Raw genomic sequence first — 450,020 nt, forward strand, 5'->3', positions numbered from 1 at the left:
GAAAGTTCACCGAAGCACAGTTCATCGTGCAGCTGGAGGAGGATGACCGCTCTAAGGAACAGATTCCTGACCCCAAATGGGGCTATAGCAGGATCTGGGAGCAGCTGGAGTGGGAGCCAGGCATCCCCAAGACTCCTGTCCCCGACCAGACGGGGGTCTTCACGATCGGGTTCCCCATCGAGGGATCAGAGACGGACGGGATTGGAGCTGAGTCCGAGAGAGCAAGAGGACTGTGAGAGACAGCGAGAGTCCAAGAAAGAGCTGCAGAAGCAGCAGCAGCATGAACTGGCGGTGGGGGAGCGGAGAGGCCTAGGGGACCCTCCAGGTGTGAGTGGGGATAGACCCCGGGGGGCCAGCTCCGCAGGGAACCTCGAGACTAAATTGCTGCCCCTGGTTAAGGAGGGGGGGGGGATGTGGATGCCCACCTCACTGCCTTTGAGCAGGCTGGAGATTTGAACCAGGGGGACCCTGCGGAAAAGCCCCGGTGTCTAGCTCCCTTGCTGGGTCCCAAGGCCATAGACTCCGTCAGCCAGATGGGTGGAGAGGTGGACAGGCTCCCACTCCTGACCCCAACCTACATGTCTGTGTGGAGTTTCCTGGGGCCAGGCCCCGTGGACTCCCAGGGGGAGCAGAAGGTGAAGGTCAACGGGGAGACATTCCTGGGGTGGCGAGATCCTGGGACAGAGAGAACTGTTGTCAGGCCCCTGGTGGTGCAGCCTCAGATGCTGAGGGGCTGTGTGAGCTGGGTGAGGGTCCCAGGGATGAAGCCCCTCGCCCTGCCTATGGCCCAGATCCCTGTGCAGACCCAGGAGGGGTCGGGCTGGCTGGTCATTGGGGTTCTCCAGGATATCGGCTGTGAGACCCTGTTGTGGGATGACTGTGTCTCTTTGGGACAGGATCGAGGCCCTGCTCCTGTAACAGCCAAGGGTTTGAAGTTGGATCCAGGGAACCAATCGGCGGATTGGGAAATGGTCAGTGAAAATGCAGATGACCTGGCTGGCAGTGGGGAGGAGCGGCTAGGCTCAGGCTACCTGCCTGCCTGTAACCAGACCCCTGGGGCTGGGTGGAACAGAGAGATGTTCCCTGCCCCCCTGCACACCGGAGAGGGGGCTCGCGGTGGCTCTGATGCTGTAACGAGAGCAGAGAGCTCGCTGCCTGCCCCCACTGGGACAGTAAGGGCAGCGCTGAGCATGGGGGGAGATAAGATCCCAGCTGAGGGGGGGACCCACAGGCAGGGCAGGTCGGCTGCCAACCAGGTTCGCTTTGTCCAGAGGCGCTACTGGGAAGTGAGTCCACGGCAGGGAGGGAGCGACCAGGGACAGGGCTTAGCGGGGCTGTGACCCCAGGCCCAGCCAGCGAGAGGGAACAGGTCCCGCTCCCTTCCCCAGCAGCTGAATTCCAGACCAAGCCACAGAAGGATCCCTCCTTGGAGGAGCTGAGGGAACGTGCTGGCCACAGGCTGCAAATCCCCTTGGGGAAGGCTGCAGGGACAGATTCCCATGGGAGAAGGGATTCCTGTACCGGGAATGGGCTCCCCCAGGGGAAGAAGAACTGTGGGGGATCAGGAGGCAGCTGGGGGTGCCCCAGAAGTGTCACCGCAGGCTGTCGTACCTGGCCCACGATGTCCCTCTGTTGGATCATATTAAAGAAGTTCTGTATTAAAATCACAAATGAATTTGATTCCCCATAGTTTAAATTTCAGGGTATTACTAATTAAGAGGTCTCTTGGTTTTTGGTACTGTTTCTCTCCCTCTATGTGTGAAACTTGCAAGCTGCTAATTGCGTTAGTACATTCTAAGACAGAGTCTGTTCTCAAAGCAATTCACACAGAGAGAGACTCAAAGCAATACTCTGTAACAACAGAAACAGCACCCAGAGACTCCCCGCCCTTTTGTTGTATTAACAATTGTGATTAAAATAGAGGTAGAGGATGTATGTGGATGGATGCTTGGTGTGAATAATAACTGAATGATCAGGGAGGTGCCAGCCTAAGAATCCAGTGTCCATCGGCTGAAGAAGGCATCAAGTGGAAATAACCAGAGGACCCCCGGAGGGCAGACTGGAATCCACCCAACATCCTCAGGAATGGGAGAACCAAAGAACAACATAACATCTGGCAGCACGGAGCCGTCAGGAACGTGCCATCTGCTGATTGATTCAGCAACAGCATGATGAAGCAATTCCCACAGACTGGCCTAGGAAGAAATTCCTATAAAAATGGACTCTAGAAAGTGAGAACTTCGGGGTCTGATTCTGCAAACCAACTTCCAGGAGCATCAGATGAGCATCTGACAAGGCCCTGCTCCCTGCTCATGTCCAGGCCACCTGGCCAGTGGCTTGGCATGAGCAACTCTAAGGCTGGTAACTATGATAACAACCTTGCAGAACCTGTGTGTGTGTGTGTGAGAATGTGTGTGTGTGTGTGTGTGTGTGTGTATGAATGAATGTGTGAATAAATATGAGATTGAATGGAATGTTATAGCTATAACTAACTGCTTACTATGATTCTTTCTGTATTCACAATAAACGTGGCATTTTGCCTTTTTCCCTTTTAATAAGATCCTGCTGGTTTTTAATTTATTGGTATAACACCTCTCTTGGGACACCAGGGGATCCAGGCCCCAGGCAGTGGCTGCTGCAGAACTGTGACTGGCCCGGAGTTTGGGACGCAGCCCGGCACCACGGCAGGTCCTGCGACCCCGGCCAGAGGGGGGGGATAAGGCCGGGATAAGGGTGAAGCCCCCTTGAGACCCCTGCCCATCATAGAGGAACCTTTCCAGAAGGTGGCTCTGGACAAAGTGGGGTCCCTCAGCAAGGCGACCTGCTCGGGGAACAAATACGTCCTGGGGGTGATGGATTTCGCCACCCGCTACCCAGGGGCGGGGGCTTTGTCCTCCACCGAGGCAGACACTAGGGCAGACGTGCTGCTGACCATCTTCAGCAGAGGGGGGGTCCCCAGAGGGGTCCTTACAGATCAGGGGTCCAATGTCCTGTCAGCCCTGCTCCGGGGCTGGTGGGAGAAATGGGGGGTCTGGCCCACCTGGGCCTCTGCAGGTCACCCTCCGTCCCACGGGCTGGTGGAGAGAGTTTATGGGACCCTGGGGATAATGCTGAGGACCTCTATGAATCAGCATCCGCAGGATGGGGACAAGGACCTGCCCCATCTGTGGTACGGGGACGTGCCCCAGGAATCCACCGGGTTCTTCCCTTTGAGCTGCTGTGTGGGAGGAGAGTGAGGGGACCCCTGGACCTGGTAAGGGATGGTTGGGAGGAGAACGGGGAAGACCCCCTCGTGGATCTCTTCCCTGAGGTGGGAGCCAATCCTCCCATCATGTGTCCCCTGTTCAGAGTCACTAGGAAAACAGCCCAGAACCTGGAGAGGGAGATCAAGGACATGCTGGCTTTAGAGGTGATCCAGCCATTCAACAGCTCATGGGCCACCCGTGGGGCTGGTCCCCAAGAAAGACGGGTCGAGCTGGTTCTGTGGGGACTATCGGAAGCTTCAAGCCAACACCGTGTCCGATGCCTACCCCAGGCCTAGGCCTGGTGAGATTCTAGACAAGCTGAGGGGGGTGCAGAACTTGGCCCTGGCATCCATTGAGGACGTCGGTGTCTTTAGCCAAGCCTGGGAGGAACACGTGTCCCAGGTGAAGAGGGGGCTGGGCTGCCTCCGGGAGGCAGGACTGACGGTGAAAGCTGGAAGGTGGAAGGTGGGGATGGCAGAGGCATTGTATCTGGGCCACAAGGTAGGGAGTGGCTGCCCAAGGCCAGAGCTGGCCAAGGTCAAGATGGGGGCTCTTAACCAAGAGAGCCTGAATTGCAGCCCTCCAGACCGGAGCGCTGGGAGAAAACCCGATCCCAGTTTGACCCCCGGCGGTTTTGGGCTGGAAGAAGGGCACGGGCCACATAAACCTTCCCACACGCGGCCTGCGAGTGCCATCGAGCACACCCGACCTAAGGGAGGGCGTGAAACAGGAAGGGCGTAAAACTGGAAGGGCCTGGTGTAACTCCCACCAAGGAATGGGAGAGATGCTGGGGCATCCATGGGAATGTTGGTGGGTTCGAACTTCCCCAGGTCACCGGCTAAAGTGACCCTGCTCAGTTCGATCTTGAAGGGGGGAGAAATGTGACAAAGCAGGACACTTCTTAATGTTTCCTCTGAATATTGTGGGGGTGCCTCAGTTTCCCCTAGGCATTTCTTAAGTCTCTAGGGGGTGGGATAAAGGGGTGTAATTGTTGCAGAACAAAGGGCCAGGGTACATAAATGGCCGACACTCTGTCTCCTGGCAACTGATGGCCTGGGCCCTTCCCCCTGCAAGGTGAGAGCTAAAGAGTTGGAGAACAAAGGAATCCAGTGACCTCCTGGCCCGGGAAAGGGACAAAGCCCAGAGGAGGAGGGGCTGGAGAGAGTTTCAGTTTGGGGCTGGCTGGGGACGAGGAGTGAAGGGCAGACGGGGTTGTCTGGCTCACAGCCCCCAAAATGGACCCAGCTGAGGGGTCTGGTTCTCTGCACCTACAAGCTCTGTTTTAGACCATGTTCCTGTCGTCTAATAAACCTTCTGTTTTACTGGCTGGCTGAGAGTCACGTCTGACTGCGGAGTTGGGGGGCAGGACCCTCTGGCTTCCCCAGGACCCCGCCTGGGCGGACTGGCTGTGGGAAGCGCACGGAGGGGCAGAGGATGCTGAATGCTCCGAGGTCGGACCCAGGAAGGTGGAGCTGGGGGAGCTGTGTGTCCTGCAGACCAGGCTGCTCCCCGAGAGGAGACTTCCCCAGAGTCCTGACTGGCTTCGTAGGGAGCAGTTCCAGAGCATCGCCCGGGGACCCCGTGACAAAGACATCTAGATTTGTAAAGGTATTTAGGCACCTAGTTGATATCAATGGGGAATCCCATGGGTGTTAGGGGCCTAGATGCTTCCAAAAATCCCACCACAGCCCTTGGTGAGTTGTTCCAATGGTTAATTACTCACTGAGCTGGTTTTTTGTTTTTTTTTGTTTTTTAAAAAACACCCCTTATTTTAAAAAACACCCCAGTCATTGGGCTTTGTTCTGTCTTTGCTAAGAGCCATCTGCTATAATAAACCTCTTCCCCATGTAGGTTCTTGTAGCCTGTGATCTAGTCCCCTCTTAACCTTCTCTTTGATCGGCCTATAACGTTCAATCTCTTCTCACTGTAAGGACGGGGCTGGCCTTCGTGCTCAGGCAGAGAACTCGCGGGAGAGGAACTTGAAGCAGAAATAAGAACTGGGAGAGGGCACCGAGATGACATGTAATGGTGAGCGGTCACATTCCCCATGATAATCCATGCGTGCTCCTCCCCAGGGACCTCGGTGTGTCACAATGCAGCAAGGGGCGCAGCGACCTCGCCCAGCGGGGAAGCCACCAGGGCTGGTAAGTCACCCCAATTGCCCTAAAGACTTTGCCCCAATGCCTGGGGTTGATGGTGGCTTCTGTGGGGTGCTGCATGGAACGGGTTGGAAGCTCCTGGTTCAGGCTTCTCCCAAGGATGGGGACGCACAGCCAGGGGTTGCCCAGGAAGGCCTGGGGTTCTGGGGCATCAGAGGTGCTGTGTGTGCAAAGAGACACTCACCTGCACAGAATTCTCTGGCTGGTGTCACACGGGAGATCAGGCTAGGTGATCACGAGCGACCCTTCTGGAGTGAGATTTGAGACGGTTTCAGGGCCGAGGCAGAGTCCAGTTGAGGGATGCCAGAAAGGGAGGGGGGGGAGGGCAGAGTGCTATGCCCTCCCACTTTTTACGAGGGCTGTCCATTAATCACAGTTAACTCATGCGATTAACTCAAAAAAGTTAATCATGATTCATCGCAGATTTAATTGCACGGTTAAACTGTAGAATACCATTTGAAATGTATTAAATATTTGTGGATGTTTTTCTACATTTTTAAATATATTGATTTCAATTACAACACAGTCTACAAGTGTAGAGCGCTCACTTTATACTATTTTTTATTACAAATATTTGCACTATAAAAATGGCAAACAAAATAAATAGTATTCTTCAGTTCACCTAATGCAAGTACGGTTGTGCGATCTCTTTGCCGTGAAAGTGCAACTTACAAATGTAGATTTTTTTTTTGTTTTGTTACATAACTGCACTCAAAAACAAAACAAAGTAAAACTTCAGTGCCTAGAAATCCACTCAGTCTTACTTCTTGTTCAGCCAATCACTCAAACAACCAAGTCTGTTTACATTTACGGGAGATCATGCTGCCTGCTCCTTGTTTACCATGTCACCTGAAAGCGAGAACAGGCATTCGCATGGCACTTTTACGGCCAGCATTGCAAGATATGTAAGTGCCAGACATGCTAAACATTCACATGCCCCTTCATGCTTCGGCCACCATTCCAGAGGACATGCTTCCATGCTGATGACGCTCGTTAAAAAAATAATGCATTAGGTAAATTTGTGAGTGAACTGCTTGGGGGAGAATTGTACGTCTCCTGCTCTGTTTTACCCGCATTCTGCTATATATCTCATGTTCTAGCAGTCTCCGGTGATGACCCAGCACATGTTGTTTGTTTTAAGGACACTTTCACTGCAGATCTGACAAAACGCAAAGAAGGTACCGATGTGAGATTTCTAAAGACAGCTACAGCACTCGACCCAAGGTTTAAGAATCTGAAGTGCCTTCCAAAATCTGAGAGGGACGAGGTGTGGAGCATGCTCTCAGAAGTCTTAAAAGAGCAACACTCCGATGCGGAAACTACAGAACCCGAACCACCAAAAAAGAAAATCAACCTTCAGCTGGTGGCATCTGACTCAGATGATGAAAATGAGCATGCGTCAGTCTGCACTGCTTTGGATCGTTACTGAGCAGAACCCGTCATCAGCATGGACGCACGTCCTCTGGAACGGTGGTTGAAGCATGAAGGGACATATGAATCTTTAGCGCATCTGGCACATAAATATCTTGTGACACCGGCTATAACAGTGCCATGCGAACGCCTGTTCTCACTGCCAGGTGACAGTGTAAACAAGAAGCGGGCAGCATTATCTCCCGCCAATGTAAACACACTTGTTTGTCTGAGCGACTGGCTGACCAAGAAGTAGGACTGAGTGGACTTGCAGGCTCTAAAGTTGTACATTGTTTTATTTTTCAATGCAGTTATTTTCTGTACGTAATTCTACATTTGGAAGTTCACCTTTCACGATAAAGAGATCGCATGACAGTGCTTCTGTGAGGTGAATTGAAAAATACTATTTCTTTTGTTTTTTACAGTGCAAATGTTTGTAATAAAAATAAGTATCAAGTGAGCGCTGTACGCTTTGTATTCTGTGTTGTAATTGAAATCAATATATTTGAAAATGTAGAAAATATCCAAAACTATTTAAATAAATAATGTTCTATTATTAACAGTGTGATTAATTGCATGATTAATCATGATTAATTTTTTTAATCGCTTGATAGCCCTACTCTTTACCTACCTTAAGGGCGAGCAATGGGGCGAAGGGGGTGGAGAGGAGTGAGCAGAGGGCGGGGCCTCAGGGGAAGGGATGGGAAGGGGGCCTCAGGAGGAAGGGGCGGGGCCTCAGGGAGAAGGGGTGGGGCCTCAGGAGTGTGGGGGGCAGGGCCATGGTTCGGGCACCTGTGCCCACCCCTCACCCCCCACCTTTAGGGCACTTCTGCTGCTCTTGGTCCAGTCTTGATTTATGCTACATGTCCTTTGTGCTGAGTGACAGTATTTTTGGGGCCGTATCAAGAAGGTCTGGAATTAGGAATGCTGAGATCCGGGGTCATCTGTGACTGCAAAATTCATCTGCCGAGCCTAGCGCAATGGGACCCAATCCCCGATCGGCACCGCTGTAATAGAAATAACCCCATCTCCGCTGCCCACGGGGCTTGGTTGGATTTTCTTCGTGGGTGGTCCCTGTGGGGTGACTGGATCTGAGCATCTTTCTCCTCGTTGGCAAAGGGGAATGGGAGACACGGGAAGAAAGTAAGAAGGGTGGGAGTCGCCAGGTGGCGCAGTTGCCTGTTACCAATCTTCTTTCTAAGGGTGTGAGCACTGTTCGGTCTTTGAAGCAATGTGGCGTTGTTGTTCGGTTTTGCGATGCACGTTCATTCTGGGGGACACTGTTGCAAACAGCAGGAGAGTTTTTTCTCTGACTTACTAGAGTCAGTTCTTGGGGCAGTTGCTCCCTGGGAACCAGACATTGGTGTTTGGGCTGTGATGCCTGAAAGAGGAGTTTGCTGGCCTGCCACCTCTGCTCCAGGACTGGTGCAGGGGGTGTAAACAAACAAACTAAACTAGGAAAATACTTCTCCAGCAAGGAGCCAACCTGCGCGGCCCTGAGACCTGTGGCCGCTTGGCAAAGGGGCGACAGGTAGCTACAGTCGAGGGGAGCCCAGTGCGGTTGTGTCGCGTATGTGCCACGTCAGGTATAAGTGTCTAAGGTGTGTAGCTTGCACCAGTCCGACACCCAGTGCTGCAATAAAATGAGGGTTAGTTGCATTATGCCAGCACTGAGTTTGGTGCGGCGGTTTCCTGGGGTTGCCCGCGGCTTAATCACTGAGGGTGGAGGAGGGGAAGGCGCACACGCCCGTGAGCTGTGTGCAGGGGATCCGTGGGGAGGGGGAAGCTCCCGAGTGCTGGGAGACGTCAGCAAGGCCGGTAGAGGAGGGACGGGCAGGTTGTGAGAAGAATCCCGGGCATCTCCTCTCCCTGACGGAGCAAGCGGCGCTCGGGCGTGATGGGGCGTGTGCTGCTGGGCCATTTGTACATGCCTCGGGTGCCTCTACGCACCCGGGACGTGTGTTAATGGTCCGGTAGAGCAGGCCCCAGCACGCCTCATGCCACTGCGCGTGGCTCCCCTCCCCACAGCTGCAACCCAGGTGGAGAACAGCACACGGGGTGGGAAGCTCTTGGCACCTGGCCGGGACGAGAAAAGGCTGCAGCAGGCCGCGGAGGAGGAGGACTGCTGGCCTCTGAATCTCCTCCTGGGGTCTTCCCCCTCCTCCAGGCAGTGAGCATCCTGCCAGGACAGGACTCCCCCTGGAGCCACATTCATGCTGTGTGGGATCAGCCAGAGGGGATGCTGCAGAGCAATGGATGGATGGTGCTAATTCCACTGGGTAGCCCTGCGGCCCCCATCGCTCTCCTGCCAGCCTGGGGAGCGGAGTCTGGGACTGATCCTGAGGCTCCTGGGGGAGGGGGGGGAGCGCAGAGCCCCAGGCGCTGCATGGATGGAATTTGGGGTGCACACCTTACCCCTGATTGTCATGGTGCAGTGGGATGTGGGTGTGTTGTGAGGATCATGGGGGCTGGGGGGAGGCGATAGGCTGACTTTGAATGTGCCCCATCCTAGCTGTTCCTTTTCTTCCTGCCTGAGCAGTGACCAGACCTGGAGCTTGAGGGTCTGTGGCGGGATCTCGCCTTCGCTTCTTGCACAATCGTAACAGGCTCCTCTTCCCGCTCGTTACATCCAGAAAACCCGGGAGGCCCCGGAGCTGGTCCGAACCCTCACAACATGGAGTCCTTCCCTGGGCCCACTCCAAAATCCATGGGGCTCTCCAGTGGCATCCGCAGGCTTTGGATCAGGCCCTATTTGGAGAGTTGTTTGAAAACCCTCCCTTGAAAGCTTCTTCAGTGGTATCAGAGTCGTGGGTGGGCAGAGCCCAGTGGCGGGGTCCTGCCGCTCTCGGGATGTGCTGTGAACGTTCAATCCTGTTACCTCCCGAAAGCTATGCGGGGGAGAGAAAGGAGAAGAGCAAAAAGGCAGAAAAATGCAGCTTCTCTCTCTCCCCCTGTGCAGACCGTGGGTGCAATGCCTGGCCCGTGGCCCAGCTGGCCACGCTGGGGCCCCGGCTGGACTCCCCGGGCTCTAGGAAATGTTTGGCCAGGTGGCATGAATTTCCCTCTGACCAATCTGCTTGAAGCAAATCTTAAAGTAAGACTGGGCCCCCAGGGACTCGCTCCCGGCTCAGTGGAACGGGTCACAGAAGGTGCTGAGAGTTTGGGGTTGTCCTGGCTGGCCAAGCTGGGCCCGTCCTAGAAAGAAGGCAAGAGAGAAAGAGGTGGGGATGGAAGTCGAAAGACGAGGGTCACGTTTCAGGAGTTGCTCAGGACACAGCCATGTCCATGTCAGCTGGTTCCGTGTCCTGGTGGTGCTTTCCAGGAGAGAGCCTGGGCTTCCACCAGGGCCAGCGCCGGGCTAGGGACCATACTGCGGGCCCTGAGCTCGTGCTGACCAAGCTGAGCTCCATCTAGCGGCTAATTGTCAGTGAATGGTGACTTGGGAGGGGGGCCTTAAAGGAACCCGACTTTCAGAAAGGGCTGAGCGCACACGCCCACACACACATGCATACGGAAATCAGGGCCCTTTCTGATGTCCCACGTTGGGCGCTGATCGTCAAAGCTCCCTGAGTCACTACTCTCTTGAAAATTTTGGCCCAAATATCTGCCCCTCCTTGATGCCTGGGTGACGCTGGCAGACCAGGTCATGCCAGCGTGTGTTCAGGCCAATTCACTGTGTACGAGTATCGATCCAAGTGATTGTTGAAGGTAGAACAGTGCATGTGGGGCTCAGACTCCATAAAACTGATGGGACATTACGCACAGTGTTTTCTTTTTATCTGTGTCCTGTTATAATGTCCTAGCAAACAGTTACACTGCAGACACCCTTGTGACTAAATGACCCATCGGACATCAAAGAAGCCTTGTGGAATGCTAATGACGGACTTTATCAGAAAAGTGCCAATTTCACAGCAAACGCCCATTGTGTGCGACCACCGGAGATCAGAGACTTGAAGTACGCTCCTTGCTCACCATCATCAAAGGAAAAGCCCACGTGGGTAGAGATGCCGTTTGCCAGAAGCTGGGAATGGGTGACAGGGGATGGATCACTTGATGATTCCCTGTTCTGTTCATTCCCTCTGGGGCACCTGGCATTGGCCACTGTCGGAAGACAGGATACTGGGCTAGATGGACCTTTGGTCTGACCCAGTCTGGCCGTTCTTATGTTCTCGTTTTTGGTGAGAAGAAGCTCTCAGTGTGGATTCAAAGAAAGATCCTTCAGAGACAATCTGGGTACCCTGAAGACTTCTGGGAAACGCAGTTTATTACATCACTGCCGCCATTTGGAGTTACAAACTGTGACGCACCTGTGCAGATATGTTACCTGCTTTAACCTCTCAGTAACTCTCCGTTCCTTTCCATAGCTAATAATCCCTCGGTCAGTGTACTCTAGAATTGGCTGCCAGAGGAGTCTTTGGTGTAAGACCCAGAGACCCCAGATCAATTGGTAACGTGACCGGTCTCTTGGGCCTGGGAGCAAGTGGTGTGATTTTTGGTGTCAGTGACCATTATCACAAAGACCAGTTTGTCTGGGTGGCAGGATGGGCTGACGAGTCTAAGGGGGCTGTCTGTGACTCCAGGATAAGACAGATCCAGGAGTTCACATTTGTTCCTTGGCTTGGTGCGATCTAATTATAGAACACACCCCCAGCTTGCGGTGTCTGCCCTGGCTCTGACAGTCTGCCCTGAGGTCGGCATTCACGGGTGTAATTTGCTCTTTGTGACACTGAGTTTTGTTCCTCGTGGGTTACGTGACCAAGGGACCCAGCTTAGAAAGGAAGTTGCAGAGCTCTTCGGCTGGTTTCCTGGCCTCCGGACAGTCTCTCCTTTCCCGTGATGGGGTTCAGGCTGGCTGTGCCTTTTAGGCTGCGGTATTAATAGCTGCTCCCCAAATCCAAGCACGTGCTCTCTTATGAGCACTGGTGTGCTAACGCACGCTGAACGCCTGCCGGGTGTTTAAGTGACGACCCGCCAGCAAGCACCAGGATGGTACCTACAGGTGCCTTGGTGGTGCTTGGGGCAGATTTTAAGACCTGCACAAATCACCCTGGGTCTCGACACGCTGCTCAGCCTAGCCACGGTGACTGGGGACATGCTCGGTGTCTTTGCTGGGAGCATTTGTCTTCCAGGTGCAGAGGGCTGGGCTTTCCGGGGCTGTGAATCCAGACCTGCCTGGGCATCGAACGTTCTGTGTCAAGGGGGGAAAACGTTTATACGGTGAATTAGAAACTGACAGGAGACAGACTGTGTGGACAGCAGGAGAGTCTGACAGCGAATGTAAGCCAGACGCAGGTCCCATGCGCAGCTCTGCCGGTGCCCCTCAGTCCCAACCCACAGCCCCCTGCTAGCCCAGCCCTGGGCTCCCCCTCCCAGCTCTGCCGGTGCCCCTCACTCCTGCAGCCCCCTGCTAGCCCAGCCCTGGGCTGCTCCCAGCCAGCTCTGCCGGTGCCCCTCACTCCCGACCCGCAGCCGTCTCTCCTATTACCGTCTTGGCTCCCTCCTGAGCCGTGCCGGTGGATCGTGCCAAAGCGCGTGGCTGTTCTTGATCAAAGCTCCCGCGGGCTCTGAGCCACCTGATCCTGCTCTCGCTTGTGGGCCCGCAGGGTAATTAGTCCTGGCCGCCCTCAACCCCGGCTCTCGCTGGCTTGAAGGCCCAGACCCCCTGGATGGGCCAGGCCCCTCCCTGCCTGCTCGCCGGTGCAGGGGCCTGCGTGGCTGACGAGCTCTCACCCTGGCCTGGCTTCCTTTAACAGCCTCTTGCCGCGGTGGGCAGCCCCTGAGCAGGGAGCTGGCCGTGCGCTTGGCCTCGCAGGCTGTCATTATGTCATTGCTTCTCCCCCCGCTGGAAAGTCCCTGCACATGGAGCCGTGGGGCTGAGGGCCACCGCACGCAGCTGCAGGCAACCACATGAGAGCCGGCAGCTCCCCCTAGATTACAGGGCTCCGGGCGTCGCCCCAGCCCAGCTCCAGGAGAGCTCGCTCCCGGCCCCTTTCAGCTGGCTCCTGCCTGGCCCCCCCTTCCATGGCTGCCTCTCCGCCGGCCCCAGCCCCCTCGGCTCTCCTGCCCTCCCGCTCGCTTGGCGGTGGGGGGCTCGGCTTCCTCGCTGGCCCTGCCCCCCCCGGGCTTCCCTTGGCAGCTGCCTCTGTGTCGCCAGCCCCCCGCCCTGCGCCGCTGGGGCGCCAACCCCCCGGCGATCTCAGCCCAGCACCTGCGGCGGGTCAGGGGGAGCTGAGCCCGAAGCAAGGCTGTGCTCCCCAGTGGGAAGCGGGGCTGGGGGGGGGGTTCCCCCAGCTCCTGCGTCCCTGTTGCCCCCTGTCTTCCCCCCCATGGTGGCCTCCAGGGCCCCCCTTCTCCTTGGGGGGAGAAGGAATTTCTTCAGGTGCATTCTTCACAAATGGCTGACCTGGTCGGGGAGCTCTTCCCCCCCCCCCCCAGCTGCTTTTCTGGGGGGGCTCCCTTCCCCCACGCAGGCACTGCTCAGCCTTTTAATGGTGGCAGCTGCTTCCTGAGTGCCCCCGCCCCCCCCACCCCCTGCAGAAGCCTCTCCCCATCCCTGCCTTCTCCCAGCCCGTTCTGGGGAGGGGACGACACCCTTCCAGGGTGCATCTGTCCCTACAGTGTGCTCTCGCCTGTCACTGCGGGGTGTGGGGCAGGATGAGCCCAGGCCTGGGAGGTGAGCGAGGGGAGACACGGGGACCGGCCCTCGACCCACGGAGCCCCCCTGAGCGAGCGTCCCCCCCTCGCCACGGGCGGAGTAACATTCTCCCCTTCCCAACGTCCCCGCCGGCTGCGCGGGGGGCAAAAGCGACCCCTGTGATGAGGACAAGCAGCGTCACCCCGGGGGCCCTGGCCCCTCCCGAAATGCCAGAGCCCCCTCCCGCTGGGGAGCCCCCCGAGGCTGAACGCCTGCCCGTGCGTGTGGGCAGAAAGGGGGGCGGATTCCAGCCGCATGGCCTGGCGGCTGCTACCCACCGACGGTCCCCTAGTGCCCTGGCACTACGGCCTGGCTGATTCCCCACCGCCGAGCCCTGCTGTGGGTGGAGATCAAACCGTGCCCGAGCAGTGGGGCACATGCTCCCCCCTGGGGTAACTGTGTGGGCCTCAGCAGGGCGACGCCAGGTGTGCTCGGTCCTGGAAGCCACATGGCGAAGGGCAGGACGGGGGGTGGATCCCAGGCGTGGCATTGTTGTCTAGGGCTCCGGCATGATTTGTAACACTCCGGGGCCAGGCCGACCTCGGTGTCTAATTCATTCCAATCCTCCCCGCAGTGCTGACCGCCTGGCGTCCTCCCGGGCCCAGGAATGGCTCTGCTGTGGCCCGACGGGCAGCGCCCCCAGCGCGGCCTGGACCGCGGGGTGACGCCTGAGGGATGGAGACAGGACCGCCTCAGCCAGACCCTTGCCCTGTGCCCGGCGGATGCTGTGGCTGGGAGAGACGCAGAAGCCCCATTAGCAGGGTGGGGGCTGAGGGGCTGTGAGCCTCCTCTGCCCATAGGCAGAACAATGGTGGGGCTGGCAGGGGGTCTCCGCTGGGCCTGGCTCGCTCACCAGTGGGAGGAGGCTCTGGCATTTCGGGAGGGCCCAGTCTTGGGAGTAGCTCGGTGGATCTTGTGTATGGGGGGGTCTGAGGAGATCCCAGGGCCCTGCAACATGGGTAGCGCCAGGCGTGGGCAAGTGGTGAGCCCCGTGGAAGAAAGGCCTAGTGGTGAGAGCTCTTGGCTAGCTAGCTACCTTTCCAGCCAGGGTCCCAGCTGGGGTGGGGGCCGGGGCCTGAGACCTTGTGCCCCAGTTCTCAGACTCTCTAGAGAGGTTTTACCCTCCCACACACACTGCCTTCTTCGCTCGCTGACTCAGTGCCCCCTCCTGCTGCCTGCTCCATGCCCCCCTTCCATGGCCTCCCATAGTCCCTCCCATCTTCTCTGCCTTGGCGGGGGGGGGGGGAGGGGGGGAGGGTCTCCTGCCTTCCCCCATCGCTTAGCCCCAACCCCACATCCATAAAACTCGGCTCAGCCCCACTTCTGCCTCCGAGGCCTGTGCCCACTAATTCAGCGGCTGGGTCTCCACCCCGCCAGCCCTCCCTGCCCATCCTTAGTCCAGCCAGGAAACCAATGTCTCTGGGCCCTGCGGCAGCCCAGGAGGTGCACGTACCAAGCTGTACGAGGGTGGCCTGCCCCATCCGTCCCGCTAGGAACGTGGCGTGTTCAGCGGGGAGGGCGGGTGGCTGGCTGAGTGGCTGGGAATCTGGGCAAGATGCTGGTTTTAAAAACACCCCCCACCCTCGTCCTTGCAGACCCAGCCTACAAAGCCGGACATGGAGTCATTGAACAGGCCAAGCGTTGGCTGCAGCCTCCTGTCACGGAGTCCCCGGGCGATGCTCTGGACCTGCTCCCTACAAAGCCAGGCAGGACTCTGGTGAAGTCTCCTCTCGGGGAGCAGCCTGTCTGCAGGACACACAGCTCACCCGGCTTCTCCCTTCCTGGGTCTGACCTCGGAGCATTCAGCCTCCTCTGCCCCTCCGTGTGCTTCCCACAGCCAGTCCGCCCAGGCGGGGTCCTGGGGAAGCCAGAGGGTCCTGCCCCCCAACTCCGCAGTCAGACGTGATTCTCAGCCAGCCAGTAAAACAGAGGTTTATTAGACGAGAGGAACATGGTCTAACACAGAGCTTGTAGGTGCAGAGAACAGGACCCCTCAGCTGGGTCCATGTTGGGGGGCAGTGAGCCAGACAACCACGTCTGCCCTTCACTCCATGTCCCAGCCAGCCTCAAACTGAAACTCCCTCCAGCTCCTCCTCCTCCGGGCTTTGTCCCCTTCCTGGGCCAGGAGGCCACCTGATTCCTTTGTTCTCCAACCCTTTAGCTCTCACCTTGCAGGGGGAAGGGCCCAGGCCATCAGTTGTCAGGAGACAGAGTGTCGGTCATTTATGGACCCTGGCCCTTTGCTCTGCAACAATTACACCCCCTTATCCCACCCCCTAGAGACTTAAGAAATGCCTAGGGGAAACTGAGGCACCCCTACAGTATTCAGAGGAAACATTAAGAACAGTCCCACTTCGTCACACCTTCTCGCTGGTGTAGGAGATGTCGCCTTTATTGGGGCTGGTGCTGGGCTTGTGAAGGACAGAATGTGGGCAACCAATGGTGTGTGTGTGTGTGTGTGTGGCGGGGGGGGAGGGGCAGCATGGCACAGGACTCCTGGGTTCTTCTCCCAGCCCCGCTGCTGACTGGCTGTGTGACCTCAGGCAAGTGATTTGCAGGAGAAGCTGCATCAGCCCACTGTGTGATCAGTGGATGGAAAGCACCGAATGCCATGTGTTGTCTCCCCATTAGGGACCAGGTCTGTGCCGCCACGTAAATCCCTCTCCAGATCCCAGCAGCTGGGAGCCGTTCCCTTGTGGGGACCTCTCGCTTTACTTCATGCCGCAAGAGAATAGAATTGGGAGGGAGCTGGGTGTTCCCTGCGCACTGTGAACCCCCAGGCGGAATCGGCCTCAGCCCAGCGTTTGGAGAAAGGAACAAATACCAAAGGAGTTACTCAGGGTTCGCCGGCTCCCCCTTCGCTCCCGGGAGACGTTCTTCCCTTGTGATCTCCTGGTGGTTAGCGACTGGGGGTGGGGGTGATTGTCAGGCCCTGAAAATTATGGGCTTGGCTTAAAAATCATGAAATTTAAAAAGAAAATAATCATAAAACGCTGGGTTCTCTGTGTTTCCCTTCTGGTGTCCGAGCCTTCAGGCACCATGAGGCTCCTGCCTTTAAAGCTTTTCTCTGCTACCTGCAGGGCCCAGAAATCTCTTCTTAAAAAATGCAAGCTGAGAGTCTCGTGTCATCCCATGACTCTGGGAGCTGGGGCTTTACGGAATGCACTAAATAGCAGCAGACTTGTGATAAAATCATGAGAATTGGGAGGCACCCCCCTCTCTTCCAGGGGAAACGTTACACCCCAATAAAGTAGAGAGGTTTCTAGGCCCCAATTGAAATTGGTGCACTTTAATGGGGGGAAACCCCATTCCTGTTTTATCAGTTGTTAAGAACTAGCTACTGTTTTGGGCAGTTTTTCTTCTGCCATTTTCCTGTCGCTGGTTCACTTCTCTGGATTTGCTGGGGAACCTCCTGCTTGCTTCTAGCGCACAACCGCTTTGTGCTGTGCTGGTGAGAAGGGGATCAACCGTCTCCGGGCAAAATTAGCTTCAACACTCGATGGCTCAAACTTTTTGCTCGTCTCTGGGGAAGAGCCTGGGATATTTTAATCTCCTGCACTAGGCAAACTCTTTCAGCCCAAGGAGAAAGGCAGGGTACGTGCCCAATGGGTGGTGCTGCGTGGGTGTGACATTGTGACCCTGGCGGGTGGCCTGGTGGCGAAATGTCGGGCACACGGGGGTCCTATGACTCATAATTCCCAGCGGGTTGCACCAACACAGGTTGGCTGGGCAGTATGCACTAAATGACCCACGTTTCCCCTAGCCTAGGAGAGGTCCTGTCCTGTTTCTGCTCCCTATGCTCAGGGTATCTCTGCAAAGGGGCAGAGCTGCTGCTCCCTTGTAGAAATGGAGCAATAGCCGTGGGGCCAGAGATCCAGGCAGTGAAAGCGCTGGGATACTCAAATCAGAGCCGCTCAGGGGTTAGTGTAGTCAGCTGGGAATGCAGGGGTTGCAGATTCAAATCTCACTGGGGCCTGGGTAGCCGTTTCTATCTTGGACTCTCCTTGTTGGTGGCTCATCGCTCCTCTCTGTTAACCTATTGCCCAGGGTTACATTCCATTTAATCTAGCCTGAAACGTTGTTCCGACAGGTGTCACCAGGAGGCGCTGTTACATGCCTTACACCTTGTTTTTGGATTCTTAGCATGGGGGGCAGAGTCCTGTCTTTAAAGAACGCCCAGCTGTTGCTCGTTTTGTGATGCACGCTCATTCTGTGGGAGCTGTGGCAAATGGCAGGGGAATTTATTCAAATTAGAGTCAGTTCTTGCAGCAGAGTTGCTGCTTCCTGGAAACCAGGTGTAGGCATTTGGCCAAGAACCCCAAGAGAGGGGATTTCCTGGGTGCTGTCTGTGACCCCCTCTGCTCCAGGACTGGTGTCAAGAACAAGCTACGACAGGAATGTTGCTGCGGATGGCCGGCTCTAGTCCAGGATGTCCGGTGGTGGCTGAAGACCTAGGCAGAATGCCCTGAGTCCGTCACAGGACAGGGCTTTTACCGGCGAGTGGGGACTGAACGGCTGCCTTCAGGGCATGTTTTACCTGCGGATTTGCCGACCTGTTTGACGCAGCCCTTGCACAGCTGCGCACAAAGCCGTAAAGTGGCTGTGGCAGGGCTCTGATTTTTAGGGTCGCTGATCGATTGCAACGCTTGGGGCTGGGGAAAGCAGTGTGAGCCTCGGATTGCCTGAGGGCGTCGCTAACGGAGTGGCGTGATGGCTGAACTTTACAAAGCCGGGGGGCAGCTTGCAAATGTCACCTGCGCTCGGAGCTTCCTGGGGCTGCTGGACGGTTGGCGCGTACTGAGTCGAATGAACGTTTGTGAAAGAGGACAGGGCCTCGGGCCACGGCGCCTGCTAGCTTAGCGTCACCCGAGCGTGGTGTTTGAGTGGTGTATCGGAAATGCACCAGACTCTCTGTAATTTTGCGGGGGAAGTTGTGTGGGATTGTGGGGATGCAGCCATGTCCCCGCTGCACCTCCCCGAGCCCACATCAAGCAGAGGCCAGGTGAGCCGCCCGCAGCGGGCGACCCAGCTGTTGCAGCGTGTAAATGCTGCTGGATTAGTAGCTGGGGCGTTAATGAGCTGGTGGAGGGGAGAGTAAATTACTGTCTGAGGCAGCCCAGCGAGATCACACGCTCCCCGCAAAGCAGCCCCTTGGAGTTTGGAAACAGATGCCAAGTACAAAGTGCCGAGGTGTGATTGATGTGCAGAGGCCGACCTCCCCGCCCAGAGACACAGGGGCTGGGGAGGGAGGAGGTGAACATTTGAGGAGCTGGGCAAGGGGGTCGCCCTGCTACTGAAGGGTGGTCCCAGGGTCGAGGTATGAGGGGGGGCTGGGTTTCCATGCAGCATTACATTGGGAAGAGGGGTTCCCAGTGTTGCGGGTCCCCGTTCAAGCTCTGAAGCTGAGACTTCCGGGGGGGGATTAGGAGGAGAGCCCCCCAGGGGAGGAAGTGGAGCTGGAGGGCCCAGGTGACTGTGGGCATGAGGGGACGAGAGAACAAGCGCAGGTGGGACACTGAGTCACCAGTGGAGGGTGGGGGGCAGTTTTGGATGGGGGGAGCAGTGCACATCCCTTGGTGCACCATGGAGCACTCTGGGGCCGTGCTCCTGCTGGAGGTGGCTGGTGGCCCTGTTGGTTTTTGAGATGTGGAAATTACAGATCCCAGGGGAAGCAAATCTCTTTGCAGTGAAACAAACTTGGGCTGTGTGAAAACCCCTCCCTGTATGTGTCAGGGCATGGACCCCGTAGTCCTGGCCAAAGTCCAACCCAGGTCCTCCAATCCTGCCTCTCTGCTTTTTTCTTTCCTGCAGGGCCCGTGGCTACCATTATTCTCAAGTGAACCACAGCGGAAGAGCGGCTCCTAGCCAGCCGCTGTGTTTTCCCCAGAGGTGGCTGCATTTCAGTGATGGGGGAGTGATCACTCTTACGCAGCCCAGCGTGCAAGCTGGTACGGTGCTTTGGGAACCTGGGGGCGTTACAGCCGATGTTTATGCACAATAACCCACGATCGTAAGCTAGTCTCTGTAAGCGCCTGATCGCCTTCCTGTTCCTTCTGTCCCCTCACTCGGTCTTGTTTGCTGTTTCTGGCTCTAAACGCCCCAGGGCAGGGACCACAACTGTGCCCGGCATGACAGAGCCCTGATCTCGAGTGAGGCCTCTGTGTGCTACGCACATGTTAATCCTGGCAAGCTCCTTTCGGCCTGGTCTCATGTCTCCCATGACGCCCAGAGGAAGGCGCTAGGGTCTGCAGGAGCCGGGCAGCCTGTCTGCTTGCAGCCACCAGCTGTTAGAGACAGGGCTGTCGCGTGTGACAACTTGCGGTTCGGTAGCTACTCAGTGTTATAATTCTCAGGACCCCAGAAATGTCTGCTCCTCAGTTGAGTCCCGCTGGGCCCTGTACTTAACCTGTGGGACCCTCGCAGCAAGGGCCGCCTTCAGTTCTGTGTCTGTCCAGCCCCTAACGCAGCGGGGTCCTGCTCCCAGCGGGGTCCCTATCACTACCGCCATACGAACAACACCCTCTGAGCGGTCACGGGGCCGAGTCATCGGCCGGGCAGGTGTTGCCATGAGTTCAGGAGCCTTTTCGCTCCGGTCCAGCCCACGTTGTTTGTCCGCGGCCGCTGGCCGGCCCACAGAGCCGAGTTTATTTTGCGGTAGACACGGCTGCGCCCGACGCCAAGGGCCAAGTTCGGAGCTGCTGTCAGCAGTGCCCTTCGTGTGCTGATTTACCCAGGTGAGGATCTGGGCCCATGTAGAAATACCCCCCAACCCAGCATGCTGCTCACCGCCCGGCCATCGCCCTTCCAGGCGAAGCCGGGGTGACGGATGAGGGAGGCTGTGGAATCCGCGGCCCTGGAGGTTTTTAAGAACAGGTTGGACAAAGCCTGGCAGGGCTGATCTAGGTTTGCTTGGCCCTGCCTCAGGGCGGGCGGCTGGACTGGATGGCTGCTCGAGGTCCCTTCCCGCCCGCTGCTGCTCTGAGCCTGACGCCAGCCGCAGTGGGGTTGCTGGGCCCCGAATTGCAGAGGCCAGGGCCCTGCCCCGCTCCGATTCAAAGCTGGGGGTGGCCAGGCAGAACTGAGCTCAACGGGCTTGGCGGGATGGGGAGACGCAGGCCTGTCGGGCTTGAGATCAAAATCAGCAACGGGGCCAGCAGCCGTCAGGGGCGTGGCGCAGGCTCGGCCAGGGTAAGAGCTGGCTCTGGGAGCGGAGCCGGCCTTCGCTGCCTGTTCCCTCCACATCACAGTACGTGCCAAGACCTGCGCCAGCCCGAGGGACTGACCTCCCCTCTCGCCCTGAAAGGGGGTCCCTCTGGGGCAGGCTGGGGGCAGCGGGCCCTGCTTTCTCCATGCCACGGGTAGAGGCCTTGGATCCGCTGGGCTGCCGGGCCGGCTCCCTCCCCTGGCATGGGGAGAGCAGCCGGCTCAAGCCCAGAACCTGGCAAGGCTGGATCCCTCCTGCAGCGCTTCGGGGGGCCCTCCCTAGCTGGGGCAGCGGGGCCTTTCCTTCCACTCTGGTGTTTTCCTTTCGCGTAGCCCAGGATAGCTGGGGAGATGCCAGCAGCAGGAATCCGCGTGCAGGGCAGCGGGGGCTCGTGTGTGACGGGCACTCTCCTCGGGCCCCGCCAGCGCCCGAGACCATGGAAACCGGCGCGGCTCGGTCCCCTGAGCTCTGCGGGATCCTGCCCGTGGGGCCTGGGGTCACTGCTGGTGCGGCAGGAGCTCGTGGGCGCAGGATGTGCCAGGCCACTCTTATGCTGGGTGGGTGAATTTGAAGGGGGTTGGGCTATTCCACGGCTCCCCCGACTCCCCTCCTGCCCAGTCCCAGGGGACGCAGAACTGCCCCTGTCCCCATGGGTTGCCTGTCTTTCCCGAGTGACGTTTGTGCTGGTGGAAGATCCCAGCCCCCCGCAGCTCCAGGGCCTCTGTGCCCAGCTGTATCCCCAGAACACATACAGCGTGGCCGGCGGCAGGACAGGAGGCTGCCTCTGTGGCTGTGTTGGGTCCCGCGTCCATTTCACAACCGCCTGGGGCCTAGCTTCCCACCAGCTCCCACTGACCTGCGGAGACCCTGACCCCTCTGCTCCCAGGGGTGGATCCTGTGTGGGGCCCGGAGGCTCAGTGGGACTGCAGAGCCAATGGGCGAAGGAGGTTAAAGTGGTCAAAGGAGCACCCCACGTTTCTAGGGGGGGTATCTTCTGCCTTCCCGCAGCAGCGGCTAGCCGCATAAGCACCCTTTAAACCCCTGGGGACTCTGCAGAGCAGGGAGGGGGCTGCCCCTCCATTAAAACCCTCTCCCAATCTCCCACCCCCCAGCCCACGCTCAGAACCGCTGCACGGCGCCATCTCCAATCCACTTTTATTCACAATAATAAAATAACTTACCAGACACCACCAGCCGCGGGCGCGCGTGGCACCACCCCGGGGCGCTGGGGACCCCTCCTCCTCTTCGAAACGCTGGCTTACTGTCCTTACAAATCTTGTTTACATGTTTTTTTCATATGAAAATCCCTTTTCAGTGCAGTCCGGTGAGTCCTGAGCTGCCCCTCTCCATTGAATGAGCCGGGCGGGCGAGGGGAGACTGCCGGGATATTTCGTCCCCTGCTCCCCGGAGGTCTCTGCACGTGTCCACACTGGGTGGGGACGGAGCTTTTGCCGGAGCTGCTCATGGCCCGAATCCCATCCAGCCTCTGCAGCCCGTGGGCTGTGGCTAATGCTGTCCCTGAGCAGAGGGAACGGTACGTAGCTCGGAAACGGCCCCCCATCCTTCCCATCCCACCCCCCGCCCTGCTACAGAGTTGCCCTGCGGGTCCCGGCGCGGGGTCTCTCCCCATCCGTGAGCAGCGCCGGGGCTTGCCGGGCCGTCGTCGGAACGCTCCCCGCGGCAGGAGCTGGTGCGACCCCGGGGTGCCGCCGAAGGGCGGAAGGCGCAGGGCGGATTAACCGGGCTGGGCGGCGCCCGCCGGGAGCCGCTCCCCCCGCGGTGCCGGCCGGGGCCAAGGGAAGCCGGGCCCGGGGCCCGCCTCACTTGCACACGCTGACCCACTGGGTGCGGCGGCAGTCCTCGCAGGCCACGAAGCAGCACCAGTGGAACCTGCAGTTGCAGCGCTCGCTGCGGGTCTGGCGCAGGAGGTTGTGGCCCCGCCCGCAGCACAGGCTCTCGCAGTTGTCCATGCCCGGGCTGCTCTTGTTGCACAGCCGGCCCTGGGTGCCCAGGGAGTCCAGGGCCGGCTCCCGCTCGCAGAAGTCGGGCGATTTCTCGAAGTAGATGAGGTCGCCGACGCTGGCTCGGCGCCGGTGCCGCACGGGGCCTGGCTCCAGCTGCCCCGTGTTCCTGTTGTGGGGCCGGATGAGCGTGGCCCCGGAGAAGCGGTCCTTGAGCAAGGAGCCCACCAGGCGGAACTCGGGGGTCACCTGCCAGCACGTCTTCAGCTGGCAGCTGCCGGAGGTGCCGTGGCACTTGCATTTCCTCCGCATGTTATCCAGCACCACCTGGGGGGACAAGGGGGTTCGTTAAGCCCAGCCTGACCCCAGCACAGCACCCCCTGCTGCAAACGCAGTGCAGAGAGCAGACCAGCCCCCGTGTGCAACCGGAACTGAGCCGCGAGCTCGCTGCCCCGGAGCAGGGCCTGCCTTTGCTATGGCTCGTTAGCGAGCTGCGTTAGTCGCCGAGGACGAAGGGGACTCCGAACATGGGGGATCGGTAGCAGCGGCCACGTAAGCCCTGGTCTTTAGGGAAGAGGGTTGATGGTACCTGAATGGGCTGGCTAGCGAGAGTGCACAGGCCTGGGCCTGGAGCCCCAGGTTGCAGTCGCGGCTCAGTGACCGTGGCCCTTTGGGGACGTGCGCTGGGCAGCCGGAGGGCTGGCTGCTCGCACGAGGACACGCCAGGCTGGCTTTGATGGAGCACAGGAGGCTCCGTGGGTCAGCCCCACCCACCCAGAACCCGGCTACGAAGGGCAGCTCCCGCGGCGTCGCTGCAATCGTCACTCAAGCTGGCTTTGATCTCGCTGGATCGCCACTGGCTCGGGTACGCGAGCTGCCGTCACACCTCCCGCCTGCAGACCCTCCGTCTTCCCAGCCCTCAAATGGGGAAGCTCCCTCCCTGCCTCCCAGGACAGCTGTGAAGATAAAACTCCTCACTGAGTGGGAGGTGCTCGGCTGCTCCGGAGAGGGGTTGAGTTTAGCTCGAACGGACACGCTCGTAAACCCCAGTGCGGACACAACGCGAACGGTGGTTGCAGGGCAGCTTACGGCTAAAGGGGGCTGGACCAAACCTGCCGGTCCTGCTTCCGCTAAACGTCCACTCGTGTTAAAACATCTCTGAAAACGCCAGCATGGCGGAGCCGCTCGCTGCTTTTGCTGGGCAGCCGCCCCAGCACCCAGGCTTGGAAATAGAGCCGACTAGCACGAAAGCAGCTGCTCGTGAGCGCTGAACTCTGCTGCCCTCATCAGCAGGGTCTTCTCCATTCCCCGCCCACTTCCATGATCGATCCACCTTCTCCTTCCATTAACGCAGCCAGCACGCACCACTAAAGCCATCCAGCTGAGCCGGCCGGTTTCTGGGCACTGCCGTCTCTTTCTCGGTCAATTAGGCTTCTCACAAAGGCTGCTTGCTGTTTGCCATTCCAAGGGAATTCACACTGGATTCCCCCAGTTAGGAGCCAGAAACTCTTGAGTAACTTGGAGCTGCCTACTCCAAAAGCAGAGGTGGCCCCTAATACGCTGAGCTAAAGGAAAATCTCCATGAGCTCTTAGCAGTACAGGTCATAGGACACACTATTGAGCAGTTCTGATTCCAGTCAGTAGAGGGCAGCAGTCTCTCTGACACAAACAGGGATGGAGCAAGAGAGATCCAGCCAACCACTACCTTACAATACCACACATACACACACAGGATTGTACTTTGACAGATGGTTGAAACAGAACCACAAGGTTTTTAGGCAAAACAGCAAAAAATCAAATCCCCCCATGTCTACCTCTTCCACCTGGGCTCTGGCAGACCTGGAGAGATTTGATTGATTCTCTTGTCCTTTCTTATGACAAAACAAAAGTCTTCCCCTGGAGCCAGAGTCTGACCCCAGAGCCCCTCTCAGTTCTGTTTAAAATCCAGAAATCCAGAGATTTTATACAGCCGTGTTGGAGTGTGTCCCCACCTCCTGCCCTTCCTCTCTATACCCCCACTCTGCCTGGGTCCCCTCCACCCTTCATATAACCAGACTTTGGGTCAAAAATACCAGCATCTGCCTTGCCTGTGACTCTCAGCACAGGGACTGTAGCATTATTGTCTGTGATGTAGTGGTGGGGGGAGGGACAATGGAGGGGTCCCTGTGGTATATGTTGGGGGAGGATGTACATATGGGGTGTGTGTGTGTGGGGGGGTGTCATATCTGTCCTGTAAAAGATTGTATAACGATAGTGTTGCCAACTCATGATATTTGGTTTATTTCTTAAAGCCCCAGCTCCTGGAGTCCTGTGATTATGAGGAGACTCGGGTTTCATTTAAAAAGGAAAATGAAGTACGGGCCAATGGGAGTTAGGTGCCTAAACACCTTTGAGGATCTGGACCCTGGTTGCAGAGGAAAGCGTGAAAACCTGGCATGAGCATGATGTAAAGGCTCAGGAACCAGCCAGCCTAGCCCAGGATAACCGCACCACCCATGTGCTGCAGAAAAAGGCAAACATGATGGGAAGCTGTGTGAGTCGAGGCATTCCCCATCGAGATAGGGATGTGTTAATGTCATCGGACCGGGCTGTGCACACGGTGGGCCGCCCGCCTTCAAGGAAGATGAATTTGAAGAGGAGCCGATGCTGAGACGACCAGGGGGATGGAGGGCCGCTCTTACGAGATCTGATTGCTGTCTCTAAATGCAGCAGGGGGGCAAACCCCAGGAAGGGAGGAGAGTTATGGTAGCCAAAGGGGATAAACTGGCCATGCATAGACACAGGCTGGGAAGGAGAAGGAGGTTTCTAAGCAGCGGAGGTGGGAAGAATGGGGGCCAAGACATCTGTCTGCTCTGAAGATGGAACTTGATCAGTTTATGAAGGGGATGATCTGTGGGGGCAGCTGACCCAGGACGTCCCTCCCCATCCAATGGTCCGATTCCTAAGCAGAACCACGTATTTATTATTCCTAAAGAGTGTGGGATTGTGGGGCCCTGACTCGCACTGTCTGAATGGTGGGGGCCGGCAGCGCCGTGGTTCCCGGCTCCCCCCAGCAGCCGTGACGCAGGGCGTGGGCATGGCCCGGGTGGTGGGTTTGGCTGGTGCCATGCTGGGTGCAGGTGGCGTGCTGGCGTGGGCGGGTGGTTAGCCCCGGTCAGCAGCCAGGCCCCTGGTCTCCGCGTGGGGACGCAGCAGGCCTGTACTTGGGGCGGGGCGATGGAGGGCAATGCCGCGTGCGGTTGCTGCAGGGTGTGGGCGGACAGGGCAGGTGTTTGTGGTGTTGGCCAGGAGCCGGGAGTTGGTGGTTTGTGGGGACTCGGGGAGGGGGGGTTGATTTGTTTGATGTGGGTGGCCACGGCCTGTGTGGGTGGAAGAACATTGACCAAAGGCTGGCTGGAAGCCAGAGCGTTCCCCTGGAGTCTGCCGCTGCTGAGAGCCAGGGTGCAAGGAAAGTGTGGTGCTGGGTGTGAGCAGGAACGGAGACTGGCACTGAGACGGGAGGGGCCTGCTTCTGATCGCTGGCCTCCCCGGGCTGCACACACCCTTCCAGGGGCAGGGCAGGGTGATCCCACCAGATGCCCCTGGGTGTGCCCGCCTGGAACACAGTGTCAATATCCTACAATCCAGCCTATTGTACCACCTCCCTCCCACCCACCCACCCACCCAGCAGGGTCGCCAGCCCACACAGCTGCTGCTCCGGACCCCCCGAACTGCCTCGCTAGCACGTCCCGGTGGGGGAGAGCTCAGCACCTCCAGCCCGGGAAACCCCGGCTCTGGGAGGGGAAGGAAGGGGGTTTTCTGGGGCTGAACAGGTAATTCCGGCTCGCTGGGCCCAGAGCCAGCGGGGCCAAGCGCAGCATCGGTACCCATCCCAAGATCTCAGGGCTTTGCCCTCCGCCCGTGAACAGCTGTGCCCCCCAGTACCACGAGTGTATCCCGGCAGCATCCCAGTGCACCTGACAGCAGCCGGCCCAGGCTTGGTCTGCCTGTCCAGACAGCTGGATGAGGATGTTCCTTGGAGACCCCAGGCACTGCTCTGGTGCCCTGCCCAGGGTGAGGGTAGTCCCGGGGTTGGCCTGTTGGGGGCGCTAGTCTCACCTTTGCCCAGCACAGCCCTTGCTTCTAAAACCTCTGGAGCACAGATTGGGCAGCCCCCCACCGTGTGGTAACCCTGAAATAAGGAAAATTAGCACCAAATTCCAGAGCACGAAGAGCTGGGAGGCATCCACCACTTTGAAGTCTTTGCAACGTGTTTCATGGTGCACTGTCCAGGGCGCCTGCCTCAAGCCAGTGCAGCCTGGCATGGGCGCTGGTGCCAGCCCCTTCCTGCTGCAGAAGGTCCCACTGGAGCCGCACCAGGATGGCCAAGCCCCAGAGGGCCCCGAGTGACCGTGGTTCAGCAAAACACTCGGACGCTTCTCAGACCCAGCGCTCCGAGCGTCCTGCTGCACTCCGTGGCACCCGTCCCGTACCCCCTCTGGCGCCACCGGATGCCCAAATAGCCGTGGCTGTGAAAGCCCCTCTCCCCGCTACAGCTGCCTGTCTGTTTCACATGTGTCCGCAGCTGCCCCCCGTGATCATTGCACTGTGGAATGACAAATCCGGTCACACAACTTCTCCAGAGTGCTGCGACCCACCTGCTTGGCACTGAGGGCTCGGCTCCCTACACTGGTCTCCCCTCTCTGCCTCCAGAGCCCTCCACGGGCCCAAGCTACCTGAGACGCCCCCTCACCCTGCAGTCCCTGGGCCATCGGAGCACAGGGGCTCACCTGGGGGACCTGCTGCTGGGCCTTTGGGATTGAACCCCCTTTGCCTTCGTTGTCCCTGGAGCGAGAGGAGGGGGAAGAGGCAGATGCCCTCATCTCTATGGCAGAGGGCAAGAACTGCAGCCTCGGGAGCCGGTGGGGATAGCGTGCTGCTCAGTCGCGGCACAGACAGGAGCCAGGCCAGCGCGTGGAACAAGCTGGAGGGCTCAGAGCCTCCGTCTTCTCCCGTATTTCCATGTGGGCTAGAAATCCTGCGGGAAGGGCTAGCACCACTTCTCCCTGTTCTATCCCTCCTCAGGTGCACGCACGCTGGGCCGTGTTACCCCTTGCTCCATCGGCACCATTTACTTCCCTGGGCACAGAAGGGCTCAGCTGAAGCCGGTGCTGTGTTCCTAGTGGCTAGAAGGAATGTTACATTGTTGCAACGGAGGGTCTAGCTTGCACCTGTGTGACGTTATTGACTTGAACTGGGACCATATAGATCAGTGTTGCAACCAAGGTCCTGTAGTGGCACCAAATCTTGTATAAAGGGGGTCAAATGAGGTGTCTAAGACAAGGTTATGGTTGGCTGGTTAGGATGATGCTGTCTGTCTGTGTGTGTATCATTTTTGTAGTTGAAGTTATGAATATTGGCCCTATACCGTCTGCAGTTCAAACTTGTGCTCTCCTTCTGGGGGACACCCCAGACACATTGGGGTCAGCTCTGCCTAGCTGGCTGGATGGCCCATTAAGGACCATCAGCGACACAACTGACCCACTGAGAGAAGGCAGACACGCCTGGGGACTCAGCCAGGGGTGCAGGGACCTGCCTATGGACAGGACTCTGAGGTGTTTCCAGGCCATGGGATGGGCAGCTTGTCTTTGGGACACAGAAAGAGACCACACAGCAAGAGACTATACAAAGCTGCTGCAGCTCCTCCATCTTGTCTTCAGTCCTGCTTCTGACCTCTGGAGGGACTTGGCTACCCTGATGCTTTGAACCAAGGACTGAAGGATCCACCCCAGCTGGGGATGTTCTCCAGGGACTTGATTTGAACCTGCCGTTTATTCCATCCCTGCTGCAAGCCTGAACCAAGGACTTGGCCATCCCTGGATGTCATTGATTCCATTTCACCAATTCTAGCTCCCGTCTGTATATTTTTCCTTTTCTGAATAAACCTTTAGATTTTAGATGCTAAAGGGTTGGCAACAGCATGATTTGTGGGTAAGAGCTGACTTGTACATTGACCTGGGTCTGGGGCCGGGTCCTTTGGGATGGAGAGAACTTTGTTCTTTTACTGGGGTATCGGTTTTCATGACCGTCTGTCCCCATACCGAGTGGCACTGGTGGGGATACTGGGAAACTGGAGTGTCTAAGGGAATTGTTTGTCTGACTTGTGGTTAGCCAGGGGGGTAAAACCAAAGTCTTCTCTGTCTGTCTGGTTTGGTTTGCCTTGGTGGGCATAGAATAAACAGCAGGTTCAAATCAAGTCTCTGGAGAACATCTGATGCCACTACAGGACCTTGGTTGCAACAATGATCTATACGGTCCCAGTTCAAGTCAATAACGTCACAACCTGTCTCTAGGGTCCAACTCTGCTCTCAGTGACACTGACGTAACCACAGGGCTAATGTTAGGTGGGAGACAGAGCGGTGACCAGAAGCTTTGGAGCTTGGAGTGGAGGTAGCTGCTGTGATCTCTGGCTTTGTCCCTGGCCCGTGTCTGTTCAAGGTGCAGCACAGCGGCCTGGAAATCCCAGTGAGGGCCCTGGGCATGTTATCAGGGTCCAGGGCAGCAGCCCATCTATGTATCTGAGCTGCACCTTGCTGGGGAGACTCCACCCCATGGCCCCTTCTCAGAGAGCGCCCGCCTAGCACACTGTAGGTCCCACACCTGCCCCGACCGCGCTGCCCCGCTGAAAGAGTCCCTGTGGCTGTGAGGTCACGGAGGTCTGCTGGCGCTTGCACCAGCCCTGACCTGGGCTCAGCCACACGCAGCCCTAGAATGTGAGAGCAAAGTAACTGAAAGGGCAGTGTCTGCCCCCCCGCCACATCCCTCCCAAGCTCTCAGCTCCAAAGGTGCTGCACAGACACCGTGTGCCAGGCAAGAGCTCACAGTCCAAGTAGCCCAGACAAACAAAGGAAGGACTGTTATCCCCACTGCACAGATGGGGAAACTGAGGCCCAAAGCCATTAGACTGCATCGCAGCCAATCCAGTGACGTCGAGCTCCACAGGGCTGCCCTGGGTCTACGCTCAGAGACAGGCTGGGCCCTGCTGGTGCATGTTAGCAATGTGTGAGCTAAACTTAACCCCTCTTCGGAGTTAAGCTCCATGGTCCCACAGGGCAGCTGGGGCCCAGCTGGGAATCAAACCCGGCCCTCCCAAGTCCCATTAACCACTAGCTCAGCCATTCTTCCGTGCCTGGACGCACCTCTGTCCCTTGTTCACTGACACACATGTCCTTGCACATGCATGCTTGGGCTCCCCCACCCCCACCCCCACCCAGTGCTTCCCACACACACCCAAAGCATTTTATTGCCATTCTTAACTCCGGGAAGCCTTTGTTGTGAGATTAATAGGCTCCCGCTCCCCTTTCATCTCAGCCCTCTGATCCTGAGTGCTCCATAAAATACAACCCTACAAGGGAGCTGGGCTCTGAGGTCCCGTCCCCAGCCCTCCCTCGGGCCCCATTCTCAGCTGTTCTGTTCCTGTGTTATGGCCCTGGAAACCCCCTCTCCAAGGGGATGGACCACTGCCGACTAGCCTGGGCCAGGTGCCAGCGATCGCAGCATTCTGTGGCTGAGAAGAAGCTCCATTTTGGGTCACGGTCCCAGGATTCCCATTTATCAGCTGTGACCGTCCCAGGCCAGCTGGGAGCGAAGCCTTCCCGGGCGTGTAGGTGGAGGGATACGGAAAGCAGTATGCATCAAACTGCTCTCCACACCATTGCTAAGAGCGCTGCGAAACCGCTGGCACACCCCGGCCACGTGGGGACGAGCGGAGGTTTATAGGCACCCATTTGGGGTGGCTTCCGCACTGCATCCATCCCAAAGCCATGCCAATGAGACCTGTGCCCCAGCCCAGCCTGAAAGCCCGACAGAGCAAACACGGATTAGCAGGGAGTAATGGCGCCCTCTCTCCCCCCTTCCGTCTCAAGCGGTCACCAAGCGCTTTGCAGGGTGGGCTGAACCCTGCAGGATTACTGAAACCCCTCAGCACCCAGCGCAACGGGGACCTATGCAAAGACAGGAATCGCTACACCACCACTCAAATGCAGCCACCTCTGGGCTGGGACGTGGCAGCTGATTAACTGTTCACAGCAAAACTCCACAGCAGTTTGCTATGGGAGTCTCTTCACTTCTGTCTTCATCTTTGTGTGTGTGTGTGTTACAAAATATAACTAAAAAATAAAATAAAAACTCAGCTTTGAAACCAGCTAGTCATGCCCACAGTGTCACATGAGTTCCTAGCCCTGATAGTGTCCTTCCCCTTCCCCAGATGTTTTATACCCATTTGTCGCCTCTCATGTGGAATTAGAATATTAACTCTGTGCGGCAGGGCCCTCTGTGTTTGTACAGCTACTAACACAATGGGATGACAGCCCTGCTTTGGGGCTTGTGGGCCTGCTGCATTGCAAGTACTAATCACATCTCACCGACCCTGCAGGGAGAGAGGTGGATGATAAAGACCCTGAGTTAATCTGGCCAGGAGTCCCCCGGTAAATAGCCCCGTTCTTGGAGAAAATACCATGAGAGAAGCTGGGACTGGATGGCAGGGGATGGATCATTGCCCTGTTCTGTTCATTGCCTCTGAAGCGTCCAGCACCAGCTGCTGTCAGAGACAGGACACTGGGCTCGATGGACCCTTGGTCTGACCCAGTGTGACCGTTCTGATGAGAGTTTAAGGAGCTGGGTGATCTGGGCTGTCTCTGCTCTCGATGCTGGCTGTGGTTTTCGAGGTGCACTGGTTGCTCGGTGGATCGGGTTTTACACTCAGCAGACGCGTGGCACCACCCTGCTGAGCGATCGCGGACTCAGGAGGCCGGGCAATCACCTGGCCAGGCAGCAGCGTGCGCGCTGCACAGGGCCGGGCGTTCACCCTTGAAGCTGCACCGCACAATAGCCAGCCAGCGACACACCCTCCAGCATCATCCGGGGCCACACTCACTCTCACGGCCCCAGCGTGAGGCCCGGCGGGCTGGCTCCGGGAGGGGCAGCTGGGCGGGCGGGATGATAATGCCTCCCTCCAGCTGCTAATGAAGAGATCACCAATGGCCTCCAAGAGGGAGTGCTGGAAGCACCAGTGTCCGGACAGCACCCTGGAGCGTCTCTTGCAGGGACGGCAGCTGAGGAGACAGGAGCAAGGCTGGGCTGCGGCCCTGCGGCTTTGCCCTGAGTCCAGCCTATCAGGCTCTCCCAGTACAAACCTCTAGCACCTTTGCAGAGGTTCTTGCAAGCAGGGTGAGCTCACACCAGCATGGCCAGGGGTCCGAATGTGCCTGCGCTCGGGGTTTGCGCTTGAGCAGCTTCACCACTGGGTGCAAGTGCCGCAATCACCAGTGTAGACAGAGCCTCAGTCCAGTCTTTGTGGCCGGGACAACCAGCCACTGGCAGATTCCAGGTGCTTTTTCACCCAGGCAGGCAGATTTGCAGTTTCTATGTTGGTTGCAGGGACCATGGCCTGTTTTTGCCTCCAGTGTCAACTCAGGGTTCACTCAGGAACATTCCCGTAGGCGGGGTCAGGAATGAGAGCAGAGACATGAAATAATACCGGCAGGAATCTGTGTCCTATACACTTTCGATGACTGGCTGGAACAAAATTGTTGTAATCGCGTGTGTGATTCCTTACGGCGCCCTGCTGGACAGAAATGTTCCATTGTGTGTCCTTGGCCGTGTACTGCAGCTAGCTAGTGGAGATTTCCCTTCAGTGTGTGATCAGGGCTCTTGGACCAGGAGGCCCCGGATTCTATCCTAGCTGTAGCCATGGCGTTTCAAGTGGCCTCCACATGCAACAGACCATGCTGCCTGTGTTCTGCGATGGCAGCTGGCACGTCCTAGATGGCCACCGGTTTGTCACAATATCATGTTCTGTTCCTGTCCCTGAGACCAGCTGTCACGGAGTGTGGGGGAGTCCAGGCCCTGCACCCCTCTTCCTGGGATTCACTGAGACTCTCAGCCAGCCAGTAAAACGGAAAGTTTATTGGACAACAGGAACACAGTCCAAAACAGAGCTTGTGGGTACAACCTGGACCCCTCAGTCAAGTCCTTCTGGGGGAGCAGGGAGCTTAGACCCCAGCCCTGGGGTTCCCTGCGTTCCACCACCCAGCACCAAACTGAAACTAAACCCCCCCAGCAGGCTCCCTCCTGCAGGCTCTGTTCACATTCCCCGGCAGAGGTGTTACCTCCCCCTCCCCCTCCTGGCTCAGGTGACAGGCTCTCAGGTCTCCCATTGAAACTCCCCTGCCACATTCCCAGGTCAACACTCCCCCCTCCCTGCTGTGTCACATCTCTCCCCCCTTCGAGACTGAACTGAGCGGGGTCACTGTGACCAGTGACCTGGGGAAGTTCAGGGCCCCCTCTCCAGGACAGCGAATCCGCTATCATGTTGACACGTCCCTTCACGTGGACCACGTCCATGTCGTAATCCTGCAGGAGCAGGCTCCACCTCAGGAGCTTGGCGTTGGCTCCTTTCATCTGGTGCAGCCAGGTCAGGGGAGAGTGGTCGGTGTACACGGTGAAGTGTCGCCCGAAGAGATAGGGCTCCAGTTTCTTGAGGGCCCACACCATGGCCAGGCACTCCTTCTCAATGGCCATGTAGTGTTGCTCCCGGGGTAGCAACTTCTTGCTCAGGTACACGATGGGGTGTCTCTCCCCCTTTTCATCCTCCTGCATTAACACCGCCCCCAGTCCCGTGTCGGAGGCGTCGGTGAACACCACAAAGGGCTTGTCAAAGTCTGGGTTTGCCAGAACTGGGCCACTGACCAGAGCCTCCTTCAGCGCGCGGAAAGCCTCCTGGCACTGCTCGGTCCAGACCACCTTGTCTGGCTTCCCCTTCTTGCATAGCCCAGTGATGGGGGTGGCTATGGCGCTAAAGTGGGGCACAAATCTTCGGTAGTATCCTGCCATCCCAATAAAGGCTTGGACCTGCTTTTTGGTGTGGGGAGCGGGCCAGTCTCTGATCACCTCCACCTTGGCCGGTTCCGGCTTTAGGCGGCCGCTCCCCACCCGATGGCCCAGGTAAGATGCTTCAGCCATCCCCACCTTGCACTTCTCCGCTTTGACAGTCAGCCCAGCCCCCTGGAGTCGGTCCAGCACTTGTCTAACCTGGGACACGTGGTCCTCCCAGGTCTGGCTAAAGACACAGATGTCAGCAATATACGCCACGGCAAAACTCTCCATCCCCCTCAGGAGCTGGTCCACCAGGCGCTGGAAGGTGGCCGGCGCTCCCTTGAGGCCGAAAGGCAGGGTCAGGAACTCATAGAGCCCCAGAGGGGTGATAAAGGCCGATTTCAGCCGGGCATCTGCATCCAGCGGCACTTGCCAGTAGCCCTTTGTAAGGTCCATGGTGGTAAGGTACCGAGCTCCTCCCAGCTTGTCGAGGAGCTCGTCTGGCCTGGGCATGGGGTAGGCATCCGATACAGTGATGGCATTGAGCTTCCGGTAGTCCACACAGAACCGGACCGACCCATCCTTTTTGGGGACCAGCACCACCGGCGAGGCCCAAGGGCTGGCAGATGGCTGGATCACCCCCAAAGCCAGCATGTCCCGGACCTCTCTTTCCAGGTCCTGAGCAGTTTTCCCGGTGACTCGGAAGGGGGAGCATCTTATCGGCGGGTGCGACCCTGTCTGCACCCAGTGGACAGTCAGATTAGTGCGTCCAGGCTGGTTGGAAAACAGCTGTTGGTACGGATGCAGTACCCCCCTGACCTCAGCTTGCTGGGCAGGGGTTAGCTGATCGGAGAGGGGAATTGTTTCCAGGGGGGAACCAGCTCTGGTCCCAGGGAATAGATCTACTAAAGGGTCATCTCCCTGCTCCTCCCCCTGTCCACACACGGCCAACACCACATTCCCCCTGGCATAATATGGCTTCATCATATTCACATGGTACACCCGGCGGTGGTGCGCCCGGTTAGACAGCTCCACCACATAGTTTACCTCATTGAGCTGCTTGACAACCTTGAAAGGGCCCTCCCAGGCGGCCTGTAGTTTGTTCTTTCTCACAGGGATGAGAACCATCACCTGATCCCCAGTGGCGTAGGCCCGGGCCCGCGCCGTGCGGTCATACCAGACCTTCTGCTTCCTCTGGGCTCTGGCCAGATTCTCCCTGGCCAGGCCCATGAGTTCAGCCAGTCTCTCTCGGAAGATCAGGACATACTCCACCACTGACTCTCCATCGGGAGTGGCCTTCCCCTCCCACTCGTCTCTCATCAGGTCCAGGGGGCCCCTTACCCTCCTTCCATATAACAGTTCGAAAGGCGAAAATCCGGTAGACTCCTGGGGCACCTCCCTGTACGCGAACAGCAGGTGAGGTAAGGACTTGTCCCAATCCTGCGGGTACTGGTTCATAAAGGTTTTCAGCATCATCTTTAGCGTCCCGTTAAACCTCTCCACCAGCCCATTGGACTGGGGGTGATACGCTGAGGCCCAGTTGTGCTGAACCCCACATTTCTCCCACAAGCACCAGAGCAGGGCCGACATGAAGTTGGAGCCTTGGTCTGTCAAGACTTCCTTGGGGAACCCCACGCGGCTGAAAATGGTCAGGAGCGCATCTGCCACGGTGTCGGCTTCAATGGAAGCTAAGGGCACTGCCTCGGGGTAGCGGGTGGCAAAATCTACCACCACCAGAATGTATTTCTTCCCCGACTGGGTCGTCTTGCTGAGAGGCCCCACGATGTCCATGGCCACCTTCTGGAAAGGCTCCTCAATGATGGGCAAAGGTCTCAAAGGTGCTTTCCCCTTGTCCCGGGCCTTCCCCACCCTCTGACAGGGGTCGCAGGATCGGCAATACTGCCGGACACTGGTAAAGACCCCGGGCCAGTAAAAGTTCTGTAGCAACCTCTGCCGGGTGCGCCGGATTCCCTGGTGCCCTGTGAGGGGATGTCATGGGCCTGTCTGCAGGGTCAACCCTGTGCATCTCGCAGGCATTCTCAAAGGCCGTCAGGAAGCTATTGATGTCCTCCCCCTCCTTCCGCTGGGCCAGGAAGCACTTATCAAAGCTCCTTGCAGTCTTGGGTTCCCCCTCACTCACCGCACTCACCCACCCCACTGCTCCTCAGCCTGGCCAGCTCCAGTTCATGCTGTCTTTGTTTCTCCTTCTCCTGACGTTTCTGCTCCTTCTCCTCCTGCTCATGCTTACCTTGTTTTTCATGATCCTCCAGCTCCCTCATTTTCATCTCCCTCTCCCATTCCAGCCGCATCCGCTCCAGGGATGGGGAGCTCTGCCGGGAGGATCCCCTGCTGGCTGCCGGGGTCAGGGTGCCCTCGATATTCGCTGGGCTTCCCCCAACCCCTCCCCCAGGCCTAGGTAGGAAGGGTCTCGGGATGTCCTCGGCAGCAGTCTGACCCCTCCCAGCCCGGTCAGGCCCCAGGGCCCATGCTGCGTCCGCCGGGCGGCTTCCCTCCGGGACAGGGATCGGGTCATCCAAGCGATCCCTCTCCTCCAACTGGGCAATCAGCTGTTCCTTGGTGGACCTCCCGATGCGCAGCCCCCTCTGCCTGCACAGCTCCACCAGGTCGCTCTTAAGGTGTTTAGCGTACATCTCTCTGCTGGCCACTCGCAGGCCGGGCAGCTTTCCACGGTTTCCAGGAAAAACCCTTAGTGTGCCAGTCCTTCTTGAGGTCACCACCTCTTTGCCAGGGTCGAGCTGCAGACTCCTCCGCCCCTGGGACCGCTCGCTGCAATCCCCCGGGGGACCCTGTTACTGCAAAAGTCCTTCTCTCTGGTCACACACTCCCAGGGGTTAACCGCCCCCTGAAACCGCCTCTCTCTGAATCTTCAGCATGCCTGGTCCCCATCAATCCCCCTTCGTTTTACTGTTCCCCAGTCACTTACTGCAGGAAGTGCCGTTCACGGGGTGCAGTAGATCCCACCGCTGCCACCAGTTGTCAAGGAGTGTGGGGGAGTCCAGGCCCTGCACCCTTCTTCCTGGGATTCACTGAGACTCTCAGCCAGCCAGTACAACGGAAGGTTTATTGGACAACAGGAACACAGTCCAAAACAGAGCTTGTGGGTACACCCAGGACCCCTCAGTCAAGTGCTTCTGGGGGAGCAGGGAGCTTAGACCCCAGCCCTGGGGTTCCCTGCGTTCCTCCACACAGCCCCAAATTGAAACTAAACCCCCCGCAGCAGGTTCCCTGCTGCAGCCTCTGTTCACATTCCCGGGCAGAGGTGTTACCTCCCCCTCCCCCTCCTGGCTCAGGTGACAGGCTCTCAGGTCTCCCATTGAAACTCCCCTGCCACATTCCCAGGTCAACACTCCCCCCTCCCTGCTGTGTCACATTGTCACACCAGCCCCGCGGCCGCACTGGGCTCGAGTTAGATAAAATGGTTCCACGCCTGCTAGCCACAGAGAAGCCACAAGCAGGGTCCGTGTCTGGCTCAGAGGACTCTGCGTGCCATTCGCCCCTTGTTACTAGAGTAACCTCATGGTGCAATGCCCCAGAACACCTGTGTTAGACAGGAGGCCACACTAGCTAACCATGGTGGTCCCTTCTGCCCTTAAGGGGACTCAGAGTTCTGAGCATCTGTCACAGCCTGCACCAACTGTTACTTGTGGTGTGTCCAATTGTGTGGTCTCTCCTTGCTTGGGGGTAGAGACCTATATTAACCCCCGCTAGGCAGCTGTGTGGGTGTGCACCCAGTGTGTGTATTGCCCAGAGGATACACAGGCTATTACACTGGTAGCTGGTAAAAATGATCCACAAGCCGACCCACATACGGGTGTTCTGATGGCATCCCAGTAACCACACGAGCAACGCAAGAGCCGCCAGAACCCTGGGCCCGCTCCACATCCCAGCTTTCTCTTCTGTTACATTATTACACACACTATGTTTAGAGAACACTGAGGTTGCAACACTGAGCAGTCAAAAGTTAGGAAATACCAGAAGGAAGGGCGCCCACATAACCTTAATTCAGCCCCCTTGTGTGTATGCATTATGGCTCTTTTGTCCCTTCGGTATTCAAATCAGGCGTTTTCCTCCTCCGCACTTCCTGGGTCCAGCAGGGGGGTAACTGAGGACCCAGGATACACACAGGCTCCCTGATGTCAGTACAGGGCCTGGCTGCCACTGCAACCTCTGGCAAGACTGGCAGCCAGGAGGAGCAAATGCAGGGAAAGTCTGGATCAGCCCCAGCATCCCGGGGCTGGAGCACGCTCAGCCACTGTGTGGGGATGGCGCATGTGCTGTCCGGCCACATGTAGAAGCTGAAAGGGGACTGAGCATGCTCAGTGAGGTCGGAATCATTGGGAAATTTAGCTGCGGAACTCTAACAAGGTTCTACTGAGCACGTGTAAACTGAGATTTTTCAGAGGCCTATAACTTGGCCAAATTTGGGCAGCTTTTCTTGGGAATAATAAAAGACTCATCCCAGTGACCAGGGTAACCGCCCCACCAAATTTTAAGCCCCTGCGCCAAAGAACAGACACACTAGAACTTCTCAACCAAAAGGCCCTATGAATTGTTTTAACAGGGACAGAACAATATGTTGTCCCCTCCTCTCGTTCTCGGAAAGGGCTGCACCATTTCTGCTGAACCTGTCCAGGACAATGCAGCCTGAGGCAGATGCCCAGCTTTGAAAATGTCAGCTTGGATGGCTGAAGTTTGGCAAAGTTATAAGCGACTGAAAATAGGGCCTTATAATGGGAAGTGTTAGAGAACCTGAACTGTGGGTAGGACTACCAGCAGACTAGGAGAGCCCGTGTGAAGCAGCAAGCAAGGGCCTGATTCTCCCATGGGCTTCATGATGAAAGGGCTCCGTGTGTGTGTGCGTGTGAGCGTGTGTTTTACACACATGCTGTCTGTTCAGAATGAAGCACATGAGAGAATCAAGCCCTTACTTGGTACTCCACACTGCCCTGTATTGGATGGAATCAGAACGCCTCAGCTGTGTGTCATAGGGTCTATACTGTTAAGAGTGAATTGGGATTCTCCTTTAGCTTAGGGGCTTGTGGACTTGAAGCAAAAGACTCTGAGGATATGTCTGCACAGCAGCTTGTGCCAGCTGACTTGAGCTCTCGGACCCTGCAGGGTGGGAGGGTCCCAGAGTTCGGGCTCCAGCCCAAGCCCGGGCGTCTACACAGCAAAGGAACAGCCCCACAGCCTGAGCCCCGTAAGCCCGCATGGGCTGGCACTGGCCAGCCAGAGGGTTTTCTTTGCTGTGTAGACATACCCTGAGTTTGATCCTGGCTGCCTCAGCAAAGTTCCTAGGTGGCTACTAATTTGTTACAGGGACAAAACAAACAAATATGTTTGGCAAAAGCACCAAAGTCTGAGCAATGCGAGAGCTGGCACCAGCGTGGCCTCAGATGGGAAATCCTTGCGGAGCAAGGGGGTCAACCCGCTGGTCTGTGTTTCGACTAGCTGAGGAGGAGACTGATGGAGCTCGCGGATCCGCAACGCAGCAATTGCACGAGAGCTTCCCAAAGACCACCTAGAGTCTGAGCGTATGGGGAAAGTTTTACTTGTCTGCACTGCCCAGTGATTAGCAGAATGGGGCCCTGCTCCGGGACTGGGGTTCCTGGATGCAACTGTGATAGAAAGAATAATAAAATAAAGAACACGCTTTTCTTTAAATCCTATTCAGCGAGTCCCTCCGCCGTGAGTCGCCTGCAGGGATACAGGTTGTATGGTTCCGCTCGAAGAAAAGAAACCCCCAGATTAGAGGTTTTGGGGGGATTTGCAGTCAGATCTGAACAGCTGAGAGCTGGAGGAGGGGCAGCTGTGACAGCACCAATAACTAAGCCAATCGTGTCACTAGAGGAGGGTTTGGAACAAACTGATAAACTAAACAGCAATAAGTCACCAGGACCAGATGGGATCCCCCAAGAGTTCTGAAGGAACTCAAATGTGAAAGTGCAGGACTACTAACTGTCGTCTGTAACCTATCATTTAAATCAGCTACCAGGTGACTGGAGGGTAGCTAATGTGATGCCAATTTTTAAAAAAGGCTCCAGAGGCGATCCTGGCAATTACAGGCCGGTAAGCCTGACTTCAGTACCGGGCAAACTAGTTGAAACGATAGCAAAGAACAAAATTGTCAGACACAGAGATGAACATAATTTGTTGGGGAAGAGTCAACATGGTTTTTGTAAAGGGAAATCAGGCCTCAGCAATCTATTAGAATTCTTTGAAGGGGTCAACAAGCATGTGGACAAGGAGGATCCAGTGGCTATAGTGTATTTAGATTTTCAGAAAACCTTTGACAAGGTCCCTCACCAAAGGCTCTTAAGCAAAGTAAGCTGTCATGGGATAAGAGGGAAGGTCCTTTCATGGATCAGTAACTGGTTAAAAGATAGGAAACAAAGGGTAGGGATAAATGGTCAGTTTTCAGAATGGATGGTGGTAAATAGTGGTGTCTCCCAGGGGTCTGTACTGGGACCAGTCCTATTCAACATATTCATAATTGATCTGGAAAAAGGGGTAAACAGTGAGGTGGCAAAATCTGCAGATGATACAAAAGTACTCAAGATAGTTAAGTCCCAGGCAGACTGAGAAGAGCTACAAAGGGATCTCTCAAAACTGGGTGATTTGGCAACAAAATGGCAGATGAAATTCAATGTTGATAATTGCAAAGTAATGCACAATGGAAAACATCATCCCAACTCTACATATACAATGATGGGGTCTAAATTAGCTGTTACCACTCAAGACAGAGATCTTGGAGTCATGGTCGATAGTTCTCTGAAATCATCCACTTCATGCGCAGTGGCAGTCAAAAAAGCGAACAGAATGTTGAGAATGATTAAGAAAGGGATAGATAATAAAACAGAAAATATCCTATTGCCTCTATATAAATCCATGGTACGCCCACACCTTGAATACTGCGTGCAGATGTAGTTGCCCCATCTCAAAAAAGATATATTGGAATTGGAAAAGGTTCAGAAAAGGGCAACAAAAATGATTAGGGGTATGGAACAGCTGCCGTATGGGGAGAGATTAATAAGACTGAGACTTTTCAGCTTGGAAAAGAGATGACATGGAGGGGATACGATAGAGGTCTATAAAATCATGACTGGTGGGGAGAAAGTAAATAAGGAAATGTTATTTACTTCTTCTCATAACACAAGAACTAGGGGTCACCCAATGAAATTAATAGGCATCAGGTTTAAAACAAACAGAAGTATTTTTTCACACAACACACAGTCAACCTGTGGAACTCCTTGCCAGAGGATGTTGTGAAGGCCAAGACTATAACAGGGTTAAAAAAAGAACTAGTTAAGTTCATGGAGGATAGGTCCATCAATGGCTATTAGCCAGGATGGGCAGGGATGGTGTCCCTAGCCTCTGTTTGCCAGAAGCTGGGAATGGGCGACAGGGGATGGATCACTTGCTGATTCCCTGTTCGGTTCATTCCCTCTGGGGCACCTGGCCCTGGCCACTGCCGGCAGACAGGACACTGGGCTAGACGGACCTTTGGTCTGACCCAGTCTGGCCGTTCTTAGGTTCTTATGTTAATTGCCTGATGACATACTTTAGTTTATTTGCATATTGCATTCCTATTGATTAAAAGGCTTTAAAGGTCTGTGTGGGGTTTTGTCCCCTCTTCCCGCAGGCAGTTCGCCCAGAGTGCTATTTGCCCTCAGGCCGGCCCCACGGGAAGGAGTCCCTGCCTGCATGGTGGGGATCTCTGCTTCTCCAGCCTGCATAGCCAAAACTGCTGGGAGGGAGTTTGGGGATAGGAGGGGCTGCAGGGGTGAGGGCTGTGGGGCTGAGGATGAGAGGTTTGGGGTGTGGGAGGGGGCTCAGGGCTGAGGCAGAGGATTAGGGTGCGGGGGGATGAGGGCTGGCTGGGGCTGGGGTTGAGGGGTTTGGGGTGTTGGGGAGGCTCAGGGCTAGGGCAGAAGGGCAGGGTAAGGGCAGCCTGCCCTGCCGTTAGTGAATAGGGGGCACTAGGACCCTGCAGCAGCAGTTGATGCGGGGAGCCTGCAGAGCAGAGTCAGCTGAGCTGCAGGCTCTGGGGCCAGGGGAGGTGAGTGGGGGCAGCAAGTGGGGGCCGGGGGACACTTGGGGGAGGTGCAGGGGGGCGGCAGGCAGGGCCGAGGGAGAGACCTGGCCCCAAACATCGGTGGAGCTGGGCCGCCGGACCCTGAATATTGGTGGAGCCCAGGCACCACGAGTGCATATAACTCGCTGCCCCTGCACCCTCGTGCACCAGGCCATCTGTGCTTTGCTGACCCCTCCGGTCGCACGGACACACCCACACATGCACCCCTGCCCACGTGCACACACAGCTCCCTGGCCCCCAAGGGCTGTGGCTCCCTTGAAGCCTTTCCAGCAAAGCCTGGCCAAATTCCAGGTGGGGCGATTCCATTCTGCCACCGAAGTGCCCCCGCAGCTCTTGTTCTCCACGTCCCGTCTTACCCTGCTGAGCACTGTGAACCAGCTGCCACGTCACACCCCGAGGGGGCTGCCGCTCAGTGGTGGGTGGTGGGACATCCCTTCCCCCCCCAACATCCACCCACGGGACAAACGTCCCGTCAGCATTAGTGCAACCGCCACCTTCAGCTCCCTCCTGAAAACCCACCTCTACTGCGGCGCCAGCCAACCCCTCCCACCCAGCCTTGGCCCGGCAAGTGCTGAGCTGGGGCTGCTGCTTCTCTGCTGCTCTCGGCTTATTGTTCCCCCTCTCTGCCCGTTTCCTCTACCGATCACGCCCTGTCCGACCTGTGGCCTGGCAGCTCTCTGGGGCAGGGGCCATCCTGAGCCGTCTGCCCAGCGCCCAGTGCCACGCGGCCCGGATGGGGGCTAATGGGGATGGAATGGAAGGCGCCCTGCAGAAGTGCAGAGAGCTTCTGATCGCGTGATGCCCTCCGCGGCCCAGCCATGTGACTGTGCGAGGAGCAAGCCCCCCGGTGCAGAGCGGGTCTCTCTGGCAAAGATGCCACGGCTCCCGGCAAGAGGAAGATGTTTGCAAGGCGGGGGAGTCCCAGGCTCTCTTTTCCAGCCCGGTCTGGCTGAGGTGCCCCAAACCAAACCCCAATTCCTGTCTCTGTCAGACAACCCAGAACCCAACCAAAACAATCCCGACTCTGCTCCGCTCTGAATCTTTTCAGATGATTTGCTTCCCTCGAGGTGGGAAAAGAGAGCGGGGGATTTAAACCCAAAGGGAGGGAGAAAGGGGGATTTTCCCCACCAAAACGAAATGCGGGGAAATGCTTCCAAAAGACGCAGAGGAAAGTGGGAGTTTTCTGGCAGAAACGCCAGCTTGGTGGAATAGGGCGACCAGACAGCAAGTGTGAAAAACCGGGACGGGGGTGGGGGGTAATAGGAGCCTCTATAAGAAAAAGACCCCAAAATCACGATGGCCCCTATAAAATTGGGACAACTGGTCACCCTAGGTGGAAAGGCCGTTTCAGGTCAAAATTTTCATTCAGCAACAACATTTCGAGCAGCTGTGGGCGTGAGCAGCTTCCCCCGCCCCCCACTCCAGGAACCTGCCCTGGCTGCCCCTCGCAGAGGCATCGAGCGGGGGGCTGTCCCCCAGTGCTGCCGCGCCTGCCCCTGCTCCCCCTGTGCACCACGGCGCCCCCCAGGGGCGACCTGCCTGCAGCGCGCACGGACTCACCTGCCGGCCGACGCGGTTGTTGTGCAGCCTCATGCGGGAGTGGATGTCCCTGTAGGTTTCCCGGGAGTCGAGGAAATCCTTGGAAAACTTCTCCCCATAGTCCACATCGGGGCTGCAGCCCCCCCACTCCCAGGAGTCCTGGAGCCCTGGGGCCTCGGCCGGCATGTGCTCCAGGCGGACCCCGTGCACCATCCCTTTGCCCCGGTTCATGGCCTCCAGCTGGAGCCGGTGCAGCTTCATGCGGAAGGCTTCCTCGTCCCCCCGGCGCTTCTGGTCGCAGCCGCAGGCCTGCAGCTTGCCGAGGGCGCAGGCGTTGGAGACGGCGTGCACCACCCCGGCGGCCGCAATGGCGTAGGCGAAGGCGCTCTCCCGGAAGCCTGCGAGGAAGCGAAGGGCGGGGGGTCAGTCAGAGGCTGGGAAAGCAGGGGGTCCGGCCGGGGGACAGGCAGGACGGAGCACCGGGGGGGGTGGTCAGCCCAGGCCAGAGGAGTCAGGGTCTCCCAGCAGAGCGATGGGCCAGCCGGGGCGGCGACAAGGCCTGGTTCGGCCTCCAGAACGCCCTGGGCTCTGCTGAGGTCTCCAGCATGAGGCCGGTCGGCGCCAGTGGGGCTGGGAGCTGCTGGGATGTGGTGATGCCTGCCCTGAGGCCCCTCACCCTGGCCCCGGGGAAGTGCTGATGGGGGCGACCTTCCGAGAGCCTCCCCCCCAGCCCCCGGGAGCCAGGCAGCCCTCCCACGAGGAGGCACGCCTGGCGCCCCACCGAGTGCCTGGCGCTACTTCTTCCCTCTAAGCGCTGAGCAAGGCGTTCAGTGCTGCCCCGGGGGAGGGGACGACAGGGGTTCACCCGCGGGGGGCGGCGCGATGCCAAGGACAGCACAGGCCCACAGGCACCCGCGGAGGGTCCAATCCACAGGGGTTGAAGGTGTCTCTGCTTCTTTCTATGCTGTGCCTCCCACCATCCGCCTCCCCGGCCCCTTCTCCGGGGACCCCTCCAGCCCCCTGCCCTGCACCCACGCAGCCCGGAGCGCCTCTCTCTGCCCCTCCCACCCCAGCTCCCAACGTCTCACCCCTTTCACCCCACCCCGATCGCCAAGCCTAGGCTGGGCTCTCTCCTGCTGCAACCTTCCGCTGTCTGGCCTGCCCAGCCCATGGTCCGTCTGCCGCCCTCCCCCACCCCCCACAGCAGACATAGCCTGCCACAGCCCTTCCCTCCACAGGGTGCAAAGCTTGTTGCAAAGCTGGGTCGGTATCATCACTGACACTTTGCAGTGAGGGGGAACTGAGGCAGGGCCAGGGCAGGGGACTCCCCCCAGCTCTCACAGTGAGGCAGTGGCAGATAAAGGAGTGAAACTGAGACCTCCTGATTCCTGGTTGGGTGCCCCTTCCGCAGGTCCCCCCACCCCCCTGCAGCCCCTCGCCTGCTGCCCTAGGTCCCACGCTGCTTCTGCATCACAGCTCAAGCCAGTCCAAGCTCTCCATACCTCCAGCCCTGCCTCTGTCCATCCCTCCCCTCCCCCCTGCTTCCTGCCCCCTGCGTCTCCCCACGCGGCTGGAACGTGCCCAGCGCTGCGAGAATCCCGCCTTGCTGGGACTCCTCCATGCTCCGGGAGTCACTCCCTGCTCTGTGTTCCCTCTTGTCTTGTCTGCTTCTGTTGCCCTTTCACTGTAAGCCCTTGGGGGCAGAGATCTGGTAGCGCCTTGGCAGCGCCCTCCCACCACGCCGCAGGCATGATTCAGGGACCCCTTCCTCCACTGGGTCGGGGGGCTGCATTTCAGGGGGGGCAGGGAGGGCAGGCTCCAACAGTAAGAATGAGCTGCTCCGGAAGGGATCCCCTTTGCAGGCTGCAACCCTTTCTGGAATAGCTCCTGGTAGGAGCCAGTATGTCTGCCAAGGTGGCGCTCCCATTCCACGGAGGGCATTTCATGCTGCCCCCGACTGGCTCGCCGGCAGCAGGGGAGACGGCCCGGGGCGGCTGGCATGTTCGAGAGGCGAGAGAAAAGTCCTGGATTCACACATATCAGGTGGAGACTGACAGGAGTACAAGGAAAGCGCACAGCGGGCATTGTCTCAGCATAGCAGTGCCCGGTGGCAAAGGAGGGGGGTAAGGAGGATGCAGCTTTGCAGATGTTTGCTTTCTGCATCACAATCCCCCATGGTGCAGATGGGAAACTGAGGCCAGATTATGTGACTTGCCCAAGAGGTCACATGAGAAATCTGTGGCAGAATGGGGACCTGACCCAGAGTCTCCCAAGTCCCAGGATACAGCTCTAACCACTGGGTTACCCTTCCCCTCCCTCTCTCTGCTTTGTGCATCGCCCTGCCTGGGAGCAGAGTGATTGGTTTGATCTGACCTAGGGCTGGAGTCTCTGCTCCGTGGGGTGCAGGGGGTGTCAAGCTGCTGGAGACACCGTCGGGGAACTCCCTGCGCAGGGGACTCGCCTACAGAGCTGGCAGGGGAGGCTCTGCCGTCCTCCACACCGGGCTGCTCAGAAAATGCCGATTATTTTGTGTGGGAAATTTGGAGGGGGAAAATGGGGGCGGGGGGGGGGGGTTTCCTTCCAAATTCCCCATTCAGATTTTTTGGTGATTTCCAACAAAAAGCCGAAAATCTGTCGGCTTTGGAGAGCTGAAGATTTTCCAACAGGCCGAAAGCTTCCTGCGGAAACGATGGTGCGGGTCGAAAGGTTGTGGGTGGCCCGGAAAATGTTTAGATTGTTAAGTATTCATTCCAATTAACTTAAACTAATTAAAATGTGTAAACTCCAGCTGAAGGCGAGGGAGGGGCTGGGGCCGAGCAGAGCTCCCCGTGATCCTCATGGCTCTAATTCACACCGGGTCGGGCCGCCCGGGGTTCCAGGAGCTGCAACTCCTGAGTCCCACCCACTGCACCCACCAGGGCTAAGGTGGGGCGAGGAATCCGGCTTATCCACTGGTGTTTCTCTCCAAGGATGGTGCTCTAACCCCTTCCTTTGGAAAGCTGGTTCCTGGGGGCATGGATCAGTGTTCACGTCACGCTCCCCATCAGTGCCCGGCCCGAGCCGGGGAAGCTAACGATCCAACCAGCAGACCACGTTTGGTGATGAATCCTGCGGTACCACCTGCACTAAGAAGAAGCCTGCAGCGCCCTGTGAAGACGGGTCAGGATTCGCGAGTCTCCTTGGACAGACAGGAAAACTGGAGCCTGGAGCTGGGATGTGCCTTCCCCAAGGTCACGCAAGGTCAGTGAGCAGAAGAGTAGGCCACAGAACCCAGGAGTCCTGCCCAAGCCCTTGTCCCCCGGCCCCCACTGCTCAGATGCCTCGAGGGGAAGCGAGAGCTGCACGGGGTCAAAGAGCCCCTCCCAGGCTGATGTCCGGGTGAGGAAGGGAGCTCGGCTTTCACAGGACGAGGCCAGCAGGGCAGCCCGGAAACGGACAACTGCTCTGCTGGGCAGGCTCCCGCTTGGAGCGCACAGGACAGTATGCGATCGGGGTCCCTAGGACAGCTGTGGATCCTGTGTTCCCTACCCCTCGGACTGGGCCTCCTGGCTCAATCCCCACGCCAGCCTTCTGCCCACAACAGCTCACTAGGGGTGGGGATGGGGGGGTGTCCAAGGCAGCCTTGGTCTTAACCAGCAACCCCCAACTCACTGCCTTGCTCCATGCCCCCCAGGGTGTCATAGAATCATAGAATATCAGGGTTGGAAGAGACCTCAGGAGGTCATCTAGTCCAACCCCCTGCTCAAAGCAGGACCAACCCCCAACTAAATCATTCCAGTCAGGGCTTTGTCAAGCCGGGCCTTAAAAACCTCTAAGGAAGGAGATTCCACCACCTCCCTAGGTAACGCATTCCAGTGCGTCACCACCCTCCTAGTGAAAAAGTTTTTCCTAACATCCAACCTAGACCTCCCGCACTGCAACTTGAGACCATTGCTCCTCGTTCTGTCATCTGCCACCACTGAGAACAGCCGAGCTCCATCCTCTTTGGAACCTCCCTTCAGGTAGTTGAAAGCAGCTATCAAATCCCCCCTCATTCTTCTCTTCCGCAGACTAAACAATCCCAGTTCCCTCAGCCTCTCCTCATAAGTCATGTGTTCCAGCCCCCTGATCATTTTCATTGCCCTCCACTGGACTCTCTCCAGTTTGTCACACCCCTTCTGTAGTGGGGGGCCCAAAACTGGAAGCAGTACTCCAGATGTGGCCTCATCAATGCCGAATAGAGGGGAATAATCACTTCCCTCGATCTGCTGGCAATGCTCCTACTAATGCAACTCAATTTGCCGTTAGCCTTCTTGGCAACAAGGGCACACTGCTGACTCATATCCAGCTTCTCATCCACTGTAACCCCTAGGTCCTTTTCTGCAGAACTGCTGCCGAGCCATTCGGTCCCTAGTCTGTAGCGGTGCATGGGATTCTTCCGTCCTAAGTGCAGGACTCTGCACTTGTCCTTGTTGAACCTCATCAGATTTCTTTTGGCCCAATCCTCTGATTTGTCTAGGTCACTCTGGACCCTATCCCTACCCTTCAGTGTATCTACCTCTCCTCCCAGTTTAGTGTCATCTGCAAACTTGCTGAGGGTGCAATCCACACCATCCTCCAGATCACTTATGAAGATATTGAACAGAACTGGCCCCAGGACCGACCCTTGGGGCACTCCACTTGACACCGGCTGCCAACTAGACATGGAGCCATTGATCGCTACCCGTTGAGCTTGACGATCTAGCCAGCTTTCTATCCGCCTTATAGTCCATTCATCCAGCCCATACTTCTTTAACTTGCTGGCAAGAATGCTGTGGGAGACCATATCAAAAGCTTTGCTAAAGTCAAGGTATATCATGTCCACTGCTTTCCCCATATTCACAGAGCTAGTTATCTCATCACAGAAGGCAATCAGGTTGGTCAGGCATGACTTGCCCTTGGTGAATCCATGCTGACTGTTCCTGATCACTTTCCTCTCCAAGTGTTTCAAAATGGATTCCTTGAGGACCTGCTCCATGATTTTTCCGGGGACTGAGGTGAGGCTGACCGGTTTGTAATTCCCCGGATTCTCCTTCTTCCCTTTTTTAAAGATGAGCCCTATATTTGCCTTTTTCAAGTCATCCAGGACCTCCCCCGATCGCCGCGAGTTTTCAAAGATAATGGCCAATGGCTCTGCAATCACATCCGCCAACTCCCTCGGCACCCTCGGATGCAGCACATCTGGCCCCATGGACTTGTGCACGTCCAGCTTTTCTAAATAGTCCTGGACCTGTTCTTTCACCCCTGAGGGCTGCTCACCTCCTCCCCACGCTGTGCTGCCCAGTGCAGTAGTCTGGGAGCTGACCTTGTCTGTGAAGACTGAGGCAAAAAAAGCATTGAGTACTTCAGCTTTTTCCACATCCTCTGTCACTAGGTTGCCTCCCCCATCCAGTAAGAGGCCCACACTTTCCCTGACCTTCTTCTTGTTGCTAACATACCTGTAGAAACCCTTCTTGTTCCCCTTCACATCCCTTGCTAGCTGCAACTCCGGTTGTGCTTTGGCCTTCCTGATTTCACCCCTGCATGCTCCTCCCTAGTCATCTGTCCAAGTTTCCACTTCTTGTAAGCTTCCTTTTTGTGTTTAAGCTCACCGAAGATTTTACTGTTAAGCCAAGCTGGTCGCCTGCCATATTTGTTCTTCTTTCTGCACATCGGGATGGTTTGTTCCTGCGCCCTCAATAAGGCATCTTTAAAATACAGCCGGCTCTCCCGGGCTCCTTTCCCCCTCACATTAGCCTCCCAGGGGATCCTACCCATCAGTTCCCTGCGGGAGTCACAGTCTGCTTTTCTGAAGTCCAGGGTCTGTGTCCTGCTGCTCTCCTTTCCGCCTTTTGTCAGGATCCTGAACTCGACCATCTCATGGTCACCACTGCCCAGGTTGCCACCCACTTCTACGTCCCCAACAATTCTTCCCTGTCTGCCCGGGGCAGCCCCAGAGCCCCACTGACCACAGCCACCCTGCTCTGCCTGAGAGCTGGGGCAAGAGCTCCCAGTGAGTGTGTGAACCCAACGGTGCCCCTGGGCTGCTTCCACCAGCTGGGAAAGAGCCGCGGCGTGGGCGTGCCGTAGACCGTGGGCGCATGGCGAGAGCTGGGGCAGGAGGGGCCAGTGTGTGACCTGTCTTCCGTCCTTTGGCCTCCAGCAGCATCTTTTCCATTGGCATGGGGGCTGTACGGTGCCTGGGGGCTGTACGGGGTTTGAGGACTGAATGGGGTTTGAGAGCTGTACGGGGGTTGGGGGCTGTACGGGGGCTGGGGGCTGAACAGGGCCTGGGGCTGGGGGCTGTAGGCGGCCTGGGGTCTGTACGGTGGTTGGGGGCTGAACGGGGGCTGGGGGCTGTATGGGTGTTGGGGGCTGAACGGGGGCTGGGGGCTATATGGGGGTTGGGGGCTTTGCTGGGGATTCCGATGGGGCAGGCGTAATCCAGCCAGAGCCAGAGTCAAAGCAGAACGTAGAGCCCAGGATCAGGCCCTTTCACACTCAATGCCAGGAGAACGTCGACCAAGTGAAGGGCGCTCTGGGGAGAGCATTGGGAAGGGGGGGGCTGGTATCAGAGCAGCGGGCAGGGTGGGGCGCTAGCTTCTGAACAGAGGCTAAAAGAGAAACAGGGGCAAGACCATCTAAGGGCTCCGTCTTGCAGCCTCGGTAATCCCGGTTCCCAGAGGAACCCCACTGAAGGCAGAGGGATGCTGTGCATGGACAAGGGTCCGGGATCGGTCCCATGCTAATCCCCCCATCTTCTCCCCTTCTGAGGTGGCTGGCGAGGGCCAAGCCATGGGGAGAACATGAAAGCAAACAGCATGTTCCTGCAGGTCCCCCAGCTGAGCCAGCTCCCACAAGGCCCCGAAATGGCCTGTGAAAGTGATGCCCAGCTGGGAAGCTCGCCTTGTGCCAGCCACAGCCTGCAGGGAGCACGCGGCGTGCCGGGGGAGACGCTCCAGCTGGATGTCATTAGAGCTCCGCGGACGGAGAACTCCAGCAACGGCAGCTTCAGACTGCGCCCCCTCCCCGCCCCCCCCACCAGCAGCACGGGCTGGGGATCTCTGCAGGCGGCAGATCTGGGGTGCAGCTGGTAGGGGTGCCGAGCAGGGACCGTTAATCAAAGCTGCTTCAGATCGGGGGGCTGGAACAATGTGTATAGTGGGGGTGCTGTGAGCCATTGAACCCAAGGGTGAACCCTGTGCATGATGGAAACCACTGCAAGGTAGGGGGCGCAGCGGCCCCCCCAGCCCCTCCGCGCCAGACCTGCTGACTTTCCTCACTGAGGCTCTGAGACGGGCCGGCTGGGAACTCAGGGTTCCTTCCCACGAGAGACGCGGCACCAGTGGGTATTTCCCGTTGTTGCTGCAATACTTGGGGTTCTTGTTGAAAGCCCTGAAATTTTTTGTTGTTTTTGCTTTTTGCTTTTTTCGCTTTGGGGGCCTTCGGGTTTTTCAACAACTACGCGGAACATTTTTGATCCAAACAGAGGGTTGGGAGGGGGGTGTCCAAAAACGTCCAGGGTTTCCGTCGAAGGACGGCTTTCGATGAAAACGGTCGCAGCAGCTCTGGTCTGAGACTGGGACCAGGGTAGCTAGACACATTGCGGCACGAGCGTGGTTCCACCTGGCCTGCGCCTGGCTCTCGCTGTTTGCAGGCATGACAGGCCCCTATCTCGGGCCTGGCAACGTCTGTGACTGCCAGACCCATTGGGGGGCGCAGATCTGCGAGGCGGCCCACCTGGTTTGCCAGCCACGATTGTGCCATTAGAGGAGAAACTGCTTTGATGGCCGCCCGCGGTGAGATGGCAGGCACATGAGTGCAAATGTCCCCTGGTGTATTTATCGGGTACTTAGCAAGCTTCACAAAGCCTGGTGTCTTTTCAATGATTCATTGCCGTCTGCTTAGCAAGCTACTATGATCTTATGAGATGGGCGCGAAATGCAGCTCCGAAACCTGAACGGAACGCCACGCTGCCGATTTGCGCGTTCATTTTTAAAATGCACTGGTGTAAAATAAACGAGACGCTGCTTAAAAGCAATCAGAATCTGCTCGCGGCCTCTTCCGTATCGTCTGACAAACTCATTCCCCGGGCCCCTGCCTCTTCCAGTGCCCAAGGTTAACAGTGCCATGTTTTCTGCTAACGCAGCCATGCCAGTGCCTCCTTGCGGAGAACACGGGGAGGTCGTTGTTACAAAGCAAAGCACCATCACGATTATTAGAAAATGAACTCCAGTGCATCTGCAAACAGTGATTTCTTTTTAACCCTTACGAGCCAGCCGAGTCAAGGACAATTTTCACCAGCACATCATGTACTTCTCCTCCCTCAGGCCCAGTTCTCTGCCAAACCCTCCTTTTCTAGCTCCTCCGGCTTCAGAGGAAGAGCTGTTCAAAACGGCGGTGATATCGGTCTTTTACAAGGAGGCCCATGGCTGTCCCTCCCCACCTGTTCTCAGTAATGATGGCCCCAGTTTTGCTCAAACTTTCCAAAAAGATTCACGCTTGGACGGAGCCCAAACCTGAAAAAATTGCAGGCCAAAAGGGGAAGGTTTTGAGCAACTGAAAAAAGGGGGTGTGAGCGTGGGAACTCTAGGGCACCCTAGGTCTGGCCGTCGCTAAGCACTGCAGTTATGACGTGAGCATGGGTCTGTTTTAAGCGTTGTCGGCATTCCGCGTTCCACCAGAGCCACATTGGAACCCACCAGGGATCAGAAACGGAGCAGTGTGGCTGCAGGCAACGGCCACAGTCACTTCCCGTCTCTTGGCAGAGGCACTTCCCAGAAGCCCATCCGTGGACGGCACAGGAGAGCGTGAATAACCCTGCCCCAGGGACACGCGGCATGTTTATGGAGGAGTTCTTGGTCCACAGTAGGCATAAGACCCCGACGGCACAGCCTGGGTCACCACAACCCTCCTGGGACGACAGAGGATGTTACAGCCCGAGCCTACGCAGACTCTGGGGCTATTAGAGAGGCCATGGGAAAGTCAGCTTCCCCAGGACACTGCAGCTCTGACCCAGCCAGGCCCATCAACTCTCACAGAAACCCCCATGTGGCCAGGCGTAAAGACCTTGCTGAACCAGGTGCTATCTGACAGCAGTTTGGAAAACACCCGTCCCCGCTGCAGCTCAGATTCCAGTGTCCAGAACGCTTGGGAGCATTCATTTGTGCAGGCTCCATGTACCCAAACTGGAGCCAACCAAGAGAGTGTGGACAGTTTACCAGGAGAACGTAAGAACCAAGGGTCCATCTAGCCCAGTGTCCTGTCTCTGACAGTGGCCAGTGCCAGGTGCTTCAGAGGGAACAAAGAGAACAGGGCAACTATCGAGCAATCCATCCCCTATTGTCCAGTCCCAGCTTCTGACAGTCAGAGGTTTAGGGACACCCAGAGCAGGGGGTTGCATCCCTGACTAGCTGGCTAATAACATTGATGGACTTCTATGAACTTATCTAATTCTTTTGAATCCAGTTATACTTTTGGCCTCCACAACATCTCCTGGCAAGGAGTTCCACAGGTTGACTGTGCCTTCTGTGGAGAAATACTTCCTTTTGTTTGTTTTAAACCAGCTGCCTATTCATTTCATTGGGTGACCCCTGGTTCTTGTGTTATATGAAGGGGTAAGTTAAACTTCCTATTCACTTTCTCCACACCAGTCATGGTTTTATAGACCTCTGTCATATCCCCCCTTAGTCGTCTCTTTTCTAAGATGAACAGTCCCAGTCTTATTACTCTCTCCTCACATAGAAGCTGTTCCATCACCCTGCTCAGTTTTGCTGCCCCTCTCTGTACCTTTTCCAATTCTAATTTCTTTTTTAAATGAAGCAACCAGAAGTCAAGGTGTGGGCATACCATGGATTTCTATAGTGGCATTATGATATTTTCTCTTATTATCGATCCCTTTCCTAATGGTTCCTGACATTCTTTTTGCTTTTTTGACGGCCACTGCACATTGAGTAGATGTTTTCAGAGAACTATCCACAGTGACTCCAAGATCTTTCCTGAGTGGTCACAGCTAATTTGGACCCCATCATTTTATAGGTATAGTTGGGATTATGTTTTCCAACGTGCATTACTTTGCATTTATCAACATTGAATTTCATCTGCCGTTTTGTTGCTCAGTCACCCAATTTTGTGAGATCCCTTCATAACGCTTTGCAGTCAGTTTTGGACGTAACTATCCTGAGTACTTCTGTATCACCTGCAAACAGCCACCTCACTGTTTACCCCCTTTTCCAGATCATCTATGAATATGTTGAATAGCACAGGTCCCCATACAGATACTTGGGAGACGTCGCTATTTACCACTTTCAATTGTGAAAACTGACCATTTATTCCTACCCTTTGTTTCCTGTTTTTTAACCAGTTCCTGATCTATGAGAGGACCTTCCCTCTTATCCCATGACAGTTTACTTTGCTTCAGAGCCTTTGGTGAGGGACCTTGTCAAAGGCTTTCTGAAAGTCCAAGTACCCTACAGCCACTGGATCCCCCTTGTCCACATGCTTGTTGACCCCCTCAAAGAATGCTAATAGATTGGCGAGGCCTGATTGCCCTTGACAAAAGCTGTGTCGACTCTTCCCCAACATATTGCGTCAATCTCTGTGTCTGACAATTCTGTTCTTTACTCTAGGTTTCAGAGTAACAGCCGTGTTAGTCTGTATTCGCAAAAAGAAAAGGAGTACTTGTGGCACCTTAGAGACTAACCAATTTATTTGAGCATGAGCTTTCGTGAGCTACAGCTCACTTCATCGGATGCATACTGTGAAAAGTATAGAAGATCTTTTTATACACACAAAGCATGAAAAAATGGGTGTTTACCACTACAAAAGGTTTTCTCTCCCCCCACCCCACTCTCCTGCTGGTAATAGCTTATCTAAAGTGATCACTCTCCTTACAATGTGTATGATAATCAAGGTGGGCCATTTCCAGCACAAATCCAGGGTTTAACAAGAACGTCTGAGGGTGGGTGGGTGGGTGGGGGGTAGGAAAAAGCAAGGGGAAATAGGTTACCTTGCATAATGACTTAGCCACTCCCAGTCTCTATCCAAGCCTAAGTTAATTGTAAAAAGTTTGCAAATGAATTCCAATTCAACAGTCTCTCGCTGGAGTCTGGTTTTGAAGTTTTTTTGTTGTAATATCACAACTTTCATGTCTGTAATCGCGTGACCAGAGAGATTGAAGTGTTCTCCGACTGGTTTATGAATGTTATAATTCTTGACATCTGATTTGTGTCCATTTATTCTTTTATGTAGAGACTGTCCAGTTTGACCAATGTACATGGCAGAGGGGCATTGCTGGCACATGATGGCATATATCACATTGGTGGATGTGCAGGTGAACGAGCCTCTGATAGTGTGGCTGATGTGATTAGGCCCTGTGATGGTGTCCCCTGAATAGATATGTGGGCACAGTTGGCAACGAGCTTTGTTGCAAGGACAGGTTCCTGGGTTAGTGGTTCTGTTGTGTGGTATTTGGTTGCTGGTGAGTATTTGCTTCAGGTTGGGGGGCTGTCTGTAGGCAAGGACTGGCCTGTCTCCCAAGATTTGTGAGAGTGTTGGGTCATCCTTCAGGATAGGTTGTAGATCCTTAATAATGCGTTGGAGGGGTTTTAGTTGGGGGCTAAAGGTGACAGCTAGTGGCGTTCTGTTATTTTCTTTGTTAGGCCTGTCCTGTAGTAGGTGACTTCTGGGAACTCTTCTGGCTCTGTCAATCTGTTTCTTCACTTCCGCAGGTGGGTATTGTAGTTGTAAGAATGCTTGATAGAGATCTTGTAGGTGGCGCCCTATCATCTCAGACATTGGCACCCTGACAGCAGGATTGTCTGGCTATGTAGACTCCCTCCTCAGGCCCTACGCTACCAGCACTCCCAGCTACCTTCGAGACACCACTGACTTCCTGAGGAAACCACAATCCATCGGTGATCTTCCTGATAACACCATCCTGGTCACTATGGATGTAGAAGCCCTCCACACCAACATTCCACACAAAGATGGACTACAAGCCGTCAAGAACACTATCCCCGATAATGTCACGGCAAACCTGGTGGCTGAACTTTGTGACTTTGTCCTTACCCATAACTATTTCACATTTGGGGACAATGCATACCTTCAGATCAGCGGCACTGCCATGGGTACCCGCATGGCCCCACAGTATGCCAACATTTTTATGGCTGACTTAGAACAACGCTTCCTCAGCTCTCGTCCCCTAACGCCCCTACTCTACTTGCGCTACATTGATGACATCTTCATCATCTGGACCCATGGAAAAAAAGCCCTTGAGGAATTCCACCATGATTTCAACAATTTCCTTCCCACCATCAACCTCAGCCTGGTTCAGTCGACACAAGAGATCCACTTCCTGGACACTACAGTGCTAATAAATGATGGTCACATAAACACCACCCTATACCGGAAACCTACTGACCGCTATTCCTACCTACATGCCTCCAGCTTTCACCCTGACCACACCACACGATCCATTGTCTACAGCCAAGCTCTGCGTTACAACCGCATTTGCTCCAACCCCTCAGACAGAGACAAACACCTACAAGATCTCTATCAAGCATTCTTACAACTACAATACCCACCTGCGGAAGTGAAGAAACAGATTGATAGAGCCAGAAGAGTTCCCAGAAGTCACCTACTACAGGACAGGCCTAACAAAGAAAATAACAGAACGCCACTAGCCGTCACCTTCAGCCCCCAACTAAAACCCCTCCAACGCATTATTAAGGATCTACAACCTATCCTGAAGGATGACCCAACACTCTCACAAATCTTGGGAGACAGGCCAGTCCTTGCCTACAGACAGCCCCCCAACCTGAAGCAAATACTCACCAGCAACCACATACCACACAACAGAACCACTAACCCAGGAACCTACCCTTACAAGAAAGCCCGTTGCCAACTGTGCCCACATATCTATTCAGGGGACACCATCACAGGGCCTAATCACATCAGCCACACTATCAGAGGCTCGTTCACCTGCACATCCACCAATGTGATACATGCCATCATGGGCCAGCAATGCCCCTCTGCCATGTACATTGGTCAAACTGGACAGTCTCTACGTAAAAGAATAAATGGACACAAATCAGATGTCAAGAATTATAACATTCATAAACCAGTCGGAGAACACTTCAATCTCTCTGGTCACGCGATTACAGACATGAAAGTTGTGATATTACAACAAAAAAACTTCAAAACCAGACTCCAGCGAGAGACTGTTGAATTGGAATTCATTTGCAAATTGGATACAATTATCTTAGGCTTGAATAGAGACTGGGAGTGGCTAAGTCATTATGCAAGGTAACCTATATCCCCTTGTTTTTTCCTACCCCTTCCCCCCCCAGACGTTCTTGTTAAACCCTGGATTTGTGCTGGAAATGGCCCACCTTGATTATCATACACATTGTAAGGAGAGTGATCTCTTTAGATAAGCTATTACCAGCAGGAGAGTGGGGTGGGAGGAGAGAAAACCTTTTGTAGTGGTAAACACCCATTTTTTCATGCTTTGTGTGTATAAAAAGATCTTCTATACTTTTCACAGTGTGCATGCGATGAAGTGAGCTGTAGCTCACGAAAGCTTATGCTCAAATAAATTGGTTAGTCTCTAAGGTGCCACAAGTCCTCCTGTTCTTTACTCTAGTTTCCACCAGTTTGCCCGGTACTGAAGTCAGGCTCACCGGCCTGTAATTGCCGGGATCGCCTCTGGAGCCCTTTTTAAAAATTGGCGTCACATTAGCTACCCTCCAGTCATCTGGCCCCGAGGCGGATTTAAGCAATAGGTTACGCACCACGGGCGGTCGTTCTGCAATTGCACATCTGAGTTTCTTCAGAACTCTTGGGCGATACCATCTGGTCCTGGTGACTTACTGCTGTTTAATTTATTGATTTGTTCCAAAACCTCCTCTCCTGACACCTCAATCTGGGACAGTTCCTCAGGTTTGTCCCTAACCAGAATGGCTCAGGTGTGGGAACCTCCCTCACAAAGTTGGCAGCGACGACTGATGCAAATAATGCCTTTAGCTTCTTCACAAGGGCCTTGTCTTCCTTGAGTGCTCTGTTAGCCCTTCGACCATCCAGGGGCTCCACTGATTGTTTGGCTGGCGTCCTGCGTCTGATGTACGTATAGAAAGGTCACACTAATTCATTTGCATTACACTGAGCCAATTACAGCTGCCTTCCTCTTTAATGTGGGTGCAGAAACTGTAGAGAAAACAATCCCAGCATGCAATGTGGCCTGGTTGGGTCAAACTAGCGTGCTGCGTGGGACCTAGACCTAGGGACCTAGACCTCCTGCTGGTGTCAACACCATCCTGGTGTGGGCCAAGTGGAGCTGGATGGAGAGCTGGGGTCGTGCAGTCGCCTCTCCCCATTAAAGGGCTGTGGCTCTTTCTGGCCCGCAATCAGAACCTGCCACCGAACCCCGGGCAGTTTTTTTGAGTTTGGAGGAATTTCCGCTGAGGTTTTCCCATCACTTTTCCTGGTACTGGCTCTCCGTGCTCCTGGGACCTGGCTGGGAATGGCTGATGGGTGCCGTTCCCAGCCTGACACAGCAAACACTGGACCTCTCCCAAATCTTCTGGATTTCTGGTCTGGTTTGACTGGTTCAGGAGGCTCCTGGAAGTTCCCAGGAATTGGGGCCCTCAGCCAAGCCTCCAGACCCTGCCCATCGCATGGTGTCAGCAGGGCCGCGCCAATGGCCTTCCAAGAGCTGCCCCGCTCCCGGAGTTCTGCCCACACAAAGAGGCAGAGTGGGTGCCCGGCTCCTCCGAGGACTGGGGATGCAGCCAGTTGCAACATGTTTCCTGTTCTCTCTCCTCTTCCCTCCCCCTCCCTCTTTTCCTAATTAAACTGCAGGTGAACCTATCCGGCCGTGGCAACACGCCAGACACTAAATTCCTCCATGCAGATCGGAACTTGCCTCCATGCACCTTCCGAACGCGCCGCTCTGAGAACACGGCCGCTCTCCACTGCCAGGCCAGTCGCAGTGACAGCCCGGGGCTGCTTGCTTGTTTTCAGGGTGGTCAGGCCCAGATCCACAAAGACCCCTAGGCACCTTTCAGTGGAAAGGAGGAGCCTAAAGACCTCCGTGGAGCCAGGCCCAAGTGGCTAGGGTGCTGCAGTGGGGCTCAGGAGACCACCGACCGTCACCTCTCTGTGCTGCCTTTCCCTGGTGTCTTGCTGTGGTGGAGTGGTCACCCGCTCCTGCCCGGAAGGGCTTGAAATCAGCCCTGGGAGCGGGCTGAGGCTGCTGGAAGGCTGCTGCTAGGGAAAGCAGCAAGCCTCAGCTGATTGGGGAAACAGCCACAGCTGCGGCCATGCCCCAGTCAGGGCCCCGTTGGCCTTTATAGGAGGGCAGTGGGCCAGTCTCTCTTGAGATGTTGAGAGGGAGGAGCCTGACTGCTGGGAGCTGAGCCGGGTACGGAAAGTGGAGCAGGGCTGGGGAAAGGCCAGAGGAGCTGGGGAGCTCCAGCCTGAGAAACCCCTAGGCTGCAGGCCTTGATGAAGGCCTAGGAAAAGGGTACTGAGGTTGCAGAGGGCAGCCCAAGGGGAGGCAGAAGCAGCAGGTCCAGACCCCCCTTGCCGATGATGAGTGGCAATTATACCCCAGTCCGCCCCAGGTAGCGGGGGCTAGATGGCAACTGGCAGTAGCCAAAGACTGAGGCGAGACGGGGATTAGGGGGTTGGGGGTTCCCCGGGGAGGGGAGACCCAGAGACCGAGGGGATACTGCTGGGGCAGAGCCCCCAGACAAAGCGGCACCGGGGTCCGGAAGAGACCCGGGGGCCAGCGGCAGCAACGAGACCGACCTGCAGAGAGCGCTCCGGAGCTGGAAAATGAGCTAATTCCCAGCCAGGAGTGAGTCCCGCCCCGCCACACTTGCCTACTTGGATTTTAAGCTCTTTAGGGCGGGCACTAAGGGACAAGGGATTTAGGTGCCCAGAGAGGCAGATAAGCGGGATTTTGAAAAGTGCCTACAGGCATTTTTGAAATTTATGGGAATTAAGCACCAAACTTGCCTTGGCCCCTCTGAACCCAGGTGCCAGTCAACGTCTTTAGGCACCTAAATCCCCTGGGATCAAGTCCGCTGTGGCTCTGTAGCACACAGCACCCCGGGGCCCCGATCTCAGCTCATGGGCCACTCCGACGGCCGGTTTGCCTACAGCGTCTCCAGCATGGGGCAGAGAATGGCCATGCGCACCCGACTCCAGCCCATGGCTCCAGGCTACAAGAGACACGTTCCGGGACCGCCTCCCCCTCCCCCCTCTACCCATAAAGAAATGGAGGGTGGCTGCTATACCTAGGCACCCGCAACAACCGGTGGAGACGCAGGGAGCATCACCTGGCACGAGACCGAGGGACCAGGTCTGTCCCACATAGGCCCCTGAGCAGGGCCACGCTCTGCAGGCAGAGCGCCCTGTGCTGACGGAGAATCTGTCTGCATTCATCATCATGCTGAATACCCAATACTGCCCCCGCCTGCCTGGCTCGGGCACCCCCAAGCCCCTGGCCTGCCTCACAAAACCCACTCTTTGCACGGGTCTTCCCCAGTCTGTGTGAGGCCTGGGGAGACGTGCCTTCCCTGAAATGACCCCCACACCGTAGGCGAGGAGACCACTCCCAGACCTGCTGCCTGTACCCTCGAAATGCCACCGGTAGGGCTGGCTGGGAACAGTTGGGCCGGGGCTTGACTGGGAGGAACCAGTCCCAAGAAGCCATCAGGCCCTGCTAGCACCTCCCCCGTATCTCAACAGCCCTCCTGGCACTGGCACGAGTCTTGGTGGGGCCGGCCAGCTGCTCCGTGCTGCCTGGCACCGCGGAGAGGGCGTCTCTCCAAGCCCGGAGCGCCCTGGTGTGGCTGGGGGTTGAGGAGCGCGCAGGCCAGGGCCCAGCGGACACAGGGCCAAAGCTGCCAAGACCTGGCCACGGGGAGAGTCAGCAAGGGGCGGAGGCTGGGACGGGAGCTGGGGAGGAGAGTGCCTGGTGCCGGGGCTGGCTGAGGTTAGAAAGAGGGAGGTGGGGGAGCCTGACTGGAGGCCCTGGACGTTTCGGAGAAGCATTTGCTAGCAGCTCGCTCGCCTCGGGCTGTGACCCCGCAGGCTCTGCAGAGCTCAGAGCCCTCGGATGGGAGACCTCCCCAGGAAAACCCACCCTGCATCCCTGCCAGGCCCCCAGAGGGGCAAAGGGCGCCATGCCCGTGGAGGTGCCAACTCCCTGGGGAGACGTAAAACCCCAGGCGCTGCCCACTGGGGGTCACTCGGGAGCCCAGGATGCCCTTGGTAAGAATCCAGGTGCAGCTGCACATCGGGGCCAGGGCCCGGCTCAGGGGGCAAGTATCAGGGCTTAGTCTGGATCCACAAAAACAAGGAGCAGTCCGGTGGCACATTAAAGACTAACTGGTTTAATTGGGCATAAGCTCTCGTGGGTAAAAAGCCCACTTCTTCAGATGCATGGAGAAGTGGGGTCTTTACCCAGGAGAGCTTATGCCCAAATAAATCGGTTAGTCTTTAAGGTGCCTCCGGACTCCTCCTTGTTTTTTAGGCTCAGGTGGTTTATTCCCCTCTCTAAAACCCCAGTGTTTACAGAACCCAGCACTCAGCTGCACTTCCTGTCCTGAACTGTTGTGTGACGCTGCTGGAGGCGCCGCGTCCCACCCCAGAGGGGGCTGCATTTCCACGGCCGAGGCAGACTGACTGCAGAGGCGCTGGATGAGGGGTGCCATAGAAAGACCCCAAGCGGCGCCTGGCGCTCCGAGGACCGGACCGTTTCTGTTCAGCTGGAGCCTGTGCCCAAGCTCCGCGTTTGATCCGAAGCAGGAAGAGGTTTGGGGCCCGGGGAGTCGCTCGCAGCTGTTCTTTGTCGAGGCTCTTCTGCCGATCGACTTCCATTACTTCCCCCGGCTGGCTTTCGCCCCGGGCGGCTCGCTCGGGGCAGGGCGCGGGGGCGGCCGGATTCGGAGCGAGCGAGGCTCCGGAGCGGACTCCACAAATAATTCAGAGGGCGGCTCACGCCCGGCTGAGCTGATGGCGCAGCGGCGGGAACACGATGAAAGATTCAAGGGCTCTGGCACTTCGGGTTAGGAACAGCGAGCCTGCGGGCGCCCGGAGCCGGAGCCTGGCCCCGGGGGAGCCGCGCGCATTAGCGCCCGCTGCACTGAGCCCGGTCGGCTGGGGCTTCGGGAGAGGCCATTAGCGGCCCCTGCTCTCACGGCCGGTTGGTTGGTTGGTTTGGGGAGGAGCTGCAAAGCGGAGCGCGGAGCCGCGTTCTCCAGAGACCCGGAGCAGCTTGGAAACCCGCCAGCGAGCCCACCTGGCAGGGCCGGCGACCGTGCGCGCTGGCTCCTAGCTCCTAGCCAGTGGGCGCAACAGATCCTCAGTCATGGGATACATCGACGTCTCTTTCCAAAGCCCCAGCCAGCCCTCCGCTCCGCGGGCGGGATTTGATGTTCGCTGGGAAGCTGAGAACCGCCCGTTTGGCCCCCCGCCCCAAACCCGACAATAACATTTCCCAGCGTCCATGCTACACATGGGCCGAGATCAAAGTCATCACAAATCATCCGCAGCTAGGAATTGTCCCCCTGGGTCGGAGCAGCAGCGGCCCATCTAGCCCAGGTCCTGTCTCCAGCACCGGCGGGGAGAGAAACTCTCTTGTCCTCCCCGTTCCCCTGGCTTGGCGGGGTCCCTCTGAAGCGCCCCCCAGCTCTGAAGCACCCTGGCACCCGGCGCACCCCCTTCCACATCGGGGAGGAAGACGGTCAACGCCCCGCCTGAGTGCAGAGCCCCGCAGCCCTGGCTGGGAGCCTTCGGCCCCGTCCGAGCCCCGCTGTCTCCCGACCCGCTTCGGATCCCGGACACAGCTCGACGGCTCACCCCGGGCCGGCTTCGGTCCTGTCCTTCTGAAACTCTGCCCAGCAGAGCAGCGATACAGGCCGGCAGGAGTTACCGACTCGTCCGCGGGCGCCCGAGGAGGCTTCACACGGGACATAGGCAGCCAGCGTCTGGAAAGGCTCTGATTCGCCTCAGCTGTGACAGCCCCGTCCTGCGGGGAAGCTGCACCTCGCGCCCTGGGCCCGTCCACCGAAGCTGGTCTTTGGTCGGAGGAAACAGCCCTTGCGGCTCTGTAGGGAGTGAGGCGCCAGCAGGTTTACACCGAAGGGGGTTGGGCCCTAAGGTTAGTTACAGACCTGGGATGACATTTGGCGTCTTCAGCGTTGCGTTGCGAATAAACCCGGATCTAATCCGGATTCCTCCCACCCGGGGTCAGTCTCCCAGTGGAGACAGCGACCCTACTGGCACGAGTGAGGACGGCTCCCGCCAGGGAGGCTTTCAAAGCTCCAGCTCTAAATTCATTGGCCAAGTATTTCCCCGTCTCCCGGCCTGCTCCGGCCGGCCTCGGGAGCCCCGGTGGGCCCTGGGGCTTGGCTATCTCCCACTAATGCCACCGTGTGCACAGGTATTTTTCTGGGTGGTTTGGAAATCGGAGTTTCTCTCGTGGGTGGGAATCCGGCTCCGCTAGCGTGTCTAGCGGCGGCTGGGAGCAGGGAGAGCTGAGCTCTGCCGTTACTTTTACCCTGAAACTCGCTCCTGGGGGCCCCTGCACCGCTGGGGCTACAGGGCTGGAAGCAGACACCGGGCTGGGCCGGCTCGGGCGATGCAGGGGACTCTGGCCCCAGCACTGGGCAGGCCCCGGAGAGAGCTGTCTGGCAAGGCGGGGGCATCTCCCGTGAGCGAGCTGCCACGGGCCCGATCCTGCAGGGTGCCCAGAACCCTGCCCTGAAATCAGCGAGAGGTGAGGGGGCCCAGCGCCACGGGGTCAGGGAGACGCCTAAGACTGTGCAAGGACAGCTGTCCCGGAGGGGGTCTGGGCCCCGATTTCCAGCGCCGGGGCCCAGCTCCCCCCACGGGTCTGGCTCCCCCCACGGAACAAGTGTCACTGCTCCCGCGGGAGGGGCGGCTGTGGTGGGGGTCGGGTCACAGAGGGGGGCGTCTCTCCTGGCCCTGGGGGACGATCCCAGAGCAGGGAGTCGGATGCCAGGGGGATCCCTGTATTCCTCGGCAGCGGGACCCGCTGGAGCTCTCTCCGGGCAGGCGGCTCCGGCCCTAGGTTCAGACTTGCAGGAACCGAGCCTGGACGTGAGGAGTTGGGGTGGTTACCCCACTGCCCGGGCCAAACTCCCGTGTGGAGGACCACATCCGGTCCCCCAGAATCCCCTCCTTTCCCCTGCACTTCCTAGTGATGAACAAGATTCCCGTTCACATCCTGTCCTGCGGCGCTGCCGCTGGCGGGCTGCCACGTCCCACCCCAGAGCGGGCTGCATTTCCGAGGCGCTTCCTGAGACAAACCCCGCGGCCCCGCTTTGCGGGAGAGACATCCCCGGGGGCCCGAGAGAGCTCCGCCGGCGCGAGGGGCGCAGAAACGGGGCTGGGGCTCAGAAAGGAGCCCGGGACGGTCTGGGGCAGGCGCTGGGCGTGCGCAGGGGACCAGAGGGGTGAGCGGAGAAGAAACAGGCCTGGGCTGTAGGGACACAAAAGGGCCCAGCCGCACCCTGGGGTTCCCACTGGCTCCCAGCCTGGGCAGGTCACTTCGAGGCCGCGGGTGCCTGGTCCAGGACCCGTCCCTGGGCCTGGCGGCAGGTGAGGGGGACCCGCCTCGTGCCCAAAGGCCGGGCGGGGGCTCCCCGGCCCTTACCTCGGCTGAAGATGATGCTCTCGTAGGGGATCTTGTTCTTGGTCTCCAGGCTGGAGCAGTTCCAGCGCTGGTCCCGGAACTGGTGCTGGCACTCGTGGATGGCGATCTGCATGCCCTGGATGGCGGAGGCCGTCACGTCGGGGTGGCGGACACACACCTCCAGCTGCCGGCGCGTCAGGCCGGGCAGCGTCAGGCAAACGGTGTTGGCGTTCAGCACCGGCTCCGACGGCAGCTTCAGGCCCAGGATTTCATTGGGGCAGGAGCTGGAAGGGAAGGGAGAGCCCGGCTCAGCGCCCTGCCCTGCCGCCTCGCCCACCCCTGGCGCCAGGGGTCTGCTGGGGGGAGGGGAAAGCCCCGCAGAGACCCGTCACGGGGTCGCTTCCCAACCCCCCCCCCCGCCCCTGGGTGCAAAGTCCCCACACGGAGGGGGGCAGCCGGGGCGTCGGGTGGAGCCAGGCCCCAGAGAGACCCGCCACCCAGGCCAGCGATTCTGAGCTGGATTTGGAGCGGGCTGGGGAGTCGGGGCAGGGGATGGGGGGCTGGCTCGGAAGCCAGGGAGGGGATGGGGGGATGGGTACGGAGCTGGCCAAGGCGGGGGGATAAGGATGGAGACAGGGGACTCTAGGGTGTTGGCAAAGGGCGGGGTGGGCTCCCCAATCAGCCGATAGGGGGGCATGGGTGTCAGGATCTTGCCCCAGGGCACCAATCCCCAGCCTCGGGATCCCCAGGATCAGAGGATTCTACCTTGAGCCACCCCGTTTTATCCCGGATGAATCAATTAAGGACCAGCAAAAGAGGCGTTCAGGCGCAGAAACTGCCCCCACTGGAGCCCCCGCAACGAAGTCCCAGCAGGCAGAGAGGGTGCCGCTCCCCAGAGCAGCCCCCGGCTCCTGGGGCGTGTCTGTGACACAGACCCGGGGGCGAGATGCCGGCGAGGTCAGGGTGCAAGCCCCAAACACCGGGCTGGGCTGCTCAAAGCTATTGCCTCCCCTGTGCTTTCCAGGGGGGCTGCTGCTCCAGACCCTGGGGGCGCCAAGGAAGACCAGGGGCCAAATCCTGCCCGAAAGCAGCCAGAAATCCCCAGCAGCAGCCTGCTTCCCACGGGCATCCCAGCTCTGCCTCGGGCCCGGACAGGACTGGACAGGACTCTTCTCTACCGGATCTTATCCCAGCCCATCACTGCAGTGTCTGGGCACCTTCTCGTCATGCACCAAGTGACGTGACCGACACCTGTCATGTGTGGAACAGGGCGGTGAAGAGAACCAGTATCAGAACCCAGACAGACAGACAGAGGGGGTGTATGGGGACAGACAGACAGAGGGGGTGTATGGGGACAGACAGACAGAGGGGTGTATGGGGATGAATGGATGGATGGCTAGATGGGGGGCGGGTGTAGAGATAGATCGGAGGGTATGGGGTAGATTAGAGAGGTAGAGGGGATGTATGAGGATGGATGGGTAGTTGGGGTGGTGGGGGATGGATAAATGACTGATGGGTGTGTATGGGATAGGTAGAGGGCGTGTATGAGGATGGGTGGTGGGAGGGTGTGTGGGGACGGATGATGGGGGTGTATGAGGATAGATAAATAGAGGGAGCGTATGAGGAAGGCTGGATGGTGGGAGGGGAGTGGGGCTGGATGGTGGGTGTGTATGGGACAGATCGAGGGGGTGTATAAGGATGGGTGGTGTGGGGACGGGTGATGGATTTGTATGGGGATAGATACAGGGATGGATGGTGGGAGGACATGTGGGGACGCATGGACAGCCAGCCAGCCCCAGAGACCCAGGCCGGGTTTGGGTGACCACCTAAGCTTTTGGCTTGTTAACCAAGCAGAGGACCAGTCAGTGAGGGGGCTCACCCCCTCCCGGGCAGTCACCCCGGATTTGCAGGGCTGTCACTGAGATCAGACTCCCTGAGCCCCGGCAGGCCCCGTGTCTCCTGTGGGATGGGCGTGGGCGGAGCACGCACGGCTCACACGTCAGCCATGTTGAAATTCTATTGCTGGTCTATCCAGGTTCGTGGCCCACGCCCCTCACCCTGGTATCTGGGCACCTGCCAGTCGTGCATTAAACAACACGGCTGCCATCTGTCCCGGGGGTTCTCTCTCTCTCTCACGCTCCCCCGGGCGGGGAGCTGTGCGTGCCGGGGTGTGCGTTGTGGTCGGGTTGGGTTTTCTAACACCTCCGGTGCTCTGTGTCGGCCAGAGAAGTGCCCCTGGCACGGGGAGCAGGGGCTGGGAGGTTTGGGATGGTCCTTCCTCCCTCAGTTAGGGTCCAGCCCTAAGGATGCTCTGTTCCCCCCCGAAAGCAGAACGCCCCGTGGGGCCCGAGGAGCAGAGCTCTGCGCGGGTCTCCAGCCCGGACCCCTGGAGCACCTTGAAGACAAGGACCGAGCCCTGGGCTGTGGGGCGCCGGTGCGGGGAGTGGGGACAGGTGCCCATGTCGCAGCCCAGCCAGGTGTGCGAGCTGCAGGAAAGGTGAGCCCGGAGCCCGGCCCGTTGGCTGCTGTCTCGCTCCCCACTGGCGATCCGGGGCAGAACCTCCACCCCCCGGCGGCTTCTGTGCCCTAGACTCTCTTGCCAGGGATCTGAAAGTCAAGCTGGGCTCTGCCCGGCGACTCTCCCCTGGCTCTCTGGCACCCGCTGGGAAGTGTCGGGCCTGGCCCGGGCTGGCTTGTTCCTCTTCGGTCACTTTGGGCGCCGTGCTCCCAGGCTGTGTCCAGTTCCCATTTCAGCCGCTCCTCGGCGTGGGGCTCCCAGGTCGGCAGTTCCAGGCCCACCCCAGTGGGCCCGGGCCTGTCGCTGGCACCAGGGACCAGGCCGCCCTCCCCACCTGGTTTAATTTCAGGGTCCGAGAGGGGCATGATCAGAAAGTCCGGTAGGGACAGCACAGCCTCGCCCCTTCATAGCTAGGGACCAGGCCCCGAGCTCCTCATTTGGGCCCAGCTCCCAGGGTCTGTCCGAGTCAGGCCTGGCACCGGGCTCTCCGCTCCTCCCTTCGGAGGGTCCCTCTGAACCTGCCGCGGAGCTACCCGCTCTGCCGCTCCGCTCGGGCCTTTCTCTAGCATTCGCCAAAGGCCGAGAAGAGCCCCAGAGCTCCGGCGTCTTCCAAGGCCAAGCGCCCCGCCGAGCCCCCCGCAGCCGGGGGCGGCCGCCACCCAGGTGACTGGAGCGCTGTAGGGAGACGGGACTCGCTTGGAGGGGCGCTGGGCGCTATCTGCTCTGGCTGTAATTCATCGGGGGTCGGGGGGGGGGGGTGTCTCCCACTAGGACTGTCAGCCAGGCCAGGCTTGTTCCCCCGGACGCCGTTTTACACTGGGGGGCTAAAGTCACGCCCTTTCTCCCCTTCAGTGCCGCGGGGCCAGGCTCGGAATTCAGCCTGCTCCGGCGCCAATCCGGAGTGACTCCGCTAGGGGAGCGGGAGCGACCTGAACAACTAGAGCAGGGAGCTCCCCAAGTCCTGACCCTGAGTCGGAGTCACTCCGGATTTTCACCCGCCTGTCAGATCAGGATCAGTCCTGCAGCAGAGTCCAGCTGTACATGTCCCGAGCAAAGAGGCTTCCAGCCCTCCCCAGCCCCGCCCGTCCCTGACTCCCAGGTCTCCTGCCCCTATTCTTCCTTCGCTTCACCCTCTCCCCCCAGGCCCGCCCGCCCCAATCCAATGGGGGGGGGGGGAGGGAACGTGCCAGGGCGGCTGGAAATCACGTGCCGCCGCTGTCATCCTCTTCTCTGATCCCTTGGCGCTGCTGCCTCGCTCCCCCCGCCCCCCCGGACTAAGTGGGTTTAAACAGGATTTCACGGTGAAAGGCCCGCGGGTCACCGGCTGCTGCGGCTTTAATTAATACACGTCCCGGCGTCAACGCATTCTGTGTGAAGGGGAGGAAAGGGAAAAAAGAAAAAAAGCCAGCCCAGAAACAGGAGCTGGAGCGAGCCGGGGAGGAAAAGACAGGGGAGTTTAACCCTTCCCTGCCCGCCGCCCGGAAGTTTGGCAGCTGGCGGGGGATCAGGGGAGATCAAAGGAAGACTCTGGAGTGGCCCTGGGATGCGGAAAAGGGGGGGGGGGATCATGGCATGCAAAGGGGGGGAGGTGGGAGTCCCCCCCGGAACTCGACGTGGGGCACCAGCCGGCTCCCCGCCCCCAGTCTCGGATTTGGGATGAAAGGAAAAGCAGAGACCTAACGACCAAAAGAGCTGGGTTCTCCTGGCCCCGCCCTTCGGGAGCGGCCCCCGCACCCCACCGCCAGCATCCCAGCTCGGGTGGCCACAGAGGCGCCCCGTTCCCCTCCAGGGAGGGGGTGCAGCGCTACCTGCCGACCCCTCCATGCACGGACAGACCCCGAGTTGCCTGGACTAACAACACCCCCCGGCTGGGCTTCCGTTTGTAGGGCCCAGCGCCAGGCTCTCCAGGCGTTTCCCGAACCCCGCCGTGCACAGGGGCTGGTCGGTGAGCGCCCCGCACCTCCCCCAGAAACCCCCTCTGTCCAGCCCAGGAAAGGCAAACAATCCCCCAGGAGACCGTCAGAGGCACGGAGCTTGGCCTAGAGTGCGAGTCTTCGTGTTCAATAAACCCCAGCAAAATACCGCCCCGGCAGCCACATGGACTGGCTTGTAGGCGTGAATCCAAGATTTTCCAGGGGTCCAACTAGCCCCTCGACTCCTGGGAGGTTGTTTTTTAAATAGGGAAGCTGAGCTCCCCCAAATACCCACTTCCCCCAATCTTGGGACCCTAGAACCGACCCCGGGACACAACTTGGCCCACCTCGGCCGGCAAGGCAGTGAGAGAGCTGGGGAAAGAACCCAGGAGTCCTGGGCCTCAGTTTGGACAAAACTCCCTCCTTAGCCCTGAATTGTTAGTCATTTGCCGGCGGGCGAGCGGAGCCGATTAGGCAGCCGGGCCTGGCCGGGGGACGCTACCTTTAGACACGAGCAGGTGGCCGGACAGCTGGTTCTGAACTTATTTTCTCCATATGCTACAGCAGGAGAGGACCCGATTCGGAGCGGGACAGGAGTCGCTGGGCTCTGTCTCCGAGCCCTGCGCGAGCAGACCGTCCCCACCTCGCACGGACAATTCCCCCTTCCCGGGGTTTGCTCTGCGGTCCAGGTGGGCCCGGCAGGGGCTGGGCTCTGACCTGGCTTCCGCCGGGGTTCCGCCCGGGGCAACGCGAGGGACGCGGCTCCCGGTTTACGCCGCGGTGGAGGTGAGCCGGGAGTCAGGCCCTCGCCCGGCTGGTCCTCCAATCAGCGCCTGACCCAGAAAGCAAGGCCGAGCAGAGGCGGCTTCCATGGCACTGGCGAGGAAAAGCAAATCCCCCTGCGGGGAGAATTTCCACACGACGGAGGAGATCTCTAGGAAGGGAAACGATCAGCCGCAGCCCGGATTATCTGGAGCAGGCGGGGGTGGAGGGGGGTTAGCACACGGGGGAAATAATCCTCCCGAATCAGTCACAGAACAGAGACAATCTGGTTAAACGTTGCATTCCGGAGAGGCACAGGGCGCTGTGATTATCACAAGGCTCCGAAGTGACATCTCCTCTCCTAGGGCCCGTGTGCGGGTGCGCGCTTCATCTCCCGGGAGCACAGGGCAGCTGCCGAGGGACCATTGGCCAAGACACAAGCCTGGGTCCTAAAGGCCCCACCACGGCTAAAAACAGGCGAGTTTAGAAGTGGGAGCCCGAGCGCGGCGGGAGTTCTCTTACCTTCGCAGCCAGAGGCCGAGGAGAAGCAGGGGGCAGAACCCGGGCAGCAGGGCCAGACCCATCTCGTGTCCCGCTGGCTCGGTGCGGGGCTTGGCAGCCGCGCCGGGCTCGGGTTTGCGGTGGGGCCTTTGGGTTTCCCGTGGTGGTTTCCCCGGCTGCTGCTGGTTCTTGTCTCTTCTCGCTGCTTCTTGCACTTCCCTCTGCTATTCAGGACCTCAGGGATCCCCCGCCTGGATTGGTGGGTTGACAGTCCCAGAAGGACGGGGCCATCCTCGCCGCAGGCAGCCCATAGCCCCCCACCCCCAACTACATGGGCCAGGCAGGGCCGCTCCCCCCTCTACGAGGACATCCAAGTTCCAAGGAGCTGCTGGCTGCTTGCAGGGGGGAGAGCTGCTCTCATTCCAGGCTCCATGTGGACAGGTCCTGCCCCTCCGCCCCTCACCCAAGTCTCCAGCGGGGGGAGGGGGGCCTAGCTGCAGGGTGCTGGCAGAGGCAGAATGAGGGGGCAGGCTGCCCCCCCGCCCAGCCCCCCTTGGCTTCCCTCTTTGTCACTCTGCCTCGCTTTGCTCAGAGCTCCCCGTCCTGTGCGCCCCGGGCGGGGCGCTCCGGTCCCTGGGGCTGGGCGCGCGGGGGGGGTGTCTCTCCTTGTGGGGGGGGGGCAAGCTCCCCTGGATCTCTTAGGCGCAAGTGGAGCCCCAGCTGCTCCCTCCTCCCCGCCGCTTTCTCCAGCTGCCTCCGGCTCAGCGTCTCCCTGCGCCCCGCAGCCGCCTGGGACCGTCCCCTGGCGAAGAGCGCAGCGGGCAGGGTCCGGGCCGGGCTCGCACAGGGGCTGCGGCGGCTGCTCTGCCTGGGATCGCGCCGCGCGCTGCGTTCCTCGGCGCCCGGAGCCCTCGTCCCGACACGTCTGGGCAGGAGCCCGCAGGGGAAGGACGGGGGCAGAGGATGGCAGCGGCAGCGGGGCAGGCGGGGCGGGGAGGGAGCGTGCCACACGCGGCCTGCCGGGGAGGGGGCGTGTGGGCGGGGCGGGGCGGGGGTGGAGGTGTTGGTGCATGGGTGGGGCGGGTGGATGCGTGTGCATGGATCTATAGGGGGGTGCATGGATGCGTGTGTGCGGGTGCACATGGATACATAGGGGTGTGGATGGAGGTGTGCGTGCATGGATATATAGGGGTGTACATCGCTGGTTATGCGTGCATGTGGATGTGAAAGTGTGCATGGATATAGGGGTATGGACATGTGTGGCTGGCTGGCTGAGGGCATGGATGTGGTGTGTGTGTGTGTGTGTGTGTGTGTGTGTGTATCTGGATGAGGGGTGTGGGCCTGACAGCATGGTTCTGAAGATGTGTCTATGGATGTGGTCTGGGAGCATGGCTGGGGTGTGCCTGGCTTTGAGAGGGCTGGGCCTGCCCAGGTGGGTGTACAGATGTGTGAGTGAATGGAGGTGAGGGTGTGTGCATGGAGGGGGAGGTGTGTGTGCAAATCCCCATGGCGTATGGCTGTGCTGATGGAGACAGCCTGTGGGTGTAAATCCCCTAGGCCTATGGCTGTGCTGATGGAGATAGCATGTTGGAGGTGGGTGTGTAAATCACCTAGGCATATGGCTGTTCTGATGGAGATAGCACGTTGGAGGTGGGTGTGTAAATAACCTAGGCATATGGCTGTGCTGATGGAGATAGCGTGTTGGAGGTGGGTGTGTGAATCACCTAGGCATATGGCTGTGCTGATGGAGATAGCACGTTGGAGGTGGGTGTGTAAATCCCCTAGGCGTATGGCTGTGCTGATGGAGATAGCACGTTGGAGGTGGGTGTGTAAATCCCCTAGGCGTATGGCTGTGCTGATGGAGATAGAATGTTGGAGGTGGGTGTGTAAATCCCCTAGGCGTATGGCTGTGCTGATGGAGACAGCACGTTGGAGGTGGGTGTGTAAATCCCCTAGGCATATGGCTGTGCTGATGGAGATAGCACGTTGGAGGTGGGTGTGTAAATCCCCTAGGCGTATGGCTGTGCTGATGGAGATAGCGTGTGGCTGCTGCGAGTCCCTGTCTCGGCTTGTACCTTGCTCACACCCCTGAAGTCTGCTCCCCGGAGCCCCCCGGCCGCCTTGGGCCCTGCCTGGAAAGGTGCAGCCGCTGGCACTGATGCTCGCCGCAGCGCGGGGGGCCGGAGCGGTCTCCGGCATGCGGTGGGGTTGTGATGGGTGGGGGGAGCCGTGGGGCTCCGGATCTGCTGTTTCCCTCTAACTAAGCGCCCCTTATTCCCTGCGTCCCGGTAACCCTGGGCCGGCGGTTTGCACGTGGGGCCCCGTGGCAGCGGCTGGCCTGGGGGCTCTGCTTGCAGTGGGGAGCTGGCTGTGTCCACACGGCTCTGCTCCTGCCCGAGCGAGCCGGCCTGCCAGGGACGCGGCGTTCAGGCCAAGTCTCTCTGGGCCGGGCGGGACCTTTCCAGGCCTGGTAACGGGCTGTGGGGAGAGAAACACCCTGTGTGTGTGTGTGGGGGGGGGCAGGTAGTGCTCCGAAATAGTCCCAGGCCGGAGATCGGAGAGACTCCCCTCCGGAGACTACCTCCCCTTGCAGCGAGCCCAGCCCGGCCGCTGGTGGACGGAAGGTGGCCTGGGGGTTAATGCACCGGGCTGGGACTCCGGAGATCCGGGCTCAGTTCTGCCACCGACTCCCTGCGTGCGCCTGGACCAGTCTCTCCGCCCCGCTGGGCCTCAGATCCGCTGATTTCTGGGAGCGTAAACTGGCCCTGGTTCCCTCCGGGCGGCTGGGGCGGCCGGAGCCGGGGGGCGGCCGCCGGCCGGGCTGCCGGGGAAGCGCTGCCATCCCCGGTAACTTTGGCCACCAGCAGAGCGACGCGCGGCACCCAGCCTGCACCTGCTGCTCCGGGCAGCTCCCCGGCTCCTGCCCTGCGGCCCCTCCGGCTCTGCAGCGTCCCAGACCTGCCACCGCCCCGGCTCATCCGCAGGGCGGGTGCGGGGTCGCAGTGCGGGATGGGCCGGGGCAGCGGAGTGCAGGGCTCCGGGCGGGACCCAAGGTACAGAGCCCCCCACGCTGGCCAGTGGGAAGGAGCTCGCCAGTCCCTGTGCGGGGAAGGAGGGAGGGGGTCCATGCTGCCCATAAAATCGCCCCCCCCTCGAGTGATCTGACTGGGGGTGGGGCAAGGGGATCTTTCCACAGCACCGGCAAACCGACCTGCCCCCCTACCCCCAGTAACCCACCCCCCGCGTTTCTCTGGGTGCCCTGGCTCCTCGCCGTATTTCTGCAGCTGTCTGTGGGTCCCCTTTCCCTGCAGTGCCCCTGGTTAGCTCCAGCCTTTGCCCCTCTCTTGGGACCCAGCCGCGCCCTCGCTCCCAGCTGCGAAACCCCAAAGCACTGGGCCTGGCTCTGCAGACTCCTGGCTCCAGGATCCAGCCCCTTGTCTCTGGCGCCCTGGCGTCCCAGTGCCCGCTGCTGGGCCCTTATCGTCCCCGGACAAGGGCTCAGTGCCTGTGGGGAGGGGGGTGTCCCAGATATCGCTGGGGGTCCCTCACTTGGTGGGCAGGGGCCGGGCGGAGCCGCCCCTGGGGGTGGGTCGGAGAGGAGGGGCCCAGGGAACACTAACCCCCTCAGCTCCAGGCCTTGCCCTGTCGGGGTTTGCTGTGTAAATGGGGGCTGCCAGTAACCGGCTCCACTTAGGGGTAGGTTCCTGTGTTGGCGGGGAAGGGCTGCAGGAGTGGCCGGGGCAGAATTCACCTGTCACCGGGAGGACCTGGGCAGCCGTGCCAGCCAGCCGCTGCGGATACAGGCCCCTGGCAGCTCTGGGCACCCGGCCGCTCTGCCCCCTGCTCCTGGAGCCAGGCCGCCCCCAGGCTCCCCCGCTGAGGGGCCCAGAAGGATCCCCCAGCCAGGAGGGGGCATGGAGGAGTCCCTGCAGGGATTTCCCTACCGCTCCCCGAATTTTCCAAACACCCCCCCACCCCCAGTTTTGTGAACTAGTTACATGCAGTGTTGCCAATTTAATGATTGTTTGGACATTTGAATTTAAATTGAAACATTAATACACACTTTAAAAGCATATGCAGGGTATGATAAAATACCTGTATCTGAAAAAGTATCACAGGTTTGAAAAGTATGAAGACAGACGAGCTTCCTTCTACAGCTGTTGTTTTTAATGACCATGTCAGTGCCTTCATGTCGGTGATGCTGGCCAGCCTAACTATTTCAAATGATGATTTGTAAGCCAAGTCTAAAGGAGCTCTCCCTGACAGCTCGTGATGAGCTGGAGGGGGAGGCTTCAGGACCCAGATTGTATTTACATTCACACCTAATCTACCCAGGTATCCAGCCGTGTTGCTCAAGTGATGGATTTGGGCTGGGGCTGGGTTACAAATCACTTGAATGCGGGGGGGAGAGGGGGGTAATGAAATGTTGTTTTTATTGTAGGAGTAAAGGGCAGTAGAACTGTCCTTAGCCTGTGCTGATTGAGGGCATCGAGAGAGCGGGTGGGGACCTGCCCCTGCCCACTGTTTAAAGACAGAGCTGATTAGGTTCCATAGAGAGTTTTTGGTTTGTTAAGTGACCCCTAGAGCTGAAATCTCTGATGCTCAGTGTTTAGACCGGCTGTGGGACCCGGTTTCTGTGGAAGGGACGGCCCGGCCTGCACGAGCACCGAGGCTCCCGCCCCGAGAGCTGAACTCACGGAGTGCCGGGGGAGAGGCCGACTCGCAGAGGTCACCGGGGCAGGTGGCTGCAGAAGGTGATGGCGCAGGGCCATTGGGGCAGAGCAATAAAGTGAAGGGTGGCACGACAAACAACGGCAGCCAGAGCACTGGACTCTGTGTTTTAGTGACTTTTCTCCAGAAGCTAGTTCTGTGACTGGGAATCTTACATAAATATATGTTTCCTAGTGGGCCAAGATTTTTAAAATGCATTATTTGCCCAGGTCGTTATCTCACATCATCGCTGGCTCAAGAGGTCATTATCTTGGGGAGTTTCTGTACTAAACTTTTTTATTATTATAATTATTTTTATGTAAGAACGGCCACATTGGGTCAGACCAAAGGTCCATCTACCCCAGTATCCTGTCTTCCGACAGTGACTGTTCCAGGTGCCCCAGAGGGAATGAACGGAAAAGGGAATCATCGACTGATCCATCCCCTGTCGTCCCCTCCCAGCTTCTGGAGAACAGCCTGCTCCGTCCTCTGGGGTGGCCAATGGCTCCAGCACCACCCCCCAGCCTTTGCTGCCATGGCCGAAGGGAAAAGCTGTCCAGCTCATCCCTACTGTGGGGGGCTGCTCCCGTGGGGAGGGTGTGGGTGGCCTGGCCTGTGCCTGTGACATTAGTCACCAGAGAAGGATGCCCTAGCCCAGCAGTGCTCGGTCATCTCACTGCCTCACAGCCCACCGGTGACTCAGGCAAACTCATCACCTCCTACGACTGGGCCCACGTTTGCTCCCCCTCCCTTCCCAATTGGCCGGAGCCAGGGGCAACCCGCTCCCTTCACCCTGGCTCCCTCCAGGAGGTCGCCAGCCCGCGCTCTTGGCATCCTGAGGTTGAGGCATTTACAGAGCCCCCCAAAGGCACCTTTAACCCTGAGCAGAGGCCGCAGCACTCCCCCCCCCCCCCCAACTCCTGCCATAGGCAATGGCTGTGGATCAGCTGGCTGGCAGATACAGCCCATAATGACACAGGCTCCCCCTGGAAAGTTCTGATTGGCTAGGATGATCACACCATGCAGCATTTCATTGGTTATTTAAAGGAAGACTGGCCAGCTGAGTTCAGGTGTTGCTGTCAGAGGCAGGTGAGCACAGGACTCCTGGGTTCTTCTCCGTGCTCTGCCGCTGACTCTTCCTGCTGCCATGGCCATTCTTCTCCCGGCATCCGCAAACAACAAGAAGAGCGGGGAACTGAACTCAGGATCTACAGCTTGAGCTAAGGGAGTAGCTCCTCTAGCTGGCAGCAGTAGTAGACTCTTATTTTCATACGGTGACCAACCATTGGAGGGGGACAAAGACCTATGCTTCCCAGTGTGGGTGACATGAACATCCGGAAGGGAGAGGAATCATTTAGAGTGGCACATGCTGGGTTAATCAGGACAGCAGAATTGCATCTGGGAAACTTCCAGACAGGAAGATGTGTTGAACCAGGAAATCATCCCCAGGGGGAGGCTGGGGGCCCATTGTTCTCCAACAGGGGGATAGATCCAGACCGGAACTCATCCCCCGGGGAAGGGCCGGGAGCCACATCACTCAGGACATTTAAAACTAGGTGGCACAGAGCCCTAGATGATGCGCGGTGGAGCGTAACTGTGCCCTGGTCCCTGGGGATGGACTGCAGGACCTAACAGGTCTCTGTCATCTCTAGCTTCTGTGCTGCCCATCCCCTGTTGACTCACCCACGCCAGCCCTGTCAGCAGCCCAGATTCTCCTTGGAGGCTGCTCACCCAGCGTGGTTTGAGAGCTCTGGTGGCCACATCAGCAAGCGTCTCCTCCGATTCTCCCGCCCCGCCGCGCTCCATCGCACCCACATTCCTCGGGAGGTTTCTCACCGCTTCCCAGCGGCACTCCCTCCTCGGCTTTCCTGGGTGGGGGACAGGCAGCTAATGCCGCCCGGCACTTCAAATGCTTTGCTGGGTTTCGGCAAGCACCTGAAGCTGCTGCTGCTCCTGGGGGCCCTGTGCCAAACTCGACTGATGCTTCGAAGCCGGCAGGGCCAGGGCTCAGGGCTCAGGGCTTGGGGCTCAGAGCAGAACAGCATCCTTCAGGAGAAGCATCGCTCCGGAGCAGCTTGGCCATGCAGAGACAGCAGGGAGGAGCAGACGCCACCCCAAACCTCCAAGAGGGCTCTGGTGGGTTCTCATTTCCCGGCGCCGGCTCATCCCTTCCTCACCCACTGGGACCTTCTCCTGGCAGGACCAGCGCTGGCCCAGCGTTTCAGAAGTGGCTATAAAAGTTGTGGGTAACCAGGGAAGAATGGACAACCAAGGCACACGTCCCAGCCCTGTCCTCCGCAGGGTCATTAGAAATATTAGCCAGCAACTGGACCAGCCTTCCTTGGGAGTGATGCCAGATGCCGGAGCTAACAGCTGGGGGGAGATGTTCTCTGCTAGAAACTCCAGTGCTCTGGGACCCATGGCTGGGTCACAGACTGTGGGGCAGCCTGGGCTGGCCAGAGATCATGGGGCTGGCCAGGAGAGAAGTTCCCTGCCTTGGCCTTTTTGAGCCCCCTTCCTCATCCGGCTCCTTCATCACTAGGACACATCGTGAGACGCGTCGGTCTCCCGGGCCCCACAGTGACACAACCGTACGTCTCTTCGACAGGGCTGCCGGCCCAGTGGCTGGGGGAAGCAGTGGACGGGATATATCTGGATGTCAGTAAGGCTTTTGGCACAGTCCCACGTGACAGTTTCATAAACAAGCCGGGGAAATGTGATCTAGATCCGGGTTCTCAACCTTTTTCTTTTTGAGCCCCCCCCTTACACACCACCAACATGCAATAAAAACTCCACGGCCCGTCAATGCCACAACAACTGCATACACAAAGCCGGGGCCGGTGTTAGGGGGCAGCAAGCAGGGCAGTTGCCGGGGGCCCCATGCCACAGGGGTCCCCACAAACAACATTGCTCAGACTTCAACTTCAGTCCCGGGTGGCGGGGCTCAGGGCCCCGGGCTTCGGCTTTCTGCCCTGGGCCCCAGCGAGTCTAATTCTGGCTCTGCTTGGCGGACCGCCTGAAACCTGCTCGCAGCCCCCTAGGGGACCCCAGACCCCTGGTTGAGAACCACGGAACTAGATAAAATCACTAGATGGTGCGTGCACAACCGGCTGAAAGACCCTACTCAGGCAGTGGTTATCAATGGTTCATTGTCCAAGTGGGGAGGCTTATCTGGGGGGTACTGCGGGGGCCAGTCCCGGGTCTGGTGTCGTTCAGTATTTTCAGTCATGACGTGGAGAGGATGCTTATGAAATGTGCAGATGACACCAAGCTGGGAGAGGCCCCAGGCACTTTGGAGGCAGGATTAGAATCCAAAACCGCCTTGACTAATTGGAGAACTGGTCGGAGATCAACAAGATTAAATGCAAGATAAGTGCAAAGTGCAGGAGGTCGGGAGGAAAACTCAAATGCACACCTACAAACTGGGATCTGGGGGGACTAGTGGATCACAGATGGAATACAAGTCAACAGCATGCTGCAGCTGCGGAAAGGCCAGTCGCACTCTGGTATTAAGAGGAGTGTTGTACGTAAGACACAGACGGTAACTGACCCACTCTGCTCGGCACTGGTGAGGCCTGTGTCCAGTTCTGGGCGCTGCACTTCAGGAAAGCGGTGGACAAACTGGAGCAAGTCCAGAGGAGAGCAACAAACCTGACCAAAGGTTTAGCAAACCTGAGCTGTGAGGAAAGGTGAAAACCCTGGGCATGTTCAGTCTGGAGAAAAGAAGACAGGAAGGGGGGACTTGAGAACAGTCTTCAAATCTGGGAAGGGCTGGTGTAAAGAGGCCAGTGACTGCTTGATCCCCATGGCTGCTGATGGCAGGACAAACAGTAACGGGCTTAATCTGCAGCACGGGAGATTTACGTTAGATATTAGGTGAAACTTTCTAACTCCAGGGCCGTTCAGCTCTGGAACCGGCTTCCCAGGGAGGTTGTGGGATCCCTGTCACTGGAGGTTTTTAAGCCCGGGCTGGACAAACCCTGGCCAGGGCTGGTCTAGGTTCACATGGCCAGGTCTCAGTTCAGGGGGCTGCGATGACCTCTCCAGGTCCCTTCCAGGCCGACTGCCCAGCCACTCCAGCCACGCCTGGACCCAGCTAACCCCCGTGACGCTGCGTGCAGTGGGACACTTCCAAGCACTGGCTAATCCCGCTAGAGGGCATCTGTCCTCAGGGCATCAAGCCCATAGGCAGCCCCGGGGGGTCCTGGACTTGCTGGCTAGGGCTGGGGGGTGGGTGCAGTCCCGCCTCAGACATGGGTCTGGCCCTAGCAACGCTTGCATTCGTCACCTCCAGGTTCAGTGACTGACGTCACTTTTGCCCAGGAGCCAGCCGGGCGGTGGGCAGCTGGAGGGCACCTGCTAAGCAATACAGGACAAGCCAGGCCATATGGCCCTGGGGCACCCCTCTCTCGCCCCTACGGGATTGGGTCTGTGCCACGAAGTCCCCGGGCGATGCTCTGGATCTGCTCCCCATGAAGCCAGTCAGGACTCTGGGGAAGTCTCCTCTCGGGGAGCAGCCTGTCTGCAGGACACACAGCTCACCTGGCTCCACCTTCCTGGGTCTGACCTCAGAGCATTCAGCATCCTCTGCCCCTCTGTGCGCTTCCCACAGCGAGTCCGCCCAGGCGGGGTCCTGGGGGGGCCAGAGGGTCCTGCCCCCCAACTTCGCAGTCAGACGTGACTCTCAGCCAGCCAGTAAAACAGAAGGTTTATTAGATGACAGGGACATGGTCTAACACAGAGCTTGTAGGTGCAGAGAACTGGACCCCTCAGCCGGGTCCATTTTGGGGGCAGTGAGCCAGACAACCAAGTCTGCCCTTTACTCCATGTCCCCAGCCAGCCCCAAACTGACTCCCACTCCAGCCCCTCCTCCTCTGGGCTTTGCCCCTTTCCCGGACCAGGAGGTCACCGGATTCCTTTGTTCTCCAACCCTTTAGCTCTCACCTTGCAGGGGGAAGGGTCCAGGCCATCAGTTGCCAGGAAACAGGGTGTCAGCCATTTATGTACCCTGGCCCTTTGCTCTGCAACAATTACACCCCCTTATCCCACCCCCTAGAGACTTAAGAAATGCATAGGGGAAACTGAGGCACCCCTACAGTATTCAGAGGAAACATTAAGAACAGTCCCACTTCATCACAGTCTGAGACCCTTGTCCCCAGCTGAGCCGGACCTGGGCCCCACCACGGAACAGCTCTCTCTGTGGGGATGGTGACAGGGAAGTTTGGATGCATCCCCCATGTGGGCGAGCTCCGGGAGAGGGGGCACGGCCTTCTTGGCAGCAGCTCCACTCCCTGCACATGTATCACCACCCGCTGCCGGGCGTAACGCAGAGCTAATGGGAGAGCGGCATTATTATCCTCATTAAACAGATGGGGGGATTAGGCACCAGGAGGGGAAGGCACTTGACTAAGGTCACACAGGGAGTCAGTAGCAGAGTCAAAAATAGAACCCCAGTATCCTGACTCCCCAACCCCCGTGCTCTAAACACTAGACCCCACTCCCTTCCCAAAGCTGGTGTTGACCTGAATTTATGGGCTAGTTTATTCTGGCTCATCACTGATCTGATCAGAAGATGTTTTAGGTTCTTGTCCCAATTCAGGCTACAGAGATAGAGAGCACAGAGAGTTCGATATCGTGAGAGGACTCTCAGGGTATACGTATGGTAAGGACACTTATACTGAGGACAATACTAACTTGTTAAGATCTTTATTAAAATAAATGAAAGAAGCATAAACGCTACAAAACACAGAGTCACAAAGAAGTAATATAATTCTATGACACCTGGGGGTAACATTTCTATTCAAAAAGACTACTTAAGCTAGTATACTCACACCCTTCCCTGAAGACCCGGTAGTAGGAGACAGAGGACCAGTCTTGTCTCTGGCCGGCCCGAGGAACTGATGGTCCAGGCTTCCCAAGCTGGTCGGGATTAGGTTCGAGTGTTCAGTAGCCAGGCTGTATTGCGAAGCTGATCTGGTAGCTTGACAGAAAATAAGAAAATGCGACCGTCTTGCATGGTTGTTTGCCCTCTTATAGGGTCCCGGTACTGCCCACTGCCGGAATCTAGGCCCAGCCTACCATGCCCACATCTTATTTCCTCACCCATATAAATCTTTGGGTGCACTTACTCTATAGGTTAACATATCATGACATTTACTCATATGTATTAGTATCGATTATCTCCTTCCCAGAACTGTTACCCTGGGCCTAACTCATGACTTCCATGTTCTGTGGTCTGTCCTGCGGATACTGGTCTGCTCCAGACTCAGGGTAAACAGATTCAGTTCTTTGTTCGGTTCCCCATTCAGTTCCCCAAAGTTAAGGGGCCTAGTCGGCCGTTTATCTATGTCAGAGGTTACAAACACTCATACTGACTTGCTGTAGCTAATCACACAGGACACAGGCCTGTAGGTCACTCGCATTACAGCCAACTATTATGAATAACCATGAATAACTCTTGTGAATACCATAAACCAGAATGCCACATAAACAAAATCCCAGAAAATACTATGATTCATTAATAATATGATGTGATAAAATAATATGAACAAAACCAAAAGAAAACATGTTATGCAAGCTAGCAAGCTAGCAAACTGACCTTATGGGCTACAAATCCCCCCTTTGATGGGGTGATTGCATAAAAACCCCATCACATAGAAGAGGGGGTGGATAGTGGATGTGTGGAAACAGGGGTGGAGGCAGGATAGCCTAATGATCTACCTCCTGATATATCTCTACAATAGGCATCATGGATACTGTGACAGGGTCGGGCCGGATGGCTACAGGAGAGTAATAGAAGGCAGATATATTAGCCCCAGGCTAAGTAGGTCCCTTTTCCCTGGGTAAGGTAACAGGGAAGGTTTTTTTTTTTTTTTTCCTTCTTAAATCTTTCACTGATTATATTTTATTCAGTAAATAGTGTGACAGGATCGGGCCAGATGGCTATAGGAGAGTAATCGAAGGTAGATATATTAGCCCCAGGCTAAGTAGGTCCCTTTTCCCTGGGTAAGGTAACAGGGAAGGTTCCAGAACAATCAGGAACCTTCTAGAGACACTTAAGACAGACAGGCTGATTAGAAGACCTGCAGCCAATCAAGAACCTGTTAGAATCGATTAAGGCAGGCTAATCAGGGTTTAAAAACCTGGGTTTGAAAAGGAGCTCACTTCAGTTTGTGGTGCACGTGTGAGGAGCTGGGAGCAAGAGACACTAGGAGCTGAGAGTGAGAACGCGGACTGTTGGAGGACTGAGGGGTACAAGCGTTATCAGGCACCAGGAGGAAGGTCCTGTGGTGAGGATAAAGAAGGTGTTGAGAGGAGGCCATGGGGAAGTAGCCCAGGGAGTTGTAGCTGTCGCACAGCTGTTCCAGGAGGCACTCTAGACAGCTGCATTCCACAGGGCCCTGGGCTGGGACCTGGAGTATAGGGCGGGCCTGGGTTCCCCACATATCCTCCCAACTCCTGGTCAGACACAGGAGGAGTCGACCTGGACTGTGGGTTCAGAAAAACGGCCAAGCTGAGGGCTGCCGTGAAGCTCCAAGGTGAGCAAATCCACCAATAAGCGCAAGACCCACCAAGGTAGAGCAGGAACTTTGTCACAATACATATTCACCATCGATATCTGTTGGCTGTACGGTAATTGCTCTTTTTCCTTTAACTTGTTGATCTTACACTGCACGTATCCTAAAGTGATGCAAATAATCCCTGTTGCAATGCCTTCGACAATAATCCATCCCTTTAGCCCAATTTCTACCCAGGGAACATCTGTTGCCTGATCTCCCCCATCTAATAACGAAAAATGGCTTGTTTAGCCTTACCCATGTCATTCATAATTTGAATGAGGTGGGTTTCCTTTTGAATTAATCATTGTTTTAATTGTAGTCCCAGAGGGGGAATATATACCGAAAACATTGGAGTGTTTTGGATAGTCAAGTCCTGATAAAAGGGATCAGATAAAATCACGGTAGTGTTTTCAAAGGCAGGAATAGGGGAAATCACTTGGTTTCCAATTGAAGTAAACTGCTTTGGAGTAAAACAGAAATTTGGATCTGTGACCTGACACTCCAAGGAACCATATAGGAACCTTTCCTGGTTAGTCACTATGCAAAATTGGCCTTATTTCTCCAGTCCCCATATGGGATTCTGTGTATGAGGGCCGTGGAATTGGTTGGTGAGGAGATATATGTTTTACATCCTCCCCCAGCTTTGAATCTTCATCCAAGGCTTAATACTTTTCCAGCCACTTGATGGCAGTGATATCACCCCTGCCAACTGGTATTTAAAGGAGACCTCTTCCCCTCTAATTCCCTTAACATATTGGATGGGACGGTGGATGAACTCAGGATTAGGACCTACATTCACAATTTCTAAGCGATCGTCTGTGTTCGATGGGCAGACTATTAACCTAATATGTTTCCACCAGATACAATTATCAGGGAATTGACGGGAGGCTGTACAGACCCCTGCTCTATACCTGCCTGTCACAGGTGGGCGTACATCCTGTATTCTCAATGTTGTCTCAGCAGTCCAGGCGGATAGTTTGGTCCGCCGTTTTACTGTTCTTACCAATTTTCCATCTCGGTGTGTAGCGCCAACTCAGAATTACCTCATGTCCTTCTGGCCTCGGATCAAGTGAAGGCGAAGGTTCGGCTTTTGCCTCTCCTTTCCACCCCCAAACAATATTCACCACCACATTAACACTTACGGTATTTGCAAGGTACGGAAATGAGTCCACAGAACCATTTGCCAATGAATCGGCATATAATTCTAAAGTAAGTTCGTTGCCTTGATTGGTGGTGATGGTTCGCTCCGCTCCTTTTGGAGGTGCATTGCGCTTTAAATGTTCGAACACCTGCGTGTTTAAGCACTGCTGAGCATTATGGTCCTGTGCAGCTTGGTGTATCCTTTGCAAAATTTGAGTCCCAAATTCTTGATTTTTGGCTCAGTCCTACCCTCAGGGCAGAGATGAGGGAACAGTAGATCAGCAATCCCAATGGCCATTTCATGGTTGCAATTCGCCGGACTCCATTGGTAGCAATTCCACAGCGGGCCGTTCACCTACCTCCTGGGAAGCAAGCTACTCCTGGGACCTGGATGATCGATACAGCTTTACCTGATTAGCAGGGTAGATTTTCTCTCTATTACGCTTGCCTGCTGTTACTCTAATCTTGTGCGCTGCCGAACGGAGTTTATCGATGATTTGGAAGGGTCCGATCCGTCAGTTACATAACCCATGCTCTGGTGCTTTGTAAGATAACAACATCATTTGATCGCCAACCTCCCAAGTATTCTCTCTTTGGTTTTTGTCAAAGTAGGCCTTAGCCTTAAGCCGGGATTTCCCCAATTTAGCAGCAACCTGCAGATGGACTTGATTTAAATGTTCTTGCAGATTTTGCAGGTAGGTGTCCATTTGATTCCCTCCAGTTGAGTGCCACTGGTGTGCCAGATCAGGTGTTCTGGCAATCTCATATTTCTGCTGCCATAACCTCAAAGGGTGTTTTATCCGTGACACAGCAGGAGTTGCCCTTAATGCCATAAAGATCAGAGGCATACGGGAATCGCAACTGCATCCATCGGCTTCAACCAGTTTCCTCAACTTCACCTTTATGATCCGACTCGTTCGTTCCACCATCCCAGATGATTGTGGTCTATATGGCATGTGTAGTCTCTGCCAGACTCCCATCAATTTAAGACAGTCTTTGAAGAACTGTCCTGTATAATGTGATCCCTGGTCTGATTCCACCTTCCCAGGGATCCCCCAAAGAGAGAAGACTTGTTCTACTAGGACCTTGGCTGGTTGGCTTTTGCAATATTGGCTTTCCGGGGAAAGGCCTCCACCCATTTTGAGAAAGTATCAACAATCACCAAGAGGTACTGGTTGCCTCTTTGGGTCCTTGGTAGAGGGGCTATGAAATCAATCTGCAAAGCCATCCATGGTCCTTCATACACCTGCGATTGCAACAGTGTTACCCACACAAAATTCTCTGCTACTCACACACTCTAGGGGCACCCAGCCTTACCCGGTTCCTAGGGCTCAGCGTGTAATTTTCTGCGGGCTCGCAGGACCTTTTACCAGTGAAAGAGCCTTACACAGTAAGATCCTTATCCTCTGTTTATTAACAGTCACCAAGCAGGATACACATGCTAAGCATGCAGCGCCATGCTCACCAATCTGATCAGGCAGATGGACTTTCCCTGTTGGCCAGGCAAGGTCTGTCTCGTCGGGATTCTGGCTGCTGCACGTCATGGTCGTGCAGAGGATTTTTAGTAGTTCTGATCTTAGGTTGTGTCTTAGAGGTGCGTTTTTCTTCTTCCAGGTCTTTCCTTCTTCTTATTCTTCTGTTCCTTCTCTGCTGGTCTCCTTCTTGGACCCCAGTTTATATAGTGAAACTCGAGTCCTGCTTAGCTATACCGTAACCAATTATGTTAGCCAAATTTTACTAACCAATCCTAACAAAATTCTCTAACCAATCCGACCCCACAAGCTTAATGAATTTACACCTAGCAAAATTAACTATGTAACAGACAGAAACAATCAAAGAACCAGACAGAGACCAGACAGATAAACAGTAGGGAAGAGGGGACCATAATGACAGAACAATGAAGAAATGAGGATTTCACAACCCCAACTATTGAGAAGTGGTTTCTTGCCAGACAGGATGCTATCAAACTACGTTTCCTTTAACCATCTTAAGATCTGTTTCTTTATCTGGAGATAGTGGACACCATTAGGACGGGGTCTCCTTCTTAACAGCCTGGCATTACACTATTTTAATGTAATTAGACGGAATGTGAGGATGTGACTTCCTGCTTCTCAGCTAATGGCTGCTGCTTGGCTGCTCTTTTAATCTGGCTGCAGATAAAGGCCTTAGGCTTTAGGCCTTACAATATGGCTGCAGACAAAGGCCTTAACCTTACATTGGGTTGGCTTGGGCACAAGCCAAACGATTGTCACAGTGCTGTTGTACATCCAATCTCAGGAGCGGCCACCATCCCACAGTTAAGAGACGTTGGACAGTTTTGTCCACCTCCTGATGTTCCCCTGTTGGGAGTATCATGGACCATGTTTATCATTTCCCTTCTCCAGGGAGGTGGGACCCCCCACACAGGAGAAGGACCCTCCTGTGTACATGAGGATTCCATCCACCACCTGTAGAGACTGCCTATATCTCCCCTATAAAGGGTTTAATGCGGGTGGCCATTCTCCTTCTGCTTTAGAAAGTTCTCGGGTTACGTCCACTATGTCCTTGTCTAATGTTTGCATCTCCTTTCCTTCAGGAAGGTCAGTTCCTACCACTCTGGCGGCATCAACGGGGCAGTTAGGACCAAGGGTTATGATGGAATGTTCTAGGACCTTCTCCCTCCAGAACTCCCCTGATCAGACTCCCTCTCGGGCTAATCTATCAGCCTTTCCATTCTCAACAGCACTGGGGTCTGATTTCGAGTGGGCCTTGACCTTTTTCACTGTAACTGGCCATCCTGGGACAGTGATTTTTAACTCCAGGTCATGGATGTACCTCAACGGTGATGCATTGTTGATTGGTGACCCATCAGAGGATGTAAACCCATTGGTTTTCCCAACAAGGTAGGAACTCTGTGAGAGAACTGCACACCCATGCTGAGTCTGAAAACGGTATGAGGTCTCGATGGAGGCCTGGACACAGTACTCGAATACACAAGCCACCGCTGCTCATTCAGCATATTGGGCCGAATGTGGGGTGCACGAGTATGCTTTCTCCCAAGGTTTTCCTCCTTCCTTCGGGAGGAATGACTGTGACGAAGTGGGACTGTTCTTAATGTTTCCTCTGTATAGTGTGGGGGTGCCTCAGTTTCCCCTAGGCAGTTCTTAAGTATCTAGGGGGTGGGGTAAGGGTGTATGATCATTGCAGAGCACTAGAGGGCAGGTGTGTGCAGGGGTCTGGACACAGAGAATGGCCGACACCCTGTTTCCTGGCAACTGATGGCCTGGGCCCTTCCCCCCTGCAAGGTGAGAGCTAAAGGGCTGGAGAACAAAGGAATCAGGTGACCTCCTGGCCCGGGACAGGGACAAAGCCCAGAGGAGGAGGGGCTGGAGGGAGTTGCAGCTTGGGGCTGGCTGGGGACATGGAGTGAAGTATAGACGTGGTTGTCTGGCTCACTGCCCCCCAAAATGGACCCAGCTGAGGGGTCCTGTTCTCTGCACCTACAAGCTCTGTTTTAGACCATGTTCCTCTCGTCTAATAAACCTTCTGTTTTACTGGCTGGCTGAGAGTCCCGTCTGACTGCGGAGTCGGGGGGCAGGACCCTCTGGCTTCCCCAGGACCCCGCCTGGGCGGACTTGCTGTGGGAAGCGCACGGAGGGGCAGAGGAGCCTGAATGCTCCGAGGTCAGACCCAGGAAGATGGAAGCGGGTGATCTGTGTATCCTGCAGACAGGCTGCTCACAGAAAGGAGACTGTCCCAGAGTCCTGACTAGCTTCATGGGGAGCAGTTCCAGAGCATTGCCCAGGGACTCCGTGACAATGACAGATTCCGAACCCTGTGTTTGGTTTCCCTTGATCATAATAACTCGAACCATCCACCCAGAAGTGGTATCCTTTGAAGGAATCTTTCTCCTGGATCAAAGGTAGGAAAAACTTCCTCTCTACCACCCGCCTTGGACTCTGTTCACCCATGTCTGGACAAACATGGGGCTCCCCTTGATACAATAGGGCAGTTGGTAGCAGAGATAGGTTTCACTGCAATATCCTTCCCTTGTAGTAACAAAGCCCAATGGGCCAGGTGGGCACTGGAGACCTGCCCATCTTTGACCCGATTGGACAGTAAGAACTGAAGGGGTGTGTGCGACGAGTGCAATATGGTCAAGCTGAGGCCAATTAGAAAAGCAAAATGTTGTACGGCCCAACTAGTGGCCAATAAGAACTTCTCACGCTTGTCGCATTTCAGCTCCACTGGATGCATTAAACGTGAGGCTGAGGCCTCGGGTCTGATCTTCCCATGCCTCTCTTGGGAGCCGACAGTGCTAATGCATTGACACCGCCAGGTGACAGGGTATCTCAGGATTTGGATTGATCAACACCAGAGCCTTGGCAATGGCTTGTTTCAGCTGGGACACTGCTTCCGGGTGTTGCTCAGTCCACTCCCGTTGGACACTCTTCTTTAGCAGTTGATACAAAGGACCTGCAATGGAAGCAGAATTGGGAATGAAATCCCTGTGGAATCCAGTAAAACCCAAAAAGGATCTTAACGCAGCTGGGTACTCCGGTAACAGGAACTTTTGGATTGCCTCCACCTTTTGCTGCGATGGGGTTCGATCCCATTTTGTCAAGGTGAGACCTAAGAAAGAGACACGGGTGCACATTAGCCAGGCCTTGACAGGAAAACGCTTTAAACCTGCTTCTTTCAGAATTTTCAGGAACTCATGTGACGAAGTGGGACTGTTCTTAATGTTTCCTCTGAATATTGTGGGGGTTCCTCATTTTCCCCTAGGCAGTTCTTAAGTATCTAGGGGGTGGGGTAAGGGTGTATGATCATTGCAGAGCCCTAGAGGGCAGGTGTGTGCAGGGGTCTGGACACAGAGAATGGCCCACACCCTGTTTCCTGGCAACTGATGGCCTGGCCCTTCCCCCCTGCAAGGTGAGAGCTAAAGGGTTGGAGAACAAAGGAATCGGGTGACCTCCTGGCCCGGGACAGGGACAAAGCCCAGAGGAGGAGGGGCTGGAGGGAGAGGCAGTATGGGGCTGGCTGGGGACAAGGAGTGAAGTGCAGATGTGGTTGTCTGGCTCACTGCCCCCCAAAACGGACCCGGCTGAGGGGTCCTGTTCTCTGCACCTACAAGCTCTGTTTTAGACCATGTTCCTGTCGTCTAATAAACCTTCTGTTTTACTGGCTGGCTGAGAGTCCCGTCTGACTGCGGAGTTGGGGGGCAGGACCCTCTGGCTTCCCCAGGACCCCGCCTGGGCAGACTTGCTGTGGGAAGCGCACAGAGGGGCAGAGGAGGCTGAATGCTCCGAGGTCAGACCCAGGAAGGGGGAAGCCGGGTGAACTGTGTGTCCTGCAGACAGGCTGCTCCCAGAGAGGAGACTTCCCCAGGGTCCTGACTGGCTTCATGGGGAGCAGTTCCAGAGCATCGCCCGGGGGCTCCGTGACAGCTCGTCCAGCTTCTCCAAAGGCTCTTCCTTGGTGTGAGTTGCTAGACAAAGGTCACCTACATCCTGGAACAAAACAGATGGTTTAGAAAATCGTGCCAGTTCCCGCCGCATCTGGACGTGGAACAATGCGGGACGGGTTTTGTATCCCTGGGGCAATCGAGTCGAGGAGTATTGGACCCCCTGGAAACTAAATGCAAATCTGTATTGTGAATCCCGGGCCACTGGTAGGGTCCAAAAGCTGTTACTGATATCTAGAACTGTGAACCACGCAGCCTCCGGATCAAAAGACTTAATGAGGTCTGGTGTCCTGGCCACTGTAGGGGCACAAGTAGGTGTGACCCGATTTAGACGCCTGTAATCAATTGTGCGACACCAAGAGCCATCTGGCTTCTTCACGGGCCAAATCAGGGAATTGGCTGCGGAAGAACATTTACATAGGACTCCCTGTGCCAGCAAAGACTTAATAGTCTTGGCTATGTGCGGCGTGGCCTGATCTGGATAGGAGCACGGTTTCTGGGCTGGCGCATCTCCTCCTTCCACAACAACAGTGACTGCTATGCACCCACCGTCATCTTTGTGTCTGGCAAAGGCATCAGCATGTTTGTGGCTTAGGACTTGTAACTCTGAACGAAGCGTCTGTTCTGCTAGCAATTTGTCCAGGTTGTATCCATCTGGTTCTGGGCCCTCCACTGGGGAGACCATCCCACATTCAGGCACGATCACCAGAGAGGAATCCATTTCCTGCCCTGTAGTAAACCACAACAACTGATTAGCCATACCAATAACACATCCCTGCCTGGACAGGAAATCAGATCCCAGCAAGTTATTCTTTGGGTCTGACAATTTCAGTAATGTGAAAGTATGGGTCTTTCGCGGGTGAGGGATTTCTACTTTATCGGGTTTAAAAAGCATGGCCATAACTCCTGGATAGAACCCAGGAGTCCTGGCTCCCAGCACCCCCCTGCTCTAACCACTGGTCCCCACTGCCCTCCCAGAGCCAGGGGAGAGAGCTGTGGATAGAATCAGGAGTCCTGGCTTCCAGCCCCCACTGCTCTATCCACTAGAACCCACTGCCCTCCCAGAGCTGGGAGTAAAGCCCGGGAGACCTGACTCATGTTCTGACATAGGCTGTATTCAGAACCTGGGGCAGAAGGGCCAGTTCCCAGGGAAATCTCTGGGTCCACTCACTGGAGACCTGAAGAGTGGAGGGAGACCCACAGCCGGGGGTTGGAAAGCTGGTGTGATGGACAAAGCAGTGCGAACCACGTCAATCTGACCTACAGTGGACGTTCCAACTGAGTGTGTACCATAGATGCCCAGGGGATTAAGGGGTCACATAGCAGGAACTGTACCTAACAGAGGGTCTGGGATAGAATAGGGGGGGCTGATTCCCCTTACCGCTGGTTTTCCTGCTGTACCCCTTTCACCAGGTGTGTAAGTGACATTCACTTTGTGCCCCCTGTTCAGTGCCAGATCGGTGCAAGGTACCCGACCACCGCTGCCCCTCCACCACCGTTCAGGCCCCCGCTGATCTCAAGTAAATCTGGAGCAAGCTCAGAGACTCCAAGGCAGCAGCTCTGGATTAACGCCTGGGGAGCCAAAATCAGCTTCTGCCACCTCAAGTCTCCTCCTTCCCCAGGGACGCTCAGCTAAGATCCAGCGTCTGTGTTTCGGGGCGCTCCTGCTTTGGGCTGTGGTGATCAGACCTCCAGGGGCTTTCGCCTGGCTCCTTGGCCCTCTGCGCTGACCACCAGCCCATGCAGCCTCCCTAAATCATTCACAAGAAGAAAGGCCCAGCAGCCCGGTGGTCATGGCCGGCGAGGCCACGCCAGGCACCTGGCATCAGTTCCCAGTTGCAGCTCTGGCCGGGCAGGGGAGGAGAACCGAGTCCGGCGCTGCTCAGGAGCAAGCCCTGCCGGCTGGCTGAGGAAGTGTCTGGAGCTTCCCGCGGGGAACCCCACCCGCTCTAGCCCGTGCTTCTCTGAGAAGGAAAAATAACCCAGCGTTTTAAAGAGGGACTAAGGTGGCTCCCCCCAGGCCTTTACTTAGCACAGCCCGAGGGCCACCGTACGGGCCCAGGGCCCAGCTGGCACGGTCGAAGGATGAGGGACCAGGAGAGAAGAAGATCAGAGCCCCTGAGGGCAAAGCAGCCGAGGAGCTGATCCCGCAGACGTCCACGGGAGAAGAGACAGACGGCAGATAGCCCCGGGGCTGCAGATGGCACATGGGTGCCAAGCGGGGTGGGGCACACTGGGGAGCATTTCTGTGCCTATTCAGTGAAGGGGCGGGGGTGTCTCACCAGCCTTACATTGCACCCCCTCCCCACCCTAGACTCCAACATCCAGCTGTTTGTGGGATGCTCAGGGCAGGGAACGAGCCTCTTTCCGCGGACGTGCAGCGCCCTGCACACCGGAGCCTCGGAGCACGACTGGAACAGAAGTAACCGAGCCGCCTGGCTTTTGTGCCGATTATCAATCATGTGACCTTGCCACCAGCCAATCACCGTGCATGGTTCTCTGGGCTCGGAAGCCTTCCTCTGGCTGCGGATGTCAGGATGCCAGGCCAGGAGTTCTGATTGGCTGGCACTAACCTCAGTTTCCATAGCGCCGTTCACCCCAAGCGCTACAAACTGTGGCTCACGCCACCTAGCGTGGAAATGCAGCCCCCTCTGGGGTGGCCACGGCAGCTGATTGACAGTCACACAGTTAGTGCCTGGCCTGGTTACTACCCACCAGGGCTCTTCTCGTTCCATCATATGGAACGGCGTATGGAACGGAACCGGGAGCGACAGAGCACTTGTACGCGCGACAGGGTCAGGCCTGGTCATTGGGGTAGCTAGGAGAGCGCGCAGAAAACTCTGGATGCTGTGTCAGGTGGTCTCATAGGCAGCCATGAACGACCCTGAGGTGCTGCCCTGTGGCCCCGACAGGGCCGTTCGCACACGCTGCTTTAACCCTGGGGTCCTGGCCAAATCTCGGCTGAACCTTGCCCTTGAGGTTTCTGTTCCTGCCCTGAACGGTTTGAAGCATTGCTGTGCAGCTGCCAAACAGCTGCTGCCCTCCCCCAGAGATGGCTGCATTTCAGCGCTTCGGGCACGTCGGCCGTCCGGCTCGAACACCCTTTGAGGTCCTTGCGGAAGACGCCATAGACCCAGCACATGATTATTCCCATACAGGGCCCGAAAGCTTCTTCCGGGGGCTACTCCAGAAAACTCCCAACCCTGAGGGAGCAGCCCGGTTTTCTTTGGGGGGGGAGATTGGGAGGGGCTATTGCAATGACTCCTCCTCGCTGCTATGACCCTGGCCATAGTGACTAAGAGGTGGTGCCAGGCCGGTTCTGCAGTCCCGCGCTCTGACACATTCCAAGGAGACACTTTCCCAGCTAGCAGGAGCTCTCCCCTGGGGCCGAGCTGGAAGACAACGAGGATCTGGGCCGGGCTTGGCTTCTGGGAGATTAGCTGCTGTCGTGGTGTCCAGCTGCAGCGCTGCTGGGGGCTGGGCTGCTGGGAGACGTCTCCCTGTGCTCGGGAAATAGCTTTGCTTGTAATCGAAGCCCTGCAGAGTGAGCCAGACACGACGCTGCTGGCTGCCTTGCCGCGGGGACCAGCCGCTTTGCGAGCGCTGGCAGGCGCCGAGGTTTATCCCAGGGACCTTTCACCCCTCGGGCCGCAGAGGGACCGAACGTGGGCTCCAAGCAGATACTGGCGGCTGAAGAATCCCAGGGTTAGAGATGGAAACCACCCCCCTCTCCCTGCAGGCCAGACCATCAGATGAACTCAGCACGTTGAAAATCTGGCTCCCCAGGCCAGGATCAGCCCCCGTTTCTAGCACCTCGCCCAGTCTAGTATCAAGTGTCCCATGGGATGGGTCGCTGGGTGCAGCCTCGCACATTTCACTCTCCAGCCCTTCCCCTGAGGCTCAGCCTCCAGGTTCCCTTTGCCAATCCCATGCTGCTCATTGCTCCTAGCTAGGCCTCTGCACGGCGTCCGGCTTGCTGGTAACACTCCCCAGGTATCCGCTTTCTGGGCCCGCTTCCCCCCGCGCCAGCACTCAGCCGGGTTGGGCAGATTTGCTCTTTTAGGCCCCGGTTCGGCAAGGTACTTGAGTACGTGCCTAATCCTTTGCTGACTCAGGGTTAAATCTTGCCTCCTAATGCAGTCTCCAGCCCCCTGATCATTTCTGTGGCTCTTCTCTGACTCCTGTTCCAGTTTGTTAATTTCTTCGTTTCAGCCCAAAAGGCAGCAATTCCCCTTTAAGCTAATCGTCTATTTCATTGTACCCTTTCTGAGAGGGTTCTGCCAGCAGTTTCAGTTCCTGTCTCCTTGGAGTACAGATCATTATCTCGATTTTTCAGACTCCTTTCCCGTCATCGGCCCCCGTTGTCATTTACTCCAAACTTTCTTAAAACGTCTCCTTTGTTTTTTTCTCAAATGTCCCATCCCTGGTCTCAGGCCAAAGGGGAATTTTTTCCCTGAAAGTTTGACTAAAATAATCTGTCCAGCTGGTTTGGAGGCTGGGCGACTGAAAGGCGAGTGACGTGCTTTCCCCTGAACAAAGCGAAGATGCTCACAGTATAGATTTTAAAAAAGCAGAAGACTAGAAGCTCCTCTGTGGTCCCTGGGGCCGACGCTGGAGGTTTCACACTGTGACCTGAGCCACAGAGTGTTCTGCCAAAGAGCAACACCGACAAGCACACACTCACACACTCACACACTGACCGTGGGTATCTATTTCACAGCCTGCAGGAGGGCATGTACAAATTAACTGCAGGAAATGAGGTTAATTCAGAAGTGAGGGTTTCGAAGCGTTGCTAACCGGCCCACGTAGCGTACGCGGCCTCAGATTCGTGGGCCAGCCTCTGATCTCAGCTACGATGGTGTAACCCTGAAGTAACGCCAGCTTTGAGCTAGCGTGAGAGCACAACCTGGCCCAGGATTGCTAATAGAATGACCCCACCACAGATCGTCAGCAGGGGCTGCGTGCCCGACCCTCTGGTCCACAGCACAGGCCTCTACCGCATGAGTTAAAGGAGTAACTCTAATAGCTAGCAGCAGTAGTAGGCTGCTGTCCTTCAACCGGTCCCCAGTTACAGCTCACATTCCACTGGGAAGCTCCTTCGTCACTCAAGCCCTCACCATTCCTACAAGCTGTCTGTGCAGTGAATGTGTCTTGTGTTGCCCACCATCAGACTTAGATTTCGGCTAGCATGCGCCCTGTGCCACGGCAGAGCCAGCTGCTGGCTGCACTGGGGATGGGCGCAGGGACGGGGTGCAACCCCAAGAGGTCCTCGCGGGATCCTGCAAAAGTATTTCAGCTGACCGGCTGTTTGCAAACTAATGGCTTTTGCTCTTCACGGCTCGTTACTGTTTCTGGCGTCTGACTGGTCATTTAAAACACGTCGAGTTGTTTCTGCTTCCTGACTGGGTGACTGAAACTAGGGTCTAGTGCAGGGGGCCAGTGGGAAGCCAAGGCCCCACTTAAGGTCCAAGCAGAATGGCTCCCCCTTGTGCACGGTGGATCATGGGAGCCCAGCATAATCAGCTGGCTAGAGTCTACGTGCACCTCTGCCCTCTGCTGGCTGGCATCAGAACCCTCCCAGTACAGGGTCTATGACACACAGAACCTCCCACTGTGTGTCATAGGCCCTGTACTGCAGACTCTAATGGAGATTCTCCTTTCGCTTAGGTGATCAGGGCTAGAGTTTGAAACAGGAGATCCAGGGTGTATTCCCAGTGCCACATGGCCATAGTGAGGGGCCAGGTGACAGCCAGGAAGCCCTAGTGGCTTTGGTTTATTATAGTACAGTCCTTACCCCGCTGCACAGAGCTGGGGGGGTCAGGTGGCTGGGGAGGCTGCCCTCACTCAGGGCCCGATGGCCAAAGCCCAGGGGCAAATGGGCTATGGTATCCCAGGGCTCAGTTATCTCCGTGACCCCGGTGGGATCCTCTGGGGTTCTCCAAAGGTAAGTCGCTCTCAGAACCGGGCACTCTGGGTTGTTCTTTAGGGCTGTGTACCGCAGAGCCTGGCAGATGCACCATGTGCCCTGCTGGGGGCGTTTTAACCTTCAGCCACGTGTGGCTTTCAGAGGGATGGGTCTGTGACTCCGCGTCCCCTGAGCCGGTGGCCTTTGCCTCCCATGCCTGCCCGGGAGCCTGGACAGCGTGCTCCCCCTGACCGACAGTGGCCACCGGTGCCGCCTGGCAACTCAGACCTGGGCTAGTTACTGCTGCAGGCACCAGGAGCAGCCCTGGGCGGCCACAAGAACTAATCTGCACAGAGACCTGGCCCCGGGGCCCCGGCTCCAGGGCAACCGGGTCATCCCCAGTTTGTCTGTCCGAACAGGAGGAGGCTGCCTGCTCCGCCCTGCCTAGAGCCAGTGGGTGGCGCCTCCCGATTGGCGCGACGGTGGAGGATCTCAGGGCCGGACGTGGAGCAGGGCACCGGGGGCGGCTACCCCAGCGCGCCGCAGCAAGGCTGGGCCAGGGGCAACGCGGCCCCAGGGGAAGAAGCCTCTGTGTAGCAGGCTGTGGGTGGGAGAGCGGAGGGGAGCGTCGGGAACTGAAGGCTTCGCGCAGGCGAGAGGGAGCAGGGCAGAAGGGCTGGCTGTCACCTATGGGGACAGGAAGGAATTTCTCCCCGGATGCGCACTGGGCCTGGTGTATCCCTGGGGCAGTGCCAGGTGGGGGGGTTCTCTGCAGCATCAGAGATTGGCTTCCCCTGGAGATGGGGGGGAGGCACCGGGTGCCCAGAGGTGGGTCAGAGAATCCCTTTCCTGTGTCTGGCTGCTGGGGCTTGCTCACAGGATAACTTGTCACCAGATTTGGAGTTGGGAAAGAATTTGACCCCAGTCAGATCAGCAGGGACCTTGGGGGTGGGGGAGAGTCACCTTCCTCTGCAGCGTGGGTCACCCGCTGGGCATCTCCCACCTAATCAATTCCCTACCATTGCAGGGGCTTTGCAGGCACCTGGGTCTCGCCTGTTCTCTGCCTCCGGCAGCAGCCACCCAACAACGGACCTGCTGTAGCCTGAGTGGGCTCAGGATTGGGCTCCCTGCCTAAAATCTTCCGGCCCGTGCTGTGCAGGGGTCAGACGAGAGGAGCAGAGGGGTCGCGCCTGGCCCTAATCTTCGATGGCGCTGCCCGTCAGTTTCCTCTACGTCCCCCTGCTCCCTTCACGGTCACAGATCCCCGGAGCTCTGGCTGTCCGGCGTGCCGGGACGGCTCCACCTCTGTCACCACTGGGAAACTCCAGATCCCCCAGAGCTTTTTCTGGGTAGCCGCTGGCCAGTGAATCTGGGCTCCTGCTGCCTCCTCCATCGTAATGGCCCCACCCTCGGTCATAGCGAGGCCACCTGGTGGGCCAGATCTCGCCCGCCATGACGCAGCTACACCCAGAGTTGCACCAGCTTAGGGGAAGGTTGGCTTTGAAACCAGTTTAGTCAAATCAGTGCGACTCTGGGTGTGGAGCCAGGGAGATGGGTATAAACAGGGCTCGGAGGGGCCTAGCCGGGTTTCTAGCAATGTCAGAGCATCCACACCCAGAGCTGCGCCAGGCGGCCGGCCCACGGCACAGCTGTGTGCAGGCCAGGTCTTAGTGACAGGAGTCACCTGACCCGCAATCAGAGCGTCCACATGGGGGCTCCTGCTGCTTTAACTGAACTGGTTTAATGAAATCAGTTCAGTTACGTATGTGGAAATGTGGGTGCAGCTGAGCTGCCAGTTCCTGCCGATTCAGAGCTTGAGTTTATTTTGACAGAGGGTCTCCGTTCCCTCCTGGGAGGAGCGAAGAGAGCACAAGGACCTGTGAGTGAGGGACATCAGGGGGCTGGGGGAGCCCAGGGCAGGTGGGGCTGCGGGTCAGGACTGAGGGGCACCAGCAGAGCTGGGGATGGGGGAGCCCAGGGCCGGGCTAGAAGGGGGCTGCGGGTCGGGACCGAGGGGCACCTGCAGAGCTGCGTGTGCAGAGAGCTCTGGGACGGAGTAGCAGGGGTCGGGACTAAGGGAAGTCAGCAGGCCTGTGTGGGACCCTGCCCAGTGCCTGGTTCCATGCAGTCTCTCCCCGCCCCATCCCCTGATCTAGCAGTTATCAGCTCCCTCTCCAAACCAGCGTCACCGGTTCAGCTCCCCAGTGGCTTGACAAGCTGCAGGCCAGTCGCTCCTAGGGTTGCAGGCGAGGATTGGGGAGCTGCCTGGCCCGCAGTCACTCGACAGGCAGGAAAGCTCCCTGGCACCCACCCCTGCGTCTGGCGCTTGTCTGCCCTAGGGTAAGTGGGTGCGAATTACTGAGCTCTGGCCCCTGAGATGCCTGACAGGATGGGGAGGGGCAGTGGGTGAGTGTCACGGAGTCCCCGGGCGATGCTCTGGAGCTGCTCCTTACGAAGCCAGGCAGGACTCTGGGGAAGTCTCCTCTCGGGGAGCAGCCTGTCTGCAGGACACACAGCTCACCCAGCTTCCCCCTTCCTGGGTCTGACCTCGGAGCATTCAGTCTCCTCTGCCCCTCCGGGCGCTTCCCACAGCCAGTCCACCCAGGCGGGGTCCTGGGGGGACCAGAGGGTCCTGCCCCCCAGCTCCGCAGTCAGACATGACTCTCAGCCAGCCAGTAACACAGAGGTTTATTAGACGACAGGAACACGGTCTAAAACAGCTTGTAGGTGCAGAGAACCGGACCCCTCAGCCGGGTCCATTTTGGGGGGCAGTGAGCCAGACAACCAGGTCTGCACTTCACTCCATGTCCCCAGCCAGCCCAAACTGACTCCCACTCCAGCCCCTCCTCCCCTGGGCTTTGTCCCTTTCCCGGGCCAGGAGGGCACCGGATTCCTTTGTTCTCCAACCCTTTAGCTCTCACCTTGCAGGGGGAAGGGCCCAGGCCATCAGTTGCCAGGAGACAGAGCATCGGCCATTTATGTACCCTGGCCCTTTGCTCTGCAACAATCACACCCCCTTATTCCACCCCCTAGAGACTTAAGAAATGCCTAGGGGAAACTGAGGCACCCCTATGGTATTCAGAGGAAACATTAAGAACAGTCCCACTTCATCACAGTGAGTCATGGGACGGTGAACAATTAATGACGGCCAGCCCCACGGGAGGAGGGCTGTCTGTGTAGACGCCCCGTGTCGTGACTCAGAGCCGCGTCACCGAGCCCCTCAGGGCATTCGGGGGGTGGGGGGGGGCTGGTGACACACTGTGCTGCCGAGAAGCCCATTAGCTCGCCACTGATGCACTTGGCCCAATGGGCTTCGGCCAGCGGTTCCCCAGCCGTGGCTGTGGGTCTGCGCGCCAGGCCAGCCTCTGCCAAGCATGGTGTTCCGGGCCCCTGGCACCGGAAGGGCTCAGCTGGCACAGCAGCTGCTCATAGGCTCATAGGCAGGGAAACCTACCGACAGGCTCCTGTGGATTGGACCAGCACCCACGTGCCTCGGGCATCGCTGGCAGAAGGGGGTCGTTCTTGTCGGGTCGCTTGTCCCCGCTGGGTGTGCGGCTGCCGGTGAGAGACGGGCTTTGCGCGCTGGTTTGTTATCGTAGGGTTGCTCAGAAGCGCTCGCCCCTGCCCTCTCAGATCTTTCCCCTGCTGGCCAGAGGGCAGGAGCCTGTGTATTCTGGCGAGTCTTTCGGACCAGGAAACACGGAAGCTCACGCTCTAATAAATCGGTTAGTCTCTAAGGTGCCACAAGGACTCCTGGTTTTATTGCGGCTACAGACTAACACGGCTGCTCCTCTGAACCACGCCTAGGAAAGACAATCCTGCAGCTGGAGATTTAAATCCCTGCTGCCTGCTCACTCAGCAGATACCCGGGTGCTCCGGCTCAGCCTCCGACACTCAGGGTACAGCTACACTGCAGTTAAACGCCCGTGGCTCCCAGTTGGGGAGTCGAGCCCATGGGCCTGACCCAGCCCCACAGGGCGTCCCAGGGGGGCCAAGCGGCCGCACCATCACAGTCTACCATCGGCACCATCTACTGGGACCAATCGTGGTGGCTATTTTTGGAAGGGCCCTGCTGCCTTTTGTCCCCCAATCTGACCCTTGGCAGGTGCCTCGGTGCTGGGAGATGCCCCCGGCCAGGCGCTGCCCCTTCGACTCACGTCCTCCCTCCTCTGCCCTTGATGAGCCCTTGGGAGCTGGGAAAGGCAGATTCTCCCGAGCCAGTTTTCTCCTCCTCCCTGCACCCTGGAAACAACCCCCCCTTTGCTCCTCGGCTTACCCCGGCCCCTGCGGGTGTCGGCCGAGCTCGGGGCAGCGGGGGGCAGCCCGGCGCTGTGGGTCCTACAGGAATGCTAGCTACCATGCTTGGGGTAGTTGTTTTCATGGGTTCTGTGATTCCCCAGCGGCCAGCCAAGAATCCAGGCCATGGGAGGGCAGGCTGAGCCCCACAGCAACCCATGATGGAGCTGACCAGGCAGACGCGAGGGTCCCATCTCCCTGGCATGGAGCAGGCCCCTCCCTGCACCCAGCCCTAGGTGGGAGGGAGAGGGGGGCAAAAGGCCTGCAGTGGGGGAGGAGCTGAGTAAGGCGGGGGGAGCGTGTACACGTGCATGTGCACCTACACGCCTGTTTGCATCTTAGGGCTTGTGCACACGCGTGTGTGTACACGGCTGCCTCTGGGCACTTGTGCTTGTGCACACGTGCTGCTGTGCATATTGTGTGCGCTTGTGTCCATGCACACCTGTCTTTGATTGTGCATGGACGTGTGAGCGTGTACGGCCCCCGAGCGGCTGGACAGCAGCTCCCTCATCCCCGTTCGCGGCAGGGGGCTGCAGTGGCTGGACCCCCAGCTTCCAGGTGCCCAGTGCCCTGCCTGGCTCCGGGGTTAAAGAACCAGCCCCGAGGAACAGCCCAACTCACTTTCTGCACCTGGGAATTTGCTCCAGGGAAGCTCCTGCCCGGAGGCGACTCAGCTGGTGGCCCGAACGAGCCTCCGGGTGTTTGCTCTGGGCACCCCTCCCTCTGCCGGGCAGCACCCTGGCACCATGCAGGCAGCTGGAGCGGGCCAGACGGGGCTTGGGTGCTCAGAGGCGGCTTCGCGGGGGGGCCGCGGGTCGAGGGGCCAGCCCTGGACGGGGAGCTCGGGCAGGCCGGGGCACCCAGAGCACGAGGGGCTGCAGCCAGTGGACACACCACGCTGGGGTGAATTCACCCCATTTAGGGGGAGAAGGAGGGAAAGTCCCTCGTGCGCCCCCCTCCCCCTCCTGCTGGCCTGTTACATCGGCCCAGGCCTCCCTCTGCTGGCCAGAATGGGACGTGCATGGGCAGCTTGCTGAGCGTCCCCGTCCCGCCACCCGAGAGCAGCTGGCTCTGGGGTGTTTCTGCGGTGATGCTGGGACACGGCGGGGGAGGGGTGCTATGGAGACCCCCAGGATGCTGCAGTGAGGACAAAGGCACGTTCAGCCGCCCCGGGGGCCCTCTGACAGGTTGAGGGGATCCCGGTTCTGCTCTGCTGCCATGTGTGCGGGGGGTGCCTCGGCTCTGGGCCCACTGGGCTGCGGTTCCCCCCTCCCCGCCCCGAAGCTGGGCTCTGTCGGCCTCCCCAAAGCAGCCACTATCCGGTGCTAGCCGGCCGGAGAGCGAGCGGGCCGTGGAGACTGAGCCCCCAGGTGTAGCTGCTGCACCCTCAGAGGTGGCTGCATTTTAGCAGGGCTGTGGCACAAGCCAAATAAGGGTGGGACAGGGACAGGGCCCAGGCCCCTCACTCCCCCCATCAGCTCCCACTGGTGCCCCTCAGTCCTGACCCACAGGCCCTTTTGCTAGCCCAGCCCTGGGCCCCTCTTGAACACAGATGGGCCTGCTGGCTGAAGGACTTGTGGTTTAGTGAGTCATCCAAACAGTCACCAGCAACGGGAGCCTGAGACCCGTCAAACTCACTCCACCCATGCTCTGCAGTCTGCTTGCTCCCCTTCCCAGAGGGGGCAGGTCAGCGCACACAAAAGCGTGCAAATACACACACACAGGCAGTCACAGTAAAACACACATGCACGCGCACACACAAGCGTGCACACACATGCAGGAATACACAATCATGTGCACACATGCGTACACACACGTGCACATGCTGGCATACACAAATGCAAGAGTGTGCGCACACTCACACAGTGGCACTCTCACACACAAGCATGCACACACATGCAGGAATGCACGAGCGTGCGCACACCTGCGTACAGAGCCACTCACACACACAAGCATGCACACACACACAATACCAGGTTTTCACGCCAGGCTTCCCTGGCTTTTCCTTTCCCACCTCGGTCCAGGCAGCAGCGCTGGGCAGACACAGAGGCAGGCGCTGTCCGTGCCTCCCTGATGGGCTGTAGAGCCAGAGCTGGCACGTCTAGGGGCTGCCGCGCCAGCCCTCTCGGGGCAGCGTTAACCATTCACCAGGGGGCTTTGTGATCCCCAAAGCAGCGCTTCCCTCGCCGGCAGGGGGCGGGTGTGACGCGAAGAAGCTAGCGGAGCCGTGCGTGGCCAGCAGGGGGCAGCTCCGGTGCCCCTGCAGCGCCCCCCTAAGAGACTACACCCTGAGTAGCCGCCCCAGCTGGAAGGAAACGTCTTTCTGCAGGTGTTTAATCAGCCTGCGGAACTCACTGCTACTGGATACATTATTGAAGCGCAGAACTCAGCGAAGGGTCAGGTGTTTCTATGGCCAAGAGCAGCCTCTGCAGTGACATTACCGAGGAGAAGCCTGGCCCGCACTGCCCGTCCTCCTCAAGAACACCCCCAGGGCAGAAAACTTTTCCAGGGGGCCCCCCGAAGCGGCCAAGCCAACCGTTCCTCCAGCAAAACAGCCAGCCAATCAGCAGAGCAAAACCAGCTGCCAATCAGACCATGGGGGGGGGCACCCCCAGAAGTTGGCACCCAGGGTGAGCACCTGCCTCAAACCCGGCCCTGCTCCTCTTGCTTCAGGGCACGCGTGGGGATCGGGCCAGCCCCCGGTCGAGCACTGCTTGGCAAGGTGCTGGGGGCTTCTCCCTTCGCCCCCAACACCGGCCGCAACAGGCCATTGACCATCCCCAGCATGGAACTGCCCATTGACCGGCCCTGCAGCCATCTAGGAGGGGCTGGCCAGGCTCCCCACCCTGGCATCTCCGCCCCCTCAGCCATCTGGCCCATCTCTGCCCCACTGCCCACTCCCTGCTGCCTCCCGAGCCCAGATCACTCTCCGTCAGGCGCGGCAGGAGCGTGACCCTCCCATGCGTGGGCCCGGAGCATGTGGGACAGTACCAACCACTGCCAGCTGGGTCCCGATGCCTGGGCAGAGCCGGGCGAACAGCTGAGTGGGACGGGTCGGGGGCAGGGCCAGCAAAAATTGTGACAAACCGACGTTGGTTCACGTCGAACTGAATCTGAACTTGGTCAGAATTTGGGGAGGGGTCAGAAAAATCCCTCACAAGGGGGGAGGGTCCTGGAGCCTGGAGATCTGTGCTGCGGTTTTACAGCCCCACGGCCAAGCCCTGCCAGCCCGGGTCCACTGGCACCGTCCAGCCACGGGCATCTCATTGTAACGCAGATGTACCCTGAGCGACCTAGCGGCTGGACTGACGGTTATAAAGGGGGCAGGGGGCCGGGGCATGCAACGCAGAGCCTCAGCTACTTCCGCTGGCCGTCTTCAGACGGTCCTGGGGGGCCAGAAAGTGCATTTCCCTCGAACCACCGATGGGTCTGAAAAATCTCGCCCGGGTCCAGGCCTGGCTCTGCTGCTAACTCTCCAGGCCGCCTTCGAGCAGGTGGCTTTGCCTCGATTCCCACCTCGGGGCAGCGGAGATGGGGGGAGCTCCTTGGCTGGAGGGGGCGCAAGCTGGCAGCGGTACCGGCGATCAACACCCCCCTTGGAAATGAGCCAGGCCCCGGAGTGAGGAGCTTGGCAGGAGTGAGCTGAGGCCTGGGCTCGTTACAGGGGGGGCCTGACTTGTTTGCTGCGAGTGAAAGATGCACCTCGAGGGGCGCGCCGGGTCCATGCCGCCTCGGAGGGGAGAGCGCCCCCTACTGAGTCACCCGCGCCATTCCCTGGAGCATGGCGCTCCCCCCCCGCGGGCCCCCTGTGGCTTGGGGCTCAGCATGGCTGCAGGGGGGACAGAGCCCCCGGGACTAATCAGCTTGAGTGAGCGGTTCGGGGGGAGCCGCACCCAGGAGCCGGGGCAGACGTGGGCTGGACCAAGTGTATGTTCAGTTCATGAACCGGCTGGGCCCCGAACGAATCTCCCTTGCGGGGTGTGGCGATGTGTGGGTGCCCCCGGAGAAGGTCCCCTCTGGGGCACGGCCGCGGCTGGCTGCCCCCCAGCCAGCATCCCCTTCTGGGGTGCGGCCAAAGCTGGCGTCCCCTCCGCAGCCCTGCTCCAGGAAAGGGGGCAGGACTCTGTTTAAATATCTTTATTCGTGTCACCCCCGTGCCCGCGGAGCCCCCGGCCCGGTGGCAGCAGGGGCCCGAGGAGGCAGCCGGGAAGGGGCAGCCCGGGCGCCAGCCTGGCCTGATGCGGGCTCGCTGGGGAGCGAGTCCGGCCTCCTCCCCGCTGAGTCTGTGTACGTCGCCCCCCGGCGCGGCCCGGCCCCCAGGCCTCGGGGCCCCGGCCGGCAGGGCGGGGCGCGGCCAAGCCCCTCCCCGGGGGCTGGACGGAGACCCCCCCGGCGCCCGGGGCCGGCCCCGCGGGGCCCCCGGCCGGCTCAGAGGCACAGGCTGAGCTCCTGGTGCACGTGGCACGTATGGCACTGCACCACGCAGCACCAGCGGAAGCGGCAGAGGCAGCTCTCCTCCAGCACCACCGTCTCGGCCCGGTGCCCGCGCCCGCAGCACAGCAGGTCGCAGCCGCTCACGCCCGGGGCCGTGCCGTTGCACACCCGGCCCCGCGTGCCCGGCGAGCCCGTCTTGCGGTTGGCGGCGCAGAAGTCGGGCGAGTCGGCCGAGTAGACGAGGTCCTGACGGTCGGGGGGCTTGAGGCCGCGGCCCACGGGCAGCAGCGTCTTCCCGTCGTTGGCGCCCATCACCTGGCAGGCCCCGTTGAAGCGCTGCAGCAGGCGGTCGCCCACCTCGCGGAAGTGCGGCATCTTCTTCCAGCAGGTGTGCAAGGTGCAGGAGCCGGACAGGCCGTGGCACTTGCACTCCGTCCGCATGTAGCTCCGCACAGCCTGGGGGAGACAGGGCCGCTCAGCGGGGCCCGGCCCCGGCCCCCCCGCCCCGCACTGGGGTCCCCTGCCTGGCCCCCTGGCCCCCGCCCTCCCCCCGAGCCTCTCCTCAAACCCCACCGGGATGCCGGCCCCCCCAAAGGAGGGGGGTGTACCGGGTGCTGGACAGTGCGGGGGGACAGGAGTGTCCGGGGGGGGGGGCCATAAGGGCAACTGGACCCAACCTCACCAGCCACCTGCCAGCAGAGACTGGACCAGTGCCCACCAGAGCCGTCCCGGGGCGCGGCTGGGGATGGGCACCGGGCCAGGGAGAGCTTGGCAGGGGGCTGGGCACGGGCAGTGCCCAGGCAGGTCACTAGGTGAGCCTGATTTGGGAAGAATAAAACTTGGTTCTGCAGCAAGGGCCGGAGCAGATTTGAGGCAGGGGGGTTTAGAACTGGGGTGGGTGTCAGGCTTTCCAGGGCCGGGCAGGCACCCTGCCGGGGGGGGAGGGTCATGGGGGAGGGAATTGTTGGGGGTGGGGGGGGAAGGTGGGTGTGTGCTGGTGGGTGTCAAGCAAAGGAGCACCTAGGTGTGGTACATGGTGCAGGCTTGGCGGGCAGCGTGCGGCTGTGCCTGGCAGTGCAGTATTGGAGGGCCATCGGGTTGGCACTCAGTGGGCAGCGTGGCCGGGCAGCGCCGTGGCAGGGCGGGGGGTTGGCACTCAGTGGGCAGTGTGGCAGGGCAGGGGGATGGTACTTGGTGGGCAGCATGGCTGGGCTGTGGCAGAGAAGGGGGGGAGTGTGGTTAACAGGTGCCCTGCTCATTGGATGGGGTGGGGTGGGGAGGACGGGGTAGGGGGGCCGGCCTGGCGGTGGCAGGGCAAGGGGGTGTGTGGTTGGCAGGTGCCCTGCCCGTCGGGTGGGGAGGACGGGGTAGGGGGGCCGGCCCAGCGGTTGCAGGGCAGGGGGAGTGTGGTTGGCAGGTGCCCTGCCCGTCTGGTGGGGAGGACAGGGTAGGGGGGCTGGCCCGGCGGTTGCAGGGCAGGGCAGAATGTGGTTGGCAGGTGCCCTGCCCGTCGGGTAGGGAGGACGGGGTAGGGGGGCCGGCCCTGCCCGGCGGTGGCAGGGCAGGGGAAGTGTGGTTGGCAGGTGCCCTGCCCGTCTGGTGGGGAGGACGGGATAGGGGGGCCGGCCCGGCAGTGGCAGGGCAGGGCAGAATGTGGTTGGCAGGTGCCCTGCCTGTCGGGTGCGGAGGATGGGGTAAGGGGGCCGGCCCGGCGGTTGCAGGGCAGGGCAGAATGTGGTTGGCAGGTGCCCTGCCCGTCGGGTGGGGAGGACGGGGTAAGGGGGCCGGCCCGGCGGTGGCAGGGCAGGGGAAGTGTGGTTGGCAGGTGCCCTGCCTGTCGGGTGGGGAGGACGGGGTAGGGGCCGGCCCGGCGGTGGCAGGGCAGGGGAAGTGTGGTTGGCAGGTGCCCTGCCTGTCGGGTGGGGAGGACGGGGTAGGGGCCGGCCCGGCGGTGGCAGGGCAGGGGAAGTGTGGTTGGCAGGTGCCCTGCCCGTCGGGTGGGGAGGACGGGATAGGGGGGCCGGCCCGGCAGTGGCAGGGCAGGGCAGAATGTGGTTGGCAGGTGCCCTGCCCGTCGGGTGGGGAGGACGGGGTAGGGGGGCCGGCCCGGCGGTGGCAGGGCAGGGGAAGTGTGGTTGGCAGGTGCCCTGCCCGTCCGGTGTGGAGGACGGGGTAGGGGGGCCGGCCCGGCGGTGGCAGGGCAGGGGAAGTGTGGTTGGCAGGTGCCCTGCCCGTCGGGTAGGGAGGACAGGGTAGGGGGCCGGCCCGGCGGTGGCAGGGCAGGGGAAGTGTGGTTGGCAGGTGCCCTGCCCGTCGGGTAGGGAGGACAGGGTAGGGGGCCGGCCCGGCGGTGGCAGGGCAGGGCAGAATGTGGTTGGCAGGTGCCCTGCCTGTCGGGTGGGGAGGACGGGGTAGGGGGGCCGGCCCGGCGGTTGCAGGGCAGGGGAAGTGTGGTTGGCAGGTGCCCTGCCCGTCGGGTGGGGAGGACGGGGTAGGGGGGCCGGCCCGGCGGTGGCAGGGCAGGGGAAGTGTGGTTGGCAGGTGCCCTGCCCGTCGGGTAGGGAGGACGGGGTAGGGGGCCGGCCCGGCGGTGGCAGGGCAGGGCAGAATGTGGTTGGCAGGTGCCCTGCCCGTCGGGTAGGGAGGACGGGGTAGGGGGCCGGCCCGGCGGTGGCAGGGCAGGGCAGAATGTGGTTGGCAGGTGCCCTGTCCGTCGGGTGGGGAGGACGGGATAGGGGGGCCGGCCCGGCAGTGGCAGGGCAGGGGGGAGTGTGGTTGGCAGGTGCCCTGTCCGTCGGGTGGGGAGGACGGGGTAGGGGGGCCAGCCTGGCGGTGGCAGGGCAGGGGAAGTGTGGTTGGCAGGTGCCCTGCCCGTCGGGTGGGGAGGACAGGGTAGGGGGGCTGGCCCGGCGGTGGCAGGGCAGGGGAAGTGTGGTTGGCAGGTGCCCTGCCCGTCGGGTAGGGAGGACGGGGTAGGGGGCTGGCCCGGCGGTGGCAGGGCAGGGCAGAATGTGGTTGGCAGGTGCCCTGCCCGTCGGGTAGGGAGGACGGGGTAGGGGGGCCGGCCCGGCGGTGGCAGGGCAGGGCAGAATGTGGTTGGCAGGTGCCCTGCCCGTCGGGTAGGGAGGACGGGGTAGGGGGCCGGCCCGGCCCGGCGGTGGCCTTACCAGGCGCCCGGCCTCGTTGTTGTGCAGGTCGATGAGGGTGCGGATGTCGCTCTTGCCCTTCTTCCGCTTGGCGTCCATGAACTGCCGGGACTTCTCGTAGCCGAACTCCACGTCGTCCCCGCAGCCGCCCCACTCCCAGGTGGAGCCCTCGGGGCCCGGGCCGGCCGTGGGCAGCGGGGGAGCCCGGCTCCGCGTCCCCTCGCAGCTGCACTGCAGCAGCTCGCCCATGCTGCAGGCCTGGGTGACGGCGTGGCTCACGCCGGCCGCGGTGATGGCGTAGACGAAGGCCGTCTCCCGGATATCTGGGGGGGGGGAAGCAGCATCAGCCGGTGGCCCCCGGGGCGGTGGAGGCAACCTGCCGGCAAGCAACGCGAGGGGGCGCTATGCTGCAGGGGGCACTGGCTGGCGGGTACCCCTGGGGGGGGATTTTGCCAGGGGCTGGGGCGTGACCACCCCTCCCGGCTCGGGCAATGCCACTCTAACCCTCCCCCCTGCCCTGGCATCTCCCCTTCCTCCCCCAGGCTGCCGTGGGCTGTGCAGCGGGTACCCTGTGCTGCCCCAGAGGTGGCTGTTGGTCTCCTGTCACCGGGGGTGTGGGGGGGGGTCCCTGTGTCTGGTTTGCAAAAGGCTCTGCCGGGAGAAATAGGCTTGGAAAATGTAACACCCCCACCATGAGGCCTCCCTCTGCACGGGGGCTCACTGGTCACTCTCGGACCTCGGGGGGGGGGCAGGGGGGTTCTGTGGGGCAGGTGGGGACAGGGGCTCGGGGTTGGGGCTGCGAGGCGGGTTGCACTAATGCTCTGAGGCAGGATGGCAGCTGGGGGGATGCTGCAGCTTGTCCAGCCTGGCCAGGTTCCCTTCACTGTCCCGGAGCCCCCCCACCCAGTCCCTCCAAGGAGGGTTAACCCCATCCCCCACCCCAGGGACACCTCCTGGAGCCAATGGGGGGGGCATAGATCAGAGTCACCAGAGACTGTCCCTGTGTGCAGCACCCCAACCACAGGAATCAACGCCTCTCTTGCCCTCCCACCCCAACTCCCTGAGCCCCCAAAAGCATGGGTCCCCACCTCGAGCTAAAGGCAACTCCCCATTAGTTACAAGCAGTACAGGGACTTTGACCCACACTGAGCGGTGCTGACTGCAGCCAGTAGAGGGCAGATGCGAGTAGCTCAGCATTGTGTCAGTGACGGCTCTGAGCCCGCAGGGGGCGCCAGGAGATCCCGGCAGCTAATGCCCCAGATGGCCTCAGCTCCCCCCTGCCCCAGAGCTGCAAAGTCTGAGAGTCCAACTGGGGGCTGGCGGGGAGGTGACGGAGCTGGGGAGGCCCCACTGGGGCCCATCTCCCCCTCCTGGGGCACGTGCCAGGCTGCCCTGCCCGGTGCCTCCCCATGGGGCGATGCTGGGGCGCTCACACCCCCCCCCCTCACTCTCCCAGCAGCAGCCTCCACCCTGCGGGATTATTTCTTATGAGCGTGTTCTCCCCATCTCTGCTCCGGGACACGAATTCCAAGCATCCTTCCCCTGCCCGGACCTGCTCCGGCAGCCCCAGCGAACGATTCGAGCAGCATCACCCCCTCGGCTGCGGCTCTGGCACTGCGGCACTTACCGCAGGGTTTGGGGCCCATCCAGCGCTCGGCAGGGCCCCCAGCCCTCCCTCTGCAGCCCATGTGGGAGCCCAGCTCCTGGCCCCGGGGGGCTGTGGGGCCTGGCCACGGGGGGCATTGCACTAGCCCCCTGGGTCCTCGTTCAGGATAGCCACCCCCATCGGGCCAGGCGATGCCCAGATGCCCAGGGAGAGACCAGCCCTGGGCTAAAGACGACGTGCTCGGAGACAAGAGAGCGGGCTAAGAGGGGCACCGCTGTGACGGGCGCAGGCCGGGGGCGTGGGGTAGTGGGAGCCAGGGGAGGGGATGTGGTGACAGAGTTGACCTGCCTCGCAGATGCATTTGCACTGGGCCTGTCACCATGGCATCTGGGCACAGAGCACCCAGCAGCGGTCGCCCAAGGGGATCAGAGCCCCCAGACTCTGCTGATCTCAAAGCAGGGGGTGCCCCCTCACTGGTTTCCAGACACCAAGCTGCCTACACTTGCTGCTCCGCGCCTGGGTCTCCACTGTGCCGTCTCATACGGCCAAAGGGCCGGTCCTGTGCCTGCTAACGCAGAACCTAGCTCAGGCGTGGGGCAGACCCCTCAATGCAGCAACTCTGCACAGGACCCAGGCATCCTGGTGAGCTCCCCACAGAGTGCTCTGCGTCCAGAAGGACATAGGAAACGTGTCCTGGAGCCGGCGTCACCTCGGCACATGGCATCAGCCAGACCAGGACCCACCTGGAGGCCCCACGTCCAGGACGGCGCCTCATGGGAAAGGGCTCGGAAAAGGGCGCCCAGCAGGCGAGGGCTGGAAAACCTGCCCGAGAGCGAGAGCCGCGCCGGCTCCACCTGGCGAGGTATCCAGGAGAAGGCTGAGCGGTGACTGATCAGCATTCAGAAGGACCTGCCCGGGGAGGCGATCTCTGACAGCTGATGCTTCTTTGACCTAGCAGATGAAGGGCTAACGAGACCCAGCAGCTGATGCTGGCATTGGAAAAGGTTCAGAGAAGAGCAACTAAAATGATCAGGGGTTTGGAACGGGTCCCATAGGAGGAGAGATTAAAGAGGCTAGGACTTTTCAGTTTGGAAAAGAGGAGACTAAGGGGGGAGATGATAGAGGTCTATAAACTCATGAGTGGTGTGGAGAAAGGGGATAAGGAAAAGTTATTTACTTGTTCCCATAATATAAGAACTAGGGGCCACCAACTGAAATTAATGGGCAGCAGGTTTAAAACAAACAAAAGGAAGTTCTTCTTCACGCAGTGCACAGTCAACCTGTGGAACTCCTTGCCGGAGGAGGTTGTGAAGGCTAGGACTATAACAGGGTTTAAAAGAGAACTGGATAAATTCATGGAGGTTAAGCCCATTCATGGCTATTAGCCAGGATGGGTAAGGAATGGTGTCCCGAGCCTCTGTTTGTCAGAGGCTGGAGATGGACGGCAGGAGAGAGATCACTTGATCATTGCCTGTTGGGTTCACTCTCTCTGGGGTACCTGGCGTTGGCCGCTGTCGGCAGACAGGACACGGGGCTGCATGGACCTTTGGTCTGACCCAGTCTGGTCGCTCTGATGCTCTTATGCTAGAGCGACTCAGAGTCGACGTAAGGTGCAAATGTTTAACGGGGACAGAAGTTACCCGCTGGACCCCCTGGCGGCCTGGGCTGGGTTCCCCATCCCTTGACGGTGTTCCAGCAACACCGGCTGTGTCTCTAACGGCTCGGCGCTAGTCGGCTGCCTGCTCGGGGGCGGATGCAGGGGTTCCAGGGGAGCTCAGCCATGCTGGTCCCACGGGGCCCCATCCCAGAGTCCTGAGCTGGCATTTCTCATCCTTCTGAGCTGGGACGTTCCCTGTCCTCCGGGGTAGGGCCCCGGCACCACCGCAGCCCCCAGAGCTGCAGGTCCATGCTCCTACCAACGGGAGAACGCCACGTCATTCCCGGTGGGAAAGCTGGGGTGTGGGACAGGGCTCCCACCTCTCCCCTTGGGAGATCATGGCAGGGGCAGGAGGGCAGGGTGGGTTCCTCCTTCTCTTCCCTGTCCCAAGGCAGATCCACGGCCCCCACAGGGCTGGAGTGGGGGTCACAGCACAAGCCACTGCCCCTCACTGCTTCCTACAAGAGCCCGTGGGAGGGGAGGGCTGCTGGCTCGGGGCTGTGGCCAGGTGAGGCCATGTGGTGGACACAGCGGCTGACCAGCACGGTACATGTGCATGGAGCAAAGGCAAGGGTGGGCGCTGCATTCATCACGGGGGTCCCTGCAGTCCCGCCTCAGAACCAGAGCCGGCCTGGCCTTCCGAAGTGGGGTCACGGGCACATTTAGTGCCCTGACGCTTGTGGGGATGGGTCTTTGCTGTTCCCTGGGACAGCGCACGCCTCCCTCTGAGAACTTACTGGCCTCAGGGCGGGTGGGAATGGGCATTGCCTGAGAAATCTGGGCACTGGCCCTGCTGGGATAAATGTCTCCAGAGCAGGGAGCTGCCCCAGACACATGCAGGATGCCCCAGCCCCTTTGCAGCAGCTGGAGCCCAAAGGGAAGGTGGGCGTCTCATTGGGCGCACCCGGCAGTGGCATGCACAGGCCCGGGTGCTCCCGCGGTTTGCTAGGTGGGGTAGCCCAGAAGTGCTGCTGCGGCCCTAGGAAGTGGCAGTTCCCAGCATGCAATGCTCCGTGCCGATCCAGGCAGCCCAGCCGCACTGCATGCTGGGACACGGCATCTCCAGTGTTGCCCAGGGTGTCACTGTGCTGCCCCCAGGGCCCTCGGGGCGTTCTCAGAGACAGCAGGAAACGCCGCCTGCCTGGTCCAGAGCTCCATTAGCTCGTAGCACTACAGGGCTTATGACACACAGTGGAAGCACTGAGTCCCACCAGTAGAGGGCAGTGGCTGGACATGCACCTGCAGCTCTCCTGGTTCCTGGCAGTAGGGCCAGTGTGGGCGACAGCTGAGCTGCAGCCAGGGGGCACTAAATTCCCTTGTGCCCCCCCCCCCAGCTGGGCACAGGTTGGGGCTTTTATGTCCCCTAGGGTGGCCGGGGGTGGGGGTCCCACATGTGCTCGGACAGGCCCGACACAGGGCCAGGGACAGCCACGCCCCACAGGGCCAGGGCAGCCCAGCGTGGCAGGGGGCAAGCGCCCCCCAGGTCCGGCCATCCGCGGAACACCGCCCGTGCAGCTGCCTACATGACACTGGGCTCTGCAGGCGGGGGGTGGGGAGTGGGGGGACAGACTTGGCTACAGCTGGGCCAGGCACCAGCCAAGGGAAGGAGCGAAACTACATCCCTAACCCCCACTGCCCATCCCAGTGCCCCCTCCTCATGGCAGATCCCCCTGGCCCCCCCCCTTACCCCCGTGCCCCTCTCCCGCAGGCTGCGTGCAAGCTATTTGCAAGCCTCCCCCGCCCCCGGTGCCCTCCACGCAAGCGCATGCAGGGAGTGGCGTGCGGGGGGGAGGGGGGGACATGCCACCTCGGGGCGCAGTAAATCACTGCCAGACGCGGAGGCATTCTTGAGCATTATTAAGCCCCACGGTGGCTGGGAGCACGGGTAATTGGCTCATTACAACACGGGGAGACATGTCCCGGCAGTAAACCTTCGGCCCTGCTGCACCGTGGAGCACTAACCGGCGCCCCCGGGGGCCTGCACCGTGGCCTGGCTCTCACCCAGGGGAGCGGGCGCAGGGAGGTCGGTTAATCACTCCTTGGCTGGCCGGAGGGGGCGGCAGTGCTGGGGGGACGGACTTCTGCAGCTTCTTCCCGGCTCTGGCAGGGCTTCAAGCAGGAGGCAGGGGCCTAGCTGTCCTCCTGGGGGCAGCAGCTTCAGCACCCACCCGCTGGAGGGGGTAGAAACGCTGCAGCAACTGCTTACGCCCACCTCACCCACCAAGGAAAGGCAGCCACCTCTGGGGTGGATTCCGGCAGCTGATCGTCTGTGCAGAGACACTGCCTAGCTGAGCAGGGGCTGCCCTGACCCAGAGAGAGGAGGTGGTGGGGCGCAGCCTGGGAGGCCAGGCTAGGGTCCGTATTGCTCCAAACCAGCCAACCTCCCTTGCCTGGGGGATCCCTCCTTCAGTGAGGAGCCAGGATTGGCCCCGGCCTGAGGGCAGGACCCTGCTGGGCTTCCCCAACACTGCCGCACAGGCTGATCTGTGCCCCACTGTGACGAAGTGGGTCTGTTCTTAATGTTTCCTCTGAATAGTGTGGGGGTGCCTCAGTTTCCCCTATATAGTTCTTGTGTGTCTGGGTGGTGGGGTAAGGGTGTATGATCACTGCAGAGCCCTAGAGGGCAGGTGTGTGCAGGGGTCTGGACACAGACAATGGGTGACACCCTGTTTCCTGGCAACTGATGGCCTGGGCCCTTCCCCCGTTCAAGGTGAGAGCTAAAGCGTTGGAGAACAAAGGAATCCGGTGACCTCCTGGCCCGGGAAAGGGACAAAGCCCAGAGGAGGAGGGGCTGGAGGGAGAGGCAGTCTGGGGCTGGCTGGGACACGAAGTGAAGTGCAGACGTGGTTGTCTGGCTCACTGCCCCCCAAAATGGACCCAGCTGAGGGGTCCTGTTCTCTGCACCTGCAAGCTCTGTGTTAAACCATGTTCCTGTCGTCTAATAAACCTCTGTTTTACTGGCTGGCTGAGAGTCACGTCTGACTGCGAAGTTGGGGTGCAGGACCCTCTGGCTTCCCAGGACCCCGCCTGAGCGGACTCGCTGTGGGAAGCGCACGGAGGGGCAGAGGATGCTGAATGCTCCGAGGTCAGACCCAGGAAGGTGGAAGCTGTGTGAGCTGTGTGTCCTGAAGACACAGAGAGGAGACTGCCCCAGAGTCCTGATTGGCTTCATGGGGAGCAGTTCCAGAGCATCACCCAGGGACTCCGTGACAACTGATGGTAGCGGTGGGATCTACTGCACCCCGTGGACGGCGCTTCCTGCAGTAAGTGACTGGGGAGCAGTAAAACGAAGGGGGATTGACGGGGACCAGGCATGCTGAAGATTCAGAGAGAGATGGTTTCAGGGGGCGGTTAACCCCTGGAAGCGTGTGACCAGAGAGAAGGACTTTTGCAGTAACAGGGTCCCCCGGGGGATTGCAGCGAGTGGTCCCAGGGGCGGAGGAGTTTGCGGCTCGACCCTGGCAAAGAGGTGGTGACCTCGAGAAGGGCTGGCACACTAGGGGTTCTCCCTGGAAACCGTGGGGAGCTGAGAGCACACAGGCCTGTGAGTCCACAACAACTTGGGAAGAGCGGAGTGATGGTCTGTCACCGTCTCCTCAAGAAGGACATTGTAACCCTGTGCAAAAAGAGAGGGTTGAGCATTGGAAAGTTCACCAAAGCACAGTTCATTGTGCAGCTGGAGGAGGATGACCGCTCTAAGGAGCAGATTCCTGACCCCAAATGGGGCTATAGCAGGATCTGGGAGCAGCTGGAGTGGTAGCCAGGCATCGCCAAGACTCCTGTCCCCGACCAGACGGGGGTCTTCACGATCGGGTTCCCCATCGGGGGATCGGAGACGGACGGGATTGGAGCTGAGTCCGAGAGAGCAAGAGGACTGTGAGAGACAGCGAGAGCCCGAGAAAGAGCTGCAGAAGCAGCAGCAGCATGAACTGGCGGTGGTGGAGCGGAGAGGCCTAGGGGACCTCCCAGGGGTGAGTGGGGATAGACCCCGGGGTGCCAGTTCCACAGGGAACCTCGAGACTAAATTGCTGCCCCTGGTTAAGGGGGGGGGGGATGTGGATGCCCAACTCACTGCCTTTGAGCAGGCTGGTGATTTGAACCAGGGGGACCCTGCGGAAAAGCCCCGGTGTCTAGCTCCCTTGCTGGGTCGCAAGGCCATAGACTCCATCAGCCAGATGGGTGGGGAGGTGGACAGGCTTCCACTCCTGACCCCAACCTCTATGTCTGTGTGGAGTTTCCTGGGGCCAGGCCCCTCAGACCCTCAGTGGGAGTGGAAGGTGAAGGTCAATGGGGAGACATTCCTGGGGTGGCGAGACCCTGGGACAGAGAGAACTGTTGTCAGGCTCTGGGTGGTGCAGCCTCAGATGCTGAGGGGCTGGGTGAGCTGGGTGAGGGTCCCAGGGACGAAGCCCCTCGCCCTGCCTATGGCCCAGATCCCTGTGCAGACCCAGGAGGGGTGGGGCTGGCTGGTTGTTGGGGTTCTCCAGGATACCAGCTGCGAGACCCTGGTGTGGGGTGACTGTGTCTCTTTGGGACAGGATCCAGGCCCTGCTCCGGTAACTGCCAAGGGTTTGAATTTGAATCCAGGGAACCAATCGGTGGAGAGGGAAATGGTCAGTGAAAATGCAGATGACCTGGCTGGCAGCAGGGAGGAGCTGCTGGGCTCAGGCTACCTGCCTGCCTGTAACCAGACCCCTGGGGCTGGGTGGGACAGAGAGATGCTCCCCGCCCCCTTTCACACCGGAGAAGGGGCTCAGGCTGGCTCTGATGCAGTGAGGAAAGCAGCGAGCTCGCTGCCTACCCCACTGGGACAGCAAGGGCAGCGCTGAGCACAGGGGGGAGCTGAGACCCCAGCTGAGTCGGGGGAGACACAGGCAGGGCAGGGGATCTGTTGGGAGTGGCAAGGTGCTTGGTAAGGAAAGTTTGGATGAGCCTAGGCAGCCTTGTGAGCTGATGGCTGTGTCTAGTCAGCAGGGTGGGAAGGCGAGGAGAGTGGAAGATGAGCGTCCCTGGACCTTACCTGTTAGCTGGGTGGAGAATTGTGACCGTGAAGGAAATGTGCCTGTGTCTGTCAGGGGTATTGACTTGCCTCTGGAGGGAGCTACCCTGGTCTCCAAGCAGTTGTCTGTGACCAGCCTTGTGTGCTGGGACCAGGGGAAAGAGATCCCAAGCTGGGTGTCTGGGAAAGGAGAAAAGTGTGTCCGGCTCTTCTTTGTGTGTGGAGCAGACAGAAGGGGCCTTTCAGCCTGTGACGGTTGAGGGTCGTGCAGTTGTCTCAGAGCTAGTTCTGGATTCAGCTAAAGCCCAGGAAGGGAAGGGTCCTAAGTTTGAGTCTGCTCGAGAGAACGGCCCTGTAACTAGGTCACATCCAGTTAGTGTCTATGTAAAATCCCAGAGACCCAACAATTCTGGTGCTTGTATTTTGCCTGTTGCTAGTGTGTTGTTGGGAAAGGGTGCAGCAACTCTGTCTAATCAGGGTGAGATCCTAGCCAGGGCACAAGGAGAGCATGAAGGTGATGTGATTGTGTTACCTACTGAGGGTGTGGAAACCTGTAGCAAGAAGGAAAAGATTCCTGAACTTGTGGGTGGCAAAGGGAAGGAGAATGCTTCTGACCTTTTATCTAGGAAGTCTGTCAGTTTGCCTGAAAGGGGATTGTGTAGGAATCCACCGGATGGGCCAGAGGTAATTCTGGATGTAAGGGAGACCCAGAAAGAGTCTGTTGTTGCTCAGGAAAGTGTTCCTCTAGAGCAAGCCCTAGGTGAAGAGGGTCAGAGCAGAATTTCTGTGAGGGGTGAATTGTTGCATAGAAAAGCCCTAGGGAAAGGAATCCTCATGGAGTCTTTGCAAGCAGTTTACTGCAACTGAAGGGTGTGAAAGTGATTTAATCAAGAAAGTTCCAGTTCCTAACAGCCAGAAATTTTCTGTTGTGAATGGATCCACTGACTTTCCTGTTGAAAGATCCAGTGTGGATAGCTTTGAGAAGGTCTCAGATGAAGTGAAAGCTGTTAAGAAAGTTAAACAGTCCTATAACCAAGTGGCTGTGTTTGGCCAGCTTGTTGGGGAGAAGACCCAATCCCAGTTTGATCCCCTGGGGTTTTGGGGTGGCCAAAGGGCACGGGCCGCATAAACTTTCCCACATGCGGCCTGCGATCGACCACCCCCGACCTAAGGGAGGGCGTGAAACTGGAAGGGCCTGGTGTAACTCCTACCAAGGAATGGGAGAGATGCTGGGGCATCCATGGGAACGCTGGTGGCTTCGAACTTCCCCAGGTCACCAGCTAAAGTGACCCCGCTCAGTTCGATCTCCAAGGGGGGAGAGATATGACGAAGTGGGACTGTTCTTAATGTTTCCTCTGAATAGTGTGGGGGTGCCTCAGTTTCCCCTATGCAGTTCTTGAGTGTCTGGGTGGTGGGATAAGGGTATATGATCATTGCAGAGCCCTAGAGGGCAGGTGTGTGCAGGGGTCTGGACACAGAGAATGGCCCACACCCTGTTTCCTGGCAACTGATGGCCTGGGCCCTTCCCCCCTGCAAGGTGAGAGCTAAAGGGTTGGAGAACAAAGGAATCAGGTGACCTCCTGGCCTGGGAAAGGGACAAAGCCCAGAGGAGGAGGGGCTGGAGGGAGTTTCAGTTTGGGGCTGGCTGGGACATGGAGTGAAGGGCAGATGGGGTTGTCGGGCTCACTGCCCCCCAAAATGGACCCAGCTGAGGGGTCCGGTTCTCTGCACCTACAAGCTCTGGTTTAGACCATGTTCCTGTCGTCAAATAAACCTTCTGTTTTACTGGCTGGCTGAGAGTCCCGTCTGACTGCGGAGTTGGGGGGCAGGACCCTCTGGCTTCCCCAGGACCCCGCCTGGGCGGACTGGCTGTGGGAAGCGCACGGAGGGGCAGAGGAGGCTGAATGCTCCGAGGTCAGACCCAGGAAGGGGGAAGCCGGGTGAGCTGTGTGTCCTGCAGACAGGCTGCTCACAGAGAGGAGACTTCCCCAGAGTCCTGCCTGGCTTCGTAGGGAGCAGTTCCAGAGCATCGCCCAGGGACTCCGTGACACCCACGCACACAGCCCCCTCTGATACTGACTCGGAAACTGACGCACAGGCTGATCTGTGCCCCACACACACAGCCCCCTCTGAGAGCCTCCAGACAGGTGGGGACCCACTTCTCCCTCCGCCGTGGGGCTTGGCCCCCTCCCTTTTCCCTTAGGCTGGAGCCCCCGCTCCGATTCCCCAGCCCTCCGTCTCTAGGCACCGGCCAGCCCCTCCCGCAATAGCACGGGGGGGGGGAGTTTCCAGCTGTCCTCAGGGTTCCGGGGGGGAGCCTGGCCCCAGGGATCGCCTTGGCCCGCCAGCCTTACCCTGCTGCAGGATCTTGCCGAAGTACTTGCTGTGGCTGGTGCAGTTCCAGCGGCGGAAGCGGAACTGGTGCTGGCATTCCCGCACCCCCAGCCTGGCGCCCTTGGCCACCTCCTGCACGATGTCGGGCTCCGTCTGGCACAGCTCCGCCTGCTTCCCCGCCAGGCGCTTGGTCTTCCGGCAGATGCTGTTGGGGTCCATGACCAGGGGGCTGCCCACTGCCCTGGAGAAGGGAGAGAGCGGAGGAGGCCAGCGCTGTAGCAGCTGGGGCACCGGGGAGCCCGCTGCTCCCCAGCGGGCTGGCGCAGGCCCTGTACCACAGCCCTCCTCAGCCGAAGCCTGATGCCCCCCGCGGCCTGCCCTCCCCACCAAGGCCCTTCCCAGGGTGTCCACTCTTGGCTCGTACTGTGTCACCCACTGGCCCCGCCGCCTGTCTGCACTGTCTCTGTGCCCCTTGCCATGGGGCTCTCTGTGCCGGGAGCCCTGTCCCCGAGCCCACCTATGCCCTCTTCTCCCACAGCGCACGGCCAGGGCCTCATGGGACCGCGAGGAGAGCTGCCTCCTCTCCCCAGCGTCAGTGGGTGCTGCTGGTGCCCTGTGGGTACCCACGGGCAGCCAAGAGCCCAGACGGACCCTGAGCCTCTGAGCCCCCTCGACTGAGGCAGGGGTGGTGATGGCTGGGGACGGCACATCAGCGAGCTCCCGTCTTTCCCTTGGGGCAGCCTGGGCTGGTCGCAGCAGCTGCTCCCCTCCAGGCGCTGGGCTCTCTGGGGAAGCCGGGCACTGGGGAGGGGGCAAGGTGGAGCTGAGGTCCTCCAGATCTCTCCAGGGAGCCTGCCACCCAGGTGCCGAGCACGGTGGCGGGATGGGATGGTGTCTCCAGGGCCCCGCCGGGGGCAACTCTCACAGCCTGGGAGCAGCTGCCCCTCGATGCGCTGGGGGAGCTGCCGGACAGGGGGTGGGGGCCTGGCCCTGCCAGGTCCCTTGGCAGCCCCTCCCAGCCTGTTGTGCCAAAGGCTGCTGGCAGGACTTGCAAGCCTTTGGCCAAGCGACCAGCCCCTGGCTCCACGAGCCCAGCTCAGCTCCAGAACGAGCCCCGAGAGACGCAGGAGGCAAAGGAGGGCCCTGCCTCCATGCAGCTCACACCAGTGCCAGAACTAGGGGCGGGGGGCGGCTCCAGAGCGTGCAGGGGGTGACTCAGTAGGGGGCGCTCTCCTCTCCGGCTCATGCTGACCCCAGTGCCCCAGCATGGTGCCAGGGGGCACTGGGCTGACGGCAGAGCCCCGTGGTAAGAGAGAGAAAATCACTCGCTTATTTCTAATCTGCCCCTGTGCCTGTGAGGTCAACCGGCCCCTGAATTCTCCTGCCCTATGCTCCTGTGTACTGTCCCTGCATAGCTGATCAGCTGCCGGAATCCACCCCAGAGGTGGCTGCCTTTCCTTGGTGGGTGAGGTGAGTGTAAGCAGTTGCTGTGGTGTTAGTGGGCCAAGTAGATGCCGGGAGGAGTGACAGATACTGTAGAAATATCAGCGACTATTGCACTGCCGTTGCAACCCCGCGAGTGAGGGCTCCCCCTCTGCTACGGGTCAGTCTGGGGGGAAGAGGGATGGGGGGTTGAGCAGGGGAGAGGGACCGTTGTGTGGCTGGTGTATTCTGTACACACGAAAATACTGTCCAGCTCTGCCTTATCAGGACACCCTGGTGGTTTCAGGCTCTCCTGGCCCACCAGACACGGGTCCAAATCCAGACCTGGTGTCAATCCTCCCAGGTCACACCGCGTTACACCAGGAATGACTCTGCCTCGACTTCCCCCACGATCCAAAGAGGGAAAGCAGCCTGCGAGGGCCTGATCCTGTTCTCACTGAGTGGGGTGTCACTCCGGAGTCACTGCAGTGCAGTTCTCCTTGTTCTGGGTTCAGACAGCACCTGGCACGCTGGGGGCCTGGTCTGTGAGTGGATCACGGATCAATACTCGTTCATAGCCGTGCCCTGGATTGTCACCAGCGTTGCTGAGATCTACGTCTGGCCCTGCCCCTCTTGGCAGAGCTCTGCAGGGCCGTGCGCTCGGACACAATGCCGGCCAGGCCCTTCGCCAGGGCAATGCAGCGAGCAGGGCACGCTACAGGCAGCCTGGCTCAATGGCTAGTGCACCAGGCTGAGCATCAGGAAAAGTGGGTTCTAGTCCCAGCTCTGCTTGTGGCAAGTCCTGTCCTCTCTCTGTGCCTCAGTTTCCCCTCCCACTCTTTGCCTGCCCGGTTTATTTCGCTCCCGAGCTCTTCGAGGCGGGGGCTGTGTCTCGCCGGGTGGCTGCACAGCATGGGCACCGAGGTGCTATTACAACAATGTGCTGGGGGCAGGCACTTGTACCCCCCTGCAGAGCGGGGCCCGGCTGAGCCCCGCCCTTGATTCCACGGCGTCTCAGCCCGGGCCCAGGGTGGGCAGTGCCCGGGGCGGGCTGCAGCGTGCCGCACATTCTTGGAATGTCTCCTCCCCGGGGGAGGGAGGCGCTTTTGCAGCAGGGGCTGTTCTCTGTTTACCTTGTGGGAGAAGAGCCGAACGACCTTGCCCGGTGATAAAGCCCCAGGAAGACCCCTGGCTGCTTGCCAAGTTCCTCCCCAGCTCCCAGGCTTGCCTCCCGATGCCCCACCATCAGCCTCCAGCGACAAGGTCAAGGGATGCTGCAGCCCGGGTGTGTGTGAACGGGAGGGATCAGCCCGGCCTTCTGGCTCCTGATACTACAGCTGCCCAAGGCGGGGGCCTTAGGGACGATTTATTATTATGATTTATTATTGATTCTCCTCCTATGAGGGTCAGGACCAGAGGGTCTTTGGGGTGGGGTGGGGGGTGGAATAAGCCGATTGTGGCAGCTTGGAATCATGGTGCCCATTGCACACCAAGCAGCAGCCTGGGGTCCGACACGGAGACAGGCACGGGGGGACCCCCGACTGTCCGCCCCAGCCCCCAGCTCTGGTTTGCTGCCCAGCCCTCTGCCCTCAGCTCCTCCCCAGGTCCTGAGAGCGGCCCCACAAACCAGTCCAGGCCTTCCCGCCCTGTGTCCAGAGTGGGAGAATCTGCCCACGGTAGAACCGGGTTGGGAGGATTGGATTTTTGTGGGTGAATGTTGATAAAAAACGTCGATTTCACACAACTGGCCAGTAGACCTTGAACTTCACCAGAACAAGTCTTCACCATCCACTGCCATTAACTAGTCCTGGTTCCCCTCCTTCCCCCCGCCCCCGGCATTGTCCGACCCTCTGTAACGTCCCACAGCCCTGCCAGTCTGAATCGATCACAAATCAATACCAATATCGCTCTTCAAAATTACAAAGAGAAAAACCAAACTCTGCCCAGCCTGTATCTATCCGAGGAGGGTCCGGGGGTCAGTGGGGTGGGGAGGGGTAACCCTCATTCATACAATATAGGGCTTCCCCCACCCTACGGCTGGTCTCTGTTCCTGCTAACGCCATCCTTTCAGCGCAGGCACGAGAGACTCCTGCTCTTAGATGGAGAGGTCCCAGGTTCGATCCCCACCGACAACCCACCCAGGCGGGTGGCCGCAGGGTGGAGAAGACGGGGACGCCCGACTACAGACGACCCCGGATTCCCCCTCCAATCTCTGCCTCCCCCATGGACTCTGAGCCTTCCTGCCGCCACGCCCATGCCCGATAAGCATCACGGCTGTGTCCCGGTGGGCTCTGGCTTCCCAGCCCCCCCCCCCCGCCCCCCCCCCCAGTCACCCCCTTCTCTGCCGCCAGCAGGCTGAGCTTGGATTGCCACCCGGCCCATGCAGCTGGGCGAGGCGTCCCGAGCCGGCTCAGCCCCATCCCCTCCGGCAGGGATCGGTGCACGGAACGATTCCTCGGCCGCAGAGAGAGAAAAGCCCCATGGGGGCCCCCCACATCCAGGGCAGGGCTGGCCCTCTCCGGGGCTGTGGCCAGTCCTGGGCTGACGGCTCCTGCCCCATCCCATGGGGAGACAGTGTCCCAGCTTGAGGCTCTCGGATTCGCGGGCTGCATTTGTCCTTGAGTCTCCTGCTGCTGCTGCCCCCTTAGCCCTCCCGACCCGGCCCCGCTCCTGTCCGTTCCACCCCTCCAGCGGGGTCTACGGGGGCCCTTTAAAGGAGCCCAGAGGCCATGGCCCAGAACAAGGGCATTCTGGGGGCTGTCGTCTGCCGGGGCTGATGGGCGGCAGGGTCCCAGGGAGCAGGTGACTGCAGAGCTACCTAATGCAACTTCCTCGGTCTGCCTGGGCAAGACCAGGCCCAAGCCAAGCCTGGGAGTATGCCCTGACCCAGGGCCAGCTGCAGCCAAAGGGTTTGGGGGTGCCCCGGAAGCGGGTGGGTCAAGGAGCTCTGGGGCAGCCCTGGGGCAGGTTTTGACCTGCACTAGTGGGTAGCACCTGGCTGTGGCCATGACACGGTGGGTGCGGGCTGGAGCAGAGGGGGGCCCTGGGCACCTATACAACTGGTGGGGACGGGACGGGATGGGGGCTGGGAGGGGATGTTTGCTGGAACCCTGCCTCAGTGGGGTGAACGCTGTGGGTGGGGACAGTCAAAGGGGGCTTGTGTCGGGGTCTCTCCTTGTCCTGGAAGGGGAGCGGCTGCCCTCTGGCTGGAGGACTGAGGCACGAACTTACCCAGCTACGAGACTGCAGACCATGGGCCCAGCAGGGAAACTGAGGCATGGCCCCACCTGGTGCCAGAGCGGTAAGAACCGGCTGCATCCCCTGGGATGGGGTCTGGCCAATGTATATATGTCTCTAGCTCCTTTAACTCCCAAAGGCAGAGCTGCTCTCCCCTCGCTGGGGATCCAAAGACCCCCAACGTGCTCCACAAACTAACTGGCAATACACAAAGTCCAGCCGTCGCTCCTGCGCTCAGTAAAATGCAGCCGCCTCTGGGGTGGGGTGGGGCCGCTGCCTCTGAGCCGTGCTGGACAGGCCTGTGCTCAGGCCAAAGGGCAGGGAGTGAGACGTGGTTAACTCCGGCTCCTCCACTGGGTGCCCTGGCAGGGAGAGGGCTATAGGTTAGTTCTTGGGTTACAGAACCCGGGCAGCTGCCGTTGACGACTAGGGTCTTGTATGAGCGTCCCTCCTGCATTAGCGAATCCCCGTGCGCAGGGGCCATGACCCACGGTGGCGCCGTTCTCACTCCATCCAGCAGAGCGCAGCGGTGTGCGTACAGACACACGGGTGGTAACCTGCCCTCTCCAAGGATCGCAAAGCGCTCCCAGCCTCTCCTGCAGGAACCCCACCGCCCCAACACGGGGCAAGGGTATCACAGCCCAGGGCTTCCAGATTGGGAAACTGAGGCACAAAGAGGGGGCGTGAGGCCCCCAGGTTGGCCTTATCATGTATCACCCTCGGCCTGTGGCGAGGACCCGTGTCTCCTGACTCTGCACCGGAACCACGAGCTGCTCCTTCCCGTTCCTTTCTGGGCCGCGGTCTCTCCGTGCTTCATGTCCCCAGAGCTGCCCAGCTCCGGAGAGTGCTGGGGATGGCGCGAGCGAGGGAGGGGGGGCGCGTGGGGGTCAGGTACTCTGGGGATTGGCAGGGTCTCTCAGGAGGCGTGGCTGGCTGAGCCGGAGGGGCCCAGACTTTCATTAAGAGAGAACTCTCCGTACTCATCTGAAAATGATGAACCAGCCCGAGGGCCGTTGGACCAAATGCCGAACTGCAGCTCACCCCGGCCAGCTGGCCCGGCAGGGCTGGGACACACACAGCCCAGCAAGCGCAGGGGGCTTCGGAGCCTCTGGTCTCCCTCGCCCCCAGCCCTTAGTACATAGCCCAGGGCTACCCGCCCCCCCATTCTGCTCAGCTGCCCCCTTATCAGGCCTGCCCTCCTTCCCGCTGCCCAGACGGCCCGGCATAAGCCGAGCTGCGATATTCATTTCCGTCGGGCTCCTGCCTCTCGCAAGGGGATGTCGCTGGGATCCAGCGAGTTGTTTTCCTTGCAAAGCTGGGGGGGGGGCGTGCGGGAGGGCGAGGCGAGGGCTCCTCCACCGCAGCCTGGGCTGTCTGAGCTTGTTCCCCTCCGAACCTGGGGGGATCTATAATTAACACACCACACCCCTGCCTCCTGGCCACTCCGCCCCCTGCCCCGGTGAGGGGACCCGCTCAGGAATGAGCGGGGCTGGGAGGATGCCCCAGGAGCAGGGGAATGGCCCTGCCAGGCCCTGCCGAGCCCCCTGCTGCTGCCCCTGTTCTTGGCTTGGGCCCTGCCCGGCTGGTTCGCTCACCAGCCCCTCCAGATTTCGCCTGTATTGCTCTGCACAAGCTGCCAAGCGAACTCGGTCTCCTCGGCATTTACAGAGTGTTGATCACCACAGGAGCCCCTCTGCTCGCTGTGGAGATGCAGCTACCTCTGGGGCGGAAGGCAGCAGCTGTCACAGCTCACAGCAACGCAAAGGCTTAGGCTGGGAAGTGAGAGTGGATCTCACACTCTGCAGGGGGCATTTAGGGGAACAAAATCCAGGAAACTCAGCTGGGGTTTTGGCTCTGCCAGAAAGCAGCTGGGGAGGTTGGTTGCACCGCACATGGTCACTGGCCCATTGTTTCCTTCTAAGGACTGACCCACTCCCTGCCGCAGCGGGAGTTCCCTGGAGGTTTGTCATTCCTGGGACGTGTCACTAATTCAGCACAGATCCCTAGATTCCCAGGCCAGCGGGACCCTGGTGATCATCTAGTCTGACCGGCCGTACGACACCGGCCACAGAACTGCCCCAAAGCCATTCCTGGAGCAGCTCCCTTGGACACGTGTCCCATTGGGGTTATAAAGGGTCAGAGAATCCCCCAGGTCCCCTGGTAACTTGTGCCAATGACCCAAGGCGCGGAAAGCATCGTCATTCCTGGCACAGATGGGGAAACTGAGGCACAGCTGTCCGCTAACCCTTGCAGCCTCCCGGTTCTTATCCCGCTGCTGAGGCAGCCCAGTGAGGGGCCCGCTGAAGCCAACGGGAAGCGTTCGGGCCCTCGGGGAGTTCTGATGGGGTCGCCACTCCAGGCTGAGCTGCGGCACACAGACTAATCCTTCCTGCTCCTAAGCCCCTGCTGCGCTCAGCATGTGGGGATCTCGGCCGACAAGGGGCTGCCAGAGGTTAGGGGGCTAGCCCTGCGGCTCTGGGTGCAGGCTTCCCACCGTGACTTTGGTCACAAGCGGCGCCAGTCGGTCCCAGCCTCGTCCCCACCAGAAATCGCCCACCACCCGGCAGCTGGGCACTATTTCCCCATATCTGCCCAGGGACTCCCAAGGGCTGGATGCCATCGCTACTGCCGGTCAGGAAGTTGGTACATTGTCGGGTGTGTGGGGGGCAGGGCTAGCAGGGGGCTGCGGGTCGGGAGTGAGGGGCACTGGCAGGGCTGGGGGGCACGGTTGGGCTAGCAGGGGGCTGCGGGTCGGGAGTGAGGGGCACCGGCAGAGCTGGGTGTGGAGCGGTCCGTCTCTCGTGAGTGCGAAATTCCCCATAATCCAGCCAGATATCTTGGGGGGCGAACTCCTGACGCGCACACGCAAAAATACGTATTCATCTCCCAGCAGTGCCCAGCGGCGCCGTAGGCAGCCTGGGAAGACACGGTCCCTGCCCCAGTGAGCTCCCAAACTCGCATCGCTAGCCGGGGAGGGGCCTGCGATCTGATTCGCCCGGTTCAAGCTGCCGCACAACAAACTGCAGGAGAGGAGCGGTGCTGAGGCCGCAAAGCCCAGAGCTCGGAAACGCCAGGACAAAGCCTGGCCACGCAGCCTCAGCTCGGCCCCCCGGGGCGTCTGCGTGACGAGACGGGCTGTGGTCTCGGAATTAGAGACGCTTTTTCCCCAGGAGCCTGCCCCGGCCAATGCCCACAATGGCTCAGCCCCATCACGCTGAGTTTCTCCCCAGCCCAGGCTGCCTGGCCCAATCAACCCTTTACCGCAGCCCCAGCCCAGTCTGGTTCTTGTCCCCGCTGCGTTTGAATGGGGCTGCCTCCTTCTCCGGCATCTTGGGCACCAGCCAAGGGGACGGAAACATGCCCCCACCCAGCACCTCACGGCAGCTTGTCTCTGCCCCTCGCCGCTCTGCACGGACGGCACCGTCTCTGCTCTGAGTCCCGGCACCTCAGCAGCCGAGAGGAGCAATTGCAGGGAAAGTCTTAGTCAGCCCTGCAGCTCTGGGGTGGAGCATGCTCAGTCGCGCTGCGGGGACGGTGCCTGGACTCTCTGGTCTAGTGTCGGAGCCGTGGGGCTGGAGCATGCTCAGTGCAGACGGAATCTTCTGAGAATTTAGCTGTCAAATGCTAACAAGTCTCTACCGAGCATGTGCAAGCAGGTTTCTTCTCAAAGTCTGGACCAAATGTTGGTGGATTTTCGACACGACGGCAAAAGGCAGATCTCTGACACCAGGGCAAATTCCCCCCCCCCCACTGCCAAATCGCAAGGCCCTGCTCCAAAGCATGGAGGCGTTAGCACATTTCAACCAAACAGCGACAGGAATTGGCAGTAAAACGGGCAATCTTAGTCTAATCCTCTGATCTTGTTCTTGGCACCGGCTGAGATATTTCTTGCTGAAACATTCCCCAAAATTTCAGCCGGAAGCAGAGGCCAAGCGTGGAGGACTTCAGCCAGACTTGGTAAAATCTGGCAAAGTGATAAGCAGCTGACAGCAGGGTCTTAAAATGCAAGTGGCAGGCAACTGTCGCTCTCGGTGGGGCTGCCAGGTCTGCGGACAATCTACCCGTGGCAAGAGCAGCTGGCTAACGGCTTGTAGACACATGGATGTGAGTCCAGGCGAGGGGAGAGGCGGGGCCTTACGGCACTGTTCCTGCAGGGCGTCCGGCTAGAGGGGTCACCAGGGACAAGGCCTGGGGTGTGGTGGAGAAGCGGATGAATATCTGAGCGAGGCTGGGGGGCGGTGGGAATACATCACTGTGAGATGGGGGAGCCAGTGAAGGGGTTTGAAGGGGGCGGCGATGTGGCTGGAGTGCTGGGGAAGGGAGGCGATCCTGGCCCTGAATTGGCAAAGGACTCGTGCTAAAGGGCTTCTGCTGAGCCCGGCCCCCTAACAGGTGCAGTTCCTAGGGACTGGGCTCGCGGTTGGAGTCAAGGTGGGAGCCAAAGACGGCCTGGGGGCAGATCGCACAGTCTCACCTTGTGGAGAAGCCGCAGCAAGGCCTGGCCATGGCCGGGATGTGCCAAAGACAAGTCCCTGGGGTTGCGGGGCTGAGTGATGGGGACACTGGTGGAGCTGGGCCCACATGGGAGAATCGGGTCCCCTCCCGTCACATAGGGGGCTTTGATGGCTTCCACTTTGCCCTCCTCCCTGGAAGGTGGTTCCTCTGCTCCTGCGGCCCCAGCTCTCTCCAGCCCTTCTGCACGGCCTGCCAGCCAGCTCCTGGCGTCACAGCCCCCACTGGGTCTCCTAGCCCAGCCTAGTCCCCTCTGGCTGTCGCGCCGGACGAGGGGAGACGTGTCTAACTGCATTGAGAGGGGGGCTGGGGCGCCCCACGAACCCTCGAGGCCGTTGCCCAAACTGGCATCACAGCAGGCTGGATTGGCTTGATCGTCCCCTGGGCTGCGTCCGGCGGTTCAGAAACCCCACCGGCCTGCAAGGAGCCCTGTGGAATTAGTGATTTATTCCCAGACTGTGACTCGCTCCCATGTGCTCCTTAATGTAGGGACCTCTCTGTCAGCTGCATTGCTTTACACGCAAGGCAGTTGTGGGGAAGCAGCTAACTGGAATATGGCTCACTGAAGGTCATATGCGTGCACTTATACAACTGGCCGAAAAGTCACGTGGCCGGGTGACTCATCCTATTGGCAAATCATCACTTGGACTAAAATCCAGCAGCTCCTGCCAATAGCACCTTCCATCTGAGACGCTTGAAGCTCTTTGCAAATATTCATCACTTAAGCCCTGTGGCTTGAGTATCATTGCCCCATTTTATGGATGGGGAAACTGAGGCACAGGGCAATTTTAGTGATTTGAATAAAATCACACAACAAGTCTAAGGTACAGTCAGGGGCTCCTAATCCTATGGATTAAGCACCCTGGGAAGAATATCTTCACCCTAAGCAAGGACAAGAACTCAGAGTCCTGGATCACAGGCTCCCCCACTCAGACCCACTAGAACGTGCATCTTCTAGATACTAGAAAAGGTAGATCGGGGCTGCTATTCCCTCTCTCTCCTGAGAGAACAAGGGGACATGCAGTGAAAGCGAGAGGCACCAAATTCAAAGTGGGTAAAAGGGTTGATACTCTCACACTGGTGGTTACCTAGTTGCAGTGAGTTCCACAGGTTATCATGGAAGCCAAGGGCTTAGCAGGATTCAAGAGCAGATCCGAATGCCGATGATAAGACGAGATAAGGCCGATGACCCGCGGGACAGACCCTCCAACATCAGTTGTGAGTCCCCCATTTTATGGGCTTAGGAGGAACCTGCCCCCACTGGCCGTTTGTTCCAGAAGGGGGCTGTTGCTCTGGACCAGCTGGGGCTGGCCACGTCTGCGACAGGGCCCTGGGCTGGATGGACCCTTCTCTGATCCCGACTGTTTTCCTGCTCTCCGCCACGTTCTGAGTGCCCACAAAACGCCACCACGAGAGCATGGTGCACGTGGACCCTGGCTTCTTGTGCAAACCAGGAGGACACGTGCAAGTGAGTGGCGGGACATAGAGATGCCTGCCTCGTGCCGGCTGGCCGAAGGAGATACAAAAGCCCATGATGACGGTGACAGTCCACCCGCCCAAGGCTCATCCCCAGACCATGTGCCAATGATCACAATCTTCCTCTCCTCCTAGATGAACAGGGTTGCGAGGCTCCACTTTCCCCAAGAGTTGGGGTCCTTAGCTGGCCCCAGATTGGCCAGGTTCACGTCTGCCCCTGTACTTTCAGATGGGTACAGGACGGTGCAGAGCCGCTCCGTACAGGGCTCTGCGGAGTCTCCAGCTGGCGTCTGATCCCTTCGCTGCCTTGAGTCCAGCTGTGCAGGGCTTCGAAGAGCCATCAGTGCCTCGAGAAGCAGCCAAGAGTCGCTTTTCCAAACTGCCGGGCCTTCTTGCTTGGGACTTGCAGGGCTAGAAGCAAGCCCGCTGCATCCCACTGTGAAGCCGGGAACGTCCCGCTCCCGATGGGCTAAAACTCGCTTTCCAGCCCAGCGGGATCACCAAGTAGTGAGGGCGAGATCCACCGCTGCCCAGAGGTCTGGCGTGGTGAAAGTAGTCCCAGCTGAGACAGATTAGTGGGCAAAGTGTCGGTGAGTCCAAGGGGCAGGACACACTGGGAAAGGATGGAGTAAACCTTGTCACAGGGCCCTGTTGTTTCTCATAGCTATGTCACGGCCACAGGTAGGTGGCACACACCGACGCTATGCCAGGACAACATCAATTAGCACAGAAGATAGGAAATGCCGACATGGCTGAGTGTAACCTTAACTTTGCCCTCTTTTGGAGCAGCAAAAGCGCCGTTCGCTGAGTTCTCAACACACGCTTGTACACCACAACCAGAGGGAACCACAACACTCCAAAGCCTTTCCCCGGACTAATTTCCTGCTAACATGCAGCTTTCCAGCCCCAGCCAACCCGCTGCGAGCCCCGACTGTTAGCGCCCAGCACAGTGAAGGCCCAAACACAAGACTCCCAATAGCAGAGCTGTTTAAAAGCAGATCACCAGGATTTTCTGATGCAATGGGAAGCGTATTTCTTTCGCAGAATCAACATTTCCCCCAAACTCCACCCCCAGGCTAAGAGCAGGCCTGGAAAATCTCAGCGCGAGGGTGAAAGTGCTGTAAAGTTACGAGTGACTCTAAACTGGGTGCGGCTGATGCTGCCTTGCTCTAGATCCATACCAGAATTCACTCCAGTGGACCTGCTCCTGATTTATCCTCATGTAGACAAGAGCCGAATCTGGACCAAGCACACTTGGGGCAGCTTTAACTAGAGGGTTGCAGCTCCCATGTGTACACCTGTGTCTGTGGGTCTGCAGGGGCTCGGAAGCAGATCTGAGTGAGAATCGGCGCGTGAGCGAGAGAAGAAATAGGAGAGCTGGGGAGCGTGTGCAGGTGCAACAAATGTAGCGATGCTGCTCTGAGCCGGGTGGCTGTGTCGGGGCGCAGGAGGCGTGCGTGTGAACGCGGGTATTTGACGTGTACATTAAGGGCCAGGCAAAGGGGCTCGTATAACATAAGAACTGGTCTGAATCTTGCCCTAAGCCCAACCTGAACCTTCTCTGAGCTTCCGGAAAACCGAGTTCGCCTGTCTTGTGAGCTCCCCCGTGGCCCCCGCGCTTCCTAGTGACGTCCAGCGCCCAGCGCGGCCTCGCACGCAGACGGAACCTGCCGTGCGAACCGCAGCCGAGCACGTGTCCCAGTGACCCAGGGATGGAGTCGGGCTGGTCCACGGGGGGGCACCGATCTGCAGCGACCACGGAATGGCGCGCCTGTGGGTTTACACCTGGGGGGACGGCGCGGGATCCAGTCCAGTGGAGCAAGGAAAGGAGCGGGTCTGAAGAGAACCAAGGGGGGAGCGAGAAATGAAGGGGCTGGTTTACAGGAGGAGAGGAGTCAGCCGGGATGAGACACACACAGCAGGTGAAAAGGCCGAGGGGTTGAAATGTTGTGGATGGTGAAAGGTTTCCTTCTGTGCTCAGTGCCCAGCGCTGGGACACGAGGTTATTAGTAGCAGTCCAGCGCTACCTTTCTCCCGCACCTGGGAGCACCTATAATTAACCCCATCATGCCCCACCTCTCTGAGACCTGCAGAGTTCAGGGCGCCGCCCGCTAGAGAGAGGGAGCAGAAGAAATAGCCATGAAAGGGAAGGAGGGGGAAAGGGAGCCGGAGAACAAGGGGAACCTTTTCCCCAGCCCCCTGCCCCCTCACCGGGGGACCCATTCTAGGTATTCTGAGGTAACCAGAGGGATTTGCTTCATTTTGTCAGGCGAAACCTGCCCCAACCGCTCGATCCAGCTTTTCCGAAGCCCGGCACGTCCCTGGGACGTCCCTGCAGAGTCCCAGCGAACAAGAGCCCGGAGCAGGATGGCTATTGCAGGGAAAACACCCCTTGCGAAGAAAGTGGGGTACCAGTCTCAGCCCAGCTGGCTGTAGCTCAGAGTGCAATTCCACGCCTGCTCGCTGGCCCGGGTAAAATCCTGCCGCAGCTCAGGGCTGCTGGCCCGCGTCGGCCAGTGGGCGCTCTGAGAGCCACCGAACCGCAAACCCTGGCTGGGGTGGGAACCGCTTCAGGCCGGGGGAGGCAGCGGGACGGACAGCCCCTGTCTGACGACTGGCTCAGCCCATGTTGATTTCATTGGGCGGCCACTCCCCCGTCTTGAAAGCAAGCTGCGCCTTGGGGCGGGAAGGTGACACGTTTTAAAACTCGCTCCAATTTTCCCCCGTGTTTCATCAGGCAGCGGACTCAGCCAGGGGGGAGTGGGGCAGGCCGCTTGGCCGTGGAAGAGGAGCTCCGGGGCCTTCATTTTCTGGCCTGGCTAAACCATTGTCCACGGTTACAGTAGCCAGCCAAGGTCAGTGCCCCCTGTGTGCGGGGCTGGACAGACAGTCACCGCCCTGGAGGGATTCGTTTGAAATACCCCGGGCAGATGGATGGTGGAGGGAGAAACAGAGACACAGAGAGGGGTGGTGGCTCGCGCAGGTCTGGGGCAAAAGCAGAAACAGGCCACAGGCTAGTCCAGTGCTCTACCCACTGGCCCAGGCTGCCTTCCCCCAGAGCGCTATCAATCCGTCCAGAGTGCAGAACTCAGCCCAGAGACCACCACCGTGGCCAAGCACCCGGCACGTGTGCTGCCGGCTGGGGTCCGGCTCTGCCAGAGCCTGACCCTGCCCCCCCGGGCACTAATCACCTGACTGCCACAGACCTCAACGGTTCAAGCTGGAGTCCAGAGTGGGGTGGGAGGTCTCTGCTGTGGGGAACATCCCAGCATAGACCTAGCCCTTTGAAATTCCCACAGCCATTCGAGGAGGATAACCCGGGCGTTCCTCTGAGTGTCCAGGGCCCCCCATGGCTTCGGTCCACGGCAGGTACTGCGACCTTCTCCCAGTCGGCGGGGGAGCAAGGACGCTTTAGCTGGGATGCTGCAGCTGGCGTTCGGGATCCCCGGGGCCTGAGAGGGGGATAATGTAGGAGCAAGTCGCACGAACAGATAATGTCGGAGCAAGTCCCCTCTGCCTGAGCTTCATCTAAGCATGGGCAGAGTGTCGATGGGTGGGTCACTTCTTCCCCGGAAGGCCAGACTGACGTACACAGGCTGAGGATCTGGCCCATGTTGTTTTATTCTAGCATCTGGTCTCGCACACAACTGCTGTTCGCTGGGGACTAATTCCCCCTTGCAGGGCCGGGCGTGAGGACCCAGGGTGGGCTGTGTAGCGCTCGATATTCTTGCATGACGATTTGTGGTTCTTCGCTGAGTGTTGGTGTTTGGTCACGTTGTTTGCAATGAGAAACCAGCATTGGCTGACTCTTCGCCCTGATCTACATTCTCCCCCTAATCTCCCCGTGCCGGCATTGCCAACACACACAACACGGCCCCTCGCAATAATACGAGCCATCTTTTAGATGAGACGCAAAATCCAGACCCCACTACCATCCAAGACCCTGTAGCACTCTCTCTGAGAGTGGGGTGCTAAATCTGATGTCCTGGCCAAATTCCAGCGGGAGTAATCATGTTCTGGGTAAATGCCCATGGATTTAAATGGGGCCACAGTTTCTCTCTCTGTCCACTTTATCCCTCATGCAGTTTCGATGGCATGCAGGATTTCTTATCACTTTCCATCCGAAATACACTGCCCGGTGATACTGTTCCAGGCCGCTGCGCTCCTCCCCAGAGCTGGCTGCACCAGCATGCTTTGCGGTTGCCATCGCTAGCTCAAGGGGCTGTGCTGAAGCATTGCCAGTCTCAGGATGATACGAGTAAGCCGAGATCAAGAGACAGAGTGATGCATTAAGCAACAGACTGAGAAATAGCCAGGAGGAGAAAAGGTAAATCTGTCAGTCACCATGGGAGGCTGCCTCCAGGAGGATAAATGTTTGCCATTGCATACCTGGGATCTGTGTACACCCTGCCCTAATAAATGCTTGTGGATGCCTATATGCCCCGTACACCATCCCCTGCAGCAAAATTCCAGTGCAGCTGCGTCTCCGTGTCCCTTGAGCTCCTCCTTCCCCGGTAGACAAATACAGTAGGTCCTACTGAAATGCTAGAGAGTAAAGGGCCAGATCCTTCAGTGCTGCTCTGCTGATTGAAACCAGGGTCTGTTTCTCCCAAACTTTCCTGCCACCGTCTGGGCTGCAACCTGCCCTTTCCTGGCAAAGGGGACCCAGCGGCGGGCTAAGGCAGCTCTGGCTGGGAGGGCAAGGGGAGGGAGAGGGGGAGGCGAGCTTTATGTTCGGGGTCAGGAGCATGTGACAGTGTGGAGATGAATCGCCGCAGAGCATGAATTATGGCCCGGGCTGCACGGCAGGGGCTGGAATCCAAGCACTTAAAAGCGGATAAAGACGGGCTCGGCAAAATTCTTCCTCGATTGAAATGGTTCATGTTTCGACAGATCCCTGGGCTTTCCAAGGCTGGTCCCGGCTGCAGCTCCTGTCATGATTCCCCCCCCCACCCCACCAGGAGCCTGCCTTGCAGTCTGGGCCTTTGATGCAGGGACCATTACAAATGGGGGGTTTGTCCCTGCTGCTCCAGGCCAGGGCAGGCTCGGGGGGGGGGGGTCGCCTCACGCTAGCCCCCGCCTTTTAATTAAAGTCGACTTATTGGAGGGAAGACAGGAGCAGGCAGGGAGGGGAGGGGACTCCGTGACGCCCCCAGGCTTGCAAAGGCGCCGATCCAGGGGGGCAAACCCTGAAGCCCCTGCACAGCTGCTACTCACACCTTGCTCAGCCCATTGCCTCCAACGGCCTGTGGACTGATCCCAGCTCCACCGATGTAAACCCTGAGTAACTCCCCCAACGCCCGAGTAACTCCCCCACCAGCTGTGTGAACCCTGAGTAACTCCCCCACCAGCTGTGTGAACCCTGAGTAACTCCCCCAACGCCTGAGTAACTCCCCCACCAGCTGTGTGAACCCTGAGTAACTCCTCCACCAGCGGTGTGAACCCTGAGTAACCCCCCCCAAGCCCGAGTAACTCCCCCACCAGCTGTGTGAACCCTGAGTAACCCCCCCAATGCCCGAGTAACTCTCCCACCAGCGGTGTGAACCCTAAGTAACTCCCCCAACCCCAGAGTAACTTCCCCAACACCCAAGTAACTTCCCCAACCCCAGAGTAACTCCCCTACACCCAAGTAACTTCCCCAACCCCAGAGTAACTCCCCTACACCCAAGTAACTTCCCCAACCCCAGAGTAACTTCCCCAACCCCAGAGTAACTTCCCCAACACCCAAGTAACTTCCCTAACCCCAGAGTAACTCCCCTACACCAGAGCAACTGCCCCACCAGCTGTGTGAACCTGAGTAACTCCTCCAACGCCGGAGTAACTGCCCCAACACTCATGAATAACTCCCCCAGCAGCTGGATAAACTCGGAGAAACTCCACCAATACCCCTGCAGCTCCCCAGCTCCCGCGTAATGCCCCCAGCAGCTGTGTAAGAGGGGGCTATGCGGTAAGCAAGGCAATTGCCCCCACCCCCGACTTTTCACAGGTTTATATGCTCCACTCCTTCCGATTTTGCAGGATACGATATAATCCGATGTAAGGCTGGATGTGCTCACACAACTTTCCCCCATCCCCTCCCGAAGAACGTCCTTGAACCGATGCCCCGGTGTGTAAACGCCGCGCCACGCCGCCGATTTGTCGGGGGGTAAGCCTCACCTAGCTCCCCGGATTCCAGCGGGTCTGACTCCGGACTGACACCGGCGCGGCTGAGGGCAGAAGCCGGCAGGTCTCGGGCTGGGAGTCTCCGCTCCCCCCTGTCCCGGAGGTGAGCGCTCCTTGGCCACGGGGCTCCGGGAGGGGGGCCAGGGGCTGGGGCGGAGGAGACCCCGCGCTGCCGCCGTCCCGTCCCGCCCCGGTCCCGGCTACTCACCACCAGAGCCCGATGATGTTGGCGGGGCAGAGCAGGATGAAGAACAGCCCCAGTTGGGTGCGGGACGGGGGCAGCATCCTGGAGCGCGGCGGGGCGCAGGTAGGGCGCGGCGAGCTGCCACCCGCGGTCCCCGGCTGCCTTGTCCGGGGCGGCGCGGGGCTCCGGGGCTGGAGCGGGCGGGCGGCGCGGAGCCAGGGGCTGGGGCAGGCTCGCAGGCGGCTCCGGAGGAGGAGGGACCGGGCTGCGAAAGCATCTGCCTCCGCCAAGGAAACCGGAGCCCGAGGGGACGGGGCGGGGGGGGTGGGGGTGGGATGGCGAGCGCCAATTCCGGGAGCGCAGCGATTCCCGAGCCCCGGGGCACCGAGCCGCGCCAGGCGGAGCGCAGCGCCCCAGCCCCGGGAGCGCCCAGCCTGGCGGAGCGGTGCCCGGACCTAGCCTGGCGGAGCGGTGCCCGGCACCCCCGGACCCAGCCTGGCGGAGCGGTGCCCGGCACCCCCAAAACCAGCCTGGCAGAGTAGTGCCTGGCCCCTGGCTCCAGCCTGGCAGAGCAGTGCCCAGCACCCCCAAAACCAGCCTGGCAGAGCGGTGCCCAGCACCCCCGGACCCAGCCTGGCAGAGTAGTGCCTGGCCCCTGGCTCCAGCCTGGTAGAGCGGTGCCCGGCACCCCCAAAACCAGCCTGGCAGAGCGGTGCCCGGCACCCCCGGACCCAGCCTCGCAGAGTAGTGCCTGGCCCCTGGCTCCAGCCTGGCAGAGCGGTGCCCGGCACCCCCGAAACCAGCCTGGCAGAGCGGTGCCCGGCACCCCCGGACCCAGCCTCGCAGAGTAGTGCCTGGCCCCTGGCTCCAGCCTGGCAGAGCAGTGCCCGGCACCCCCAAAACCAGCCTGGCAGAGCGGTGCCCGGCACCCCTGGATCCAGCCTGGCGGAGTGGTGCCTGGACCCCTGAACCTGGCCTGGCAAAGCAGTGCCCAGACCCCTGAACCTGGCCTGGCACAGCGGTGCCCGACCACCCAGCCCCAGCCTGGCGGATCGGTGCCTGGCCTCTGGACCCAGCCTGGTGGAGCAGTGACTGGACCCCTGGTCCCAGCTTGGCAGAGTGGTACCCAACTCCACATCCAAAGCCTGGCTGAGCGGTGCCCAACACCCCCGGATCCAGCCTGGCGGAGCAGTGCCCGGCCCCCCCAGACCCAGCCTGGCAGAGCAGTGCCCGGACCCCAGACCTAGCCTGGTGGAGCCGTACCCGGCACCCTCGGACCCAGCCTGGTGGAGCAGTGCCTGGCCCCTGGACCCAGCTTGGCGGAGCGGTGCCTGGACCCCTGAACCTGGCCTGGCACATCGGTGTCCGGGCCCCCGAACCCAGCCTGGCAGAGCAGTGCCCGGCCACCCAGCCCCAGCCTGGGGGAACAGAGTCTGGCCCCTGGACCCAGCCTGGTGGAGCAGTGACTGGACCCCTGGTCCCAGCTTGGCAGAGTGGTACCCAGCTCCCCGTCCAAAGCCTGGCAGAGTGGTGCCTGGCCCCAGGGCCCCAGCCTGGCAGAGTGATGTCCGGCCCCCTGGACCCAGCCTGGCAGAGCAGTGCCCGACCCCATGCCCCTGCAGCACCCAGCCCTGAGGAGTTACTCCCAGCGAGCTCTGATAGGCCAGCCAGCCATTCGGAGCCCAGCTGAGCCAAGCTGGCCCAAACCATTGAGAGCGCTTCAGGGCCGAACGAGCCCTTACGTCCTGAGCTGCTGGCCAGGCCCCAGGGTGTTTCAGAGGTGATCCACCCCCTAAGTCCCCCCGTCCTCCAAGACACTGACCAGAGATTTTCCTGGCTCCCAGCGCCCCTGCTCCCCCTCCCTGCGGGATATCCCTGCAACCTCCCCCCCGCCCCGCAGCCGTTTTCGAGGGGAGGGTTAGAATGTGAAAGGAGGGAGACGAGAGGAAGGTGGAGAAGAGCCAGTGCAAGGAAGAAAGGGAAAGGGGACAGCCCAGTGCTGGAGCAAAGGGAATCGCTGGGGGCTGGCAGAGAATCCGGCTCAGGAGATGGGAGACCCCGTGCTCCTCTGGTCCCTCCAGTCCCCTCTCATCGCTCCCCCGTGTCCCCCCAGCAGGAGTGGCTCCTACAGAACCTTGGCCGCTCCTTTGTCTTGTTTGAAATGCCCTGAGCCCCTGGGGGATAATTCCTGGGGTGGATCCATCTCCCTAATGTGGTGCGGCCCTTTCCTGGGGGATGATGCCCCAGATCTCCCTCACAGAGTTGGGCCAATTTAATGTGGGTGTGATTTTAAACGGATACAAGGCAGTGCACCAGGCTGTGTGGACGCTCTTATTTCAGTTTAGTTTCAGACCAGGTTTAAACTGAACCAGGAGTTTCCACTTTTCTTCATTTGTGGACCCCTCAACAATTTCGAAGGGGGGTGCGGACCCATCGTCGGAGGGCCCCCAGGGGCCATGGACCCCGGGTTGAAAACCACTGAGCTGAAGTGAAGTGAAGCAAGCTGCTCGTCCACTGCTGGAGTTCACCCTGGGAACCGCCGGGCGTGTGCCGAGCCAGCGCCGTATCTCTGCTCCGGGCAGTGTAGACTCTTTTGCAGCCATATCAAGGTCAAGGTCTTGGTCCTTATCTTCAAGCACTCAGTGGCCAGGACTCCCGGGATCAAACCCAGCCCATTGTTGACAGCTTCACTCTTCCAGCACCGTGGAGCACTCAGGGAGTCAGGGAGGTGGGCACCCCGGGGGCTGGGGAACCAGGGCACAGGGGGTGGGCACCTAGCCATGGAGGGGCAGGGTGCACACTATGTGGGGGAGGGGGAGGTTGAGCATTATACTTTGTGGGGCTGGGCACCTGGCATCGGATGGGGACTGTGGATGACAACTCTGCTCCTCTGGCCCCGTGGGACGTTCTGCCATCTGGGCAGAAGGCAGAGGGTCCTTGGGGGCCAGTCCCAGACTGCAGAACGAGCTCCCCTAGGAACCAAGGACCAGCCCAGCCCTGCTCCACATGCCAGGTGCATTCTTCCCCCGGCCTCCTCGCCTGGAAACACCACGCGACCTGAGCGTTAAAACAACCAAATCCTGCAAGAACAAACCAGTTCCTTGCACGCGCGGCTCTCCCCACGGGGACAGGATGAAGCACACCTTGACTGCTGTCAGTCACGCCACTCATTGCACCACTGGAAGGTGCCCAGATGGGTAGGGTAAGAAGATGCCAGTACCAGGCCCTGCCTAGCTCTCTGCTCTCCCTGCCAGTGAAAACCAGGGTTTACCCTGCATTTTCCCAGGCAAATCCCATGTTTTTCCTTCCAGCCTGGCTGTCTAACCTGGCTGGCTCTCTCCTCCCCATTTAGTGCCCTCTGCACATTTTGGGGCCATTCTGGTTCCCCATCCGTGAGAAGCCCTGGCCTAGCAGGGCCCCTGCAGGCCCCTCTCTGGTTCCGATACCAGCTCCTTCGCTGCTACCCTTTCTTCTCCCTCTCTTGGCCAGGTGTCGGCACCCAGCCGCCCGATCGGAAGCTGTTTGGAGAACAGGGTCCCGCGCATCACCCTAAACTCCACTGTGTGCCCTCAGTGATTCCCTTTTGCCATCCTGCCCCCGGCCAAGCAGCCGAGTTGGTCTGGGGAGCCTGGCTTCCCAGCGCCCCGTACTGGGTTTACGAAGGAGCCAGGGGCACCATGGTGCCAGGCCCATGCTCAGAAGGGGCCCCGGCCACCCCATACTCATTATTTCTTCTCTTCCCTCACCCCCTGGGGCCCGATCCAGCACTATCAAGACACACGTGACTTCAGTGCACCTGGGGTCAGCTGCTCCCCTCCCCGCAGCACTCCGACTGAAATGGGTCGGGGTTTGGGGCAGCTAGAAGTGGGAATTTAGGTGAGCAATGACAGATGGCGCTCGCTCAGCGTCTCCCCCGACGCCACGCCCTCTCCCTAGCCCCGCTGCCCCCAGACACGGCCTCACCTGCCGAGCGGGGCACGCGCATGGGGCAGCTCAGACAACGGCCCGGCAGAGCTGCCGGAGCGTGGCTTTCGGAAGGGCGGGCGCAGAGCTCCGTCCTGGATTCCAGGGGCCCGAGTGCCGCTCCGGGCCGCTGGGGCAGCTCCACGCCCCTGATCAGATCTGGGTGGGCCTGGGCGCTAGGTGGGTGGTTTGGGGTCCGCAAGGCAGGCAGATGAGCCTGTCGGCCTAGAGCGTGGCACGGGAGGGCTGGCCCTTTAAGAGGAGTTGGGCTTAGCCTCCCCTCCTGGGACGAGTTAGCTGCCTGCCAGGTGAGGGTGAGAGACCAGAGATCAGCTGCTTGCCCGGACTGACTTGGCTTGAGAGCTCAGCCCAGCCCTGAAGCCAGGCCCTGCAACTCCACGGCTGTTGGGAGCTGCGTTCGATGCCCTGGCGGCCCACCTGGCCCCACCACCTCATGTGAGGTTTGCTCTCCTAATACTTGCCCTGTTGTTTGACTGCCAGAGAAGCCACTGCCGGGGTCTCTCTCCTGTCCCTTGTTTGAACAGCAGCAGGACCCCGGGTTTCTCCAGGCTCCCACGGCCGCCCCCAATGCAGAGCGTTGTCTAGGGCGACCAGAGAGCAAGTGTGACAGATCGGGACCCTTTTCTTTTCAGGGAGGGGGTATCGTTGCATAAGGCAAAGGCCCTGATATATTGACGTCTAGTCCCCCTACCGTGTAGGGCTTTGCCAACTCCTCTCTGCCTGTAGGACTCCGACGTCCCCCTCCTCGCCAGAGGCTCTCGCCGTGTTCCCAGCTTCCCCGCATGCCTTTACCTGCTCTTTGTCTGCAACTTCTTCCCCAGGGGAATGGGTCTGTCACTGCGCTTTTAAAACGTGCGCCCACCTCCGAGACAAACCGCAAAGGACCCAGGCGCCCCTGGAGTCTTTGCTGGGATGTCTGGGCGGTTTTCTCTGTCGCCAGGGTCCTGGGGCTCGTTATTCAAACTCAGAGCAGCAGGATAATGACCGGGGCGGGGGGGGCTCAAGAGACAGAGGTAGATCTGCAACCTCCCCCAGAACGGTTCAGTTAATCCCCACCAGAAGGCATCTAACCCGCTGAGTTTTTGCTTCCACCCCAGAGCTGCATCGGGCTCTGGGCCAAGGCAAGGCCTGCAGGCGGTAGGGGCATGGGAGGGGGCTCGCAGGGCTGTGGGGTGGTAGCACTCATTACACGGGGGGGCTTTGCTTTCAGGCTCTCCGGACAGAGGGGGAGGCCCAGGAGAGCTGAAATATGAGCCACGTCTCGTGCTGAAAAGCTCCCCCCAGCTCTTGGCATTCTAAGTCATTTTAGTATCTGCCATAAAGGGACCACGGGGCAGGTGAAAACCGTTTATCTGATGTACTAATGGCAGAAAAATCCCTTTGATTTCTTCCAAGGGGGGGAGTTCAAAGGGGAAAAGAGCCAAAGCCTATTCAGCAGAGCAGCAGGTGCGTCCGATTGCAATCCATCATGTCTGCATCCATGGGGGGGGCTCAGCGCAGGCCCCCGTGCCTCCCTTCCTGCAGCCCCTGTGCCTGGGCAGCCCCCCAGATATCCCCGGGGAACGGTATCAAGTGACCGGAGCGTATCTTGGGATTCCAGTTTGGTGTGAAACAGCAAGGAACTGTCAACCTCCGCGCTGGGATTAAAGGGGGGAGCAGGACTGCTCCTGAAAGACAGATGTGCATTGGGGGTACCAACACGTCACAGGCGGGGGAGGGAGGGGTATCAGCTCCGTGAAGATGGGTGAATGGGATCACCATGGGTTTATATTTATTTATTCATGAGCGATTCTGTGTCTGAGCCCCTCCTGGACATGAATGAACGTTGCCTCCTGTCAGGCAGGGTGGGGTCATTATCCCTATTCTGCAGGTGGGGAAACCGAGGCACAGAGAATCAGGGACTTACCCACAGTCTGGAACAGAGCCCAGATCTCCTGGGTCCCAGCTCTGTGCATTTAAGGCCAGCCTTTCTAAAACAGAACAAACTGACATCCAAAGGGCCAGATCCTTATCTGCCGTCGGTCGCCACCCCTCCGTCCATGGAGCTCAGCTCACTGCTGCCAGCGGAGGAGCTGGCCATAGACTAAGGGGGAGCAAAGGCATGTGGAGAGAGACCAGTCATTTGCCATCCACCCACAGCACCGACCGAGCAGATCCGGTCCTTTGTCTCTGGCTTGTTCCTGTCTCTCCCCTCCCAGCCCTCTTCCCCCCGTCTTTTGTGTTATTGCAAATTATAAAACAATTTTGTCCTGCCGTCCCGCATTCTTTTGCCTCCTGCAAGAATTTTAATGTATTTATTTTTGCTATCAGGGGAGAGCGCCGTGTTCCTAAGTCGCCCCTGCAAAGCGAGGACCGGCCGCTTGACGACCCCTAGGGCAGGGGACTTCCAGATTTGTCTCTGCCTTGGTAAAGCGTTTCCCCAATGGAGACACTTAATCTTCATAATACTTTGGCCACAGAGCTCAGAAGCAGAGGAGCTGCTGGGCTCTTAACGAGTTATCCACTATTAATTGAGTTATGCTTTGCATGAAGCACAGTGAAGTGCTGTAAAAGTGTTTGGTGTTATTAGTCATTGTTACGTTGATGAGCAAAGTAAGCTGGGAGGGATCCCAACCCCTACATGCAGCCACTTCTTGGGTGGGACTTGGCAGCTGGTTAACACAGTTTGGGACAGGAAGTGAAGATGAATCCCCCATTGAAAATTCAGGGAGCATTTAGGAATGTAAATATCCTCGTCTTGCAAAACAAGACCCCAAGAGGTTGGGGCCTGGGTTTTAAATCTCCTTTGAAGTACAGCCCTGCCCACCCACCCACCTTGGGGCTGGTTTTAGCGCTCACTTTACGGAGACAGCCTCAGGGGGGCCGGAACGATTTGCATAGTGGGGTGCTGAGAGCCATTGAACCAAACTGTAAACCCTGCGCATCAGTGGTTTTCAAACTGCAGGTCGCAGCCCAGGGCTGGGTGGCGGCATGGAAGGCGCTGGGTCCCGGTCCCATAGGCAGAGTTACCCGGCCCAGGCAGGCTAGTCCCTCCCTGTTCTGACTCCACGCTGTGCCCCAAAGCGGCCAGCAGCAGGTCCGGCTCCTAGGCAGGGGGGCCATGGGACCCCGCACGCTGTCCCCGCCCCAAGCATTGGCTCTGCACTCCTGGGAGGTGGGGGGAGGGGGCAGTGCCCGTGGGTAAGAGCCACGCGGAGCCACTTGGGAGCCTCCGCCTAGGAGCTGGACCTGCTGCTGCCTGCTTCCGGGGCGCAGCGCAGTCCGCGGTGCCAGGATAGGCAGGAAGCCTGCCTCTGCACCCCGGCTGTGCTGCTGGCCGGGAGCTGCCCAAGGTAAGCCCACGCCCCAACCCCACCCCCCAATCCCGTGCCCCAGCCCTGAGCCCCCCTCAAACCTGGAGCCCCTTTCTGCATCCCAAACCCATCATCCCTGGCCCCACCCCATAGCCTGCACCCCCAGCCCAGAGCCCTGACCCCCTCCTGCACTCCAGCCCTGAGCTCCCCCCAAACTCCTCATTCCCAGCCCCACCCCACAGCCCTCACCCCCGCACTCCCACCCTCTGCCCCAGCCCTGAGCCCTTCCCACACCCCAAACCCCTCATCCCCAGCTCCACTGGGTCACGGGCATCAAGAATTTTCTTCAGCTGGGTGGGCAGAAAAAAACGTTTGAAAACCACTGCTGTATGTGACAGAAACCACTTCAAGCCAGGGGGCCGTGGCAGCACCCCCAGCACCCCGAGCTCCAGCACCTCCGGATGGCACCCTCCGCAGAGTCACCAGCACCCCCATGGAGTTAGCCCGGGGTCACCCCCACGGCTCCCTGCAGCACAGCCCCCCCCGAGCACCACTCTGGGGTCTGCATGGACCAGAGAGGACAGCGCCGCCCACGGGATCCCCAGTGCACTGCCCCCTGTTGGCCAGCGGTGTCCCGTGCACCTTTCCCCACCCCCCCGCTTGCGAGAGCCGCCAGGGCGGGAGGCCAAGGTGGTCTGGCTGTTTGCAGGGAATCGCCCGCCTTGCAACTGCTCCGCAGCCAGAGGGAGGCAGGGAAACGGGCCATCCCCGCTGTGGGAAAGCGCGGCGAGATCCAACCCAAACAGCCGGCCGCTCGGCAGGCACATATTTCCCATCATTTATCTCTCCTCTGTGACCACGGCCGCTGGTGATTAAAGCCAGGGTGGCCCCATCGCCGCCCCGCCGCCTGCCCCTGCAGTGAGGTCATAGACCCGTGTTTGTGACATCCCCGCCGTCTCCATGGCAGCGCGCTGTGATGTCATCAGCATGGGGTTGCGGCCCTCCCGGCAGGGGGAGAATGATCTGATTGAAACAACAGGATCCCGACGCAGGCGGCAGGGAGAAGCAGCAGCCAGGGCGGTCCAAGGCAAAACTCTGCCTCCGCCCAAGGGGGAGAGCCTGGGGGCAGAGCCGGGCCGGGGGTTGAGTCCCCAGTTCACCCAGTGGCCGCCCACGGGATGCCAGCCCTGCTGTCTTGCTCCCGTTTCTTCTCATCCCCTGTCACTGGAAAGTCTGGCCCACTTCCGGCCATTTGTGGGTGTCCCTTTTTCTCTCTCGCATTCATGCCTTGTTTCAGAGTAGCCGCCGTGTCAGTCTGTATCCGCAAAAAGAACAGGAGGACTTGTGGCACCTTCGAGACTAACCGATGTATTTGAGCATAAGCTTTCGTCACTGAATGCATCCAATGAAGTGAGCTGTAGCTCACGAAAGCTTATGCTCAAATACATTGGTTAGTCTCTAAGGTGCCACAAAAGTCCTCCTATTCATGCCGTGGACACTGGAGTAGGACGAATCTCTCCTCCCCCCCGCTGCCTGCCGGTCGGGCCGGTGGGTCTGAGTCCGGATTGTGCTTCCTGCCACTTCCAGAGCTAGCGTACGGACCCGGACTGCTCTGGGGAAGAGCCTCCCTGTGGGGAGGTCACCTACCAGCATGCTAGGGCTGGGGCTGCTGCCCGGCCGTCACCGGCTCTGGGGTGTTTCTGAAAGCCCCACTTCCCAGCAGGGAGACGCTCCGCTCTCGTTTTACAAGGAAACTCAACATTTGCAGCCTCGCTGGCTGCAGAGCAAAGCTGGAAAATAAGCTCCCTACGAGCTCAGAAACCAGAGAGCAAAGAAGCCCCCTTGTTTATTTTAAAAAAGCATGTGATGTTTTAAAGCCAATTTCATGGGGAGGGGGCGCCAGCTTGAGATTTTTGGCCTCTTGGGTGGATTTTGCTCTGCACACACCCGCAATTCATCCCCCATCCTCCCACGGTGAGACCCCGTTCCCCAGCCTCCTGCTGCTCCAGCCCTTTCACGCCGTGAAGTCTGGTGAATTTGCACCTAAGAGGCACTGGTGGATCTTGCTGTAACGTGGCTTTAAATAACACAGGCCCACGCTACCTCCCCCACCTAGCCTCCGGCTTTTGCCCTAGACTCTGCTTCTGGGGAAATCTCCACCTTCCCATGGAGGTGTAGCAACATGTATGGCCGGGGCATACAGGGCTGCATTAATGAAAGCATGGGGGATGGGAAGGGTCCCCTCCAGGCAGGCTACAAAGAAGATCGATCTTGGGCCAGCTCTGGCACCGCTGTGACTCAAGACTCAGCGAGGCCAGTGGCATGAATATGGGATAAATACATTCAGTGTCAGAGCAGAACTGGGCCTGACGGGTGCCTGCAGGATTGGGCCCTAAGGGAGGGGATGGTGAGTGACCCTCGTGGGAAGGGGGATTGTGATAGACAGGAAAGGAGGGTGGCAAAAGTACAAGCTGGAGAGTCAGGACTCCTGGCTTCCATTCCCAGCTCTCCTAGGGAGTTCCAGCCCCCTCTCTGTGCCTCAGTTTCCCCCTCATTGCCATGGGGATGCTGACCCTGAGGGGCTGAGAGTTGACAACGGTAAGTCCAAGCAGGGGCCAGGGTCTGGCTGCCAGATTGTCCGGGGCAGGATGGGGCTCAGCACTAGGCTTTTCCTTACTAACCCCGACCCCAGGATCCCCCAGTGGAGCAGGATCCAGGAGAAGCCAGGGGCACAGCATGTGGGTGGCAGGCCCTGATGGCGGGGGCCACGATCTCAGGGTGGCACTGGCGGAGCTCAGGAACCGAAGGCAGGGCTGGCACCGTTGGCAGGGGGCCATTGGCTGGGTCGTTTGCTCCATGTGGGAGAGGGAGGGGGCCAGCTGGGCTCCCCGCAGCCCAGGGATCGGCACAGAGCGGCCCAGGCCAGACGGCGTCTCCTCTCTCCCCAGGGCCGCGTCGGGCCAGCCATCAGGGGCACGTGTGGGGCCACGTGGGTGTCGCTGTTGGAGGGAGGTGACTCCATCAGCAGAGGAGGGCCTGTCTCCAGATCACAGCGGCCGCCCAGCGCTGACGGGGACGCTTCCTGACTTAGACAGGGCCGTGGCCCCAGCCTGTGTCCCCAGCCCCCTCCCTTGCCCCTCGCCCCACGTCCTCTGCCCCGGGACACACACAGTACCAGCACCCCACAACCGCCGCACGCAGCCCCATTGCTGTCCAGACACCCCGCAACCACCACCATGCACACCTCTATACACCCACCCTTTCCCCTCTCCACACCTGGCCTGGCTCTCTGGACAGACACACCCCTCACTACACTCACACACACGCTGTCCATCACCCAGCCCCATACATTCCCCATCAAACTCTCCCCACCGGTCACAGCCCTGCACAACCCCCAGCCCACCGCCCCATTCAGCCCTCGCACCCTTCCCGAGCAGAGCCATGTGGCCATTCTCCACCTGGCACCTGAACGAAGCTGCCATGTGACCGGCTGCCAGGGCTGGAGATGGGACCCTGGATAGGACCCCCAGCCCCAGAGCCAGGTGCTCCAGCTGAGCTGTGCTTGTGAAGGATTTTGTGTCTCCTCCACCCACAAGCCATGCCCCAGAAGGGCGACTGGAGTGAGCGGCTGCGGGGATGCTGTGCTGAGAGACGGCCAGTGCAGGGGTGGTTTAACCCCCCATTAAATACCTGTGTGCCCCCTGCCTTTCCCCAACAGGACCCGAGCCCTGCTCCGCCCCATCCCACTCCAGATCCTGCCAGTCACCCAGCCCAGGGCCGGCTCTAGGTTTTTTGCCGCCCCAAGAAAAAAAATTTTTGGCCAGCCCCCCTTTCTGGCTGGAATGCTGCCCCTGCAAATGTGCTGCCCCTGGAAATGTGCCCATTGGCACCGACTCCGTGGGTGCTCCGGGGCTGGAGCACCCTGGGGGAAAAATTGGTGGGTGCTTAGCACCCACCGGCAGCTCCCCGCGTGCCCCCCCAACCCCAGCTCGCCTCCACTCTGCCTCCTCCCCTGAGCGCACCGCCGCTGCTCTGCTTCTCCCCCTCCCTCCCAGGCTTGCCGCAGACAGCAGGATTGGGCCCTAAGGGAGGCTCTGGGGCTGCCCCGGGCAGACAGGGAAGAATTGTTGGGGACGTAGAAGTGGGTGGCAACCTGGGCAGTGGTGACCATGAGATGGTCGAGTTCAGGATCCTGACCAAAGGCGGAAAGGAGAGCAGCAGGACACAGACCCTGGACTTCAGAAAAGCGGACTGTGACTCCCGCAGGGAACTGATGGGTAGGATCCCCTGGGAGGCTAATGTGAGGGGGAAAGGAGCCCGGGAGAGCCGGCTGTATTTTAAAGATGCCTTATTGAGGGCGCAGGAACAAACCATCCCGATGTGCAGAAAGAAGAGCAAATATGGCAGGCGACCAGCTTGGCTTAACAGTAAAATCTTCGGTGAGCTTAAACACAAAAAGGAAGCTTACAAGAAGTGGAAACTTGGACAGATGACTAGGGAGGAGCATGCAGGGGTGTAATCAGGAAGGCCAAAGCAGAATTGGAGTTGCAGCTAGCAAGGGATGTGAAGGGGAACAAGAAGGGTTTCTACAGGTATGTTAGCAACAAGAAGAAGGTCGGGGAAAGTGTGGGCCTCTTACTGGATGGGGGAGGCAACCTAGTGACAGAGGATGTGGAAAAAGCTGAAATACTCAATGCTTTTTTTGCCTCAGTCTTCACAGACAAGGTCAGCTCCCAGACTGCTGCACTGGGCAGCACAGCATGGGGAGGAGGTGAGCAGCCCTCAGTGGTGAAAGAACAGGTCCAGGACTATTTAGAAAAGCTGGACTAGCACAAGTCCATGGGGCCGGATGTGCTGCATCCGAGGGTGCCGAGGGAGTTGGCGGATGTGATTGCAGAGCCATTGGCCATTATCTTTGAAAACTCGCGGCGATCGGGGGAGGTCCCGGACGATTGGAAAAAGGCAAATATAGGGCCCATCTTTAAAAAAGGGAAGAAGGAGAATCCGGGGAACTACAAACCAGCCAGCCTCACCTCACCCTGGAAAAATCATGGAGCAGGTCCTCAAGGAATCAATTCTGAAACACTTAGAGGAGAGGAAGGTGATCAGGAACAGTCAGCATGGATTCACCAAGGGCAAAGTCATGCCTGACCAACCTGATTGCCTTCTCTGATGAGATAGCTGGCTCTGTGAATATGGGGAAAGCGGTGGACATGATATACCTTGACTTTAGAAAAGCTTTTGATATGGTCTCCCACAGCATTCTTGCCAGCAAGTTAAAGAAGTATGGGCTGGATGAATGGACTATAAGGCGGATAGAAAGCTGGCTAGATTGTCGGGCTCAACGGGTGATGATCAACGGCTTGATGTCTAGTTGGCAGCTGGTATCAAGCAGAATGCCCCAGGGGTCAGCCCTGGGGCCAGTTTTGTTCAACATCTTCATTAATGATGTGGAGGATGGTGTGGATTGCACCACTCAGCAAGTTGTTGGATGACACTAAACTGGGGGGAGAGGTAGATACGCTGGAGGGTAGGGATAGGATACAGAGGGACCTAGACAATGAGAGGATTGGGCCAAAAGAAATCTGATGAGGTTCAACAAGGATAAGTGCAGGGTCTTGCACTTAGGACAGAAGAATCCCATGCACCGCTACAGGCTGGGGACTGAATGGCTCGACAGCAGTTCTGCAGAACAGGACCTAGGGGTTACAGTGGACGAGAAGCTGGATACGAGTCAGCAGTGTGTCCTTGTTGCCAAGAAGGCCAATGGCATATGGCCTGCATTAGTAAGAGCATTGCCAGAAGATCGAGGGAAGTGATTATTCCCCTCTATTCGGCACTGGTGAGGCCATATCTGGAGTACTGTGTCCAGTTTTGGGCCCCCCACTACAGAAAGGATGTGGACAAATTGGAGAGAGTCCAGTGGAGGGCATGAAAATGATTAGGGGGCTGGGGCACATGACGTATGAGGAGAGGCTGAGGGAACTGGGATTGTTTAGTCTGTGGAAGAGAAGAATGAGGGGGGATTTGGTAGCAGCCTTCAACTACCTGAAGGGGGTTCCAAAGAGGATGGAGCTCGGCTGTTCTCAGTGGTGGCTGATGACAGAACGAGGAAAAATGGTCTCAAGTTGCAGTGGGGGAGGTTTAGGTTGGATATTAGGAAACACTATTTCACTAGGAGGGTGGTGACGCACTGGAATGGGTTCCCTAGGGAGGTGGTGGAATCTCCACCCTTAGAGGTTTTTAAGGTCTGGCTTGACAAAGCCCTGGCTGGGATGATTTAGTTGGGGTTGGTCCTGCTCTGAGCAGGGGGTTGGACTAGATACTTCCTGAGGTCCCTTCCAACCTTGATCTTCCATGATTTTATGATCCATATCCAGGGTTTTGGTTCAGTCTGTTACAGAGATGGGAGGGTGGATCCACAGTCAGGGTTTTGGTTTGGCCCATTATAGAGATGGGGGTGTGGATCCGGATCCCTAGTTTTGGTTCAGCCCATTATAGAGAGGGCAAAATCCAGAGCCAGGGTTTTGGTTTGACCCATCACAGAGATGGGGGAGTGGATCTGGAGCCATGGTTTTGGTTTGGCCCATTATAGAGATAGGGTTGTGGATCCTGATACAGGGTTTTGGTTTTGTCCGTTGCAGGCAGGTGGGGAAGCGGGAGTGTGGATCCAGATCTGGCGTTTTGGGATCCAATCTGGGGTTTTGGTTCGGCCCAGTACAGAGTTGGGGGTGTGTGGATCCAGATCTGGGGTTTTGGTTCGGCCCGGTACAGAGATGGGGGTCGGGTTGGATTGGGATCCTAGGTTTGGGTTCAGCTTCACAAACGGCAGGCAGTTTTCCACTCTCCCTAATTCGTGTCATTCTTAAAGGGCCTAATCCTGCATGCTGGGGCCAGGATTGGGTCCATTTGCATCAAGGGCAGCTCTGGGTGCACAGGATTGGGCCCTAGGGGTTAGGGCTCGTTGCTGGAGTTTTCCCTAGGCAGAAACCCCCACTCCCTGCCCCCAGGCTGGGCAGTGTCAGCTAATCCCTGGGTTGCTGCCCCATGGCGGCTCACGAGGCACAATCCCAGTTGAGGATTACCAAGAGCCTGAGGGTACATCCGCACTGCGATAAACCCCACACCCACTGAGTCTCCGAGCCCGGGGCAGCTGGCCAGGGCCCGCCAGGCTGGGGTACAAGCTAAAACGTGCAGTGTAAACATAGCCAGAGAGCCCCAGCAATGCTCCGATCTGTCTCCTGCCAGCTGGCCGCTTGCAGCTGCCTCTGGGGGCATCATACGGCTACTGCCAAAGCAACACCCCTGGTCTGTACTGCTCGGTGGGGACTCGCGGCATGAAACCTGCCATCTATCAGCCACCCGTCACCGTGGTATCTGGGCGCCTGCCGTGTAAAATCTATGAACAGACTCTGCCTCAGCTTCCCCATGGTGGATGCGCTAGCCCTGCAGAGACAGATTCTCCCAGGCAGGGTGGCTGGGTGGCCAGGTGGCCTCTGTGCAAACCACAGAGCTCACGCTGCTTTCCAGTCACTTTCTCCACCCAGCAGACCCGGCTGGACATGGGGAGAACAGACCAGATTCTGCCCTCCAGGGGAATTCGCGTGACTTTGTCCCGGGCTGGAAATTTGTCCTTTTGTCCCAAAACGCAAAACATCTCAGTGAACCCTGAAAACACGCCCCTTTGTGCCATCTCAGGGGGTTCTACCTACAGTGCGGCTCTGGCCCCCCTCACCCCAGTATCTGGGCACCTCACAATGTCTCTATCCCCACAGTATCCCTGGGAGGCAGGACAGGGCTGTCACCCCCATTGTACAGAGGGGAAACTGAGGCACGGAGTGGCTAAGTGACTCATCCACGGTCACACAGGGAGTCTGGGTCGGACTTGAACCAGGTCTCCCAAGTCCCAGGCCTGCTCAGATGAGTTTCCCCTGTGGCTCTTGTCGGCGCTGCTCGCAAAATGCTGGATCTCAGTAGCTTCCTAGGGAGAAGCCAGCAGGGGCAAAGGGAAGCCACATGGCCCAGCATGCAGCACCGGGAGGCAGGTGATCTGAGATCTGTGCCTGGCTCCCTGTGTGCCCTTGGGCAAACCCCATCCTGTCTCATGCCTCAGTGTCCCCAGCTGTATCACGGGGCTAACGACACCAAGCACCCTGTGGGAAGTGATTTGAGGGCACCGGGAGAGAGGCGCTGGTCTCCAGCAGGAAGGGCGGGACGTCGCGGACAGGGCTGTTATCGCATAGAAAAGCCAGGAGCCGTTTGCCACGGCGGGGGGCGGCCGTGGCCCCCGGAAGGGCCGTGAACATGAGCTAATGCAGGCGGGCGTACAAACGACTTGCTCTGTCTCCCCGGGGCCGCGGCTGTGCATCACGCGCCCCGTCTGCGTAGGAGGCATCTGCAAGGGACGGCAGCCAACTCCGCCTGGAGTGGGGAGATAAAATCTGGTTTGCTTTGGGCTGACGGTAAACAGCCATGTGCAGCCGGGGCAGGGACGCCATGGGGCTGGCTAAGGCTAAGGACTCCCTCCCTCTCTTCTTTCCCCCTTGGATGTTCGGAACCGAGAGAGGAACCCCAGGGGCCTGCCCAGGAGCTTTCCCTGCCGCCGGCCCACACCAGCCCCAGCTCCGGGGTAGCCTCCTTGGGAGCACACTTGCATCTTCCTGGCTAAGGGCTCATCTCTGGGGCAGGGGGTCAGGGAGGAAGGCCTGGCTGGGAGCAGAGCCGCCAAGATTAGGAGCTGGCAATCTCTCCCACTTGACTTAGAATAACTCCGCATCCCCTTGAAGCGCTGATCAGCTCCGGCCCGCTCGAGAGGAAGATGGCTCTGGGCTGGGATTCTGCCCACGCCACTCTGTGATGACGGGCGGGCTGAACTCCCTGGGGCCTGGCTTCCCCCCGGGCTCGGTTGCACTCGTGCAAAGTGAGAGTGAACCAGAGCAGAATGGCAGTGTTTGCCATCCCAGGCTGGAGAGCAGGGAGCCTGTCTCTCCCAGGATCCACCACCCGCCGGGGCCCACACAGCGGGGAGGAGGAGGGTGCGCGATTCTAATGTGGAGGCTCCCAAGGGCCAGGCCGGAGGAGAGAGAGGGGTAGACTGGGACAAGGAGTCTGGTGGGATGGGGACTGGAGAGGGGAGGCAAACTGAGGCTGGCTGGGCAAGGACTCTGGGACTGTGAACGGGGGGAGGCTGGGACTGGCTGGACAGCAAGACTGGGCCTGGGAGGGGAGGGAGACGGGGAGACAGAGAGGGAAATGGGGGGACTAGGAGCCGGTTGGCTAGGGATGGGGGACCACGGAGATCGGATCAGGAACCAGCGGAGGAATGGGGGGAGCCTGAACCAGTCGATTTATAGATTCCAGGACTGGAAGGGACCACTGTGAACATCTGGTCTCATCCCCTGCCCGGCACAGGTCACAGGGCTGCCCTGACTTCATTCCTGTTTGAACTAGAGTGGATCTTGTTCCACCTAGGAACCAGTGCAGGGTGGGGGTAGGCGCAGGGGAGAGGACAGACCCATCGGAGAAGCTGGACTGTGGGGGAGAACGGGGACTGGGCATAGGGAGTGGGGGGAGAGACCAGAAGATGGGGGGAAACTGGGTCGGGGTAGTGAGCCAAGAAGGAAGGACTAGGGCTGGCTGGGCAAGGAGACTGGGACAAGGAACCAGGTGTGGGGAAGAGACAGGACTGGGCCAGGGCTGGCTGGAGGGGATGGGGCAGAAGGGGTGAAGCTCGAAGGGATGGGCAGAAGGGTCTGTTCTCTGTAGCACATTCCCTTCCAGAGCCTGGACTGGACCCCAGGATTCCTGAGTCTCACCATTCCTCTGCTGTCAGCAGACACCTGAGAAACCCACTGCCAAAGTGTGCGTCTCCTCCCCATCTAGGGCTGGTCCATACAGAGGATAACAACCTACTACTGCTGTCAGTTACTCCATTAGCTCAAGTGGCAGAGGTCTGTGCGGTGAATCGAAGGGTTCCTACCCCGCTGATGACCCCTCTGGGTGCCAGTACGATGCCACCTACTAGAATTTCCAGTTTTACATAATGACACGGTCATTAATTACCAGCTCACATTCTGTTCTTTCCACAGGACCCTGCCTCCCGGACCTGCTCTGGGATGAATCAGGGCCGTGCAGAGAAGGTTGCGGCTCCCTGTAGGGGCCCTGCCTCATTTGCTGCAGAAGCTGGCAGGTGCGTGGTGAACGAGGCAGGGCTCTGCCGGAGGAGACCAGATAGTCTCGTGGTTACGGCTGCTGGATGCTGCCCTGGGGAACTGGATTCCGGTCCTGCCTCTGCCACAGTTCCTGGGCAAGTCTCTTGCAGCAGCTTTTCATTGCGGGCGCCTCGTTTGCTGGCTGCCAGCTGGCAACCCCGAGGAAACGCTGAGCGTTCCCAGTGACAGCTGAAGCCAGCGTGAGCTGGGTAAGGCTAAGGGCTCTGAAAAATGGGGACGGAGGGGTCTCGAACTGGGCACACAAAATTAGTGGGAGCTTTTTCCCTTCGTCTCTCTGCATTTTGGCTTGCGACGTGTAAGCCGGAGATGACGCCACCCCTTCTTTCCCAGGGGGGTGAGTGTGCAGGTCTCCGAGACGACAGTGATAAAGCGACAGAGGAAAAATCATTCTGTCCTCAGAGCAGGGTTTGAGCAGCGTGCTGTACATAAGTCGTAGGGCCATGCGCTGACCAGTGAGGATAAAACAAGAGACTAAGTGTTGCTCATTTAGTGAGCACGTCCCTCCCTGCACTGAATGAGGCCGGGGTGCTGTGGAGAAAACCCTGTGTGAACCTCTGATGACAGACTGTCTCCTAATGCCTACGCCCGAGGGGGCCAGAGTGACACGGCCCAGGTAACTTTAATTCTGGCGTTCCCTAGCTCACGAGTGGTCGACGTTGCAACCTTAATTATCGCCTTTTCACACGGGTTTTATAAATACTGTTAGAAGACGGTTGAGGCAAGAGGTCTATCAGTATTAAATCGAACAGGACTGGACACTGCCTGGAACAGAAGGAGTAGCTGCAGTCACATTCACTAGTGGAAACGGGAGTTTGTCTCCCCGTCACACCACTATAAAACAGGAGTGACACCTGAAGCCAAGGGAATTCCACTGGGGTAGACCCCTTGTAGGCGAGAGGAGAATCAGGTTTACCAATCTTCATGCTTCAGGGCATGAAGTGATCCCCCAGCTGGGGTCAGGAAGAAATCCCAGCCCCCATGGCATAAGGGTGCACTGTGTTGGCCAGTTACAAGTGGTTGCTGGCCATTCAGTTTGCTACACAATCCTGGGCATGAGGCCGGGCTCCAGAACTGAAGCCATACGCCCTCGTTGTTGCGACGATCACCGTGACCTGAGTGTAACCGGCTCAAGGATCGCTGCTTGAGTCTGCACATGGCTGGCACTATAGCTGAGACTGGTGTTAGCTGCCCCGTTCATCTAGAAGGGGCAATCGCTCCGAAGCCTAAAGGTGACCCTGTCCGTGTCCCCATTGGTAACTGTCCTATTGCCGAGCCTGAGGGCAGATAGATCCAACTGCCCCCCCCGCCCAGGCTCCAAAGCCCCAACCGCCCCCTACCCAGCTGCCAGCCCCCCGGCTTCTCCCCCACCCGCCCCGATGAGGCCGCTGGGCGTTGCCAGTACAAAAATCTGGGACACTGTGAAACGGAAACCTGGCGGACGGCTTGAAATAAATTCCCTGTGATCCATAACCCGGGGGTGCTGCACCGACGGTCCCGTTGGGGCACCTCCCTTCATTAACCCCTTCCTTCCCAGGCTGCCTGTGCTCTCAGGGCGACTCTCTGTCCCCCTCTAGTGGCCTGGCCACTCTTGGCTTGTGAGTCTGTTGCAGCCATCGCGCTAACTCAGGCCTGAGGCTTGGGAGCTTGGACTCGCCGGTGCGATCCCCACTGGCGATGCCCGGCGCAGGGCTGCGGTGTTACACCTCGCAGAGTTCCGCAGGGCTCCCAGCTCGCTGTGCTGGAGGCTGCCGAACGCAGGACCGTTCCTGGGCCCTTGGTTGTCGTGACACCGCGAGCTCTGGCACCCAGGAGGCTGCGTGGCTCCCTGGCCGGCTGGCACCTCAGCCCAGGCTCCTCGCGGAGGATGATCCGTCCCCTCCTTTCTTCTTGATGAGGGCTGGAGCCGCCCACTCGGTCCAGCTCAGCTGCCCCGGCCGCTGGTACCTTCGCCTCTGACAGGACACCAGCTGCAGCTTGGCACAAACGCGGCTGTCCTGGCCCCCGTACAGGAGCCGGAGCAGGTTCCCAGGAGACTCCTCTGGAGCCCGAGGCCATGGGGATGGGCCCGTGAGCGAGACGGGCAATGGAAGCGGCAAAAGCGTGGGGTGATGGACCCCAGGGATGGATGTGTGGCTCTGTGTCCCCCTCTAGTGGCTGGAGCGTGTAGGTGAGTCTGCTACTGCTGCCTCCCGCCCGGCGGAGAGAGGGGCCCGTCCGGAGCTAGGCCACTCGGCGTCCGGCCCGGGGTCTCTGCGCTCACTGGAGATGTGTCATTGCCCAGGCCCGTCAGCCGCTTCCTCCTGGAACTCCCCAGCCCCTCCCCTGCTGCCGTCTGCGGTGCCAGCTGAGTCACCAGCGCCCATCCCGTCCGCCCCCCCCCCCCCCGTCTGCTGTTATCAGCCAGCCCCGCACAGACCCCCCACGCTGCCCGAGCCGCTTTCCTTGTTCCCAGTCACCGCCCCGGTGACTCATTCTGCAGCTGCCCCTCTCTGCTCTCGCCGCCGTGCCGAATGGTGCAGCATGCCCCAGCCCACCGGGGCCGACAGGCCTTGCGGGGCAGAAATGCGGCCCCCCGAGCTCATCAGTGGAGCTAGAAAGCGAGGCCTCCCGCACCCAAAGCACACGTGATGCCCACAGACGTGAAAACTCTCCCCTGTGAATGTCCAGGGCCGTGTGACTCCAAGGGGTCACGAATCCCCAGGCCAGTAGCTCGTACCCACAAGAATACCCCTGCTGTGGCCCCCCGGCTCTAAGCCCTACCCCCCACCCACCCAGCTCGAGCAGCGATACACAGCAGGCTCGTCAGTCGCTGGGAGCAGCCCCTAGAGGGAGCTGGGAGCCGGGGGGGTATATTTGTCCAATAATGCACGTCTCACTGATTCTTAGCCATGGGGCTGCTCCGAATCTGTCGCTCCTGGGACGTTTCCCAGACTGGCTGAGTTCCGGATGGCAAAGGCATTTAGGGAGGCAGGGGGCCACCTTTCAGGATCGGGCCCTGCATCTGCAATGCGCAGCCATAGCGGCTGCAGAAGGGGAAGCTACAGCCAATGGGCCCCTCCTCCTAGCGCTGCACTCCCCCTCCCCCTCGCCTTAGGGCCTGATCCTGAGCTCACTGGACTCCATGGGGGTTTTGCGCTCGACTTGGAAGGGAGCAGGCTCCGGCTCCTCTATGTCCCCTTCCCTCTCCGCCTTTGTCCAGTCTTGACGTTATTGTCTCAAGAGAGGCAGCTCAATCTAGTGATTAGAGCAGAGAGGAGTGGGAGGAAGGACTCCTGCATTCTCGTCTGAGCTCTGACAGGAGAGTCGGCTCTGGGGACTGGGAGTGAGACTGCCTGGGTTCTATTCCCAGCTAGGGGCTGGAGGTCAGGACTCCTGGGTTCTTTTCCTGGTGCTTGGAGGGCAGTGGGGTTTAGTGGCTTGGGCTGGGGGGTCAGGACTCCTGGGTTCTTGTCTTGGATTTGGGAGGGCAGTGAGTCAGGAGTTGTGGGGTCTACTCGTGGCTCGGCTGTGTGACCCTGGGTAAGGCGCCGTGCCTCAGTTTCCCCATCTGTTGAATGGAAGGCTGCCCTCAGCCAAGCTTTGAGCTCCTGCAGAGCATGACTTCTGGACTCTGACTCTGGCCTGACGTGATGATCTGCAGTGCTGGGGCTCATTTGGTGACTCCCTTCTGCCATCACAAGAGGCACCCAGCCACCGACCCACCCTCGCTCAGAGCCTGCATAAGGGGCTGTGTGAGCAGCAGCAGGGCTGTTAGCTGGGCACCTGGGCAGCCCCTAGTGACCCCACCTGGGTCCCTCTCCAGCCTGATCCCCTCTGCCTGGCTCAGATTCTGCACTGGGCCCCGGGCCCTAGGGCTGAGGGCCACATGCTGCCTCTGTCCTGCCAGGGAGAGAACAGTCGTGGAGTCAGGGGTGAGCGGGCACCATTTTCACACCTTTGCACGAGGGGTGTCTTGTGCAAGGAGGGACCCCAGACTTTGCCCCGCCTTGGCTGGCCCTGCCGGCTTGGTCCCTCAATACCCCCCAGGGTGGAGGCTGCTCTCGAGGAGGGGCCCAGTCCCTCGCACTCACCCATCTGAGCACCCTCAGTTCCAGCCAGACGCCAGCAGCTGTGTTACAGTGCCACCTGGTGGGCCCAGAGCTGCCAGGCGAGTGGCCACTTCCCGGCTCCCAGCCGGTTCTCCCACCTGCCTGGCACCTCCTCCCCACTTGTGCCAAGCGGGCGTTCAGGGAGGGCACACGGGGCTGGACAGGGTCTCTGATATCAAGAGATGCTGAACCTTGCAGCTGCCTCCCTGCGGGGTTGGGGAGACGTAATTATCATGCAGGGGAGCTTTGCTTTTGTTCCCACGTTGTTCTGGTGGGATCTGGTGCAGATTCGAAAGGCTCATGGTTCGCTGGGCGCTAGGACACTTGGGTTCTCAGCCAGGCTCTGCCACAGTCTGTCGGCGAGGCACTGCCCCACTCTGTGCCTCAGTTTCCCCCTGACCCAAGGGGAGGGAGCGGGGGAATAATTATTTGTTGTCTTACCAAAACGTCTAGAAACCCCAGTCATGGCTCAGGGCCGCCTCATGATTGGTGCTGAACAAACAGAGCACAAAGAGCTTCCAATCTAAGTGTAAGACAAGAGACGACAGATAAAAACGGAGGGGGCCGCTATGACCCAGCTCTTAAATAGTCTCTGGGAGGAATCCCTTCGGCCAGACCCCAGAGGGGTCATAGAATCACAGAATATCAGGGTTGGAAGGGACCTCAGGAGGTATCTAGTCCAACCCCCTGCTCAAAGCAGGACCAACCCCAACTAAATCATCCCCGCCAGGGCTTTGTCAAGCTGGGCCTTAAAAACCTCTAAGGATGGAGATTCCACCACCTCCCTAGGGAACCCATTCCAATGCTTGACCACCCTCCTAGTGAAATAGTGTTTCCTAATATCCAACCTAGACATCCCCCACTGCAACTGGAGACCACTGCTCCTTGTTCTGTCACCTGCCACCACTGAGAACAGTCTAGATCCATCCTCTGTGGAACCCGCTTCAGGTAGTTGCAAGCAGCTATCAAATCCCCCCTCATTCTTCTCTTCCGCAGACTAAACAATCCCAGTTCCCTCAGCCTCTCCTCATAAGTCATGTGTTCCAGTCCCCTGATCATTTTTGTTGCCCTCGGCTGGACTCTTTCCAATTTTTCCACATCCTTCTTGTAGTGCGGGGCCCAAAACTGGACACAGTACTCCAGATGAGGCCTCACCAATGCCGAATAGAAGGGAACGATCACGTCCCTCGATCTGCTGGTAATGCCCCGACATATACATCCCAAAATGCCATTGGCCTTCTTGGCAACAAGGGCACACTGCTGACTCATATCCAGCTTCTCGTCCACTGTAACCCCTAGGTCCTTTTCTGCAGAACTGCTGCCAAGCCGCTCGGTCCCTAGTCTGCAGCTGTGCATGGGATTCTTCCATCCTAAATTGTCTTGTCCTTGTTGAACCTTCCCACTCTTCCTCCAGGGCTCCCGGCCGGCTAACTGAGCAGAAGGAGACTCCGCTGGTTGGAAGGCATGAGATGCGATGTCCTGAGGTTGGGAGTTCCATGACCACCACTCCCAAGAGGAGAAGGCGGGTGGTGGTGGTCGGGGACTCTCTCCTCCGGGGGACTGAGTCATCTATCTGCCGCCCTGACCGGGAAAACCGAGAAGTCTGCTGCTTGCCAGGGGCTAAGATTCGTGATGTGACGGAGAGACTGCCGAGACTCATCAAGCCCTCGGATCGCTACCCCTTCCTGCTTCTCCACGTGGGCACCAATGATACTGCCAAGAATGACTTTGAACGGATCACTGCGGACTACGTGGCTCTGGGAAGAAGGATAAAGGAGTTTGAGGCGCAAGTGGTGTTCTCGTCCATCCTCCCCGTGGAAGGAAAAGGACGGGGCAGGGACCGTCGAATTGTGGAAGTCAACGAATGGCTACGCAGGTGGTGTCGGAGAGAAGGCTTTGGATTCTTTGACCATGGGATGGTGTTCCATGAAGGAGGAGTGCTGGGCAGAGACGGGCTCCATCTTACGAAGAGAGGGAAGAGCATCTTTGCGAGCAGGCTGGCTAACCTAGTGAGGAGGGCTTTAAACTAGGTTCACGGGGAGAAGGAGACCAAAGCCCTGAGGTAAGTGGGAAAGCGGGATACCAGGAGGAAGCACAGGCAGGAATGTCTGTGAGGGGAGGGCTCCTGCCTTATACTGGGAATGAGGGGCGATCAACAGGTTATCTCAAGTGCTTATATACGAATGCACAAAGCCTTGGAAACAAGCAGGGAGAACTGGAGGTCCTGGTGATGTCAAGGAACTATGACGTGATTGGAATAACAGAGACTTGGTGGGATAACTCACATGACTGGAGTACAGTCATGGATGGTTATAAACTGTTCAGGAAGGACAGGCAGGGCAGAAAAGGTGGGGGAGTAGCACTGTATGTAAGGGAGCAGTATGACTGCTCAGAGCTCAAGTATGAAACTGCAGAAAAACCTGAGAGTCTCTGGATTAAGTTTAGAAGCACGAGCAACAAGGGTGATGTCGTGGTGGGAGTCTGCTATAGACCACCGGACCAGGGGGATGAGGTGGACGAGGCTTTCTTCCGGCAACTCACGGAAGCTACTAGATCGCACGCCCTGGTTCTCATGGGTGACTTTAATTTTCCTGATATCTGCTGGGAGAGCAATACAGCGGTGCATAGACAATCCAGGAAGTTTTTGGAAAGCGTAGGGGACAATTTCCTGGCGCAAGTGCTAGGGGAGCCAACTAGGGGGGGCGCTTTTCTTGACCTGCTGCTCACAAACCGGGTAGAATTAGTGGGGGAAGCAAAAGTGGATGGGAATCTGGGAGGCAGTGACCATGAGTTGGTTGAGTTCAGGATCCTGACGCAGGGAAGAAAGGTAAGCAGCAGGATACGGACCCTGGACTTCAGGAAAGCAGACTTCGACTCCCTCAGGGAACGGATGGGTAGGATCCCCTGGGGGACTAACATGAAGGGGAAGGGAGTCCAGGAGAGCTGGCTGTATTTCAAGGAATCCCTGTTGAGGTTACAGGGACAAACCATCCCGATGAGTCGAAAGAATAGTAAATATGGCAGGCGACCAGCTTGGCTTAATGGTGAAATCCTAGCAGATCTTAAACATAAAAAAGAAGCTTACAAGAAGTGGAAGGTTGGACATATGACCAGGGAAGAGTATAAAAATATTGCTCGGGCATGTAGGAAAGATATCAGGAGGGCCAAATCGCACCTGGAGCTGCAGCTAGCAAGAGATGTCAAGAGTAACAAGAAGGGTTTCTTCAGGTATGTTGGCAACAAGAAGAAAGCTAGGGAAAGTGTGGGCCCCTTACTGAATGAGGGAGGCAACCTAGTGACAGAGGATGTGGAAAAAGCTAATGTACTCAATGCTTTTTTTGCCTCTGTTTTCACTAACAAGGTCAGCTCCCAGACTGCTGCGCTGGGCATCACAAAATGGGGAAGAGATGGCCAGCCCTCTGTGGAGAAAGAGGTGGTTAGGGACTATTTAGAAAAGCTGGACGTGCACAAGTCCATGGGGCTGGACGAGTTGCATCCGAGAGTGCTAAAGGAATTGGCGGATGTGATTGCAGAGCCCTTGGCCATTATCTTTGAAAACTCGTGGCGAACGGGGGAAGTCCCGGATGACTGGAAAAAGGCTAATGTAGTGCCAATCTTTAAAAAAGGGAAGAAGGAGGATCCTGGGAACTACAGGCCAGTCAGCCTCACCTCAGTCCCTGGAAAAATCATGGAGCAGGTCCTCAAAGAATCAATCCTGAAGCACTTAGAGGAGAGGAAAGTGATCAGGAACAGTCAGCATGGATTCACCAAGGGAAGGTCATGCCTGACTAATCTAATCGCCTTTTATGATGAGACTACTGGTTCTGTGGATGTGAAAGCAGTGGATGTATTGTTTCTTGACTTTAGCAAAGCTTTTGACACAGTCTCCCACAGTATTCTTGTCAGCAAGTTAAGGAAGTATGGGATGGATGAATGCACTATAAGGTGGGTAGAAAGCTGGCTAGATTGTCGGGCTCAACGGGTAGTGATCAATGGCTCCATGTCTAGTTGGCAGCCGATGTCAAGTGGAGTGCCCCAGGGGTCGGTCCTGGGGCCGGTTTTGTTCAATATCTTCATAAATGATCTGGAGGATGGTGTGGATTGCACTCTCAGCAAATTTGCGGATGATACTAAACTGGGAGGAGTGGTAGATACGCTGGAGGGCAGGGATAGGATACAGAAGGACCTAGACAAATTGGAGGATTGGGCCAAAAGAAATCTGATGAGGTTCAATAAGGATAAGTGCAGGGTCCTGCACTTAGGACGGAAGAATCCAATGCACCGCTACAGACTAGGGACCGAATGGCTAGGCAGCAGTTCTGCGGAAAAGGACCTAGGGGTGACAGTGGACGAGAAGCTGGATATGAGTCAGCAGTGTGCCCTTGTTGCCAAGAAGGCCAATGGCATTTTGGGATGTATAAGTAGGGGCATAGCGAGCAGATCGAGGGACGTGATCATCCCCCTCTATTCGACACTGGTGAGGCCTCATCTGGAGTACTGTGTCCAGTTTTGGGCCCCACACTACAAGAAGGATGTGGATAAATTGGAGAGAGTCCAGCGAAGGGCAACAAAAATGATTAGGGGTCTAGAGCACATGACTTATGAGGAGAGGCTGAGGGAGCTGGGATTGTTTAGTCTGCAGAAGAGAAGAATGAGGGGGGATTTGATAGCTGCTTTCAACTACCTGAAAGGGGGTTCCAAAGAGGATGGCTCTAGACTGTTCTCAATGGTAGCAGATGACAGAACGAGGAGTAATGGTCTCAAGTTGCAATGGGGGAGGTTTAGATTGGATATTAGGAAAAACTTTTTCACTAAGAGGGTGGTGAAACACTGGAATGCGTTACCTAGGGAGGTGGTAGAATCTCCTTCCTTAGAGGTTTTTAAGGTCAGGCTTGACAAAGCCCTGGCTGGGATGATTTAACTGGGACTTGGTCCTGCTTCGAGCAGGGGGTTGGACTAGATGACCTTCTGGGGTCCCTTCCAACCCTGATATTCTATGATTCTATGATTCTATGATTCCTGGCCTCCAGCCCTCCTGCGTCACCCCATGAGTTCTGCCCTGCGAGGCCAGCTGAGCCAGACGCCTGCTCAGAGACCAGTCCACTCCTCAGGGACTAATGCAGCCCAGCCGGGCTTTGCAGTGACATCGGAGCAGCAGCCTGAAAACAGAGGATTTATGAGTCAGTGGAAAGCAGCTTAGGACGTGCTGAGGTCAGCACCGAGAGATGAAGGTTAAAGCATGATCCGTTCTGCTCAGCCCAGCGTCATTTGCCAGCCAAGCTGCAGTGACTCCACTTCCGGGCTCTGTCTCTCTCGGACTTCCTCAGTCAGTCCCAGGCTCTTCACGAACCCCCCACGTCATTCTCTGACTCAGTTCTTTGGGCTCGAGCTGGTGTCTGTGCTCAGCCTAGTGTGGCTTCAGGAGTCCCTGGCACTTGCATGGTCTCTCCGGATCTGTTGTTGATCTGGGTTGGTTTCAACCAGTCCCTTATTGACTTTATTCATTCCACCAAGGCAGGGAGGCAACACCTTCCCCTCCCCCCCCCCATGTCACTTAGTCTGCCCTGAAAGCAAATGTAATCCTGGGTAGCCATGCAAAGTAAAGAGGGAAACTGAGGCACACACCAGATTCAGAAAATCATTCCAGGGAATTCCCACTTCACAGGGGCGCACAAGGAAACAGAGACAGAGCTGGTCAACAGGCTGGGCAGTGGGCTCAGCAGAGCGTCTTCGGGCTGTACGGAGAGCTGTCCACCAGCTGGTCCCCAAGGGAAGGCTGAAGCAGTGGGCGACATCAGGGTCACATTATCGCAGTCCCTGGATGATATCAGTGCTATGGGGACACCTGGCTCCCTTTTACTTTCTGACACCAGCATTCGAAAGGGGGAACCTGACGAGCAAAATGCCAGTTGCCTGCAGGCTGCACGGGCCAGCGCAAAGATTATACATGACTCCAGGGAACCTAGCAGGGCGCTGAAAGAGAGGAACGGCCAAGGGATCTCTGAGATCCTTCCTGTCCCCCGTGTGAGTGAATTGGTAAGTGGGGTAGAGTAGAGGGCTCTGTGCTTGGGGGAACACTGGTCCGTCTTCTGTGGGGAGAGGGGCCTGTCCAGGCCGGCTGGCCCCATCTCAATAGAAGGGGGCCCAAACTCCACTCAGTTTGATCTGGTGGGCATTACAGAACCCTGGTGGGAAGACTTGTGTTGTTGGCATGGTAAAATCCCTGGTTAGGACCTGTTTAGGAAGGATCGAGTGGGCAAAAGGGGTGGGGAGGGGCATTCGGTGTCACAAATGGCATGGCCTGTGTCCGAGTCACTGACAACTCGGAAGCAAATGCTCTTGATTGCTCAGGGATCAGTGGCCTACCAGACACAGAAGAAGATGAAGCCCCCGCTGGCGTCTGCTACAGACCCCCACATCACACTAGAGAATGACCAGCTCCGTACACACGTATATAAAAGTAGGGCCCTACCAAATTCAAAGCCATGAAAGCTGGTCTCCCTGGTGAAATCTGGTCTTTTGTGTACTTTTACCCTATACTAGTGTCAAGGTTCCTTCCCCACTCTGAACTCTAGGGTACAGATGTGGGGACCTGCATGAAAACCTCCTAAGCTTACTTTTACCAGCTTAGGTTAAAACTTCCCCAAGGTACAAACTATTTTACCCTTTGCCCTTGGACTTCCACTGCCACCACCAAACATTTATCTGGGTTTATTTATTAGGAAAGCGTTGTTTGGAAACATCTTTCCCCACAAAATCCTCCCAACCCTTGTACCCCACTTCCTGGGGAAGGTTTGGTAAAAATCCTCACCAATTTGCATAGGTGACCACAGACCCAAACCCTTGGATCTTAGAACAATGAAAAAGCATTCAGTTTTCTTACAAGAAGACTTTTAATAGAAGTAAAAAGGAATCACCTCTGTAAAATCAGGATGGTAGATACCTTACAGGGTAATTAGATTCAAAACATAGAGAATCGCTCTAGGCAAAACCTTAAGTTACAAAAAGACACACAGACAGGAATATCCATTCTATTCAGCACAGCTTAATTTCTCAGCCATTTCAGAAATCATAATCTAACGCATATCTAGCTAGATTATTTACTAAATTCTAAGACTCCATTCCTGTTCTGTCCCCGGCAAAAGCATCACACAGACAGTCTCTTTGTCTCTACCTCCCTCCAGCTTTTGAAAGTATCTTGTCTCCTTGTTGGTCATTTTGGTCAGGTGCCAGCAAGGTTATCCTAGCTTCTTAACCCTTTACAGGTGAAAGGATTTTTCCTCTGGCCAGGAGGGATTTTAAAGGTGTTTACCCTTCCCTTTATATTTATGACAACTAGTATACAAAAGTACACAGCGTTTCTCAAACTGGGGGGTCCCGACCCAAAAAGGGGTCACAATGTAGCGGGGTCATGGTATTGCCACCCGTACTTCTGTGCTGCCTTCAGAGCTGAGTGGTGCCAGCAGGAGAGAGGTGGCTGCTGGCCGGGTGCCCAAGGATGGCATGGTATGGGGGGGTGTCACCGCCTAAAATATTTTCAAAGGGGGTCCCAGCAAAAAGAGTCTGAGAACCCCTGACTTAGCAGACTCTCTCATCCGGGTGCCTTCCAAACCTAGCGGTTGCATAGTACAATACTTGTCTACATACTGTCTGAACTCATCCGCGAAATTTGCTATGTATGCCCTGACCAGCCCAGGCAAAATGTGTGATTTCTCCGCGATTTCAATAGACCCCTATCTGTAATGTATCGGGGGGAAAGCTCCATTCGCGCACAGGACGTCACTCTGACTGACATGCTGGGGGTCTCACGCTGCCAGGACTAAAACATCCTTGGGATTTCTAAATATATTCTACATGACGGTGACCTAACTCGCCAAGTGCTGCATCCCCCGTGGGGGAATTCTATCGTACCCCTCCCCTGGCCAGGGTAAAGAGGAATCGATCACAGAGCTAAAACGCAGCACTACCTTAGCGACCCGGGAGCATGACTGGAGCACATGTGTTAGGTGCAAACACAACAAAGTCCAGGCCTGAATACTTTGGTGCTTTGAAAGGGCCAATTCCATAAAGCCAAAAACAATTATAAACTAAAGCCCTGGGGAGAAAGAATTTAAACAGAGAAATGAGAGTCATAAGTGGGAACTGTTAAAGACCGTTTTACTCGCTTTTTACTAAAAGCTACAATCTGATTGAAGTGAGCTGTAGCTCATGAAAGCTTATGCTCAAATAAATTGGTTAGTCTCTAAGGTGCCACAAGTCCTCCTGTTCTTTTTGCGGATACAGACTGACAAGGCTGCTACTCTGAAACCTGATGGTTGAGAGAGATGGCTCGGACTATATTAGTTTAAAAAACCTGGTTTGGAGGGGAAGGGAAAGTGGCAAAGATACTATCTGTCTGTCTATCTAAAACAAATGGGGTAACAGGGGAAGTTGATAGCAAGGGGTGTCCCAGGAACCTCTTGATGCCAATGGGGAGAGCGCATAAGGGTACAGGGATCCCCTGGGTCTGGTGTTTATATTCTAGGTCCCTGACAGTCACGTGAAGTCTCTAATGAAAGCATGTGCCACGCAGGGCATCAATATCATTGCAAAGGGCAGGTAGGGATGCTGTGTAAGGAGTTATAGACACACACTGAGAGTTAAGTTCCTAAGGGCTGTGTCTGGAGACTAGTCCCCAGCAAAGGTGAAAAACAGGTTTTCTTTCAGGCAAGGAAAGTTTATCTACCTGTTTACATGTAAATTAAGTGTTGCATGGTTCAGATGTCTGAGTCAATGCTAATTAAGGGTTGTGAAAGCTTCAAAGAAAGGAAAGTACCAGGAAGAGGTGAACAGCAGGTCGGGGAAGGTGGGGGGGACCTATCTTGTGCTGTGACACCTTGGCATCCCTCACCTAGGAAATAATTGACCAGTGAGTTTCCTTCATGAAAAAGGAATCGAAACCAGGCTTGGCTGAACATGCTGGAGGAAATGTCTTTGGATGACAGGTGTCAGAGGAGCAGCCGTGTTAGTCTGTATCCACAAAAAGAACAGGAGGACTTGTGGCACCTTAGAGACTCACTTATTTGAGCATAAGCTTTTGTGAGCTACAGCTCACTTCAGCTGTAGCTCACGAAAGCTTATGCTCAAATAAATTTGTGAGTCTCCAAGGTGCAACAAGTCCTCCTTTCCTTTGGATGAGACAAGCTTCACTGGCCCGGAGGAGACCTTGGTTATTAAATGTAGTTGTGTTAAGATTTTGTTTTCTATGGGACGGTTTGTTTCCAATAATCTTGCCCATTAGCCCTTGAATCTCTGGTCTTTGATAGTGAACTTGTGCTTCCAATGGTAATACAGCGAAATGCTGAGCTGTCTTTGAAGGCGTCACTAAGCAGCTGTGGCATAGGCGCCAACTTTCCCCGGCCCCGGTGGGTGCTCGTGCCCCCCCCGTCCCTGCTCTGACCCCACCCTTTCCCCGCCCCTGCCCCGCCCCCATTCCAACCCCTTCCCCAGAGTCCCCACCCCAACCCCGCCCCCTCCCTGCCCCTATTGGACCCCTTCCCCAAATCCCCGCCCTGGCCCCGCCTCTTCCCCTAGTGCGCCGCGTTCCCCCTCCTGCCCCTCCCTCCCAGCGCTTGCCGCACAAAACAGCTGTTTCGCGGCGCTGTGAGGGGGGCGGATTGACCTGGAGATGTCGCAGGGGAGTTTTACTGGGACTGTCTGCATTGGGGATGGGATAGCAGGGGGTGGCTTCACTGGAGGGACGATACCTGAGCATGGAACCTGACCCAGGAGGGGGGTTGGGGCCAAGTGACACCTTTTGCCTGGGAAGCTGGACAAAGGCTGGAGGAGGAGCCGGGGGGCGGCTGGGTGAGTCGGCTGGAGGGGGTTTTGAGTTGGGAGTGGACTGGAGAAACAGAGGGAAGCCCAAGGGTGGGGTCTAAGCTCCCTGCCCCCCAGAAGGACCTGTCTGAGGGGTCCTGGTTGGGACTGTGTTCCTGTCGTCCAATAAACCTTCCATTTTACTGGCTGGCTGAGAGTCACGGTGAATTGCAGGAAGAGGTGGGAGCAGGGCCCTGACTCCCCCACTCCGTGACAGGCGCAAGCGCTGGGAGCTAGGGGGGAAAAGTGGGCATGCAGCACTCCCAGGGGAGGAGGTGGAGGTGGAGGTGGGCTGGGGTGGGGGGGCAGGCCGGAGGGCACCCACGGTGTCGGCGCCTATAAGCTGTGGTGTGTATTGAGTGGGTCTGGTAGATTCATGAGTGTTCAACGGACGAGGGGCTGGGTCCTACAGGGAATGCTTGGAGGACTCAGGGGTTGGAGTGTGCCTATTGCTAACCTGCAGAAAGGAAGAAAGGCCTGCAGAAGTCCAGAGGGGACTGCTTGTGTTGTCAGAGACTGGCGTAGTCAGGGAGATGACACAGCAGTCATAGACAAAACTTCCTCACACTAATGGCAGGTGGTGATGAGGTTCCTCACAGCCCTGGGTACCTTTGGGGGAAGTGTCACACAATGAAATAAATTGGAAGCTAGAAATTGTAGAAAATTGGTAAGGGAAGCAAAAGGACACAAGAAGTAATCTATGGCAAGTGGAGTTAAGGACAATAAGAAGGCATTTTAAAATATATGTTAGGAACAAAAGGAATTCTAACAATGGTGTCGGTCCATTACTAGATGGAAAGGGTAGACCTGTCAATAATAATGCAGACAAGGTAGAAGTGTTCTGAATATGGGAGCAGCTTACATGCCAGAGGCTGTGTGTGAACAGCCCAGGAGCGGGGATTCTCACAGCTGAGCAGGGTAAGGCTCCCAGAGTCGAGCACTGGGGTGACCTAGCAGATCACTGGTCTGGATAACACCAGAGGGGAACATCACAGTGGGGTCTCAGGGGAAGGGGCAAGGCAGGGGTTCAGAGAGAAGGGGCAGCACAGGGGCAGGGCCTCAGAGGGAAGGGGCAGTGTGGCAGCAGGACCTCAGGGGAAAAGAGGAGGTGCAGGGGTGAGGCATCAAGAAGGGGCAGCATGAGGGCAGGGCCTCAGGGAGATGAGGCATTGCAGGGGCAGGGCCATGGTTTGGGTGTCTGGGCCCCACCTTTTAGGGTGCTTCCACCGCTCCTGCCCAGAGCCAGACGTGGGAGTCCAGCATAGGAGAAAGGGGGTTTCAAGCCAGAGTCTGACCCCCTGGCCTAGATAGACTGAGCCTGGCTGCTGGCACCTGGCTGAAGGGTTACAGATAGAAAGGTGACTCTTTATTGAGGCTGCTGGACGCGACCATGTGGCCTCTCTGAATCTCTAGCTCCCAGCCCGTGCGGCTGAGGAAAGCACCCTCTGCCCTGGCCTGGAGTTAGTACTCGTGGTCTGGGGACTGCACCACAAGATCTACATTTGGGACCCTGTCGGGGGCGGGGGGGTTATTCCAAAGCACATGAAGTCAGGATAAGGTCACACATGCAGCCCACTTTGCCTCACCTTGTGCCCTGGCTAAATTCCCCCAGGGCTGAGTCCAGGCTGCTGGGGTGCAGATCCCCTGCACGATCAGTCTCAACAAAGTGTCACGTAGTGTGGGGGAGTCCAGGCCCTGCACCCCTCTTCCTGGGATTCACTGAGACTCTCAGCCAGCCAGTAAAACAGAAGGTTTATTGGACAACAGGAACACAGTCCAAAACAGAGCTTGTGGGTACACCCAGGACCCCTCAGTGAAGTCCTTCTGGGGGAGCAGGGAGCTTAGACCCCAGCCCTGGGGTTCCCTGTGTTCCTCCACCCAGCCCCAACCTGAAACTAAACCCACGGAGCAGGTTCCCTGCTGCAGCCTCCGTCCACATTCCTGGGCAGAGGTGTTACCTCCCCCTCCCCCTCCTGGCTCAGGTGGCAGGCTCTCAGGTCTCCCGTCCCCAGGGCACATCCCCAGGTCAACACTCCCCCCTCCCTGCTGTGTCACATCGTCACATCTCTCCCCCCTTCGAGACTGAACTGAGCGGGGTCACTGTGACCAGTGACCTGGGGAAGTTCGGGGCCCCCTCTCCGGGACAGCGCATCTGCTATCAGGTTGGCACTTCCCTTCACGTGGACCACGTCCATGTCGTAATCCTGCAGGAGCAGGCTCCACCTCAGGAGCTTGGCGTTGGCTCCTTTCATCTGGTGCAGCCAGGTCAGGGGAGAGTGGTCGGTGTACACGGTGAAGTGTCGCCCGAAGAGATAGGGCTCTAGTTTCTTGAGGGCCCACACCATGGCCAGGCACTCCTTCTCGATGGCCGCGTAGTGTTGCTCCCGGGGTAGCAACTTCTTGCTCAGGTACACGATGGGGTGTCTCTCCCCCTTTTCATCCTCCTGCATTAACACCGCCCCCAGTCCCGTGTCGGAGGCGTCGGTGAACACCACAAAGGGCTTGTCAAAGTCTGGGTTTGCCAGAACTGGGCCACTGACCAGAGCCTCCTTCAGCGCCCGGAAAGCCTCCTGGCACTGCTCGGTCCAGACCACCTTGTCTGGCTTCCCCTTCTTGCATAGCTCAGTGATAGGGGTGGCTATGGCGCTAAAGTGGGGCACAAATCTTCGGTAGTATCCTGCCATCCCAATAAAGGCTTGGACCTGCTTTTTGGTGTGGGGAGCGGGCCAGTCTCTGATCACCTCCACCTTGGCCGGTTCCGGCTTTAGGCGGCCGCTCCCCACCCGATGGCCCAGGTAAGATACTTCAGCCATCCCCACCTTGCACTTCTCCGCTTTGACAGTCAGCCCAGCCCCCTGGAGTCGGTCCAGCACTTGTCTAACCTGGGACACGTGGTCCTCCCAGGTCTGGCTAAAGACACAGATGTCGTCAATATACGCCACGGCAAAACTCTCCATCCCCCTCAGAAGCTGGTCCACCAGGCGCTGGAAGGTGGCCGGCGCTCCCTTGAGGCCGAAAGGCAGGGTCAGAAACTCATAGAGCCCCAGAGGGGTGATAAAGGCCGATTTCAGCCGGGCATCTGCATCCAGCGGCACTTGCCAGTAGCCCTTTGTAAGGTCCATGGTGGTAAGGTACCGAGCTCCTCCCAGCTTGTCGAGGAGCTCGTCTGGCCTGGGCATGGGGTAGGCATCCGATACAGTGATGGCATTGAGCTTCCGATAGTCCACACAGAACCGGACCGACCCATCCTTTTTGGGGACCAGCACCACCGGCGAGGCCCAAGGGCTGGCCGATGGCTGGATCACCCCCAAAGCCAGCATGTCCCGGACCTCTCTTTCCAGGTCCTGAGCAGTTTTCCCTGTGACTCGGAAGGGGGAGCATCTTATCGGCGGGTGCGACCCTGTCTGCACCCGGTGGACAGTCAGATTAGTGCGTCCAGGCTGGTTGGAAAACAGCTGTCGGTACGGATGCAGCACCCCCCTGACCTCAGCTTGCTGGGCAGGGGTGAGCTGATCCGAGAGGGGAATTGTTTCCAGGGGGGAACCAGCTCTGGTCCCAGGGAATAGATCTACTAAAGGGTCATCTCCCTGCTCCTCCCACTGACCACACACAGCTAACACCACATTCCCCCTGGCATAATATGGCTTCATCATATTCACATGGTACACCCGGCGGTGGTGGGCCCGGTTCGACAGCTCCACCACATAGTTTACCTCATTGAGCTGCTTGACGACCTTGAATGGGCCCTCCCAGGCGGCCTGTAGTTTGTTCTTTCTCACGGGGATGAGAACCATCACCTGATCCCCGGTGGCGTAGGCCCAGGCCCGCGCCGTGCGGTCATACCAGACCTTCTGCTTCCTCTGGGCTCTGGCCAGATTCTCCCTGGCCAGGCCCATGAGTTCAGCCAGTCTCTCTCGGAAGGTCAGGACATACTCCACCACTGACTCTCCATCGGGAGTGGCCTTCCCCTCCCACTCGTCTCTCATCAGGTCCAGGGGGCCCCTCACCCTCCTTCCATATAACAGTTCGAAAGGCGAAAATCCGGTAGACTCCTGGGGCACCTCCCTGTACGCGAACAGCAGGTGAGGTAAGTACTTGTCCCAATCCTGCGGGTGCTGGTTCATAAAGGTTTTTAGCATCATCTTTAGCGTCCCGTTAAACCTCTCCACCAGCCCATTGGACTGGGGGTGATACGCTGAGGCCCAGTCGTGCCGGACCCCACATTTCTCCCACAAGCACCGGAGCAGGGCCGACATGAAGTTGGAGCCTTGGTCTGTCAAGACCTCCCGGGGGAACCCCACTCGGCTGAAAATGGTCAGGAGCGCATCTGCCACGGTGTCTGCTTCAATGGAAGCTAAGGGCACTGCCTCGGGGTAGCGGGTGGCGAAATCTACCACCACCAGAATGTATTTCTTCCCCGACCGGGTCGTCTTGCTGAGAGGCCCCACGATGTCCATGGCCACCTTCTGGAAAGGCTCCTCTATGATGGGCAAAGGTCTCAAGGCCGCTTTCCCCTTGTCCCGGGCCTTCCCCACCCTCTGACAGGGGTCACAGGATCGGCAATACTGCCGGACGGTGGTAAAGACCCCGGGCCAGTAAAAGTTCTGTAGCAACCTCTGCCGGGTGCGCCGGATTCCCTGGTGCCCTGCGAGGGGGATGTCATGGGCCAGGGACAGGAGCTTGCGGCGGTACTTCTGGGGGACCACCAGCTGCCTCCTGATCCCACAGGACTCCCCTTCCCCTGGGGGAGCCCATTCTCGGTACAGGAACCCCTTCTCCCACAGGAACCTCTCCTGGCAGCCTCTCCTCATGGTCCGTCCCACACTGAGGTCGGCCAGGTCCCTGAGCTTCTGCAAGGAGGGGTCTTTCCTCAACTCGGCCTGGAACTCAGCGGCTGGGGAAGGGATGGGGCCCGGTTCCCCCTCCGTGGCCAGGTCTGAGGCCGCAGCCCCTCTGAGCCGTGCCCCTCGGCGCTCCCTCCCCACCCGAGTAGGGTCTCGCGCCTCCAGTGTGGTACCCTCCCCAGGGTCAGGTCGCAGTGCCCCTCGCCGGCTCTGGCTACGGGTCACAACCAGGGCGGTCTGGGGATCGCTTGGCCAGTCCTCTAGGTCTCCCCCCATCAAAACTTCAGTGGGCAAATGGTGGTGTACCCCCACATCCTTGGGGCCCTCCTTGGCCCCCCATTTCAGGTGTACCCTTGCCACGGGCACCTTAAATGGGGTCCCGCCCACCCCCGTCAGGGTCAGGTAGGTGTTGGGCACCACCCGATCTGGGGCCACCACCTCGGGCCGGGCCAGCGTCACCTCCGCGCCCGTATCCCAGTATCCATTGACCTTCCTCCCATCCACCTCCAGGGGAACAAGGCACTCTCTCCGGAGGGACAGCCCCGCGCCCACCCTGTAAACCGAGCACCCTGAGTCCAGAGCCTCCAGCCCTCTGGCGGGGCTGGCTGGGGGTACTCTTCCCTCCTGAGCAGGTGGTAAACTGGTAGCCCCCCTTTCCTGGGTCGTCTGCCCCTCGTCCAGCTGAGTCCTTACCCAGTTAACCCTGGGTAGGTTGGGTCTGCTCAGTTTGTCCCTGAGCCCGGGGCACTGGGCCCGTACGTGGCCTCTCTGGCCACAGTGATAGCAGCTCAGGTCACGTTGGTCCCCTCGAGCGGGTCGGAGGGGCCCGACGCCAGGCGTTCCCCTCGGGAGGGGGTTCTCCCCATTTCCCCGCTGGGAGGCCCCATGGTGACTCTCTCTCTGCATCGGGGGGGGCCTGTTCTTTTGGGACTCCTCCCGGCTACCCCCTGACCGACTGTTCACAAACTCGTCGGCCAGCTGCCCTGCATGCTGGGGGTTCGCGAGCTTTTTGTCCACCAGCCACAGCCTCAGGTGGGAAGGGCACTGCTCATACAGGTGCTCCAGTACGAACAGGTCAAGCAGGTCCTCTTTAGTTTGGGCCCCCGCTGTCCACTTGCGGGCATATCCCTGCATCCGGTTGACCAGTTGTAGGTAGGTGACCTCAGGCGTTTTACGCTGACCCCGGAACCTTCTCCGGTACATCTCGGGGGTCAGCCCAAACTCGCGGAGCAGGGCCTGTTTGAACAGTTCATAGTCCCCTGCCTCCGCCCCTGTCATCCGGCTGTACACCTCCACGGCTTTGGGGTCCAGTAAGGGGGTGAGGAACTGGAGCCTGTCTGCAGGGTCAACCCTGTGCAGCTCGCAGGCATTCTCAAAGGCCGTCAGGAAGCTATCTATGTCCTCCCCCTCCTTCCGCTGGGCCAGGAAGCACTTATCAAAGCTCCTTGCAGTCTTGGGTCCCCCCTCACTCACCGCAGCCGGGGCCCCACTGCTCCTCAGCCTGGCCAGCTCCAGTTCATGCTGTCTTTGTTTCTCCTTCTCCTGACGCTCCCTCTCCTTCTCCTGACGCTCCCTCTCCTTCTCCTGACGCTCCCTCTCCTTCTCCTCCTGCTCATGTTGACGTTGTTTCTCCTCATGTTGACGTTGTTTCTCATGATCCTCCAGCTCCCTCATTTTCATCTCCCTTTCCCATTCCAGCCGCATCCGCTCCAGGGATGGGGAGCTCCGCCGGGAGGATCCCCTGCTGGCTGCTGGGGTCAGGGTGCCCTCGGTATTCGCTGGGCTTCCCCCAACCCCTCCCCCAGGCATAGGTAGGGAGGGTCTCGGGATGTCCTGGGCAGCAGTCTGACCCCTCCCAGCCTGGTCAGGCCCCAGGGCCCACGCTGCGTCCCCCGGGTGGCTTCCCTCAGGGACAGGGATCGGGTCATCCAAGCGATCCCTCTCCTCCAGCTGGGCAATCAGCTGTTCCTTGGTGGACCTCCCGATGCGCAGCCCCCTCTGCCTGCACAGCTCCACCAGGTCGCTCTTAAGGCGTTTAGCGTACATCTCCCTGCTGGCCACTCGCAGGCCGGGCAGCTGTCCACGGTTTCCAGGAAAAGCCCCTAGTGTGCCAGTCCTTCTTGAGGTCACCACCTCTTTGCCAGGGTCGAGCTGCAGACTCCTCCGCCCCTGGGACCGCTTGCTGCAATCCCCCGGGGGACCCTGTTACTGCAAAAGTCCTTCTCTCTGGTCACACACTCCCAGGGGTTAACCGCCCCCTGAAACCGTCTCTCTCTGAATCTTCAGCACGCCTGGTCCCCGTCAATCCCCCTTCGTTTTACTGTTCCCCAGTCACTTACTGCAGGAAGCGCCGTTCACGGGGTGCAGTAGATCCCACCACTGCCACCAGTTGTCACGTAGTGTGGGGGAGTCCAGGCCCTGCACCCCTCTTCCTGGGATTCACTGAGACTCTCAGCCAGCCAGTAAAACAGAAGGTTTATTGGACAACAGGAACACAGTCCAAAACAGAGCTTGTGGGTACACCCAGGACCCCTCAGTGAAGTCCTTCTGGGGGAGCAGGGAGCTTAGACCCCAGCCCTGGGGTTCCCTGTGTTCCTCCACCCAGCCCCAACCTGAAACTAAACCCATGGAGCAGGTTCCCTGCTGCAGCCTCCGTCCACATTCCTGGGCAGAGGTGTTACCTCCCCCTCCCCCTCCTGGCTCAGGTGGCAGGCTCTCAGGTCTCCCGTCCCCAGGGCACATTCCCAGGTCAACACTCCCCCCTCCCTGCTGTGTCACATCGTCACACAAAGACACTGGATTTATGGCTCATTACAACAATCTGGAACCTACTAACCCCCCATTTTGTCCCAGGACTGCCGGGGTGTTAACGGGCCCCTTCACCCGGAATGGCCCTTACAACATGTGCTAACTACGTGCGCTAAACACTCTGTGTGACGAAGTGGGACTGTTCTTAATGTTTCCTCTGAATAATGTGGGGGTGCCTCAGTTTCCCCTAGGCAGTTCTTATGCATCTAGGTGGTGGGATAAGGGTGTATGATCACTGCAGAGCCCTAGAGGGCAAGTGTGTGCAGGGGTCTGGACACAGAGAATGGCCAACACCCTGTTTCCTGGCAACTGATGGCCTGGGCCTTCCCCCCTGCAAGGTGAGAGCTAAAGGGTTGGAGAACAAAGGAATCAGGTGACCTCCTGGCCCGGGAAAGGGACAAAGCACAGAGGAGGAGGGGCTGGAGGGAGAGGCAGTTTGGGGCTGGCTGGGGACATGGAGTGAAGTGCAGATGTGGTTGTCTGGCTCACTGCCCCCCAAAATGGACCCAGCTGAGGGGTCCTGTTCTCTGCACCTACAAGCTCTGTTTTAGACCATGTTTCTGTCATCTAATAAACCTTCTGTTTTACTGGCTGGCTGAGAGTCACGTCTGACTGCGGAGTTGGGGGGCAGGACCCTCTGGCTTCCCCAGGACCCCGCCTGGGCGGACTGGCTGTGGGAAGCGCACGGAGGGGCAGAGGAGGCTGAATGCTCTGAGGTCAGACCCAGGAAGGTGGAGCTGGGTGAGCTTTGTGTCCTGCAGACAGACTGCTCCCCAAGAGGAGACTTCCCCAGAGTCCTGACTGGCTTTATTGGGAGCAGTTCCAGAGCATCGCCCGGGGGCTCCGTGACACTCTGTGACTCTCCCAGCCCTGAGGAAGGGCTCTCTGTGGCTGGAAAGTTCATCTCTGTCCCCACCAGGAGTCGGTCCAAGAGGAGATAAATCTGCAGTCCGGGTATGCACCGTGCCAGCAGGGGGCCCATCAGCTCTGTCTAAGTCGGGTTTTATAGCCTCACCCATCGCTAGCGTATCCAAGTGCCTCTCAGGTGGCAAAGGGTGAGCAATACAACAAGGGCCAGTTGTGGGTTTGCTACAGATCCTGGCCCTGTGCATTCCTGCCTCTCCCCCTCCTTGGAGCTGATTTTGGAGGCTGATTTCTCGGTCCACAGCCAGAGTCAGGAAAGCTGATCCCCTCTCCCACGAGCCCCAGGCGGGCTGCGTGAAATCAGCGAGCTGAGGAAGAAATCGGGGCAGCCCGTCTGTTTAGCCAGTTGGCCCCCAGCTGCATGCAAAAACCCAAGTAACGCCTGGCATCTACTGCACATCAGGCTCCTGCATGCGCAGCTCGGAAGGGCCTCGATGGGTCCCCACGGGTCACTCAGGTTCCAGAGGTGCTGCGCCAGAGACGGGGACAAAGGTCTGCCCACAAGCCCTTGAACTGAGCTGCTCGATAAGAGGAGTTAATGATCAGCCCTTGCAGGGAGCTGGATGGCCCACACCTCTGTGTACAGCTGTCTGTTTAGTGCAGGGAGGGGGGCCGAGCGCACTGGAGACGTTGCCCGGGAGGAGACACAAGCCATGGTGCCTGGGCGCTGCCCTCTGCCCTGGAAGGGAGGGAGGCTGGGCTGTTGAGTAGAAGCAGGAGAGTCTTGCTATGGATTCTGCAGTCTTGCAGCAAGATTCTGGCAGGGTCCTTGGGCAGCAGCTGTACCAGAGGGGACCCAGGCTGAGTGGAGGGGCCTGGAAAGTCCCATGTGCTAGAAACACTCCAACAGGGCTCCCTGCTCCTCCCTCCCATACAGCCACGGCTCAGGGCCTGCACCGTCCAGGGAACAAACAGGGGGTGCTCCCATCCTAAGTTATTGCCAAGACAAATATCTCCAGGGCGGCGCTCGCCAGCTCCGTCCTCTCCTGGTCCCGGCTCCTCACCTCTCCTGCTCTGTGGAGAAGGTTCCTCAAGGATCCTGCGCCCTTTCCCAGTCACCCCCCGTTGGACTCTCCCGGGAGGCAAGTGCTGCTCGGGGCTTAACGAGAGTTGAGGGAAGTGTCTTTCCCTGCTCGAGAGAGAAACTTTGTCAGCAAGTCTCCTCTTCAACCACTCTGTCATCAGAAGTGCATTCAGCAGCCCCAGTTGCCTTATATAAGCCTGGGAAGACAGCAGCCATGGAGAACAGGTTCCCTTTGCCTGATACCTTGCCAATAACAGGCCTCCCGGAAGCAGGAATAACAAGACGCCAGAAGAAATCCGTGCAATCTGCAAATCCATTGAGAATACAGTTCGGCATGATGTATTTCACGGTAGTGCACGCCAGCCCCAGCTGTGACCTCCCCAGTGCCAGGCACTGCGAGAGACAGTCCCACCGGCTAACCAAAGGGTAGGAGACAGGGTACAACACACAAGCAGAAGACTGGGAATGGAGCGGTTAGGTGACTAGCCCATGGTCACGCCGGGACTCAGTGGCAGAGCAGGGACTGGGCCCAGGTCTCCCAGCTGTGTTTTAACCGTCCCAGTAGCCTTGCGAGACCATCCAGGCCACCAAGGGAGCAGAGATATTCCCCAGGGAACGCTATGACGCAGCAGGAGTCCCTGCAGTGCAGGTGGCCCAGATGCACCGCTGCGCTCTGCCACCCGCCGCCTTGGACCTCGATCCCGGGGTCACACAGCAGGACAGCAACAGACCCTTCAGGCCAGAGGCTCTGCTGGTGGGACCCCAAGGCCTCCACCAAGCTAGAATACGCCATGGCCCTGGCTGCCCTTTGCCAGGCGGGGAAGGCCCTGAGCCCAGCACCCCTGCCAGGCACCTGGCAAAGTGGGTGTCAACCCCCCACCCCGAGTGAGACCCCAGATCTGCAGGGCCATGTTTGTCCCAGCCAAGTGCTGGCGGGAGCCGCCCCCACACCGCAGGGCAGGGGGCAGAGGTTCTAATGGGGTTGGGGGGCCCCGTCTTAATTGGTCCCAATGAAGGAAAATCACTATATAAACAGGGGGCCTTGCCATGAAAGACTTCCCCAGAGCATCGTGTTGTGACCGACAGAACCCAGCTCCTACCTACCTAGTCCGACCTAGCTGGCCACTAGATTGTTCCGGACTCTGGACGGGGACTATAACATCGACTGGTGGGACTCTCCCTCTCTCTCGCTCTCTGTGTGAATGCATGTGCTAACTGTATCTTCAATAAACTCAGCGTGTTGCCTTTTCCCCTGAAAAAGATCCCATGTGCTTCTTATAAGCATAACAACAGCTGGCCTCATGGGTTGTTCAGTGGGCGATGGGTACCCTGGGCAGTAGGGCAGGCTCAGGGAGAGAGGGGGTACTCAGGTACCAGAAACCAGGTGCACATTCCCAGCAGGGGGGGTCTGGTCTTAGCAACCTGAGACCCCCATGGCCAGCTTCCTCTGTCCAGGAAGGTTGGATGCCCCCCTCCAAACCTCACCAGCACCTTCCTGCACCCTCCACCGTCTCCCTACTCACACCAACCCCCTCCTCCCGCCCCCTTCAGATCCCCTCTTGTCCCACTCCTTCCTCCCCCACCAACCTCCTCCCTGCTGCCTCCTCCAGATCCCCTCCTGCCTCACCCCTTCCTCCCGCACCAACCTCCTCCCTGCTGCCCCCTCCAGATCCCCTCCTGCCCCCCTTTCCTCCCCCACCTACTCCCTCCACTTGCCCCCTACTCCTACCAACCCCCTCCTCCTGCCCCCCTCCAGATCCCCCCTGAACAACATAAGAGCCACCAGACTGGGTCAGACCAAAGGTCCATCTAGCCCAGTGTCCTGTCTTCCGGCAGTGGCCAGGGCCAGGTGCCCCAGAGGGAATGGACAGAACAGGGAATCAGCAAGTGATCCATCCCCTGTCATCATTCCCAGCTTCTGGCAAACAGAGGCTAGGGACACCATCCCTGCCCATCCTGGCTAATAGCCACTGATGGACCTATCCTCCATGAACTTATCTAGCTCTTTTTTGAACCCTGTTATAGTCTTGGCCTTCACAACATTTTCATTTGGTGACCCCCTAGATCTTGTGTTATGAGAAGGAGTAAATAACACTTCCTTCTTTACTTTCTCCCCACCAGTCATGGTTTTATAGACCTCTATCATATCCCCCCTTAGTCATCTCTTTTCCAAGCTGAAAAGTCCCAGTTTTATTAATCTCTCCTCATACGAAAGCTGTTCCAGAACGCTCATCATTTTTGTTGCCCTTTTCCAAACCTTTTCCAAGTCCAATATCTCTTTTTTGAGATGGGGTGACCACATCTGCAGGCAGTATTCAAGATGTGGGTGTACCATGGATTTATATAGAGGCAATAGGATATTTTCTGTCCTATTATCTATCCCTTTCCTAAACATAGAATCATAGAATATCAGGGTTGGAAGGGACCTCAGCAGGTATCTAGTCCAACCCCCTGCTCAAAGCAGGACCAACCCCAACTAAATCACCCCAGCCAGGGCTTTGTCAAGCCAGACCTTACAAACCTCTAAGGAAGGAGATTTCACCACCTCCCTAGGTAACGCATTCCAGTGCTTCACCACCCTCCTAGTGAAAAAGTTTTTCCTAATATCCAACCTAAACCTCCCCCACTGCAACTTGAGACCATTACTCCTCGTTCTGTCATCAGCTACCACTGAGAACAGTCTAGAGCCATCCTCTTTGGAACCCCCTTTCAGGTAGTTGAAAGCAGCTATCAAATCCCCCCTCATTCTTCTCTTCTGCAGACTAAACAATCCCAGTTCCCTCAGCCTCTCCTCATAAGTCATGTGTTCCAGTCCCCTGATCATTTTTGTTGCCCTTCGCTGGACTCTCTCCAATTTGTCCACATCCTTTCTGTAGTGGCGCTGCCCCCTCCTGATCCCCTCCTGCCCCCCCCCACCGCTGCCCCCTCCTGATCCCCCCCTGCACCCTCCAGATCCCCTCCTGCCCCCCCCCCGGCTGCCACCTCCTGATCCCCACCTGCCCCCCCCGCTGCACCCTCCAGATCCCCACCTGCCCCCCCCGCTCCCCCCCGCGCTGCTCCCTCCTGCCCCCCAGCGCTGCTCCCTCCAGATCCCCTCCTGCCCCCCCGCGCTGCTCCCTTCTGCCGCCCGCTCCAGATTCGCTCCTCCTCCAGCCCCCGGGGTGGGACTCGCGCCTCGGCCCCCCCAGGTGCCGGCCCCGCCCCCGCCCGCCGCGGCGCGGGCAGTGGGGCCATGGCGGGGCCGGGCGTCGGGCGCGCTGCGGGGCTCCCCCTGCGCCGCTGGCTGCAGCCGCTGGCCGGGGCGCCGCGCTCGGAGCCGGCCCGGAGGGGCCGAGCCAGCGCGGCCGGAGCAGCCGCTGCGGCGCAGGGCGAGCGGCGGCTGAAGGGCCCCGAGGAGCTGCCGGGGCCGGGGCTGCTGGGCTCGCTGTACTGGATCTTCGTGCGCGGCTACCTGCTGCACACGCACCAGCTGCAGGTGCGGGCCGGGGGCACCGGGCAGGGGGCACCGGGCACCGGGCAGGCGGGGGGCTGGGGGTCCTGGTCACCGGGCAGGAGGGGGGCTGGGGGGCCTGGGCACCGGGCGGGCGGGGGGCGGGGGGGCCTGGGCACCGGGGGGCCTGGGCACCGGGTAGGCGGGGGGCTGGGGGGCCTGGGCACCGGGCAGGCGGGGGGCCTGGGCACCGGGCAGGCGGGGGGGCCGGGGGGCCTGGGCACCGGGCAGGCGGGGGGCCGGGGGGCCTGGGCACCGGGCGGGCGGGGGGCCGGGGGGCCTGGGCACCGGGCAGGCGGGCGGGCGGGGGGCCGGGGGGCCTGGGCACCGGGCAGGCGGGGGGCTGGGCGTTGGGCACCGGGCAGGCGGGGGGCTGGGGGGCCTGGGCACCGGGCAGGCGGGGGGCTGGGCGGCCTGGGCACCGGGCAGGCGGGGGGCTGGGCGGCCTGGGCACCGGGCAGGCGGGGGGCTGGGGGGCCTGGGCACCGGGCAGGCGGGGGGCTGGGGGGCCTGGGCACCGGGCAGGCGGGGGGCTGGGGGGCCTGGGCACCGGGCAGGCGGGGGGCTGGGGGGCCTGGGCACCGGGCAGGCGGGGGGCTGGGGGGCCTGGGCACCGGGCAGGCGGGGGGCCTGGGCACCGGGCAGGCGGGGGGCTGGGGGGCCTGGGCACCGGGCAGGCGGGGGGCTGGGGGGCCTGGGCACCGGGCAGGCGGGGGGCCTGGGCACCGGGCAGGCGGGGGGCTGGGGGGCCTGGGCACCGGGCAGGCGGGGGGCCTGGGCACCGGGCAGGCGGGGGGCTGGGGGGCCTGGGCACCGGGCAGGCGGGGAGCTGGGCTCCGGGCAGGCGGGGGGTTTGGGGGCCTGGGCTCCGGGCAGGCGGGGGGTTTGGGGGCCTGGGCTCCGGGCAGGCGGGGGGTTTGGGGGCCTGGGCACCGGGCAGGCGGGGGGCTGGGGGGCCTGGGAACCGGGCAGGCAGGGGGCTGGGCGTTGGGCACCAGCTGGGGGAGCTGGGTACAGGGGGTGGACAAACAGAGGGGGGTGCTGGGTACCTAGGAGTGGGGCAGCAGGGTGCACGCTATTGGGGGGCTGAGCATTGTGCCCTGTGGGGCTGGGCACTTGGCGTTGGAGTTCTAGCAATGGACGGGGACCGTGGGTGACAGCGCCGCGCCTTTGGCCCCATGGGATGTTCTGCTTTCAGGGTGAGGCTTGTCTGGGCACGAGACACAGGGTCCTCGGGGGCTGGACCCAGACTGTCAGACTAACTCCTCCAGGGCCGTCCCAAACCTCTCCATCCCCATGCCCAGTGCCTTCTCCACCCAGCCACCTCTGCCCGAAACACTAAGCAGCGAGCCTTTCGAAAGCAAAGCAAGCCAGTCCCTGCGGGCACGGCGCTCCCCGCGGGACAGGATGAGAGAGAGGAAGATCCACAGGGGCCAGTCGTGTCCCTGGATGCGGGGTTAGAAGAGGCCCAGGTATTGCAGTGATGGGGGTGGGTAGGAACCTGTCTCGGACAGACTCAAATAGCATTGAGTACTTGGCCGTGGTAACGGAGGGCTGGCAGGGCGTGCTCTGGGAGGCAGAGGGTCAGGGTCTGGGAGGTTGGACTTGTTCGGCTGGGCACAAGCAAACATACAATACAGCCAAACCTTGAGTACTGCCAAGCGGAAGGTTGTCGAGGGATAGAAGCCAGGCCAGACCGACAGACTGGGGGACTCTAGCCCGGGAAGCAGCGACGCCGAAAAAGATATCGAGGTCGTGGTGAACATGAGCCCCCAGGGGAACGCTACGGCCAAACAGGCTGATGTGATCCCGGGGTGCATCAACGGGGGAATGCCGAGGAGAAGCAGGGAGGTTATTTTATCTCTGGTTTGGGCTCTGGTGCGGCCGCTGCTGGAATCCTGTGTCCAGCTCTGGTGCCTACCATTCAGGCAGGCTGGGGATAAATTGGAGAGGGGGCAGAGAAGAGCCACGAGAAGGATTAGGAAACCTGTTTTATAGAGAGAGCTTCAATCTATTTAGCTTAACAAAGAGAAGGGTAAGAGGTGACTTGATCGCAGGGTTTAAGTACCTACATGGGGAACAAATACTCAAGAGTGGGCTTTGGGGGGTCTCCTGTCCCCCCTCCCCAGCTGAGTTTCCGGGCAGGGGGTGGCTCCCAGGAGGAGCTCTTTCTGCAGAGGAGAGGGGCTGGTGCCCCTGGGACAGGGCAGGGCAGGGCGTTGCGTTTTGTTTATAGACAGAGGCAGGGTGATTAGGTAAGAAAAGGCTCCTAATTAAATTAAGGATGTGGAAGCCATGAGATGAGCCTGGAAAACAGGAATCCCTCTGCAGGGCATGGGGGATGTTGCCGAGAGAACGCAGGAGACTCAGAAGAAATACAGCCAAGCCCTGGGAGCCAAGGGGGTGTAGGTGAAAAGAAGGGGCCAAACCCCAGGGGAGGGCGAGCTGGGTTCCCGCTCTCCCTGTGGTACTTATGTGGCCCCCTCACCGCAGTATCTGAGCACCTCACAAGGTCTAACCTATTTCTCCTCCCAGCTCCTCGGTGAGGTCAAGAAGTGCTGCCCGGTCTCCCCATTGTACAGATGGGCACTGAGGCACACACAGACTGAAGGCCAGATTTTCAAAGGTATTTAGGCACCTCGTGGGATTTTCAAATGTGCCTAGAAGGCTCGGTGCTTTGTAACCCTCACTGGATGTCCAGCTGAATCTTTGGGTGCCTAAAACCCTTTGAAGCTCTGTCGCTGAGGCACTGGTCTGGGGTCAGACAGGAAGTCCATGGGGGAGTAGAACCCAGGTCTCCCAGGGCTAGCTCCCTATCCACTGCACCAGCCGCCCTCTCTGCTGCAAGAAAGAGGACTCTGATAGACGGGAACAAAACCAAGGTGGCCAGTTCTCTGAGCCTCCGGCATTTGGTCCCGGGCAATTGAGAAGGATGCCCTGGTTGACAGCATGAAAAGCAGCACAGTGGTCAGGAAGAATGAAGAAAGAAAGGGAATGAGAGTCCGATGAGAGGGGAGCACTTAACCGCCAAGGGGGGCAGGTTCTGCCCCAGGCTGGGCTGTACAGCAATGCCTGCTGGGCAATTTTAGATTTTACCTGAAAACCATTTTGTTTTGTCATTTTTTTTGTTCTGAGCTGGAGAAAAGGAAGGAATGAGAAAGTGTCTGAGTATCAGATGTTTTTATGCCTCAAATGCTTAGGGTTTCAGCTGTATTCAGACCAATTCTAGAACAAAGAACAGAAATTGCATCCAGAGTCCATAAAGTCGACGATTATTGTCATGATTTGTGTTATTCTCTGGGCACCATGTGCGTGCTCTGCACTGTTCAGAATAGGCCAGACAATGTAGTTCCTGAGCGGATGTGTAGCCCTGGGTAAGACGGCTCAGATATTTAAGGATGAAGTGTAGAGTTATTGACCACATGTTAGGACATGCTCACTGTGACATTTATAGCTGTGAGTGGACAGAAGTTTAGTAATAGAAGTTTTACTCAGTTAAGGACTAGATTTAACCCTCCCACTTTCTTTCAAGAGGAAGAGCTGCCCAGAGCACCTGGGCCTGTTTGTTTTCCTTTCCCGCCTGCCGTGGCCCTGACATACCTCAGAAGTCTCCATTTTTTCCTCAGTTTTAAAATGTGGCATTTTCTTGGTGTTTGGTTTTAAATATTCTCCTGTGAGAACCGCGACTCAGTCGCTGGGTGTTGTGTTTTAAGAGCCTTTTGGAAAGTCACTCGCCTTTAAACAGAAGGGAAAGCTGTGTTGCCAACTCTCAGTACTTTGTCACGAGTCTCATGATAATTGTTTTCCTTAAAGTCCCAGCTGATGGAGTCAGGTGATCTGTGATGATTTCATCCATCGTTCTTAAAGAGAAACAAAGTGTCTAGCCCTGGTGGCTGTGGAGAAAGCATCAAAATGTGACCCCTAGTGCACCCTTAAGGCTCAGAAAGCAGAAGGCAAATGAAAAGATCCCCAAATCTATTATTTTATGTAATCTCATGATTTTAAAGCCCATCTCACGGTTTTTGGTGAGCCTGATTCATGAGTTTTGAACATTTGGGGTTGGCAGTCCTGTGAAAGTGACTTGACAAGGCCTGTTTCACTCCTGTTTAAATTCAGTTTCTATCTAGCCTATAATTTGTAGTGCAGTAACACCCCTCAAGTCCCAGGCAGGTGCAGTATAAACTCACGGGGCCTTACCCTCGTAGGCCGTTTCCAAAAGTTAAATGATCTATTCCAAGCTTGGTGAACTGAAAAGAAGGGATAGAAAGTCATCGAGATTTTTCTACAAGTATTTCAATTCTTGTATTCAAGAGTAAGAATAGACATTACAATTTTAAATCTAACCAGTGTCCCTTAAGTGACTTGACACAAGATGTCAGAATGTGTTCGTATTAGAGCTGAGTGGGTCTAATATTTAATTTTCTTTCTTTGTATAGGAATTAGATACAGTGCCCCTGTCAGCTCATTGCTAAGTTATCTGCAAAAAAAAACCCCTAGAGTTTTCAGATGCCAAAGTAGCCCCTGGAATCACAATTAAAGTTGCCCCCTCCCCCCTAATCTGAAATGGTGCCAGTGTCCTCAGTCTAGCAGACAAAGGTCTAATAAGACCCAATGACTGGAAGATGAAGCTCGACAAATTCAGACTGAAAATAATGAGTAACTTTTTGAGAGTGAAGGTAATTAACATTTGGAACAACATACCAAGGGGTTTGGTGGATTCTCCATCACAGGCGATTTTAAAATCAGGACTGGATGTTTCTAAAGCATCTGCTGTAATTCAAACAGGAATTAATTCAGGGAAGTTCTGGGCTCGGGTTAGGCTGCAGGTCAGATCAGCTGATCACAACGATCCCTTCTGGCCTTGGGATCTACGAAGTGTGTCCAGGATCTCCTGCTCTCAGTTCAAAGAGGAATTGGGTTCAGGTTCTGCTCTGTGTCCAGTCACCCTGGGCAACCCAAATACCCAGCTGGAGAGAAAGAGTCACCTCTCCTTCTCAGGGCACCCTGGAATATTTAGAAGCTGCTAAAGTCCTCCTCACTTAAATGCGCACCTGGGCAGGGGGCTTTTTCTCACAGAGAGGAACTGGGGGGAAGGGATGAAGGAGGAGTGTCTTATGTCTCTTTAGCCAGTCATGTCTGTGCTCTGTGCCTCGGTTTCCCTATCTGTAGCGTGAGGTGGTATACATGGCTATTAACTGACTCCCCTTCAAAATGAAATGGCCGAGCCCATGCTGTTATGAACTCTGTGCTCTGCTGAATGCCAAAGCCCTGACAGGCTGCCCCTTGTCTCTGCCTGGGTAATTGTAGCCTAGGAGCATGTGGACAAGAGCAGCTCCAGGGCCTCCTGCCCACACACACAGTCTATGCCAATCCTCGGTTTCCCCAGGGGGCATGTGATGCCGGGGACAGTGGGAGGTGCTGGGGAATCCAGGTGTTTGTTTTCCTCTTGAAACGAAAAGACCTCCTAAATCTAACAAAGGAAGCAGTCAGACTCATTTGGCGGGTACAGGCAACACTGAAAGCTAGCAGCCGGCAATGCCCTTGAAAACCGGACTGGTGTGATGAAGTTGTTGGTTATCTGAGGAGCTGATTGTCTCCTGGGTCGCAGCTGGGTGAGAGGGGACCGCAAGGGTCAGCTGGTCCAGCGGCTTTCCAGATATGGTACCCCTTTCCGGAGGCTGATTTGTCTTGTGTACCCCCAAGTTTCACCTCACGTAAAAACTACCTGCTTACTTCTGTATTTTTGTATCTGATTTTGTATCACAGCACACTATTCCGGAAAGATTGCTGAGTTGCTCATTTTTACCATATAATTATAAATCAACTGGAATATAAACATTGTACTTACGTTTCAGTGTGTAATATCTAGAGCATTAGTAACAAGTCACTGTCTGTATGAAATTTTAGTTTGTCCTGACCTCGCTAGTGCTTTTTATGTAGCCTGTTGTAAAACTAGGCAAATCTCTAGATGAGTTGATGTACTTCCTGGAAGACCTCTGCGTACCCCCAGGGGGACTCATACCCCTGGTTGAGAACCCCGCTCTAGCCTAACCCCCTGCCAAGATGCAGGATTTGGTGGTATCTTTCCAAAAGGGAGGGGGTCTGAGTGTGAGAGAGAGAGAGATCTTAAAAAGGGAATGTTCTTTTCAAACACTTTCAAAACTCATTAGTGGTTGATGTGATCAAAACCTTAACTGCAGTGTAACAAAGTTTTTTGCTTGGGAATTTCCTTAGTTGTATTTTTTTAATAAGATCATAAGAACGGCCAGACTGGGTCAAACTAATGGTCTGCCTAGCCCAGTATCCTGTCTTCCAACAGTGGTCAATACCGGGTGCTTCCTTGATCAGAACAGGGTGATTATCGGGTGATCCATCCCCCTGTCATCCAATCCCACCTTCTGCCAGTCAGAAGTTTAAGGACGCCCCGAGGGTGGGGTTGCCTCCCTGGCCACCATAGCCATTGGTGGACCTATCCTCCATGAATTTATCTAACTCTTGTGGGTTTTTTTAACCCAATTATAGTTTTGGCCTTCACAACATCCCCTGGCAAAGCCAGGAGCCCTTAAGAGGTTGGGTGCATTTCTACATGATATACAGCTGGAGGTATAAATAGAGAGCAATTAGTTACTAAGTTATAAAACTCTGGCACGAGACCTTGACATTTCTGGCCATCCCAATTGCTTTGCTGAGAATAAGCAACACAATGAGACCATGCAAACTGTCATGAGCAGACACCGGCTTTACACTGTCGGCCTCCTGTGTGGCTTTCAGCCAAGCAGATCTTCTACATGTTGTTTGTCAAAGTGAAATAATCCCTCTTCCCAGCAGGTTCCCAGCCTTGCGGCTGAATTCACTGTTGTTGCTAGGTTGCTTTTCAAGTCTGAGCTTAATGGTGAAATTCCTTTGAACAGGGCTTAGCACAGAGGGGATTCTATAGCTTAAATAGACCCTGCTCATTAAGCATCCAGTCCTGCAAGTCTTCACTCAGTCAGGGAGTCCTCCCTCATGCAAGAAATCCAATAGCCACGCTGGTGAGTAAGGACTGCTCCCCGCTGGAAATGCAGATGTACACCCCACGGGCCTCAGTGTGTTTGCCGTCCAGTCCTTGGGGAGAGGAACGTGTGATCAGCGACTAGGTTACTAAAACCAGCAAGCAAAAACCCATCTGAATGTTATCAAGGTGGGGAAGCGTAACTGATGGTGAACGGCAAATTCATATGCATGCGTCTAGGCCAATGACTGTCTTCCTTTCACTCCTGTGACTGAGCTGTAGGATTATTGTTCTGTGCATTTCCAAGGTGCCCATCCTGGCTTCTGTCACGGGGTCTCTGGGTGATGCTCTGGAACTGCTCCCCATGAAGCCAGTCAGGACTCTGGTGAAGTCTCCTCTCTGTGAGCAGCCTGTCTTCAGGACACACAGCTCACACAGCTTCCACCTTCCTGGGTCTGACCTCGGAGCATTCAGCATCCTCTGAGGTTTATTAGACGATAGGAACATGGTCTAAAACAGAGCTTGTAGGTGCAGAGAACCGGACCCCTCAGCTGGGTCCATTTTGCGGGGCAGTGAGCCAGACAACCCCGTCTGCACTTCACTCCTCCTCCCCAGCGAGCCCCAAACTGAAACTCCCTCCAGCCCCCACTCCTCTGGGCTTTCCCCTTTCCCGGGCCAGGAGGTCATCTGATTCCTTTGTTCTCCAACCCTTTAGCTCTCACCTTGCAGGGGGGAAGGGCCCAGGCCATCAGTTGCCAGGAAACAGGGTGTTGGCCATTCTCTGTGTCCAGACCCCTGCACACACCTGCCCTCTAGGGCTCTGCAACGATCATACACCCTTACCCCACCCCCTAGATACTTATGAACTGCCTAGGGGAAACTGAGGCACCCCCACACTATTCAGAGGAAACATTAAGAACAGTCCCACTTCGTCACAGCTTCTCCCTAGAAAAAGGAACCAGGGCTGGTATAGCCAGAGCCGGGGGAACCATTCTGCACTGGAGCCCTGACGAGAGAGGCTGGTTTTTGGAATATGTTGCAACTTTGGTTTGTTCTGACGAAGCAGTGATAACGGACGGTGATGCCATACCCGCTGAGGGAATGGACGTGCCCTGCTGTGCCAGCGGGGTCTCGGTCACAGCCTGCCGGTCAGGTTTCCAAATAAGGCTTTGTTGTTCTGCAAACGAATCAGCTGAGCGGGGAAATGCCCTTTATCTTTGCTTTGCACAGTGTTGTGTATTTTTATGCTTTTACTCAGCGTAGGCCTCGATCCTGTAGTAGGCTCAGGGGGCCACATGCATAGGATCGGGGCCCTAGATCCTATGTGAGATTGTCCTATGTGGGCCAGATCCTCAAAGGTATTTAGGAACCTGACTCCCAATGAAACCCATGTTTCCCTGCTTCAGTCTCCACCATAATGACCTGTAGTGTGCACACAGGCTCAGACCCCAGATCCATCTAGTTACGGGCCCCATCTCCAACAGTGTTCAGAGCAAGGTTCCAGAACCCCCTAGTGTTACCTCTGGAATAACCTGCCCGGACCCAGCTCAGCCAGAGGTTGACTCGGGGCTTGATGCAGGGGGATCTCTGTCGAATCCTGCCAGGCGTCACTGGGGACGTGCCCGTTGTCCGGAGAAGAGTCTCCGATCCATTCAGAAGTCCTGCCAAGCTCTCCGCCTCCGTGGTGGCTAACGGCAGGGAGCACACAGCCCTGTTCCGCCTGGCGTGGCAAGGGCTTTCCTAACTGACCTGAGATGGCGAGTTTTTCTTGTTCTTCTGTTCCGAGGGAGTGTCCACAGCAGCACCTGACCTGCCTCCTCGCTCCCCTTCGTTACCTCATGCGCCTCGGTCCCGTCTCCTCTCGCTCCCTCCGCCAGGTGAACTCTCCCAGCTGTTCCAGTCTCTCTCTGCAGAAATCTCTTCGTCCCACTAATCACCGTGGCTCTTTCTCTCTGTTCTCGGCTGTGGTTTTCTCTGCGATGCGATGCACACAGTGTCCAGGTGAGGCTGCCCTGCAGGTTTCGAGGATGGTACAAGAGAATTCACCGTAATTATTCCCCTCCCATTCCTTATGCAGCTGAATGGCTTGGCTGCTTCTTTGACCTCAGCTGTGCATTGAGCAGAGGTCTCCATCGCATGGTCTACAGTGATGCCCAGGTCCCTTTCATGCGTCGATGCAGTTCATTTAGACCCCAGGCGGGGTGTGAGTCATTTACTTTTCCCCCTGCGGGTGCAGGACTTTGCAATAATTTCATCTGCTGTCATCTTTCCCGGTCACCCAACTTAGCCAGCTCTCTGCTCGTGACTCCCCTGAATAGCTGTGTCATCTTCCCATTGTGCTGCCTCACTATCCCCCCCGCCCCGCCGTGCAGATTGTTAAGAAATATATTAACCCGGGACTTAGGGCAGAGCCTGATGGGTCCCACCAGGACCCTGGGGCCGTGGTGGAAATGGACCATTTCATGCTATACTTTGCTCCCTGACTCTTGGCCTGTTCCTGTGCTAGGACAATACTTGGCCTCTCACCCCAGGACGATTTCCCTTCTTTTGTAGCTACTTGTATGGGACCTTGTCAAGAGATTGGCGAGGTGCAGCTTGGCTTTGCAGGGCCGGGCCGGGCCGGGCCTCTCCCCGCAGGATCGGCCGGTGTTTTGTTGTTTTGTTTTGAATTCTCCTTTCAGCCAGTCTGCCAGATATAAATTGGAATTCCCCGAATCGCCCCCAGAGTCTTTTTAAAATATAGATACAGCGTTTGCTGCTTTCCAGTTCTCCGGGACCATGGCCGTTTTTGGTGAGAGATTGTGCCGTTTTGCTAGCAGTTTAGCCCATTCTCCTAGAGCTCCTTTAAATCCCTGGGCGTGGTGCCAGGTGACTTGTGCCAGCCCCCCTTCTCCTGTCACCTCAGGCTCTGAGAGCGCCAAGGCGTTCTTACCAGAGAAGGGCAGATTCAGGGTAGGACTCTCCCAGCATCCGCAGGGGTGGACTCTGATGTTCTCGCTGGTAACAATCAGATATGCTGCCCCGCTCCCAATACGAAATGCAACCGCTCAGGAAGGGAAGTAGCCCAGTGCCCAGGGACATTGAATTTTACCATGGGCTGCAGGGAGGTTTCTGGCTGGCCCGCTGGAGCATGGGGAGGTAAAGCCCTCTGCTCCCCGACCATCACAGTGGTGTCTGGTCACTACCGCCCTGCGGCTGGATTGGAAGTGGCAGCCCAGCAATGCCAGGCTACGTACCGCACTCCCAATCCTCCACGGGGGGCTGGCGTGCCAGTCGGGGCCAACCTGCTGTGGTGAATTGCAGGTGACGTTCCGGAAGCTTTACGGCCCCATGTGGAAATCCACCTTTGGGAAGTACAAGAACGTGAACATCGGGAGCCCGGAGATCCTGGAGCAGCTGCTGAGGCAGGAGGGGAAATACCCCATGAGGAGCGACATGGCCCTGTGGAAGGAGCATCGGGATATCAGGCAGCTGCCGTACGGCCTGTTCACCGAGTGAGTCCAATGATAAAGGCTTTAGCCGTCCTGACGGCGTTCCTGAGCGCTGCTGCAATGCAAACATCATGTGGGCTCCCAGATCAACACAGGGCTGGAGTCCCGAGCAGCTGGGTACGAGACAATGGCCTGCAACATGCAGGAGGGGAGACTACTTGGTCTAATGGTCCCTTCGGACCCTCTAGGCCTGTGTTTCTCCATGACCGGTCCGTGGACCGGTGCTAGTCCCTGAGATCTCCCTGGCACAGTTGAGGAAGGCAGCAAGCCTGGTATGAAGAAGGCTGAGAAACACCGCTCTAGGAAACTGAGCTATTCCCTTGTGTGCTAGCGAGAGTAATGTCCTTGATCGGGCGGCTGACTGGCCTTTCTGGCACCCAGGCAGCATTGCATTTGGACTCTTGCCTTCGCTCCGTCCTGAAGGCTCGCCAGGGCCTGCCAAAGCCATACAGAGAATCAAGGCAAGGTGTGCAAGAGACGGGCAGGCTTGATGGGTCAAGGCTGACCTGGTTTCCCCCACGTGTGTCATTTCTAACACATGTTGCTTCTAAATGGGTGATCAGACAGCACTGGGGTGAAGTCGAGGATTGGGCAGAAAGATTTTGGTGCCGGGGAAAGGTGGGAGCTTCTGCTGAAATTCTCATCACAGAGCATTTCCGGTGATGCAGGCCAGGTCCCGCTAGCGACCGAAGCCCTTAGCCTTGAGCCGCTGTGGGGTGCGGAGCCCGGAGCTGGGGAGGGTCAGGACCCCCGACGGGGTCAGACCGGTGTTGCGGGCAGCAGGGAGGTGGAGGGACAGAGGCACTGGGGTTTGCCCAGGACCCCATCCCCACAGTGGGCACTTCTGGAATTACCGGCCCGTGGGATGTTTTCCTCCATGCCCAAGAGTCCATGGTTGGCTCATGCCCTGGAGCAGGGGGTTTAGCGCCCTGGTACAATTGTACCCCTCTCCTGGCGCTGGGGGGGGCACCTGGCAGAGTCTCTCCGGATGCAGGGCCGGCTCTTGGGGCTAGGTGGGCCCCGTGCCACCATTTGGCTGTTGCTTGGGGCAGCTGGATGAGGAGCAGGGGGCACACAGTGGGCACAGCTGGAATTGGGGGGGGGGAGTGAACCCCGGCATTACGGGGGAGTTCCCGGCCTTCCCTTCATCTCTTGGCCTGTCCCTGCCAGTCCCCGTGTGCGCGGAGGGGGCTGCTCGGTGTCCCGCTCCCAGCTGCCCCTCGGTGTGGGCGGGCGATGAGCCGTCTTCTGCCTCCCCCGCAGGGAAGGGGAACGCTGGTACCGCCTGCGCCAGGTCCTCAACCAGCGGATGCTCAAGCCGTCGGAGGCCATGCTGTACACGGGGGCCATCAACGAGGTGGTGTCGGACCTGATGGCCCGGCTGCAGGTGGAGAGGGCCGGGAGCCCCTCGGGGGTCCTGGTGGGGGACGTGACCAGCCTGCTCTACAGATTCGCCCTGGAAGGTAGGTGGCAGGGGGGCGGCTCGGGGGGAAGGAGTGGGGCTCAGGGGGCCCTGTGGGCCATTGCATGCTGCCCCCTAGTGCATCCAGACGGATCTACTGCAGCCCTGCGCTGCTTCCCTGGAGTCCCCTTCCCCTGGGGGGGCCCTCCGATCGCCCCCGGGGGGGCCCTGTCAGTGTTCAGGGCCCCGACCAGCCCCTCTCCTCTCCTTCCCGCCAGGCATCTCCTACATCCTCTTCGAGACCCGCATCGGGTGCCTGGAGCAGGAGATCCCCCTGGAGACGCGGCACTTCATCGACGCCGTCGGCCTCATGCTGAAGAACTCCATCTTCGCCACCGTCCTGCCCCAGTGGAGCCGGGAGCTGCTGCCCTTCTGGAACCGCTACCTGGGGAACTGGGACACCATCTTCGCCTTCGGTCTGTGCCCTGGGCGGGGAGCCGGGGTCAGACTCCACCCTGGCGTCGCTGGGATGGTACCCAGGGCTGGGAGCCGCGTCGCCCTTCGCGGGGAGCAGTTTTACCTGCTGCAGCTCAGCTCCCTGAAACCAAGCCCTGGCTTCCAGATCTCCCAGCCCTCGCCCTCTGTGCGCAGGCTAGTGACAGACCCCCCCACCCCCCGAGCCCCTCGGTAATAGCCAGCCCCTGGCACGGGGGCAAGCTGTCTGTAGAGAGACAGGGTCCACGCAGCTGGATGGGCCCCAGCCAGGATCGCGCCCTTATACCAGCCCGGGCACTGAAGCATATTTATAGTGGAACAACTGGACGTTGATTAGCAAAGGCAACATGTGAGTGCAGCTAAGAAATGGAAACAGAACCGGTTCCGGGGGTAAATTGCAGGTCTGGGTCTACACTGGGTCCTGTTCCTACAGAGCAAAGCAGGTTTTGACAGAGCTGCTGGATTCCAGTCGTAGCCAGGATCCGAGTTCCCACCCCTCGCCCTACAAGGGATGTCTATGCTGCAGGGGGGCACCCGCGGCTGGCCCAGGCCAGCTCACTCGGGCTCACAGGGCTCAGGCTAAAGGGCTGTTCAGACTTCTGGGCTCCTGGACCCTGCAAAGTGGGAGGGTCCCGGAGGGCGGGCTGCAGCCCAAGCCCGGGCATCCACACTGCAATGAAACAGCCCCGCAGCCCAAGTTGGCTGGCACAGGCCAGCCGTGGGTTTTTAATTGCCGTGTGGACGTACTTCCAGGGGTTTCCTCTTTGATTGGCTAAACCAGGGGCCTTCTGCATTTCTTAGAAAGGCCCATCAGCCTCTGCAATGCACCCACAGCTACGACGAGTCCCCCCCCGTTCCTTGTTCCGCGGCTCTCCCCCATTGGGTTCACGTCTCCCCCACCACCACTGCTTTTCCCTGTTGACTTACCATGTAAATGGGGCTGCGCTTTGCAAGGATGAATTGCCCTCCGAGCCGGGGCAGTGGAGTGGACGGGCGTTGGCGTGTCCACGCTGCCATGTGCCAGACTGGGGAAGAGAATTCCCTCCTGAGCACACGGCTCCGTAGATAGCAGGAGCGTGCCCATTTTGCAGCGACGTTAGCGACCCGCGTCTCCTCGGCTTTCTTCCGCTACCTCACCGGGCGCTTGCGGGGAGAGCGGTGGGTTGGCTGGAGCGGGTTTGTCAGGCCTGGTAGGAGCTGCTGACACGGAGCCTTTGGCCTTGAGGGGTCCCAGGAAGCCAGAGCGAATTCTGCTGCTTCGGGGTCTCTGCTCACCCCTCTCCCTGGGGCCGAGGGCTGCCGGGATACCGGCCGCAGCTCAGATGTGTGGCCCAACAATTCGCACAGGGAGACTGATCTGCTCCGTGGTGCACGGCCCAGGTCCCCTGCCCCCCCACCCCCCCGTCACAGTCAGTCCTGGGGGGCAACAAGGATCCACTCGATCCCGTTGAGCTACGGCAGGGCCTGCGTCGATCCAGCCCTGGGCTTGGTGCCCTCCCTGCCTGGCTCCATCCGCAGTCAGTGAGCCCCTCGAGTACCCACTGGCAGAGGTGTGCCCGCACGGAGAGTGAAATCTCCCTTTGAGGGAGGGACTCCATGATCCCCCCACCCCCTGGTCTCTGGTGCTATAGCCCTGGGCTGGACAGGCAGTCATCCAGACCCACCCTTGACGGTGGATCACCTGGCCCTGCCTGGCAGGGAGATGCTGTGCCCATGAGTCCAGGTCTCTTGGCACGCGTGGGAGGGGGCTCTCTGGGGAGCCCCGTTCCCTTGGGGGAGAGGCGTGCCCATCAGGGGTGCTCCCATGTTACGAGTCCCTGTGGGATCCAGCCAGCGACCGCGGAGGCGGCTGGGCAGGGTCTGGGGCGAGCCCTGGCCGTGAGCTCGCTGCTGGGCATCACCTGGGCTTGTGACCCCCGTCGCTTTGTGGGCAGCCCTCGACGGTCCCCAGGCCCCTTCCCCCACCTCCGTCTCTGCACGGGATCTAGCCCAACTGGACCCGCTGTGATGCCCCCTCCCCTGTGCGACGGTCCAGCTGCCCCCCACCCCCCGCCGAGGGTCATGGCCGCTCTCGACTCTGGCTCTGCAGGCAAGAAGCTGATCGACAGGAAGATGGAGGAGCTGGAGGGGCAGCTGGAGCGGGGCGAGCAGGTGTCGGGCTACCTGAGCTACCTGCTGGCCAGCGGCAAGCTGATGCCGGCGGAGGTGTACGGCAACGTGGCGGAGCTGCTCCTGGCCGGCGTGGACACGGTAGGGCGGCGCGGCCGCCCGCAGCCCTGACACCCGGCCCAAGGGGGTCAGGCCTGGGGGCTGTTTGAATGGGGGGGGCTGTTGCACAAACCCCGTTGCATGGGGGGTTGCTGAGGAGCTGCTCTGTGTGGGGAGGGAAGGGGTGGGCACCCCAAGGGCAGATGTAGTGGGTCTAAAAGGGAGCGCGCTGGGGAGCTGTGGGGCCTAGTGGGTAGGGCAGCAGCCCAGCCTGGGTTCCATTCCTAGCTTGCCACAGCCTTGCTGGGTGAGTCACGTCCCCTCTGGGCCTCAGTTTCCCCTCTGTCTTTTTCTGGTCTATTTAAATGGTGAGCTCTTTAGGGCAGGAGTTGTCCCTGACTGTCTCTGGGCCGCGCCTGGCACAACGGGGACCCTGTCTCCATGGGGGTCTGGCAGCAGCCGGTGCAGCGGGGCCCCCATCTGCATAGGGGTCTGGGCAGCGCCTGGCACGATGGGGGGGCCCCCATCTCAGTTGGCAGCGTAACACAGCCAGCTGTGGGGGTTCTGGGCTGACAGGCTCCGCCATGCAGGGCTGGGTTTAGGCTGAGCTCGGAGCTGCCGAAGGCTTTGCTTGTGGGGAGCCGTCCACGTGGGGCAGGGTGGGGGACTCCTGGGGAGCCACGAGGGTCTGCCCTGTCCATCACAGCCTGCTCCCACATTTCCTCCCTGCGGCCTCCCTTGTCTGTGCGGAGCTGCTCCCTCACCCCGTCTCTGCTGTCGTCCCCCCCAGACGTCCAACACCTTGTCCTGGGCCCTCTACCACCTGGCCAGGAGCCCAGAGACCCAGACCTCCTTGTACCAGGAGGTGAACAGTGTCGTCCCCGGAGAGCGGATCCCCGGCGCCCAGGATCTCGCCAAGATGCCGCTGCTTCGGGCCATTATCAAGGAAACGCTCAGGTACGTCCCCGGCTCTCCCCGGGGCCTGCCCCGAGAGGGGCCCCCTTGGCAGAACCCACAGCCCTGTTGGCATCCCTGGGTGGGGCAGACTCATGAAGGGAGGGTGAGGTGGTGGCTGATGGCACCGTGCACCTCAGTAACCGGCACTTGGCAAACCTTCCCTAGCACCCCCCCCACACACACACACCCCCGGTCCCAGGGAAATGGCGCTGCGCCCAGCACTGGTGTGACTCGGAGCCCGGCACTGGACCAAACGGTCCATCGGGGCATTCGCCAGCACAGAAGGATGGGCCAGCGGCCAGTGCCCCGGCTCCAATTCAGCATCCAGTGCCCTGCTCTCACAGCTGCCCTGTGTCCCTTGGACTCTGTGCCTCAGTTTCCATCTGTGCAATGGGGATAATGGCTCTGCACGGGGGGGCGGGGGGGGCGTGCCACTTGCCCCATCCCACGCTATAGCCCCGTCTCTTCTCCCTGCCCGACAGGCTGTACCCCGTGGTCCCCACCAACGCCAGGGTCATGGTGGAGAAAGACGTCATCATTGGAGGCTATCACTTCCCGAAGAACGTGAGTGGGGGTCTCTGGTCTGCTTCCCGGCCCCTGGGCCTGAGGCTGTCGCTCCCCAGCCCTGCGGCTGCTCCAGCTGCGGGGCCCAGAGAAGGAGCTGGAGGAACTAGATGTGCCATGTGAAGGCAACACAAAGCCAGCTCCCCCTTGGGCACAGCAAACCAGCTCTGCTTGGAAAGCGACCAGCCTAAAGTTAGGGGGAGCCCAGGGCTGGGCTAGCAGGGGCTGCGGGTCGGGAGTGAGGGGCACCGGCAGAGGTGTGGGGCGAGGGGGAGCCCAGGGGTGGGCTAGCAGGGGCTGTGGGTCGGGATTGAGGGGCACTGGCAGAGCTGTGGGGGGAGCCCAGGGCCTACATGTCCCGAACAAGGGGTGCTGGTAATTAAGCACGCTCCGGGCCCAGATCTAGCCCGTGCCCCCAGCCCTTCCACCCAGGGCTTTGGTCCCTCACGTGCTCGGGGCCGCCAAGAGGGGCGGCATGTTGCCTGGCACACGGCTTGCCGTGGGTGTGGGTCTCACCTCCTCTGTGTCCGGCTCCATCAGACGCTCTTCGTCCTGGCTCACTACGCGATGGCGCACGACCAGACCAGCTTCCCGGAGCCCGAGCGCTTCCTGCCCCAGCGCTGGCTCCGGGGCCACGGCTCCGCCCACCACCCCTTCAGCTCCATCCCCTTCGGCTACGGGGTCCGCGGCTGCCTGGGCCGGCGCTTCGCGGAGCTGGAGATGCACCTGGCTCTGGCCAGGGTGAGTGGGGACCCCCGCGGTGCCAGTGGTCGGACGGGGGGATTGGCTACGGCCCGCAGGACAGGGCGCTCCGAGGGCCAGAGCTGCAGACAGCCCCCCCCGTATCGGAGACACGTGCCACCCCCCCAGGTCTCAGGGATGCTATGTGACTCTATGCCCCAAGAGGGGGGGCTCAGTGTCCCCTCACCCCGCTGCTAACTGAACTGCCCTGTAGGAGCCGACTGCCCCAGCCACGGCATGAGCCCCCAGACGGGCCCGTGTGCACAACCACTGGGGAGACAACTCCCGAGCCACCCCGGGGGGCAGAAGGGGCTGGGGCGCTGTGCTCCGGGGAGGGGGCTCTGGGGCACTGAAGAGACAAGACGTCTCCTTCTCCTTACAGATCACCCGGACGTTCGAGCTGCGGCCGGACCCCCGTGGCACGGAGGTGAAGTCGGTCTCCCGCATTGTCCTGGTGCCCAACAAGCCCATCAACCTGCAGTTCATTGCCCGCCAGCCGGCCCCCTGAGCGCCCCCACCCCGCTTTGCTCATCCCAGGACCCCATCCGAGTCCGCCCCTCGCCTGGGCCTTCCGGGCTAGACAGGTCTGCCCTGGGCCCGGCTCTCTCCCCGTTAGGCCCTGGGGATGGCAGCTGCCCACGGGTCAGGGTGTAGGTGGGATCTCGGCTGGCGTGGGCAGGGCAGCCGTGTGGTCTCAATGTAGCTGGAATCAATGGGCCAAAGGTGTTCCTGCGCCCGTCGCACTCCAGCCTTACAGGGTGTTGAACAGGGTCTGGGGTTCGTGGGCGCAGCCTGGGCCGGCCGGGCACCCTGGCAAATGCCCCGGTTGCCTTTCACTAGCGATCCCCAAACCGGGGAGAAGCGGCGCCAGCCTGGAACCGGGCAGGGCTAAGTCAGGCCTGGCTGGGAACGGGAAGGAAAAGGCACCGGGGGTGACTCTCAGCTGGCACTGAGGACGTCCTGGGGCAGAGGAGAGGTTAGTGGAGATGGGCCGGAGCTGGCTGTCCGCCCAGGGGTGGCAGGATACGGCTGGCACCAACAGAGGCAGCCCTGCCAGCTGGGTCCCTCTTTTCAGCGTGAGGAAGGCCGGGGGCAAGTGGTGCCAGTCTCCTTTGGAGGACGCAGCCAGCAGCGATGGGGAGCCTAGCCCCGCCCCCCCCATTGCTTTGTCTGCCCATTAGGCCTAACTGCCCCCTCACCCATTGTGGTTCGTTCATTTCCGGACCCCCCCACCCAGGCTGTGTTCACCAGGCCTGAGCTCCCCCGGCCCGGTGTTTTGCTGGGACCAATTTGGCCCGGCTCCCTTTGCCCAGCAAGATGTGCCCAGCTTGCACTGAGGGTACGTTGGTGGGTCTGGCTATCGCCCCAGCTCCTGGGGATGGGTCAGGGCCTCCCGCTGCTTGGGGGGGCTGGGGTCCCCTTTAACCATGAAAGCACCGAGCCGGAGGTGCCGCTGCTCTGATCCAAAGAGCAAACTCCACATCTCCCCCCTCGGTGTCACTGGAGCTCCCCGCAGCAGCGGGGACCCGAAGAGCAGCTCGCCCCCCTCGCCCTGCCCCAGGGGCTGCCCGCTCCAGGCTGGGCGGCGGGGGGGGGTTACCCCCAACATGCCCCCGCCACTCTAGCGCCACCTAGCCCCTGTCCCCCGCCCACGCAGAGGAACCTCTGCACTGGGACAGTCTGTGGTGGGCGCTGCCAGGGGGGACCCACCCAGCTGTGCCAGCCGGTGGAACGGCCAGGCCTGGCCGGAGCTGGGCTGCAGCGGGCTCCACTAACCTCCCTGCCACCGGCCTGCAACAAACGCACAGGGCTGGGCGCCAGGACTCCTGGGTTCGAACCCCAACGCTGACACCGACTCTCATGCCCGCCCTGGCCCGGAGGCCCTCTGGCTAGCAGCAAAGCAGGGACGGCGATGGTGAGCGACCTGCCGTGTGCCTGCAACCTCCCAGCTTCCCCGGGGGCGTCAGCGCTGCCCTGGGCGTGGGGGGGTCCTGTAGCCCAGCTGGGCAGCAATAAAGTAACATGCGCTTAAGCTCCTGCAGGGCTGTGTCTGAGCGTGATGTGGAGCGAGGGGGGGCGACCCCTGTTCCCGGGGGCCAGTGAGTGTCAGCAGCACCAGGCCAGGGGAAGGGGCAGGGGCCTGATCATACAATCAGAGAAGATCAGGGTTGGAAGGGACCTCAGGAGGTATCTAGTCCAACCCCCTGCTCAAAGCAGGACCAATCCCCAACTAAATCATCCCAGCCAGGGCTTTGTCAAGCCTGATCTTAAAAATATCTAAGGAAGGGGATCCCACCACCTCCCTAGGGAACCCATTCCAGGGCTTCACCACCCTCCTAGTGAAAAAGTTTTTCCTAACATCCAACCTAGACCTCCCCCACTGCAACTTGAGACCATTACTCCTTGTTCTGTCATCTGCCACCACTGAGAACAGTCTAGATCCATCCTCTTTGGAACCCCCCTTCAGGTAGTTGAAAGCAGCTATCAAATCCCCCCTCATTCTTCTCTTCCGCAGACTAAACAATCCCACTTCCCTCAGCCTCTCCTCATAAGTCATGTGTTCCAGACCCCTAATCATTTTTGTTGTCCTCCGCTGGACTCTTTCCAATTTTTCCACAGCCGTCTTGTAGTGTGGGGCCCAAAACTGGACACAGTACTCCAGATGAGGCCTCACCAGTGTCGAATAGAGGGGAACGAGCACGTCCCTCGATCTGCTCGCTATGCCCCTACTTGTACATCCCAAAATGCCACTGGCCTTCTTGGCAACAAGGGCACACCGCTGACTCATATCCAGCTTCTCGTCCACTGTAACCCCCAGGTCCTTTTCTGCAGAACTGCTGCCGAGCCATTCGGTCCCTAGTCTGTAGCGGTGCATGGGATTCTTCCGTCCTAAATGCATGACTCTGCACTTGTCCTTGTTGAACCTCATCAGATTTCTTTGGAGCATGAGGTCATGGAGGGCGGGGGAGACTAGAGGTTGGCGTGATGGGGGCAGCTTGGCATGTGGCATGCCGTTCCTGGGCTAGGCTGGGCCCCCAGCCCCTGGGAAGAGCTTTTGTCTTTGCCCCAGGCTTCCCCCACTGCAAAGCAACCTGCCCCTTGGCTCGGCCTTCTGACAGCCTGGGCTTTGCTGGCACCTCACCGGGCAGTGGTAGCCCTGAGCCAGCCAGCGGCCTGTGGGCAGTGGGGCCCTGCGTTCGCCAGGCCACGGCTCGCTCCCGAGCAGCGTTTCTCTGGCAGGAGAACGAAAGCAGACCGGGGAGAAGGAAAGGACAGAGGTGCACGCAGCAGGGGGTAGTGTGGCCTGGCCCGGAGAGGGGAGCCCCAGCCCCAGGCCAGCTGCAGCTGGGGGTTTGCCTCAGCTCTGCCGTGGGTTGAGACCCTGGATTCCTTTTCCCAGGAGCCAGGCTCGCTCTGCTGCCAGCTCGGCCCCATGTGTGCCAGCCCCGGTGCCAGCCAGGCCCCTGGTGCTCCTGGACAGAGTCACCCCAAGGGAAGCCCGGCTCCAGCTTAGCCCTGGGTCCAGGGGCTGGCCTGCCCTACTGCCCTGCTTCCCCCCGTGCCCCCGCCTCTGCCCCACGCTACACTGACAAACCCGCCCCGCCAGCAGGACGGGGCGTCTCGCTCAGGGGTGCTCCAGCTGGGGGGAGGATGAGGGGCTGTGAGTTCAACTGTACCACCAGCCCAACTGCCCCTTGGCCATCCCGGGGGGGCAGCAGGGAGGGGGGTAAAGGCCCCCACCCCCACAGGGTGAGACATCTCCTTCTCCAGAAACCATCCCTGGCCCTTGCCTGCCTTGCCCGTTTCCTCCCTGGTGCTACCCTCAGCTCGCCAGGGAGGGTGGCACAGAGCCCCCCCCCCCCCCCCCGCAGCTGGAAGGCGCCAGCCACCAGCACAGCAAGCTGCCCCCAACGGCGTGCATGGAAAAGGTTCCCCTGGGCAAGTCACGGTGCTGAAGGCGAGGCTGGCGCTGCCCACAGCACCCTCTCACCTCCGCCAGCCCCCTGGCCAGGCCGTCACCCCGCGGCTGCCCCATATCCTGGGATTCCCCAGGGCTCTGGCCCTGCCCCACGGCTGGCTGCTGGGAACTCCCGGGGAGCTCTGGGCTGGGCCACCCCCACACGGATGGTCCCCAGCGCCACCTCTTCACCCCGGGGGATTCTGCGTCCCAGGTGCTGGGCTGGGATCCCGGGGGGCTGGTTTCAGCTCAGATTAGCAGGCGATGCTGTGGGCAGGGGCAGCCCTGTCAGTGGTGGCCCATGGCTGACCCCCCTTTGGCTAGTGACCCACTGTGACGAAGTGGGACTGTTCTTAATGTTTCCTCTGAATAGTGTGGGGGTGCCTCAGTTTCCCCTAGGCAGTTCTTAAGTATCTAGGTGGTGGGGTAAGGGTGTATGATCCTTGCAGAGCCCTAGAGGGCAGGTGTGTGCAGGGGTCTGGACACAGAGAATGGCCGACACCCCGTTTCCTGGCAGTGGATGGCCTGGGCCCTTCCCCCCTGCAAGGTGAGAGCTAAAGGGTTGGAGAACAAAGGAATCCGGTGACCTCCTAGCCAGGGACAGGGACAAAGCCCGGGGGGGGGGGGGCTGGGGACGAGGAGTGAAGGGCAGACGTGGTTGTCTGGCTCCCTGCCCCCCAAAATGGACCCAGCTGAGGGGTCTGGTTCTCTGCACCTACAAGCTCTGGTTTAGACCATGTTCCTGTCGTCTAATAAACCTTCTGTTTTACTGGCTGGCTGAGAGTCACGTCTGACTGCGGAGTTGGGGGGCAGGACCCTCTGGCTTCCCCAGGACCCCGCCTGGGTGGACTCGCTGTGGGAAGCGCACAGAGGGGCAGAGGATGCTGAATGCTCCGAGGTCAGACCCAGGAAGGTGGAGCCGGGTGAGCTGTGTGTCCTGCAGACAGGCTGCTCCCCGAGAGGAGACTTCCCCAGAGTCCTGACTGGCTTCGTAGGGAGCAGTTCCAGAGCATCGCCCGGGGACGCCGGGACACCCACAGGTCTGGGCTCTCCTGGACTAGCGCGGGTTCTAAATAATCACCCAAGGCCAGGTGCCAGCCTGTTCCCAGCGTGGAGAGCTGCGGGCATGACCCTCCGGCTGCCGCGCTGTCCAGGGCAAGTCAAGGCACGGGTGCCCATTCCCCTTGACCCATGTTACGCCATCTCCACCTGGTGCCTTGGCACTGCCGAAGGGCTCAGTGGGGGCACTCACAGCCCGCTGCCAAGGGCCAACCTTGGGCACGGCGGCACCCCCAGAGGAGCCCATAACATCTGGCGATTGCTCCAGGGTTGGCCCTGGGTCAGGGTGTGGGGAGGGGTATTTGCCAGCCGTGGGGCACGATACCAGCGGGTCAGTGGGCAGGCGAGGGCAGAGGGGCAGCAATGAGGAAACGCAGCCTGATGCCCGGCGAGGGCCGATGTTCCGCAGGAGGAGCGCTGCCAGCCATGAATAAACACACATAACCCACCAGCAACCCTGCGCTAACAAAGTACCCGCCCGGCGTGGGCTGCCCGCCAACAACGAGCCCATGTGCGGAGGGCACGTCCAGAAACGCCAACAAAGCAGGCTGAGCACCCCAGGCCCCCCCGAGCAACCCCACAATAACAAGTTGGGTGGGGGCACAACCGAGTGACCCTACAATAGCAGCCCCCCCACCCTGCACTAACAAAGCAGTCTGCCCCACAGCGGAGGGGTTGAAGCCATCGGGTAAAGGGGCAGAGTTTCGTCTCGGTCCTCGGGGGGATTATTTACACCAGCGCCGGAGGGAGCAGCCGGGCAGAACCGGAGCTGAGTTGAAGGAAGCGCTTTGCCTTGCGAAGCGGCTGGGGGGCCGGGAGGTCTGAGGGGGGGGGGGACTTTGCGGGCATCCCCTGTGTCACTTGAGCTTTATACGTGACTCCTACCCTGGCCCGGTGGGGCCTGGCTGCGCTTCCCTGGGCCAGGCCCGGCCAGGTGCCAAGCCAAGCGGCTGCCCCAGCGCGTGCCAGGGGGCAGCCCTGTGTCTATGTCCGCTGGGCTGGGTGGTTGGGGTTGCCCGTGTCCTGTCGCTCAGCTCCCGGAGAGGGCGCCCCCGAGGCAAAGACAGTCCCAGAAGCAGAGTCACCAGCCAGGCTCTGCCATGGCCTGCCGCACGGCTGTCCTCCCCCGGGCAGCGCCAAGGGGCCACCCAGACAGATGTGGCAGAAGCCCTCCCTGGCACCTTCAGAGCGACTGCCGGTTGATGCCTGCAGAAAACCAGGGATGGGGGTTAGCAGGCGGCAACAGCTGCCCGCCCCCTAGCTGGCAGGGGAGCCGGCCCAGTGCCAGGACAGCCCTGCCACCCGCGTCTCCATGCACCCACTGCAGGCCTGTTCAGACTACAGGTCCTACAACATGCTGGCTAGGATGTTGCACCCTGGGACTTGTAGCTCCCATGGGCTGCCCCCCCAGCCCCCTCAGGGTGACTTCAAGCCACTGCCGGCCCATAGCCATCAGCGCAAAGGGAGCCGCGCGGACACAGTGGAGCGCACCCGCGGGCACAGCCCCAGCCGCCCCAGTGTGCTAGGCTGGGCAAACGCCCCGGCAGGCAGACGGCAGAGCTCAGCCCCACTCTGCTGCAGAGAGCAGGAGTCACTGGACTAAAGACGCCGGGGAGGCCAGAAACCATCCCGTCCCCTTGGCTACGGCTCCAAACCGGGCAGCGGGATCCGGCCATTTGCCCCAAGCCCAGGCCAGCAACGAGCCATCCGCTGGGAACGGCTCCCACTCAGATATGGGCCACCTGCAGCCAGGTTAGAACCGGGGCCCTCGGGGCGGGGGGGGCAGGCCCCATGTCCAGTGCCCCCAAGCCATCCCTCCCGCACCCGCCTGGGCCAGTACCGGCCACGTCCCTCCAGCCACAGCCCCTGGCCCCCGTCCTGGCCCCAGAGCTGAGGTGACTGGCGGGGGGGCAGGGGGCAGTAAGATGGAAGCTCAACGGGCCACAATGAACAAATGCCACCACGGCCACGAGGCCCCAGCGAGCCGCCGCCGGGCAGACAGCAAGGTGGGCGCGTGCCGGAGGAAAGGCCCCGCAGTGCCCGGGGGCGAGGGGGTGGCCTTGGGCCCCAGGTCTCTCGGAAGCTCTGCCAAGCAGCCTTCTGCAGCCCCACCGGCAAGAGCGTTCAGCCCGCGGGCGCTACCCCGACCGGTGCCCAGCCAGGCGCGAAAACAAGGCAGATACCCAGCGGGGGAGGGGGCTGCAAGGGACCCAGCCATGCCAGCCCCATGGCTGGCGCACAGCACCTCTCGGGACACGGACGGCATCGCCCGCCAGCCAAGCTCTGCACCAGCCCAGGCCAAATGTCCCACCCCGGCCATGCTGACTTCGAACCCACCCGTCTTTTGGGGGGCCCCCAGGATGCCAGCGGGAAGCCCCGTAGATGCCCCCAGCAGCCGGGCGTCCTGCCTGCTCCCTTTCCCCAGCTCTCTGCACCCACCCTGCCCTGGGGGCCCCCAGGCTATGGGTCTTGGAGGTGTCTCCTTGTGCTGCTGGCAGCTGTGGCCGTTCAGAGGGGGCACGGCCAGGGGGCCGGGGGCAGGGAGGGGAGATCCCCACCTCTGTGCCATCTGTCCCCTCCCCCAGAGTGTTACAGGAACACAGTGCTGCCCAGCTCCCCTCCCCTGGGACCCCTTCACCCCCAGCCCACTGGGGCACGATGGGGTCACAGCACCCCGCACAGCCACTGCCCCACGGGGCAAGCCGCAGGCTCCCTGGCCAAGGCGTCTCAGTCATCGGGGCCCCATCCCTACCAGAGAGGGCCCCAGTGACCAGGGATCGAGTCCTGCAGAGGGGAAGCTGCAGGCCATCAGTGGGTTCCCCTCGGAGGCCTGCGCCCGGTGACCTCTGACTGCCCAACGCCCGCGGGGGTGGTGCGGCGAGCACCCCACGGGGGGGTCCAAGGAGCCGGGCCCTGCCAGCGCTGCTGGACGAGCGATCGAGCTGGGCCGGATCACGGGGCGGGCTCCAGGAATCAGTGATCTGCTGTGCCAAGGGGATCCCTGGGCGAACGGGAGCCGTGCCAGGCGGCTGGCTCTGGATCCAGCCGTCCGTCAGCTGCCACCTGCGCCCCCTGGCCCCCGCCTCACAGGAACCACCTCCCCCCCCCGCGGGTGCTTTGCAGGGACGCAGGCGAGAAAGCCACGGATGAAAGGGATGTGGGGGGAGCTGATTTTGGCATCCCCGCCCCAGCAACGGCAGCTGCGATTTGCACTTAGCTCATACGGCCAGAGCGGGGGCCGGTCCCCCGCTTGGCACAGGGCTTCCGAGTCCAGGGGAGGCGGGCCGGAGCGCTCGAGGGTGACCGGACGTGGCGCCGTGCGAGGCCAGGCCCTGCTGCCGGAGAGCAATACAGACCTGCAGAGCCAGCCGGGCGGGGGCCGCAGGAGCGTAGCCCGTGGGGGTGGCAAGCGGCAGAGAGGGGGAGGCCGAGGGCTGAGCCTACCTGAGCCGGAGAGAAGCTGAGGAAATGGAGGGTACGAATGGAGAAAGGACGGAGCGTCGCGGGCTTAAGAGTTAAGAGCATCGATACCTGCGGGCGTCAGCACCAGGGCCTGCAGGATGTCGGAGAGGGAGACGATCCCCCGCGGCGAGTTCTTCTCGTCCACCAGAACCAGGCGATGGACCTGTCGGCCGAGCCAGACCCACCATCAGCCTCACCCGCGGGGCCGGGGTGGGCAGGGAACGGGCAGCGTGGGGGGATCGGGGTCAGTCAGTGCGGGCTGGGTCAGAGGGGGTACGTGGGGGGGGGGGATCGGGGTCAGTCAGTGGGGGGCTGGGTCACTGGGAGTACGTGGGGGGGATCGGGGTCCGTCAGTGGGGGGCTGGGTCAGAGGGGGTACGTGGGGGGGATCGGGATCAGTCAGTGGGGGGCTGGGTCAGAGGGGGTACTTGGGGGGGGATCGGGGTCAGTCAGTGGGGGCTGGGTCAGAGGAAGTACGTGGGGGGGGATCGGGGTCAGTCAGTGGGGGGCTGGGTCAGAGGGGGTACGTGGGGGGGATCGGGGTCAGTCAGTGGGGGGCTGGGTCAGAGGGGGCACGTGGGGGGGATTGGGGTCAGTCAGAGGGGGCTGGTTCAGGGAGGGGGATTGGGGTCAGTCAGTGGGGGGCTGGGTCAGAGGGGGTACGTGGGGGGGGATCGGGGGTCAGTCAATGGGGGCTGGGTCAGAGGGGGTACGTGGGGGGGGATCGGGGTCAGTCAGTGGGGGGCTGGGTCAGAGGGGGTACGTGGGGGGGATCGGGGTCCGTCAGTGGGGGGCTGGGTCAGAGGAAGTACGTGGGGGGGGATCGGGGTCAGTCAGTGGGGGGCTGGGTCAGAGGAAGTACGTGGGGGGGGATCGGGGTCAGTCAGTGGGGGGCTGGGTCAGAGGGGGTACGTGGGGGGGGATCGGGGTCAGTCAGTGGGGGGCTGGGTCAGAGGGGGCACGTGGGGGGGATTGGGGTCAGTCAGAGGGGGCTGGTTCAGGGAGGGGGATTGGGGTCAGTCAGTGGGGGGCTGGGTCAGAGGGGGTACGTGGGGGGGGATCGGGGGTCAGTCAATGGGGGCTGGGTCAGAGGGGGTACGTGCGAGGGGATCGGGGTCAGTCAGTGGGGGGCTGGGTCAGAGGGGGTACGTGGGGGGGATCGGGGTCAGTCAGTGGGGGGCTGGGTCAGAGGGGGTACTTGGGGGGATTGGGGTCAGTCAATGGGGGCTGGGTCAGAGGGGGTACGTGCGAGGGGATCGGGGTCAGTCAGTGTGGGGCTGGGTCAGAGGGGGTACGTGGGGGGGATCGGGATCAGTCAGTGGGGGGCTGGGTCAGAGGGGGTACGTGCGAGGGGATCGGGGTCAGTCAGTGGGGGGCTGGGTCAGAGGGGGTACGTGGGGGGATCAGGGTCAGTCAGTGGGGGCTGGGTCAGAGGGGGTACTTGGGGGGATTGGGGTCAGTCAATGGGGGCTGGGTCAGAGGGGGTACGTGCGAGGGGATCGGGGTCAGTCAGTGTGGGGCTGGGTCAGAGGGGGTACGTGGGGGGGATCGGGATCAGTCAGTGGGGGGCTGGGTCAGAGGGGGTACTTGGGGGGGGGATCGCGGTCAGTCAGTGGGGGCTGGGTCAGAGGGGGTACGTGGGTGGGATTGGGGTCAGTCAGTGGGGGGCTGGGTCAGAGGGGGTACGTGGGGGGATCAGGGTCAGTCAGTGGGGGCTGGGTCAGAGGGGGCACGTGGGGGGGATTGTGGTCAGTCAGAGGGGGCTGGGTCAGAGGGGGGGATTGGGGTCAGTCAGAGGGGGCTGGTTCAGGGAGGGGGATTGGGGTCAGTCAGTGAGGGGCAGGTCAGAGGGGGGATCGGAGTCAGAGGGGGCTGGGTCAGAGGGGGGGGATTGGGGTCAGTCAGAGGGGGCTGGTTGAGGGGGGGGGATTGGGGTCAGTCAGTGAGGGGCAAGTCAGAGGGGGGATCAGGGTCAGTCAGTGAGGGGCGGGTCAGAGGGGGTATATGGCAGTGGATTGGGGTCAGCGAGAGCCCGTGGGAGGGGACAGACCACTGTCGGGGCGGGGTGGGGGGGTCATAACCATACAGCTAGGGGCAGCCTAGAATTCCTCCTTACCTGCAAGGGGTTAAGAAGCTCAGATAACCTGGCTGGCACCTGACCCAAAGGACCAGTGGGGAAAGAGGATACTTTCAAATGGGGGGGTGGGGGGAGGCTTTTTGTGGGCTCTTTGTGTGTGTGTTCTCTGGGGAAGCAGAGACGCACCAGGTCAGAAAACTCCTTCTCCTATAAACCATCCTCAAGTGAGTCTCAATACTGCAAAGAGAGGCAGTCAGAAGTGTGAAAGGCAGAGCGCGTTAGATTACCTTTTGTTTTCAACTTGTGAATTTTCCCGGTGCTTAGCAGGAGATTTATGCCTGGTTTTTGTAACTTTAAAGTTTTGCCCAGAGGGGAATCCTCTGGTCTGAATCGGATTTCCCTGTGAAGTTACCTTCCACCCTGATTTTACAGAGGGGCTTCGTTTACTTGTTTTTCCCTTAAAATAAAGTTCTGTTTTGTAAGAATCTGGTTTACCTATGTGCTTGGTATGTTATTCTCAAGCCTTCCCAGGAAGGGGGTGTAGGGCTTGGGGGGATATTTGGGGGGGACAGGAATTCCAAGTGGTCCTCTCCCTGGGTCTTCTCTAAATCACTTGGTGGTGGCAGCGTGCCGTCCAAGGACAAAGGATTTGTGCCTTGGGGAAGTTTTAACCTAAGCTGGTAGAAATAAACTTAGGGGGTCTTTCATGCCGGTCCCCACATCTGTACCCCAGAGTTCAGAGTGGGGAGGGAACCCTGACAGGGGGCACAAAGGGGGTGAGCCTCACAAAGGAGCGGCCAGGGGACTGGGGGCAGTGCTGGAGTCTGGGGGGAGGGAAGCGAGTCCAGGGACAGATGAAGCTGAGCGGGGGAACTGGCGGACCCGGGTCCAGGGGCCCAGCCCAGCACTAGCCCTGGAGGCCGGGAGCAGGATCTGAGGCAGGGGGCAGGGCCCCCCCAGACCTACCTGCTCCTTTGCAATGCGGTCGATGACGTCGCCCATGGTCTCGTGGGGGTGGCAGGTGAGCACCCCCTCCAGGCAGATCGTTCGCTGCCTCAGCGCCTCCCGCACGCTCATGTCCAGGTTGTTGTAGGTCTTCTGGGCAGCCAGGTGCTGGGGGGAGGGGACAGACAGCCGTGGTCAGGGCCCAGGCCTGGCACCGGAGACGCCTGCCCCCTTGTGTAAGTTGGGGGGTTAGCCCCACTGTCCCTGCCACCCCACAATCCACCCCACAGCCCGAGCTAGGGGATTCGCCTTCACTCCCCCTCTCAGCTCTTGCACTGTGAAACAGCCGCCATGCTCCACCCCAGAGGGGGCTGCACTGTGGTGGCGGGGAAAGGATCCCTGCCCGGCACTCTGGGGTGGAAGGAGCGAAGGGGAAGGGAGGTAACGGCCCGCTGTGGGGACGTGCTCTGCTGCCCAGAGCCCAGCGATCGGGACCCAGGGGTGATACTCACAATCACGTCAAACCTGGAGTACAAGCCCACGACCTCCCCTGGAACGAGAGAGAGAGAGAGCACCGGGGTTACTGGCGGGGCAGAGCAGGGCAGTTGCGGGCAGTGGGGTCAGACGGGCAGCCGAGGCGTGGTGGGGACACTGGGCGGCAAAGGGGGATCCAAGGAGCCCTGGTTCCGGGAGCGATTCCGGGAGCGAGCCGTGGATCAGGGGTAAGAAGGACGGTGCTGGCTGTGCAGAGTGGGGTGCGCGGTGGGCCCGGCCCAGCGGGACGGGGGGACGGGACAGTGGGTGCTCAGGATGGCTGTGGGTTGGGGGTCCCAAGGAGGGCAGCTGAGGGAGTCCAGAGGGGGGACCCTGGAGGTGGACCGGGACCAGAGAGGTCAGGGAGACGGGCTGCCTGGCGTGCCCTGGTGTCTCTGCCCGTACCGGCTTCGTTTATGACGGGCAGCGCCGACACCCGGCGGTCGACGAAGATCTCCAGGGCCATGTAGACAGGCGCCGTCTCCAGCACCATGGCCACGTCCCGGAAGGTGCCCACGCCCAGCTCCTGGATGGTTCTCTGCAGGAAGCGCGGCTTGGGCAGCATGGCCCCCTGCGGCGGGAGAAGGGCAGCGATCAGGGGGCAGCTCCCGGGCACACGCCGAGGGCCCTCTGCTGCCGGAGCCGGTGAGGCCGGCAGGGACGGGGCTCGGGTTTGCAGTCCGAGCTCACACTGGGCAGTGCCCTGGGCTCCTGGGCAGCACGAGGTGACACCCCCCAACCCCCACGGCTGGTCCCGGGCTCCCTCGCGTCAGGCCAAGGGCAACGGCCAGGCAGATCCCCCCGGGCATGGTACTTTGCCGCAAGCAAGTGCCCGTTTGCACGCGCTGCACGAATATACCCCACCCCCCCGCCTGTACGCTCCATACACCCCCTGCCCAAACACCTCTCGACACCCGCACTGCGCACAGACCCACACCCGGTCCTGTCTGCCTGCCTATCCCGGCCTGGGCCAGCCCACAAACACAGGCCACCCCCTCCACCACCCACCCCCCGCACCCCGCACGGACAGGCCTCACCCCCACCCCCTGCACCCGGCCCCCGGGCACAGCAAGGTCGCTGCCCGCACAGGGGTGCCACCCTCCCGTACCCCCCCCCGAGGGTAGGGCTGGCTCAGCAATGCCCCCCCCCGCCCCACTCACAAAGATGTGGAGGAACTTGAGGATGCGCTTGTGTGTCAGGATGTGGAGCACGTTGCCGGACACGGGCTCGATCACCGGCAGCCGGTGGATCCTGTTCTTGATCAGGTGGTAGACGGCATTGAAGAGGCTGGGGGAGACCGAGGCAGTGATGGCGGGGGGGCTGGAGAGCCTTGGGCGGGAACTTCAGGGCACTCTGGAGTAATACCAGGGACTGCGGGCTCCAGGGGTCCGCTGCTCCCCGCCCTTTGCCCACCTTGCCCCAGCCTCTTGCCCCACCCAAGATCTAGCCTGGTGCTATGTTCTGCCAACTGGGGGGTTCTGGTCCTGCCCCTGCCAGCCCCCCACCCTGCCCCCATCACACCCGGGCTCGGCTGCCCAGCTCACCCTGGCAGACCAAGGTTAGAATAATGTCCTGGACTCCTGGGTTGTTTCTTGGTGTGACGAAGTGGGACTGTTCTTAATGTTTCCTCTGAATAGTGTGGGGGTGACTCAGTTTCCCCTAGGCAGTTCTTAAGTATCTAGGGGGTGGGGTAAGGGTGTATGATCATTGCAGAGCCCTAGAGGGCAGGTGTGTGCAGGGGTCTGGACACAGAGAATGGCCAACACCCTGTTTCCTGGCAACTGATGGCCTGAGCTCTTCCGCCCTGCAAGGTGAGAGCTAAAGGGTTGGAGAACAAAGGAATCAGGTGACCTCCTGGCCCGGGAAAGGAACAAAGCCCAGAGGAGGAGGGGCTGGAGGGACTTTCAGTTTGGGGCTGGCTGGGACATGGAGTGAAGGGCAGACGTGGTTGTCTGGCTCACTGCCCCCCAAAATGGACCCAGCTGAGGGGTCCTGTTCTCTGCACCTGCAAGCTCTGTTTTAGACCATGTTCCTGTCATCTAATAAACCTCTGTTTTACTGGCCGACTGAGAGTCAAGTCTGACTGCGAAGTTGGGGGGCAGGACCCTCTGGCTTCCCCAGGAGCCCTGCCTGAGCGGACTCGCAGTGGGAAGCACACGGAGGGGCAGAGGATGCTGAATGCTCCGAGGTCAGACCCAGGAAGGGGGAAGCTGTGTGAGCTGTGTGTCCTGGAGACAGGCTGCTCACCGGAAGGCGACCGCCCCAGAGTCCTGACTGGCTTCATGGGGAGCAGTTCCAGAGCATCGCCATTGGACTCCGTGACAACTGGTGGCAGCGGTGGGATGTACTGCACCCCGTGGATGGCGCTTCCTGCAGTAAGTGACTGGGGAGCAGTAAAACGAAGGGGGATTGACGAGGACCAGGCGTGCTGAAGGCTCAGAGAGGAGCGGTTTCAGGGGGCGGTAAACCCCTGGGAGTGTGTGACCAGCGAGAAGGACTGTGCAGTAATGGGGTCCCCCTGGGGACTGCAGTGAGCAGGCTCAGGGGTGGAGGAGCCTGCGGCTTGGCCCTGGGAGAGAGAAGGACTTTTGCAGTAACAGGGTTCCCCTGGGGATTGCAGCGAGCAGTCCAAGGGGCGGAGGAGTCTGCGGCTCGACCCTGGCAAAGAGGTGGTGACCTCGAAAAAGCTGGCATACTTGGGGTTCTCCCTGGAAACCGTGGGGAGCTGAGAGCACACAGGCCTGTGAGTCCACAACAACGTGGGAAGAGCGGAGTGACGGCCTGTCACCGTCTCCTTAAGAAGGACATTGTAACCCTGTGCAGAAAGAGAGGGTTGAGCATTGGAAAGTTCACCAAAGCACAGTTCATCGTGCAGCTGGAGGAGGATGACCGCTCTAAGGAACAGATTCCTGACCCCAAATGGGGCGATAGCAGGATCTGGGAGCAGCTGGAGTGGTAGCCAGGCATGGCCAAGACTCCTGTCCCCGACCAGATGGGGGTCTTCACGATCGGGTTCCCCATTGGGAGATCGGAGACGGACAGGGTTGGAGCTGAGTCCGAGAGAGCAAGAGGACTGTGAGAGACAGCGAGAGCCCGAGAAAGAGCTGCAGAAGCAGCCGCAGCATGAACTGGCGGTGGGGGAGCGGAGAGGCCTAGGGGACCTCCCAGGGGTGAGTGGGGATAGACCCCGGGGGGCCAGTTCCGCAGGGAACCTCGAGACTAAATTGCTGCCCCTGGTTAAGGAGTGGGGGGATGTGGATGCCCACCTCACTGCCTTTGAGCAGGCTGGAGATCTGAACCAGGGGGACCCTGAGGAAAAGCCCCGGTGTCTAGCTCCCTCGCTGGGTCCCAAGGCCGTAGACTCCGTCAGCCAGATGGGTTGGGAGGTGGACGGGCTCCCACTCCTGGTCCCAACCTATATGTCTGTGTGGAGTTTCCTGGGGTCAGGCCCCTCGGACCCCCAGGGGGAGCGGAAGGTGATGGTCAATGGGGAGACATTCCTGGGGTGGCGAGATCCTGGGACAGAGAGAACTGTTGTCAGGCCCTGGGTGGTGCAGCCTCAGATGCTGAGGGGCTGTATGAGCTGGGTGAGGGTCCCAGGGATGAAGCCCCTCGCCCTGCCTACTGCCCAGATCCCTGTGCGGACCCAGGAGGGGTCAGGCTGGCTGGTTGTTGGGGTTCTCCGGGATATCGGCTGCGAGACCCTGTTGTGGGGTGACTGTGTCTCTTTGGGACAGGATCCAGGCCCTGCTCCGGTAACTGCCAAGGGTTTGAATTTGAATCCAGGGAACCAATCGGTGGAGAGGGAAATGGTCAGTGAAAATGCAGATGACCTGGCTGGCAGCAGGGAGGAGCTGCTGGGCTCAGGCTACCTGCCTGCCTGTAACCAGACCCCTGGGGCTGGGTGGGACAGAGAGATGCTCCCTGCGCCCTTGCACACTGGAGAAGGGGCTCACGCTGGCTCTGATGCTGTGAGGAAAGCAGCGAGCTCGCTGCCTACCCTCACTGGGACAGCAAGGGCAGCGCTGAGCAAGGGGGAAGATAAGACCCCAGCTGAGTGGGGGGAGACACAGGCAGGGCAGGGGATCTGTGGGGAGTGGCAAGGTGTTGGTAAGGAAAGTCTGGATGAGCCTAGGCAGCCTTGTGAGCCGATGGCTGTGTCTAGTCAGCAGGGTGGGAAGGCGAGGAGAGTGGAAGATGAGTGTCCCTGGACCTTACCTGTTAGCTGGGTGGAGAATTGGGACAGGGAAGGAAATGTGCCTGTGTCTGTCAGGGGTATTGACTTGCCTATGGAGGGAGCTACCCTGATCTCCAAGCAGTTGTCTGTGACCAGCCTTGTGTGCTGGGACAAGGGGAATGAGATCCCAAGCTGTGTGTCTAGGAAAGGAGAAAGTGTGTCCGGCTCTTCTTTGTCTGTGGAGCAGACAGAAGGGGCCTTTCAGCCTGTGACGGTTGAGGATAGTGCAGTTGTCTCAGAGTTGGTTCTGGATTCAGCTAAAGCCCAGGAAGGGAAGGGTCCTAAGTTTGGGTCTGCTCAGGAGAATGGCCCTGTAACTAGGTCGCATCCAGTTAGTGTCTATGTAAAATCCCAGAGCCCAGACAATTCTGGTGCTTGTATTTTGCCTGTTGCTAGTGTTTTGTTGGGAAAGGGTGTCGCAACTCTGTCTAATCAGGGTGAGATCCTAGCCAGGGCACAAGGAGAGCATGAAGGTGTGTGATTGTGTTACCTACTGAGGGTGTGGAAACCTGTAGCAAGAAGGAAAAGATTCCTGAACTTGTGTGTGGCAAAGGGAAGGAGAATGCTTCTGACCTTTTCTCTAGGAAGTCTGTCAGTTTGCCTGAAAGGGGATTGTGTAGGAATCCGCCGGATGGGCCAGAGGTAATTCTGGATGTAAGGGAGACCCAGAAAGAGTCTGTTGTTGCTCAGCAAAGTGTTCCTCTAGAGCAAGCCCTAGGTAAAGAGGGTAAGGGCAGAATTTCTGTGAGGGGTGAATTGTTGCATAGAAAAGCCCTCGGGAAAGGAATCCTCATGGAGTCTTTGCAAGCAGTTTACTGCCACTGAAGGGTGTGAAAGTGATTTAATCAAGACAGTTTCAGTTCCTAACAGCCAGAAATTTTCTGTTGTGAATGGATCCACTGACTGTCCTGTTGAAAGATCCAGTGTGGAGAGCCTTGAGAAGGTCTCAGATGAAGTGAAAGCTGTTAAGAAAGTTAAACCGTCCTATAACCAAGTGGCTGTGTTTGGCCTGCTTGATGGGGAGAAGACCCAATCCCAGTTTGACCCCCTGGGGTTTTGGGGTGGCCAAAGGGCACGGGCCGCATAAACCTTCCCACATGCGGCCTGTGAGTGCTATCGACCACCCCCGACCTAAGGGAGGGCGTGAAACTGGAAGGGCCTGGTGTAACTCCTACCAAGGAATGGGGGAGATGCTGGGGCATCCATGGGAACGTGGGCGGCTTCGAACTTCCCCAGGTCACTGGCTAAAGTGACCCCGCTCAGTTCGATCTCGAAGGGGGGAGAGATGTGACGAAGTGGGACTGTTCTTAATGTTTCCTCTGAATAGTGTGGGGGTGACTCAGTTCCCCTATGAAGTTCTTAAGTATCTAGGGGGTGGGGTAAGGGTGTATGATCATTGCAGAGCCCTAGAGGGCAGGTGTGTGCAGGGGTCTGGACACAGAGAATGGCCAACACCCTGTTTCCTGGCAACTGATGGCCTGAGCTCTTCCGCCCTGCAAGGTGAGAGCTAAAGGGTTGGAGAACAAAGGAATCAGGTGACCTCCTGGCCCGGGAAAGGAACAAAGCCCAGAGGAGGAGGGGCTGGAGGGACTTTCAGTTTGGGGCTGGCTGGGACATGGAGTGAAGGGCAGACGTAGTTGTCTGGCTCACTGCCCCCCAAAATGGACCCAGCTGAGGGGTCCTGTTCTCTGCACCTGCAAGCTCTGTTTTAGACCATGTTCCTGTCATCTAATAAACCTTCTGTGTTACTGGCTGGCTGAGAGTCACGTCTGACTGCGAAGTTGGGGGGCAGGACCCTCTGGCTTCCCCAGGAGCCCTGCCTGAGCGGACTCGCAGTGGGAAGCACACGGAGGGGCAGAGGATGCTGAATGCTCCGAGGTCAGACCCAGGAAGGGGGAAGCTGTGTGAGCTGTGTGTCCTGGAGACAGGCTGCTCACCGGAAGGCGACCGCCCCAGAGTCCTGACTGGCTTCATGGGGAGCAGTTCCAGAGCATCGCCATTGGACTCCGTGACAACTGGTGGCAGCGGTGGGATGTACTGCACCCCGTGGATGGCGCTTCCTGCAGTAAGTGACTGGGGAGCAGTAAAACGAAGGGGGATTGACTAGGACCAGGCGTGCTGAAGGCTCAGAGAGGAGCGGTTTCAGGGGGCGGTAAACCCCTGGGAGTGTGTGACCAGCGAGAAGGACTGTGCAGTAATGGGGTCCCCCTGGGGACTGCAGTGAGCAGGCTCAGGGGTGGAGGAGCCTGCGGCTTGGCCCTGGGAGAGAGAAGGACTTTTGCAGTAACAGGGTTCCCCTGGGGATTGCAGCGAGCAGTCCAAGGGGCGGAGGAGTCTGCGGCTCGACCCTGGCAAAGAGGTGGTGACCTCGAAAAAGCTGGCATACTTGGGGTTCTCCCTGGAAACCGTGGGGAGCTGAGAGCACACAGGCCTGTGAGTCCACAACAACTTGGGAAGAGCGGAGTGACGGCCTGTCACCGTCTCCTTAAGAAGGACATTGTAACCCTGTGCAGAAAGAGAGGGTTGAGCATTGGAAAGTTCACCAAAGCACAGTTCATCGTGCAGCTGGAGGAGGATGACCGCTCTAAGGAACAGATTCCTGACCCCAAATGGGGCGATAGCAGGATCTGGGAGCAGCTGGAGTGGTAGCCAGGCATGGCCAAGACTCCTGTCCCCGACCAGATGGGGGTCTTCACGATCGGGTTCCCCATTGGGAGATCGGAGACGGACGGGATTGGAGCTGAGTCCGAGAGAGCAAGAGGACTGTGAGAGACAGCGAGAGCCCGAGAAAGAGCTGCAGAAGCAGCAGCAGCATGAACTGGCGGTGGGGGAGCGGAGAGGCCTAGGGGACCTCCCAGGGGTGAGTGGGGATAGACCCCGGGGGGCCAGTTCCGCAGGGAACCTCGAGACTAAATTGCTGCCCCTGGTTAAGGAGTGGGGGGATGTGGATGCCCACCTCACTGCCTTTGAGCAGGCTGGAGATCTGAACCAGGGGGACCCTGAGGAAAAGCCCCGGTGTCTAGCTCCCTTGCTGGGTCCCAAGGCCGTAGACTCCGTCAGCCAGATGGGTTGGGAGGTGGACGGGCTCCCACTCCTGGTCCCAACCTATATGTCTGTGTGGAGTTTCCTGGGGTCAGGCCCCTCGGACCCCCAGGGGGAGCGGAAGGTGATGGTCAATGGGGAGACATTCCTGGGGTGGCGAGATCCTGGGACAGAGAGAACTGTTGTCAGGCCCTGGGTGGTGCAGCCTCAGATGCTGAGGGGCTGTATGAGCTGGGTGAGGGTCCCAGGGATGAAGCCCCTCGCCCTGCCTACTGCCCAGATCCCTGTGCGGACCCAGGAGGGGTCAGGCTGGCTGGTTGTTGGGGTTCTCCGGGATATCGGCTGCGAGACCCTGTTGTGGGGTGACTGTGTCTCTTTGGGACAGGATCCAGGCCCTGCTCCGGTAACTGCCAAGGGTTTGAATTTGAATCCAGGGAACCAATCGGTGGAGAGGGAAATGGTCAGTGAAAATGCAGATGACCTGGCTGGCAGCAGGGAGGAGCTGCTGGGCTCAGGCTACCTGCCTGCCTGTAACCAGACCCCTGGGGCTGGGTGGGACAGAGAGATGCTCCCTGCGCCCTTGCACACTGGAGAAGGGGCTCACGCTGGCTCTGATGCTGTGAGGAAAGCAGCGAGCTCGCTGCCTACCCTCACTGGGACAGCAAGGGCAGCGCTGAGCAAGGGGGAAGATAAGACCCCAGCTGAGTGGGGGGAGACACAGGCAGGGCAGGGGATCTGTGGGGAGTGGCAAGGTGTTGGTAAGGAAAGTCTGGATGAGCCTAGGCAGCCTTGTGAGCCGATGGCTGTGTCTAGTCAGCAGGGTGGGAAGGCGAGGAGAGTGGAAGATGAGTGTCCCTGGACCTTACCTATTACCTGGGTGGAGAATTGGGACAGGGAAGGAAATGTGCCTGTGTCTGTCAGGGGTATTGACTTGCCTATGGAGGGAGCTACCCTGATCTCCAAGCAGTTGTCTGTGACCAGCCTTGTGTGCTGGGACAAGGGGAATGAGATCCCAAGCTGTGTGTCTAGGAAAGGAGAAAGTGTGTCCGGCTCTTCTTTGTCTGTGGAGCAGACAGAAGGGGCCTTTCAGCCTGTGACGGTTGAGGGTAGTGCAGTTGTCTCAGAGTTGGTTCTGGATTCAGCTAAAGCCCAGGAAGGGAAGGGTCCTAAGTTTGGGTCTGCTCAGGAGAATGGCCCTGTAACTAGGTCGCATCCAGTTAGTGTCTATGTAAAATCCCAGAGCCCAGACAATTCTGGTGCTTGTATTTTGCCTGTTGCTAGTGTTTTGTTGGGAAAGGGTGTCGCAACTCTGTCTAATCAGGGTGAGATCCTAGCCAGGGCACAAGGAGAGCATGAAGGTGTGTGATTGTGTTACCTACTGAGGGTGTGGAAACCTGTAGCAAGAAGGAAAAGATTCCTGAACTTGTGTGTGGCAAAGGGAAGGAGAATGCTTCTGACCTTTTCTCTAGGAAGTCTGTCAGTTTGCCTGAAAGGGGCCTGTGTAGGAATCCGCCGGATGGGCCAGAGGTAATTCTGGATGTAAGGGAGACCCAGAAAGGGTCTGTTGTTGCTCAGGAAAGTGTTCCTCTAGAGCAAGCCCTAGGTAAAGAGGGTAAGAGCAGAATTTCTGTGAGGGGTGAATTGTTGCATAGAAAAGCCCTCGGGAAAGGAATCCTCATGGAGTCTTTGCAAGCAGTTTACTGCAACTGAAGGGTGTGAAAGTGATTTAATCAAGACAGTTTCAGTTCCTAACAGCCAGAAATTTTCTGTTGTGAATGGATCCACTGACTGTCCTGTTGAAAGATCCAGTGTGGAGAGCCTTGAGAAGGTCTCAGATGAAGTGAAAGCTGTTAAGAAAGTTAAACCGTCCTATAACCAAGTGGCTGTGTTTGGCCTGCTTGATGGGGAGAAGACCCAATCCCAGTTTGACCCCCTGGGGTTTTGGGGTGGCCAAAGGGCACGGGCCGCATAAACCTTCCCACATGCGGCCTGTGAGTGCTATCGACCACCCCCGACCTAAGGGAGGGCGTGAAACTGGAAGGGCCTGGTGTAACTCCTACCAAGGAATGGGGGAGATGCTGGGGCATCCATGGGAACGTGGGCGGCTTCGAACTTCCCCAGGTCACTGGCTAAAGTGACCCCGCTCAGTTCGATCTCGAAGGGGGGAGAGATGTGACGAAGTGGGACTGTTCTTAATGTTTCCTCTGAATAGTGTGGGGGTGACTCAGTTCCCCTATGAAGTTCTTAAGTATCTAGGGGGTGGGGTAAGGGTGTATGATCATTGCAGAGCCCTAGAGGGCAGGTGTGTGCAGGGGTCTGGACACAGAGAATGGCCGACACCCTGTTTCCTGGCAACTGATGGCCTGGGCCCTTCCCCCCTGCAAGGTGAGAGCTAAAGGGTTGGAGAACAAAGGGATCAGGTGACCTCCCGGCCCGGGAAAGGAACAAAGCCCAGAGGAGGAGGGGCTGGAGGGAGTCTCAGTTTGGGGCTGGCTGGGACATGGAGTGAAGGGCAGACGTGGTTGTCTGGCTCACTGCCCCCCAAAATGGACCCAGCCGAGGGGTCCCGTTCTCTGCACCTACAAGCTCTGTTTTAGACCATGTTCCTGTCAACTAATAAACCTTCTGTTTTACTGGCTGGCTGAGAGTCACGTCTGACTGCGAAGTTGGGGGGCAGGACCCTCTGGCTTCCCCAGGAGCCCTGCCTGAGCGGACTCGCAGTGGGAAGCACACGGAGGGGCAGAGGATGCTGAATGCTCCGAGGTCAGACCCAGGAAGGGGGAAGCTGTGTGAGCTGTGTGCCCTGGAGACAGGCTGCTCACCGGAAGGCGACCGCCCCAGAGTCCTGACTGGCTTCATGGGGAGCAGTTCCAGAGCATCGCCATTGGACTCCGTGACACTTGGCCTCACTCCCTCATATGCCAATGCGCCCCCCCACATCCCCAACCCCTGGTTCCCCCTTCCTCTGTGGGGCAGACTCCGTGTAGGACCTGCCCCAGCCCCCTACCCGGGCTCCCACCCGGACCAGCCTGGCTCTAGGGGCTGCCATGGCCACCCAGGCTCTGGCAGGCTCCATCTGGGGTGGCCAGTGGGCCTGCAGTGGGGGCAGCCGGCCCAGAGACAGGCGCCCCCCCTCCTCGGTGCTTCCCCCATGTGGCTGGGGGTGGATTTACCTGTCATTGGGGGAGATGGAGACCAGGGGCTTCAGGGAGCCTTGCAGATAAACCTCTGGAAAGGAAGCAGAGGGGGTGAGCTGGGGGGTCGGGGATGCGGGGGAGCAGAGGGTGTGAGCAGGGGGCCGAGGGTGCAGGGGCGTGTCAGGATATAGATACTCAGGCCTGCCTGTAAAGGCCTATTCTTTAACAACTTAGATGTATTTTTACCACTTAGCTACTTACAGGGGTACAAAAGAAAGAATCAAAATCACAGTCCGCCCGTGTCTGGGCTTCTCTCGCTAGGAGAGTCGGAGGCCTGGTTCTTAGGCTCATCCTCACCTCCCAGACCAGCCCGATGGGAATACGGTGCCGCCGGGCTGGCAGGGAGACGATCCTGTCCGGATAGTGCCCATCACCACCAGCTCAAGGCGATGAAAGAAAACGCCGTTCGATAGCAGCCTGTCTGGCACAAAATCCCTTCTCCGCAGGATCATAGACCAGCAGGGTTGGAAGGGACCTCAGCAGGTATCTAGTCCAACCCCTGGCTCAAAGCAGGACCAAGCCCTAAATGGCCCCCTCAAGGATTGAACTCACAACCCTGGGGTTAGCAGGCCAATGCTCAAACCACTGAGCTATCCCTCCCCCACTTGTGTCTGTGAACCCCTCATTCTTGTGTGTTTTATCTTTATGGCCCGGCCCCCACTTTTCTACTGTCAATCTGTCTGGATGTCTAATTGTTTCTGTCCGCTGTATAATTAATGTTGCTGGGGTAAGTTAATGAGGGGGGTGGGATACCAGCCGTTAGAGAATGATGTTACAATGTGCTAGGATTGGTTAGTTAAATTTCAGTAAAATGACTGGTTACGGCAGGGGTTCTCAAACTGGGGGTCTGGACCCTTGAGGGGGTCGCGAGGTTATTACGTGGGGGGTCACGAGCTGTCAGCCTCCACCCCAAACCCCGCTTCCCTCCAGCATTTATAATAGTGTTAAATATATTAAAAAGTGCTTTTAATTTATAAAAGGGTCGCACTCAGAGGCGTGCTCAGTGAAAGGGGTCACCAGGACAAAAGTTTGAGAACCGCTGGGTTAAGGTATAGCGGAGAATATTACCGTAAAAACCTGGGGTCAAACAGGAAGTGGAAGGGAAAATTGGAATCATGTTTGCTAAGGGGGGGGGGCGGGAACAGGGACACAGGTAAGACTCTGCAGCGTGGGAGCCGGGCAGGGGCCGCGGGGTAAACGCTCCCCGGTGTCGGAGCCGGGCAGGAGGGAGTGGGGTAAACGCTCCCCGGCGTAGGAGCCAGGCGTGGGGGCGTGGGTTGAAGGCTTCCCGGCGTCGGAGCCGGGCAGGGGGCGCGGGGTGAAGGCTCCCCGGCGTGGGAGCCAGGCGGGGGGCGCGGGGTGAAGGCTCCCCGGCGTGGGAGCCAGGCGGGGGGCGCGGGGTGAAGGCTCCCCGGCGTCGGAGCCAGGCGGGGGGCGCGGGGTGAAGGCTCCCCGGCGTGGGAGCCAGGCGGGGGGCGCGGGGTGAAGGCTCCCCGGCGTCGGAGCCGGGCAGGGGGCGCGGGGTGAAGGCTCCCCGGCGTGGGAGCCAGGCGGGGGCCGCGGGGTGAAGGCTCCCCGGCGTGGGAGCCAGGCGGGGGCCGCGGGGTGAAGGCTCCCCGGCGTGGGAGCCAGGCGGGGGCCGCGGGGTGAAGGCTCCCCGGCGTGGGAGCCAGGCGGGGGGCGCAGGGTGAAGGCTCCCCGGCGTCGGAGCCAGGCGGGGGGCGCAGGGTGAAGGCTCCCCGGCGTGGGAGCCAGGCGGGGGGCGCGGGGTGAAGGCTCCCCGGCGTGGGAGCCAGGCGGGGGCCGCGGGGTGAAGGCTCCCCGGCGTCGGAGCCAGGCGGGGGGCGCGGGGTGAAGGCTCCCCCGCGTCGGAGCCAGGCGGGGGGCGCGGGGTGAAGGCTTCCCGGCGTGGGAGCCAGGCGGGGGGCGCAGGGTGAAGGCTCCCCAGCGTGGGAGCCAGGCGGGGGGGCGTGGGTTGAAGGCTCCCCGGCGTGGGAGCCAGGCGGGGGGCGCGGGTTGAAGGCTCCCCGGCGTCGGAGCCAGGCGGGGGGCGCGGGTTGAAGGCTCCCCGGCGTCGGAGCCGGGGAGGGAACACTGGGGAACAGGCTCTGTGGAGTGGTGTGAAGGGCTTTGGAACATGCTGGCTCGGACACTCACCCAGCAAACATCACATCGTCCGCGCTTCGGAGGCCTGGCCTTTTGCCGCTTGCTGTCTGCGTGACAGGGGCCCAGGAAGCGGGAGGGTGGAGGGAAACCCCCCTGACATCTCAGAGGGAGTGAGCTGGGGGCCAAGGGTGCGGTGGGGAGAAGAGGGGAGCTGAGGGGGCAAAGAGGGTGAGTGGGGGGCCGAGGGTGGGGGCAGAGGGGGCGAACCGGGAGCTGATGAGGGTGAGCAGGGAACCAAGGGTGCGGAGAGACAAATGGGGAGATCTGGGGTCAAGGCTCGGGGGGGGGCCAACAGGGAGCTGAGGGGGTGAGTGGGGAGCCAAGGCTGTGGGGGTGGCAGAGGGGGCGAGCGGGGGGGCTGGGGTCTGTCCCTGGGGGGGCACAGTCTCTGCCAGGGCATGGCTGGGGCACAAGGGCAGTGGGATGTGGGTGCCAGACAGCTCAGGCCTGTGGGGCAGGCTGGGGAGGGCAGGTCCTCTGAGCAGGGGCAGCCGGGGCAGCCTGCCAGGGCGTCTGACCTGCAGCTTCCGGTGCCCGGGGCAGCCCCGCCCCCGGGGGGGATCAGGGCCTAGGGGGGGATCAGGCATGGGAAGGATCTGTAACTCCCACAGCCCCAGCGCACCCCCCACTTCACCCTCCACCCCACCATGCTGTACACACCCCACAGACCCCTGCACCTACGCACACCTTCCCTGCCCCCTGCCGTCTTCTCCCTACCTCTCCAGGTCTCAATTTTATGCTCTTCCAGCTCATAGATCTGCACCTGCAGCACAGGGAAAGGGGGGTGAGGCAGGTGGCAAAGGGGGACCCGTGGAGAGGGCCCTGGGGGAGCCACAGGACCCACTGGGGGCTGCTTGGGAGCTGCCTCTGGTCAGGGGCTGCCTTTGACTGCGTGACTCCCAAGGGGGACTTCAACGGGGTGGCGTCAGATGGCCACTTTGCCCCCACCAGCTCTGCCGGGGTCACACGCCACGCTGGGGACGCAGATCCCAGAGGCAGGGCACCCACTCGGATGTACCCGCGGTCTGCCAGAGAGGGTCTGTCCATGGGCCCATCTAGCCTGGCGTCCTGTCTCCTCCCGTGGCTGGCACCAGAAGGGACGTGTCCCCAGCCGGCCAGCTCTGCCCAGGGAACACGCTTTGCCTCTCGCACTAACACTGAGCCAGATGCTGTTGGGGTCCCCTCCCGGCGCCCCCCTGGTCCCCCCCCAGGAACTCAACAGCCCCCTGGCACTGGGGACCCCGGCATGTGCCCAGCGGTGTAACATCCTGCCTGCCCCTCTTCCCACCCCACAAGCGGTTCCTGAGCCCCCTTCCCGCCTGCTGGGGGAGTCTGATCTTGAGGGGGAGCCGCCCCCAGAGGGGCAGAAGCTCCCCAGCCACGGGGCAGAGGCCTGGCCAGCTCACCAGCGGGGACCGGTAGTAGCGGTGCAGGATGTTGATGAAATCCGTGATGGTCAGCATCCCTGCAGGGGGAGATGGGCAGGGTCAGCGGGGGCAGCTGGCGGGGGGCACCACGGCCGTTCCCCAGCAGCTGGCTTCACAGCCCTGCTTGGGCAAAGCCATCTGCCCACAGGGCACACACCGGCTGGGCAGCGGCACCCTCAGCAGTAAGGTACCCACCCACCCCCAGGGTAAGAGGCAGCCGGGCCCCATGGCCCATTCACAGCTTGGCCCCTCCACTGAGCCAGAAACGGGGGCCACCTGCGTGCCAGCCTACTAGGGGTGAACAAGCCCAGCGGGTCCATGCCAGCAGCCGCAGAGCAGCTGGCTCCATGGGCGCAAGGGACCTGGGCCAGGAGCAAACCCGGGCCGGTGCCAACAGTGCCCTGGAGTATGATGGGCTCTGTGCCATGCTGGGTGTCGGGGGGCATCGGTGCCACGCTGGGTGTCGCTGAGATCCCTGTCGAACCAGCAGGGCTTGGGCATCCCAGCACAGGGCACAGCGCCCCCGTTCTGTGCCATCGTGACTAGCCGAGGCTGCCTGGCATGGACTCGCTGCCCCCCCTCCTCCTGCCCCCCTCGGCACTCACCCACAAAGCACTGCTTTTTGCTGTCCCAGAGGGGGGCGGCCCGCACCCCGTTGGCCACCAGCGCCAGGAAGGCCTTCTTCATCTGCAAGCCAAGCAGAGGGGCCGTGAGACCACCGGGGAGGGGGGACGACGGCAGGGCAGCCCCCATTCGCCCACCAGCCTGCCTCACGGGGCTACGGGACTGCTCGGGGTGGAGGGAGGGACCGGCCCAGCTGCGCCCCCCCCAGCCCCCAACGCCCAGGGCAGCCCCATGGCCCGGACCCTCGGCGCTCACCTGCAGCGTGGTGTCGAACACCAGCAGCTTGGAGCTGGTGGGGACCGCGGCGTAACAATGGTGGCTCCTCAGGAACCTCATGTAGGGCTCGGCCTCGGGGCCCTGGAACAGGGCGTCTGGGCAGAGCGCCGGGAGCTCGGCGTGCAAAGGGAGGCTCCTGGTGTCCGAGCCCTCGGCCTTGGCACCGGTGCCAGGGATGCAGCCGGCCTCGGCGCTCATGCTGGAGCCCATCACTCCAGCATCGGAGCCTGCGTCCTGGGTACCGGAGCCATCGCTGGAGCCCATCACCCCGGCATCGGAGCCTGTGTCCTGGGTATCGGAGCCATCACTGGAGCCCATCACCCCGGCATCAGAGCCTGGGTCCTGGGTACCGGAGCCATCGCTGGAGCCCATCATCCCCGCATCGGCGCCTGCTGCCCCGGTATCTGGATCTAGGCAGGAACCTAGCGGGGCAAGGTCACACGCTGGGACTCCATCCCCACAGGCCTGGGGCAGGATGACGGGCAGGCGTGGCAGCAGGCCTGGGGGGCACCCTCCCCCTTCGAGCAGCTGGCGTCCCACTTTGCCCCTGTCCCAAACGCCCACAGACGGCCAGGCCACCGGCTGCGCGTGCCAGGGCCCCCAGCCCCGAGCTTTGGGCGCGGCCGGAGCAGTTTCCGGTGGGTCTCGGCCTCGTTTGCGACCGCGACAACCCAGGGTTGTATTTGGGGTCAGGGTGGACACAGACCCTCCAGCTGCATCAGCAAGGGACGGGGTGAGGAGAGGGCCACGCCGTCCTCGTGGGCATCGGGAATTGGTGGGAGACGCCCCTGGGCTGGGCGGGGTGCAGCCGCTCTGGTGCCTTTAATGAGAAGGGCGAACCAGTACTGAGGGGAGGGGCTGCAGGTCGGGAGTGAGGGGCATCAGCAGAGCAGTACTGGGGTGTGGGGGGACCCCAGGGCTGGGATAGCAAGGGGGCTGCGGCTCAGGAGTGAGGGGCATCAGCAGAGCTTGTGGGGCTGAGGAGCGATGCATTCGCTGCACAGATGAGCGAAGCTGCTCAGCCAGGCAGTGCCCCCTGCCCCCCCCCCACCAGCCCCCCTACCCACCTGCTTCCTCTGAGCGGAGACGCGTGGCCGGCGGCCGTCCCTGGGGGGAGAGAGAGAAATCGGTGGGGACGGGGCAGAACAAGAGCCAGCCCACGTGTCTCCAGGAGCCAAGCGCCCACGGGCCCTGCCAGCGCAGACCTGCTCTGTCAGCCTCCCCTGCCCATCACCGGGGCATCGGAGCATGGCATGTGCCAACCCCAGAGGGGCAGCAGCTCCACGGGGCAGCAGGGCCCCATCCCCCCGTCCCACCCCAAAGCAGGCCCCGTGCCCTGGCTCCAAGCCTGCGTGCCCGAGACGTGGGCGTGACCCCCACCCCCCGGGCAAGGGTCTGAGCCCCCTGCTCGAGGCATCCGAGGCCGAACTACCCACATGATCCGCCACCCACCGGGAGCTGCCCGACTGGAATGCTGGGGGGTGCCAGGCCGGGGGCTCCAGCCTGGACCAGGCTGCCCATGGGGCTGGGCGGGAGAGGACCCGCTCCCTGCCCCTTGGGGCTGACAGGGCGCAGGCCGGGCAGCTTGGTCACACGGGCGAGCAGAGGACATGCTGCCCCTGCCTGGCTCTGTGGATGGAGGGGGCTGGGGGCAGGGGCAGCGGGGGAGATGGGGGGGGCCGGAGGGGGCTTGGGAAGAGGAGCTGAGATGCAGCAGGGGACAGCCAGGAAGGGGGCGAGGGGTCGCAGCGGAGCGGGCCATGGAGGTATGTGGGGTGGGCAGGAGGGAGGGGTGAGAAGCCGGGAGGGGGTGAGGGGTCGCAGCGGGGCGGGCCACGGGGGGCGGGTATGTGAGGTGGGCCAGAGGGAGGGGTGAGAAGCCGGGAGGGGGCGAGGGGTCGCAGCAGGGCGGGCCACGGGGGGGTATGTGGGGTGAGCCGGAGGCAGGGATGAGAAGCCGGGAGGGGGCGAGGGGTTGCAGCGGGGTGGGCCACGGGGGGGGGTATGTGGGGTGGGCCGGAGGGAGGGGTGAGAAGCCGGGAGGGGGCGAGGTTCCAGTGATCAAGGTCTGGGGCAGAGAGGGAGCCGTGGGGCTGGGATGGGGGCAACTGGGGGCAGGGCAGTGAAGTTTGTTGATGGGGGGGGGGAGGCAGTGGGGGATGGGAACCGGTGGGCTCTTGGGGTCTGAGCAGCTCAGCGGCTGGACCAGAGGTTCCCTGAGGGGCCGATCCCCCCACTAGAAGCCCCCCATTGGGAGCGATGGGTGCCCGGCCCCTGGAACTGCCCGAGGGGCCACGTCCAGCCCCAAAGCCCCAGGCACCTTATGCTGAGCCCAGAGGGGCCTGGCCCCGGAGAGCCGCTGCAGAGAAACTGGAGGCCACAGGGGGGCGCCCCAGGGCAGGTGTGAACAGCCCTGGGGCAGGTTCATTGTCACACTCCCCAGACCCTGGAAACTGAGTGATGGTGGGGGGCGATCACAGACACCCACCCTAGAGACACCCCCCCAGACACACGCCACAGAGACACCCCGCCCCATGGACACCCCCCTAGAGACACCCTGTGACGAAGGGGGACTGTTCTTAATGTTTCCTCTGAATACTGTAGGGGTGCCTCAGTTTCCCCTATGCAGTTCTTAAGTATCTAGGTGGTGGGATAAGTGTGCGCTTCCCACAGCGAGTCCGCCCAGGCGGGGTCCTGGGGGGGCCAGAGGATCCTGCCCCCCCAACTCCGCAGTCAGACGGGACTCTCAGCCAGCCAGTAAAACAGAAGGTTTATTAGACGACAGGAACATGGTCTAACACAGAGCTTGTAGGTGCAGAGAACAGGACTCCTCAGCTGGGTCCATTTGGGAGTCTGCCCTTCACTCCATGTCCCAGCCAGCCCCAAACTGAAACTCCCCCCAGCCCCTCCTCCTCTGGGCTTTGTCCCTTTCCCGGGCCAGGAGGGCACCTGATTCCTTTGTTCTCCAACCCCTTAGCTCTCACCTTGCAGAGGGGAAGGGCCCAGGCCATCAGTTGCCAGGAAACAGGGTGTCGGCCATTCTCTGTGTCCAGACCCCTGCACACACCTGCCCTCTAGGGCTCTGCAAAGATCATACACCCTTACCCCACCCCCTAGATACTTAAGAACTGCCTAGGGGAAACTGAGGCACCCCCACACGATTCAGAGGAAACATTAAGAACAGTCCCACTTCATCACACCAGGCCCCACCAGTGGCAGGCCCCGGAGAGGCCGGGGGCTGAGCTGTCCCCCAGGGCAGGGGGAGCCGGGCACAGCGAGGACTCAGGGCTGATCATCCCCAGCCCTGGAGGCAGAGGCAGACCTTCCTCCCCCTTCTCCGGAGTGCCACGGCTGCAGCCCCCGCTGGCCATTTGCCCCGGGAGGCCACCCCGGCCTGGCACTGCTGGCCAAATGGGCGCTCGGGGCTCCAGGAAGGCAACAGGGCCGCTTGAGCCGGCCTTGAGGTCAGGGCTCTGCAGTGCCCCACAGCGAGTCCCTGACGCCTCGAGTGCCTCAAGGCTGGGCTTGTGGCTAGGGCACCGAGCTGGGAGTCTGTCACGGAGTGTGGGGGGCCCTGCACCCCTCTTCCTGGGATTCCCCGTGACTCTCAGCCAGCCAATATCACAGAAGGTTTATTGGACAAGAGGAACACAGTCTAAAACAGAGCTTGTGGGTACAACCAGGACCCCTCAGTCGAGTCCTTCTTGGGGGCAGGGAGCTTAGACCCCAGCCCTGGGGTTCCCTGCATTCCACCATCCAGCCCAAAACTGAAACCAACCCCCCCCCCCAGCCGGCTCCCTCCTCCAGCCTTTGTCCTGGTTCCCAGGCCAAGGTGTCACCTGGCCCCATCCCCCTCCTGGCTCAGGTGACAGGCTCTCAGGTCTCCCATCCCCAAAGAAACTCCCCTGCCACATTCCCAGGTCAACACTCCCCCTCCCTGCTGCCTCACAGAGTCAGGACGCCTGGGTTCCCTTCCCATCTCGGGGGGAGGGGGTGGGGGGACTGGGAGTCAGGACCCCTGGATTCCATTCCCAGTTTGGGGGAGGGTGGGGCTGGGAGCCAGGACACCTGGGTTCCCTTCCCAGCTCGGGAGGGAATGCACCAGCTCCAGTCTTGTGCCCTCCCGGAGCCCAACCCAGATCCCTGCCTCCCGCTGCCCTTCCCCATCGCACTGAGTAGCTGGGACTGGAAAATGCACCTGACTCCAGCTGGTAGCTGGCTCAGGGCCGGCGGCGGGTGCCTGACACCCACGTTCCCCCAGCTCGGACCGGAGAACCCAGAGAGCCAGCCCTTGGGGAAACCCGCATGTGGACTGCTCTGTGCCCCCGGGCAGGGTCAGGCTGCACCACCGTGCTTAGCGCCGGGCACTAAACCATCCATCCCTTCCCCCAGAACCGCTGCCCCTCAGCAGGACCCCAAGGAACCCAGCTGGGTTTTCCCCAAATAGAAGGCTTTAATCCTCTGATTTTCTCTAATTCAAGAAAAACGCAACGGCCGGGAACCCGACAGCCCTGAGCGACCCTACAATAACAAACCCCTGCGTGTGAGTGGCCCTGCAAGCAACCCTACAATAATAAAGCAGTGCGCACAGCCCAGCAGCAAGAACAACCCCAGAATGACAGCGTGTAAAGACCAGTGTTTACAAGTAACCCTACAATAACAAACTAACAGGATCCAACCCAGCTCCTGCCAGCAAGCAACCCTACAATAACAAACCAGCGTACGCAGCCCAGCGCTTGCTACCAACCCTACAATGACAAACCAGCAAGCACACCTCTCTCTCAGCAGCGATCCGACGACAGGAAAGCCCAGCTGGGCTGCCCTAGGAAACCCAAGCCCAGTGCTCACAATCTACCCTACAACCAAAACCCAGCGGGCCCAGCCTGTCACTATGGGGCAACCCTACAATAACAGAGCAGCCTGGCACGCCCCGGGAGGGCAAAGCATCGCCAGGGGAAACGCACGTGGGTGTCAGGTTCCCACTGGCTGCGCTTTTGTTCCAAACCAGTGCCAAGGGCGGAGTAAACTCAGCCCAGACGGGAATCGCAGCTGGCAGCCTGGAGCGCCCACCCCAGGGAGCCGGGCTGGGCACTGCCGCAGGGCAGGGCCGGCAGGGGGCAGTGGGCAGCAGCTGGGGGTGACAGGTAGGGAAGGGAGGTGGGAAGGAGGGGGGGCGGGGTGGGGAGAAGCCAGGGGGTGGCGGCAGGGGCAAGAAGGGGTCTCGGGGGTGGAGGTGAAAGCTAGCCTTGCAGGGCTGAAAGGAAGCAGGAAGTCGGTGGGTGCAATTTGGGACAGGAAGTCCCCCAGGCTTGCTCTGAGGCTGGCATGGCTGCAGGAGGGGCCCAAGGCAATCCCCTCTCCAAGGCCCCTCCAAACAGGGTACCCCGGCCCCCCCGGTTTCCTCCCCTACCTGCCGCGCAGCTGGGGCCGTGAGCTGCTCCATGCCAGTCCCCGCGCCAGCCCTGCTATTCTGGGCCTGCCGCTCGCTCCCCAGCCCCCGCAGATTGAGTGTCAGGCTGGCACCCGCACAGCTGGGACGGGAGCGGCCTGCCAGGCCCTCCGCGGAGACGCGCCGGAGCCGGCTGGAAGGGTCCGCGGGGCGACGGCCGGCAGCCAGCCACCTGCCCTCAGCCCACGGCCCACGGGCACTTCCCGGGCCGCGGGGAGCCGAACCAAGCGGAGCCCTGAAATAGAGACCTGCACCCCCCGGGAGCCGCAGGCAGACAGACAGACTGGGGCGAAGGGGACAGACAGACGCCGGAGAGCTGGGACGGGGGACAGACAGACAGGGGCACAGGGCAGAATTTGGGCTCCGGGGCCCAGAAGGGCTCTCCCGGCGCACGCCCGGCGGCACAGCTGGTCCTGCCCAGGGACCGCAGCCCATCGACCACCCGCTTGCCCTGGGACGGGCGCCGGCAAGGCGTGTTAACTCCTCGTGCCTCGCACGCCGCGCCCTCCTCTCGGGGGCCTTTCCCGGCCCTGGCGAAGGGCTCAGTGAGCGCGAAAGAAAGCGGGTCTCTCGCCCCAAGGGACGTGGGTCCAGTGACAGATAGTCCCCCCCCCGCGGCCCCCAGCAGCTTCTCTCTGCAGCTAAATGGGTCAGCCAGAGAGAAGGGGCCTGGGGAGGGACGGAGGGAGGGGGTGTTTGGGGATGGACGGACACACACAGATGGGGGGGGACGGATGGAGGGAGGGGGTGTTTGGGGATGGACGGACACACACAGATTGGGGAGGGGCAGTGGGAGGGAGGGAGGGGGTGTTTGGGGATGGACGGACACACACAGATGGGGGGGATGGATGGAGGGAGGGGGTGTTTGGGGATGGATGGACACACACAGATTGGGGAGGGGCGGAGGGAGGGAGGGAGGGAGGGGGTGTTTGGGGATGGACGGACACACACAGATGGGGGGACGGATGGAGGGAGGGAGGGGGTGTTTGGGGATGGAGGGACACACACAGATTGGGGAGGGGCGGAGGGAGGGAGGGAGGGGGTGTTTGGGGATGGAGGGACACACACAGATTGGGGAGGGGCGGAGGGAGGGAGGGAGGGGGTGTTTGGGGATGGAGGGACACACACAGATGGGGGGGGGACGGATGGAGGGAGGGGGTGTTTGGGGATGGAGGGACACACACAGACTGGGGAGGGAGGGGGGTGTTTGGGGATGGAGAAGGGAGGCCAGGGGGGGGAAGGAGGCAGGATTTGCCCCGACTCACCCCCAGGGCTGTGCTTAGGGTGGCGAATCGGAGACTCAGCCGGGCCATTAACCCTGCCGGGAGCGGCCGAGGGAGCCAGTGAGGGGGCAGTCGCAGGGCCAAGCCCCGGAGGGGGCGGGGGGCTGCAGAGGAGATGAATTGCAGCGGGGTGGCCCGGGGGCAGAGCCAGGTGGGCACGGCAGCGCCAGGGGCTGCGCTGGAGAAGGCTCTTGCGCTGCCCAGCGTGGGGCAGTGAGCTCAGCTGGGGGGCTCAGAAACGGGCGGGCGATTTGGAACTGGACACCGCGATGCCGGCCCCCGAGAGGCCCGGCAGAGCCCGCAGCCTGCAGGGACCCCGGTGAGCGCTCAGTGGGGCAGAGCCAGTCCCAGCAGGCCGTGGCGGGAGCCCCTCACTTAGACCCTTTGATCGTCCCAGATTCGCTTCTCCAGGCCTCTGGCGCTGTTTCGTTATTGCGGGGTCGCCGGGGACACGGGCTTGTTGTCGTAGGGTCACAGGGGGTGCTAGTTTGTTATTGCAGGGGCACGGGGGGCCGAGGTGCTGGTTTGTTGCCGTAGGGCCACGCGGGGGGCCGGGGGCACCGGTTTGTCATCGTAGGGCCGCTCAGGGAGCCGGGGGTGCTGGTTTGTCGCCGTATGGTACCTCGGGGGGGCCGGGGGCACCTGTTTGTTGCCGTAGGGCCGCTCGGGGGGCCGGGGGCGCCGGTTTGTCACTGTAGGGCCGCTCAGGGGGCCGGGGGTGCTGGTTTGTCACCGTATGGTCGCTCAGGGGGGCCGGGGGCACCGGTTTGTTGCCGTAGGGCCGCTCGGGGGGCCGGGGGCGCCGGTTTGTCACCGTAGGGTCACTCGGGGGGCCAGGGGTGCCGGTTTCTCGCCATAGGGTCACTCAGGGGGCCGGGGCGCCGGTTTGTCGCCGTAAGGCCGCTCGGGGGGCCGGGGGTGCTGGTTTGTTGCCGTAGGGCCGCTCGGGGGGCCGGGGGCGCCGGTTTCTCGCCATAGGGTCACTCGGGGGGCCGGGGGGCCGGTTTGTCGCCGTAGGGCCACCTGGGGAGCCGGGGGCGCCGGTTTGTCACCGTAGGGTCACTCGGGGGGCCAGGGGCACCTGTTTGTTGCCGTAGGGCCGCCTGGGGGGCCGGGGGCGCCGGTTTGTCACCGTAGGGTCACTCGGGGGGCCAGGGGTGCCGGTTTCTCGCTGTAGGGTGGCTCGGGGGGCCGGTGCGCCGGTTTGTCGCCGTAGGGCCGCTCGGGGGAGATCAGCTCACGGCAGGTGGAAGGGTCGGGGTCTCCCCACGCTCCGCTCTGGCGCTGACCCGCAGAACTTTCCGCCTTGGCGCCCAGCCCCCCTCAGCCAGGGCCGTGCCCCCTGCCATGCTGTGCCCCCGGCTCCCTGCGGCTGCCCGGACTGAGCCAGGCTGCCAGCTCCCCTCCCCGCCCCTGGCCGTGGGGAATTCCACTGGGGTGACTCACGCTCCAAACAGGGAATCCAGCCCCCCCGGCCCCGGCCCCAGACGCCTTGTGCCTGGCACCTGCCAGCGCGTCCCCGCACGGAGCAGCTGGGGCAGCCGCAGGGATTCCTGGGCCCCCGGGACCGGTGGGATTATCTCCCATCCCAGGCCGGAGAGCCCTGCCCTGCTCAGCAGCTGGGGCCCGCACGGATCCATCAGTGACCCGAACCAGCCGGGGCACAGCGCTCCCGGCCCAGGGGTCAGTGGCGTTCTACCCCAAAGGGGAATTTGCCCCATGACTTCAGCCCAGCTTCCCGACCAACTGGGCTGGGGCTTCGTCCTGCTCCCGCCATGGCCTGGCCAGGCAGGGCCGAGTCCCCCACCCCCCTAGCCTGGCCGGGACTCTCACCGGTCAGCCCCAGGCCACGAGCCTCGGTGGGGAAAGTTCCTTTGCGCTGACTGGGGTCTTGCCGCGTCTCCCCGTCACTCAGCGCAGCACAGGGGGCCCGGTGGGGCTGGCAGAACCCCCAGCTGAGGGGAGAAGGGTTGGGGGGTGCATTGGGAGCAGGATCTTGGGGTGCTCCGGAGGCAGCGGGGGCTGGCAGACGCTGCAGCGAGCCTGTTACCACCACAGCTCCTGTCTGCCCGAAAGAGATGACTTCTTCCTTGCTCCCGCGAGCCCGTGCTGGGCCAGGCACCCTGGGTCTACCCGAGGGGAAAGCTCCCTCCCTAGGGGCTTGGGTTAGGTGCTCGATTTCCCCTGCCCTAGTTTGCGGCTTGCTGCCAGCTTGGCGAGGGCTGCAGGTCTATTTATGGAAGGATCCTCTCTGGTTCCAGTAACCCCCTGAACTCCCAGCAAGGCAGCCGTGAGAGCTGGAGCCAGGAGGAGAAGGAGGCGCAGAGGAAAAATGCAGCCGTATTTCTGCCTTGGTCCTCTATGGAAGCAGGCGAGGCCTCATTAATGGAGCCCATAGCAGGCGTAACGAGCTCTAGGGGCTGGAAGTAAGACACAGGTGTAAAGGGGCAGGTGGGCTCAGCAGCTCGAAGGACATGGGTGCGATCTTTAAATCCTGATCGGACCCTCGTGCCAGGGAGCCTGTCATGGTGGCCTGCTTCCCAGAGGTTGCAGGAGATGATTTCTAACACTCCCTTCTAGCCTTAAGATCTCTGAAACAGGGAGGTCATGAGGACTAGTGGGTAGGAAGCCAGTCTCAGGTAACTCAAGGAGGCTGCTCCGTACCTCGGTTTCCCCAGGAGATGGTGTTCTGGTACCCACCTTCACACAGCGCATGCAGAGCGGTGGGTGCAGTGTGCGAGGTAAAGGGCCCCAGGGGAAGTTCTGGTTTTAGGGGGAGAAGTGGCAGGAGCGGGGATACAGAACAGGGCCAGCCCGAGAGAGAAGGAAGCGCATGGGGCTGATGGACCAGGGGGGCTTTGCAGGCAGAACGCGGAGGGCTGTGGGGTCGGATCCTCAACATCCAGACCCAGCAGCGGTTCGCCCGCCGGCAGGGCTGGAGCCCAGGGCAACGCTGCGATCCCCTCAGCACTTACAGACGCCGTTAGACCTCCCTCCAGCAAACCAGCAACCACCAGGTAGAGTCAGACGCCCGGCCCCTCTGGGGAGCTGCCCACGCGGCCGGGAACTCAAACATGTCACATGGCGGCAGGATGCTGGGGCAGCCGGCCACGGACACTCAGCGTCCAGCCGCGCTTTGCAGACCAGATTCTTCGCGGCAGATCCAGCTCTGGCAGGGCAGCATGGACGGGATTAGGGCCAGGCGCGGAGGCACTGTCCACCCCCATCCACCTATCCGGCGTGAGCCCGGCCTCCCCTTGCCTCCTGGAGGATTTCTGCTGGAAGGGTCCTACAACCGTCCCTCCGCGCGCCCGAGTGTCACAAGCTGGGGGTCTGCCCAGAACCCAGCGGCCCCCAGGCACCGCCCGGGAGGGAGCCAGCTGTGGTAGCAGAGAAGGGTTTCCCCGGTGGCCAAGGAAGGGCAGCGTGGCAGGGCTCCTCCAGGAAAGCAGAGGCCGGGTGGGGGCGGAGGGCACTTGGGGGGTGGCACAGACAGGCTCCCATGGCAGGCGCACCCCTGCCGCTCGGCGGGGGGCTGCGGCTCTTGCGTGGAGCTACGGGCTGCCTCGGATCTGCGCTAACAGAGCAGGCTGCACCCCCAGTACCTTTCCTAGGGCCCCCCCCCGCCACCTGCCCAACGGGGGCCTGGCCCGCGCTGGAGAAGCGCTCGCTGGGGGCATGGTCTGACAGCTGCGCTTTGGCTGACCCAAGTCTAACCCATGCCAGGATTGAGGACGGGGCCCTGGGTCCTGCTCAGCCGGCAGGGCTGTGTCCCTCCGCCCTGCCACGGTGGGGGATTAAGGCACTGGCAGCTGGGAGGACACCCCACCAGGCCTCTCCGCTTTCACCCTGGCAGCTCTCTTAGGTCACTGGGTAAAGGCTACCCAAGGCAGGGCTGGCACTAAGGAGACCCGAGCGAGGCACCCATGACATGTCCGGGTCCAACAGCATGGCTGGGAGAGTGACTGGCACAGCGTGGGGGGGACGGGGGACCCCCCCTCGACCAGGCTGTGCCAGTGACAAAGCAGGTCTGGTCCCCAGGTGGGGCCCCCAGCTGCTAGGCTGGGGAAGGTTTCCAGACCCCAGCTGCAGAGCCGGCTAACTCCAAGGGAAATTCACTTTGACAGCTGCAGGGGACAACCTGTCACGGAGTGTGGGGGAGTCCAGGCCCTGCCCCCCTCTTCCTGGGGTTCATCGAGACTCTCAGCCAGCCGGTAAAAGGGAAGGTTTATTGGACAACAGGAACACAGTCCAAAACAGAGCTTGTGGGTACAACCAGGACCCCTCAGTCGAGTCCTTCTGGGGGAGCAGGGAGCTTAGACCCCAGCCCTGGGGTTCCCTGCGTTCCTCCACCCAGCCCCAAACTGAAACTAAACCCCCCCAGCAGGCTCCCTTCTGCAGCCTCTGTTCACATTCCTGGGCAGAGGTGTTACCTCCCCCTCCCCCTCCTGGCTCAGGTTACAGGCTCTCAGGTCTCCCATCCCCAGTGAAACTCCCCTGCCACATTCCCAGGTCAACACTCCCCCATCCCTGCTGCATCACACAAGCCCACTGCCCTTGCCCAGCGCTGGCCACATAGGGAGCGAGGGCCTGAGACTGTTCCCACTGAAATTAAGGGGAATTTTGCCAAAGATTTTGGGATCAGGCCCCTAATTTCCATGGGGCATAGGAGCGGCCAGACTGGGTCAGAAGAAGGGGCCAGCTGTGACGAAGCGGGACTGTTCTTAATGTTTCCTGTGAATAGTGTGGGGGTGCCTCAGTTTCCCCTAGGCAGTTCTTAAGTATCTAGGGGGTGGGATAAGGGTGTGTGATCATTGCAGAGCCCTAGAGGGCAGGTGTGTGCAGGGGTCTGGACATAGACAATGGGTGACACCCTGTTTCCTGGCAACTGATGGCCTGGCCCTTCCCCCCCCCTGCAAGGTGAGAGCTAAAGGGTTGGAGAACAACGGGATCCGGTGACCTCCTGGCCCGGGAAAGGGACAAAGCCCAGAGGAGGAGGGGCTGGAGAGAGTTTCAGTTTGGGGCTGGCTGGGGACATGGAGTGAAGGGCAGACGGGGTTGTCTGGCTCAATGCCCCCCAAAATGGACCCAGCTGAGGGGTCCTGTTCTCTGCACTTACAAGCTCTGTGTTAGACCATGTTCCTGTCGTCTAATAAACCTTCTGTGTTACTGGCTGGCTGAGAGTCACGTCTGACTGCGGAGTTGGGAGGCAGGACCCTCTGGCTTTCCCAGGACCCCGCCTGGGCGGACTCGCTGTGGGAAGGGCACGGAGGGGCAGAGGAGGCTGAATGCTCCGAGGTCAGACCCAGGAAGGTGGGAGCCGGGTGAGCTGTGTGTCCTGCAGACAGGCTTCTCCCCGAGAGGAGACTTCCCCAGAGTCCTGACTGGCTTCATGGGGAGCAGCTCCAGAGCATCGCCCGGGGACTCTGCGGCACCAGCTACCCCAGTGTCCTGTCTTCCCCCAGGGGCCAGGGCCAGGTGCTTCGGAGGCAATGAACAGAACAGGACAATTACTGAGTCATCCAGCCCGTTGGCCAGTCCCAGCTCCTGGCACTCAGAGGTTTAGGGACACCCCGAGTAGGGGTTACGCCCCTGACCAGATTGGCTATCAGCCACCGCTTGACCTGTCCTCCGTGAACTTACCAAACCCTTTTTAGACGCCAGTTACATGTCCGGCCTTCACCCGTCCCCTGGCAGTGAGTCCCACGGGCTGAACACAGGCCTGGGCTCTCCCCTTACAAAGTCCCGCAAGAGACGGGGGGCTTCTCAGCCAGGCAGGTGAATCCAGTGGGTGGCTCAGCAAGCACGAAGCAGGTTGCCGGGGCACGGGACAGCCCTGCAACCCCGTGTGCACACCCGAGGAGGGGCGGGCGGGTGAGGAACTAACAGGGTAGGGCCTAGAACCAGACTGGTCCATTCCAGACAGTCAGCGTGGGGAGGGAGAGGCTGAAGGGGGGCTGCCCTGCCAGGCACATGGGGCCCCTCCTGGTAGGCAGATGAGGAATGGGGCAGCGGGGAGAGAGTCCAGCTGCAGGTGGACCATCCAATTCCCCCTGAGTACCAGGGCAGGGTCCTAGGAGTCTGCTGCTGTGGGTGGTGCTGCCAGGACCTCTGCAGATCCGGGTACGTCTCCCCCTTTCCATAGCCCCAGGGGCTGGGCACACTGGGCTTGGAATATGCAGGATACAAAGGGCAGGGGGGCAGGTCCTGGAGCTCGAACCCAGCTCCGGTGCTGGTTTCCAGCAAGACCTGGACGAGGCTCAGTGTTGCTAGCAGCCCTCGGGCACTCGCCGTGCCAGGAGGAGAGAAGACCCTCACCCGTCTGGTGAATGTGCACCTCCCCTACGTACCCCCTTAAGACATGTACTTCATGCAGGTTTCAGAGTAGCAGCCATGTTAGTCTGTATCCGCAAAAAGAAAAGGAGGCCTTGTGGCACCTTAGAGGCTAACAAGCTCCCCTGCCCTCCAGCAAAGCCCGAGCGAGCGAGCCCAGGGGCCTGGCAGCAAGATGCCTTCGAATTACAGCACTTACACTGCAGCCTGCTCACCATCAATGCGGACGAGACGCCCCTGCCCCTTGCCGGTTTCCCCCAAGCTGCTCCCCCCGGGGCCAGATCCCAACCGTTACCCAGCGGGTGAGACACATGGGAGGTGCTGGGGGCGAACCCTGCTCTGGGCAATAGAGCAGCCAGCCCTCGTCTTTAATACCAGCCTTCAGCATGGCACAGCCCCGCTGCTCAGGTCAAGATGTACCATCGCCCGCTGGGACTTGGCTCTTGGCTCTAGCCGCTGTGGGGAACTGAGCAGGAGCTGAGCCTCTGGGTGGAGGGACAAGGCAGAACAGGGGTTAAGTCCTTCCCGCCATTAAGGAGAAGGCTGCAGGGTCACCGCCGTCCCGTCCCCTCCCAACCTGACAGATCAGCAGCGACCCACGACCAAGAACATTAAACAGGCTCCTGGCGCCCAGGGCTGGGGACATGGAGTCAGCCGAGCCATCAGTCAGCATCCAGCACGAAAGTAGCAAGTGTCCTTCCCTCGTGGTGCCAGCGCGACTGTACCTACACGGCCGCCCCCCCCCCCCCCCCCGGCGCCCTCCCTGCAAATGGCTGGATTAGCAGAGGCTGCAGCCGCCCTCGCCTGCACATTGGCGCAGCTCAGAGGGCAGGCTCCCCGCAGAAAGAGAGCGGGTCACCGAGCAGGGCGAAGACCGGGGAGAAAATGGGGGGGCGGGTTGGCTCTGGGCTCCCTTGGGCTAGGAGGGGTTTGGGCTGAGACAGGAGAAAGGAGCAAGAGGAACCGTCCCACTGTCTGAGGGAAGCTCAGTCGCTGGCTGGAGCGCACACCCCGCCAAACAAATCAGTCAGCGCAGCTCGGGTGTTAAACTTTAATAGAGGGCCTTGGCAAAAGGCAGATAAAAAGGCCCTGACCGAGGAGACGGGGCCTCCCGGAACCGCACTGGCCTCAAAGAGCAGGGGGCAGCTGCAATCCTTCCTTGTGCGTGTACCGTATATGGCCCCATCTCCACCCCAACGCCGCCCAGCGCTCACCGCGATGTGACAGCCCTCGGGTTCTCTCGCCAGACCAACGCCAAAGCATTGGCCCAGGTAGGGACCAGAGCCAAGAGGCCGTCTACACTACTGAGTGCAACAGTGTTTGTAAGGGGCAGGAGACAAGCCTGTTCGGCCGGGATCCCCTGCCTGCCTTGCGTTTATAGTGTAATGGGGCCCGAGCGGGGTCTCCACGGAGCAGCAGCTGCTGCTAGTGGCTAGTGCAGTGACAACTCCCTGATTTCTAACCCCCTGTGGCTTCCCTCGGGGACCAGGGTCAGGTTGGGAGTGGAGGGGGGAGGGTTGCTAAGAGTTCAGGGGCTGCTCTTGTAGGGCCGACGCACATGGATTAAAAAGACCCCAAAGTCTTCTCCTTCCGGAGGAGAAACGTAGGAATGGAGCCTGAGGGCCAGCTGCAGCTCCTGGCAAGGCTGAGTTGGGGGTCACAAGCCACGATTGGTGGCTAGCAGGAATTCAGCCCTGCCGGGCTACCACGGCTCAGGAGACACTAGCCTGCGATGAACCACACAAGCGAGAGCTCAGCCTGGTTAAAGCACACGTACCCCCGCCCCTTTGCTCGGTAGCCCCCGGCCCCTCCCCGCGAGGGCACTTGGCAGTGGAGAGGCACTTGCAGATCTGCAGTTCCCCCGTGCTAACAGACAAACCTGCCTTCTCAAGGCTTCGGTGCCCGCACGTTTCTTTTGTTTTTAAAAACTATACGTTGAGCATCTAACCCTTTGGCCGAGTAATAATCCCTCTCCAAAAATACCCTCTGGCCAGTGCGCGGCCCACGAGTCGCCCCCGACTCGCCGGCCTCCAGCACCAGCGTCTTCCTTTGAGGTAGGTTCGTGCGGCCCCCCGCCAGGGCGAGGGGCCCTTGGCTCTCGGTCACATGACCAAGGCGGAGTCAGACAGGTGGCTCTGTGTCCGCGGGAGGACGGGGTTCTTGATGGCTCCGCCAGCATATCTGATCAGAGGTAAACTCTGTGGGCAAGCGCTGGGCTCCGGGGACTTGGGAACTTCCTCGGCATCTCTCGGAAGAGGTTTGCTGCAGGAAAAGGGAACATCAGGCCGCTTAGTGCCTGGGGACACGGAGCTCCGGAGAAAGGGATGCTTCGAACGCTCTGATCCTCCTGCGCCCCCAAACGTCCCAGCCACGCCCCCTTGGGGCAGCTGCAGCAGGCACCGCCTGGCAGGGTTTGGCGTCAGTCCCCGGCTCGCTGCGGGGGGTAAGAGGCAGACGCAGGAGCCCCCTGGATGACGGGACAGTTCTGCTCGTTACTAAGCAGCTGCGGGTATTGCTGACCTGCTCCCCAGGGCTGGGCAAGCTCCCGCCACGCCCATTCCAGTGCCATGGGCGGGGTGCCCAGAACCCAGGAGAGGTCACGCACGTGGGCGCATCAGCCTAGCCCGATGGCTCCTTCAAAAGCCAAGGCATGGTGGGCAGCCCCTCATCCCGCCCCAGTGCAGCTCTGCCATCCGTCCGAGCTCCTTCCCAGTATGGCAGCCCCAAGGCCAGGTACGCCCGCCCCTCCCCACAGGCCCTGGCTGCAGCCGCTGTGGACACGCCCCGGGACTCACCTGAATTGGCCCGATTCCAGTTTGCAGAAGCCGTTCAGGTGGCCGTCACTCTTGGGGAAGAGGTGGGGCCTTGGCAGTGACCACTGGGAGGGGAGAAGAATGGTAATGGCAGAATTCCCCTGCTCAGGGCAGAGACGGAGTCAGGGAAAGTGGTTTAAAAGGCGCCTTTCACATGCTGCAATCGCCAGATCGCACCAGCGCCCGTCGCTCCCTCAGCCTCAGCGCTAGAACCGACCCGACGGGTCCCGCGGTGTCCCCCGGAGGTGGGCGGGGAGAAGGGAGTTTGGTGGAACATCTAACGGGGCCTGGAGGCTGAGGGCCATGGCTCTGCGCGACAGGCAGGCGGATGCGTTCTGCTTGCAGCTTGACCCGTGAAAGCTGCGGGTGGCTGGTACCCGCAGGAGAGAGACGCCAGGCCCAAGCCCCAGGGAGCCAGCCAAGCTGCAGCATCCCTGGGGTTACGGCTGTTTCCTGAGCGCACTCCCAGGGCCCACTAAAGGAGAGAACTCGGCCTTTACGCTTGGCTGACCAAATCCCGCTCCCAGCCCAGGGGGAGCTGAACGAAGCCTCTCTTCCCAAGGCGGATCAGGGGCAGGTTTAAAGAGGCTCCCTGGTAGAGGGCTTGCCAATGGAGTGTCTGGACAGTGCCCTGAACACCTAACGCTCGTCTCAATACTAGCCTTTGATCTACTGAATGGCCTTGGATGGCACTGACGGGCCAGGTGCCCCCAGAACCCTCGAAAGCCTGCAAGAGAAGGGAGCTCCAGACAGGCAGAGATATGGGTGGGGAGAGCAGGGAAAACGCCAGCGCTAAGGGAGGGAGAGGAAACTAGAGGAAGCGGTGAGTGATGAAAACCCAGAGCCATGGGGCTTCCTCCCAGCCACGCTCAAAGGCAGGGAAAGCCTCTGGACTCAGGACACTTGGCCAGGATGAGCTCATGGGCCCGAAAAGAGGGAAGGAGCTGAGAGAGACGGTGAGGGACAGCCTTGTGGACAGCCGGATCGAGGAAGACACTCACCGTCTGGGCCAAGTCCGTCACTGCCCCGCTGAGGTACCCCTTGTGACACCAGTTTCTTAACAGATCCAAACCTAGGAAAGGACGGGCAAGCAGTAAAATGCAGGCAACCCAGAGAGGAGGCTGGGCTCCTGGCATGTCACACCTCTCCGGGCGTCCCCGGCCACACCCAGAAACAGCAGCTTTTGCCAGACTGGGCCCTTAAGTCTGGTCTCCTGCATGTGGCAGGGGCCCATATGGGATGCTTCAGGGGAAGGGGACGGCCCTAGAACACACCAGCTCACTGATGGCTTCTTGCCCTGAAGATTTGGTTCCCCTTCTCCTAACACGGCAGCTCCAAAGAGTGGCCACAAAACTACTCCGTCGCTTTCCAAACCCAGCTGATCTGTTCCCATGGGGCTCCGAGTCCCTCCCACATGAAGACAAGTTGGGGACTGGTCCTGCTTTGAGCAGGGGGTTGGACTAGATACCTCCTGAGGTCCCTTCCAACCCTGAGATTCTATGATAAGCTGGGATCTAAGAAAAGGAATACTTGTGGCACCTTAGAGACTAACCAGTTTATTTGAGCATGAGCTTTCGTGAGCTACAGCTCATGCTCAAATAAACTGGTTAGTCTCTAAGGTGCCACAAGTCCTCCTTTTCTTTTTACGAATACAGACTAACACGGCTGTTACTCTGAAAGCTGGGATCTGTCCAACAACCCCGCACTGGTAGAGAGCTCTCAGGCTGGCAAACAGAGCCTGTGTCGCTGGACGGGGCAGGTTATGACTGTGACTGGTGTTCTTTGAGTTGAACTCGGCCCAGGGCACATCCCAAGAGTGGAAACCCCCTGGGTCCTCTCAAAGGAGAAGGGATGTTACAGGCTGCCCTGGGGCATTCAATGATCTCATCCCAGGGCCCATTACACCTGCCTGGTAACACCCGAACGACAGCCCAGCTCGGCGATCCTACATGCCCCAAAGCCCTTGCCAGGCTCCCTGCCAGTCGCATTATACACGGAGCCCAGCAGGGAAAGGGGCCTTCGAAAAAGCAGAACACAGAGCCAGCATTGTCCCCTTCTTGGCAGCTGGGAACCACAGTACGTTCAGCTGCCAAGTCAGACCCCGGGGGGCGCGGGCCAGGCAGAGTGAGGCCTCCCCGCTGGAGTCACCATAGATCTGCTACCTGGCCTGGGCACATCTTAACAGAGGGGGCCCTGCTGTCCTTCAGGGACCTTGCAACACGGCCCAGCGGTCTGAAGCGGAAAATGTATTTTGCCACTTGCGGGAGGCGAGAGGCCATTCAGCCTGACACTTCCTCAGGGCCAAATCCGTCTGCAAGAGACAAAGGGGGCTGCTTTGCATTCAGCTGCCACCCCTTGCAGAAGGCGGCTGGTTTCTAAGGGGGACCGTATGGAATGTCCAGGAACGAAGGGGGAACAAAGGCTGGGGCTGGGTCCTTTTCAGCTGCAGCGGAAATGCCGGGAGGGGCTGGGCTGGCTTCCCTGCTCATGTGGAAGGATCTCTGGTGTTGCTGGAGAACTCGAGGTCTGCCATGGACACAGCTCTTCCGTGGAGGGGAGGGAGATGCTGGCTCAAAGATCTGCCTCTCAGTGTTTGACAGACTCTGGAGCAGTCTCAAGAGAAATCACTTCCCCTCTCAAGCAAGGGCATGTCTATGTGGGGAAGTTAGTGTGAAGGAGCTTGGGAGTGGATTTAAAGCACAACAACTAATGTGGGGGCTCTTATTCCCTTGTGCAGTTTAGATTAATCCACATCCAAAGCTAGTCCAGGCTTTCCCCCAGGTACACAACCCCTGTCCTGGATACCCCCTGCCCGTCCTGTTAGCTCCTGATTGGCTGAGAGTCTCCCAGGGAAGACAAGACCTGCATTTCAAGTGTTCAACAGGCAGAATTGTCCCCTCACTTCAGAGGCTTCCTTCATACATCGCACGGCAGCAAAAGAAGGGGGCACAGCCCTGATTCCCCCCTGCTTCCCAGGTGAGAACAAACCCGAACAGACTGCAGACATTTCCCGGGGGGTTGCTGAACAATTTGAACATTCCCCGGCAGTGCTGGGATCTCAGACCGTAGGAGAGGGCCAGGGCCTGGGAAACAGCAAGTGAAACGGACGAGAACGAAGTGAAACCGAGCAGTCTAATGCCACTCCCCATGGTTACTCCCCCGGGACGGCAGGAACGGCGAGAAGCGTTCACTTTCTCCGGTGCCGGGACGTTACTGGAAGGGCCGGAGGTTCGCAATAAGGCGCCTGTTGCGAATCTGGAGGCAGCACTGGAGCTCAGCCCTTTCGGGTGGACGTGGGGCAGGGAGGACGAGAGCCCCTCTGTGTAGGGAACAGTGGTGAACTCTGCAGGTGCTCTGAGCACCAACCAGTCCCTTTGCCAAAAGGGGTGTGCCGACTTCGCAGGAGATACAGGCAGCCTGGCCTAAAGCACGGGGGAAAGACAAGCTACAACACCCCCCTAGGCCAGCTGGGCTCTGCTCACAGCAGAGCGAACAGAACACACTGACCCTGAGGCTGCCGGGGCGCTCAGAACCAGTGACTGCAAAGCAGCGGCCCAGCAGAGGAGCTGCCGCAGGGTGGAGGTACTCTGCTGCATGTAGCAAGCACAGGTCTCTGAGGGAAGCGATGGCCGCGGGGCAGCCAGCTGGCCCCAAAACCTCACGCAGCAGGGCAGATGGTCCCGACTGGCCCGGTGTGTTTGTTTTTGATGACGGCACCGGATGACCAATGTGACAAGACCCGGCCCTGCCCAGCCCCAAGCAGGTGGACACACCTCTCAGGGTTGCCTAGTCTTGGGCTGTCCAAGCATTTGATGGCTGCTCAGTAGCTGTGATCTGGGCTTCCCTCAGGTGCCACGCAGCTTGGCACGGGAACAAGACAACCTGCTCCACTCAGCCCAGTGTGCCAGCCAGCTAGAGCCACCAGCATGGGGCTGAGATCTCCGGGGGCAGCTGGTTACCTCTGGGTTTGTTCAAGTAATATTTCAGCTCCCACTGGGCCGTGAGGATGTTGAAGTAGCGCGGCTGCTCGAAGAAGCGCAGGTACCGCATGGCGATCCGGGTCGGGAACGCCCGCTCAAACTGCCCGCGCCGAGAAAACTCATCCTCTGTCTCCACCAGCACCCGCACGTCGTCCGGGGTCAGGATGTCCAGGATGGAGGAGTAGAAATCCTGCAGCGGAGAGTGCCCCAGGGTCACAAAGAGCTAGAGATTCCCATGCCCCTCCCTACTGCCCAGCCCCACGGTGCTTTTCACCCCGGGACCGCAGTGCACTGGACAGTGGATGTCCCTTGAGCAGCAGGCAGGTATTAAGGAGGGGGAAACTGAGGCACAGAGGTTAACTGCAGGATCCCAAAGGAGGCGTGGCAGAGCTGGGGACAGAGTCCCAATCCCCAAGTCCCCTGGTTAAACCTTCCCAACGGACATGAGACCCTGAGTAGCAGAGCCCACAGGAGACCAGCCCATGACGTACCACAGGCAGAGGAGAGGAGGGAGCGAGGGGCACCAGTGCCCGAGGACCCTGTCATGGAGGGCAATGCTGACATGAGATACACCCAGATGAACCTGGCAAGTGACCCACACACTGCAGAGGAAGGAGACAAACCCCCAAGATCTCTGCCACTCTGAGCTGTGGGAAAATTCCCTCCCCACCCCACATATGGAGATCAGCTAGACCCTGGGCATGTGAGCCGGAGCCAGCCAGCCACACCCCTGAGAGAGAGAATGCTCCGTGCCACCTCAGAGCCCTGCCCCTCCGTGCCCGATGCCCATCTCTAGACGTGGCTACCCCAATGCTTCAGAGGCAGGAGATTTAAAAAGCCCCCAGTATACATCCCTTCCTGACCCCTGCTGGTGGCTGACAAACCCTGAAGCATGAGCTTTAGGAACATCAGATACAAACCAGAAACAACCCCCAGGGCGGCTGAGCCCTGCCCCCACCATCACAAGCCACCCCTTTATACAGTCGCCCTCACAGGTCTGTCCTGCTCTCTCCTAGAACGAATTCATTGGTGGTCCAGGCGCCTGTCAGACAGCTCTCCCCCCGGGAGAACTACCGCGCTACATGGAGAGGTGGGACGTCAGGATGTAACCACTGCAAACGTAAAGCAAGTGGCATGAAAACAACTGTGGAGGGAACTGGGCTGTTCAATTTTTAGGCAAATAAAGGGTGAAAACCAGAAGTTCCTGAGAGGAGGCCCCATTTGACAAACTCGACTGAACCCCGATTGCCCCAGTCAGAGGGGATGCAGTGTGAAAAGGGGATAAACAGCAGGGGTCTGAAATTCGGGAACATGCCACAGTGCCAACTCGTCGGGGGGGCCAGACCGAAGCAGCTGCGGCGAGTGCTGGGGAAGAGCGGCGTCTCACACCTGATCAGGTAGCTTCTGTGTCAAGTAATAAGCTCGCTTCATCTTCTCTGCCGTGAACTGCTCCGGGGCCGACTTCAGCTTCTCCTTCGTGGTGCTGCTTAGACTAAGCAAAGGATATGTGTAATCAGTATTTCCCCACCGAAGGGCGAGCTCGGCCCAGTCAGCACTTCCTGCTTCCACCACGAACGCTTAGATCAGCAAGGAGACCCCTTCCACAGCATTGCCAAGATCACTGAACTATAGCAGCAGCCTAAGGGCCCCAGCGGCCTATCCTAGGAAGTGAAGAACCACCTCCCAGCCACCCGAAACAGCAGGGAGAAGTGGGGGAGAAAAGGGAGCTGCTGGATATGGAAAGTGGCCAGACCTGGTGTGATGTTATGAGTGTAAGGACCATATGAACTGGAACCATAAACTCCCTGAACATTAAATCTCACCAAATGAGGGTAAATCCATCCTCATCATCGTATCCACTCATTACACTCCACACCTGAACATAGCCATGATATGGACAACATACCCCCATATCTCAATGTCTGTACTTTGACCCGTTAACCTTTTACCCCCCAATCGGGGGGGGATATTGCAGATTATGTATTCCTTACGCCATCCGATCCTAAACCGAACTTTGCACCCCTTGATAATCTGTACCTTATTCCCTGATAACCAGAATTGTCTACGCTTAAACTCTGTACCGTTTTTTTTTTAATTTTAACATCTTAATAAAATTAATCTCTCACTGAAAAGTGACAGGGCCAGAAAGAGTTAATTAACTCACAGACTGACCTGACCCGTGGCTGAACTTTAAAGACTGGTTAGGAAGAGATGTAAATGACTAGCGCTTTGAAATGCAGCCGGCATTGTTAGAGGTAGAAGGGGAGATGTTTTTCAGGTCTTGTGATGTAAGCAAACAAGTCTTGTCTATTGCTATAGCTTTGATTCAAAGATCAAAAGAGGAATATTAACATTTAGGAAGACACCTGAGTGAAGCAGTATTGTCCTCTATGTCTCTTTGAAGGTTGTGATAACCTGCATCTGAACTGTTTAATGGATAAATTATCCTGTGCTAATTGCCATGATGTTTGGGAGAAGGAAAGTTAAGCCTATTGTTTTCTCAGGCCAAAAGGCTGCTGGAAATGTATAAAAACCTTGGGACACGATTCTTCTTCATCTCAGATCTGCTTTGGGTTTCAAGAGGGAAACCTTAAGCCATAAGGATTGAGATCCCCAGTCACTGACTGGAGTCACCCTGAACACGGACATTGGACTATAACCTCTGGACTATTTCTAAAAGGACTTTTGGCCACTACACACAGCAGAGATGAGTTTATCTGAACCTCAAGAATTGAACTCAAGTCTGTCTGCATATTGATCTTTTAACCAACACTCTCCCTTTTCTTTTTTAGTAAATTTTAGTTTAGTTAATAAGAGTTGACTGTAAGCGTGCATTTGGGGTAAGATCTAAGTTATTATTTGAGTTGGGTCAGGGGCTTGGTCCTTTGGGGTCAGGAGAACCTTTTCTTTTATATGATGAGATAAGATTTTCAGAGTTTATCATCATATGTTTGACAGGTGTGTCTGGATGGAGCCCTGAGGCTGGGCACTTTAAGGGAACTGCGTTGTTTGGACGTCTGAGTCACCAGGGAGGTATTATAGAAGGTGTTTTGTGCTGGCTGGGTAAATCTAAGTATTGGAATATCCACCAGCGTTTGTTTGCAGTTCCCCCTGATTGAGTGATCTCGGCTGGCTCTTGGTCACACCTGGGCTAACACTTGAGCAGTAGGGATCAGTTTTGGGCCTCCTCTGAGAGCTCCCCTAGCTCTGAGCTTGGGGCATTGGTTCAGACCCAGAGGCCAGCGACTGAACGACTAAGGTCACCACCGAGGGATTCCAAGCGCCCCCCGGCTCAGGAGTTCTAACAAGAGCACGTGGCCAGGTGGGATTTGAACAGCAGAGGAGGAGAAACACTGAATATGAACTGAGCAGAGATTCAGCCTAAACGGAAATGGCAGGAACCTGCTGCGTAACTCTTATGATTAGCTGCTGACAGCAATGACACGAAACATTTCGAGGTTCTTTTTGATACCAATGTTGGGAGATGCGTGGCTGCTCCTGCAATAGTAAAATGCTGCATTTAGTGAGGTACAGACCGTATATTGAACAGCCACGAGTATGCAAGAAATTGGCCCTGTTTTTGCTCTAGCCAGCCCGTGGCCGTGGGAGTGTGGGGGCTGGGGGGCACCGCGGGTACCTGAGCATGCCTCACAAAGCAGCTGGCAGAAAGAAGAGCTGGAAGTAAATCCATTTGATCACCCCTCCTTGGCTGTTCACCCCGGTTACGTTTGGAGGCAGGGATAGTTCTCGCATCGCCTTCCCCTTTACTAAAAGCCAAAGGGAAGGGCTGCAGATCTGTGCGGGAGCCGTAATAAAGCACCTCGCCCATCTCAGACAGACCAGCAGCCGGTGACCGGGGGACAGTCCCTGAACACAGACTGGTGACAGCATATTCAGAGGTGCAGGTCAAGTGATGAACAGCAGAGACTCCTGCAAACTGAACCAGGCACAACTGCCCCTGTGAACTTGCAGTTACAGCCACAACGGCCTGTTTTGCACGGACACTTAACGCTTGGACCTGTGCCCATTGGTAGCCACTTCCAGGGACAACAGGGTCCAGACTGGCCAGAGGGACGGCCAGTGCCCGGGATCATCTCCCCTCCTTGACAGCCTTCTGTGGTCGCAAGAGCGCTCAGACGCAGCAAGGAACCTCCCCTCCCCCGCCAGGAAGAGGAAACGTTGAATGTGGTGACAGCACCAAGAGCAACCATCCTCTCCGAGGGACGGATATGCAGATCAGGCCCCGGATGCACTGAACCTGATCACGCTGCGGCTCGTGGGAACACAGGGCAAATCTGCCGTGGTGCCTCTCTGGGCCCACGAAGGCCTTTGAGGGTTTACAATGGAAATGCCTGCCAGGAAGTCTAGGGGCTAGTTACACACAGCGTGGCTCCACCAATAGGAGGATGCTCACAGGTAATGGAGCATGCTGGGACCGGTGCACTGCAGGCTGCCCCTGCGGGTTAAGATCAGGGCAGCTGCAGGCCACGTTCCCACGGGTCAGCCTAGGGTTACCAACTTTAATATTTAAAAACCGGACACTCTAGCAAGAGGGCCCCAAAGCCCAGCCCCCCATTCATTCCTCTTCCCCCTACCCCGTCACTCACTGCTTCCCCCTCCCCTCTGCCCAGGTCGGGAGGGACTGGCCTGTGCAGCTGGGCTGGGAGCTGCAGCTGCCCGACACAGGTAGGAGGCAGCCCCAGCTGAGTATGGGCAGGTGCAGGCGAGGAGCCAGAGCCTCTCCCAACCACAGTAACCAGACTTGGGCGTCTGGTCAGTATTTCTGACCGGACACTGTCAGATCCCCTGTTCAATCAGACTTTACGGTCAAAAACTGGGCACCTGGCAACCCAAGGTCAGCCTTGATTTAGACTGTCAGCATGGCTTAGAGCCTCGGGGGGAGGGGGAGGGAATGCCATGGAGCATCTGCAGCTGGGCATGTCCATCCCTGCTAGAGGGTCTGGAAGGAAGAGGCCACATAGCCAGGCCCTTCTCAAGCCTCGCCCTGACCTGATGGCGGAGCTGCTGGCACTCCCTGAGCCTGATGCCACGTCGTCCAGGTTGGGAAGAACAAAGCCAGCCAGGTTGAGGAGATCCCGGATCATCTGGCCCTTGATGCTCACGTCCAGCGGCGAGTTGGAATGGAGGCTGCGAGGAAATCAAACGGACCTGTCTGAGCTCCAGGAGCCGTGCCCGCCTCCCCCAGCTGGAGAGCCATTCATGGGGCTTGTCTGGGTTCAGTTTGATTGAATGCTGGTGGCAGCTACGAAATCAACAAACCTGGGGACTAGCGCCCCGTCTCCACGGAGCAAGGGACAGCACAGGCAGCCTCACTGCCTTGAACTCATGTGCCTCAACTCGCCCTAGACAGAGCCCTGCCTGGTCAGCCTCGGGGTTTCTCTGCTGAGGACGCTGACTAAGGGGGAGGACTGGTGCCCTGGCATCCATTAAAAACCGGAAGCACCCATTCCTTTCCCTGGTGTCAGCGGGCAGCTGCAAGACCATTGTCACTTTCGCTTCTGCTGTCTGGAACGTAGGAGCTGCCGAGCCACCTCTGACCCACCGCTTCATCTAGCCCCGTCTGCTACTTCAGGATGCATCAGCGAAAGCCAGGCCGGTCATGTAGGCAGGGAATTCCTTCGGGACCCAATGGCCAGGCGCTTAGCTCACAGAGCAGGAGGGCTTCCCAGCTGCATGCAGTGGAGGCATTCTGCTCCCCGTGACCTACAGACATCTACGCTCGTCAGGTCTAACTAGGCCACAGCCTTGTTGCCCAGTCCCCTGGGGGTATGAGACGCAGCCCTGCTCCGGTCCCTCGCGGAGCCTCAAACAATGCAGCGCCTTCCTTTGAGCGGACGGATTAGGTAAGGGGAGTCAGGGTGCTCCCACTTAAAGAACGGATGGGTCGGCATCACTACCAGGGCACGTCTCCAATTGCAGAGGTCTAGGACCCCAGAGTCAGGAGTGAGCACCCCAGTTCTTACGAGGCGACTGGCTCGCCCAACCCCAGCGGCGGGGCACCAGAGAAAGCTGCTAGGACCAAGAACACACAGGAAGAGTCCATGCTCCTACAACACGAAGCAGGGTTCGACGAACGGCAGCGTGGTCTTTGATCGCAGACAGGGGCACGGGGCTAGCTAGGGAGCTGGCACACAAGGGTCACCCCCGCCCAGCGACGCAGGGGATCGCCAGCGGCCTACCTGGGGGAGATGTTCACTTCCAAGATCCAAGGCTTGAGGTTCTCGTCCAGCATGACATCGAAGCCGAAGAGCTCGTGGCAGCAGTACGGATGCCGCACGTACATTCTCACCAGGCTGTTCACGTAGGGCTCGGACCTGACGGCAGGGGAGCAGACGCTTGGTGTCGGACGGGTAGGCCACTCGCACGTTCCCAGCTGTCTCACTGCTGCTGGGCATTACTCCCCAGGTGTTTCAACGCACCCTCTGGGAGCAGAATTAATGCCAGGCCAGCCCCATGTGGAGCAGCAGTGCAGCACGCCACCACGCCTGGGGCTGAAGTCAGGTCCCGAGCGATCCCCCCAGAGCAGATCTGCAAGAAGCCATGTCCAGGCCCAGGCTGGGAGGATCTGCTTTAAGAATAAGATTCCCCCAGCACGAGAGAACTTTTCTTCCTGCCTCCTTCCCCACCCAGAGAGGGGTCAGGGCAGCTAAGCAGAGAAACGAAGCACTCGAAGGCCTTGTCCCCTGCTGTGCACACAAGGTCACGTACTCACAGAGGTTTCTCTCCACTCAGTGCATGGTGGGAAGGGCCACGTGCCTTCCAGCAGGTGCCATGGAGAGGAGAAAATACACCCACCCCTTGGTTGTACCGAGAACCAGTCCTGACAGATTTGCCGCAGGAAGCAGAGAGAGGTGGGATCCAAACTTCCCAAAGGGCGGCTTGGATCCAGTTGGTGGGTCCAGCCCCATCGCTAGATGGCCATTGGTCTCTGGCTGCTATTGTGGCTTTGAGGACAGAGCTGGATATAGGGAGGGCTCTGGCGAGAAAGCCAAGAGACAGGGGCTTTCAAGCACAGTAGGGTCAAGGAAGAAGGGGTCTGCAAACAGCCCCAGCTGCTGTGGACTCTCCTGCAGAGAGGCTGGGAGGGGCCCCAGGACTCACGCAATGATTGTTTTGATAACGATGTCCTTGATCTTCTCCCAGATGGCCTCGCTGTTGACCCCCTTTTGGCTCAGGTAGCTCCAAAGCGCTTTCAGTGCCCTGTGGAGACAGAGAGCAAAGGGAGGTCACCAGATCCAGCCCTGCCTCCCAGCATTCCCTTCAGCCCCAGCACATCAGAGGTTAAAGGGAGCTGCTTCCCTGCTCTTAGCTAGGTCCCAATGACCCCGGAGCCATGGTGGGGCACCTTACCAGGAAACGATCAATGCTGGGCAACCAGGGGGAAGGGCCAGTGCCCCCTTCCCAGAATGAGAGCCCCAAACCCTCCCCTTCCTGCAGGCAGCTGCCCTCCGATTCTGGCTGCTGCCCTTGCTGGGTGAGACCAAAGAACTGATGAGAACTAGACATGTACCACGCTCTTAGCAGGACACCCCAAAGCAACCACTTGACAGGGGTGTCCCTTGCTGGACCAGGCCTCGCACAAAACTCTCCCTCCAGTATTCCTTCCCGAGCCAGCTACCAGGCTCCAGCTAGATTCCAAGAACAGACATTTCTGAGCCAAAGCAGTGTCTGCAAGGCTGTATGGGTGAGGGAAACAGGAGCCCCTGGGCGTTTGGAGATTCCCACACCACACCCAGCAGGGCAGGAAACAGACCAGCCCATCCAGATGCTCAGCCAGGGGCCCTCAAACTCTGTTCAGTGATGGCCCCGTTGGCAAGGGGTCAGGAACCCAAAGGTTACGTCATGCGGCGGAGAGGGGGAAGGTTCCCATCGCCTTCATCTTTAACATGGCCACTGCAGGTCTCAGGGCGCAACGCTGCAGCTCTCGGGCTGGGCAGCACGTGGCATCATGCACCATTTATCTGTAATGCTGCCAAGGCCTCGGACCCCAGTGCCTGTACCCAGACAGGAACAGCCTGGCATCCTGGGAACTCGTCACTTGGGGGACACTGCTGTACGGTGGGGGAGAGCAGCCAATGGACACATCGGAGAACACCCACAGGCAGAACCACCCCTCCCCCCACTTTGGGGTGCAGCCCTGCTCGGAAGGGATTAGAAAGATCTCCCCAGTGCTGCCCCCTGCAGTCAGGCAGGGGTGGCAACGTAACAGACAAACGTGGCATCACTGCTCCTCTGAGCCCGGCAGACCCAGCACAGTGACGGGAGGGGCCTGGATCCCCATCAGCCCGGCAGAGCTGGCCCAGCGCCCGGGGAAGGGGGCCGGGGGGCTGGAGCCTCATGCATCAGAATTGTTAAGCAAGTTCCAATGGCACAGCCAAATTCTGCCCCCAGAAATACACCCACTCCCCAGAATGCTCTGTTCCACCTCTGTACCCCAAATTGTGGACGCTGGGAGTGGAGAGGTGAATGGAGACAGAGTCTGAAGACAGCAGGGTTGCACCGATGTCAGTTAGGCAGAAAACGACTGGCAGAATCTCTTCTATAGGGGATGATTCACGAGCCAGACAGAACCCAGCATCTGAGCCTCAGATTCCAGGGAGAGTCAGTCGGGGTGGCAGCGAGGAGGAGGTTTTTATACGTAACCCAAACATGGTGTCAATGGGGCCATTCTGAGAGACTCTGCAGAGCAGAACTGAAAGGTAAAAGCCCTGGAGCGGCAGCAGAGCGTTGCGTCACTCAGTGGGGCAGGCATCTTTTAGTGAGTCGTGTGACACATGTGATCTAGGGGACCGAGCCCCGAGCCGGACTCAGGAGACCCAGGTTCTAGTCCCAGCTCAACCAGTGACCCTCCCCCACAACCTTGGCCAGCCCGCTTGCCCGCTCCCTGCCTCAGTTTCCCCACCTAAAACAGGGATGCTGCTGCTGCACCCTGGCAAAGCGCTCTGAGCTCCGTACACAGAAGCAGGATATAAATGCTCCTAGCAGCACAATACCACTCAGTGAACCAGAGTGCAGCGAAGGGGAGCTGCCCTTGCCCTGGTCTCTGCCAATGCCAGGCACCGCCCCCCAGCCCCTACCATTTGTGCCCTTGACAAGCGGTCTCGTCCGAGTTGGATTTGTACTCTGCGTTCTTCTTGTTCACGCTGTAGTTGGTCAGGTGCATGAACTTGTTGCTGAGGCTCTTCATGGAGGAGGAATATCTGGCCCGGGGAGAAAGACAACGAACAGCCAATCGGATACTGAGCCAGGTACTGCCGATAGGCGCGGGGCTGGCAGCCCGAACTCCATTCCAATGCCAGCTCCAACACAACCTTGCTGCCTCCCTCCCAGGAGGGCACACTAACGGCCCTTCTGCCCACCGCCCACGGGGGCTCAGCGCCAGGGGCACAAGAGAACACTGTCTCCGATGGCCCCGAGCACCCGCAGTTGTGATCTCTTCGCTGCACATGGGGCTGCCAGCATCCCCCTCCCAGAATCGAACCTATCAACACAAGCTGCGTCCCGCTAGGGGAGCGGCTAACACGCTGTAAGCACGGTGTGTCGAACGGCTCCCGCCTGCGGAGCCCACCACGGCCACCCCCATGCAGACAGTGCTCCCCCGGGGACCTACTTGCAGCTGGCAAAGCGCACTAATCCGTCTTTGAACAAGTAGATCCTGAGGGGATCGTAGCAAGTGACGTAAACATAAATCCTCAGGTCAAACTTGCTCCCGCCAATGAGGTAAGGCTTGTGCAAGTACCTGCAAAGAACAAGAGAGCCAGGTGAGTGGGATAAACTCTGTATGGCACAGGAGGGGGCTTCCCTGATCATTGCTGCAGGAGACGCAGCATCTCGGTGCTGGGAGAAGGCCTGGCAGCAGCAGCTGGTGGGCGCAGCACCGAGAATCACTGCCCAAATAATGCAATTCGAGGACTGAGCTTTCCACAAGGGAGACCCTGCAGTCCTATAGTTTCCATTCTGAGCCCTGTTTTGAACCAATCTGCCTTAAAACAAATCCAATCTGCATGAGCTTTCTTACTAATGGAGGAGGCAGCAGGGAGGTTAATTGCACAAGGCATTTAGGAGATAAGAGCTTAGGGAAGGAGACGTTTTTCACACTTGTAAGTTGGTGAACGTTGCAAAGGGCTACCTCCGACACAGAGCGGGCTGCAAACTCCCGGCTCAGTTTGGGGAGGAAAGCTGGTGGGGAATTTCCCATCAGAAATGCCCTTTTTGCAAAAATCAAAATTTTCCAGGGGGGAAATTTCAATTTTGCTGTAACATTTTGATCTTCCACTGGAAAAAACTGAAACCATGGTTCTTCATCTGGAAGTTTCTTGTCAATTTCTGCCAAGGGGTGACCGTGAAATTGACCAAGTCCTTCCAGGCAGGCAGCCAGCCAGCTGAAGGATTCTGTTTTGGTTCTCCTGGCAATCTTTTCCTTCAAAAATTTCACATTTTTGAATTTTTATCCCAATTTGGGATGGAAAATTTTTCAAAACCATGGAACTTTTCGCTGGAACAAATTTCTGTTTTCCAGCCAGTTCCATTTCAGCCTTGCGGGGAAGTTTCGCAGTGATTTGCCTACAGAATTCACAGCTTTGCTGGCTGGAGCAGAAAGCCACCAGGACTACACTACAACAGATCTGTATTTCACAGGGGGAGAACTGAAGTTGGAGCTTCTGCCAGGCAGATTATCTGAGGCTGGTGCTGGAAGAAATGATTTCAGTGTTTGCCACAAACTGTTTCACACAGAGGAAGGTTTCCTCCAAGTATGTTTCGGGAAGAAGCTCTGCAAAGGGAATAATGTCCCTGCGGCCCTGCTCTCTAACTACATGACAGACCCACTGAATGATCAACAGGAGAACAAAGCGTCCAACGGTTATGTTAATTCTTCAGTAGGAATAAAGGTTTCCTGAGCTATATAGGAAAGATAGGAAGTATAGCAAGAGACCACCGCGGCTCAACCAGGAGATCTTCAATGATCTAAAAATCAAAAAGAGTCCTACAAAAAGTGTAAACTAGGTGAAATTATAAAGGATGAATATAAACAAATAACACAAGTATGCAGGGACAAAATTAGAAAGGCTAAGGCACAAAACGAGATCAAACTAGCTAGAGACATAAAGAGTAACAAGAAAACATCCTACAAATACATTAGAAGCCAGAAGACAACCAAGGGCAGGGTAGGCCCATTACTCAATGAGGGGGAGGGGGGGGGGGAGAAAACAACAGAAATTGTGGAAATGGCAGAGGTGCTTAATGACTTCTGTGTTTCGGTTTTCACCAAGAAGGTTGGTGGCAATTGGACGTCTAAAGTAGTGAATGCAAGTTAAAATGAGGTAGGATTAGAGGCTAAAATAGGGAAAGAACAAGTTAAAAATTACTTAGACAAGTTAGATGTCTTCAAGTCACCAGAGCCTGACGAAATGCATCCTAGAATACTCAAGGCGCTAATGGAGGAGATATCGGCACCATTAGTGATTATCTTTGAAAAGTCATGGAAGACGAGAGAGACTCCACAAGACTGGAAAAGGGCAAATCTAGTGCCCATCTACAAAAAGGGAAATAAGGACAGCCGGGGAATTACAGACTTCTGTACCCGGCAAGATAATGGAGCAAATAATAAAGCAATCAATTTGCAAACATCTAGAAGATAATGAGGAGATAAGTAAGAGTCAGCATGGATTTGTCAAGAACAAATCATGTCAGACCAACCTGATAGCTTTCTTTGACAGGGTAACAAGGCTTGTGGAGGAAGCGGTAGACGTGGTTTATCTTGACTTTAGTAAGGCTTTTGATACAGTCTCGCATGACCTTCTCATAAACAAACTAGGGAAATGCAACCTTGATGGAGCTACTATAAAGTGGGTGTATAACTCGTTGGAAAACCGTTCCCAGAGAGTAGTTATCAGTGGTTCACAGTCAAGCTGGAAGGGCATAACGAGTGGGGCCCCGCAGGGATCAGTTCTGGGTCTGGTTCTGTTCAATATCTTCATCAATGATTTAGATAATGGCATAGAGAATACACTTATAAAGTCTGCGGATGATACCAAGCAGGGAGGGGTTGCAAGTGCTTTGGAGGATAGGATTAAAATTCAAAATGATCTGGACAAACTGGAAAAATGGTCTGAAGTAAATAGGATGAAATTCAATAAGGACAAATACAAAGTACTCCACTTAGAAAGGAACAATCAGGTGCACACATATAAAATAGGAATGACTGCCTAGGAAGGAGCACTGAGGAAAGGGGTCTGGGGGTCACAGTCAACCACAAGCTAAATATGAGTCAGCAGTGTAACACTGTTGCAAAACAAGCGAACACCATTCTGGGATGTATCAGCAGGATTGTTGTAAGCAAGACATGAGAAGATAGCAGCTGGCCGACTGGCAGTAACAGCCAGCAGCTGGCCGAGTTTATCACAGAGCCCTGCCTGCGGAGCCAGGTTAGGAGGCAGGATGGGGAGTGGACCGATCGAGTGATGCACATGGGGCTGCTAGAGGGACACAGACTGCGGTTCAGAAGGGCTAGTGCGGGGGCAGACTGGGCCACAGGCTCAGGAGCTAGTGGGGTGCCAGCATTGAGCCAGGGCAGATGTGCCTCACTGAAGGAGAGGCTAGGGGTCAGCCAGGGTCTGCATGGGGAAGGCTCCCCAACTCCCTAAAAATCCCCTTCCCCTAAAAAAACCTGTTCCATACTCCTCCCACCCACCCCCAACAGCCCTTCAGGTTCATTCCCAGGCTCCTTCCCTGAGAGGGAGGAGGGGGGCAGGAAATAGAGTTCTGTATGTAGTTTTCATGAATTATTATTTAGAGTTCTGTATTAATAAGCCTAGTAAGGAATCTATTTGTCAAAAGAATTTCCTGAATCTTTTTTGTTGTCTGTATTGTGCCGACAGGTTTGAAATTACCAAAATAACTAAAACTGGCGTGATTATAGGGTGTTATTTTGACATATAAAATATGCAGAATTTGAAAATCTTGTGCGCAGAACTGTTAATGTTTTGGCACAGAATTCCCCTGGGAATGTCTGTTTGCAACCTGCTCTTAGCAAAGGACGCTTGGAAAGGTTCAACTCACCTTTGCACCAGCAGCGGTCTCCTCTTGGGCAGCTGGCTCCATTTGTGGATGACCTGGATCCCAATGCCCCTGGCTGACGCCGGCTGGAAAACACACCAGAGGCCATCAGTTTATCTGGCTGTAGCGGCAGCAGGGTAAGTCACTTGGCCCCGCTTGGTTCTTACTGGTTTTACGATCCACTTCTGGCGGCTACCACTCTCCTCCCAGGCCTTCCTCAGCAGCTTGATGTCCTGGGGCAGGATGAAGGACTGGGGGAAGAAGTTAAACTCCTTCTTGCCGAAACGAGCCTGCATCTTTGACAGGTTGCGCCACAGACGATCCTTCCTCCCGATTTGAAATGAGCCAGGGAAGTGGTTTAACTGGGAGAGAACCAAACGAACAGCAGTAAAGAGGTGTCCTTTTGCGGCCACATCCCTGCCTTCCCCCTCCACACTGCCCCTATGCATGGGATACCCTCCCTCCCTCTCCTTCAAGCCCCCCCGGCCCCCAAGCAAGGTCAGCATGAACTAACCATCTCATGCCATTTTATGGCTAGCACTTCAAGGCCTAAAAATACTGTATCTACTTGAACTAGGCCTCTCCTGGTGATGTGCATGTCTATGGGGCAAAGCGTTACGTGCACCTACGGCAACCAAGCCGGCAGAAGCCCAAAGCCTAAGCAGCACCCTTGGCAGACATTTATCCACTTTCTTAGCTCCCCTTACTCCCTGTATTCGTCCAGTCCGCACCAGGGTGGTATCTGGATCCAGCTCAGGCTGACCACACAGAAGCTAGAACCCCACAAGCCTCATTGCAAACACAGCCCTGAGCCAACGTGAACAGAGGGGCTTGGTGTCAAAGGGGGCAGGGGGTCAGCGCAGGAGACGGGCAACTCTGCAGCCCTGGGTTCAAATCCTGGATTCAGCCACAAAACCGATGAGTTTGGAGATTTCACCCAACAAGGATCAGACTAGATGTGCATGGCACATAGTAAAACGGGTCCCCCTTGCTCTACCCTCCCCTCAGACACCCCCCCCAACTGCATCTTCCTCCACTACCCTTTGCCCAGCATCAGTTGCAAGGATCTCGGAGCGCAGCTGTTACAGAGGGAGCTCCTGGCTGCGTTAGGTCTGTCAGGGTTCACTTCTCCTCTCCCAGGAAGAGAAGCACATATTACTGCAGGAGTTTTGGGGAAGTGGTCTCGATACTGCACACCATAAAGGTACCACCCTGGCCGAGTTCCTCGGCCCGTAGCAATGGGTATCCAAGGAAGCGCATGCAGCTCGGCCAGACGGCATTGCATGCACTGAGCCCCGACGCTTTCATACCTTCTGATGCTCCTTAATGGCTCGGAAGCCAGGTGACTTCATGTGATGGCCCCAGCAGCCCAACCAGTCACTGCTTTCTGGAGGAGATTAGACAAAATTGGGGACCAAATTCACCACCTGCCCAGATTTCATCTTAAACAAGAATGCGGGATCATTCTCCCCAACTCACCCCTGAGGGGCAGGATTGAGAGGCCTAGACAGTGCCAGCAGGAAGCAGGCATGCATGCTACTGACACCCCTCCGGCTCTGCCAAGCCAACCATGTTGGCTAGGCTCCAGCTTTTCTAGGTGGCTAGTTTCCCTGTGAAGCTATCACTGGTGCAGAACACCCTGCACTGAGCACACAGACTGCACCTCTCATCTTCAAAGCACCACACATACATTAGTGAATTAATTCCCACAGCAACTCGGGGAGGCAGATAACTAACCAGACCCCTTTTTACCGACGGGGAAACTGAGGCAGGGAGGTTAGCGTCCTGCCCAAAGCGAATGGGAGGCAGTGGGAGAATACAGGACTTCTTGGCTTCCTCTCCACTATACTACAGAGCCTCTTTGCTGGCATCTTGTTATAATCCCTATGCACCGGGCTGAGGACAGGTGTCCTGACACAAGTAGGAGCCCTGCAGCTAGACTGGTCAAAGCCTGGCAGGACACACTGTAGGGGGGAAGATGGGCTGAATGATCTAAGGCGGCTTCTCCCTGCCCCCTCATTTCAGACTTGCACGTCAGCAGGAGCTCAGTGCTCATGAGTTACACCCATCTAACCAGACGCGACCGCTTCCCCAGCGCGCAGAGGGAACGAACCACTGAGCTAGGAGACGCAGGAGGACTCACAATCACCTCTCCCAGCCCTGGGCATGTCAAGCAGAAACAGCTAGCGAAGCCATCCTCTGCGAAGACCTTCGCGGCGTTGGCGACGTGGCTGAGGGGCTAGGCCGAGACCATTACGTGTATTCTCCTGCCACCTAACCGAATTCTAGTCTCCAGCAGCGAAAAGGCCAACGCAGGCCCAGAGCAGAACTGCCCTCGGTTTCCCCCTTTGTGAGCAGCAGGATGAGACGTGGGAGGGATGAGACGCTTTCCCCTCCAGGCTGGGAGAGGGAGCTCACCATGGTCCCACAGTCTCAGCGCCTGTCAACTCAGCCGACTTACTCTTGCTGACTTTGAAGTGGGACCTGCCGATGGTTTGCTTCACGATGTTGGGGGTGACGGTGCTCATCTTCCATCGCAGCAGCTTCCTCTGCTCCCAGGGGAGCTTCTCCACTGGCAGGGAAAGAAGTGATTGCAAACGTCCGGGATGATGGGAAAACAAGAGCTCACCTTTCTGTAGCCCCTTCTGTCCTGAAGGAACCCAGATGCCTTTACAAGCTTACCCTGAGGGGTGAATCGGGGCTAGCTGATTGACAGCCTGGGAGGAAAGGTGAAGCAGAGCTCTATACTTAGCTCAGACCACAGAAAGCTCAAGCAGGTAAAGTTATTACAGGAGGGCAAGGACTGGAGGGTGATAACTGAAGGGAATGGAGCGGGGAGAGTACCACCCAGCAGGGCTCGATCCCTTCCGTCTAACGGACCAATCCCTCTCGTGCCGGAGACCCTCAGAGCAAATGCCCCTTGTTCTCCCACGCTGGGAAGACTGCAGACAGCTTCTCCATGTTCTTAAGCCCGCTACAGCACTTGGACCCTTCCAAGCAGGGGATGGGCTGCCAGTTACCCCGGAGCTCTGCCCACGAGTACGTCTAATATCTTCTCTCTTCCCGTTGGCTAACACTCTAGGGACTGCGATCCCAGCACTGACCAGCCAGTTGTCTGGATCAGCAGCCTCTGGAAGCTGGAACGGTCAGATCTTCAGAGAAAGGAGCAAGACCCCCTGGAATGAAATTAACTCTGCAAAGGGGGAGAGCTGCATTCTTGGCACCACCTCATGATCAGCTGCTGCCCCGAGGCACAGAAGGCTCCCCCTCTCCAACCTCACTGCAGACGTTCTTAACCACAACCATTTCTAACCTCTTTGGGTATTTTAACCCTGCATAACTGTTTGCCTCAATAACATGGGGCAGGGAGTTCCACCAGCTTTAAGAATTAACCCGTGGAGGTGGTCATTTTAGTTTATTCCTTTAATTTCACAGAGGGGGTTACTTGTTCTTTTATCCCGGGATGAGAAGGGAGCACCTAACTGGCATTACTGTGCCACCATTCACTCCAGCCCTCCACTACTTCCGGTTCCTTCCACTCCCGGCCCGTGCTCATGGCTCCTCCCTGCCCCTTTCTGCTCTCAGCACTCAGAGGTGCTCAAACCCAGTTCACCTTTCTCATCCCGAGTACTGAAGTAGATGGTTGGAGGCACGGTGGGGAATAAACTGCATATGAGAGCTGGTTTGAGGATTCGTTCTTGGGCCTCAAGTGGCTGGGTCAAACACTCAATACAATTCCTGGAAAATAAGGGAGGGAGGGTCAGAAGGCTGGACTGTTTTGAGACAAGGGACGAGGCACTGACAACAGGTCCAGAGAAACGGGCATCCCCCGGTACAGCTCCCCGGCGGCCTCTCTCAATACCAGCTCCCTGCAATTCACCCCCAGGGGCTCAGAGATTCCGTGACGCAACCGGCACCATGAAGGGATCTAAGGCTCTGAGGCCGGTCGCGGAGAGGCTGAGCTGTTTCTGCTCCAGGGCAGCAAGGAAGCCTAGCTGATAGAAAGGGAAGGGTCAGGTGGAACTCCATTGTCCTGACTGGAGGGGGAAGCTACCCCAAAGTGATCTGCACTCCCTAGATCTGCCCCTGTACAGCTGCCAGCCCGGGACAAAGCCAGCCCTCCCAATCCGCCAACCGCAGGGACGTTACACTCTCGCAGGGCGTGGCTGTCCCTCCTATCAGGAGTTTTCACCCCTCACTCGAGGACACCTGCAGCAACCGACTCCAGCAGCTTTCCTGTGCTCCATTTCCTGAGTGAGTTTAGTGATGGCGGAAGGCATCCCACTGAGAGCCCTGGAGCACGAGGCCCAGGTTAGCCGCACAGGCTGTGTCAGAGCAAGCGCCCCTCTTCCTGCCAGGGGGCCATTTCCGAGGGCTTAGAGGAACGCGCTGTCTCCATGGCCTAGTCGCTCCCTGATGCAGGAGCCCAGGGGCCAAGCAGGGCCAGGCACTTCGGCCATTTGTGACATTCAGACTGGTCCCTTAGACACTGGAGCGAGGTGCCTGGCAACCCAGCTCCTTTGCCAGAGGCCAGGCAGCTGTCAGAGAGCCGCAACTAAGTCCAGCTGGGGCAAATCCCAACCTGTGCCCAGGAGTAACGAAGGGATAGGAGTGAACTGAAGACAGGTGCTTTACCCTGCAGCTAGCGAACAGGTGTTTCTCGTTAAACGTATTTGCAGACTAGTCTGTATTGGGGACAGAATGCCTCCAATCAGCTGACTTTGATTTGAAATCCAGTCACTACATGTACTCTGTATCCTACACCAAAATGGCTTCCCTCTGCCAAGGGGCCAAGCGCCTGCCCGAGACACCAACCACTCTGCTGTTGGACCCCGTTTAGAGCAACTAACCTGGAAATTAGAGCCACAGAGCCATTGGGCGATAAACCTGTGACGGAGGAGCTGTCTGACTCGCCTGCAGGAGGAGGAGAGACTAAATTAGACAAGGACTGGGGATGTTGTTGGAGATGAGGGAAAGAGTCTGAAACCCAAGGACCACCAATGCTCTTCACAGCCTCCCTCAACGCCCCCAAGCAGTCATAGGAAACTGGCCAGATGGGCTACGCACAGGGGTTTCAAACGATCCCTGTTCAATGCCCCACAGGGCCTGCAATTACAACCAGCCAAACACCAGTTCTAATTCTGGGGCAGAGAATCCCAGATCCTGGTGTGACATTCTGCACCCATATTCACCATAGTGATAGGAATAGGATAGATCTTCTACAACCTATGTCATGTAAAGTGTCAATGGAAAAGTTATGGTTTGCTGAATAGGATTTTCCTATTTGAATGCATGTATCATTTTTGTATCTGAAGTTATGAATACTGACTATGTGCGTGTATTTAGGTGTTTGCTCCTGGGTAACACCCACAAGGGGGGGCACATTCAGCCTAGCCAGCACATTGTGAATGGACTATCCAAAGTTAATGGTTCGTCAGCAGACAACGGGCCATGGAAAGCCTTAGCCTCACCTAATATCTCCATTTTGGTACCTGTATTTTTCCACAAAATGGGCTGGCAGCTTGGCTTTAAACAAAGGGGTTCCTGCCATATGGAATAAGCTATAAAAGGGAGACGTGACATCACCATGGGGCCTCAATCCCCTCCCCACACTCCACCTGGAAACACCTGAGGAACAAAGACGGAACTGGGGGAAGTGCTGGTCCCAGACTGGAAAGAAGGAAGCCTGCTTATGTATGAAACACTGGTGGACTTTTGTCTATCTGACCGGGTGAGACGTTGCTTAATTCAAACCCTATTTAGTATATTAGGCTTGGATTGCGGTTTTGTGTATTTGCTAGGTAATCTGCTTTGATCTGTCTGCTACCCCTCAGAATCCCTTATTAGCGCTCTTTCTTTAGTTAATAAACCAGTTTTACATTTTACCAAAAGCCGTGCGGTTTGAGTGAAGTGCTTGGGGAAAAATCTCTGCCCAGGGACCAGAGTTGGGGCACGTCCACTTCCTTTGGAGAAGTGGAGAGCTGGGTAATAACTCAGACACTGGTCAGGCTTTTGACCAGGGCAGAACAGTACAGCTCCGGGGTCCTAGGCTAGGGAGCTGGGGGTTTTCTGGCTGGAGCCTCACTCTATTGGCAGCTCTTGAGTGGCTGAGGAGAAGCCTTCATGTACCTGCAGCTGGGTGTGTCCCTGCTTGTGTGAGCACAGCTCTTGGAGGGGACCGCAGTTTGTCACAGCATCCCGGGGTGAGAGGGAGCCCCAGCTGGTGAAACAGAGGGCTCAGTGGCACCCCAGTTCCAGTGGTGGTGATGGTGGGGGGAGAATCCATCACACCTGGGTCAAACATTCCTGAGGAGCCATGGCCCACGGCCTCACTCACACCTAGCTCTCCACATCCCAGCCAAGCATCCTCAGCTGGCTTGTTTGGAAAGCGAGGAGAGCAGTGCTCATCGATCCCCAGTCACACACATACACATAGCCCCCAGCTCTCCTTGGGACAGCCGCACTAACCCTCCTCTTCCTCCTCATCCTGACTGCAGCCATCTTCCAAGCCATCAGGAAGCTCTTCTTCTGCATCAGCTTCAGGCTCCCCAGGGTCGAGCAGGGGCAGGTTGACGGCCGCCCTAGAACACAAGGAATTCAACGGAGAGTAAAGTCCATCCATGCAGCGGCACGCGTGGCATGTTTCCATCATCGCCACGGAGGAATCTCAGTGGCCCTCGAGAAGGATCTCCGCCATGTGCCTGGGCTGACATACGCTACACCAAGGCAGGGCGGCTAGAGCATGACACCTGCCCATCTGTCTTTGCTACAGAGATCCCCAGGGCACCTACACGGCTCAGATGAGAGGAGATGCGGGGCAGCACTTCGAGACATTTTGGGAGCCAAGGTACTTGTTGTGATGCTACACCCTATATTCGTCCTAGAAATATGGTTCTGATATGAATATGGCATAACAAAGATACACTTTATGCCAGATGGCTCACGTAAGATCTCATTGGCAAGGTTCTGATTCACTGAACGTGATTATCCAATCTGTGTGCCTGTATCATTTCTGTATCTGAAGTTAGGAATATTGACCATGTATCTATTCCAAATGTGCTACTCTGGGTGACACCCACAACAAGCCCTTCAGGCACAACAATGGAAAAGCCAGAGAGGGCCGATGGCTCATTAGCAGAGACAATGGACTGTGAAAGAGCTCAGTCTTCCTGTGGACGCTCCAAGCAGCCTGCAAGTAATGGCCGCTACGACCCTGCAGAGACATGGGACGGAGTTACCTGGTACTGGACCCACCCCTTGGTATGCTGGTGTTTTTCCACTGGGAGACAAACCATTCCCCCCATAGACAAGAGCTATATAAGGTAGGGGAGTGACATCATCGTGGTTCTCCTCTGTCTCCCCGCCCAAAGAGACACTGGGAAACACCTGGAAACAAGAACTGAACTGGGGGGGAAGAGCTGAGCCCAGACTGGGAGGACATCCAGCTTGTGAGTGAAAGCACCTGAAGTTCCAAGCTGCAGGCCAGTGCTGCTGGCTTCCAAGACTCTGCCATTTGCCTAATTCAACATTTAGGGTGAGAAATAACATTTTATAATCTGTTTCTTTGTGTATAAAGCTTAGTTTGCATGTTGTTTTATTTGCTTAGTAATCTGCTTTCTTCTGTTTGCTATCTCTTATAATCACTTAAATCTGCCTTTTATAGTTAATACATTTGTTTTGTTTATTGTTAAACCCAGTTTGTGCAATTTCTAACTGGGGGGGGGGGGGCAAGAACTTGTGCACATCTCTCTTCACATTGAGGGAGAGCGCGAATTTTTATGAGTTCGCGCTGTGCAGATTTTTCTATACAGCGCAAGACATTATACCTTTGGATCTGCACTCCAAAGGAGCCGGGCACTTGAGTGCTGGGGCAAGTCCCTTAAGCTGAGTCTTCCCACAGCTGATCTCAGTGTCTGTGTCCTTCCGCAGCAGGGTGTGGCCCAGCCTGTGTGTGCGCTAGAGGAGGCTTAAGAGCCTGGCTCAGCAAGACAGGTTAAAGGGGGCCCATGCTGGCAGAACAGGTGGGCTCAGTGGTATCTCAGTACATCAGGTAGCACCTTAAAGGGGGGCAACCTGTCACACTTGTACCCTGGTCATGCTGGAGGGCAACAGGCTTTTAAAACCCAATGTGTCACGCAAAACAGGAACTCCTTTTGCTAACTGTGGGCCATGACACCCAAGCACACCATGGGGGAGACACCTGGGACTATTTATTGCCCTTCTCTTTAGCCCCAGCACTCTGGAGATGCAACTCAATTCCACCTCTTCCCCCACAACCATTCACATCCCTTCCTGCTCCGCATGGTCTCCTGGCATCCTCTCACTTGGAAACAGAGCCCCTTCCCCTGAATCTCAAGGGCTGCTGGGTACCATGACCTTGCTCTGGGAGATCTTTGCTGCATATTCCTCTCCATAAGAGCATAAGAATGGCCAGACTGGGTCAGACCAAAGGTCCATCCAGCCCAGTGTCCTGTCTGCACACAGTGGCCAACACCAGGTGCCCCAGAGGGGGTGAACCTAACAGGTAATGATCAAGTGATCTCTCTCCTGCCATCCTTCTCCACCTTCTGACAAACAGAGGCTAGGGACACCATTCCTTACCCATCCTGGTGAAGAGCCATTAACGGACTTAATCTCCATGAATTTATCCAGTTCTCTTTTAAACCCTGTTATAGTCCTACCCTTCACAACCTCCTCCGGCAAGGAGTTCCACAGGTTGTGCGCTGAGTGAAGAAGAACTTCCTTTGATTTGTTTTAAACCTGCTGCCCATTAATTTCATTTGGTGGCCCCTAGTTCTTATATTATGGGAACAAGTAAATAGCTTTTCCTTATTCACTTTCTCCACACCACTCATGAATTTATAGACCTCTATCACATCCCCCCTTAGTCTCCTCTTTTCCAAGCTGAAAAGTCCTAGCCTCTTTAATCTCTCCTCCTACGGGACCCGTTCCAAATCCCTAATCATTTTAGTTGCCCTTCTCTGAACCTTTTCTAATGCCAGCATATCTTTTTTGAGATGAGAAGACCACATCTGTACGCAGTATTCAAAATGTGGGTGCACCATGGATTTATATAAGGGCAATAAGATATTCTCCATCTTATTCTTTATCCCTTTTTTAATGACTCCTAACATCCTGTTTGCTTTTTTGACTGCTGCTGCACACTGCGTGGACGTCGTCAGAGAACTAGCCACAATGACTCCAAGATCTCTTTCCTGATTACTTGTAGCTAAATTAGCCCCCGTTATATTGTATGTATCGTTGGGGTTATTTTTTCCAGTGTGCATTACTTGACATTTATCCACATTAAATTTCATTTGCCATTTTGTTGCCCAATCACTTGGTTTTGTGAGACCTTTTTGAAGTTCTTCACGGTCTGCTTTGGTCTTAACTATCTTGAGCAGTTTAGTATCGGCTGCAAACTTTGCCATCTCACTGTTTACCCCTTCCTCCAGGTTATGAATAAGTTGAATAGGATTGGTCCTTGGACTGACCCTTGGGGAACATTACTAGTTACCCCCTCCACTTTGAAAATTTACCTTTTACTCCTACCCTTTGTTCCCTGTCTTTTAACCAGTTCTCAATTCATGAAAGGATTTTCCCTCTTATCCCACATTCCTCACTTGCGGTTCAATCCCCTCCCTTCCGCGCCCCACATGTCACCTCCACGCTTGCATAAGGCCAGCTCAGTCCCTAGGGAAGGTTTGGTCTGCTGCACTGAAAACACAAACCTGGATCCTTTGCGACTGCAGGAGCAGCCCCTGAGTGGCAGAGCTGGGTCTGAAACTGGCTGGGCTTTTTCAGGGACGGGTGAGCACTGCCACTTCAGAACCGGGCTGGCGCTGAGAGACACGTGCTCGGTTTTCAGATATGCTTCAGCAAGCTGCCACAGCACCACTGTCCTGAGAACTGAGCAAACCGCTAAAGGAACCCCTTTACTGGGGCAAAGACGGGCAAAAGGCCCTGACTGCAGAGGCCGAACTTCCTCCGCGCACGGGAAGCGCAGTGAGCCTGGCAGATCACTGGGGAAGCGAGATAATTATAGACAGATCACAGGGGAAGCTGCAAAGGGAGCGAGGTCTCTGATCTGGGATTTAGTCACGAAGCTTTACCCAATATCTGACAGCTCACTTGCCATTCGTCCCTGCAGACAGACAGGTTCTCCAAAGCTCAGGGCAATTCCCTTTCATTTTTAGCAGGTCCAATTAAACAGTTGCCTCTGTCTAAATGTTTGTTATTAGCCCAGGAGACCAACCTGAGCAACACCGTCTGCACCACAGGGCTATTTGGTTATTAGTACAGGTCAGGGAACTGCTCCCGTACAGGGGCATTAGCGCGCTTGAAAAAAAACGCTGAGCCAGCCGGCAGCTGCCTAATGTCATGCTGCAGCAGTAACACCTACTTAGGACTCATACAGCTCTTCCCAAAGGGGAGGCCATATAATTGACAGATAGGGAAACCAAGGCACAGATGGGCGGTGAAGAGACTCACTCAAGGTCACACAGGGAGTTAGGGGCAGAACCAGGGACAGAAGCCAGGCATGCTGGCCGATTCCCTGTCTGGGGCACATGGCTTCTCTCAGTTCGACAGCTGTAACGGATCATGGCACATGGAAGCAGTGCTCCTAGGTAACCTGCCTGCATTCTCAAGCAATCATCTTCCCATAAGCATCCACACCCCCAAGTAGGAATCTGGAACGGCTCTCAGAACACAGAGAACGCAGGAGCCCAACCCGAGCTGTGCCTGCCGAGAATTGCAGAGGGGCACCAAGGTCATGGCAGCCCAGTTGACCCCCCAGCTCCACAAAGGAGAGATCACGGAGGACTTTTCCCATGGTACTCACTCTGGGTCTCTCAGGGGAGCGGCCTGCTCCCACTTCGCATCCTTGCTCAGCTGGATGGTGGACATCTGAGCTGCTACCGCGGAGATGTCGGCATGGCGGGCTGGCTCGCTTTTCCCCACCTGGTCTCCACTGCTCAGGGCCAGGAAGTTCACAGTCCGACAGGGCGCACTGGGGTCCGAAGAGTCAGAATTGGAGGCTAAGAGGCGAACACTGATTCGTTTCGTGCAGACAGCGGCACCGTCGGGGCCAGCCAGGCTCAGGTTACCGCTTAGGCACCGGTTACCCATCTCCAAGTTCAAGGGGGCGGCCGTTTCTTTTGGGCTCAGCTGGGTGAGGAGATGCTGTTTCCAGTGGCTGTTCCTGTTGAACAGGTTGTACTGGAAGCCCGTGTTCACGAGGCAGGAGGTCTCAATCCTGCGGCCGAATTTGTTGTAGGTGTTAACCTTCCCGCTCAGTTTTCTCACGGCCTCTGTGAGCCGGATCTCTCGTTCCTTGGCTTTTAAAGTCTGCACCCGGCTCTCGCTGTCCTCCAAGTGCAAAGAGGTTCGCTCGGCTCGGAGGGCCGCACTGGGCTGAACTGGAGACAGGCGGGACATGGGGGTGGCGTGCTCCAGGGCAAGGCCGTTGCCTTTCCCAGAGCTGTTCTCCAGACTCATGGAGGAGCCGTCCCCGTTCCCCCCACAATGGGACCAAGATATCGCAGGAGACCTAGGGGGGGTCTTCAGTTTCTTGTTCTCCGGCGACTGCAGCAAAGGCACCTTAGCACTGTTTGGCCGTAGGAAGGAGTTATTGTTTAGCACTGGTTTGTACTGGCTGGACGTTTGTCTACCTGAGCCTAGAGGAGCACTCTTCCCCCCTGAGCCGGGCTGCTCCCCAGCTGCACTCGGCCGGGGGAACGGGTCCACGGCCGAGGACGCCATGCCGAGGTCAGCCTGGAGAGCGCTGGGTGGGAAAGGAAGCTGTCGGCTCTCCAAAACACTGGACCGTAAGCAGATGGACTCGAGCCGCTGGTAGGGCTTGTGTCTGAGGTAAGAGCGCCGATACAGCAATGTGCTCCCAGCGAGGTCCGGGAAGGGATGGGGCGGGGACCGGGAGAGGGGCAGGCTCCGGTCACTCAGGTGACTGCTGCATAACGAGGCTGGGTACAAGAAGCAGGCGCGCTGGGGAGGGATCCCTGAGTGGATTGGCCTGTGGTCCTGGAAAGTATTTACATGCTTTCTTCCTAGCTTCCAGATGGGCTTCACCTGCTGCTGAGCGAGGAACCAGGCCTGGCTCTCGGGGGATCTCTCTGCAGCTGGAACAGGGAGTTGGAAGTTGCTTCCCCTCTTGAGGCCTATGCTATAGTGCTCCGGTCCTGCAGAGGCCATGTAGAGCCATAGCACACCAGGCAAGGGCTGACTCAGAACAGGGACTCAGGCGGGATCACCAGCATCTTCTCCAGGGTCCTGTCAGCCTGCAGCAAGGACACAGTAAGCAAAAGCCTTCAGCTGCAGCCCGCACCACTGGCAAAGCTCACCCTGCCCAGTGCCCAGCACCAAGGCAGGGTGAGCTCTGTGTGCGCTGGACAAAGCCCTGGCTGGGATGATTTAGTTGGGCTTGGTCCTGCTTTGAGCAGGGGGTTGCACTAGATACCTCCCTAGGTTCCTTCCAACCCTGAGATTCTATGATTCAATGGACAGTACTACAGTATTAGAGGGGACGGGGAGGTGGGCTGTGCTTACTCCAGCCATCCCTGTCTATCAATGGCTGCGCCCCTCCCCACGCTGCAGAGCGAGCCCATGGTGCCTCCTGAGGCTCTGCCCGGGCATCCCAGTGAGAAGTGAACGGCGCTTCCTGGGGCACAGGGGCACTCGGGTGAAAGGCAGCGTCTGAAGTTCAGCGGGAGGATGGGGACATTCCTGATGTCAGTTTACAAAGCAAATGCCAAAGAGGGAGTGACCACCCAAAGCAACAGTTCAGCCCCCGCCAGGTGTAGGACTGACAAGGAGACTAGCTAAAATCCACCTGTGGGGCCCGGAGCTTCACCCCTAATGCCCAAAACAGGCTAGCTAAAACCTCAGCTGATGCCACCTTCATCCCCCCCGGTACTCCCCTGGGACTCAGGCTACAGAAGCCCCAGTTTGGCAGAGACAGATCCAGAGAAATCCAACCAGAAAGAGAGGAATTCTGTCTATTTTGAGGGCTCACACATGCAAGGCTGGTTACAAAATATTAATACACTCTTCGAATTCAGGTGATGGGGGCGGGGGCGAACCCCAGGAAACTAGCTGGGAAATGCAGGGGTCACCCTCAGCATGGTATGAGCAACACACACCCAACCCCACTGTTAGGAAAGAGATCACGGGGCGAGAGACCGCGGCTGTCAGACTGATTATACCGTGTCCCCCCCCTCAGAAGATTGTGTACAACTTGCGGTGCTACCCCCAAAATAGAAAAGTGAGTTTGCCACCCATCCTTTTGATGAGAACCGCAATTTTAGAACAAATGCTGTTGCTGAAGTCCAAACTAAACACAGATCACAGACTGAGGACTGACTGCTCCCCTCGCGAGTCAGCACCACGGGGTCTCCACACAGCCATATGCATGCAGACAGGCCGATTCAGTGTGTTACCCCTGTAAGCGGCACACTACTCAAGGACTGGCTGTTGGAGCTCACTCAGATGAGAGCCGCACAAACTCACCCAGAGTACAGTGTTTCCCAGGACAGAGGTGAAGATACAGGGCGGTAGGAAGCAGGCAAGAGATTCTCTGTTCTTAGTTCTGAACTCTCAGAGAAGGAAGCTCTCTCTAGACTGGACACAAAGTCAAAGAACAGCTGGTCTCTCACACAAAAGTGGATGCAGCAAAGAACAGCTCAGCGAGGCCTTTGAAAGAGCTCTGCCCACACAAAAGCCTTTACTTTCTTAGCCAAGTACAGGGGAGAAATCCCTTTTCACTGCTGCTTTGCAGTTTCGCAGGCAGCTACAAAAGAACAGATCCAATTGCCAAAAAATACAGCCACAGTTCAATGAGTCAGCAGATGAGACATCACACCAAGCCTGGTGGACAATACGGCCAAACCCCTTCGAACAATGTCAGGTTTACAGCATTCAACAGTTGCAGCATTCCTGACTCATGCGCGCAGGTCTTGAGATCGCGGTGCTTCTCTTAAAGACCCAGCTCCCGGCGTCATGATTATGTGACAATCTCAACTCTCAAGTTTCTCACCCTCCTGGTTGCAGAGAAAAGCCTGAACGTGTCACCTGAGTGTGCTCCAAAGGCTCAGGCCTGGGCTACATTAGAAAATAAGGTCTGTTTACCAACGGTTGACGGACCGTTGACCTAGCGCTGTCTACATGGGGACTTGGGTCAGCTTAACCATGCTGCTCGGCGGGGGACTGGTCACCGCTCAGGGCGGCGGGTTACCCCTGCCGACGGGAGAACCCCTCCCTCCGGTGGAGGCAGCGTCTATGCTGAAGCCCTACAGCAGCACAGCGGTGCCGCCCCAGCGTTGGCAGCGTAGACAAGCCCCCGGAAACCAGAAGACTAAATAAGATCCCAGTACACAGTCTTGCAACATTTCATGATTTTTAAGCCAATCTCACCATTGGGGGGGGGGGGGGGGGGGGGGGCCTGTCTCCACTTGTAACCATTTCTACTGTACCTTGCCTTTCCTTTGGGGGGGCACGTTTATTGGCAGCCACACCTAAAGGAGATTCCACTAAGATAAACACAGCAGCGTCTACATTAAACGCAGACGCAAAACCCAAACGCTACCAAACCAACACGCTCCCCTGTGCACACTGGAGAGAGGGCGAACACATGGGACAGATGTTCGTCACATGGTTTAACGCATGACTGGAAAGCACCCAGACACTGTGGTGATGTGGATGAAATAAGAACCCGGACAGAACAGAATTAGCAGGTTGAATTAATTCCCAAACATTCGTTTACCTTTCACCACTCGGGAGCCTTGGCTCTTTTTAACTGTACTACACTGTTAGCAGGAACTCACGGACAAGGACACTACAATCCTTGGGAAGGGGGCGGGCAGAAAGCGTATTACGTTTAGCACAAGTTCCCTTTGGAGCAGCAGGAACAGAATTTGCCCTGTAAAGAGCCCTCAAAGCTCAGAATGTTGGCAATGAGCTGGGACCCAGATACAACACGACTTGGTGGAGTCGGATTCTGGGGCAATGTCAAAATAAACAGGTGATGCGATGGGCATGGCTGCTCTCTGCCTTAGAAAGGAGCCATGTGCAAACTCAAGGCCACCAGGTCCAGTTGAGACAGCTCTCCAGAGATGAGTGGACTCAGTCGGACAAGCAGAGCGCCTAGCAGGGATCATCTGCAGACCTGAACTTTGACAGGAGTTAATGGATTTCATAGCCCTAGTCTGAGTCCCGCTCAGGACAGCAGCGACCGAACGAGGTGAGATGTGGTCTCCCTAGAGTCTTTCTTCACGTCAGCGGCAGGCTCTGCAGAGAGGTACGGACCAGTACAGGCCACAGGGACTGAACAGAAGCGATCTCTCTGGGTCAGGCCCAAGACAGAGGCTGTGCCCTGCTGCCTTTAGCTGTGGATGTCAAGCTGGCACCCTTCCCCAGCACTACTCACTAAGGGGGTGTCTACGTAGCAGCTGGGCACATGGTTCTCAGCAGGGATACATGGAGGCCCTGAAAGTAGCAGCGTAGCCAGGGCAGCAGCCCGGGCTAGTCACCTGAGTACAAACCCACCCGGCCCCCCGGGCACATCTCAAGTCGTAGCTTGAGCTGCCACCCACACTACCCCGACTCCATTGCCACGTCCAGCACAGTGCCTCGAGCAAAGCTAATGCGTCCATCTGTCTGTGCTATGATGCAAGCTCCTGGCTGCAGCGTAACCATACCCAAGGAAAGCATCCAGAGAATCCACCTGTGGCTCATTCTCTGGACTATACTTAGTTCCCAGGTCCCAGCTCTGTGCGCTGGCGAGAAAAGGAAGCTTGCTGCACTCACGTCCTGAAGTGCTGGGTGTGAGCGCTGCTCAGGGCAGGACTTCAGTGCATAGTTCTTTATGAGCACCATGTGCACGGCTGCGAAGAGCTACCAGTGAGAGCTTGTGAAATATCTGCAGGCCCCCACAGACGAACTAGGTACATGGGCCTATGTACTGCCTGTCCTCCCATCCTGCTCACTAGTGTTCACAGCATCACAACAAACACTCCCACACAAACCTTGGCACCCACAGGGTTCCCTGGAGCACCAGCACTAGGAAACGGCACACTGGATAGCACAGACCCGCCCTCCTACGAACTGTGGCCCGCAGCCCTTCCGGTTCTATACTGATCCGTCAATAATGCAAACAAGGAGAACAGTGGAGATTTGCTCCCGGCAGAGAGAATCAAGCCTGTTGCACGGAATGAAGTCGCGCAGTATTGTGTCACCTAGTCTGCACCCAAAACACGTTCCTCCCTGTTGTGACATTCACATCGATTAGCACAAGACCAAGAGTGAAGCCAAGACACCATGAGCCGCTGGGATTGAGTTACTCCTGGTAAACAGATTACTTAATATTTGCTTCCAGCTCTCCTTCCCCAGGCACACGCAGACTGCAAAGACACTCGAATTCTGAAGCTATTCCAGGGGACAAATCAGATTAATCTGAGAAGAAACAGTGTAAAAAGGAGCAAGGAAAGAAACCCGACACCCAGGATATGCCTGGCTCAGGGTACGTCTACACTTAAACCTCTCCAGTGGCACGGCTGCAGCACTTTAGTGTAGACGTTACCCCTTCCCCCGTAGGTGCAGGTAATCCACCTACCCGAGAGGCAGTCGCTCAGTTGATGAAAGCATTCTTCCGTGTCTCTCTCTCCACCAGAAGTCGGTCCAATAAAAGATATTACCCCCCACCCCCCGCCTTGTCTCTTTAATACTCCCCACAAGCAGTTATACGGCATAGTGTTAGCAGTATAAATTATACCATTAGAGTTCTCGCGGTCAGCTTCCCCATGTGGACAAACTCACAGAGAACGCACATGGTCAGAGATGGGAAGGAAGGAAAAGCAAACCATGCAGAGATAACAGAGTGAGTTAACTCCGAGAACAGGAAATAAAGAATTCACGGGGCCACTGGCAAAGCACAGGACAGACAGGGACCAACTCTCAGAGGAGAATTCTTCAGTAGCTGGAGATTTTAGGTACTTGCTTCCTCATTCAAAGCTACACCGTTCTCGAGCCAGCTAACCTAACTAAAGCACTCACTAAAGCTGTTACAAAGCAAGCTAGACTGGACAAAGCTTTGCACCACCGCTGGGAACAACCCCTGCCAGGCCCCAGGGAACAGGCTGGCTGATCTGAGAACTTTCCATCTCTTAACAGCTAGAATTGTACGGCTGTGCTCAGTCATTGCCACGGAACAAACAGAAGTGCGAGGGGAAATGCCATCGCCTCCAAGGGGAGAGGTCTCACCTGACGGCACCCAGGTGCAAGGCATAACACAGGTGATGCTGACTGACACCAGGGGAGGTAAGAACTGGGGAGCAACATCACAAGAGCAGTGTCTGCCAACAAAGGCAAGCAATGGGTTTGAAAGCAAACTGAAAACCAGACTATCAACAATCCATGTCCTCGGCTCTTCCTGCAGGAGAAGTAGCAGCTGCCAGGAACAGGCCAGCCCTGCTCTGGAGATTCTCCCCCCCCAGCCCCTTTCTATTGTTGTTCCCTCGTTAGCAGAGCTGGTGGTTAGCATTCACGCCGCATCTGAAACAGAGCCACGTACTGCTACCGCCACGTCCCCTAAAATCTCTAGGGCAGCCTCATCTTCCATTGCTCTGTTCCACGAGCTGTCATGGCCATCAGCCCTGCCAAGACACCAACGCCAGGTGGGGGAGCTGGGTTCCACTCTGGCTCACAAATCAGCTGCAGAACGATTAACTGGGGTGGAATCATTATTGCTGAACAGACCAGCTTGCCTCTCAGCTCCCAGGTAAGCGGCCAGGGCTGTGAGTCAGAAAGAAACACTCATGAACTGAGCAAGCTGGAACTGGATTCATGGTGAGACACATACAGGGCCCCTGAAGACCATTTTTAGAGAGCTACCGAGTAGAACTGCTCTTTGATATAGTTACTGGATTTACATAACACCTTCAATGTGGATCCAAGACCTAGTGAATTCAGCAGGAGTTTTGCCATTGCTTTATAAGCACCATGCAGCGCATGGCTGGGGACAGCGAGCCGTCTCCAGCGATTCTACCCACCTCTGCCTCTCCAGCCTTAAGACACGGAAACACAGAGGAGGGAGGTTTTCCCTGTTTGTGCTGCCAGGAGAGTGTTTTAGGAACTTCTCTCCCCTTTCCCACCCACAGCAGTGTCTGTATAGCAACAGCACTTCCTTTCTGCCAAAGTTTGGGAGCCCCTGTGCTAGTCCATTTCACTTTCCCGCTCTCCTGGGCTGCTGCAATGCTGCAACACCTGCAGTGCAAATCCTCCAAAGGGCATTTGCATAAGACTTCCTGCAGGATTTTAAAAGGATCACAGAACAACTGGTAACGGTCCAAGCTTCAATAGTACTTAGCACTCACGCAGCGCTTCCCCTCCAAAGATCTCCAAGCACTTTGCAGAGCTGGATTTTAACTAATTCACATGGGGCCAAATTGACTTGATGGTGTCATTTTAAGCAAGTCGCGCCCTCAGACTAATCGGAGGGAGATGAGAGAGCACCCCACGGGACAGGGAGTGACAGGCTGTTAACAACCTTACTACAAAGGTTTCAGAGTAGCAGCCTTGTTAGTCTGTATTCGCAAAAAGAAAAGGAGGACTTGTGGCACCTTAGAGACTAATCAATTTATTTGAGCATAAGCTTTCGTGAGCCACAGCTCACTTCATAGGATGCATTCCTTACTACAAAGGTAACAGGCCAGCCATCAACAGGAAGGCAGCAGCAGACACTGTCCATGCTGGAACCAGTCACTGCAGTTCACCAATCTGGCTTCGCTGTCTGCTTAGTGCTGAATAAGAGGGGAAGCTGGGGAAGCTATTTGCCTGCTCCATAAACTATTACGGCGTCAGGCTTGATCTGACACCCAGGGCAGGACGGCAGAGGTGTTAAGCTCAGGGGAAAAAAGACTTGGAATTTGCCTTTGTGCTTCTTTAAGGTGTATAAAGACAGCCTGACCGTCCCCCCACACCACCGCCACCCAGACCCGTGCCTGCTCTGTTTATTGAACATAGGTCTTGACTTAAGCGAACCCTAATTAACTGAGGGGAGGGGTTGTCATTCCCACTGCTGTGAACTCTTCTGGCTTTGTTCACACCTATTTCAACCTCCGGGGGAGAAAAGCTCTTTTGCGCTAAGATTCAGCAGCTCAAACCCTTCAGTCAAGGGCTGAGAAAGTGTCTCAGGCACATTTTTGGTTCAGACTTACCCAACAGCCCCTCCACTAAAAACAAGAGAAGACGAGACTTGACTTTCCTGACATGTCTAAGATAAAAATCTAACTTTTTAACCATCTTTTCCTGCGACAGGACGTGTAAAGAAGGTCTGAAAGACGGGGACTTGATTCAGTTTCCCCCTCCTCGCAGATCACCTTTACTGTCCAGCTAAGCAGACTACGGAGGACGTTCAAACACAAACATACATTTAAGTTAAACAAGAAAAGGGGGAAGTTAACACCTCTTTCTGGTTGAATGGCCCCACATAGTTTTGACAAAAAAAGCCACTGAACATTTGACGGGTGATGGCACCCTGAGGGATAGGCCGAGCTGTGTGTGGGGGGGGGGAGGGTAGGGGGGTGGATTGCAGAAGAGCTCTTAATAAACATACATCGTTTACTCTTGGGTAGGTTTGCACAATTAGTGCATAAAGTGGCCAATGTGACTTGTCAGGATTTCAGTACATCTGATAGCGTGCAACAAAACCTTATACAGAACTGTAATTCCAATTGGGGGAGGGGCCAATTTCGGTGATGGGGCTACACCTGCTCAGTGTGTATGCGAAGGAGAGGTGGCTGAAGGTCCATAAACAAGGGCTTCGGACAGTGGTCACCCACCCATCTCGCGATCTCCAGCAGTGCAGCTGCTACGACTGGCTCCCCGCCTGCCACAGCCCCACACCACTCCCAGAAGTGGCCAGCGTGGCCCCGGGGTGGGGGACAGAGTTCTCCACACGCTGCTCAGGCTTGCAAGCACCGCCCTCGCAGCTCCCATTGGCCGGGAATGAGGAACTGTGGCCAGTGGGAGCTTTGGGGGGTGGGGGTGGGGGTTGCCTGCAGAGAGGGGCAGTGTCCAGAGCCACATGCCCCCAGCCCCCACTCCCAGGGGCTGCAGAGGCACATTGGCCCCTTCCGGGAGTGACGTGGGGCCAGGGCAGGCAGGGAGCCTGCCTTAGCCTCGCTGCGCCGCCAACTGGGACCTGCCTGCGGTAAGTGCCTCCCGGCAGGCGGCCACATCCCAACCCCCAGCCCTGAGCCCACTCCCAAAGCCTGCACCCCAAACCCCCTCCTGCACCCTGAACCCCTGCCCCAGCCCTGAGCCCCCTCCCAGAGCCAGCACCCCAAACCCCCTCCTGCACGACAAGCCCCTGCCCCAGGCCTGAGCCCTCTCACAGAGCCTGCACCCCGAACCCCTGCCCCAGCCCTGAGCCCCCTCCCAGAGCCAGCACCCCAAACCCCTGCCCTGACCCCCCCTCCCAGAGCCAGCACCCCGAACTCCCCCCCGGGCGACAAGCCCCTTCCCCAGGCCTGAGCTCTCTCACAGAGCCTGCACCCCAAACCCTCTCCTGCACCCTGAACCCCTGCTCCAGCCCTGAGCCCCCTCCCAGAGCCTGTACCCCGAAACCCCCCCTGCCCGACAAGCCCCTGCCCCAGGCCTGAGCCCTCTCACAGAGCCTGCACCCCGAACCCCTGGCTCAGCCCTGAGTGCCCTCCCAGAGCCTGCATCCTGAATCCCCTCCTGCACCCTGAACCCCTGCCCCAGCCCTGAGCCCCCTCCTAGAGCCTGCACCCCAAACCCCTGCCCCAGCCCTGAGCCTGCTCTCAAAGCCTACACCCCAAACCCCCTCCGGCACCCTGAACCCCTGCCCCAGCCCTGAGCCACCTCCCAGAGCCAGCAGCCTGCACCCCCTCCTGCACCCCAACACTCTGCCCCAGCCCGGAGCCTCCTCCTGGACCCAAACACCCTCCCAGAGCTTACAAGCAGTTCTCCAGCACCAAGCCCTTAACGCAACTGTCCCTGTAGCAGTGACTGCTCTGGTCCTCTTTTTGACCTCTGCTGCCCAAGGATTAAAGTGCCTGGAAGCCCACCTCCCATTTAACAGCCCCAGCACATCTGGGAAATGCCTCTTTCCCTGCCACCTCCACAAACCTGGCTCCAGCTCTCCCTGCTGCTGCTGCTTGGGCCAGGAAGAGCCTAGACCTCGGGAGGAGGGGACCTGGCACAGGAACAAGGCGATGGAGACCCGGGGGTACAGCAAAGACGAAGGCCAACGCCGGGCAAAGGAAAGGCTTGGCAGCAGACACAGGAGCACAACCTGAAGTCTGTAGGTGCTCACAAGACTTGCCCATTATGACCAGCTTGATGCTGTCCTGCACTGAGAAGCTGCCATCACCACCCTGGAAAGCAGCTGGAAAACACTCTCAAAGCGGCACTCCCCACGCTGTGTGCTGGGAATCAGGAGCGAAGCAGCAGTGACTGTGAGCCTGTCCATACAGCCCAAGGTGGGGAAAAGCCCAGCACAGTAGCACTTATCTCCTGCTGCTCTCTCTCGGTCTGCTTTACCCTCACCTCGGCCAGGATAGCCTCGCGACTAGACACATGGGCAGAAAGCGCGCTGGGGCATCACACAGAGCGACCACATCACAGAGGGAGGCAATCAGCCCCGCCCCCTCCCACAAGGCCTTGGAGCACCTGCCCTACAAGCGTGGCGCCTAGTTCCAGGCACCACGTTTCACCAAAGATATTGCCAAACCGGAAGGAGTCCAGGGAACAGCCACAAGAATAATTAGCAAAAAGAAAAGGAGTACTAATGGCACCTTAGAGACTAACCAACTTATTTGAGCTGAAGTGAAGAAACAGATTGACAGAGCCAGAAGAGTACCCAGAAGTCACCTACTACAGGACAAGCCCAACAAAGAAAATAACAGAACGCCACTAGCCATCACCTTCAGCCCCCGACTAAAACCTCTCCAACGCATCATCAAGGATCTACAACTTATCCTGAAGGACGACCCATCACTCTCACAGATCTTGGGAGACAGGCCAGTCCTTGTCTACAGACAGACCCCCAACCTGAAGCAAATACTCACCAACAACCACACACCACACAACAGAACCACTAACCCAGGAACCAATCCTTGCAACAAAGCCCGTTGCCAACTGTGCCCACATATCTATTCAGGGAACACCATCATAGGGCTGAATCACATCAGCCACACTATCAGAGGCTCGTTCACCTGCACATCCACCAATGTGATATATGCCATCATGTGCCAGCAATGCCCCTCTGCCATGTACATTGGCCAAACTGGACAGTCTCTACGTAAAAGAATAAATGGACACAAATCAGATGTCAAGAATTATAACATTCATAAACCAGTCGGAGAACACTTCAATCTCTCTGGTCACTCGATTTCAGACCTAAAGGTCACAATATTAGAATAAAAAGACTTCAAAAACAGACTCCAACGAGAGACTGCTGAATTGGAATTAATTTGCAAACTAGATACAATTAACTTAGGCTTGAATAGAGACTGGGAGTGGATGTGTCATTACACAAAGTAAAACTATTTCCCCATGTTTATTCCCTCCCCCACCTCCTCAGACGTTCCTGTCAACTGCTGGAAATGGCCCACCTTGATTATCACTACAAAAGGTTTTCTCCCCCCCTCCCCACTCTCCTGCTTGTAATAGCTCATCTTATTTCTCCTTACAGTGTGTATGATAAACACCCATTTTTTCATGTTCTGTGTGTATATAAATCTCCTCACTGTATTTTCCACTGCATGCATCCGATGAAGTGAGCTGTAGCTCACGAAAACTTATGCTCAAATAAATTGGTTAGTCTCTAAGGTGCCACAAGTCCTCCTTTTCTTTTTGCGAACACAGACTAACACGGCTGCTACTCTGAAACCTGCAGGGTATAAACACTAAGGAGGGGAGGAATTATTTAACAGAACTGTCACCTGACAGGGGACAAAGGAAGGGGACAAATAGAGGGCTGCTTCTCAGGCATAACCAGGATCATTTGACAGTTACCTTCTGTGACGATGTGAAGCAGCAGGGAGGGGGGAGTGTTGACCTGGGAATGTGCCCTGGGGACGGGAGACCTGAGAGCCTGTCACCTGAGCCAGGAGGGGGAAGGGGAGGTAACACCTCTGCCCAGGAATGTGGACGGAGGCTGCAGCAGGGAACCTGCTCGGTGGGTTTAGTTTTCAGGTTGGGGCTGGGTGGAGGAACACAGGGAACCCCAGGGCTGGGGTCTAAGCTCCCTGCTCCCCCAGAAGGACTTCACTGAGGGGTCCTGGGTGTACCCACAAGCTCTGTTTTGGACTGTGTTCCTGTTGTCCAATAAACCTTCTGTTTTACTGGCTGGCTGAGAGTCTCAGTGAATCCCAGGAAGAGGGGTGCAGGGCCTGGACTCCCCCACACTCCGTGACACCTTCCCTACCTGCTGAATCTTGTCCAACTCAGACTGTAAGCTCCCTGGCGCAGGGACTGTCTGTACATGTTTCTGCTGCCCCTAGCAGACTAGGGCCCTGATCAGGATCCATAGGGGCCACGCAGTACAAATAATTCAATCCAGTACACAGGGGTGTAACTGGGCCAAGTCAGATTAAAGGGAAAGGAAAGACGCCGAGAAGTGCTGTAGCGTGTGGGGACCAATCTCCCAGTCAGCTCGTGTAACATTTGAAACTCGATTGGCTACAACTCTAGTGAGGATACAATAAGGAACAAACTCTCCCATGCTGGATGATCTAACAGGGCTTCCCCACCTCTGGCTACCCGGACTCATAGCCAGGCTTGAGGCAGAGTTCAGCAAAGATTTCTAGCCTATTCCGAGCGTCCCGTTCGGGTACAGCTCCCCTGGCTGAGTCACCAGTTCCTTCATCTGACAGCAGAGCAGCAAGCAAGGGCTCACATGAAGGCTGCTCAGCAGGGCTCCGTGACCTCAGCAGACTGACAAAAGACGCGGCCCCAGATGCTGCCTTCACATACAGCTGTGCAGCTCTCACTAAACCCTCGGTATCAGCAACCACAGTGACTGGTGCTGCCTAAGATCTTGGCGTGGGTGACGGGCTATCAGAGGACCCAGTCAGTCCCCCGGTGGCTATGCTGGCATGCACCCTGCTGTACATTTCTAGATTTATAGATTTGGAGGCCAGAAGGGAACCCTGTGGTCAGCCAGTCTGCCCTGCAAAACACAGCCCACGGACCCACGCCCAGCACTTCATGCATCAGGCCAGTAACTCATTCTGTCCACTCTAGATTAGACCCCCCAAGCAGGAGAACTCCTACGACTTCCCTCGGGCGGCTCTGCCAAAGCCTGATTCAGCTTCATGTCCGATTTCTTCCCAGCTATTCAGCTTGAAGGTTCCCTGTTCATTTCATCCCCCCCATATCACTCAGTGGGCTGGAAATGTAGCTGATGCTACCATAGCCCCCTAGCGCACACACGGCCTGGCCTACCACCAGGGGTTTTTCCACCTCCCTGAATGACACAACTGTGGGGACAGAAGCCCTCTTCTGTCAACATCACAGCATCCACACTGCGGGTTTTCTCACACCCCTGACCAACGTAGCTATGCTGACAACTCTGAAGTGCATACTAAAGCTACGTCTACACTACAAAGAAAAGTCAGCCAACTTACAGCCACCCCATTAATTCCTGCCGTAGCTGATGTCCATGCTTCCCTCAGTGTGCCGTCCTCGCTAGGAGAGCTTCCACTGACTGGAAAGGGGCAGCGTGGGGGGCTGAGAGCCAGGGATCTCAGCTCCTCACAGCTCCCCACTGGGAGCCAGCTGACCCCGTGGCTTCTTGCCTCCCTGCTCCCAGCCGGGACCCTGGGAAGCAGCCGAAGCCAGGAGCATGGGTGGCAGCCCAGCTTGGAGCAGAGATCGAGCAGCAGCCAGGCTCTGGAGCCAGGAATCAGTTTTCTTGTCAATTTCATGGGTCCTCCAGCGGTGCCATGAAATTGAGGAGACAGCCCCAGTAAGCAACACAGCGCGGCTCTGGTGGAGGTGGTTTTCTGAAGTCGGCACAGCCGGAGGAACGCTGTGCGTACACCTCCGCCGGTCCGTCCACAAAAGCTGACTGTTGTCGTGTAGACACAGCCTAAGGCAGGGAGGTGAACACGCGGCTCTTCACACAAAGCCAAGCTCGGCATTCGCACGCTGCAGAGGCTGAGGCCCGTGACCCGAACCCCAGCCTCTACATGGGAGGAAGGCAGACTCGGAGCTACTGACACCCCAGGCTTTGGTAGAGGGGGCGGGTGGCATTTCCTCAGCAGCCACCCTGCGGTAACCGTGAAAGAAGGGCTTGAAATGGTAATATCAGCAAGTGCCCAGGGCGCGTCGCACGCCCGGGGCCAAGCTGCAGGGCAGCGACACCGAGGGCACCGCTCCCTGCCCCGGGACCCGGCGCCTGCTGCCAGCCCCGTGCACGGAGCTGTGCCCTGGGGACATCGCGAGCCGAGGGGACAACGCTCCCCCCACATTCGGGCACCCAGGGGCCTCTGTGGGGACAGGACGAGGGGAAGCTGGGTCTCTCGGGTGGGGGAAAGGAGACGGGTCCCCTCAGCGCAGGAGAGGTGGTGGGGAGCCCGCCCAGGGAGGAGGTGGGACCCTACGGGAGGCCCCCACAGTGGGAAAGGAAAGGGGGAGGGATAAGATGGGGCTCCTCCCCCTGAGGGACCCGGCCTGTTGGCCCCTGCGGGAAGGGGGAGCTGGACACGTGGGGGGGAACTTGGCCAGGGGCAGGAACTGGACACGTGGGGGGCCAGGACCCGGCTGGGGGGGGGGGGGAATTGGACGCTGGACCCGCGAGGGGAGACCAGGCAGGACCTGGACCGTGGGGGGGGGGGAGGGGAGGGGAGGAGGGAAGCTGGACACGTGGGGGGTTGGGGGGGGGATTTGTCCCGCGGGGGGGGGGGGAGGGAAGATGGACACGTGGGGGGTTGGGGGGGGGATTTGTCCCGCGGGGGGGGGGGAGGGAAGCTGGACACGTGGGGGGTTGGGGGGGATTTGTCCCGCGGGGGGGGGAGGGAAGCTGGACACGTGGGGGGTTGGGGGGGACTTGGCCCGTGGGGGGGGAAGCTGGACACAGGGCGGGAGGTTGGGGGTAGGAGCTGGGCCCGGGGGGGGGGGAGCTGGACACGGGGGGGGGTTGGGGGGAGGAGCTGGGCCCGTGGGGGGCTGGGGCTGGACTCGCGGGGGCGGGGGGGGGGGACCGTCGGACTCACCGGCTCGGCGGGGCGGGCGGCCTGGGCCCCTCCCGGCTTCCTCCTGCGGCCCAGGACCCCCGCGCGCCGGGCGCCGAACCGCCCGCCGTTACCATAGAGATCCGGGGCGGGGCCGGAACACCACGTGTCCCCGTCACCGAGACTACAGCTCCCTGCATGCACTGCGCCCCATGGAACTACGACTCCCAGCATGCCCCGCGCCCCATGGGACTCCGGCCCCCAGCATGCACTGCGCCCCATGGAACTACGACTCCCAGCATGCCCCGCGTCCCATGGGACTACGGCCCCCAGCATGCCCCGCGCCTCCGAGAACTGCAGCCCCCAGCATGCCCCGTGCTAGCGAAGAGCAGGGCTCCCGGCATGCCCCGCGTGGCACAGAGGCCAGGGCAGGCACTAGCTGCCCAGGGCAGGGCTCCCAGCATGGCTCCTGCTGGAGCTGGGCTCGTGGCCAGCAGGGCTGATGGGCGACGGCTCCAGCTCTGGGGTCCGGCCCCCACAGCCTGCCAAGCCAGGGTTCGCTCTAGGCCCCCAGCCAGGGTTTGAAGCCAGTCAGTTGCCCGCCAGCACTGGCACCCTGGGTTCTCCTCCAGGATGTGCGTCCACACAGCCCCACGCCCGCGCAGTAGTCCCAGGGTCAGGCCTCCCAGCCGAACCCCCTACCTCGCGGCTCAGGATTCGAAGAGGAATGCCCACAGGGCCCCCCATTTCACAGGGAGGAGGTCGATGGGTTATAGCCTGCCCCTGCAGTTGGTCCGATACCCGCTAAGACAAAGCTGCAGCACAGAGCATCCCACTCCCTCTTCAATGCCCGCCTGCCTGTATGTGGCGGGAGCTCGAGGTGCTGGGGAACCTCTCCAGCTGTGCTAGTGGATGGGCACTCGAAGCAGACAGTAAAGCCACCGCTGGGGTAGAAGCTTATGGATTTATCTTGCCAGCAGACTGCAGGTCAGAGATGACAGCTGACAGCACGGGGCAGTACAGGAGGCAATGCACTTTCAGAGGTGCCCCACCTCAGATGAGACAATAAATAGAGCTCTCTACCACCCCAGCCGGGGGTGGGACCAGGTCAAAGATCACGATGCCAGTTTTCTAAAAGAGATGGGGAGAATGCCATGGTCCCAGCCAGCCGAATAGGCCTGAATGACCAAAGCCACATATGAGCCAGGATAAAGAAGCTAGAAAAAACTACCCAGCTCTGCCCTAGATGGGGATGTAGCACTTCATCTGATCAAACAAGCAGATTTCACGAAAGGACTAAGGGGAAATCATGCCTCACCGATCTATTAGAATTCTTTGAGGGGGGGGTCAACAAACATGTGGACAAGGGTGACCCAGTGGATATAGGGTACTTGGACTTTCAGAAAGCCTTTGACAAGGTTCCCCACCAAAGGCTCTTCAGCAAAATAAGCTGTCATGGGATAAGAGGGAAGGCCTTCTCATGGATTGGTAACTGGTTAAAAGATAGGACACAAAGGGTAGGAATAAATGGTCAGTTTACATAATGGAGAGGGGTAAATAGCAGGGATCTGTACGGGGCCAGTCCTGTTCAACATATTTATATATGATCAGGAAAAAGGGGAAAACAGAGATGTTGAGGCAAAATGTGGAGACGATACAAAATTACTCAAGATAATTAAGTCCAAAGCAGACTGTGAAGAGTTACAAAGGGATCTCACTGAAGTGGGTGACTGAGCAACAAAATGGCAGATGAAATTCAGTGTTGATAAGGGGCAAAGCAGTTCACAATGGAAAACATAATCCCAACTATACATATATGATGGGGTCTAAATTAGCTGTTACCACTCAAGAAAGAGATCTTGGAGTCACTGTGGATAGTTCTCTGAAAACATCCACTCAATGTGCAGCAGCAGCCAAAAAAGCAAACAGAATGTTAGGAACCATTAGAAGGGATAGATAATAAGACAGAAAATATCATAATGGTGCTATGTAAATCCATGGTATGCCCACACCTTGAATACCGCATGCAGTTCTGGTCACCCCATCTCAAAAAAGATATGGAACTAGTTGCCAGGGGATGTTGTGAAGGCCAAAACTATAAGGGGGTTCAAAAAAGAACTAGATGAATTCATGGCAGACAGGTCCATCAATGGCTATTAGCCAGGATGGGCAGGGACACAACCCCATGCTCTGGGTGTCCCTAGCCTCTGACTGCCAGAAGCTGGGAGATGACACAGATCACTCTATGATTGCCTGTTTTGCTCATTTCCTCTGAAGCACGTGGCATTAGCCACTGTTGGAAGATGGGCAGGATGGACCATTGATCTGACCCAGCATGGCCATTCTTATGTAGACTCTTGCAGGGCCCCAAGGAGCCACAAGTTAGAGTATCTGTGATCTAGACTTTCGCTGCTCTGGAACGTTTTTCAGGGTAAAGCTCTTTGGGATCCCTGGAGCCCGATACATGCTGGCCACATACCAGTTCTGTTCATTTCTTTAAGGGATCCACACACGCAGCAGGAAGCTTTCCCAGGAAGGGAAGAGCCGTTTATTATAATAAATTATAAACGTAAATGCAATAGTACAAAAAATGAATCCAGAAAAGTGACTCCAAACCAACATCACACAAAGTCTCTGTTATAAAAGAGTCACTACAAATGGCTAGAAAATGCAGGTAGGATAAGTCCAGCCAAGGCTTCTATGGACACCCAAATACCACTATGAACACATCGGATCGAGTATGTTCAGACCCACAACATTGAGGTGGTACATGGAACCTCAGGGAGGAAGTGCCTGGCACTGCCCAAATGCGACCCCTCTGGCTGATTAAGGAACGCTAGCAGGTTCCGCTGATGGCACTTGACTGTCCAGTTCTCATCCACAAAGGCGGTGGGTTCCAGCATGATGGAGCACATAGATTAGGAGAAACCTTCAGACTTCAGTCAGAGCCGCAGAGTAGAATCCCCACCACACACTCCACGGATAACAGGAGAACCGAACCCGTCTTCATGAAGCTGAGCCAGAGAGACAATCTCCAACTTCACTGCAGAAGAGAAGCCCTCAGCAGCTGTGAACAGAATCCTGGACACACCATGAACTCCAATTCTCCTGGGAATCTGATGCCAAGTCTGGCTTGTATCACCTGGACCCTGCAGTTAAACTCTGGAAGTGTAGGGTGAAGGTAAGTATGTGGAATGTGTCCTGGAGAGAGTCCCTGAACCATCAAGGCTTGGTGTTGGGTTTAGTCCATCCAGGGTCTGGTTCAATTAAATCTGATCTTGCTGGAGCTCATTCAAGGAGGATGGGGAGAGATGGGGCACTTCTCTGGTGGGAGAGAGACTGATGTGGGGAGAGGCCAAAGGCACACTGGATCTTGGGGCTGGATCCCCTGCATGGCTGAACCTAGGTGACCATAAGGTACATCTCAGTAAGCATGAGACCCCTTTTTGAAAGCTGGGTTCTTTAGGTTTGGAGGCTTCTTCCCCGGAAGGTGCCTGGAGTCAGAAGAACCTCTAAGTAGAAGCTAGACCTGGTTGGATAGGATTCAGCCTGGAAACGGGGTTGGGTTCATTCATTCCAAGGTGCTCTTGGAATGAAATGTGGTGGGGGTGGAGATAGTACAAGATGGAACACTAACCAACGTCTGTCCCTGGGGAAGTGTGGGGGGCACCAAATTTGGGTTGGAGAGATCTCTACGAAAGGACAGGAAAGGGAGTTGCTGGCATGATCTTTCTCAGGACTGGCAAAGAGGGGTCTCATCGGAGAGCAGGGGTCCAGATCAAGAGAAGGAGGAGTTCTGGTTTCTTTCTCTCACACACCGTATTTCACCCATCTCTGTCTTTATCAGATACGTTTCTTGACCAACTGTTGTCAGGGTGGTCTCCCCCGACTCCACAGGGACCTGCCATGCTCAGGCACTGCGTTGGTCTCAGGAGATGGGGGTGGTGTCCCCTGTATTCCGGCACAAAGTGTAGTCCTCAAGAGGCGGGTGGAATGGTCTCTCCCAGAGCAGAGACCTGCTGTTCTCAGGCACTGTGTGTTGGGCGCAGAAGGTGGATGAGCTTCTTGCAGTGATGAGCTGAAGACGGTCGGGGCCTCCCATAGGAACTGGTCTGAGCTTCGCTGATGGAAAGTGCCAGCAGCTTCTCGCTGGCCTTGAGCGACACGAGCACCTGGAACCCAAAGGAGACGACACTCACCACACAGCTAGCCTGGGCTGTGCTGTGTGTTGCCTTAGCCACGTTCTCTGCCAGGGGGCCCTGCCCCATCTACCCTCTTTGCCCGTCAGTCTGCACACATCTCAAAGCCTAAGGTCCAGCTTTCTAGGCAACATGTGGAGCTCAGAGCACTTCACAGAATCAGGATGAGAAGATGGAGGGATGGGCCTGAGGGTTCTGGATGCAGAGGGAGGCTGGATGGCGCCTGGTGCAGGAGCATCATTTAGGTTGCCCCCTGGGGCATGAGATTGCCACCCATCTTTCCTGCCCCAGGGGCACGAGATTGGACTCCCCATGGGAGGACAGCCGGGAATTCCCAGATGGTGGTGGTGAGGGGCACTGGGCCTGGGGCACCATCACCGCAGTCTCCTGGAGCTACAGGACTCTGGTGAACGACCAGCATGTGGGACGTGGGCACGGTGTGAAACCCCCCACTGCCACCCCTTAACAATAGGCTGGTGCGAGTGGCCGGGCCCACAGGGAGGCAGAGGTGGGGAGGGAACCGCAGGGGACAGGCCTGGCCGGGGAGCTTCCCCAGGCAGGAAGGGGGATGGATCCTGCTGAAATTCGCCCCTGCCCCCCACTGAAATCTGACCCGGCGCTCCTGACCTGGTGTATCTTTGGCTGCTGGCTGACGGACCGCAGTGCGACCAGTGCTGCCTCCTGCACAGCTGGCTGGGAGTCGTGGCAGGCCACTTCCAGCAGGAGATGGGGGGCTCTGCTCTGGATCAGCACGTCCCCCAGTTCCGCTGTCTGCCTGCCCAAGTTCCCCAGAGCGGAGGCGGCATTACACCGGGTTTTGGCCTGGGGGTCGCTCAAAAGCCTCACCACGCCGGGCACGGCTTTCCCTAGGGCGTGCGGGAGGGAGCCGTCCTGGTAGGCAGCGTTGCCCACCGCGAAGCTGGCCGACCTGCGCACGCTCTCGTCCTGGTCCGACAGGCGCTCCAGCAGGCGCTCCAGCAGGCCCGCCCGGCTCCGCAGCGCCCGGGGGAAGTCCTGGTTGTGACGCAGCAGGTTGCCCAGCAGGCTGCAGGCCTTGGCGCGGATCGGGTGCTCCTGGTGGCACAGCAGGTGGCTCAGCAGCTGGCAGGCCGAGTCCGAGCCGCCCAGGATCTTCTGGAGGAAAGGCAGGTGAGCAGGACAGGCCCGGGCCACGTGGGTCAGGAGGGACAGGAGGTCCATTGTGAGCAGAGGGCTGTCCGAAAGCAAGATGGCCGACAGGAAGGCACTGGCGGGGTCCGAAGCAGCAGCCACCCCCACCAACTGGTCGATGACCCGCTCGTCGGACAGGACCAGGTGGCACAGGAGGCTCATGGGAAGCGCGGTCTCCGAGAAGGGCAGATGGTGGCAGCAGACCTAGAAGTAGGAGAGATGGCAGCTGCTGAGAGGACTCGGATGGACCAGGGCGGTGTGAATGGAGGGTCTAATGGAGACAGGCACCACAGACAAGAGGCAGAAATGGGAGCAGAGGTCCACAGGGTTCTGCTTGGCATGCGGGGAGCAAGTGGGGTGGGGGGGTCGCGGAGAGAAAGAAAGGGCACATGGAGTCCAGACCGAGAGCCTGGGGCCCGTTCATCACGGCTCCAGAGCCCAAGCCATGGGAGGGAGGGAGGGAGCATTCCTGGGTACCTGGAGGAGATGGGCGGGGATCTCGGCGTCTCTCAGGGCCTTCATGACCCACCTGAAGGTCTCAGTGTCCACGTCCAAGGAGAAGGGGAAGCAGAGCAGCTGGCAGGCCTGGAGCACCACAGCTGGGACCAGCTCGGGGTCACCGTCCTCCCCCACCTGCCTGGGGTCATTAGAGGGGTCAGAGAGGATCAGATGGATGAGCCCCGCAATGCTAGGCCCAGCAGGGAGGTCTGAGTGGTTGTACTGTTCCTCAGGGACCATCGGTCCACACTGCGCCTGAGTGGGGCCATCTGCAGCAGGCACACACACGCCAAGAGGGCAAGTTGTGTCCCAGCTGCCCTTAGATTCCGAGATTCCAAGGCCAGCAGGGACCTCTGTGATCATCTGGTCTGACCCCCCGCAGAACCCAGGCCAGAGACCTGCCCCCCAATCACTCCCAGAGCAGAGCTTTTAGAGAAACACCCAGGCTTGGTGGAAAAACTGCCAGTGATGGCGAATCCACCACAACCCCTGGGAAGCTGTTCCCGTGGTTCATTACCCTCCTTGTTAAAAACCGACATCCGATTTCCGGTCCAGCTTCACTGGACTGTGTTAACCCTTTCTCTGCTAGACCGACGAGCCTGTTCTCACATATTTGTTCCCCATGTAGATACTTAGAGACTGATCAAGTCGTCCTTTGATAAGCTCCATAGACTGGGCTCTTTGAGGCAGGTTTTCGAAGCCTCTTCTTTGCACCTCTCCCAGTTAGCGTGTTCTCTAGATCCCAGTTCCCCTTGGCACCGCCAGTCATGAAACCCCCAAGTCCCGCCCAGCCAAGCTCCTGACTGGCTGGAACTCACGTCTGCGCCAGGTGACCCAGGAAGTCGAGGGACAGCAGCTTGGGGAAGGTTGCCATGATGACGCTGTCGGGGTGGGCGAGCTGAAGAAGGCACTGGTGAGGCTCTCGGGTGAAGACGAAGAGGGCCAGGCTGAGGAAGAGCGCGGTGCCTGCAGGGGATGGGAAAATTGGCAGACAGGTGAAATGAGGGGTGAGCAATGAGTCTTGCCCCTCCCCGTCCCACACTGTCCTGGTGCTGGGCGGGTTCTGGGGCAGCCAGGCCGCTCCATCTTGCCTCGCAGGCATGAGGCAGAGTGGGGAGTGCTCCTGCGATCAGGTCTCCACTCCTGCCCGAGACCAGGCAGAGCCAGGGAAGCGTCCGTCGAACCGGGAGACTCCAGAAGAGCTGGCTGGGAACGGGCCTGAGGCAGGCTAGCGACCCTGACTGTGATCTCCTGGAGACGGGCCTGCTGAACGGCAAGCAACCCACCAGGGCTCAGCTGTCCCCTCCTCTCCAGAGCAGCTTCCCTGTTCCTCTCCTGCCCCTCCCAGCACGGGCAGGGATGCCAGCCCCACCTTGACAGGAATCGAGGACGCGGCGTAGGCCGGCGCACTCACTGGCCCCTGCGGCTCCCTGGCTGAGGTCGCTGCCCCAGGAAGACAGGCTGCCACGTTCGACTCAGTCTGGATGTCTAAGACACCCACCACCGTGGTCACCAAACACCAGCCCGGGCCTCAAAGGCCCATGTTAATGTCCCAGGACGCCAAGAGGGTTTTAGAGACCTGGTGAGGGGGCGCTGGGTATAATCTAGCTACTAATAAACCAAGAGACCAGACTTCCGCTGCCGCTGAGGGAAGGGCTGAACTCACGAGAGAGGCAGAAGATGCTTGGGCAGATCGTGTGAGACACGTGAAAGGCTCCACACCGAGACACAAACCGTCAATTGAAGTTCTAGCTAAGGCACCTATTGGGCCCCAATCATGGGGTATCTGAGCACCTCACAGGCCCCTGGGAGGCAGGGCCATCATCCCCATTGGGCAGCTGGGAAACTGAGGCGCAGAGAGACTAAGTAACAATCTCAGTCTGTGGTGGAGCTTGGAATGGAACCCAGGTCTCCTGAGTGCCAGGCTAACCATTGTGTTGTCCTTCCTCATATTCTTCACCCTTCAAAAATTCACCAGCCGGGCTGCATCTGGGCGCACGTATGAGTCTTCAAAGGAACCTGCCACAGGAGATGCTAATGGGGTCGGGCGGGCCAGAGCTCCAGGCTGAGGGAATCCATTCATCTCAGTTGTCTCCATGGGGATTAGCAGGTGAGGAATCTTTGCTTCCAGCATCTCGAGGTGAAGAGCTGCCCTGAGTGAAGGAAGCAGCTTCCACCCCTCGTGGGAACCTGCACAAAGTACCCCTGTAGCAACTCCCAGATGTGGGGGATATTTAACAGCCAGAGGGCATTCTGGGATGTGTAGTTTTAGGCCACCGGTGAAAGTGACATTCCTCCCTCCCTACCTTGAGGAGAGACGAGGGTCCAGTCTGGCTCCGGAGTGGGCTGGCCTGGCAGTGGCTCCTCGCCCTCCATCACCGGCTCATCGGTGGCCAGGTGGAGCACCATGGCGAAACGGTGCCAGGCGACGTTCCACAGCTCCGAGCTGGCAAACCCCCGCACCGTCACCGTGTCGCCCTGGCGGAGGGAGAACGCCTGTCAGTGCGCCATGCCGCATGGGGCGGAGTGCCCTCGACCCTCGCCACCACCAAGGGGCCAAACCCAGAGTCCTGTAGGCAGCTGGTACTCCCACAAAGTAAGGGCCTGGCCCAGTGGGAGCCAGGGTGGGGTGTCAGAACCTCACCAGATTGGACCACAGCCAGGGGCTCAGACTCTTTCAAGGCCACATCACAATAGAGAGATGGTCTCATGGGCCCCCCCATCCCATTCACTTGCCTCCACCCCCCTCTGACGGGCCAGCCCCCAGCCCCTGCCTCCCCTCCCACTGGCATCTCCAGCAGCTGCTCCCCGGGCGAGTCCCACGACTAGGGAGTTGGGGGCCCTGCCTGTGCCACCTTAAAGGGGCTGGAGGGTCAGAAGTGCCAAGCACCCCGCTTTGAAACCCAGGCCCCCTCAGGGAGACGCCCCCAGATCATGGCTCGCTTTGGGAATGGAGCTGTCAATGTGCTGGGCGTTTTGTCTCCTGGTCTCACTTCACTCCTCTCCCATGGTCCTCCTCCCCCACTGCACCACTCCCAGGGCCATTCCTCTCCCGCTGCGGGCTGGCAGCTCCACACCCATGGGTGGCTCCAGTCCCTGGAGGGAGTTTCAGTCTGGGGCTGGCTAGGGACAAGGAGTGAAGGGCAAACGTGGTTGTCTGGCTCACTGCCCCCCAAAATGGACCCGGCTGAGGGGTCCTGTTCACTGTACCTACAAGCTCTGGTTTAGATCATGTTCCTGTCATCTAATAAACCTTCTGTTTTACTGGCTGGCTGAGAGTCACGTCTGACTGCGGAGTCGGGGAGCAGGACCCTCTGGCTTCCCCAGGACCTGGCCTGGGTGGACTGGCTGTGGGAAGCGCACGGAGGGGCAGAGGATGCTGAAGGCTCTGAGGTCAGACCCAGGAAGGTGGAAGCCGTGTGAGCTGTTTGCCCTGCAGACTGTCTGCTCCCAGAGAGGGGACTTCCCCAAAGTCCTGACTGGTTTCGTAGGGAGCAGTTCCCAAGCATTGCCCAGGGACTCCGTGACGGGGGGAAGAAAGCTCATGTCAGCTGGCCACTCCCACGTGTTCTCCCCACACTTCTCTCCAGCACAGCCGTTCAACTTCCTGCTGAGTCAGGGGCATCTGGACTTTCCTGTAACATTTTCTGGAAGCCTGTGTGTGCCCCAGTTTCCCCCATATTTGCATTGTTACCCTGAGTGGGGGAGGACTGTTTGGTGGCAGGGCAGGCTAAGAGACAGGTATGAATGGTGCGTAGCTGGCTGAGCCGGGACGGGTCATTACAAAGGACTGGCCGACCCCGCATCAATGCAGAATCCATGAAGCCATCCCCAGGCCACTGACAGCCACCAACCAACGCCCCAGAGGGAGACAGATTTCCCCACCTCCCAGCAGGGAAGCAGAGCCACACCCCAGCTGGAGAACAAAGGACCTGGAAGGGATGAGGCAAGAGGGGGATCAGAGCTGGCGGTTGGAAGGAGTCAGGGCTCTCGCCTGGGATCCCTGGGGTTCGCTGCAGCTTGGCTGGGCTCTGGGCTGACCAGAGTGCTCTAGGCATTATCCTTTACTTCTCTCTGCGTCCAGACGACTAACACACCCACCTGTCGAGACAGCGCTGGGCGAGTCACTGCAAATGCTCAGCGAGGTGCACTGATCCCTGAGGTGCGGGCGGGGCTCTGTCCCCACTGAGCAGAGCTCACGGGGTGAAGCAGGAGGGCTGGAGCCGACCCAGGAGGAGGAGTGAGACCCCATGGGGGTCTGGCACATGGAAGGGGCTGCTCCAAGAGACTGTTCCACAGCTGGGGGCGTGTGACGAAGTGGGACTGTTCTTAATGTTTCCTCTGAATAGTGTGGGGGTGCCTCAGTTTCCCCTAGGCAGTGGTGGGATAAGGGTGTATGATCATTGCAGAGCCCTAGGGGGCAGGTGTGTGCAGGAGTCTGGACACAGAGAATGGCCGACACCCTGTTTCCTGGCAACTGATGGCCTGGCCCTTCCCCCCTGCAAGGTGAGAGCTAAAGGGTTGGAAACAAAGGAATCAGGTGACCTCCTGGCCCGGGAAAGGGGCAAAGCCCAGAGGAGGAGGGGCTGGAGGGAGTTTCAGTTTGGGGCTGGCTGGGACATGGAGTGAAGGGCAGACGGGGTTGTCTGGCTCACTTCCCCCCAAAATGGACCCAGCTGAGGGGTCCGGTTCTCTGCACCTACAAGCTCTGTTTTAGACCATGTTCCTGTTGTTTAATAAACCTTCTGTTTTACTGGCTGGCTGAGAGTCCCGTCTGACTGCGGAGTTGGGGGGCAGGACCCTCTGGCTTCCCCAGGACCCCGCCTGGGCGGACTCGCTGTGGGAAGCGCACGGAGGGGCAGAGGAGGCTGAATGCTCCGAGGTCAGACCCAGGAAGGTGGAGCCGGGTGAGCTGTGTGTCCTGCAGACAGGCTGCTCACAGAAAGGCGACTGTCCCAGAGTCCTGACTGGCTTCATGGGGAGCAGTTCCAGAGCATCGCCCAGGGACTCCGTGACAGGGCGTAACCCCAATCCTGTGGATCCAGGACACCTGGATTTACCCTCGCCCACCCCCTTTAGCCCCTGGCAGCCTCCCGCCAAGGCAGTCCCGGCGCCAGATCCAAGCGGGCAGCGAGGTACCTGAGCGAGGAGCTGCAGCAGGAGAAGCAGGAATCCATCGTAGAGGCCAGCGCCCATGGGTGGGGGCAGGTGCAGCTGGAAGAGAAGTGGGGCAGGAGGGGCCCAGGTTAGCGCTGGGCACTGGGCTCTAGAACTGGGTGGTTCCAAACGCTCCCACGGTATCAGATGGGCCAGACTGGATTAGTGCTGAGCTGCGGGTGACCCGGTCAGGGCGTCCCAGCCTGTCCGTCCCCTCGCTGGGGTGCACTGGGGGTTCCTGGCCCTGCCCTCCCACGGGGCAGCCCCCCGGGTGCTCGCCCCTTACCTCGGCAGGCGCGGTGAGTGCATTGGTCATGGCCGACATGGCGTCCTCGCGCCCCACCTCGATGGTCGCCCCGTGCTGTCCGAGCTGAGCCAGCAGGAATCCCGCGGCGCTCTGCAGGGGAGGGGAGAGCTCAGCACCGTAGAGTCCGGGGGTATGCACAGCTGGCCACTCCCTTCCTCTGGCACGCCTTCCCCACTCACGGGGAGCTGACGACGAGCATCCCTCCCCTGGGTGTAGGAACAGTCAGCCTGACCCCGTAACCCCTGCCCAGGGAGATCTGATTGTGAGCATCACCCCCGGGTGTAGGAACCGTCAGACTGACCCCCTACCCCCGTCCAAGGGGATCTGATTTTGACCCCCTCCCACAAGTGTAAGAACAGTCAGACTGCTCCCCCACCCCCTGCCCATGGAGGTCTCACTGTGAGCATCTCCCCCCGGGTGTAGGATCAGCCAGACTGCCCCCACACCCCTCGGACTAAGGGGATTTGGCTGTGACCCCCTCCCCCTGAGTGTAGGAACAATTCCGACTGCAGCTAGCTCCCTGAATGGGAAGGGTTAGGCGGAGATGCAGGGCTCTGCCCATACACAGATGGGGATTTGGCCGTTTCAAGCCAGGTGTGGCCCTCCCAGGACGGGAGCCGGTTGGGTGGGGCTGTGCCAGGTGGACGGACTCACCACGAGGGAGACGACAGCCGACTGGGTGAAGAGCTCGGTGGCGTCACTCACCACCAGGTCCACCCTGAAACACAGCGACCCAGACCCAGGCATCAGGAGAAGCTGGGAAATCGGCCCCCGCCAGGGACTGACTCACCCTACAGAGCTGGGCAAACTGATCACGGACAGCAACCACTTTCCCCAGCACTGAAAGGCAGCCACCTCTGAGAAGCAATGCAGCAGCTGGGTCACAGTATATAGCAATGCTGCTGCGCGGCTTAGGCCAGGAGGTGAAGCAAGATCCCATATTTCAACAAACTGCCAGGGACTTTCGGGAGGCAGAATGAAGCTGCCCAGCTGGCATTTGGCCAAGGCAGGAGGGTCCAGAGCCTGGCTCTACGGAAACCCCCCCCCTCGAGATTAAGGGCTTCATTTCTTGTCTTCTGAGAAAAGTGGTACTGCAGCAGCCCAGCGCCCCCCACTGGGGACTGCACTGAACCCCCTACTGAGCCCCACATCCTGTTCCCCGCAGCCCAGCGCCCCCTATCGCCCCACTGGGGTCAGCGCTGTCTCCGAGGGGAAAGCGCCCCTGCTGAGTCCCACATCCCATGGCCTGCAGCCACAAAGCTGATGGGCTACTTTGCCGGAGAAGGGTCAACGCAGCTTCCCCTGGGGCAGAGCCAGAGCCTGAAATGCTCCACGCACGGGGAGATCCAGTGCTAACTGCAGCCCTGCCCTGGCGGGGATCCCACCTAGGAGCAGATCTCTGCAGCAGCCACCAGCCAGGGGCCAGTCGGGGCCACTGGTGAGGAGGCATGTGGAGTAGACTAGGCCGAAGCCCCCCCAGCTCGCCCCCTGTAGGCGCTGAATGCCAGCGTCCCTGCCAAGGCTGGACGCAGGGTAGGGGGCAGGCACACTTACCGGGGAGGGAGAGCCTGCAGCTGGAGGGCGAGCAGAGACAGCAGGTGCAGCGATGCCTCGCAGGCTTGCACCCGCAGCCGCTCCCCCATCGGGACCTGCGAAGGGAGAGAGCTCAGGGCTGGGGGCAGCAAGACCTGGGCGCTGGGCAGGAGGGCAAAGGCTGCAGGGGTGGGCACCAGGGAATCACCGGGCTGCCCAAACCAGAGGCCGAGATGCAGATCTGGACAATGGTTCCTTCCTCGGTTACCTCCACCCCACCCTGCCCTGCCCCCCGCCTCTCACCAGACCGGTCCCAACTCCTCCCCTGCCAGACCCAGGGCTAACCTCCCTCTCCCCTCCCCCAGATCCCTTTCCTCTACCCCCCACCTTACGCCTTCCCCCGCCCCTCCCCCACAATCCTTGGTACAGTCCTCTCTGCTCATTCTGCACCCCTTGGACCTCACGTCGCCCCAGGTCCCTCTGCCCCTCCCCCCCACAGCCGGTGGCCGAGGGCACGAAGTCCCCGGACCCGGGGCTGGATCTAGCCCGTGCTCTCGGGAGTCAGCAGGAGGGAGGAGCCCAGCTGTACCCGCGATCCGCCCCCTGGGGGTCTCCGTGAGGCGAGAGGGACGTACCTCGCCCTTCACCAGCCGGGCCAGGGAGCTCGGCACTTGCTGCCCCTTGGCCAGGAGCTGGCACAGACTTTTACTGGCGTGGCCACAGGAATACAAGACCTGGGGGACAGAGGAACAGCAGAGGTCAGCGCGGGGGACACACAGAGCCGGGAGCCCAGCTAGAAAAGGAGAAGGAGGGAGGAGGTGCCCTGCAGAGACCCATGACCAGCCTGCAGGCCGTGGTGGGCTCGGTTTCACGGTGACCCCACATCGCAGGCGGGCCCCAAGGGACACAGTGGGGAGGAGGCAGGACGGCCAAGATCTGCCACCTGAGAGCAGCAGGCCCCTTACTATGTGGCACAGCTGGTGCCATGGGGGTGCCGCGCTGTGAAAGCGACAATCAGCCCGAGCTGACACACAGCGGGGCCAGGGCTGGATTCGATCTGCAGGGGAGAGCACAGCGGGAGGCCCCTTCCCATCGGCCCCACGGAAGCCCACCAAGGGGCAATGGAGGCACGGCGGGGCCAGTCCAGGGACCCGTTACCTTCAGCACGTTCAGGGAGCAGGCCGGGCGCTCGAGTCCTGCCACGAGCCTCACTAACAGCTGGCTGTTTTCCTCCGTCAGTTTCTCAGCCACCAGCTGGGCGACCTGTGGGAAATCAGCCAAGAGGATCACAGTCCCAGAGACCTGCTAGCCACCTAAGTGGTAGGGGGCGCTCTGCTGCAGGGAGCAGGGTGGGAGCTCAGTAGGGGGCGCTCTCCCCTGGCAGTCCGTGCTGGCCCCATGCCCCAGCATGGCCCTGGGGAACGCTGCATCCCAGACCGCCTAGGACGGGTAAAGACCCTCACGCTGCCTCTGCGTTAACCCAGCGTCCTGCTCAGACTGCAGCGGGGATAATCGCATTCCCCCTCCCCGAATTCCGCCGTGTGTTCCATCGGCTACCAGAGCCTCATTTACTCCCTGTCCCGAGCCCCTGCGTGGCACCTGCCACTTTCCACCCCAGAGGTGGCTGCATGCGAGTGTCCCCTGGGCAGCGTCTGTAAAGTGCTCGGGATCCCAAGCTCTAGATCAGGCCAGGGTGGTTGCAGCTTGCAGCGACCCCGTCACCTCCAGCCACGCAGGATGCTTGCAGGGCACTTTTTGCCTCGCGGCCAGGAAGGAACCGTGAGGGGTCCGAGCTCCTGACCTGCTTTTTGGCCTCCTGGCACCCGTTCCGCCCCACGGGGAGGCTGCAGACTGCGGCCAGTGCTTCTGTGAAGACATCTGCCCCACGCTCACGCTGCTCTCGTGCTGCTTTCGCCTCCCTCGCTGGCTCTGGGCAGGAACAAAAGATCGAAGACACGTGTCATAAATATAAAGGGAAGGGTAACCACTTTTCTGTATACAATGCTATAAAATCCCTCCTGGTCAGAGGCAAAACCCTTTCACCTGTAAAGGGCTAAAAAGCTAAGGTAACCTGGCTGGCACCTGACCCAAAATGACCAATGAGGGGACAAGATACTTTCAAATCTGGAGTGGGGGGGACAAAGGGTTTTTGTCCGTCTGTGAAATACCTTTGCCAGGAACAGATCAAGGATGCAAGTTCTCCAACCCCTGTAAAGTTAGTCAGTAATCTAGCTAGGAAATGCGTTAGGTTTTCTTTGTTTAATGGCTTGTAAATTCACTGTGCTGGAGGGAATGTATATTCCTGTTTTGTGTCTTGTTGTAACTTAAGGTTTTGCCTAGAGGGATTCTCTGTGTTTTGAATCTGATTACCCTGTAAGGTATTTACCATCCTGATTTTACAGAGGTGATTCTTTTATCTTTTCTTCAAATAAAATTCTTTTTAAGAACCTGATTGATTTTTCATTGTTCTTAAGACCCAAGGGTTTGGGTCTGTGGTCACCTGTACCAATTGGTGAGGATATTATTCTCAAGCCTTCCCCAGAAAGGGGGTGTAGGGCTTGGGGGGATATTTGGGGGAATAGGGCTCTGAGTGGCCCTTTCCCTGTTCTTTGTCTAAAACACTTGGTGGTGGCAGCGTTTTACCTAATCCAAGGGCAAAGACTTTGTGCCTTGGGGAAGTTTTAACCTAAGCTGGTAAAAATAAGCTTAGGGGGTTTTCATGCAGGTCCCCACATCCTGTACCCTAGAGTTCAGAGTGGGGAAGGAACCTTGACAACATGTAATTATGAACAAAGATCGGGGTGCTGAGAGAGAGCCAGATGGACAATTAGTGCACAGGGGCTGCGGGTCGGGAGTGAGGGGCACCAGCAGAGCTGCGTGGGGAGGAGCCCAGGGCTGGGCTAGCAGGGGGCTGCAGGTCAGGAGTGAGGGGCACCAGCAGAGCTGTGGGCGGGAATGGTCTGTTCTACCCTTGGCTCCAATCAGGGTCATCGGTCACGTACTTTCCCCAGCACTAAAATGAGGAACAAAGAATCGTGGGCAGTGACTGCAGCTCCCTGGGGACCCCGCCAGCCCGAGGGGCCAGAGGGAGCCCAGCCACCTGGCAGATGTGGGGCTGACCCATCATGGGGGATATCCCCCCATTCCTCCCAGGTGCGGAGAAAGCATTACCTTCCGGAGTGGGCAGCTCCAGGGTGGCCCCCTGGAGGAGTGTGTCCAGCAGGGGGCGCTGCTTGGCAAGCAGGTTGGCATAGAAGGGGCCCGACACCCTGGGGCTGCTGCAGTCCATGTCCTCACAGAGCAGGGCGAAGCTCTGCAGAGGGACACAGAGGTCCGCAGTCACCGCACGGCTGGGGAGAGGGACGGGGCAGGGAAGAGCAGGAAAGGGGAGGCCGTGAGCGGAGGCTCCAGGCCTGAGAGGGGAGGGGGCCCCGGATGATCCTGAGCCATGGAGGCTGCTCTGACAGCGAGGGGCTCAGGGCCCGCAGGATTGACCCTGCAGGGCCAGGGCTGGCAGCGGGGGCCACGCCCCAGAGGGGAGGGAGCCAGCCCGGTCTGAGGCGATGGGAGAGACACAAGGAAGGACCAAGGGGACAGGAAGGAGGCCCCGCGCTGGACGGCAGGAGCCCATGGGAGAGGCCCAGCGAGCGAGCACGGGGCAGCGAGAGGGAGCCAAGCACGCAGGAGGGGCACCGTTACCATGCTGCTCTGCTGGCGGAGCCTCATCTCGACGTCCATTGGCTGGGCCAGCAGCTTGGGCAGCAGGGAGAGGAAGCCGGCAGCTGCCTCGTGGAAAACCTGCAGGCTGGGGGAGGTGGGTGTCGGTGAGCCGAGGCACGGGGGGCCAGGGGTCGCCCGATGAACTGCACGCTCAACCGGGCAACGGGAACAGCTCTCCCCATGGGATCTGCCAGCTGCGCCCTTACTGCAGAGCCCCCGGGGGAGGGCAGCCCAGGGAGGCAGGCGTCTGGCTAACAGGCAGGTCAGCCCCAAAGGAGGTGGCATGGCCCAGTGGGGAGGCCTCAGGATGGGAGACAGGAGGTCTGAACTCATCAATTCTGCTACCCTGTGGGATCCCAGAGTATCCCTTCCCCCCTCCGTGCCTCAGTTTCCCCACCTCTACAATGGGGGATGATGATCCTGAGTGTCATCCACACGTGCTCTGAGAGCTCTGGAGGACAACATGCTGTGGGTGGGCCACGTTCAGGTCTTTCCCCCACGCTGCGAGCTCTAATCCCGCAGCGTGGCCCCCAATCCTCAGGGCCCCGGGGCTGGTGGGGAGAAGGGTGGAAGGGGATCTCAGTGCAATGCCTCTCAGAGACTCCCCCCACCCCGCCGGCAGCCACTCTACCTTCTCTTCCTCCGGCTCCACCCCAGGTGGGAGGCACTGGTGAAATAGGCCGTTGTCACGCCAACAAGGTCCGCCAGCAGCGTGATGCACCAGGGCTGCTGCGGGAGCAGGAAAGAAACCATGTGCCAGGCAGTGCCACTCTGACTGGTGGGCAGCCAAACTGCCCTGACCTATGGCACCCTAGGGCCCTTCCCCCTCTGACAGGGGCTTGCAAGGGGGAGCTAGTCGCTCAGGGTTAGCTCCGGGAGGACGCACATCCAGAGCTGGAGGGGGGCCACAACTTGCCTCCAGAGAGCTCATGCAGCGGTGATGATGCAACAGCCTCTGGGGGCGACACCCCCTCTCCCCCACAGGCCCCCCGCAGCATGTGCAAAACTAGCCTCTGGGGCGGGGGCCACTTGCATACCCAGCACTCCCCTGTGCCCACCTGCTTGCTGCTGGCGCTCTGCAGGATTTGCCCGAGCAGGTGCAGCAGGAAGCGAGGCAAATCCGCGGCCTGGCAGAAGCTGTCCAGAAGCTCTGAGTCACACCTGGTGGCGAGCAGATTGCCCAGGACACGGAGGGCTGGGCGGAGATGAGACGCTCCCTCCAACATCCCCTCCAGCACCTGGGCACAGAGAGGCCAGAGAAGGGGCCTGTGATGTTGAGATCAGCAGCAGGCCTGGATGCGGGCACCCCGGCACTGGCATGGGCAGCATGTCTGCCAGCCACTGGGCTCCCCTCATCACAGGCTCTGACCCACGGGGGGCGGGGGCGCAGAGCAGGGATCCACCAAACAGGAGAGCTCAGATTTCTGGGGACAGAGGAGGAATTTCCTTCCCTGGATGGGAGGGAGGATGGAGGGATCCAGGTGTTTCCCCCAGGGTCACCAGTGCAGGGGGAGGGGAAGGCTTCCCTGCCTTGCTCTGAGCTCTGTGTCCTAGGTGCAGATAGTGAAACTGAGGCATGGGACACACACACACCCTCTCTCTCTCTCTCCCCCTGGGTCCTGCAAGGTAACACAGCCGACAACCGAGTTCAGATCTCCTGCCACCCAGTCCCAAGCCCTTCCTTGAATAGCGAGCTGGGAATAAGGAACCACAGCAGTCGCTTGCTGCCCCCAGGCCGCTCCCCTGGCTGTCCCCACTCGCCTGCTGGCTGGAGTGCTGGAGCCGGGCCCGGATGCGCTGCTGGAAGGCCGGGTCCCCCAGAAGGCTCAGGGGTGTGCTCAGCTGCATGGCGGAGGCTTCCGTGGCCTCGATCAAATGCTGCCATTCGTCGTCACTATCCAGTTCCTAGGCCAAAGGTCACAAGAGGGGAGATGGCCGCGTGGATACCATCTGATTCAGGGGAGTGGGGCCAAGCCTGCCCCAGACCTCCCCAGTGCCCCAGTCCACACCCAGTCACGCCTCACCTCGCTCTCCAGGTGCACGGTCTCGATGCTGCGCCTGCCGCGTGGCCCCGCCTTGCTGCCCTCCTCTGGGAACTCCCGCTCGTAATCCTGTGTGATCCGGTGCTCCCTGCCCAAGAAGCAGAGCAGCTAGAGACCTGCCTCGTGCCATCTCCTTGCTCACGGGTGCCCCCCAGCCCAGTCCGCCCCCGGAAACCCACAGACCCAGCTGAGCCAGAGCAGTCATCCCTGCCCCTCACCGTGGCGTAGGGGGAGGCTCAGTTGTCTCCCACTCTGTCTCGTTGGGCTCTTCTCCCAGGACGGCTTGGTTCTTGTCTCCAGGAGGGGAGCCCAGAGCGCGGGCTGTCTGCTCGCCCTCCCTGAGGGCTGCCTTCTCAGGGGCTGCTTTGGGTTTGTGCCCCGGACCTCTTCTGGCTGCCTCCTTTTTAGACGGAGTGTCTGCCTTCAGCTGCTCCTGGAAAAGACCGAAGAGCTTCAGCCAGGTTATATCTCTGTGTAACTGACCAAGATCCCAGACTCCTGCCTCCACTCCCCTATTATCCGGAGGGGTCTCTCTCCCTGTAACTGACAAGCCCCAGACACCCATCTCCCCGTAACTGACCAAACCCCCCGACTCTCACCCAACCTGAGGGGCCCTATCTGTGTAACTGACCAATCCCTCGGGCTCCTCTCCCCACTCAGTCCCCCCAGTCATCAGGGGATCTCTCTCCATGTAACTGACCAACCCCCCCAGACTCCCATCTTACTCCTGATCCCCTGTGGGCCCCCCCATAACTGGCCCAACCACCTCCCGGCTTCACTATCCCTCCCACTTGCTTCTGGGACCTCCAGCTGGAGGGGCCCTGCTCGGTCTCTCGCCCAGCCCCTTGTCAAGTTCCCTCCTAGGCCCCGTGTGTCCCAGTGAGCTTCCAGCGCTGCTGCAGTGATACCAGACACACACCTTCTTCCGGGCCTCCTCAGCCATCTTCTCCCGCGCCTTCCTCAGGATCTTGGACTGGCCACTCCTGGGGGCCAGCGAGTGAGCCTGCTTCTCCTTCAGCACCTGCAGCTCCGGGGGCAGCTTGCTGGTGAAGGGGTTCGCGATTCCGTGTTGCTCTGTGTCATCGATCACTGCCGGGAGCCGGGGGGTGAGCCCAGTCAGGGACCACAGCAACCATAACAGGGGGTGGAGGGAGCTCCGGGGACTGGAGGGGACCAACCACCCCATGGGCACTCTGGAGACTGGCCTGGGTTGGGGTCTCAAGGGGCATTTGGAGAGAGGGCCAGGCCAGGCAGTTTCCTATTGCATCCGGGGGAGATGGGGCAGAGGGGGTGGCCGGGCAGCGGGCGGTGATGGTGGCACTGCACCCGGGGGCAGCGAGAGCTGGTACTCACTGGTGACCCGTCCAGCGATGAAGGGATGGTGCAGTAGCTCCGGCCACGACAGGCGCTGGCAAGGGTCCTTCATCAACAGGCCTTGCAGGAAGTTCTGCCCAGGGGCACAGAGACCCATTGTCACACTCACTGCCTCTCTGTGTCCCCACAGTTGCTGGCTCTTGCTGGGACACAATGAACTGGGCATGTGCACTAGCCTAAGGAGTAGTCAGGACTCCTGGGTTCTACACCTGACTTTGGGAAGGGAGCGTGGGGTAGTGGGTAGAAATGGATGTTTCTGCTGAAATGGCTGAAATAGTTAAAAGCTGGCGTACGGCATCTCATCGTTATGCTTCAGAGTTAATGTCCCTTGAGATTAATGGGCCAGTCTGTGTCCCTCAGAGCTGCTGTTTCAGGCTGTCTACAGACTCAGGCGGGTGTTGCTGCATCAGATACGCTTCTGTCACCCTGGAAGGGTTTCTTCACAACCATAAGGGCTGGAAGCAACTGGTGTAAACGGAAGCTGAGATTCCAGAGGACGATTCAGCAGCAAGAGGCAGATCCTGCACCGATCGACACACAGAACATGCAGGCCCCTGACTACCCTTGCAGCCAGCTCTGGGGTGAGTCCCCGCAGCCGTCAAACAGCACACAGCAACACCGCTCACCAGGGAAGGAAGTGAAGAATCCAGTTTGCAAGGGGAGTCAGTGGAACCGCTCATGATTCCCAAGCAGGAATTTGGCCTGGACAGCCCATCCCCTGCGAAAGGGGGGTTCAGTGACCTCGCCTGAGGAGGGGATGTTGGAGCCATGCGGGGGGGGGGGGCGGGGGGCGCAGGCGGCTGTCTGGAACCAGGCGGCTGTGGCTCTGTGGGGTGCAGTGGGACTGCCCACCCCTCGTCCCCTTTACCTTGAACGAAGAGCTCATGGTTTTGGGCCACTTGATGGGGTCCTTGATGATGAGGCTGACCAGCTGGAAGATGCTGTTGGTGTAGAAAGGCGGAGTCCCCACGAACAGCTCGTACAGAATGCAGCCCACAGACCACAGGTCGGCCGTGTGGTCGTAGGGCTTCTCCTGCACCAGCTCGGGGGACATGTACAGCGGGGTGCCCTTGATGGACGTCAGCACCATGGTGTTGATGCTCATGGCGCGAGCGAACCTGCCGGGAGAGAGGGAGCCCCTTAATTCTGCCTCCGAGAGCCCCACCCCTCAGCCCAGGAACCCTTCCACTGCCCCAATGGCCCCACCTGCCAAGGGCAGGCGAGTTCCTGGGGCCCCTACCCGAAGTCGCAGAGCTTGATGACACCCCCTTTGCTCAGCAGAATGTTCTGGGGCTTCATGTCGCGGTGCAGGATCCGGTGGGAGTGGAGGTAATAGAGGGCAGAGACCAGCTGGGCGGCGATGCCCTGAACCTGAGAAACACGGCAACCCTGAGGGCTCAACGGCCGAGCCTGCATCCTGACCACAGCTCTGCCGGCGCCCCTCACTCCCGACCCGCAGCCCCCTGCTAGCCCAGCCCTGGGCCCCCCACAGCTCTGCTGGCGCCCCTCACTCCCAACCCGCAGCCCCCTGCTAGCCCAGCCCTGCCCACACACAGCTCTGCCGGCGCCCCTCACTCCCAACCCGCAGCCCCTGCTAGCCCAGCTCTGGCTGTGCGCACACACTGATCTCTGCTGATGCCCCTGTGTCTCAACCCACAGCCCAAGGCTTTCCACACACCCAGCTCTGCCAGGGCCCCTCAATCCTGACCAACAGCCCCCGGTTGTCCCAGTCTTGGGCTTCCCGCCCACACACAGAGCTCTGCCATAGCCCTCTGATCCCAACCCACCCCTCATCCCTATTCCTGTCCTGGACACAGGGGAGAAGTAGGCTGAGACCCAGCAAATTCATGTCACTTGTAGCTAGATTTGAACCCAGCTCGCGTCGAGGTGAAAGGTGAGTTCTCTCTCCTGCTTGGCCAATCAGAGCCTTCCCACCCCTGCATCTGGGCTCCGATTCCTTCCCCTCTGGAGGGTCAGTCCCAGACTAAAGACTTGGCAGTGTCCAGCCAGCTCTGACATCTGCTTGTCTGAAGGAGCAACACTGCCACTTCCTGCAAGACAATGAGCCCCTCACCGCTGCCCTGCCCCAGGCCTGACATGACTCTGGCTGGCCCCGATGCGTCAGCATCAGAGAGCTACCTGGTCCTCAGGCAGATTCCCATCATCCTCCAGGATCTGGAAAAGCTCCCCCTCCGCATAGTCCGTCACCACCACCACCTGCAGGGGGGAGGCAGGAAGGGATCGTGGGACCTCAGAGAGTAGGTGCAAACCCCAGCTTTGTCCTGGGGGCCCCTGGGAACGGGATCTCATGGCTGGAGCATTTATGCTGGGAAACCCACCGGGCAAGGACACTGATTCCAGCACGTCTGGCCAGGTCCAGAGACCCGGACTTAGCCCTTGCTCAGGCAGCCTCTTACTGGCCCTCCGGAGTGAGGCCTCGGGATTTAGCCCAAGGGGCGGAGGAAACACCCCACTGGGCCCTGGGGAAGGGGAATCACTGGGGAATCCAGCAGTGGGAGACAACGAGAGCTGTGCAGTCTGACTGCGGGACTCACCCGAACAGCGAGGCACAAACCCAGCCGCCGGCAGGTGGGACAAGAAACATGCAGCAGAGTCACTGGAAAGGCCAGCGCTTGCTCCTTCCAGCCAGGGACGCCTGCTCTGATGGCGTCGCTGGAAGCGACAGGACCCCTCTAGCACCTGCGGGAAGGGCCCAGCTGCGACCAGCTACGGCTATACAGGAGAAGCTGTGCCGCTGACAGTGCCCTCACACCCAGGCCCCACACACGCCCTCTTACCTCCTTGTCAGTCTCGAAGCTGTCGAGCATCTGGACGATGTTGGGATGGTGCAGCCCCCTCATGATCTCAATTTCCCGCTGCAGGTTCTTCAGCTCCTTCTCCGATCGCCCGACTTTGGGGATGAACTTCAGCGCCACCACCTGCCAAAGCAGCCAAAGCTGGGAGCTGCAAGCCCGCACCCACCACTGCTCCCGCCCAGGCAAGGATCAACAAGTGACTGCTAGAGTGGAAGGCTAAGGCCAGGTCTACACTCCCCTACCACTGCACGTAACCTTAGCACCAGGCACGGATTAAGGGGACCCCAGAGTTTGCTGAGTTTCAGTGTTCATAACTTTTAAAATCTTGAATTGATTTTCTTCCAACATGCTAGATCTCAGCGAGATCTACAAAACAAGTTAGGGTTGAAAAACTGCAGTCATTTTAAAGGTACGACGATTCAATGCCGGGAAATTTTGTAAAGTGAGTATATGAGTGTAGCTAGGTCTGCCCATGTGCAGGGTGCATCTTTCTCTGGGGTTCTGATTTGTAAAAGTAGCCTCGGGTTTCCTGGGCAGAATCTTGCACACACTGAACTGTGCAAATTGTAGCACTTCGTCGCATAACTGCAGTATTCTGCTGCAAATCAGGTACCAGCCATCTAAGTGTCACTAACGGCATCCACAATGAACTGCAGGCAAAACGGTAGGTGAACAATCGTGCCAGTAGAAATGGATGCAGGGTGAAAGGCCTTTCCAAAATCAGTGTGTAAACCTGTAGAATTCATGACAGTTGCAGCTGCACGGGCTCATTAACCAAGCTGCAAATTGTCAGGAGTTAATCAAAACCTAATTTTTATCTAGACCAAGCCAAGGTACCAGACCTCAGTGAGATTCTGCCCAGAACAAGTTTCAGATGTTGGTTGCTTTTGCTGCAGCCCTGTCTAAAAGGTACAGGGAGAATCAAGCTGCCAAATTCAGAAATAATCAGAGAAATTTAAAACAAATAAATTTCCCCATCAAGTGCAAACAAAGCCTGGAATGTGTCAGCCCCAAAGAGGAATGTTCCAGAAAGTGCTGAGCATGTGAAAGCAGGGGATTAGAATGGAAACTGTTGTGCAACCTTAAAAACAGCGGAAACTACCAGAGAAACTATCTGGTGCGGATCACACATATGATTGTCAGGGACCCTGGACCTGGAGGCCCAATCACAGAACCCTGAACTGCATACCAAGAACTCTTCAGCCCTGTGTTATGTTTCCCCCATATGGCCTTTTCCCCAAATCTCACCTGGGTGCTGTATTCCCGTACCACCCCACTCTTGAGAGAGCCCCTTCCTGGATCTCTCCTCACCTGGGCGCTATATTTCCGGCGCCCCTTGTACACCCTCCCGAAGGAGCCTTCTCCAATCATCTCCAGCACGTGGTATTTCTCCATGGTGGCCACACCAGCCTGACAGTGCAAAGTGGCACATTAGAGGCTGTTCAATTCATCTCCCACCTCCTAGGCCTCCCCTTCCCCCTCAGGCCTATGCCAGCTGAGAAGACGGACAGTGCAATGGTTAGGGCACTAGCGAGGAGTTGGAGGACCTGGGTTCAAGTCCCTGTTCTGCCAGACCTCCTGTGTGACCTCGACAAGTCACTGAGGCCCAGATCCTCAAAGGTATTGTTTCAGTGGGAGTCAGGTGCCTAAATACGTTGGAACATCCAGGCCGTCGCCTCTCGGGCTTCAGTCCTGCCATGTAGAAAATGGAGATAAAAGTACCTCCTTATCTCGGGGGGGGAGGGAGGGATGATAAACACATTAGAGACTGAGGTGCTCAAATGCTACGGTGCTACCTATTTGCTTCCCACTGGTCTTCTCTTGGGAGACCTCCAACATCCCATCGCCGGCTGCCCAGTTCCCAGTCTTTCCTCCCCCTGTTCCTCAAGCTCCCATCCTCCTGAGACGTCTCCTGCTTCTCCTTCTGTGCCAGCTCCAGATTCCACCCCTTCCTCTCCGGCCCTGCTGCCCAAACTCATCCGGGTCACCATTCCCTCTTCCCATGGCCTCCAGCCTCCCTCCTCTTATTTGGCATCCCACAGCCACACTCCTCCTCTTTGTCCTCCAGCCTGATCAGGTCCTTCTCCCGGCTCCTGGCTCCCTCTTCTCTCTCGGAATTTCACCTCCCCTGTTATTCCCTCCCCTCCCACACCCTCAGCCTTCTGCTCGTTCCCCCGGGCCAAGGTCCGCATGGCCGCTCTTGTCCCAGCTTCTCGGCTCCTGGGGGCCCGTACATTTGGGCTGGTTCTTTATTTTATTGTCAGTTATTTGTACAGCGCCCCGGGTGAGCTCAGCACTTTGCAGACGGGGATGAGGTCAGGGTCCATGCCCTGAACGCAAGCCCCGTGACCGGAACCCCCATGATCATCCGAGCCTCCCCACGCCCCGAGCTGCGCATCCAGGAACCGACATGGCTCTCGTCAGGGTTGACCGCCCAGTATGTGCTCAATGCCCCGAGTCTCCCCTGGCTGACCCGGAGCCCTGACTCCCAGGTCTCCCTCACGGGGACTGGTTCTGCTGCCCGGAGCTTGGCTGTCCAGGGGCAGGATCTGGTAGGTCAGACCAGATCCTGTGGCCAGGATCACCCCTGCCCAGATCACTGCGATCTGCGTATTCACCCCTGGAGGCTGGTTAGTCCCCCCGCCGGGCGCAGGGATCCAGCCCCCCCCCCGCCGGGCGCAGGGATCCAGCCCCCCCCCCCCGCCGGGCGCAGGGATCCAGCCCCCCCCCCCCCCGCCGGGCGCAGGGATCCAGCCCCCCCCCCCCCCGCCGGGCGCAGGGATCCAGCCCCCCCCCCCCCCCGCCGGGCGCAGGGATCCAGCCCCCCCCCCCCCCGCCGGGCGCAGGGATCCAGCCCCCCCCCCGCCGGGCGCAGGGATCCAGCCCCCCCCCCCCCCCGCCGGGCGCAGGGACCCCGCCCCCCCCCCCCGCCGGGCGCAGGGATCCAGCCCCCCCCCCCCGCCGGGCGCAGGGATCCAGCCCCCCCCCCCCCGCCGGGCGCAGGGATCCAGCCCCCCCCCCGCCGGGCGCAGGGATCCAGCCCCCCCGGGCGCGGGGATCCAGGCGCAGGGATCCCCCAGCCCGTTCCCCGGTAACAAGACCCGGCGCCGCCAGCGGGGCCCGCCCCCCATCAGCGGGACCCGGGATCCGGCCGCTCACCGCGATCTGCCCACCCGCCGCGCGGGCCGTTGGTTGGGCTCCGCCCCGCCCCGCCCCGCCCCCGGGGTGCCCGCGCAGGTGCCTGACTGGATCCCTGCCTCGCAGGCGGGCGGAAAGGCGGCCAGGCCCGGCCCCGGCCCCGACACCCCGCCGCAGGGACCCCGCGACCCGGCCTGTCCGGGGCGGGGCCGGCGGAGGGGCTCCAGGCCGCCTCTTTACACAGGCGCCGCCGCAGGCACCGCGCCGCGCCAGGACCCCGAGGACCCGCCGCGCCCGCGTCGCTTAGCAACCGCCCGCCGGGGCTACCCTTCCGCCGGGGCCTCCGCGCACTTCCGCTTCCGGGGCAGGCGGGGCAGATGGCGGCGGCCAGCGAAAGAGAGGAGGAGGGAGAGGCGGCGGCGGCGGCCGACTGGTAACCATGGCGATGGGCGCGTGCCGAGACGGGGGGACCCGGGCTCCCCTAGCCCCCTCCCCCCCCCGCCGGCCTGGTCCCTCCCCCCACGGGGCTCCGGGCCTCAGCCCGCTGCCAGGCAGCCCCGCCCTTTCGCGGAGCCCCCCAGCGAGCCCGATCCCCTGCGCCCCCCCCCCCCATTTCCTCTTGCAGCCACTCCCCGGCCTCCCCCCCCCGCCTCTGGGCCTTCCCCGGCTGCCTCCCCCCCCCGCCTCTGGGCCTTCCCCCGCTGCCCTGGCCGCGCCCTCCCCCCCCGGGCCTTCCCCCGCTGCCCTGGCCGCGCCCTCCCCCCCCGGGCCTTCCCCCGCTGCCCTGGCCGTACCACTTCCAACCCCCCCCGCCCCCACTCCCCGCTGCCCCGGTTGTGCCACTTCCCAGCTGTGCAGACTGGGACTTCGGTTGGGTTGTTGCCTCCCTGGCTCCCTTCCCTCCTTCGCGGTCAGGGTCCAGTTTGCTGGGATGCGATTACACATTCTGGCTTCCAGAGACGAAAGGCGCTTTAAAAATGTGATCTCCTAATTTGCCTGCTCTTGTGAGATGCGTGGAGGGGCTATAATCTCCGAGTGATCTGGGACGTGTTTTAGCTGAGAGACGGGGGTGCTGGCAGCACAGTGCCCTGCATGCAGCAACTTTAGCGGCTCCCCTCCGAGACCCCTTCCTGGGTATTGGATCACCGGAGCTTTCTTGGCGGCCTCCCATCTGAATACTGACCTGGCCCCAGCTTCCTTAATTCCAGATGTGAGGTGGTCCTAGCTGGAGATGATGCAGCCACAGGAGAAGAATGAAATAGCTATGTCTATAGAGATCCTGTCAACTGAAATTTGCCCCAACCTTTAAACGTAAAGCAAAAAGATAGTTCTATAGTTCTTAAAACTTTCAAATACATCTGTTATTTTTAAACAAATAAACATGCTTGTGCTTTGTTTGCGACTCTGATGTTACAGTTTAGAGTCTGACATGGAAACATAGCTGAATCAAATGTTAGATTTGAGAGTCCTGTAAAGAAAATTCAATAAAAAAGTTTTCAAAATTTCTTCACTTTTAATAATCTGATAAATAAATGTTTGTAATTTATCTATCATGTGCATTACTGTAGTTCTGAAACAAGAAAGAGACCTCACCCCTTGAAGAGTTTGCTAACTAAATGGGGAACACCGACAAAGGAAGGAGGGAAGACAGGCCCAGACAAGGGAAGTAACTTGCCAAAGGTCACACAACTGGTCAGTGGCAGAACCAGGAATAGAACACAGGTTTTCTGAGTCCTAGCCTGTTGTTCTTTCCACTAGACCCTGCTGCCTTCCACATCACGTTTACCTGGACAGTGTCTCTTTAAAACAAATTTCCACAGTATTATTTCTATGTGTAAATGATTGGGAGTTTCTGAGATGCTTCTGCTATATAAGGTCCTAAGCAGATCTGTGCATTGCTCAGGGAGGAAGAGGAGGAGGGAGTCATGAATGAACGAGGGAGAGCAGCTCTGTGTGATGTCCCTTCTCTGTTCTCAGGGCTTTGCCATCAGAAGTGGAGGTCTTGGAGTCCATATACCTGGATGAGCTGCAGGTGTCTCGAGGAAATGGCAGGTATTTGTGCTATTACCAGGTATCACTAATTCTGAGGGGTGAGATTTTACCATTTTGGTGTATGTTTATCTCAGAAGTCTGATCTCAGAGCAGTGGTACTGGGAGCAATCCTTGGACTGGCTTGTGTACACAGATGTTACGGGTGTCCAACTGTGGACTCTGCACTTGGGATTCAAAGCCCTGGTGAGCTGAGAATAAGGTTCCAGTGGTCGTGTCCAGATTGAATGCTCACTGAGAGGGGGTTCTGCTGTCTTTAGTCCTATGCTGGCGCACTGAGCTCCCTGGCTCGTACCTGAGCTACTGCCAATCTCCGCCCTCGTTCCTAGCGGCTCCTTTTCCTGAGCCGTTAGTGCACTCTGGCCCCATCCCAACGAGCGGTTCCCCTGCTGGGGCGGGGCAGGCACGCTCAGCCTGATGGTCTCCTCTCTGCTGCACTCCATGCACTGTAGCCACTTTTCAGCCCCACGGGGCTTGCCTGGAAGGTTTGTGCTGCTGTGGCAATATGCAGCCCACGTCCCCCTCGCTGCACCGTCTGTGCCCCATTAATATTCCTCACGTGATAGCTGGACGCTTCCCCTCCGCCTCCGTGCCCCCACAGGTCAGCGCCCTGGGAAATCTGCATTACCCTGCACCCTGCGACCGCGGAGGATCAGGACTCTCAGTACGTCTGCTTCACACTTGTGCTCTCTGTGCCCCCGCAGGTAAGGTCACAGTGCCTGACCCCCAGGAGCGCAGCCACGCTTCACAGGGAGGGGCAGGGCAGGACTTTGGGCCCCATTCATCCCTGGATTTGTTTCTTTCTAGTATCCCAATGAAGTGCCGAAAATCTCGATCCGGAATCCGCGGGGGCTGTCGGATGAGCAGATCCAGAAGTGAGTGCTAGGGAAGGGGTTTCCACCTGCCCTCGAGACACAGGAGGGAGGAAACTTCCCGCATTCCAGCTGGGGGTGGGAAACATAAATACCCCCTTTTCCCTCAGATACATGGAATCGCTCTGTCTGTCATCCAGAGCTGCATCGGCCTGGATAGAAAATAAAGAAAGGCCACTGAACTGTCCTGCTTCTGTGCACGACCAGCCGCTAGCTGCCTGGGGCTAGGAAGAAAATTCCACCCGTTATTCCATCATTGTCCCCTAGGGGAATCTCTTGCACCTTCTGAAGCAACTGGCCCTGTCCTTGTCCAGTCGGGCAGCTCCTGTGTCCTTCCCTCCCCGGTCCCAGAGGGTTGTGCACAGGTGTGGTGAGATCTGGATAGTCTTTTGCTGCCAGAACAAGGCTCAGATCCCACTGAATCTAACCCTGGGTGTTTGGCCTGGTTTTAGTCTCTCTGCCTTGTCACCAGTGAATGCAGCGGAAGTTGGGTCAGCGGCAGACTTGGTGGGACTAAAACGCTGACCGGGTTAGCTCGTCACAGGCAGGCTGTGTTGAGTAGAGAATCTTCCCTGGTGTCGGTCTTGGCGAAGGGCGTGTGTGTACCAAAGAATCCAGGGCAGTAGGTAGGAGCCAAAAGCCTGGTGCCTCAGACCTGTTCTAATGGGACTCCTCTTCCTCTGCCCCCGCACCAGGGGGGGATGGGTAGGTGGGAGCGGGAAGGGTCTGAGCACGTTAACCACATTGGAGCACGTGGTTTCTATACCCAACTTGGCACCGCTATTGACCAATCCAGTGGCTGTCTCAGCCACCTCACCCACTGTATGATAGCGGCTGTTCCCGTCTTAATGCTGCAGTTCACGAGGAGTTCGCACATCCCCTCCTTAGTCACGGGTCTCTGCCTCTTCGTTCCAGGATTTCCCAGACCTTGGGACAAGTTGCGGGGGCTGGGCTCGGGACGGCCGTGCTGTATGAACTGATTGAGGTAAGAGAGATGGGGAGGCCTGGGGTGGGCTGGGCATGGTGCTAGATACAGGCCGATATTGACACACGCTCGCCTGGTCTCTGCATGTGGGTTGGTTGGGTCAGAGCCTACGCCCACCTGGTGCTTTGGGTGGGTAAAGTGTTTGTTCTCCCTCTTTCTATAGAAAGGGAAGGAAATTCTCACCGACAACAACATTCCTCATGGCCAGTGCGTGATCTGTCTCTATGGCTTCCAGGTAGGAACCCCTGCAATCAGTGTGTGGCCCTGCGGTCTGCTAGGGAGAGAAATGGGGTGCATTGGGGGAGGGAGTGGCAGCCTGTAGCCCAGGGCTGATGGAGGGGAGGGCCCTGGGAGCAGATGTATCTGAATCAGACCCAGCTGAGGGTGGAGCATTAGTGGAAGGCCCCCTCACCAGGGGAGGGCGCCGTGGGGCACACACAGGGCTCCTTCCAAATGGCCTCATCTCGTTGTACAGGAGAGAGAAGCATTCACAAAGACTCAGTGCTACCACTACTTCCACTCTCACTGCCTGGCTCGCTACGCCCAGCACATGGAGGAGGAAATTCACGTGCAGCAGGAAGAGAGAGAGCAGCACCTGGCACCTCCTGCCAAGCAGGTGAGAGGGCCTGGGCCCCTCCCCCGTGTCACATAGGAGGCCTTGCTCTCCCAGGCCAGTCACACAAAGTGTGGACTAAATAGCACCAGTGCCCAGAAAACAGGTCGAAGACCCCTCACAGCCAGTGTCCTGAGAACAGCCCCCGCTGTCAAGCTAGGGCCACTCAGCCAACACACATTGCCCAGTAGTGTCTGCGAGGAGAGACGGTCCCTCGGGTACGGGCAACCTGAGCCATTTAAGGCTTTATTGGTTATAACCAGCTCCTTTAAAGTTATTAATCAGCTGTTAGACTACAACTCCCAGCATGCCCTGGTGGCATAAATTGACCAAACTACCAGCCAGCCAAACCAGGAATCCCCCGGTGCATTTGGCATGGGAGTTACAACACTCAGCAAGGCTATTGCAGTGCTGCAAAAACCATATGAGCACTAAAGCTAAGGATAGACAGCTGGGCAGCCAGGCATCCTCTGCCCCACTAGAGCAGTGCCTGGGGAAGCCTGGGACTCAAAGAACCTGGGGGTTCATTTCCTGGAGGGGCAGGGGGAGTTAGTGCCGTGGGGCTGTGTGCCAGCTCTCTCTTCTCAATGCAGGGAGTCGGAGTGCAGTGCCCCGTCTGCCGGGAAACACTAATCTACGACCTCTCCGCTCTGCGGGCAGCGCCCCCCCCTCAGCACCCGGTGGTAAGAAGTCCCTAGCTGGAACCCCACCCACAGATCTGGGAGGGAGGGAGGGAGGGAGTGTTTGGGGGGTCCCTGAGGCACACTTCAAGGGCCTCCCCAAGCACTCGCACGCCCCAGGGCTTCTGGCTGCTTCTGCTGGGTATTTGCTAGAACTTGGCAGATACTCACTGTTCACGTTAACATTTGGCCTTAAATGCATCCACCTCATAGCAACTGGACAGTCCTTATGTAAACTCTTCCCCTTTCCCGCCGAGTGCAGCCCCCATCTTCCTTGGGCTGGGAATGGACAGAGAGGCGTGCCCAGCCGCATCCCATGGTTACTGTTTGCTTTTCTGATGTAGCCAGGTGACCTGCCTGTGGGAGGGGAACAAGTCCGCTTGTGTCTGATGGGTATAAACGCCCCGGAGAGGGAAGGGTGCTGCTGTCCCTGGGGAGAGGACGAGGCTGGGGCCCTGCCCCAAAGAGCCTCCGGCCCATCCAAACTGCAGGGTTAATGGGATGGGATTAAGCCAAGGAAACGTGGCTCAATCTCGGGAATCTTCCTGCACTCACTAGAGCCTTCTCCCAAGGGGCGGGACGGAGGTCCTGTCGCTTCAGTAAGTTAAGATCCAACAGGCCAAAGCCCTAGGGCACGAATTGGAGGAAGTGATCCTGCCCTGGCTCTGGGGGATGGGACAGATGGGCCGCTCGGGCTTTCGCGCTCTGATTTCTAGGCTGCACTTAGAAAGAATTGCAGCTTCCCTTCAGTAAGTCTCTAATTCTTGTTGGCTCATGTAGACTCTCCAGGCCCCTCGCAGGGACACAGGCGTGACCGGACTGCGGTTCAGCTGGTCCAGTCTGCTGTCTCTGCCTGTGCCTACCCTGTGTCTGACTAACACAGAGGAGCCCAACGCCAGTTGCTGCAGGGGAGCACGCGTGGGTCACTAGGCTGCTGGCTCGGGACAGAGGGAGACCTGGGCTCCCAGGTCTAGCTGAACGCCCCAGTCAGTAGCCTTGCAGGCATGTGGGTTGGGTGATTTACCCATCTGGGAGCAGCCGCTCTGCCAGGCTGGATATTGACAGAGCTCAGCACTAACGCACCCGACCCCTCTCTCCCCCAGGAGCCGTACAGGCCTGATGCAAAGGCGCTACAGACCCGAGAGGAACTGCAGATAATCTACCAAAGGCAGCAACAGAAGGGCGGGATCATTGACCCCGAGGCAGAGAGAAACCGCTACTTCATCACCCTCCAGGCAGTACGCGGCTCCTCAGGGCCGGGCATTGCCGGGAGCTCTCCAGTGCTGCCCTGATGTGGTGCAGGAGTGGCTCTGGCCGCGTGTGCAGGGAATGGGGCGCAGGGCTCTGCTATTCCTGCCTTCCGGAGCTCCTGCTCGCTATGGGGGCACTGCAGGATCCTTGCCTGCTGCCGTGTGATGTTCCAACATGCCAGAGAGCGGTTGGGGGGGGTGGGTTTCAGGTCCCAGGCTGTGATTGGGGGCGGGAGACCCGGCGCAGAGGAGCGACCAAGGGCTGCCTGGTGCTGGCACTGTAGTGCCACGCAGTAACTGGTGTGGGGTGTGCTTGTGGCAGCTGGGCCTGGGGCAGCAGCCGCGGGGCCTTTCCCTAAAGAAAAGCAGGAATCGGGTGGCCTGACAGGCCAGGCCCTTTCCTCACCATTGGCTCTTTTCTCTCTCAGCCTCCAGCGGCTGCTGATCCTGGCCACGGAGCCGCCGCTGAGCTGCTGACTCCTGAAAATGCCATGGCTGCCACTGGGCAGCTCTGCCAACCACCGGCCCCAGAACGTGCTGCGGAGCCTGCCAGCCATCCCCGAGCTCTAGCTCTGGGGAGAGAACCCGGGCAGCTGGCAAAAGCGTCTGTCCCCCTGGAGCACCAGAGCAAGAGAGAGAGGCACCGAGGGGAGAGGCCGGGATTCCGAGGCCAGGGCAGGCAGCCGTACAGCGACCCACAAGCAGCAGCTATGGAAACTTACCGCCTTCTCCGTGGCTCTGGGGGACCCGGCGGTTTCAACTGGAGACCCGACCGGAGGGAGGACAGGAGCCAGAGACCCAGTGTGGGATACAGCCAGGAGTTCCCTAAGCCGCACGGCAGAGGCAGAGTGGCTACCTTTGTTGGTAGGAAAGAGTCAGGCCCTGATGGCATCTTGCCGGGGAAAGGGGCATTGGACTTGAAAGAGGAGCATCCCGCTGTGGGGAGTTGGACGCCGGAGCAGGGAGCTGAGACCCAGAGCAGGGAGAAAGAAAACCGGGCACTAAACCAGCGTGACCCCAGGAGCCCCACCAGCTGGCAGGGCCATCACAGGACCTGGGACTGTGGGAGATGGGAGAAATCCCGGGGCAGGGAGCGTGGTTTCTATCCCAGGGTGCCACAGGGGCGAGGGGCATTCATGCCCAGTGCAAGGAGAGACCCCCATGGCCAAGTGAAGGAGGATGGCTCCTAGCAGGGTGGGGGGACAGGGGCTGGTGCAGGGGGGGCCTTTCCTGGGGAGAACAATAAAGAGTCTATTGGAATATCAGCTATCCGCCTCCGTATCCCAGGAGGAGATGGGCTAGCCCAGATCTCTCCGTGGGTGTGGGTGGCTGGCTGGCACAGGACACCTCTTCGTGGGTAAAACACTTTCTGGAGAGGAACACAGTGAGGGTGTGATGAGCTGGGCACGTGGTGGGGGTGGGGGAAGTGGAAATCCAGGCTGGACTCACGCCTTAGTAAACCAGCAGCAGGTGCGGTTACTAATGGCTGCGTTGCAGGGTCTCTTGGCAGATTGTCAATCTATCGCCTGGTTAGTCCTGGGCAGGCAAAATCCCTCTCTTGGCCTTGAAGGCAGGACCCAGGAGTAGCCAGATGCCGCTTGACTGCAGCCATCTATGTAAGGGCTACGCAGGGTCTTCCCCATGCTTCAGGCTCTGCCCCGAGGCCAGCCTAGACTGGCTCCTCTGAGCAGGGACAGTGGCCCTGCTGCTAGCCCTGCCTGGATCTCTGATGCTATTGTCAGCAGCAATGCTAGAGCTGAGGTGAGGGTGGGACTGTCCCATGGAGCAGAACGGCCGCAGGAAGCCAGGCCCCGCTCAGTGCCAGCGAGCAAGGCCAGGGTGCGGGGAGAATCCCAGCACTCGTGTCCCAGGCTCTCCTGAGGGTGAACTCCCGCTGCTTGCTATGGGGTCAGCTCCCCCGGGGGTAGCGCTACCGTTCCTCTTGAGCTGGGAGCGTTGCTTTACTGACAGCCCCCACCCCTGACTACTCAGAGCTCGACTTGGGCCAGCTCCAGTAGCTTCGAGCCGCCTGGGCCATGGGGGTTCTAGTGCTTTGGGTTCTTCCAGGCCCTGCCATTGGTTCCATTTCTCTGTTGATCATATTCAAAAGGGGCTTGGCCTGTCCCTTTCCCAGCATCACCCCCTTTTCTGCTTGCTCACCGATCAGAACCGGTTCTCCTCCTCTCCTTGTAAACATCCCTGTATAGACCACAGTGGATGCCCCCTGGTGCAGCTGGTGCTCCAGGCTTCATGTGGTTAATGGCTATTGTCTTCCCTCTGAGGACTGCCCCCTCCCACGGCTTTTCTCAGCACTCTCCAGTCCCTGTCTCCCCAGAGCCGAGCCATCCCTGGGGGGGAGGGGGAGAGGCGTTACTCCCCTGCTCTCTGTACAGCCCAAGACCAGCTCCCCATGGTATCCCAATGAACAACCCCTCTGTAAACATTAATCCACGCTCGCCCCTGCCGGTTGGTACTACTCCAGCCTGGGCTTCCTGGTCCCTGGCATTAGGCCCTAGCCAGGTTGCATGGGACTTGACTTGAGGGACTCTCTAGTCTGTGATCAAATTGGATTATTTCAGTTATTCGCAACCATTTGCTCATCTCTCCAGCCCTCTCAGCAAATCCGAGCATTATGTTCTCATCCCTCTCCTGGGATGGTTCTGCCCGTCGTTAAAGAGAATTGACATCTCCCCTTTGACGGAACAGCGGGGCAGCCAGTGAAGTCTATGGGGAGGGGGCAGGTGTTAAGACCCTTGATCCCAATTTTTTGTCCTCTGATTCTTGTCCCAGTGAACCTTCATCTTCCTCACTTCTCTGGGCAGAGCACATGACAGTGTCCCAAAGCCTGTTTGAACAGAGAGATTCTCTGGTGCAGCGCTGACCTATTTCCCATTCCGCACTGACATTCAGTGCCCTTGATGCAATTAAAAGACTCCGCACCTGGGTTTGCACAGACCACGGACCTGGTTTTAGCTCAGATGCTCAGCACAAGAAGCTGGATGGTGTGTGAGCCACCAGAGAAAGGAATTTCCACCGCAATAAAAAACAGGACCAAATCCTGCTCTGCCATCCTCTTGTCTCCCGCTGCAGAGCGGAGAGCAGAATTTAACCCCCTGCTACTCCACTTGTTCCCCCCCCTCCCCCCCCCCCCAAGTACCTGTAGCTTGAAGCTGGTTCTCTCTCTCGGAAACCAGGTGCTTTAAGTTTTGCTGTTCAAACCTCCACAGCCCCCTTGGGAATATTCTTTACAGCCAGCCAGAGAATCCCATGATCTAGGAGGGCAGGGAATTGGTCTGTCTCATTCACACGAAAAACGTTCCTAGAAAAGGTGACTTTTCTTAACGTGCTGATCAGAATCCCAGAACCAGGAGCCGTCCTCTGGGGGAGTGCGGCGGGGGGGGGGGGGGGGGGGGGGGGGGTGGCGGAACAAAAGGAGGGTGAGAGACATTCCCCATTGGGGGGGGGGGGGGGGCTTTTAGATTTAAAAAAATCTACGCTTAAATGTTGGACGTGAACTTGGCAGGAGCCAGGGGCAGCTGGAGCGGCTGCCTGTCGCTGAACTGTCTGGCAGGGTAAGTGGTAAATTCTCAGACTGCAGCTGAAGGGTTGCACCCCGTGATTCCTGTGCTGGCAGGAGGGACAGCTCCGCTCTCCCTCTGCAGCAAGCTGCCTAGCCCTCCCAGGAGCCAGGCAGCTCTCGCGCTGACCCCGAATACAGAGCAGCCGGACACACGTTAACCAGAGTTGTCTGGTGATGAGAGCAGGGCACGGGGCAGTGGGATGCGGCGGTTCTGTCCTTAGCTTAACTCTGCCCCAGGCGTGTATGGTGGTCTTGGGCAAGCCACGGTGCCACTCTGTGCCTCGGTTTCCCCAGCTGCGAAATGGGTGTAATCACAGCAACCTGCCTCCTAGGGCGGGGTGAGGCTTACCGTGTGTCCAGCCCTCGGCTGAAAGGCGCCGCCAACGTGCAAACGAGTAGCCATGTTTAAAGCCTGTGGCGTGAACGTCGGAGCTGCTCGTGTTGTGCACACACACCTGGGGGCTCCAGCATGGGAGGGGCCCAGCTGGGAGGGGGGAGGTTGAGAGGAAAGCAGCCACTGCAGGGACTCGGCTCTGCGTGGAGACAGCCGGGCAGCAGCGTCCCTGCGGGCTCTGCCTCACAAGCCCCCTGAGAGGCTCAGCCAGCCTGCCTGTGGGGGCGGGCACTGCACAGACACCCCAGCCGGGTCCCTGCCCCACAGCGCTTGCAACCGGAGCTGTCACCCCCCGAGCCAGGACGCAACCAAGCTTTCCTCACCCCAGGGCTCTTTCTTTACAGGCGCTCTGAGTGTGCCACTCCTGACCCGTCCACCGCTCGTAAGGAAATCCTGAGACCCACTCCAGAGACACAGGGCCCCTTCCCCTGGCGGTCGCTACGTTGATGTAAACAGTTACCTGCATTTGGCCCATCGACCCTGCACAGCTGGGCAGAGGGCAGGTCGAAAAGGCAAGGCTTGGCCTGTTGTTAACACAGCGACAGCCGGGCTCTGAGCGGCTGAACGGGACGAGGTCGGGCACTGGGCAGCCATCGGGATGCGGCTACATCTTGGGATTGCAGGGGGAGAGCTCCAGGCAGAGCCCGTCTCCATCACATTAGCCAGGACGATGCCGATTGTAGAGAGATCTCGGTGCACGTGCTCACAGGCCTGGGCGTGCAGCACCCTGCAGGTCACAAGGGCGTCGGGCGGGCTGGACTGGTAACGAGTGCCAGTCGGGCACCTCTCCACTGCAGGGAGCTGGTCAGCTTCCCCCTGACAGCGTCCCCGGCGCTCTCTTCCCGGGCCCAGAGCAAAGTCTGCGTCCTGCCGGCCGGGGTGGTGCAGGAGAATCCGTTGTGCAGACAGCCAGGTCCCCGGGCGGGCGCTGGTATCCAGGTCCAGCCACACAGGACCCCGCTGTTGGGCACAACCAGGCTGCACCGCTGCCCACAGACCCAGCGGCTGCGTACGGACCTGGACGGCTGCTTCTCTGCTGGGTTCGTGTGGGGGAGGAGGGAGCACAGGGTACATGGCAGGTCTCCATCAGACACCCCCTGATGTTGACTGGGGTGATTCAGCACAGGCCCCTTGGGCACCTCCCTGGAAGCAGGGTCAGTGGACCTTGGGAAGACACTGTGGTGTCTCCACCCCCAAAGAAGAAACACATGTGGGTTAGGCTTACGGATCAAAGAATACACCTCAAACATTTACTGGGCTATAAAAAAGAAGGGGAGAGACCCTTGTCGTTGGCCATCACTTGGGGGATTCCAGGGCCCAGAGCTCTTGAAATCACACAACGTTGGGCCCTTCGGCCAAGGGGGTTGAGGTCCCTGGGGACAGAAACCTGCTCGGGCAAAGATTGTGACTTGCTGAAGTTTTAGTCGTAAAAAGGAATTTCTACTTTTCTTTGCTTGTCTCCCTCCTGTCTTCACGGGTATCATGCAACTCTAGGTCTCTTTGTTTAATACACTGTAAACCAAGTCAATGCTGTGATTGAAATAAGCGTGTGGGGCAAACCCCAGTTAAACTAATGAGCTGCAGTAAGTTGACCCTTTAAAGGAGCAACAAACTTAACTTGTGTGTGTTCAGGGAGAGGGCTGGACGTTGCAGGCAGATGGGCTGGGGAAATTCAGGACCGGGAGGGCGTCGGGATCATTCTGCAAAAAGTAACAGGCGGTGGAAGCCAGGGTGTGAGCTGCATGCTTGGCGGCAGGGCTGTGAGACACAGCAGCTCTGCAGTGAAGGTACCAGAGTGGCAGGGCAGGCGGTGTCATGGCTCTTCACTGGTCTGGGTTGAACCCCAAAATGTCTGTCTCTCTCACACACCTCATCTTCCCTGTGCACTGTGCTCAGAGGAGTGTCACAGTCCAAGAGGAACGGCTACACCAAAGCAGAGCGTTCAGACTGGGGGTCCGGGCGACTGAACCAGTCACAGCTGAGACACCCGATCCCCTCTGAGCAGGGCTTAGCTGAGACCCCCCAGGAGAGGGTCCCTGTGGGCGGGGTTAACGGAAGGGCCCAGGAAGTGGGGGGGACACTAGCAATGTTATCCTGGGTCTTCCTCGCTCCCCCACAGGCCTGGCCCGCCCCTCACCACACCTGAAAATGGTGTCCCAGCTGCCAGAGAGCGGTTCCAGGATGAGGCCGATGGTGTCACTGAAGTGCCGCGTCTCCACGGGGAGCTCCTGCTCCAGGCACCCAACAAGCTTCGCGCCAGTGAAGACTGAAGTGACCTCGGTATTTCCGGCAGGAGCTGCCACTCCGAGCGGAGAGGGGGCACCGGACAAGGGGTCCAGCAGGTATGTTATTGGGAAGCATTCCCATGGCGTGTGCCAGACCCACACAGCACATCTCCCCCCCCGGCCATGCACACAGCTCAGCTACACAGGGAGACAGAGATCAAACCCAGAGGTACAAGGAGCACCCGCCCACTGAAGATCATAGGTGCATTTCAGTGGGCTTCTGCTCAGGCCTTAGGTGACCCTAAATATTCTGCCCATCAGGCTCTCGCCAGCTGGCAGCAGGCCTCCTCTGGAGAGGGCAACGCCGGGGTCCCTGGAGCCAGGAAGACCATAGTTCTAATCCCAGCTCGGATGCTAACTGACCACGTGGCCTTGGGCAAGTTACTTCCCCTTATACCCTCGCAAGCCGACTCGACCCAGTCAGGAGCCGACTACAGGCGCTGGGTGTAGGCTGGGTCAGAAAACAACCCATGCCTCTCATCACCACCTCCTGCCTGGCGCGGCTGCAGCTTGCCCCACTCCTGCTGGCCACTGCCACCTCCCTTTGCTGCGTGCTGAGGAGTTGCAACGTCTCTCGCTTCGCCACATGCTCAGTGCAGCGAGGTGGCGGCCGCAGGAACGGGCAGGGGTGCGCCAGAGACGGATCCCGGGCATGGGGAGTGGGAAGTCCCCAGCACAGGTGGTGCAGACTCAGGTTCCGGCTGGGTCTGAAAACGACTCAACCCACTCAGGGTCAGGTGGGCTTGGGCTAGGCTTGAAAATGAGGCTAGAGCAGCTCTCTACTTTGCTTCCCTGTGCCTCAGTTTCCCCCCCTCAATAAAATGGAGATAATGCTACAGCAGGGACAGCTCACGTGAGTCCAAAAGAGCCTGTCTTGGAGCTTGATCCGCTGATGGGGATGGAAAGATTCCCACGAACTTAACAGGTGCTGGACCGTGCCCTTCTTGTGAGCGCACGCAGTGACCAAGTCTGTGCCAGTGAAGATCAGAGGGCACTCATTTCCTAGGCACAGCAGACATGCTTAGGCTGCGAGCTCCTTGGGGCAGAGACTATTAGCCTGCGAGCGCTCTGGGACAGGAACTGTCTTCTTGTTCTGGGGTTGTAGCGTGACAGGCTCCTGGGCCTGGCCTGTGGGCCCCTGGAAACTCCCCCAGTACAGATCACTCAGTAACAATACCCGCAGATACAGAGCGGGTTAATGAAAGTTTGCAAAGCACCTGGGGCATGGTAGGTGCTTGATAGGGTTGTAAAGGGCCCCGTCCCCCTACTTCACGCTGTGTTGTATTTACAGAGAACATTCAAAAGCAGCTGGCAAATATTATGCTCCAGAGCGGAGCCAGGCATCATCTCGAGCTTCCTCTCTATTATCTCCTCACTCTGTCTTTCACTTAGCTCACTGGGCCACCCCCCTGGGGGGGAGAGCTGCGTGTGGGGATGGGATATGGCCAGGTAATTAGCAGGCTCAGAATGCCCTGGCATTTCAGGCACAGCTGGGTCCTGCGCGCTAGCAGCTGCATCTGGGGAGGAGCGATCACGCTGGACAGTGCACTGCTACCGTGGGAATCAGGGTGTCCTAGTTCTTTTTATATTTTAATAGAAACCCAAGGCCTTGTTGAGGTAGCAAAACAAAGAGCGATCGGCTCCATGGGACTGTCACAAACCAGCATCCTCATGGCTGTCACGTCCTCCATGAGTCACTCCCAGTGATGGAGCTGCAAGCCCCTCCCCTTTGAGGGCGCCCGCCCTCGGTCAGAGTGAAATCGACTGCACGTTTTCAATGGCCCCCGCTGGGTCTGCTTTATACAGCATGAAGTGGCCCTGCACCTGCGCGGCGCTGATCTGCTGGGAGACGCGCAGGGCCTGCTCTGCAAACTTTTCGCCGGCAGCCACGGGCTGGTCTGGGTAGAAGCGCTGGAACATGTGGGAAATCTGCCAGCGGGAGCAGGGTCCCACGTACTGCTTCAGATCCACCCGGCCAGGGCGAACCAGGGCTGGGTCCAACCTGCGGGGGCAGAGGGACACGCAGAGGTGCTCAGCTCCCAGGGCCTGCGCAGTCAGACAAGTCAGCTCTCCTGGGTGCGAGGGACCAGTCACTGCTCTCCGACCTGCCCTTCAATGGTATCCCGAGGGAGGGGCAGGGGGAGACAGGTGGGCTCCCTTATCCTCAATACCTTCCACAAGAGCAACGGGGATGTGCCGTAAACCACGGACACGTCTTTGTGTTTCCTCCAGTGGGAACACCCCACTTAAGAACCACAGGCTGGGAGAGAGACCTCATGCCCCATGCACTGTTGTGACACAGAAAGTACGGGCGAGATCCTGCTGGGGGCTTCTAGCTTGGTGGGGTCTCTGTAAAGCAACTGAGAGAAACCTGGGGAAGAACCAGATAAAAGAGACCAGCAAACCCTCAGCGTCCTGAAAAGATCAGGCTTCTCCTGGGGCAGCCAATCTCCTGGGCAGGTAGTCCGCTCGGACACGCCCACCCACACACCTGTGACAGGCGTTCTGCTGTGAAAGGAGCAGCAGCGAGGAGCGCAGCTGTCAGAGCTCTGCAGTGGAAACACCGAGGAGGAGGAGGAAGGGTCTCCGGGGGGCGAGGAGAGATGCAGGAGGAAGATCACCAAGACTGTGGAATGGCAGCATTAGGAAAAGGGGTAGGTAGGGAGGGGAGCCCGGTTGTTTGGCTGATCAAACTAGACAAGACCAACCCCTGAAACGCACACTTCAGGGAATGGTCCTGTCCTGAGCAGTGAGGAACTGAGCTGGGAGCCGGTTGGTCCCATTTCATCCCCAGTGCCCAAGCAAGGGGGGCCCCTCCCCCACAGAAGGGGGCTCTGACCTGTCAGCGTGGTTGGTGGTCATGAAGACGATCCGGGCCTCCGTGGAGGCGACGCCGTCCAGCGCGTTGAGGAGGCCGCTGAAGGTCAGCCGTCCCATGCCCTGGTAGGCAGTTGGGTCTGGAGGGAAAGGCAGCACAGAAGTCTCAGACCCAGGGTAGGTCTGGGGCACCCAAACTCTGCCCAGCAGACAGCAGCATTGGCAGCTCACCAGCCGTCGGGGAGCCGCCCCATCTGCCATCAGTCAACACAGCGGGCCAAGACGGCTGGTCCCAGGCCAAGTAACCTGGCCACTCTGCGCCGCCTCACTATAAACCCACAGGAGCCCGCTACGGGCATGTTTCCAGGGACACTCCCTGCCCGCAGCGCAGCCAGCGGCAGGCTGCCCACCCCATGCCACGCACAGGGCAGGGGAGCCAGCGGGGGGACCCCAGGGGGCTGAAGAGCAAAGGGGAATATGCAGCTGCCTCCTCCCTGGGGATCAGGGACTCCCCCGGCCCAGCAGAAGGAGCTCCTCCAGCCCCGCTCATTGGCAGCGAGCCGGGCTGGGACCTCGAGGGGAGAGGAGAGGCGTCTCCACAGGGCGCCCAGGTGCTGAAGACAAGGGCGAGGCCTGCGCCGATTTCCCCAGGGGTGGGAGCAGGCCCCCGGGATGGGGAAGGGCCGGCACTAACTCTCCGCAGCAAGGTCCCGGCTGACGAAGGCCGCATCCACGTCCTCCAGGAGGATGATGCTCTGCTGCGGCGCCACACTGAGGAGGTGGTTGAGGCGGTCGTCGGAGAGGCTGTGGTCGCTCAGGCTCAGCAAGCAGATGCCGTACTCCAGCTCGCCAGCCAGGGCCGTGCTGGGGGGGGACACATTGCAGGAGTAAAGCACCAAGCCACGAGGGAGCCCCTAGAGGAAACCACTCCCTCCCCAGTCCCGTAGGGCAGGGGGCACCTATATCAGACCCCGCCAGAGGGCAAGGAGGGGCCAGGGGTTGGGTGCTGGCCTGGGATTAGAGACCCAGGTTCCATTCCCAACTGGGACGCGGCTTTCCCGTGTGACCTCCGGCAAGTCACCGTCTCTCTGCACCCCTGCCTCCCGCATGCAAGCCCGCCCTACCTCCCAGGGGCTGGGAGGATAAATGCAGTAAGGACTGCGAGGTACTCAGTGAGGGGGGCCCCTAAGTACCTCTGGCAGAAACATCTGGAGCCTGACTCTCCCCCGCCTGGCCCCTCGTGCCGCCGCCCATCCGCGGGCACAGCAAGCACGAGCGGGGGGCAAGTGCTGGCGCTCGGCTCTGGGAGTGGGTTGCCCGCCCTGCACAGGTGGACGGGACGACACAAGGTGCCAGGCGGGCGCCCCCAGACAGAGGTGTCAGGCCGAGGGGGGGATCCTGAATGACGAGCTGGTCAAGGGGGCCCGATTTAGTGTTACCCCCAAAGCACCACTCATCTTATGGGAGTGGCCTGCCTGTCCTGTGTATTAGCACGTGGGGGGCCGGGAGGGTTTTGGCCTGTGGAAATAACGTAATTAGTATTTCAGGGGCGGGTGAGCCCCACCAATAGTCCTGCTTCGGGCCTCCAGCAAGCTAAGCAGCATCTCTGGACATGGTTCTTTGGCTTTCTTCTCTGCAGTACATTTCTGCCTTGCTAACCCTCCCCTCCTCCTCCACAAAGAGCCAGTCTCCTTCATCCTACAGAAGCACACGCCGGCCCTCCCTCCATCTGGCCGAAGGGGACCTAGAACTCCAGGAGACGGGGAAAGCTGGCACTACCCAGCACACAGTACTCACATGAAGCTGCTCTTCCCACAGCCCGGGGGCCCGTAAAGCAAATATCCCCTCCTGTACGGGATTCCTAGGAAGAGAGGGACCCATCAGAAGCCGGCAGCGCGCCCCACGCCCAACCTGCCACAGCACCCTAAAGGACAGAACCTAACTAACGATCACACCTGCAGCCCACGCCCCCAAGTCCCAGTGTCACCGAAAGCTGCACTGGGCCCCCTGAGCTGGACTCTTGCTGGCGTCGCTCTAACATGTCGTTCGTGGCCAGCCTGCTTTCCCACTGCAGCGCTGCTTGGCTCTGGTTCAGCCGGGCACTGGAGCTGAATCAAGCTGGACCAACAGTGGGGAAGCTAAAGGGCAGAGGGGTAACCTGCTTGCTTCCTACAGTGCCAGGGAGAGACAGAAGAGGCAGACACCAGGCACAGAACACGGCCTTCCATGCAGCAAGAGGCCTTTAGGGCTCTGAAGTCCCACAGCAGGGCTGCCTAACGCACTGGGCCTGTGTCACCAAGGCAACGCTCCAGTTTCCACCCACGACGGTGAATCGGGCCCGCTGAGCGCAGGAAAGAGGTGCTGCCGATCCGGTGCAGAAACTCCCCCCTTTCAGGTTGAGGACGCTGCAGCAGGACCCTGGTGCCCCACAGGCAGCTGCAAGGATTGTACAGGACACCTTTTTCGTACACAGAAACCCAGGGTTCAGGGGTGGAATAATGGGGGATGAGTCAGGACTAAGGCGTATCGGTGGGGCTAGGCTGGCCTGGACTAGCTAAGGGGCTGCAGGTTTGGATCCAGGTGCACTGGGAGAGGTGTGGCAGGCTGGTGAGGTATGTGGGTAGGCAGGGGTAGCTGCACAGCACCTGCCCGCATCATCCTGGCTCTAGGTTACATTATTTGCCCCTCCCTCTGACCCCAGAGGAAGGACAGAGCCATCAGCCCGGGAGGGAGCCTTGCCTCTCTCAGTGTACCACTTGGGGTTATCGATGAACTCCTTTACGTCCTGCACGATCTTCTCTGAGATCCCCTTCTCCAGCACCACAGAGGCAAGTGGCCGACGGCGGCGCGGGAACCCAAACGGCCGCCATTCAGCACCCATGGCCGTATACATGACTGTCTTCCCTTCCTGCTGCCTCAGAGCCAATTCCCTGGCTAGAGAGAGACAAAAAGAGGGGCTGGCAGTGAAAGGGAATCTCCCAGAAGGCACCAGGCAACGGCCTGGCTTTTATATCTGCCAGGTTTCAAATCTGTTGCAGCAGGGCCCTGCCAAACAGCCATACCTTCCTGGAGGATGTTGAAGAAGATCTCCCGGTTGGTGCCCAGGGCTGTGAACGTCACTGACTCCCAGGGGGTTCCCGTGTGCAGGTCGATCATTTGCTTCTCTCGGTTCCGCTCGATGCGGATCCACTTCCTCCGATACCTGGGAGCAGGAGGAGAGAAAGAAGCTGAGCCAGGGGATGAGGCGAGATGCGGCTTAGGAGCATCTTCGCTTAAGCACCACAGCGGCACAGCTGCGCTGACACAGCGTTTTAAGCGTCCCCTGTGCTAACTGTTTTGCACTTTTACAATCCCACCCTGCAGCGTGAGTTCCACAGGTCGGTTCTACACCCCGTACAGAAACAGATCTGTTTCCGTTTCGGATGTGCGGCGTTTGAACTTCACCGAGTAGCCTTTCCATTTCGCACGGGTGAGCAAGAGCATTTGAGGGGCATTCTCGACTCCAGCCTCTGGACCGAACGAAGCCACTGACAGAGGTACTAGAGACGAGCTCAGCATGCTATTTTCCAGCAGCCACATCTCCTCGTACTTGTCTCCTTTCCAGACTAAGCAGTCCTGTGCGCTGATCCAAAGTCCACTGAAATCAACGGGACCCTTTCGCTGACTTCAACGGGCTTTGGATCAGGCCCCTATGCTCTTCAAGAATTTCTCTTCACATGGAGCCCTCGGTTCCGAGAGGCAGCTGATCAGTTCCCAGCCCATTCCTCCCCCGCTCTGCCCCCTTACCAGATGAAGTGGTTCCCTGGGCTGGGGATAAAGTCGAACTTGGTGCTGATGCGCCCGCTCTCGTGTTGCAGGTACGAGGTCTCCACGCTCAGGTGCTGAGTGTGCTTGGCGTAGTGCGAGATCCAACTCAGCAGCCACTGGTAGCTCTTGTCCTTGCTGGGCACCTCCAAGGTGATCATGTAGTGTCGGCGAAAAGCAACTGCCCCAAACTGGGCCCCCTTCCGGGCCAAAGCCAGAGCTGTGCCCACCCCTACCAGGCCAAAGCCAGCCCCGAAGTAGGGATTGTCCTTCAGCGCTAAGACAAAGTCAGAAAAGGGCATGGTGGGGCCGGGGGAGTCAGGCAGCTGCTTTCAGTGGCATCGTCTCTGCCAGCCAGAAACAAACCTGCTGATAAAACAAAAAGGGAAAAGGCTGAGCCATGGGGTGCCGATGCAAGAGCTCAGCACAAGGCGGTGACACAGATGTAGGGCCGAGATGTCAATCATACGACCCACAGGCTGGATCTGGGCCAGATTACGTCTTTACGGGGCCCCGTCCACATGGTACGTTCAGATTCGTCACCACCTGAGCTTTCCTTAAAATGCAAAGCTAGCTTCTAGCCCTTATGGATGCAGAGAAAACCCTTCAAAACCTGAACCACGGGTAACAGGTCCAGCAACATCTGCCTGCAGCAACAGACCCTCGATATCGGGGAGATGTTACAGTCCTGAATGTACACCTCAGCCCATCAAGCACAATTAGACCCAGAATTCATCCCTCTTCCCCCTCGTGACTCACACCCTGACAGAGAGGATCCCGGTTTGCTTTGGACACAACTCTCAAACTGAAGCAGCACTGATGACCATATGGGAACCCAAGGACCACTGTCATCAGACCGGCTGCCTCCTGAGTGCCCCCTCGGGGCCTGAGGTGACACTGCAGCAGCCCCGCCTCAGTTTCCCCACCTGTGAGGGCTTTCTCCATTACATTACCAAAGCAAACTTTCTGCAAGTTCAGCAACACCCCTCCCCGGGCTGGATTTCTTAATGTAACAAAAAAGTTAAAATGAGTTCTCAGCCCCCGCTCAAGTCCACGTTCCTAGTCCTGGTGGGGGCCTCCCCACTTGGAGCCTTTTCTCTGAAAACTCGGGGTTTCCTGCTGGACCCTACTCACCCTCAGCACTCTCCAGTCCCTCTTTCCTGGAGCATTCCCCTCCCCAGCTTCCCACTGACCTTTACAGGGGGATCAGCTGCTCTCCTGCTCAGGTAGCCTGCTTAGTAACTATTGCTGGGCCCTTAAAGAAGGCCGCCACCCTTGATATGCAGACCCAGGGCAGATTGCAGCCTTTAACATGGAGCAGCGGCCAGCAGGGAATGCAGCATCTTGACTCCTGGCCATCGTCCTCAATGGGTCGGGGCCCCGTAACTTTTTGTGCTGCAGAAAGAGAAGCAGCCCCTAGAGTGCTACAATCATCTGGGAGGATGCAGCCAGGACAAGGCTCTCGGGAGCGGGGGCGAGGAGTTCTTCGGGAAGGGTGGAGAGTGGTGGAACACCACAGTAGGCCACCAGGAGGAGTCTGGGGGTACAAGAGTGTAAAACCAATCTCGGCTGTCTCAGGTGAAAAGTCAAACCTGGGGCTTTGGGCCCTAAGCTGTTGTAAAAGCCTGTTGCAATTACTGAGGATTTATTACTGCAGCTAGTCACCATGCATCTCCAGTTGCATCCCGAAGGCATGTCCCGTGCAGCTGGGGGCCTGGACATGACAGAGACAGAAGCAGCCTCCTGCATCTGTGATGGCAGTGGAAGGTCCAAAGCCACAGAGCCGTCCTGTATCAAGCTGTGGAAATGCTTCCCTGCTAAGGCAGCGTGGGCTAGTGGACAGAGGACTGGAGTGGGTTCTATTCTTGGCTTGATTTTGGGCCGGCCCCCAGCGGCCCCCCCGCCATGGGGCCGGCCCCCAGCAGCCCCCTTCTCCCTCCCTCCTGCCATGGGGCCGGCCCCGCTAGCAGCCCCCATTCCTTTCCCTTCCCCCCCCCCGGCTCCCCCCGCAGCTCCCTCTGCCCCGGGCGGGGCCGTGACCATCTCCCGACCCCTCTCCCCCGCCCTTACCGCCACGCAGCGCCGCTCTGTCCCTCCAGCCTCCCTCACTCTATGGTTCCGGTCCGCCGAGGGACCCCGCTCTCCACCCCGCGTCTCTATGGTTCCTGCTCCGGCCCGGCTCCCCCTCCTTGGCCGCAGGCACCATAGAGTGCGCGGCCGCGGGAGAGAGCGGCCGGATGGGGCCGCGGCACAAAGGGGGCCGCTCCCGGCCGCAGGCACCATAGAGATGGGCCGCTCCGGGGGCAGCGCGAGCCGAGCCCCTCAGGTGAGGGGGGGAGGGGCGCCGCAGCCCCGCGAGCGGGGGGGCTCCCAGTGGGGAGGGGACCAGGGGGTGGGGGGTCCTGGGGGGGGCACAGAAGGGGGGTGGGAGGGTTCCTGAGGGAGGAGGGGATCCCCAGAGGAGGGGGGAGGCGGCGGCGGCGGCGTTCCCCACAGAAGGGGGATCCCACGGGAGGGGGGACTCAGGAGTTGGGAGGGGTTCCCCAGAGGGGGGGGGAGGAGGAGGAGGAGGGACGGTTCTCTGGGGGTGGGGGTTCCCCGGGGGAGGAGGGGTTCCCGGGGGATGGGAGGGTTCCCGGGGAAAGGGGAAGGAGGGGTTTCCCGGGGGAGGAGGGGGGATGGGGGGGTTCCCGGGGGGAGGGGTTTCCCGGGGGGGATGGGGGGGTTCCCCAGGGGAGGGGTTCCCCAGAGTGTGGGAAGGGGAGGGAGGGTTCTCTGTGCGGGGGATGGGAGGGTTCCCAGGGGGGAGGGGGGATGAGGGGGTTCCCGGGGGGGAGGGGTTTCCCGGGGGAGGGGGGGGATGGGGGGGTTCCCCAGGGGAGGGGTTCCCCAGAGTGGGGGAAGGGGAGGGAGGGTTCCAGGATCAGCCCAGAGGGAGCCTCAGTGATACACACCACAGTCGCAAGGGGAAGGGGATGTTCACAGTGTGGCAGGTGAGCGGGAGGGATCCCAAGAGGGAGGGTCAGGAGGAGTTTAAGCACCTTCCCCCCAAGGCGGGGGCAGAGGCAGGTGGGTTTATGGGGCTCCGAGATGGGCTTGGGGATGGAGCCCTGCCAGGGGAGGGGCGAGCGTAGGAAATGGGGCCCAAGACCCAGGTGAGTGGTGCTGTGGGGCCGATTCCCTCAAATGTCTGTGGCAAGAGCCCAGTTGGTGTGAAATTCAAACCCATGAAGTGCTTTAAACCGGGGAACTTCTGTCTCCCAGAGCACCCTGGAAACTGCTACTAAGACTTGCCTTTCCCTGGTATCTGGCGTCTTCTGGGTTCTCAAGGTGCTTTCCACATATGTACGTGCCGGTGTATAATCAGCCTTGCAAAATCCCCCACGTGCCCTTTGCCATGAAGATGATCGTGGAAAACTGAATGATATTTTACGCACCCACTAAAAATATATCTGAACTTATACAGGTGATTAGAATTTTGTAAGGCTGATGTCTATCTCACCATCCACCATGGAAATGCAGCCACCTCTGGCATGGGATGCAATGACGGTTTAATAGCACACAGCAACATCAGGGAACAGTTTAGAACAGGGCCTGAAGACGACTCCTGTATCCAGGAGGGAATTGAAGGAGGTGTAATGGGAATTGGCCAAATGGGAATTTGTCCATTGCATAAGCATTCATTGTGTGACTTTTACCATCCATGTAGATGCGCCTTGGGATGCGATCGGGACATTTATTGCCACTGAACTTAGGTGTGGGTGTGAGAGAGAGTTGTATGTTCAGACGCCACCCATACGCTGGAAACAGCCTCATTATTCATGGGACTGGTAACCCAGCCGACCGACAGCTCTTGAGCCATGCCACTGGGAGCGGCAGGCCCTGCTGCTTGGCACATCCGGTGCCGCTGGCGAGGTTACTGAGGAGAGTGACTTGGTGAGTGGCAGGCCATTGCTAAGCCCACCTGGGCAATGCGGGCACCAGGGTCAGGCTAATCCTTTGGACTAGCAGAAGAGGCAGTACTGAGGACTGGTCTAGACTTGCCTGGTTCTTTGGCAGGGGATTGGAAAGGGGGGATAGAAGGCTGAGCATTGCTACCAGAAAGCCTTCCCACCATGGGACTGACACCCCCAACCCCTTCTACCCCGTATGCCCCTGCCAACAACAGTAATAAAAGAGGAAATGAATAAAATCTTAAAACCTCCAAATCTACACCAAGCAGAGGGAGCTGCACCAGAGAACCCATGAAATTCACTTGGGACTTCTCTATTGCTCCTGATTTTACGTGGAAGCTGCTCAGAAACTACAGTGCTGGGTGGCAGGATAAAACCCATACAGTGTCACAGACCTGGATTCTGTGTAATGAGATCTGTGTATGAGAGAGAGCCTGATGGAGGTCAGAGAGATTAAGGCCAGAAGGGATCTTATAGCCTGACCTCCGGTATATCACACATGGCCAACAGCACCCGCACACAAACCCTACAACTGAAATGAGACCAAAGTATTCCAGCCCACAGGGGACTATGCTGTTATGTGCCACAGGCAGAGAATAGGAGGGACCAAGGGGGGGGATAAGAGAGGACCTCCGGTCAGGTGTAGCTTTCGATAGCACAGATCAGTGCTTTGCCCCATTGCCTGGGGCATTACAGCTGGACTGGCCAAAACGCTGAAGAATAGACTAGCTTGGCCAAGGGGGAGTGGAGCTGAGGAAGCCTTTTCTATCTCTAATCCTGCTACAGTTCTGTGCTCATACCTCATCCTCTGGCTGTTTATATCGTGATAGCGCCTAGGAGCTCCAGATATGGCCCCCATGGCGCTAGGCATTGTATGTACACAGAATAAAAAGACCATCCCTGTCCCAAAGAGTTGACCATCCAAGCATAAGACAAGAGGCAACAGGTGGAGACAGACAGAATGATGGGGGAGCACAAAATCGTCGGGTGAAACTGACCTGTCTAGTCCCTGTCCCAGAGTGAGTGAATGAGTGGTATAAATGAGTCACCAGCATATTGACTCGTTCAAAATTGAGTTGGATGTTTAAGTCTTGCAGTGAACCCATCTGACCCCCCCACACAAAGCCAGCTTGAGGCAGAGGGTGGTGGAGGAGGCCTGGGAGCTGGTTGTGGTTCAGCGGGGGGGCTCTTGTCTCTTGTCCAACTCCAGTCCCCCCAAAAGGGGCTGGGGCCGCTTCTGGGCTGAGATGTAAAACTGAGTTCCCTGCAATCGTTAAAGGACACCTTGGCACTTCTTGGAAGAGGTAAGATGTTTGTCCTATGTCCTGGTCTGGTCATTCTAGTGTTCTTACGACTCCTCCTTCCTTGCGTTCATCCCATCCTTCTTCATCAGAGAGCATCTCGCTCACGATGCAGAAGGGAAACAGACAAGTAGGCGACTTAGTCGTCTAGTTTCGCTCATGTATCTCTTCAGTTCCCGCGGCATTTCAGCTGCACCCAGAATTCCTCACATCCTGGCTTACACCACTGCATTCTGTTGCTGTGAGCTGTTAAATAGCTGTATCATGCCGCTCCAGAGGTAGCTGCGTTTCTCTGTGAGGTGAAGTGATCTGAGTGTTTGCCTTGGGCATCAGCCTGTAGGTCTGCAAATGCTTTGAAGTCCTTTGGGCTAGTAGTGGTTATTGTTCCAATTAAAAAATATACGTTATTAATGACGGGTAAGAACTTGAGCCAAGCTTTTAAAAAGAGATTGGAATTTCGAGCACCTCGATATTGGGTATCCAACCTGAGTCACCTTAAAAGAAGAGGCCTGGTTTTCACCCCGAGAACGCTTCTAAAAATCAAGCCCATTTACAGCATCTCAGGGTGGGCCCCCAAAATCACATCTCTTTTGCAGACCGTTACTTAGTGTCTCCTGAAAAGCTCATACCTTAAAAGGAGGCATCTCTGGAGTCTTGTGCCCTCAAGCCCTTTCAGTGCTGGCAGTCCGGCTGTGTCACCTTGTCTGTATCTTTTCAGAAAGAGATTTACTCCTCTGCAGCCCGGTGCAGGTTGGTGAGTGAAAGGAAATGAGCGCAGAAGTGGTGGCTGCAGAGCCCGCCGAAGGAGAGATGGATGCCCTGTGCCCAGGGCTGCTGTTGCCCACCTCGGGAGAGGCAGGAACCGGAGGAAGTCAGGGGGCCTCCAATGACTGCGTGGCAGGGACTTCCCCGCTGACTGTGGGACAGAGCTTGTTGCTGACGGATGCGTCCATGGCTGGGGACGGAGCTCATGCCGAAGCAGCTGAGGTGGAAATATTTGTAGAGGCTGTGGCAGGCAATGTGTCTCTGAGCAGTCCAGGCAACACCACAGGTATGGCCACATTGAGGGGGCAGCACTATACAAGGATCAAAGACCCTCCCAGGGGGGCGTCCCCCTGCCATGCCACCCGCCCACGTGTCAGGGAGGCCGAGGCTAGTTCTTTAGTCCCTTCTGTCTGGAAGAGCAGACAGGATGCTCCAGCCAGTCTTGTGGGGCAGGTTGTGTGGATGTGTCTCCCCGTGACCACGCCCACCACCACTCGCTGTGAGTGCCATCCAGGCCAAGCAATGTGCAGTGACCAGACAGGCCCTCTCCAGCCCTGCACAGCACCTTGGGTGGCCTGTCCTCTAAGCGCCACCTGTTAGAGGCCCTGGCACGTTGGGAGCTTAGTCAATGGTGTTTTCTCTCCTAATATTCATTGTGAATCCGTTCAGCAGGCTGGACCCTAACAGGTGCAGCCTGGGGCACAAGAAATATGAGCTTCCTCCCCTGCCACCCCACCCCTACCCTCCAGGAGTGAAGGGGGAATTCAGTCTCTGGAGCCCATCGAGCCCTTGGCTTATCTGCTGAACTTCCAACAACAGTCCGCTTGGTACTGATCTCTATCTGTTCTCCCCTCGGTTCTCTCTAGCACCCCTCACTGTAGTGCTGGCCTTTGTGATGTACATGCCGTTTCACCAGGAACTAGTGGACCCCCACCACACACACACACACTGAAGCCCCCCCACCACACACACACACACACTTCATGTCTCCCATAACATACGAGGATGATTTAACTGGGACTTGGTCCTGCTTCGAGCAGGGGGTTGGACTAGATGACCTTCTGGGGTCCCTTCCAACCCTGATATTCTATGATTCTATACCTAGAAGATAGGGACAAAACTTCTGCCCTAGATCTGAGCTGCATTTGAACTGGTGACCTCCAGACAAAAGGCTCCAGATCTCGATTGCAGCTGTTTGACATGCGCTCTCTCTCTCCTCCCACAGAGGTCTTGGTCAAAGTGGTTGAGCTGTATTTCTGCCAGAGGTGTGGCCAGAGCTTCTCTGACCCCAGCCTGCTGACCCAGCACCAGTGCATCACGTTAGCAGCCCCTGAGCACCTGGAGCTTCCTGGTCTCCCCCAACTTCCGGGGGAGCTGCCTGCCCTGCCCAGCGAATGCAGAGGAGAACCAGCTGTTTGCCAGGAGCCAGCGCAGAGCTTGCCAGGAGCGAGCGGGCAGGGCGGGGACCTTGGCTCCGCTGCTGAGCGACTGCTGTGCCCCATTTGCAGGGGGGAGTTTGTGCTGCCCAGTGAGCTCAAGGAGCATTTTAAGACTCATCGCAGCACCCAGGGGGCCTTGGCATGCCCTGAAAAGGGCTGCCACTTCACCCCGGAGGACCGCAAGCAGCTGCGCGGGCACCTGCGGCGCGCCCACAAGGTGACCCCAGTTTCCTGCGCCTACCGTGCCTGCCCGCTCTTGTTCCGGAGCTGCCAGGACATGAAGCTACATCACAGGAGTCACTTTCCCTTCCACTGCGGCCGCTGTGACTTCGTCTGCTCCAACGCCAAGCTCTTCAGGCAGCACACACAGAGCCATTCGCCGGAGAGCAGCGGGGGAGGGGAGCTCCCCGCAGAGCCAGGGCGGATGGAGGCGACCTGCAAGTGCGACTTCACTGCCCTGGCCGGGCAGGTCCCCAGCAAGCACCTGCGTCTGCGCTGCGGTACCTGCTGAGCCCAGGGGAACAGGGGGGAATGGGGCGGACTGAGAGCCCTCTGGCTACAGGACAGACACCGTGGCTGGCAAAAGGGCAAGCTCCCCACCTTGCCCCTACCCAGGTGCCTCAGCCCTAGGGCTGCCAGGGGAGCTCAGCCTACCGACAAGGGGGGCCCCTCACTGCCACTGGCTACTTCCTACAGGGGTGAGATTGCAGTGGCGTGAGCGGTTGCTGCTGAGCTAAGCTGGCCTGCTGGGTGGAGCTGTCTGGACGCAGGGCATGGGGTGTGTGTAATGACTTCCCAGTGATCCGGGGGTAGGTGACCGACGCCCCTCCTGTGCTGTTAGTCACTCAAAACCGGCTCCTCTCCCCAGATGCAGATGGGTAGGACAGCAGTGCTGCTCAGTGGCTAGGGTAGGAGAGAGGGAGAACTCCTGTGTTCTTCCCCCAGCTCTGAGACTGACTCACTGCGACTGAACAGGTCGCTTCCCCTTTGTGCTTCGGTGTCCTCAGCTGTAAAATGGGGGTCATGCTCCTGACCCACCACCCAGGAGCGGGGACTCGGTATCCGCAAAGCAGATGGGGTCCCTCCGATGGGAGGTGCGGCAGCAGGGCCGAGTGTTGCGTGGTCCTTCCCTGGCCTGTTTGGGTTGGTCCAGTGGCCAGCTGCGTGTGCGCGTCCCCATTAACGCGAGAGAAGCCCGGCAGCCCAGAAGGTGCTGATAGGACAGGGGAAGATGCCAGGGTCAAGTTTCAGCAGGGTCTGCTTGACCCTTGATCGCTGAGCTTTCAAAGAGCAGGTCCCTCCTGAGCTCTGGTGCTTTCCCCTGGGTGCGCCTGGCCTGGGGGGTTGCAGAGTTCATGCAGCCGACCTGAAGGGAAGCTTTATGGCGAAAAGTGCTGCGACTGGAACTGCAGGCTGGGAGAAAACAAATCCGGATCGTCCCTGAAAAGCAGGTGCTGCTGCTCGGCTGAGCTTCGTCCAGGGGAATAAACCCCTGAAGAACCAAAATTCCCAGCTGCTCTCTACGGGGATAGAACGATGGTCTACAAGTCCCAGCATGCAGCGCTCCATCGGCTCTGCGCAGCCAACCTGTATGGCATGCTGGCGCCTGTGGTTTGAGCCGTAGGCCCATATGAAAGATGTGGATGGCTGCACTCAGCTCTGTTCCATGCTAGCTGAGTGTGGTCCTTAGGCTCCCACCGAGATCCTTGGTTTGGGTCATGGGCAACTCCACAAGGGGGGGTTGGGTCCTGGATTTGTCGGGCGCCAAAGAAGATTAACCCTTTCCTTTCCCTTTTGAAGCTGCCGGGGAGACGGTGGAGGAGGCAGAGAATTCCCTCGATCAGACCAGCTGGGAAGCAGAAGAGCAGGCGGCTGGCCACGGCGTGTCTGGTGGCACCAGGGAAGCATCTGACGAGGGTCCGAGACTGCCAGCAGAGGAAGAAGACTCTGAGAGCACCGGTGATGAATCGCTGGAGGAGGAAGAGGAGGAGAGCGCCTGTGAGGCAGAAGCCAAAGGAAATGAGAAGGTGGCTTCTAAGAAAGCCAAGGCACCTCGGGCCCAGCAGGTCAAAGGTAGGGCACCCCATTGATACGTGAGCGACGTGACTGGTCCGGGAGCTGGCGGGCAGAACTTCCACTAGCCGGCACACACCAGAGCTGGGTGACGAAGGCCAGTGTGCAGTGGGCAGTGTGGGCATGTCGGGCAGAGGACATGAGATTGTGGGTTGTTTATCTAGGAAAGCAGAAGAGCTGGAGGAGACTTGGCTGATGTTTGGGGGATTTCCAAGGGCATGATGGGAACAAAGATCACAATGGCACTGGGAACAAAGAGTGTACAGTGAACCGTTGCTTTACGCCATACCCAGTCAGCGTGCCTAAGAGGATACGCCAGAGTGCCTGCTTTGTGAAGAGGGGCTGGATAATTTAGTTAGTAATAATACTTGGTTACATTTCCTATAATAGGGACAATCAATCCAAATGCATATGGTCAGGAAGGGTTTCCCCGCTGGAGTCCTTCCCAAGAGCATTATGCTGGGCTTCACTTTGCTACGAAGAATTGGCCACTAGCTTCTGTGGTAGGCAAGATCCTGGGTTTGATGGGCCAAGTGGTCTGCTCTAGGCTGACCAGCCCTGTGCCCCAAGAAAAGGGACGGTACCATTGCGCTGCCGGATGCAGAGGGTGAGCTGGGCCAGGCCAACGCAGAAATCCCAGAGGAGCCGTGGATTCCTGCTGACCCATCCGCTGGAAGATGTGATGACCCCGCAAGCGGGACCGTTACAATCCCAGCAGCTGTCCTGGATTCTCTCCGCAAAGAAGCGAGCCTTGCGGGCCACAGGGGCAGAGCATGTTGGCTCCCCAGTGAATCCAGCCCCAGGAGCTGCTATGGTTCTGAAAGTGAGATCAAAGCCAGTCTGGAATGGTGCCTGTGAGTGGTGTGTCTGTGAAGCCACAGCTCTGTCCAGGTGACAGCCAGACAAATTCCAGTGAGAAATTAGGCACAAATTGTTAGCCGCGAGGGCGATTAACCTCGAGAACAAACTCCCCTGGGGAGTGGGGGATTCACCAGCTTTAGAGCGGCCTGGCTGCCTTTCTGGAAGATGCTTTAGCCAAACATGTTACTGGGCTCCGCAGAGGGATAACGGGGTGAAATGTAATGGCCTGTGGTAAACAGGACTCAGGTTCGATGATCTAATGGCCCCTTCTGTCCTTAACTCTGGGAATCTAAGCACACCTGGAGATTCATAGTGCTGGTTTTCACACCAACCTTCATTTGATCCGTGAAAAGAAGCGTAGAGTGGGTGAAGCCTGGTCCTAGCTCCTCCTTCTGGCTGTATAACAGGTGGCTGCCTGATGCGGCCCGAGCCAGCTCAGCAGGGCCCCAGCCCACTGGAGGCAGATGTTAGCAAAGGTCCAACACCCAAACGCTTTAATGCTGGGCTGCTGCTTCTCGATTCAGGTGTGGCAGGGGCAGTGGGTTGGCTGAAGAAGGTAGGCTGGTCCCCTCTTGCTCCAGACGTGGCTTCGGGCGGCAGGTCAGCATCGGCGGAGTTAGTGAGCTTTGTGTGGCGAGGAGTGGAAATCGCTTGGGGGCTGGCATCCATGCAGCCAGTAATGCAGGTGTCTGCAGGCAGCGGCTGGCTCCAAGTGCAGGGTTTGCTGTTGACGTGCCTGAGTGAGGCTGGCTTCCTCCCCAGGGATGATCAGCCACACCTAATGAGCCTTTGGTTCTGGGCTCCATTTATTGTCCAGAAGACCACAGGCTCGGGGAAGGGAGGCAACACTTCCAGCCAGGGCTTTCTACCCAACCATGACTCCTGGGCTTCCCACCTGGAGTCTCCCATCCTCAGGGACCTCTGCAGGAGAGAGTCTCTTCCTGCACCTTCGCTCTGCAGTTCCCCCTCCCTAGGGCCACTTACTCCTGTCCCTGCTGGGTCTGACCCGGCAGCTCTCCGGGCTCTGTTGTGTGTTGGCTCCGGGCTGACCGGGGATGGTTTCCTTCGCAGGGGATGTAGCTGAGGGCTCCGAATACCTCTTCAAAACCCACATGTGCCCAGAGTGCAAACGGTGCTTCAAGAAGCGGACGCACCTGGTGGAGCACCTGCACCTGCACTTCCCAGACCCCAGCCTGCAGTGCCCCAACTGCCAGAAGTACTTCACCAGCAAGAGCAAGCTGAAAATCCACATGCTGCGCGAGACGGGGGAGAAAGCTCACCGCTGCCCGCTCTGCCACTACAGCTCGGTGGAGAAGAACGCCCTCAACCGCCACATGGCCAGCATGCACGAGAACATCTCCAACTTCTACTCCGACGTCTACGCCTGCCCCGTCTGCCAGGAGACCTTCCGGCTCAGCCAGGCCCTCAAGGAGCACCTGAAGACCCACAAGGCCGAGCCCAAGAGGCTGAGCTGCTTCCAAGGCGACTGTGGCTACTGCAGTGAAGACCGCAAGGAGTTCGTCCGCCACCTCAAGGAGGCCCACGGCATCAAGGCAGTGGAGTGCAAGTACCACGCCTGCTCCCTGCTCTTCGGCACGGCCGAGGCCATGGAAGCCCACCGCAAAACCCACTACGCTTTCCACTGCCAGCAGTGCGACTTCGTCTGCTCCAACAAGCACGTCTTCCGCAAGCACAAGAAGCAAGGGCACCCCGGCAGCGAGCAGCTGCAGTGCGGCTTCTGCCCCTACGCCACCTTCAACCCCGTGGAGTTCCACGACCACGTGGGGAAGATGCACGCCAACGAGAAGATCCACAAGTGTGCCGAGTGCAGCTTTGCCACGGCGCACAAGAGAGTGCTCATCCGCCACATGCTGCTGCACACAGGTGAGTCGCCTCGCCGGCCGGCAGGGACCAGCAGCCTCTCGGCTTCCCCATTGCGCCGCTTTTCTGGGGGGTCGATCAGCTGTGGTGTGCCGCTCCACCGGCTGGGAATGTGAACTAATGGTTAGAGCATGGAACAGAGTCAGGACTCCTGGTCCTACCCCCAGCTCTGGGAGGGGAGTGGGATCCAGTGGTTAGAGCAGGGGGGCGAGGAGTCAGGACTCCTGGGTCCTACCCCCAGCTCTGGGAGGGGAGGGGGATCCAGTGGTTAGAGCAGGGGGGCGAGGAGTCAGGACTCCTGGGTCCTACCCCCAGCTCTGGGAGGGGAGTGGGATCCAGTGGTTAGAGCAGGGGGGCGAGGAGTCAGGACTCCTGGGTTCTAACCCCAGCTCTGGGAGGGGAGTGGGATCCAGTGGTTAGAGCAGGGTGGTGCTGGGAGTCAGGACTCCTGGGTCCTACCCCCAGCTCTGGGAGAGGAGTGGGATCCAGTGGTTAGAGCAGGGGGGCGAGGAGTCAGGACTTCTGGGTCCTACCCCCAGCTCTGGGAGGGGAGTGGGATGCAGTGGTTAGAGCAGGGGGTGCTGGGAGTCAGGACTCCCTGGTTCCATTCCCAGCTCTATATCCTTGAGTAAGACCCTTAACCTGGCAGATTGCACTGCCAGAGGGACAGAATACCAAGGCAGGATCACCCTGCTGTTCCTGGGTATGGCTCTCGTCAGACCTGTCTGCAGTGCAGCGTGGCAGGCCGGGCCCCGTCCCGTGGTGGGCAGGTGGGTCATTGCCCTGGCAGCTCTGCAGCAGAGGACGGTGCCCGATCTGAGCTTGAGGAGAGGGGAAGGGATTTGGGCTGGTTCTCACAGGAGCCAAGGCGACAGCAGGTCACACAAATGAGAGGAGCTGGTGCCTTGCCCGTTCCCTCAGAGGAGGCCTGTGCGAGGGGCTGGTGGGCAGGTCGCTGGCCAGTGAGAGCAGTGGTGCTGAGATGTGGGGCGGGAGGGGGCGTGTGAAGTTATGGGCTCTCTCTACCCCAGGTGAACGGATTCTCTCTCTCCTGTCACTAGGGGAAAAGCCTCACAAGTGTGAGCTATGTGACTTCACCTGCCGGGACGTGAGCTACCTGTCCAAGCACATGCTCACCCATTCCAGCGACAAGAACTACATGTGCACCGAGTGCGGGTACGTCACCAAGTGGAAGCACTACTTGAACGTGCACATGAGGAAGCACACCGGAGACCTCAGGTACGTGCCTCCGGGTCACCCCGTCTGGCGACAGCCGATCGGCTCCTCTCTCCTGTCAGCGGCAAATCCCCGTAAAGGGGGCAGGGCTGGTCGCCTCACTCAGGGCGTCCCGAAGGCAGCCTGTGGAGACGGCAGGCCCCTGCATCTGATGCAGCCTGTGGAGACGGCAGGCCCCTGCATCTGATGCTCCCTCTCGATCCACAAGGCCTGGCTGTTTCCGATGCTGAGATCTGTAGGCGCTGTGGGTGGCAGGTCCAGGGTGGCTGCAGCCTGTTCCGTTTATTGTAAATTAGGGATGTCTGTTGGGCCACTGCAGCTCTGGGATGGGCAGAGCCTGCCTGGCTACCGTTGGCTTAGTGGCCAGTGTTCTGCATCCTCACCCACTGAGCCTGAGGACTCTTCCCAGGCCCAGATTCCCCTCCTGGCCTGCGGGGGGCTGGAATGCTGCCAGCATCGTGCGTACTGCTCTCTGCAGTAACTCGGCGCGTGGGGAGCAACCTCAGGCTCTGGTAGGAAGCAGGGCACACACCGCAAATTGGCTGAGAGTTCTGTGCTTAACTTTCACCAACCAATTATCAAGTCTAAACTCCTCAGGGGCTGTAATAGCCCAACCATGGAGTCACAGACAGTCCGTCGCCACCCAGGTGAGTCTGCCTTTGTGATAGCTGATCTCTCACAGCACGAATCACAGCAATATTCAGGTTACTCCCTGTGACGAAGCGGGACTGTTCTTAATGTTTCCTCTGAATAGTGATGGAGTGCCTCAGTTTCCCCTATGCAGTTCTTAAGTATCTAGGTGGTGGGATAAGGGGGTATGATCGTTGCAGAGCCCTAGAGGGCAGATGTGTGCAGGGGTCTGGACACAGAGAATGGCCGACACCCTGTTTCCTGGCAACTGATGGCCTGGGCCCTTCCCCCCTGCAAGGTGAGAGCTAAAGCGTTGGAGAACAAAGGAATCCGGTGCCCTCCTGGCCCAGGAAAGGGACAAAGCCCAGAGGAGGAGGGGCTGGAGGGGGAGTCAGTTTGGGGCTGGCTGGGGTCGAGGAGTGAAGTGCAGATGTGGTTGTCTGGCTCACTGCCCCCCCACAATGGACCCAGCTGCGGGGTCCTGTTCTCTGCACCTACAAGCTCTGTGTTAGACCATGTTCCTGTCGTCTAATAAACCTTCTGTTTTACTGGCTGGCTGAGAGTCACGTCTGACTGTGAAGTTGGGGGCAGGACCCTCTGGCTTCCGCAGGACCCTGCCTGGGCGGACTCGCTGTGGGAAGCGCACAGAGGGGCAGAGGATGCTGAATGCTCCGAGGTCAGACCCAGGAAGGTGGAAGTTGTGTGAGCTGTGTGTCCTGCAGACAGGCTGCTCCCAGAGAGGAGACTTCCCCAGAGTCCTGACTGGCTTCGTAGGGTGCAGTTCCAGAGCATCACCCGGGGACTCCGTGACACTCCCAAGTCAATTGCATCTTAGATCTCACACCAAAGATAATGCTTGTAGCCAATCCTGTAGTAAACTATGTACAGATTTATTATATAGGACAAGGAGATTAGAGAATTTTTTACAAAGTTAAAGCAGGTGAACATACACGCATAAATGAAGAACAATCTTAAGTTTCAAAAAGTAATAGAAGTTTCTATAATGAGCAAGCTCTATATGTCCTTTAGGGCTCACCCAGGCTAAGCAGCTGGAAATCTCTTGCTTATACCTAGAAATCTTGCACCCCTGAATCCAAGCAGCATAGAAATCCCTAGTTCCTTTTGTTTGGGGGTTTTTATCCCCCTCCTGTCATGTGATCTGAGCTGCAAACTCAGCTGATGAGAGGAATCCACTTGCATGACTCATCTTCACACACAGGAGAGCGGAACAACAAACATCTTTTGTCCCCTTTAATTTCCTGCAATAGTCCATCGGGTGTCGATGGGCCTTTCCTGTTAGGAAGGACAAACACCTTCTGTTGGAGACCAACAGTTCACACTAGTTAATGTCTCTCTCCTGTCTGGTGATTTACAGAGGCTCACAATATAACCGCTCCGATATTACCTTGCAACACAGCATACAGCTGTTATAACAGATTAACCCTGGCAGCCACCCACAAGAATTCAATAATGTCTAAACACTATACCCATTCTTATAACCCTAGTGCCTCTCTTACCAGCACTAACGCACAGGGGAGCCAGACTGGTCCCAGCCCTGGATTTATCAGTGTTCAGTTGAGACATGGGGACCTTGGTAGGAGCCAGCGTCACAGAGGGCTCAGCCGCTGGCTGCATGCATCACATGGCGTAGCAGCTGGACAATGGTAATAGGCCCTGCAGAGAGTACAGTCCTTGCCCAGATGGTTTGGTGATCCCACTACAAAGCCTCCAGATTGGTGAGGGTGAAGCAGAGACCACCAGGAGTGGGGGGAATCCCTGAGGCTGTGCCAAGGAACTGGGAATCCCCGGGCTGGATTGACGTGAAGGGCAGCACAAAGGGCCTGATCCTGAGAGGTGCCAAGGGCCCACGCTCCCAAGGAGGTGGCTCCAGAGCGTAATAAATTCCCCTTCGCTTGTTGTCACCTTCTGGGGAGGTGGGTTGACCCTGAAGTAAACCCTGGTGCGCTGGAGCGGGTGCCCTCCCCAGCCGCACTCTGGCAGTTGCGTCCCGCTGTTCAGGCCGTCTGACGGTGTCTCTTGTCTCTGGCAGGTACCAGTGCAACCAGTGTTCGTACCGCTGCCACCGGGCAGACCAGCTGAGCAGCCACAAACTGCGCCACCAGGGCAAGAGCCTGATCTGCGAGGTGTGCGGCTTTGCCTGCAAGCGCAAATACGAGCTGCAGAAGCACATGCAGGTGAAGCACTCGCAGAACTATCAGATGCCCGTCTTCCAGTGCCAGTACTGCAGCTACCAGACCAGGTACAAGCAGGCCCTGCTCAGCCACGAGAACTGCAAGCACACCAAGCAGAAGGAGTTCCGCTGCGCCCTCTGCACCTACTGCACCTTCAGCAACACCAGCCTCTTCTTCCACAAGCGCAAGGCCCATGGCTACGTGCCCGGAGACAAGGACTGGCTGGAGAACTACGCCAGCAAGGAGCTGGAGATCAGCTCGGCGGACGTCCTGCTGAACTATGACATCAGCGTGGCTCTGAGGGCCGACTCCAACTCCGCCCTGTCCGGGAAGGAGCTCTGGCAGAAAAGCAAACCCTCTGCCTTGGAACCCCGGCACGAGGCTTCTCAGCAGGCTTTCGTTGTGCCCCTCTTTGGCCATGCCACTGGGCAGCTGGGAGGCAGCGCTGAGATGGCGCGAGGACTGGCAGAGGAAGAGAGGGGTCCTTCCACCGAGGTGGGCCCCCTGGAAGATTCCCACGTGCAGGCCTCTTCCGCAATGGCGGAGGACTCGGGGATGCTGAATGATGCCGGCGACGCTGTTGAAAGCTGCACGTTGCACTTGGAGACGCTGGATGTCTCGGCGGACCCTGTGCTGGGGCTCGGGGCCAGCGAGCCTCCGGCATCCCAGCCAGAGAATGCAGACACGCTGAGCTGCAAGGACCCGGCCTATGACGTTCTGAGCTCGCGGGACGCGCTGGTCCTGGAGGAGAATGACAACGGGCTTGAAGATGTCCCTGACTTTGAGGAAGAGCCGGAGGTCCAAGGGCAGGAGAGGCTGGAGGGCAGCGCTGGTGGCATGGCCTGTACCGCGAGTGCAGAAGAGAGCCATGAAAAGGACCCTCAGCGGGGGCCCGAGGATCGCTGTGATGGGCAGTGCCCTGACCCCGACGTCGTGCCGGAGACTAGAGAGGCCAGTATGCAAGAGCCCTGGTTTAGCATCATAAAGCCAGCTGAGCAGAGCCGTTTTTCTGCCCCCGAAGACCCAGCCTCCCCGTGCACCGAGGCCAAGGCGGGGCCGCAGTCGGAGTCGGTGCTGAAAGCTCTCCGGAAGCAGGACAAGGAGCAAGCGGAAACGCTGGTCTTAGAAGGGAGGGTGCAGATGCTGGTGGTTCAGTCGGAGAGCCAGATCTTCAAGTGCGAGAAGTGCTCATACATCACGCGGAAGGAGAAGTCCATGGCCCTGCACGTCAAAGCCGGCTGCCAGAGCCGGAAGACCCCACTGGTGTGCCGGGATTGCGGCGCCAGCTTTAAGCAGCAGCGGGGGCTCAACACCCACCTCCTCAAGAAGTGCCCCGTGATCCTGAGAAAGAACAAGCCTCTAAAGCCAGCCGCTCAGGAGCAGCCTGGCAGCGCAGGCACGGAGCATGGCCCGGGAGGCTCGGAGGAAGGGGAAGCGAGCAGCATTCCCGAGCCCCCCTGGGAGCTAGATCGGGTGCCCGTGAAAGCATCCTCCTCGAGCAGGCCTTTCCCTGAGGTGCCGTCGGCGGGCAGCCCAGCCCCCAGCAAGGCACTTGAGGATGCAGCTGAGAGCACAGTGGCAGAACCGCCTGTGCCAGAAGATCACAGCCAAGTGGAGGAAGCCAAGTGCCCGTCCCTGCCTGAGAAATACCGGCTGGAGCAGGGGAAGCTCCACTGCAACTCCTGCTCCTTCGTCTGCTCCAGGGTCTCCACCATCAGCTCCCACGTGCAGGACGGGTGCCGGAGCCTGGAGCAGTTCCGGTGCTCCCTGTGCTCAGGCGCCTTCCGGTCCAGGCGGGCCCTGAAAAGCCACCACTTGGAAAAGCACGTCAAGCTGGAGTCCTCCCGGCCTCCGGGAGAGGAAGGCAGCGCACCCGCCAGGCCCCTGGAGGAAGGAGCGGCTCGGGATGGGCCCCGAGAGACCAGCCCGGCTGGCAAAGGGAAGGGCCAGCCCAGCAAGGCCGTGGGCGTGACGGCTGCCAGGAAAGCTGCCCGGCGCAAGAGGCGGCGCTTCTCCTGCCCCACCTGCCCCTTTGCCTGCCACCAGGAGCGGGCCATGAAGACGCACAAGAAGCGAGGCTGCGTCAAGCCGGATGCGTTCCGCTGCCCCACCTGCCCCTTCACCCCCAAGGGGGCCGGTGCCCCGCGGCTGCACCGCACGCGGCACCGCAAGCCCTCCAGCAAGCGGCCGCAGCTGCAGTGCCGGCAGTGCGAGTTCACCTGCAAGCAGGCCCGCTGCCTCCGCCAGCACGTCCGCATCAAGCACGAGGGGGTGAAGCCCCACAAGTGCCTCTACTGCGACTTCAGCACCACGCGGCGCTACCGGCTGGAGGCCCACAAGTCGCTGCACACCGGGGTGGGCCGAATCGCCTGCAGCGTCTGCAGCCAGACCTTCGGCACCAACTCCAAGCTGCGCATCCACAAGCTGCGGGTCCACGAGAAGAAGCCCACGCACTTCTGCCTCCTGTGCGACTACAGCGGCTACCTGCAGAACGACATCACCCGCCACGTGAACAGCTGCCACCGCGGGGAGCTGAAGTTCTCGTGCGCGCGCTGCGAGGCCCGCTTCAGCTCCGAGACGGCCCTCAAGCAGCACGTGCTGCGCCGGCACGAGGAGAAGGTCTCCCACCGCTGCCCGCTCTGCAGCTTCGTGTGCCACAGCGAGGCCACGCTCAAGTGCCACGCCCAGAAGCAGCACCCGCACCTGGAGTGCGGCGCCTGCAAGGAGACCTTCGCCAGCCGGGAGGCGCTGGAGGAGCACAAGACGGTGCACTTCAGCCACCGCTGCGACCACTGCAGCTTCGCCGCCAAGGAGCGGCAGCAGCTGGTGCGCCACTACGTGGAGAGCCACGAGCCCGCCACGGCGCAGGACAGGCCGCTCAAGTGCCCCTTCTGCGACTTCGCCTGCCACCACCAGCTGGTCTTCGACCACCACGTGAAGGGCCACGGGGGCACCCGTGTCTACAAGTGCTCCGACTGCGACTACACCACCAAGAACAAGCAGAAGATCACGTGGCACATCAGGATCCACACCGGAGAGAAGCCGTACAAGTGTCACCTGTGCAAGTACGCCTGTGCTGACCCATCGCGCCTAAAGGTGAGAGCCCAGCCCGCTGCCGCCCGGCTCCTGCAGGTGTGGGGGACTTCCCCTGGGGCAGCGCCCGGCTCCTGCAGGTGTGGGGGACTTCCCCTGGGGCAGCGCCCGGCCCGCTGCCGCCCGGCTCCTGCAGGTGCCAGGAGGGGGGACCTTCTCCTGGGGCAGCACCTGGCCCGATGCCGCCCATTCCCGAGGACAGGGTAGTGGGGAGTGTCCCCTGGGGCAACACCCAGCCTGCGGCTGCCCAGCTCCTAGCTGGGACAGTCCCTTGGGCCAGTGTCAGGCCCTTCCTTGCCCCATCAGTGGGAGGAATTAGACTGCCCAGACATGAGCTGCTCACGAGACACACGCTTCCCGGTGCTCAGGCAGGCAGTGAGATCCGAGCAGGGGCTGGCGTGTCTGGACTGCAGGAAATATCATGTCCCCACGTAAGGACCAGCCCATGGCCGGCCAGTAACAGCGTACAGAGTGGGGATGGCCCTGTGCGAGACGGGTAGTTCCCCAGGTCAGGCTGGGGGTGGGGGGGAGATGATATTCCACGTGCTTAAGGAGGCCGCACGGCCTAGAGGACTGAGCTGAGTGCTGGGAGTCGGGAAGTCCCGAGTTCTAATTCTGGCTCAGCCATGGATTCCCCTCATGGCCTCGGCCACGTTGCCTTGCCTCTTGGCCTCAGTCTCTGCATCTGTGCAATGGGGGGTGGCTATCCTGAATCCCCTTCCCCCTCGCCCCCCGTGGTACAGGAAGGCCTGGTCAGCGTTAGTGGGCGCCCGGTGCTTGGACGGTGTGCAGGCGCTCAGCGTTACTCTAACAAACAGTTCCCATCACTGGGAAAAGTCCGAGAAGGAGCTAGGCTGGGCAGTGTGCCCAGACCTGGCTGTGGGGGAGAGGACCTCCAAGCTGAGAGCCTGGCGCTGAAAACAACCAGCCCCTGGGCATCGTACACCACAAATGCTAATAATCCCTGGCTCTGACCTCAGGCCTGTCGGCTGGAGATCTAACAGCGCCTCAGCAAAGAGGTCAAGATCATGACCCCCATGGTACAGCTGGGGAAACTGAGGCACGGAGCCATGACTTCCCAGTGGCAGAAATGGGAATAGAACCCAAGTCTCCTGCCTCCCAGTCCAGTGCTCTAGCCACTAGGCCATGCTGCCTCGACCTCGCGACACAAGGCAGGGCAGAGCCAGGGTGGGCTGGCCAGTGGGGTTGCATCTGAGTCCGGTGACCTCCGCGCTCTCTCTCTCCAGTACCACATGCGAATCCATAAGGAAGAACGGAAATACCTTTGTCCAGACTGTGGCTACAAGTGCAAATGGGTGAATCAGCTGAAGTATCACATGACCAAACACACAGGCAAGTGCCGGGAGGGGCGGGAAGGGAGGTCGCTGTGGGTCAGCAGCCCCCTCAGCTGAGGGGCCTGGTCAGGTCCAGGCCGGGCTCTTACTGAGTGGGGCTCTTCTCCCACTCGGCACCCGCAGTGCCTCTGAACACGGCGCCTCCGTGAAATCAGCGAGCAGCCCGTCCGGTGCTGACTCCTCCTTGGGGAGGGCCCCCTGCAGCTGCTCCCGCTACTTCCCCAGCGGGCCCAAGCACCTGCTCTGACCAGGGCCCTGTCGTCCTTCCTGGCACGTACCTGCAGGCTCAGCAATGGGTTTAGCTTGTCTAAAGTGGCAGGCTGCACGTCTCCACGCGGGGGTTCCCCTGCTGCCTGAGGGGTGCTTGTGGGCAGGCCCAGTGCAGCCAGCTCCCTGGAGGAGGGGGCAGGAGACTTAGCCAGGAGCAGCCTGAAAGTTTTCTAACTACTACTTGCAGTGACGGGCAGTTGGCAGCAGGGGGCATCAGACTCCTAACTTCCTGGACTGCAAGAGGCCCGGGGGTGTGGGGGGGACACAAGCCCAGGCCTCTCGCTGGGAACAGGAGTGTGGGGCTTGTTGCTGCCATCAGCAGAGAAGGGCCCAGCGCCCTCGCTCCCCCCACGCGTGGGGCGGGCTGGTGATGGGGAGAGAGTGGCCTATGTGCAGAGTCCCTAGTGCCCCCCCTCCCCCCCGCAGCCCCCCCAGCGCAGGCGTGGGTTGAAAGAGCCTTGGAGACGGAGCTCCTTTCTTGGGCATGGAGCCAGCCTGTCTCCGGCCCCTCTCCCGGGCCAGGGCAAGCTGCCGCCCCAGGCTGAGCGGCTCCGTCTCCCCGCCCGCCCGCAGGCCTCAAGCCCTACCAGTGTGACGAGTGCGAGTACTGCACCAACCGGGCCGACGCACTGCGCATCCACAAGGAGACGCGGCACCGGGACGCCCGCTCCTTCATCTGCGAGCAGTGTGGCAAGGCCTTCAAGACCCGCTTCCTCCTCAAGACCCACCTGAAGAAGCACAGCGAGGAGAAGCCTTACGTCTGCAATGTCTGCTACCGCGGCTTCCGCTGGGCGGCCGGCCTGCGCCACCACTACCTCACCCACACCAACGAGCACCCCTTCTTCTGCCGCTACTGCAGCTACAAGGCCAAGCAGAAGTTCCAGGTCATCAAACACATCCAGCGGCACCACCCTGACTGCGGCCCGGGCGACCTCAGCCAGGGGGTCGGCAAGGATGCCAGCACCCCCACGCTGCACCTCCATGACGTCCAGCTGGAGCCCCCCAAGCCGGAGGCCGAGGACGGGGTCCAGCCAGCGGGGCAGGGCTAGGCTGGGCTGGAGAGAGCCCAGGGCCAAATCCTCATGGGCCTCGCACGGGGCTACTGCAAGTCCCCGCTGGCTCGCTGCAAGCGCAGCCCCTGTTTAAAGTGTACGTGTGTGTATAGGCAAATGTGTATATGGGATGTAAAATATGCGGTTGTATAAAAGGACTCTCTGATCTCGTTTCTAATTCTGATGGGCCTCAGTTTCTTTGCACCTTCGGCTTCTGTCACGAAGGCTCATGCAGCTGCTGCCCTGGACGCTGGGCCTGGGCTACATCCACTGCGAGCCACAGTAGCCGCTGCAGCTACTGCATGCGCCACCCCTTAGTTGAGGATGTCTCAGTGACCCCACAGCACTCCGTGTCCACCCACCGCATGAGCGACCTCTCCTAACCCCGCCTGCTGCAGATCTTGCTCCTCTGCTCTGAATGTGCCGCGCTGGCGAGTCAGAAGAGCCGTTTCCCGCGAAGGAGAATTTCAAAGCCAAGGGCGGCTGGAAAGATGGTCAGCCGAGTTCCTAAGCTGTTCAGAGGGGCGGGGTGGCTCTCCCCATGGGAGATCCCGCGCTCAGCAGAGAGCCAGGCAGGCTTTGAAGTTACTGATTTGTCCCAGCATTAACCGGGAGTGTTTGATTAAAGTTCCTGTCATTTGAGAGGCTGAAATGTGAAGGGGCTTTTATCCAACTACAGGCTTGAGAAGCAGCATTTGCTGCTGATCGCTTGGGTGTGTTTAGCAGCTGCATTTTGTGCATCGTTCTATCTTTCTGCTCTGCAGAGCCCGACTTCCCTTTCTGGCCCAAATCAAACCCCGTCCCGGGAGAGGTCTCCTCATCACACCTCACACTCTACAGCACGTCACATTTCAGACATGGATCTTCACAGCTCACCCATGAGGCAGCTAAGTGGGGAAACTGAGAGCTGGGGAGGCTGTTACTTGGCCACGCCCACTTAGCCAGTTTGTAGCAGAGCCGAGATTGGAGCTCAGTAGCACCTGTCTCTCAGCCCTAAATACTACTTGCAGCCCTGTGATCAGTTCTCCAGCCCATGCTGCTTCAGCCCTTCTTGGCTAGAGAGGCTGCTCGCTGCTTGGCTGGGAAACCTCCAGGGGATGCAGGAAGCAGTGCGGCTTCTCCCACTTCAAGCCGCTCCCTCTGGACAGGACTCCTTCCTGACCCTGAGCTGGTGGAGGGGCCTCCTCGCAGAGTTAACGCCATGGTGCGCCACGGAACGAGGCTCTCGGTGTTAACCCCCTGGCCTGGCCACCTTCCTCTTGCTGCCCCATCCGCCCCGCAGTTCAACTTGGCTGTGTCGATTCCTCTCTCTCCCTGTCCTGAGCTGCTGGGTAGTGTTACGCAGCAGCCGCATTCCACACAAGAGGCAGCTGCATGGCAGGGAGAGGGGAAGGGTCCCTCTAGGTGCACACCCTTGTCAGGTCCACTGCAACGTCGCTCAGCGCTTTGAGAGCGTTAGGTGAAGGGCTGGAACCATGCGGATTTTAATATGAATGAGCGAAGGGCTGGCATGGCACCACCCCTCCTGCTCCCATTCACTGGAGAGAGAAATGATTCTATCTGCCGATCTCAAAGCGCGTTAGCCTCGGGTCTCTGGGTTTGAGCAATATTCTCCCCGTTGTCCAGGTGGGAAGGCTGAGGCACACGTGGACTGGCTCGCCCCAATAGGGTGTTACCAGGCTGGCTTCATTCCTTGATGAGGTTTTTGTTTCCAAAGCAGTATTTTAGTGCGAGCTTTATCCTAGTAGCTCCTAGAGCCTCTCGAGTGGAGAGCTGTGCCCCGGCCAGCAGGGCATACGGAGCAGTCTCTGGGCAGCAGGGGACTTAACGTGCTTATGAGGAAACTGCTAGAGCGGCAGCGTTGACCTGCGGGCATCAGCTAGCTTCCCCCTTGCTGGAAACTAGACTCTAGAAGATGCTTTCTCAGGCCTGGCCTTGTATTCCCCCCGGCGCCCCGAGGATGTTAACTAGTTACAGTATGGTCGCTGCTCCCGAGCTGCTCAGCTGCATTCACTTCTTGCACCAGATCCTGTGCTCCACTTAGGACTAAATCCAGAATTGCCTCTCCCCTTGTGGGGTCCAGGATTAGCTGCTCCAAGAAGCAGCCATGGGTAGGTTTTATCTCCTAGGCCGTCCTGAGGTGATGTACCCAGTCAATACGGGGATGGTTGAAATCCCCCATTATTATTGAGTTTTCTATTTTTGTTCACCCATCTTAGTATTTAGACTTCTACCATTTGTACACAAGCATGAAAAGAAGCCACCGCCCAGCCCAGCCTCTGGCTTTGTAACCAGTCTCTATTTTATTAGGTCCCTTTTATAGGAAGGGATTGTACAAGGCAACAGAGCAGCGACAAGCTCCCCCTGGTTTGTGCGGCCGCGTGTTCTGTGCGTGGCGTATAAAGGGACGTTCCATAGAGAGATACCTGAGTGAAGCAGAGAGCTGTGGAGGGAGACGGGGAAAGGCAGCACTGGTTGCTGGGGAGGCTGGGGCGTGGTCTTGGAATCCGGGATGTTTGCAGCTTCCTGGCATGGGGACTCCTAGATACTTTCTGGGTGACTCCTCTCTTGGCCTTTAGACTCCAGCAAGGCCAGGGTTAAACTGGCGAAGGTGCAGCAGCTCACCCGAGCTTGCTGTGCTCTCGGCCTGCGTCTGCGGGTGTCTGCGCTCCTCTGTTACCCGTTTAACTTCTGCTGGACTAGCTGCAGCCCATCTCATCCCATGCAGGATGCAATGGCGCTGCCCCAGGTCCAGATGGGCCTGACCTCCAATAGGCAATGGGAGGTGCGTAACGCGGGCACCGGCTGTCCTGTCTGAGGCAGTGGGAGCTCAGGGCCCGCTGGAAGTCCCAGCAATGGGGTGGGTACGTTACTGGGTGGGAACCATCAGCCCCTGGAATTTGAGCTGTCTGTGTAGAATTCCCTCCTGGGACCCCCATCGAGCCATAACTTCCTACTGCCCATGCAGAGGATCCGTTCTGCACGGGCTTCCTGCTGCATGCTCTTACTTTGCTCTTTGCAAACAGCCAGGCTTGCGGGGCTAGGGGCTTTGGTTCTAGTCTAGCCAGAGTCTGAGGGCCAGTAGCTCTGGGGATGGATGTTAATGAACACTCGTCCCTGTGGAGAGAGCCTCGGGGAAGCGATGTGGAGCTCTGCCCTCTGCAGCGAATGCCATGCAGGTCACTAATCTGAATGACAGGGCCAGCCGCGAGAGGCTACGCTGCGAGGCCATGTTCCATGGAGGATGCCAGGCGCATGACTGGACAGAGCGGGATTCTCTGCAACAGCTGCTCCAGCCGAGCTGGTCTAGGACCTGCCAGGCTGGATCAGAGCCCAGGGCCATCCAGCCATCCTGTCTCCACTGGCGGCCAGCACTGCTGCTGCCTAGGCCTGGGGAGATCGGGGTAACCTGCCTCCTGGGACGTCTCCTACTCCCCTGGATTAGAGGTCGGCTCGTGCCAGGCTGGGACGGAGTTTTCCTGTTGAACTTCTTTAATCCACGGCCATCTGGCCAGGCTCCTTGGCCACTGTGCCCTTGCTCCTCTGCCTGACAGGCAAAGTGTGAGGGGACCGGGGCGAGAACATACAAGTCCTGCACTATTGCTGATCTCCCCTCGCAGCACAGTGAGGACTGCAGGGGCCAAGGGGAACTGATTCACCATCCCCATCTCTGGGCTGTCTGCAGTCTGTGGAGCATTGCAGCCCAAGTCGGGGTGCTGGGAGCCCGCATGGTGGCTTTACAGGTGCAAAGACCCTCCCCATGGGGAGAACCATCGGGCATGTGCCAGGGGCAGCTCCATAGCCTGCCAGACCCTTGTGTCTGTTTTCCCCAGTACACGCAGCCTCTGAGCAGTGACCCCAGTGTAAATACCCCAGGGGAGATCTCACGGCTGCTGCTGCCCCAGCTCGGGAGGAGATGGCCTCACCTGGACGGGTCCCAGCTCCTCTGACCTTCCGGAGGGTCCCAGTAACTCCAGCTGTGATACGAGATCTGTGGCTAGGGGAGTTTGGTGGCTGGGCACCAGGTGCTAGACAGAGCTGGAGCAAGCCCTGGAGGAGACGTCCCGGCGTGGGAGACTTCACCCCCAGCTCGCAGGCTGGAGGCTTTTTGAGGTACCGGTAACAAGCTCCTGCTCCCTGCACAAGAACGAAGCATTCCCGGACTCAGCGTCGTGCTAGGAGGTGACACCTTCCAGAGAGAACCGGCGCCTTGATGAACGACCCCGGGAGTGGAGGCCAGCTGCTCCTTGGCCGCCAGCCGCTCCTCGGCCACCAGCCGCAGCGAGATGTCTCTTAAGTGGCTCGACATGGCAGTGTGCCCAGAGTAGGAGCAGTAGGTCTCCACCATGGCAGTAGCCTGGGGGTCAGCGGGTTACATGCCTTCCTGGCTGCGGTACGGGGCTGGGGAATGAAGGGCCCGGCATGGAGACCTGCGACGGGAACGACTTGCTGTGAGCAACTCGGCGAAGGGTAATGGCCGGGCTGCGTGAGAGCCCTCGAGGAACCATCGGAGGCACAGCCTGGCCCCCTCCCCACGCTCGCTGCTGCCCCTTGGCTGCACACGAAGCACAGCTGGGAACCTCTGGGCAGTTGGGGAGAGATTTGGGCCGATCCTGCTGGATGACGGGCCGAGCAGCTGGGATCAATGAGGAGATTGGCTCGGTGACGCTTTAGATAAGTTCTTGGGAAGGGGGTTTGCCCATAAAAGGTGTTTGCCTGGCCCGGGTGAGCTCTCTTGCGCCAGATGTCCCTATAATCCGAACATTAGGAACCAAGGAGCGGAGAGAGCCCTTGGGTAGAGAGGGGTCATGGGCAAGAGAAGGAGCAGATGGGAGACGTGCCCAAAGAAGATGATCAAAGCGACGTGTAGAGGAGCAAGAGGAAATGCTGGGTTCCTGGAGCAGCACTTGGAGTGAGGGGAAGAGAACAGAACGGTGGGCTGGAGAGGGAGCTGTCAGGGCTGCAGTGTACCTCCTCCTGGGGTTAAAGGCTCTCCTGCTGATCAGTGTAATGTCTCCAGCCCTGGGATTTTGGCCCATGCTTTCTCTAGAGCATTGCCTCCAAGTCTGGTGCTGTCCCAACCATTCAGCTTCTCCCGGTTGTTCCTAGGCTTCTGCTTTGGGCCAAGATGACAGTGTGTGTCCAGAATACAAGAACAGCCAGACTGGGTCAGACCAATGGTCCATCTAGCCCAGTATCCCGTCTCTGACAGTGGCCAAGGCCAGGTGCTTCAGAGGGAATGAACAGAACAGGGCAATTGTGTGATCCATCCCCTGTCATCCAGCCCCAGCTTCTGGTTGTCAGAGGCTTAAGACACCCAGAGCAGGGGGTTGCATCTATGACCATCTTGGCTAATAGCCATTAATGGACCTATCTGCCAGGAACTTACCTCTTTCTTTTTTTTGAATCCAGTTATACTTTTGGCCTTCACAACATCCCCTGGCAAAGAGTTCCACCGGTTGACACTGCGTTGTGTGAAGAAATCCTTCCTTGTTTGTTTTAAACCTGCTGCCTGTTGAATCAGAGGCCACCCGCTGAAATTATGTGTTATGTGAAGGGGTAAATAACACTTCCCTATTCACTTTCTCTACACCAGTCATGATTTTATAGACCTCTATCATATCCCCCCTTAGTCGTCTCTTTTCCAAGCTGAAAAGTCCCAGTCTTATTAATCTCTCCTCATACGGAAGCTGTTCCATCCCCCTAATCATTTTTGTTGCCCTTCTCTGACCTTTTCCCATTATCTCTTTTTTGAGATGGGGTGACCAGAACGGCGCATAGCGTTCCAGGGGTGGGGGTACCATGGACTGGTACAGTGGCGTTAGGATATTGCTAACACGCTGTTGCTTTTTTGACGGCCGCTGCACTTGGAGTGGATGTTTTCAGAGAACTCTCCACCATGACTCCAAGATCTCTGTCTTGAGTGGTACCAGCTTATTTAGACCCCATCATTTTGTCTGTATACTTGGAATTATGTTTTCCAGGGTGCATTGCTTTGCATTTATCAACATTGAATTTCATCTGCCGTTTTCGTGCTCAGTTCCCAGTTTGGTGAGATCCCTTCGTAGCTCTTCGCAGGCTGCTTTCACCTTAACTATCTTGAATAGTTTTTATTGTCTGTAAACTTTTCTACCTCACTTCCTTTTTCCAGATCATTTATGAATACATTGAACACAGACGCCAGGGGGGATCCCACTATTTACCTCTCTCCGCTGTGGAAACTGACCATTTATTCCTACCCTTTGTTTCCTGTCTGTTAACCAGTTACTGACCCATGAGAGGATCTTCCCTCTAATCTCATGGCAGCTTACTTTGCTTAAGAGCCTCGTGAGGGACCTTGTCAAAGTACCCTATAGCCACTGGATCCCCCTTGTCCATGTTTGTTGACTTCCTTGTAATTCCCATGCTCAGCTGGGACTGGTCCTGGAGGCTGGGGAAGGAGGAATGAGACTAGAGCCGTGAGCCTAGCAGGGGACACCCTAGTCTGTTGGAGTCGTAGGTTCCCATGATATATATTGTTGGTCGTGTGCAGTGCTTAATTTGTGCCACGGCACCTCTTTGATTACAAATTAAGCACTGGACGCACGGCATCCCCGGTCAGAGGGGCTTGCGGAGAGGGAGCTCTGCCCAGGCTGGGTGGCTGTGGCCGTAGGTCTCTGTTCTGGGGGGAGGCCATGACAGACAGCAGCAAGGGCCAGGAAGGAGAGTGTTTCCCCCAAGCCAGCCTAGCGCCAGCCAAGCAAGCATGGAGAGAGTGTACGGAGCTGTGTGGGTGCAGCTCCATACCCTACCCCAGTTTTGAGCACCATGGGGAATCTGTACAAATGGGACCTGGGGGCTTCCCCAGCTGCTGGACGCTGGTGCAATTCCCTGCCGGCCAGGCGCTGCCCCACTGCTTCCCAAGAGAGGTTGTGCAAAACAGGTGCATTCAGTGCCTCTCTCTCCCACCCCCTCTGAAAAAGGAGAGAGACCAGCTCTTCCTGGAGCACCTGCCAAAGGGCCTTGCAGCTGGGCTGAGAGCCCCAGGAAGGGCTGAGCCAGACACCAGCTTCTCCCAGTGCAGCTTCCGGGGCCTATGAGAACCGGAGTCTCCTGGCTACAGCTGGCGGGCGGTGCTCATTGGTCACGGTGTCCCGTGGGCACCTCTGTGCTTTCTCTGGGGCTGCCCATGATGCTGGGGAGGAGCTTCCTGTAGACAGCCCCCCAGCTCCCTCCTTCAGCCCCCCACCCCACACAGCACTGGGCAGGCAGCTGGTGCGCTGACCCCGCCCATCCGGCTGGCCAGGTTGTTTCCACGTGGCTCTTGTCGTTTATTCCCATTGGAAGCTCTTTGGGGCAGAGGCGTAGTTCTGGGTCTAGGCAGTGCCCAGGGGCCCAGCTCCCTGAGTGGTGCTACTGCAAGCCAAAGAACAATGCGAGGCCTCCCGCGGCAGGAGGATGGAGGCGCCGCTGTCTAACCCAGCGAGGGGAAGCAGAGCCGGCCTGATTCTAGCCCCGCAGCTGGGGCTCAGCCCCCTTGTGTGCAGTGAATAAACCCGGGTGCTACTGGCCGGGACATGCAAACTGCCACCCCCCATCCCGAAGCACCCCACCTGGCAGCCCGGCCTAGATCATGCCTGCAGCCCCAGTGCAGAGTTGCAGCCACATGACGAGGGGCAGTCACCTGCCTCCTAGCCCGGCTGAGTTTCGGGCAAACCAGCGGGAACAAAATAGCAGCAACCCAAACGGCTACAGGCAGGTTAAAAAGAAACAAGGGTCGTGCAAAGCCGCCTCGACCAGGAAGCGGGCAGGGCAGGGCAGGGCAGGGCAGGGCCGGGCCGGGCGGCGTCTCTCCAGCAGCTGTCGGGACAGGGCTGTTAACGGCTGGTACAGGGGGCTGGTGTGACCCACTCGGCTGCTACTCGGGGTAGGGAAGCTCCGTGATTTGGATGTGAACGAAGAGCGAGGAGGGCGGGATGGCCGTGCCGTCCTTGGACAGGAGGTGGACGTGACGATAACCTGCAGGGAGACACCAGGGAGCTGGGTTGGACCTGGCGGGCCACAGTGGAGAAGAGTTGTGGGCTCCCAGACCCGGGTGGGAGATCCTCCTCTGCGGTCTATTCCGGGTGGCTGCCGCCAGCCTGATTTCAACTGCCCCCAGTGCTGGGTCTGTCGTCCCCTCCAGCATCTGTACCTGCCCTTCTCCAGCACGGTGCCCAACGTCCCTCTTGGTTCCTAGTTAGCCCCTAACAAGTCCCACGCTTCCTTGGGCAGGGACCTTGCCTCCCCACATCCCAAACTAGCTGGAGGTCGCCCTGTCCTCTGCCCCTCTCGATCCCTCCGAACCCGCCCACTCCGTGCTGTTCTCCGAACGCCCCCCTCTCCGTGGGGGACTGTCAGAGACACAGGGGCTTGGCCCTTGTTCCGGCGCGCTCTCCTGGGTCTGCCACGGCGACGCTGAGCCCCGGCCGAGCCCCCAGCGGAGGGTGGAGCGAGCCGTGGACCATGCAGAAGCAGCCGGGCCTGGCGCTCACCTGATTTGATGCTAGCAAAGGGCAGGGTGAACTGGCCCACGAAGTCGTTCCTGGACGTCTTGTCGTAATCCTCCACCACGAAGCGCACGAGGGCCAGTTCGGGGACGTGCACCTTGAACTGCAGCGTCTCGCCCCAGCTGGGGTTAAAGCCTGGAGGGTGGAGGCGGAGATCGGGTCAGGGCCTGGGGACCTCAGCCCCCCAAGCACGCTTGGAGCTGCAGGCTGCTAGCGGGGCTGCCCCTAGCGGGAGCCAGGCTCACCAGCCCAGGGCCGGACTCACCGTTGTTATCGACGTACTGGGTCTCCCGCCTGGCCTGGTCGGCGGGGACGCCGTGGATCTCCACGCGCACCAGGGGGTCGACGATGGCGCTCGCCTTGCTGCTGGCCACCTTGGGGAGCTGCTGCCCGCTGATGACCTGTGGCGACACCGTGCAGCGGCGCGAGGGCCCGTGAGCTCGGGGAACTGGCAGCCGCACAGGCCCCGGGAGCTCTGCCCGCACCAGCAGCTGGGTCCTCTGCAGGCACGGGGCAGGCTGCACCCAGGACCGGCCTCGACCCCAGCTCTGGGTCTCGGGGCCTGTCTCCAGCATGCCACGGCACACGATGAAACCTCCCCGTCCCCCTGCTCCCCACACCCAGCTGAGCCCTATAGCACCAGGCACCCCCTGCCCCCTCTCCTCTCCTGCCAGTGGAGAGAGGCCCCCGGGCAGTGCCCCTGCGGGACGCTGGCGTACCTGAATCGCCAGGCTCCACGGGCCGCCCCCAGCCCTGCTCCGGGGATTGTCGGGGTCGAAGGCAGTTCCCGCGTCCCTCAGGAAAGCCGGCTTCAGCACGTAGCCGCAGCGGGCGTTCTGCCGGAAGAGCCCGTCGCACAGATCCATCTCCGCCCCGGCCGTCTGCACGTTCAGGGCCACTGCGGGGAGGGAGGCGGACGGGGCTTGTGGGGCTGCAGCAGCGGGACCCGGACGCCCCTTCCAGCCGGGGCTGCCCACGGGCTCTCGGAACGTGCTCGTGAACCCCCCCGCCACCCCCCCCGAACTAGCACACCGCAGTTTAGGACAGGAAGTGAAGGACGCTGCTGTATCCAGGGCAGGGGCTGTTTAAGAGACAGGGGACATTGAGCCAGGACCCCGGCACCACTAGCCCAGTGCATGGGGCTGGTTACACTCCTGGGTCGGGGGGGGCTCAGGGTTACCTCTCAGCTAGGGGGCCCCTGGCAGCACGGCGCCCCCTACTGCCGCTGCCTCGGACCCAGCTGAGCCAGGCCCCGGTCTGCTTGAACAGGCCAGCGCCCGGCTCTCACTCGGGATGCCCAGAGCCACGTGGCCCCAGCCATGGTCCCTGGGATGCTCACTTGGGATTCGCGTCCCCCCTCGGACCCCAGCCGGGCCCTACCAAGCTGGCAGCCCACGTTCCACATCTCCTGCGGGTCGTAGTTGGAGGAGTCGGTCCTCAGCCCACTGGGGTAGATCCGCGTCAGCTGCCAGGCGTTGTGACGGACAAACTCATTCCCTGGGGGCAGAAGGAGACGGTGACCCCCCAGCCTCACCGGCCCCTCCCCCACAGGGCCCCCGATCTGCCTGCAGGCACCAATCAGCCTGCGGCCACCCCCAGACACCCACCCACAGCCTGACTGACCCCCTCCCCCGCAGATACCCCCTCACCTACCCACAGCCTCACCAACCCCCCACAGGGCCCCCATCTCCCCACAGGCACCCCCACCTACCCTCCACCCACAGAACCCCCCAGCCTGTGCAGAAAGCTGATGGACCAGGGCTGCCCCAGCGCGAGAGCCCAGCGGATGAGGGGCTTCAAGCTGGGCATGGGGCTGGGGCTGGGGCTCCCACTGGCTGCAGCTGCCCCGTGGCACCAGGACCCGCCGGGCGCTAGGAAGCCAGAGCCGCCCCAGAGCAGTGCAGGCTATGCAGGGCCAGGGCGGCTGCACCCCGGGCTCAGTGAGCCCCAGAGGGGCTGGGGGCTCCGGCTGCCAAGGCTGCCAGGCTCTGGCCGACGGCACTGCCCTGCCCTGGCTGGGGGGTGCAGCAGAGCGTGGTCTCTGAGACCCAGACCCCTGGGGCCTCACTACTGAGGCTGCCCATCCATGGACCCAGAAACTGACGGCCCTCTGGGTTGAGCCCGTCTGACGCAGGCCTGGGGCCCTCCCTCCGGGATGGGGTGTGGCTAAAGCAGCTTCCCGCGAAGCCCTGCGGAGGGTCTGGGCATCACTGACACTCAAGCATGTTCTCCCGCCTGGAGCACAAAGCAGGGTCAGTGTCATCGGCCCCATGGGGTGGCAGGGGAAACTGAGCCATGGGGGGTGGGGGAAGCTCCAAGAAGGAGGCAGTGGCAGAGCCAGGGTTAGAACCCAGGAGTCCTGGCTTCCAGGTCCCCTGGCCCTAACCCCAGAACTCCGCTCCCAGAACTGGGGAGAGAACCCAGGAGTCCTGGCTCCCAGCCCCCAGCTCTCACCCACTATCTTCCCAGAGCTGGGATAGAACGCAGGAGTCCTGCCCCCAGCCCGGTGCTGTATCCACTGGATCTCAGGTGACCTGGCTGGTCGGGAACAGGACCCCATGGCACATTACTCGGTTTGGATGGCTGGGGGGTCCTGCCGGCCGGGAGGCCGAGCTGGGTGTTTAAATGCTAGGTCTGTCCCATGCCCCCTGCCAGAGCTCTGGGGGTCCCAGCAGGAGCGCTTGGACACTCCTCTCAGCAGCTGGGATTTCACCCCTTCGCTGCCCCCCCCTGCAGCCGGGGCACCCCCACCCTTACCCGCCTCTTTGATCAGCTTCCTGGCCTTGGCCTCGGGCAGGGAGGCCGTCTCGTAGGGCCGGCGGCGGGCGAGCGCCTGCTGGAAGCCGCGGAAGGGGACGCTATGGCAGTAGACGATGCAGTCAGACAGCTCCTTGGCCTGGGACTTCTGCGAAGGGCCGAGCGGGTCAGAGCCTGCAGGGCAGGGCCAATGGCCGGAGGCGCCAGCACCTGGAGCACCAGCTGCCGGGCAGGCTGGACGGGCCCTGGGCACCGAGCTGCTCCTGCCCCTGGAGGTGGGCCAGCGTCCAGGGGAAGCCGCGCCTGCCGCGGGCGTGCACACCAGCCATTGGGCTCCGGAGCTGGCACCGGCACGGAGATGCCCATCGCCGCTGGGTGGCTGGGCCATGCAGTCGTGGGCAGAGCCAGGAGGCGGGATAACTCCTGGCAGAAGCTCAAACCAGTGGAGTGTGCCAAGGCCCGGGCGCCCTGGCTGAGTTATGGCGGCTCGGAGCCAGGGCAGGCGTTTCCCCCAGCACCCAGGGGCGATCTGGGGTGGGGGTGGTGAGCCCTGGGAAGCCCCAGTGTGGGGTGCGGGAGGGTGTCGGCCCAGTGCACGGAGCTGTCCCCGGGGTACCCTGCCGCCAGCTGGCCAGCACCCACCAGGAGCCATCCACAGACCCCCCGCCCTGGTACAGTGCTCCCGGCCGGGGGAGGTCGTCTCTGTACCTTGGCCTTCCTCTTGGCCTCCTGACTCAGGCTGTCTTCCTCCGCCTCGGGCTCATCATCATCCTCGGATGCCTCCCCTTCCGGGGCCTTGTCCGGCTGCCCATTCGGCGAGTGCGCCAGGCTCTCTGCCCGCTTCCCCTTCAGAATGATCCTTCCTCTCAGCTCCTGCGGGACACCCAGGAGAGGGGATGGATGGAGGCGAGGGATGCAGAGGGAGGGGATGGAGGGATGGAGGGGGAGGGGATGGAGGGATGGAGGGGGAGGGGATGGAGGGATGCGGAGGGAAGGAGGGATGGAGGGGGAGGGGATGGAGGGATGCAGCGGGATGCAGGGGGAGGGGATGGAGGGATGCGGAGGGAAGGAGGGATGGAGGGGGAGGGGATGGAGGGATGGAGGGGGAGGGAATGGAGGGATGCAGGGGGAGGGGATGGAGGGCTGGGGGGGGAAGGGATCAGTGGAGGGAGGGATGGAGGGAGGGCTGTAGGGCTGGGGGGGGAAGGGATCAGTGGAGGGAGGGATGCAGGGGGAGGGGATGGAGGGGGAGTGGAAGGAGGGATGCAGGGGGAGGGGATGGAGGGATGCAGGGGGAGGGGATGGAGGGGGAGTGGAAGGAGGGATGCAGGGGGAGGGGATGGAGGGATGCAGGGGGAGGGGATGGAGGGCTGGGGGGGAAGGGATCAGTGGAGGGAGGGATGGAGGGGGAGGGGATGGAGGGAGGGCTGTAGGGCTGGGGGGGGAAGGGATCAGTGGAGGGAGGGATGCAGGGGGAGGGGATGGAGGGGGAGGGGATGGAGGGATGCAGGGGGAGGGGATGGAGGGAGGGCTGTAGGGCTGGGGGGGAAGGGATCAGTGGAGGGAGGGATGGAGGGGGAGGGGATGGAGGGATGCAGGGGGAGGGGATGGAGGGAGGGCTGTAGGGCTGGGGGGGAAGGGATCAGTGGAGGGAGGGATGGAGGGGGAGGGGATGGAGTGAGGGCTGTAGGGCTGGGGGGGGAAGGGATCAGTGGAGGGAGGGATGCAGGGGGAGGGGATGCAGGGGGAGGGGATGGAGGGATGCAGGGGGAGGGGATGGAGGGAGGGCTGTAGGGCTGGGGGGGAAGGGATCAGTGGAGGGAGGGATGGAGGGGGAGGGGATGGAGGGATGCGGGGGAGGGGATGGAGGGAGGGATGGAGGGCTGGGGGGGAAGGGATCGGTGGAGGGAGGGACGGGGGCGTGGCAGGCTGGACGGACACACTGTGGGTGGGGATGGCGGTGCAGAGGGATGCAGGCAAGCGCCCCACTGGAGGCAGGGGAAAGTGCAGTGCCCCCGCCCCTCAGGGCAACCCCAGCCTGAGCGGGTGCCCCACCCCAGGCCCTGCGGGAACGGCTCTTGGGGCGCCCCGGGCAGTTTGCTAAGGGGCGGCGTGCGGGGGCGCGGGGCAGGCACCACCGGAGGGGCGGGATGGCCGAGACGGGAGCGCAGAGCCATCAGGCGGCCCCCCAGCGACAGCCCCCCAGCCCGTCCCCTACCTGCGGCGAAGGCAGCTGCGTCGGGTCGTGGCCGTCGAGGGGGGCCATGAGCAGCCGCTCTCCCAGGATGCCCTTCAGGTGCTGGGCCAGGAGGTCCTGCTGCTCCGGGCCGCAGTGATTCTCCAGCGACAGGATGACGGGGTAGTCGGACGTCTGCCAAGCAAAGAGCCCGCGGCTGCTGGTCCCTGGGGCAGGCGCCGAGACCAGGCCAGAGCCTCCGGGTCCCCTCGGCCACCAGGGCCTCCTGCGGGGACCGCGTGGGGCTGGGGCCGGCCGGGCAGGAACCCACCCGTCTCCCGAGGGAAGGCCAGGCCGAAAAGTGCCAGCAGGACCCAGCACTGAGTGTGAGGGGGGGAATGCCCCCGGCGGAGCCCCCGCCCCCTCCCTGCAGCCCTGCGTCCCCTGCCAAGCCCCCCCGCCCCTCCCCCTGCCAAGCCCCTTGCCCTCCGCGAAGCCCCCTGTCCTCCTCGTAGCCCCGTGCCCCCCGGCCGAGCCCCCGCCCCCTCCCTGCAGCCCTGCACCCCCTGCCGAGGCCCCCTGCCAAGCCCCTTGCCCCCCGCAAAGCCCCCTGTCCCCCCCGTAGCCCCATGCCCCCCGACCGAGCCCCCTCCCCCTCCCTCCAGCCCTGCACCCCCTGCCGAGCCCCTGCCCCCTCCCCCTGCCAAGCCCCTTGTCCCCCCCATAGCCCCGTGCCCCCTGCCAAGCCCCCCACCCCCTGTCAAGCCCTCCACCCCTGCCAAGCCCCCTGCCCCCTCCCTGCTGCCCTGCGTCCCCGCCGAGCCCCCCGCCCCCTGTCAAGCCCCCTGCCTCCCCGAAGCCCTGCACCCCCTGCCAAGCACTCCACCCCTGCCAAGCCCCCCGCCCCCTCCCTGCTGCCCGGCGCCCCCTAGTTACACCCACCCCGCTCCCTGCAGCATGACACCACCTAGCGCTGCAGCAGAACCTGGGACACGAGGCTGCAGTGGTGACCTCCCCCTGCCCCGTCCCAAAGGGGGGAAGCTGAAAGAAGCTGAAGGAACCTGGAGCCTGGATCATGCTTGCAGCGCTTCAGCCAGCGCCGGGGTTTTGGCAGGTGACCCAACCTGGTGCCTCCTACTTGTCCCCAAAGCCAACAGTGTGAATGCCCATATAGTGCCTTTCCTCCAGCGGGACGGCCTCGCCTGCCACAGTGATGCAGCCACCTCTGAGCAGAACAGGGCAGCTGCTCAACAGTCAACTCCCCTGGGGCGAGTGGCTCCCAGTGCCGAGCCCGTGGAGGGGACTGTCACCACAAGGGGGCGCTGCAAACATGCCACAGGGCAGGGCCAGCCTTGGCCTTTCCCAAAGTGGGATCCCCCAACCCTCTTAGCCAGCGGAGAAGGGTAGGGTGCTCACGACTCCCTGACCCCCATCGTGACCCACCTTAGGGGTCGGGACGCTCCACTGAGAACCTGCCCCATGTAGCCACCTAACACCCCCTACTGGCGGGGGCTGCCCTACCTGGAAGGCGTACTGCCCCAGGGTGGTGACCACGTCCTTGAAGGGGATCTTGGAGGTGAACGTGTGGCCGTGGTAGACGACGGGCTCCCCGCTGGGTCCGTCCCAGCAGTCCACCTCCAGGCAGCGGCAGCCCCGCTTCAGAGCCCTGCCAAGGAGACGCCCCGCAGGCTGCTCAGTGCCCTCCACCGGTACCACCTCCCTGCTCCTCGGGGAGCGCGACGCCGGCTCGCCGCAGCCTAACCCGGTCACCAACCCACCCTGGGCTGACGGTTACGCCCCAGGGCTGCCGGGCTGGCGGGACTGGCCTGGCCTGGGGAAAGCCGGGGCAGCTCCCGGCTCTGCCGCAGCCAGCGGGCCAGTGGCTGCATTTCCCTGGGCCTGGTTCTCCATCTGGAATACCGACTTGCCGGTCTGCTGCGCCCAGGCTGGCTGCCAGCTCTCAGTACAGGGACAGTCCCCCCTGTGCGCGTGCAGCGGCTGGGGATACACAGAGGAGTAAGCGGGGCCAGGTGTAACGCCGCCAGTGATGGGCTCCCTCTGTCCCCTACTCACGGGGTCTAATGATTCGACCGCAGTGTCCCCTGCTTTGGCAGGTGACCCAGCCCGGCGCCTCCTACTTGGCCCCAAAGCAAACAATGCTAATCCCTCTGCAGGGACGGCCTTGCCTACCACAGTGATGCAGCCACCTCTGAGTGGAACATGGTAGCTGCTCAACAGCAACGCTCCACGAGACAGGCAGCGACAGGGAATATCCCATCCAGGCAGGGGCTTAGGGTGGGAGAATGACGTTTCCCATATTGAACTTGGCCAGGGACAGTGGGGCTAATCCTACAGCTCTGCTGAAAGGGGGCAGGGGGACCTAACGACCCTACGTGGTCAGGCATTGCGTTTACATCTCATTGGAAAGGCAGCACCTCCAGCAAATCCACAGCTCCCCTCCCGCCGCGCCAGGACACCGAGGCAGGATGAACCCAGAGGCCCCCCGCAGCCCTTTGTACCCGACACTGCCACCCGGCAGCCCTTCATACCCGACACTGCCCCCCACGGAGACCAGGCGATGCCCTTTGGGAGCAGCTGCCTTCTCCTCACGTACCTGATGTAGCCCTCGACGCTGCTCTGGCCCCGGAGCTGGTCCTCCAGCAGGTAGGTGTTGTGCGAGGAGGAGATGAAATAGTGGCAGAGGGGCTGGGTCATGTCCTGACAAAGCGGCCCATGAGCAGGGTTGAAGATGGCCCCTTCCGGCGAGAGCAGGTACAGGAGGAAGCCGTCTACACTCAGCATGTGCCGTGCCCTGGCTGGAGAGGAAGGAGCCGAGACAGTGCGGCGTCAAGAGACCGGGGAGCTCGGTCCAGCTGCCCCGCCCGGCAAGGGACCCATCTCCTGCGGGGCCCTGAGCCCAGGGCAAGAGGAGAGAGCTCCTAGCTGCTTGGAGGAAAGCAAGCGTGATGCCAATCTTCCCAAAAGGGGAGAAGGGAGATCCTGGCAATGACCAGAGCTAATAAAATGCCAGAGGCCATAGTAAGAGGGAGGAAAAAATCACTAAATATCTAGAGGGTGAGAGAAATGCAGGCAACAGGTAGCACTGGGCGGAGACTAGAATAAATCCTGCAAATTGTGCTCCGTTGCGGCTGCCGGAATCACAGCCCCAAACACAGCAGGCCGGGCTCGATAGTGCCACGTGCAGTCGTAGTCTCATCGCGCATTCAAATTGCCCCGAACCTGACTCCCCCTGGGGCCCGAGGCCGGCTGCCATCAGAGGCACAGCGCGGAGTTGGGAGCGGGGTCCTGCCAGCTCCCAGCGGGGTGCGTGTTAGGGTCCGTCTGGTTCCTGAGCGGCGTTTCGCAGCCAGTGGGGCGTGAAAGGCAATTGGGGAACCTGAGACACTGAACATTTTATTACAATTTAATACCAAGACAATCCCCCGCCCCCATGTGCCCAGACCCTGCAGGGGTCCCTGTCCCACCCCGGAGACACACCCATGTGGCAGGCACACTGGCACAGCACGTTGGCATCCATGCACTTTTCACTCTTACTGTGACAGCGGCTGTAAGGAGATCACAAAAACTGGGCTTTGAATAAGGGGGCACCATCCTGGGAAGGGTGAGCCCCATTGCTCCCAGTCTGGGAGAGGAATTTGGCTGGGAACCTCCCCCAAGGAAAGGCTGAGAGCCCCGTCACTATGCACATGTAACAGACCAAGCAAAGAGCTAGCCGGTCCGGTAGGGAAGGGGCTGCCTTGGCCCCCGGGGCTGGTCCCTTCCCTTGCCCTGTTCCATGACCCTCACCGGTCTCAGACGGCTCATATCTGGCAATCAGCTCCATGGCGAACTCCTGCGTGTTTTCCCCCTCCAGCTGCTCCTGCTGCAGGAAATCCACAAACTCCAGAAGGGTCAGTTTCTTCCCGTCCTGGGAGAACACTTGGAAGACGTCCAGCACGTCGTCTCGCTGCGTCAGCGCCTTGTAGAACAGCACGAACTCCTCGCCCTCCAGCGTCCCCGACTCCGACCTGTCGGCCATCTGCAGCGAGAGCAGGGCTGGGGGAGGCTGCAGGACTGACAGTGCCAGTGCATGTCCCCCCTACCTGCCCGCCCCGGCACTGACTGCCCCATAGCACTGACCACCCCATGCGTCAGGAGTGGGGCCGCTACCAAAATCACCTCCACCTGCCACAGTGAGATCTGGCCTTTATTTACCTTCCTTAGATATGCCATGGTGGGCACTATAAACAGCTCTGTGGGTTACAGATGGTAAGAGATGGCAGGATGGATGATGAGTACAGGTGGACAGGTGGATGGATGGATGATGGGTACAGAAGAATGGGTGGATGGATGGATGGATGATGTGGATGGGTGGATGGATGGATGATGTGGATGGGTGGATGGATGGATGGATGATTGGGTGGATGATTGGGTGGATGGATGGACGATGGGTACAGAAGGATGGATGGACGATGGGTACAGATGGACAGGTGGATGGATGGATGGATGATGGGTACAGAAGGATGGATGGATGGATGATGTGGATGGATGGATGATAGGTACAGGTGGATGGATGGATGGATGATGGGTGGAAGACTGGGTGGATGGATGGATGATGGGTACAGATGGACAGGTGGATGATGGAACGGTGGATGGATGGATGGATGGATGGATGGATGGATGGATGATGGGTACAGGTGGATGGATGGATGGATGATGTGGATGGGTGGGTGATTGGGTAGATGGATGGATGATGGGTACAGGTGGATGGATGGATGGATAGATGGGTGATTGGGTGGATGGATGGATGATGGGTACAGAAGGACAGGTGGATGGATGGATGGATGGATGGATGGATGGATGGATGATGTGGATGGGTGGGTGATTGGGTAGATGGATGGATGATGGGTACAGGTAGATGGATGGATGGATGCGTGATTTGGTGGATGGATGGATGATGGGTACAGAAGGACAGGTGGATGATGGGACGGTGGATGGATGGATGGATGGATGGATGGATGGATGATGTGGATGGGTAGGTGATTGGGTGGATGGATGGATGATGGGTACAGGTGGATTGACGGATGGATGGGGGGTACAGATGGACAGGTGGAGGGATAGGGAATAGCCAGGCTACGTAAATCTCTTTCCCTCTATTTTTCTAAAGCTAAACTTGGGGTCCCAAACTCGTGAGCTGTGTCCCCTTTAAACCTCACTGGGGGTGAGGCCTGCTAGCTCCGAAGAGACCAGGCGAAGGAGCCATCAGCACGGCCAACCTGCATCTGACTCCTGATGACTAGGCGGGGCCCATGACAGCAGCAGGGGTCGTGTGTGTGCATGTGTGTGCATGCATGTGTGTACACGCACATGTGCACATTCTGCTCACAGCTCTCCACAAGCCCTGACACCAGCAGGCTGATTCTCCTTGGCTTGAGCCATATGCTGGGGCTAAGGGAATCTGCGGACCGGTTTCAATCCAGGGGACTCTGGGGTGTGTCCTCTGCAGCTGGCTGCCAGGTGGGGGCGATGCCGGGCCATGAGGGAGGGAGAAGAGCAAGGCCATCGCTGGTTGGACCCATGTGGCTCCAGCAGAGACACAAGGACCCCCACCCTGCCCCACAGGGATAGCTCTACTGGCAGCCCTTCCATCAGCCCCTTGTGACCTGCTCTGTTCGAGGGCTTCCTTCTGAAAACAGCCTTTGGGTGGGGGTGACACCAGCCTGCTCCAGCTTGGCCCTCCCCCAGGCACGGCACTCACCTGGAAGAGCCGGAGCGCATGGTCCTCGTTCATGTCCATGTTCATCATCTTGAGGAGCTGCCGCACCTCCTTGAAGCTCATGCGTCCGTCCTTGTTCTTATCGGCCTTCTGGAACCAGTCGCAGATCCACCTGCCGGGGGGGGGCTAAGGAAAGTGACGGGGGGGCTGAGAGTACCCTGAGCTCAGCGTGCGCTGCAGGGGCCCGGGCCTGAGGCGGGGCAGGGGAACAGGTGGGTGCTGTCCACAGGCTGTGGGCACTGGTGGTATCCCCCAACACAGACCAAGCTAAATGCCCACCAGTTCCCAATGCCCCCCAGACATGAGCACATGGCACATCCCTGCCCCAGGGGCCCTTCCCCATCCACTGAGGAGGAGACACCCAGGGGACACAAGGCAGCCAGGCCTGTCCCCCAGGCTGACGGGGGTGTCTCCCAGCCATGACCCCTGGCTTTGCTCCTCTGCGTGGGTGAAAGGGCACCGAGGAGGCAGGGGAAGCCGGGGCTTGGGGCCAGGCTGGCGGAAGGATATTGATCCATCTTCTCCTGCTGGTCCATCTTGGTGACGATCTCCACCAGGCGACGCAGGCCCCGGACCCAGCACTGTGCCTCCTCGGGGGAGCCGGCGATCAGGTCCAGGTTCCCGCGCCGCCCATGGAAGACGACAGTGAAGCAGTGCTCGGGCGGGAACTCCTCGGCCAGGCTCTGCAGCACCTCGGACTGGTGCCCCTCCCGCACCGTCTCCACGTCGCTGATGGAGACTGGATGGATGGGAGGGGTGGGTCAGGCTCCAGAGAGGGGCAGGGCCTGCACCAGATATCACCGCCCCCAGATCCATCTGTCCGTCCGTCTCTGGGGTCTGTCCCTTGGTATCTAAACACTGGGAGACCCTATGAAATAGGGCCCTGTGCTGGAGACCCTGGGAGAATCAGTTGGCGATCGCTTCCCCAACCCATACAGCGCCCATGGTCTCCCACAGGATGGCAGGAAGGGGGCTGTGATGGGGGGATGGAGAAGGGAGGGTCTGACAATCAGGCTCAGACACCCCAGGGTGAAAATATAAGAACGGCCAGACTGGGTCAGACCAAAGGTCCACCTAGCCCAGTGTCCTGTCTTCCGACAGTGGCCAGGGCCAGGTGCCCCAGAGGGAATGAACTGAACAGGGAATCATCCAGTGATCCATACCCTGTCACCCATTCCCAGCATCTGGCCATCAGAGATTTAAAGATCATGGGGTTGCATCCCTGCCCATCTTGGCTAATAGCCACTGATGGACCTGTCCTCCAGGAACTTCTCTCGTTCTTTTTTGAGCTTCTTTTGGCCTTCACAGGGGATCTGAATCCCAAAGAACAAGAAACTGAATCAACTGGCTACAATGTCAATGCACTCTGGAAGTGCATCAAGACAGGGCTGTTATGCCAGCAGCCATTAACATCATTGGGTGCTGTATGCGCGGATGGCGTGTCTGGAGCTGTGGCTGTGTGCTGGGAACATGTTCCTGAAATACGGTTTGGAGCACACTTGACACACAGGTCTGTCCTAGACAGCGGAATGATTTCTGCCTGAGAAAATGGATGTTACATTCACTTCCAATTCGACAGGGGAGGGGAAGTCACAAGTGAGAGACAAACAGCAGGGGGGAAACTTTCTCTGGGGAGACGCTTCCGAAGAATACATTGCAGAGGTTGACTGGACTAGAAAAAGAAGGGGAGAAAACCCCTTTGTTATCCACCACCCGCAGGGGAAAGAGGCCAGCGCTCGTGGGATCTGTGAAAGGTGGATCCTTCAGGCCTGTGGGCTGGAGATGCTGAGAACTGACCGTAAACGAGCCATTGCCAGAGACCTGGCTTGTAACCCGATAAGTTCTAGGCATGAGAAAGCCTGTTTTCAAGTTTGTTTGATTCATAACCAGACTCGCTCTTTCTCTTGCAGGACGTCCCTTCGATCTCTGCTCTTTCTTCACAGCCGTTCTCCGTTTGCCTGTAAACCCTGTGAGCGCTGAGAAGCAGGTGCGGTGTGCACTGGCTTGGAGGCAGTGGCTTTACTCATTTCAGTGAGTGTTCTGTGAGAGGGACCAGAAGCTGAAGAGAGACGCCGCTGGGGAGCTCAGGAACTGGGGGTCGCTGCATGGCAGCTCCGTGGCCAGGTTAAGACTGGCAGAGTCTCGGGACTTTGCTGGTGTGGTGGACAGGCTGGTGTAGCAGGCAGCTGTCTGTAAGCTCCAACAGACCCCGAGCAGAGCATCACAACAAAGCAGGGGCCATCTGAAAGGAATCTCAGGGCTCCAACCGGGAGGGACATGGGGGACACCTTCCTGCATGGACACGCATGCACACACATACACAATCACACACACACGTGCATCTAACCACCCATATACAACCACACGCCTACCATGCACATAGAATCATAGACTCATAGACTTTAAGGTCAGAAGGGACCATCATGATCGTCTAGTCTGACCTCCTGCACAACGCAGGCCACGGAATCTCACCCACCAACTCCTGTAACAAACCCCTACCTTATGTCTGAGCTACTGAAGTCCTCAAATCGTGGTTTAAAGATTTCAAGGTGCAGAGAATCCTCCACATACTCATGTCTGTACACCCACCATACACACACCTTGGTTTGCGCACACACATCGATGGGGGTTTGCACGCACAGCCACACACCGTTCACTCTGAACCCTACTGAGCACCCAGTGGGCTGTCACACAGCAGTAGCTGTACTCACAGGTATACTTGGTGTAGCCAGTCTTCTTGGACTTGTACCAGACGGTCATGCAGTCGTCCTGCAGCCTGAAGTATCTCTGCTTCTTCCAGCTCTTGGACTTCACCTTCCGCATCAGAGTCCCCTGCTGCATCTGCTCCAGGGTCTCATCCAGCTGGAGGCCTGCGGGCGCGGGGGGAGGGGGGAGAGAGCAGGCGCTCAGCGAGGGAAGACCGGGGAGGTGGCACCGCTGGGAGTGGCCTGCCATGGGAGTGGATGCCTGCCACCGGCCTTGGCCAGCACCCACACAAGGTGCACAATGCTGGTTGGCTGACACCTGCCCCCGAGACCCAGGCGGCTTCCCAGTGATCTGAGGTCTCCTAAGGGGACCATTGGGGCTCATTGGCCTCCCCTGGAAGGGGCATGACAAATGGTGCCCGAGCAAGGCACTTGCCCCATCATGCAACCAGCATCACTGGAGCAAACCGACTACACCGTTAACCCTTTGGCGACTGTGATAGACCTACATGCTCTTGTACCCACGGGACAATGGCCGCATCACCCCGAAAGGTGGGGGGGGGATTCGGACCATAGTTACAATGGAGTGACTCTGGAGTGGAGTCACTCCAGATTTACACCAGGGTGCCTGAGATCAGAGTCCGCACTCTCCCGTTACACCTCACATGGGGCCAACTCCTCAGCTGGTGCAAACGGGCAGATTCAGCAGTTTTACACCAGAGGATCTGGCCCCAGAGACTTCTCCTCTTCTGCGTTGTGGACAACCCCGCTGCTGAGCAGCCCTGCGTGAATCCGACTTGCCCCAAAGATGCCAGCCCTTGAGCTTCCCTGGGGTTCTGGGGGGCATTTGGGGCACCTCCTTGGAACAGACTGACCCGGACTGGAATTCCAGTCCCTTGCTGCCAGGGTGCTTCCTGGGAGTTGTAGTCCCATGTCCGGGGTGCCTCTGGCCCAGCCCTGCCCCACCTTTCTGAGCTCTCCCAGCTCCCCCCGGCGTGCGCTGCTCTAGCCCCTGGTTCAGGTCTGCTGTTCGCTCGAGCTCCACAGACTTTGGGGCAGACCCAGGGATCAGGACGAGGCAGGGGCCCAGACACCACAGGGGGCAGGCCCCCCTCCACCCCCTGGCCAGAGCTGGCAGGATTGTGAATGGGTCTGACCCTGCCCCGTGATTCGCCCAAACCCATGTCATTCTCTCCTGCCCCGCTCATACATCATTAGGCCTGGGGGAAGCTCCAGGGACACTCACGGGGGCCGTACAGGTGCAACGCCATCACGCTGTCGTCAGGGGCTTGGCCCGACAGGCATCTAGCAAGAGAAAACACCAGAGTCATTAAATACAGTCACATCTGCCTGTCTTATCCAGACAGCTCCTGCCCCATGGCACCAGGGCACTCTGCAGCAGGACAGGGGTGTCGGCAGAGCTGGGAGGCTGTGGGGGCAGCTCAGGGCTGGAATAGCTGGTGTTGCAAACACCAGGCTCGGGATGATAACATGAGAGGACTCCAGCCGTGTGAAACAAAATTAGCTCTTTATTAAGGGCACCAGGGACAGCGGTGCTGCGACCGCAGTCGGCATTCCAGCCATGTGCACACAGACTGACTGCTCGGCGCCCCCTCCAAACGCTTCCCTCCTGCAACCAGGCCACCCCTGCTCCAAGTCCCACGCCGGTTGCTCCATCTTTCCTTCAACAGGCTTTGCCATTGTTGTAGCTTCTGGGTCAGCGGCTGTGGCCTTGCTGGGTCAGGTGACTTGTACAGAGCCCACCCGAGGGACGTGGCTTCACCGTCAGGCCACTGCAGCCTGCTCGATCTCATAGGCCCTGCAAACCAGTCTACGCTGCTCCTTTGTGTCATCTGGTGGTGGGGGACTGGCACTCGCCCAGCTGCCGTCGTCAGTCTGTTAACGGGGTCCTGTTTGTTCGCTGGGTAGCTCACACACCTTGTTTCTTCTGACTCTCCTCGGTCGGGCCAGTTGATACCGTGGCCTTGGCCCCGCCTGCCCGGGGGCGCTGAATGGCTGCCGCTACTCAGCATTTCTCTTCGGTTTCATCTCAGCCACTGTCCTGAGGCTGTAGCTACCTCAAGGTTGCTGCGGCCATGGGGGAGCCCAAGGCTGGGGCAGGAGGGGGTTGCAGGTCGGGAATGAGGGGCAACAGCAGAGCTGGGGGGCGGGGAGCCCAGGGCTGGGCTAGCAGGGGGTTGTGAGTCAGGATTGAGGGGCACCGGCAGAACTGGGGGAGCCCAGGGCTGGGCTATCAGGGGTTGTGGGTCAGGATTGAGGGGCACCGGCAGAGCTGGGGGAGCCCCAGGGCCAGGATAGCAGGGCGGGGGAGTTTAAAAACAGGAGTGGGTGCCCGCGCAGAGCAGCATGGGGGGATTGTCAGGACCTGCTTGCACTCAGCCGTCTCCAGTCACCTCTTTCAGCCCTTCAGTTGCGAATCTGGTCCTGGAGCACGCTCCGGATTCGGGAAAGGCCTGAGGGTGATTCACCAGGCCCTAGTGACAAATCCCCGTGAAGACAGCCTCTCTCCTGGCTCGGTCCCCAAGTGGCAGAGAGGGGAGGGCCCGCAGAGACAGAGACGTACATGGGAGAGATGGCGGAGAGGGGCTCAAGCTCCATAGCCGTGTCCCCCTGGACAATGGGGGCTGGGGGGGGGTTAGCTCCAAGGGGAGCGGGCACAGGTGCATGGGCAGCCTGCCCTCCATTCACAGGGACCTGGCTGCACCCGTGTGCAGCCAGGCAGGGCCTGCTGCGCCCCCTGCCGCTGCCCGTGCTGGATGGACTGTCAGGCCCAGCGTGTCCGGGAACCCTGGCACTGCCCCAGGCCGGGGCAAAGCAGGGAGTTGGGGGTGGGGGGCAGGGGGCTGGGGTCTATCCCCGCTGCCCCTGCAGAGCCCAGAGTGACAATCCCCAGAGCTTCCCTTGGGGCTGAGACCCAGCCTGCAAGGGAAATGATGCAGATAATTGCAAACGCCTGAGAGAGGGGCTGGGCGGGAAATTCCCTGGGGGAGTAACAGCACCCCCTGGAATGAAATCAGGGTCCAACAGCCACACTCCGACGCCAGGGGAGAGGAGCTGCAAGGAGAGGGCGCGGGGAGGTGCCGTCCCACCTGCCCGCACAGAGGCCCTGCGATGGGCAGGGATGGGGCAGGCAAGCAGCCCAGCTCAGACCTTCCGGAGCCACTAAACGGAGCCCAGGCTGGCAGCTGGTGGCCAAGGAGAACCCCAGGGCCGGGCTGCGTCCAGCGGCCCCAGCACAGAACCTGGCTGCGGCCGAGTCCGGTCTGCCCTGCGGCTGCATCCGGCCGGGAGAAAAGCCCCCAGGGAAGCACAGGAGGCCGGGGCCGCGCTGGGTCCCTGGAGCGGGCTGCAGCAGCCTGGCAGGGGTGCTGAGGAAGCAGCAAAAGGGCTGGTGGTTTCTCAGCGTCTGTCTCACATCCTGGAGGCTGGGCCAGATCCCCGCGCAGGCTGCGGCCGCTAAGGATCCTGCCGGCACAGACGCTGGCGGAGCCCAGGGCAGGGGTTGGGCTGGGCGAGAGGGGTAGGAGCAGCCTGGGTCTCCTTCGCGCCGTCTAGTCTGGAGGGGCCCCTGGCCAGCCGATACCTGGCTGCCCTCCAGCCCAGGGGAGTGGCCCAGCCGTCAGAGTAGCCAGAGCCCCGTGTGCCAAGCTCCTGGCCCGCCCAGCCCTCTGGGGAGAGGAGCGGCCCCAGGCTGGCGGAACTGCGCTCGCTGGATCGCCCAGCCCCACAAGCAGAGGGGAGCGGGCACTCCTAGGACAGGGCAGTGCCAGCTAGGGACAATGCCGACCCCTGCGGATACCGACCCGCTGTGCCAGGTGCTGCCCCCACACAAGGGAAGAGCAGCCCCTGCCTGGACAGCTCACCGGCTTTAAACCATGCCAGGCTGGGGGGGGCTGGGGCGACAGGAACACCAGCCAGCTTCTTCCGAGTGTGCCCAGTCTGGCGGCACAGAGAGCCAGGGGCAGCAGCCTCTGCTTGCCCGCTGCCCAATGGGTATTCGCTGGTGCCACTCCGTGGCCGTCGGGCTGCAAGGGGGTCTCGCGGAGACCCAGGGCATGGGCCAGTTCGTCTAACCGAGCTGGGAACCCCCCCCACACCCCGAATTGAACCCCCGTCCTGCCCCGAGGGTGAGGCTGTTTCACAAGCGAGAGAGGGCGGAGTCAGCAGGGTAGATCCCCAGCGGGTGCAACTCACCCCGATCTACCCTGGTGTCCTGATCTCCACCAGCCGAGCAGCTGCCCCTTCTCCCGCTGCCGCTCCCCGCCCGGCTCCCTGGCCCGCTCGGTCTCCTCCTGGCGGAGACGCCCCGCTTGGACACACCCTTCGGAGCTGCTCCTTCGAGCCCACCGTACTGGAGTGCAGGCAGTGCTGAATCTGTGCCAGGGCTGAGCCCCGGGACCTCAGAGCCTGGCACCTCACAGCCCTTGGTGCCTCTGGGCCTGGCACCTCACAGCCCCCGCACCTCTGGGCCCGGCACCTCACAGCCCCTGGCGCCTCTGGCCTGGCACCTCACAGCCCCCGCACCTCAGAGCCCCCGCGCCTCTGGGCCCGGCACCTCACAGCCCCTGGCGCCTCTGGCCTGGCACCTCACAGCCCTTGGCGCCTCTGGGCCTGGCACCTCACAGCCCCCGGTGCCTCTGGCCTGGCACCTCACAGCCCCCGGCGCCTCTGGGCCTGGCAACTCAGAGCCCCCGGTGCCTCTGGCCTGGCACCTCACAGCCCCCGGCACCTCTGGCCTGGCACCTCACAGCCCTTGGCGCCTCTGGGCCTGGCACCTCACAGCCCCCGGCGCCTCTGGGCCTGGCACCTCACAGCCCCCGGTGCCTCTGGCCTGGCACCTCACAGCCCCCGGCGCCTCTGGGCCTGGCACCTCAGAGCCCCCGCGCCTCTGGGCCCGGCACCTCACAGCCCCCGGCGCCTCTGGGCCTGGCACCTCACAGCCCCCGGCGCCTCTGGGCCTGGCACCTCACAGCCCCCGGCGCCTCTGGGCCTGGCACCTCACAGCCCCCGGTGCCTCTGGCCTGGCACCTCACAGCCCCCGGCGCCTCTGGGCCTGGCACCTCACAGCCCCCGGCGCCTCTGGCCTGCCACCTCACAGCCCCCGCACCTCAGAGCCTGGCACCTCAGAGCCCCCGCGCCTCTGGGCCTGGCACCTCAGAGCCCCCGGTGCCTCTGGGCCTGGCAACTCAGAGCCCCCAGCGCCTCTGGCCTGGCACCTCACAGCCCCTGGCACCTCTGGGCCTGGCACCTCACAGCCCCCGCACCTCTGGGCCTGGCACCTCACAGCCCCCGCACCTCTGGCCTGGCACCTCACAGCCCCCGGCGCCTCTGGCCTGGCACCTCACAGCCCCCGCACCTCTGGGCCTGGCACCTCACAGCCCCCGGCACCTCTGGGCCTGGCACCTCACAGCCCCCGCACCTCTGGGCCTGGCACCTCACAGCCCCCGGCACCTCTGGGCCTGGCACCTCACAGCCCCCGGCGCCTCTGGGCCTGGCACCTCAGAGCCCCTGGCGCCTCTGGCCTGGCACCTCACAGCCCCCGGCGCCTCTGGGCCTGGCACATCACAGCCCCCGCACCTCTGGGCCTGGCACTTCACAGCCCCTGGCGCCTCTGGCCTGGCACCTCACAGCCCCTGGCGCCTCTGGGCCTGGCACCTCACAGCCCCCGCACCTCTGGCCTGGCACCTCACAGCCCCCGGCACGTCTGGGCCCGGCACCTCACAGCCCCTGGCGCCTCTGGGCCTGGCACCTCTCAGCCCCCGCACCTCTGTCCCTGGCACCTCACAGCCCCCGCACCTCTGGCCTGGCACCTCACAGCCCCCGGCGCCTCTGGGCCTGGCACCTCACAGCCCCCGGCGCCTCTGGGCCTGGCACCTCACAGCCCCCGCACCTCTGGCCTGGCACCTCACAGTCCCCGGCGCCTCTGGGCCTGGCACCTCACAGTCCCCGGCGCCTCTGGGCCTGGCACCTCACAGCCCCCGCACCTCTGGCCTGGCACCTCACAGCCCCCGGCGCCTCTGGGCCTGGCACCTCACAGCCCCCGGTGCCTCTGGGCCTGGCACCTCACAGCCCCCGCTCCTCTGGGCCTGGCACCTCACAGCCCCCGGCGCCTCTGGCCTTGCTGCATCAGTTATGAAAGTAGAACGGTTGCTTGAGCCCTGGCACCTCGGTCGTTGCAAATTAAGCCCTGAGTGTGGGTGAAACGAGGCCTGGAGACCAACGGGCCCGGGAGCCGCCGACGGGCCTTTTGCAGACAGGCCGAGCCGCGTGTGGCAGACGCTGCGTTCAAACCAGGGCTGCGGATTCCCGGAATCGGCCTGGCGCCCTGCCCGCGTCTTCGAGAAGCAGCCTCAGCCCCTCCGCAGGGAGCCGCCCCGGCAGCAGGCTTGACCCCTCACTCACGAGCCCAGAGCGTTCCCGCCGGCCTGCGCCAAGGGGCCATTCGAGCCGGCTCAGAACCGGAAAGGGCGGCTCTGAAGCAGCCGTCTGGCCCCAGGCTCCCAGCGGGCACGGGCAGGCTGGAGAGAAGCTGACCCCAGCGGCGCGGCTTTGATCGGACCCACACACTGAGTTTCTGGGAAGGGGAGGGGGCCCTGGGGCAGCACCGGCTGCTGGGCGGACCAGGACCAGCTCTTTGCCACTCGGAGCTCGGGTCCTTCCCAGCCACTGGCAAAGGGGCTGCAAAAGAAAGGTGCCCTAGCAGTGTTCACTGCAACCCCCCCTGCCCATGTCCATGCCACCCTCTCTGGGACTGGGCCTCCCCCCGTCCTCTTCCCCACAACCCCCCAGAGCCCACCCAGCCTGGTATCCTGCCTGCACCCTGGCTTCATGCTCCCCCCACCACAGGACATCAGAGCGGCCAGACTGGGTCAGACCGAAGGTCCCTCTAGCCCAGGATCCTGTCTTCCGACAATGGCCGATGCCAGGTGCCCCAGAGGGAATGAACAGAACAGGCCATCGGGGAGTGATCCGTCCCGTCGAGAAGTACTTGCGCACTCACCAAGTCCAGCTGGTCTGGGTGGCGGCTGGGCTGGAGAGCCCCCAGGGGCTGGCTGGGACCGTGGTGAGACGGGGCAAGTGACCCAGGACTTCCCAGTTGTCACTGGCTTGGTGCAATCTCATTGCTGATCACACCCCCTGCGTGGGCATCTGCCCGGAGGTCAGCACTCACAGGCGGGAGCTGCTCCAGCCAGCCTGAGAGGGGGATTGAACCAGGGACGGGGGGCAGTCGCCCGCTATCGCTGTCTCCCAGCCCAGCCTGGCTGCCTCTGGGGAAGATGCTTTAGCTAAACACAAGGGCTCAACCCAGGGGGAACTGGACGAATGTCTCGGATCTGTGCTCTGCTCCTGGGCCTTTCTGGCGTTCACCTCTTTGCAGGCCCTCCTCTGGGGCTGGGGACACATGGCCCCTCTCCCTGCTTGACTCTATGGGGTGGGGGGACCCTGGGGCGAAGCTAGCAGGAGGAGAGACACATCCCACTTCCCCCACCTGGCTGCACTCTGGCCCCCTCAGCGGAGCTCCCAAAGCTGGGGTGCTCCCAAGGCCCCCAGCTCACCACCCCCCCCGTGCCCGACGGGGCCCGCTAAGTTCCAGTCCACATGCCCAGTCGGCCAGCCTTCACCCGCCCCACCCAAGGGGTCACAGCTCGGAGTGTCTCCCTCCAGCACGGCTCGGACCCAGGCAAGAACCGCTGGCCCATCCGTGCAGGGAATGGGCTTGGTTTGGGGGACCGTGGAGAACGGGGGAGGAGCGAGGCCCCACAGCTGGTGGGAACCCGCCCAGCCCCATGGACTTCACTTCACTGCCCCAGCAGAGCGAGGGGGATTTCCAGCCCCTGCAGGGTCTGGAGGGGGGGAGGACGGGGCAGAGTGAAGGGTCCCAGTTTGGTCACGGTCCGCTGGCCGTGGGATGGAGCTATGGGATGGAGCTGCGGGGTGGGGGTGGGGGGCGGGGACATGGCTGTGCTGGCAGGTCCGGCGGGGAGGGGGCTGGGTAAGTCTCTCCCACCAGGGTGCAGAGGAATGGGAGATGCCGCCAAGCAGCTGTCCCTGGGAGCAGGGGGTGCCTCTGGGTAGGGGGGGGATGCGTGATACGGGACTGCTGAAGGGGGGACACCTGGGCCCTCTGCAACTCGGGGCCCCCGGCTGCTGACTGCAAAACCCCACAGGGCGCCAGGGAGAGGCTGCTGCCCCAGCCAGCACACAGCACCAGGTCCCCCGGGAAGACTGGGGCCACGCTGCCCTAGGACACGGGAGCGCCGCCAACTGCCTGGCCGACGGGAAGGAGCGAAAGGCCCTGGGGGGATTTGAACCCGCAGCTCCGGGGAGCGAGAGCGTCCCGCAGAGGCTGCTGTGAGCGCTGCTTGAGGCACTGCGCCAGGAGTCAGGCTGCCTGGGTTCCATTCCAGGCTACCACAGACTCACGCTGGGACCTTGGCAAGTCTCTTCCTCGCCCCGTGCCTCAGTTTCCCCCGCTTGTGGCAGGCTGCAGGAAGCTGAGTGCGTCAATGTACTTTGGGATCCTTAGGCGGAAGTGGCTGGAGGGGGGCAATCATCTGCCCCCAGGGATCTGGAATGACCCCTGCTGTCCCCCCCAGACGGTGGCACCATCCCTGCCACCCTGTGGAGCATGCCAGCTATCTGTAAAAGGCCCGTCACCATGGCGTTTAGGCAGCAGCTGAACACAGGGAAATCAAGGCTCCCAGGGGCAGCAGCTCCTGCCTGAGAAGCTGGGAAGGGTGGCAGGAGACCCAGGGCCCGATCCCCCATGGTGCTGAGTGCCTGTAGTGCCATGGGCGGTGGGTGCTGAGCCCCTCTGAGAGAGATCAGTCCTGGAGCCGAAAGGGGGCGGGAACTGGGAGAGCCCTGGGAGCTGCCAGTGCCCAGACGGCCATGCGGGGGCTGCAGCTCAGAGTGCCTGGCACTGCCCGGCCTGGGTGCGTTACAGAGCTCGAGAGGTTAACTCAGGCCACAGGAGACCAGCTGGGAAACTGTCCCAATCCGCTCAGCACCGACCTTGTGAGAGCAATAAACCCAGCAGGAGCCAGCCCCGTCCAGCCAGGCATGTCCCCCACATACACCCCAGCTCCCTGCAGGCGCCTCTCGGCTCTGCCTGGACGGTGCCCAGCGCTGCGTCTGCAGGAGGCACCGCAGCCACAGGGCAGCTGCCCAGCAAGGCCCCAACACCCCCAAATCCCCGGAGTTGCTGCCGAAGCGGCTCCCTTACCAGTGGCTGGTGCCTCTCGCAGCAGCTGGCTCCCCTCCTCTGGTCCCCCTCTCTTCCCGGGGCTCCGTCCCAGGCTGCGGGCGCGCAGGGCAGCTCCTGACCCAGCGGCTGAGCTTGCCAGGAGCAATGATCTCCCAGTGGCTCAGCCCTGCCCAGGTCCCGCTCTCTCCTTAAAGGCACAGAGCCAGGAGCTCCCTGGTCACCTTGCCACTTGGCAGGCTGCTCAGCTGCCTGGAGGGATGGCGCAGGGAGCTGCTCCCTGGATGCCTGGCTGTGCATGGAGAGGAGACCCCCCCCTCTCCACCGGCCTCCCCCCAACCAGGGACTCGCCTTCCCCACAACAGATGAACTCACCTGGGCCTGGATCCCTTGTAAGAATCCCCTGGCCCTGTTTTCACTTAATGCTCTGCCAGCCAGGACGCCGGGGTTCCGTCCTCCATCCTGGTCTCTTGTACTGGTGCAGGCGGCAGCCGCCGGGGACGGAGACCACAGCTGGCGGGATCACCGCAGTCTTGGGACCACCAGCAGACCAAGCTGAGGGACGAGCCTTCGTGGCTAGTACCCCCTTGTCCCCCAACAGCATGGATGGAAGGGGAAGTCTGAGCGTGCCCTGGGCCAATGGCAGAGCCGGGTCGGGGACTGGGCCGCTGTCTGCTCTGGGGTCTGCCAGGGTAGCTGTGGTCTGGGGGTCGCTCCCCCGCCCACCCCACGCTGCGGAGTGGCCAGGGCTTCCAGCCAGGTACAAGCTGGGTCCCGTCTAACCAGGCCGTAACGCTGCAGTTCGAGCTGGGAACAGTCCGGGATTGAGCTGCGGCGACACCTGCCCCTGCAGCGTCAGCCGGGATTGAGGTTCCAGCCCTTTAGCAGGGGCGAGCATCAGCTCAGAGGTCACCCGGAGGCTGGAGCCAGCTCTGAGCTTAGGTTTCATTAGCAAATGTAATCGCTGGCCTTGTACCAGCACCTTCACTGCAGGGTTTGATCATCCCCTGGGCTGGCTCCAGTTTAGACAGAAGGGGGTGTTGTGGGTTATGGAAATGAGCAGAAATAAATAAAGGAATGAAGGGGGGGGGAATAGATCCAGTGAAATGAACGAGAACGGAGCTATTGGAAATGTACGAAGAACTTCCTTTCACAAGGGACTGACCATGGCTGGGTGGCCGGCATGTTTGGTGTGCCCTCCTGCAATTCACCGCCGGCACTGCAAAGCGGGGACCCACAATCACTGCAAACCCCGGGGGGTTCGACCTCCCTGCCAGGAGCTGGCACCAGAGCCAGGCCCGGGGGTGCTACCCCCACGTAGGGCAGGACGCAGGACCGGCAGCGGGACGCTGAAGTCTCATTCACAGTCTGGGGTTGTTTTTCTCCCAGGGAAAACAACAGGCCCAAGGGAGTTGTACGCAGAGCAGGCTGGGGGGGCTCACGGCTTTAGTGCCGGTGTAGCGAAGGATGCTGCTCCGCATAGGAATGTGCTACCGGGCGCACTTATCGATCCATATAGATTGTAAGAAACTGCTATTGTATTGAACTGCTACCCGCCGTAGCAGATGGCTCTAGAGAGCCGTTTCTTGCACTGTCGCGTATGTGAAATGGCTACGGGGGAAATGGGCTCTCTGCAGCCCTCCGCGATTGTTAGCCGATGGCCAAGGATGTTTGGTGAGGTGCCAGCTATGCCCGTTTTATACCATCCGTGACTTTAACCGCTAGGACGCACTGTCCCTTCGCGGCGGGCAGCCCGGGCTAGGCTGACGGATGCCCCAAGGTCCTAACCACCCGTGACTTTAACTGCTAGAGCTCAGAGCTCCTTCGCAGCGGGCAGTCAGGATTGACTGACAGGCGCCCCAAGAGTTTGCCCCGTGGAGGCGGCACAACTCAACGCTAGGCTCTTAGTACTCTCACCTCATGGCCAGGCTTTATAGCCAAAACGGCTGAGGTTCTTTAATTGTGTTGGCTGCTTTACAGTAAACCAGAGAAACAAGTCAGGCTTATGCACAAATGGTTACCAAAATTTATTAAGCTAGATTCTAATCATGTGGTTACAAAATTGCTAGTGCCTACTTATTTAAATGTAGAGATGTTACACACACACACAAGTTACAAAACTGAAGCCACAATCCCAAAGAAAGAAAACAAAGTATAGAGCTCTATTTCAAAATATGTGTACACTAAAGATAGGAGATCAGGTGTGGGTGCTTCTTACCCTCCTTGCATCTCTCGATTCCAGCGGTGCCAAGCCAGGATCGGTCACTCAATTCCGCGGAAAGACGAATAAGGGACAAGGCTTAGGGACCCTCTTAGCTGCAGAAGCCTTGGGAGGCTGTCCCTTATCTGACCAGCAGATAGATAGTGAAAAGCACTCAGAAATCATGGTGCTGTAGGTCCCCTACTTATACCTCTGTACTCCTTTATTCTCTTTCTCCTTTCTTATGCCAAATTGGGGCTGGTCTGTCTGGGCGATGCCAGCTCTCGCAAGAGTAGTTTACACTTGCAAGGGAGAGAAACAATAAGTTTCGACTACTGGACATTTCTTTTATTAGGGTAAATATTTTCCCACCTAGGATGTTGGTGTGTGTGCATCACGCTATTTAGTAGGGGCTAAGAGCCATGTCTGTCACAGCGCCTCTGCCTGCTGTGAGCCTAATCGTTGTATATGTTCCCAGAGGCACATTGTAGCAGCACACCTGTGCTTCTCACAGCTTCAAAGGCTGTGCTGGAATTTATGTTAAGTGCCCTGTTCTGGCTTCCTCTTGTGTTCCCAGCAATGCTGGTCTGAGAGCGGGGGGGCTGTCTGTCTGGCTACAGCGATACGTACGGATTATAAGAAACAGCTTTTGTAAAAACATGCTACTTTAGTTGTACGTGCTTGAAAACTCTTATCGTATTTCAATCTTCCCTCATAGGTCATGTTTTCTCGACCTTAAATTTTCACAAACTTTACAAGTGTTCTCTCTAGGACATTCTCTAGGTCGGGTTTTCTAGACCTTACATTTATCAGTGTTCTCTCTATGCCATTATCTCAGTCATTAAGATTTTGAATAGAAACGTGTCCGGAACTGATCCCTGGAGAACCCCACTCGTTATGCCCGTCGTATCTATCGTTATGTCCATCTCGGTTTCATTTCCGTAGTTTGTTTATGAGAAGGTCGCAGGAGACAGTATCGAAAGCCCCACTAAAGGCAAGCTAGACCACGTCTCCCGCTTGCAGGCTTGTCACGCTGGTAAGGAAAGCGATGCGGCTGGTTTGACACGGAGACTGCTTGAAACACCCTTTTCGAGCAAAGTTGGACCCGTCGCTGCTGCAGACTGTCGGGACGTGCTGCTGTCCGTGACACAGCGAGGGGAGAAGCTAATTCCTGCAGGCAGCATTTTCTCACACCGTGGGTGGGTCAGACGGCTACCTGCAGGAATCGGCGACATCCGCTGCCCTCAGCGAATTCTCACCACTCGCAGTTCCCGAGAGCTGCGAAGGGCCGTACCTGTTAGCCCGGTGCTGTTCTGAACAACATCAGCTCTTATGCTAACGGAAAGCGAGGTGGGTTGGGGCCGCGCTAAAGAGATGACAGTCTTCACTCCTCTGCTGACAAAACGTGAACATTACCTTTTCCTGCGTACGTTTCTGTGGCCAGCTCAGTTAGGGCCCGGCTGGCCCTGCTACGGGGGCTGTGGGCCAGAAGCTGGAGAAGTCTCACTCTAGCCCTGGAGCGAGTGGGAAGGGGAGTAAGGTCCCTGAAGCGGAGCAGTGCTGGGGAAGGGCAAGGGGAGCTGGGGCGCTCCAGCCTGGTAAACCCCCAGGCTGCAGGCCTTGATGAAGGCCTTTGAAAAGGTACAGGGGGGCTGCAGAGGGGCAGCCCGGGGATAGGCAAAGGCAGCAGGTCCTAACCCCTTGCCAATGATGAGTGGCCATTACACTGCAGTCTGCCCCAGTGAGCGGGGGCGAGATGGTGACTGGCAGTAGCCACTGAGGCAAGGTGGGTTTAGAGGGTTGGGGGTTCCCCTGGGAGGGGAAACCCAGAATAAGGGGTTACTGCAGGGGCAGCACCCCAAGGTAAAGGGCACCGGGGTCCGGCAGGGACATGGGTGCCACCGGCAGCTGAGACACTGGCCAGTAGGAGGCGCTCTGTACACTGGAGAGCTAATTCCCTAGACGACCAGCAGGGGGCACTGCGCTGGTGAGTCTCGACCTCGCTCCAGTGCCATTGGATTAGAGGAGCTTTTGTGGCAAGAACCACCAGCAGAGCAAGGTATGTGTAATATAACTATGTCACAAACTCCCACCTTAACCTATTACTTCCCAACTCATGAGGATAAAAGAACTAACACACTGGATACCAGTAATATTCTAAACTTGACCTTTTCTTTGTGGGTCAGTTGGACAAGTCTGTAAAAACTAATGAAGAAAAACAACCAAATTATCCAGCTGACTGAAATCACACACGCGGTTTGGCTATTTTACATCAGGGATCTGAAATATAAAGAGTATCTGCACAAGCAGAGCAAATTATAACACACCATTGGTATGATATTCTTACAGGATGGGCCCCCTCTTGGCCTTCAACTTTAAAAATTGTTACACCCAATTATTCTGTTCTTTATTCCGATAAGTTTAATGTTAATTGTAATGTGTGGTAAGTTCTGCTGGATGCTGAAACCGCCAGCTCAGATTGTTTCAAAAACATGAAACAGGCTTGAGACAATTACATCAAGTGTGACCCATTCAATCCCTCTGGACTGAAGGGCCATCTGCGGGTCAGCGTGGGGCTGAAGTTAGGAAATTGTTTCTTTTCTTTAATTACTATTATTAATATGACTTTATTTTGTGTCCAATGAACAAACCAAACTTCACCGTTCTAACACTGTAACTCCCAACCTTCGAAATCGTTCATCACACGTGTTTTAATAAGATTCCATATTGTAAGTAAAGCCCCATTTTAAAATGCTGGCTCCATTTTGCAAACCCGGCTGTGACCTTGTGAAGGGGGTTCAGGTGTGTGAATGGGGGACTCGTGGATAACGGGGGCCGCCTCCAGCCGCGGCCTGCCCTGACAAAGCCGAGTGCAAACGCCGGGGGCTGAAGAGCAGACCACAGCCCTGAGCAAGGGAGAAGAGTCCACCCCAAAAGAAAAGAATGAAGGGACAACGGACGCACGATCAAAGCCAGGCCCAGCTGGCGGGCGATCCGTCACACCGAACCCAGGGGCCGCGTGACACAGCAAGACCTACAGACTCCTGTGCCCCCGCCTGGGCCGGGTTTGGCCCCCTGCCACCCTCTGCCAGCGCCTCCCTCCGGGGCTTAACTCCGCCTTGTTCCTGATTTCTCTTTCGCCCCTCTCCTGCTGCTGGCTCCAGCTGCTTGACCCCCCAGACCAGTCAATTTCCACCCCCCGCTCAGACCCTGGCCACCCCCCGTCCTCCGATTCCCCCCCTTTGCCACGTTTTGACCCCTATCTAAAGCAGTCCGCAGAATCCTATGGGCATGCAACGAGGCTGGTTCTGGCGGGACCCAACGGAGAGTGCCAAGTCAGGACAAACTGCTTCAAGCTGGACAGTTACAGCCCAGGGCTGTGGTTTCTGTGCACACCAAGGCAAACCAAACCAGCCAGACAGAGAAGACTTTGGTTTTACCCCCCTGGCTAACCACAAGTCACACTAGCAATTCCCTTAGACACTCCAGTTTCCCAGTATCCCCACCAGTGCCACTCGGTATGGGGACAGACGGTTATGAAAACCAATACCCCAGTAAAAGAACAAAGGTTCTCTCGATCCCAAAGGACCAAGCCCCAGACCCAGGTTAATGTACAAGTCAGCTCTTACCCACAAATCACACTGTTGCCAATCCTTTAGAATCTAAAATCTAAAGGTTTATTCATAAAAGGAAAAGATACAGGCGGGAGCTAGAACTGGTGAAATGGAAGCAGTGACATCCAGTGATGGCCAAGTCCTTGGTTCAGGCGTGCAGCAGTGGTGGAATAAACGGCAGGTTCAAATCAAGTCTCTGGAGAACATCCCCAGCTGGGATGGGTCCTTCAGTCCTTGGTTCAAAGCGTCAGGGTAGCCAAGTCCCTCCAGAGGTCAGAAGCAGGACTGAAGACAAGATGGAGGAGCTGCCGCAGCTTTGTATAGTCTCTTGCCATGTGGTCTCTTTCTGTGTCCCAAAGACAAGCTGCCCATCCCATGGCCTGGAAACACCTCAGAGTCCTGTCCATAGGCAGGTCCCTGCACACCTGGCTGAGTCCCCAGGCGTGTCTGCCTTCTCTCAGTGGGTCAGTTGTGTCGCTGATGGTCCTTAATGGGCCACCCAGCAGGCTGGGCAGAGCTGACCCCAGCTTTTCTGGGGTGTCCCCCAGAAGCAGAGCATAAGTTTGAAATACAGACAGTACAGAGCCAATATTCCTAACTTCAACTACAAAAATGATACCCACATACAGACAGCATCATCCAGACCAGCAAACCATAACCTCATCTGAGACACCTCATTTGATCCCCTTTATACAAGATTTGGTGCCATTACAGGACCTTGGTTGCAACAATGTTCTATACGGTCCCAGTTCAAGTCAATAATGTCACAGGGTAGGAGGGCGGGGGGACGGGCAGTGGCTTCAGCAGATGCTCAGTCACCGTCAGTGGCCCGTTCCTACGCAGAGCGGTATCCTACATGACACCTGGAACAGCTCAGGGCGTCCTGCGTCGGGCAGCCCCTGGGTACCCTGCGACACCGTGCGGGGCTGGAGCGGAGCTTCCCCCAAAGCTCTGGGGGTGTCGATCCAGGGCGCTGCCCCCTGAAGCGGGGCTGGGGGCACAGCGGGAAGGGGCAGGCGTTTGAATGGCATCAGAGGCTGCCAGAGACTCACGCGGCCAATGCCAGAGCCAGCCCAGGGTGGGGGATCCCCGGAAAACCCAGGTGCTGCAGGAAGGGGAGGGGGGCTCTGGAGGGGGCTCTCTCACCTCTGAATCGGTGTCAATCCCAGAACCCCTCAGTGCTCCTACAGCGCTGCCGGTGCCCCCACAGGTCTGCGATGCCAACCCTGGCTCCCCCCAATAGCTCTGGTGGTGCCCCTCACTCCTGACCCGCAGCCCCCTGTTACCCCAGCCCTGCCGGTGCCCCTCACTCCCAACCCGCAGCCCCCTGCCAGCCCAGCCCTGGGCTCTTCCCCCTGCCCATACGGTGCCCCCTGCTCCTCCCCGGAGCTGTCGCTCTGACTCGCCGGGGAGGGAGCCAGGGCCACTTCCTGCTTTCACTTTGCAGGTGGCGAGTGGCAGCCTGGGGAGGAGGTCCGGGGAGCCCCCCCGCCCCGTCCCATGCCCCCTCCCCCCGGGCAGGGTCCCCCCCAGAGGCTGGCACAGGTAGGAGGCATTTGGCTGCCCCAGGGCCTGCTGGGGGGTGGGGGGCAGAGACAGGAACCCGGCTGCTGGGCTCCGGCTGCAGTCGCTCGGCTGGTGGCTGGCCCCGGGCATGGGGCACGATCATGTCTCCAAACCTGAGGAAGGCGGGTCACACTGGCACCTGACTCAGGCTGAACCAGCACCTGCAGCCGGCACCGTCCATCCCAGGGATTTGGGGAGCCCTGCCCCTCCCCCGCCCAGCACCCCCACGCCCTGGGGCTGGGGCAGGAGGCGAGCGCTCACCAGGGCAAGGAGATCCGCTTTCAGGGGATCCCAAAGCCCAGGGGCAGGGTGCGGCGGGGGCTGAGAGTAGGGCGATCAGGTGTCCGGTTTTCGACCAGAATACCGGGTCGAAAAGGGATCCTGGCAGCTCTGGTCAGCACCACTGACTGGGCCGTTGACTGTCCAGTTGGGGGCGCCGTGCAGCGGGGTTGGCAGGCTCCCTGTTTGCCTCCATGCCACACAGTTCCCAGGAAGCAGCAGCATGTCCCCCCTCCGGCTCCTCCGCGTGGGGCAGCCAGGCGGGGCTCCACACGCTGCCCCTGCCCCAAGCGCCAGCTCTGCATCTCCCGTTGGCCAGGGACCGCGGCCAAGGGGAGCTGCGGGGGGGGCGGCGCCTGCTGACGGGGCAGCATGCAGAGCTGCCTGGCTGCGCCTCCGCTTAGGAGCTGGAGAGGGGACATGCTGGAGGGTGGGGACTTGGAGTGAGCGGGGGACAGGGCCTTGGAGAAGGGGCGGGGCATGGGCGGGGACTTGGAGGAGGGACGGGGGTGGGGCAAGGGTGTTCCATTGTGTGCAAGTAGAAAGTTAGCAACCTTACAGCCGAGAGTTGCCCTGGGCAGCTGGGCAGGGCTGCGGCCTGCAAATAGAGCTGCTTGCCCAGGTTCTGGGAATCCCCTGGTCCAGCCCTGCGGCTGGCTGTGAGTAACGGGTGGGGCTGGACGCCCACTGGGGGGCTGCTGGCTCCTGCTGGGAGCTATTGCTGCAGTGCCAAGCTTGGGGCATCAGCTTACCCACCTGGCAGCGCCCCCTCCCCTCAGCCAACAGCTGGGAGCTTTGGCAAGGGCCCTGCCAGGCCAGACTTGGGGCTCAGGGGCTCTCCTGAGGCTGCCCCCGTGGGCAGTAGAATTAGGGCCCGCTGCGATGGGGGGTTTAAACCTGCCCTGCCAGGAGCATGGCAGCCCCTGTGTGCCAAAGGACCATCCCAGGCAGGGGACACCCCATGCAGACACCAGTGCTGTAGCTGCTGCAGGCAGCTTAGGGTCTTAACCCCCGAGCCTGGAGCAGGGCAGGGCTCTGCAGGCTCTGTGCACCCACGTCTGCCTCGCTGGGAGGACTAGGCTGGTGGCTGGCCATAGCCCCAGCGGTGACACCATTAGGGTGCAGGGAGAAGGACCATCCACGCACAGGCTTCAGGGCTGGGCGCCAGCTGGGGTCAGGAAGGACTCAACCCCAGGGCACGGGGCTAGCTGGCCTTGTTGAAGTATCCAGCACTGGCCTCACTTGGTGATGGGACACCGGAGCAGCCAGGCTTTTGGGTTCTGGATCACAGAGCTTTTTGGGGCTCTCGCTGGCCAGCCCCTGCCGCTGCAGCCCAGGGGGCGGTGGAGCAAAGAGGGTTCTCTGAGAGCTCCCCTGGGCAAGGCCTCGCGTCCCGCGGTGCCGTCTGGCCCAAGCTGCCTCAGGCAGGGCTGGGCATGTGCTATGGCTAAGAGGGGCCCATACAGACATACCCAGCTCCCCCCCAGATCTGGTGCCCCCCGGACATCGGTCAAGCTGGGCTCGGGCCATGCAGTGTCCTTGTGAGCCAGCATCAGTGACCCCCACTAGCTCCCCCTTTCTCCAGCCCCCTGGTCCGGAGCTCACCCAGAGCCCGCGCTTTCTCACCTCCCCCCAGCTCCCGCTTTGTGTCTGTTTCGTTTCCCCCAGGGCAGATATTTCGGACACGGCCGCTCGGTTCCTCCTGGAATGGGGGTGCTGGGGTTCCTGTTTGCTGCACAGAGCTCACACCCTGCACTTCCTCCTTGGGAAGCAGCGACTCCCACGTGAAAGGAGAAGCAGCCTGCGAGCGGCAGGGAGAGCCACGCCAGGCCCTGCTGCCAGGAGAGGGACGCTAGCAGATGTGCTCAGCCTCGAGCCACCCGGCCTTCCCCCGAGAGATCCCCACGCAGGTGAGCCTCACCCCCGCGTTTCACAGAGCCGGAGACGCAGACGGGACTGGCCCAGGGCCACCCAGTGGCAGAAGCAGGAAAGGAACCCAGGAGTCCTGCGTCCCTGTCCCCTGCTTTAACCACTAGCCATGCTGCCCTCCCCATAGAAACCCCTGAGCCTGGCGGGCAGCCCTCTGTGGGTCTGCTTTGGAAGCAGAAACCGACCCAATGTTCCTCTCCCATGGGAGAGGGCTGAGCTCAGAGTGGGACTCTTGGCAGGGCTGGGGGGGCGGTATTTAATGTCCCACTTGGATGATTATTAAGATTCTCCTTGTGAGACAGCCTGGAAGCCCCCCCTCTCCCCGGGTACAGAGAACTGCACCCCTGACTAGCCCCAGCGAGCGCCGGGGGGAGGGGGGGTATCACTAGCTCAGGGTCGTATCCGCCTGGGTCCCCAGGGTCACACCAGCCCCCAGCACCCCCAATGGGGACCACCAGGGGCTGCAATGTTTGTGGGTGAGAAATAATGGAGGACGAACATTTCTACCCACCTGGGGGACGTGCCCCTCTCTGGAAAGACCCCGGCTGGCCTTTGTCCCGCTCTCCTGCGCTCTCCCAGCCATGCCCACGGCACTCCATGCCCGCTTTGTTCTGGGCTTCGCCCGCCCGCCAGAAGTCCTGCCATTCCTCCCGGCACCGTGGGGACGGGCAGACAAGCTGCTGGGGTGGGCCCCAGCCTGGCAACACGTGGGGGCTGCGGCCACGTTCACTGACACCCCGTGGCCTCCAGCGATTGCGAGCTACAGCCGCGAGGTGCAGCCCCTGGCAGCGTGGCCCAGGGCGTGGGGCACTTTGCCCGACCCACGCGTTACACACAGCTCCTGCCAGAGAGGGGGGAGCTTCCTCTGTGGGCCTGATCCGGCACCCAGGAGAGCCTTTACCTGGACGTCGGTGGGCTCGGGCACAGGCCCTGGGTGCCGGCAGGTCGCCAGGAGTCGCGCCAGGCTTCCCGAGAGCAGAATCTGCCCCTGGGCCGGTTCAAATCCCCCCGGGGGCCTTGCAGCCCTTCACCTCCCCACCCCCCCTTCTCCAGGCTAGCTGAGCTCCAAAGCACTTCCCTGCGTGCGGGTCGCTATTACTCACCTTTGCTGGGTGTGTGCGGAGCCGGGGAACTTGGGGCTTTCCAGGTGGGAGGCAGGGAGAGGAGTCAGATGGGGCTGCAGCTGGCAGTAACGCAGTGACTTGGGGTGCAGCCTGGTCTGTTCGGGGGGTCCGAGGGGGGCCCAGGCCTCTCGGGGTGCAGGGTCTGCTGGAGCTCGGGGATATGCTGGTGGCCACAGCATCGGGCCTGGGCTTCTGTAACCTCCCCCACCCCCCCCGAACGGTGTGACAACCCCCAACCAGTGGCTGGTTCAGGATAAGGACCTACTACTGCTCCCAGCTAATGGAGCTGCTCTCTCAGCTCTGTCCCTCGGCCCAGCCCAGCTGCTGAGCTACGGGGCGGGGTTGGTGCTCTTTGCATGGCACGGCCTGCTGAGGTGCTGGGTGGGTGGGGGTGGTGGGTCACGCCAGCTCCTGGGGCCCCTCTCAGTCCACAGCTTGGCTGGGAGATGCCACGTTCTTGGTGCCCTCTGGGGCAGGCCTGGGAGGGAATCTCCCAAGCCCAGGTGCATCGTGGGTGTTGGCCGCGGCTGGGTGGCGTGGGCCAGGGGGCCAATAGGGTGATGGCGTCTCACCCCCTTCTATCACCCGGGGAGTGCAGCGTGGGCCCCCTCTGCACCCAGGACCTCGGAGGGCTGGACGGCCACTCAGAGCCCGCCTGGCTGCAGCAAGGGGTGGGCAGAGGGGGAGCCCGGGGGGGGGAGATAGGGAGGGGGATGGGAGGGGCTCCTGCCCCTTTTCCTGCAGCCCAAACCACCCACGGGCTTGAGGCAGGACCCTGCCCAGCCATGTGACACCGCCGCGGCCCTGCAGCGTGGCATGATGTCATTGCAGCAGGGTGGGAGATGCCAGCGTAACAGCCCAGGGCGGTCATCACCCCACCCCATGCCACCCCACTCTGGCCCCCCAGCGCTCCCGGACGATAGTCACGTTTCACAGAGGTGTCAGCTGCCAGGGCAGCATCTCCCCCTGGGGCAGAGACAGACCCACGGCGCTGGGCGCTCAGCACCGCCTCGCCCGCCCCTCTAACCCCACCCTGTCCCGTTGCAGGCACCATGGCAGGAGCCGGAGAACTCCTCCGCATGATTCAGGACTTAAGGAGTAAGTGCGACAGCGACCCCCCGCCCTGCCTGTGTGGGGGGGGACGGACACTGGTACCAGTGCCGGGACGGGAGGCGGCTGCCGGCTCCCCACGTCAGGGGCACAGGCTGGCTCAGCCGGAGAGCTGCCCTGCAGTGCAGAATCGCTGGGGTGTGGGATCGCCTGGCCCCAGAGCGGCCCCCCGCTGGGGGGGGAGCTAGGAGGGGGCCTCTGGGAACAAGCAACTGGGAGGTGGGTCAGGCCAGCGTGCCTGGGGGATGGAGTGGGGTGGGAAGTAGCAGGGGTTGGGGTGCCCGGGGCAGGGTCACTGGCCAGGTAGGGAGCTATGCTTGGGGGGGGTGGCTGGGTCGGTTGCAAGGGGGGTGCCTGGCAGACAGAGGATCAGTGTAGCCTCGTACAGGCCACGGCTTAAAGCGTTAACACCCACGGTGGGGAGGAGTGACTCAGACGGGAAAGGAGTTACTCAGCGTGGCCTGGCCCGAGGGGATCCCCCAGTCTGGGCCGGAGCCAGTCCCTGAGCTCGTCCCCGTCATGCAGAGCAGGCCAGGGGAACAGCCGGGCCTGAGTTCAGAATTTCCACCGCTGGCGAGGCCGGCCCCACCCTGGGCACCTTGTGCCACCGGCTAATGACTCTCCCCTAACAGCCTCGCCCTATCTCCGCTCCGGGCGGCGCTTCGGCTTCCAGCCACGGGGCTGTGCGAGACTTTCTCTGCCGGACGGAGGAGCCCGTTCTCAAGCCGTGGCTCCCCGTGCCGGCACTTAGCCTGGGATCTGGCCGCCTTCCTTAAGCCACATCGACGGAGCTCCGTGACTCTCTCTAACCCTTTCATCCTTCTCCTGGCTCTTCTCCGACCCCTCTCCAAGCCATCCCCATCCTTCCTGAACGGGCGACCCGGGATTGCACGAGCAGTTCTTATACTCTGAAGTCCCACTTGCCCAGGGGCTCTCAACTTTCCAGATGACTGGCCCCTTTGCTGGAGGCTGATTTGTCTTGCATTTCACCTCACTACAAAACCACTTGCTTACAAAATTAGCCATAAAAAAACAAAAGCATCACCACACAGGAGTACTGACCAAGGGTGGCCGTGCTCATTTTACCCTATCACGATCAGGTAAATCCACTGGAATCGAAATCTTGTACGTACAGTTCCGTGTGTCGTATACAGAGCAGCATAAACCCCTCAGTGTCTGGAGGAAAGTTTAGTTTCTCCTGACTTCGCTCGTGCTTTTTATGCAGCCTGTTGTAAACTAGGCAAATCTCTGGATGAGCTGATGCACCCCTGGAAGACCCCTGCCTACCCCCAAGGGTACGTGTGCCCCGCGATGAGAACCACTGCCCTAGATTACTTCTGATTTCCTTTTGCGTCCCAAACCCTTTTCTACACGCTCCAGCTTCTAATTTACTTTCGTTGCTATCAACTTTCCCTCCCCGCTTTGTTCAGATGGCTGCTTTCCCTTCCTCTCCAAGCCAGGCTGCCGGCTTGGTACCTGTCTCTTTTCACCTGGGCTTCCGCCGCGGCACCTGGACCCAGAGGGTCTCAGCGGCTGGGGGGTGCTCCCGCAGAGCGGAAGGCCCGGGGTTCAGTCCCCCCAGCTCCGTGGTGTCTGTGTGCACGTCGCCCAGGGGGGTGGGCTGGGAATCGCCTGCTCACGGCTCCCCTTTTCCCTTCCAGATACCGTCGGGGAGCTCAAGCAGAAGTACAAGGAGCGGAGGCTGCCGGTCACCGACGGCAGCCAGGAGCTGCACGGGCTCTGTGCCCAGCTGGAGTTCCTGCTGCAGGTAGGGAGCCCGGGAACCTGCCGCTCCTGCCGCCCCAGTCAGGGAAACTGCCCCCCGACTGCTCGTGGGCCCAGCCCCTCCCCACCTGCGTGGCCTCGGCTCCCCCATGAGCAGGCTCCCAGAGGTGACAGGCAAGTGAGGTCCGTGGCTATTGATGCCGGGGCGGCCGAGAACTGGCTGAATGCAGTCCCCCACACACCCCCTTCCCCGCTAGGGCTGGGATTTTCCATGCAGGAGGGAGGCTACCAGCTGTGTTTCAGAGCTGGCCCCCAGCACTGCTGGGTTTTGGGAAGAACCTCCCCTCACCTCCCCATAATGGCACACAGCACTTGGCTTTGATTGCCAGACATAGGCAGGCCAGTTTCATGATTCCCATGACAGACAGGGAAACTGAGGCACAGAGAGGGCAAGGGACTTACCAGGGATCACTCAATAATTGCCCTGTTCTGTTCACTCCCTCTGGGGCACCTGGCCCTGGCTACTGCCGGCAGACAGGACACTGGGCTGGATGGACCTTTGGTCTGACCCAGTCTGGCCGCTCTGATGTTCCCATGATGGCCTCCGTGGGGGGTAGGAACACGGCCAGCCAGGGCGTGGGCAGCAGTGGCCCTGTTCTGGTAGGGGGAGCCTTGGGTGAACCCCAGTTCCCCACCCCCCTTGTCCCAGCAGCCAGGAACCACAGGCCTAAGCAACAGCCCCCTTCCTGCTACTAACCCCTGGGCCGGCGGGCAGCCGCTGCAGCGGGCAGGCTGGGGGACGCGCTGCTGGGCTCATGGCTGCCGTCTGCCTTCGCCCGGCTCAGTTTGACCTGAAGGAGAAGAGGAGTTTCTTCGGGCAGCGGCGGGACTACTGGGACTTCCTGTGCCAAGGCCTCGCGAGGCAGCGCCAGGGGCACGAGGGCGTGCAATTCGTCAGCTCCCTGGAGAAGGTGCGTGCGGGGCGGGGAATCTCCTCGGGCTGCTGGTGGGGACGTCGGTGGGGCTGGGGGCTCTGGCTTGCTTTGTAGGACGTTTTGTTGCTGCCAACACGCCCAGCCTCTCTGCTGCCCCGGCCAGGGGCATCAGCCGGTGCCCCTCGAACCATTTTGTAGGGTAGTTTCCCATCCCACTTACAGTTCTCTGCTGGTGCCCCTCACTCCCAACCCGCAGCCCCCTGCTAGCCCAGCCCTGGGCTCCCCCCAGCCCTGCCGGTGCCCCTCACTCCCGACCCGCAGCCCCCTGCTAGCCCAGCCCTGGGCTCCCACCCATCCCTGCCGGTGCCCCTCACTCCCGACCCGCAGCCCCCTGCTAGCCCAGCCCTGCCCACACACAGCTCTGCTGGTGCCCCTCACTCCCGACCCGCAGCCCCTGCCAGCCCAGCCCTGGGCTCCCACCCATCCCTGCCGGTGCCCCTCACTCCCAACCCGCAGCCCCCTGCTAGCCCAGCCCTGGGCTCCCACCCAGCCCTGCTGGTGCCCCTCACTCCCGACCCGCAGCCCCTGCCAGCCCAGCCCTGGGCTCCCCCCACAGCTCTGCCGACACCCCTCACTCCCGACCCGCAGCCCCCTGCCAGCCCTGCCCTGGGCTCCCACCCATCCCTGCCGGTGCCCCTCACTCCCGACCCGCAGCCCCCTGCTAGCCCTGCCCTGGGCTCCCACCCATCCCTGCCGGTGCCCCTCACTCCCGACCCGCAGCCCCCTGCTAGCCCAGCCCTGCCCACACACAGCTCTGCTGGTGCCCCTCACTCCCGACCCGCAGCCCCTGCCAGCCCAGCCCTGGGCTCCCCCCAGCCCTGCTGGTGCCCCTCACTCCCGACCCGCAGCCCCTGCTAGCCCAGCCCTGGGCTCCCACCCATCCCTGCCGGTGCCCCTCACTCCCAACCCGCAGCCCCCTGCTAGCCCAGCCCTGGGCTCCCACCCAGCCCTGCTGGTGCCCCTCACTCCCGACCCGCAGCCCCTGCCAGCCCAGCCCTGGGCTCCCCCCACAGCTCTGCCGACACCCCTCACTCCCGACCCGCAGCCCCCTGCCAGCCCGGCCCTGGGCTCCCACCATCCCTGCCGGTGCCCCTCACTCCGACCGCAGCCCCCTGCTAGCCCTGGCCCTGGGCTCCCACCCATCCCTGCCGGGTGCCCCTCATCCCGACCCGCAGCCCTCTGCTAGCCCAGCCCTGGGCTCCCACCCAGCCACTGCCTGGTGCCCCTCACTCCCGACCCGCCCTGCTGGTGCCCCTCACTCCCGACCCGCAGCCCCTGCTAGCCCAGCCCTGCCCACACACAGCTCTGTCGGCGCCCCTCACTCCCGACCCGCAGCCCCCTGCCAGCCCGGCGCTGGGCCCCCCACACCCAGCCCTGCTGGTGCCCCTCACTCCCGACCCGCAGCCCCCTGCTAGCCCAGCTCTGGGTCCTCCCCCCGTCCCCCCCCGCAGCTCTGCTGATGCCCCTCACTCCCGACCCTGGGATTTCTCCACCACTGCACCCCCAGCTCCGTCAGGGCGCCCCGCAAGGCTGCCCTAGAAGAACATCGACTCTGGCAGGTCTGGATCTGCGCGGCCCTGGCTGGGTGCAGGAGGCCGGGCTAGACCTTCGAGGAACCGTCTCGCCCTGTTTCCGTGAGCAGATGTCACCGCCCAGGCTGGGGAAAGCAGGCGGCTCCAGCCGCTGAGGACTGGGCTGGACAGACAGGCGGCAGGTGGGTGGCAGAGCAGGGGGCCGGCAGGATCTTCCTCTAACGCCTCTGATCCTCCCCCCTCCGTGTGCCCACAGCTCAGGACCCCTGTGGGGAAAGGACGAGCCTTCATTCGCTACTGCCTGGTGCACCGGCAGCTGGCAGAGTCGCTGCAGCTCTGCTTCCTGGACCCCCAGATGACCAGGTGAGGAGCCCGGCAGTGGGGCGGGAGCGGGGGGAATAGACAAACCCTGAGATGCCGCAGGGGGAAGCCCCAGGCTCGGGAGCAAGAGGGGCATCTGATCAAAGGGGAGAGGGAGCCGAGGGAGATGGGTAGGGAGGGAGGGGGAAAAATGACCCCCGGGCAGCGAGAGACGCTGCAGCAGGGACCGGCCCCAGGGACAAATGCTGCAGGAGGCAAATCCAAGAAGGCTGCTCCCTGGGACCTCCTTCCACCCCGAGGCGCCTTAGCATAGGTCTGCACTGCGCCTTGGAGCGAGCCTCCCGGCCCAGCCCCGGCTGCAGGATCAGGGCTGGCGGGAGCGCGGGGAACATCCCTGTCGCTGCAGCTCTGAAGCCGGGGACGGGGGGAGCTGGAAAGCCAGAGCCGCGCTGTCAAAGCGACGTCTAGGCAGCTCGTTCACGTGCTCTGGCCCGGGCCCGGCTCCCGCAGCTCCCTGTGGACACAGGTGGCGTGTTCGTGGCTCGGCCTGCCAGCGAGGAGCACTGTTTCCTCGGAGGGCGAAGCGCAAATCCTGGGGTGGCAGGAGCCAGGGGGGTAACCGTGCGAGCACACAAGCGTGCCATCGTGCGGCTCCTGTGGACACCACGTGTGCTCAGGCACTTGGCTGGAGATCTCCCCGCCTGAGCCACGTAACGTTAAGCCCCAAAGACAAAATGATGCCCTCCCCCCGCGCCCTTCGCGGCTTTGACCTTGGGCTCGCGGATGGGTTTGTTGTGAAAGCTCAGGCCACAGGGGGTCAGGACTCGTGGCTCTGCTACGGACACCCCGTGTGAATGGTCGCCCTCCTTTGTGCCTCAGTTTCCCCATGGGAAGTGATCTGGGAGGAAGTAATGGGAAGGGAAGGAGACCGAGGGGGAAGAGTCAGAGGCAGCATGTAAAGGGGGTGGGATTTGTCAGTAGACCAGAACTACCCTCCCCCCGTGCGTTTCCTGTAAGACGGCAAATTGTGAGCCCCCTGCCCCCCCGGACCAGGGGTGCTATGAAGCGCGGAGGGCGCCGCACTCTCTCTCTGCCCAGGCGTCACCGCCTCCCAGCAGCTGGCTAGTGAGCCAGGAGCCCAAGGCACCCCCGGCCAGCCTGCCCGGAGCCGGCTGGGGCAGGGGCTGGCTGGGATCTCAGGGGCCCCTCTGGCTTGTTGGCTGCAGTGAGTGGTACTACGCCCGGAGCCCCTTCCTGCACCCGCAGCTGCGAGCCGACGTCATGGGCTGCCTCTACGAGCTGGACGGCGTCGCCTTCCACCTGGCCCTCAAGAGAGCCGACCTGGACACGGCCTGGCCCATGTTCTCCGAGTGAGTGTCGGGGTGCCAGCGGGCGGGGGCACCAACAAACGCAGCTGGCTGCAGCATGGACGGGTGCTAGAGAAACTTCCCACACGCAGCTGTACTCATGCCCCTCACTCCCGACCCACAGCCCCCTGCTAGCCCAGCCCTGGGCTCCCCCAGCCTTGCCGATGCCCCTCACTCCCAACCCGCAACCCCTGCTAGCCCTGCCCTGGGCTCCCCCCAGCTCTGCCGGTGCCCCTCACTCCCGACCTGCAGCCCCTGCTAGCCCAGCCCTGGGCTCCCCCCAGCTCTGCCGGTGCCCCTCACTCCCGACCTGCAGCCCCTGCTAGCCCGACCCTGGGCTCCCCCCAGCTCTGCCGGTGCCCCTCACTCCCGACCCGCAGCCCCCTGCTAGCCCGACCCTGGGCTCCCCCCAGCTCTGCCGGTGCCCCTCACTCCCGACCCACAGCCCCCTGCTAGCCCAGCCCTGGGCTCCCCCTAGCTCTGCCGGTGCCCCTCACTCCCGACCCACAGCCCCCTGCTAGCCCTGCCCTGGGCTCCCCCCAGCTCTGCAGGTGCCCCTCACTCCCGACCCGCAGCCCCCTGCTAGCCCAGCCCTGGGCTCCCCCCCAGCCCTGCCGGTGCCCCTCACTCCCGACCCGCAGCCCCCCGCTGTCCAGGGCTCCCCCCACAGCTCTGCCGGTGCCCCTCACTCCCCACCCGCAGCCCCCTGCTAGCCCAGCCCTGGGCTCCCCCCAGCTCTGCCGGTGCCCCTCACTCCCCACCCGCAGCCCCCTGCTAGCCCAGCCCTGGGCTCCCCCCAGCTCTGCCGGTGCCCCTCACTCCCGACCCGCAGCCCCCTGCTGGCCCGGCCCTGCTGCAGTCCCCCGAGTCTCTCCTGAGCGCCCGTGGCCTGCGGGCTGGGAGCGAGGCACGTGGCACATGCAGCCTTCAGGCCTCGTGCATCAGGTGCGGCTCATATTCTAACCCCCCCCCCGCCCCGCCCAGCGTGTGCCAGCCCCTGAGCACGTCCCTCCCCGCTTAGCCTGGGGCTGCAAACACCTGCGTTCCCGAGAGGGGAGGCCGCCAGCTCCTGGCACCACGCGCTGGCACCCAGCTGGCACGGCTCAGGGCAACGGCCCATCTCAGCTGGAGCCCACGTGCCCATACGGCTCCAGCCCTAGCCAAGCAAGTAGGTCCGATGCTCACGGGCCCTGCCCGGGCCCTGCTTCCCCAGCCCAGCGTCAAACCCCATCCGCACACGTCAGCCCCCGAGCGCGGGAGCCTGCATTGTAAAGGCCGCGGACCTGCCCTTTGAGGGGAGGGGTGGGGCAGCCAGGATCCCCCTTTTCCCCGGCCTTCACCTCTCTCTGGGTCCGGCCCAGCCCGCTCTGCCCCCCCCCTCCGAGTGCCAGCCAGGGCCTTCCAGGCACAGACGGGGGAACAGGCCCAGCTGGGCGTTACGCACTGGCCTCCCGGATGTTGCGGTCAGAAGGGACCATCGTGATCATCCACTCTGACCGCCGGCACCCCGCAGGCTGCAGAGCCCCACCCACCCACTCCTGTAACAGGCCCCTGTGCTCTGGCTGAGGTCCCAGCCTGCTAGGCAAGGTCACACCTGGTCCTCTGCAACAACAAACCATCTCCCACTCCCTCATTACACACACGCTGCACACAGGGAAACTGAGGCACACATAGCGTTCATGGAGAACACTAAGAAAATTCCCTGCTTCGTCACATACCCCATCACAGATGACAAGGAAGCTGGGAGAAGGATGAGGTTTAGGTCGCACACAGGGGCTAACCACGATGGGGCCAGACCCCCGACGGCTAGGAGTTGGAGCCAACAACTGGGCCACTTTCCACGGCGCCGTAGCAATAGGGTAACCTTGATCAGGGCCTGTCACCTAGCCAATCTTCAGTGTTGCAGCCAGGGAAGGCTGGACAGGGCCCAAATTCAGCAGAAAAGCACGATCAAGTCCCTAAATGCAAGATCCCAGCCTGGTGCCCCTGCCCCAAACTTCTGGTTTACCTGGACGCGAGACGGGGAGAGCTCTGAGTTACTGCCGAGAATTCGTTCCTGCATGTCGGGCTGCTGGGTCTCGCCCCCATGCTCAGGGTCAGACTGATCGCCACATTTGGGGTCAGGAAGGAATTTCCCCCTAGATAAGATTGGGAGAGACCCCAGGTCGGGGGGGAAGTGGGAGGTTCGCCTTCCTCTCCAGTGTCTCCTCTGGCCTTCAAGTCTACGAGCAGATTTGCTGGTTCAGGAGAAACTTCTCCAAGAACAGAGGCTTTGGTCCGGGCTTGGTTCTGATCACACCCTGCCAGAGCGGTTTCTGACCCCCTGTCTCCCAAGAGCAGTGTCATGGAAACAGCATGGCCCAGCCCATCCATATAGGACCCCAGGGAGACTGGGCAGCTTTACCCGGTGGGCTGGGGAAATGTTTCCAGCCGGAGCGTTACTTTCCCAGGGGTTCTCTCCAATGTAAATGTTACTATGTGGGGCAGTGGGGCCAGACTGCCCTCGGGTGGGCGTCTGCAGCTCCCTTTGGCAGGATTCAGTCTTTGGTCACTGAAGGCTGATAGGTCAGGGGAGGTAGAAACGGCTGGAGTGGCCAAGATGAGTCAGGCACCTTCCAAATGATGGGAGACTTTGCTAGGCCGTTACCCTGAGCGTGTTTGTTTCCTTTAGGACTCTGTCCAGATCCTCCAGCCAAAGCCCCGTGAACAGCCAGAAGGAGGGGCCAGCCGGGCCGGTAGGTGATCCCGCCCCAGGGTGGGGGGAGAGGGCGAACAGACCGTAGCATTCATTGGTTTCACCCGGGCCAGGAGCCCAGGCTGCTACTTGACTGTCACCAGGCTGTCTGCCGGTTATTTGGCTACGCAGACCAGATCCACCCCACTCTGCTGGCTGACGCCCCCGTCCTCCCAGCTCTCTGTGCCGTGGTGCATCCCAGCATGCGTTGCTGCAAAGCTTGCCGGTGCTGCTCCGCGGGCACGGGGAGCGCTAGCCGCCCGGCTTTCCCAGCGTGCATTGGAGGCGGGCATGCAGCCCCGGTCATGCTGTGGACGAATCCGCAACTTGGCCAGGTCAGTCGTAACCAGCTCTGAGCCCGGCACCGCCACCGGGTTACAAGAGCTCGGCGTAGACAGTGCCTCAGCTGGCGTTAACTGAATCGCGGGCGGGTCTGATGCAGCTGATCAGCCGAGAGCTCCTGGGCTGGGCTGCCGGGGGACTGAACCCAGGACCTCCAGCTCCAAAGCCCGGGTCTCTACCGCCTGAGCTAAGAGCCCAAGCCCGCTAGCTGGGCGTAGGAGCAGGTGGGTATCCTCCCAGCCACAAACAGGGGCCCAGACCCCCTTGTCCCCAGGTATCTCCCACGAAGCCGTCCCTCGTTCTGTCTCTGCTCTCTTATTCATCCGCTGTAGGTTGGGAACCCAGCTGGAGACAGCGAGAAACACCGCGGAGCCAGGAGAGGACCCCAGGAGGAGCCCCAGCTCCCGGGACAGGTCAGCCGATCTCCGGGGCTCAGCCCTGATGACCAGTTCCAGCCCGGACTGGAAGAGTCCAGGGAACATACGTCAACGGCGGCCTCTTTGGAGAGGAGCCAGGAGAGCGGGCGACAGGCGGGTTCCCAGCAACGGGGCTGGGAGGCGGCCGGAGGCGGAAAGCCAGAGGCTGAGCTCCCGGGGGCTAATGCCCAGCTGCGGCTGCAGGTCGAGGCGCTGGGCAGGGAGCTGCAATGCAGCCTGGCCGCAGCCCGGGAGCTGGAGTCCGCGGCGGCTCAGCCAGCGCCAGGCCGCAGCGAGGAGCCCGACAGGCCGCGGCAGGCGGCAGCCCAGCCCTGCAGCCGCCGGGCGGAGGAGCAGGCCGGGCAGATCCGGGCGCTGCAGGCCTCCCGGGCCTTGCTGCGCGACGCGCTGGAGGAGAGGGAGGCGCTGGTGAGCGCCCTGAGGCAGCAGCTGTCCCAGAGGGAGGAGGAGACGGCGTCCCTGCGGGCAGCCCACGCCCAGGAGCTGGCGGAGCGCGAGGCGCGGCACGGAGCCAGGCTGGCGGAGGGGGAGGAGCGGCGGCAGGAGCTCGCCGAGCGGCTGTCCCGGGCCAGGCGCGAGGCCGAGCAAGAGGCGGCCGCGGCGGCCGGCCGGCGCCAGGAGGCTCGGGCCGCGGCCCAGGCCCTGGAGGAGGCCGAGGGGCGGCTGCGAGCGCAGGAGGCCGAGAGGAGGGCGCGCCTGGCGGGAGCAGAAGCCCAGGAGCTGAGGCACCAGCAGCTGCTGTCGCGGTGCCGGGGGCTCCAGGAGCAGCTGAGTGCGAGCGAAGGGCGGCTGGAGGAGGCGGAGGCCCAGGTGGCGGCTCTGCAGAGCCAGCTCAGCCAGGGGCCGCGGGAAGGGCCCAGCGGCAGCCCCCCGCTCGGCCCGGAGGAGGAGACGGCCCGGAGGGCCGCGCTGGAGGGCAGGCTCCGGCAGGCCGAGCTGCAGGCCGAGGGGCTGAGAGAGAAGCTGGAGCGGGGCCTGGCGGAGGGCAGGCGGCTGGAGAGGGAGCGCGAGGCCCTGCTGGAGTCAGCGGTGTCTCAGGGGCAGAGCCTGGCGGCCGCCCGGCTGGAGGCTCAGGACCTCCAGGAAGAGCTGGCCGCAGGGCAGGCGCGACACGCCTCCCTCCAGGCGGCTTTGGAGCAGGCGGAGAGGGCCCTGCGGGACAAGGAGGAAGGCGCACGGGGCCGGCAGCAGGAGCTGGAGGGGCAGTCGGCCAAGCTGCGGGATGCCCTGGCCGCAAACGCCGCTCTGGCGGAAGCAGCCGCGGGCTTCGCGGGCGAGAAGGCCCGGCTGGAGGCGCGAGCGAGCGAGGCGCGAGCCGGGCAGGAGAGGGCTGCAGCCGAGCTGCGGAGGCGGCTGGCGGAGTGCGAGGAGCAAAGGCGCGCGGGGCGAGAGGAGAAACGGCAGCTCCAGGCCCTGCTGCAGGGAGCCGCCGAAGAGAGAGACGTCCTGGCCACGCAAGTGCAAAGCACCGCGGCCGCCCTGGAGAGCCGTGCCCAGGAGGCAGCGCGGCTCCGGGGCGAGCTGGAGGAACTGAGGGCCCGCAGCCAGCGGGAGGACCCCCGGCTGCAGGACGCCCTGGCCGGGCAGAAGGAGGCGAGCGACGGGCAGATCGTGGCGCTCCGGCACCAGGTGCAGGCGTTGGAGCTGGAGAAGCAGAGAGCCGCCGACACGCTGGAGCAGGCCCGGGGGCAGCTCGCTGCCGTGCTGGCGGAGAAGGACGCCTTGGAGGAGACGTGGGCCCGAGCTGCTGTGGAGCTGGAGCGGGCGGTGGGAGGCGGCCGGCTGGAGGCTGGGGATGAGGAACCCCTGGGGCTGGCCAGAGGACAGGGCGCAGCGGAGGAGAAAGTGGCTGGAGGGGGTGGACCACCGACGGGCAAGCTGCCAGGGGAGCCGCTGGAGGACCTGGGGGCAGTGGCCATGCGGGAGCAGGCCAGTCCAGAGCAGAAAGCAAGGAAGGGTGTCGAAGAGATGGTGAAGGTAGGAGCTGGCCATTTGAAGGGAGGTACATGGAGCTGGAGGGCAATGGGGGAGGGACGTGGGGGTGAAGCTGGGGGGGAAATGGGGGTGAGGGGTTCTCCATGGGAAATTTTGAGTTTTTGGCACAAAAAAAAAATCGAACTGCAAAATATTTCGATTCAGACAAGCTGCTGCAGTGCATCGTGGGCGTTGTAGTTCGGGTGCCCATTCAGCCATTCACCTCTACGACCTGGGCTCCCTGGTTAGACTACATCTTCCATGGTGCAGCATGGTCCCCCCCCCCCCCCCCCGCCTTGGTGACGGGACACAATGGCATCATGACCGTCATAGAGCTGCTGTGCATCATGGACACTTCTATGTCCTGGGCTCCCTGGTCTGACTACAGCTCCCATGATGCACCAGGGTCTCCCCTCTTGGGGAGGGCTGTCACATGGCTGGGATGCATCATGGGAGATGTAGTCCAGCTGGGGAGCCCACACCTGGCCTCACGTTAGTGCTTTGCCTTGCTAGCACCTGACCACCCACCTGGAGAAGGCGATGCGGGAAGCCCAGCAGAAAGGGCAGCTGCTAAAGGCCAAGGAGGAGGAAGCAAAGCACCTGGCGGAGCAGCTGGGCAGGTAGGAGACTCAGTGAGCCCGGCCGGTGCCCTGTGCTGCATGGGGTGGAAGCGCCCGTGCCCGCCAGATCCCTCGCAATGCACAGCGGCTGCCCGAGCCTGCAGGCCTGATTCTGACCTCGCTCACCCAGCTGGGAAAGTCAGGCCACCAAGGCCAGCAGCACTGGGGGGAAGTGATCAGAATCGGGTCTAACGAGAGGCTCACAAAAAGCGAGGACAGTAAACCAGCTGGGCTCCGGCCAGCCCAGATACTGTGGTGATGGGCACCTTAGAAATGCTGACAGCCAGAGTCAAATGTACCCCTTGCTGCAAGCTCACCGACACATCAGCCAATCGGATGAGAGCCCAATAGCTGACTAACTGACGCACCAGCCAATCAGATGATGCACAGCCGCCAGCGGGCCAAGCTACAAAGGGTGCTTCAGCCAATAGGACTGTACGTGGTGCTTAGGGGTGAATTGCAGAGAGGGAAGGAGGTGCCTTGTGCCCTTGGGGTCTTTACAAATTGGGGTTCTTAGGGGGTCTGGTTGTTCTTCCATAGGAGTGTAAGCCAGGGCGAGTTTGCTCCTCCCCTTTTTAGACACAGAACTTCTAGGAAGACTCAGAGATGCTGGTCAGCCCCTCAACAGAGGAGCCCTGGGGTTTCTACCAGCTGCGAATCTGGCCCACGGATCTGGGGCCTTCGCAGAAGGCATGGCCATGCTGAGCCCGTAGCACTGAGAGTTTCCCCCTAGGTGCCTGTGTTAACTGAAATCCAGAGAGCTCCATATGCTCCGAATAAACATCCTTCCCCTCTGCTGCTCGGCTCCCCGACCGCTCAGGGGTGGTGATCCTGCTAGATCTGCAGGTGGCCAGAGAGTCTCCTGGGTTGGAGATGACCCAGTGTTAAAAACCAAGCCGGATGTAAAACCCCAACGCTCAGGCCCCGAGTGTTGATAAAGGGCATAAACCCCATGTCTTTCCCCCGTGGTTCCACCCCTGGCCTCCATTCCAGGGGAAATCACCCTTCCCCAGCCGGCCTCAGATACAGACCTATGCAAACCTGCCCCCCGGCAGGATCGTCTCTGGGTTTCCTGCCCGCCCCGGCGAGACGCGAGCCCTGCTTTGCGGCGTTCATTTGTCCCCAGAAATATCAGTGGCGTTTTCTACAGGGGAGCTTCAGCTGGCCACCTGGCTCTGGCTGGGGTGGCTCAGGCCTGTCCGCAGGCAGCGTGGGGCTGAGCCCCTTCGGGGCATCACTGCTGGAGCGGGGTGCTCTTGCAGTCCAGAGTGGCGCCCGTCTGGCCTTTCCCTGTCCTAGCGACAGACCCCAGCGGTGGATCCCGGCGTCTCCTCTCCAGCAGCCCGCAGCTAACGCTTGCCAGGGCTCAGCCATTTCAGGGCTTGTCCTTCCGCCCAGGGCCCGGCAGGACGGGGAGCAGTTCAGGCTGGCGCTGGAGAAAGCGCAGAGAGAAGCCAAAGAGCGAGAGAAGAAACACCACGGGCAGCTGGCGGAGCAGCAGGAGCTCGTCCGGGAGGTGAAGGGCCGGCTGCTGGAACTGCTCCGGTGAGCGGGCGGGGGGCGAGGAGCGAGGCGGGAGTCCTGTGGGACATAGGTGTAGTTTGGCCTCTATATTTGGGGGGGCAGCTCCAGTCAGGCCAATGGGGCCTCACGTCACGCGGGGGGCACACTCCATGCCTGCCAGAGGCTTCCAGATTGTGGGGGGGACAGCCCTCCAAAACTATGCCCAGGCTGTGGGAGCCAGGGTCGGGGGGAGGAGATGCAGCCTCCATGCTCCATCACTTGGAAACTTGAGCCTGCAGCCCCCTGCAATCCCAGCTTGAGCCCCCCAGCCACACAGCTCTGCCGGTGCCCCTCAGTCCCGCCCCGCAGCCCCCTGCGGTCCCAGCCCCTGGGTTTCTCTTAAGCAGCAGCTACGTTTGGAGATTCTGTAACGTGCACAACTGGGGAGCTCGGCTCCGAACCACCAAGCTCCTTCTCGCTGGGCAGCAGGTGGCGCTAGCACCCAGCAGGACCACACCTCAGACCCCCCCGCCGTCCCCAGCCCCCCCCCCCCGGCTCGTCTTCCAGCCCAGGCCTCGGAGCTGCCTTTTCAAACAGCCTCAACCCTCCAGCCGCAGCGAATGGTGCTGAGCCATGGGGCTACGCCAGACCCAGAGCTCTGCAAATGCACAGACCGTTGGCTCAGCACCTTGGCTCCCCGGTGATGTTGGCGCGACCCTAGTGCACACAAGAACGGCCACAGTGGGTCAGACCAAAGGTCCATCTAGCCCAGTGTCCTGTCTTTGATGGTGGCCAATGCCAGGTGCTTCAGAGGGAATGAACAGACCAGGGCAATTATCGAGTGATCCATCCCCTGTTAGAATCACAGAATATCAGGGTTGGAAGGGACCTCAGGAGGTCATCTAGTCCAACCCCCTGCTCAAAGCAGGACCAATCCCCAATTTTTGCCCCATATCCCTAAATGGCCCCCTCAAGGATTGAACTCACAACCCTGGGTTTAGCAGGCCAAAGCTCAAACCACTCAGCTATCCCTCCCCCCTGTTGTCCATTCCCAGCTTCTGGCAGTCAGAGGTTTAGGGACACCCAGAGCAGGGGGTTGCCTCCCTGCCCATCCTGGCTAATAACCATTGATGGACCTAGCTCTAGGAAGTTATCTCATTCTTTTTTGAACCCAGGTATACTTTTGGCCTTCACAACATCTCCTGGCAGTGAGTTCCACCGGTTGACTCTGCATTGTGTGAAGAAATCCTTCCCTTTGTTTGTTTTAAACCTGCTGCCTGTTAACGTCACTGGGTGACCCCTGGTTTAGGTGTTCTGTGAAGGGGTAAATAACCCTGCCCTAGTCACCTTCTCCACACCCGTCATGGTTTTATAGACCTCTATCACGTCCCCCCTTCGTCGTCTCTTTTCAAAGATGAACAGTCCCAGCATTTTTAATCTCTGCTCCATTCCCCGCATCATTTTCGTTGCTCTTCTCTGCACCCTTTCCAATTCCAGTGTATCTTTTTGGAGATGGGGTGACCAGAACTGCACACAGTATTCAAGGTGTGGGCATACCAGGGATTTATATAGAGGCACTGTGATATGTCTTTGTGACGAAGGGGGACTGTTCCTAATGTCTCCTCTGAATACTGTAGGGGTGCCTCAGTTTCCCCTAGGCATTTCTTAAGTCTCTAGGTGTAGGGATGAGGGGGTGTAATTGTTGCAGAACAAAGGGCCAGGGTACATAAATGGCCGACACTCTGTCTCCTGGCAACTGATGGCCTGGGCCCTTCCCCCCTGCAAGGTGAGAGCTAAAGGGTTGGACAACAAAGGAATCCGGTGCCCTCCTGGACCGGGAAAGGGGCAAAGCCCAGAGGAGGAGGGGCTGGAGGGGGAGTCAGTTTGGGGCTGGCTGGGGTCGAGGAGTGAAGTGCAGATGTGGTTGTCTGGGGACCTGGAGTGAAGGGCAGACGTGATTGTCTGGCTTGCTGCCCCCCAAAATGGACCTGGCTGAGGGGTCTGGTTCTCTGTACCTACAAGCTCTGGTTTAGACTGTGTTCCTGTTGTCTAATAAACCTCCTTGGTAAAGGCCTAAGGGAGATGTGACAAAGTGGGACTGTCTGATCCAACTGTTGATTTCGTTGGCTATGAAATCAACAGCTGGATCAGACAGTCCCACTTCGTCACAGTCTTATTATCTTATTATTATAGCTGGGATTATTTTTGCCAACGTGCACAATTTTGTAGTGTTGTCAGGTCGCAAAGTGTAGCCCCGATTGCCAGACCGGGGGGCGAGAATCGTGTGTGAGACACTGCATGGGGTCATTGCGCACGCAAACCAGCCGCTGGCCACCGAATCGGCCGTTTGTGTGCGGTCGCTGTGGCTCTGCGTGCAGCTGGGGCCATTGTGTAACACGCCTCCAAAGTGTGTGTGGGTGTAACGGCTGCCCCATGGAGAGGCCACCGAATGCCTGGATTCCTGTGGGTCAAGCGGTGGGGGTTTGCGGGGAGGGAGGCAGAGGGCCAGTCTGCTGCTGGGGGGGATCACGAGGGAGCTGGCTCTGGCCGGGGATGGGCAGGTCACACTCACACTCCTCTGATGGGGAGGGAGCTGCAAAGGCTGCCCCACTCACACCTGGCAGCTGGGGGGCGACGCGTCACTCTGAGGCCTCTGGAGTTGGTCCTGGTCCGCAGGGCTGGGGCTTTAGACTGAAGGGTTGAGGGCTGGCAGGGGAAGCCCGGGGGGTAGCAGCGAGGGCTGGGCTGGAGTTGAATGGTAGCGTCACAGGAAGGGAATGATGGGCCCTCTCCCCTGACCCCCAGGGAGAAGGACGCCCTGTGGCAGAAGACGGAGGGCATCGACCCCCGGGCCCCCAGCGTGGTGCCCCAGGACCTCAGCCTGTGTGCCCGCTGCAGCCAGGACTTCGGGTTTCTCTCCCGCAGGTACCAGTGCAGGTGAGGGGCCATGGCCACGAGGCGGGGGGCAGCCGGGCGGGGGGAGAGGCTGCTGGGAACGGAGCGCGTGCCAAGTCATCTGGCCATGGGAGCGTGTTGGTATTACCCTGCTCCCCTGCCCAGCCCTGCCCCACGGCATTATGGGGCTCCCTCGCCCAGCCCTGCCCCACGGCATTATGGGGCTCCCCCGCCCAGCCCTGCCCAGCACCATTTTGGGGTTCCGTGCTCCCCCCTGCCCTGCAGCATTATGGGGGCCCCCCTGCTCCCCCTCCCGGCCTCGGGAAATTGGTGAAAGCGACGGTGTGGGACCCATTCTCTGGGTGTGTGTGGGGGGTCTCCCGGGGCGAGGGTGAGCGTGGGCGGGCGGGCGCCTGGGGTGAGGTGGGCCGCGTGTGCAGCGTCACCTGCCTGGCTCTCTCCTCAGGCTGTGCCAGGGCACCGTCTGCCAGGCCTGCTCGGTGGAGAGCGGCAGGAGGGAGCGCTGCTGTCTGCTCTGCTGGCAGAAGAGGAATTTCAAGGGCACTTGAGCAGGGCCCCGTCCCCCTGCGTCCCGTGCGCCCTGCCTCCAGCTGGGGAGACTGTTCCTGGCGCCGACCTGCCTCTCCGTGTGGGAACAGGGCGTCTGTAACCCTTCCCGTGCCCCCGCGCTGGCGATGGGACCGCGGCTAGAGCTGTTGGGCTGGGCCCGCATTCGGCCCTGCAGACGTTTCCCCGCGTTGCGGTCCAGCGCCCGCTCAGCACAGCAGCCAGCTGGGCAATGCTGCCTCCTGAGGCTCTGTGCCGGTCCTTCAGCCCTGGGGCGCCTTAGCATGAATGGCAGTCGTGCGTGTTTTAGCCCCCTCCAGTGGCTGGCCCACAGAGAGGATAACGGCCTACTACTGCTAACGGGATTGTTCAAGCGGCCCAGGGCCATGCTGTGGTGCTGAAGGCCCCAGGTTCAGATCCTGCTGACGGCCCACGAAGCGGGTCAGTCCACAAACTCTTGGCTTGAGCAGGGCTGTCAGCGAAGGTCTCTGATCTGTGCCCAAAGGAGCCCGGGCCCCACAGGAGCTCTGACGTGCAATTACACTCAGCAAAGCTGGCCTCTGCGTGTTGTCTCGCGACGCTTCCAGTCCAGGTTCACTCCGCTTCCCAGGAAAGCTGCCGCTGGCCGAACCGGCACTCCTGGAACCCCAGGCCGGCTGCGTGCGTTAGGCAGCCCGGAGACTGGGTCTGCCCCAGGCCCTGTGTCCTGATGGGAAGGGTCTTCCGGCTCCCCCAGTGCCAGTGATGCTGCAGCTGGAACGCACAAGAGGGGGCAGGGAAGACACCTCTTTGCCAACAGCCCCAGTGAGGTTTCCTGGCCCGATTGCAGCGAATTGCGACGGGGTCCGTTGGGCAAGAGGGTTCCCAGCCACTGTTACAGACCAGCCCTCTCCCCCACCCGCGGGGGCTGCGCCAGGCTCCGGTCCCAGAGGGGCTTGGGAAGGCCCAGCCAACCTCTTAACCTCTGTGAAGAGGCTGTTCCCCACATCCCATCCCAGAAAGCCCAGCAGCAGGGCACCCTCTGAGCAAACCCTACGCCCCTGGCACCTGATCGCACCAGCAGGCATCCAGAGCTGGGCTTCCTGAGCACAATGTACCGGGATCCTGCCCAGGGGAGCATCATCGGATGGGACCCTTCCATCACCGCGCCGGTGTGCCAGCGGGGCCCTGCCATCCGCCTGCCAGGACGCCCGTGAGGTACTGGGATTTTCTCAGGAGCCCAAGGGAGTTGGGTGCCAGACAAAGTCACCGTCTACAAAGCCGGGCCTGGGGTGGGGGGTCTCCCGTGTGGGTGCCAGCCAGGGCCAGCTCCAACCCTGCAGCCTCAGAGGCCCCCACCCCCACGCACCAGGAACAGGGTGGCGTGAAGCTGCCCTGGCTCCATCTCCATGAGGGGTGTAGGACGATCCCCGCGGGAGTAATAACCTGAACCCCCAGAGGGCACCCCTCTCCCATCAGTCCCCTAACTCCACCAACACCCCCTATGCCCAGCTATCCCCCCGGTGGGAGAGGGGAGATGCCGCCCCCTGAACCTTGGGCGTTGCAGCTTGGGGGTTGGGGGCGGGGCTTTGCAAAGGGTCCCCCGTTTCCCCTGCGCGGGTCGCCCTGGTGCCAGCTGCCCTGCTCCTTCGCCAGCCTAGCAGCAGCAGCGGGGCAAGGTGGAGTTGGAGCAGAGCCGTTAGATCCAGGGGCCCCACTGCAGGGCTGGGGCCTAGCCTGGCCTTGCGCCGGGGGAGCCCGTCTTCCCCGGATGGTTCGGGGCCCGCCCCAGGAGGGCCCGCGGGCAGCTCCTGATTTCACAGCGATGCAGAGGGAGCACCCTATACAGGACATGCTGGGCTCGGGGCTGCCTGCCTGGCCCATGGCCGTACCCTGGTCATCCCGTGAGCGCGTCCATCCCTCGCTCTCTGCCCCGTCTCCTTCCCCACCTGCTGCGCCCCGGCCTGCTCCCCCCTCCCCGAACTGCTCCGGTTCAGCTCCCCCTGGCCCTGAATCAGCAACCCAGTCACTGTGGGGTCCCTGAGCCTGAGTGCTCCCCCCCCAGCCCCCCGGCTCCTCACCGCTCCTGGGCTGGGAGTTACTCAAGACTCCGACAGGAAGAGCCGTGGCTGTAGTTCCTGCTTCACGGCATTGTGTAAGGGGGCCCTTCTCCTGGCCCATTGCTCAAGACCTCGGCCCGAGAGTTTCTCCTGCAGCCCAGGGCAGACACCTGGCCCCTCGCCATGCCAGCCAGGCGGCTGCCTACAGCCCAGCTGCCAAGTGTGTGTGTGGTGGACAGCCCAGGCCATTCACAAACCACCATTCTCCACCTGGGGCACCGAGCTGAAACGGGGCTGGGCGCCCGCTTGCACAGAACTGGGACTGGGGGAAGGGGGCTGGACCCCCTCTTTCCTCGGGGTGCTAGTGCAAGGCTAGGGCTCAGCCCTGATTGCCACGGGCTTGTCCTCCGAGCCCCAGATAGCTTGGTGAGCCCAGGAGGTGCCCGGGTCCGTGCCCCGTCAATGGACATCCCCTAGGGGTGGCTATTTCGTCTTTCCTCAGCCCCTCTGTGGCACCCCCTGGGAATCCAGTGCAGAGGCAGAAGGAAAGGACAGAGGCTGTCTGGGAGGTTGCCTGGAGCTTGCCTATACTAGCCATCCCATGGTTGCCACCATCTGGGTTAGCCAAGGCAGGGCATCGCTCTGTGAGAGGCTTGTGCAGAGACAGCCGGGGGGCTTGATTCCCTTCCCCACTGGTGCGAATAGGTAGCAGCCCCCATCCCGTCTCTGCTGTCGACCAGAAGGGAGAGGAGAATCAAGATATTAATTTCCTCCGGGTCATCTCTGCTGCCCGCCGCCATTCCTGGCCTGTTCCGCACAGAGCCCAAATGAATCCACAGCCTCTTGGGACACCCACAATCTGCTGCCTTGAGCTCCCCAGGGCACTGCCATCCTGGGATTGCCCCATGGCCAGTGTAACCTGTTATCCTGCCCCCCACCGCACTGGGTCAGAGCAATGGTCCAACTACACCAGTATCCACTGCCTGCCACAGGGGAACAGACACGTGGTCCAAGGAAGGGCCAAATCCTGCTCTCCAGGGGACTGACTCGAGCTTTTCACAGGACCCAACTAACCGGCACTGAAGTCAGCAGGGGTTACCCTTGGTAAGAATTAAGGCCTGACATTAAGGGCCTCAAAAAGACCCCTCTCCTCCTACCCTGGAATGCTGTGGGAGCCGGATGTTGCCCCCAGAAGCTGAGGCGGGTTGTCCTCTCTTGTAGAGGGTAGAGTAATGGTGCTGGCTTGTTCTTAGTCTCATCTGTTGCCTGACAGTCAGGGTGAGCACCGGCCAGCCGTTCCTGCCCCCTCCCACGTGCACCGTCCGCTTACAGCCCCCATGACGTTCCAGCTTGTCGCCAGCCTGGCACTCTGTTCCCTCTCCAAGCTAGCGTCTAATCCACCTGAGGGATAGCATGGGGGCACAAAAGCATCCTGGGATGAATAAATTATGGAAATCAAATATGGTCGCAGGGGGCGTGGCGGGGTGAAGGGGTCTTTCCTGGCCCTGCTCTGCTCTGCGAGTGTGTAGCCAGGCTATGGAGAGCCGCCGGCTCGGCAGCGTTGGGAGGATGACGCCAGCAGCTTACGGTATGTGAGCAGAGCCGTCTCTCTCAGAGGCACAGGATGTGTTGCCTTTACAAGGGACTCTTGGGTAACGACTGCTTCACCTCCCTGGAAATGACACGCTCCAGCTGTTTGCTTGCGCGCTTTACACAACTGCCCTGAAATGCAGTCACCTCTGGGGCGGAGGGCAGCAGCCATGCACAACGCAGTGGCGAGGAGGGGGAACCTGGGGAACATGATGTCTCGTACAGAACGTGCCTGGGAACTTCAGTGTCCACACAGAGTAAATAGGGAAGTACCCAGGGCCAGATCCTCAGTGAGGGCAAATCAGCGCAGCTCCATGGGCGTGAGCCACCTGGTCCCAGCAGAATATCTGACCCCTTGGGCCTCGGCTGGTGCTGGCCTCTCTGCAAAGAGGGAATCTCCCCCGTTTGGTAGACACCCTGCGTGGCACATTCCCACATTCACGGTGTCCCTGAACCTCACAAGGGCTCGCCCCAGGGTGTGGGGCATCAGCTGGGCTGTCTCGGTCCAGTCCAGCTTTGCTTCTGCATCTGCCGGGAGCTAATGGAAGAAAGCTGGACAACTGAAGGGTCGGCTAAGCCAGAGAATTTCCAAAGCAGTGGGGAGGAGAGAGGGGCAAGCACACAACCCTGTCTCAGAAAACAGGGCATTCTCTGGGGGCTGACCAAGGTTGATCACGCTTAACCCCGGGCCTATGGGGAGTCCTAGCATCCCAGGGGCACTGCAGCGTATATCCCACTTCAGCTGCCTTTTTTAACACCACAGCTCTGCCCTGGAGCTCTCTGCATCTTCCAGCCTGATCCTGAGCTAATCAACCCCGGTCTGTGAGCTCAGGCTCTTGCTGGCTCCCCAACCTCTGCATATGGCCCAGCCGCCACTAATGAGGGACAGGGAGCTGCTGAGCGGGGCTGGGCACTGAGAGACCCCACAGTGAAGGTTGCCACCACCGGTCCAGCAGAAGCTCATTCATCACCCATATGCACATCCCAGTGGCTTTAGCCGAAGGCGCTACTGCTGTGATCTTCTCCCCAGGGACCAGTGCAGGTGTGCAGTCAAAGAGCCTTGCCAGAAATTGACAAACAGATTTGTTTCTAGGGCAAGGATTCAATAAACGTGGATGGTTTTCAAATTGAAAACAAAAACCCTCTTGATTTTTCACCCACGTGTATTTGAATCCGGGTCAGTGCCGGGAAGACAGGGTTGTGAAAGTTTTAATTCTCCAGTTTCTTGGCTTCCCCAAACTGGCAAGATGTCCGTTTTTCTGAGTGAGTCGTGGTTGTACAGTGGAGAGGCACCATTCTGTAGCAGAGACTACATTAATGTGATGTCAAATGAATCATATCATAGAATCATAGGACTGGACGGGACCTCGAGAGATCATCTAGTCCAGTCCCCTGCACTCAAGGCAGGACTAAGTGTTATCTAGCCCATCCCTGACAGGTGTTTGTCCAACCTGCTCTTAAAAATTCCCAATGATGGAGATCCCACAACCTCCCTGGGCAATTTATTCCAGGGCTTCACCACCCTGACAGTTAGGAAGTTTTTCCTAATGTCCAACCTAAACCTCCCTGGCTGCAGTTTAAGCCCATTGCTTCTTGTCCTGTCCTCAGAGGTTAACGAGAACAAGTTTTCTCCCTCCTTGTAACAACCGTTTATGTGCTTGAAAACTCTTATCATGTCCCCCACAGCTTATCTTCTCCAGTCTGCTGGTGAGTCTATTTGTCATCTCATGTTTTAGACACCCAAAGTTTTGGCCTCTAACTGTTTGAAACTCTGGATGACAACATATTTGCCCTCTAAAGCGGAAAGGGTCGGGGATCTGAAACTGTAGAAGTCAAGAGTTTATTATCTATATTTTTAGAAGTGAAAAACACTGATGCCAGCCCCAGATGTTCACCACTAAAACTGAAAGTAAACCTTATTGAATCTGCATGGAACTTTGTCACAACTTTCCTGCCTTGCTCTAATTTATCCAAAGGTCATAACTGTACACAAATGTAAAGACACTTTGACAATTCAAATATCATGCATTCATCCAAACATCTTATCATCTAGCTAGCTACGGTTTCACTACAGTGCCTATCATGGTAACACATCAGCATAGCTATCTAAGCCCATCCAACTAGCAATCCTTGGCTACTCAGCAAAACGATTCCATGTTCATGATACAATCAACGGATGTAAAGCTAATGTTCAAACACCCCCTAACCCTTCCTGTTCCACGAGGTCACGAAGCGCTCTCCTTCACGTTGAAACCGCATCTCTTAGCGTCTGACCGAACGATCACAAATCCAGTGACCACAGTTTGCAGGCACGGTTTGGCAAATTACATTTTTCAATTCTGCATCTAAAAAAATATGGAACCATACTCAGTTCTCCGTGGGAAATATGCAAAATGCACGTAAAAGGCTGATGGAGCTGCAGGGGCAGAGTTAAGGACAATATTCCTGCTCGCACAGTATGTCTCCAGGCTTAGTTTATACCACTACTGTTGACAGCTACCTCCACCCCGCACTCTGACTCTCCGTTCCTCACGCCTTTGGGGGAAGGGAAGTTTTTCTAATGTCATTCCTAAACTCCACTGTGCGAGGGGACTGGGAGCTCGGGATGCCGCGTACAGAAATGCAGCCTTGGATTGTCTAGAGTTGTTATTTATTTTTTAATGGGCGTGACCCAGATGAGACAGGCAGCGAACAATCGGATTATCCTGCGGGGAGGGGTTGAAGGAACTTCATAGCATTATCCCGAGAAGAGATGCCTGCTTTTTGCTGCTGTGTTCTGCATAATTGTAATCTGCATAATGATCTATGCTGGGTAAAAGAGTCTGGACGGTGTTGGTTGGCTTGGTAAACTGAGGCTATAGTGCTAAAAGAATCTGCATGGTCCCGATCACCCTGAGAAGCTGAGGCCGGCCATTGGCACTAGCTGTGGTGGGATGCTATCCCCGGTGAGTGGAGGAGTCGCGTGGCCATCACAGGGTGGTGGAGGTGTTGCCGGAGGTGGAAGCAAAGGAGGACCCCCGTCCATAGCGGGAGACAAACTCTTTGCTGATGAGGCCGTGGTAGACCAGGATCTTAAGGAAGCTGTTTCGGAACTTCTGCCCGATGAAGGCATAGATGAGCGGGTTGATGCAGCTGTGCGTGAAGCCCAGAATCTGGGTGACAGACAGGGCCGCATCGATCTGGTTCCTCCGGTGGCAGGTCTCAGCGATGGCACGGGTCCTCATCATGGTGTCTACCACCAGCGTGATGTTGTAGGGCAGCCAGCAGACCAAGAAGACCAGCACCACGGCCAAGATGACCTTCATGGCCTTCTGCTTCTGGCTGTTCTTGGTCTGGAAGAGGGTCTTCACCGTGATGCCATAGCAGAAAAGCATGATCAGCAAGGGGAGGATGAAACCAAAGGTCTGGGGTAAGATCCGCAACACCACCCGCCACTTGGCTGTGTTCTCCTCCCCAATCCGCTCATAGCAGACCATGCCGTTGTGCGGCGGCCAGAAGGCCTCGCGGAAGAGGAGGATGGGCAGGGAGAGCAGGATGGAGAAAACCCATATGCCCAAACAGACAAATTTAACCCAGTGCCTCTTCTCGGTGGCTGCCCGGGTGGCGTAGACAATGGCGAGGAACCGGTCGACGCTAATGCAGGCCAGCAAGAGGATCCCGCTGTAGAAGTTGACCTCCTGCAGGACCGAGATGGCTTTGCACATGAAGGTGCCGAAGATCCACTCGTGGGCTCGGTAGACGGCCCAGAGAGGCAAGGTGAAGGCGAAGAGGAGGTCTGCGATGGCCAGGTTCAGGAGATACACGTCGGTCACCGAGCGGTTCTGCCGGTTGTAGCTGATGACCAGCACCACCAGGGAGTTACCCACCAGGCTGAGCAGGAACACCAGGCAGTAGACCACCGCCACCACGTACTTGTTGATGTTCAGGTTGTCGGGCTTGCACGGGGCAGCTGCGGCGCTGGGGTTGACGGTGTTGTAGTCGGTGTAATTGTAGCCTTTGAAGAGGTCAGAGAAATCGCCGTCGAATATCAAGTCACCCATGCTGGAAGAATCGCTCTGGGCCTGTTCGGGTGATAAGGAAGGGGGGGGAGAGAGAACACAATTCAGCAAGTCGTCAAAAGCAGGATGTTCACCGTGTCCTGAACCGGCAGCGAGGGGGCTGCGCGGCCAGGCCGGCTGCTCTCGTGGTTAGATGTTCACTCACAGCTCGAGAGAGCCGCGTTCAGCTCCTGGGTCTGCCACGGACCCTTGTGCAAATTGTCTGGCTGGTAACTGGAGGTCGTGGGTCAGGACCGGGGGAAGGTCCCTAAAGGTGGGAGGGGCCACTCATGCCCGAACTGTGGCCCCGCCCCCCATGCTGCCACTTCCCCTGAGGCCCCACCCCTGTGCCGCCCCTTCGCCCAAGGCCCCACCCTCGCGCCACCTCTCCCCCAAGACCCCATCCTCCCGCCACTTGCTCCTCTGTCCCCCTCCCGTCGCTCGCCTTTATGGCCGGTAAAAAATGGAAGAGCATAGCGCTCCCACTTTTTTAAAATGGGGGGGCCTTGGCCCCCTGCCCCCCCTCCCCTGTTCCGGCACCCCTGTCATGGGTTCACTTCCCTGTCCCATAGATGTGTTTGTGGGGGTCAGCCCGTAAGCATCTGGAAGGCTCCCAATGGGACTTACACACCTGACTCTCTCTGAGGAGCTGGGCCTCCGAAACAACAGCGAGTGAGGCGGTATAAGCAGTTTCCAGCTGTAGTCAAGGTGTGCGCACCCGGAATGCGTTACACCGTGAACGCTGGATCGCACCCTGAATACTGCGCACAGGTCTGGTTGTCCCAGCTCAAAAAGGCTAGATTAGAATGGAAAAGATACCGAGAAGGGCAACAAAAATGAGGAGGGGGATGGAACGGCTTCGGTACGAGGAGAGACTAATAAGACTGGGACTTTCCAGCTTGGAAAAGAGATGGCTACGAGGAGATATGGTAGAGATCTATGAAACCATGACTGATGTGGAGAAAAAGAATAGGGAGCTGTTATTTATGGCTTCACATAACACAAGACCCAGGGGACACCCAATGAAATGAATAGGCCGCAGGTTTAAAGACAAACAAAAGGAACCATTTCTTCACACAACGCACAGTCAACCTGTGGAACTCCTTGCCAAGGGATGTTGTGAACGCCAAAATGATAACAGGGTTCAAAAAAGAACATGAGTTCATGGAGGATAGGTCCACCAATGGCTCATAGCCCAGATGGTCGGGGTGCAATCCCATATTGTAGGTGTCCCAAAGCCTCTGACTGTCAGAAGCTGGGAGTGGGCAACGGGATGGATCACTCGATGATTGCCTGGTCTGTTCATTCTCCCTGAAGCACCTGGCATTGGCCACTGTCAGAAGACAGGATCCTGGACCATTGGTCTGACCCAGTATGGCCATTCTTACGTTCTAGATAAACAGATGGATGGATGCAAGTTTCTGGTCTTTCCAACCCTTATGGAAAAAGCTCTGTATAGAATTTAATCAGGAACAGCTCAATGGGGTTCTAAAGAAATGACTTTAAAACCTATACAATTTAAGAGAGAATAAGATCCTTTTCTATTTTTTAAATCATCAGGCTGTAGAATTCTGGAGCAGCTGTATCGTTTTCACTATCAAATGCGATAGGGTGGTTAAAAGAGACCCTGCGGTTACGTTGATTTATATCAGCTGAGGATCTGGCTCAACATTTGAATTCCCCATAGACTTTTGTGTTAAAACTTCCGAATAGATTTGCTAAAGCAAATTGACACGGCTACAGGGGAGTTCTTCTGACTTACACCAGTGGGGAATTTGGGCCAGAATTTTTTCCACTTTAAGGACGGGTTCTAACAGTTGCAGAGATGCTCCAGCTATAAAACACAGAGAGAAAGGACAGATGGTCCAGCAGTGAGGGTGCACAGACTTTGGCTGTAAAATGGGGATAACCACACTTTCCGACCTCCCGGGGGAGCTGTGAGAAGAAAGCCATTAAAGCTCTTGAAGTGCTCAGACTCTGTGGTGATGGGGGAGAGGGGCGGCAGATAGGTAGCTAAGACAGAGACAAAATAACAAGGATCTTACCTGCTAGAAAAGGGAATCTTTAAAGAAAGCTCCTCAAAGCAAGCCGTGTTCTCGTTGCAGTTGGTCTTACACATACACTGAGGTAAAGATAAAAAACCCCAGAGTCCTTTCTTCCAGGCAGTGGGGCCAGTAAAAGAAGTCCCCTAAACACATATAACCTCTTTTCCTCTTTAAGGAAAAGTTAGAACTGTTACAAAGGCTCATTGGGGTTTACCATGTAAAATTTAATTTACACAATGGGTGTAAATTGCAGCCAGGGAGGGTTAGGTTGGACATTAGGGAAAACTTCCTAACTGTCAGGGTGGTTAAGCACAGGACTAATTGTCCAAGGAGGTTGTCGAATCTCTGTCACTGGAGATTGTTAAGAGCAGTTAGACACACCCCTGTCAGGGATGGTCTAGATAATACCTAGTCCTTCCATGAGTGCAGGGGACTGGACTAGACGACCTCTCATGGTCTCTTCCACTCCTACGATTCTATGTGGATAGAAAGGGGAGGGGCCACAGAGTTCCAGCACTAGGCTGTGGGACACTCAGACGGGTGCGCCCTGGCATTAGTGGTTTGGTTCTTCTTAGATAAAAGAGGCTGCTACTGTGATGATTTAAAAAAATTATCTCATATGGATAGATATTGTTAAACTAGCAGGAGTGCCAAAGGGCCTGGGGGGGAATGCCAAGTTGTGTTTTTTTAAGTAAATGTTTTGAGCACCTCTATGCAGCCTTTTAACAAAGAAGTCCTTTCTCCTGAGTGTGCATTGGACATTGGAGTTAAAGAGACCTTAACAAAAAGAAATCTGTAAACAAGCTGAGTAGAAATCCCTGCCCCTCTTGGTGGCTGCAGCTTTCAATGTCTTATACCCTGTGATGTCATCATGTCACTAGCTCGCCCAACATCCATAAAACTTGACATCCATAAAGACTCCCAGGGTAGAAAAAACCTGAGTTTCTAACTTTAAAAAGCCAGCAAACCACCACCTTCTACAACAATCTTTTCGGCCTTCTTGATAGATGATAAAAAAAAAAAAAACCCAAAAGAGCGCAAGTCCCATTTCCCCCTCTTTCCAGGATCTCTTTTAAGATTCTGGGGTACATAACACAATCCCCACCGCCCACCCCCATATCAGCTCCATGCAGAAAAACATGATTTGGCAATTTTCCCTCCCGATCCTTTCTCCTGCCATGTGAAAACCCCTCCCTACCTATAAAAGTCAATGAAATCCATTACAAACCCTTTCTCTCTCTTCGGTAAGTGCTAATATCACCTCACGCCCATCTGCGTGCCCCACATCCTGCGAGGAGTCCCACTGTTCACTGCAGGAGGGGGAGAGGAATTGGATTCATTTGTTTTTTTCTCCTCAGGCAAATAAGCACGTACTAATATTGGACTCGATCTTCAGCTGGTGCGAACTGGGGTCGCTCCCGGGGAGGGGGGGATAATGGAGATATGTTGATTTAGTCAAGCTGAGGATCTGGCCTGTTAAATCCATGATGTGTCTTGGGCAGTGTCAGCAGCCTTCCCCATTGATTGCTGCGCGTCCCTATCATTCGCAGTAGGGACCCACTGCTCTGCTTTTCCTCTCTGACACTGCAGCCCTTCACTAACGAACAGGGGCAGCGGGTATCAGGCCAGGGCAGGCTAAGCCTCCCCAGACCCAGGCTGTGGCCCTGCCCATGCTGTGCCCCGAGGCCCTGCCCTCCCTCTCCACCTGAAGCCGATGGGGCAGCCCAGGGCAGCTCTGGGGCCTGCCGGGCGGGGGGGTCAGGCCAGCGGCTTGGTCCGGCATTGGGGATGTCCCGGTGTCGGGAGGCGGGGGTCGAGCCAGCAGCTCGGCCCGGCACTGGGGCCAGCCCGGCGCTTGGGGGAGCTGGCTGGGGCACGCGGGCTGGGTCTCCTCCGGCCACAGCGGGGGTGGGAGGGCATTTGGGGCTCTGGCGGGCGGGGGGGCTGGGTCTTGGGGGTGTGGGGGGGTCCACCTCCTGCCCCTCTAGTAAACCTATCAAAGTAACTCACTCTGCCTGGACTTTAGCCAACACCACTTTGGAAAAAACATGCATAAAATGATCCAGCCTGTCCTCAAGATAGTTTCTCAAAGTGGCCACCTGCTGCAGGTGGATTTCCTGATCCAGAACCACGTCTGGATTGACCCCGGAAAAGGAGGTTGGTGAGCCTGGCCTTCTGCTGAAATACGACATTCTCCTGGGGCAGAAAAGGGCCCAGCTCCGTCTAACACAGCCTTGTGCTTGGTCCATGGCCACTGCACTCTGGGCGTGGCTGTCTGTTCAAAGCAGTTGTGGACGTCTGACTGGCTGAATGAGGGGGAAACGGCTGTTGAGAGGTCTAGGGGTACTTAATCCAGCGTGGGAGCGGGGGCCAGACAACCTCTTGAGGTCCCTACTCCCTACACAGCTATGATTCGGTGATCTAAGTGGGAACACATATATAACTTATTTGTCCTCTCCTGCAGGCATGAGATCAAGAAAAGCCACCAATGGGCATCCACGGAGCAGATGCAGCTTGGGAGCATGCCTTTCTGCAAACGCAGCCCCTGCTCGGAGGCGAAGCTGCCCATTGTAAATACTCGGGTCCCTCCTGATGGATCGCACCGTCCATCCTGGGCGGCATGTTCTCAGAGTCAGCGAACATGAGTCACACCCTTCATTGTGGGGCTGCTCCGGTAAATATCGTCTGTGGAAACATTGCAGCAATACGGGGAAATCGAAGACAACAACTCAGGCGTGTTACCTCCGGTGAGCAATTTTGTGTAACAGGAAACGGGAGCCTTTCTCAACCTGCCCTCAGACACAGGCCCCGTTCTCGGCACAGTCCACGCTCGCCCCAGGATGGAATTTGGCTTTATTAGCACAGAAAACAAGAGGGAGAGAAAATAAACACCAGCTCAAATGAGGGCTGCTTCTTCCGGTTCCTCCCTCAGGGCCGCTCAGCCCACACCCTAGATTCTCTCTGCTCTATCTCCCGTTGTGTTACCTGTCTCAGTGACTCGGCAGAACCCATTTAGCCTTTCCCCCCAGCCGGATCAACACTTGCCCACGGAGTGTGATGTTCCAGGCAAACACGCTGGCTTGCTACAAGCTACCCTGCCGTCTGTGTGGGCTAGATCCTCAGCGTCTGTAAACCAGCATAGCTCCAAGGAGGCCAATTCACAGCACCACAGGATCCAGCCCTACTTTTTAACCCTTTGTGGGAAGCATTCCTATAAGCCACGTGCAAGTGCAAAAGCCAGAGATGGGCTGAGACGGCATGTTCCAAACTGGACCCAGAGCCAAACTTTTTTAAAGTTTGGGGGTGTTTGGATCAGGGCAAGGGGTTGGTTTGCCCAACTGCCAAGCTGGTTATGTTTATTCTGTGGATGATGGAAACCCCCAGAGACCCTAGCTGAGGCTCTAGCCGGTTGTGCCAGGGGCTACACAGACCCCCCGCTTAAGTGCCCCTCCCCCAGGCTGAGCACCGCACAGAGACTCAGCCAGGAAAGCTGCTCCACCTCTTCCCCTTCAGACCGTTCTCAGTGGAAAATGGCCTTTTCCTGAAAATGGGGGTGTGTGTGAAACTTTTCATTTTCCCCCACAAAACCCAGAACTGGACCCTCCCCCCACTTCTTTTCCTTTTTCCATTTTGCCCCTTAATAAAGGGAAGAAAGCCAAAAAGGCAGGAAGGGGGTTGGGGAATATAAACCAAACCCCACCCCTTCGGCCTGCCGTCGCTTTGGGGTGGGAGCTTTGGTAACAGCTACGGTTCCTGTCCGTTTACAGCCCTAGACAAATATTAACGATAAAGGGCAACTGCCCCGGCATGTTCTCATGTGACAGCCACCATCTGGGTTGATACACCAGGGATTGAACCGGGAGCTTCTAAAGCCACCCTCTGTGCCCAGGAGGCTGTTACAGACTCCGATCACCCGCAGACTGACCCAGCCTGGGCTACGTAACACCCGCTCCCCAGTGGCTTATGCATCACACCATCCTGGCTCACGCCCCTCCAGCCGAATATTGATGGACCCACCAGATTCCACAGGGCTGAACCGACGGTTAGGCTTTGCCATGGAACGGTGCCCAGGATCTGAGCTCCCCTTCCAAAAACTGACCTTTCAAGCCCTCTGGTGGTGAAGACCCACCCCCCCAACCCTCATCCCTCTGCTCACAGGTGTTTTCAAACCCTTCCAATATAAGGGCCAAATTTGCAAAAGCTAGGTGCCCAAGACAGATCCCATGCCTAGATGGAGCTACTTTAAGGTAGGTGCAAAACTGGTTGGAAAAACGTTCCCAGAGAGTAGTTATCAGTGGTTCACAGTCATGCTGGAAGGACAAAACGAGTGGGGTCCAGCAGGGATAGGTTCTGGGTCCAGTTCTGTTCAATATCTTCATCCATGATTTAGATAATTGCATAGAGGGTACACTTGTGTAGTTTGCGGATGATACCAAGCAAGGCGGGGTTGCAAGTGCTTTGGAGGACAGGATTAAAATTCAAACTGACCTCGATAAAAACTGGAGAAATGGGCTGAAGTCAATAGGATGAAATTCAATAAGGACAAATGCAAAGTCCTCCACTTAGGAAGGAACAGTCAGGTGCACCCATACAAACTGGGCAGTGACTGCCTAGGAAGGAGCACTGCGGAAAGGGATCTGGGAGTCAGAGTGGATCACAAGCTAAAAATGAGTCAACAGTGACTGTTGCAAAAAAAGCAAACATCGTTCTGGGATATATTAGCAGGAATGTTCTAAGAAAGAAAGGAGAAGTAATTCTTCTACTTTACTCCGTGCTGATTAGGCCTCAACGGGAGTATTGTGTCCAGTTCTGGGTGCCACATTTTAGGAAAGATGTGGACAAATTGGAGAAAGTCCAAACGAGAGCAACAAACAGGGCCGGCTCTAGGTTTTTTGCAGCCCCAGGCAAAAAAAAATGTTGTCCCCCCCTTTTAGCTTTTACACATGTGGATGCCCCCCCAGCCCAACACCACTCCTTCCCCGCCCAATTCCAACCCCTTCCCCAAATCCCCGGCCCCGCCTCCTCCCTCGGGCACGTCGCATTTCCCCTCCTACCCCTCCCTCCCAGGCTTGCTGTGCAAAACAGCTGTTTCACGGCAAGCCCGGGGGGCGGGGGGAGAAGGGGAGCGGCGGCGGTGTGCTCAGGGGAGCAGGCGGAGGCGGAGCAGAGGCGAGCTGGGGTGGGCGGGGGCGCGGGTAGCTGCCGGTGGGTCACCCACCAATTTTTCCCTGTGGGTGCTCCAGCCCCGGAGCACCCAGGGAGTTGGTGCCTATGATGGCCGGCGCTGGAATGCCGCCCCTGGAAACGTGCCGCCCCACGCACGTGCTTGCTTTGCTGGTGCCGAGAGCCGGCCCTGGCAACAAAAATGATTAAAGGTCTAGAACGGTGGTTTTCAGCCTGCGGTCTGCAAACCCCTGGGGGTCCGTGGACTAGATGTAAGATTTCCAAAGGGGTCCACTCCTCCATTCGAAATTTTTTAGGGGTCCGCAAATGAAAAAAGGTTGAAAACCACCGACCTAGAAAACATGGCCTGTGAGGGAAGATTGAAGACACGGGGTTTGTTTAGCCTGGAGAAGAGAAGACTGAGGGGAAACATGAGAACAGTTTTCAAGTGCATTAAAGGCTGTTACAAGGAGGAGGGAGGTAAATTGTTCTCGTTAACCTCTGAGGACAGGACAAGCAGGAAAGGGCTTAAATTGCAGCCAGGGAGGTTTCGGTTGGACATTAGGAAAAACGTCCTGTCAGGGTGGTTAGGCCCTGGAATAAATTGCCCAGGGAGGTGGTGGAATCTCCATCCTTGGAGATTGTTAAGAGCAGATTGGACACACACCTGTCAGGGACGGTCTAGATAACACTTAGTCCTGCCTTGAGTGCAGGAACTGGACTAGACGGCCCTCGAGGTCCCTTGCAGTCCTACACCGCTCTGATTCTCGCCGTCGACGCCCGCAGATGCATCAAGAGTCGATTGCACCTGCACAGCAGGTGGGCTTCTGGGTCCACTTGCAGACACAGTTGTTCATTTCCCTTGTGCACAACTGCTAGTGTGCACAGGCAGGGCTGTAGGGCAGGTCCCCCTTGGCACCACTTTGCCAGCTTGGACCTACGGGCCTAGCTGTCTGTGCTGCATCCTGGATCTTAGAAAGCGGAGGGGGAATGGGTGACAATGGAGGTTCCCCCTGCATGAGCTGTCGCCCTGGAAATGGCTCAGCAGCAGCACTGAGCCACGGATGATCCGGTTTCTCCAGTTCTTCTGCCGCCTGATGTGACATGGACCTGCCCTGGGGTCCCACTGGGATGGGAGTTTGAAGCCCAGAAGGAACCACTCTGACTATGTACCCTGAGTTCCTGCATAGTCCAAGCCACAGACCCTCCCCCAGGGTTTCCTGAATCCAGCCCAGACCTTCTCTCTGAGCTTGAGTGGATCTTTTTGCAAGACATCCACGCTTGATGTAAAGACTCCAAAATCTACCCCATCCCGAGGCGGGTTGGTCCCGTGGCTAATTACTGTGAAGGAGGGAGTTATAGGTATTATTTTTGTAAGTGTCCTGCGTGCCTCAGTTTACCCATGACCCTGCCTGACTGCAGCAAGGTAAACCCAAGGAGGCGCTTAGGGGAGAGTAGGGAATGAACCAATGACAGAGATAAGGCTCCTTCAGGGAGCCATGTGGAGGAGTTGGTCTGAGCCCAAGTCCCACTGTGACGCGAGTCCAAGACCAGGGTTTTTGCAGTGCGGATGCAGCTCAAGCCTCAGTTGCCCGACTCATGTCCAGAGAGGCCACCAATGCTATCCCACATTCCCCTGGACCTCTGTTTCCTGGCCCTTCCACCCCAAAACTACCCCCTCAATTCCCGGGCACCTGTTCAAACACAGCCACATGGCGTTTAATCCTCTCCCACTTGAGAACCGGACCCAGCCATTCCCACACCAGGAGTGCTGCCTAGTGGCTGATGGTGTGGGAGCCGGCTCTGCCCAGCCCCTCTGCGGGAAGCGTCGCCCCAGACAACCTGATCATTGCTAAGAGAATGAAAAGCCCCCAGGCCTCTGCCCCGCTGTGCGGAGAGCACAGCGACCCAGAGAATGAAGGGGAGGGAGGTCTCCCTCTTGGCCAGGCTTCAGGTGGGGCTACCTGCAGCCAGGGGACTCCCCCCCGCCCCCCGCCATGTCCAAAGGGCCGGGGAAGGGAAGATGCATCTCGCCCACAATAAAAACGAGAACTTGTTTCTGCTGATGCTAGTGATTGTAGAGACTTGGTCTTTTTTCAGCCCTCCCTGCACCTTCCTGTTTCCTTGTGTGGATGGCAACGGGCATTGCTAGGCAGCGAGTCCCCTGCAGTATGCCCGGGGGCATGCAAGGGTTGCCAGCCCCACCCCCACCAGGGCAGGGACAGGAGCCACGATCACAGCGAGTGGGTGCACGTCTAGTAGTAGGATTTTATGTTTGTATTTTGTATAATTTAAAATAAAAAACAAAGAATGACATAATTCTGTAGCCTGTAGTCAATGGACTGGTGTATGATTTGATCATATCCTGCCAGGCACCCCTTTTGAACAGCAGAAAGGAATGGCCTAATGGGCCATTTGGTAAAGGTGCATCAGGCGGAATCTGCGTCTAGGCTGATTTCAAGGCAGTGACAGACGTTTTAAGGTCACTACTTTGTTGTGGGTTTAGCATTTTAAAAGAGGTGAAAGAATGCCGGGATTGTTTTCCTGTGCATTGTGACTTGATGTTCCTGTTTAAAATGTTCTGTGTAAATTAATTCTGTTTTGTGTGTGAAGGAGGAATGTACAGAGCTAAGTGTAAAAGGCCATCGCTGAACTAAGCCTATGAGGAAGGAACCAGAGACAGACGCAAGGGTGCCAGGAGGCTGCAACACGCCCCTATGGAAATGTTAAAGGAGGGCAAATGAACAACTTTAAAAATAAGACAGGCACTTACTGACGGGGACAAACTAGCTGATGTTTGAATTCTTTGCAGAAAAGAACATCCCGAAACCTGGACGCGAGGCACTGCTTCACCACCAAAATTTTAACCCACAAAACAGAAGACTCCAGTGTCAGGTTTGGCTTTACCTGCTTCTGGGAGCTTTCAGTGCCCAGGTGATTAAAGCAATCATGAAAACAAATGCAGCCCTTCTTATAATGCCTGGGAAGGGGAGGTGGGACCTAAGGTTCACCTTATAAACACCACAGGAATACCAAACCACTGGGAAATAGGGGTTAAAATAAAGGGTCCCACTGGGAATACCACCACCAGGAGTTCCACCTATCCACAATTACCATATCCGTAAAATAACCCTGTTAAAGACAGTAACAACCCTCCCAGTCAGTGTGGGGTACTGTCCAATACCCCATAGTGAATTGAACCTATGGTTCCCGGGCACATGCCCCAGAACCTGGACCAAAGAATATGCATTTGAAAGAGGTACCCCAATTAAAATAAAGACAACAAAATTGTTTGTGACTCAAAGTAATCCAGTAAAAGTCTTGTTAAATCCACAATTAGCAAAAATAAAAATGGCTATAAATTGGACTCACCAACAATCCGTAAAGACAAAGAGATAAAAAGGGAGCCCGCTCCCCAAATTGACCATGGGATCCTTTTGGCTACCCCGGGTTACAGGTCAATAAGCTTAAAAAAAAAAGGGTATTAAATACCCAGGAGTGCAGGAAATAAAGCCCTCAGAAACGGGTGTGCGTGTCCCTGCCTGTCACCACAGACCCCTGCAGCAAGGCCACTCCATCGGGAACACGTGAACAGAACAAACGAAAGAAAGTGACTCCGTTTTTACACCAAACGCAGAGGGAGGTAGGGAAGCTCGTCATTCAAATATCACAGGCCAATAAAAACATGCTAAAAACTGCTAAGTCTAAAAAAAAACCTGCCAGCCTGTCATTGGCAGGGCGTTTTTACAGGCTGGTCCCTGACCTCTAAGGGCACGTTGTCTATCACGGTTCACCCATTACCAGTTGTATTCATATTGTCCTGTGTTTGCTGGCTCGGAATATGTTGTATGTGCTGTTAAATTTAAAACGTTGGTTAAATTACAACCACAAGCTCAAACGCTCTCTCAGTCGATTGCTATGAAATAATTGTATAAACTGTGACCCTCGCAAGAATTGTTCTTAAGGGGCCAAAGGGGGGACATGTAGTAGTAGGATTTTATGTTTGTATTTTGTATAATTTAAAATAAAAAAGGAAGAATAATGAAATAATTCTGTAGCCTGTAGTCAATGGACTGGTGTATGATTTGATCATATCCTGCCAGGCACCCTTTTTGAACAGCAGAAAGGAACGGCCTAATGGGCCATTTGGTAAAGATGCATCAGGCGGAATCTGCGTCTAGGCTGATTTCAAGGCAGTGACAGACGTTTTAAGGTCACTACTTTGTTGCAGGTTTCAGAGTAGCCGCCGTGTTAGTCTGTATTCGCAGAAAGAACAGGAGGACTTGTGGCACCTTGGAGACTAACCAATTTATTTGAGCATAAGCTTTCCTGAGCTACAGCCCACTTCATCGGATGTTTAGCATTTTAAAAGAAGTAAAAGAATGCCGTGATTGTTTTCTTGCGCATTGCACCTTGATGTTCCTGTTTAAAATGTTCTGTGTAGATTAATTCTGTTTTGTGTGTGAATGAGGAATGAATGTGTAAAGAGATAAGTGTCAAGGCCATCGCTGAGCCAGATCTATGAGGAAGGAACTGGAGACAGACGCAAGGGCGCCAGGAAGCTGCAACACGTTGCCCCTCAGTGGTCCTGGATCTCAGGAGCCATTGCCAGGAAGCCTGCTCCAGCCTAAGCACAAACCATGGCGAAAATACCCCAGAGATTTAATCACTGTCAGTCACATCGCTCAACACAACTGAACACACCTGCTCTTGAGTTCTCTGTGGCCTCGTGTCAGTGCTGCCCCCAGTCTGTTAACTCTCGCATCTGTGTCTAGTACAGGGGTCCCCAAACTGTGGGGCATCGGGGGGTGGGGTAGCAGGTCCCGGGCCAGCCCCTACAGGGGGTAGGAAGGGAGCGCCACCCAGCCCCACCCCAGCCCCCGGCTGCAGCTGCGGCCCTGGCTCCGCGCCCAGCCCCAGCTCTCGGCCCCCAGACCCCGCTCCTGGCCACGGCTCGGCCCCCGGTCCCCACTCTCAGCCACTGGTCCCTGCTCCCGGCCCCTGCTCCGCTCCTGGCCCCCAGCAGCAGCCCCTGGCCTCCTGCCGCTACTCTGCTCCTGGCCGGGGCGGGGAGGGCGCGGACACAATCCATTATGGGGGGGTGGGGGAGAGGAAAAGTTGGGGCACCGCTGGTCGTTGTGAAGCAGGGCTAAGCGGAGGTGGGGCAGATACACAGGACTTACTGCACGGGGGGAATTTCACCTGACCTCAAGCTGTTCAGCGGGGGCAAACCAGACTTCAGTCTAAGCCCGAGTCGCCAGCAGACACAGGGTGAGATGGTGGCCAGGGGGCCTGGGTTAAACTCCAGGCTCTCTCACAGACTCTGTAGCTACGTCCCCACGGCAATAAAAAAACCCACCGCATCGACTCTCAGAGCCTGGCTCAGCTGACTTGGGCTGGTGGGGCTCAGGCCACCGGGCGAAAAACGGCCGTGTAGCTATTCGGGCTCGGGCTGGAGCCGCCCTCTGAGATCCCACGGCCGGTGGGAGGGTCTCAGAGCCTAAGCTCCGGCCCGAGTCCACACGTCTACACTGGAATTTTACAGCCCTGCCAGCCCGGGCCAGCCACAGCCATGGTGCGGGTCTTTCACCTCGGCGTACAGGTACCTGCGTGAATTCACTTCCGCCCAGCTCCTCGCAGGTGCCGAGATTTCAGGACAGGCTCCCCCTGAAATCAGTGGAAGTTCGGCGCCTAGGTACCTCTGCGGCTCTAGGCCTCAGTTTCTCTTTGGGGCTGAGAGCGGATGGTCCTGCCGTATTCTTGTGAAACGCAGCAGGAACCCCTCTGCTCCCCAGCCGCTCTGGCTCAGCTCCCTGTGTGTCCACATGAGATCACGGCACCGCCGCCCACACAGGGGAAGAGGAAGAGAAATGCACTGAAGTGGGAGGTGGGCAATAGTGCGGTGATAGGACAGTGTCCTACAGCAGGAGGAAATTGCAGCCTGATGTAAGATCTCAGCTCTAGTTAACCCATTAGGGCGAATATGTGAAATAAGCCCTTTGCCGAGGCACTGGCTGGTTCCCGAGCCAGGCTAGGGAGCTGGGGCTGGCGGGACGCCTGCCGCGTGAGCTCCGGTTTAATCTCCAGCGTTGGCCAGTCGTACAGGAAGCCCTGACCATCTGTACTGGGGCAGGCAGCCGTGGGAGCCCCTGTACAGGGAGGGGCCACCTGTAAGCGTGGCGGGGGTGGGGACTGAGCGCCCAGGGGATTGGAGAGACTTGGGCGGGTTCCTAGCTTCACAAGAGACCTTGGTGCTATGTGACGGGATGGGGGGCATCCATCAGAGGCAGGGGAGCCCCCCGGGGTGGTTTGTGGCCTGGGGAGGCACCGTGGGGGTGAGGTGCAGGGAGTGGAAGGTGCCGGAGGGGAGGGAAAACACTGTGCACCTCGAATAACCCGGGGGGCTGTTACTGAGTTCACACCAGGGACTGGTCCTGGACCGCAGCCTGAGGGGGCCCAGCTCCGGGCCAGGGCTCGCATGGGGAAGCCTCACCCAAGGCCGCAGAGCAGAGGACTTGCTCTTTCGTATTCCTGCCGCACTAGCACCCTGCAGTCCCCATTGCGACCCACGGCGCTGGGCACTCTGTGAAGACGCAGGGCCTTGCCTGAGGAGCTCCTAGCCAAGAGTGTGTTCACGCCCACTTCCCTGAGCACCGGGCGTGAGGAGCCCTCCCAGGACAGGTATGGGGCAGGGAGGAAGGGGTCTCCCGTGCCTGGGCTCCCTACATCCAGCTTCCCCCATTTCCCAGCCCAGAACCACACGGTTTCACTGGGTCGGGGCAGCAGAGAAGGCGGGGCCCAGATTTCATTTTATGCAGGAAATTGACGTGTAACTGTCTGAAGGCCAGTGTTAATCCTGCAACACTCCCCCCGGCCCCACATGCGCAGGGCTCCCCCCACACCAGTGAAGGGTCTCTGTGCAGGATGGGGTACTCAGCCCCTCTGGCACACAACTGACTCCTGTAAACACCTCATCTGGCGCTGTCCATTTCCCATCCCCCTAGACGGACGGACACAGGGTCACGTTCTTAAACACAGACCATTTTGGGGGGGAGATCCCCAAGGGAATAACCACAGCTGCTGGGAACAGAATCCCTGCGGGAAAAGAACAGCAGCTCATGCTGAAAAGGCTGAAGCCAGGTGGTATGATATTCCACCCCGGGGGGCGGGGGAGGTCTCCTGGGGGGACACTGAGAGCCATGGGGCAGCAAGCATGGCCGAGGATGAAATCCTCCCTGTGCAAGGGGCCAGCATGAGGTTATGCATCAATGACGTCCCACATAGGTACTGGGGTGAAGGCAGAAGCCGAGAGGGGAAGACAGGGGTGGACGTCTCCAAAATGGCCCTGTTCTGTACGCTTTCCCTGGAGCTCTGCTAGTGGCCCCTGTCGGAGGCAGTACTGGGCTAGATGGACTGTTGGCCAGACCCGGTCTGGCAGCTCGGATGTTCTTATGTTAATTGCACCCTGAGTGTGACTGGCCTGTGGGACACGTTTGCTGCAGGACACGAATCCAGCAGCCACAAAACAGAACCTGACAAGTCCTCTTCCTAAAACGCTGGGGCACAATCGTTTCCCTCCTCCACAGCAAACTCCTGGCTATAAATGTTTTGGGTCCAGTGCCCCGTGCAAGGGGGCCCCACCTGGAATCATTATAATAACCCCCCACCTCCCCCCCTGCCCCGACTGTAAGGAAAGACAAGAGCATCGCCTTACCTTCTGTCAGCGGCCACCGTCAGCACGTCCTGCCCAGAAGTTCTCCACGGCAGCAGCTTTATACCGAGTTAGGAGGATCCGGCATTGCAAAACCCAGCCCCAAATGAAAAGGAAAGACAGAGGCTCCGATTTATACCTCAGGGGCTGCAGGGCAGAGAGGCCCGGGGAGAGAGCAGTCACCACAAAAGCAGAAGTTGTGACTGCTGCTGTAATGCCGCCACACCTGGGCTGTTCCTCAAGGGGCCGCTCTCGCTGACCAGGGGGAGCCGGCGGGGCGCTGGTCCCATCTTGTCTCCTCAGGAGCGGGGGTCCACCCGCGTGGGACAGGTCAGGGAAGGACAGGGATGGACCAACCTCTCCAGCTCTGCACGCTGCCAGACGGAAGCAGAGCGAGATCCCAGGGCTGGAGGCTGGAGCCCGACAAATCCAGACGGGGAAGGAGGAGCGCATTGTTAACCCGGAGGGTAATTCACCACTGGGACAGCTCACCTGGAGCATGGGGAATCTCCGCCACCTGGAGCCTTTCCAGCCAGCCTGGCTGCCTTTCTAAGAGAGCCGCTCCAGCTCCCCCAGAGCGGAATCCCTGGGCGAGGCTCTCTGGGCCCTGCTGGCCTTTGACCTATCAATCTGGGAGGCAAGGCGCAGTTAGACGATGGGCCCCGAACCAAAAACCCAGAGTGGCGGGTCCCCAGCCCCACCCACCATACTTAGCTCTTAGGTGGTGCCTTTCATCAGCAGGTCTCAAAGTGCTTTGCACTGGAGGTCAGTATCACCATCCTCACCTTACAGCTGGGGAAACTGAGGCACAGGATGGCAAAGTGACTTGGCTAAGGTCACCCAGCAAATGAGTGGCAGAGCCAAGAACAGAACCCAGGTTGCTCACATCCTAATCCAAGGCGCTGTCCACTGGGCCACACTGCCCCCTAGCTATGGGATAGGGAGGAAATAGAAGATGCTGGCGCAGCCCCTGGGCAAAGGGTCTGTGCTGTGTCGTATCCAGTGGCCAGCAGCCAACTGGGGCCAGCCAGCACAGAGATTGAGGTGGGGGGTGGTGGGGTCAGAGCTACAGCTGGTCTCTGCTTCCCCAGGCCCAGCGGGGGGCCTTCAAAGCAGAGCATAAATCAGAGTAGCTCTGAGACTGCTCTGGTTTACACTGCAGGCCAGACAGGACTCCGGATTGCTCCAGAATCTGGGGCACACCAAGGTGGCTGAAAGCCAAGCGCAGGACTGGAAGAAGTGAGAATCAAACGTGTTTCTAGGTGGTCGGTTACAGGGCACGAGGAAACAAGCCACCCCAGGGATGTAGCAATCGGGCTGGAGGATGGGAGTCTGATGAAATGGGATTCATCCATCTGACCAGAGCCCAGGCACTTCCAGGAAACGGTAGCCATGAAATCAGCGACACCCTCCCTGGGACAGCCCGTCCCGTTGGGCGCCCTGATGCTGTTTCACAACACGACCCCGTACAGCCGTGGAGGGGTGGTGCTGTGGGTGGGCGTGTGCTGGGGTTGTTTGAAGGGGCGAGTCTAGGGCAGGCGAATGGAGGCAGTGGGTAGAGTTGCATGGCACATGCCCACCTGCGTAATTGTCCCATGGGCTGCCTCTGCCTCCGGACCCCCTGCAGTGCAACCAACTGAGATTCTTGTAGAGCCGTCCCTGGGGATTGAACCCAGGCCTGCTAAAGCATGAGCCACCGGACTAATCCCCTGCAGGAACTGCTTGCAGGAGATGCCTCTCCTCTGTGGGCCGGTCTCTGAGAGGGACATTTAACCCTAATGAATGCACGTGGCAGCTCCTGCTTTCAGTTGGGGGGCTGGGCAACTTTCCCAAGGACCCTGCAATTATTTTTCTTCTCTTTTTCCCGGAGCTCCCTCTCTGGTGCTGCAGGGCCCGGCACGGATGACCGTACCCGAGGTGAGCGCTCGGCAGAGCCGAGCCTCTCCTGTGTGTGATGCATCCACCCCTGCCCCCCGCGGGGGGAGCTGCCCAAGGCCCATCCATGCCGAGTGAGTCACAGAGTCTGTGGCCAGCTGGGACTGCCATGATCCTCTACTTCAGTGATGCCCAAACTCTTCCTCCTTCTTACCAGTCTGAATTTGTCTAGCTTCAACCTCCAGCCTGTGGCTTATGGCAGACCTTGTCTGCTAGACTGAGGAGCCCTCTGTTGTCAAATTTCAGTTCCTGTGGATCCACTTATAGACTGTGAAAAAGAGAAGTGACGTTCTCTTGGTTAAGCTAAATAGATAGAGCTCCTTCAGTCTGTCGCTACGAGGCGGGTTTGCTAATCCTTTGATCATTCTCGGGGCTCTTCTCTGACCTCTCTCCAATTCACCAACATCCTTCTTGCCCTGGGGGCCCCAGAACGGGACCCAGGATTCCAGCAGCGGTCGCACCAGGGTTGAATCCGGTGGTTATACAACCTCCCTCCTCCTGCTCCACATTGCCACCGCGCAGGGGCGGCAGGTGTCGAAGGCCCGGGGAGGCTAAGCCTCCCGAAGCCCAGGCTGTGGCCCCGCCCACCCTCTGCCCGAGGCCCCGCCCTCGCTCCCCTCCTCCCCTGAAGCCGGCAGACTCAGGCTGTTCGGGCCGGCGCAGCTGGGGTGGCTCGGACCAGCCGGCGCAGCTAGGGCGGGCCAGCCGGGGCTCCTCCGGCTACAGGGGGGAGGGGAAAGGGGGCTCGGGGCTCTGGCCGTGGGGGGCGCTCGGGGCTCCGGTGGGCGTGGCCAGGGGGCTAGCCTCCCCAAGGGGTTCCCTCCCCAAGGGGTTCCCTCTACTGGAATGGAGGCTGGAGGAGCAGAGGGCAGTGTTTCAATAGGCCTGAAGAAGCAGCGACGGACCTAGGCCCCTGCGACTCAGACACTTGCCTTTAGTCCCGCGAGGAGCCCCCTGAGTCCCGATGGCAAAACCAGCCTCGGGGCTGATTCAAGAGGCGGCGTTCCTGGGCTCACGCCCAGCTGGTAACTCTGGCTCGGGGCAGGATCCCCAGCACCCCCCTCCCTCGGTTCCTACCGTCTCCTCTGCTGGCTCACGCCCACGGCAGGCGCTCCGGGTTTAGATGTGGAACCGGATCCGGATCGGTACAGCGGTAGCAGGGATCACACCCGCAGCTGCTAGCTCTGAGGGCACAAGCCTCTGGCTAGCTCCACACCCGGCCCCGGGGCTCGGGGCGGGGGGAATGAGACAGGTGGGGGGGATCTAGAGCCCAGCGTCTCCCAACCATCACAAGGTTTGTTTGAGCTGATGGGGGGCAGGGGAGCCCAGGGGCTGGCCCGGGTTCAGCAGTGAGTGCATGGCACTGGAAACGACACACTCAGACCGAGGGGAGTTGGGATCCTGCCGCTGCAGCCCAGAAAGGGAAACCAGGAGCCAGCACCGGCGCTGGTCCACCTCGGTGCGGCCTCGTCTGCACGGACTAAGGTCAATCCACCGGGGGAAGGATTTAACATCACTTCTCCCTGCCCTTGCAATCAATGGTCTAGTTATTACATAGACCTGCCGCAAGTGCAGGGGACTGGACTAGATCGGGGTTTCTCAAGGACCGGGCTGTGGGCCAGCGCTGGTCCCCGAGATCTCCCTGGTGCGGTTTAGGAAGGGAGAAAGCCAGTCCCTGGTATCAAAGAGGCTGAGAAACACTGAGCTAGATGCCCTGGTGAGGTCACGGCTCGGATGGCTGAGATTCCAGCAGAGGGAGCCATTGCCTGACTTTACAGTGAAATCGCTGCAGAAGTTCGTCCGTCCAAAAGCTCCACGGCCCACTCCAGTGTCCAGCCCCAGCCCACAACTCAGGGGGCAGATCTGCAAAGCCCAGGCTGGTTTGGTCCTGGCTATCTCAGTCGCTCCCTTTCCCACTCACTCTCTGTCTATCCCTAGGTTTTCTCATGAACCCGCCTTCTCCCACCCGGGGGAGGATCTACGCGCTTTCGGGACCCCTGAAGCGGTGCGGGAGGAGGGGCTGCAGAGGAGATGTGATCCCTGAGATGCGGTGGGCTGCTCTTGGGATGAGGCAGGACTCCGGGGATCTGGACTGAGCCCCTGCTGCTCCACAGACTCCCCATGTCCCCATCCTGCTTGGGCTGTGAGCTCTCTGGGACTGGGACTGGCTCTTCCTATCATGTATGTGCAGTGCCTGGCGCAATCTGAGGGACCCTGATTTCCACTGAGACCCCCAGGTGCTACTGAAATAAATAATAAACTCCAGATAAAGACAGAGGGGCTCGCACTGGAATGATGCTGGGGTTCCTGTACCAGGTGGAAGGGCCCTGCTGGGCTTTGGAGAGCCGGCTCTGCCTACCCCTTCAGAGCGTGAGAGCTTTCCCGAGTGCACAGACGCACAAATATACTCAGCGTGCCTGGCAAATGAGGGGCCCAGCAGCAGCTGGCATCTTGTCTGCGTTCTTCGAAGTGAGGCCATTGGGGGTAAGGCACGGGTGATCGGGGAGCCACGGGGAATTGGGTCTGACACGCTCCTGATCGGGGAGCCGCAAGGAATGGGTCTGACCTGCTGCAGATCGGGGAGTCGCGGGGAATTGGGTCTGATGCCCTGCCAACAGGGAAGTCAAAGGGAATTGGGGCATGTTGGAACTGGAGGTTCTTTTCCTCCAAACGACTTGTATTGTTTTTAAAAAGCACTAACATCCCAGGTACCAGGGAGTGGGAAGCAGAAGCATCACAAAGCAATCCCTGCTCCTGGTGCATGCCTGAGCAGCCGAGATAAGGTACAGGCTCTCCCACTCTTGGCTCCCACCCAAGAGAGGGCCCTAGTGTGAGCGGCTCAGGAATTTGTTGATGGAATTCCAATTCCCTGAAACCAAAAAAAAGGGGTGGGCCAGACCAATGTCCCACTTCGAAAAGAAGTTTTGAAAACGACAAATGGTCCCGGTTTGACAGTTTTGCAATGAAAAGTTTGCATTTTTCAGGCTGATACGACATTTTGTTTTGCTATTTGCTTATTTATAGTAAAAAAATTAAACGGGTAAAACTCGAATTGAAACATTTCAAAATTAGCCAAGGGAAACGTTTCCATTGGCCCAACACGAAGATTTTTGAAATTTTGATATTTTCGCCCCGATTTGGGACAGGAAAAAAATTTTTAAGTCCCCCAAATTCGCACAGGCCAAGAAACCGCTTCCTGCCCAGCTCTTGTCCAGGGTCAGTGCAAAGCCCGGTGAATTTAGATGCATTTGGTGTTTTACCCTTTTCAAGGGCACGTGGCTGTGAGAGCCAGTGTCTCCCTGCCCAGACAAATCATAGAATCATAGAATATCAGGGTTGGAAGGGACCTCAGGAGGTCATCTAGTCCAACCCCCTGCTCAAAGCAGGACCAATCCCCAATTAAATCATCCCAGCCAGGGCTTTGTCATTGTTAAAAACTTCTAAGGAAGGAGATTCCACCACCTCCCTAGGTAACGCATTCCAGTGTTTCACCACCCTCCTAGTGAAAAAGTTTTTCCTAATATCCAACCTAAACCTCCCCCACTGCAACTTGAGACCATCACTCCTTGTTCTGTCATCAGCTACCACTGAGAACAGTCTAGATCCATCCTCTTTGGAACCCCCCTTCAGGTAGTTGAAAGCAGCTATCAAATCCCCCCTCATTCTTCTCTTCCGCAGACTGAACATCCCCAGTTCCCTCAGCCTCTCCTCGTAAGTCACGTGCTCCAGATCACAGGCTCCGTTGCCTTGAAACAGGAGCTTGCCTGGGGTGGCCCAGTTGTGCGCCCATTGAAGTCAATGGCAAAATGCCCACTGAATTCCACCGGAGCAGGCCCTTTCGGTAAAGGGCTAGATACTGCACCAATGGTGGCCACCTCTGGGTATCATGCAGGAGATCAGACTAGCTGAGCGTAGTGGTCTCTTCTGGCTTTCAAATCCGCGAACCAAAGGAAAGGCTCTCGTTGAGTCCCATGGGCCCAGGGAGCTATCAGAGCGCGCCAGATTCCCGCTGGTCACGAGTTTGAATTCGGCCTCTGCCATTGACTAGGCATCAGACACCGAGGCTGCCATGCTCAAACCTGGGAGCCCACAAGTCGGCGCTGACGGGTACAATTTTCAAGGGCCAAGGTGACTTAGGGACCCAAATTCCCATTTTGCAGAAGCGCTCGGGAGCTTATGCGACACTGAAGGGTGCTTTTGAAACCGGGCCCTGGCATCTGCTTTTTAAGGCTATGTAAGGGAAAGCACCTGGGGCCAGTGTCCCTCTAATGTTCCCCACCCATGGGCACCAATCTGGAGGGGATGTGCGACACGACCCTGTGTGACATTATCACCTTCATATTGATGCACATACCAAAATGAATGGGGTGGGGGTGGGGCCGAGGGGTTCGGAGGGCGGGAGGAGGCTCAGGGCTGGGGCAGAGGTTGGAGTGCGGGGGGTGGGGGGCGGAGTCAGGGCTCCAGGTGGGGATGGGGGCTCTGGGGTGGGGCCAGGGATGAGGGGCTCAGGGCTGGGGCAGAGGGTTGGGGGTGCCGGGTGGGAGCAAGGGCTCTGGCTGGGGGTGCGGGATCTTGGGAGGGACTGGGGATGAGGAGTTTGGGGTGCAGTGGGGCTCCCTGGGGCTATGGTGGGGAGAGAGGACTCTCCCTAGCTCTCTCTCCCCATGGCGGCAGCACCTGGGCTGGGGGGGGAGAGGGGCTTCTCCCCCAGCCACAGCAGGTCCAGGCCAGGCTGGGGCAGGGGCACCTGTCCGCCGGCCGCGGCAGGGCCGGGGCTGGGCTTGGTCGGGGATGAGGGAAGGGGCGCTGCTAAGCCCCGCCGCTTAGAGGGAACTTAGCCTCCGACGTCATTCTTCAGTGCAGTCATGGTGGCTGCATCTGGCCCCCGGGGGCTCCGTGTCTGGCCATCGTGATTTGGGGGGCATGTGGCCACAAGCACAAGCACAAGCATGTGGCCACAAGCACTCCGATCACTACAAAGAACAGCAGGAGAGTGAGTTTGTGTGTGTATGGGGGTGGGGGGGTGAGAAAACCTGTATTTGTGCTGGAAATGGCCCACCTGGATTTTCATGCAGGTTGTAAGGAGAGTGGTCACTTTGGATAGGCTATTACCAGCAGGAGAGTGAGTTTGTGTGTGTGGTTTTTGGAGGGGGGTGAGAGAACCTGGATTTCTGCAGGAAATGGCCCACCTTGATTATCATACACATTGTGAAGAGAGTGGTCACTTTGGATGGGCTATTACCAGCAAGAGAGTGAGTTTGTCTGTGGGGGGGCGGAGGGTGAGAAAACCTGGATTTGTGCTGGAAATGGCCCTTCTTGATGATCACTTTAGATAAGCTATTACCAGCAGGAGAGTGGGGTGGGAGGAGGTATTGTTTCATGGTGTCTGTGTATATAATAATGATATTCTGCAATTTCCACAGTATGCATCCGATGAAGTGAGCTGTAGCTCACGAAAGCTCATGCTCAAATAAATTGGTTAGTCTCTAAGGTGCCACAAGTCCTCCTTTTCTTTTTGCGAATACAGACTAACACGGCTGTTACTCTGAAACCTACAAAGAACTTGCGCATGTGGCTATTGTGCTATTAATGGAGTTTCCAACACCCGTTGTACGTGAGCGGGCACTTCCCTTTCTCGAGAGCAAATCCAGAACCAAGCTCGGGGCCCAACCCGGGAGGCTGCCGGAAAAGAGAAGTGCTGAACGAATTCCCTTCCCAGAACCTGGTGAAACAAACTGCAAGTTTGTTGATATTTACAACTACTTTGCTGCAAAAAAGCCATCGGAGAGGTTTTGTTTCAGCAGACTTGTTTGGAAATGGATCTCGTTAGTGACCAGCGGGTGGTTTCTGCAGTGTTGTAGATTTAGTCTTTTCTTGACATGACACTTTCCCTCCCACGAGTGCTCTGTTTAACTGTCAAAACGGCGGCCACTGTGAATTTACTGAGGTTGAACAATTCGTTTGAGAGCCACCGGCCCAGCCATTCTTCAAAAGCCCACGAGGTGCCTGTCTGCTTCTCTAGGCACCTGAATACTTTAAAAACCTGGCCTTTCGGCTCTTTTGAGACTGTTCCTCAGAGCCCGGCGCTCTGTGTGCGGGGGAGGGATCTCAGTGGGGACTGCGTGTGACTCAGCTCCCAGCCCCAGGCTGGTTCCTCATTCTTGAAAAGAAACAAACCCTAAATCAGATTGACGCTGCCCCATCTGTTAGCTCTATGGGCGTCTCCTGGCCCCACACCCTGTCCCCTGGGGGTGCCAGGTCCCTGGTGGCCCGGAGACAGGTGTAACCTCGGTCAGGCTTTCCTATGGATCGGCAGTAACCTTCCCTGGAAATGCTGATGCAAAACCACTCTCCAGTCTCCTCTCTGGAGTGGTGGGCCAGCTGGGCTAGCTTCCCAGATGCCATCTCAGCCCTCTGAGTGCCCAGATTGAACACCGCTCATCAACAGCAATGCTGGTTCGTTATTACTGGTCACCCCTGTTGTGTTCAGAAACCTCCTTCCATCTCCAGCGCTCTCCAGGTGTTCTTTGCATACTCAGCACGCCGCACATCTGGGGAACACCAGTCTGGTCATGGGCCCTACAGCGGGGCAGAGAAAGGACCAACAAGAGCCAGTGGCTGGAAGCTGGAGTGAGACAACTGAGACTGGAAACGAGGGGCGGGTGTCCCAGGGCGACCGGCCCCTTTATGCCTTCTGAACGCCCAGCTGGGAGGAACAATGGGTGATCGGTGAAGGAGCAGAATCAGAATTACCCAGGCTCAGCCCTGGCTGCAGAGGAGGAATTGAGTGTGCGCTGCGGCCAGCGACAAGCCATCGCACTGCCTGGCCCAGAGGCGGAGGGGGCGCCGGGGGAGCCGCGGGGTCTTGCTCTGGCTTTGTAGTGCCGATCCTTTCTGTTAAGAACGGAGGGGGTGCACGTTAGTACCCGGAGGCCTGCTTAGCCTCGTTCGTGCTCTGGGGGAGGGGAAATCGAGGCAGGGCTCACCCGGGGTGCTACACCTGACTGCAGTGGGGTATGCAGGGCAGTGATGCCAGCACAGATATTTCGGGGTGGGGGTGGGGGGCGGATTCCCACACATGAGCCGAGGCCGGCAGGAGTCGAGTTCTGGGCGGACTCCCCGGCTCTCCGCCGTACAGGAACAGACGCTCCGTGCACCAGGTCCCAGTGCCGCTTGGCCCAGCCGGCGGCCGCCCCCCGTCTGGACTGAGGGTGGCTGGGGCCAGTGTCGGTAGCGTTGTGACCACGCAGCCAGAGCGACTCTCTGGACTGCTCTGGAAAAGCAGCCGTGCTGACTTCGTACAGGGCCCCGGCTCACAGGTGGCCGGGCCACGGCCCCTGGCTGCGCGGCCTGTGGGAATTTGAGCCAGGGTAAAAACCTTCACGCGTCACCCCCAGCCCTTCTGAGCCAGTGCCAGTGGTGCCCTCCCGTGCAGGAGGGTAACTAACCAGAGGAACAATCTAGCGAGGGACAGGCTGGATTCTGGCAATTTGTACATCAAGAGCGGAGGTTTTTCTAAAAGCTCTGCACTAGTGCAAACAGGGGTTACTTCAGGGCAGTCCCATGGCCTGGGTTACCCAGGGGGGTCAGACTGGAGACCACAATGGGGCCAGACTTCCACCCATTCTCTCTGGTCTCACTGCTTCATTCCCCCTGCCTCCAGCCTTCCCCAACGCCCCCCTCTCCCCACCCCACCCGCACATGGCTTCCTGCTACAGATTTAAAGAAACAGGACCCATTTCCTCACTGTCCTTACATAAGAATGGCCAGACTGGGTCAGACCAAGGGTCCATCTAGTCCAGAGTCCTGTCTTCCGACAGTGGCCAATGCCAGGTGCCCCAGAGGGAATGAACAGAACAGTCAATCATCGGGGGATCCATCCCCTGTTGTCCACTCCCAGCTTCTGGCAGTCAGAGGCTAGGGACACTCAGAGCATGGGGTTGAATCCCTGACCATCTTGGCTACTAGCCATTCGTGGACCTATCCTCCATGCACTTACCGAGTTCCCTTATCCTAAACTGGTGTGGAATGCTGCTCTGCACAGTTACGCATCTGCCATGTTCCAGCCCAGAGGTGGCTGCATTTCAGTGGTGGGCGTGGTGGCTCCTCTTTAACAGCGTGTTACCTGTGTAAATATAAAGTTGTGACGTTTAACGAGAGCCGACGGGTGGAAGCAGAAACGATCGAAAGTCAGGCTGGAAATAAGGTGCATGGGTTTACCAGTTTGGGGAGTTAGCCCCTGGAGCAGCTTACTGCTGAATATGGTGGGTCTGTCCTTACTCAGAGTCTTCACAGCTCGTTCCAAAAATATGCTTCAGCTAAACCACCAGTTGGGGGTGAGGTGCAGGAATCGCTGAGGGAGGTTCTCTGGCCAGTGCTACGCAGGAGGTCAGGCTAGAGCGGGGTGGGCAAATTATGGCCAGGGGGCCGCATCCGGCCCTTCAGACGTTTTAATCTGGCCCTCGAGCTCCAGCCAGGGAGCAGGGTCCAGGGCTTGCCTCACTCCGCACAGCCCCCCGGAAGCAGCGGCACGTCCTCCCTCCAGCTCCTATGCGTAGGGGCAGCCAGAGGGCTCCACACACTGCCCCTGCCCCAAGTGCCGCCCCCACAGCTCCCATTGGCCGGGAACCGTGAGCATTCATGGCCTGCCATACATACAATTTCCATCCCCAGAGGTGGCCCTCAGGCCAAAAAGTTTGCCCACCACTGGGCTAGATGATCATAAAGTTCCTGACTGGCTTTAAAAACTACGAGTCTAGATGTTGTTTTGGGTGCTTTCAGAAGGATAGGTGCTGGGTCCACATATAATCTTTATTAATCTGTATTATTTATATATTTATTATCTTCCTGCTGAGACACAATCTGAGGATTTGGTATCTTCCGGGTGACTGCTGGTACCGCCACAAAGCATGCAGACCCAAGCCATTTCCGGCCACCCTTGCACTGCCTCCAGGGGAAAAGCCAGTGGAACTGGACAGAGAGGGAGCCATGCTCTAGAATTCTCGAGGCGGGTGGAGGATTCACCACTCGCCTCTACGGGGTGGAACTATAAAACAATAGGAAAACGATCATTTCCCACTGATTTGCACAGCACTTTCCCCTGAAGCCCAGCCATGGGGCTAGGCAGGTAAGTGAAGGAACTGCTGGAACCGAGACAGGAATGTGACTCGCAGGGAGGCTGATCGGAGACACTGGGACTGTAATTTCCTGGTGGCAGTACCTCACCGAAGTCAGGGCTACAACGGCGAGTACCTGGTCACATGACGGGGTTCAGCCAGGGCTGGATTACACAACAAGCAGACTAAGCATGTGCTTAGGGCACCAGCAAGGCAGGGGGCACCACCAAAAAATGATATTTTTTTTGGAAAACATTTGATATTTGATATTTCAAAAAAAGCATCAAAGCAGTCATCATGGGAAAAATCAGAACTTTGTTAGACTTCCTTACACTCCACTCCACACTCTTCCCCCGTTTTTCTGTTCTCTTTTTATTACTTATCCCCACCTACCATGTGCTGCATGCTCTCTCAACCTCGTTGGCCGCAGAGCTGTTGATCGTTCTCCGGTGGCAGTAAGTTTTTTCTCACCAGTCCAGTTACTTTATACATTTTTCTCTGCCTCAACACACCGATGGGCTGTGCTTAAAACATATTTGGGCAATGATCGTGTGCTGAAATCTCTTTCTAATACACGTGCAGTGGCAACAAGTGCAATTCTGGAGTCCTACTCACAGATTGTGGATGCATTAGAAAGTATAACTGAAGACCAATCACAAAAGGGAGAAACTATACGAGAAGCAGAAAACACTGCAAACAAGATGCAAGAACTAGAGTTTGTATTCATGTCGACCATGTGGAATGAAATTGTGCAACACTTTGACCACACAAGTCAAGCTCTCCAAGAAGAAGAATTGGATCTGAACACATGTGCAGACCTCTGCCAATCATTAGCAGACCACTTACACACTTTGAGGAATGATTTTGAATGATTTGAAGATCTATCGAAAGCTATCTTGCCTGATACAAACTACAGAGAAGCCCAGTCCCGCAAGCGAATCAGGGAAAAACAAGCAAATGATAGCTGTGCAACAGAAACAGCATTGAATCCTAGAGACAAATTTCGCGTATCTACTTACTACGCTGTAATCGATACACTTGAAGCTCATACAAAGAGGAGAGGTGAAGCGTACAAAGTACTATCAAGTAGATTTTCTTTTCTAAACGATATGGACTTATCTGGCGAACAATATTCACAAGGTTCCCAAAAGCTCGTTGACTCAGACCCTGTTACTTGAACATGAATCGCTGCGGAGAAGTGAGGCAGTTCCAATGTTACGTGTGCGCAAAGTTTCATGAAACAGGAAAAATGAAATCCAGTCACATTGATCTTCGTGACACAATATCGAAAGACGGAATACGATGGGTACTTCCAAATGTGGAGATCGCACGACGTGTTTTTCTAACACTGATGATGACTAACTGCTCCACAGAACTCTCTTTGTCTCAGCTGAAAAGAACAAAAAACCCTCAGAGAACAACAACGTGTCAGGACAGACTTGATTCACTTTCCCTAGTGTGTATGGAAGCGGACGCGCTTCGTCGAGTCAGCTTCGATGAACTTACCCAGAATTTTGCAATCAGAAAATCTAGAAAGCAGCTATTTTAATTTCAGCATACATGTAAGTTTTGTGTCATTTCGAAAAACAAAATTTTATTTTACGGTATAGTATTGTTTTTATTTTGAATTACATATGGGGGGGGCACCATAATCTTTTCAGTGTTTAGGTCTTAATCCGGCCCTGGGCTCAGCATCCATTGACCCGCCCCAATCACTGTGGTTACATCTGCACTGTTGAGAAATAATCCAATGTAAATAAACCCTAATTCCAACCAGAAAGAGCTCTGGACTAATACAGCTGAGCCTCCGTGGCTATGTGATCACATGGTCACTGTCCAAGCCTCCGTGGCTCTGTGATCACGTGGTCACTTCTTGGTGTCAGACAGGTTCCTTCTGCATTGGCCTGGCCAACTCCTGCAATGGATCTGCCACCTAGAGCCATTGTTTGTTGTCTGGAAGGATGTGAGTTTGCTCAGCTGGGGAGGGAGAGCTGTCACCAGCATGCTGGGTGTTGGCATGAACCAGAAAGCCAGTGTCCCATTTGTAGAGCTGGTGGAAAAGGAAAAGAAGAAACCAGTGACCTTTCAAAGCTGTTCTCGATGCGCGGGGTTTGCGATGGCCCCATCTTCCAGTTTATCGACATGTTTCCAAAAGCGTTTGTTTTGGAAAACAAAAATTGCCTTTAAAAAAAGAGACAAGTTTTGAAAATGAATTGGGGGGCTGGGGAAGCAGGTGGTAAAAAGAAAAAGGACAGAGGGAAAGAGACAACTGAACAATGAAAAAACGGAAATGAACATTTTCAGGGCTTAACTGGTACCAGGGTCAGAACCAAACTTTGACCTCCTCTTAAAGGGCCAGCTCTTCCAGTGACAGTACCCTGGGCATCTATCTTGACCCCAAATCTGGCACTCAGTTTAACCCTGGGCCTATGAGCATAAATCCCTTGGCTCAGGATCTGATTGGAGATGGTTTTACTGCATTGCTGGGCTTTATGAGCATAGCTGCTATGAGTCACAGCTGCTTGGACGGGGGTTGAAATCAGAGCCACAGAAACAAAGGGGAAGGCTCTTGAATAAACAGGAGCTGATATCTGATGGGAGCAGGAAGAGGGGGGTGAAGCGTCTGCCAAGCGGAAAAGAAAAACAACCCATAAAAGCAGCCGTCCACCCAGTCACTGTGAGTTCGGGGCCCGATCTGCCCTTTGCCGGCCCTGGGCTCTGAGTGGGTAGCAATATATGAACAAGGCAAAACCCAGGAAAAGGTCAATTTCACCCTTTATGGTGGACAGTGCTAGCCCCGCCCCCTGCAAAACCTCAGTCCCGCCCCCTGTATAAAGTCAGACCCTCCCTCATTCACCATTCAGCGTCAGAGAGGCCAATGACTGAATGGGACAGAGGGACTGGACTGCCCGCTCCACTCCAGAGTGGGTCACCCCAGGTCCGTGGGCAGGGCAGTGTATAGGGGAAGCTGGAGCGCTCTGGGTATCCCCTGCCGAGGGATAATAGAGGGCTCCAGTCTCCAGGGCTGTTCACCAGGTTGCGAAAAGAAGGCTGGACTTGTCCATGATGCTGAACAGGGGAGGGAGATGGGGCCTTTAATACCGGACTGGAAGGATCTTCCTTATGATGGGTAAACACTCAGGTCCCCCAATTCTTCCTTCCGTCTCCCACACCCAGACTGATGTGCATGTTGATTTCAGTGCACCAGGAGCACTGGGGGCGGGGACCCCCCCGTGATGGACTGTGCCCCAGGATTCACACCCTACACACTTTTGTAATAATCTTTGTACAAAACAGGCCTGGGAGGTATCACTTGAAACCGAATACCTCGCTGGTCAATAACACCATGAGAAAACGTGCGTAGCCACATTCCGTGTCAAGTTATGAACATGAGCCGAAACCATGACTGAAGCATGTTTCCCGGGCAAGTCGGGACAATGGGTAAGTTGGTTTGTCCGAGACAAGAGACAATCTGACACCTCTAGCCAGGTGTTATCAAAGCTGGTGACCCATCACTAAGGCTACGTTTTAGTCATGGGTATTTTTAATAAAAGTCATGGACAGGCCACGGGCTGAGACTGCCCCAGCAGCACCCAGTGTGCCTGGCCTGAAGAAGTCACAGAGGTCACGGAAAGTCACGGAATCCGTGACCTCCATGACAAACACGAAGCCTTAGTCATCACCTGTCAAGTGGCCATTCTCTGCCAAGCCATGGGGGTAGGAACCAACAGATCTGCATCTTAGCAGACAACAGCATGGAACCTCTCTCACCAGGAGACACCTTGTCTCCATCCTCACAGCAGGAATGAACTTCATCTAGGGGTGACCCTCAGGAAAATGCATGTCAAAGGCGGACTGGACTATAGAAGTGAGGGGCAAAAACACCCCAAGCTCTCTCTCCCTCTCTCACTGTCTCTCTTTCACCTAAGAAGACAAAAGAAACAGACTTTGGACTTTGGGAGCAGATCCTGGCCTGAGAATTTGGTCAGCAATGTGACTGGGAACATGTGGTAAGGGGTTTCCCCTTGAACCAAGTCTACTTTGTTAAATTTTAGTATTGGGCAGCATTTTATCTTTAGCTCACTTGTAACCATTTCTGACTTTAATGCCTTTACTTGTACCACATCAAACCTATCTCCTTGCAGTTAAATACACTTGTTTTATTCATTAATCAAAACTAATCCAGTGTTGTGAACTGTGAGGATAACTCCATTTGGGGTAGCAGACTGTTGTATACCGATCCCCTTAGAAGGGCACTGGACCTAATCATAGAAGATATCTGGACTGTCCAGGAGAGGGCAGGACAGTAGAACACACATTTTGCGGGGAAAGCCAGGACTGGGAGTGTGTTGGGATCACCCTGCATGTGGTGACCAAGGCTGGTGGAAACCAGAGTGTGACTGGAGTGTGCTGGCTGGCGGTAGCTATACACAGACACTCAGGGTGTGTGCCGCATGCCAGCGAGCTATTTGTGAGTGGCCCACTGGGGAGCCACAGCAGCAAGGCATTGTGAGGCCACCCAGGTTGCAGGGAAGGAGTGACCCAGCCCCACACTGGTCTGGAATGAGGCTGAGAGACACAGGGTGACATTTCACGCTATATCTGCCCCCGGAGGGAAGGGGAGGAGGAGGAAGAGGAGGAAAGCAGCTAGACCAGCTCCTCCTAAAACAGGCTAGACGGGTTCCAGCCTTCTTGGGAAGCTGGCACCTCTAGAGCAGATCATGTTTTCTCTTCCCTTGGCAAACAAGATTGTTCACAATCTTCTCATGACAATGTAAAGGTGGGCCCAGGCCCGGCACCCACAGTAACCTGGTTCGTGGGATGTTCCCTGGCTCCCTGCAAGAGGCTCTCCTCTGCTGGGACACCCTGGCTGGCCACTCCACGTTCCAGGCAGATGTGGCCGGCGGTTTCCTTGCTGACGAGACACAGATGCTGTTAGAGCCCATGGCTGTGCCAGGGAGCTTTGCTGATACCTGGGCAGCCCGGGGCAGGGGGGAGAAAGATTCAGAGGCTGAGTGAGTTCAGGCCACACACACACACACACACAGATCTGGTTACATTTGGGGGCAGCTGTATTCCATGCAGACCCACGCCGGAGCAGAGCCGATTCTGCCCAGCAGGAGGCAGTATTGCATACCCACACACTTTTCCGAGCCGGTGAGAACAGGCAAGGTCCAGCAGGCATTGTGATAGCGGAAGGCTTTACGGGAGCATTTGGAGGCAAAGGGAAAGGCATGGAGGGAGGGCATCCCATGCCATGAGGAGCAGTGTAGAAGAAAGCAGGGAGGTGGGATGAAGTGTCGACATCATCAGCAAAGCCAAAGAAGCTGGGTGGGGAGGGGTTGGGGGGAAGAGAGCTAAGGGCTGCACAATCCTCAATCCAACGATAACTTTATTGGTCCTAAAATCTTCTGAACATCGTGACATGCCAGTATCCGCACTCCGCCAGTGAGCCAGCTCCGTGCACGCCCGCTGTTTCTCTTATCTGTAACGGGCCGCTAGGAGATGGGTGAAGCTGTCAAGGGCGAGGATGGTGAAGCCAAGAAGTCTGACCCTGAAGCCGCAGAGAGCAAGGAGCAAGGCTCACAGTGGCAGGCCAAGATGAGCTCAGCACAGGAGAAGGGCAAGGAAGGTACCAGGTGTACCCAGGAAGGCAAGGTTCCCATAGCGATGCCGTGGTGGTTGCTATGGTACAGCCGTGGCATCAGACCCAATGACGAGCTCCCAGGGCACACCCAACATCGGCGAGGAGAGCTGGGGACACCAATAGGATGAAGATTTGTTCTTGATTCAGCACAGGAAAGGCTGTGTTCTGGTTGGCTCAGCCATTCACATAGGAACCACATGCAGACTTCTTCCAGAGGCCACGCCACGCAGCTGATCAGACCTGTCTGTGTATTTCCAGTCCTCATGTCCTGTGCAGCTGACACATCGTATCCAGCTGCAGAGCGGCTTTGCAGAAGGAGACGGGCTAAAGGACAAATCATAGAATCATAGAATATCAGGGTTGGAAGGGACCTCAGGAGGTCAACTAGTCCAACCCCCTGCTCAAAGCAGGAACAGCTTTTCTAAATAGTCCTGAACCACTTCTTTCTCCACAGAGGGCTGGTCACCTCCCCATTCAGTGCTGCCCAGTGCAGTAGTCTGGGAGCTGACCTTGTTCGTGAAGACAGAGGCAAAAAAAGCATTGAGTACCTTAGCTTTTTCCACATCCTCTGTCACTAGGTTGCCTCCATCATTCAGTAAGGGGCCCACACTTTCCTTGACTTTCTTCTTGTTGATAACATACCTAAAGAAACCCTTCTTGTTACTCTTAACATCCCTCACTAGCTGCAACTCCAGGTGTGATTTGGCCTTCCTGATTTCACTCCTGCATGCCCGAGCAATATTTTTATACTCTTCCCTGGTCATTTGTCCAATCTTCCGCTTCTTGTAAGCTTCTTTTTTGTATTTAAGATCAGCAAGGATTTCACTGTTAAGCCAAGCTGGTCGCCTGCCATATTTACTATTCTTTCTGCACATCGGAATGGTTTGTTCCTGCAACCTCAATAAGGATTCTTAAAAATACAGCCAGCTCTCCTGGACTCCTTTCCCCCTCATGTTATTCTCCCAGGGGATCCTGCCCATCAGTTCCCTGAGGGAGTCAAAGTCTGCTTTTCTGAAGTCCAGGGTCCATATTCTGCTGCTCTCCTTTCTTCCCTGTGTCAGGATCCTGAACTCGACCATCTCATGGTCACTGCCTCCCAGGTTCCCATCCACTTTCGCTTCCCCTACTAATTCTTCCTGGTTTGTGAGCAGCAGGTCAAGAAGAGCTCTGCCCCTAGTTGGTTCCTCCAGCACTTGCACCAGGAAATTGTCCCCTACACTTTCCAAAAACTTCCTGGATGGCCTGTGCACCGCTGTATTGCTCTCCCAGCAGATATCAGGGTGATTGAAGTCTCCCATGAGAACCAGGGCCTGCGATCTAGTAACTTCCGTGAGTTGCCGGAAGAAAGCCTCGTCCACCTCATCCCCCTGGTCCGGTGGTCTCTAGCAGACTCCCACCACGACATCACCCTTGTTGCTCACACTTCTGAACTTAATCCAGAGACCCTCAGGTTTTTCTGCAGTTTCATACTTGAGCTCTGAGCAGTCATACTGCTCCCTTACATACAGTGCCACTCCACCACCTTTTCTGCCCTGCCTGTCCTTCCTGAACAGTTTATATCCATCCACGACAGCACTCCAGTCATGTGAGTTATCCCACCAAGACTCTGTTATTCCAATCACATCATAATTCCCTGACGGTGCCAGGACTTCCAGTTCTCCCTGCTTGTTTCCCAGGCTTCTTGCGTTTGTGTATAGGCACTTGAGATAACTTGCTGATCGTCCCTCTTTCTCAGTATGAGGCAGGAGCCCTGCCCTCTCGCGCGCTCCTGCTCGTGCTTCCTCCCGGTATCCCACTTCCCCACTTACCTCAGGGCTTTGGTCTCCTTCCCCCGGTGAACCTAGTTGAAAGCCCTCCTCACTAGGTTAGCCAGCCTGCTTGCAAAGATGCTCTTCCCTCTCTTCGTTAGGTGGAGCACGTCTCTGCCTAGCACTCCTCCTTCTTGGAACACCATCCCATGGTCAAAGAATCCAAAGCCTTCTCTCCGACACCACCTGCGTAGCCATTCGTTGACTTCCACGAGTGCAGATCCAGGCAGCGTT

General features: G+C 58.9%; 12 protein-coding genes and 1 long non-coding RNA gene across 45 annotated transcripts; 4 read left to right on the plus strand and 9 right to left on the minus strand.

The window, feature by feature from the left end:
* Window positions 1-22,377: 22,377 nt before the first annotated feature.
* Window positions 22,378-70,312, minus strand: WNT10A (Wnt family member 10A). The gene is made up of 4 exons (XM_037913017.2): window positions 69,563-70,312; window positions 63,869-64,131; window positions 43,204-43,580; window positions 22,378-23,000 (listed from the first exon to the last, which is right to left on the minus strand). The coding sequence occupies exons 1-4, from the start codon at window positions 69,622-69,624 to the stop codon at window positions 22,533-22,535; spliced, it is 1,170 nt and encodes a 389-aa protein (XP_037768945.1). The 5' UTR covers window positions 69,625-70,312; the 3' UTR covers window positions 22,378-22,532.
* Window positions 70,313-103,022: 32,710 nt separating this feature from the next.
* WNT6 (Wnt family member 6) lies at window positions 103,023-133,961 on the minus strand. The gene is made up of 4 exons (XM_037912906.2): window positions 133,788-133,961; window positions 116,791-117,011; window positions 106,196-106,497; window positions 103,023-103,484 (listed from the first exon to the last, which is right to left on the minus strand). The coding sequence occupies exons 1-4, from the start codon at window positions 133,862-133,864 to the stop codon at window positions 103,023-103,025; spliced, it is 1,062 nt and encodes a 353-aa protein (XP_037768834.1). The 5' UTR covers window positions 133,865-133,961.
* A 44,053-nt stretch (window positions 133,962-178,014) lies between these two features.
* LOC102937044 (sterol 26-hydroxylase, mitochondrial) lies at window positions 178,015-197,198 on the plus strand. Of its 2 annotated transcripts, none has more exons than XM_043525512.1 (9): window positions 178,015-178,293; window positions 188,603-188,793; window positions 190,054-190,253; window positions 190,471-190,843; window positions 192,777-192,937; window positions 193,686-193,852; window positions 194,335-194,416; window positions 194,957-195,157; window positions 195,540-197,198. In XM_043525512.1, the coding sequence occupies exons 1-9, from the start codon at window positions 178,051-178,053 to the stop codon at window positions 195,809-195,811; spliced, it is 1,890 nt and encodes a 629-aa protein (XP_043381447.1). In that variant the 5' UTR covers window positions 178,015-178,050; the 3' UTR covers window positions 195,812-197,198. The 2 variants fall into 2 exon arrangements, with proteins under 2 accessions (XP_043381447.1, XP_037768803.1); XM_037912875.2 differs by having other exon boundaries at window positions 190,471-190,668.
* A 6,474-nt stretch (window positions 197,199-203,672) lies between these two features.
* Window positions 203,673-227,644, minus strand: PRKAG3 (protein kinase AMP-activated non-catalytic subunit gamma 3). Its single transcript, XM_037912555.2, has 12 exons — window positions 227,572-227,644; window positions 223,229-223,268; window positions 222,141-222,583; window positions 221,867-221,948; window positions 221,241-221,299; window positions 220,552-220,597; window positions 217,645-217,699; window positions 208,353-208,479; window positions 207,598-207,763; window positions 207,171-207,208; window positions 206,680-206,826; window positions 203,673-203,799 (listed from the first exon to the last, which is right to left on the minus strand). Exons 1-12 carry the CDS (start codon window positions 227,602-227,604, stop codon window positions 203,683-203,685), a joined length of 1,353 nt encoding a protein of 450 aa, XP_037768483.2. The 5' UTR covers window positions 227,605-227,644; the 3' UTR covers window positions 203,673-203,682.
* Window positions 227,645-236,263: 8,619 nt separating this feature from the next.
* On the minus strand, window positions 236,264-281,477 carry TTLL4 (tubulin tyrosine ligase like 4). Of its 7 annotated transcripts, none has more exons than XM_037912363.2 (19): window positions 281,352-281,477; window positions 265,940-267,392; window positions 261,565-261,677; window positions 259,947-260,010; window positions 258,710-258,834; window positions 257,558-257,668; window positions 256,407-256,483; window positions 255,264-255,458; window positions 255,100-255,182; window positions 251,651-251,779; window positions 251,118-251,240; window positions 249,142-249,240; window positions 248,220-248,354; window positions 247,030-247,167; window positions 243,409-243,511; window positions 241,999-242,209; window positions 239,041-239,111; window positions 238,022-238,104; window positions 236,264-237,488 (listed from the first exon to the last, which is right to left on the minus strand). In XM_037912363.2, exons 2-19 carry the CDS (start codon window positions 267,304-267,306, stop codon window positions 237,329-237,331), a joined length of 3,387 nt encoding a protein of 1,128 aa, XP_037768291.1. In that variant the 5' UTR covers window positions 267,307-267,392; window positions 281,352-281,477; the 3' UTR covers window positions 236,264-237,328. The 7 variants fall into 7 exon arrangements, with proteins under 7 accessions (XP_037768291.1, XP_037768290.1, XP_043381339.1 ...); XM_037912362.2 differs by having other exon boundaries at window positions 238,022-238,140; XM_043525404.1 differs by lacking the exon at window positions 251,651-251,779.
* A 2,366-nt stretch (window positions 281,478-283,843) lies between these two features.
* Window positions 283,844-321,401, minus strand: STK36 (serine/threonine kinase 36). 12 transcript variants are annotated; one of them, XM_037912699.2, is made up of 27 exons: window positions 318,147-321,401; window positions 316,870-316,984; window positions 304,108-304,248; window positions 303,449-303,526; window positions 302,550-302,680; window positions 302,178-302,427; window positions 301,289-301,382; window positions 300,855-301,024; window positions 300,154-300,368; window positions 299,918-300,023; window positions 299,655-299,798; window positions 298,952-299,131; window positions 298,525-298,622; window positions 297,873-297,978; window positions 297,345-297,486; window positions 295,975-296,102; window positions 295,332-295,436; window positions 294,809-294,907; window positions 294,195-294,289; window positions 293,295-293,358; window positions 292,620-292,730; window positions 292,316-292,390; window positions 289,483-289,654; window positions 287,995-288,142; window positions 287,156-287,315; window positions 286,136-286,882; window positions 283,844-285,481 (listed from the first exon to the last, which is right to left on the minus strand). In XM_037912699.2, the coding sequence occupies exons 3-27, from the start codon at window positions 304,168-304,170 to the stop codon at window positions 285,335-285,337; spliced, it is 3,828 nt and encodes a 1,275-aa protein (XP_037768627.1). In that variant the 5' UTR covers window positions 304,171-304,248; window positions 316,870-316,984; window positions 318,147-321,401; the 3' UTR covers window positions 283,844-285,334. The 12 variants fall into 12 exon arrangements, with proteins under 12 accessions (XP_037768627.1, XP_037768626.1, XP_037768625.1 ...); XM_037912698.2 differs by having other exon boundaries at window positions 316,870-317,031; XM_037912697.2 differs by lacking the exons at window positions 316,870-316,984; window positions 318,147-321,401 and adding exons at window positions 305,437-305,535; window positions 307,285-307,403.
* RNF25 (ring finger protein 25) lies at window positions 307,532-315,969 on the plus strand. Of its 5 annotated transcripts, XM_037912702.2 has the most exons (10): window positions 307,532-307,696; window positions 309,241-309,315; window positions 309,914-310,016; window positions 310,120-310,187; window positions 311,100-311,169; window positions 311,333-311,404; window positions 311,645-311,785; window positions 312,376-312,465; window positions 313,566-313,700; window positions 314,141-315,969. In XM_037912702.2, exons 1-10 carry the CDS (start codon window positions 307,641-307,643, stop codon window positions 314,900-314,902), a joined length of 1,572 nt encoding a protein of 523 aa, XP_037768630.1. In that variant the 5' UTR covers window positions 307,532-307,640; the 3' UTR covers window positions 314,903-315,969. The 5 variants fall into 5 exon arrangements, with proteins under 5 accessions (XP_037768630.1, XP_037768631.1, XP_037768633.1 ...); XM_037912703.2 differs by lacking the exon at window positions 312,376-312,465 and having other exon boundaries at window positions 307,596-307,696; XM_037912705.2 differs by lacking the exon at window positions 309,914-310,016 and having other exon boundaries at window positions 307,619-307,696; window positions 309,241-309,913.
* A 141-nt stretch (window positions 321,402-321,542) lies between the features above and the next one.
* LOC102934334 (mitochondrial chaperone BCS1) lies at window positions 321,543-328,793 on the minus strand. 4 transcript variants are annotated; one of them, XM_037912706.2, is made up of 8 exons: window positions 328,663-328,793; window positions 326,575-326,958; window positions 325,851-325,990; window positions 325,528-325,722; window positions 324,586-324,649; window positions 323,483-323,652; window positions 322,811-322,928; window positions 321,543-321,973 (listed from the first exon to the last, which is right to left on the minus strand). In XM_037912706.2, exons 2-8 carry the CDS (start codon window positions 326,892-326,894, stop codon window positions 321,721-321,723), a joined length of 1,260 nt encoding a protein of 419 aa, XP_037768634.1. In that variant the 5' UTR covers window positions 326,895-326,958; window positions 328,663-328,793; the 3' UTR covers window positions 321,543-321,720. The 4 variants fall into 4 exon arrangements, with proteins under 4 accessions (XP_037768634.1, XP_037768635.1, XP_027678650.2 ...); XM_037912707.2 differs by having other exon boundaries at window positions 326,575-326,961; window positions 328,663-328,781; XM_027822849.3 differs by lacking the exon at window positions 328,663-328,793 and adding an exon at window positions 328,258-328,483 and having other exon boundaries at window positions 326,575-326,961.
* Window positions 328,766-348,871, plus strand: ZNF142 (zinc finger protein 142). 3 transcript variants are annotated; one of them, XM_037912693.2, is made up of 9 exons: window positions 328,766-328,918; window positions 332,565-332,897; window positions 333,837-334,550; window positions 335,851-336,123; window positions 338,056-338,868; window positions 339,927-340,104; window positions 342,782-346,019; window positions 347,264-347,369; window positions 348,215-348,871. In XM_037912693.2, exons 2-9 carry the CDS (start codon window positions 332,615-332,617, stop codon window positions 348,688-348,690), a joined length of 6,081 nt encoding a protein of 2,026 aa, XP_037768621.1. In that variant the 5' UTR covers window positions 328,766-328,918; window positions 332,565-332,614; the 3' UTR covers window positions 348,691-348,871. The 3 variants fall into 3 exon arrangements, with proteins under 3 accessions (XP_037768621.1, XP_037768622.1, XP_043381333.1); XM_037912694.2 differs by lacking the exons at window positions 328,766-328,918; window positions 332,565-332,897; window positions 333,837-334,550 and adding an exon at window positions 334,571-334,748; XM_043525398.1 differs by lacking the exons at window positions 328,766-328,918; window positions 332,565-332,897; window positions 333,837-334,550 and adding an exon at window positions 334,847-335,501.
* Window positions 348,872-355,014: 6,143 nt separating this feature from the next.
* PLCD4 (phospholipase C delta 4) lies at window positions 355,015-380,030 on the minus strand. Its single transcript, XM_037912528.2, has 16 exons — window positions 379,883-380,030; window positions 371,882-371,940; window positions 370,642-370,800; window positions 368,441-368,669; window positions 367,913-368,042; window positions 365,962-366,193; window positions 364,769-364,970; window positions 363,676-363,820; window positions 362,197-362,349; window positions 360,687-360,851; window positions 359,979-360,126; window positions 358,602-358,718; window positions 357,941-358,119; window positions 357,487-357,622; window positions 357,207-357,356; window positions 355,015-356,691 (listed from the first exon to the last, which is right to left on the minus strand). The coding sequence occupies exons 2-16, from the start codon at window positions 371,904-371,906 to the stop codon at window positions 356,591-356,593; spliced, it is 2,271 nt and encodes a 756-aa protein (XP_037768456.1). The 5' UTR covers window positions 371,907-371,940; window positions 379,883-380,030; the 3' UTR covers window positions 355,015-356,590.
* A 7,095-nt stretch (window positions 380,031-387,125) lies between these two features.
* On the plus strand, window positions 387,126-409,254 carry RUFY4 (RUN and FYVE domain containing 4). The gene is made up of 13 exons (XM_037912943.2): window positions 387,126-387,220; window positions 389,189-389,430; window positions 391,621-391,671; window positions 393,345-393,451; window positions 394,254-394,379; window positions 396,192-396,298; window positions 397,483-397,626; window positions 400,295-400,358; window positions 401,032-403,113; window positions 403,624-403,730; window positions 405,129-405,275; window positions 408,039-408,170; window positions 408,595-409,254. Exons 3-13 carry the CDS (start codon window positions 391,626-391,628, stop codon window positions 408,695-408,697), a joined length of 3,165 nt encoding a protein of 1,054 aa, XP_037768871.1. The 5' UTR covers window positions 387,126-387,220; window positions 389,189-389,430; window positions 391,621-391,625; the 3' UTR covers window positions 408,698-409,254.
* A 4,894-nt stretch (window positions 409,255-414,148) lies between these two features.
* Window positions 414,149-431,470, minus strand: LOC102935676 (C-X-C chemokine receptor type 2). 6 transcript variants are annotated; one of them, XM_037912798.1, is made up of 3 exons: window positions 418,407-418,873; window positions 416,993-417,157; window positions 414,149-416,385 (listed from the first exon to the last, which is right to left on the minus strand). In XM_037912798.1, exon 3 carries the CDS (start codon window positions 416,362-416,364, stop codon window positions 415,294-415,296), a length of 1,071 nt encoding a protein of 356 aa, XP_037768726.1. In that variant the 5' UTR covers window positions 416,365-416,385; window positions 416,993-417,157; window positions 418,407-418,873; the 3' UTR covers window positions 414,149-415,293. The 6 variants fall into 6 exon arrangements, with proteins under 6 accessions (XP_037768726.1, XP_007060489.2, XP_043381345.1 ...); XM_007060427.4 differs by lacking the exons at window positions 416,993-417,157; window positions 418,407-418,873 and adding an exon at window positions 431,284-431,470; XM_043525410.1 differs by lacking the exons at window positions 416,993-417,157; window positions 418,407-418,873 and adding an exon at window positions 429,269-429,410.
* An 8,504-nt stretch (window positions 431,471-439,974) lies between these two features.
* LOC122462393 lies at window positions 439,975-443,406 on the minus strand. The gene is made up of 3 exons (XR_006284906.1): window positions 443,351-443,406; window positions 441,215-441,340; window positions 439,975-440,109 (listed from the first exon to the last, which is right to left on the minus strand). It is a non-coding gene; the product is annotated as an uncharacterized LOC122462393 (long non-coding RNA).
* Between the last annotated feature and the right edge of the window lie 6,614 nt (window positions 443,407-450,020).

Source organism: Chelonia mydas, chromosome 11, assembly GCF_015237465.2.
Source record: "Chelonia mydas isolate rCheMyd1 chromosome 11, rCheMyd1.pri.v2, whole genome shotgun sequence".
Lineage (NCBI taxonomy): Eukaryota > Metazoa > Chordata > Testudines > Cheloniidae > Chelonia > Chelonia mydas.

Bases quoted from the DNA above. Each gene is read 5' to 3' on its own strand.
- LOC102935676 (XM_007060427.4), bottom strand. From the start codon at position 416,364: ATGGGTGACTTGATATTCGACGGCGATTTCTCTGACCTCTTCAAAGGC.
- RUFY4 (XM_037912943.2), top strand. From the start codon at position 391,626: ATGGCAGGAGCCGGAGAACTCCTCCGCATGATTCAGGACTTAAGGA. The intron at 393,452-394,253 runs GTAGGGAGCCCG...CGCCCGGCTCAG, and splicing joins AGCTGGAGTTCCTGCTGCAG to TTTGACCTGAAGGAGAAGAG. The intron at 403,114-403,623 runs GTAGGAGCTGGC...TTGCCTTGCTAG, and splicing joins GTGTCGAAGAGATGGTGAAG to CACCTGACCACCCACCTGGA.
- STK36 (XM_037912695.2), bottom strand. From the start codon at position 305,520: ATGGAGAAATACCACGTGCTGGAGATGATTGGAGAAGGCTCCTTCGGG. The intron at 294,290-294,808 runs GTACGTCCCTCT...CTCCCTTCGCAG, and splicing joins CCCGGCTGGTGAAGGGCGAG to GTCCCGATGGGGGAGCGGCT. The intron at 293,359-294,194 runs GTAAGTGTGCCT...GCTGTGTTTCAG, and splicing joins CTGCAGGCTCTCCCTCCCCG to GGTGGACCTGGTGGTGAGTG.
- WNT10A (XM_037913017.2), bottom strand. From the start codon at position 69,624: ATGGGTCTGGCCCTGCTGCCCGGGTTCTGCCCCCTGCTTCTCCTCGGC. The intron at 43,581-63,868 runs GTAAGGGCCGGG...GCTTCCTCGCAG, and splicing joins GAGCATCATCTTCAGCCGAG to GCTTCCGGGAGAGCGCCTTC. The intron at 23,001-43,203 runs GTGAGTCCGTGC...TTGTCCCCCCAG, and splicing joins ACAACCGCGTCGGCCGGCAG to GTGGTGCTGGATAACATGCG.
- RNF25 (XM_037912702.2), top strand. From the start codon at position 307,641: ATGGCGGCGGCCAGCGAAAGAGAGGAGGAGGGAGAGGCGGCGGCGGCG. The intron at 307,697-309,240 runs GTAACCATGGCG...CTCTGTTCTCAG, and splicing joins GCGGCGGCGGCGGCCGACTG to GGCTTTGCCATCAGAAGTGG. The intron at 311,405-311,644 runs GTAGGAACCCCT...CTCGTTGTACAG, and splicing joins TCTGTCTCTATGGCTTCCAG to GAGAGAGAAGCATTCACAAA.
- LOC102937044 (XM_043525512.1), top strand. From the start codon at position 178,051: ATGGCGGGGCCGGGCGTCGGGCGCGCTGCGGGGCTCCCCCTGCGCCGC. The intron at 193,853-194,334 runs GTACGTCCCCGG...CCTGCCCGACAG, and splicing joins ATTATCAAGGAAACGCTCAG to GCTGTACCCCGTGGTCCCCA. The intron at 195,158-195,539 runs GTGAGTGGGGAC...TTCTCCTTACAG, and splicing joins TGCACCTGGCTCTGGCCAGG to ATCACCCGGACGTTCGAGCT.
- ZNF142 (XM_037912693.2), top strand. From the start codon at position 332,615: ATGAGCGCAGAAGTGGTGGCTGCAGAGCCCGCCGAAGGAGAGATGGAT. The intron at 332,898-333,836 runs GTATGGCCACAT...CTCCTCCCACAG, and splicing joins CAGTCCAGGCAACACCACAG to AGGTCTTGGTCAAAGTGGTT. The intron at 346,020-347,263 runs GTGAGAGCCCAG...CTCTCTCTCCAG, and splicing joins CTGACCCATCGCGCCTAAAG to TACCACATGCGAATCCATAA.
- WNT6 (XM_037912906.2), bottom strand. From the start codon at position 133,864: ATGCTGCCCCCGTCCCGCACCCAACTGGGGCTGTTCTTCATCCTGCTC. The intron at 117,012-133,787 runs GTGAGTAGCCGG...TCCCTTCTCCAG, and splicing joins AACATCATCGGGCTCTGGTG to GGCAGTGGGCAGCCCCCTGG. The intron at 103,485-106,195 runs GTAAGGCCACCG...TGTCTCCCCCAG, and splicing joins ACAACGAGGCCGGGCGCCTG to GCTGTGCGGAGCTACATGCG.
- PLCD4 (XM_037912528.2), bottom strand. From the start codon at position 371,906: ATGGCGTTGCACCTGTACGGCCCCC. The intron at 360,127-360,686 runs GTACAGAGACGA...GGCCCTTCGCAG, and splicing joins AGGCCAAGAGGAAGGCCAAG to AAGTCCCAGGCCAAGGAGCT. The intron at 357,357-357,486 runs GTGAGTCCGGCC...TCCACCCTCCAG, and splicing joins CCAGTACGTCGATAACAACG to GCTTTAACCCCAGCTGGGGC.
- LOC102934334 (XM_037912706.2), bottom strand. From the start codon at position 326,894: ATGCCCTTTTCTGACTTTGTCTTAGCGCTGAAGGACAATCCCTACTTC. The intron at 325,991-326,574 runs GTAAGGGGGCAG...TCCTGCTCCCAG, and splicing joins CCAGGGAACCACTTCATCTG to GTATCGGAGGAAGTGGATCC. The intron at 321,974-322,810 runs GTCAGAGCCCCC...CTGCCCCCGCAG, and splicing joins ACCACCAACCACGCTGACAG to GTTGGACCCAGCCCTGGTTC.
- TTLL4 (XM_037912362.2), bottom strand. From the start codon at position 267,306: ATGGCCTCTGCAGGACCGGAGCACTATAGCATAGGCCTCAAGAGGGGA. The intron at 251,780-255,099 runs GTGAGTTGAACC...TGTTCTTTGCAG, and splicing joins AGACCGCTGCTGGTGCAAAG to GTACTTGCACAAGCCTTACC. The intron at 251,241-251,650 runs GTAGGTCCCCGG...TCCCCGGGCCAG, and splicing joins GTGCGCTTTGCCAGCTGCAA to ATATTCCTCCTCCATGAAGA.
- PRKAG3 (XM_037912555.2), bottom strand. From the start codon at position 227,604: ATGGAGCAGCTCACGGCCCCAGCTGCGCGGCAG. The intron at 220,598-221,240 runs GTGAGCTGGCCA...CCTGTGCTGCAG, and splicing joins GCTACTACCGGTCCCCGCTG to GTGCAGATCTATGAGCTGGA. The intron at 217,700-220,551 runs GTAGGGAGAAGA...CTTCCTTTCCAG, and splicing joins TAAAATTGAGACCTGGAGAG to AGGTTTATCTGCAAGGCTCC.